The sequence below is a fragment of the Symphodus melops genome, assembly GCF_947650265.1.
Source record: "Symphodus melops genome assembly, chromosome: 15".
Taxonomy (NCBI): Eukaryota; Metazoa; Chordata; class Actinopteri; order Labriformes; family Labridae; genus Symphodus; species Symphodus melops.
This window is the reverse complement of record NC_136705.1, coordinates 16,153,144-16,729,859: the sequence shown is the minus strand read 5'-3', so window position 1 is coordinate 16,729,859 and position 576,716 is coordinate 16,153,144. Positions and strand designations below refer to the sequence as shown.

At 40.2% G+C, this 576,716-nt stretch overlaps 23 protein-coding genes across 55 annotated transcripts in view; 9 read left to right on the top strand and 14 right to left on the bottom strand.

Annotated features, from left to right (window-relative positions):
• Window positions 1-45,889, top strand: part of LOC306836195 (ankyrin-3-like) — a gene marked incomplete at its 3' end in the record, with an annotated part of 92,681 nt that extends 46,792 nt beyond the window's left edge. For 4 of the 18 annotated variants that reach the window (XM_079363168.1, XM_079363170.1, XM_079363171.1 and 1 more), the window contains exons 17-47: window positions 387-485; window positions 2,336-2,533; window positions 2,850-2,948; window positions 3,798-3,896; window positions 4,014-4,112; window positions 4,276-4,371; window positions 6,581-6,653; window positions 11,048-11,171; window positions 12,514-12,525; window positions 14,878-14,980; window positions 15,815-15,865; window positions 16,490-16,599; window positions 17,399-17,431; window positions 18,992-19,216; window positions 19,385-19,539; window positions 20,195-20,406; window positions 20,605-20,800; window positions 21,120-21,216; window positions 21,974-22,202; window positions 22,302-22,427; window positions 22,837-22,959; window positions 23,487-23,513; window positions 25,617-25,698; window positions 26,842-34,101; window positions 35,002-35,076; window positions 35,445-35,576; window positions 35,707-35,850; window positions 38,079-39,573; window positions 39,720-39,882; window positions 42,239-42,330; window positions 43,833-45,889. In XM_079363168.1, the coding sequence (XP_079219294.1) occupies window positions 387-485; window positions 2,336-2,533; window positions 2,850-2,948; window positions 3,798-3,896; window positions 4,014-4,112; window positions 4,276-4,371; window positions 6,581-6,653; window positions 11,048-11,171; window positions 12,514-12,525; window positions 14,878-14,980; window positions 15,815-15,865; window positions 16,490-16,599; window positions 17,399-17,431; window positions 18,992-19,216; window positions 19,385-19,539; window positions 20,195-20,406; window positions 20,605-20,800; window positions 21,120-21,216; window positions 21,974-22,202; window positions 22,302-22,427; window positions 22,837-22,959; window positions 23,487-23,513; window positions 25,617-25,698; window positions 26,842-34,101; window positions 35,002-35,076; window positions 35,445-35,576; window positions 35,707-35,850; window positions 38,079-39,573; window positions 39,720-39,882; window positions 42,239-42,310 (12,009 nt within the window). Of the gene's footprint in view, window positions 1-386; window positions 486-2,335; window positions 2,534-2,849; window positions 2,949-3,797; window positions 3,897-4,013; window positions 4,113-4,275; window positions 4,372-6,580; window positions 6,654-6,872; window positions 6,930-11,047; window positions 11,172-12,513; window positions 12,526-14,877; window positions 14,981-15,814; window positions 15,866-16,489; window positions 16,600-17,398; window positions 17,432-18,991; window positions 19,217-19,384; window positions 19,540-20,194; window positions 20,407-20,604; window positions 20,801-21,119; window positions 21,217-21,973; window positions 22,203-22,301; window positions 22,428-22,836; window positions 22,960-23,486; window positions 23,514-25,616; window positions 25,699-26,841; window positions 34,102-35,001; window positions 35,077-35,444; window positions 35,577-35,706; window positions 35,862-38,078; window positions 39,574-39,719; window positions 39,883-42,238; window positions 42,331-43,832 lie in introns of those variants that run through there. The other 14 variants (XM_079363166.1, XM_079363156.1, XM_079363158.1 and 11 more) reach the window with 12 other exon arrangements.
• A 722-nt stretch (window positions 45,890-46,611) lies between these two features.
• On the top strand, window positions 46,612-59,743 carry LOC306836107 (coiled-coil domain-containing protein 6-like). The gene is made up of 9 exons (XM_079363042.1): window positions 46,612-47,016; window positions 48,163-48,312; window positions 50,102-50,230; window positions 50,821-50,924; window positions 51,774-51,934; window positions 53,194-53,350; window positions 54,490-54,590; window positions 55,568-55,689; window positions 58,434-59,743. The coding sequence occupies exons 1-9, from the start codon at window positions 46,645-46,647 to the stop codon at window positions 58,632-58,634; spliced, it is 1,497 nt and encodes a 498-aa protein (XP_079219168.1). The 5' UTR covers window positions 46,612-46,644; the 3' UTR covers window positions 58,635-59,743.
• A 5,970-nt stretch (window positions 59,744-65,713) lies between these two features.
• On the top strand, window positions 65,714-72,858 carry LOC306835697 (monocarboxylate transporter 9-like). Of its 2 annotated transcripts, none has more exons than XM_079362378.1 (6): window positions 65,714-66,040; window positions 66,818-67,075; window positions 68,604-68,747; window positions 69,597-69,692; window positions 70,196-71,068; window positions 71,237-72,858. In XM_079362378.1, exons 2-6 carry the CDS (start codon window positions 66,877-66,879, stop codon window positions 71,419-71,421), a joined length of 1,497 nt encoding a protein of 498 aa, XP_079218504.1. In that variant the 5' UTR covers window positions 65,714-66,040; window positions 66,818-66,876; the 3' UTR covers window positions 71,422-72,858. The 2 variants fall into 2 exon arrangements, with proteins under 2 accessions (XP_079218504.1, XP_079218505.1); XM_079362379.1 differs by lacking the exon at window positions 65,714-66,040 and adding an exon at window positions 66,570-66,609.
• Window positions 72,859-73,524: 666 nt separating this feature from the next.
• Window positions 73,525-92,704, top strand: LOC306835602 (protein FAM13A-like). The gene is made up of 21 exons (XM_079362245.1): window positions 73,525-73,791; window positions 74,232-74,403; window positions 74,591-74,800; window positions 75,275-75,455; window positions 77,420-77,597; window positions 78,106-78,224; window positions 82,391-82,603; window positions 82,843-82,921; window positions 83,172-83,272; window positions 84,061-84,118; window positions 85,177-85,263; window positions 86,543-86,747; window positions 87,580-87,829; window positions 88,033-88,165; window positions 88,531-88,612; window positions 89,673-89,911; window positions 90,100-90,183; window positions 90,361-90,465; window positions 90,776-90,990; window positions 91,185-91,286; window positions 91,774-92,704. Exons 1-21 carry the CDS (start codon window positions 73,768-73,770, stop codon window positions 91,898-91,900), a joined length of 2,964 nt encoding a protein of 987 aa, XP_079218371.1. The 5' UTR covers window positions 73,525-73,767; the 3' UTR covers window positions 91,901-92,704.
• A 323-nt stretch (window positions 92,705-93,027) lies between these two features.
• phyhiplb (phytanoyl-CoA 2-hydroxylase interacting protein-like b) lies at window positions 93,028-108,362 on the bottom strand. Its single transcript, XM_079362247.1, has 5 exons — window positions 107,691-108,362; window positions 99,457-99,653; window positions 97,876-98,050; window positions 95,683-95,800; window positions 93,028-94,186 (listed from the first exon to the last, which is right to left on the bottom strand). Exons 1-5 carry the CDS (start codon window positions 107,794-107,796, stop codon window positions 93,643-93,645), a joined length of 1,140 nt encoding a protein of 379 aa, XP_079218373.1. The 5' UTR covers window positions 107,797-108,362; the 3' UTR covers window positions 93,028-93,642.
• Window positions 108,363-117,936: 9,574 nt separating this feature from the next.
• bicc1a (BicC family RNA binding protein 1a) lies at window positions 117,937-173,186 on the bottom strand. The gene is made up of 21 exons (XM_079363154.1): window positions 172,497-173,186; window positions 155,219-155,265; window positions 147,826-147,895; window positions 142,954-143,033; window positions 141,725-141,883; window positions 140,196-140,249; window positions 136,637-136,819; window positions 133,930-134,181; window positions 132,220-132,351; window positions 129,748-129,952; window positions 127,848-128,009; window positions 126,874-127,061; window positions 126,625-126,766; window positions 124,841-124,994; window positions 124,251-124,410; window positions 124,097-124,136; window positions 123,762-123,916; window positions 123,399-123,561; window positions 122,909-123,072; window positions 122,304-122,403; window positions 117,937-120,979 (listed from the first exon to the last, which is right to left on the bottom strand). The coding sequence occupies exons 1-21, from the start codon at window positions 172,687-172,689 to the stop codon at window positions 120,852-120,854; spliced, it is 2,931 nt and encodes a 976-aa protein (XP_079219280.1). The 5' UTR covers window positions 172,690-173,186; the 3' UTR covers window positions 117,937-120,851.
• Window positions 173,187-174,475: 1,289 nt separating this feature from the next.
• On the bottom strand, window positions 174,476-177,113 carry LOC306835868 (ubiquitin-conjugating enzyme E2 D2-like). The gene is made up of 7 exons (XM_079362645.1): window positions 176,951-177,113; window positions 176,421-176,484; window positions 176,238-176,269; window positions 175,826-175,903; window positions 175,548-175,653; window positions 174,930-175,023; window positions 174,476-174,816 (listed from the first exon to the last, which is right to left on the bottom strand). Exons 1-7 carry the CDS (start codon window positions 176,972-176,974, stop codon window positions 174,771-174,773), a joined length of 444 nt encoding a protein of 147 aa, XP_079218771.1. The 5' UTR covers window positions 176,975-177,113; the 3' UTR covers window positions 174,476-174,770.
• A 3,359-nt stretch (window positions 177,114-180,472) lies between these two features.
• On the top strand, window positions 180,473-229,352 carry rgs7a (regulator of G protein signaling 7a). 2 transcript variants are annotated; one of them, XM_079363107.1, is made up of 18 exons: window positions 180,473-180,676; window positions 181,600-181,718; window positions 207,269-207,365; window positions 211,248-211,298; window positions 218,209-218,315; window positions 219,158-219,209; window positions 220,823-220,887; window positions 221,179-221,255; window positions 222,247-222,328; window positions 223,259-223,333; window positions 223,445-223,543; window positions 224,324-224,385; window positions 224,783-224,893; window positions 225,053-225,178; window positions 226,818-227,004; window positions 227,173-227,262; window positions 228,069-228,105; window positions 228,443-229,352. In XM_079363107.1, exons 2-17 carry the CDS (start codon window positions 181,641-181,643, stop codon window positions 228,087-228,089), a joined length of 1,380 nt encoding a protein of 459 aa, XP_079219233.1. In that variant the 5' UTR covers window positions 180,473-180,676; window positions 181,600-181,640; the 3' UTR covers window positions 228,090-228,105; window positions 228,443-229,352. The 2 variants fall into 2 exon arrangements, with proteins under 2 accessions (XP_079219233.1, XP_079219232.1); XM_079363106.1 differs by having other exon boundaries at window positions 228,438-229,348.
• A 553-nt stretch (window positions 229,353-229,905) lies between these two features.
• grem2a (gremlin 2, DAN family BMP antagonist a) lies at window positions 229,906-236,598 on the top strand (the record flags this gene model as incomplete). Of its 2 annotated transcripts, none has more annotated exons than XM_079362808.1 (2): window positions 229,906-230,862; window positions 236,019-236,598. In XM_079362808.1, exon 2 carries the CDS (start codon window positions 236,020-236,022, stop codon window positions 236,596-236,598), a length of 579 nt encoding a protein of 192 aa, XP_079218934.1. In that variant the 5' UTR covers window positions 229,906-230,862; window position 236,019. The 2 variants fall into 2 exon arrangements, with proteins under 2 accessions (XP_079218934.1, XP_079218933.1); XM_079362807.1 differs by having other exon boundaries at window positions 229,906-230,927.
• A 1,632-nt stretch (window positions 236,599-238,230) lies between these two features.
• Window positions 238,231-277,292, bottom strand: fmn2a (formin 2a). The gene is made up of 17 exons (XM_079362806.1): window positions 274,842-277,292; window positions 271,874-272,037; window positions 268,999-269,151; window positions 266,835-267,634; window positions 266,189-266,330; window positions 261,838-261,925; window positions 257,615-257,676; window positions 253,605-253,696; window positions 253,378-253,507; window positions 253,066-253,212; window positions 251,220-251,279; window positions 250,216-250,336; window positions 247,521-247,613; window positions 241,653-241,704; window positions 240,341-240,490; window positions 238,566-238,647; window positions 238,231-238,341 (listed from the first exon to the last, which is right to left on the bottom strand). Exons 1-17 carry the CDS (start codon window positions 277,024-277,026, stop codon window positions 238,315-238,317), a joined length of 4,548 nt encoding a protein of 1,515 aa, XP_079218932.1. The 5' UTR covers window positions 277,027-277,292; the 3' UTR covers window positions 238,231-238,314.
• Window positions 277,293-279,327: 2,035 nt separating this feature from the next.
• chrm3a (cholinergic receptor, muscarinic 3a) lies at window positions 279,328-374,136 on the bottom strand. 2 transcript variants are annotated; one of them, XM_079363535.1, is made up of 3 exons: window positions 373,839-374,136; window positions 330,586-330,700; window positions 279,328-282,567 (listed from the first exon to the last, which is right to left on the bottom strand). In XM_079363535.1, exon 3 carries the CDS (start codon window positions 282,546-282,548, stop codon window positions 280,593-280,595), a length of 1,956 nt encoding a protein of 651 aa, XP_079219661.1. In that variant the 5' UTR covers window positions 282,549-282,567; window positions 330,586-330,700; window positions 373,839-374,136; the 3' UTR covers window positions 279,328-280,592. The 2 variants fall into 2 exon arrangements, with proteins under 2 accessions (XP_079219661.1, XP_079219662.1); XM_079363536.1 differs by lacking the exon at window positions 373,839-374,136 and adding an exon at window positions 359,317-359,527.
• Window positions 374,137-380,993: 6,857 nt separating this feature from the next.
• On the bottom strand, window positions 380,994-437,758 carry ryr2b (ryanodine receptor 2b (cardiac)). Of its 4 annotated transcripts, none has more exons than XM_079363408.1 (102): window positions 437,749-437,758; window positions 437,289-437,363; window positions 437,110-437,188; window positions 436,816-436,928; window positions 435,543-435,666; window positions 435,261-435,357; window positions 435,101-435,175; window positions 433,529-433,685; window positions 433,192-433,356; window positions 432,923-433,044; window positions 432,342-432,525; window positions 432,121-432,256; window positions 431,786-431,881; window positions 431,469-431,587; window positions 430,004-430,137; window positions 428,400-428,641; window positions 427,968-428,160; window positions 427,638-427,857; window positions 427,368-427,472; window positions 427,074-427,177; window positions 426,814-426,897; window positions 426,477-426,636; window positions 426,109-426,256; window positions 425,618-425,826; window positions 424,917-425,091; window positions 424,563-424,771; window positions 424,190-424,376; window positions 423,743-423,875; window positions 423,331-423,445; window positions 422,886-423,046; window positions 422,477-422,636; window positions 422,205-422,291; window positions 421,678-421,904; window positions 421,165-421,378; window positions 420,433-421,059; window positions 420,090-420,290; window positions 419,364-419,475; window positions 419,086-419,226; window positions 418,466-418,742; window positions 418,211-418,325; window positions 417,860-417,992; window positions 417,214-417,317; window positions 416,598-416,733; window positions 415,794-415,980; window positions 415,126-415,234; window positions 414,222-414,342; window positions 413,750-413,919; window positions 413,260-413,480; window positions 412,686-412,776; window positions 412,450-412,590; window positions 410,870-411,033; window positions 410,537-410,615; window positions 410,236-410,325; window positions 409,808-409,945; window positions 409,623-409,700; window positions 408,225-408,300; window positions 407,987-408,110; window positions 407,559-407,674; window positions 407,126-407,202; window positions 406,299-406,420; window positions 406,058-406,107; window positions 405,834-405,894; window positions 405,099-405,346; window positions 404,547-404,628; window positions 404,023-404,153; window positions 403,562-403,882; window positions 403,244-403,481; window positions 402,884-402,971; window positions 402,672-402,758; window positions 402,399-402,560; window positions 402,220-402,282; window positions 401,468-401,596; window positions 401,028-401,140; window positions 399,894-399,990; window positions 399,228-399,358; window positions 398,361-398,415; window positions 397,997-398,050; window positions 397,759-397,858; window positions 397,493-397,572; window positions 396,766-396,842; window positions 396,386-396,459; window positions 396,015-396,095; window positions 395,547-395,635; window positions 395,164-395,292; window positions 394,340-394,444; window positions 393,973-394,054; window positions 392,600-393,876; window positions 392,447-392,502; window positions 392,233-392,353; window positions 392,060-392,146; window positions 391,527-391,739; window positions 391,202-391,332; window positions 391,012-391,054; window positions 389,251-389,387; window positions 388,454-388,514; window positions 387,402-387,548; window positions 387,077-387,211; window positions 385,812-385,968; window positions 385,516-385,580; window positions 384,075-384,175; window positions 382,993-383,044; window positions 380,994-381,740 (listed from the first exon to the last, which is right to left on the bottom strand). In XM_079363408.1, exons 2-102 carry the CDS (start codon window positions 437,289-437,291, stop codon window positions 381,645-381,647), a joined length of 14,493 nt encoding a protein of 4,830 aa, XP_079219534.1. In that variant the 5' UTR covers window positions 437,292-437,363; window positions 437,749-437,758; the 3' UTR covers window positions 380,994-381,644. The 4 variants fall into 4 exon arrangements, with proteins under 4 accessions (XP_079219534.1, XP_079219536.1, XP_079219535.1 ...); XM_079363410.1 differs by having other exon boundaries at window positions 392,447-392,499; XM_079363409.1 differs by having other exon boundaries at window positions 398,361-398,412.
• A 5,177-nt stretch (window positions 437,759-442,935) lies between these two features.
• On the bottom strand, window positions 442,936-461,338 carry actn2b (actinin, alpha 2b). Of its 2 annotated transcripts, XM_079363097.1 has the most exons (21): window positions 460,973-461,338; window positions 456,354-456,468; window positions 455,983-456,102; window positions 455,777-455,863; window positions 455,522-455,609; window positions 455,222-455,300; window positions 452,783-452,864; window positions 452,453-452,538; window positions 451,707-451,799; window positions 451,132-451,362; window positions 450,541-450,688; window positions 450,206-450,356; window positions 447,910-448,018; window positions 446,852-446,992; window positions 446,413-446,595; window positions 446,006-446,140; window positions 445,551-445,730; window positions 445,256-445,402; window positions 444,584-444,649; window positions 444,314-444,472; window positions 442,936-444,073 (listed from the first exon to the last, which is right to left on the bottom strand). In XM_079363097.1, exons 1-21 carry the CDS (start codon window positions 461,099-461,101, stop codon window positions 443,915-443,917), a joined length of 2,688 nt encoding a protein of 895 aa, XP_079219223.1. In that variant the 5' UTR covers window positions 461,102-461,338; the 3' UTR covers window positions 442,936-443,914. The 2 variants fall into 2 exon arrangements, with proteins under 2 accessions (XP_079219223.1, XP_079219224.1); XM_079363098.1 differs by lacking the exons at window positions 455,222-455,300; window positions 455,777-455,863; window positions 455,983-456,102; window positions 456,354-456,468; window positions 460,973-461,338 and having other exon boundaries at window positions 442,938-444,073; window positions 455,522-455,603.
• LOC306836155 (uncharacterized protein) lies at window positions 448,513-449,739 on the bottom strand. Its single transcript, XM_079363105.1, has 3 exons — window positions 449,633-449,739; window positions 449,488-449,546; window positions 448,513-449,384 (listed from the first exon to the last, which is right to left on the bottom strand). Exons 1-3 carry the CDS (start codon window positions 449,680-449,682, stop codon window positions 448,609-448,611), a joined length of 885 nt encoding a protein of 294 aa, XP_079219231.1. The 5' UTR covers window positions 449,683-449,739; the 3' UTR covers window positions 448,513-448,608.
• A 50-nt stretch (window positions 461,339-461,388) lies between the features above and the next one.
• On the bottom strand, window positions 461,389-476,104 carry p4ha1b (prolyl 4-hydroxylase, alpha polypeptide I b). Of its 2 annotated transcripts, none has more exons than XM_079363099.1 (15): window positions 475,820-476,104; window positions 472,203-472,285; window positions 471,934-472,030; window positions 471,645-471,796; window positions 470,525-470,662; window positions 470,088-470,327; window positions 468,972-469,189; window positions 468,695-468,871; window positions 468,363-468,433; window positions 465,403-465,502; window positions 465,198-465,251; window positions 465,040-465,105; window positions 463,360-463,428; window positions 463,125-463,221; window positions 461,389-462,877 (listed from the first exon to the last, which is right to left on the bottom strand). In XM_079363099.1, the coding sequence occupies exons 1-15, from the start codon at window positions 475,831-475,833 to the stop codon at window positions 462,801-462,803; spliced, it is 1,653 nt and encodes a 550-aa protein (XP_079219225.1). In that variant the 5' UTR covers window positions 475,834-476,104; the 3' UTR covers window positions 461,389-462,800. The 2 variants fall into 2 exon arrangements, with proteins under 2 accessions (XP_079219225.1, XP_079219226.1); XM_079363100.1 differs by lacking the exon at window positions 468,363-468,433 and adding an exon at window positions 467,302-467,372.
• A 78-nt stretch (window positions 476,105-476,182) lies between these two features.
• Window positions 476,183-480,358, bottom strand: LOC306836154 (serine/threonine/tyrosine-interacting-like protein 1). 3 transcript variants are annotated; one of them, XM_079363103.1, is made up of 6 exons: window positions 480,252-480,358; window positions 478,791-478,873; window positions 478,504-478,634; window positions 478,232-478,403; window positions 477,754-477,890; window positions 476,183-477,645 (listed from the first exon to the last, which is right to left on the bottom strand). In XM_079363103.1, the coding sequence occupies exons 2-6, from the start codon at window positions 478,835-478,837 to the stop codon at window positions 476,993-476,995; spliced, it is 1,140 nt and encodes a 379-aa protein (XP_079219229.1). In that variant the 5' UTR covers window positions 478,838-478,873; window positions 480,252-480,358; the 3' UTR covers window positions 476,183-476,992. The 3 variants fall into 3 exon arrangements, with proteins under 3 accessions (XP_079219229.1, XP_079219228.1, XP_079219230.1); XM_079363102.1 differs by lacking the exon at window positions 480,252-480,358 and having other exon boundaries at window positions 478,791-479,884; XM_079363104.1 differs by lacking the exon at window positions 480,252-480,358 and having other exon boundaries at window positions 478,232-478,361; window positions 478,791-479,884.
• On the top strand, window positions 477,268-484,028 carry LOC306835668 (uncharacterized protein; the record flags this gene model as incomplete). Its single annotated transcript, XM_079362333.1, has 5 exons — window positions 477,268-477,316; window positions 481,599-481,659; window positions 481,921-482,122; window positions 482,683-482,983; window positions 483,071-484,028. The coding sequence occupies 5 exons, from the start codon at window positions 477,268-477,270 to the stop codon at window positions 483,475-483,477; spliced, it is 1,020 nt and encodes a 339-aa protein (XP_079218459.1). The 3' UTR covers window positions 483,478-484,028.
• Window positions 484,029-484,294: 266 nt separating this feature from the next.
• Window positions 484,295-490,159, bottom strand: ecd (ecdysoneless homolog). Its single transcript, XM_079363095.1, has 14 exons — window positions 490,056-490,159; window positions 489,674-489,901; window positions 489,465-489,582; window positions 489,251-489,338; window positions 488,262-488,440; window positions 487,754-487,946; window positions 487,399-487,527; window positions 487,151-487,276; window positions 486,944-487,029; window positions 486,733-486,836; window positions 485,980-486,241; window positions 485,693-485,760; window positions 485,405-485,598; window positions 484,295-485,292 (listed from the first exon to the last, which is right to left on the bottom strand). Exons 2-14 carry the CDS (start codon window positions 489,876-489,878, stop codon window positions 485,053-485,055), a joined length of 1,992 nt encoding a protein of 663 aa, XP_079219221.1. The 5' UTR covers window positions 489,879-489,901; window positions 490,056-490,159; the 3' UTR covers window positions 484,295-485,052.
• A 380-nt stretch (window positions 490,160-490,539) lies between these two features.
• fam149b1 (family with sequence similarity 149 member B1) lies at window positions 490,540-500,383 on the top strand. 2 transcript variants are annotated; one of them, XM_079363093.1, is made up of 16 exons: window positions 490,540-491,052; window positions 491,456-491,575; window positions 492,013-492,157; window positions 492,613-492,761; window positions 492,907-493,050; window positions 494,531-494,692; window positions 494,802-494,971; window positions 495,054-495,196; window positions 495,684-495,752; window positions 496,094-496,206; window positions 496,468-496,692; window positions 497,929-498,052; window positions 498,194-498,319; window positions 498,563-498,644; window positions 499,068-499,205; window positions 499,300-500,383. In XM_079363093.1, exons 1-16 carry the CDS (start codon window positions 491,006-491,008, stop codon window positions 499,380-499,382), a joined length of 2,040 nt encoding a protein of 679 aa, XP_079219219.1. In that variant the 5' UTR covers window positions 490,540-491,005; the 3' UTR covers window positions 499,383-500,383. The 2 variants fall into 2 exon arrangements, with proteins under 2 accessions (XP_079219219.1, XP_079219220.1); XM_079363094.1 differs by lacking the exon at window positions 495,684-495,752 and having other exon boundaries at window positions 490,541-491,052.
• Window positions 500,239-502,426, bottom strand: dnajc9 (DnaJ (Hsp40) homolog, subfamily C, member 9). Its single transcript, XM_079363096.1, has 5 exons — window positions 502,044-502,426; window positions 501,270-501,410; window positions 500,780-501,034; window positions 500,605-500,691; window positions 500,239-500,519 (listed from the first exon to the last, which is right to left on the bottom strand). Exons 1-5 carry the CDS (start codon window positions 502,215-502,217, stop codon window positions 500,409-500,411), a joined length of 768 nt encoding a protein of 255 aa, XP_079219222.1. The 5' UTR covers window positions 502,218-502,426; the 3' UTR covers window positions 500,239-500,408.
• An 821-nt stretch (window positions 502,427-503,247) lies between these two features.
• Window positions 503,248-512,238, bottom strand: ndnfl (neuron-derived neurotrophic factor, like). Its single transcript, XM_079363141.1, has 4 exons — window positions 511,689-512,238; window positions 508,739-508,983; window positions 507,324-507,448; window positions 503,248-505,321 (listed from the first exon to the last, which is right to left on the bottom strand). The coding sequence occupies exons 2-4, from the start codon at window positions 508,903-508,905 to the stop codon at window positions 503,907-503,909; spliced, it is 1,707 nt and encodes a 568-aa protein (XP_079219267.1). The 5' UTR covers window positions 508,906-508,983; window positions 511,689-512,238; the 3' UTR covers window positions 503,248-503,906.
• Window positions 512,239-516,327: 4,089 nt separating this feature from the next.
• On the bottom strand, window positions 516,328-523,486 carry sparcl2 (SPARC-like 2). Of its 2 annotated transcripts, XM_079362294.1 has the most exons (10): window positions 523,413-523,486; window positions 523,220-523,320; window positions 522,749-522,830; window positions 521,851-521,923; window positions 521,022-521,133; window positions 520,730-520,848; window positions 520,476-520,630; window positions 519,353-519,465; window positions 517,899-517,993; window positions 516,328-517,281 (listed from the first exon to the last, which is right to left on the bottom strand). In XM_079362294.1, the coding sequence occupies exons 3-10, from the start codon at window positions 522,809-522,811 to the stop codon at window positions 517,226-517,228; spliced, it is 786 nt and encodes a 261-aa protein (XP_079218420.1). In that variant the 5' UTR covers window positions 522,812-522,830; window positions 523,220-523,320; window positions 523,413-523,486; the 3' UTR covers window positions 516,328-517,225. The 2 variants fall into 2 exon arrangements, with proteins under 2 accessions (XP_079218420.1, XP_079218419.1); XM_079362293.1 differs by having other exon boundaries at window positions 523,220-523,480.
• Window positions 523,487-524,905: 1,419 nt separating this feature from the next.
• On the top strand, window positions 524,906-576,128 carry ccser2a (coiled-coil serine-rich protein 2a). Of its 3 annotated transcripts, XM_079362804.1 has the most exons (12): window positions 524,906-525,707; window positions 537,511-538,996; window positions 539,083-539,294; window positions 551,629-551,722; window positions 554,662-554,770; window positions 554,959-555,139; window positions 557,162-557,227; window positions 557,481-557,591; window positions 560,802-560,948; window positions 568,227-568,311; window positions 569,747-569,786; window positions 573,000-573,178. In XM_079362804.1, exons 2-12 carry the CDS (start codon window positions 537,553-537,555, stop codon window positions 573,058-573,060), a joined length of 2,550 nt encoding a protein of 849 aa, XP_079218930.1. In that variant the 5' UTR covers window positions 524,906-525,707; window positions 537,511-537,552; the 3' UTR covers window positions 573,061-573,178. The 3 variants fall into 3 exon arrangements, with proteins under 3 accessions (XP_079218930.1, XP_079218931.1, XP_079218929.1); XM_079362805.1 differs by lacking the exon at window positions 569,747-569,786 and having other exon boundaries at window positions 573,000-573,222; XM_079362803.1 differs by lacking the exons at window positions 568,227-568,311; window positions 569,747-569,786 and having other exon boundaries at window positions 573,000-576,128.
• Window positions 576,129-576,716: the final 588 nt, after the last annotated feature.

Genomic DNA, 576,716 nt, shown 5'->3' with positions numbered 1-576,716 from the left:
CAATGTATTGTTCGGTGATTTTTATTCGGTCTAGTCTCAGGACCAAATCCTTTCATCAAAGACTCATATTACAGATATTTTTTAGATATTTTTTATTTTTCAGTTTGAACCTCAGACTCATGGTGTCACCTTCTTAAAGCTTCTTCTTCTATATTTCAGCATGAGGTTGTTGCTCTAAACAGTTCTCTGTACTAACTAGCTTCCATCAGGTGAATGTACATTTCTCATCACGTTTCTGCATTGCTCTGATCCTTCCATTCTACTCATCTGCGGGATTGTGCTCGTGTGTGTGCAGTGACTTTCTAACCTGGTGATGTGTTGCATGCTTGTGTGTCTGCGGATGTTTGTGTACTCGTGTGTGTGTGTGGTTGGTGTGGGTGTTTCAGAGCGGGCTAACTCCACTGCATGTAGCCGCTCACTACGATAATCAGAGAGTGGCTCTGCTGCTGCTGGATCAGGGAGCTTCCCCCCATGCTGCCGCCAAGGTATCTACACAAACTCACATACGCACACAATAAAATCACCTGGCTTGGTGTCATCTCTGACCATTGACATAAACCTAAATGTAATGTGTTCAAGATCTAACGCTCACCCATTTTTCTCCCATCACATCTGGTCTTGTGTTTGATGTTGATGTAGGTGATTGTACTGCTTGGGAAATCTTTGAAATCACCTGACCAGACAAGGTTTAGCTTAGACCATTGGCTTTTTCTGCTTGGTGGTTTATTTTGATGCTGCAGTATAAAATATGTCATAAAATATAACTGGAGAGCACATGGATATTTGTTATGGTTATTTGGCGTGAAATACGTTTTTGTGTGTTTGTAAGTTTTGTGTGTTCCAAATTAAAAGCAATCTTTCGTCATTGTGCGATGAAATATTTGAAACTCACAAAACACACACATGTACGGTCAGTGACATATTGTTAAGTTGTTCGGTTGTGTTTCAAAACTACAGAATGAGTTTGAGGAGAGTAGCAGAGCAGGCATCTAAAAGATTGTGGGAAGTCACTGTTTCTTGTTTGGGTGACAGTGAAGACAGACACATCCTGCTCAAGTCACCAAAGCGTGTAAAGAAGATTCCTCATTGCTAACTGTTTCTGTTTCTCTTCGCTCTCCTACTTTCCATATCTGTATCTGTCTCTATTTATTCCTTTACTTTTCCAGCCTCCCTCCCTCCTACACTCTTAGTCATCCCTCCCTGGCCCTCTTTTTTTCTGCTGCTATAAATTAGTTTTTTATTTGGCTTGGTGCTTGGACTAATTTCGGTGCTTTTGGAAAGGGATGAATGTGTGTGTTCCCAAGGAGTTGTCTCGCATTGTTTGTACTAATAAACACTGGCAGCGTATGATCACAAAGTTTCAAAATAAAACACGGGGCATGCATTACATCTTGGAAAGGAGGATCCCAAATAAGGATTTTTACTAGTGAAACAAGTCTTGTTAAGAAACACTTTGAGGACCAAATTTTGATTCTAAGAAGAAGGACAGTGACTCTGGCTTTCTCTCCACTCTTTAGCCCCCTCTTTGGACCTCAATCCTGCACCGAGAGTCTCTGTAAACCCAACTTCCCACAGGGGGTTCCTAATAGTGAAATGTATTTAAATGCGGTCTTTAGTTTACTAACATGTCCTCTCCATGGTGACTAAAGTTATGGTGGCTGTTACCCTGCTGGACAAGTGTTGTTTATATGTTCAGCCAGCTAAAGAACTCTTTTCTCCGAAGTGTCAGATGTTCATTTACAAGGTCATCAAATAATCCCAGCTTTCCCATGAGAGAGATCAAGTTAAAACTCGAGTTGTTGAAAAGAGTAATGATGTTAAGACTGTATTCAGAATACGACTACGCGTTTCTTTGACGACAGAGAACATGCTGTATTTTGGCACTTCCTCTATGGGTCAGACCACAGTTGAGACCATTGTGTCAAATGAATGTTTAATGTTAAAGTCAATTCTTGATTTGCTTATTACAGGTTTTTTGTAAGATGCTATGAATTTAAATTTATGTTAGAGTCTTGATTTTGGATTTACAAGAAAAATGCATTCATGCCCTATTTTTATGGCTGTCTCGCCAGTGGCCATCCTAAAACCTTACAAAACAGTCAAAATTATTTAAAGTGATTTCCAATTTGATCCTGGCTTGACTTGATTATATTTGAAGCGACAACAAGTGAAATGTTCATGTTCTTCTTCTTCTTTTCTTCTCGGGCCTAATCTGTCTATTCTCATTTCAATGACATACAGTAAATAGGATGATAGACCCGTCAACAAAGGCAGACGAATGAGACGAATTCAATCAAAAATCTTTTAACTCATACATCTCCTTGTCCTGTCTTAGAATGGCTACACACCACTCCACATCGCTGCCAAAAAGAACCAAATGGACATTGGGACCACACTGATGGAGTACGGCGCCGACACCAATGCTGTCACGCGGCAAGGCATCAGCCCCATTCACCTCGCAGCACAGGAGGGCAGCGTGGACCTGGTGTCACTGCTCCTGACCAAGAGCGCTAACGTAAACGTGTGCAATAAGGTAAAACTAGCGATGTTGTGACAGCATGTTTGAACACAAGTGTAAGTTAATTCAAAGTAATGAAGCAGTGTACTATAAACAAATAGCATGATAGCATTACTAGACCTTTACGATGATATTGGGGCTGTAAATAAAGCTTTCTAACGAGTTCATTGTTTGCAGGATAGTTTCAGATGGGCCCCTCGTATTTTCAAATAACTCAACAGAAACAATAACTCTGATTCGTTTGCGAGAGAGCCGCCATGTTATAAGCTGTCATCTCAACAAATGCATCCTGATGTTCACACGTTTTCATGTGTCCTTTCTGCGTTCACAGAGCGGACTTACACCACTCCACTTAGCAGCTCAGGAAGACAAGATCAATGTTGCAGAAGTCCTTCTCAACCACGGGGCTGATGTCAACCCACAAACTAAAGTAAATCCTCACAGATATTATAAGCACCCACACAGATAACCTTCTTTTCTGTAGTCTCTTTTATTTACACATAGACTTTGCTGCATTTCGTTGTTCTGTGTGTAATTTTCTCTCGATTTGAGCAAGATTTTCCTGGATTTTAATCATAGGAAAAATGTACTCACACACTCTCTCTTGGAAACAAACACATTTGTCTGCAATCATCTTAGTTGCTACATAAATAAAGGAGTGACATTTGAGAGGTGATCACTGTCCTTATGGTGGTTCTGCAGTGAAACACAGACATGCACATGAGTACGTTCATGCGCTAATATTTGGTCACGCTCTGTCAGTTACTTTGAAAAAGACACGCAGGCCTCATGACAGGCTGCTCACATTCACTGAGACAAAAAGGTGCTGCAGCTGAAGGTTGGACAAACACAAGGTTATGGAGCGAGTGAGTGCGAGTGAGTGTGTACGTGTGTGTTTGTGTGTGTATATTTGTGCTGACAGGACAGTTGTTTACAGCGAATAGGTCATACACGCATCTAATCTAATCCATTATCATCATGCACTGTATTCATAAACAAGGACATGATATAGGATGTAGCTTCAAACATATTTACATCTAGAAAAAGCATGCTAAGAAGAAGAGGCAGTTGTCTATTTCTTAAGTAAACCGTTTGGGGTTTTTTTGCACAAAAATGTTTTTATAAAATGCACCCAATAAAAGAAAAATGTCTTTCTTTTGTAAAACATTGCTTCAATAGAGGTTTCCACTAGGAGAAAGGCATAACTATGTTCCTTTCTTATGTGCATCTTCTTGCCCTTTAAATGTCTATTTCTCTTCTTTGTGCTTTCCTCATGCAGATTGGTTATACACCTCTGCACGTGGCCTGTCACTATGGCAACGCAAAGATGGCAAACTTCCTGCTGCAGAATAATGCCAGGATAAATGGCAAAACAAAGGTAACAAAAAAAGGCATGCCTCATGACATGTGCATGTTTACTGTTTTATTTTCTTCAGATCATAATACTTCACATGTTCAGATTCAATATTTACTCTCTGACTGTGTCTCTGTCTAGAACGGGTACACTCCTCTCCATCAGGCGGCTCAGCAGGGCCACACCCACATCATCAACCTGCTGCTTCAGCACGGGGCCTCAGCCAACGAGCTCACTGTGGTCAGTGCACAAACACACTGGCACAGACACAAACACACATTCACACTCCAATAGAGCAGAAGCTTGATGACATACTGAATGCTCTTTTGTGTTTTTTTTTTTGTTTTTTTTTCTGTTTGCCTCCACACCGTGAATAACTTCCTGTTGGTTTGCTGCCGGTCAGAACGGGAACACTGCCCTGTCCATCGCCTGCCGTCTCGGGTACATCTCAGTGGTGGACACTTTAAGGCCAGTGACGGATGAAAACCTGACTTCCATGGTAAAGCACTGCCTTCATGTCAGATGTCATCTCCTTTGATTCAGTTCACTCAATCTACAGTATATCAGTAAACCAAAACATTACAGCATTTTCAAGGACTAGTGAATATTCTCTATAGCTTGGACAAAGGTTGAATACTAGAACTGGACCAAGACAATAACTTCATACAACATTGAAGAAATAGCTGAGATATTAAACAATGTTTGACCACGTTATTATGAGACTTTAAAAAGATGTTATTTTGTTCTTGCACTTCGGTCAAACATTGATTTTTCTTCACGTTTTTACTTTATGAAATTTAAGTAAGAGTATGATAATGTTGTATTCAGTCCAGCTACATAATATAATAATGATAGACAATAATTAAAACAAAATCAACAGTCATGTGTTATGAAGTGACTGACTTTGAAACTAGGCTGAGAAGTTCTTTTATTGATCATCCTGAACCTTTCATCACATAGCTCTGGGATATTTTCCCATGCTCTTGCAAGTGCAGTTTTTTTTATTTATTTTTTTAAGACTTCCATTTTGTGGTGGATTCAAGAGCTTCTCAGAGAGCCTCTGAAAAACATCGCAATCAGGAATTTAAAAGACAGAGAAAGGATTGTGATGTGAGCGATGTTAGAAACAAAAGTTGTGTTTTAGCACATTGTTGTATTATGAGGATTCTATAAAAACTATTCAATCAAACTATATGATTGATTGAATGTAAAGTACATGTCGCTTTAGGACTGAGACATGTTAAAGTATTAGTGCATCCTTAGTTTGCAGAGACATTGAACTTTATTGTCTTGCTGTTTCTTTTAAGTTAGAACTCGTCCAGTGAGCCTGCAGAGTACTGTGAGTGAAGTCAGTGTGTGAAGGCTGAAAATGAGGCAGCAAGTAAGTCAGTCAGACTCGCTGTGTCACATGTGTGAGGTTATCCGTATTAAGAGCGAGAGTGAGGGCTTAGATCAGAGCTTAAGGTTTCTCCTCAAATAGCCCAGGTCACTACGGCATTGTGATCCACACACATGTCAACGAGGAAGAGGAGCAAGGAGCAAGGAGGGGCAGGGATGAAGGTGTAACAGCGGGAACGAAAGAAAGAGAGGCGGTGTGATGATAAAGAGGTAACAGGAGAGTAAGGAACGACATTGAGTGAAGAGAAGAGAGAGAACGGAGAGGTCACTAAAGATCCTGCACATTCAGCAGCAAAGTCACTTAGTCATGACTGTCTCTATCTGCAGTGAAGAAACTTAAAGACCAAGGTTGCTTCCCTACACTTTTGTCTGATAGATTTGTTACTCACAGAGGCCTCGCTGTTGTGTTATGCCTCTGAGTAAACCTACATCTGAAACCTGCAGGGTGTCTGCTGGTCAGTTCCGTGGGGAAATGCTCTGCTGACACATCGCAGTATCCTTCCTTTATCTTCACTTAAAGATTTAGTTTAAAGTCCACATTAGGAAATAGATGTGTAGGTCACACTTAAGTTGGATTGCTAATACTGAGCTTTTATATTAGCAAACCTGGTCGTTAAAATATTTAAAAGATTAGGCGATGTCTGTCTATCAAAGTGCTTCATATTCAAGATATGTTCACTTCTTTTTTATTCATACTCTAGTCCTTCCTGGACCTCAGTGCTGCCTTTTTAAAGGCTGTACTGCTCAGGGTATCAAAATATCCACATTGAGCTGGTAGAAAATCCAGAGATTATGGTATTACTGTGAGCTTTAAAAACATCAGGAAACATACATGTAAGGTTCGGGGACAGGATGGTAAGACACTGCATGAGCCATCGGATAATTTGTTTTCTGCAGTAAAAATGAAATGATGAAAATGTTAGTAATAAAGTAATAAATAAATATGGGCACCCCACTAAATTTAGGCCTCGATAAAAAGAGAACCTGACTTCGGAAAATGGTTTTATGAACTCATGATGAGGGAACAGGAAGTCAGACAGAAAAAGCTTTCGAGATAAAAGAGAAGTTAAATAACAGTAAAAATAATCAAGTAAAATAAAACAGGATAAGACAATGTAGGAATTATGAAAAACATGCTAAAAAGTGGAAATAAACAAGTCAATAAATAAAGTTAAACAATGCTTAATGAGTTTGACTTAAAAATTACCATCTTTTTTTATGACAATCTACACATTTTTCCTTTTGGACTTTTTATGGAGTTGTTTGGGGGAAAAAAGCTAAGCTGTCTCTTTGCTTTTTCCTGTATACAGAGTGCATCGGAGAAACACAAAATCAACGTCCCAGAGACAATGAATGAGTTCCTCGACATGTCGGACGATGAAGGTATGAAACATATGCTCATAATCACTATTCCCTCCCGCCATTTTTATCACGCAAATTTAATGAATTGTAACTGTAAACTGTTATTAGGACTAGATTTAATTGGAGTAAAGGAAGCACAGTACACTATATGATTTCTGTACCATTGTGACTTTGTGCATTATGATGTCATTGTTCATTAACATGTGCATGTCTCACTGTGTGTGCGTCTAAATCACACAGTCCTGGCCAATGTGCCGGAAACTCTGAATGAGGAGTCTTTTTCAGATGGTGATGAAGGTACTTGTCACTAGTTTGCCTCCTCTGTCACTGTTCTTTGTGTGTTTTCCTTTAATATGAGCACAACTCACCTTCCTCGCTAATGAGCTAACCTCTGCGCCTCTCTTATACTATACTACTCTGCTTTGCTCTTCATCCTCATTAGAACAAAGTCTCTCTACAGCGGGAAATATGCACTAAAAAAAAACTAAAAAAAACGTTGGTCTCTGTTAGTAAAACGTTTGTTATCATACCAACAGCCAATAAGAGTGTCAGATGGGAGAAATTCTATTTTTATATTTTAAATTTATTATTTGCTGTAATTATCAGTCTGCCATCAGCAGGGAAATCTAAAGTGTCAGCTTTTCCTCCATCAGCAAACATTAAATTATTGAACAGTTTGAGCCTTGAATCTGGTCTTGGTTTTCTGTCAGGTTTGAGTGTCCTGCTTCTCTTCACAAACTGACACTGCTGATGCTATTTTCACTGCTACTTACAAAGCTGTTCTTTTTAAGAACTCGAACAGCACAAGTCTAGCACATACCACATGATTCCCTTTACGAAGACACTCTGTGGAATCTTTTTGAAGGAGGTACTGTGACTATGAGAACAAGGTCAATGACATCCTTTTGTTATACTGTATGATATTCGTAATAAATTACATAATAGCATAGCTAGCAGCAGACTACTGTGGCTGTGTTGGTGGCAACTGCAGAGCCAAATATCACTGCCAAGTTTATGGTACAAGTCACATTGTTTCAGGCAGTCCTCCCTAGTCCCCTGTCCTCTGTTTTGGAACCACAGAGCCAGCCGGCCTTTAAAATTGATGAGCTCGTTCATGGGCTGTTGCTTTGGGGACAGTCAGAGGAGGGAGGTGTGGAGTTTCTATGTCAAGTGATACAGCTAGACTCAACAAGTTACGCACACGCAATGATCAAGTGAAAATGAACGAGAGTGTACGACAGCCGTATGATGAAGATCCTCATTGCTATATTCATGATTGAGCTTGTTATCACTACCTCGCAGGAATTATAAATAAGAGTATCCATGGCCTCATGTTCTCCACATAAACTGTTTATACTGCGTACATAATTCATCTGCATTGCTCTCGTGCAGAAGCAGCAGCAGTGTTGTGCTCAGGCCTGCTATCAGTCATCTTTGTAGGATGTTTTTTTTTGTATACTTTGTATGTGTAAATGTGTGTGTGTGTGCACGTGTGTGTGTGAAAGGAGGTAGTGGAGGTAAAGAGTGTCCACGGCTCTCTTTAATCCTATATGGGGGAAGCCAATCCTATTAAGTTGTAGGTTTGAGTGAGTGTGACAGGTCACTGCTGAAGTGTGTATGTGTGAGTGTGTGTGTGTGTGTGTGTGTGTGTGTGTGTGTGTGTTCCTCTAATTGCACCATATATAGAATACAGCTTCACTTGTTGTGCCCTTCCTTCATTACATTATGAAATATTGTTATGGTGTTTATATGTTGTATTTCAGGGTAATCTTCTTGCAGTTGGTTTTGTGAATTTGAAGGTTAACAGTTCTTGTGTTGAACCGACTTTTCCTGTGCAAGTATAAGTCATTGTTTGCAACATGTAGAATAGATAGATAGATAGATAGATAGATAGATAGATAGAATGAAGAACCAGAGAGAGAATTGTTGTGCAACATATTTAGAAACATGTCAAAATGATTCCTGCTGCTGCTGTTATTTCATCAGTATTTGAGCCCCACTCCCAGTTTGTCAAACAGCCAAACAGCCTCTATAGAGGAAGAAAAAAAAAAACGCTCAGTGAGAGTTTTCTTCTTCTCTTCGTCACTGTCTCCTCCACTGAGGTTTCCCTCTGCGAGGCGTTTGCTCGAACGGCCTGTCAGCTGACTGGGTTCTCCACAAAGCGGTAAACACTCAGACCGTGTTGACGCGCTTTGTTGTGGATGTAGTTGAGCCAGAGACGCACCGAGTCTTTCTGTCTTTAAATCCTATGAGATGAGCTTTTTTTGAACCGCCTGCATGGGAATTAACCCCGGTGTGCCCGCCAATGACAGAGTGCTTGGACTTACGCTATCAATAACCCAGAGTTTTGTATAGTTTGGGGGCAAAAAAAAGACGCACAACTTGGAAGGGTTTTTGAGTTTCTTTTCTTTGCAGAGATAAAGTGCGCACCAAAGACAACTACGCAAATCGGTCTGAGTGGAGTTAAGAGCGTGGGGTGAAAAGAGGGCAACTTTTTCCATCGGCAACTCAAGCATTGAATGGACCACTTGACAGTCGTCGCCTCATACTGGATCTACTTTTCGTACCGCACAAGTTTTTTTTCTCCGTAGCTGTAGAGAACGAGACATGGCTGAGGGAAACATTAACATAGTTCAGATCAATATGTCTGCATTAGTCAAAGGTAAGTCGGTAGAGAATCCGAATAAGTTTCAGTAGCCGGTGTTTGTAATTTGATTGCGCATATGTAATAAGAGACAGAGGATCTCATTGTTATTCCATTTGTCACTCAGAATTTAGAACTAGCTTTCTGTTTTTAAAAAAACGATTTGTTGTTGATGTTCCGCATAAGCTAGACGGTGAAGTTGTGAAGTAATTACTGGCTTTTTGCTTTTTTTGTTTTGTTTTACACGATAGGTTTAAATGTTTGATTTTTGTTGCCCTGACTTTGTTGAAGATGATCTATGTTAGAAGAAGTGATATGTATGTGTGTGTGTAATAGAGAGAGAGAGAGAGAGAGAGAGAGAGAGAGAGAGAGAGAGAGAGAGATTGTGTGCGTGTAGAAGTGTACTGTATTATGTGTGTATTTTGGGTATCTGAGCTTGAATGGGACGGTAAAACATTATTACAGCAACGGGAGCCAATTGTTCCCCTGTTGTGTCAAGTCAGACAAACCTTCCAGAAAAGCACAGGAAGTTGGGTCATTAGTACGTGCATCAGAATAAAGGCACAACTTAAATTATAGCTATGCAGTCAAAAATGCAAATACAGCTTATTTTACTTTAAATGTCAAAACAGTTGTTTGTAACGGGAAACATCTGATTGTAAAGGCCTTATTGAAACATAATATTGGTCTCTTTGAGAGTAGTCTGAAATGATTAACAGCTCACAAAGAATGAGCAAACTGAAGAAAACAATTAGGCTACCATTAATGTTGATTAAAAAATAACTCCCAATGTGCTGATTGAATTAATATAACCTTCCTGATTAGGAGTATTTTCAGATATATTGTTGCCCTAAATAAAAGTATTAGGCTACTTTGTTTGTTTGGCCTAGGTTGCTGCTGGAGGAAGGCATTTCAACATGCTACAGCAATTTATTTACCCATACAAGCAGACGAAAAAATGTGAGGAAAGCCAATTCCAATGTTGAATAGTATCTCTAGTCCTCTGACATAGACAAGTTAAACAAAGTAAGACTTTTACATGTGGTTTTATTTTGAAATTTGACACCGGAAACGCCGACTTGTAGCGTCCCCTAACTTGATGGTGGTGTTACTGTGTGATCGGAGTGCGGCAGTATTGAAGGTAGGGGGAGGGGCTGCGGTGAAGGAGCGGAGTGTTGCAGGTAGGACAGAGCAGGACATGAGGGAGAAGGGGAAACACTGTAGCCGCTCCGCCGGCTTCGTTGACCGGCGTGTCATCGTCCACCGGTCCGCCGATCGAGGTGCGATGCGGTTCTTCACTTCTTGCTTATTCTTTTCTCATTGTGCTCTTGTATCCAGTCGCAGTCTGAGCCTCTGCTGCGCTGTCTTTGAGTGATGTGAGGAGCTGCGTTTGGTTTTACTGGGAGCTCCAGATATACCGCAAAGTGGCTTTGCTGCTCTGTCTGATGGCATTATTCTCTGAATGTATCCCCGTCCTCTGACAGAGTCGTAGGTGCTCTGTTTTCTCTGCATGATGTTGTTCTGCCACAGTCAAATTATGAAGGAAAAGTTGCAGTGGCCTATGCAGTTGCGGGAAGGTACGCTGGGTTTAAAGGCAGAGTGGTGTTGATAAATGATCTAAAGCTTGGTTTAGGTGACATAATCAAACAGTGGTGACGGCTTGTTTTTCGACCTGAGGTGGTGCATTGCCTCTTTTTTTTTTCTTCCTGAATTAGCTTTAAAGTTGACTGGAGGATTTTATGATTCCCCCCCCCCCCCCCCCCCCCATCAGGTGAGGATGCAATGACTGGGGACACGGACAAATACCTGCGGCCTCAGGACCTCAAAGAGCTGGGGGATGATTCTCTCCCTCAGGAGGGCTACATGGGTTTCAGCATTGGAGCCCGTTCAGCCAGGTAGGCACCTGTCACTTTTATTTCCTGAAAACCACTGAGCTCTGCTATGCTGTCAACTGTTTCACCCAACTTGTTAGAAGTGTGGCCAGTATATGCGTATCCTTAGTGTGTGACATCATCACCTCCAATGGTGCTGAGGCTGTTCTTCCCACAAAAGCGTTTATTACGCCACACTGAGACACGAACACACACCAAAAACAGAAGAATGGAAATTGACAGCGAAAGCATCTGGAGAGTTGCCATCTAATGATTCAACCTGACAAAGTGATTCAGCGTTTTTTTGTGTGGCCTCATTCAAAACTATTCAAAGATTGCACATGGCCCCTTGTATAACACACAAGGTATACATTGAGCATTTGAACTCTGCTATCTTTGATACTTTGTGTGGACAGCTGCACATCAGGAAGCCCAACAGGCCTCCACAGTTTCAAACAGTGGACAAAGTATGCAGTGGAAAACTGGCATTGCTAGTGAAAACACATCAGCAGGCACACAAGACAAGTGTTGTGCAGACCCGGAGTGTATTGTAGCCACACTAACAGATGGCACATGCACTGTGATGGTTGGATTTATAAAAACAACAACATTAACGGTGACAGGAAGCTGCACACATCAGCAGGCCACCACAAACAAGGAAAAAACCCGGAGCGATTCCATGTAAACACACATGTTTGGTGAGCATTATGGAAAGAGTTTTGACAGGGATAATACATTAATGGAAATTGCAGTTTGCAGTGTGTAATAAATGAAGAAAAAACAAGGGTTTTTTTAGACTCCAATTAGGGGATTTGGGGCGTCATTTACGTTCTAAAATTGTTGTGCCTCAGATCAAAATAGTTCTACAGATATTCTCTTTTTTTTAAAACTGGTGACATCACAATCTGCTAAAAAGGAGAGCTACAAACACGAAACGTCGGATATGTACTACAGGTGGTGTTACATATATGAAGTAGTAGAACAGTTCTGAGACTGAAACAGAGCAGGGTATTATTGCCTTCTCTTTCTGCAGGATTTGAATGTAATGCTGTAATATATGATTTTGACTGTGTTATGCTGAGCAAGTTATTTCCTTTTCCTTACCTTTCTGTTAATCACATCAACATTGCATGGTATGCGTTTTTTTTTTTTACTGGGCTGCACACACACACACACACACACACACACACACACCCTAAAAACTCTTGTCTAGTTGAAGTGTTAAACTATGCCAAAGCGCAGCCTTATTGTCATGAGGAGAATTAAAGAAAGGCATGTCCTGCTTGAATGTCTTCAAAATGCTTCGCTTTTCACCCTTCTATTTTGTCCTTTCCCTTGTTTTTCTGCCCCTCGTCTTTCATTCTAGCCCTAGAATCAGGTAAGGACTGAAAAGTAATAGTTCAAGTAGTCGTAGTAAGCTGCTCTGAATGGTGTCCTTCCCCTGTGATCTCCAAAACTGCTGTGTAACTCTGACAGTAGACCCATAAAACCACTAACCCAAACCATGAGTCATCCGTCGCGCATCGTCGTCATCGAGTGTTGCTGGTGTTGTTTGTGGATGTGTTGCTTGTTGTGTTTTTGTGAACGTCCATAATAGCTGGTCTACAGTCACACTTGTTTCTCATCTTTTGAATCACGTCATCTTTGAATCACAGAACAAATATACGTGTGTTCACTCTCTAATGCAGGTTTGGACAAGAGGCAGTCTTGCTGGAAATTGAAGTTGTTTTTTTTTTTTTGTTTGCTGACATGATTTCGGTTGAAGTTGCGTGGAATAATCTCTTTCTTTTAGACGTTGGCTATTTTCTTTAACAAGTGGCACTTTATTTATGTTGTCCCTCTTAAGTGTAACTTCCAGGGATCAAATACATCCGTCTACTCACAATCAACCCCCTGTTTTACACGGAGATGTCCCAGTATGATTCAGATTGCTTTTGGATGTAAAATGATGCAGAGATGGAAACTTTACAGCCGGAGAATACTCTGGAATTTCGGCCCATCCTTTTTAAAATCCCTCACACATATCAGGACAGACACTGGTTCTGACTGACCCGAAACATGCATGCACAGACAACCAAATGGACACGTCACGACTCAAACCCTGTCTCCACACAGCTGTGCTCTGAACAACGGGGACTTCTGTTATGTATATGAGATTTCAAGGCAGAACAAGTTGTTTGGATTAGAGGAGGTGTAGTTAGCCACTACGCAGATTTCAATAGTAAAATGAATGGTGTGGTTTGGAGCGTGAGATGATGGTGACAAAGAAGGATTGGTGTCAGAGACGGGCAGCAAAGCGGAGAGGAGTGGATTCGTCTTCCCTTTTATTTAATTTAAAGGAAACACAGTCGAGACTTTGCAACTGGGGGTCTTAAAGAGAAAGAGATGGTCAGGCAGCCGTGCTGAAAAGAGGGCAATGACATGCAGAAATAAAGAACAGATCATTAAGGACATACAAGACAGAAAGAGGGGAAGCAAAGAGAACATTAAATGTATGGATGTTAAGAGGAGGATGGACAGAAAGAGAAAGAAGCTGTCAAGAAGAAAAGACACGGTCCAGGCGGGGGCAGTGGGGTGCGGTAGGAGGGGGGGGGGGGGCGCGGCACTGCCATGCCAGCGAGTCCATTCAGGCCACACAGAGTTGCTTGGTAACTTCGATGGCGGGTTAGGCAGGCTGTGCTGAATAAAGGGCTTCTCTCTGGGCTGAATAGTGTGCCCACTCAAACACGCTGAGCTCTGCAATCCCCCCCACCGCCCCCCCCTGGTTCCCCACCGCCCCCCACACACAGGACATATCAACACACATACAGTATACACAAAATAAGACACAGTAGTCAGCTTTATCACTGGGCTATCGTTTTATTTCAGCCCCCTTGTCATGCACAAAAAGCCCAAAAGCACAGTCTTTGTATGGCTTATTTACACAACTTTTCCAGAAGAAATGCACATATTGTCAGCTGCTGTGCTGTATGCATTCATGAAACCATTACGGCTCCTCTGCGCTGATCAAATCACTGTACAAAAAAAAAAAGTACAAGGGAGAAAAAATAGCCCTGAAAAGAATCAGCAGCGCCGCATTGAGCTTGAGAGGCTGCAAAAATAGGCACACGTCACCTCACACACAGCCATAAAGCAGACTGCAGCAAGACAGATAGAAAAGACCAGATTCTCTTTTGTGTTACGCCACTGTGAAACAGGTCTGGGTCAGCTGCTAATCTTAGAATAAAGGGATGTCAGTCTCTGAGCCGGAGTCGAATATAGCTGTTGGAAGACCTTAGAAATCCTTTTATTCTCGTGACTTCCAATAGAAGATTTGCACGGAGACGACTTGTGATTCTCAGACGCTTCTATTTAGTTACTTTTGCCTTTCATATTTACTCGTTAGACGCGCTTAGTTACATCTGTGTCAGGGATGCATATCAACAAAAGCTTCACAAGAGAAACGATCACAAAAGCTGCCCTCTCCTCTTCACCTCTATCACTTAATGCAAACACACTGACCTCACTCTCATTTCCATCTCTGAATAACCTGCAGCGTTATCTGCAGACTCTTTCACCTCCCTCTATTTCCCCTACTTCTAACTTTCGGACTCTCTCTGTCCAGTAAGTTAAAAACCTGGTTCCCTGGAGGTTGCATGTTGTAATTTGTCCCTTGCTTTTTTTTTATTTTGTGTTCCCCTGCCCGTGACTTGTTGTCGCACGCGGCACTTGGTTGCGTGGTAACATGTAGCCTCCGCTCCTTCAGTTCGGATAGGTCCAACACACTCAACCGGAGCTCCTTCGCACGGGACAGTATGATGATTGAGGAGATTCTGGCCCCTACAAAGGACACGGTAAGAACATATTTCTGTTATGTTATGTATGTCTGTTATGTTATGCCATATGTTCCCTCTATTTATTGCTCCTTTTCACAATTTTTCCAGCTGTGTTTCTATCGGTGCCTTGATGGAAACACAAAAAGAGTAGAGTTAAAACAAGGAGCAGTGTAGCTTTACTTGTCTTGCACAAAGGTCAAAGCAGAGGCCAGTGCTGATGTCACGCTTGCCTCTGCCAAAGTGCTGAGGGTTAGTGTATAGCACCTTGACGAAGAGTTTATTCAAACTTAAGGACTCTGGGAGGCCCTTCTCTGCTTCTCTCGTGGAAAAAGATGTTCCTCTGCAGGGTTCGGCCAGCCTGTGGAGCGCTTGTGTTCCTCTTAGATTATAAACAATATGAGAAAAATGAAATACATGTGCCATGACAGCATCACCAGAGACCCTGAACTAAACACGGCCAACTCAATGCGCCGACATGAGCTCTTGACTTTGACACAATAAGCGAATCTTTTTAACACGACATTATTACAACCTGTGTGCACTTCCAAATCAAAATCTTGTTTTCTGACTTGGTGATCCGTTCTCATGCAATCAAACAATTTCCTACATCGGCTGTGTGAGGTTTCAATAACAATAACATCCGCTTCAATCTATATTGGGACTGTTTGCGTTTAGATCCCCAACTTGTAGCATCGTCTCGTCCTGATGGAGGGAAAAACCAACATTTTTCTCATTTGGAAATGAAATGACTTGAAACAAAGCAGTCTGGATAACACACACAGTATATCGAGCTAACAATGACCATAAATGGTCGTCAGATTGACTTCTGAACTGTCTCTCCTCTCCTTTAAGCTTCAGAGTGTCTGTAAAGACATCTCCTACTTGGTTGACCCCCTCAATAAGGTATAAAGTGTTCAGACGTCCGCCTCATCCTCACGTGTCATTTATCAGTCAGAAGTTCAGCTCCCATTTTGTCTTGAGTCTTGGTTGTTGTCCATGTGTTTATTTTTTTATTTCATTTTACTTATTTATTTTTTTATTTTTTTAGGATGGGGTCTGTGTCATTTATCTGTCTCTAATTGAACACTCTCATCCTATTCTGAGTGTCTATTATTCTGTGTAACACAAGAACAGATTTCTGTAAGCTTATTGTAAGCAGATTCGAGTTTTTCAAGCATCATGATTATTGTTGCATGCTTTGATGATGTGTCACAGTAAAATGTATTTTAGATTATTGTGTCCTCTGTTATGCTATTGGTAAGGCGTGAATAATGGGGGTAATTTTGATGAAATATAACTAAGTCAAGAAACGATAAAGGTAAATACACAATATTTATTGGAAAAGAAACGATAAAGGTTATCAGCTCCATATCATGCATGACTCCAGGATCTCGTGTTTCATCATTTATGTCCATGCAAAGATTCACAATTAGCTTTTTTTTTTCTCTTACTTTAAATGCTTTTCTTTTCTTTTAAGTTTTAAGGCTCAATCTCTGTCTGACTTTTCCACAATGTTTTTTCTCCCAGCACCTGGCCGTGACCAGAGACTACAGCACGGAGTGTATGCGGCGCTACAGCTGGACACCAGACACTATGGACCACAGCCACAACTCTGTGTCCAGCCCCATTCACTCTGGGTGAGAACAGCTGTACTTTCTATACGATATGCACAAGCTCCATGTGTATACGTATACACACACACACACACACACACACACAAACTGCATTTGCATCAACATAACTATTGCAGAATCACACATTCTTTGTGCTTACCGCACAAAACAGTTGTATTGTCTTTGTTCTACCTCTAAGAGTTAATGGTCAGCAAAATCTGCAGCAGTGATGCAGACAATTTGCACGGCTGTGAGATTTCTGCAGTGCTGGAAAAAAAAAAGTCATCATCGAAAGCTCTCATGGCACACCATACATCGAGTCATGTTCTCTACACACACTTTTTTTTTCTTTTTCTTTTTTTTATCATCCCAGAAACAAAGCACAGAGTCAGGGCTTATGTGTCTCATTTGGCTAAGCTGATAAGAGTCTGCTCTGAAGCGCCTCACATACTTTGAGTGTATGATGTTATAAAATGCTAATGTCGACGTTGCATAAAACTTAATGCATCATCCCTGAGGTATCATACTCAGGAATTAAATACCGGGATCTGTCGTGTCTAGTGTCATTTCTGAAGTCCTATTTTTGTCTCATTTTGCTTTTTGTATGTTGCAGTATATGCGTGTAATATTTTGTTAGTTTTCATTATGTCCTCATTAAGTCTTATGTGTTGTCTCTCCTGTTATTTTTTTTCCCCTGTTGTGTAATCTTTACTTCACTCCTCAGTAGTTGATACAGATCCCGAAAGTGACTGTGAAACGTTGATACTAAAACTAGGTCCTGGGGGTTTGCCTCCTGCATTGCCTCCATGTGTTTATTTTGCAGCCTCTCCTCCCCGCTCCCTCAGTATGACTCCAGGTGATGACTGAGTTCGCTGCTCTCACCCATGATGCCGCAGTGATGTCACTCCCTCTTCCACCTCTGTCTCCCACACACTCTCTCTCCTTTACTTACCTCCTCTTTCCTTTTCCAGTGTTTCCTCATCTCATCCGTGTGGTCTGGTGTTTTCATTTGCACCTCGTAGATTTTAGAAGTGTGTATTTGATGTGTTTGGAAGTCTCTCAGTGATGTGCAATCTCTCTCTACCTCTCTCTCTACCTCTCTCACAGTGCACATTGCCAATACATCTTCCCTAAAAGCTTATAGGGATTTAGCAATTTTAATAAAAAGATCAAAAAACGCAACATAGAAAATATACAAGATAAATGTTTGAAGTATAATAGAATATACAGTTTAAGTGCATACAGTTACTTAATCCAACACTCTATTTCTTCTCCCCTCTTTACTGTACGGGATACAAACACATTCTCTTGTTTTAAGGATTAGAACACATCACATAATAATCATATTTACCCTCTCTTGGTGAAACATCTGTGCAGGTGTTTAATATATGATCAGTAAATGCTGCTTTCCAGAACCTGAAACGTTGGTAACAGTCTCACCTTCTGCCTCGAAACTAGAAGCAGCTTAAAGATCCTGTGAGGAGTTTTTAGCTTGTTTCAAAAGATGCCGAAATAGATACCATGTAAAAGCAAACCAGACCGTCACTTAAATAATTTCTCATTATTTTTAATGTACGGTATTTTAAAATGCTGCAGAGGGATAGGTGTCAGACAAAGTGTTTGACTGCACACAGCCAAAACATTTTAAACTGCAAAGATTTCTGGTGAGTTTGACTGTTGAAAGAACGCAGGAAGGGCCGTTGAAGCTCCAGCGGTGAGATTGTACCAAATGATGGGTGCTGTAGTTCTCTTTAAATGTAGTTAACATCTACTCTCCCTTCCATATTTCCCGCTGTCCTGGGGTACTGCAGTTTTCAAATTCAAATTGAAATTCGGAAAGAGCTGTTTCAGCCCGCCCCCTCCTCCCTCGAGTCGATGTGCACGTGGGTGGCCATGTGGCAGATACAAATGTTCCTCTGGTCCTTCATATCTTATACTCTTACTTATTTTATGATTTGCTTCTGTAGATTTCGCACATGTTGCTCTTACACTTTAACAAGTACAGGTCAAGATCAGCAAAGAGACAATAAGCATCCCTTTGTCCACGCGCTGACTACACTAAACGGTAGTTTAGATGGTAGTTTTGTGGTAGTTTTTACTAAAAGTTACAAGCTGAATGTTCCTCACAGAACTTACAATTAGCAAATCTTTTTAGATTCAGGCCATTTTTATTGCTGTTTAAGGAGGCATGTAAAGGTGATAGCTACCAATTTTCAGAACTCAAAGCATCATTATTTTTCTTTCTACTGTTTGGTCTCTTTGTCTTTCTTTTTTTCTTTCTTTTTTTTTTTCTTTCAATTTTTGGCTGTACGGTGATCACAGCATGGGAAGCGTCCTCCTCACTTGTGTCCGTGTTATAGCTCCTATCTTTATTTCTCTCTTTTTTTCTGCCTTTAACATGGTTGCTCTCTTGCAGGTTCTTGGTTAGCTTCATGGTGGATGCCCGTGGCGGTTCCATGAGAGGCAGCCGCCACAATGGCATGCGCATCATCATCCCTCCCAGGAAGTGCACAGCGCCGACACGCATCACCTGCCGCCTGGCCAAAAGGCACAAGCTGGCCTACCCCCCACCTATGGTGGAGGGAGAGGGGCTGGTGAGCCGCCTGGTGGAGGTTGGACCTGCTGGGGCTCAGTTCCTAGGGTACGACGCTTCTTTCTGTGTTGACCGGTTGCAGTTCTCAGCGGGCCACAGAAAAAAATAACGAAGATATCTTCTTATAGCTACTATTATATCGCAATTCATTTCAGCTTATTGCCTCCTTAAACCTCCTTCAGCAGCTCTAAAATATTTGTTTTTACTTTTCTTCAGTCCTGTGATTGTGGAGATCCCTCATTTTGGTTCCATGCGGGGTAAAGAGAGAGAGCTGATTGTGTTACGGAGTGAAAATGGGGACACGTGGAAGGAGCATCAGTCAGACGCCAGACCGGAAGACCTCATTGATCTGCTGGCTGGAATGGAAGAAGGTAAGAAAAAGAAACCTGCCACTTGTACCTAGTTTTACAAAAAAGAAGAGTAAGAGAGTTTGTGCAGCACAAGAGAAAGTGTGGAGGTTAACTGATCCACTCTCAAAAACTTTTCCACATAACCCAGGGTTGTGTGTCAGAAAGTGACCTTAAACAGCAGTTCTTTGACTCTGATATATTAAATATAACCTTATACAGAAAAAAAAACTTAATTGAGTTGTTGTTCATTCGGCTTAATTTCTCGCTGCAAAATAAAACACACAAGCCTTGGCAGGGTGAAAATGAGCATTGAGATTTGTTTTGTTCTGTTTTCCCATGTTGTCCATAACTCCCATCCCATCATTGTAAGCTGTAACAACAAACAGAAACAACATAGAACAAATAACATGGAAATACAGAATTATAAAATGAAGAGTTGAATTGCACTAAAAACAGAATTAAAAAAGTCGTTTCTTGAACTTATAGTCACAAACATTTGTTTTTTAAAAATAACAACAATTGAGTGAGTGAAATGTTTGGTCAGTTCTTCCACCATTACCCTGTGGCTCATAAGAACCTAATGTTTAAATTTAATGAGAAAAATGTGTAAAGTGCACTCTTACAAAGTAACGCTTCATAAAATCCCTAAAAATAAAAGCAATATTTTCTGTCACAGAGCTGGACAGTCCTGTTGAGCTCGAGAAGAAGCGCATTTGCCGTATCGTCACAAGAGATTTCCCTCAGTATTTTGCTGTGGTGTCGAGAATCAAGCAGGAGTCGAACCACGTGGGTCCTGACGGGGGTCTCCTGTCCAGCAGCACTGTGCCCATGGTCCAGGCCTCTTTCCCACAGGGGGCGCTCACCAAGAGGATCCGTGTTGGCCTGCAGGTACAGCAGGCCTCCTGGGATCTTCTCATATAAGATATTAATCCTGACTCAGTTTTTTTTTTTTTTTTGTTTCAAATCCTGTAAACTGACCTGTTATTAATTTATACCCGACCTGGGTGATGTTTGTTTATCCTCAAAGTTAAATCAACAAATCAACAATGATTCTGCTTCAATCTGTCTTCCCTTGTTTACGTTCAGGCCCAGCCTGTGCCCGATGACCTGGCACGGGCAGTTCTTGGGAACAGAGCGACCTTCAGCCCTATTGTTACTGTCGAGCCCAGGAGGCGGAAGTTCCACAAGCCCATCACCATGACGATCCCTGTCCCACCTCGATCGGCAGAAGGCCACCGCGGGGACTCTGCACCCTGCCTGCGTCTGCTCTGCAGTATCACAGGCAAGTAGACCTGTAAATAACTAGAGTACGACAAGTACAGTAGCCAAACATTGTAATATGTAATATCTCGCCACACTTCTATTCAAATTGTCTTTAAACATTTCGACAAATAAAAAGTTACAGTCGTCATTCCCTTAGTTGTGTTATGGATATGTTAACTGTGAAGCCAGACATACTTGGCCTTATTTGATTTCAAAAGTCACTGGGCAATATAAGAAGATGAAGGACCGCGAAGATAAAAGCATGAAGGCTTTAAAAGCTAAACCCCGGGTGAGGCAGCAAAAGTATTGATCTCATCTCTTGGCTGTGATTCATGCAGGAGGGATGTCTCCTGCTCAGTGGGAGGACATCACAGGGACCACACCGCTGTCCTTTGTTACTGACTGCGTCTCCTTCACCACAAATGTTTCGGCCAGGTGAGTCAAACCAAACACACTGCATACACACACGTCATACACTAAGAGGACAGTCAAAGGTGATAAACACAAAGTAAAGAAAAGCTATTGAAGCTATGTGTTGAACTTATCTACACCTTTAAATCCTATGTCCCAATATACAGACATCTGATGTTGGTACAGAACAAAAAGTATGATGAATGCTCTTGTACCTTTGGTAACTGCTATAGACATTTCCCTGTGAGCTCAACAATGAGCTGTGAATCAAAAATTAGATGCATTTTGTATTAATACAATCATTAGGTGCATGCATTAGATCACTATTTCTCACTGTATCACAACATTAAATAGCTTGACTTTTCCTTTGTATTGATGTTTTGTTCATGACTTGGTGGTAGTTTTCTAATGCAAACAACATCTTCCCAAGTGGTACAAAGTTAACCATTGTTTTGGCTTTCCAGACACTGGGGTTTCTGAACTGACCTCTGCAACTTAAGAGTATCTAAATGTATTCTCGTCCTTACTAGATTGGAATCATGCTGTGAGAGTGCAGCCTGATATTAGCAGAGAAACCCTGTCGTGGCTCTGTAATCACATTGCTACAACACACGTGTCTGTGCTCAACCTTCAAAGGAATATCCCACCTTATTTGATTAATCCCTGCTGATAGATTTACTTATCTTTATTTAGGCTGCTGTAAATCGCCCACATAATCATAATTCGTTCACCACTTCTCTTCTCATTTCTGCTCGTTCTTTGTCTGATCTCTCCTCCGCAGGTTCTGGCTCGCAGACTGTCACCAGATTCCTGAGACGGTGAGTCTAGCGTCTCAGTTATACCGGGAGCTGATCTGCGTGCCGTACCTGGCCAAGTTTGTGGTTTTCGCCAAGATGAACGACCCTGTCGAGGCTCGGCTGCGCTGCTTCTGCATGACGGACGACAAGGTTGACAAAACCCTCGAGCAGCAGGAGAACTTTGAGGAAGTGGCACGCAGCAAAGATATTGAGGTTGGTTTCTTCTGTTTGTGTTGAACGATAAAAATGAGTTGACGAATCAATACATTTCAATGATTAATGAATTCCTCTTTTCTTAATGGATTTATGTAGGTTCTGGAGGGCAAGCCTATCCATGTGGACTGCTATGGCAACCTGTCTCCTCTCACTAAGAGTGGGCAGCAGCTGGTTTTTAACTTCTACTCTTTCAAGGAAAACAGACTTCCATTCAATGTGAAGGTATGAAATACTCTGTTCTCATTTCTACAAAGTACATGCAGATAAAATTATGTCTGAAGTGGTAATATTAAAAACATTAACCACAGCCCAGGCACATCAAGTGTCAGGGAATGATGTGATTCTAAAAGAAGAAATGTCTCTATTTTGGTCTGAGTCTTTGATGTGCATGTGACTGAGAAACGAATCACATTCTGTTGCATCCTTTCCTTCCATCCTTTGTGTATTTTATGACAATTTAATATTTCAGGAATGTTGAATAGGTTTAAGAAGAAAAGAAACCCACAAAAGTGAATTTTCTTCTACTACGTTGAAGCTGAAACCTTCCCCTCCCCAATTGTTTTACCTGATCAGGTTCCTTCTTGAACATTTTAAATACGATACTTTTCTGAATTTTTGCTGTCTTCCACAGATCAGAGATATGGGCCAGGAGCCATGTGGCCGTCTCTCCTTCCTGAGAGAGCCAAAAAGCAGCAAAGGCCTTCCACAGACTGCCATATGCAATTTGAATATCACACTGCCAACACACAAGAAGGTAGGAGCGCCATGGTGGAACGGTTCATCCTTTTTAGGCAATTTCATATCATTTACATGCAAATTGAACAGAAATACAGAGAGTAGTGTTGTCCTGACATCCAGAGGAGCCATTGAAGGTCATTTGGTCAGAAGTGACTGCCTGCTGCTTGTGTCTTTTATTGGTGTTAAAGCCTGTGCCAGTCATAAGACCCCACAACGTACACATGCAGCCACACATGCACAGCGTGCTTTCTCTATTGCCTGGCTCTCTGTGGGTACAAGTATTACGCAAAAAGAAAAGACAATGTTTTGTTTGTTGTGGTGTTCATTGATCACAAGAAACTGAAATTATTTTGCTTTTGCTTTTGTTATTTTGCTGTTTATTTTTGATTAATCCCATAGACTTATTCTGATGCGTTTTGTTGTTTTTGCTGCTCCATTTTCATCCCCTGAACTTTTCTTTCCATCTCCCCGCTCACTATAACGTCCCTGCTCTCCATTGTGTCACCTCTCTCCTCTCCTGCAATGCATCTTGGAATACCACAGGATATGGAGTCTGATCCTGATGATGAGGTAAAACAGATTCTTCATCATCACATGGAACTGCTTCTTCTTTTTCGTCCTGTTTTTTTTTGGCTTTACAGGGTTATTCGTATATATCTTGTCTACCTTTGTGTGAAAGTTGCTTCTGACTGCACTTTATTGCGCTGCTATGTTGTTGCTTACGTGACATCATGTAGAATTGCATGAATGGAAATGGCAGCCGTTTTAATCAGCAAGAATTTATTTATTGTTGTCTTCATCCCCAAGTCCAGTGGAGCCAGCTGCTGTTCCACTGTCAGCTTGTTTTTCATTTCTGTCCTCCTTTCCATACATTTCCAACAGAAGTCACCATGTCTCCATCCTTACTATTAATTAGAGCCCGACCGATTCATCGACCAGCAGATAATATGGGCCAATATGAGCGTGTCCGGGCTAATTTGATTACAGATATGAGCCGATATAACTCGATTTATTCACCAGTCAAATATCATTTTATTTAAGTATCTTTGTATTACACTAGCAGAGTACAGTACATGCGCTCTTACTTTCTAGTTGAGTGGCCATCTTCATCAAATATCTTTTCCAAGTGTTTGATTACTGCCTTCGAAGGATCAACGCAATAAATGTGTGCATCTATATCTCTCCCTACAGATGGAATATAGATATAAGAAAAATATATCCATATTGGATTTTCTTCCCTTCCCAATATGTATATCAGTATCAGCCCCAAAATGTTCCTATTGGTCGGGCCCTACTATTACTTATAGGAAGTTTCACACAAGATTACATTATGATTTGTCAGCTTTAAATAAGCCCTTACTCTTATCATTTGTCTACTACATCATTGTTTAGTTGGAATCAAGCCTTCCCTTCTTCACCCTTGTCCTTGGCCTGTGTTCAACAGAGTACTAACTTTATCCTGCATGTTGAAACATTTCAAGGAGAGTTTGATATAAAGGGAGTTTACGCTGTTTTTGTATTTGATTAGTTACATTAATTATAGTGCATATGTGTGTAATGTATGTGTAATTTTCCTTCTTCCTGAATATATATCAAACTAATTCCCAGGAAGAATGTTGATATTGGACAATTTAGCACTTAAAAAAGTAAAACTAGATGATATTCTTTGGCAGAGTATAATGCTGTTGTAGTGGGGTTTTTTGCCTTTTGCCTTAATTGATAAGACAGTTCAAGGTAAATAGAAAATCCAAGGAAAATAGAGTGCGGAAGACGAGACATGCACCAAAGTACAGAGGGTGGAACCTTCTCAACCAACTGAGCTAGACCAAAGTGCAATGTGGCAGCGGATTAAACATCATTCCAATGATCTACAAAAACATTCATAAATCAAATTTTGGTTCACAAAGACTATATAATAAAGACAACAGTTTTAGCCTTTTTCATACAGAGGTTAAGTAGGAGTTCAATAAATAAGATTATTCAGGCCCAGCTGCCCCAGTGTGGGATTTCAGAGAGCATGTTGTTGTTAGGGAAGAAAAAAAGGTGTGGCACTACTACTACACTACTCTACCGGCTCTATCCTTCTGGTTTTCCCATTTTCACAGATGTTGTTTCAACTCTGTTACAACCTTAACTCTCTGCTAAAAGGGGGAACATGCCATCTCTACAAAAGGTTGAGCTTCAGTAACGACCAAACAGTCCTGCCTTGATCAGGCCGTGTGAAAGGGTTGACAGATTGTCTGAGACGGACACAAAACTCCATTCTCTGCAATGAAAGGCTGATACATTAGACCAACATCCATCAGGCAAAGTAACAAACCCTCAACACCTTAACTTTGCACATTGTTACGTTGTTGCAGTTTATTTTGAACTCGTCTTCTTGAGACTGAGCAGCAAACAAAGCAGATAGTGTCTGTGGTTATTTCATTGCAAAGACATTGAGAAATGATAAGAGTGAAGAGATGTAGGGAAGCAGTAGTGGATTCAAAATTCTTCATTTTTGTACTAACAGCATGTACTCATTGCCTAAAAACAAAACAGTATTTGTGCATCGCAGTACTACTTAAAGAAGCTAACATTATTATTTAGACCGAGATCTTTTATGGTGAAATCATATACACTTCACCACATTTTTTTTGTTAAAGCACCTTTTGTTGTTTTTATTTGTTGCAGACTGAAAAGCCAGAACGACGCCATACCTTTGCCTCCTTAGCTTTGCGTAAGCGCTACAGCTATTTGACCGACCCAGCAGCGAGTGAGTTGCCCGTTTTTACTTACATGAACATTTTTAATGGAGTTCAGATGTTCTGTTTTAGTTTTAGTGTCTAAATGTCCCTTTATACAACCTTCATATTCTTTTCACATATATCCAGAGTATAGGAAGACATACCATGTTTCTCAATCATTTATTCTATTCACCTGACACATACTATTCTATCACTTGTCATTCATCAAACATTTGCATGGTTTACTGTGTGTTACGCTTTGCTTACTCACCTCATGTTCTCAGAAAGTCTCTCTGTTTCAACGGTTACATTACTTTACATTTGTGGAAACATTGGGAATCATCTGTCTGTTCATTTATAATTTCAAAAAAATGTTTTAATTCATGTTAAATAAAAATATTCATTTGAATTGTTCTCATGTCCTTTGGTGGCCATTTCACTCTTATTGGCTTTATGATTGTGTACGGCTGTATAAATTGGTAACAGGTTGCACTTTACATTCACTTTATTTTAACCCACAGGAGACTTCTTTCGCCAGATATTCTACAATTAGAATTTTGCAATTTGTAAACAAGCTGCATACATTTCTTTGCAGCAGTTATATTTTGAGGGGTAGTATTTGTACAGCACTTCCAGTTTGAATGGCTGATTTCCTGCTACTCTTTGTAAAGTGCAACCTTGTATTTTTATTTCAAGTCATGCCGAAAAAAATATTGATTTTTTTCAATAATGTTATACACTTGTGGGGTCATCTCTGGCATTGAAAATGAAAATTGAAGGATAAACACTTGTCAAACAAACACGTACAGTAAAAGGCACTGTGCAAGAAGGCAAATAGATAAAGCACATCAAAAGTCAATGGAATTGTACTTTTTTGGTCATCATGTCATTTTGTTGTCAACTCTACCATATGTCAAGCATTTTTTTCTTGGACATGCTCTTTTGTTTATCTGGTGTATTCTGTCACTGATTCGAGATCCTCATTTACCATATCATCCTGGATTTTTGAATAGGAAAATTTTTAATCGCGTGAAAAAATATGTCTTGCTTTATTAATTCTGTTTCTGACTGACTCCAATTTCTCTTTCTGGTTTTTATCTTTTATTTCAAATTATTTTTGTTACATTTTATTTTTACTTCCTTATTGCTTTTGGTTTAAATTATTGTTGAAGAAACTACTGATCGAGGCTCGCCGAGAACACAGCCTTCTAGCTACCCTCACAAACCTGTCTTTTCAACGAGATCTTATCAGGCGTGGTCGCCTGTTCCTGTCGCCGTCTCTGGTCAAGCCAAGTCTGGGTTTGGCTCCCTCTCCAGTTCGTCATCCAACACGCCCTCTGCCTCTCCATTAAAATCTGTCTGGTCCATCAACTCTGCCTCCCCAATCAAGACCAACATCCCTGGATCCCCCGCCTCCTCTGTAAAGTCAGTTAGTGACATGGCATCTCCCATTCGAACTTACCGAACCATCTCTTCTCCTATAAAAACTGTAGTCCAACAATCGCAGTATCCGGGGCAGACACCCCCCAGTCCCCTGGCCTCACCAGGCAAAAGTGTACCAGATTCTATGTCTATGAAAGGTCTGGCAGCATATTCTGCCAGGACCTCCCCTATTACTGTCTCAGGAGGGGGGAGCACACTTCTTGAGAGAGCATCTATAGGCATGACTCCACCATCTTCTCCCAAATCTTCTCTAAGTATGTTTACTTCACCTCTGTCCTACAAAACTGTTATGGGGGGATCTAGCAGTACTCCATCTTCCTCCTCACCCATAAAAACAGTCCCTGGGCTCTCATCTGTGCGTTCTTTTGCCACTGAAGTCACTGGTCCTGCGAGGAACCTGTTCTCCAGTCTTTCATCGCCACTGAAATCCAACACAGCTCCAAGTGCTGCCGCTCTGATCAATGGAACTGCATCACCTACACAGTACCGCTCTTCTTCCCCAACTTCTCTTCTGGCAAGTAGTCTGCAAGAAAGAATACAAGCAACTACCAATGCTGCGACTACAAGTGTCAATGCAGCCTTTGATGAGGTGGAGAAAACTTTTAATTCTTGTTCTGCAGGCTATGGCACCTTGAAGTCCATGTCCTCTTCAGCATCTTCCTCCTATCAGTCCTTTAGATCATCAGCTTCTAATTCCCTGTACCCCTCTCTTAGATCCCCCTCTAATGCCGCTACTCCTGTAACATCCAGTACAATGACTGTTCCAGTGTACTCTGTTATTAATGTGCTGCCAGAGCCCCAGTTCAAAAAGCTACCAGAGGTATCCAAATCGGCTGCTGCCCTTCTGTCTCCACGGAAGACTGTGCCGGCTGAGGTCAATGCTCAGTTGCAATCTTCCTTTTCCAAAACTCTTTCTCCTATCAAGTCCCCTCTTTTTACTGCTGCCCTTAAATCCAACACCACTTCGCCACTTTCATCCAGCCAAGAGATCCTAAAGGATGTGGCTGAAATGAAAGAGGACTTGATACGAATGTCTGCTATTTTGCAGACAGACCCAAACTCCACAGCCAACAAAGGCTTTCAGTCAGATTCTCCAAGAGAAGCTAAGATAGAGGATGAGGAACCGTTTAGGATTGTTGAGAAAGTAAAACAAGATTTGGTCAAAGTGAGTGAAATACTTACTAAAGATGCTGGGAAGGATGGTAAAGTTTCTCATGCCAGAGGTCCTTTGGATGACATACACTTCTCAAAAGTACAAGTTGAACAACCGCCAAGCAACTGGAGCTATCCACCAAGATATGAGACTGTGGTTCCTCAAGCTAAATCAAAAACAATACCAGATAGAGATTTCAATCTTTCCAAAGTTGTTGACTACCTGGTCAATGATGTTGGTAGCAGCTCTTTCTCCAAAATGCATGACACAAAGCCAAAAGGAGATGAGGGTAAGAGAGAAGGGGAGGGTAAGGACAAGCAAAAACGCATCCTAAAACCCACTATAGCAGTTCAGGAGCACAAGCTCAAAATGCCTCCAACAACCATGCGCTCTTCAGCTTCAGACAAAGAGATCAGTAAAGTTGCAGATACACTTTTTGGAGCGGACACTGTGCTAGAATCTCCTGATGATATCTCACATGAACAGGATAAAAGTCCCCTCTCAGACAGTGGCTTCGAGACGAGGAGTGAAAGGACACCTTCCGCCCCTCAAAGTGCAGAAGGCATGGGCCCAAAGGCCCTTTTTCAGGATATCCCAGTTCCCCCTGTGATCACTGAGACAAGGACTGAAGTTGTTCATGTTATCAGGAGTTATGAGACCCCAGAGGATAACAAACAACCTGCAATGGAAGATGCAAATTCTGTCAGATATATTGATTCAGAATCTAAAAGCCATCTGAATCAGACTCAATCAAGCCCAGAACAGAATAAATGCTATTCAATCAAAGTTAGCCCTGATGATGATCCAATGGGAAAAGGGATGAGGGTAAAAGAGGAGACGCACATCACTACTACCACCAGGATGGTGTACCACAAACAAGGTGCCAAGGAAGCTGCATCTGAGAGGTGTGAAGAGACTATGTCTGTGCATGACATAATGAAAGCTTTTCAGTCTGGCAAGGACCCTTCTCGAGAACTTGCTGGACTGTTTGAACACAAGTCTGGCAAAGAAGAAACATCACAAAGAGTTGTCGAAGACATCAACTCCAAACCTAAGGTTGAAAGAATAATTGAGGTTCATATTGAAAAGGGCAATAAAACAGAACCAACAGAGGTCATAATCAGAGAGACTAAAAACCATGCAGAGAAGGAAATGTATTACTACCCAGGTAATAGACAGGACGAGGAGGAGCCTGAGGAATCGCTTCCAGTGTACCTTGACTCTCCCAGAATGAATACACCCATGTCACAGGAGGAAGAAAGCCGCCCAAGTTCAGCCCAACTTATGGCAGATGATTCCTACAAGACATTAAAGCTACTGAGCCAGCAGTCTGTAGAGTACAATGACGATGAATCATCAGAACTAAGGGGAGAATCTTATAATTTTGCAGAGAAAATGCTACTCTCTGAGAAATTTGACCAGTCTCATTCTGACACAGAGGAATATCTAAGAGATAGGTCTCGCTTCCATTCACCAGACAGAAGTAGTCACAGTGAAGGTAGATCAGTTGGGCCAAGGACAGAGTATGTTTTTAGATCATCAAGAAATGTATTTGACAAATCTGGAAGAATGGCAAATGTTGATGATAACTTTGACAAATTGACACTCTTACAGTACTCTTCTGAGCCTGGTAGCCCAAAGCAGTCTGTTTGGATGCGTGTGTCAGATGACGCTCAGAGTAAGGACAGAGGACAGCTTATGTATGAGGACAGGGTGGATAGGACTGTAAAAGAGGCAGAGGAAAAGCTCAGTGAGGTGTCCCAGTTCTTTCGTGATAAAACAGAACAACTAAATGATGAGCTCTCATCTCCAGAGAAGAAATCTCGCAGAGCAGACTTCAGGGAATCACGATCAGGGCCCAGTTCTACACACAGCAGCCCAGAGAGGTCAGCTTATAGAAACGGGGGTAGTGGGGAGGAATGGAGCAGAGAAAGGCTACGAGACAGATTCAACTCCAGCGACAGAAAATGTGCAAGCTTACCCAGCAGTCCGGAGAGGAGAGTGTTGCTGCAATACACTGATTCAGAACGAAGACAGCAAGATGATAAATCAAAAGTAAGCACAGGTGAAAGCCCAAAGCCTTTTCAAATGTCTTCTTCCAAAGTGAGTGCAGTAAGGCTAAAGTTTGAGCAAGAGGCTCAAAGGCAAGAAAGAAGTAATCAAGCAGGCCATAATTCAAATCCGCCCATCAGGAAGCTCCAGGAAAGTAAGCTGCCCGTTTATCAAGTGTTTGCTGGATCAAGCATCCCAAAAACACCAGATAGTCCAGGAACCCAGAGGAGATGTCTAGATAGCCAATCCAATAAGTTCTCACCCAAGCACGAGACCACAAAAGATCAGGATGATAAAAAGTTATTTAAAGCGTGGGAGGGCCAAGATTATGGAAACTATAAATCTCAATCCCCAAAAATATCACAACCTCAAATAAATGATGGAAATAGCAGTGATCCCCAAAAACAAGAAACCACCAAGAAAATAATCTACACAGAATTCATTGTACGAGAAAGTCCAAATAGTAATGATAGTCTAAAAAAAAACTCGGAATCGCAAATACCTGTAAGAAAGCCATCTAATTTCTCAGAAAATCAGAAATCCACCACTTTAAAATTAGATGCCTCTGTTGAACCATATGAGAGGACAGGGTCTCATATACCTACTTTAGCTAGAAGTCGCTTACACAGTAGCTCTGATTCCAACAAGTCTACTTGGGGATCATCCGTAGGAAAATCCTCAGACTCTTCGGACAGTTGTGTGTCAAATGTAGTGTGTAATGGTGTTGATAGTGACCAGATAGAGTATTTTGAAGAAGTAACTCCTGTTGTTGTCACAGAAGGATTCAAAGATATCAAGCCTTTACCTGTGTATGTTAGCATCCAAGTAGGAAAGCAATATGAAAAAGAAACAGCTTCGGGACAGCTTGGAACCTACAAAAAGATAGTTAGCCATGAGAGTAGGACAGTGCATGAGACTAGGGGTGCTTTTTACACTGTCAAGCAAAAACAGTCTCCATCCCCTCAAGGAAGTCCAGAAGATGACACTCTAGAACAAGTGACTTTCATGGACAGCTCTGGGAAAAGTCCTTTGACACCTGAGACCCCCAGCTCAGAGGAAGTAAGTCTGACCTCAAGAACACCAGACTCTGTGATAGGTTTCATGCCTGGCATGCCAAGCCCTATCCCTGAAGAGTCTGAGGAGGAAGAAGGGAAGACCTTCATTTACAAGGAGCCCTCGATCGAAAAACCCAAGCCAGCGTCCTCAGGAACTCACAGTAAAAAACTGGATGCACAGAGACCAAAGTCAAAGGAGAAAAGAGTGGCTTATATAGAATTTCCTCCTCCACCTCCTTTGGAGACAGAGCAGTCCGACCCTGATAAAAGAGGTTCATGTGCTTCTTCCGAGGCAGAGACTGAAATGATAGAGGTGAACCTTCAAGAGGAGCATGATAGACACCTCCTAGCTGAGCCAATCATAAGGGTCCAGCCTCCTTCCCCTATCCCCCCTGGAGCTGATAACAGTGACTCTAGTGATGATGAATCTGTTTTCCATCCCATTCCAATCAAGAAGTACACGTTCAAAATGAAAGAGGAAGGGGAAAATGGGCCAAAACAAAATACATCAGGGAAAAATGACAATAAAGATTCTGGACTCAATGGTGTTGTAAAAGGGGATGATGCTGACTTAGAACAAAATGGCAATGATCAGTCAATTACTGATTGTTCCATAGCAACCACTGCTGAGTTCTCCCATGACACAGATGCAACTGAAGTAGACTCTTTAGATGGGTATGATATGCAGGATGAGGATGATGGACTGAGCGAGGATCCTAAAACTTCTAGTCTGTCTAATGATGGAAAAATAACTGACCGCTCATTTAGCCAGTCAAAGCTTGAAGTGATAGAGGAAGAGAAATGTGAAGAAGGGGGAGATAATGGAAAGAGAAAATCAAGCACATCCTCAGTGAAAAGCAGTGGAGATGAAAAAGATTATACCCTTGAAGGAAGACATCCAGACAGGCTGAGTTTTGGAGAAAACTACTTTGGCTACCAACTCGAAGAAGAGCTCAATTCAACCTTTAAAACTGTGGCCACCAAAGGCCTGGACTTTGACCCTTGGTCAACCAAAGGGGGTGAAAATGATGGCGTTTTTGATTCAAAGGCAAAAGATGAGGACCCAAAGCCCTTTGGTTTATCGGTGGAGGACAAATCCCAGGCTACAACTCCTGACACAACTCCTGCTCGAACACCGACTGATGAGAGCACACCAACTAGTGAGCCTAATCCCTTCCCTTTCCATGAAGGGAAGATGTTTGAGATGACCCGCAGTGGTGCTATTGACATGAGCAAGCGGGACTTTGTTGAAGAGAGGCTTCAGTTTTTCCAGATTGGTGAGCATTCCTCTGACCCAAAAACAGGGGAAAAGGGGAGAGGGGGCAAGGTCCTGGGGGTAATTTCCTCTCAGTCAAAAACAGGGGCCGCAGTAGATGGGATGGTGAATGTTATAGATGCAACCACAGACAGCAGCACTACACCAACAACACCAGCAGCATCAGCATCAGCAGCAGCAAAATGCGGCCCTGCACAGCCCGGCAGTGACACTGGCCATACTGGTACCGATGCTCCAACCTGTGAAGCCATAGCTGAAACCGCCTCTTCTTGCACAATCACAGCCTCTAAGGTTGATCCCAAATTACGCACTCCAATTAAGATGGGCATAGCTGCCTCTATTACTGTGAAAAAAGACTCGGGGGATATCACCGATTCTAAAGCTGAGATTTCGGAAGGTCAAATGGTGCCAGAATATATCAGTATAGAGGGTCAGTGTACAGAGAGCCAGTCCATCAGACATCCTGAGTCCAAGCTAGAAAGAAGAGATTACCCTTCTGAAAACTGCAACAACAACAACAACCTTGAGTCTTCCAGTGTCCAGGCTAACTACATCCAGTGTGGTAGTGTGGTGTTTAATTTGCAGTCTTCCTCTGAGCCCACTCTTCAGAAGGCCAGCAGGATAGAAACATTGTGCTGTAGGGATTTAGAAGAGAGAGTGGAAGTTCACAAAAGCAATCAAGTGCAAGAGCAGATGAGCGAAACAGTTAAAGAAAGTGAAGTGAAGCAGCCGAAGTCAAGGCTTCCAGTTAAAGCATCAGGGTGGTCATTTCACACACAGGGAACAGCCATAGGCAAGCAAAAACACAAACAGGCAGTGACTGTTGAAGTAAGGAAAAGAGGAGAGCCAGCCATAGCAAAAGTAGAGCCCAGGTCTAGAATACCAATCAAGGATGTTAAAAAAAATAATCCCGCTACCACAGCTAGTTCACTTGGTTCACTCCGGGTTACCTCACAGCCAACAAGGGCATTGGACAGAGACAGAGCAGCCATACAGTTACCCTCAAGACTACCGCCTAAAGATAGGCATCAGGCCAGTACTGTTAAAGGTAGACAGGACAGACAGGAGAACCCCAGTGAGGTTTGTAAGCGCACCATTGAGTACTTTAAAGGCATTAGCGGGGAGACGCTAAAGTTGGTGGACCGCCTGTCAGACGAGGAGAAAAAGGCGCAGACAGAGCAGTCGGAGGAAGACAGCACCTCCCGGAGCACCTCTCTGTCGGACGCCTCCCAGCCTTCCCAGCCCTCTCAGCCCTCCCAGCCCTCCCGCTCGTCCAGGTCTGGTAGAGGTTCGAGGGCTGAGGCCGGGGCCGCGTCCGTAAGGGCAAAGGTGGCGACGACGGACAGGGCCTCCGGCAGTGAGAGGAACAGGAGGAGTAGGCGGACTGGTGGGAAGGAGGGCAGTCAGGGACTCACAGGGTCTCGAACGCCTCCCATCGCGGAGATCAAGCCTAGTTTGTAAAACTTTCACACTATGTTAAAAATACATCTATATATTTTTATATTTCACTTTTAGTTGCATGACATCGTTGTGATCGTTTAATGGATTGACTGGAATGCCTGTGGCGTGTTTACATATTCTCTTCAGAACAGTAGCTGTCATTTAAATTTATTTTTTGTCATTGATGTAATGTGTACTGTATTGTCCTTGTTGCAAGATTCTCTTTCCTATTTTCCCCTCTGCCAACCCTTTAACCTCTGTATAGTAGAGAGAGCATGCCAGCAGTAGTGACTGGTCCACTGGCACAACCAGTCTCTTTTTGACAACTCCCTGGTCTGTCTGTCTGTCTGTCTGTCTGTGCAGGGTGGCTACCAAGTTATTGTATTAGTTTGTTCCTACAGATTTTTCCATGAATCAATTGTCATTTGAACTAACAAGTGTTGGAAAAGAACACTCAAAAGTGTCCTGCATGTTTACGTGTTAGACTCTAACATAGAATTCACCACCCTAACTGTGTAGAACTTAGAGTCTGTTGTTGACAGTCATGCTTTGTTTTGTGTGGTTCTCATGACAGTTACTGCCTGCCTAGAGGATACATACCACAAATAATCACAGAGCACCACTTATTCTATGAACATATTTAAGTTGCTCATTATGACTCTAATGTGAATTCCCTTTTCTTGCCATCATGGGAAAATAATTCTTAACTTGTGTAATAAAGTCATACTACAGTGATACTAAAATTGGATTTACAATTACATTTTTTCCACATATCTAAGAAAAATTATGATAATCAGATAGATATGTGGCCAGAAAAGGAAAACATAAGTACATATTTATTTATCTCTTACATAAATGTATGTAGGGGAAGGACTGTGAATTGTTGATGAGTGATTGTCCTCTGTCTTTCCAGGTCCCCAAAGTCCTTGTGAGCGAACAGATTTGCGGATGGCTATCGTTGCAGATCACCTGGGACTTAGTTGGACAGGTAGAAAACATTCAGCATTTCTCTTTTTCTCCCTCTTAGTCTTTGTCTACCTTACTTTCTTTCTTTGGCCCCATCAGTCTCAAACCTTAATATTTACTGCCCTCTTCTGGCCAACAACATAACTGTGTTTTAAAATGTAACTCTAAAAAGTGAAAGTAAAATGTCATTTTGTAAGGAGTAACAGTAACACTTGTCTATTTTATTTTAAATGTGGTGACAACTGAATAAGGGTCTTTTAATCAGTCTGAAATCAAAGTATGTGTTTTGTATATTACCTTCTGCAGTCTTTATCTATACTGATCAAAATGATAGGTACTTTATAAAAATGTGAATATTGTCTCTCTCTTTCTACCTGTTTTCCATCACAGAGCTGGCTCGGGAGATGAACTTCACAGTGGACGAGATTAACCACATCAGATTAGAGAACCCCAACTCTTTGACAGCACAGAGCTTCATGCTTCTTAAGAAATGGGTCGGTCGGGAAGGGAAAAATGCCACAAGTAAGACTATTTTTATTTCTGAAAACCTTACAGTTTCAATTTCTTTGCCCTTTGAACCTAGTTTTTGGCCTCTTTCAGACCTTGATTTACTGACTAACTCTGTTTTTTGTCATCTTTCTTCTCTCCACAGCGGATGCCTTATCTGCAGTGCTGACCAAAGTCAATCGGATGGATATTGTGACTTTACTGGAGGGCCCAATATTTGACTATGGTAACATTTCAGGCACGAGATGTTTTGCCGATGATAACGCTGTTTTCCAGGATCAGGCTGATGGTAAAGTTTAGCACCGTCTAGCTGACCTCTTACCTCTCCCTGCTACCTTTTAGTTGTGCCAGTGCATGGATCATAAACTATAGACTAAGTGCAAATATCTAAAGATATGGATGTAGTGTCAGATTTTAATTGTGTTTGGACAACTGGCACTTTTGTTCAGTATCACTTAATCTATTCAAATTGACTTTTTCAAAAGTTACCAATTTTATTTCTACAAGTCCTGTCTTGTACACCCTACAAATGACTAATAGTGTATCCAGTTGTCACAAATGTGCAAAATCTGCTGTAAAATCCTATTCTATGCATGTTGCATACTAGACACTACTTTTCATGTTTTTATTAATAATATCTGACTTGAGTAACAATGACTTAACCCTGTAGAGTCTGCTTTTCTCTATTGATTTAGCTTAGCCGAGCTCTCTTAGTTCTCCTCCAGTTCCTCTGAGCCTTCCTCTGATAGATGAGAGCATCTCTTCTTCTGTGAAACCAGACTGCCTCCTCCTCCTCCTCCTCCTGTACCTCCTGCCTCCCATCACCTCCCCGTAGCAGTATCCACTGCTGATAACAGCACATAACAGCTCTTATAAAATTAAGAGTCATGTGTTGGCCGAGCTCATCCATCCCTCACATGCCTTCTCATCCACACATCCCTCAGTCATGTACTCCATTCATTGTCTTGTTGTGTTTGCATGGTTCACATTATGACTTTATGTAATGTTATGTTTTTTTTCCCCACTGTCTTTTCATCCCTTTTTCATTAATGTTGCTCTATCCCTCAGTCTGCATTATCATACCTTTAATTCCCGGAAGCACTCAGTCTGTCTTCCTAATTCCGACTTCCTCTCCCTGTTTTCCAACTCCGACCCCAACTCCTCCACCAACTCCCCTCACCCCCACTACAGCACTTCACTCCAACCCCCTGTCCTCACGCCGCTCTCCGAGTTACGAGTCCTCCATCTCCCTCAAAGACTTGGCACCTCCAGCGCCGTTTGAACCGTCACACTTTAACTTCCTCTCCCCTTCTTCTCAATGTCTCAAGCCTCGGTCTCCCATTACTGATCCACGTCAATCTCCCGCCTTCCCTTTCTCGCCCCACCCCTCGTCCCCGATCCCCCTCATTACCTCACCTGTTGCAAGCTCTCCCCCACCCTTTCCTTCTTCAGCTACCTCGGTTCCCTCCTCTCCCAACTCTGTCCCAGGCTCCCCAAGACTCACCATACTGACTCCAAACCCCTCGCAAACAGAACCAAACACCTCGTCTGATACACTATCTGGATCTACCTCTGACCTGCATACTGTTGCCCCTTCTGACTCTACTACCACACGTGCCAAAATCACCATTGTATCCTCTGCTGACGCCCTCAACCAATCTGAACCCATCTCCACACCTGTGTCCCCTATTCCTTCCTCTCCTTCTGGAAGAGCCTCACCATCTTTCATCCCCTCTCTCTCCCGCCCTGTCTCCCCTCTCTCTTTGTCTCCTCTTCCTCCTGCTTCACCCTCGGGGTCCCGTTGTACAAGCCCCACGCCTTCCTCCCCTCCTCTTCGCTCTCTGTCTCCCTGTCCTGCTTGCCAGGGTAACTTTGCACCCTCAGTCGCTCCACCGTCCACTGTTTCCCGTGTTGACCCTTCCACAATGGAAATATTAATCTAGCCTGCTCTATCCTTCATCTCTTTTCTCTTTCCTTTCTAAAATCTCTCATCTGTCAACTATCTCATATGTGCATGTAACAGGACACCCGAGCAAATATTAACATTTTATATTCATCATCCCATGCTACATGATGAAGAAATAATGTAATAAATGCGTCCTAATTTGTATGTCTTACTTGACTACAACTCATAGAAACTCTTAAAAAACAGAATACGCATAAACAAACGTCACTTTTCCGATAACTGGAAATTTGAGTGTGCATATTTTTATATTTGACTTATTCATTGCTATTTGTGTTGAATATGACACAGCAAACATATTCAGTGAAATGTGTTCACTTTGTTATTCTATTTGACGGCATATGTTTGAAATTAATTTGTCATACTGAAGTTGAACATATCAGCATAAATGCTCTCTGGCTGTCCAGAAACATGCTTCAAACGTAAGTCTCTGTGCCATCTTCCATGTCATACGGTGTATGTGTTAGGGTGTGTGTGTTTGTGGGGTGTTATATTATGTTGTGGCATGCTTCGGTGTGTGTTTGTCTCTACATTTGTCATCCTGTCACCTACAGATTATCAGAGCATTTTAGCGGAGCTGCAGTCCCCCGCTGCACTGCACTCTGACCCCCATTTCCTGGAGCCCGAACTCCCCGTCACTCCCAATCCTTCCCTTGATCCAAACCAGCACTACCACCTTTACCCAGAACCAGACACCCCTCTGCTGGTGGACTCCCAGCAGTCTCAGCCCCTGCCCTGGAGCCCAGAGACAGAGCCCGGTAGCGGAGAACCTGACAGCCCCCCTAGGAGTCCCCCCAGACCCTGTGAGCTTGCCCTGTCCTTCCCAGTATTTGACGTCCCAGATACCGCTCCTCCTAAGGTCAGCAAGCCCCACATCGCCCTGAACGATGAGCTTCTTCTGAGTGAGGAGGAGGACAGATCCTATCAAGAAATGGAGCTCAGCCACAGGCCCAGGTCACGCTCCTTCCCTGCAATGTTTGACTCAGACATCGACATGGCCTTCTCCACATCCTCCCCTTCACTCTCATCAATATCATCCATCACCCCTTCATCGCCTGAAAGATTACTAATGGGACACAAACGAGTGCAGATGGGTGCTCCCAACGATGTACAAGGGGTTGAAGATTTAAAAGGAGTAGGGGGGGGGATGACAGAAGAAATACAGAAGGTGGCCGAGATGGTTTCAGCGGAGTTAGCTGAGGGACAGCACTTGGTGGAAAAGTGGATGGAGCAGGACTTAATACAAAATGTTGACAGAAAGTGTGAGATGGTTTCAAAAGATAGGCTGAAAATGGCAGAAGAAACCGACGGCATTGTGTTGGAACAGAAGGGCGGACGCGCAGAGGAAGAGAACGTTGTGTCAAATGAGCTGCAAGATGAGAATAATAGGGAACACTGTGAGGTAGAAGAGGTAAGAGATGTACAAAATCTGCCAGAAGAACAGCATAAAATGATAGAAATTGGGTATGAAGTGGAAAAAGGTGAAGAAATAGAAGCAGGGGCTTGCAAAGAGTGTGTTAATGTAACGCCCGAGGTTCAAAATGTGGATGGAGGCAGTGAGGAAAGGGTCGACGAGGATGACAGAATCGATGACACAGATGGAGAGCGGCAGTTTAAGGGAACAGAAAAGTTGTACGGCGGTGAAAGAGAGATTTGCAAGACGTTAGAAGTGGTAGAAGAGACAGCCCAGGAGGAGGTTGTCAGTCCTCTCTCCCCTCAGGCCTGGGTTGAGGCACTTGAGGAACGTCAGCCGAAGGATTCCGGATCCAATGAAGAGGAGGAGGAGGAGGAGGAAGCAAGAGAGAAAGAAGTCACAGAAGAACCACTAGGATCTCTGTTTGAGGAGGTCAATCAAGAAGATGGCTCAGAGGAAAACGAGGAGGACGAAGAGATCAAGGCCAGTATTCAGGAGACTCTCGAACAGGTTGAACAGGCAGAAAAAGACATGTGTTCACTTTCAGGTTGGCACAGCGATTCATCGAGCGTCAATGTTGAACCACCGACGCCAGGCCGTAGTGTCAGCTCAGACCTGCTCGACAGGCGGGAAAGGTAAAAGTGTTATTAAACTATAAGCTTCCAAGTATAACCATTTGTATTTATGAAATGTTTTTTTTTTTAAACTTCTCAGATTATGTTTTTCCGCTCTTACTTCATCCTACAACTACGATGCTAATTCTGTTATTCCTACCACACAGCCAAGAGAACTCCAGTGACTCCATCACTTCCTCGTCAAGGGGCGAATCAGGGAGGTCCCGGCACAATGGCGACAACTCAAAGCACTCACCTCAGGGCGGCTCATCAGAATCATCAAATGGCAAAAAGGAAGAAGGAGCGCTGGTGTCAGAGAAAAAAGTCCAGGTAATGCAAAAAGTAGAAATAATGATAACATAAGTCATTTTAATTGGCTCTAAACAGAGTATACATTGAATCTGTTAGATTTTGTTGATACCAAAGAATTGCGTTGCATTGCAAGTCTGTTCTTTTTTTTTTTTTTAGGAGAAACTTGTAAAGAAACCCTTTTTTTTTTTTTTTGACAGAATCACTTTTTTCTTACAGCCAAACTGGACGTTTACTGAAAGCCTTTTATTAACTTCTGTTCTTGCCCTTTTGTGTTCTTTTTTTTTTTTCTTTTTTCTCCTACTTCGTATTTTTCATGAACTTAAACTACATTCCTCAGCAGCATGTTAGTGTAGACTCCGGTTCAGAGGAAGAACAGACTGTAACTACCAGAATCTTCCGACGTCGTCTCATTTTAAAGGTACACTGAAAGCCTGGTGCAGAAGCTGGAGTTAGCCTTGGCTTGGGTTGGTTTGGTGTGCGTTGAAGTCGTTTTTCCTTGGTGTTCTGATATTGATACCCTCTCTTTGTGCTCATAGATTTGTTTGTGTACATAACTATTGAACCTGTCATATGATATTGGAAGGTAACATTGGCTCGTTGAAGACTAACATAGTCAGCTACCTCTTTCTGACACTGACATTTTTCCTCAAGGAACTGCTTCGGTGTGGTGATGGTGTTGGGTTGTTTGATCCTATTTGAGTCAGCCCTTTGTATCTCATTAGCCATGAGCTAACCACAAACACTTGCAGGGAGAAGAAGCAAAGAACATCCCAGGGGAGACTATGACAGAGGAACACTATATGGACCGGGATGGTAACCTCATCAGTAGAAAAGTAACGTGTTGTTTTGTTCACATCCGCAGCTCTGTTGTTAAGTCTTTCACAAGGAGCGAAATGTTTTTCTAACAACAGTCTTTTACAAATCTTCTCCTTTGTCAACACCCTTCTGCACGGCGCAGGTAATCAGAAAGGTTATACGCCGGGTGTCTACTCCCACGCCAGATAACCAAGGAGGGGACAGGTGGCTCAGAGACCTTCAGCACAGTCCCATTCTGCAGGAGGACGGGTCAGAGGTCGGCATGAAGATCCCCCTTTAACTGTGTTCCTGGGTTCTAAGTCTAATAAAGATGGGCGAATTCTCCTGTCAGAAAACGTCAGCAGAGAGGAGAACATAATCGTAAAAAACGGATAAAGCTAATACAAAAGTTAGATTTGAAGCTGCACTTGGCAAGACTGTGAAAAAACACAAATTTGAACTGTCGTATTCACAAAGGAGTCAAATAACAAAGAAGAGAGCTTCCTCATCTCACATAAAAACCTCCTCAACCCCAATGACCTCCTAGCAGATCTAGTCTTTCTTCAGGCCCAAGCATTGTTCAAATCCAAAGCACGTTATCATCTTGTGTATAGTATTGGAAATACGTAATGAAAAAGAAGGAGAATTGTAAATAATCTCCAGTATATTCATGTTTAATATCAGGTGTAGCCATAAGAAGCCGGTCCCCTTTGTTTTTACATCAGGGCCCAACTGCATAGAAATCAACTGAAGTGGTGCAACATGGGGATACAGAATTAAAACATTGTCAAGCATTTGAAAAACAACATTATTCCTAGCATTGACGTTTTTTTAAGAGGTCATTCGGGCTGTCGAGTTAGAGGAATAATTATTGTCTATTGTGAAACAGCAGAGTTTACTTCTAGGTGTTACACAACTCTGAGTAACATCTCTGCTTTCTGAGTACAGCTTGAAGTCAAACAAATGGAGTAAAAAGAGGATGGGTTTATCAGATTATGGATCCCTCCATCACTGAAGGTGAACAGTGGTGGAGTAAACAGTGAACTAGATTTTTTTTTAAAGGTTCTCATTATGTCTCTTTGGGGCACAACACAAACAATAAATGCATTCAGTTGAAGTGCATGCTTGCATGTTTTGTGTTGACAGGAGCTGGTGTCTATTGTATTACATAACAAAGAGGGTGCTGACTCTGCTCCTAGCTGTGTGATTTTACTGCTCTTTCAAGTGTTTCTCCGATTAGTCAACAGCATGACTAATGCGTGTCGTGATTCTGCTGTCAAAACACAATCTGCCTCTTTTGTTTCTAACTCATTTCATAATAGATTTTTTTTTTTTTCCAGGTTTCTGGTTGTTGTTTGGTTTGGGTGCTGATTAAATTCCTAAAAATTAAACATCTACTAACACCTACTAGTTTCAGATTTCTCTTCTTGCAGTGTGTGGAGATGAGTTTTTTTCCCTTTACCTCGAGTATTTTTTTTTACAGGTTTTTCCGTGTTGGGTCAAAACTTTTTTTTTTCCACCTATCAGAACATCAGAGTATAGCTTTTTAACTATTTGTGTGCATGTTTGTGTTTTCCAGCAAGGAGAGGGGTCGAGGAATAGCAGGCGAAAGGATGACAGAAGATCAGGGGACAAAAAGCTCCACTCATAGGGAGGGTTTTGCTCTACAAGGTACAGTAGTTCACTCTCTGTCTTGATAACACAATCTCCTATTTCCTGGTTTATTGTCCATGTGGTTGTAAAATGTTTTTGCATTATGCCACTACTTATTTGCAGACAGGTCATCTATTGTCTCATGTTGGTTATATTATCACATCCACATAGAACCACATAGAGACATTTTTGGTATGGGTTTTAAATGTCAGCTAAGGTTGCAAACACAACTTCATGCCTGCTAGCACAAACAAAGTGACTGTCTTTAGGTAAAAACTCTTTTTTTGAGTTCATGGGTTGAGTTCATCTTTAGTCTTTGGTATCACATCAAGGTTGACATCAACAGATAAGTTGATATGCAACAGAAGGTGTGAGTGAGTTGGTTAAATACTGGTTTTGGAATCCACACAACCTCATGTGTTTTTAGAAAATTAATCCAAAAATACACAGTTTGTTCATTACTAAGATTTGGAGTTTACTTTTTTTTTTCACATTTCTTACATACTGACAGAGCGAAGCTAGCTCTTTTCTTGTGCTTCCTGTTTTATGAGGAGTAAATATCCTTACAGCTCTAGCTCAGGTTAAGACCTGAAAAGACGCTGTATTAATCCTCTCATCTAACTCAAGAGTAAAAAGCCAAACACAGTGTTTCCACAATGTAAAACAAGTTCCTTTATTTTCCCCCTCTCCAGATTGTTGCACTGTCACACAGACTGGTGCAAAAGGCTGACTGATGTCTGAGCCTGGTTATCCTCTGGCAACATTTCTGCCATCTTTGTTCCCTGAATGTGTTTGTACAGAGAACAGGGCTGATGGATGCTACTCACCTCAGCATTATATTGCCCTGCTCATATCCTCCATGCCAGTTTTTGTCAACTAAATCCCCGACTCACAATAGCATTGTGGCTTCCAAAAAGAGTTTTTTATCCCCTTGGCCAGACTGTTAATCCCTGTTGCTGTCCACCGCTTATGTTGGGTTTGCAGTGAATCACTCCATCTGTACAAAAAACTGACTCAGAAATAATATGGCACTCCTGTGAGGTATGACCGAGAGTTACCATGGTAACAGAGGACACCTTAAAATCCCACGCACCATCAGGTCTTGTTAACATTTGTAAGCTCATCATACAAAAGAATTGAGGATTGTGACGGTCTCATAAACAGTGCACACACACACACTCACACACACACTCACACACACACACACACACACACACACACACACACACACACACACACACACTCACACATATATATATATATATATATATATATATATATCATTGAGGGGGCAGGGGATTTCTTTGCCAATAACACTAAAGAAATTGAATGACTTTAGAATCTAAGGACAAAGTTGTCCTAGTTTAATGGTTTGAATTAATTCCTCCATAGTTATTGGTATATTCTTTCGGTACTTGGGAAATGTATGTGTAATTTGTTGTGTTCCTGACACGATACAGTACATCTAACAATAATTTTACTGTCATATAATGTGTCTGGTGCTATTTTGTGTCTCACAGATCTGCGGGAACCAAGCTAAATGGTTCCTTGTAAGAGGTGTTCAGAGGGCTGAAGGGTTCCGTTGTGAGGACTTCAGGCACAGTCCAGATCGCAACAATCTGCTTCAAACAAATGGTTTTCACACAAGAGGAGTCGACCCTTCTGACTAAACGCATGAGCATGAAAAACTTACCCTCCTGTCAATCAGAGGACTGAGGGGTGTGGGGGATTCTCACTTTGTGACTGTGGTGGACCCATGGACAATGACTCTGCTTCCTGCTTTTTGTGTGAAAGAACATGTCTTCGGTCCACCAGTGTTGTGAGAGGAGCATTGTTTGCTGTGAAAATGAGGTGGGGAAAAAGACTCCCCTGACCGACAACCACACAGGTGCAACTGTGACCAAAGATGGCACAAGAGCTCAATCCACATGGAGGGTGGAAGGAAAGAAGTAGACACAATAACACAAAAACAAAACGGAACACTTCTGATACAACTTCAACACTCGCCTTATAGTTTTTTCTTGAACCCATTGTTGTCAAGATGTAAATTGTTTTGGGATTTTTTTTCTTCCTTTTTAAAACTTAAACTAACACAAAACCTTTCTTTCTGTATATAAAATGACAACGTGTATAAATCTTTAAAAAGGGGATAAGTGACTGGTTGAGAACGCACTAAGGAGAGTTACCTTTTTAAGTGCTTTCAAAATGTATTTGAATTGGTTCCACTTTTAAAGATTTGAGTGTAACTTCACAGGTTCTTGTATAATTAATTATTAGAGCTGGTATAATGTTTGTACATGGAGAAAAAACAGCTAGTTTGATTTTAACAGAACTTTCCAGAAAATCATATTTCAGTAATGGATCTAATCCTACAAAAAGCAGCCTTTCAGAGTTCTCATGTTTTCATGCATGCTGTTCACATTATTTGAAGTACAATTTTTACAAGTTTGCAAACACTGTATTCAAATGACAAATAAAACCCTTTATCTGTGTACACATATAGCACTCACATTTGTCACCAATTTTATATTTTAAATTGGAAAAGGGGTACCATTAAACATTAATCATGTTGGGGTGAGGATGAAAAAAGATCTATAGCTTCTTGAGGGTGTAATGTCTTGTCTGTCTATGTGAAAACAGAGGGCAGCTTCTGCTAAGAGAACGATTTAATCTGAATGTAAATGCTAGTAGGCTGGCTCGCTGTAAAATTATAACTGTATCGTGCGTATTGGCTATAAGGTGTAGGAGTCTCTGTACACTGTTAGACTGTTGGTAATCATTTTAGCAGTGTGTCAATTTGGTTTTCTAACCGCTGCTGTGATATTTAAGGAAAACTGGGGCATTTCATTTTGGATTTTTTGGTGAACTATTTCCCTCATTTTAAATTTACTCACATTAAGGACGCATAAAAACATTATTTGATTGTAGCTCTAAATAGCATATTGTATGACAAAAACACTGGATGGTCTAAAGCAATTATTTAAACATTAAACAGTGTTTAACTCTGAAACTGTGTGATCTTTTTAGGCTTGAGAGTCTTTATATGCAGTGTCGAATAGACTTGTTTTCACTAGATCATTGGCAAAAAATCTTACTTTACATTACTTAAAGGATTATCTTTGTATTGGATTTCATTAGATGCCCATGCAGTTCAAGTGTGGTGTTCTACTGGTGAGATGACTCAGTAGGCTAATGTCTATGCTGTGGACATGAAAACTATGTTTGTTTGTTGTTTTTTTTTGAGGGGGTAGGGGGGTTTCAAGGAAGTCAGGTAGGGTGCTGTACCACATCCCCTTATACTACTATGTCAATCAGGGGGTGGAGGATCCTTTGATATGGTTAAACTATCAATTTTTGTCAATTTTGTTTGATATGTGTTTTCACCTGAGCAGATTTTTTGATGTACAATTCTTACTAACAAGAGTGAAGCCATTGAAATGTAACTATTCTAGCACTTTGGTTATTCAAGGTCTTTTAGAGGCTATAGCAGCAATGATGCCACCACAAATGTTTCAGACGTCTTTCAAAAAATCAACCTAAAAATGAAAAAAAAAATAAAAATGCATTGATTTCGCAATATTATTGTGTGGGGGTTTTTTTTTCTCTGTGTCCTTGAGAATATATATATATATATATATATATATATATATATATATATATATATATATTTATTTAATGCTGGTAATTTCATGACAGAAGTCATGAAATTATGATGACGTTACCAGAATCACTGACCTTCATCATCAGTCATATCCTACCAAAATGTTCAGGGGCAACATTCTCCACAGTTGCCTGTTTGCTGCTTGTCACACCTTATGAGAAGAGCAAAAAAATTTACAGCATATTTACACAAACCCACATACACACAAGCAGATAGTAGAACTGGGAAATGGTTGCTGAACTGTTTTGCCAGTCAAATACATGTTTTGTCAATATTGCATGGCAATTTTAGGTGGATAAGTTATGCAGACGATTAGACCAGTTTGCATTTACTTAATGGTTGTTCATAAAACACTAGTACTGCCTTTTTACTGTTTCTCTTATTTTGCAGTCTAGTTACTGTAAGATAGTTATGCATCTTTGGACCTGTGGGACTACATGAATTGCCTCTTTGTGCCACTTTGAGTAAATATAAATATAGACTTTTCAGAAATATCACAGAAGCAGTTCATGAAGACACATTTTCAGGTTTGTTCAAAAAAAAATTGCTAGTGTCACCTACAAAGGCGAATAGAATTGGAAATATTTTTGGGTGGAGTAAAGATGAATCAAAAGCCTCCTGTTCTGCTCTATGTGCTTTGTCAGTACTGGAGACAGCCTGGTGGTGGTGCTATGTCGACAAGCGAGAGCAAGGTCACACACACACTGTGTACCATTCTGCTGCCTGCGCTCCTCAAACGCTGCAGCTGCTGCCGTCGTCTCCTCTCTGCTCCACACTGTCGCACAGCCATGGCGGACAGCGCAAGCGAGAGCGACACGGACGGAGCGGGGAGCAGCTCGGCTACCCCGATGTCGTCCTCCGCTTCAAATTCGGGAAAACCGAGTATAGTCATTTCACAGTTTCGTTTGGAGGAACTGACGAACCGCCTCGCATCGCTACAGCAAGAGAATAAAGTTCTTAAAATTGAGCTGGAGACGTTCAAACTCAAGTGTAAAGCCCTGCAGGAGGAGAATCGGGACCTCCGCAAAGCTAGCGTCACCATTGTGAGTAACGTTAGCTGGCTAACTAGCTAGCTAGAACCTGTCCCCACGCCATCTATTATATTGCATTTGTCAGTTAGTTAGCTATGGCTAGTGTTGGATGCTCGTTGCTAAATGGTCAATATCACCACGTAGAGTGTGTAATAATGGACACGTTATCTTAATTTGAACACAACATGCCAGTGTTGTGCTAGCTCTTTAACATTAGCTTGGTGATATCTTGCTAATTTAGCCAGCGGATTTAAGGGGGGTTGCTAGGTAGCTGGGCAGTGATAGCCAGTTGTTTGCTTTGTTTTGCTTTGCGAGGCTAATTTCGGCTAACGTTAGCTCGGCGGCTAACGTCAAGTTACAATGCGTTGAAACAGAGGTGTGGGTGCATCATTGTACAAGTTAGTGGACTGCTTTTAGCTTCCTGCCTAGCTGATAACTCACTGCTTCACATTGCCACCACGTTATGACCAACACGGATACTTGAAAATAAACGACCCAGCAGCACTGGCATGGGCCGATGCATGCTCAGTTCAATCAACCCAAGCTTCATATAAACGTGTAACCGATCTGGTGGATGGATAAGGAAGTATGTAGGCCAAACTTAGCGAGCTAGTAAAATGCCCTGCTCATATTTTGTCAAGTCAGATACAGAGCAGCCTTTCCCCCTGTACATGTGTACGGCTTAACTTGCTGTTTTCTTGCTTTTTTGTTACTGTCATTGTTAATAAATTATTGAACACATTGGTCCGAGTGTGCAAAGTGAAGATCAGTTTGAGGTCAGATTATAAATGAGGATACAACATTTTACACTAGTGCTTACAAGAGCAGTGGTATTTTCATTCTATAATGCTAACAGCTTTACCAACACGTCTCGACTTTTCCTCTGCCACTGTCAGTCACCCATTACAGCAGCATCTCTTGAGTCTTTATGGAAAAGCCCTTCGTCTTCGGCTAACAAACCTCACTGCACCAGACTTTGGCTGATTGATGCGTGTCTGTGCTGTGTTGTGGTGCAGTGTGTACGCACCATCAATGGGTTGCCATTCATTCAGCCTGTAAATGTGAAAATCCAACCATTTGCTGTGCTTGATTCCCCCCTGATTTGAATCCCACTAATGTTTGCCGGTGCCACGCTCTCAATTTGTCCTTATCCTGCAGCAAGCAAGAGCAGAGCAGGAAGAAGAATTTATCAGCAACACCTTGTTTAAGAAGATCCAGGCCCTCCAAAAGGAGAAGGAGACCTTGGCGGTCAACTATGAGAAGGAGGAGGAATTTCTCACCAATGAACTGTCAAGGAAGCTCATGCAAGTAAGTGATGGGAACAAGATGGGTTTTTTTTTGTTTAGCTGCTGGTTGGAGATGTTGATATCAGGCCCAACTAGGAAAAAGTCTAACATCTGTTGGAACTGTCACGGAATAAGATGAGCTGTCATGTTAATGGTGGGTAAGACTTGTTTGCTTATCTCTTAAGCTATGCAAGTCTTTTGGCAGCAGCATTGTTATGTATGTTGAGCTATCTGGGTATGTGTGTCTATGCAAACCACTCAGAGGCTGCTGCAGACACTGGTCCATTATCATTGACTCTATTGGCACTTGCTTGAAGCCTGGAAAGGCTCAAGATGACTTCCCCTGCGCCTGCTAGCTTCTCTTAATGACTCTCAAATTACTTTCCTCCTGTCTGTCGGCTATTCGGTTCAGTCTGTTTTCCACATCTTCTTTTCCCACTGCAGAGTGCACAGAACACAGACTCACACTTCTCAGGGGCTGGCTGTAAGGTGCCTAATGGTTTTAATGTGTAGAGATTTAAGGGACAACAGACCCTGCTTAAGGTCAGGATGATGAACTTGCTTTGGCACTTTGTTATTCCAGCCTCCTCCCTTAACGAGAAACAGAGCCTCTGTGTGGAGACTTGGTACAGCTGACAAATGCCCTTCAGGGTGTGTGCAAGAGTGTGTATACACGTGGACATGCATTATCGTCTTCTGATGATAGAGGGAGAATTTTACAGGCAGCGTGAAAGGCTTCTGTGGGGAAACAGTTTTGTAAACAGTTTTGTCTCAACCGTTTTCCCCTCCTTTTCTTTTGATGATGCCGTTTTTTACTCAAATCCTCTAAACCAGGGTAGCACATGATGTACTTCTCTCTTTTTGGCATTTGGATCAGTACACGCTTTCATCAAACTCCATGACTTATACAATGTCAAGTAGAGGTACAGTGTATGTTGCATCCCCCTTACTCATATCTTCTGTGCCATTACAGAACTTTCTCTCCGCAGAAGCGGCTAATAAAATGTGTCAAACTTTCCTGCACTAATTATTATTATTATTACATTAGATTACAGAGGGAGAAACTTTCACGCTGTCACCATTGAGTCCAGTCTGTCGACGTGTTATTGTTCTTGTCTTACCGTAAAGCACCTTGGCTTAATATATTGAAGGCTAAATGTTTCTGTATGATCCCTTTGGCTGGAAAACAAACTGATTCATATTTATGCAAGCCTTAGGCAGAAATGGCACTCACCACACAGTGTAGCTGGGCGGAGGCCTGTCATACAAGAGCAGTTAAACGTTTTGGCAAAACCGGAGGGACTTCTTATTAGCCAGAAAACAACTGAGCTCTGAGTATAAATGCAGTAAGTTAAACAAACTGCTGTTCTAGTTGTTTCTGTTAAAAGGAGCACAATGGAACGCCAGTTTTGGGGGGTTTTTTTCTGATGAATGGATTAGTGTCTTTTTCCTTATAATGAGTAATCACTTGTATAATTCATCACACAAGTCTCCCGTTTAGAATCCCGGCTGAGCCGCACCCTGTTTCTGTGTTGGGAAGCTGCCAAAGGTGGTTACTTGGGTTGCCAAATCATTATTTCACTTTCTTGATTCTTCTGGGAAGTTCAACCGCGAATCCAGTCAAACTGTAACCTTGTAAATCACGCGCATTGTGAAATGTGATGATCTGCGACCAGCGTGTGAGGTCACTGCGGTCATCGGAATAGTTTTTAGGTGACTCACCATCATTCTTGCTCTCCTCTCTCATCTCCTGTTTTTTCTTCACCTCCTCCCCCCTTGCACCTTGTCCCCCTTTTTTTTTTCTTTTTTAGCTTCAGCATGAGAAGGCTGAGCTGGAGCAGCACTTGGAACAGGAGCAGGAGTTCCAGGTTAACAAACTCATGAAAAAGATCAAGAAGATGGAGAACGAAACCATCTCCAAGCAGCTCACCCTGGAACAGGTATTCGTATTGTGGTCGAACAAAAAGATGTTGAAGCGACGTGTCTCTATTCTCTATGTCCTTGTGTCCACTCGCTGTCATGTCGTTGGAGCCATTTTTCAATCTGTATTACTTAGTACAGAAAAAAAGCTGGAAACACATTGAGGTTTGTGGCTGGCCCTGTCCTGTTTTTGCTAAACCCCTCTGTAATGCTTCCATCCTCTGATGACTGGATTTTTCTGAAGACGTGCATGCCTTCATTATAGCTTAGCTGAGTGTGTACGCATGTACCTGAGTGATGCCTGACAATACAAAGTGGCATGATTTCTAAAATGTATACTTGTCTTATCCACAGATCTCCTAATATGTTATTGATGATTATTTAATATCAGTTGGAACAAAAGGAGACCTAAACGGTCCTGCATTTTTCTGACTCTGTGCCTTTCACAAGCAGGCACTGGTACTGCAGCTTTGTGAAAGTGAAGCTTATCTGGACAGAGACCTTGGGTTTGCAGCTCAGTAAACCTGTATGCAGGCCTGTGAATGCCTTTCAACATCAAGGTTTTTGTGTCTGTGAACGTCACTCTCCGCTCCTTCCTTTGATTCTGCAGCTGAGGCGAGAGAAGATCGACCTTGAGAACACATTAGAGCAGGAACAAGAGGCCCTGGTAAACAGACTGTGGAAGCGGATGGACAAACTGGAGGCTGAGAAAAGGTGGGGATGATCAAATACTGTTAAACATTTCTGCTTCTTCACACGATGGACATTTTAAAATCGGTTCCAAAACCTAAACTCAAAACACATGATAACAAAAAAAAAAAGTATAAATCAAAGCTCTCAGCACAGGGCCCATGTGCTCAGGCGCTTCATCAGATGAGTAAAAAAACAGAACAGCTTTTCATTTTTCATAACTGAAGTGATTGTGTTCTTCCTTTGATTAATCTTTAACATGGCTTCATTGTTACATGTTTAAACCTGATTTAGTTACTTTATAAAACTACAAGAGTTGGGCTTGGATTATGTCATTGTACATTTAATTGAGTTTTTATCCAGTGATTTGATTGCATATATATATTTTTTTTTTCTGCTATATAAACACCGTTTCTTTTCCCCCTTTTCTGTATTTCTGATTGACATGCGCACATAAAAGCCTGCCGAGCCCAACGACAAGTGACTCAGCTTCACTTCTGATGCAGAATAAATCTGCCAATGATCGACTAACAGCTGCTTTTTGGTTTCGATTACAAATATTCATGGTAATGTTATAAAAAGATTTATCTAAAAAGGGTTGAATAACTTCTCCCCATGAGGTGTGATTATGTCATTTGTACTTCATTTCAAAGAAGCTCTTTTTTCATCTGAAGACAAAAAGAGTTTTGAGAAAGTTTGAATATTTTATAATGATGTTAATTGTCTTAAATCGACCTAGAGGCGTTTTTATCCAGGCTCCTATAAAAGCTAGACCGTCTACAAATATCTTCTAGAAGCTAGTGTTTATGCCCTTACTCTCATTTCTCTCCACTAATTTGAAAGGTTTTTTTTTTTGTTTGGTTTCTGAACAAGAATCCTTCAGGAGAAGTTGGACCAGCCCGTATCAGCTCCTCCCTCCCCGAGAGACGTTTCCATGGAGATAGACTCACCAGAGAACATGATGCGGCATATCCGCTTCCTGAAGAATGAGGTGGAGAGGCTCAAGAAAAGCCTGCGCACCACCGAGCTGCAGCGTAAGTGGCCTCTCAACCTGTCAGCCGAACTAATGGAGTGTTAACTTGGAAGAGGCATGTACCTTTAAGGGGTTGATCAAGGATGTGACCGATCCTTTGAAAACCGAAGAGGGTTGAATTCACTGTACACCCAGCCAGGGGTGGATTTCCACAGAGTAGACAGAACAGGATACATTCTGGCCATGTTTGGCGGAAGTTGCATCTTCTAAAGGTTTTTTTTGTGTGTGTAGATAGGCTTTAAGATGGTGGAAAAAATATAGGAAGTAAACAATTTCTTCCACAGACATGCCGATATAGCCTCCATCTTAGCCTGTGAGACACAGACACTGTGCAGTCATTGCAGAAAAAAACGTATCAAACCACGCTGCTTCCTAATCGATTCAGGGACAGATTGCTTCTGTTATTGTCCCTATTTTTAATAAACTCCATTAAAATGTCACAGCTCTGGTGTGCACGTTCATGAGGACGCAGGCATGGATTAAAACAGTCGTAGCTGATCTTTATCTCACAATATAATAAGGTACTTTGACCATATCTGCTTCCAATCAGTGTATTTTAGCAGAAACGAATGACTACTTATTTTCAGAGACGACTTTCTTTTGAATATTTAGAGAGACAAACCTGTATTGTAGATATGTTGATGTGTTCCTAATGGGCAGAGGTGTGTGCTCGGGTCTCTGAAAGGGGGTGAAGCAATGTGTACACATGTCCACTCACACCTTTATGATAATGTCACTGTCAGGTTACATTTAGTCAGAGGCTGGGGACCTGTGTGGCACCAGAATCTAGATGAGACTACCGACTGTTCTTCCTCTCTAATGACACAGATTTTCATATTTTATGGGTGCCACTAAAGCAAATGAGGTGTAGAACGATAGCAGAAGCCTGTCGGGAGTGTTTATTTGGCAAGAATGTACCTCAGTAAAATTAATCATTGAAAGGGCATTTGTAGGAACAAACACCTGGGAGTGTCTTTAAATATGACGTAGATGATTCTTCGATTTTGCCACTAGAGGGAGCTGTCAGGCCACTCTAACAATATATGAGCAAAACTAAGAGAAGCATCAATTCTGCTTTCTTTATACACGGGTACAAATCAGCATTTGTCTTTGATGGAACCGTTTCTGTCTGAGGTCTTACTTTGTTATGAATTAAGTCAATTTAGTTAGTTGCAACAGTTTGACACACATCATACCAGCTGTGTTGATGATATACAGACAATTAACAATTCTTCTTTGTTTTCCTGCGTCTCCTCCCAGACACAGAGAAGCGTGCCCAGTACATAGAGGAGGAGCGGCACATGAGGGAGGAGAACGTCCGGCTGCAGAGAAAGCTTCAGAGAGAAATGGAGCGCAGGGAGGCCTTGTGCAGGCAGCTGTCAGAGAGTGAATCCAGCCTGGAGATGGACGATGAAAGGTAGAGGGTGCTACACACAATAAAAGAAGATCAAAGAGGTCTTAATAACTTGAGACTGGAGTGCAAATGAACATTGTTCAGTCATAAGACATGGATAAGAGACACTTCACTTTCTAAAAAATGTTAACTGGAGCTGGATGAAGCAGAGTTGCTCTACGGTCACTTTTCCTCCTGTTGGTTATTCACCACCTGCATGATTTTTCTTTTGAATATACATGCTGTCATCTTGATAAGCAAGGTAACTGCTTGGTGTCCTTTTAAGGCATCATAAAATCCAGTAAATTATTAATCAGAGAACAACCGCTGAGATTGCTTCAGACAGCAGTGTCAACAAAGAAAACAAACATTCAAAATAATTAGCAGTGTCTTAGTTTCCATGACCAGCTCTGTGTGGTTCTGATGTAACTGAAGAAGTCAAATCTATCAGGTACATTCAAGCTAACAAATGCCTTCGTCTAAAGCAGTGTTCGCCGACACCTTTACCCCAAGAGTTCAGGCACCCAACTGGTGCACACTACAGACAATCCAATTTGGAGCTTATCCTTTTGATATCCGTTTATTATGCCCTTGTGTCGTTTGTGTATATTACTGTCTAACGATCAAGGGTAAGTAATTCAACTTTTTTTCTGTCATACATGAAACATACAGACAGAGAAATATTTGATAGATATTTTATTTAAAGTGCATATTCTTCTAAAGGTCATACCAGTAAGGCTGCGTGCAGTTTCCCTTTAAGCTTAACTCAATTTGCCTATTTTCTGCCCTCAGCAGTGAGAAGTAGATGCAAAACATGAAAAGCTACGACTATTGTCTTTGAACAAATGTTTTATTCAAGCAAAGAACACAATTTATGCAACAACCGAGCTGCACTAAACTTGATTCTTCTTTGTTCTCCTGCATCTGTAAAACATATCTGTCCAACTTTGAGAACTCGGGGTGCCTCACCTTCCACATTGTGACCTGAATGAGAACATTGAACTTTAATTTCAAGCAGCCATAAAGATTTGAACCATAATCACAAAATATCCTCCTCATGGTGATTAGTGATTTCTTCTTTGTTTTTTTTTATTCATGGAAGGGCGGATTTTATGTTTTAGGGGTGGGACAAGAAATCTAAATGTTGATCACTGATCCCTCAGGTACTTCAACGAGATGTCTGCACAGGGCTTGAGAGCAAGGACCGTGTCCAGCCCCATTCCCTACACCCCGTCCCCGAGCTCCAGCCGACCCATATCACCTGGTAGGTACACTTAAGACCCCCTAAGTCATGGACACAGATGTCAGCATACAATATATATACCGTAAAGTTGACACTGACAGCGACAACGAAAAAGAGACTGAGGAAGTGAGTGAAGTAATTCTGAGGCAGTGAATGGATGGACTTTTTCTTGTGAAATGTATTACGGTAATGTTTTTCATCAGCCGTGTTACAGACACCGTTCGATGAAGGATTTCCAGTAGGCTTCGTATTTGCGGATGTTACCGGTAGTACGTATTTAATTAAAAGTTAAAAAAAAAAATTATGCCATGTTTTTCTGTGCAAATAGCTCTGTTATAACGTGGACACCTGCGGCTTATATATGTACAAATGCATTTTTTAACTTATTTTTAGCCGGTGCGGCTTATATCCAGGTGCGCTCAATAGTCCGGAATTTACGGTAGGTTGAGATAAACTATGCAGCACTGTGATTTGACCCATGACACCTTATGAGTAATTGCCAGAAGAGCAGCTCATTCTGGTTTACATTTGGAACAAACATTGAATAACACTGAAGTTTAAGTTGGCCAGTTAACATATAACGTTATATTTCCATATATATATTTTCACTGCCATTTGTGGATGGCAGTGAAATATAAACAAGTTTGTCCCCTCTAATCCTCCGGAGAATCATAGACGTTCTGATGGTTGCGTTGTTTATATATATATATATTTTTTTTTTAAATATTATTGTCATTCCATGTGACTCAGCAAGTGTTGACGTTAAGCCCTAACATATCAACAAAGATAAGACAAACCTCAGGTGTCTGTTGTTCTTCTGCACTTTAAGCCAGCTGCAGATCGCAGTGACCTGACTGAAGCAGGCGTTTAGTTGAGAAATAGCAGCGCGCTGAGGCAACCACAGTCGAATTTATAGCTGACCATAAAGCAGTAGTAGTAAACGCAGAAACAGAAGTATACACAGTGTATGCAACTTAATGTTCATGTCTGTCTTTCAGGTCTCTCATATGGCAGCCACACAGTTGGCTTTACTCCTCCAGCAACACTGTCCAGAGCTGCCATCTCCCACTACAACACCCCCGCCCTGCACGTCCACGGAAGCTCCTCTCACGCCGTAGCGGTAAGAGACGTCCACATACACTTACGTCACACAATGTGTGTGCTTCAGGATCTCACAAGTGTATGTTTTTCACATTTCTTTGGGCTTGTAGCAGTTGTCTTAAAGTGACAATTCCAAACTAATTATTTTCTTATTGTTTAAAGTTTAGTTTCTTTATTTGAATATGAACAATGAAAGTCGGCATTACTCTGACACCGACACTTGGTCAAAAATACAGCGATAGAAAAATGTTTCTCCAAAGGGCAGAAGCACTGGAGATGTCCAAAGTTACATGCAGAAAGTCTTTCTTCAGTTCATCCTACACATCATTTAACACACCTGAGTTTCTGCTGGGAAGCATTGATATGATCATTTTGAATTCATCCATTTTCATTCACGGAATAATAACAACAATCATAATGGTATATTAATAAAGCATTTATTAAAACCAATGTTAAAACATACTTCACAGATCATACAAATTCCAACAGTAAATTACACAACCAAAAAGTCCAAACAAAACCATGACAACTCCATTAAAAAAAAAAGAAGCATAACTCATTTATTTCACATGATTTTTTTATTCGCATACATCTTTGTTGACATTTGAGACAAAGTAAGAAAGTGTCCATGTATGTGAACTGCTCCCCAAAGAAGCTATCTAAAGCTTATGCTAGGGGGCCATGACAAACACAAAAAAGGGTTTGTGGCGTACACATAATACATCACATACATCTCATTCATACAACAAATAGTAGTAGATCCTATTTAACAAGTACAGTTATGTTGTTAGAGTTTTCCTTAAGATTGAGAGGTAGGAAGTGACATTACACGTGCAAGCTGAGAGATAGTAATAAAATAATAAAGTATTAGTAAAGCACATTGTTGTTGTGATAAAATAACATCCTTTCATTATGACCAAGATCGATCTTATCCCCTCGAGATCTGGCCCCTATTTTCAGATGTCCAAAGCAAGTTTCAAAAGTCAAGTCTCATAAGGAAGCTCCACTAAATTAATCTGGTTTCAACCAGCTCTGCAATTAGAGGCATTGAGTTGTAAAGGAGTTTCATGCCCCTCCCTGACCTGGCAGGTCTGGGCGTGAAGGAGGCACCACCTGTGCCCAGACTCGAGAGGATTTCTCTTGTCTCTTAAATTGCATCCATGCGTTCGCCTCTTGCTTCCCTCACTTAGTCCCGCCCACCAGAGTTGCACGGAGAGACGGGGAGGAAACGAAGTCTGTCTTTTCTCCATGATAAAACTCAGCTGGTGTTGATAAGTTTCACTGAATCTGTTAACCCCTTCTTTACTGCGTTATCTCCAGGGAGAAAGTTTCTCATGGAAACTATCGAGCTTAGCGTCAGAGGGGGGGGGGTTCTTGGATTTCTAGAACACAATGTAGTTTTGAACACAGAGTAAATCACTCATCTTAGTTATTTCCCAGTGGTTTGAGTATGTCATTTATTACAAACAACTTTTAATCAACTACAACATTTACCAAGCTTCCAGGTGTTAATTCAAACATGAATACTTTTCTGCACATGTTGTCATATTTTATATTTTTATATTTTATTGTTTCATATTTCCATTGTGTGTCGAACGAGAGGTTCCATTGTGCTAAACAAATTGCGGTCACAACACTTTTGTAAACCTTAAACCAGCCAAAGATAACAGACTGGATCTTGACACAGATATTGTTGTTTCGTCACACTGAATGGATCATTACTTTTAATATCAGTCAGAGAATGTCTCAGACATGTCAAGGTCCAGGCTGAGCTTTTATCTCTGCCATAACAAAGTCATAACTGAATCATCACAGTGTATGTATGGGTCACACTGATTAACTCTTTTATTATATTTTATATTTGAATTGTGAATGTTATGGAGGGTCATGGTCCAGACAGCGTCTTTTCACTTTCATCAACAGTGTTCTTTGGTTGCATAAGTTTATTAGCATGTACATGTGAAAAGCCTGATTAACTGGTAAAAACAAACTACGACCATGAGCGTTTCTATGCTACCGTCAGGGTTTCCACGGATACTTAAACTGTCTGTGAAGTGTATTACAAATGTTATTTATGTGTATCAACTTCAAATTGTGTATTACAAATGTCCCTTTTGTAATGTAAATGCAAAGTGACTCCAGTTTTTAAGGCGACATTTCAAGTTATTCAGTTCATGTTTTGTGACTTTGGTTGAAGTATTGAAATTAGGTGTTTGAAGGAAACAGTTTTCGCATGACATTAGTCTTTCATGTCTTTTTTATTTATTTATTTTTGCACCAAATAATGAAAAGCATCAATTAAGTATCAGTATTAATAAAATCGTCAGGGTACCCATTTTTAGAAATGTCCCAATCTGGGATTTTAATACATGAATATTTTCTCTTACATCCTTTTTTCTTTCATCTCTCTATTCTCATGACTGGACGTCCAGTTTTTCAGGTCATGACTAATCGTTCGGTGCATGAGCTCGATTTAAGTTTTTACCTTCATTTGTGTTGCCCTGGAAACACAGTTGAACAAAAGAAACTAATGCTGTTAATTTTCTATTTGACACTTTTAATTCCGTTGTAACTCCACGTGTTGTCTCCTGAAAAACCAAGTTTTCTCGGAAAACGTTGAGTAAAGGCCGTCCCAGTGAGAAAATCTGTACTTGATGTTGGTTGGACTAACCAAAGCTGTTTTACCACTTACTGTTTATGATGTTGCTTTCCAGTGGTTTGATACATATTCAATCTGATGATTTCATTCCTTTTCTCCTTCAGAGGCCCTCCCCAAGAAGAAGCACCAGCCCCGACAAATTCAAACGTCCGACACCCCCACCCTCCCCCAATACGCACTCAGGGGCCCTGCAGGCTCAGCCTCCGCTCCCCCCACCAGCTCAGCCCATGGTCCAGTCTATGTCCTCCCCGGCAGCTATGTCGCAGCACGCAGCAGCAGCACAGCAGTCTCCCTCCCAGCCTTAACGCAACACGCAGTCTCTGTCTTTGCGTGTGAGTGCGCCCACTGAATGCCACGACGCTACCGCAACAGCAGCTTCCATCATTACCAGCTCTGGAAGACAAGTTTCTTACTCTGTACCAACTCCACAAAAGAATCGGCTTTAAAAAAGTTTTAGAGGGGAAAGAAACGAAGACGGCGGCTCTTCATCAGTCAAGCTGTCTGCCTAATCCACACGTGGCGTTACTTAACTTCTCTTTAAAGGAATGGATGGACTGAGAAATGATCGCTTCTGGGATTTGTAGGCCAATTATTGTTTCCACCTTCTGTCTTGTAAATGTTATGTTTTTTTTGTCTTTGCTTGGGACTGAAGCTGGTTGGAATTGTTGTTGTGGCGCTTCTAAGATAGCACAAACAGCACATACAGTATGTATCATGGTGGTGTTTTCTGATAGGTTGGATGTTTGGCTCAATTGATGGATGTATGGCTGGAGAAATGATTGAATTGATAGATGGATGTTGATTCTTTTCATGCCTATAAAATGACACTCGATTGCAGTAATGTCCTCCACTCCAGCTCACTCACCCCCTTTTGTCTCTGAAGCAGTGTCAACAGGTCATCTGACCCCAAAGTTCAACATAGCTTTAAAGGGTCAACAAAAGGTCTCCCTGCTCGGAGTTTCTCCATTCTAGGGCATTGTTTGAAAAGCTCAATGAGCTTGCGCCACAGTTAATTTACTCTCTGAAAGCATTCAAGGCTCGGCTGCTCTTCAGTGTAAAGGAGAAAGAAGAGGAAAAAAAAAAAAAAGGATCGAGGAGGATGAACACTGGTACATAAACCACAGATAAATGTCACCTTTTAAGGTGTTTGGAAAAAAAAAAAGTAGTCTGAGGTGTTACAACTTAGTCATGTACTCGGTCTCTTCTCTTCTCTTCTCTCTCTCTCTCTCTCTCTCTCTCTCTCTCTGGTATATTTCTGAAAGCTTCTGTCATCCTTGTGGATATTCCTCATCAGAAAAAAGGAAGAAAAAACATAATGCTCTTTACACTAAATATACATACTGCTAAAACATTCTAAATGAATGGTACTGTTGAACTAAATTTCTATGTATGATTAAAGCTCTTGAGATGACAACCTCTGATTTGACTTGTTGGTTTTATGGATGGTGTTTGCCCATGTGTCATGACAAAAAAAAAAGGTGAGCAAAGAACTATTAAAAACATGTCGTTGAATCATGTTCTTCACAGCACACTCATGCTAAATTAAACAGATCTTGACAGTTTAAATCTGAATGATGTTTTAGTGCTTTTCACTTTACTGAAATGTGTTCTTGTGGGAATCATGAGTTCCGACTGTATCCCTACAGTTGTTTGTGGAAAGTGTTTTGCCTTAAATAAATTCACACTGATACAGCTCGCACACTTGCTTCAAAGACTGGAAACCTGATTGTATTGTTTATATAGTGGGTGAGTCCATGTTGGTATGTTTCCTATGTTGTCTGAGGCCTCTTTGTTGTTGATCATTTGAAGACTATTCATAGTATTTAACTTGTGTCTCTGGCTGTATTAAACTTCAACGCAGCTAAGAATGTTCTATCTTCTTCCTACCTTGATGCACCTTTTCCTCTTAAGTCTTAAATAATTTGCACCGTTTCCAACGTCAGTTATGGATACATATTCAGGTAACTTCATGACCTCGCCCAGTGACGCAATGAGGTTGACCTTGCTGGTACCAGTGTATTGTCGTAATAAAAGGGATTTCTATAGAACTGAACCAAATATTCATGCCCACCAGAGGATGTGTCCAGCGGATAAACTATCACCTTTGACCCCAAGGCTTTTCAGTTACAGCGCCATCATCAGGTCAGAATTAATCTCTTGTCCAATACTGTTGTTGATGACCATATACTTAAAGATTTGATGACATGCCCAGCAGCATGAGCTGTTTTTTTTTTTTTTTTTATCTGCTAATAAGTAAATGATATCATGCTAATTCTCTAACATAAAAAGAACATCAGCAATTCAGCCAGAGTTTGGGATTGATATCTACAGTATATTCACCAGTAAATGTTATGTAGGTTAATGCTCTTTAGTGTTTGTTGTCTAAAGCTAGACTATAAAGTAGGACTAATCAAATGATTCAAACTAATGAGGCTTGTTCACATTGTGAAAAACAAACTCACGTGAAAAACATAAGCCAGCTCAAGACTCAGAATCAAGATGGGAATTACTCTAAATGAAATAGCAGAATGAGACAGTTGTGACAAACTGGTTGACCTCATTTGAAATATATCTTGTGGACAAATGTACACAAACACTTCCCATTATCTGACTTGTATCTAGATTGATCCTTGATAATCAATCATACAAAATATTAGTAAAAGTGATTTTTCTTTCTGCCTCTTCTTTTGCCAGGCCAGAGATGTTTGACCTCTAATTCATGAGATGAATGTAGACTGCAGCACAGTTCACTTTATGATAGATCTGTGCTGAAGGCAACACTGCCAACATGTTTTAACATAAAAACAAGGTTATGTCACTCGTGAAAAAAATGGCAAATTATGAGACCCCACTATAAGTTAATGAACATATTTAAATCAATCGTACAACTGTTCAGTTGTTTTAGTACTGGACGGATTAGCCAACCAAAGGCCTTAGGATATCGAGGGCATTACGTGTTACAATGCCAAACGCTGAAACATCAAATCAGATATCCTGGGATGTACCTGTTTTTTAACAACATCATGTGATAAGCATCTAACACAGCAGTTCCATTCACTCCTGGTTCTGTGCCAGGGTCCAACTTTCAAATTCCACCCAACATGGTTTGACTGGTTCTAACTGGCCAAGGACATTAATATTGGCCGGATCTTTTAACAGGGTTAGCCTTTACAGTATATTGTGTTTGGCATAACTCGAGGTGGGAGGAGAACAAGACGAGGATGAAAGCTTATGCAACACATTTGGCCTCCTTTATGTCTCTACAGGTAACTGTAGCCCATTCACACTAAAACACAACAATCAAAATATACTCCCCAGGGTAAGAGTGACATAAGTATATCGTTGGCCGGAGACTTGCTGAGATTTCTGATATGACTCATGTGTATCTTGTGTTTTTATGCTGTGTCCCCCTGTTCTCTCTTGCTGCTTAATTTCAGAAACCTGAACTAATCCAAGCAGGAATCTAGACTGGAGGCTCAAGGTGGCCATGCTGGGTGTGAAAGTGCCCTTTAACCTCTGCAGCTTTATAGGGGGGTGATGACTAAACCGGGAGACATTTATCCAGACTGCAGGGTGGCTCTGTATGTTAACGCATGCCAAGCCTCTTACTGAAAAGAACAGCAGGCTACTGCTTCTTAGGTATCAGAGAAGAAAAGGAAAAGATACTTAGAAATGTCAGAATCCCACGTCATGTCACGTTAAACTGCTCTGTGTGTGTGTGCGCGCGTGTGTTTCCCAAAGGAGCTGTGGTTTAGAAATGTGAGCTCTATCACACAGGAAGAAAGTGTTAGGTACAGTGTGTCTTGACTGGGATAGGAATGTTCATTTTTGACCATTAATTTCTCATACTAAAACACATAGACCCTAACCTCGTTCCAGGACCAAGTAGCCTCAGAAGTAGGATCACCGACATAAAGAGCTTAGCTTGAAGTTTGAAAAAGAGCCAAACTAATCTCCTTGAGCACAGAAAATAGGGTAATAATTAAGGGTTTGAAACGTTAAGAATGCTACCTATACCTAGTTACTCGAGTCCTCATCAGCATGCCTGTACATGAGATTTCAATGTTCATATTCTAATCGTACTAATTGCTACTGGAACTTCGCTTATTTATAAATGGTTTACTTTACTTATGTTGTCATTTCAATATATTGTGGATCTCAGACATACTGGATGTTAAACTATGTCACAATATGTATTTCAGACCATTTGCTTTCTGGACATCACAGTTTACACAGGGGTTGTTATTGAATTGTTCAAAATTCAATAAAGATGGTATGATCTTCAAGTTGGAAATTGAGAACGTAACGCTTAGTTTATTAAGAAATTATACATTTTTCTGTAGAAAAATACTAAAAGCATTTAAATGCATCTGCATTGGACACCATTTTCCTTCCAGGGGGTTCATTTTAAAAAACAGCAATATGCAAGTTATCTTGTGAAAACGAGAGATGCTGTTGATCTAGCAAATAAAGCGTGTTTTTAACAATAGCTGTTGCATGGTGCACCATCAGGTCTGTACCCTCATTACTGTGACTGGAGAGCATTATTGACCTGAAGGAGCACGCAGAGTTGTGATTTCAATGGTATATCTGGGATTTTATGCTGCTAACTCAGAGGTCATATCACCCAGCCCGAGTTGTTAGGCAATAGTGCGGGGACTTAAGTTAAATAAACATGCTGCATCATTACCTATATGCTTCTTAAACACAAGAGGTCAGGTGAATATTTCAGTATCAGGATAAGAAACTTAAAAATAAAGTGATTGTGATTTATGTGTCAAGAACTATATTGAATAACTTTAGCAAGTAAAAGAAACTAGGCACCCACATTGATTTAAGGATCATTAATATAGATAGTGAATCATAGGCGGCCTGTAATAACACACCCAGTTGTCTACACTCTGACCGCTACATGCACTGTATCTGGTTTGAACTGGTCTGGAGAGACATGTCAGTAAAGTTCCTGTGTAGTACAATTAACTGTGCTTCCCTTGTTCTTTTCTCTCTTATTTTTTTCCAGGCTGAAGGGATTAAGGATCCTAAATCTTTGCTGTAAAACCCTTCCTGGCAGCAGACTACAGCTATGGAGGAAAAAAAAGCAACAAAAGTTCTGAGGAACCAGTTTCACCTCTGAGTCTGTTCTCGTCATCCCTCCCACAACCTCTCTCTGCTCCCTGTCCTTTTATCTTCAATGTGCAATCCTCAGTGAGTTCCTTTTTCCTGTCGCTCTTCTATTTGTGTTTTTTCATCTTTTTTTTTTCTTCCTTTCTTTTTTTTTTTACGACCAGTGGGTTAGGGTTTCTCACCTCAGGTTATGAGAAAGGGTGCGATCACAAGGCGATGATGTAATTTTTTTTATGACGCTGCTTCAGATAAACTCTGCGGTGTCTGCTATCCCACCACAATATGAATGCAAAAAGTTACCAAACACAAAATAAGACTGAGTGTTAGGCAGTGCATGAATGTTGTCGTTAGAGACTACCGGTAATAAACTCCCCCAAGATATATAAAGTAAATATCTAAAAGTTACAAAAATTTGGAAGTTGAGCAAAATATATATAAATAAAGAAAACCCCTGAACTAAACAATTCAAACTACTCATAGGCTATGAATTACTTGTTTCACCTGCTACATCCAATAATTTGACTATTGTGTGTTAGTGATATGTTCTTTATATATTTAAACATAACATTTCTGTGTGATTTAAACACTATCTTGTTGCCACTGTTTCCCCTTCTGTGAGAATCCCTTCAGACTTAAACTAGCCGCATGGAAGACTGTCCACTGCTGCCTTTTTGTGCACAAATCACATATTTCTTAGGCTTTAATCAAACTCTAGTTATTTCCTATTGACGTGGAAACCAATAAAGATGTAATTAAAGAGTTGTGTGCATTTATTGCTTCAATAAATGCTCACATGCAGGCAGGAAGAGGACTCCAGGCAGTCGTCGGCCCTGCTGGTGCTGTGTGGTTTTGTTATTGCTATCCATCAACCAGTTCAGACTGGACTAGTCACAGTAATAATGTTCCTGAATAGCAAGAGCCCATACACCCAGCCAGCCTCCATCTCAAGCACACAAACCCCAACTTGAGCGTTACTGAGCAGAATTAAAAAGATTTTATTTTTGTTATGTCAACTTTTTAAAGAGATTCACGAGTTGCCTGTTTTCTGTTGCACGAGCCGGAAATAACCATAGACTAAAAATATTAAGGAAATAACCTATAATAAGGATTTGGAGTCAGCAAGAACATTCCCATGACTTTCTAGGATACTAGTCCTTCATCGAGAGCATCACTACAATTTCCATCACCTGTTGGTTCCAGTCCTCCGGCCTCCAGAACAGAAACCACCTGCAGAGCATAGTCCAAGTCTTCTCTAAGGTTACTGGAATACCTGTAAGGACTCTGTCTCTATGAGCAGCAGACACAGACCCCTTACACGCTCTCTTCCCAGTTTTCAATGGCTCCCCTCAGGACGCTGTTTTCGCTGTCCCTGCTGTGGGACAGAGAGAAGAGCAACTTTTGTCCCAAGGGCTGTCCAGCTCCTCAACTCCTAACCCCACCCAAAAAAACCGGACCCAAACACCCCTCAATCTATGCAGACTATCTAAACTGTGAACTTTGTTATATATGTATGTTTTTCCTTCCTCATGCCATGAACCTTAACTGCCTAATGCTTTGGACTTCACACTCTGTTTCACTTTATTCTATTTTATATCAGTTTTCATGTCTCATATCTTATCCATCATTGCACTACGGTCACTGAATTCTTTCAGTATTCATCTTTTTTACATAGCCTCAGTATATATTTATTCTTTTCTATTATCTGCCATGCACCACAATCACTTTAATTTTTAGTATCTGCCTATTTGACATAGCTCTGTGTGTGTATATATATATATATGTTGTATAAGTATGTTGTGTATATATACACACACACACATATATGCGTGTATGTATATAACAGGAAATAAATATCAATATATACAACACTACTGCATATATTTCATTTTACATCTTTAGTCCGATCACCTCCACTCTTTTTTTTAAATTTGTCTTTGTAATTTAGAATTTTAAGTTTTGTATTTTAAATTCGTCACATTTATATAGCTGCACTGTCGTTTATTTACTGCTCTGTGTGCCCTTGAATTGCCCCCAGGGGACAAATAAAGTTTTTTAAATTTGAATTACTATTTTCAGCCCGTGTATGTGCGCATGCATGTGTGGATCAACGTTTCTCGCCGAGCTGTAAAATCCATCAAAAAAAAAAAATCTGATTCAGCATGTAGAATATAAAGAGGAAGTAGTTGAACTCGTAAACCCACAAGCGCAACATCACTGCGCGCTGATCTGTCTGCTGAGCGCTCCAGGCGCGCAAGAGGAAGCAGCGCTCTTCCTCCCGTCTCTGCGTTCAAGCTGCTGCTGGACCAGCAAGAACAGCTTTGAACCGGTTTTCTAGCTGTCTACAAAGCTGTATGAAACGGATGCACAATGCGCATTGTTGATGCAGAGTGCTCTACTGACACGCGGACGTCGCAAGACACTGTCCAGAGAGAGCAGCGTTTCTGGACGAGCCTTTTTTATTCATGTCATTTGTAGCTATTCCGTGAAGTAGGATTTTTTTTTTTTCATAGGAAGCCATCCTACATGGAAAGTTCCTGTAGAGCGCGCAGCTGTGCTGAGTCCTGCTGCTGTTTTTGTAGATGCTGAGGTGAGTGCCGCATGTTTTCAACAAAACAAAAACATCAACGTGCCTGTATTTGTGATGAAGTATGAAGATAAGTTATGATGACAAAATGCATGTTTTCTTGTCAATGAATATAGCGATGGCGCCTTTTGAAACCATTGCTCATCTTTTTAGTATCATTTGATTTAGTATTTTTTTTTTATGTCAAGTCATGTATCGGCTGAATAAGCAAATTAACATCAGCATTTAACAGACTTTTTAGCAAACTCGACTCAACGTCACTGTAAACAAAATGTGACCAAAGGGGGTTAAAGCTGCCGCAGTGATGTATAAAGTTGCTCTGCTCTGAATTATTTATCACGGAGGTCTGAAAAACTTAGGTCAGCACAGGAGATGAGACTTTCCCTTGTGACTGTTAAGGATCAGATCTGAATCATGGATGAGACAGGTGAAAGGTGCAGGAGGGGCACAGAGCAGTGCAGTTCTCTTTACTTTCTCCTCCTCCAAGGTGGGGTTATAGAGACCGCAACAAAAGCAGCTGTTGACAATGGGTGAGTTGCAGTCAGACAGTCAGTGTTCAGGTCCCTACACAGGTGAGCTGCCTGTTCGCCCAGACAAGTCGTTACAGCAGCCTGTGCTACATCAAGGCTTTGCACAAGTGTTTAATTTGGGATCTTTTAAAGGCCCCACTTTAATTATGCCGTTATAGTCGGTATTTTATCAAGCAGCACTTGTCATCTTTTGTGTTATTCTGCTGTCAAACTCGCAACTGCAGTATCTTTTTTTCTTATGTCTTTCCAGGATCCCCTCCTCTGTGGAAGCTGTAGCGGATCCCAGAGGGCAGCGGTAACATCGGCACCATGGTTCAGTCTACAAAAGTCCTGGACGGAGGCTGGGGATGGGCAATTGTGATGGCCTCCTTCATGGCCCAGCTCCTGGCCTATGGGTCACCCCAGTCTGTGGGTGTCCTGTACCCTGAGTGGCTGCATGCCTTCCAGGAGGGCAAAGGCATGACGGCCTGGGTAGGCTCGCTTGTGGCTGGAGTGGGACTTATAGCCAGTAAGTAGCCCACACTGTGTTGACATGGGTCCAAAATAGAGTTCAACTAAAGTAACATAATTTTTTTAGCACAGGATAATTATTTGATTAACAGTACAACATCCAGATATGCAATTGTGTTCTCCTTATCATGTTTAAGTACCGAATGTCTCTATGGGCAACATTTCTATGACATGACATTTTGAGGAACAGATCATTTATCTGCTAAGTGTTCAAAGTAGGGCACTAAATCTTTACCTTTATACCTTACATCCTAACATTTCCTCGTCATTTATCACAATGATTTATGCCACTGATAGCGAAGCAGAAAAAAACATTTTGATTAAGTCTTACTCAAACAGAAAGAGGAAGTATCACATGTTTGCAACCAATGTGATTACCATAGCTGACAGGTGTGATAGAGTTCTCCATGGTATGTTTCAGCTGGAGAGGGAGGGGAATAAAAAGACAATGTCATGACAAAGATGGGCACTGTGTGTCTCCTGGAGCAGAGTGGCTGTTATGGATTTTCTAGGAGCATTACAAGTGCAAGTCATTCATGGTGTGAATGTGGAAGGATCACTTAGAAAGCCTTTTATCTAACCGTGAAGGAAGGGGAAAAAAAGACGGCCAGAGGGACAGATTGGGAGAGAAACACTCTCTGTGTTAAAAGATTAAGGTTGTGTATAACAAAAATATTTGACTCCAATCATTTATTAAAGAAAAGTGTGAAAGCACGGTTAAAGCTGTAAATATATATATAAACACAAGATAGAAAAACAGGAAAAGTTAGTTAATAACCTTTCAGTTATGTCTGAAGATTTTTTGAAAGCTCTCTCCATGTTTTGTTGGCCAACTGGATTAGGGATAGATAGTTGCCTGGGATGATATTTCCATATTAAACAGAGCTCCTCCAGCAGCCTGTCTTCATTCAGTCTTCTCTCTGAAAGGGGTGAGGTGAAAAATCATGACTGGACAGATTTAGCCTCGGGCCATGCCAAGTCCTGGACACGTGTCCCAGCTGTCAGACAGTCGCAGCACTGTTGTTCCTGCTGCACTATGACAGGGTTTTCTCCCTGCTTAGAGGGGAAGGAAACTGTAAATGTCGCATCAGGGATGAGTCAAGCCCCCACAGGATATACGAGAATTCAGCAGATACTGAAAATCTATTAGTGTTAATTAACTGAGCCTATTCTTCATGTACATTTAATGATGAGTATTTAATGATTTAACACAGGGCAGGATGCTGATTTTCCCATCCTTTAACCTTTAGTAAGAGGACATAAAAAGAAACTGAATGTGAGGACTATTAATCTTTTTTGTTAAAATAAACAACAGCACAATGGGCCTCTCAATATTCTTACTTGACATGCCAGCACCTCTGACAGGTTGCCTGTTTGACACTAATGTGATGTGGCTGGGTCGTGATCAGACACAGCTGTGCTCCTTTGGGATGAGACAATTTTTCTTAGAATCTCTGTTATCCAAAAAAAAAAAAAAAAAAACCCTCTTATTTTCTTCCCTTGTCTTTCTTCCTCTTCTCCGTCAGGTCCTGTCTGCAGTGTCTGTGTGGACAACTTTGGGGCTCGACCTGTGACCATCTTCAGCGGCGTGATGGTGGCAGGTGGCCTGATGCTCAGTGCCTTTGCTCCAAATGTCCAGTTCCTCATCTTTTCCTATGGAATTGTGGTTGGTAAGAAAACACTTGACAAGTTATTGTCCTTTTTCACATAACTGCAGCAGACTTCATTCACCAGACTGTCAGACAAGCCATTCAGATAAAGGCTTAGCTCTTTTAAATGGGAGGGGGAAAAAAACTTGTGTTTGATGTTACTCCAGTCATGGGTGTGAAGTGAACTAAGCTTCTTATCCCTCTAACATATGAGAATCTCATGACATATTATATAATGACTTATAACAAGCAGGGGGTACGTCAAGTCCAACTATTATGCAACAACAAAGGCTGACGATATCAAAAATTACAAGTTAATGAATACCATTGTTTCTGAACAGATATGAACCACCACAACAGGACAAGATATACTTTTGAGGATTGCATAATTTGTGTCACATTGTAGCCTCGTTGCACTCATTCCTTCGTGAGCCTTTATTGCTACTTCACATTAGCTAGTGTGCCAGCACGGGCACAGCACCACCTGTTATCGCGCATTAAGTGAAAGCCAAGCCAGACTTAATCCTCGTGAACTCCCTCACAGTCAGCAGTACCTCTTGCATTGGCAACACTGGAGAGGGGGGAGGCCATGCATATTTGAAGACAGTCATTTATTTTTAGAGATGCCCTTAGATGATGGCTGCGGCTGTACGTACACGTGCAGCTTGTTTACTCATCATAGGCCACTTTTGCTGATTGTATCGCACGTGAAAGCTCATGCACAGTTGGCCTCTAACCTTTAAAGCACGCTGGAAATAAATCTATCTCGTGATTTCTGGTCTATTTTCAAAAGGGAAAAGCTGTGTCTCCCGCACCTATGCTAATAGAAATTCTCCTTTTGTCTGTTCTTGTTCTCTCTCCCCCAAACAGGCCTGGGTTGTGGTCTCGTCTACGCAGCCACTTTGACAATCACCTGTCAATATTTTGACAAGCGGCGTGGCCTGGCGCTCGGCATCGTCACCACAGGTACTGACCACCACAGGCTAGGGTACCCCCCTAGCTCACTGGGTGCAAACCTGTTCTCCATGTTCACTTCTTTCATGTATGAGCAGCTGGGAGCCTTGGGATTTTGAAGGTAAACATCTGTAGAGTAGCAGAGGCAGCATAGTCTCGTAGTAAGGGACAGGGACTGGTGACCAGAAACTAGATGTGGTCGGGCTGAGAGTCAGGATGACAGTATACTCTTGGAATATATTAGACTAAACTGCCAGGTGTCATCCTGCAGTAAAGCCTTAGTTATTCAAGCCACTTTTTAGAAATGTTTGACATGGTGCCCTCGAGTGCCACTGTTAAAAAGTGTGACCTTGGAACACAGATGTTTGAGTTTGAGGATCACAAAGACTACAAATCCAACCCATGCCTTCAGAAATTTTAGTAATGGTTTGACTCACATAATATTACACATAATGGCTGTGATCTTTCGCTCTCTTACACAGCTGCTGAATTTTTGTTGTCCTCTGCTCTCCCAGGCACAAGCGTTGGAGCCTTCATCTACGCCACCGCTCAGAATGAACTGATAGCTTTGTACGGCCTGGACGGCTGCCTGCTTATCATCGGAGCTGTAGCACTGAACCTCATGGCCTGTGCAGGCTTCATGAGGCCCCTGAACATGCCCAGGTACTACCTCAAACAGAAGGCCGCCCTGGAACGCAACACAGAGGAGCAGCTCTTCGAGAAGCCCCCTTTGGACGACCTGAAAATCTCATCAGGCTCCGACACAACCACTCCAGAGAAAAACCTGATGGTAAAAGAGTTGCTTATAACAATCGATACAAAAGACATTCAGACAGAGAAGAAGAAAGGCAGCTTCATGGCTGGGTTGGCCATCATGAAAGTCATCAAAAAGAAGCATCAGGCTTACTCCAAGTACATGCACTCCATGCATGAGATCCTACAGGACCAAGCCATGGTGGCCTTCTGTATCGCTGTGTTCTTGTTCAGTCTGGGGGCGTTCCCTCCTGTGCTCTTTATAGAGGATGTGGCGCAAAGTCAGGGACTCATCGAAGAAGTTAGTGTCATTCCTCTGGTATCAATAGGGGCCATCGCAACCTGCGTGGGTAAACTATTACTGGGTATCATGGTTGACGTCAGGTGGATTAACAGCATCTATCTGTACGCCTTCACCATGTATGCAGGAGGAGTGTCGCTCCTCCTCATCCCCATCACTAAGACTTATTTGGGACTGCAGATTCTGTCTGCTGTCCTGGGTTTCTTCTCTGGAAATTGGTCTCTCACCTCTTACATCACCACACAAATTGTTGGCTTGGACAGACTGACACAAGCCCACGGCATCCTCATGTTCTTCGGAGGATTTGGGATCATGCTTGGACCCCCTGTTGTAGGTAAGTGGACTTTTGGTTTTTGGTTTTGATAGAAAAATCTTATTATTCAATCAGACAGAGGCATGCAAGGGCCATGTAGACATCCTGCCATATGAAGTTGACTGCTGTATCTGCCAGAAATCCCTGCTGACTATTCTCATAATGTCTGTTTTTCTCATCACTTTCCAGGGTGGTTCTTTGACTACACGCAGTCATATGACTTGGCATTCTACTTTAGTGGGAGCTGCGTACTGCTAGGGGCGTGCATTCTCACTCTGCTCACCCTTCCCTGCTGGAACAGGAAGCACTCTGAGAACAACAGACCAGAGGTTCTCTACACCAGCAACTGTGACAAAGTTGCCTCTGTAGCTTGAATATGAGTACCTTCCATAAGGACCTCAAATCTCACCCCCACTGCCCAGCAGCTGTCCCACCTAAACCGCAGTTGGGAGAAGTATAGTTTCCTCTGACTATTAGGGGTTTCCCCTTATTTCTGCTGCCAGGTTCTGATATACCAAAACACTGACAGAGGTTTTGAAGTACAGGCCATTCCTCTGTAATTTGCTTGCAGTTCTCAGGTTTCACTGCAGATGTTTTCAAAGGTTTGATATGATGCCTGTGTTGTTGTTTTTTATTATAGCCTCATTTTACGAGGTGAACTGATCAATATTGTTCGACTCCCCAGTTCTTTATTGCATTTTTAGAAGTTTTTTTTTTTTTTTTTTTTACTTAACTGTAGCGCTGACAAAATACATGGTGCCATTATAAACACTTGGAAGAGAAACGTCTGCCTAATTGTTGTGTGTTTAACAATACAATATTTAAAATCACTGTACAAATGCACACAAATGTCACAGGAACCTTACTAGAATAGAAAATACAGGGATAGAATAAAAGAGGGAGCCTTTTCAGATTAATGTCAATTTAGCAAGACTTTTTTCTTTTATTTTGGTTTTGATCTGTAACTTAATTGACTCACTTTGTATCTTACCAAAGCATAAATGCAAGTCAATGCCTGTCAACCCATATGCCTGTTGGAACAATACAAACATCTTGCTTTTTAGATAGTTTTTGTTTTCAAGTGCATTGACTCAGTTTATTGGTTTTTTAAAAAAATCTTTTGAGTTTCACATACCTCTTCTTCCTGGATCGCACAAAGACTTTGAATATGTCATGTTGATTCAAAATCATATTAAACAACTTCGGAGGTCCGACTGTATTTCTGACCATGAAAGCACGTTGATTCTCATTATGGCATGATAATCATGACCTCTGCTGGCATTGATTTTGACTAGGCTGGTCTTTTTCTATCATGATGTGTGTTGTTGTATTTTGTGTGTGTAGGTGTCTGCACACGCATGTTTGTTATGTTCACAAGTTTATATGTGTGCACTGTTTGATAAACTTTTGTATTAGCACTATAGTTTGTTAAGTCCTTTGTGCTGGTGACTTTTATATGCACAAAACTGGCCACAAAGCTGTTAAAATGTTTTAGTTGATGTGATCATAATTGTAATGAATACATCACAAAAGGCTATTAGAATCACTTGAATGTTGTTAAATAGACCACTACAAATGTTTTTTTTAAAGTTACAGTTTCAGGTGTGAGGATGAACTTTTCTGGAACTTTGCTTTTTGTGTTTGTAGAGGCTGTTAACAAGGTGAAGTACACATAGTACTGATGTAGAAGTGACAGTATGCTGGCTGTCACATTCAATCACTGTTGTTTTTTTAAAGCAGTGTTATTACATTTCAATGTGTTGTTGGTTCTATTATTTTATTTAAAAAGTGCCAATAAAAGATATTTGGAAGTTTGTATTTGCTGCATTCAAATCAATTCAAAAAACGTTATTTGTCCATGTGGTGCAATTCAAAAGCACCCAGAACAGGGCCACATTTGTTAAAAGTAATGGGTTAAAGTTATGGAAAAGCCCTAATGAAAACAGAAACAAATATTTGAAGCTGATTTTTCACCCACTTAGCTCTTCTTAGAGTATTCGATGCTACCCATTTACCCATTATTTAAATTGTAGTAACCATCATTGAACATGTTCATTGTACGTGTAAATGTGACAATGTTAGATCTTTTAAAAATACTATACTGTACTTAATGAACATGATTATTGTTTTAAAAAACCCAACTTCTAAAACAATGACGAACAGACGATCTCATTAACTTACTTTCAATCTTCGTAAAATTTTCAAAAGAGATTTTCGAATAATTTACCTTCGAATTCTTTATTTAACAATCTAATTTAAAGATAAACTTCCAGACACCCTCACACCTTAAATCCTCTGACAAAATCATTTTCTCTGAAACGACCTTTATGTTGTAAAATCTGGTTGACTTGTTTGTACCATGAATTACGGTAAGTTTCTTGAAAAGCGTCCGAGCCCGTCTGCTTCTCGCGCATAGCTCTCGCGCCGCCTAAGCATGCGCCTAAGACGCATCACTATGGTTACAAGTGTGTCACGTGACCAACAACATAAACAAACTTCCTGGGGAGCTAACGGTTCACGGAGGCAAGAAAGCTAACTTTCATCCATTTTTTTTAACAGCATTATGTTTTGTCCTTGTGTGAGCGCGCATATTAAAATGCGGTGACAATGGCGGGTGTTCCAGGTCGTGTGTCGGACTTTCCGATAGTTTCTGAGAGAGGCGCATCATGGATAAAAAAGTTAAAAATGGAGAGCCCCTACTCGGTCCTCTGAGCTGAAACATGGGAGCTAGTGCTTCACTCTGTGTAAGTGAATCTGTGGTTAGCCGATGGTTGCTAACTTTTTCTTTTTTTCCCCTCTGGTGTTATAGTCCTACCAACTCTGCTTTCTGTGCTCGGGCAGATCGGACCCATTTCATATTAACTTGTCTACACTTCATAATCACTGGGGGTGATATTTTATCACAGATTAGAACACTATGTCCTGGCTGACTGTGCAAAGTTTTGTGTTAACATAGTAAAGTTTCAGATTATGGAACCCTTAATAACAATAATAATAATAATAATAATAATAATAATAATAATAATAATAGCAGTAGTAGTAATGAAGTAGGCGACTCTACATACATGCTCCACTGAAGGAGTATTTGAGATGGTAAACCCACTTATCTCCCCGGCTCCCTCATGAATTTGACTGGTAAATGAACTGTTTGTTTAATTCAGTTGCATATTCTCTTTCTATGCAGAGTGACCAATGTTCAGTGAGAATCCTCAGGCCCAGTGCTAAGGTCGGCCCGGAGCCAGCTGTTTCCAGGTGTGTGTTTGGTGTTGCCTTGGAAACGCTGAGAGAGGAAGGGCAGATGATCTGTGGAATACCTTTTGTGTTAAGAGACATGGTCAAGTTCCTGGATAAGAATGGTAAGTGATGCACATCCTTGCTTCCTATGGGCTTCTCTTTCTATTATCATGTGTTTCCCTTCTTAGGTCTCACTTTTTCTTTATTCTTTCTCCGACTCTCTCTTTCTGAATGTTTGTAAATAATAATAAAAAAAAAAAACCTGACTAGCTTGTGTTGTGACTTTATTAACGTGTTTCCATAACACAGGCATGCACCACAGAGGTCTGTTCCGTCTGTGTGGCTCAGCGGTGCGTACCAGGCAGATGAGGGAGCTGTGGGACCGGGGGGAGACGGTGGACCTGGAGCATGAGCAAGACGTCCTCACTGTGGCCTCACTCCTGAAGCTCTTCTTCAGGGAGCTGCCAACCCCAATAGTACCAGAAGCACAGCGCAAACAACTGGTTCAGACACTCACCGGTACTAGGAATTTATTTTTAGACAGGCAATGTTAAAATCAAGTGGAATCTGCTTTGCCATGTTATAATCGGAGACGGAATTAAATTAATGCTGTTACTGGCGTTCTTAAGATTTGTGCTTTTTCTCTACCCTATTTGAGAGCTAGAGTAAAAGCATTGATGTTTTGACAAAAAAGTGAGTGGCAGATTCTGGAAAGTGTCAGGCTTGATGTTGGCAGGTGTCTGCTTGCTGAGCGTGCCTTGGCGAGCAATTTAATCCCTAACAAATTCAGCAGAAGTACTCTGTATGCAATATCGCTTTCCAACGACGCTGCAAGTGTGTGTCCTCAAGAATTTCTTACCTATGAACGTGAAGCAATTTAAGGTTCATAGCTAAACGTGCACATTTGTTGTATTATTTATACTGTGTATACCGTAACTAATGATTGAAGCTGATGTCTTAAAGTCAGGTTTGGATGTTTTTGCTTATGTTTAGGTAATGCAGATGCAGCAGATGTGAACCAGTCCCTGAGAGAAAGTCTGTACCACCTCCCAGACGACCACCTCTTTGTTTTATCTTACCTCATCCACTTCTTGTGCAAAGTGGCAGCTCACAGCGAATCAAATCACATGCCTGTGGAAAATCTGGCAACCATCTTTGGACCTTGTATATTCCAGTAAGATACTTTTCTTATCAATTCCAAACACCCATCCCTTCCAGACCTGTACTGATACGAGAGGTTCTTCCAGAACGTTTCATGACTATATAACTGTTAAAGACACAGAGATTGTTCTGCTGTGCAAACATAAACAGCGTTCGTATTCACAGCTAGTTTGGAAGTATAAGAATGATTTTAGCTCAGGCAAACAAACCAGGGTGCGAACGTTTCCTTCACACAAACTTTAAATGACAAACTGTGTCCTCCCTAAGAGCACTGTGCTATTAATACAGTATACTGTAACTACATTAAAACTATGGAATTCTCTACTCTGAAACTGCACCGTGCACTTGTAAAGACACTTTTACAGCTCGGATTTTAGCCTCAAAAGATAAAGTCAGGCAACTTTATTAATCATCAAAGGGATCTCAGATATTTCTTTTTAACTGTATTGATAAAATATTTATACATACAGTATATATTTATTTATTCGCTTTTACAAGAATTTTGAGATTTAATTTTTAGGCCATATCGCCCAGCCCTAGGTTTTGATAGTGGACAGACAATAAATGTAATAGGTGAATGGATGTCACCAGGATTCTGTTCATTACTTCTCATTTCCTGTTTATAGAACTCAGCCATCACTGTAAACAACCACTATCCCCAGGGAGACGCACCTACAATTATTCTGGTGTTCTTTAGCCTCTCCCAGTTTGGAAAGGACTTCCTATATTTGGTCAGCACACTTCTAACTCTTGTCCCGTCCTTTGATTTCCCAGTCATCTCTGTCATCCCAGTTTCCTCCCAGAAGTTAATGTCAGTGTCAGTGGAGTGTGATGTTACTCACGCCTAAAAAATGTTGGAAATCTGTCTGGTAGTTATAAGGGAAGAGACGAGTCAGAGAACAGGAAGTGGAGTTAGTCACAGAGATTTGGAAAAAGTCGTGTGTGGGGTAAAAGGGCTGAAGAGTGCAGAGTGTGTTAGTGCTTTATTGTAAGCCCCTAATTGAAACGTGACTAATTTATACACTGCATTTTTGCTGCTTTATGAAGAATATTACATACAATACTACACATTCATATAAACACCAATGTCATGTGTGATTAGTCTAGTGGATGAAGAGTGCTCACGTTGATGCACTGATGTTAAACGAACCCTTTTGAGGTTTTTTTTTTTTTTTTTTTTGGTAGTGAATGATGAATAGAAAAGGAACAGGTTGGATTTAAGCCTGTATCTCTGTTTCCCAGTTTTATAATCTTATGGACAAATCATTTGACCTTATCAGGACATATGTTCTTAATTGTTATTACGAGGACCTGAATATAAAGAGAAACGAGATTCACGTCATATTGCTGTCATTTTAATAATCTATTTATTTGCTAATGACAAACAGCTAGCACGTGGTCACAGCATGCAGCATGTGTGACAGCTTCTTTGGGACGCTCCCTCTTCATCCATGCTTGTTATCGGAGCCTCATCTAAACAGCCTGTTGCTCTAACAGGAGTCTGTTATGTAATATGACCGCCTGCTCCTCTCCTGTCACTCCGGCTGGAAACATACATCTATTTATACTCAATGTTTTTACATACTGTTCTCCGGGTGTTTGCTATATTTAACTTTTTTTAATAAATATAAACAGAATGAATGTTGTCAACAACAGCGTGGCATTTTAACAACTAAGGCTTAACCCAGGTCAACGAAGGAAAAAGACTTTGGACAGGGCTGTGATGACATCCGTGTCGAACAGGTTGTAAACATGTCTGCAAAAAAGTAAACGTTAGCCTTTGAAGCGCTCATTCCCGTGATGTTTATTCTGGTCTATTTTGGAATATATCGCCAAGAGATTCACTTTAATTAGTCTACCAAGTTCATCCCAGTACTGCAAATAACGGTCCACTAGAGGGCCCCCTTTTCTGTTTTCTTTTTTACTGCCCTCTGTGAGTACATGGTTCATGTGACGTTGTGTCTCTCCTCTGTGCAGTGTTCCTGCAGGGCCCAGGATGCTGGAGGAGCAGAGCGTCTGTAACGCTCTACTGCTTCATCTTCTGAGGCACCAACAGATTCTCCTTCCACCCCCAGTCCAGGACATAGGAGCCACCTCCATCACGTCCTCGTCACCTCCTCCTCCTCCTAGTCTCTCTGCCCTTTCTCACTTTGAGGTGATCCTTTGTTTTTATACTTGCCTTTAAAACGAACAGAAATGATTCATGTTCAGTGCTACACAGCAAACTACATGCTGTAAGTGCTGCTATCATTACACATACTAACATCAGATATCTTTTGCAAAGTTATACAAGGTGTTGAACTTTAAGACTCCACTTAAAAGCATTTCATTCACAAATGCCTTCAATATTTATGTTTTTTTTTTTTACATGTGCAGTTGAAGGCTTTCAGAAGAATTGATACAAATTAAGGATGGAATTATTTGATCAGGAGGAGGCTGGAGTTCCCTTATTTAGCACGATTACACCTGTACAGCTACAGGGTCCCAAGCAACAACAGCTTGGGACCCTGGGATAGCTAGAAATACTAAAATATAGTAAACATTGAACACCTGGTCAAATGAATAGCATATAATGAAACTGTGTTTGGGGGCTTTTGTTATTACGTAATAGTAGTGTGTGTATGTGTGTGTGTGTGTGTACTCAGTCTCATTGTCCTCGGTAGGTCCGACCCAGCAGCTGCCACTCAGAGACGAGTAGTCCGGGAAGGTTGGAAGAAGAAACCACCTCAGTTTCAGCAACCAACGTTTTTAATGACGACAGGATTCCACCTCAACTGAACAGGTACGCTCATCCTGCTACGATGACTAACTTTGAATCTGCACCAAATAGATTGTCAGACCGTCATTTCTTATTACCATGCATGAGTTTCTAAATAACTCATTTTATATGTAATGCATGTTAATTTAAAACAATGTCAAGCTGCTGCAGAGTCAATAAAACATGATGATGAAAACAAAAACAAGAAGGCTAAAGAAAAGAAGACAAGTCCGAGCAGGCAGGAGAATTCAGAATCATGGCACGAGATATACATCTGTGAACTATCATGTGATTGAATGGTTTCAATTACATGATCTCCTCTTGTATTAGCGGTGGGGAATAATTAGCACCTGCCAATGTTCCCTGCAGCACCTCTCTCTGTACTCAGCATCCTTTGCTTAGTTGTCAAGATAACTGTGGTGCAGTCGATAAGGCCGAGACGTCACTCGTAGGAAATTAAGGCCAACCTCTTGAGGTTGTTTTGCTCGTGAGCGTCACAGAGACGGCTCTCCGTGTCGCTTTGTTTTATGATTAGCAGACACTCCCACTTGTTCTCTAAGCTGTGTATGGGTGTTAAACATTTCACTCATTTTGCTTCCAACAGGGGAACTAATCACAACACATTGTTGCTGTTTTGGAGTTGTTTGTCAAGCTTGACTGCTGACTGGCACTTCAGTCGAATAACACATAAAAATAGCTTCTTCTTTTTTTTTTATTGGCAGCATGAAGAAGTAAATAAATGGATCAGGGGTAAATGAGTTCCCCAGACAGAATGTACATACTGACAGCCATCTGCTTTTGGGGAACTTCTCCTTCTCGGAATCTGTAGGCTGCAGAGATGTTTTCTATTTTTAAAGTGTGAATGTGGGTTGCTGCAAAGCACCACTGCAGACATTCAATTACATCAATGTATTTTCTATTTGGGACCGCCCCTTGTCAGCATGCGACGTGGCATACACGTGCACTCCCTGATTATTTTTGGAGCTGTTACCTCTGTGTGTTAAAGCATAACTGTGATCTTGATCGTGATAACTCACATGTGCCAGTTTAAGACAAGCCATCAGAAGATTTAGTATTAAATGTCTGACAGGTGGCATGACACGTGCAGAGTGTTTGTATGAGCCCCCCCCCCCCCCCCCCCTTCACATGAAGGAGAAATAAAAGATTCCAAACAAATTAAATACTCCAACTGATGAGCAATTTTTTTAGACCTATAAAGACAGAGGGGCGCATGATTAGGGTCTGATAGAATGATAATTTTTCCTTTCATGGAAACAAGACCTTTTCAATGTTGAAGTGGCATTAACATGACCATATAAGGCACTCAGACGGGCTGGTTATGTTTACAATCATTTCAATTTTAAACTTTTCAACTTCAGAGTGTATTCTATGAATAGATGGAGGAATGACAGCATGTGCTGTGGACCGTGTGGAGAGTATACTATTTAGTATAACTCTCCTAAGTCAGTCCAAGTATTTTCTTTTGTGTTATATATTCTTTTAAAAGTGTTTATTTGAGCACATTTTGAGAAAAAAAAAAACACCTGTCAACAGACCTGTGGACCTGTCATTGCCTCACCAAGCGTTTGTTATTGAAGCACTCATAAGAGAAAGAAGTATTCATCATTTTTCATCTAGCACCATGTAAAAAGAACATTTTGTGGTTGAATGAAAATAAATCAGTCTAAACCAGTCTCTGTAACAAAGCTTTCCTCTCTACTTAAGAAACCACATTTCTCATGATGCCTTTGCTAAATGATCGGGGAAAAAGTCTGAATTGGTTTATTAAGTAATCTTTTTTTCGGAGGGGCTTCTGCGTGTCAGACTCCTAGTAATCACCTGGAGGCTGTGTTTGTCTGATTGTTTTTTTGTTTCTTTTAAAGGTTTCTTTCAGGGCTTTTTAGGCTTTTGTTTGAGAGATGGGACAGTGGGTAGAGTCAGAAACCTGGGCCGCCTGCTCCAAAGGGCTTAGCCCTCTGTACAATGGGCACGCGTGCTAACTGCTAGGCTACCGGCGTCCTGAGGCTGTGCTTTCTACGAACACCACAGACCATCTTGAGTCATCTATTATTAGTCTTGAATGGGTTTGAAAGAAATATGTCTATTTTCATTCTCTTGTCTGTGGCACAAGATTATCACACATATATAAACTCATAGAGAAAAACATTTTCCTCTTAGTTAACTCAAAGAGACAATTACACGTGTTCCCATGGTTAGCTGTTTTTTTTTTAGATCAAGTGTTCATGATAAAGTTTGTAAACGCATGAGTAACGTTCTTAATGTGGACATCATTTTTAAGGTCTGTGCAGCTGATTGTACAGTGGTGTGCAGCTGTGTGCCGCCATTGTTTGTCAGTGTGTGTGTGCTGCTGTGACGTGTGTGTGTCTGTCTCAGCCTCTGTGACCTACTTTGCCCTTTATAACAGAACCATAACTGACATTGTTGAGCAAAAAAAAAAAAGAAAAAAGGAACTGCTGCTTTCAGTGAGTTAAAATCTGTGTGTGTGTGTGTGTGTGTGTGTGTGTGTGTGTGTGTGTGTGAGTTTGTGTGTACCAGTAATTGAAGGGGGTGGGTCAGCTCTCTGCCTCCGGGAGTCACTCGTGTTGTTGACCATCAAGTACTCAACATCTGCGCTCTCTTTCCTCTCTGTCTTTGGCTGCTCTCTTCCACATGTTATGTTAGGCTGTTGTGAGGTTAAGGACGTTCTTGCAAAGGATGTTTTCTTGCTCCATCTGCTTCAGCATCAGTGGCAACAACCATGGCTCCACAGTCCTTCACAAGTGAGTGAGATAATGCGCAGAAAGATCCGATTCAGGGGAGCATACTGCAAACAGTTATTCCTGAATGTTCTTGGCATGCTGTAGTCTCAGACATGTATATTTGTGCTTTAAAGAGCAGGGCCTCATCTTGCGACTGACCGTCTCATTTGTCTTCACTTTTGTCTGTCTCTCAAAGTTATCCAGTTTTTGTCTTCCTAAATTTGCTCAGTTAAAGATGAAGGATGTTAGAGACAAAGCATGTTGAAGCTGAACACGTTCGTTCACGTTCATAAAGCTGTGTCCGTTCGTTACGTTGTTTTCTGAACTCACTCTTTGACCAGTAGAAGAAGCAGCTATCATTGGTGTTTTGACTGGACTGCCCCCTCTGCTGTAGCTCGGTTACAGCTCTGGAGTCATCCACCGCTTTAAGCATCAACGTGACTGATGGCCTTTTTTTGGTTCTTGTCACAGCAGATCTGTTGTGTTTGTTTTTTTTTACTGGGAGCAGCTGAGGGCTTCATGAGACGTGTCACAGTGAAGCATGGACAATAAGACGACCTCTGCTGAATGACTGATACGAAATGTAGCTGTTGTGAAGTTTATGTTTACACATACTTTTTTTCCTACTAACATAAATGGATATATTTGAGTTTCTTGTTTTGATCGTTTGCCTTTAGTGTTCCTCTTATCCTGTTGGAAGTAACACAAGTATGTGTTATATCTTCTTACACGTGATGGTCTTCTTTGCTCTCTAACTCTTTTTGTCTTTTTATAGCCAGTCTCCATCCTCTCAACAGCTATTTGTTTACATTTCTAGATAAAAATGAATAGTATTGTCATTTGTATTTTTCTCTCTGATGAAACTCCTGTTTTGCACATTTAATTTGAAACACTAGATCTTATGAATCTTGTTCCTTTTGTTCTTCTTGAAGAAACTTTTGGATATCAGATCATTTCCCCCCCCATTAAGAATGAAATTTAAGAGCTAGAACCTTAAAGCTCATGTGGGGAACTATTGGTTTGTGTTGATTTTGGCGCCCCCCCTCTGGAAAGACAACCCATTACATCGTAACGTGAACTTATCCTGCTGTCTTTTTACAGTTCAGTGTATCCCAAATCTTTTAATAATTTGCCATGAAAATTAAAAAAAAGTCGGTTTCATCTGCTTGCTGTTAGTCTACTCATGTGACACCTACCAACAGTGTCCCGCAGTTACATTCAAATTGAATATACAGAAATAATCATTCTTTGTCTACCATGTAGGAGCATCAGTTTTCATTTCAGTCTGTTGACAAACAACTTACTACTACTAAAGGAAAGGATGCCTCCTTATTTATACTAGTATTTGTAGTATTTGCTGTCCTGCTCTTCTCCTCCTGAGTGTGCAGCTCTCTCTCTCTGTCTCATGCTCTCTGTCTCCTCTCCTTGTAGTCCTGACACACTGGAACAGGCTTGCGAAACCAGCTTTGACGTCAGGGCTGACATTCAGAAGCTGATTCCAGACCAGGAGGAGGCTGTGGAGGAGAGCAGAGAAAGTAAGGTTACAGGCTGTGTGCTCAGCAGGCCAGGGCAACGCCTACACCAGAGCACACCGTCCCCAAACATTCAGGGAGAGCTACAGGGGGTGAATCGTACCACACGAGGGTGAGCATTTCATCTGTTTTGTCTTTTACTTTCATATCACATAAAGACAATGGTCCAACTTAAAGGGTCTGAAGGTGACAGCAGTGTCATGCCTCGACATATGATTTTTTGAGAAGACCTTTTCTTCTTCCTCCTCATGGCTTTTTGAAACCCTGCACCATAAAATGTTTTTCTTCAGTACAACATCTATGGGCATGAACCATCTCTACATACTTATGTTTTTCTTTTTTAATCAACAGAACCGTCTCTCATTGCAAGATGCCACAAAGCTCGTCCGAACCAAAGGAGGAAAAGAAAGAAGTAGATGAGTTAGAGGATGTAAGGACACCAGCCTCAAAGATCATCAATATCTGTTCAAGAGTGTGCATTGGCTATTTCCTCTCTTCATATCATGTTTTTTTGTTTGTTTCTCTGTAGTCCATTTAGTGCTGGACATCTTTATCACAGTACATCAAACAATGAGCTGCATGTGCTGCAAAGTGCATACGAAGCGCAATAACACTTAAATGTGTAAAGCTGAGAATTAATCCTGGATTTCATGATGGGATTGTATTTTTTTTTTTCACAGGCCTCATCAGATGCAGAGCAAACATCATCGTCCTCAGACTGCTGCATCCTAGCGAATGAATCACAAAGCATTAACCAAGCTCCGAGTGAACACAAAGACAGGTGGGAAGAAGATTTCTGCCTGAAGACTACACAAGATGACATTTTGTTGCAGTTGTCTTTTCCTCTTTTTTTTTCATAAGCTGCACGGTGTGTAGCAGAAAACGTGTTCATTGGTGAGACAACAGCTCATAGTTTGAAATTTAGCTCTCACAAAAAATTGAAATTAAACTTTTTGGGTCATTTTCTCTCACTTTAGATTCAAACATAGCCTCAAGTCCGAGAGAATAACAATAAAAAAAAATGCTGTGTTAGTCATTTTGGAGCACTTAAAGAGTACTAAATAGAGTATTAAGTGACTCATATGAACGCTACAGTCATTCCCCCCCCCCCCCCTCCCACTCCTGCTTGGTTCCTCTCAGTTCAGCTCGTCTCTCATCCCCGCAGTCAGTTGGTAAGTAGGTTATCAGAGCAGAGTGCCGCTCACAGTCATGTTTTTGATATGATTCCAGTTCAAATAGCACTGACTTGCCACAGGGGCTCAATAGCCTCATTCGGCCAAAGTAGCATGGTGGCACGCTGACTTTTTTGTTTGCGCTGCTTCCACAGAGCCACACGATAGGTCATCTCAGTTAGGCCTCATTAATGTCACACAGGAATAAGCCATAACCTTAAAAGCAGTGCAAGATGATTGTCCGGCCTTAGATCTACAGACAGAACAACGTGCACTAAAGTCACATGGACTGGGAACAAGGTGGAGAAACAGTGTTGATGCTGTATATTTTTTTCCTTCTATTTCATGTGATTAATGTCTTACAGTCGGCTGTTGTTAACGGAATATTGTTTTACAGCATGTTGTGCTGTGGGGAGAACAAACCAGAAGACAAATCCACTGTTTCAGAATCAAAGGTAAAAACACTTTTCGGCGCCACATGGCTGCAACCTCCAAATAAGATCTACTGGCTCCTGTTTTATTTTGAACTTGTGAGGAGCGCTTTGTCACAACCGGACTAAGAGTTGTAGCCTTCGGCCTGCAAGTTAGCAAAATGTAATGCACAATGTGACCAACAGAGAGACAGCCTCACATTTTAGTCAGCTGACCTACAATCTCACATTATAGCATCAAAATGTGAAGTTGGTTTATTTTTTAGCACAGGCAGAAGAAAAGAGGAACGTGTTTGACTGTTGTTCCTGAACTTTCACCAATCACCATATTAAGGTTGTCAAGATGTGCAATACTTTATGACAGCATGTGTTTTGAAATACAATCTTTGATATTTTAATAGCATAAAAGTACCAAAGTAAACAAACAACAACAAAGCTGCCAGAGTTAAAAGGTTCATCTAGATCATGAGTGATATTTGAGATGGAATACTTTTGTACTTTAATACTAGTAATTTAAAATACGTATTGCATCGAAGTTTAAAACATAGTATTGTGTCAGCCTTACATATTATTCACACAGGGGCCATTTTCCTGTAATGGATTATTAAATATGTTGCTGCCCCCTGAAATATGAACATGTATCCCTCAAGATTTCATCGTTTATTGTTTTTTTTTAAGTTGCTGATCAAGTAGCTGTAAATTGACAAAGATGGTCTGAAGCCCTTAATCTAACAACCTCTAACACAGCAGTAGAACATCGCAACATCATTTGAGCTTCCTGCCTCAGAGAAGAAGCGCTTCCATGTGAATAAAGTCAGCTTTTTATTTTCCAAACAAGGTGTACTAGTTGAGTCTTGAGCTGTTGACTGGCTCGTTTTATCTGATGATTTGAGGACTAGCTGGGTCTGTTGGTATGATAAAATGAATTCATTATCTTCCTTTAACTTTAGATTCGTCATTTTGTACATACCTGCATCGTTTTGTGTCTGTTGATAAGTGCTTCTTTTCTCATACTAATCTCAGTCAGTTCATGGGTTTAAGGACTGACACCTGCTCAGTGCATGTGCTGTCTGTTTCTACAGGGTGGAACAGGACGAGGAGAAGGAGGAGGCTGTAGCCGTTCTCCTGACAGACACAATGATTGCAGAGGCATTAACACCAGCTGTGACGTAAGCTCACCTTCCCCAGAGCCTATTTAGACACACAAATGAACCCTTTCTTTATGACGAGGGTATCTATGACAACAGGAGCACAGATACCTCCAGCGATAGCGTGTGTTGGTGTACGTGTCTTTTAACACACACCTGTGTGTGTAGTTGTCGGTGTGAGCTGTCTTGCCTGTGGTTTTTTTTTCGCTTCAGTTATATCACCCCCCACCCCCTTCTCCTCCTCCTCAGTGTGACGCACTAAGAACTGCTTTTTTTTATTTATTTTTTTTATGAATGGACTGCCAAGGAGGTTGAGAATGGAGGAGCGTAGACCTTTTCAGCTGTTGCTTTTGAAAAGCCCAGAATCATTTTCTATTATTCAATCACAAATCCTATTTAATCACTCTGAATTCACATCCACATAGAAAGCCGCTCATGCTAAAGCAAGCGGCTGCATGGCTCTTTGAGCCTTGCAGCTTCATCAGATTGGCTCCTTAGTTCGGTCTGACAGCGTTTCTGTGGAAACGCCTCTGAACCTCTTTCTCCCTTACATTCACTCACACACACACACACACACAAATATACAAATCAACATGTGCGGCGTTCCCCTCGCCCACCTCTTCTTCAGTGCATGCTGAATAATCCATGTGGAGTCAAGCGATGGAATGCCGGTCGGAAGGGGGAAAAAAAAAAACTGGATTTGCAGATTGTGTGGCAAGCTTTGGTCTCCTGCCCTCCCACACCAATAGACACTCGGATTAGGTGATTTGAGAATCACAGTGATGCTCCTGATGAGATTAAAGCATGTTGCTCATCAGGGATCCCACGCTGGATGCTGATGCATGTTTGGATACTGACTCACTAACGAAACGAGTCAAAGGGGATTGTGTCTCACTGGTTGCCTCCTGGGCTGCAGACCTTCTTTTCACTCAGAGTGGAGGAGAGCTACAGAAGAAGAAAGTCGCTTTTTGCACCTTGCATGTGCTCCTGATAATATTTGTATATCCAAGAGCCTTGAAAGATCAAAGATTTGCTCTTCTGATGAGTCTGGTCTTCGTATTTCAGTTATGTGTTATTTAAGCAGCCTGCTTATTTAGCTGTTTTCTGCTTTTGGACTCATTCATCTTCAGGCGGAACAGGACTGATAACCATCAAACCTCATCCTTGGACTCTCTTTTGAAGATAGTGAAGTGGTTTAACAGGCTATCAGGAGATGACGAGCAGCATGTGAAGAGCTTCAGACGCCCTCTTCTTCAAACTAGGGTCTACGTCTGAAACCATGTTCTGCTTCTGTTTCCAGAGCCCATCTCTCAAGTTTAAAGCTCTGGAGGCTGACATGGAAGCCCCGTCGCCACCAGCAGACCCACCAGCTGAGGATTACCCACCTGCCCGGGAACATTTTCTTTCTCCTGAGGAGCGGAGCTGTTCGACCTACAAGCTGCTGCTCCATCAGCCAGCATCGCCTCCACCTCCGGAACGACACGCCAACGACTCATTACAGTCTGGTAATACAATGAAAAATTCCCTGATACAATCATTATTTACAAACTTTATAATACTTTACATACAGGGAAAAGAGGAATGTAATATAAAAGATACCAATCATTTACTGACTCTGCTTTTGATTCTACTTGTTAATAGTGTCTATAACCCCTCACTGCAAAAGACATATATGAAGACATACAAACTGCTTGAGTACATTTAGTTCAGTTTTTTTTCAGAGCATCTGAGCAGCAGCGGTGTTTCCCGAGCTTATCGATAATGATCAATAAATCCTGACAGCCAGCTTTGAGTCTTTCTTTGGAACAACCAAAGTCTGATGCTGATGTTGTTGCATCACTGTACAGCTTCCTGTTACATGATCAACCTCTATGTGATCATATGTAATATTCTGATGTCAAGATGCTTCAGAGGTGTTTTTGGATAGTTTATTTTTATTTACAGTTTTTTTGGGGGGGATTTGCCATTATTGTAGTGGAGGACAGAGTATGAAGGGGTGAGAGAGTGGGGCATGACATGCGGCAAAGTTTCGAGGGTCGTCGTCAAATCTGTGCCTCCCTCTCTGAGGACCACAGTCTCTGGAGATGGAGCGAGTGATTTAACCGCTAGGTATTGACTGTTTTTGACCAGTACACTAAACTACATGAAACAAAGATGTTTGTTTGTTCTTTCTTATTCCTCACCTCTTTTCCTCCTTACCTCTCCTTTTCACATTTTTCCACTTTCATTCAGTAAAATAGAAAATTACATTTTCAAACTGACTGAGTTTAATGAGAAAAAAAAATCTAATTTGAAATGATTGAAGTTGAAATGTTCTCTTTCCTCTCGGTCCCACAGCACACAGCCCATCACCTCAGTCACCGGAGTCCGGTTCTGCGCTCTCCACTGTCGTTCATACTGACGGCAGCCCAGACAACGGCACATTGCCCAGCCCACTGGGATCAAACACCAGCCCGCTACTCTCCCGTTTTACAACGACCGACTGCCCTGTTCCCTCTCCACGCTGCCCAAACCTCAGTCACAGTCTGCGCTTTAACCTTGACCCTGATACTGCCCCTTCTCCACCATGTTCACAGCACAAACGCATGTACGTAAAATATTTCCTCACTAAAAAAAAAATAGCTCAAACACAGCTTCCTCAAAATGAAATAGTGTTATTTTACTGGGCTGTGAATGAGAAGTGGCTCAGTAATAGATAAAGACTGGAGTGGATTGCTCCTGTGTTTGCGCTGAATGTTAAGCAGCATTTCAAGATATGAAGTTGTTAAAAGTGTTCTCGTCTGTCTCCAGGGCTCGCAGGGGTGTCCATACAGAGCCAGAGGAGGGTTCTCTGTCGATCTCAGTGCTCAACAGACACATTCACACTCTGAGGAAGAGGATCAGGTGTTTTGAGGAGCAATTTGAACAGGAGAAGCACTACAGGGTGAGCTCACAGCAGCCATACTCTAATGAATGGAATTGAAGTTGTTGTGTCAGTCTTTTTTCTCAGTCAAAACAAGATCCAGCCGAACAATTGGTGGAGTTTGCGTACCTGGCTGGATTCGTACTCATTGTCTGAAGCTCTAAAATGATGCGGAGCATGGGTTCAGCAAACATCCTGCGAGAGTGAATAGCTCCCTCTAATGGTTCATGTGGAACATTTCATTTTTTTAATAACGTTTAACAAAGCTGTTACAGAACCAGAAGATATTAATAATTAAAAAAAAACAATAACAGAATCCTGGCGCTCAGTCTTGGAAACTGGCCACTGTTCTGTCAGTGATGTGTTTTGTGTTTGTTTTTTTTCAGCCGGCCCACAATGACAAGACAGCTCATCCTGAGGTGGCCAGACTGATGAAGGAGCTCATCAAGAGTCGCAAGCAGCTTAAAGGTCAGTTACACAACTGTAGATGCACTCTCTAACCCATTAATAGATGATTACAGAGATGTTGTTCATTACGCAGTAAAGTACTCGTTTGTAGGTAAAAGATTTGCATTTACCATCTGGTTGATATTTTCAAGCTGTATCACCACCTCACTGACTTATTCTTAAAAAAGTGAAATACTAATTCTGCATACAAATCTCATGCAACCTGAGGCGCTGCTTGTCTACAGGCAAGGCCGGTAACTGCTCCTCGCCCCCTGAGAGCTCGACGAACTTAAACCAAAGCAGTGGGCCCAAAAATGTGCACATTTTTCCTGTGACAGAAAGAAACCTCCCAAAGGGGGTCCCACCATCTGACAGCACTCGCTCTTGTTGCTATCCTATTTGTTGCATGCATTATTGAAAACCAAAGTTTAACAAAGAAACATTAAGAGGAATTATCAGTCTTAAGGAGAGAAAAAAGGAGATGCGGAGTAAGTGTCGGAACACAGGCAAACATGATGGGGATGAACGCTGGTTGGAGGGCCTGGTTGCCGGGGGTCCCAGCCGACTCGAGAATCTCCACTGCCTGCAACTGACTCATGTTCATTTGAATATGAACATTTTTTCCCCTAAAACCTTAAATCATTTTGTCTAATATAATCTAATCTTTATTTTGTGAAATATTACTTCGTTCAAATTCAATTACGTTCCATTCAGAAAGAGAAAAAAAAAACAAAAACAGCTCTTGGTGGAACTATGCACACTTGAAATTTGCCACGGTGCTATATTTGAGCCTTTTTTTCAGCCTTTAATGTGATAATGTGATGTATGTTGTAAGGTTATCATAGAGGTTATGAGAGTGTTGATGTAAAGTCAAATAATTAGATATATCCACAGCTGTCAAATGAATGTGGTTGACGTTCAGTATTTACGAACATAAAACTGAATTAGTCAAATACATGTACCTGAAGACCACTCAAGAAAATGTGCTCAATTTTTCAACCACTTCATTATCCACATTTTTGATCCACATAACCACTAATGTGATGCCTCTGTAACTCTGTGAACGGCTTTCCTCTTCTAGAGCTAAAGCTGAGACAATCTGAAGGAGGGGACCTGAGAGAGCAGGGAGGCTTTAACCCGTCAGCTGAAACGGGTAGGACCAACACAGACCACAGGGAGGCAGCACTAACAGGAACCGAGCTGCAGCAACTTAACAACAACACCACTAACAGCAAGCCAAACGTGGAGGAAACAGTCAACACCATAAACAACAGAATGAAGGAAAGACGGCAAGAGCTCGGCCTGCCTGACAGCATAAAGGTCCGTACTGCAGGAAAGCTGTCAGCTTAACACTAATCTTAAGGAGCAAAGGTTTTTGTGTTCTTGTTCTCTGAAGAGAGAAGGGGGAATTTGTGTTTGAGAAAATCATGGATGAATTAAATTTTAAAAAAAAAAAAAACCTGCATTTATGTTTGACAATCATCTTCTAATTGTGTTTTCTTGTGCAGGAGATGTCTCATTTCCAGATGACTTTGGAGAAGACCAGCCTGCAGAAGTGTTTGCTCTACTTTGAGAGTCTGCACGGACGACCAGTAAGACCTGCATAGACCCTCTCACGTCTTGTGTATTGGCTTCATGACGTTATTTAAGTAGCAGTCGTTTCCCTGTGTGCACATACTGTTTTAGACTTTTTTTTTTTTTTTTTTGTATACAGCCACAGATCCTAAAGTGGTTTCAGTTTCTGTCTGTTTCTGTCTGTCGTTCTTCAGAGCACCAAGCAGGAGCGGAATCTGATGAAACCTTTCTACGATAGATACCGCCTTCTCAAACAGCTGCTGTTTTCCTCTGCTGCTGTAAAAGTCATAACCACCATTGTGAGCAAACATCTAACACTGAATAATGCCTTTGAGAATGTTGCTCAGAGGCTGTTAGATCAATTCTGCTACTGCCCTCTTGTGGCCAAATGTAGGAGCTGCATCAAACTATTTCAATATTTTGAAAAACAATCAATGGCACAGGAGTGATATCATAACTCTTTTGAAATAACTCGTTTTCAAAGTGATATGGTTTCTAATGCTTTTGTTTTATTACTGTAAAAACATACAGACCATGCTTAAAGAGAACTAACATAACTATGACACACTAGAGATCTTTTTTTTACTGTGTCTGTGTGTGTGTAAACAGGAGGAAGAGGAGGGCTCAGATGAAGAGAACCCCAAACAGCGAAGCCCCAAACAGCAGCCACTCTGGCTGAAATCTCCCAGACCCCTGTCTTCAGATGAGTTGCTGCGTGTTCCCTCCCTAGAAATGCCTGAAACACCTCTGGTGTCCCCACTGGAGGAGGTAAAGGATCTCCAGCCACAGTTTATCACCATGGCAACACTACATGAAGCTTCCAGGTACTGCCCATATGTGTGAGTGTAGCAGCTCAAAGGTATAATGTCCAACGTATGTTAAGCTCTTACAGGAAAATAGGTCATTTATAAAAGTTCAAATTTATTTATCTTGAGCATATTTGTTGTTATGTTTTTTGTGAATTTAAGCTATCTCTGGTGAACAGAAAATTAAACGACTTAAATTTTCATTTTCACAGACCAGAATTACTGGATCACCTCAGGACGACTCGACTGGAGAAGAAGAGGCTTCACCATGTGCTAAGAGAGTTTGAAGACCACTTTTACATGCAGACTGGCAGGTGAGAGTCACACGCGCACACACACACACCGAGAGACGCATCCAAAAAAAAAGACAAACAAGGCCAAACTACTTGGCTTAAGAATTTAATTTTTTTTTCTCTTAATAAACTTGGAACATTTGGTTTTCAACAATTCCTTGTGAAAAACAAAAACAAAAACAAAAAACATCCACAAAAGAAATTCCATCTTCATGGTACGACAGTGTAATGCACACTCACTTAACGTTAATACAGCACAGAGAGCTCAGGAAAGAGACTAAGAGATAGACGTTTGCTCTGAACTGTACACATCCTTTTGTCCTGTACATGTTAGTCCTCCAAAGTAATACAGTAGGTTTTTTTTCTTAACGATACACACTGTACAAAGCTATCTGAGTAAGGCAACATAGGGACTATCAACCAGTTATGGAAGCTGCTGCAGTTTGTTTGGATTTACTAACGTTTTGCCTTTTGTGTGCATCGTTTTCTCTCCATGGTTTATTAACAGGACTTGTCAGAAGGAGGACCGTGGCCCGATGGCGGAGGAGTACTGCCAGTACAAGAACCTCAAAGCGAAGCTCCGTCTACTGGAGGCCCTGCTCAGTAAACAAAAGAACTCAACGAAGAGCAGTTGAGTTTTCTCACAGTGGGAGACGTTTCTCCAACTTAACAGGACTCCATCTTTTCTGAGAGAATTAGGTTAAGAATACCTTCAGCTCTGGTCTTGTTACATGCCATGCTCATTATGTTGATGCACTTTAGATGAAGGAAATGAATGGAAAATTGGTGACTATCTGAGTTTAATGCTGAGAAACTGTCATTTTTTTTAAAGTCCCTTAAACACATCCCTTGTCATTCATGAAGCGTCTTAATATAAACCTGATGTAGAAAGTGTATTTTATGTAGCACTTTATGTCACGGATACAGAGCTGCATTATTGTGTTGTTAGTGACATTAGTTATTTTAAGATCATACGGCACTTTATCACGTCCCTTTTTTGGTGACACAATACTACAATGAGACAACATTGTCTGTAGTTGATGTGGATACTGCAGTTTTTAGTGCTGACTCGGCAAAAAAGGAGTAAGCTTAAATGCAATTAATGCAACCCTCCTTTAGTGTTTTTGCATGTCACCTGTTTAGGCCAACAATGTGCTATTTGATATGCATTAAAAATGTCCTCTGAAGCGTTCAGTGTACATGCTCACCTTGAAGATGTGTTAATGTTGGTGAATGTTGGCATTGTAGTGCAAGTTTTATCTGCTGTCAGATTTGTGTTATTCCCCCACTTTACCTGTATGAAGTCAATTCCCCCCTAAATGCAGTTGTTAACAATGATCATAGCCTTTGACATTGTGCACTTCTGGTTTATATACTTTTCTATATATATAGACATATATATGAATGTATCAATAAAAATAAATATTTTTTCACATTTATTTCTGCTAAACACAGTTTATGGTTCCTTTCGTTCCACGAACTACAATTAAATAATAGTGTGTGATGCAGAAAAAGTTGGTAGAGGTCCTGACAGCGTTCATACTTGTGCTGCACAGAACTGCTTCATGCTTTTTCTTAAAGGTTAACAGTTTAACAAGTATTTCACACTTGGCGATCAAAGACTCTCTGTGAACAAACATTTTAGAGGCCGTCGCGTTAGTCCTGTTAAGATTCCACCAGCGGTTTAACTTCTTGTTTTTAATACCTTTGGTTTAAAGAAAGATGACTCTCGCTGCTGCAGCCCTATACCGTTGTAGTACCAGTCTTTGCCACTAGTCAGAGGTAAACAAAAAAACAGTCTGTGTCTACAGTGGAATGACAATAAAACATTTCTATAATGAGAGTCAAAGTGATTGAAAACAATAAAATGCTTGTCCACACAGACTGTGGACTTTCAATCAAGAGCATAGCAATAATAACAAGGCAAAGATCAATAACACAATGAGGGACAGCTTGCTAAATTAACACCAGGAAATTGAATAGAAGTAGCCCATGTTTGTTAGTACAGTTAAAGGGTTCGGTCATTACATCATTGTTTGCTTGCAGAAAGTACAGATTGATTTGTGTTGTTGGTGTCTCAGGTTTAAGATTGCTCAGTTTTATGTGTGTGTTTTTGTTTAACCCTTTTCAGATGAGGAGACAACAGTGCAGGTGTCAAAGTGTGCCCTCCCTCTGTTTTTTTCCTTCCGCTTTTCTTTGGGATGGATGGTTCTTTCGAGTACAGAGCGGTGTCAGAGATATGTTTGAGTGTTCTGCTGCTTCATGCATGTGTTGTTCTGCCTCTTCAGTTCGTGTGGAAATCCTTTCTGTTTGTTTAGAGGTCAGTCACCTCTAGTCCCCCCCCCCCCCCCCCCCCTCCCTTTTACATTCTGTCTTCTTAGCGTCCCACACTGATGTTACAGGTCTTGCAGCTGGGGTCCTTCTTGGCATTTACCGTGGACATACTCATTAGCTGGTGCCCGCTGATCTCTGCCACCGTGCCTGACGCCAGGTCCACTGGCTCCGTGTAGATCACCTCCAAGATGACATCCTGTGCGTGGTGGAACACCAGCCCGCCATCACCTTCTTCTTCCTTCTTGCAGGTAAGGAAACGGTTGTTGGTGATGTCCAGAGCAGGGAGTCTCTGCTTACAGAACTCATCGCCGCTGGAGCCCTTTGGCGCCAGCACCAGAATAACAAAATGGTAGGCTGTATACATGCAGTAGAAGTCTCCAAAGTAAAGGTTGGTGTCGGGGTTAAAGAGTGCGTTGGCTTGCACCTCAAAGCGCTGGCGGCCGTAAGGGGAGTCCTGCGGAGGCTTGCCAGTGTTGAACTCAGTGTTGCAGCTGAAAAAAAGGCCTTCCAGCTTGCCACTGATCGGTGACCCGTGGCTGCCGCTGTTGTCTTTCACCGAGGGAAGCATCCGGTTCTCCTGCGCCTCCCTGGAGATTGGGAAAAATTGGAACAGATTTGCTTTAAACGCATGAATGAATCTACCATTTGTTTTCATCTGTGGTTTTCGAGCTTCCACTGCTAATCAAGGATGTGGTTTTATTTTGTAAATGTAAGAAGGTGACGGCATCACTGTATCAAATTTGTTTTGGATATACTAAACAGTGATAGAGACAGTGAAAGACAGAGAAAACAGATTTATTGTGTGATCAAATTTCCCCATAGACAAACTAAACACTGAATGAAAGACACAGCATCTAGTTTCACTGTTTGTTGAGCTGTAATGACATTGGTTTAGCAATCTAAGTTATGAAATGTCTGTAGTTGTGCAAAATGCTAAAAACATCTTTTACAGACATATTAACAGATTAACATTTAAATCAAAGAATCCTTCTGTTGCAGCTCAATATTTCTTCCACAGAGTAACTCTGAGCTCCCAAGCTCCAATTATGACGAGTAATTATACTGCTATGACTCCAGAGGTTTTGTGTCAGTAATTACTGCTTTGTTGTAGCCATTATGGAGTAATTCAGCATCCACCCCGGGTCAAAGGAGCAGATGCCTAATAATGCACTACTATCAGTACTGTTTCTTTCCACATGATGGTGCAGTTTTACAGCACACTCAGACTCAACGCAGCAAAGGGGAGAAGTCTTATCCACATGACGTCATGCTTCAAAACTCCAGCAGAAGAGCGCTCACAAGCTGTGGCTTTGGTACAGAAACAGAGTGATTTCTGAGGCGTAGAGAATTTCCTCAGAGGGAGAGCAAAGACAAAAGATAAGCGGAGTAGGACTAGACCGAGAAAAAATCCAATAAAGAATCTGGTTGCACAAAAAAAACAAAAAACCCTAGAGATCATCCTTCCCTCCCTCTCCGTTACCCTCTCCTCTGCAGCTTTTGCCTGACATGTGCAATACTTCATATCGATCATTTATTGACAACATGATAAAAGCCTGCACAGTTAAGACCTACTGCTAAATGTTGTTTAAAAAACCCTACATTACCCATAATGCTTAAGAAATGGTGACCATAACATTGTTGTCTTTAGAATTTGTGTTAAAACACATGTTCTGTCTATAACTTGAGAGGAAATGAAATATGCTAGACCTTATGCTATAAGGGTTTTTTTTTTTGGCAATAATTAAAAATTATGATTCAGAATGAACATGGGCTTTGCTGATAACCACAAAACAGGTGAAAAGGATAAGCGTTTTAATTAAATCCAGAAAAAAAAAGCAGATAGTGGTAAAATTATTGACCCTATTTATTTCGACCCAATTCAGTAATAATCTTATCAAACCATTAACACAGAAAAGGACTGTTTTTTTAAACGGCTCTGTTAGATTTAGGGTGCACTGATGATTGATTTAGTGTTAACAGAATGGCAGTGATATTTAACTACAGCCTAATTCAGCGAAGTAGTTGCAGACACCAAAAAAAACAAAAAAACACAGCTTATAGTAATCAGGATATGCTGCCCTACCTGGCGTGGTCAAAGTACTCTTTATTCTGGTTCCTGTAGAAAACAGAGAAAGGCAGCATCCGCCCAGCAATGGCCTCTGCCTTATCCATCAGCTGGTTTAGATGCACTGTGGAATAGTCTGGAAAACAGTCACAACACATACCATCATGGGAATTAATGTGCTTTCATTCTGAGAATCGGAAACCAATGTAATGAGCGGAAACATTATCATCAACAACAGGAGGCTCTGAGTGAACTGCTTAGGATGTAAAATGAACTGTTTATGTTGACTCAGTGGATTCTGAGAATCCTCCATCTTTAACCTCTACACATTCATAGCCTGAAATGACTCAGCATGTAGAAACACTGTATTTTTACATAGTCCTATAATTCAGTCTGCTCTTACTCACCACCACGTTAGCAGGTTTGCCAACTTGGTGTGGGTTTTATACAAAGTATTATAATGAATATGGCTCTATACCTTATTACTTTTCTGTAAAAGCACTTAGACACTGACAGGGAGAATTTGGGGAATTCCCCTGCTCTTTTATGCATCAACACAGGTCCTTTGACAAAAAATGGAAGGAGATTTTTATTTAGATATTTAGTCTTGTGTCACTCTAAAGAGGTCTGCCAACATAAATGGAAAGAAAAGCCTCCCTCTAAGGTCAGACAAATGCACCAAGCAATGGAGATCTGAACACATGCTGACTGTGAATTTTTGTTTTATTTTACTTGAAAATGTAGGACGTTGTTTTCTGTCAGTGTTCAACTTTGTAAAACAAAACAAAAAAAAAGCTACAGTCATGCTTCAGCAGAATATTTTTTACATCACGAATAAAACTGTGTTCTCTACCTTTGTAAAATCACACTTTGTAATTTACAATAAAAAATAAACATATAGGCTCTTGTCTCCCAAATCTGGAGGGAAATTTACCCGCCATCTTCCCTGGCTTTTGGTCTTTTAAAGACAAAAACATGCACTTTTGACAGCATATTATAAAATATAGTTTACTCTTCACCTGTTGGTTCTCCGTTCTTCCATTAAATCTGTTTGTGTTGATTAATGTCATAACTGCCCAGGCCTTTATTCTTTTCAAAAACCTTTTATGCAAACAAGCAGAAAGCCAGGCTGCCACACAGAGCGGGTAATCAAAGTGTTCCTAAGGTCCTATGTTCACACACACACCTTAAGAGATTCAAAAAGGCTATCTTTGTAGTTTAAATTACAAAATGATTGAAGGGAAATTGGTTTTCCAAAGACAGTTGCTGACAGTGCTGAATAGCCATTTAGTAGCTGTCGATATATCAGTGCTTCCTGTCTAGATGACCGTCTTGCTTGTGAATTAAAGAGTTTATGTTTCACAGAGTATAAAATCTGTAGACTAAAAGTTGCAGGTTGGTGATATACACATACTGAGCCGGTGGAAAAGAAGCTGGCAGCACATCAACATTTTTATAGTCTCTTTAATGGGTCATAATCAGAAGATATTTAGCTTCATGATGAATGATGATTAAACTGAACATGTGTGAAATTAGCATTGTAATTGTAATTCTTTATATTAAGGTAGTCTCAGCCTTACAGAGAGCCTTGCAGGATGCGGTTTCTCTGTGAATACATCCAAATACACAACAATGTTAGATGATGATGCTATGATGCTTCGTCAGCCATCTTGGGGATGTTTTACCCTGTGATTTTTAATGCGTCATTTTACCGTCATTACAGAAAATCTTGTGCTGTGAGGGACATCGGAGCTGGCTCTGCTGAAATGTTTTTTCAGATTTTTAGAAGTGCTTGTGTCTAAAGGGTTTTAGACTGTTTCCCTGCCTGTTCTCTCCCTCTCTGCTGCACTCCATCGCCTTCACAACTTATTACCCTCCAGTCTCCTGCCATCATCTCCTCTCCTTCTCCCCTCCCCCACGTTGAGCCTCAAGCCAGCTATGGTGAACTTGTTGACCCCTACACCAGAAGATATACTGTACAGCACCACTCCCCTCCTTCCTTCTTTTCTTAACATCCCTTTCTCCATCCTTCGACTGTGTGTGTTAATTAGCCTTTCTTTAAAATTCTCCCCACACTGGGCTACACCAATAACCTTTTTTTTTACTTCCCTTTCATACCGTAGTAGTAATGGCAAAGATCACAAGGAGTACTGATGTCACACATCCTGAAAATATATGTACTCGAGGCACCGCCTGCTGTGTATTACTCACCAGCAGTGCAGAACTCGATAATCTCGCTCCACTCAGAGATGGTGTAGTCCCCGTCCGTCTGTTTCGATGCAGTCTGCACGGCCACGGTGTACTCTGTGCGGGGGCTCAGGAACCAGTGGCCCCGCACTGTCATGGGCAGGGGCACCGCTTTTGCCACCAGTTTGGTAGGAACATCCTAGAGGTAGTGGAGGAGGACAGAAAAGACTGAGTCAGAAAAATACACTTCACTACCACGTTGGGATTTGCGACCATGTTTAAGGAACCACGCATGCATGCATAGGCTACATTTCCTTTACAGTGAGTGGCAAACTATAATCATCACCTGTGGATGCCCTTTTGTTTATGTACGTACTCTATTCTGTTCAACATTCACCTCCCTCTAGTCCTCAGTGGGCCTTAGCAGCTCATTGATTGGACCAGGAGCCCCTGCCTAGCAACAGAGTCAGCCCAGTAACCCACTGTTGCTAAACACCAAAATCAAAATACAAGCACGAGGTGCCCTGTTATAAGAGTGCAGAACGACAGGAAACACTCAGCCATGGAGCACCCAGGAAGTGCATGTAGGAGGACATGAAGGAGGCTGATGAAACCAGTCTGTAAGATTACCAAAAAAAGATCCCAGGCTGTCCACTGACAGAGTGAAACAATCTCCCTGTTGTTGCAGCAATACCTCTCAGGTGGAGGAGGCCTTGTAAGTGATAATAGCCAATAGAGCTTGGAGTGACAGCTCTTTGAAAAGCAAATAATGAGCCTTTATGCCTCGAGTTTAAAGAGAAAGGTTAAATAGTTTAAAAAAAAATAGTAACTGTACAATTTTTTTTTTTAGGATCACTATTACAATATTACATAATGACTATAGCTATGATGGGACGGATGTCATTCAGTGTATTTTTAACAATTTAAAGAACACAACAAATAGTGCAACATAAGTAAGCAAAAATACTAAGTGGAGTTTTCAGGAAAACCAGTTCTTGTCTTTTAGTACTAAACACTAAAAGACAAGGGGGTTTTCCTGAAACATGCTGCCTTCTGGACGTGTCCTTCTTTCAGTTCATACTTTTTAAAGCGCTGTTTGGGACAAAGTTATCCTCAGGTGACTTACAGTATGTAATCTATATTCCATTAAGTACGCTCATTTAGTTAATGTATAGATTAGACCTCCAGTCTTACGTTGTTAAATAGCTGGGAGGGCTGAGTTAGGATCCGGTTGGCCAGAAATTAAGTTTTGTTTCCCTCTTGGCCAGGAATAGCTTCAGATTATTACAGATTTCATTTATAAGAGGCTTTGACAGGGCAGAATTAAACACTGAACCAAAAAAGATTTCTAATAAAACAAGCTCTTGAAGACTTACTTTTTTATCTGCGCTGATGCATTGCCCACTTTGGTCTACTCAGGTTTAATACGATTTTCTCACAAACGGAATCACACAAACACAAACCTCTCATTTCTGACATTTTTTCTTCTTTATTTATAAAATGCAGCGAATACTATTCAGTGAGAAAACAACAACAGGCCTTTTAGTAACTCATCTCTTCCCGTACTGTCACCTCTGCGTTTATCTGTGCTGATTCTGGTGTTACCTTGTGTTTGAACTTGTTGGAGTTTTTGTTTTCTTTCTTGTTCAGGTCAATGAAGTAGTGTGTGATGCGCTCCTTGCTGCGCGCCTCCATGTCCCAGCAGATCTTGAAGGAGTCGCAGGTGATGTTGCTGATCTTGATGTTCTGGGGAACTGGGAGCTCCTCCATCTCAGAGAGGCTGCCATCCTGGGCTTTACTTCCTGTGAGGTTGGGGAACAATGAACAACTTTAATATAGTCATTGTAAAAAAAGAACATTTTCATTTACTCTAGGGATCATTTAGAAACACAGTTTTTTGGCCAATACATCTCATTTTAATTAAAAACATTGTCATTTTTAACCTTTGCCTTTACTTAACTGTAACAAGATATTACAAACTGATTGTATATTTGAGACTTATAAATCAACAACAGCCATTAAATTTGGCATTTTACTTTATTCAGCCCTCTGATTTATTTTGTCTTTCTCTCTCTCTTATAAGAGTTCCTCTGCAGTTTCTTACAAATTATTCCACTGACAGCACTGACAGCAGTGTATCCACTGTATCACACACACGCTTGCACATGGAACTGGCTTTGTCGCCGACTACAATATTTGTTACCATGGAAACACATCAACCCCCTTATCACGCACACACATACCTGTAGAGAGACACACACACACACACACACACACACACACACACGTACGTATACTTAACTGCTTTTTCTAGAACATAATGCAGCAGTAAATATTTCAAACGCTGCTCATAGAATCTATTTTGTTCTCAAGAGATGGATCTTTTCTCATCAGCAGTAAGAACGGCAGTAAATTCACCCAAACCTGCAACAATAACATGACAAAAATGGATGTATGTCATAGAGCTTCAGCAGTATTTTAAATTGGAGAACAAACTGATTTTTGATATTGACTGTTTTGCCTGAACAAAAGCGCCATTGCAGCATCATCCCACACTAAATATGTTGAGAAATCTTGTGTTTCGCCAAGCTGCGGACACATCATGCATTAGTCGGGTCCCTGTAATCACATGCATAAAGGCGTACGACCCCAAAGTGCGCACTGAGGCCACTGAAAAATGTCAAAACACAGTTGAATGAGGTCTTTGTAGGATTAGGGTGAATATAGACATCGCGTCACGCTCGGAGACGCCCACTTGGCAGAGCAACAATGTATTTTCTGTGCACACTCTGGGGTCCAAACACGAGAGTGAGTAAAACACAAGAACGAAAAGAAGAATTTTCCGAGCAATGCAAAACACCACTGGACTCTGTGAAGGGACAAACAATGGCAGGAGCAGCGGAGCATGGAACATCCATCTCCACTCATCAGCAAAGAGAGGGGGCGACATGAAAGAATAATCCCATAATTGGGCTGTGTGGACTCTCCTGTCTCGCCTCCACACACACACTCCAACAGTGGAACATTTGTAGATTGAATCACTTTAGGAAACTAGAAGGTAATTCACTCAGTGTGTATACTAAACTTGCCTTCCAATTTAACCTACATTGCTTTGTGGCTGACTTGTATTATATGCAGGTTCTTTGCCACAAGACCAGACAGGACCCCCCACTTACTTTTGTAACCCCCTTCTTAATCACAAGAGGCTTATAAGAAAAAAAAAAAATCATCTTAAAGCAAAAAAGAAAGACCCCCTATTGTTGCTTCTGAGGATTAATACTTCATATGACTTCAATGACTTTGAGAAGAACAAAAATATCTTTGGGATGATACTCTTCTAAAATTAAACCAGAGGGTTCACAAAATAGAAATAGGAGATTTGGCTCAGTGGTAGAGTCATCGTCTTATCAACCGGAAGGTCGAGGGTTTGAGCCCCAGCTCCTGCAGCAACATGTCTGATGTGAACTTGGGCAAAACACACGGCATATGAATAAGTATGAATGGGATTCGTTACATCTGATGGTCTCCTTACAAACTGTAGCAACCCATGCCATCAGTGTGTGAATAGGTAGGTGTGACATGCAGCGTAATAGTGCTTTGAGTCATCACAAGACTGAAAAAGTGCTATATTACCTTTCCATTTAACTTTTACTTTGTTGGAGCTGTTTCACAATACTTTGTATAACATTGTTATTTTACATTTGCACATTTATTTATTTTTAAACACATTTTGTTTAAGAACAATATAGTATTAGGTTCGATAACATTTTTAAGTGTTATCATTTACATTTGAAAATCCGTTTATGCTTTAGATAGGAATGGTGGAAACTCAGGTAGGTGAATTTGTCCGCAGATGGAGAAAAACACAAAGACACCACTGTGCCAAGATTGTGAGGGAAAAAAATGGATTCCCCTACATTTACAATTTGTTTGATCCTGTGTATGATCCACTCGTCACAAATCACTGCTACAGTGTAAACTTTACTAAAGTCTTCATATTCACGGGATTCCTGAGTATTTATAAAAACGTATTGATAAAAATGCTAAAGCTGCTTAAGTGCTTTGCTCTGGACACCTTACACTTCTCTGCTTTAATTTGTCAAAACACTTGTCCCTCCTGCTGGTTAAAATGTAAAGCCCAACGTGTTCTCCTTTAAAACCATCTGAGCTGAATGTTTGTCTCAAGCTGAGAGAGTCAAAAAGGAAATAACCAACAGACCGGTCAGAAAACGCTCCACTGAGTCAGCACAGACCAGACTGTGATGTCAGCACTGTGGCGTTCCACCTGATAGTTGACGTTGCTGACCTTTACTGTACGGGGCCTTTTGTCCTTCTCTAACACCTGCTCCAGGTAGATTAAATACAGCCAAAGATCTCTCTTCTAAAACAAGCATTTCCGAAAAATGCTGAGTAATCCAGCAGACAGACAGTCCAAGTGTATATTTCAAATGTCGACATTTTAGAAGAGATTCTAGAAATTATAACCACGAGAGAGACCTCATGAATCTCTTTAGACTTTGATATTGTACAACATGCCAGTTCTTTAATGATTATAGTCTTAATACAGTATGTCACTTATTTTACCCCAAACTTTACCACTTTATCATCAGAAATAACAGTAAGCAATGAACCAAACACAAAAGTGGAAAAACTGGTTAATGAACTTGCTTTTTTGTGCCTAAAGCACAGTGAGTTCCTTTTTCTCCACTGCTTAAACTGTTACAGTCAACAATGAAGCGGGCCCCATGCAGGTCTTTGCCCTCACAGCTTTGTTACTCCTCAGTGCCGAATTAGCTCCTGTTTACTATAATGCTCTCCTAATTAACCTGCAAATGGAGGCATTACACCCACAAAGTGAAGCTTTCCAAATGCAGTCGAATAAAGCAGACACAACACTGTCAAGGCTTCGCAGTCAGGCTAAAAGTGACGTTAACAGGAAAAAAGCTCTGAAGGCAGCGGTTTACGGGGAGAAAATTAAACCACACCACAGTTCATTTAAATTTAGGATTAATTCGACAGCACATTTTACACAAAACTTAAACTTAATTTGCTTTACAGAAGTTTACGAGTTGTTTTACAATATAGACTTATTATTACAACACCTAAAAGTTACATGGCGTCGACTATCGGAATACCAGCATATTATCAAATTATTAATGATGGTAAAATCCATAAATGTATTTGTTGGCTCCAACAGTCTTGCCTCGAGGTAAATGCAATAGCTTTGAGAGAGCCAGTGCTAAACTGTGTTACGAATCCTCGGGGACTCTGAGAGTGCAGGATGAAAGATGGAGGAGTGGTAGCCAAGCAGGATGAAGGTCAGGCGTTAAGGGAGAGAGTTACACCTTTTTGCAAACACAGACAGGGGGCCCAAACCTGACTTAAATGGGGGGGGGGGATAGTGTAGATAGTATACATTTTGTTGAGTCATAATCACTTTTTCCCACAGCCCATTTATCGCTCTGTGTTATGATGTGCAGGCGGTGAAGAGCGTGGGATATTTGCCTCGTGATGAAACATAGCACTGCTACGTGCTATGTACTTAGTGACACCTATTCCACACACTGTAAACACATGTACAGGGGGTGTAAAATGACATATATCAGCATGCTTAAACCAATCACCGTAATAAAGGTCCATATCTGCACGATAGAAAAGCATTAAAATGACCTAGAGCCTTCTGTGTATATGCCCTTTCAAAAAGACCTTATTGGCTGTTGCCCTTTTACTTAGCATTCAGTCAAATGCCACACAGCAATTGATGCAGAAGGATCAATAAAAATCTTGTTAACATGTATACAAAGAACCATGCTAATGGCTCTCTGTGGTAAGATTTGTTCCAGTCACACCTGGCCTCAAATGGTAAATCACTTGCAAGCCTGTTTTAACAGTGAGAGGAAAGTTATTTGATGTCCATTCAGGGTGTTTAATAGGCCTAGCATGATGTAAATGGACTTTCTAGGTGGTGTTAGGTGATGAAAGTGTCCACCATTTAAGGTCATTCAAATGTCCACACATCTTGCTTTGAAAACAAGTCAACTTTTAGTGAAGGTCAGCATCGGAATATCTGTATGCCAATATACTGTTGGCAGGTGTGTAAGGTGAAGAGAAAATTGGCAGATGATATTAGCTGTGATTGTCTCTGACTGCACAAGTGGGCACTTGGTTCAGACAGACAAGCCTCCTACTGTTTAAGTTGCAGTGTTCGCTTTAAAACTGAGCTGTAGACATGAGCAATGCAGCACTCACAAGGTATCGATGCTTTCAAGCCTTTGAAAAATCAAATCTTTTGTTCCCCTCAATGCACAAGCTAGACCGAGACATAGAAAATAAATAATGCTTCTGTGTGTCAGGGGCATGCATTCTGTGCTCCATCTTTAAACGTCAATACTCCCCTGAGCTGCAGACAAAGACCCAGTAAAGATCCTTTAATAACACAATCTGTAGCCATGAAGTTAACTCTGTTTTTACAAAGTTATCCAAAACCAGAATGACTCATCATTTCTCACCTAAATCCCCCAACAACAAATGGCAGGTAAGTCCTTCAACATGTGTATTATTTTCAGTGCAAGTCTGGATTTTTGGCATCAGTCTTTTTTTTTTACAGTCAAACAGGGACAAAGCAAACAGAGAAAATAAGCATGATGCAGTTTTTCAGGGTCAATCTTTACTGCAATACATTTTAAGACTGTTGCCAGCACAGTCATGGCACACAAATGCTCACATTGAATATGGGCCAAATCAAAATGTCAGCTTACTCAGATGTTGTGAATGTCGATTGTGGATAATACGTTTTATCTACATGCTAGCCTTTTTGTGACACAGCACAGTGATGCTTAAGCTAAATGCTAATACAACAGTGACAAAATGCAGATATTTAGCAGACACACTTGCCATGTCAGAAATCCGTTGTCTTCATCTTAGCATACCAACACATGCTATTTAGCAACACTAAAAGGGTTATGCATTATGACTATAATCAAAAGTTAAATTATAACAAAATATTGGAAAAAGGGAATAGAGAGAAAAAGATGACCAAAATCTATCAATTTCTTCCTTAACCTGATTATCTGTAGGCTACAAAAAATCCATGCAATATGATGAAATAGGCCTATGTCAGTCTGCGTAATGGATAGCTGAAAGGACAGACTATTCGTGCCATCCATGGATCCATTTGGTTAGCATAGCTTTTAAGAATGTTTATAAAAATACCTGAAAAACCGCAACTTTGAGGAATTGAGTTTACAAACAGACAACCCACAATCAGTCTCCAATACAATGCCTTATTAATCTGGCAAAAACCTCTTCTTGTGCCATTTCTGAGCTTTACTGCTTTTGCAAGGATTGAAAAGTAAGCCTTTTGTTCAAGTGTTGCAACATGGCATTCCAGGAAAAAAAATTCTATTGCTTGCTAATTTGGCATGCTCTTCATAGAGTGAGCTTTTCTTCTGCTTGACAGTTAGTGGTAATATTACGGCACCTTTAGAGGTTTCCTTTTTTTAATCAATGTATCTACTGTATCTGGCAATCTGTGTCTGTCATTAGCAGGCACAAAATTCCAGACAAAGCTGTCACAGCTAGAGCAGCAGTATTTCCAGCAGAGAGATTTAAGACAAAGTATTTGCTTCATCATGCAACAGCACAAAGGCCTTGCACTGTAAGTAGCATGTGCTTTATTACCCCTCTGTTAATACACATTAACGGCAATATGCAGAGGCTGCAGAGGCTGGTGCAAATTTGGCAACAGTATTCTGTTTCCCCCAGACATACAAACACCAACAGCAGGAACCTTTGATTCACAGTCTGTAATCTTTCCCCGACGCATCATTTCGAGAAAACACTCATTCATGTCACAACCTCATCCCTACACTGCTGCATTAAGGCTGTTACATCCCCTTTAACACAGGGGACACAGAAACAACTTGTATCTCACCACCTCTTTGTGTATTGAAATGCTCAAACAGTCCTCACAGTGTGTGTGAGAGAGAGCTTGTTCCCACAGACATCAGGATGCTGCATGCATTCCCATTTGCTGGGTCAGCATAGGCGCGTAAGACTCTCATGCTGACAATTAAATATTAATGGAGATGGGAGTTAAAATTAGAAGGCTATGTGGTACGGAAATGAACACCGTCCTTGGAAGAACTTGCATAACAATAGAATTTCCGAGAAAGTAAAAAAAAAAAAAAAAAAGAAAAAAAAAAGTGTAGTAAGATGCATGGGGTTTGGCAAAAACATTCTGAATATGAAAGTATGCTCGGATGTCATAAATGATGAATAAATATCAACAATACACTCTCCAAAGTTCTTATTTTAAAGGACAAATATTACACACATAGATTAAACTATGAAGATGATCATTTGAGTGTTTCTATCTTGTGCTTAAGTTATCCTACGCCAGCCATTTGTTCCTCAGAATCTGCACAAAGGTGGACATTGTAACTGTATTGCTCCATAAACAGAGTATGTGGGTGTCTCAAGGACACAGAAGAACTATTTACACTGGTTTAACTACTTCTTGATGAACAGTGAAGTGGCTGCTGTGCTGCAAAGATCAGGCTTATCAAACGACAAGCTTTCCAGCACACCAACAGAAGAGGAAGCACAGGTTCCATTAGAGAAAGACCAACCCCAGCCGATACACCCATTATTAAAATTACAGCTTTAGAAACAGGCCAGCAGAGCACTAAGAGGATATAAACTGTGTCCTGCTGTATCACATTATAAGGGACAGCAGCATTGATAAATGAAAATGAGGCAGAGTGCTACAATGGCTGCAACGTGATAACATGTATATGGTCCTTTGGGGCCTCAATGAAGACACACGGTTGATTTAGGAGTCAAACCACAGAGAAAATGTGTGGGAAAAAATCTAATTAAATCCATATATGAAAAGGTGTGCACCCATGTTATTGCTATCGATGTGGATTTATCTAAAATCTTAATTAAAAAGGAACTGTGGAAATGCACCTGACCTTAGACTAGAAACTGATTGTGTGTAAGGAAGGGCACTGATGGGTGTGTAAATCTTGCACACACGTGGGTGCAGCCATGTTTGAGCCTCTCATTCTCTCCTGATGATGACTTGCTTTTTTTCCCTCCCCACCATGAAATTCGCATCAGAGTGAATCCTTCACAAGAAAAACCTGCTTATCCCTTTTGACATTTCAAAATGAGCTACTCACATGGCATTTATTGTTTGACCCAGGGAACTTTTGAATTCTTTGAAGCCAATCACAGACTAGCATGGATGCAGCAGCATGACTTGATGAATTGAAAATGTATAGGGGAAGAGTTTTCTCCGAGTCTTGGATTGGATGTAAGGTCAAAAACTTGTTTTATTTATACAAACACTCAGGATGTTATGCACTTTGTGCAAATAAATTGATCAAGGAAACTCCCTTAGAAAAAGGAGCGTGGCAGCGCTAATAGGCGGGGTGGCTCCCTGTCTCTGTCCATTTTCTGTAGTGCTGAAACACAGTAGTTCAGTTAATAAATCTTGTTTCATTGCTTTTGCATTTTTAGTTTGCAGGAACAAACATTTGGTTCATGCAGAGAAGGCTCAGTTATAACTGAACTAAACCTCGTTGCCTCTGTGAAGACACTTAAATATTCCACACACGCACGAGCGCACCATCCATCCACTTATCGACCAAAGGAACCGGCAGAGCGAGTCCCTATTTCCTTCAAACACCCAACACAGCATGCAGCTAAATCCGATGACAAACCCGACAGTGTGCGTTGCATTAGATGTTAAATTCACATTGGTGCATTGTGCAAAAAATATTATGCGCAAATGTCTAAATGTCCCACTCAGAAGCAGACAAACCTCTCCTTACCATCTCGTTCACATAACTGTATGGCGTCCAAGCTGAGGTCCTTGATCATGCCCTCGCAGGGACTTAATGGACTGGTAATGTTGTGCGCCAAGCCTGGTACCTCCATCTCTGCAGAAAAGTCTAGATGATGCTCCTGGTTGTAACGCTGTCACTGGTTAAATATCGTCCTCGGGGTTTGCGCAAAGGCAGGCTTTACGTCCTTCTTGTCAAGTAAGGAAGGAGGAAAGAAAGAAGAAGAGAGACCTGTTTCTAGTCAGTCAGTCAGCCCCCCTGTTCGGTCCGCCGCTCACAGCTCTCCTCTCCTCTCTATCTCCTGGGTGGTGCGGCTAGTGGCGCGTCAGCGGAATCGTCACTGGCGCGAACAGCACAGCGAGTCGCCACTTTAGGTTTGCAACGTGATGCATTCTGCAGAGATGCGTAGAAATGTACCGACGCTAGAGATAGCAGTCAGTGCTTTTATCTTATTTCGTGCGCCTCTGTGCCTTTAGAGCCACAAGTGTGTGCGCGCTTCTGTGTGTATATGCGCCCTGTGTACGATATTCAGCCGCGGGACGCTTGAACATGAATGTTTCATCGGATTAGTGCAGAGACGTTCAGCAAATTCAATGGCTTCTTATGTAATCAGATTAGACCGGTGTTCCCCCTCCGGTAAAGGTCTCCTTTTAAACAGTCCACACACTCCTTTCTCCCTGTCCACGGGTAACGTCATCCCAACAAGGGTATCTCACATGTCCTTATTTGGTCAGGTGTGGCCCTCTTGCACGAGCGCAGGTGCAAGTGGAACCCATAATAATGAGCTGAGGGACGAGTCTGACATATTGCACACCATAATGAATGAAGAGCCTCTGAATTAGCATTTTTAGACGATGCTTCTTGAATTGTAATGGCTCATAATAAAATGCAAAACCCCGTGGGTGCCAGAAAACGACATTATGTCTGTTTGAGAGTATTGGGTGTGTTTGTTATTATCTCCCCTATAGACTGCTACACCCTTTTTATCAGTGACTCCCAGGAACACAATTGCCAAGGCGATGAAAAGGTCAAGTGCACAGGCAAATTGTGGCTAAACACGCATTGTGGGCTGCAGGCGCTCTTGTAACACAATTTGACCATCAAGGAGTCACGATGGAATCATTTTCAATCTTTCATTTCCTTTAGCAGTACTGTCTCCTCCTCTATAGGGGAGCATCAGAGAGAATATATGTCACTTTCTATTAGTTTGTGTCCCTCTCAGTGTTATGCAAGGCGCCCTAAAGACACATGGCAGAGTCTTTATTTCAGCAGACGCCATTGCTCATCTCTGTGTGAAGCATGCTGACACAGCATCAACATCATCTCTGGGTGATGGGCAGACTCTAGGTTAATTTAGTTTTTAAAGAAGGCAAAATACCCTCTTTTTTGCCCCAACTGGATAATGAAACAAGATAAATTGACTCTAAGGGGTGCAACTAAATGTTCCACTGGGTATTCATTAATGCCTTTAAAAACAGAAAACAGCACCTGCTTCAAAATGGTTTAACCCAAACAATTTGTCAGTTTTATTTCCCCCAACTGGTGCAGCTGGTGCCCTTTTTTTTAATTTGTCCTCCCCTAACCCTCAAACACCCGGCTCCCCCTTACTGCTGCTGACCAACAGCCACATAACCTCTTCATATTCAAATGTTCACATGTTAGTCACAGTTACAGTAAAGTAGTGCGAGAGCTTTTTCATGCATGGAACAGGATTAGAAAAGGGGGTTGCGGCGTTCAGGCAAATTAAAATCCCGGTAAGCTCATAATCACACTGACATTCAGATTCAAGCACCACTGAAATTTATTTCAGGCTCAGAATTTGATCAAGGCAATGCTGCATCTGGCTCAAATTTCATCCTGAGAAATATAACTCCTTAGAAGTGAAGGTCAGAATTCTGGTCCCTGTCTGCAAACACGCCGAAGCTTTGTCGGAAGAAAAGGCTGCAGGATATAATTCCTCCCAAAGTTATTAATGTAAACAAAGTTTAAAGCAGCATTTGTTTTTATCTTTTCTATATGAGCATGACTAATACAAACCTTCATGCTGTTTAATATGCTTGATCACTAAAGAGCTTTGCACTGATGTCCACAGATTAACACAGCATCTGTTTAAATGACTCTGTTTTCACTATAATTCCATAAGCCAGTGAGTGAGCTCGGCAGAAACATAAACAAATAGTCTATGGCCTTTACTACTCTACTTTTAAATAAGCTTAATTTTTCTTTTTTGCCACTGTTTCCCATCCCCCCTCTCTGCATGCTTTGCTTGTCTGCTACAGCTTCAGAGGAGGGTGAGGTGGAGGGGGAGGGGGAGGAGGAAGCTGACCGATTCTGGAGACTTCCTTCTCATCCTACCTTTATCCCTCCTCCATGCCATCCTTTCTCTCTCCCCTTCTCTCGTCTCCACCCGCGTCCCCTCCAGCAGGATTCATCATGTATTAGCATCAGTGTTTCCAGTAGAGCTGCAGGAGGACAGGGGGAGAGCGACACTGTGTCCCATACAAGACAAACACCCAGCCAAGTTCATCCCCTCCCCCCAAATGTTTTTTCTAAATCACCCACATCCTTTCATCTTTAACCTTTTTTGTCAGTTTTGCCTCCTTTTCTCAAAACGTTCAATCGTGTTTCACTGAATTTATTTGCTTACTTCCTGGCCTCATATCGTGCAGATTTATGTGTTTGTTTGTGTATGTGCACTATATGTCCCAGTGTGCCCCTTTCTGGCAGTCTGATCTGCTCACTCTGCTGCACCCCAAGCTCAGAGGCCACGTGAACACACAGTGACAGATGGTGAGAAAGCAGGGAGAGAAGGTGTAGTAATAGTAGCAGAAAACCTGTCAGATTTAGGATTTATAGATGGACAAAGAAAGAAAGGGGAGATACAAATCTTCCCCAATATCTATACATAAATGTATTATATATGTACTCTAACACATCTGCAAGCAAATGCTTTGCACATCTCTTCTCATCCAAAAGGTCAGTCATGAGTGAGTATATGTAGCACAGGCTCCAAGACTTTACATTAGCAGGAAACAACACCAAGTCTCCTGGGCTTATTGTGTGTGTGTGATTGTGTGTGTGTGAGTCTGTGTGTGTCTGTGTGTGTCACGCCATAGCACAAACACATTCGTCTGAGGGCAATAAATGAAGCGTGTCATTGATTTGCAGTGTGAGCTCCTGCTTCAGCTTAGCTGCAGTTTGATTGATAAAGGCAATGTGTGTCCGTGCTTCTCCAAATGAAATACACTTCTTTCTATCCGCGGCTCTTCAAGAATCAAACCACTTCACCGATACCAATCTGTTATTACAATTAAATCTAAAGAATAATGAACTTCATTGTTACTCAACTGTCAAAGAGCACACACATTTTAATCGACCGTGACTGAGGCCTAAAATAATTTTTAATGACAGGAATTTAATTAACATTTAGCCAATACATCTTGGAGATTTTGTTTTTCTTCACTATGGGACAAAATGGAGGCCCAATACCTTCATGAAGAACCTACTTGTTATAATGTATACAAATTAAAAGATAACACAAGTATTTTTAATGTAATATTGAAAACTGGCTTATAGTGTGCCCCATTGTTCTCCAAATGATTCCAGTCTTTAGCGATGGCAACTCCCTTCTGGTTATAGCCTCAAGTATGGCTTAAAAAAGAGCATCTTTCCCATCCATCTCTTTACAAAGACAACAAGCCTATTTCCCCAAAACTCAAGTATTCTTTTAGAAATGTAAACTATATGGAGTTGATACCTGACTTTATCATGAGCTCTGTAAACTCCAGATGGACTCCAGATGGAGTCTTGGCTGATTTGGATGCATGGATCTTCTGGATGGTCTGGAAGCTGTGTCACTCTCTGGGTCTGGCTCTGAAGATGAAAACTAAAGCTTGGGGTTTATCATTTCTGCCAGACCCTGAAAAAAACAGCTAACAGCGGCCCGAACAAGTTACATTTTTAGTTCTGTCAAAAGAGACAAGGAGCAGAAAGAAAAATATAAAAGATCATAAAGAGTAGTATTCCTCATCGGACTAAGTAATAATAATAATAAAAAAAAAACACAGCAAACATGTTTCCTGCTAATTAGGCCTGTTAATTATCTGTCATACTTAAAAGGCTTTATCCTATCCTCAGAATAGTAAACTATATCCTGCAGTCATACAACTTTGAGAGGCAAATGAATGAATAAAAAAAAAACGTAGAGTTTTATGGCTTTATTACACAGAAGCAGAACATTTGAAATAAGCTTCTCAGTGTACATTTACAACGTTACAATATTCAGAGAACTGCAATGAGTCAGTGTTTGATTGAATTCAGGAAGATTATTGCACAGTCTCCTACTGAAATGGTTCATTTAATGCACCAGGAGCTGCAGGAATGGAAACAAGAACATTTGCTGTCTTAGGGAGATTTTGCATAAGAAAAGATGAACATGGAGGATGAAACAGATTGACAGACACAATGAGCCAGACTCATCAGACGCTGTGAGCATATGTTCAGCTGGATAAAAGCCAGGTGTTTTGTGCAGAAACCAAGTCACAGCTCTTCTCATTTACACCTTTCCTGCAGAGGCAAGCTGCCCATGACAACAATATGTGAAACTGTGGTCTTCAAGTGTCGAGGCTGCTAGAATTCAAAATAAATGCATGATTGGTTGGCAATAAAAAAAAAAAAATCACCTCTTGTCTCTGCAATTTAGCTGTCTTTCATTCTGTCGTCTCTCACAAAAGAACATGAAATTGAAATTAGTCACGCTGGGCACTGAGAATGATCACCAGCTGGGCCCTACATGTAATGGCCTTAAGTGAGACCAAGAAAGACCCATTTTGCTTTAAAAGCTTTCATATTTTTAGAACTATTATACTTGATACACGTGGGACTGTTATGGGATTAAATGTATGGGTACCGATTCTTGTAAAAGCCTGATACACTTTATCATGAAACTTTTTCTTTGATCAGGAAAAAGCCGATGCTTGAAGCTCTGATTTATGGTCTTTGTTTTCCAAACATTTTTCCACCACATTACTCCTGTGCTTCTCATGATTACGTACCAGTATTTACACCCTAGTCAGTGTTGTGATGCTAACATGAAGACGATCTGCGGTGCGTTTACCTCTTTACCTGGTTCTTGTGGAAAATAATAACAGAGGAGAGTGAGCCAGTAAGTCACAGGATCACAAATCAGTTGCACCACCTGTTTCTATCAAGGTCTTGTTTGTGTTGGATGAGGCTCTCTCTCTTTCACTGTTGGCCATCTGAACTTGAATTTACTGCCATAAACAGGGAGGCATGTGGGTAAGGCTCAGAGCACTTTATCTATATCTATTAATTAAATCACCAACTTGACTTTAGGCAAACTACAAGCAGGATAAGAGATTGTTTACTCTTTTGGTTACATGTGTGAAGTCAGACACAACCTCTCTCACACATTTATAAATACCTCTAAAGTTTCAACATTTCAAACACTAAAATCTAAGGTTCAAAGGTAGAAAGTAAAACATATTTTAGTGACACACCTATATACTTCAATATTATAAAAATCTTGTCTAAGCAAAAACCACATATTTTTTTAGAAAGTCAATTGTTGGCTGAGTTACCGTTCCATATGGTTTTCAGTGAGTTTTTTTTTCAGTGCCAACACTGCCCCCCTGAGGTTTTAAATAACAGTGTTTTGTACACTGCACATTACAGATAAGCAGGGAAAATTAAACAATGCATTAAACTGAGCTGTTGTCTCTTCTTTAAAGTAGGTTATTTTTGCTAAACTTCTCAGATTAAATCAGATCCATTGTCATGGTTTAATTCATTAAGCAATAAAACTGCGATCGGATTTCACATCGGAAGTCTTCACCAAACAATTTAGGGATTATATGATCCTTATAATGAAAAAGAAAATGGAATGGAGACGAAGAATCCAGTTACAATTTGTACACATGTATTTCTCATGTTGTCGATGGTCTAGTATTTTAAGGGACAGGACAGATTGGAAGAAACGTCAGAGCAGAAGTTTCTTTGTAACGTGACCATCAGAATTAACTAATCCCAATCGGCATCTTGCCCAATGACACATTCACACCCGTCGCTATCGGCGGGCCATAGGGGGCCGGGCCTGCCTGCATAAATGCTTGTGCCCCCCGACTTGAGGCACAGATCTTTAAAAAAACAAAACAAAACAAAAAAACTTATTATATTATAACTTAATTAATTTCGCCATGGATATCCGTATAAATCCAGGCTATGACGACTGTTCTCACAGCACACACCTTTGCCCCAATTTTAGGAGCTTCTACAGTCATGTGTGAAAAGTCATTTTCCGTGCTCCAAAGTGTCTTCTCAGAGCATCGGCGCAATACGCTGCTCGGAAGCAAGGCCTAGCTGATTCAGCTTGCTTTTAAAAAGAACCTTAAACAAATAAACCAAATTTAAACAAAAACATGAAGTAGATGTCACAGTAAAAAACTGGCAGCATAGACGCTGTCAAATATGTCATGCATTTGTCTTGATCTGGATAAAACAAAGAAAGAAACATTTTCTTCAGAAATATGGATCAAAACATTTATGTAAGAAAATGAGTAGTAGGTCATTTGTCACTGTGAGCTTCATTTGACCTTTTAAAAAAATCCTGGGATCATATTGTCATGTGTTTGACTTCAGGAAAAAGGAAGGACTCTGTTTTAGTTCTTAGCTCCTGTGTGAACTACTAGAGACTGGGTGTGTGGAGAGGAGAGATGACTGCCATATGCATTATCACTCTTCCTCTGTGATGCATTATTCCAGTGTCACTCTGACAAACAACAAAAAACTACATATTCATAATCAATCAGAAATAAACAATATATACTCAGTCGAAAAAAAACAGTGCAAATTTAATTGGCAGTGCAAACAGCCTATAGATAAAACACATGAATTGTTTTGTAAGATTGAGGTAGATATTTGTTTGTCGAAATCGAAACAACACATGGAGAGAGAAATGAAAGAGAGAATACTGACCTGTATGAAATCCCATTCAGAGTCAGGGGGTTTCTTCAGTGGAATGGAGACATGTTGAATGCAGGAGACCTCTTCTGGACAATAACATCTGTCTTCCTGGAAAACCTTTGAACCAAATCAACAGGACATGTTAGTTCAGATACAACAGCCAAAGTGGTCTAACTACACTTTGAAAGGACAAGAATGACACTTGTTGAGCATTTGTAAAACTCCAACAGCAATCTGGCAAAACATTGTTAAAATTATTAAATTTTAACACACAAATTCACATTTTATTATTTTATATATATATGTATATATGTATATATATATATATATATATATATATATATATGCCATCTGGGCAGTGGACTAATACAGAAAGGTACAACTGCTGATTGTTGTGCAAAAACAGGAGAAGCAGTAAGAGCAGCTGGTGAGAGATATATGAGCAGTACACGAATAAAATATGAATTTGTGTGATTCTGTTTTATATGTATTAAATCGAACAACAAATTTTTTTTTGCATTTAGAACAAACACAAAACGGGATATACAGGTGTTTATAACTTAAAGGCCACGTATTATGTAAAATATACATTACCATAATTTTCTTACTTTAATATTTGTTCCTTGTTTGTCAATAAACCCCCAGTTGCTTTTAAAATATTTATACAAATATACAGATTTAAAGACATTTTGACTTTACTTGTTTTAACAGTGCAGTTGCTTTATAAGGCAAGATATTACACCCAGTTGGAAAAGTGCGTATTCATCCGTGCTTGTTAACAGTCCTATAGTAGATCTTCAATGTTAGTGGGATCAAAATGTTTGATGAAACACTTAATATTCCAGAAAATAATTTTGTATTTTTTGTTTGTGTGTATATTTGTGACACATGTTATACCTGTATAATGCAATACAAGTCTGTCATGAATTCTACTTTAACAAAGCTCACAATTTTCCCGTTTTTGTTGACACTGCCAGAAAGGTAACAATTCTACTTTATGTTTATTATTGAAGTGGTAGTGGGTGGTGGTGTTGTACTAGAGTACTGTATACATTGACTGGTGTTTCTAATATTCCAGCCCTCTTGGGTGGCCAAAATATTAGAAACATCTCAAAACAATACAGTCTGTTTCAACACTACTGTGCAACCTCAACAATAAATATGGTCAAATCAATTCTTCTCTGATAGTGTCAATCAAAACTTTGTAAAGACAGAAATCATGGCAGAGTTTTTGTAATGAATCAAATTAGATTCTACAAGTGGACAGAATGAAGTGGCAGGTAAGTGTATGTCAAGGTCTACAGATTCACATTTAAATTGATACAAGTATATACTTGATTAAGTATATTTACCAGCTTTTAAGACGCTCTCTTCAGAGATCCAGGATGTTATAATAAGTTAAACTATTTCATCCAAATCAACAACAATTATCACACAACCATGTAAAGAAAACTAAATCATATTGCAATATATTAAACTTAAGACAGGTGGATTCACCCACCTTAATCAGCAATGCTGACATTACTCTTTAACAAACAATGTGAGTTCAGCCAACTTACATCTTTATCTTCAATGCTGTGCATACATAGTGGATTGCTTTTTCTCCTTGCTCCTTCTACAGCGAGCTCCAACGGTTTGGGTCGCAGGAACTGCAACTTGCATTCACGTTCCACTGTTCCTGCTGTGGTTGACCTGCTGGTTTTATTCCACAGAGCATTGCATTTTGCAAAAGCAGACCAAGACAGCCTCTTGTGTGTTTCACTGCCAGCTCCTGCAGCAGTGGTGTCAACTGTTGATATGAGATTGAGGAGATGGCATGCACTCTTTTGGCGCTTGGGACATTGGTACTCCAGACCTGTGTCGTCATCCAAAATAGCAGACACATCTTGACACTCCACCTCGAACTCACTTTCATCTTCTGACACATCATCAAGAATGGAGTCTCTCTCCTCCTGTCCATCAGTGACTTCGTCTTCTCTTCTCCACGCCATATGTTCGAAAGGCCTTCAGGAAATTTGAGCCAGTCTGTTGTCGTCCTGGTCACTTTCTCCCTGATGTGGTATTCAGAATGGATTTCTTCTTCTGCTGCAGCAAGTACATCAAACACGTGCGAGCCGATGACACGTCTACAAGCCAATGCAGCGGAGTGCCTCTCTAGAGAGTTTTGATCTATCCCGTGACACCTAAGTAAATATTTTTTTCTGGCAGACCGGCAGTCTGTTGTGGTAGCAACATGGTTCACAGTGCTCAACTTTTTGATGATTCGGTTCTTCATGTTCTTTGCAGCTTCATGTATTCTACAGCATAACGTTTTCCTTGTCATTACTGTACAAAGAGGTTGCAAGCTTTCGAACATTGTCTTGAATGATGGTGTATCAACCACAGAGAATGGTTGGTTGGCCTCACATACAAAACTTAGACCAAATGACTGGCTTCAGGACCAAAATTAGTAATTCAACATCTGATAAACTGAGAAATCAACTCGCTAAAGTAGTTGCTCTGGAATGAAGACCACTATTAGTGGTAGAAGATAAGGGGTTAGAAAATGTGCTAAAGGTAGCAACGTGTGATCCAACTTTCCAACTGCTGTCCAGAAAAACTAATTTCAAACAAGATCCAACAGCTTTGTGAAACTGAGAAGCAGGTTCAATTGCATGCGTTGAATTAATTCATCCACTAAAATCCATTTAGACTGAAAAGTGTTGCTTTTTAGGGCAAATATTGAGATGCACTTAAACTACGATTCATTTCGACTAATTAATTAGAAAGCCCTGAGTTAATTAGTTACATTTTTTTAATCAACTCCCACCTCTAAAATGTTTTACATCGAGATTTTTTATGACAGTAATCTGTGCATTTTCTTTTGTCTTGTAGTTTTCACTCCTTATTCAATCTGGTGAATAAATCAAACAACTACCCGAATCACTCACTATTGAATGGATTTTGGCTGACTTTCAAACTATGTATATTAAGCAGGTAGGGAGGACTGTTACAATAGGCTTTAGTTAAGCACATCAGTTACATTAATTCATAATAATTCATCGCTCCAAGCTTGGGCTGTCTTTATCTCTTTATGTCTTGTTTATACTGTACCTATTTAAGAATATTGTTAAAGCCCAGATGGATGGATAGATCCTCTTCTGTCTTTATTTTTAGAAACGATGAAGACTTTCCGAGAGCATTTAAAAAAAAAAACCTGATGCTTGAAATTCGGTCGTGAAATTCAGAAAACGACAAAACAGGATTTTGTTTGCATACATTTATTACCATCATTATATCATTTGAATGTTTGAACCAACATTTTGCTTGACAAATTCTCCAAAATGTCCTGTTTATATCTGTTCTACAATACAATCAGAATAACAATAGCATCAACAGATGCCACAATGAACAGAGCTTTGGCCTCATGGCAATGTTTACAGACAAATTCCTCTCTGGAACTCTGCAGAATTATACCTTTCCCACACTCGAACAATGGCTGTATAAGATGAAGAAAGTATACAAATGTTATGTATACAACATTTCCTTAGTGGTTTACATTTATTATAAATGTACCATTTGATTGCAGTACAACGAACCCTTCAACATAATCCCTTTGGGGACAAAAACATGACTAATACAAAAAAAAAAAAAATCAAAGACATAATTGTGAAACTATTGCATCAAGGGCAGAGTAGACAAGCTGGTAGTAAACTTTTTGACTTGATGAGTCCCTTCAATGATCCGTAATTTGTCAAACAACATTTACCTGATAAGCCAAGAACCTCTTTTTGCCCTCTGAGCAAAACCAATCTGAAACATAAGTGAGGGATGAAAACAAATGTCTGCTAGGCAGGAACACGAGTCACAGCACTGTGATAGTCAGTGCTCAACAGTTAAGTACCATGATGAGTGAGGCGAATCAGCCCCGGGTTTCTTCTTTCTGTCTTTGTAAACAATCCCATAAAGCTTTCTCACTTTATGTCTCTTTTTCAAAGACTTTAAAGGAGAACAAAAGACAATTACCTGGTTGGTATCGGCAACCATGTCAGACAATTAAGTATAGTGTTATTAACTTGACACATTGAGAATGGCTCAAATCAGATGTACGTGATTGTAGTCACTGGTCAAGGTGGACAAGATGAGCAAACGGTCACCTTAATGGGAATCATGGGATTACAAAGAGGTGAAAATAAGTCGTCTTCCCTTTTCCCTCCAATATCTGTTCCATCAGTTTCTTATAATAAATCTCCATCTGCTGTAAAGTGATGATTTTCTCTTCATACCATAGATTTATAACACTGTATTGTCATTGGTACCTAAATGAGACATTCTTTAGGCTTAACTTTTCTACTTTTTGAACTGCAAATAGAAACACCTTTCCAACGAAAAAGAGTCTAAAGATGAACTTCATATAAAATGCTCAGGACCTTGGCCTGTGGACTGAATCCTTTCCATAAATCTGCAGAACTTCAGTAAAAAGAAAACTAGAGTCATCCAAAGTTAAAGAGCTGCAGGAAAAAAGATGTTTTCTTTTTAAATCATATGACCAAACCTAATACAGGAGCTCAGAAAAATAAACACCACTCCTGAATACACAGTCTTGCGTCTTCATTAAACACTGCTTAACCAGGTTTTCTGGATATTTGATTGCACGGCTGATACCAGAAAATTCCTGATTGCTATTATTTTTTCTTTTAAATCTCAGAGTCTTTTGGAAGACTTTGGTCCCCTGTGTTTGCCTCTTCTAGACATGCTGGTGTAAAAACACATAGGCTGTGAACTAACTAGCTCTTTGTGTGATGCGCCTCCTATCCGGAGAGTAAGGTCAGAAAATACTAGTGTTTTTAGTGAAAATCTCCCTGCGGAAAACTAGTTATGTACATTGGCATTTTTGGATACAAAGGCATGGCCTTGCTCTGTAGTGAGGTCTTTTTCTTGCTTTACGCCAAACAGCAAGTTGATAGGCAGACAAAAAAAAGGGCACAGAGCTCCTCAAGATGAGGAAGAGTGCTTTGTGAGATTTTTTGGTACACAGAAGGGGCCACAGGGAAGCAAACCATGACGAATAACAGATGAGACAAAAGACCACTATAAAAAAAATAAAGTACTATAAACAAACAGGGAGGAAAACCACAGCAAGATGCATGTTGACACAGAGAGAGGCCTGTAAAGCTCAGCCTGACTGCCTCTTGTCTCTGCTGCTGTCTAATGGCACAGCCACACAACGACTCCACAGATTAAAAGGGCAGGGGGAGGTGAAAAGATACAAATAATCTAATAACAAAATCATTTATGAATGTATACAAAAAACACATATGTAAACTGATAGCTGTTACACATCCCACCCCTCCCCCTAAGTTGGTAGTAAAAATAAAATCACAATGCAAAATGAGTACAAAAGATTTGATTTTTTTGTGTCTACATTCGTAAACAGACTGTGGTTGGACACGCACACTGACCTAAAAGGAATATCAACCAATCAAACTCGTAAAAGCAGCTGAAGATCAAAGGCCACAAGAATACTTCCCTTTGGTATATGGGCTGAAGTTAATGACCTCTTTTTGCACTTCATTTGATGGCGCCCTAATCTCACTGGTTAAGTGCTTACATTTGGTTTGGTACAAAATGCATCTGTGCTTTTAGTCAGTAACAAAAAAAAAAAAAAAAAAAATGCATCGGCATTATCGTTACTTCAGTCTCAGGAATTATTAATTAGGCTTTCACAGGCAAAAGTCTAGTATTATTAAAGTGCATGTCACTGATACAACAGCATAATACAAATGCAGGTAGTATCACTGTGTAAAATGATTGTACTAATCATTCTGCCTGTTCCCTTGAACTAAACATGGACAGAAACACTGGACTGTAATCAGAACAACAACCTTCATATCGTAATGCTCCTCACAGACTTAACAGCTCTTTAGGGAGCGAACACTGCACCTCAGGTATCTGAGAAATCCTTTTTTTTTTTTTATCACCTGTTGGCACTATAGGTACAATTATGGCTTTTTGTATAACATATATAGTTAAACGATATGGCAACCAAAACATTCTGAACACTGTTTTTTCAGCTAAAGCTGAGATGGGGTAAACATCCATTGAAACCTGGGCATCTCAGACACAGAGAAACAGGAGGCTGGACTCCATCAAGGACGGTGCTGGGATGGCTTGAGGACCCAGGGGAGATTACCATCGCCCACTGATGCTTGCCATGTCCGCGTGAAACTGCCGGGAGAGGCGGCCGCTCGCTCCCCCTTCCAGAAAGGAAGACCTGATGGGCGGCTCGAATAGCTTCCTACGGTTCTTGTTCAGTTCTGAAAAACAGAAAGAAAACTAAAAATGTGATATACAAGTGGGCTTTAAATGTGGAAAAATGTACACAAAGTAAGGAAATAAACACAAGTTCAAAGTATATGACCATTTCTTTTAAGCTTCCATTGATCAACAATGACAATAAAATTGGATTCAAATCACGCAAGGACTTCACAAATCAACAAAAGCCCTCTTTGTGTCCATCTGGTTTTACACAGCCGTTTGGACAAGATGCTTTCATGAAAACCTCAGAAGTACACTCTGAGTTATTCCTATGACAGCCACATTTGGATGCTGCCAGTATAAACCTTTAGTTTAATTACTGCAGACAGGCAGCTCACTCTTGCAGCTCTTTATGCTGGCAGACTGGCAGGAAGCGAAAACTTGTATTGCCTTGACTTGCTTTATCTCTTCATAGTAAGAAGCATTAAGCACAGACAGACAAAGAAAGAGAGACGTGAATGTTTCTGTGTTGGAGCCCTCGAGTCCATCAGCGCAGATGAAAGTTGATCAGCACTTGGCTGTGGCATCAGGCAGAAAACCCTCTCTAGCCTTGGATCCCTTTGCTTCCTTAATAATCAGAACACTGGCCGGGCTGTTTCCCTTTTGCTGCTCTCGCTGCCAACGCTGACTCTGGTCTGAGGTTTCTGAACTTTGACAGAATCCCCGAGGCAGGAAGCACAACGATCCGAACATGAGCGCGAATAACTTACAGCAGCCGGGCAAGTGTGGCTATTACATTGCCCAAAATGTGACACCAGTAATGAAGTGTGACGTCCAAAACATTAGAGTGCAACAACAGGAAAATCTGCATCAGCATCGGAGAGGCAGCTGGAGCAAACGGAGAAGCATCACCAAACTCATGGGAGAAGAATATGATTTAATCCTATTTACATGCGCTGTATTTTACAAGATCAATTAGTTTCAACAGTACTGTCTAACATTTTCTGCTCGTGTGCCAATAAAAAGCACCATCTTTCACATCCAGCGGTTGGCCTCTGCTAGTGGGAACACATTTTATCTTTGAGCCCAGCTGGGCTCCACTCGAGCTTGTTGCAGCGACAGACAAAATAAGAAACATTAATGAAACACAAGAGCCAATTTGTTTGAAGGGCCCTAAGCCGGAGCGAGCTGGCAGGACGAGGCTCCAGCTGCTGTCAGTGATTATCTGCACAGACCACCAAGAGATAGAGGTGGTCGTTTGGAGATAATTCTTAAAAAACATTCTCAGAAAACATTCACATGAGTTTCATTTTTGGGTTTGTCGGCAGAAAAGGACGGAACATGAAAAATTCCATTAAAAAAATTGCTCTGTGTCATTTGTACCTGATATAGCGAGCAGCATTTTCCTGCGGGCTCCAAATGTGGTGATGCCGAGCTCCTTCAGGTCCTGATCTGTCAGAGTCAGGAACGTCTGGAGATCAATCTGAAGAAGCAACAGGTCCATTTAACACAACTATGAACACATTAAACTGAAAACACACACGTCTCCACTTCGATGTCGTATGACTGCATGCACCTCACTGTGACTTTCAACTGTGACGGATCGGGATGAATACACATACCGTTACAGCCCTAATGCATAGTTTTTAGAGGCATCTTTTCCAGAATATTTTCTTTTTTTCCAGAGGATATTTGAGTTAAAGCATGCTAGGTCTGGCAAAAAAGACAAGTACAGCTGGAGTTGCAGCCAGCATCATTCACATTTGTGCTAAATGAGCTGGTCGCAATCATTTTGTTTCACGCCGAACCTCATATGTAGTGTTAGAGAAAAAGTAAAGTGAGTAGGAATCATCAACTGAGTGCCAAGAGGGTCTGTAAAAAATGTTTATGGCAATGTATCGTGTACTTGCAAAATCAATATCGATGTGCTGGTGTTGCTGAAGAGTATACGTTTTAAGTCCCAAAGGAGTGGTTTAACTCTGTACTACCTCTTGTTGCTGGAAGACGTCGGTGTACTTCCCCAGGCCAAGCTTGCTGAACAGCTCAGGCAGGTCAGAACCTTTCAGAGAAGAGTTCAGACTGCAGCCGTTGCTGCCAGTTACCGAAGAGATGCAGTCCATGTAATTACTGCTGCTGAGGTAATGCTCTGCAGCTGTCCATGCAAGAGATTCAGAGAAAGAAAACAGGACACATGATGATTATCAATTTACAGTTAGCAAAGCGGAGTGAAGAAATGATTACACTTTGTGTCTGAAAAATATCTTTTTTACATAATATTTAAAGGACACACTTGAACAGAGCTGAGACGCTTAAAAATGCTAAATGAATTGAAAAAGTGAGCTTTTCAACATAAATGTATAAAGAGCTTCAGTAAACTCATTTAACTAAGAATCCCACAAATGTAATAACGTATTCAGTCCTTATTAAATAAATTATTTGTCCTTGTAGCATGGACAGGACTGAATAATCTTTACTCACCCGATTTGTTCTGCTTCCTTTTTGGGCTGCCAACGGCGGACGGGAACTCGGCGTGACTTGGAAGGCCGTTAACGTTGCCGTTCCTGTCCCGCCAGTTGTCGGAGTCACTGCCGTTCCCGATGCCTTCCCTGCTGCTGGATCGAGACAAGGACAGTGGGGAACCCTGAGAGGGGAAACACAGGAAGACAATCCAAAAATTTAAAAAGCAGCTCTGTATGCCTGCTGAGTTCTGAGTGACAAGTGCATCTCGACATAGGGAACAAAAACACCAAGGGTACACTGTTAGATAAATAAAGGTTTCTGTCGTATACAAAAAGTGACAGGTGGTTGATTATTTTACACCGAACGCTTGTTGTTTCTCACCTCGTAGGTCGTGCTCATGCTGGGCTTGTATGGCACGTGATTGGCTCTTCTTAGCTCCTTGATGGTCTCAGCTGGCATGGACTTAGAAAAGCCCAGACCGCTCCATGTATTGGTGGGAGTCCGCACCTCTGTCACCACAGGCTTCTTTAACATAGCTGAAAGCAGACATACAATTTAGTGGATGATATGCAGATATACACATCTATCCATTATTAACAAGGCTGGTATCTTCAGAAGCAAAGCTGTGAATACTAATGCTTGAAACACCAAAGACCACAATATAAGACTCTGCATGCTACTAAAACTTATTCCAGCAGACGGGATGGTAAACTTACCTTTGGTTGCCAAGAGCTTTTTCTGCTCATAGTCAAATGCCTGAAAGAAGAGAAGGCACTTTCATTGTTTTATTACTACAAAACTGTCTTTGTCAAGTTTTCAGGTGTGTGTGTAGGGGTGTGTGTGTGTGTGTGTGTGTGTGTGTGTGTGTACCTCCATGTTGGCGAAGGAGGTCTGTGGTGCCAGTCTGATTCTCTCTCTTTCGTTGTGTTGCGCCGCCCTCTCAGCCGCCCGCTCACTCCCTGGTGCCCTCTTATCCGCCACGGGACTGTCTGACGAGCTGGACTCGGCGTCAGAGAGGAGACAGTCCGAACTGTTGGGATTAAACAGACGTGTGCTACCATAAGAAAAAAGAAAATCTGGTCTAAGAGAAAGTAGTGTAAATATTCTAAGCCATTGACACAAACGTATCGTCATCCAGTCATTGTGAAACTTCATCACTGAGGCTGTAAATGTCTCCAGCCTGACTGCCTGCAGGTTTCTATGATTAAACATCAGTTTGTTATTGTGATAATAATTCTGTCCAGGCTGCCCAGTCTGTAACTACTAAAAACCCATCTCAGAAAAAATAACCATCTCGCTCTGTCAAAATAAATAAATAAATATGCTTGGCTTTGATTCCACTCTAGCAGTCCTCTTTATTCCTTTACACAATCTGCAACAGCATGTGCTGTAAAAGATCTCAGTATTCATGCAAAACAGTAACAAGACAAGCTGTAAATGATCTCTTGACTTGAACATACTGTAGATGGGAGTTCTTCGTGCCCTGCAGGAGCTCTACAGCCTGCCGTTTCCCTGACGACGTCTTACATGACGCCAGCATCTGTTTCAGGTCGCTGCCGTTAGCCGAGTGCGATGGGCTTCGAGGCATGCCCACTTCCACGAATGTGTCCGAGCCTGAAGGAAACGAGCAGAGTTTGAGTCCAGAGAAGTCATCTGTCCATCTGTACAGAAAACACACAACGCCGCGACAGCAAGGGCCTTCATGCTTCAAGCTTGAGCGATGCACAGTCTGTTCTCACCAGTGTCTGGGTCCTTCAGAGTAAAGGAGTGTGTGCAGCTTGCGGAGCATATGTGCGGGTGCGTGTGTGTTAAAGTGTGACACGTCTCAATTGGATCCTGGATTAATTAAACGCAGAGCAGCTTTAATTATCGGGACTTTCCCCAGCTCCTCTCCTTTCAGCCTCACAGGAACCTGCTCTGTGAAAGGTGTGTGTGATAGGCGCATGTTTATCATCAAGAACATCTACATGTGCGTGGTGTACTGTAAAGCATAAAATAATATGATGTCAGTCAATTTAATGAAGTTCTCTGAGACCTAATGTTTGAACAGTCCCCTTGTGCTCCTCCACAGAGTCGAGTCAGAGTGGGCGAGCCAGTTCAAACACATTCTGTGACACAGGAGGAGGTGAGGGAGGGAGAGGAAACCTTACTAGGATGCACCACATTGGGGGAGAACCAGCTCAGAAAACAGCAGGGGGAAAAACGAGACGCGTGAGAGTGCGAGTCAGAGGGGAAAACCGCGAATGTAAGAAACAGAGGAAATGAGGGCCCTTCTGAACCGCGAGGAGACCAGCAGTTAATCTGTCTCCGTTCCAGCAAAATAAACGTAGTCAGAGGGAGTATGAGGTTAGCAGGACAGAGCAGAGGAAAAAAAAAAGAAGTTCATTCAAGGCATTTTCAAGGCAAAGTGGGTTTAAGGGTGACATAAATCTCAAGTGGAAAAGCATGAATTGGACATTTATGTAAAGTCTGCAAGGCGGAGGGTCCAGCAGCATGAATAAAGTTAAAGCACAAAAAATGTGGTCCAGTCGGCATTACAATAACAAATAAATCACAAGATTTTAAGTGAGTCTTTAACATAACCGAGTTCCGAGAGGGAGAGATTCCTGTTTTAACTTACTTCCAAAGAATATTTCATTGCAAACATATTTTGTACTGTATTTCCTTCAATAGACATGGCCAAAGAAAACATGTGGCAGTAAAGTTATTCATCGAGCACTGGAAATTATTTGGAAGAGTTCAACACACAGTTCTTGGGGTCAAGAGGTTAGGAGGACGTTACAGAAGATAGGCACGTTGGTGCTCTGTTGAACTAACATCTTGCCTGTTGGTACAGGATGGGTTTGATCATTTGAAAGGGAGTAGAAAAAATATAAAAAATGATTTTACAGCCTCTGCATGAACTGTGTTATATTGGATATTTAGACTAAACGCAGCCAGCATGCTAACAATGTTTACGCTACAAAAGAGCCGTTGCATCATGGGCAGAAGATGACATTTACATAATGTGAACCTTCATGGCTTTGTGGCCAAATAATGAAAACCATTACTTTGAAGCATGTCGCTTATATTTTATTTTCTGAAAATGATTTAGCTCATATGTAATGCCGTGGTACTAAATCAATGATCCAAGTGTTTTCTGTAATCACTGTAAAACCGCTGACTAACGCAACAACCTCAATTAAAGATATACTCATGACAGTTTCAATAAGACACGTTAATTCACGTTCTCTATGAGGAATACCTTCATCCTGGCTGGACTTGCTGGACAGCGGTTCTGATGGATTGTGTCCACTGGCCTCCTGAACCGAGTCACATGGTGCTGGACTCAACACAGTTTCTGCAAGTGACGCCGTTGCTATCCTTCCATAGACTGAGCTGGGATGCTAAACATACACATACAGGTCAAAATACTTACAACAGAATGAACTGAACAAACATTTCAAAGGTGCGCTAAAGGTAATGCAGCATACAGCGTGTGAACGGGTCCAACCTTTACGTGTCCGTTGAGAGTGCAGGGGCCCTTGGCGCAGTCAGGGATGCCATTGGGCTGCTTGTCGATGGGAGCGAGGCCTGGGGGAGGGGACGGTGTGCTCTGTGTGTAACCCTGCACGCCTGACAGCAGGATGCTGCTCAGGGTGGCCTGGGTTGCAGGGTGCAGCATGAGCTGAGAGGAGAAGCCTGAAAACAAAACGAAAGAACAAAAAGAGGAAAAAAATTAAGCACGATTCATTTAGGAACTTCTGCACTTCTAAGATGACACTGTACACTGATTCTGTGTTTTTATTCCCGTCAACTTATTTAGATCATTACGACATAAAATGTTCTGATATGTAGGTATCCAGTTATTTCACCTTGGAGTATGATGAAAGAAACAATTTAAAGAGTATTCATTATTTCTCTCCTTTAACTTTACACAATCATCATGGCTGGCTAAAATGAATAAATCAATGCAGCCATTCAAAAGGTAGCTTATTGTTTCATGCTTTCTGTCTTATTGTCAAAATGCGATGCCTCCACCACCCACAATGCAACTCTACCTCCAACAGTGCAGTGAGAGATTTGGATGCCTTATGCAGCTAACTGGTCAGTCTAAAGAGAAGTGGTCTCATACTTTAAGCTCCCTTTTAAGAAAACAATTCAAACCTGTAGACTTCCGTCCAAACGTCATATCGCCTTTGATGACATCATTTGAGGCAATTTATCAGATTCTGCACAGCTTGCAGCTTTTGAAGTCACAAAATGCTCTAAACAACTATTTTCAAATGTAAAGACCCAGTAAAGAACATTGACGGATAAAAAGTTCCATTGAAGTGTACCACAAAAGCTAAACAACGGATCTTGTTTTTTAATGTAAACTATTAACTCTTTAAGTGTTTTGTGTCCTTGCAAAAATATATTTAAGAAAAAGAAAAAGTTTGAGAACTCCTATCTAGCGTAAAATAAAGAAACAGTCAGTATACCAACCTTGGGTGCTAGTTAGTGAACTGGGCCACAAGGAGGGAGAGGGTGTAGGGGTGCTGGGACTTGGAGTCTGCAGGGGGCTCAACGTAGAGTTTAAGCTGTTCAGGACAGCGTTTGGGGCAGCAGAGTTGGTAAGGGAGTGTGCTGCTGTGGCACCCAAGAAACCTGTGGGGAACAGAGAGGAATACGATAAAAAGGAGAGAACAAGGGATCAGTGGTGGTCCTGTCACTGCATGGAGCCATTCTTCAAGCTAATTACATGTTGCACTTCGAAAATAATCTTGGTGTTCAAGCTATTTTTTCGGAATTCCAACAAATTGTCTTTAACCAAGCAGTAAATGTCAGGAAGAATTTTTTACATTTCTACAAGTTCACGGATGCAGAAGCACGTATCTTGTGTCTTCTCATACCCAATAAAACCATGTTATTAAGAGCACCAACAATGTGGTGCTTGGTGTCTTAACCCAAAACACAGTGTATGAAAACAGAAAGAAGCAGGTTTGTGGCTTTAACAAGGGGCTAGTTTGGCTCCAGGAATAAGGCCAGGGATTCTTCTGGCAGACGGGGTTGTAATCTGAGGAAGAGAAGCATGTAGCAATTACTAAAGGCCAGGATGTGGCCGTCCACAGCTTCACCCTCGGGCCCCTGGGTTTAGGGGACACAACAAGAAACAATTTCTACCGTGCTGGGACTTCACAGCACACTGACGTTTTCATAGGACCAACTTTTTTAACCCTATTTTTCTTTTCCTTTAGTCGCGACAAAAAGGACTTAAAATCAAGTTTTAAAACAAAAAAACAATTAGTTACCACATACTTCTCATTAAAAAAGTATGCTACTATATTTTTGCTAATTTCAAGAAAAATACTGAGCCAGTAACAGCATATACCAACAAATATGAACATAATCCAACAAACCATTTCTACAGAAACATTTAACCCAGATCATATCCTTATTTCTTCAAATATAGAGTAAAAAGGTTGTATCTTTATAATATGGATACATGTATAGTATTTAGATCTTCACTTGTAATATAGATACACTGAGATGGATCTACAGTATTACCAGCATCTGCTTGTAGCCATGAGCTACATCCTCTCAGCTTACTCAATTATCTGCATCAACAGCGGTCGTACATTACTCATATTTTTTCCATTTTTTGGAATTCCTGCTGAAAATAACAATAAACAGTTACATGAAAGCAGAGGACAGATCACCGAGGATAATTATTAATCCGACAAAAAGTCTTTCAGCGCCACTCTCACTTGGAAACACAAAAACCCTGACATCTCTTCCAATCCAAGCGTTGTGTTCACAGCTGAAGTACGGCTGCAAAAACGAACTCCTTTATGCGTCATCATAATATCATCATCACCACACTGTGATTCATAAGCTCGCGAAACATCAAAGCAGCACAGCTAGAATTCCTATTCCGGTCATTTGCTGATGGTTCGCTGATTAAAGATTGGTCCATGCAGGATGCATCTCCTTAAATTCACACCATCGCGGAGATGTTAGCTCTGCAGACAAAGACTTTCAAAATAAAATGCATTAATGAATGATGGTGTGATGACTCGCTCACTTTGATTCATGTGCATGTTCAGAGGTTATTTGTATTTGTCATTCAGTTAAGCTGGTGCTAACAGACTGAGGAGATCTGGCTTAGATAAATCTTCACTGGATGAGCTGTGCGAGACTATGTTAGCTGATACAGATGTAGTTGACATTGATGTATGAGGATAATAATTCTTGAACAAAGACGTTTTATTCTGTTGCATGTTGTGTAAGGGAAAAAGGGGGTACTATCTTATCTTTTCTATCTCCCCCATTCATGGAAAAAGAACAAAAATAAAAGTAACACAAATAGCACTTTGCTAACAAGTAAGAGAGAGAGTGAGATTACCCAGATTGCTCAGCCCCAGGCCAGCTGAGGCCAGGATGTCGAGGCCAACGGGGCAGATGAGGGACGGGGAAGGGCCGTTTGTGGCGGGATTCAGCACCACAGAGGGGGAAGAGCACAGCACCCCGTTGCTCTCCAGACCCAAGAGGAACTTCCTGGCTTCGTACATGTTAACTGCGTTTCTCTCCACACTCTTGACTATCACAGACTAAGAAAAAAAACAACAACAAGTAAATATGAGTTAAAAAGGAAGGAGTGAAGAGAGGCGGAAAGGAGGAGAGAGAGAGGCAGAAAAGGACCCACGGGGAAAGAGGGGGAGATGGGATAGGGAATGTTGGCAGCAGATATAGGGAGTGAAAGGGAGGATGAGAAGGAGACAAACAAAGGGGAGGAAGGAAGAGGGAATTAAGGGTAGATTAGAAGAGTAAACATGGAGGCAGTGTGGGAGAAAGAGTGAGACATGAGAGAAAAGTTTGAGAGAGAGATTTCTTAAGCAATTCCAAAACATGCTATATCACATCCATCTTTCTGACCCAAGTTAAGAGAATAGGAGGCAACTCTAGTCATATAATGACTTTTACTCTACGAGACATAAAGCCCACACAAAATAATTATAAACAGGAGACTTCAAACCAGTGGTAGAAATGACTGCATTTTCCACTCCAACAGAAACCCTGCCTTTCAAAAACATCAAAGAAAAATTTAAATGAGCTCAAATCATGTCCTGGCTCTTTTGGTTTTTAAGAAATTCAAAATTCCAATCACAGCCAGTTTCTCTGACATGCACTAACACACACACACACACTCTCCTTCAGGGTGCCAGGAGCACAGAGGCTACATCATACCATGTGGACAGGGCCTGTTGCATTAGTGCCGTCCCCTCTTAAATAGGTTTAAGTGAAAGGAGTGAAGGGTTCTTAAGAGGATCTGGGCCGGGTCAGTGTTTACACTGGCACCCTCACACATTGCCCGCAAGTTTGTTTGGTTTGGGCATCGAGGCCTGACTCAGGGTGGGATGTGGGCACCATGAAGAGACAGTTAGGACATAGCCAAGTGTTGAATTATGATAGAAACACTGCGTAGCAGAAAAATAAAGCAAGTCAATAAAAGTTGGCTTTAGTTTTAAAACAAGTAAAGCAAAATGACTGTTAGAGTTGACAAGAAACAATATAATATGGAGCAAGAAAACATATGTTAATAATGCAGGCTGAATTTACTACGAGAAAAAAAAAAAAGGATACATCAAACGTGCTGCCTAACTTACAAGAACATGTGCAAGTAGAGCCAGATGTTTTTTTTTTTTTTAAATGTTGGCACATTTGAGGGAAATATTACAGAGGTTCTCATGCATGATTCCCCTTGATTTTCATTTTTAAATATTGATGACTAAGCAAGTTATTTAAGTGCAATGTTGTGACATTTAACAGCATTTCTCAAATAAAAATAAATGGTGAATTTATTTTCTGGTGATCCTTTTTTCCCCCCATGACTTCTTACACAACGTATGAAAATGTTAGAAAGCAGGACAGCATGGTGTTTCTCAGGGTGAAAATGGGGGATTTTTTCCCCCTTAAATAATCTGAAAGGTTGAGTGAAGGTCGAGAGGGGGTATGGGGCACTCATTAATCTTGATTACTCTATGCTCTAAAATTAGCTCCTCAAATAGGCAGTAAAATAAAGAGTGGCTAGAGTACAAGAAGCGGTATTTAACCACAGTTTCTCCTTATTACCAATTACCTTACAGCAACACCCAAATTTAATCTCATACACCTTTAAGCTAGCCCTGCTAGCACTAAGGCGTACTGGTGTTTGAGCTAAATACTAATTTCATTTTTATTTTAATGCTCGCCTGCTTACATGTCTGCATCACTGATGTTAAATGGCGATGACGTTGTGAGTGTTATACAGTAGTAACCCCCCCCCCCCCCCCCCCCCCCCATATTTTTAAGGCATTAGAAACTTCAAAACCAAACTTATGAGAAAAGTAAATACTTTAACACAAATTATGCATCATATTAACTTAACAACTATTTATAATGACACAATTACAAGACATCTCCTTGGCCCATTTCCCACCTCTAAACACGGCTTCTTGACGACATTTTGCCAATTTTGAGGGCTGTCTTAACTAATAAAAAGTCTTAGCAAGCTAATATCTGATTAGGATGTGAAAGCACTAATAGTTTTCAGATGTGTAGTCAAACACCAGAGCACTATGACAGTCAGAGTTTGTGTATTTTCTAAGCTTCCAGTTACAGACATGGCCGAGACGCTCAGGCCTTTAAGGCCTACACTGATGACGATAGATAAAAAAAGTAGTGTTAACATATGCATTTACCATACATCCTCAACAGAATAGGCTGTTGGTACCAAATGAATGGCAATCACAATGGACAACATTTCTCATCATAGAGCCAAACTGCAAGCAGGGCTAGCAAAACATTTCTTGCTGTGAGTGTAAACTGGTTGACATACCTTGCTGGGCTGTTTTGGTTTTGGTTTGATGCTGATGAAGACATCCAGCTGCTCCATTAGCGCAGTGATACACTGCGGCTCCACCTCAACATCCTCTTTAATGTCAAACATTAAGACCAGAGGCAAGCAGCCCTGTGGAGCAAACACAAGTTTAAAATTTTTCTTATGATAACTGCACACTTCGATTTTTTTTACAGTCTGTAACATACATGTGTTCCTTTCTAATAGACTATTTCTCACAACAGTAGTAAATTTCACTGTCAGTCTTTACTTTTCGTAGACCCACATGTTGGCCATACCAATAAATAAGATTCACTGTTGGATGTATCCCATACTGAGCTTGGGAAATTCCGCCAAGAGCAATCTGTTTTGCATGATCACCACCACAAGCACCACAGACATCTATATTTTGGGCAGGGTGCTGGACAGCGCTCCTATGGTGAGTGGGTGTAATTAGCAGCAGAGTACAGGGCCAGACTGGCAGTGACAGGGCCTGAGATTGGAGCTGTAATCTACAGTCTGGCTGGAAGAGGCCAAATCACACAGTCGACTACAGAAAGCAGGGCCCCTCTCCACCCCCCCGTATGGTCACTCTTATTACTTCAGAAACAACTCCTTTTTAAAAAAAAAAAAAATCTTCTTTTTCAACCTCATCTTATCATTCATTGCTTTCTATGCCTCTCTCCCCTCTAATTGTTGTGTCATAAATCAACTGTGTTTTTTTTTTTTTTTTTTTACTTTCTCACTCAGACAGACAGCAGACAGTGAGAGCCTCGGTCCTAAGTGTCCAAACACAGAAAGTCATGTTTAGTCACTGAAACAACTTTGGCATTTGGCTAAATGTCTTTTGGGGCCAAATGGGAGACCGCAGACAAAGACAAAGCAGCTCTGGCAAAATTACTGCCCCATATTATGGATCTCCAAACAGAAAGCCAAAGCTGTTTACGGCTGAGATGCAGAAGCTTTTAGCTGGTGGTAATTAAATAGCCATCGCTTTTACACATTTTTTCAAACACACATTTGATTATGTGCCTAAATAATTCAGAGAAGGGTAGCCTCAGCGGTCACAGGCAAAGAGACAAGAATTACCGCAGAGCATTTTAAACCAACAGAAATGTAAATGTGATGCATTTCCTTAAAGTCCAGAAACGGATGATAATTTGATGGCATCCGAATTATAGAGAGCGATGACATTTCAGTTCTCCAAAACCTCCTATATATGCAAGCCAAACCATCACCATTAATACAAATAGGGAAAATCTGTATACAGAGCGGACATTACTAACTGCAGCCTATCTGATGCAAAAGTGTGTGTTTATCCCACATGCAGGTATGCGGCTATAAATCACACGCGATGACCTTGAACGGGCCACAGATTGTTGTTTTACTGGATATTTCTGCAGCATAAGTAGAGCCAAGCAAATCTCATCCAAGGCTTTTCAAAACCCCCAAAGGCAATCATGGTTTACTTCTTAAACCCATCCCAAACCCCAGGCTTCATTCGCACATAACACGATGATGTTAGTGAAACAATGACATCTATTATAGCTACCACACAGCCTGCAGATTCTGTATATGTAAAGGATATATTGCCAATGCTTCCCTTTCGCCACAAAAGCAATGCTTAGCAGTTTAAAGTAATAATTTCCAACCAGAAGAGGTAAACAAACAAAACACACACACACACACACACACAAACGAGGTACACACCATGAGGTACTGCCGCGCCAGGCAAACCGATTCAATCGTGCCCTGAATGTAGACTGTAGATTTCTTCTGGGGGTTGTTGGGATCTGGAAAGTGGATCTGTGCTCCTGTTCTCTGGGTGATGTGCTTGATGTTGCTGCCGTTGCGGCCCTTCATGAAGAGATGGTGCTGTGGTGCTATGTCCAGGTGGGTGGTGACAGAAATGGTGCTCGCCAGGCTTCCAGCAAGGTGCTCCAACAGCAAGGCAGTTCCTCTCTGAGGAGACAAGGATGACCAAGTTCTATTTATATAACGCTACAGAATACATAGCCGAAGTGCTGATTTAAGCAACATTATGTATAAATTGACATGAAAATGCTTTTGTCAACAATAAGGTGTAACACAAAGAAATATGCCGGAAATTCTAAAGTTAAACCCATTGGATATTATGCATGAAAAGTCAAGAGGAATAAATGAAAATAGAATAAACGGGGCAGCTTTGGGGAATTGGTCACATGTTGAAGTATCCTGAGCAAAACAATGAATCCCAAATTGCTCCCCACTGCTGCCTCAAAACAAAACAAATATTCAGAGGCCCTCAATGTGCTCTGATCTGAGATTCATCTGCAAATTGAATTTCAGGATTGACTGTACAAAAGATAGAAAAGTAATTTGCCATCATATTTTAGATGCCTGTAAGAGATAATGTTAGTCAAACTGGTAAAAAAATATGTCCACAATAATGAAGAATACATGGCAACATTTACACACAGTGCAAACAAAATCATATAAAAATCTTCATCATATGTCCTTTGCCTAAAAGAAAGCATCTCTGTTTTCTTACAAATTGAAACTAATGTATTTTCCACTCCATGTGCGGTCCAGTTAAACAGGCTAATTCCTCACTGTCTCTGCTATGCTTCTGCAAAGCCATCATTTGGCCTTGTAAAGAAAGTCATTTCCAGTGTGCAATGGGAAATCACACACCGTGGCCAACATAACACAACAATCCACAGAGGTTTGGCAAACCTTAAAGGGTCTCGCACCACCACATAACATAGCACACATATTCTCTAATCCTCGAGCCATTATCTGGTTCGCTTCCAAATACTGACTGACCTCTCAGACCTACCACACACACAGACTATGCTTCAACAGCCATCTATATGCATACAATGAATGTACACAGAGCACAGGAATGATTATATACTAAATGTAGCCACTGGAAAACCTCTATATTTAATATAAGATATAGCTGGCAGGTATAATTTGGCAAACATTATAGAACTAACTGCATACATCAATTAGAAAAAGAAGATCAGGACAGACTTGTGGACCAACTGGTTCAATACTGGGGAAGCATTTCTCTCCTGGTGCATTGCTGACCTCGCAGACGTTCAGTTCAAGCCACCGAACATCTCTCAGCACTCTCCTGCCCCTGTGGTGCTGAAAGTAATGAGGCGGTTCATACAAGAAAAGTGACGACCGCTGACAGTGTCGGTGGGCGTTGACATGGTGGAGGTCTGGAAACCTCTTTCACTTATATATATATATATATATATATTTTTTTTTAACTTTAAATAAATGTATAACTTTAAATATCTTTACACTGAAATGAAAAGAAATGAGCACATAGATCAGGGTTTAGTTAGTTCTATAAGTATATGGACACATACTGCGTTTTTTGAGAGTTGAACTTAAGATGTTGTATATTAGCCACTTCATGAATTTTGCTCTGGAAACTCCAAAGTAAAACAATTATATACATTTGTTGTAATGGAAACGCCAATAGTTAACAAGCAAACCGCTGGTGTTTGGCACCTTCCTGTCCAACAGAAAGCAGGCTTACTTCATGTCTGCAGGTGAGAGCTAACCCAAGCTTCACTCTCATTTCAAAACAAGCTTGATATGTTTGGAAGTTTGCCTTTCAATGATTACATTTTCTCTCCTTTACCGCTACGTCCGCGCCCTTCATGTTAGAAAGAGTCCATTCCCAAACTCACCTGCGGGCTGTGAAGACACTAGCTCCCAACCCAGAAACGTCTCAAGTCAACCAAAACAATTCATTAATATACAGGCAGAGGAAAGGGGCGTATGTATGGAGGCTATAAGTGATGAGTTAGCGACATTACTTTTGTATTAGTATACATTTTGTTTTTGGGGAAAAATGACACTATCTTTAAGAGAGGTGAAATGTGAGGAGAGAGCACCAAATAACGCCAGGACTGGGAGTCCAGCTTGCGACTGTCGTGGCGAGGACTGTAGCTCGTGTTCATGAGATCCTTGCTCTACCAACATAGTGAAACCAGTGCTCCAGAAACTGACAAACATTTTAACGCCAATAATTAATTGTCTCACATCAAATAAATCCGCCAAATGATGACTAATTCTAGCCTCTAAACCATGATCAAAGATCTTCCTGTCTTTAAAGATGAAATGTCCTCTTGATTTTAATATTAGTCAAATTGAGCTCTTTTTTGGAGTGTCACATTGAGCTTTTCCACAATGTTTCCATACATGGAACACATGATTAAAAGACCTCATACTATAATTTATAAAAATGTAAATATGTTGTCCCTTTAAGAAACTAGATTTTGATGTCTCTCTAAGTTTAAAGTAATATTTGTAGCATGTCCTGTGTTAAATGATAACCCACAAAGTATTAAGTCTGTCGTCATTGTACGTGGAAGAATGGTTGGATTTTTATCGAAATCACCAGATCCCTTCTCACCTTGACCGCACTGGAGTTATTCTGTGAGCCGCGAACCACGCCTGTGGCCCTGTAGAGGCGAGTGGGGGGCTTGAAGGAGACTGTGAGGTTGTAGGTCTGCGAGATGTGCTGCACAGTGGGGGAGCTGGGGTCGGACTGCATGATGGCGGGAAGCTCGAAAGACAGCACGAGAGGGAGCAGCTCCTGCAATATGGAGAGGCAGAAGGAAAGAGCGTGAAGTGATATGGGAGTGAGAGAAAAACCCCACACAGACACATCATGACGACTGCGTCTACGTTGGATAGACCAACACTTTGCTGCCACTGCTCGAAGACAACAAGGAAAGTCGAATGGAAAGAAAACTACACCGAACTACACCATGCATTTAGACTGACTGAGACAAATTTCGACACAAAGTAAAAACAGACTGATTTCTTCACATAGTGTGGATGACGTTTCAAAATTGACACGGAGACATAACAACCTTGCCTTTAGCAGAAGGTGGCAAAACATTGCATGAAAATCTGTCAGATCAAATAAATCCGAATAGGTTCATCGAAATGAGGTCAACACTGCCACCCAAAAAACAGAAAGACAGCCTTTGTTACTGAAGTGTGTTACACTCTGCCGTGGTGGTATCACTCACGAGATTAAGTCAAACATTATGGCTGCACAGTCACTCGAATATGGTTCAAAATGTTTGCAAAGCGTCAGTGGTCTACGCACAGTTCAGGTTCAAACACACATTTTCAAGTCATTGAATCAAACCCACAGAAGCAGCAACAGACATCATCTTTCGTCATTTAAATCACGGCAGTCAGTCAAACACAATAGACGCTGACAGGAAGGCCTCGCTTCATGAGTACACACACTTATGCATGCATGGGAGAGAAATCAAACCAGCACACACCCAAACAGAGACAAGCTAAAGGGGAATGTACATAGACACACTCGCACATAAGCGAATGGTTACACACTCTTTCACACACAGTGTTATCCAAACACTGGCTCTTGGGCAGAGCGCCACTATGGTTTTGGCTGCCAGTGAAGGGCAAGCAGCATGAATTGTTCTGACCAAAGAAATGCATCCGTGATCAGTCCCATATGCGCTCGGCCTTATATTTGTATCACGTTTCAGCACTCGCTCTCAGAGGGCTCGAGAAAATTTAGGTCAGCCGAGAGGGAAACGCAGGAGAGGACAAGCAGAACAGCAGGAGTCAGGCGATGAATGAAGAATGGACTGATTTTAACGACGAAGCTGACCTCAGCTTTTTTTTTTTCTTAAAGGAGTCTACCTGGCAGATACCAGTTGCAGTCTAAAAGGGCAACTACAAGGCTTCAGTTCTCGTGACTAAAATGGGTGAGAGATGAAGAAAAATGAAAATATCTTTGAGGTAAGGCAACCAGCCAGACCTTTCATCACCTGCCCATCAGCTTCACCTCCAAAACCCACGAGAATCCATCACCTCAACAACCGACTGCTTACCGTCTCAAAACAGATCTCCACCCTAATATGCCCCAGAAATACAGTAGAACTACAGTAGACCTTACAAATCCACTCTGGTATGTCTGAATGTTAAAGGAATATTACATCCATTGCTAATGCAGCTTTGGGAGAATGAACAATAAAGCTTCTTCTGCTTTCAGAAGGGTTCGAGGGAGAGAATGTGATCCAAGGGCCACCCAGAACCAAACACACATCGAACTACATCTTACTGTTATTCACTAGAAACCTCGACAGAAGGGCCTTAAGACAATAGAAAAGAAATATCTTTTGCATTTTACATCGGAAAAAAAATCCCCTTAAAAGTTCTAGGATTTGAGATTTCAAAGAGTAAAGGACAAACTGTTTAATTTAGCAACAGTAGGTTATGAGTTTTCGTAGGTGTTTACCTTCATCTTCATACAGTGAGCCGAGATGAGGAGAGAATCTGTCAGTGAAATGCTGTGGTTCTTACAGAATTACTTAAGTTCTAGACTCATTGAGCTGAAGAAAGTTGGTGGCTTATGTGTTTGAAGTGCAGTTTGTAGTTGTTGTTGAGCATACAAAATTAAATGTATCTGTTTTTAGGACTGCTTGAGTATCGAGCATTTCATAAAACAGCATAGAAAGGAATTTGGATGTAACTGAAAGAGGTTAGTATCAAGGTCTGGTTCTTTCTAAAGAAGCACGAGGGAAACCTATCTTTTGATCCACCCTCGTCATCCGCTGACTGTGTATTCTGTGAAAGCCAAAACAATCTTTGTGGTCCTCTACAGTTTATATTCTAAACCTCTTTGTAACACACTCCTATGGTTAGGTTTGACTATTCTCCATTTAAAGAAAATCCCTGGGTGAACTGCGTTTCAGCTTGATACTTAAGAAAATAACCATTAAACATGGAGAAGTACGGGTATGCATAGTCAGGCATATGCCAAAACACACTACGCTAATATCCACCATGACCTTCTCCTCTCAGTCTCCCCTCCATAACACATGTCTCACTCACTCAGTCATTCGCACATGCACACAGACTTGTTAGTTTTGGTCAGTCCAGAGTGGAGGAACGTGTTCCCTATAAGCTACTGCTGCCACAGTGCTGAAATACAAGCAAAAGTTCAAGGATGTAACACTTCACTCGAGCATGCGGCTCCTTCACGTGCGGAGCTGAGGCTGGAGGTCATGCTTCCAGTCAGGTTGTAGATGGAGAAAATTCTAAAAAAATAAAATAAAAAAAAAAGCTGGAGATGATTGTCTTCATTTGGTCTCAGGAAGTAGTCTGGGAATAGATTAAGAATTGTATTCGCGGCTTAGAGGAAGTACTAAAACTGTGCCTGGAGTGCAGGATTATGCACAGTAACCATGGAGCTCTTCCACTGGAGGGATTATGCAGGGGACTTGGCTGTCTTCAGTCTGATTTGATGTTTTGTTTGTGGAGGAAGTAACGGTTACAATTTTGAGAGCCCATAAGTACAGAACAGCTGAATTTCAAGTTGCCACAATGTGCCGGACCTGTCAATCTAATAACATAGAATTTATTAAATGGTTCTGATAAATGGAGGATGCAAGAGACGGGCACTCTACAGCTACAGTCAGGTGGAAATCAAAAGGTCAAGACACGAGGAACAGTTCATAACTTGAGTATGGTTGAATTCAAACTGCAGATTCCAGCATGATTAGCATGATAACGCAACTGAAAGGGTTTTATTAAACTTGTTTCTGTAGGTAAACAACAGTCACTGAACTAGACGACAGTAACTAGTCAAACAGGTGAATAATGTATCTGTTAAAGAGGAAAACACTGCAGAGTGTCACCGTTTTATTTTCAATAATCTATAGAACTAATCCGCAGGTTTGTTCATAAACACACAGCACTGAATGTACAAACTGAGGCTGGCAAAAACAGGATATGACGTCGCCTGACACTTTTTTTATTCCTGTTGACATCAATCAGTTCTGAAATCACTGGTGTCAAAAACTTGAGCCGACCACAGCCGCCCCTCTCCATACAGGTCAAAGCTACACACTTACAATCCTGCAGGGAGTGAGTGTTTGGGTGGAGTATCCCTTTAAGACAAGTGTGGCTGAGCTCCAACTTACCCGTATTTTTACTCGTGCTGCCTCCACCCCTCCTGGCTGCCCAGCGATGGACACCTGTTCACAATAAAAAGTTACATCTAAATCAGTTAACAAGCTCCGATCTGATCCAAGACAAACAATGGCTCAGGTCAATGCAAAGTAACTCGACATCTCACAGTTGAAGGCAAAACCTTCTTTTTTAAAAACCAAAACAGACAAGTTTAACGGCCTCCTCAGTGCTGGAACCTAATCCATCTTTGTGACATGCAGTATTTCCACTTAATACTGTATATTCTTGAACCACATCATTACTGTTACAATCGAGTAGAAAAATGGCCTCCACAATTGACGAAAATGACCTTTTACAACCACGAGATGAGAAGTTTGATTAGATTAGTGACCACAGTAATGAAAAAGATTATTAATAGGCTTCGACTTGGTTTTATTTTTACACTTTAACACTGAGGAGCAAACCAAGAAATACATGCAGAGAATTTCTGCCCAGAAGATTTGTTCCCACAATTTTTTTTTTTTTTTTTAAATTTTACTTTTAGTGGATAATGATTCAGTAACATTAAGACAGCCAGCATTTCGGTGCGTGATGGCCCAGGGATTATGTCGCCTGCCCCATGTGCAAAGACTTCAATCTTTGTCGCAGTGGGTTAGAATCCAACCTCGGCCCTTTTGTAGTCATCCCGCACTTTCTCCTCCCTTCATTGCCTGGCTCTCTTAAATTGTCCTATTTGATAAAGGCAAACACTACCAAAAAAATATTTAAACAAAAGAAAAAAATATAATTTTAGTCTGGTCTTCTCCGTGGAAAGAAAACATGTATATACACAACACGTTTGCACATGACAAATGTCTGGGCGATGCCGTGAGAAACAATATGTGTCAAAGTGAAAACCAGGGTTAAGCCTCGTGTTTGCAAACACATGCCATGGTGAAGTCTGTTTGCAAAAAGACATCCTCAAGTCTAACAGCTTCAGAGGAAGTCAAGGGTAAACAGGAATTTCATTGATTTTTTTTCCACTTGTTTATATTTTCTTATCAACACCACCGCACTTGTCCATATGCTGTGGATCTCAAAGACTCGGCTTCAGACAGTACGCTTTTAAAAGGAGAAAAAGAGACAGCTTAAAGTGGTCTCGGGCTTCAAATGACTCTCTAACAACCCATAAGCCTTCTTTTATGGTATCTACAACAGGATCCACTGCTCTTTAAGTGAGTCCAGCCAAAACACAGGCTTCCTCCCGGGTTGGCTAATCAACACTAATCAAATGGACCAACTCTTTGCAACCTGTTTTTTTAAATTAAAACCTGAGAGCAACTATTGAAGAAAATGAGTTGCAGAAGGGTGAGGAAAGTAAACAGCTAAAGGTAACAGAATGAATCACACTTACCCTTCCAGTATAATCACAGAGCAATGATGTGGTTCACAAGATTAAAGCAAAATATTTCATGAAGAAAACTCTTTGATTTGACAGCAGCCAGCAGCTGCTCTTCTTAAGCCTCAGTGGGAAAACATGAGTAAATCTAGTCCTACAGACCTGGTTACTTTTCTCTGCCTGGTTGTTCCTGTTGGAGTCGGGGAAATGGATGTGGCACCCGGTCTCCTCCATTACCCTTTTGATGTTGTTGCCACCTTTTCCAATGACATGCGAGTGCTCTGTGTGGGAGACGTCCATCTTCAGAGTTACCCTGTTGCTCTGACGCGATAAAATGACACAGTTGAGTTAAAATACTGATTCATCAAATTTGCAAAAGCTCCGCGATGGGAGCGAGATGAAGGTGCATGAATAATATGTTTGTTTGAAAGGTAAAAGATGAAATGATTTCACAAAGAGCAGAATATCCGACGAAACATCACAATATACAAGATATTTCACCCACTGCTTGTATTGGAAGTTGCAAATAAATATTGCTGCAGTAGTAACTGTTTGCTGGTATGTAAGGAAGCCATCAAGTACGTACTGTTTAATGGGTATGTATGATTTTCACGTTATTTGTTTTATTTGTGCGTTCAATTCATTCATCGACCGTACAGTAAAATTAAATACAAACATACAAACATCATCTTAATGAAAAGGAGCAGAAAGAAGAATAATTTCATATAATCTTCCCCTCACATTCATTAATGAAAAACATCATTCACATCCTTTAAATAAAAGAAATATTTAACCACGTACAAACAAACACCAATATTATATAATTATAATTCTGCTTTAGCAACAGGCCAGGGCAACATCTGGTCCCTTAACTCCCTCCTTAACAGTCATAAGACCCTGAACTTTCAATGTCCCCTCTTATAAACACTTTCAGCTGCTGCAATCATTTAAAAAAGAACACAATAAGCAACAAAATATGAGGGGCATTAAAAAAAGGAATCAAATTATCAAATGACTGTGCCAGAGCGAAACAGCCTTTTGGTGACTAAACTGTATGAAATGCTAAAAAACACAGAGCCTGTCATGTGCTGCTCGAGTGTTTGTTGTTCAGAGTGCACAGGGGACTGCTTTCCCCCAGGGGGGGCTACAGTGCAGGCGCCTAGGTAGTTGATTTCTTGCGTTGCCGTGACAACGAAGCCTGGATGCACACACTGTCTGCAGCAAAGCTTGGGGAAGTGAGTATCTGCTCAGATGAGTGCCAAGTTGTTGCTACACTACTGTGTGCAATCTGTCATTTGGACAGTGGGGAGAAGTGAGGTGAAATGCACTCAGGGAGCGATTCAACAAATAAAAACGAGGTGTATTTACACAATGATAAGGATGTTTAGTACCTTTGTGTCGAGGACAGACATTATCCTGTCTTTGGCTTCCCTCACATTCTCTCTCTTCCCGCACACCTTGATGTGTGGATCTGCAGGGAGGGGAAAAAAAAAAAAAAGACGGAAACTTTAAAATGAGGAGAGAGAGCATGTGTCACTGTTTCTGTGTGGAGATTAAAAGTGAGAGTAAGACACGAGTGTAACCCTTTTAATCAAACATGACACAGCCGTGTGCATTTGTCAACACATTACACAGTGTCAGATGGAAAGCACTGCAACAGTCATGGCTGCTTTGATATCTGCCGAGTCTCATTCACGTTGGCAGGCAACCACATCGCGTGGCGTTAGGGAGGGTACAGGGTGGGAGAGTTGCACCGTTGTGGAAATATTCAAGCAATCTATCAATTAGTCAAGCCTACAGGAACACTCAATGATTAGGGGAATTGTACTGCAGTGTTGTACCCTGAAATGAAGACAGAGACACTCACAGTGATTGGAAGCTTAGCAGCTCTTTTTTTTTCCCAGAACCCCATTCAGCTTCCATCTCGCAACACTTTGTGTATATCAGCCGTCACACCAAGAACCGTTTGTCTTTCTCTCGGTAGAAATCATGATGACCCACCTACAGAAAGTGTGGCAATCCATTTTTGTGTGACAATTCACAAAGTGGCCCACAGGTGACATGGAAGAAAAAAAAGGTCTGTATAACTCAAGTAAACGGTGCTTCTTAAGCCCAAGCCCCTTTAAAAGTAAACCACTCAAAGCTAAAGCTTATTTCTGTTGCACTGGCCAAGTCTACATCTGGCTCAGCTGCATGCACGACCCCCTGGAGAACTGAAATCTGAAAAAAAAAAAAAAAAACATAAAAATTCTCAATGTGCACACGCATGTACTGCACACCCACGCTCCATCGCCCCAGTGTTAACTGTACTGAGCTGCAGGAAGTCGGCTAAGCCCCCCTTCCAGGAATACCCCTCCCCATACACACTGACAGAGTCTCAGATTTACCGTTTAGCCCTCAGACAGGACTCGAATCAGATTTATTGTTACAAAGTCTTTGGGACCTTAAAGAACCCTACGCTTGCATGTTTTAGACTTTGGCTTGTGAGTGAGGAATCCTTTACTGTGCAGAGGATAAAAGATGCTATGAACTTTCTTTTCCTAAAGCGGAGGGAATTCCCAACGTACAAGTGTTATTGATGATTAATCACCATCATCAACTCACAAGAGCTAACAACATAGACGTGGTCTCCATGGAGCTGCAAAATACAAGGTGACCACATGGCCTTTAAACATGGTAATGCTAGGATGATGGATTCTGTTTTAAAGGTGTATCTAAAGGAGGTTATGTTTTGTGTAAAGGGCATTTGGAGCTATGAAGGTCCAGTGCCAGTAAACAAGTGCTAACCTTGTTGTAATGTCAAGGGGGGGGGGGGGGGGGGACCCTCAACACACACTACAAGAGATGTCAGATCATCTGGGAAAGAAACAACAGCTCCACGATTGGTTGAAGAAATCGAGCTGCAGCCCAAGACAAAAAAAACAAGAGCAAGGAAAACAAAGAAAAAAGAGCAGAAAGAGCACAGTCTCAGCAGCGGTTCGAGGGGAATTTTCCCATCATACAGCTGTTGCTGTGAACAATAGAAATCCCTCCACTTCCTCCTGTGAAACCCATTGTGACCATTAGAGGGAGTATGGCTCTTCCAGTGTCTATCCTGCACTGAACATCTGGCAAACATTAGCCAGTCTAAATGAGAGTTGCAGTCGTGATGTAGAACACCCCCGCATTTTTTTGAAACGGAGTGTGCTGCATGCTCCTTTTTTTTTTTTTTTTTTTTTTTTTGCTGATTGGCTGTGGAATAAAAAATGAGCACCTACAGTCTTAATTTGGCACACGCAAAAGGTAGAAAAAACAAACAAAACACTTGCAGCTGCAAAAAGTGAAGGGTTTGGAGTCGTAGGGATTTTACACAGCTCCACTTCCATACAAAAAAAAGAAACCTTTTGACCCTTTTTAAAGTTCTGCACTGGCAAAGCTAAAGCATTTTTCCAGCTGAGGACTACATTTGCAAATACCACACAAATGAAGGGAAGTAAGTCCTTTTGGCTTTACTTTTCTCCCTCAAAACATCTGCAGATGTGTTAAAACAGACAACTGGCAAATCAGAGCAGTTATCACATCACAACAAAGCACATATCTTGAGCTTCTCACATTATAGATTGTTCCGTTGCACAGAGCTGTAGGTTGCAATGTAGCCCTTTCTGTGAGAGCGATAATGCTTCCTCACTGTATTAAATCACTAACAGTGTGCCGATGATAGCTTGCCCCAGAGGCTAACAACTGGCCTTATCACACTCATGCAGGTGGCAGCGAGGGATTGCTAGCTGCAGATGATAAATGCATGAGGAGCAGGCATTTTGATGGAGTGTGGCCCAGTGTGGGGAGAGGTTACAAACAGACAAATCCTCCAACATCTGCCGCTATCCTGCAGAGTGTAACTGATTCCAGACTGCACATGAAAGACGACCCTGATGCTGAATTCAATTAAAAAACAAGGCAAACTAACACCTTCAAAGAGTATCACTTTACATTGGTATCATTGACAGTAATCTTATACCCAGCATGAACAGGACAACCACATAAGAGGCTATTTTTAGTACAGAGGAAGTGAGTTTTATGTTGGTCATATCTCATAAAGGAGTGATGCAGAATGACAGGAATGCAGGTTATTGACTAAAGTCTTTTCCCTGATGTTCTCTGTTTTTAGTCTCCAAATCTTGAAAAGGGGCTATTCAACAGAAGAAAAAGGTTCTAAAATAAGTTACAATCATCAAATGCAGTTTTGGTTTTGTTTCAAGATCAAGATCAATTAGCTAAAACAGATGTTGGCTGTTCAATTGCAGTAACGTTTTTTTTTTTTTTTTACCTACAAAAAAATTCTCTGAACTATTCGTCTGACAATGATTCTTAACTTTATATTAGACACAACGCTAACTTCAAAAGTAGTTTCTTGTCCTTTTCAACCTCTTTAAAGAAGTCACAGATCTCCTGATGTCTGTGAAGTTTCTTGTCATAAATCTGACCTGAGCCTGTATTTTTTAAATCATGCAAATAAACTCCTCCATTTCAGTGCTGCTAAGAACAGGCTGTTCCTGTGTCTGTAGCTTTAAATGTAAATGAGCTGAGTTTGACCACACCCCCCCCCTCTGGAAGGGTTTGATGGGATGAACTAATCTGGATCATTTTAATCCAGATTAAACTCTTTGGCAAAGTGGACTCGAGGTTCCATCTTCAGTCTTCCATCGTGAGATTTTAGCTTGTGGACTTTATCAGAAGTAGAACATCTTACTTGCCTCCTTTTCCCCTTTCCATGTGTTCTGGTTGTTAAAACACATTGTCAGTTTCACATGATGCCTCTTCCATGAGTTCATTCCCTCAAAAGATAACCGTGAGTGATAATACAACATTCCTCTCCTCTTGTTTTATGCAACTCAGAGAAAAAAAAAATCGGACGTGCTACAAATCATGGAGCTAGGTTTTAAATAATGCTGTTCATGGAACATCATTCCCAGGTGGTGCTGCGAGCAGGTTTTGTGAATGAACTCATAGTTAGTCTGAATGGATGTTTTTGTGAGAAGAGATTGTTGATTAAGCACCCCAAGAGAAGAATGTAAAAGATTCTGATGTAACCCCATCAGCTATGCGCAGAGCAAGTGAGGAAGTTACATAATGTCATAGGATTCCACATCTGGCTTGAAGACGTACACTGGTGATCCCCACAGGGACAACTAAGTGGGCAGAGCTACACCTATTCCTCACTCCCTTACCCTCAAACCCGCATCTCAACCACTCCCGGAAGAGCTTTAAATAACCGTGATAATGTTTTATTGGTACCAGAGTGCTGGAGCAACCCGGACAATAATGCGTGACTAGTAACACCCCGCCTCCAGAAAACTGAAATTCCTCAGCGCGGATGAAATCACTGAGGAACGGAAAACATGCATGCTTTCATCTTTCAAACTTCTCAAAAAGTTTTTAATAATGAAATCTCATGCAACCCTGAGTAAACTCCCCTCATGTCCATTTCAGTCAAATGACTCCCGAGAACATTTTTCCGGTAAACACAAGAGTGACTTATAATCATTAACATCCCTAAGCTGGAAAGCTAACTCAGCTATGCTGTTAATAATATGACATTGCCTAACACATCACAGCAGAACTGCTGATACTCATTTTAAAATGTAATGTGGGAAATATTTAAGTCATCTGTTTGGGTTAGTATGAAAATGCTACCTGGAGTTAATGGACTTTTGATGCACGTTAGGTTAAACATTTTGATTTAAGATCATAGTCGTATAAAATGTAAAATCATAGTTCATCTAACAGTAAAGTTAGTCAAGGTAACAGCACCTAAAGCAGCACATGATGGAAAAATATCAGAATCATCTCGATATGCAAATGTTACTCTGCCTTTTTTTATGTACCGGTACTTTTTTTTTATCTCAGGAATCGGAGCCCCACAGCGATAAGAAGCATAACATCGATTAAGTCAGAATATTATAAATGGATGAGCAGGGGAAGAGGAAGGATGCAAACGTGGCATGCAGAGGGAGCTATTTGGCCAATAGGATGCTTTCCGTAGATCAGCTGGCTCTCAGCTGACGAGGTTTGTGTGAGATCAAATTCGGGCACGATAATAGAGCTCGACTCCGTAGCCTGCCTGAAATAACCCGAGAAACCATATTTGTAATGGTGTTTATATATCAATTTCTCACCTATAAGTGAATAACAGGGTTCTATGAGACAAAACGACAGCATACAGATGAAAAAAAAGAATTCGCTCAATATGGGACACAAACGGCAATAGAATTTAAAATAGTCACCTTTTTTGGATTTGGCTCCGATTTTGAGTTTGGAAGGCCAGGCTATCTGTGTCTGTGTCTCATCCATGATCTGGAACACAATGAAAGAGAGGTTACATTAACTTTCAATATTGACATATCATACAAATTGATGGAATCAAAAATTGAATAAAAAAAATAAAAAAAAGTCATGCATAACAAGAAGGTGCACCTGCACAGAACACACACATCAGTATTCTTTGTGTGTGTTGATCGTAATCATATCCTTCTTCTTTAATACCAACTAAAAATATGAAATGAATGTGGTTCCAGTCAGTGTTACATTAAGGAGAACCAACGTTTGTGAGTATTTTAACGCTACACTTGATTAGCTCGAGGTGTTGACAACTCCCCTCTGCCTCTTCTGTAATAGAAAACAGTCATTTGGATGATTTTAGAGAACATATGAAACAGTATAAGCAGCCAGCGGTGCCACAAAACAAAGGCCTTTCATGAGGAAAAGTTCTGCAAAATGAGATTGTCTAAAACATCTCCTTTATCGGTTATGAAAACTAAAAGGAGCTTTGAGTCCAGTTCAAACATTATCTTTGATAAAATGTTACGTTTCTAAAAGCTGCTTCTTTCTGCTCAACACCCAAATCCTCCCAACATCCTAACACCAACTAAACAAGCACGAGCAACAAAAAAAATTGAAAGAGAGAAAGATAGAATAAGTACTCTTGGCTTTGCTACACATGCAAAATGCCAACAACAATCTATGTAAGAGCCCTTTGACAATTTAAGTCCTGGTAACCAGGAGCATATGTATCGATGAAAAAAAAAGAGAAACTACTGGCGCTTCAAAAGAAAAAGAGAGAAGAGAAAAACGCTTGTCAGGGGGCTGTCAGCCTTCCAATCATGGGAAATCTATTACCCCACCTCCTCTTGTCATCCACCAGGAAGCTCACCTTGCTTAGCTTTCCACAAACAAACCCTCTGAGAACTAGCTGGCATTTTTCATGGCTGTTAATGGAAAAAAACCCCCCCAAAAAAAGAGTTGAATCTGTTAAACCGTCAAAAAAAGGACAGAGATACTGACACTGCATCCTGGTGGCTCTGTCCTCGACGAGCACTAGTCTTGTTTTTACTACAGTCCGGCAGCCTTTTGTTTGTTTTTACTCTTTCCAGGGGTTTGTGTTTTTTTTCGCGGTGGAGGAGATATGGATTTCTCAAAGATGAGACACGTGATTGAATGTTTGTTTCAGACTCGTTACACGACCAGCGATTAATGTTCCTCTGCGGTCCAGTGAGTTAAGAAATGAGCCAAACGTAACTCAAATGTGAAAGAGGGTGTCGTAAAAGCCATCACACTATCAATGAAGATTAGATGTTAGGCCTATTAGCATAACTACAGTTATTAAGAGCCTTTAATATATTAAAGATGTTCACATGGACTCTGCTCTTTTTCTGGCAGTAGAATAAGAACCACAGCCTGGATTTCTTGGGAAAGTTCTGCACAAATCAAAAAGGGAAGCGTTTAAATCCTTATATGCTCCTCTGAAAGTAGTATAGTCTGTTTGGCATCCTTTACAACAGACTCTGACAGTTTTTACTCATTGCCAGCTTCACATACCTGCGAAACAGAGATCTGAGAAGGGCTGATGTATGCCTTTCTTTTTATTCTGTTGTCGTATACTCCAGAGTCCACGATTGGCCGACAGGAAGCCGTTTCAAGCCTCACAGATTTTTCTTCTGCGTCCCGTAATCACACAAAACGGAGACAAGCAACGGAATACACCAAATTCTTGCACAAGACCGAATGATAAAAAAAAAAGGCAAATTACCAAAAGGCCTTTAAAGGCAAACTCCAACTGATGTTGTGCAATATGTTGTAGGCTTTCATTATTTTAAAGCCAAAGCTAAAAATAAAGACAGACCTTTACAGGGGAAGCTTGTCTTTCTTCAGTACAACATGGTTTGAAATTCCTTACAAAAACACATAAAAAATGATTACTGCCAGCCAATAAAATCATTGCAAAACACACATGGACAGCCAAAGTGTATTTATTGATGTTTTTGTATATTCTTTCTTCACTGTCTTTGGCTCTCGTAGCATATCTTGTGCGTTATCTTTTACTCGCTAAATGCAGGGGAACATCCTTCCAGTCATTTACTCTCCATTGAATGAATCACAGAAAACGAGAGGAATTGAAGTTTCATTTTGCGTAATGAAAATAAAAGAGAATTCCTTTTTGATAAGCTCGCTCGACTATTTTTGTAATGAATTCTTCTGGTATCGTTAGAGTGACGAAGCCAAACCCCCCCCAAAAAACACTTTTGCATTCAGCATGCTAATGATCTCCCTTTAACGTTCTCTTACTGGAAACCTTCCCACACTGCCTCTCTGCAGTGTTGTCTCAAGTGCTGCAATAATATTATCAGTCTATCCACTCAGAATGGTTTTTACACGCAATGAAACAAAGGCCTGAAACCAAAATCTGATGACTTCTCTGTTTCATTTCAGCTCCAGGCACCAGCGACTCTGATCTACAACACGACACCCTCCCTCCCTCCTGCCGCCGTCCTCTACAACAATAAATCACCAATACCCGGTGGCTGAATGCTTAACTTTTTCTCCATCAACTTAAGTCACGTGCTCTTGCTAACAGCTGGATGTATCACAACAACATCAGAGGACATTCTGTTCCTGGTGATAAGGAGAAATTCCTTCACTTGTGACCCGAAAGTGCCCCTTTTTTTATTATCCTGCGACAGACAGACGCGTTTAGATTTTGTAATGGAGCCGTTTAATTAAAAACCACAAATTAAAGAAGCATAGAAGTGCCACAAAACAGAGGTTGATTAAGTTGTTGTTGCATTTGGGAGCAAATGGCAGACAAGTGATTTTTGGAAATTCTCTTTTTGGTCTTTTAACTCAGAAATGTGCGATACACTCCAATTAAGTATAAGCTTATAAAGAAAGAGACAAAAGTAACATTACATCTGAGGTAACTCCTATGATACTTTCCTATAATTGTAAAATTAAAAGCCCATGCCTCATCAACTTCTCCTCTGAATGGGCCTTGTTCAGAGGGACCTGTTTCCTGTCCAGTGTTGCTGTTCTTGGCAGCGTCCTGCAGATGGGACTGATTTCTGACAGACCACACACCATTTTAAAAGGCTGCATGGCGTTTATTTTTTTGAAAGGGGGCTAGCAGATACCTCGCAAATGGGTTCAGATATTTGTACAAATTACGTTACGTATACATTAAAGCGTCCCGCCCTCTGGTCCACGCTGTCCCACCCTTTTCTGAAAATGAATAAATCCATAAAAGCTTCTGATCAGTATCGCGGCTCAGCCTTGACACGATGATTGGTTCTAAGAGGTTTGCAGCTGGTGTTAGCAGAAGTGGGCAGAGCTGTAGGTGAAATCAAACAGGATATCATGAAGGCGACGTCCTGAGAGCGAGAGCATGTGTTCAATACACGTGACCAAGTGTGTGTATGCTCGTATGTGTGTATACGTTGAGCACAGCAGCAATCAACATGGTAGAGGTATGTTTCCTGGCCTGGCCTGCGATGTTGCAGCTGTTGATTCAGCTGGAATGTGTGTGTGTGTCCCTAACGCGCACACACACACACGAAGGGGGCTGTAAAGAGGTTGGGAGTAAAGTTTTGAGACCGATTGAAGGAACAGCGTAGGGCTCCAAGCTGTCAGCGTGGAATCCAAGCATCCCCACGAGACCTGACAGTCATAAATGAGATCAAGTTAAACATTGAAAGTGCTAACTGGCGGCTAAAACCCCATTAAACCTTGGGGCTAATGCTAACATATACACAGTTATGAAAAAGTGAAAAACATTACAAGGAGGGCACTTGGAGAAAAACACTCCACAATGCAAACCTTTTCATCTGTACCGATGAAAGACGTGACAGACTAATTAATGCAGCTTACACAAACATTTGTTAACATGTTCTGTTTTGTAGCAATCATGCTAATCTAATAATTGCAACACATTTTTTTGTTCGTTTTTGTTTCGACAAACCAAATATTTCATCCCGGCAGCCTCAAGTTTTCCCGTTGGCATGAGACTCTTCAGCGCCATAAAACCAAATGAAATAAAATTACGCCTGGCCGGAGATCTGAGTGAACCAACACTTACTATATCAACCCTGGCTTTATTTGTACAGCCAAAACTCCTTGGAAGACTCAATGGAAGGGGGGGGGGGGGGGGGGGGGAAATCAGCTACAGCTAAGGCTACTCTCAACTCAAATCTTCTCCGAGCTCTTCTCTGGTGCTCAGTTATCGGTTCAACCAGCCCAGCTCCTCGGCTCTGTCCAAACAGCTTTATGGTCGGTGCCACGATCTGACTCTGTTCGACAGGTCCCAGTCCAAGACTTTCCCTGCACACCAGGGAGATGAACTGTTCACTGACGCACACCGCCTGTCAAATTAATTAGACCCAACAGTGGCAGAAAAATTCCCATTGTCTTTTCGAATGATAACAATGACTCACCCGTGGAAAGCACAGTGCAATGATGAAATAATGTCAGTGCAGCAGGAGGGAAAACAAAGCAGATAGTGGCAACTAAGACAGCAAGTAAATAAAAAGGAGGGACGTTTTACTGACGAGATCCCGCATGTGAGCGTCAGGAACAAACTCAAAGCTAATCTCAAAGCTTTGGCACCCTCCCAATGTCCCCTAATATTTGCTATCGTCTTTATTCCCTCATTTACTACATGAGGAGGGTGGTCTGTTTGCGCTCTATGACAGAATGTAGCTCTGCACTCAAAGGAAGTCCAGCAGACAGTGAGTAAGAGGGTTTGATCAAATACACTAACTGTGCCTCTGGGAAGAAAGAGCGTGGGTGGACTGTTTTTATGTTGAACTTGAAATCTCCCTGCTGAGGCAACAATGAGTGTAAAAAAAAAAACTGCGTCAAGAATGAGCGAATGCATGACGGAGAATGTAGCTGTGCATGTGCTTTATTAGCGTGTGTGTGTGTGTGTGTGTGTGTGTGGCGTAGATGGGTGTGTTGGACGGGCAGGAAGCAGCCCAAGTAAAAGTTTCCATTTTCATCAACTTCAAGATGTTTCACACACCTCATCCATTTTCTTTCAACAATACCATTCCGCAGTTGCACTCCGCGTTTATTTTCCTGACTTTAATAAGGCATGAGCGGTGATCACGCTACAAGAACCGTTCACAGTAATTCGAATGGAAGTTCTGCAATAAAAACACAGCTCCAACCCTCCTCCTGCGCTGCTCTTCACCAGGCTGCCAACCAAAACAGCTGCACGCTAATTTCTAATTGACGATTTAACCTCCGGTAACCACCATGTCTTTGAACGAGCTGTGACAATATTCACGCCAGAGACTTAAGAAAAGGCAGAGTCGATACACCAACAGACGTGCTTTGTCAGAAAAGCTACGTGGAGTGAGGCAGACACCTACACTGGATATCTTAAACACTGATAAATCCAAACCAAATGGAAGTGAAGAAAGAGCTAGAGTAGATCTACAGAGTCCTTGTTAAAATTCCACGGACGGGAATCTTAAGGCGCCTGGTTTGCATTACTTGGTTTTTGAGAACTGCTTTAGGGACAGTTAAATTGCCTCCTTCTTTGACATGTAGCTCAGCTTCCTAACCTCCAAAACCAAATACGGAAAATAGACAAAAGAGGAATGCTAAAACAAACCGCCGTCCATCATTTATTTCATTACAGCCCATTAACATACTGTAGAGGGAGTTTAACATATTCAGGACACTGGGTTTTAAACAGGAAAAAATCCTCCTGAGATAAAGAATCACATCAATGATAACACACTGTACCGTTGCGAAAACTGGGGCCAACTCATGTTGAAAGGTTGACTTTGATTAGTTAGGTTCTGTTCATTCTGGTCATTACGCGTGGTTCAAATTCAACAAATGGAGCAGATCAGGGTCATTTGTTTGCCCGTTCATTTACAAACTCACTGTCGGCTAATGTTAACGGTCGCTCTCCTCTGTAATCACGCTTCACAGATATCAAACGGCTGTTTAGAGACGCGAGTTCTTGCAATTGAATATCTTTATGCCGAGTTTATCATTTCCTGTTGGCATGAAAAAGCCTTTAAATGATTCAGGATTTTTTTTTAACCCAAAATCTTTTTCTGAAAGATAAATTTTTCCCCAAAAAATTTAACCAATTAAACCTTCAGTCTTATTTGTGTAAGCCTAACAATACTTTCATGAAGCTGTAGCATACAAATGTTCAGGCATGGCTATTCCCCCTTGGCATGTCATTGACTGTTAGTTTGTTGTCATTTAAGTTATTGGGGATGTAATGAAGGACATTTTTCTTTTTAGGGCCATCTCTGCCATGACCTGTGTTTGGAAACAATATCAGTTGGCCAGAGTGGATGTGAGCTATAGCAAAGGAGACATAAAAGCTCTACTGGAGGCCTCTTCATCTAATTTAGAGTTGTAAAAAAAGAGCAAGTGGGATCACAGCATCTGCAGGAGAACACCAGCATGCTTTCCTCTTAGCTGGTTCATGTCCACATCCCTGTGTCGAATGTGGTTCTGCATTACTCAATTTAACCTGACACTGCCTACATGCAACGTGCCCTTAAGTTTTTAGATCAAAATACAGCTTAAGTCAAATAAGTGCAGCTCCTAAGGATGGATACACTGTGCTTGTTTACATCAGAGCAATAGAGCATGGAAAGAAGGCCCATTAACCAGAGCTACAGCCCCGGCTAGAGATGGGCGGCTGCAATGCAGCTTAAACACATCGTTTAGCTGAAACTGGAGGCTCCACTCACAGATATATTCATCATTTCTTTAACTGACAACCTAATCTGGTGCTGACTAGTGAGAACAACATTAAGCATTTAGTCAGCTCGTTGCTCATATCCCTAAATTGAACCCTACAGTGAAGCGTTACACCCAGAAACAGTCACACACTTGAATGCTCCATGATCAGCAGAGGAACAACGTGAGCACTCGGTGACTTCAAACCCCCCCCCCCCCCCCCCCCCAAAAAAAAACCAAGACGAGGTTTTTTAAAAGCATTGAGGCCGACCCTTGTTTTATTGCAAGTGACCTTTCTTCAAAGCATTAACTTGTTAAATCAGGGATAAAGAACACTTAATGAGGCAGTGTGGATCAGATCAGGTTTGTGTTGAACCTCCTCCATGTTATGGTACATTATGTAAGTGAGAAAAGCCCACTGTGTTGTGCCAGCTGTGTTATAGGATCAGGGTCCTGCAGCGACTCCGCGTCATTGTCATGCCGATGTTTTTTGTTCATTTTGATCCGTAATTACCAGACACTGGAGGAGCACCTGACATCTGCTCCCTCACAGAGAGAGCGAAACGTCGGCTCAGTGGGCTCGAACACAACTCGAAGACAAAGCAAACACATTGGGATCAGAGACTACACACTCACCTTCTGAAAGAAATCCTCCCCACCATTGACTCTCCCCTCAGAGGCAGCTAGAAGGAGACAAGAGAAGAAGAAGAAAAAAATGAATTCAGAAAACCACACAGCGGAAACACTAACTTTTTGGATAGACACTTATTCGTCTCCTTGAGATGTTAGGGTATCTTTATGGTAAGATCTCCATTTCGTTGGATATTAGGTTTGGCAAAGCAAACTGATGCTGCTCATTAACAGGAAGGGAATACAATGTTCCAAGTTATTTTCTGTAATCCCAGAGATTGGATACAGCTTCCGTGTAACAAATTGATGGATACAGCGGAAATATCTGGGCTATAACAGTGGTAAAGAAAGGGGATATTTCATAACACACTTGGGTCAACAGGTTCAAGCGTTTTAAAAAGGCTTTCAAACTATTACAATGTCTGTCAGCAAACACTCCTTTGAGACCATATTACTTAAAAAAAAATAAAAAAACTTTCAATGTAACTGCCTAGAATCACTTGTAAATAAAACGAGCACTCAGGAGATTCCTGGTGGGTTGAAATTATTTTCTTAGCAGGTGTGAAATAGCAAGAAGTTCCCCCAGCAGACACAGTAAGCTGGGTAAAAATGAGGGCCAACCATAAAAAGAAAATCCAGCATTAAGTGTTCCAACACATCTGCAAGTCCTTCAAACTGTGGCAGCTCTATTGATGCAAAATACATATCTGCTCTCCAAGGAGGGATCTCATGTCATCTGGGAGTACAGGGAAGGTTTAATCCTACATTGCAACACGACGTCTCCAGACAGATTCTGTTGCCGTCTGTGCAAATCTGGGTCAGGAGCAGCAGCAGAGTCACTTTTAGGTTTTATTGTGCATTCATCAACGCAGGACGGGCTAAAACCATGTTAGGAAAACCAGAGTCCTGTTAAGTGAATGCATGTTTGAGCCGAATCCAATATTTAAAAAAGGTTTTGAAATGGTTGCACATCAGCATAAAAAAAAAAAAAAAAAGCCTTCAGTCAGTAAGCTTGTAAGTTAAGCCGAGAATCTCCCATGAAACAAACAAACAACAGCGTTCGCTTCACCACTGGAGGGACATGATGATTTATAGTCTTTTATGTGAAAGTAAATTGATGAACTTTAAGTTCTAGGGTTGATGGGGCAAAACAAGCTATTTAAAGAATTGACTTATGTGATTGATTTATGCCTTACTTGATAAACTTGTATTGTGGGCAGACACATTCAGATTAATGTCTACAACAACGGGTTGCAGATGTGTAAAAAGTGTGGTGAAAATGTTTTTGCCAAACCATGTACTGTACCAAAATAATTCATGTGGCTTAAAAGGTGATAACCAAAACATAAATAAATAGCATACAATTTATAGATGCGTATAAACATTCTGATTGTTTGTCTTATTCTATTGTTTTGGGAACATATCTGCATTGATCAGTTAACAGGAAAAGAGGACAGCTTTAAATCAGAGGCAGGAGTCTTATCTGGACTGGAAACACTTACAATACAATATAGATAAGTAAAAACACAATATCAATAGTACCTCTATGAAAGCCTATAGTTATAACGTTTGATGATATATATGTTTAAATAAAGAATAATAATTATCTGTAACTTGTCAAAGTTTCATCAGCCTGCAGCGAACACAGGTCGACATGATCATCAGAATCCTGGTTGTGAAAGTAACCGTTATGACTCCATCTGATTGACACCAGATTTTAAAGCACAAATAGAGCAGATTAAGATCCTCACGTAACGCTACCTGACCTGACATCATAGCCTTTAGCACTGCAGTCATGTCAACATTATGAGCGTTTAACAAGTGTTTGGTCTTTAGGCGGCGGCCTGGTAAACAAGTTGGTAAAAAATGATTGACCTTTTCTGGTTTCATGGCCATCAACTACTTTATCTCTTGACAAATATTTTATTTCTAAGATGTAGAACTTGCATTGTACATGTCATATTTGACTTGTATGTGTGTAGAATGATCAAAAACATTTCTTTAGATCAATTATCATTGTATATGGGTAGCAGCCCAAATCTTCTTGGTTCCAGTAGGCAGTAAAGCCATGTGTACTGACTGTAGACAAAAAAAAAAAACCTCTTGAAAATGGTCACTCGAAGTGTTTATATCAAATATTTAGTTTAGGGAATGATGAAGAACAGCTCAAACTAAAATGTTCTTTGGTGGCCTCAAGACATCCACCATTATGAAAGACTGTTTCTGGTTACTGCAAGAGTTTCCTGTAAGAACTAAGACAAATAAAAGAGTCCAGACCAATTTTTTTTTTCTTTCTTATCTGGTGAGAAAATGAAGCTGAACAAGCATGATGCTCTTTCATCTGTGGCTTCGGTATTCGTATATCATCTTAACAAAAGTGGATCCCAAAGGAAAAGTTGTTGGAGTTGGCAAATGAATGAAACAGATTTGAGATCCTTAAAAAGGTAGTAACACACATTGCAAAAAATACATTTGTACTCAGTAAAAGCAGTAACATTATGGGTCTCATAATCTTTGATTCATTTTAGTTTCATTTACTCTTTAAGCTCCTGTGAGGATCTTTAACTGTTGGCGCCCCCTGTGGACAAAGTGGTTCCTCTTCTCTCTTTGCTGATTTTGCCTCAAACATGCATACGCAGTATTTCTATAAGCAAAAGAAAATCGTCTGTCTGCTTTCTTTTCACAGTTAACTGTATTAATCATAGAGAATTGGTGCCATGTTTGAAAAGGCTTTTTCAGCAGCATGTTTACCCACCCTTCAGCAGCGGTTTCAGACATTAAAAACAGAAAACCATTTCACTGATGATCCTTTTTTCCTTTTTACTTGAGTAGATCATAAAGAAGCATTGGTGTTAATTGAAACACTCTTTCATAACCAGTGTAAAACCCCTAGCAGGAGAGTTAAACCCACTTGATTTGTAACACTGGCAGTCGTAATTCCCAGAGAAAACATTTACTGAGGAGTCTGAAGCATGATCACAAAATGACATTACAAAAGTAATTCATCACAGCTTCTCCCCAGCGCCTTATGAAAGTTTAAATGAAAACTAACAGCATCTATCTACTCATGCAAATCGGTTAGCCGTGTATACACACTCAACTGCAAAGTAGTCATACTCCTCTTCCTCTGTGCATATACTGTATACGCACACTTCAACACATTCAATTCAGCGCCGGTCTAAATTTTAGATGCAGCAGATCCATGCAAATGTGCAAATATCCACTGCCAACAGCAGAATAGCAACAGCACACAAGCAATAAAAAACTATGGAGCGAGGCCAGCAGTTTAGGATTCTCAGATAGTGATGTTTACATCAAAACTGAAGTCAGACTCGAATAATTGGGTCAAATGAAGCCTCCTGACACGATTCAGAAGACACGTAACATGAGAAAATACATTGTGTTTATCGTTCTTTTACCTTGCAACAACATAAACAGTGCAGCAACATTTCTGGCGTCTGATACAGAAAATGAGTGAAAACATGAAGCCATGTGCTGAGAGCAAAACATCCTGTCGGCACATGAGTGGCGTATGAACCGGCCGTGGGAGAAGCGAGAGCAGAAACAGGAGGAGAACAGCGTGGTTTCCTTTGAGCTCTGGGACAAATAACGATATGGAGACACATAGAAACGTGCATCTGCTCTGTTTTATCAGATTTAAGGCGTGTAGAGCTCCTCGCAGAGCAGACAGACTTGCTTCATTTTGCTGTGAGCTGTCAGGTTCAAGAGTGCCTGATTAAAAGGTTAAGTGCTTGTTCATTGAGGGCTGGTCCTCTGCTTTGAATATGCAGAGTCAGTGAGAGCTTTGAAGCTGTGATTAAGTATGAGGGTGTCATCATCCTGTGACTGAGTCAAAAATGTCGACAGGCGTGAAAGATGTGATCACAGCTGCACGGGCTGACAGTCACAGACACATGAATGAGATCAGCTCTGGTGGTGATTTAGGTGTTTGTCCTTCACGTTTTTTCTGCCTACTTTTAATTGAAAGGGAAGAATAGACTAGTAGTCTGCCGAAATGACCTGGGTCCAATGACCTTTGTCATTCCTTGGTTGTTGCTCTCAGAAACTATTTGTTTTTTCACGAACATCATCATATCAGAAAGCCACATTAATACCCTGAAGCCTAATTTATACTTCTGCGTCGCATCGACGCCAGCGGCCCTAAGCGCACCTCCAAAGAAACCCTGACTACGCATTGCGTCGACGCAAGCCGCAAGGACTGTGATTGGTCCACTCAGAATGCAATTTCCGGTAGTTGCGTTTCTGGTCACAACGGAAATATTAAAAAGCTGTATTAGGCGAAGAAAATTGGCTCATTGACATTGGAAAGTAGCAAAAATGCATTTCTTCATCCAGGTTCCTCACGGAGCTAACGAGTGCGTTAAATTCAAACGGTTTCAGCCTCGATTGGTTTAGTTGTTGGACATACCACCTCCTCAAAGGTCTCCTTCGTCGCCACTGCCCCCTAGCGGCTTGGCGGTGAATTGAAGAGCAACGAGTTTCCTCAACGCAGAACTACGAATGCTCAACGACGGCGTCGGGCCTACGCCGCAGAAGTATAATGGTCATTATAGAGCTAGGTTGTAAATTATGACAAAAAAAAGCCTCATTCAAAATCCCTCATGTTGGTGTCCAAAACTCTCGACCAAAACAAGCGAGTTAATTCCGCTTTGGTAGCTCTACAATACCAGTCTAACTATATATGAGCACAGTGAAATTGTATGAAATTTAGATGTGCACAAGAAAAGTTTATCCGACAAACTGACTTCTTTGTCTGACTCCAGTTCTTCTTCCCATGTTGTCTTGATGTTGTCTGTTAATAAACTGTTAAATATGATTTAGAAATGTTGAAAGTTTTAATGTTGTAGTTATTCATCCAAGTTTGAACTCTCTGGGAATTAAGGAAATAATGAATGTTGTGTTTGAATAACGTGCCAGATTTTCAGATATTTTGAACAAAGGAGAGAATAGAAAATTTAGAAATAAAAGTATTGGCAAAATCAGTAAAGTAGGAAAAATTGCATCCATAAAAATAATCCTTATATATAGAGAGGCCAATCTGTGACATCCAATGAAGTGTCTGGAAAAAGATGATCACTACGTATGGGATTGAACATGGAGAGGTCAGACAGATTAAATGTTTGACTAAGCGTGTCCAAATCCTGAGTGTGGAACTGACTACCAGGCTGGAGGGAAAGTGTGATGATGTGGAGAGAGGAAGTGTTACTGTAATCAGCGCAGAGAGTGATTACAGTTTATAAAATGTTCCCTCCGCACTGCATCAATCCGTGTGAGCGGCCTGAAACCAATTAAGTCTTTTTTTGTTGTTGTGCTGCCCACTAATAAACCATGAGATATGAGTGTCAAAACGGCATAAAAACACGAGACGGTGTTACTCTGATTATAGAAAGCCAACATCGTAACTGAAGTATAACTTTCGAGTGTCTCACCTCGTACTAACGTTGTGAAATTATCAACAAGGAGCTTGTTGTCCGTGTTCTTGTCCACTGCTAGGTTTGCGTGCCGTCAATGTTTTGATCGACATCTCCCATTTACGTTTCATATATTGTTGCATCAAGGTTGCACTGACATCGTGGGTTTGAATTACAGCTGCTTGTCAGGTCACCTTCAGGATGGTAGATTTCATTTGCCACCATTTAACCATTAGATGGAAGAAAAGTGGATATCTTTGTATTCATCTTTATCTCGTCTTTCAGAACCGACATCAACACACATAAATGCACAAGTCATGCCTCATAACTAAGCTGACCAAGAGGCCGTATATTTAGCTTCAGACTTAAATTACAGGCCTTACTGAAGACAAACCAACAGAATGCTCTGACAGAGCACGTCCCTACTCAAACTTATTTTCTTCTTTAAACATCCCAAAAATAATGTTGCATGATGGATGCTGCAGCTGATACGGTTTAATAAGGCTTTCGGGGTCAGGTTGTACAAAGACAATGCAGTTCTCCTCCCTGTGAGCGCGGCATCTTGTAAAAGGCGTCACAGCTGAGAAACAAGACAAGACCCCTGAGCACAGGCCACATGTTGCAATCAATTCTGTCCCCTGGTGGGGTTTTTTCTTCTCCTCCAAATATGAAGCAAATGACATGGCACCAATTTGAAGCAGTCATCTCGATTGTCTATCATATGGGCAAAGTAAACACGATGGTACCAGTAAATCAGATCCACACCCTTTAACTCTCTCCATGTAATTATTTAATGCATCTAATCACTGTCACTGCATGTAAAGAACGGAAAGAAGCAGCAGTGACGGGAAAAAGAGACTGCAGATGGAACCCGGTCTGGTATCCATTATTTTGTGGACGGACGAACTCTGGGAGATTCCGCTGTTTTGACATGGAAGGAATGTAAACAGAGCTGATTTTCTTCAGTTTGGACTTTAATATACACAACAATCAAACAAACAATAGAGACACAAGCTTTAATAATCCCAATCCAGAAAGCTTGACACGACTATTTTTCACCAATTGCTAGTTCTTCAGTTTAATGGAAGAACTAAGACAGCCCACCAGAGGAACAAAAAAAAAACCAGCAGACTAACAATGACAAATCAACAATGATGTGTAGTAAAAGAGTGGCCAATAACTCCTAATGAAGTCGTAAGCAGATCTCTGTTTGTTTTAAACTAAATCAGTCACGCTATAACAACCAAATAATCAAGGGGGAGCAGACACACATGGTCGACTCAAATATCTTTTGCAGTGCCACAACTACCAAGCAAAATCCTTCCCTGTCAAGAGATGTCAATGAAGAGAGAAGGGTTTTTTTTTTTTCTGATTTTAAAAAGTAAAGACAGCCCCCCGAAGGCACCAGCTACATTTCTGAACGGAAGAGCTGCACACAGAAAATCCTCTGCACAGGCAACAATCACAGAAGGATTTAAGGTGAAATGTGGGACATTCACATTCACAGAGAAGTCGAAGCAAGCGTATAACATTGTGAAGGGTTATACAACTTCCATGTCTCCTGGAGTAGATTCCATAGCAAATGACAACTGTAATCTATGAAAAGTTTGACATCTCAGTGCAAAGGCTGCTCATATTCCTTTACTGAAGAGATATTTACACAACATTTCATATTAAAGCCAGACTATGAGGCCCCCCCCCCCCCCCGCCTGAGAAGAAAATGACTGGAGGTAAAGAACTACAACACCCATAGAAAAGAACACAAGCGTGGGATGGGTTCACACCAGCTCTCAATGTTCCCTTTTTTTTTTTTTTTTTACCTCAGTGTGCCCAGCTGCTTTAGTAAAAAAAAACCCCAAAAGATTCAACGTCCAAGCTTTAACGCTCTTTGTTGCACGATGATCAAATTTACTACATGTCTGAGTAAGACAGGATCATTTTATAAAACTAGATTGAGATCATAAAAAGAAAGAAATCCCGACAGACTAATATAATATTCTGGAAAAAAGTTTATCCTGAAGAGTCACACACACACAGGAATTACAAGTTTTATACAATGCACGCACGCAAGTGTGTAGGCAGTGTGGACATGAGGTGCCAATTCTGCGCCGATCTACCTAAACAATATGAGACAGCTGACACGGTGGACACAGACGGTCCCTCTTGTCCTCATAATGACAACACGAAGAGTTATAAAATGACTTGTTTTTGTTTACCATCAGAGCCGACTGTTTGTGGCCTACGTATGCACTCTGCTCCCTCTTTCTGTTTCACTCCCCAGGACCGGAGGAGTACAACACAGTATATTACAAATTAAATTCATTCATTGGGAAATGAAGAAAGAAGCGCACTGTGAAAGGTAAGAGACTGCAAGCTATAGTCTATATTAAAAAGTCATCAACTGTAGTTCTTTGCTGGGAAATTCATAATTACTTCAAGTGTCACTGAGAAAGCTTTAAGAAAAGTAAAAAAAAATAAAATAAAATAAAAAAATTAAAATTGTTGTAAGTATGGCTCTTTAAAGAAAGAAAATCTGAATAAACTAAAAAAATAAAAATCAGGATCGAGAAGTCAGACCTTGAGAAAAATCTAAAATCTGAATCAGCAAAAGAATCAGTGCACCTCCACAATGTATTATGTTTTCAAAGATGGAATAGACATAAATGATGCAACATTTAAACAAGACAGCTGCTGTCTTACAGAAGTAACTTTATTAAACAGACAATTTTACATTGTCACCCAATTTAAATGCAGATCTGAGTGGAAGTGTCTACCTTCAACACTGTTTCCTTCATCGTCCTCATTTGAAGAATTCACATTGATTCCTTTTGATGTGAAGAATGGAAATACTGAAATAACTAATTAAAGGTTAACATTGGCCCGATAATGTCAGTTCAACACATATTTGTAAAGCAATAATAAGAGGAATGTCTAATTCTGCATAACATGCGCGGCAATTTGGCAAACATGGTCTGGTTTATAGGTCAGGCGGCCCTTATACACAACCAAGCGGACGGCCCGATTCAAGTCTTCCCCATGTCCTACTCTCACTGTACTGTCTACGCAAAACCCCAAAAAATAAAACAAAAAAAAGGAGGGGCAGCAAGATCTCTCAGCTTTCACAGGGTAATCAACTTTGAGAGTATGTAATATAAACAACCAGGAAATATTTACTGTCTTTGATTACTTCTCTTTGAGGGATTTTTCAGTGAGAGCTGCAAAGTCTGTCATTCCTGGACTGGATGCAAAGAGTATTACGGGGGAAGAAGGGGAAACAGTACAGTGCGTTTCTGCAGAACGCTTTGTATTTGTTTGCTATTGATAGCAGGGTTAATCTCACAGACAGCCACTGATTTGGACTTCTTGATCACAACTTTTGTTTACATAAAAAAAAAAAAAAGCAGCTACTCATCTGGTGTTTTTGTCCTGCCTTAAACTGCACTAGATGTCATTTCATTCGGAGTCCCCACATTCACCAGACCTGAAATGTTGAGAATTGAAGCTCACTGTCGAATCACCATCACTTCTCCAGCTTCGGCAAATGTACATAATACCCATAAAATTGAACAGCTGTCATTGCACTTCTATGCAGAGCAGAAGTCCCACTCTGATCTCAGAACAGCTCCCCTCTTTTTTGAAATCCTTGATGGTTGCTAAGCAACTGTGTTGTAAAATACCTTCAAGGGCCACATGTTGTTTTGCGGCAGAGAAGCTTGACTCACTGACTCTGAGGTCACGAGCATTAGAAGTTCACGAAATATTTCGGAAACGTACCGAAGGTTATGGCGACGTTCCGTTTCTCCGTCGCCACAAACATTCGATCCATTGTGACCTGCAGTTTGTTTTACAGAGACACATCTTTACAGCACCATCAGCATAGGAAATAAGACATCAAGCTGTTTGTTGGCAACATGTTTGGGTTATCATCTCCCCCTGTGTTCACGCTGCCAAGTGATTACACAACACTGTGCATTCCTAGTGCCTGGTATCTACTATGTTAGATCCCCCACGGAGCAACAGGGAGTCAGTCTCACTTAACGTTCCACAATCACTCTGTAAACATTACAGTGTACTATTGATAGATCACAGACATTAGCAGCTATGCATCTTCTCCTTAAAGAATGAGGAATCTGTGCAAGGCTGCGGCGAAGTTAATTCTGTTCCTCGATCACTGTCCTGCATTACTCAACCTCTCAGTTATCTCCATCTGATACGTCCAATCAGGACTGCAGTACATCATTCATATAACAGAAGAGCTCTAAGGGAATCAACATAATCCAGTTAGGATTTCTAGGAGATTCCTGTCCTTGACTTCACTTAAACAAAATGAGTTTCCCTTTTCCCGCCATGCCTCCACCCTTTTTTCTCTTTTGTTCAAGTGGGGAATATTCTGGAAACAGGCAGAAGGCGATCAGACGAGGCGCTCTTACAAAAATGAGCTCCCTGCAATCACGGCAAGTGGCGAGAAGGCAGATTGTCTTGGATGTTGAATGAGGAGAGAGAACAACAAACCAAAATCGGAGGTTCTCCGAAGATAAACACTGAAAGCTCTCGTGGGTGGGTGGGGGTGGGGGTGGGGGGGGGGGGAGTGGTTAAGGGCTGGATGGTGTGCATGCGTGTGTGTGTGTGTGTCTGCATTTGTGTGTGTGCGGTGAGTGCGCACACGTGCAGGGTAAGTCAGGGCTGCCCTCCCCCCCTGTAGAAACATTTCTAAAATAGCAACCGCAAACCAGACAGAATGTAAATCTGCACTTTGAAAAGAGCTGAAGAAAAAGAGCTTTGAGGGACGTAGAAAAACAGGTATTCATTTCAGCCCATTTACAGTTCCAGGAGCAAAGAAATGGGTCACAGCACTCCAGCTACACTCGGACGGCTGAAATAGGACTCCCGGTTTTATTTTCTTGAGTAATGAATTACAGGTTTTTCCACCGACTCAAGCTCAATTATATTACAGCTCCTGAAAGCCTCATCATGTCCAGGATGAAGGAATTCAATGCGTAAGCTGAAGTCGAATAGAATTGTTTAATTGTATCAGCATGTTTCAGGGAAAAAAAAGGCAAAAAGAGAGGGAAACATAAAGAGGGACAGGTAGAGATGAGAGAGTGTGGCAAGAAGCAGCTGAGCGACGCCAGTGGAGAGCCATGATCAAAGTTGAAATAACGGAACTATTTTTATTTCTCCACTACCGGTAATAAAAGTTAGAAAATGCTCATTATTAATGCAGGAGTCTGAATTTGCCTCGTCTCATCCTTTGTGCTCGCCTATAACTCTTCTTAACACGTAGCAGACGGTATTCTTGATTTCCAGGAACATTTCCTGGTGAATAAGTGGTGCTTGATATGCTATTCTCTTAAAGTATAACATATTGCTATCCAGTGAACACTGTCCTTATTTGGTGTCGTTTTTAGGGTGCCCTGAAAGTTACAATGTTAATAGCCAGATGTTTCATTCATTGAATAGCCTGAAGTAATACGTCCCTGTCTACTAAAAGTTTAAAAAAAACCCCACTGTTTATAGCCTCGACTTATCAGCTATATAATTACAACAGAGGAAAGAGTGCATGTTAGCTAATAGCTATAACTCACATCAATGTCCAAATAATGTTCTTCATGTTTTATACAATGTGTATTCTTGAACCTAAAATAAATTAACTTTATTTTCAACATTCTATTGGCACCTTACAGAGGATACAATATGGCAAATGTCATTGAGCATAGAGTGCTGGTGCTAGCATGATACAAATCCTTGACCTTGCATTTAAAAGCAACTAAGTGACATATGAAGCTAAGAAGGGAAAAGAGAGTGACACAGAGTGTACATCCCTGCAGATATTAAATCGCACCAGATGTCGACGTAACATTAGGCTGTGTTGTTACGTCATTGTTGTCTCATGTTTAGCGGCTATACCAGGAGCAGAAAGTGGTCCAACCAAAGTCATGATCTGAAGTCTGAAGTCTGCATACAAATAAATGAATCCATCTCACACCAAAGTTTTCTCTTTCATTGTCAATCGTCATGTCGGCGTTCTAAATGTGGAACATTACAAACCTATCTCAAATACTCTCGCCAATGTCTCCGATTCACCCGAGACTGTAGCTATTACACAGACAGCTGAATACACATGTACACATACTCCACATGCAAATAGTTTGAAGACGCTAGCTGAGTCAGAAATTATCTTGCGCAAAATCTTTAGTAGAACTGTACCCTGTCAGTTGACGTGGTTGTTCAGCTTCTCACATCATCTGTTAACGTATAATAGCACTGTGTGGGTCTTACAACTTTGGTGGGCGCAAAAGAGTACCAATCCAAATTCTTATTGTTGCTTCAAGTCCATCCTTCTGCTATCTCACTTGCTTGAACTCTCGTATTCATAATGACAGTTATGACGCTAATCAATACATCCTGAAGATAAACGAATACATTCCTTCCCTTCAACTGTCGTAGACAACAGAAGAATCGTGTTTACACACCTCAAGGTTTACAAAGACTGAACTCTATGTCCTGCAAATGAGGTGGAAAGTATTCCTAAGAGGTATGCGTCTTGTAAAAAGAAAAAAAGAATGGGAGGTTTGTTATGTGTCCCAACTGTTTTTACAGTGGTCCACAACTACAACTGTAACAGTATCGAGTCGGAATCCGGTTTAATCATCACATCATTTAATATCTCCAAAAGACAGATGACAACCTCATCTGGGGGGATAAACTGTTTTTACATTCAGACCTGGGAGAAGGTTTTCCCTCTGCACTGCTGGCTCTATCTTTTGTTTTCCACTCCTCACTGCATTTTTTCCAAAGGGTGGACTCTGCACAGTTTTTTTTTTTCCCAAGTTCCCAGCCTCTCGAAAATAAAATGGTGTTACATGACATGCAACGCTTTACCTGTAAATCTAATTAACTTCATTAGTCAACCTTATTATGAAGAGCCGCTGACGTATGATTGGATCAAATTAATCGCGCGGCGCTTCATTCAGCTTCCAGCAGCCCAACAAACTACTACAAGACAAAATAACCAAACACTGCCACTGATCAGAGTGTTTCCAGTAACATCTTTTCCTGGGTTTGCTTCTGTCAAAGGTTAAAGTGAGGATTGTGTAGTATTGTCAGGATAGAGAGCATGGAAAGTCCAACAACTCTTCCGTGGATCTGATGGAAGCTGGAACAACAGAGCAGTGTTTGAATGCTCCAGAGGGAGAAAAAGAGGGGGAGAAGGAGAGGGAGAAAAGGGAAAGCCTGCAGCACATTCCCCAAAAGACACTCACTTCCTGTCTGGGAGTCTTACTCAGCACCCAGGAGGAAGAGGAGGAGAAGGCCCTCACACATACTTCCCTCATCATGAGGATAAAGAGACCAGAGTTATCACTCTGAGGAATAAAAAGAGAAAAATATCGTAATCATATTTTTACTTGAGGGCTCCTTTGCCTTTCCCCTGGCCTCCGACTGATTATATATTCTAATTTTTTGCAAAGTCCGCATCCTTCAAATTAAGTCTAGAACACCTCCAGGAATTAGCGCCCTCTGCATTTAGCAAATCAAGTGAAAGAACAGTTCAATCCTAGCAAAATTAGAACTACGTGCTATACATTCTGTTTAAACCTTGTCATTTCTCATGACCACATCCAATACTTTTTTCCCCCATTCTGAGACACAGCAGCCCAATAATAGTCTTGGGTTTAGGAGCAGGAAAACAAATTAGCTCAATGAAGAAAATGATTCACTTGGCCTAATTGTAGGTTGTTGTTGTTGCTGCTGCAGCGTTTGTCAAACATGTTACGATGTGTGCACACACTGGCCCACCAGGAGGCTTCACTCGACACTGTCATCACAAGGGAAACCCTTAGCTCATAATGCTCCATAAACTGACCCAAACAAAGTTGAAAACATGGGGATGATGTATGCCGAAAAAAATGCATGGAAAATTTTGTTGTGCAAGCAGACGCACTCGGTTTGAAGAATCAGGGTAGGAGAAAATGTTACCTCTTTCCCACACTTGCCCTCAGTGTCTTAACATCCATAATGAATGTGGAAGAAAGGGTACTACTCCCTGAGCACATAAAACTATCTTTCAAGCTTTCATGCCTCTGTCAGGGTCTCCAGGGCATTCACTTGGGGGCTCGATGCCTGTGTGCCAACACTCCAACAGTTAAACCCAGATGGCTGTGAGGGTGAGATTTTGTTTTCACTTCACACTATTTACTGATCTGAGCCAGTTAAAAAAAAGCTGCCAGTCCTGCCAATTCCATGCCAGTGTGAGAGACAGTAAATTTGTAATTGCAAAGCAGTTAACAATTTATATTTTCTCATAATGCTGGTTAAGCCCAAAAAAAAAAAAGGGGAGTAAAATATGGCTGATCCAAATAAAAAGGTACTTTAAGTGTGTACGCTGGGGTTTAGTTTCAGTGTGGAGACATGCGAGTGAGTCACTTCCATATTTTAATGGCCACAGAGTGCTTCTGGGTACTTTTTCTACAGCAGAATGTACACCCCCCCCCCCCCCCCCCCCCCCGAAAATATGATCTGACGTCCTGTTCTGAACCTCTCTTTCTTCTAAGAACAGTCAGGTTTGCTTGAAGGAAAATGTTTTGACATTCTTGATTCGCATTCATTCTTCTGCCAGTGAAGCCCTTTAACTTAAGATACATGTTGGTCAATGCACTTACATGAGATCTGATATCTGTCAACCTTACATGGACCGTAGTTTGCCATGACAGTCAGTCACCCATTGGGATGAAAATGTTGGGGATGAAATAAATGATATTAAACATTTAAAAAAAAAAAAATCATTTCAAATCTATGTCCATTGAGACTGTACTTCGTAACCTGGTTGCATTGTAGTCGATAGATATTTGAATCTGGCAACATCAGAAAAAAACTCAGCTCATGCTGCTGAAGGTGTTGAAAAAACGTTTTAATTATTAGCTCATTATGTGAATATCATGTGTGATAAAATGCATCAAAGTGAGCCTTATTTTAAATATTTTTACTGAGAGAGAGAGAGAAAATGGGAGCAGAGAGATGTCACAGCTTTCGATGAGCATCATCCAGGAACAGTTAATTGTAATCTGTTAAACAACTTGACTGTAGTTGACCCAGTGCAATGGTTCTCCTCTTAAAGGCAGGGTTGGTCATTTTGGAAAACTAGCCTGATTTTGAAAGTAGCTTTCCCTCCGTCGCGCCACTCACTGACATGCACTGGCGTCAATAGTCCAAAAGCAGATTTCAGCTCACGCGTTGAGTGTGGGCTTCTGCATGCATAGGGTAGAGAATGAGCAGGGAGACGGGAAGGTGTGATTGGTTCCTAAAACTCATACAGAGGGCAGACATTAGTCAAAGTTTTACGAGTTTACAACTGCTACAGATAATGGATTCTTTATTTCCTTTTTAGAGCGCATGAATTATTAATTTCTGACAGAACCTAAAGACAATTTCCAGCAAAATCTTTCAAAGTTAACAGAGTAAAATTACCAACCGTGCCTTTAATAAATCCTTTAAAACGTGTAACTGATCAAAAGCTAAACCAAGAAGTCCATCTGTGAAAGAGTGACTGAATGTTTAGCCACTTTACACAAGCAGTTTGCATTATAAGTCACTTACGTGTATGAAAGAGGTGCGTTTTAATGTTTACAAAAATAAATAAATGTTACGAATGGACAGTGTATAAAGTTGATGAGAGTCTTTGGGACTTAATATTCTGATGTAACACCATTGATTTTCTGTTAGAGACTTTCATATCAAACCAAAGCAGAAATATTTCAGAGATCAGAAAAATAATTGAATAAGCTATTGTCATCGCATCTTGATCCAATCTGAGGTTTTCTTTGCTGAAGGTCAAGCACACCCAATTTACACAGAGAGAGAGAAGTCAGAGACACCGTCACAGATAATAAAACACGGAATAAAAATACACGTTGAGTTCCCATAAAATGATTTCCTTACAGTCCAAACTGTGGATTTTAGAACACAATGTACGACGTCAAAGATCACAGCTCATCCAGTCACAGCACAGCCAGATGTTACAAAACTGAATGAGAATAAACTTTAGCGATTTATTAAGACTTATGTTCACACAAAAGAAAATAAGAGAGTCTCCAGAGACCCAGGGGGTAAATAATAATCCAGACAATGACTTTTTACTTGACACGTGACAGAGAGACAACCAAAGTACAACAGGCACCCAAACAGACGGGGTACTTCCTGGAAGGTTGAAGGCCAAAGGTTAGAGCAGTTTCACAGCTGAAATAGTCCAGTATTTAAAGCTGAACCTACCACTCACCGCAAAGACAAGGAGACAAGGAGACAAAGAAAAAGCAGCAGCCTATTCTTTTCAACAACCCTGCTGCAATGTCAACAAAAGCAATGTCAGCCATGATGTCATGATGCAACAGTTGGGAAACTAGATGGTGGCAGAGACACGAGACCAAACTAACAAACTGTGGAGTCCCAGTAGACAAGATAGATTACACCTAACACAAACAGATGAGCCGAGCACGCACACAAACAGACACACTGCAGTACATGGCACACGGCATGTCCGGGACGCTTTTGAGTTTAGGGTCGGCCTCTGGTTAAGATGTTTTCCTGGAAGAGTCTGGGATGACATGGAGCTTTGAGGAATGCATGGAGCAGCGAGGCAGCAACCAGGACCTTCTCCAGGGAAAGTATGTGTGTGCGTGCATGTGCCTGTGTGCATAGGATAAAAGGATCCAAGCTCTGTACTCACTGAGGATGACTCTAAACACTAGTCACAATTCTAAGCTCAACTTACAATAATCATCAGCCACTTAACACCATACTTGTTTAGCTCAGTACCTTAATAATGATTACATTCTTATTTGGCTACTTCTCAACAAATCTTTCAGATGAATTGATAAAGAGCCCAGCCCACTTACCGAACACTCTAATATTTCACCCTCTTGTGTGTTAGAAAATGTGCAATAAATGACCTCAACCCGTGTTTCCAGGGGCCCCGACCGGGCCTGTCTTTATGAGCCTGTCATTGCTTCTTGAACTGTTCAATGTTAATGTTCACATCGTTAGAGGATAAATCACTCTGCAAATCAATCCCAACACAGAACAAGCAGGAACATTTTTTGTTGAGTTGAGATGACAGAAATAAATTTCATTTTCATTTTTGTAATTTAAAACACAAAAATGTTAGTTTTTACAGAAACAACACATTTAAGATTTAAAACTTTTTTTTCATTTTCTAATTTTAAGAAAAAAGAAAAAGTACTCTTTTTAAATAAAGAGAGTTCTTTTTATAGTAGGGAAAATAAGAAGACTGCATGATCAGGTCAATTTCAGTTTAGTCTTAAAAACTAATGCACAACATTGAAGTTTGTGTAGTGACAGCTTGTGGTCAGGATGTGTTACTACATCCACAAGAACGGCAGGACTTTTAGATGGTGTTTTTTTTTTTTTTTTTACCATATTACCTTCTCTTAGTAATTTTTAGTTTTTGAAAAATTGATTCACATACGAATGTACACCTTTTGTCTTGGTCTACGTTTTTTTTTCTCGGCAATATCAACGCTTTGAGACATTTTGAAATTGACACGAGTTTAATTGTCTTAATTGAATTGTTCCTTATCACGCACATGACACGCTCAAGCGTCATGATCATACTGACGCAAAGTAAACTATTCTATTTTTTTCTTTACCAAATACAGTCATTTTGCGCTGAAATTACAACTTCGTGCCTTCAAAAATAAACAAAGGGCTGTCTGAGGACTGCTAAACTATGCAGCTTCTTCAAACCTCTTCAACCTACAATTACATGAAATGAAACGTGGACACAAAAGTCTCAAACTTAATAGTAGAAACTTTTAACTTAGTAGTTTTAATTTGTGTACCTAATAACATGACCTCCAACTTCTTACGGTCCACCCGAAACCTCTCCTCAGTCCACTCTGGGTCTGGCAGAGGATGGGGTCCGCTCAGGTCCTCTTCTGATCCAGGGAGAGGAGAGTCGGTGCTGCGCTCGCTGTTGGAGCCGTGGTCCGACTGCTGCAAGTATCCGCTTAAAGTGTCGCACTGGGCAGCCATTGCGCTGCGCAGCAACTTCTCAAGTGGCCACTGCGTTGTAATCAAAGTGAAATGAAGACGAAGCAAATTCAGCCTTGACTCGCGTTAACTTTTTTTTTTTTTTTTTTTTTTAATTCCGTGACTTTGAGGTGTTGTTCGAGCTCATTGCATCGCAGCTGAGTCCAACTTCCCGAGCAATGTATTCACGTCCCCTTCGTTTTCCCCCATTAGACAGGCAGGGTAAAAATAGGCACGAAGCACACTAAGTTTACTTGCTATGGGTTGTCTGCAGTTAGCGGAGAGCCGCACGGCACATCTACATCGGCTACCAACCAACTTCTCAAGAAAGTTTCACGTGTCATCTGCAAAAAAAAGAAAAAAAAGAAAAGAAAAAAGCAAGACTCCTCCCAGAAACACTTCTACGGTTTTTTTTGAGTATCTACCTCCCCCTGGGTTCCTGTGAAGATTTGTAAATGTTGGTATCATTTTTCTTTTTTATAGATTCACTTGATTCAACTTGGGCTTTAAAGGGCCCTGTTGAGCTCACAACTTCACCGCCTCATGTAGGGAAACAGATACGGCATTATAGACATTCATTTTTACTTAAAATCTTAAACATTTGCACATAACTCATTTAATGCCTCTGATGTTCTCAATGAAGTCAGAGGGGTCTTGGCATGAGTATTTCTGATCCATGTTCTTTTCAGCCTGGCAGTTTATAATAACACCCCATGCAACGAATTTACTGCTTGACAACTAAACGCTTCACAACCTGAGAGTGGCTACAGGGGAGTGATAGAGGAAGAACAAACCCAAACAAATGTTGATCAATCAGCCCAACAAATTCAAAAGGGCCGTTAGCTGGTGCTGAATAAAGTGACACAGAACCAGATGGGAAGATGTCTGTGCACACAGTGACATACTCAATACAAAGTGGAGAAGTCCCTACAAAATAATCATTCTTGGGTTAGTCTCATGCAGTGGTGAAGTGGTGCTGTAATTCATCATGTTTGAAAGTTATTTGAGTCGGAGCTCACAGCAAAGTAGCTAATGTATCACGTTGGCTCATTTGGAGTGTATACTTTCATCATGTATGAAATATGTATGATCTACTTAACAAGTGGACTTTAACTGACAAAAATCTGGCCTGTTTCTAAAACTTCAGCTTGCTCCGCTTTGAGCAAAGCCTCATCTTTTACATTTCTTGATTTCTATGTCAGCATGATTTCAAATATCAGACATACCCAACCTTTCTTTGATTGAGTAGGTTCTAGAAGTTGATAAGCCTAAGGCAAAGTTGAGGTGTGACTAGGGAAAGGCAAGTGCAGACTCAGCCGACTGGTATAGGAAAATGAAAACAATGCAGAGATCAAGTATTCTTATGCCTGTCAAAAGATACATATGAGAAGGTAGAACATGTTACCATTGATGTGGAAACCTCCGCATGAGAAATATAGCACCGAAAGTGATAATAACCATGAGTCTCATAATAATTTAATATACAAATTATCTACTCATTTTTGTTTTACTGCTGATATAAGATAATTTAATGGCTGATATCTACATGAATGCCATTAACCAATAAAGCACTTATGCCATAAACCTATCATATTGTACAGGAGAGAAAATGCCCCATAGAAAAGGCTTGAGCCTAAAAGTAAAGGCTGCCACCTGGTGGCCATGAAAAGAATACAATAGGTGGCAAATAAACTTTGTTGGTTGTTGAAATAACATACATACATAACATATTCTAAATCACAGCAAGATGGTGAAATTGTTGTTGACTTTTTGTACTGTCAAGAAACCATTTCCACTTTTTGAAGGTTTTTAATGAAAAAAAAAAAATCAAAATAATTTTCATTTAAAAGAAAGAAAATACAATCAGGCCATCTCACCAACTCTAATAACAATAAAAAGTATGCCAATTTCAAGGAAAATAAAATAAACTGTTAAAAACAGTTAAGTCAAGTAAAGTGAGTAGAGAAAGTGCTTCAAGCAAATAAAACACCTCAACTAGAACCAGTGTGGTGGATCAGTCAGAACAGTACTGTCAGATTTTGAGGTGTTCGGGGATGCGTTGTTGTTGCTGACTCTGTGGGCTTTCACATTGCATAGGTCTGAGTCCATTCCTTGGCTATTTGGTTGTACCTAGAGACAAAAGAAAACCAGAATGAGTTTCTTATTAAAAATACATTTTTTTTTTTAAAAAGTTGAGTGTTTCGATGTTCCCTCAGGCTAGTTTTCTCAGCTTTCAAACTCACTTCTCTCTGTCTGTTTTGTAGATCTTTGCAATGTCCGGCACAAGTGGGTCATCTGGATTTGGGTCACACAGCAACGAGCATATGGATAGTAAAACTGGAAGAGGAATTAAGAATAAGAAAGCACAAAGCATTAACTGTCTGAGTTATTTGAGCACAATCTCTAAATACAAATTCAGAATTTATAAATACAAATTCAACTTAAAATGTCTTTGACTTCATGTATCTTAATAATAACGTCACGTGTTAGGTCTTTAAAAAAGGGATATTTTAGCAACTACTGTCCACTACTTGTCCAGTCCAAGTAGTCAAGGATACACCTCTTTCTCTTTAAAATAGACTGTCCAAAAGGGCTCATCTTTGAAACACGGGAACCCTGTTTTCAGTATTAAAAGAAGCTGGAGATTAAGAATCCAGATTTAGGTTTGGGTGAATGTAACAAATCCATTCCCACGTTATAAATTGGCCCAACATCTACATTTAAACTGTCATATTTCCTCAAAAGAGAATCTGCCTATCCTTGTGACTTCAGAGTATATGTATGGTAGAAATCCGCCCCTTAGCAGTGCTGCTGTAGTCTACTCCACTGCGCCGTGCAGGTCGACTAAAGGGGTTAGTTACCTTTCGATACCGTCAGTGCAGGGGACCACTGTGACCTCAAGATGTCGAGACAAATGCTACCATTGCCATTTATGTTTGGGTGATATATTTTTGTAGTAAAGGCAAGCTGCGGAAATAACAAACACAGCAATAGGTTAAAATGTTGTTGTTTTTTCAAAGTGGAGCAGGAAGGAAATGGGTTTTTTTTCATTTCCTTTATAAATATAAGAAAATAATGGAGATGTGTTATAGCACAGTAAATGAATAAGGTAATCAATCTCTAAGATGAAAAATCTTACCTTTGGTGGTTTAAAGGGATAGTCAGTGGGAAAATGAACGGAGAGGAAAAATACTCCACCATTATACGGGCTGTCATTCTGAAAACAAAGAGGAACGTCAACGTTAAATCACGCTAAGTACCTCCTGTATCCTTATGGCAAACAGATCATTACACAATTTGGATTCTTATATTTTTCTTGCATTTGTATAAGACTTTCTTTGTTTAAATTAAGACATTGTGGTTGTCCCTCTTTCCCCATTGTCTCAGTAATGCCATTTGGCTTCAGTCAGTAACACTGGGATGGAGTGTGCCAGTCTGCGCGTCCCATGAATAGAAAGGGCTTTAAAGTCAACATAAAACACTATTGTCTAGAGATCCAGAAGCAGCTTGGTTGAACAGAAATCCAGGAAACTAATCCAGAAAAAGCTCACCGGTCCTGTGATGCTAGCTTGCCAGTGAAACACTAAAGAAAAACAAAGACAGGGATACAAATGTGTGAGAATTGTTTTAGTATCAGTGATTTAAACCAATAATATGAGTACAATAACATCAGAGACAGATGACAGCATGCAAGTTGGACAATCATAGTTTTAAACGCATATTTTGACACTTACTGTCATCTCCCACAGGCCCAGCTGAACAGGAAGCTGGAGGGTCCTTCTGGAAGTCCATCAACTCCTGTTAAGATGTTTTTAAAAGTCATTATTAGATCACATCACAGCTTCCGCCCTGCGCGTGCACTTGAAACAACATAGTTCAACTTTGAACGACTAACTAAAACTTTAGATAGTTAAAGTATAGAGTAGAGAAGACAGAAACAGTACATGAACTGCTTTCACTTTAGCTTCTTTGCTAGGCCAACTCCAGCTGGCAGAGAAGTTAGCTTATAAGATTATTGACACGTTAGAAAGAAAAGCGAGCTGGCTCCCGACATGTCCTCACTGCTGGGTGTGATGACAGCATGTTGCTAACACTGAGCTATAATGTGAATTAAATGACTTGTGAATTCTTGGTACAATCTCATCACGTCACGTTAGCAAACAGATGCTACACCATGCTAGGAGAAAGCGGCGCTTCCGCATCGCTCCAACCTTTTTTTCTGTGACACCATGAAAATAAATCCAAACAAGACGAATAATCTTACCTTTCTTATTCTTTTCAAAGCCATGGTCAGTCTTCCAGAGAGGGCGAAGAATGCTAACGTGTTAACTGTGACAGCTGTCAGCTACGACTACGCTCACATCCAGCTCCGTGTCATTTGTTATGACAAACTGATTATTTCTTTTGTTTCCGCGTTTTTGTTTGACGACGAAGAATGGGCCGGTGCATGATGGGAATCGGAGTTCTAGCAATGCCATTTAAAGGGATCGTTCACCGGAATAAATAGCAATGCTCTGTGAAAACTACCCTCTGAACACCTCCAAAAATGTTGAATTTGTGTGAAATCATTGGACATTTACAACATTATAAATATAATCAGGCGTTGATGTTTACCTACGACTTTGATATTGAAATATAAATCTTTGAATTTTTTTTGTTTTTAATGTATTGAGACATTAGGTAACAAGTATAGCCTACATTTAAAATGTAGTTTCAAATGTGCAATTTATGGTAAATAAACTTACCCTAATAATGTGTTTGTCTATAGTCCTTTATTTTATTTATTTTGTTTTGCACTAGAGACAGCTATGTCCTATTAGTTTTACTATCACTGTTGAATTATGACATATACCTGACCTGTAATGGACATTCATTTCAAGTTGACAGATCTGTCTGTGGTGACAAACTATGGTAACAGATGCTAAGCACTGTTGTGATAAAAGACATTTAGTGAAATGTTACATAACGTCAACTGTTGTTCTTGAGAATAAAATTTATATATTGGTCATGAACTGCTGTAGCTGTGTTTATGCACACATGGGGACATTCATGTAGTGAGGATTTAAGAAGTATATTTTATCATATAAGCATGAACCTTTGATGTAAAAAAAAAACAAGGTCTGATTTTTTTTATGCACCTTCTAACACAGACTGTTTAAAATAAAAATAAAAATTAAAAATGCTAAATTGATCCCAGGAAGAATGCAACAAGTAAATCCCTTGCTACAAACAAAAAAAAACTCCAGCACATAATTTAATCATCAAAGATGCAGGTGTATTAGGTAGGTTTTAATTAAGGTTTGGTGCATTCGGGATCATCATTTAGCTGGTTCATGCTGAACGCAGCACAGCAGCTCTTCAGTCTTCTGATATTTTCATTGTTTTAGATGATACAAGCCTGATGCAATATTGTCTTGTTATACCGTATCTGCTAAAGATGAAGTATGATCTATTATGACACTATAATAGTGCCTATAAGTAAGGAAAATATATACCTCTAAAATCTTAAAACTCAGCAAACATTTTTTGGTGAGATTCCCTTTCTCTTTAAGTCCATAATAAACCTCTCAATTGATGTGCATGATTTGGGTAGTGGAGCATTCAGATAGTTGAGGTAGGATTAGTAAGGCTCATTTGCAGCACATCCATTTTTCCTATCAGTTTTTGAAGCAGATAATCACTATGAGGGGGGAAAACAAGACAACAAAAACTTGACTTTCTTGCTATTATATGTCCCTATTCAGAATGTTTTCTCTTGTATAAAAGGCAGCCATATAAAAACACAATCTGCGTAATTGCAGTAACTAACACAAGGTTAATCGAAATGAAGCATAAGACCTGATTTGACATCGCCTTATGTCCTGAGATTATGCTGAAAATAAATAAGTTTTATCTCTATAGTTTTTCTGATGTTAATTTTAACCTTTATGACTGCCTGATGGGAAGAAATGGCACTTTGAAAACAAGACATACAAGCAGTCAAAATCATTTCCAAGCCTGTATAAGTCTTCTCATAGATTACTTGGAGGGGCGAGAGCTCCCTTTCATAGCTGTGTCAGTTTATTTATATGGGATTTTAAATGAGATAATATGTCACCAAACAAAGCTGGGATACAATGTAACCCTTCTGCTAAAGTCTGTTTTTATGGCATCCTTGTGAATGGAGAAGTAACAGCCACCTTCTGAGACAGATTACCTGCACCTTGTATTTTCAAAATCATTCTGGATAATGAGATCTGCCAGAAAATCATGACTTCTACCTTTGTTAGTGTTAACAGTTAGATGTCATGCATTACATCATTAAACAATCTTTTGACCTTCTGACTTGTGTGAAATGAAAGAAGAAATATCTGCCTTCATTATGACTACACATGATTTCATAATGTTTAACTTCATGTCTGGGTGCACAGTGCAGGCGTAAGAGAAAGCAAAGAAGAAGTGTAGAGAGCAGAAAGATAAACATACACAAACATACTATAATGGGGAGAGAGGGCACATCTGCTATCTTTCACGCCTGGACGGCTGCATATCTCACAACTACAGATTGCAGCAAATTAAGAGATTTTATGATAATTCATTTATCTATTGATGCAGCAGTGGATACATTGCATCTTATTTTCTCACATTTGCAGTTAGTGGTAGGCACAGTTTTGTGTCAAATATCTGTGTGCAGCTATTTGATCTTTGTGTTTACACCATGGTGATGCTGCCAAGTTTGACCATTTCCTCTGTTAGTATTTACACCTGCTTCTCATTGTTTAAAAAAACCCCCAAACAAACAAAAAACAATAAGGGCTGCTCTAATGAGGGACCTCATCCAGTTACCACAATGTAGGCCACATTAAGTTTTTTTTTTAACCAGACGCTCACGTACTGTATTAAAAGTCCCTCCAAAATGATTCATGGCACCTCATAGACTGTCAGGATGCACAAGCATCACACTTTTACACAGTCAGAAAAGATTTGACTCTGAGAAGATCGAGTTGTGGACATTATGCGTCATATGAATTCTGCATTCAGAAGAGCAGTGGAGACAGAAAACCAATCCAGTTGTATCTATATTTATTTATCTAGAAATAGCACAATATAATGGAGTAAAGCATTAAACCTGCCACTGAAAAGTAATATCTTTACTATGCACTTGAATATAGATATAAATGTGTCACTACAGACTGAACAGAATGAACTATGTCAGTGTTACATAATCACATATAAACGGATTATAGTCTATTGATGTATTTACAGGGAGTGGGCTTCATTCACTTATTTAATAGGTGGGGGATTTAATTTACTTAATATCTGCATTGTATTTATTATTTAACTTAAAGGATTTTCTGAAATCTGTCTAAGCTGAATAATGTAAGTAGAAAATATGGTAAATACTCAAGTAATGAGCCCTTGAAAAGGTTTTAAAAAATGAAGCCTGACTTTTGATGTAGAGCCAAATAGTGCATGCCTTAGAGAAAGTTCTCCTTCGAAATAAAGTGATCTGTGCTACATTTTTGTCCCTTTCTGACCTTTAATAAAAAAGTGAAATGAAATATTAATACCCTGCGAGTCGACTCTATATTGGCTTAGCTTTCAGATACACAATGTTAAAGCTGCACAAACAGCATGACTCAAATTAAAGCCCCCGCTCCCTCAAAAACAAAACACAAAAACAACAACAACAAAAAAAAACAAAAAAAACAATGCTGTTGGTCTCCAAAACGGGTTGTAATTTATTCTTTACACGCGATTGGTCATGGATCGATGCGCGTTCACGGAGTTCCGTGGCGGCGCGCTCGTGCTTCTGAGCATCGTTTGGAGAAGAGGAGAGAGACGGATTGCTGTAACCACACCAAGTGTCCAACGAATGTCTGCCTCAGCACGCTGCCAATGAACTATCCTCGCATTCCTATGTCTGCCACTTGACACACTGAACGTTACGGACCAGGCTTCCACCTCTGCACAGATTCAGGAGTCCTACAGCGGGCTGCCCATTTTTCAGGTAAACCCTCCCCTCCCTCTTTCGCCCCCTTCTTCGGCTCCTTCTCCGTTGACCGATGCGTTGTCTGTTTATTTACCGTGATTTTAAAGGAGAAAGACAGTCCGGGCGCGTGCGTTTTTTTTTTTTTTTTTTTTTGCAGTAGCTGTCCAAGGTGCTGAATCGGGCAGTGGCTCGTTGTAAGAGAAGAAAAAACAGTGTGTGTAGTAGAGCTAGCGTCCTCATGTTCGGAGCAGGTTGCATGACTCCGCTTTTTGCATGCGATGGGGCTATTTAGTGTTGCAGACTAAAACCTCTCAAATGTGTCGTGTGGATTTCGTAGAAAGAAGGACGAAAGCTGTAACGTGCATTACGGTATTCGTTTCAGTAGCACGTTCTGACTATGGCTGCTCTGTTTCTAAGCTGCATTGTAGAGTAGCCTTCCTCCTCCTCCAGAGACGGTGTGTTGTTTTACTGCATCTGTACCGTTCCCAGGGTTCGGGTCTTCACCTCACCTTGTATTTCCCTTTGCAATCCCATGATGCACTTAGGTGCCTTGAGAGGATTGTTGCTGCATCCTACGATGTCAACATAGTTAAAGGTTATCACTGTTGCAGACATTGATTTTGTGCACAATAAATCCATCTGGAAACAAGGGTATTGTAGTCCCTTTTGAAGTTGAACTTTTGCCCCATTCAGTGGTAATTGCTACCCTACCAAAAACTTCAACAAAACAAGTTTTTTTTTAAATGTCCTTGTCAAGACCTTGCAGAATACGAACACGTGAAAACATGCAAATCTTTTCCATCTGCAAATGTCAGATATAACAAACATGGGATTAGGCTACAAGTGATGTAAATTGTTCTCTTCTTGGCAAGCACAAGTCACGTTCAGCCTCCATTGTTCTTCTGGTGGACACACAGTTCTGTTTTTCTGTCCTCAAACAGGAGCACCTGACATTTTCTGTGGCAGATTAACTCACTGGATCATGGCACAGATCAACAGTGGCGGGCAGGGCACCAACGGGGTAGCGGACGAGTCCCCCAATATGATTGTGTACAGAAAGGTAAGACTGATGCTGCTATTTTTAGTCCGCACGTGTCTGTGTGTTTGTGAGTCTGAGAGTGTGTGTGTGGAATTCTCTTGCATTAATTTACTTGACGATGAGCTGCGAAATGGAAATTGCTCATACTAATGACAAGACAGGGTTCTCGCTCCATGCTTGATTTAGGGCTGCACAGCAGCTTAATTAGAGCATGCACAGAACATGCAATGGGTTTTTCCTCACACAATATACATGACATGCAAGTGGGGGCAGAGCATGCTTACACACGTCCATATACGCGCACAGTCTCACACACACACAACTAACCCTGACATGCATGCACATATTTTTCTGTAATACCCGCAGCTTCTATTGCTAGCGTGTTGTTGGATGGATTGTTAATGGAAGGGAATGGAGGTAAAATCATCACTTGAGGTGTATGCCTTCCCTGTGAAATCTCACACTACATTAGAGAGAAAGGGAAGGGAGTAAAACGCCCAAACGCAGAGACACCTTTATCCAGTCCTGCACCAAACATCAAACAGATTAACGAAATAATATTCTGTAGGGACCATTATGTTTGTTTACTCTCTGGCTTAAGGTACAATTATAGCTTCTTTTAGGAAGTTTAGCACCTCTTTGAAAAAAAAAAGAGGATACGCACCAGTGCTCACGTGCGCAGATTTGGTTATAATCTTTTCTTCTCCCTGGACAAATGTAAGATTAACCTACAAATAAGCCGTTTTGGATTTGCTTTTGCTTCCATCAAGAGAGGCTTCCGTTCTCTGGTGGTGCTATTTATGTCTAATAGTTGGGGTTTTTTTCTTAGTTTTTTTTTTTTTCCCCCAGCAGAATCCATGCTGTGTTTGTTTAGTTGTTGCACATAAAAATCATCTGTAAAAGTAATTTACCTCAGGTTATTTCATAATTAGCTCTGAATTTACTATTTCTACTCAAATAATCGAGTATAGAACTGGAAAAAACAACCTTGCCGGTGGGAAAGCTTATGCTTTAACACAGTCCTACCTGGACCAATGAAGGGATTTTTTTTCTTACTCACTTCTGGATGAGTCAAGCATAGAGTGAATTTCATTTTCTTCACCCTTCACTGATTGCACCCGTTCCATCTGCAACAGCTTCTTCACACTAGGCCGAGGATATGCTTAGCATGATATCATAGATTGACGGTATTTTCTAGCTGTCACAGCATGTTAGCCAATATTACTGCCAGTAAGGCACAAGATTTGCAGAAGTGCTTCTCTGTTTTTCAGTAGAAAGGAATAGCTTCTGTTTTAGATTTTTTTAGGATCTACCAAAAGAAAAACGACACTCATAAATTAGAGAAATCTATGCAGTAGTCAAAATGTTGAGAATAACCGAGGAAGACAAAGGAGGCTGTTTTTGTCATCCCTTATAAGTTGTATTTGAAGAGGCACAGAAGGAGATCATGTTTCTAATTACATTTCATTTTTATACAAAACGTGATAAAATATGCTTAGGCATGAAAACTGGCTGCATCCACATAATGATTTGATGCCTCTACAGCTATTCAATTACATGTGATCTTTCTTCCTTCCTCCTGCTATTGATTCCTTCTTCCTGCTGTTCCCTCATGCTATGACACACATGCAAAAGAGCAAAGAATGCAAATAAGTCTGACACCTTCTGCCTGTACACCATGTAAGGTAAAAGTTGCACATGCAGCGTTTACCTTACATGGTGTTTTATGTTTCTTCAAAGTAAGGATGCAAGAATAATTAAGAAACAGTTTGTTCCAAAGTGTTCGTTTAGTCATAGAGGTTTCATACTTCATCCAACGCTTCCCTTCACACCACTTGACCACACATGGCTGCAGCTTGGCTCCGTTCACTGACTGACCTAGATACACATTGGAGTGAAAGAACCTGGTGAAAGCATGATAGAAGAAATAGGGTTTCTGGAGTGGGTTTACGTTTTTTTTTTCTTTATTTCTTTCTTTTTTTGCAATTGGAAGAGCTCTGTCAGAGGACATGCTGCCTCTGAATTCTTTTGAGCAGAGATGACTTAGCAGAGGTGTTGCTACCCACACTTAGATAAGGCTAATTCTCAAGTGGAAAATTAGCTTTTCAGGTTCTTTTTTAGCAATACTGTCTTCTTCTGCACCAACATGGTACAGTTACAGCAAAAAAAAAAACAATGTTCATATTATGCAAAACCTCAGTATCTGACAATGTGCTGGTACCGTATAGTAGTGGAAGGATTATGTAACTCAAGCAGAGGGAGTTTTATGTTCGAGGACAGCAGAAAGTGGTTTGATAGTCGTTCCACTGGGGGCATGACTATATCTTTTCACCCTCTCAATCTTTCCCTCCCTCTGACCCGTCCACCCCTCCACTCCTGTCATTAACGTCTAATGAAAATGGATGGGCGTGCTGAGGTGTTGACCTGCCTGCAGTGAAGATATGTGCAGAGATGTCTGTTTTTTCCCCCTTAAGGATGCATACTAACATGCACTTAGCACTGAAAAAAACATTACAAATGTAAACAAACAATCTGAAAAAATGATTCATGTGCAGAAATGCATGTAGAAGAACGCTCAGCTGGTAGGCTGATTTATTGAGATCAGTTGCTGCGAATTTCATCACTCACTATATGATTCCAATAAGATGCTAACAAGCAATATGTCAGAGCTCATCCAATTTGTGAAGAAATGCCGATAGAATGTTCGATGGAGTGATTCGTCAGATGTGTTTAGCACGTCTGTGGCTCTAGATCATTACCATTTAAAACGCCTTTAAGATGTCTTCTTACTCACATATTAACCATGTCAGGCTAATATCACCAAGAGTGTTTTTACTTTCTGCCTGATCACATGTGTGCCATGAATAATGCTGTGATGCATACGTGAGCATGCCATGCAGTGTGTGTGTGTGTGTGTGTGTGTGTGTGTGTGTGTGTGTGCGCAGTATGTAGGGCAAATGTTGCAAAGAGAGAGTCATGAATTTTTCATGCAAGCCTAAAACAGCTCTGGTGAAGTTCATTGGCACTCACTGTGAGGAGGGAGCATCTTCTCTCACCAGGCAGCACGCTGTGTGTGTGTTTGTGTGTGTGTGTGTGTGTGTGTGTGTGTGTGTGTGTTTATGTCTGTATGTGTGCATCTCTGTGGCAGAATGTTTGTGTTGTTTGGAATCAACATAGTGGTAAAAAGAGAAAAGAAAATGCATCGTGATATATTAAGTGATCAGATTAGTGGAGATAGATCTGGTTAAATATTTATGTTCCCCCTTCAGCCATCTTACTTTATAAAAAGAAAATCTGACATTAATGTGTTACAACATTACAGGCAGTAAAATAAATCTAATAATCAACACAAAAGCCTGCAGACACAGAAAGCAGCTTCTCCGCTAAAACTGTTGCGTACAGTACAAGACACAAACCTTATCATGTCTCTGACACATTTTCACTCCAGATATGGCACAGCAGTTTGGCCCATTGTACAGTAGATGTCCTGTTACATGAGAGAAAATATGCCAAGTTTCCTTTTCTGGAATCAACTTTACATCTTGCACTACTTGTAAATGTCAGTTCAGTTCTAAAAACTCAGTAAACGTGCCAATTGTTGTTGTTGTTGTTGTTGTTGTTTTTTCATAGTAGACCTCACCTGTTCTCATTGACGTTGACACTCTTTTTTTCTTATTGAAAAGGCAACACATTTTCTGCATCACATATTTTCTTTTCAAAAGAGAAAACTTGGCAAATTTTCTGAAATGTAAGTTTCTTTGGCTTCTCACACTACCTAGAAATGAGGACACTTTGCACACACTGTACAATCATGTTAATCTCCAAAGACTCCGAGCTACTGTATTTAAGGTTTTGTAAGTTAGCAAATCCAACACGACAAAGTGAACAGTTCATCTCTCTGGATTTAAGCAAATGTTGCAATGAAGTTGATTTTCGTCATTGTCCATTTTGCAGTAATCTCACAAAAAAAACACGAGTTTAAGAGGTCATTCCAAGATGAAATAAATGGTTCAGATCACATTCCTGGCGGTTTACTGTAACAGCTGGAGTGCGATCTTCCTCTTTGGTGTAGTTTCTGATAGCTAAGGCACCAGCCCACTCTTATTTACATCTGAACTGCCGATGGGCATCCAGTAATTGTTCTTCAAGCTGCCACTGTGGCTTCTGTGTCTGTGCAGAGACATTAATCCTACACTTTAGGCTTTTTTAAACAATAAGCAGATCCAACATTGTATCACACTGCTATTGTTGTCTCCAGTTGATGCAGGAGGGTGTGCTTACATAAATATCAACAGCAGTACATCTTTGAAGTAATTGGTCCCCGGTGAAAGTTGGTGTTATCTGCAGATGACAGAGAGGCAGAAAGAATGCATGAAGTTGCCGGTTCACCATGTTACAGTATGTCAACTGAACAGTGGGTATTTTAGGGAGTGTGCGTGTCCCATGTACTGTATGGGGCCTTTAGTCCTCAACGTGGGTTTGGATTGGATTCAACTTCCATGTCTTTCCACTGTTCTGTCTCTCAAACAAAGAAAGAAAAAACCAGGAACCAAAAATAAATCTTAAAAACAAAAGAATAAAAAATGGGGACTTGATACATCAAGAAGATAATTAACGTTTCTTCGCCATCTCTCATTCTCCTCATGTTACCTTTTTTCTGTGTTTTCAGCTTCAGGGATCTCTGTCCTTCACACTTTTATAAAAGGGAGCTGAAGCTGCACTCTGAGATTTGAAACATTTCTCCTTAGTGTGACCCGGTAATGAAGTCATGAACAAACAAAAAAACAAACGGGGCAAAGGTATCAGTGCACATGCTATTGATTTGTCAATTGATTACTGTAAGTAGATTTGTACAAGGGATAATTTTGCATCAACAAGACACAGCACTAATATAGGGTTGTAAGATGACGCAGAACTGCAGCCATTATTAATACACTTGATCTACTACAAATTCCCCTCAGTGGAAAGTCTTTTTTTTTTTTTTTTTTTAAATCTACACCCAATCTGCATCTATTAAACCTACCGCTATACATACTGGCCTGTTAACATTACAGTTTCCCAACCATCCTACATTGTTCATGAGTCATTCAGTGGAGAGAACTGAATACATTTTCAGCTTTTTCTCAGTTAAGAGCCAGATTGAAGGGTTCTTGTGCTGCCTGTCTCCCTCAAGCTGCAATCAGAGCATCAGGAAGACCGGGAGAAAGAGTGAGGGTGGGGGTTGGAGGGTGAGGTGGGATGATGCATAATTGCCAGATCAGAGAGAAATCTTTATGTGTGAAGTGGGCCTCTTTGTATGTCAGCTTGCCAGCCAGGCGATTTCCCTTCCTGTGTATGAAAACATATGTGTTCTTTTGTGCACACACTGTGAAGGGAAAAGTGTCCGCGTTTGGCAGACACTGTCGGGTTGGAAAATTGACATTTAGGCTGTGTGAATTTCAAACCACACATTGCTGACATCAATACCTAAAACGCCAATTACAGGGGCTGGCATTAGGGACACATGCTGCAGTCGATGATTATGTAGGTGTGTCATCATATTATCCGGGGCTGAAATAATTCAGCGGGGGATGCTAAATCCGGAATCATGATTTTATGTATAATTGATGCATTCCTAAAATAACACTGGGCCATTTGAATAAATCCATTTTTGGTTAGTTTGGATTTGTAATTAGGGGAACAATCAGAGTCAAGTTATTGGGAGTCATTCGACCTCTCTGAATGTGTTTTTCTAGATAGCTAAGCAGCTAGTGAGCTCATTGTTGCAATAGCTTGACATCGGTTTTGGAATAAATACACTGCAACCTGGATGAGGCCATAGCACACTAAATAGTGTAACCCATCAGCCATTGTCAAATATGACACAGTAGATCTGCTATGGGTGACAGCCAATGGGGCTGTTTTTGTCAGGGCATCGAGACAACAGTTACTCAGTTTCAACACATTTGAAACACAGACCAAGGCTTTATGTTTCTAATCAAAGCAACAACTTCAGACACAGAAATGAGGTTTGAGTGAGGAGACAGATATTATAACAAAATGCTAAATCTTCATCAGGCATAAATTAGATACACTGTGTTAATTAGTGAGATATACAGATCCTGAGAGGAGGTTTTTCCCCTCATCTGATCTGCTTTTATGCTAATGCTAGGCTAATCAGCTGTGGGCCCCAGCTGCACATTGAACAGACAGATGTGAGATTTGGAATTAATAATCCAAAATTCATAGAAGCATACATTTCACAGTAGGTAGCTTAATGACGAGGGTAACAGTTCAACCTTTACTTACAGTAAAAGACATAATCAAAAGCCAATACAAAATCCAGCCTTTATATCATACTTTTTGTGACCTAAATCAGGAAAATATGTCAAAATAAATAATAAGAATACTATTGTATGAACGCATAGTTGCATGGCAAAAACTGGTCTGTCCAGAGTTTTGACACAACAAACATGACATACTTTTATGTTAATCTTTTACCACAGTGCAGTCACTGAGGTGCCAGATTAAAGATTTAAAAAGCAGACTTGACAGGGTGACGATTTAGGGCGTTCCGTGAAGACACTGAAAAGATACTTAATGCTTTTCTTCCTCTAAGCTCTCCCCTCTATATGTCTGCCACAGCTGGAGTCTTTACGTCTGTCTGTGCAAGTTATATAAGGGTCTAAGGAAGCCTGGGCATTAAGATAGAGGCTGAGTCAGGCCTCGGCCCTGTCTGCTGATTTAATTCCGGCTTAACATTCAGCCAAAGATTACAGGAGAACTCGGTCAGAGTTGTGAATGAATCCTCTGATACCTCTAGTGTGATGGCTGTAATGGAGACCGAGATGCTCAGTTGAGGCTAACATGCAGAGAATTTTTAATAGATTTTTCTTTTTATGAACACACTTGGTGTTTGTGTATCCATCCATGTCCTTGCTTTCTCCTTGTTTGTGTCTCCGTCCCTTCTTCCCTCTCCCCTCCTTCCCTCCCCTGGCCTGACCCTCCATCACCATATACACCATCTGCATCTCAACTCTGTCCTTGCAATCTCTGCTTCTTATGCACTCCCCTGTTTCTTCTCGTTCCTTCCTTCACAAACAACGTATACCATAGAACTTGCACAATTATTTAACCTTGGGTCTTGCTTAGACATTGTGTATCTATTTATCGACAATACATTTTGGTTTGGTATCATTCACTTCCAAATGCAATGTCAAATTTTGAGTGATTGAGTAAGTCCTTGTTGAATAGAAAAGAAAACCAAATTCATTTCCATGTATATTACTCTTTTAACACTCATCAGATCACCTGTGGTAAATCCAGCATCAGAAACCATCCCTTTTTTTCTTCAGCAAAAATCCCCTTTGATAATGTCAGTGCTTTTCAAATGTATGATTTAAATCCACATTCTGCCAAAGGAAGATACAATATTAGAGGAATGCTTTTCGCAAAATCTACCAATGTATTTCACAGCAGCCTCTCAAGTCATTGCCAAAGCTGAATCATATTTCCACGTCAAGAGCCTTCAAAGTAAATACAAATAAGAAAGCTTGTTATCTTCTTTACAGAGTATTTCAAGCATTGCCTCGCTTCTCTGCAATGGATTTCAACAGCTCAGAGCAAGAAAGTAGTCCTTCTGCAGAACATCCTTTTACTTTTCCCTGCGTCTCCCTTTCTCTCTCTCTCTCTCTGTCTAGACTTGTGAATGTTTTTCTTCAGTTCTAGGACTTTTTCATCCCAGTTTCCCTCTCTGTCTGTCTCCTGCTCTGGTGTTCACACTTTGCCCTCGCCTTTTTTTTTTCTCCCTCTCTCCCCCGCACTCTACCCTCATGTCCTCTTTTGTTCATTTTCAGGTCTTTGATGTTTCCCATACACTCGCAATAGCACACTAACTTTGTGTCTTTGTCTCATACCCTGACACACATGTGCACCCTTCCCTCCTCTCTTCCATCAATGTGTTTTGCCTTACCAGCGAAGCATTCATCCACCTCTGCCTCTCCATCCCCTCCTCTCACATCCCTTTGCCTCTCTTTGAAGTCATCAGAGCCCCAGTCGGAGCTCCATGGCACTCCAGTCAGCTTTTATCCTCACTCAGTGGAAAAAAAGGAGGGATGTATTTAGACCCCACTAGAGCACAGTCTTCTCTCCTCCTGTGTGCAATGATTCACTTGTGACTCATAGCTTTATTGGGGACTCTCTCTCTCTCTAAACAAACAAGCATTGGCCATGGCATTTTTCCATCCAAATTGACTGGAACTGTAACTGAGAGTGCCGGCCTGATTGTCCCCCCTGCAGCTCGATGCCTTTCTTGCACAATGACGAGCCGTTCTCCCAGAAGCAATCATGTCTCGATGATTAGCCGGCCATGCGATGAGTGCCATCGCGCAAATCCAATACTGAGCCAAACAACAAAAGTCACAAAACAATTGCTCCAAAGGGTACATTTTCATATGTTTGAGGCATACATTTGCATTTGCCAAACAGACATGAGATGCACCTTTTGTCCAAAAATCCGGCTCTGCTCGACCCGCCATTCTCACACACAAACACACTCAGCTTGCAGGTTGCAGTTTGGCAAGCTGCCTCCACCTGCAGCCTACTGAGGCTCACAGCTTCACACCATTAGTTCAGCTTAGCGAGCACAGCAATCTTCAGAACAGCCTCATCTATAAACCTCAGGCGCCATCTTGACTTAACTGCTTCTTTTTTTTCTGGTGTGATGCCTTTCAACACGTAGCAAAATAATGATTTTCAGCCTTACAAAAAACTTTCTATGTCCTTTTCTTCATTAGCTGCCAGTTTTCTGGAAGCTGCAATTCCAATAATTTTTCAAATCAAAAAACATGAATTTATACCAACATGTGTATCTAGAGGGCTCAGTTGACTGTTTTTTTTTTGTAATTTAAATGGAAGAAAGGAATAATGGTGGATTTCAATGTGGGTCTAATTAACTTACCTTGATGGCTATGTAATCCTAAGCAAATGCCACAAAGTGTTTTCTATTTTCATAGTAAATGATGATGTTTGTAGATAAACTTGAAAGAGTATTGTCAACTGTAAAATATGAGAGTGTAAAATAGGGTCTGCATGGAAGAAACCTGGCCTCATTAGATAAATACAAAGTCTGTCTTTCATGCTCATAGACTTGTGTACAGATGCTAATGTTAACAAGAGGGCCAAATGTATTTGATCCTGCAAATGTTTCCCCCCAGCAACAACCTCCACTTTGGACAAATGAAGCCAATGTTGCAAAAACAATGCCTCAAATGTTCACTTCACGTTAGTTACATTCATAAATTGCTATTAACTCCCATGTTAAAATGCCCACTTTAACAGCAGAAATCAACATGTTTACAGCCTGGTAAAAAAATGTTGTGTTTGACACTTTACACAGTGACCCACAGTAAATGCATCGGCTTGCTTTTTTTTTTTTTTTTTTTGTCATTAGACGCGTTTAAAGCTTACAGTTTTAAAAAATGCCACATGGTCTTTTAATGCCTCCGAAAAAAATCACAACTTTCCCATTACACTGTCATTAAAAGTCCTTGGCTTGGGTTCAGTATTTTATTTACATTAGTTTTTAGACACTGAGTTTTTATAGTGTCTATCTGAGGGTCCAGTTGACAATACAGTGTTGAAAAGCTGTGCTCTCTCATGCCATCCGTTGTGTGTCTGTGTGGTGGCTGCTTGGCATCCTGCTGACAACAACACCAGCAGTCTGTCAAATGCTTTTATCTCAAACACTAAAACAATGTGTCCAGCCCACCCTTATCTAACAGAGTGACACAACATGAGTGTGTGTATGTGTTTCAGTATGTCTATCCCAATCCATACACATTAAAATGCTCCCAAGTCATTACCAATTACATATTGCAGACTTAATTTATAACACTTCTGACTATAACGACAATAAAATCGATCATTGCAAAACTGCATCCTCCAAAATGTCCCTAAAAGTAATCAACACCTCTCTGAAGCTTCAAAAAAATACAACATAAAAATACAATTATTTAATTACATATGATCAATCACCGCTTTATTGACTGTGTGTACCCAATGGAATCGGTTGTTCACACGTCCATTACAGCGTCAGATTGTCGGACAAGAGGGGAGGTCTCAGGAGGGAAGATATGGGTGAAAAACACAACACAGAGCTTGCAGATGAAGCAACAAAGTCTTTTGCTATTATGATGGTTTTGTTTTTTAATGTTAATGCTACATGGAGTTCAGCATATTAAGAATGACCGATTGATCATACAAAACAAAAAAGAGCAACATTCTGGACAGAAAACCCAAATGAAGCAGTTTTATACGTGCACATAGATTGCACTATTCCTTCTCTTGTCGTATGCAGGTTGCAGGATATTAGTGTCATCACCCCCTTCCTCATGATCAATTTTCCTGTGTATTTCCTGCTGTGGTCTCACATCTGCTCATCCCTACTTCACTCTTCAGGGGGCTGGCAGGTAGAATTCCTGAAGAAATCAAGAGCTAAAGATTCTGCTCTTGTTCAGCTGAATTTTGTTTACACGTGCAGCTCATCCTGAAAATGTCATGCATTTGAGTTTTGTGAATGTGTAAAAATACTGATGTTAATACCAGGTTTTAAAATGATATTTTACTACCCTCGTGTATTGTAAAGTCTGTTGAACCAAAGGCCGAAATGCTTGTGGATGCACATCCAACAGTGAAGCCACAACCTTAGCTTAATTTGCACATTATTGCAGATTGTTGACACTCATATAGAGTTTGTATAGGACTAATTTCACATTTTGAATTGCTACTTTTTCTTGAACTAAAATTATCACATTGCCTGATCCACCATTTATAATTAGAACATGCTGTTTATCAGTTCCTATGTCCTTTCTTTGCATGTCTTGTAAACCTGTGACTGGACACTGTTAACAGTCTTTCTCATCTCCCAATAAAGCCCAGTCATAGATCTTGTGGACATGTATATTGGCAGCGTCTTTCATGCTGTCTGCTCCACAAAAGATAACAGGTTTTTTTTTTTTCATCTGGACCTTGAGAAGAGTGAAAAGTGACAAGGTCAGGTCTAACAATGCATCCGGATATGGTGGGAAGGGTGTCTCTATTTCTTGCAACAGACTGATTTGATTTGTTGATATTAGTTCCCCTTGTCTGTAATATCAGCCAGGCACTGTGTGAGCTGGTTTTGAAGCAAGTTAGAGAGGATAGGTCTGTGTCAAGGATAAGTGCACATCATTTTCATCATCAGGTTTCATTAAAAAAAATTGCCATCTATAAAGTTTCCGGCATGACAATGAGAGAAACAAATTCGTTAAGTCACTTTTGGAAAACAAGTTTACAACCTTGTGACCTTGTTGCCAGAGATGACATTTAGTTCTTCTATGAATTTGACGCATCATCGTACAAAACAAATGTGTACCTGATAAAAATCTGAATCCCTCCAAAAGAGACTTTTGTTTTGAAAGGTCCAAACTGTCATCATCAGTTTGATACATTCTACCTGATAAGTGTTTTAATTTCGAGTGACTTCTGTTATGAAAGATCAAGCAAAGCCTATCCTTCATCATCTCCATGGCTCTGTAGTTAAGTGTCACATGTGTTAAACGGCCTGCCTGTATCTGTTTATCCTGATGTTGTGTCCTCTGAAGTGTGCATGTGCGTTTCCTGTCAGATCCAGAGTCCTTGTCTCGTCTCTGTTGTGTGCAGGCAGCAGAAGACAGAAGAATGTCAGCCTGCCAGTATCCAGCTGCTTCTCTCTTATTGGTATTCAGGGCACACATAGCCACCCTGAGTGTCTGTTGCACGTGCCAAGGAGGAATGTGGGAAATGAGGGATATGGAGAGAGGAGGAGGAGAGGAGTGAGGTCCTCCTCCCCCTCATGTTATTTGGACCTAAAAATAGACTGCATCCTCCCTTCATTTTTTCTATTCCCAGAGCATCTCAGTTTCCACACCAAGCACCCCTGTGCTTGGTGCTCCCTGTCATCCTTGTCCTCTACCTCCCTGTCTTTTTGTCTAGTCTACGTAAACATGCTCTCTGGTGCCCCTTTGATAAGTCTCCTCAAGTGGAAAGCCAGACAGTTTGGACGCTGCTAACAGGCTCGCCTTGATGAAGGATTAACTATAGGGGTTATTTAATTTAGCACCACAGTATTCCCCAGGCCAGACTACACTGTCTAACCTCCACAACTAAAGACAGAATTATTAAATGTTCCTGAGTACAGAGTCCTTAAGAGTCAACAACTGCTGATTGCTTATCACAAATTGAATCACAGCAAGATCTCTTAAAACAAGTCTTTAATTATTGTTCTATTAGGTTTTAAAACAGGTTAATTTCACAGTTTGTGCATGGCTGACATCAGATGATAGCATGCTCATTTAGCTATGTCTGTATAATCCTATGTCGACACTTGGGGGACATTAGCCAGTTAGCTAAAATGAGGTGAAAATAAATTAAATAATACTAATAATAATAATAATAATAATAAATAATAATAATAATAAAAAATGTATGCATCTATTAGTTACTGTTTATCCAAACCATAGAAACTGTCATGTATTTCTGGCATTGAGACTCAACAACTTTTGACTGTGTCTGTGCATATACTGTATATTCAAGTAGCCTTTGCACGTCACATCTAAAAGTGAAGCAGTTTTCTTCTTCCTCTATCTCCTAATTTATGATAGTGTGCAGTTTGAGTGATGAAATCATGGTAGGTGGGCAGAAGGGATATTGGCTTTCAGTGGATTATGTTCTAGCACATGGCCAACCTTGGCTTAGTCATCGCGCCCACGGCCCACCCACCAAGAAGATGAGAGTGAGAGAGAGAGAGGCCTTGCCCTATAGGAACACTATCCCAACACCAGGCAGGAACATTAGAACATGATTTTGGAAATAAAGAGATCTGCTTAACGTAGAGACAATGGATTAAAAAAGGGTTTTGGGCTCTGTGAGTTGTACTCCAACATGATTTAGAGACTGAAATGTGAAAGTGATGAGATTAATACAAACAACAAAAATAAGACTGACAATAAAAAGTAAAACAGAACAAATGAATGTTTGTGTGAGCGTGGGATGCTGTTCCTCGGGTCAGAAAAAGCTCAGAGATATATTAGTCACTTAGCAGCGAATAAAAGAAAGTAAACTGTTTTATAAAGATTTTTTAATCAGAGTGTTACATTTGAATGTCTCCAATGATACTCTCACCTACCACTTCAACAAAACCAGCACTTCTTTTATTACTAATCTGTCTGTTGTTGGTAATATAATAACTAAAAGTCACTGATTTCAAAACGCCTTATCACTACATGTTTTTAGGAAAAGTATACTAATGCAAAAGAGAAAATTACATTTACAATAAACTACTTCCATGAAGAAAAATGGCCTTCAGATCAAGTCAACAAATCATGCTTTACTTTAGTTTGAAGCGGTAGTTAGCAATTTATTTGGCCACTGGAGGGCAGCACAACAGCCGTACTCTCACTGTAAACAAAACAAAACTGCTCTATAGTAGCACTCATGGATCATCAATCACATTGGGTCACACTCATTGTCGTAAATGCATTATTTTCTCTTTTTGGTCTCTGACCAATTAACCTAACATATTTGACTTCTTACCTGCTTTAATTTCTCATCAACTTTACAGGATTGATACTGATTATTGTTGCTTTGGTATGAATAACTTTGTCATTTTAATTGTCAAATATTTAATTTTGTAGCAGAAAATTCTGTAAAATACGAGTAAAAAACATTTGACACAATAGCACTTTGGACAGATGCCAAACAATGGTACTGCAAAAAACAAGTGCGGCAGTTCTAAGGAGCTGAAACTCTATTTGACCTTTTCTTCAACTAATAATTGAAATGAATAAAAACAAGCTCTTTCTGCAGAGCTATAAATATGTAATGGTAAACCCTCTCTTAGACCACTGATAATACTTAGATATTCTGTTGAGTCTGATGTAATGTCTAAGATAGCTATCGGAAAAAGGAATATGTTACAATCCATCAATAGTTACATGATATTTTATTTGATTTGATTCATCAATTGTGATATAACTGCTCGAAAAAATGCAACAAGAGCTACAGAAATGTCAAAGGAGGATAAACGTTTTTTTTTTTTCCCCCAGAGCAGGCATAGCAGCCTGACTTTACCTCTTATTCATGATTCTATGCTCGTCTCTTTCTCTCTGTTAGCTGCCTGCCCCCTAAGGGACGTAGATGTTGGAGAGTCTGGGGAAATATTGAACATCTTTCTGCTGCCATACGCTGGGGACACTGATTCTCTGGGGATGTGAGGGGGGAAGGTTCCAAAAAGCTGTAGAAGCGGATGAAAACACTGAGAAAAAGGGGCATTGTGGTGCAAGAGTCTGTTGGCAACCATCTGGCAACACTCTGAATTAAATAATAGTGAAAAGATCTGTCGACCAAACCAGAAAACACTGCGCTAATTTCTGATTCTGCTGCTGTGCTCCTTCGCATCCTTTTCCAATGACTTCTGACTTCAAGAAAATATATAAGTGATAATTTAACATAATGTTCATTTCAAAGAAAGGTTTTTCATGAAAGTATTAGATTGCATTAGTTTCCCTGAAATATAACTTCAGCAAGGGCAAGGCCATGGATGAATTAGCTTTAGAGAAACACTAAAATCATCCAAGAAGAATACGAACAAGCTGTTGAAATTTCACTCTGGATAAATATGGTGTATGGACTATTTCATATAGCAACAGTATCTTCAATGCATCTCTTGTGCACTATATTAGAGGAATAGAAATAGGGAGAGTATGACGCTCGAGTAAGAATAGCGATTTAAACAACAGCGATACCTTTCACTAATGATTGCTGTCATATGTGGGTAATATCCATCCTGGCTGAAGTCTTGCAGTAACAAAAGAGTGTGATAGATGTCTAGCACCACTTTACAACATTGTGACCTCTTTTACATTTATATTGATTATTTTATCTTTAAAAAAAAAAAGAGTCCGTTCAGAGTCATGGTTACAGTGGGGGAGGTGAGTTACAGGTTTGAGACGAAAGGTCTCAGTCTTGTCAAAATGAACCTGCTCGTTTCACATGTCATCCAAAGACAAGTGTCTGAAGTGTTAATAGCTTTTCAAAGGGGATGCACTCATATGTCGGCTGTCACGTAGAGGAGTGAGATGCAATGAATCATATAAACTGAGATAACCATGCAAGCTTTCAGACACTAGTCATTGTTTGAACAAATGTATGGTGTTGAACTAGGCTATACTTTCTAAAAGTAATCGGTTAAAAAGAAAGTCTTGAAAGGGAAGTGGAAACCATTTCCATATGCTCCCCTCAGCACACCTGGATGTGTTCTGTCTGAAAGAGGTGTTTTTTTGATATTGTGTTTTGATGAGTTACAGAAATCACTGGATGCAACCCCAGCCTCCGGCTCTGGCTCCACAGTTGAACAGGGGTTGAGGGAGCTGTTCTTTTAAAGGATGCTGATGTTTTAAGATCATTTATAGCATTTAATTATCAGCCTGCACTTCCACTGTTTGTTGATACGATGTTAACAATAAAGAATACAATAATTTTGCTTCATTAAATCATGGCAGTGACATTTTTATAACCAATCGTTTCACATTGATCTTTTTAAACAATGTAAACAGAGTGTTCTATAACAGTAGACTTAATGTCAATGAGTCTCTAAACCCTTCCTTCGGGGTCTTTGATTTTAGACACAGATCTGCAAATTGTATTTTACTTGTCAACACTCCTACAGGCAGCAGAAGTATAACACAATGTGCAGCGATGTACCAACAAAAGCAGTGAAGAAGAAGACTTCTAGGTATTTTTTAACCTTTAAACCAGAGTGTCCTGGCCAAAACAGGCAGCAGCTCCGTTCACAAAGTTTCAGAAAATGAACAGCCATAAATACAAATGCTATTATCAAACATTAAAAAAAGACGTGAAACAACAAATCAAACCAGCAAATATTTGAGATCTCCAACAGCCATACGTGTATAAGGCAGGAAATCTACAGCCAGATATACCTGCCCCTAAGTCCTTTAACATCTTTTTAAACGAACCTAATGAGACCTGCTCATAAAAACATGGATGAAAACATTGCTGGGTTTAAAAATACTTAAAGCTCCATTGAGGAGCTATATACGTGTCCGTATAAAACAACCAAACAAACCACTTAGGTAACCCCGAGTCAATAACACCACATGGGGAATCAAAGATCGCCTTGTTTGTCTGTAAACATCAGCCTCACTTTCATCCATTAGCAGATCAGACCTAAATCCGATCAAGCCATTAACAGGCTCTCAGTCTCACATCGAGGAGCATTTCAAAGCCAAGGAGAAACATCATGGTTGACAACATCCATTTGTAATTATCCCAATAAGCTGAAGTCTGTAGTAAGAAAGCCATCTGTCCGTCACTGTCCATCACAGCTTGCTTATGATGGTAAGACTGCTGTTGTGAGCATGAGTTTCACAGCGGCATCAGGTTTTTCTTATCACAGTACACCATCATGAAAATTATCCACAAAGCAGAACAGCACCAACTGGTGCATTATAAAACACATTAATGATATAAGGTGTGAGGAGGGAGAGGAGGAATATTTTTCATCTATAATAACTTGTGGATCTTTGCAGTATGACTGGAAGAGACAGACGCTGCAAATGGGAGTGAAGAAGTTTGCCTCTTTAGGTTTCCTTCATACTTTCTGTAATGTGATGTTATCAAAATTGACATATAAGAAAGAACAAAAAAGACAGAGGCAAGAACTTGTGTGGAAAAACTTCCTGAAAAGTGGCCACCCAAGAAACAAATGCTCTATTTGACTGATGGCTCAATGAACCGTATTCATATTGCTGCAATCTTCTTCGGAGGCCATGTTCAAGGTGGGAACCTCAAATGTTAAGAACATATCATTCTGCGTTTTTTTTTGCAGGTTCACAAATAACTTAATCATCTTTCAAACATTATTAGCAAAGAGTTGGTAGAAAGCTAACATTAGATGCCATCTAAAGGTAGCTTCAAAAGCTCTGAATATATTGTTGTAACTTGATTCCTGATCACTACCAAGATTTTTACTATCAATTATGTCTTTTAACTTTTATATGACACAAGCATAATCATTTTAACAACATTTTGCATTGGGAAAAATGGCCTACAGAATGTAGGTTTATATTCAACAGCAAATTGATGAGTGCAATCGTCAGTGAGGCTTCCCAATAGCTCTAAGTTGCAGATGTTGTTCAATGACTAATCACGGTTTTGCATAGTTTGCCTCACAGGATATAGAAATAAAGCTTTAGTTTGGATGGAGTAATTGCCTTCACTCCAGGCAGTGTTGTCACCTGAGCATCTGTTCCTGGCATTCAATGATCCTTGCCTGCTGTGTAACAGACGGTTCTCCCGGCTCCATCTTAAAGGGAGAGCCTGGGCATATGAAATGGGTATCAAAGAGACAATGAAGATATGAAATATACAGCCTCATGTAAAAATAAATAATCTCAAGGCATGAGAGTTTGAGAAATTAATTCAAAATTAAGTGCATTATAAATCTGGGTTGTTTATGGCATTACTACTTTTTTGCCCGTTGCTTTTCTCTCATTGATTTTGTACAGCCTAAACCCCATGTAACCCAGATGACCCACATTATATGTCACCTTTGGATCCCTCGTCCCTATGTTTACATTGCTTCAGTTTCATATACCCCATATGATTTATTCTTTATTGTCTATATATTCTTTACTACTGCTTTTTTCTTTTCCAGTACTATTACTGTGTGCATCGGCAACTTAGTTTATTCTAAATGAGCTTATGTAACTTCATCTAATTCCAAGTCCCTCTGGTTCTATCTGATAAGAATTCAGCAATGGTTTTGTTATCAATAAATTGCTCACACTGAATGGTCCTACAACGTGATGATTGATAAATGGTTGGTGTAGTATTGGATGATGATTTGTTTTTTCCCTTTTTTTAATGTTTGTATTCAATATGTGTTTTTCTGGACTGGACATGTGATAGCAAGGAACATGCTGTTATTACATTTTCAGGTGGGAAAGTGTAACTTTCACACAACAAAAGAATTGATCAATTAATTGAGAATAATTTTGGAAAGCAAAAGTCCTGTCCTCTATATCCTGTCTACTGATACTATCTATATCTCTCTCTTTCTATTACCTCCTGCTTACCCCCCGGCTTCCCTCACAACCATTTTTCTTTCTTCTCTCTTATGAATGAGTGATGGCGAGCTGCCAAAGATGTCCTTGTGATAGTGGTCACAGACTGTGTTGCTGTGGTAACTCCGAGACTTAAGATTCATGGCATCCATTCAACAACCCTGTCAGCATGAGCTCAATAAGTTCCCCCACCTTTCTGCAGGGTAATTTTGTTTTGAATGCCCAAGTGGTGCAGTGCTGCACAGGTGCAGGCTCAAGTGTCTGGCTGGCTGTGTTTAAAATGATCTGGCAACGCAACAATGTCTTATTGGTGAACATAAGCTAGTTGTCAAGCGAACCTATTTATTGTATTATCCGTCTTTTCCTTTTCAAGGACACATTTGCTGTATTGTTGTATAGTCAAAGGTTTTGTCGTATTTTGTTTGACATGAAAATGTTTTATTTTAGAACAGATTGGTTTGCCAATTCCTAATGACAGTACAGGAACTGGACTTAAGAGGGGGACAAAAACAATATTCCCTTCGAATTGTGAGCGTAAAAACATCTTATTTTTGCTGATCAGAAAATGTGAATCACATTAAATGTGTTATTATAAATCCTACATTTATTCATCTGCATGTAATATATTAACATAATCGTCCACATTGTTTTGAGTGAGGGTTATTTTGTTATTATGCCATATAGTATACTGTAAGCCCACATAAATAAAATTGTACAGCTGATCAGCAAACCTAGTCATTAATGTAAAGTTATTCAAGGGATAAGGAAGCTGTGATTTAGTATTCAGGGTTAAATGTTGAAATGCTTATGATATCCTCCAAGTTGTGTGAAATAAATATCTGACAACAGTTATCATTGCATTGCTTCCCAATAAATCTGAAAAAAAAGTGGACTATGTTAGCTGCATTTCAAGGCAAACAACACATTGTATGCTGTTTGAGGACATTTTGGGCTAAGATAAGAGCTAATGTTAGATAGCTAAACAGCTGACAGTTTATTGATAACTTAATTTTTATAGGGAGGATGTCTGTGAGATAGGAATTTATCCTTATCATCATAACATCATTAAAGATTTTGTTAGCAAGGAAGTAATGCTACTGTTAGCTGTTTTATGTACCTATCTTATTGGTTATTTGCAACTATGTTGTTTTAACTTGTTTATATACTTGTTTTACACCTTGAGTCAGACGGAAATGGCTGCACTTTAAATTTTGACAAATACTGTATTGGGTAAAGGCACACTCACACTACGCAATCCATTCTGGCCCCTAATGCCCTCTTTGTTTTACTAGTGTGTGTTTTCTGTACCGTACGCTTCCTTGGCACTAGCATGGTTGGAGGAAGTTGGGCTTCGACAACGTAAGATTTCTCATGCACGAGCTCAAGCATGAGAATGCAACATGTAATCATTCCCCATCTTGCAAAATCTAAAAATCCAGGATTTTAAGGGGGCTGTATAAAAAAAAAAAAAGCCACAAGGTCAGCGAAGTTCCAGACTTGTTCTCTGTTGCTGGACTATAGTAGAGACATTTCACGGTGCTGTTATCACACAGTCTATGGTCGCTATTTGACAACCACGAATATTCCATTTCCTTGTAGAAAAACTGCTCTGGTGCTCTCCTAATGATGGGTGAACGGAGGGACCATACTCAGGCCCGATTGAGCCTGGAGAAGTGTGAGTGAAGGCCAATGGGCGACTGGGGCATGTGTGACAATCGTTACTTTTTTCTTACTTTGAACTGTGTGATTGATCAAGTAAAAGATATGTGGTGAATATCAAAGCTTTATCAGGTCCTGCTTTTGTCTACCAAAGGTACTGTAGACAAATACCTTGGCTCAGCATTACTCAGCTTTGTTTAAATGAGTAGCGGACCCCTTCATGCCTTTGTTCATATCATTTACAGATGAACAGAAGTCAGTCCCCAGAGCTTTAGCGCTTATACTGTATAAGAAGTGATCATCTAATTAAGGCTGTTTTGAAAAAAGTTGCTTTAGTTCATCAAGTGTCGAGATTTCTCCACCTCAGGCTAATCTAGGTCACCACTGAAAAGGATCTGCATCATTTGAATATGTCATTGCTGCATACAGTCGCAGGAGCGAAGAGCTAGACTCAAGCATGTCTATTGAGGACAATTAAGCAGATGAAATAATGTCTCTGATAACATGAAACCATAAAACTGGAGGTGCAGGTATTTAAGACATGATTGTTTTACCAGTATTCTGTCTTTACTTGTCCCCATAGAGAACACTGTGCTTTTGGAGTTGCTCGGCATGCAAATGCTTCAGCCTGTTGGCAAGAGACGTGAGTCATTTGTTCTTAACAAAGCACTTCACTATAAGCTTTACTGAAGCTTCAGCATAGATCGCTGAGTGGTTTTGTTGCCATAATATTGATCCTTTTAAAAGTTACTGACCTTGAATCCGCCACAGTGGGCTGTATTTATTAATTTCTTTGAAAACCACTGCTGGTTTTTGAGGGCAAACTAAATATGAAATACAATCTCTCTGCCTCCGCCACAGTTTCTGCCTCATTCACCAAACAGACGACCGCAGTTTGAAAGGAAATGAGATCAAGCTACTGCAAAGACTGTTTTATCTAGTCAGGCTGTCATGCTATATAGCCGCAGGTTCTATTTAGGCTGCTCTCGCAGCGCCAGACTTGAGCTGGGAGTCACCTATTTTGAAGTTGTGGTTTTTTAATGTTTAATAGTCCCCACATTCTGGATTCAGAAGCTTTGATAATATACAAGTGACTTTGTGTGCTTGTGTGGGTAAGTACATCTCTGAATTCTGTCAGAGTGTATATGCTCTGGTTGCAATGTGACTGAATATCGCTGTGTGCTTTGTGGGGCATGCAATGACGGGAATAACTGTGTTCCTGAGTGTGTGTCTGTGGAAGCATGTGTTCTTCTGTGATGGATGATGCAGAATTGGGAGTTATATCCCTTCTACTCGTGTAGACACAATTGTCCTCAGATGGCACTGTCAAGGTAATCTCTCTGTACATCTGGTGCAGGAGCGTTCACCCATCACAGCCCAGGTAACGAGACAAACAGAGAGAGAGAGAGAGAGAGTGAGTGAGTGAGAGTGAGTGAGAGTGAGAGAGAGAAGAAATGAAGGAAAGTAGAAAAGTAGAGCTTTCAATTTCCACAGCACACAGTCTTTTTTTTTTTTTTTTTTTTTTACATCTGCACAGATGGACATATGACATTTGGTTGAGTGTACTAATATAAATATAAATACATGTCTTTCTAAAAGTGTAACTAAGGATAAACTTACTTTTTACAGCAAGTCAACTTTACAAAAAATCCTTTCAAGTTATATTTTGTAAGTGGGCATCTACACCATGCCCAGCTTATTCATCAATATCTTGATAGGTTCTTTAAATATCCCACTGTCCAAAAGGGTTCAAAGCACATTGGTAATGATGATCTGCATTTTCTGTTTCACAACACATTCAGCTAATCATATGCATTTGTTTACGCAAGGTAAATCTAGGCCAATAACAGAGACGTATGGCTTCACATATTAAAGAGTGAAACCATTATACGCTGTAGGCTGTGATGCCCATTTTAAATATCCAGGTCATAGAGGTTTGAGCAATATCAGCGTATTGAACATTCTCAGTTATTCCATAAAGCTGCCTTATTGACACACCACAGTAAAGTAATTCAAAGAAACTAGGAGCTTTTAAAATAATTATCAGCGATAAAGTGGGAAACAGAGGTAGACACTCTTCACATGGACGAAATAAAAGTTTACATGGACTGTTTCAAAGAGGTTTACAGAGCCTGATGATGTTAACAACTGGTTTGCTGTACTTTACAATGTGTATTGAAGGTGACTTGAAAATTGGGGTTGAGACAATAAACGCATTGGCTCTTTTACATGTACAATTGGACTCTAGCAGTCGCCACCTGCTGGCTTTGGAAAGACTGCAGGTTTAAAGCAATTTGGATGAAAAACTAATGGCTATGTTGCTTCAAATATACAGCAAATAGCTAAAACACCTCTACTTTTTTACCATAGACCCCAGGGCAGAACCTTTCATTCTTGCTGGAGTAACTAATAAAGGTCACATTAAAATGAGCCACCTGAGGAGAGACAATAAAGTTTTGTGAAATGTCCTCTTTAAAATGCCTGACCTTCTTGGTGTGCTCAATACTGAATCAATCTAACTACCAATCCTTTTATCCCCCCCCTCTTTTCTTAGAAACAGCCTGTTAAATAAGAGACTTTATGGTGCACTTAACAACGGCTAAAGAGAAATCCGAGAGGCTAGCATTGATTCACAAACCCAGTTTGAAAATGTTTTTTCTTCAAACAGTGCTTCACAAGATTCTGATTGCACTCCGAGTGCACTCCCTGATAGTCTTTGAAGTGCTTAGAGCCGTGTGCTGAAGCTCAGTATGTGCTTATATACGGAGCTTTTGTTAGTCACTTTATATGTACTGAGTCCTGTGCCATCATTATTCAATGATTCACACTGTGCTGCCAAAACACTCTTATCTGTGAAGAGGCTGCAAAGATGCAGTCAGACAGCTCTGGATGGGTGGGTGGGTGGATAGGTGGGGGACAGAGAAAGAAAGAGAGAGAGAGAGAGAGAGAGAGAGAGAGAGAGAGAGAGAGAGAGAAAGAGAGACTCTAGCCGTCTCTTCCTTACCCTAGCGGGAAATGACTTGCCTCTCTTCCTCGCAACATGAAGCCAGAGAGCATCCTGACTTCAAGAGCTTTAGATCCTGAATATTCACGCTGGTGGCATTTTACCGTGTGTAGGCGGTGAGGGTTTGCAGAGATAGGAGAGTGTGTGTGAAGTATTGATCATTGTTGCTGTTGTCCTTGTTTGCTCTGTGTCTCATAGTGCCAGTTTACTCACCGAGAAAGACAGTGAGAGATTGAAACAGAGAGTGAAGGTTGGCATTATAAGGCACAGTCATTCAGCGCAATTGAGCTGAACACCAACGGGATTCATTTAGAGCGATATGTTTATAGGCAACAAAAGGAATGATGCATGCTACGAATGAAATGAGGCCACAAGAACTGTGGTTATCTTGTTTTTCTATGCACTACTTTAGGAGATACAGTTTTGTAAGCTGGGTTATATAATCATATCATATGTTTTAATCTTAATTTGCCAGTGTTGAGTTTCTAACTCAAATTACAAACACATCTTTAGCCTTTGCAACCTCTCTGCCTTTGATAACTGTAATTGAAGACGGAAACAAAGACTTTATGATACACTTGAACTGTTTGATATTTCTGGACAGAAAGAAATAGGTATTGATCTATTCATTGCAACGAGAAAAAAAAGTGCCCTTCAAACATCCCTTTGGTTACTGTATTTAACTTTGCTCTGTCATTGTCACTTATAGGCACCGATAACTAACTTGGGAGATTTTTTGACTCGAGGGCATTTGACTTGCTACAAGCTTAAATTCTCACAATATGCTACGATACGAGCTCATTAACTGCCAACTAAAGTGGTCACAGATTTACATTTCAAACCCAGTGGGGTTTTTTTTATAACCGTCTTACCTGCACAAAAACCTTTCTTTGCACAAAATGGAATTGGCCTTCGAAATTTGGTTACCTTTGCAAGACAAGTTTGACAGATAAATAACTTGTCAAACTTGTGTTTCATTCCCGGGCGGAGATAAAATTAAATAAAAGTGAGAATAAAAAAAAAAGATGACGCTTGTTGGTCGGACTTTGAAAGAAAGTTCAAGCTTCAATGTGATGTCAGTGATATGATTTAAAAACATGAATTTCACCTGCCTGATCTGAGTTGCGTTGGCTTTTATTATGTGCTGTTAGCTTTCTGAAAGAGATCTTTCTTTCTGATCTACTATTTATTATCCTTTTACAGTGTCTCTATTGATCTGTCCTAGTTTCCAGTCATTTTTAATTTAGATTGTATTTGGAAATATTAATTGATGGAGAAAAAAACCCCACAATGATCAACAATATAGGCAGCAAAATGTTCAACTACAACCACATAAAGCTGCAGCTTTGTCTGATAGCAGGTTAATGGTACATTTATGGATCTTAATGAACTTGAATGAAGTCCTATTATCTTGTCGAGCATTGTCATGGATTCCTAATGTATTTTGGGGAGGTTTTATGAATTCTCTTTTTGTAGACTTTAGTAGTAGTTCAGGAAAACAGCCAAATGTCTGCCTTTCTAATGACCTGTAATATGTATTTTAAAAGAATCGGTGCACTTTTAACATCATGGCAATAAAAAAAGTGATGTAATGGACTTCCTTTTGCGTCTGTAATTACTTCTCTTTGCTACAAGGCTTAAAATGACATACAATAATAGATTTGATTGATACTAATTGTTAAAGAGTCAAGCATCCCAGGTTGGAAAGCAGCATTCATAGCTGTATGCCACAGTGTTATAGTAACACTTCAAAAGAGGAGCCCAGGTTCTCTTGGCCCTAATGAGTGGAAGCAGACATTCATTCATTCAAGTACAGACACTAAAAAAAAAACATCACACTTAAATTAATTAAGCCCCAGACCTCATGCCCATGACTGCCTCCTTTCATACTAATCCTCTAATAATAATGCTATCACCACTAGCTGTGTAGTTGTCTGTCCTAAAGGATAAACCTGACAGCTTCACTACATCTGAAAAACGCAAAATTGACCATCACTAATGCAGCGAGAGCAGAAGATCCTTTACAGGGAAGGGATGTAAAGCAAGCAACACATCTGTGTTTGATAATGTGGCCCACTTTCTTTAGTGTATATGAATGTGTTGCACGACCATTAAGCTTTCCGTGCACATTTTCCATTTTCACACTAAGAGGGATTTTTTTTTTCTCAATATCTCTTGGCATCGGATCCAGCTGACATATCAGGGCTGTGCTCTTCTCTCAGATCTTCTGCCTTCTGTGTTCTTGGAAAACATGGCTGCCTTGTGTTGCCTTGCCAGGCCCTTGAGACAACTCCCAGAACATTTCTGTCTCAGTGACTTGTGCAAAGGTTTGTGTGGTCACATCTGTATGTGTGTGTGTAAAAATCAGTCAATGCGGAACACAGCACATTTGTGTCTGCAATGTCTGTTGAAGGACATTGCACGTTTCTGTTGGCTGCTTTAGGACGCACTGCACATACTCTAACATTAAAAAAAACTATGTTGCTGGACCAACATTTCTGCTGCAGTTGCAGAGTTCACCTCACAATTTAAAGTGGTACAAATCACAGAAAAAAAAATCAGACAGCAGTTACTGTTATTTACCAACTGCCTATCCTTTCCCTCTGCCCCCTGATGACACGGCTTAGCCCTGCAGGAACCTGTGTGTATGTGTTTACCCTTTTGTCTTGCTTACACACAATCTCCTCTTACCAAGGCCAGCTCATGAAAAATGCTCACTCTCTCCCCTGTTTTCTCTGCCTCCACTTCTCTCCCTCTGTTTTGTCCAGATGGAGGAGGTAATAGCGCGCATGCAGGATGAGAAGAATGGCATCCCCATCCGAACTGTGAAAAGTTTCCTAACCAAGATCCCCAGCGTTTTTTCAGGTAAGCTTTTTATTTCTCTTTTACTCTGCTCTGCCGCGCCCTCCTCGAGTCATCTATTTTCTTCTCCACTTGGCTCCCACCCACCAAGTACCAAACCAGTACATCTTGCCAAACAAACGCTGAAAGTATTTGGAGAGTTGTCCACTCTGCATTTCGCACCAGCAGTGCCAGAATGTCAAGAGGATTGTATTGAATGTCTGAGCTGTGCAGACTAATAGATAAGAAAGCAAGCTGTAGTGATACTCCATAAAAGGTGAGTTAAGTTAAAGACTGCATTCAAAGGCCAAGAGGAGTGAGGAGAGCATCACTTTCATGTTTCCTGTGCAGGAAAATGGAAAACAAACAACACACTGCTGTTGGTATATAAATTAACACAATATGGAATTAAAATGGTATCATCCCAAATCCTTCCCAAATGTTTAAGCTTTACCATTTGTAATCTATTCTACTGTCACATATTTAGAATAAATATGTGCTAAATTATTAATGTGAATTATAGATGTGATTCTAAGATTTTCCCTGAAGGTCCTTGTTAATCCAAATTGTGCACAACCCTCCTTTATGCAGGAGCACAGACACACGTGGATATACGTTTGAAAAACAAAGTGTAGCTGCAGTGACATTAGTGCTTTGAAGGGCAGTTAATGCACAATCTCTCTGTCTCTCTTCTTTTCTTTTGATCCCAAGTCTTTTCTAGATGAATCACTTTCGCTCTGATTAAGCAACATAAGCTCAGATACTTCTCTGTTCTCATCTATTTTTCTCAGATATTGTACACTCAGTGCATTTAGAGAACATCCCTTCTTGCTGTAGGAAGATGACAGAATAACAACAGATGGCTGGTTATGTATATCTCTGTTTAGTTCTTGTTTTCTCTATGTACAGTACTTTCACATTTTCCCTACAGGGAAAACAAAGTTTATATTTAACTGCAGCATGTCTTAAAACTACATCATTAAATAAATATTCAGATATAGCGTGGTCAAAAAAGGGTTAGCGTTAGTGTGGAGTTAGAAGTGTAAATGTGCAGTGTTTTAGGACTTTTTCAATTTTCCTCCAAGTAGTGCTCAGACCTCGTTCACAATGACCACCCTGAAGCCAAAGCCTTGAACACAGACAAACTTGAATTTGAACATGAATTGTTTCAAATCCTATTGAATCTTGCTTCAAATGTAGACAAACATGTATTGATATTTAGTGCGAAGCGTCACAAAACAACTGTCACATCATTAAGTCTTTGATGATTCCCAAATTGCGTAAAAAGTCCACATCAGCGTCCCCACTCACTTGATGATTTCACTGTGGGACAGCACTAAGCATTCACACACCAGAAAGGCCCTTCACAGTCAGTGTGGAGGTTTTGGATTTATCCGTTCTACCTGCACAAAATGCTTCTTCTATGCATGGCATTTTCTACGGGTTCAGCGCGGACAAAGGCTCCCCTTAGCTCCCCCTTTGTGAAGAACACAGCCACTTGTGTTCAGTGGAGCACTCGGCCAAGCTGAAAGCACAGCAGCCAGGGATGAAGACCATGTTGCTTCTGTGTGTTTTTTTCCTCTTCACCACTTAAACAACATTTTCTTTGATAGAACACATTGATTTGTTTACCTGACTTTCTTCTTCAGTTGTTGAATTTATTCACTGTTACAGTCAAAACACTTGCTTTCAATTGATGGTATCGCCAAGAAAACAGGCACATCTAAATCCAATATTGAGTTGTTTTCTTAGAATAACTGTTGCGCCTTCCTTCTTTAACTGCTGAGCAGAGCAACATCATTGTAATTGATAGTCTTTCTGATACAATAACATTTTACTAAACAGTTGCTCATATTTTTTATGGCTGTAAATCAAATAATCGTAACATGAAGGAAAACTTCTGGAGCACACGGTTAATTCAGATATTTTAATACAGCATATGATGCACGTGTTAGCACATGAAGTTTTCCTCCAACATTAGACTATTACAGTCATGGTTATTAGTTAAAATTGCAATCATTCTCGCAAATTCTGCATGCACCATTAATAGAGTATTATGAAAATGTTCTCATCGCTCAAGTTTTTCCTTTATTTAAAACAAGTTTGTGAATTGAGTGAACACATCTAAAGGGCTGAAAGAAAACCACCAAACATTACTAATAATTATGAATATACTTCACTATACAAAATGTGTCAATTTAGGTCAATCCCTTCAGAGTTAAACTTTTATATTGTTTATTTAAAAACTCAGATTAAATATAAATGTATCAACTATGATGTTTAATGTATAAGCTAATGTCAAGCTCAAACAGAGCAACCTACTACAGGTTAGCATCATCAACTTAAATCATCTTAAAAGAGGCCATGAGTCATCTTTCTGAAACCAATCGAACATTAGATGAGTTAGTAGTCCTTCATTGTTAAGCACGCTTACCCCCGCTTATTTTGAATCCGAAACACTCTGTTGTAGCTTTACTCAATGTAGTCTATGTGTGACAAACTAAAGGAGGTTATAAAGTCACACCTTAAGAATCTGCATGATAAACCTCAGACACCAGTATGTGCTTATTAAATCCAAAAATTGGTTCCCTTTTTTAAATATAAGTATCAGCATTTGTCATGGCTCTCAGTGTAAACTAACCATTCAGGTGTGAGAGATGACATTTCAAATAAACAAACAAGAAAGAGATGTTTTATGTTTAAAGAATTATACAGCTATTAGAGCAACTCTTCAACATTGTGAACGTTACTAAGGTTTTATACTCTTTGTTTGAGAGATAGTTAAATTCTTATGCACACATACACACACATGCACAGCCCAATCTATGTGCATGATATTAATCAATTCAGAGAACAGCCTTGTCAGAGGATTACCTTACACGTCTCATTTAAGCTCGCTCTTAGAAAGTGGGTCAATTTTGATAGTGTGAAAATGGGGTTGTATTAATGATGTTAATCCATGGAAAATCTCATCTGGTTAAGAGGGCGACGAGAAGGAAGTGGGTGCAGTGAAAGAGAAATGGAGAGAGACACAACACAGACTGACAGAAAGATGGCTTGATGGACAGAGAGACAGCCACAGGGACCGACTTTCTCACTGCATGAATTCCCTCATGTCTCCATTTCACACCTTTCCTCTGCATTCTGTGGCTGTCTTCAGCACACCTTCACCTGGCAGCATGACAGACTGAAATAATAGCTTGGAAAATACAGTATATATTTAGCCAGGCTGCCAGAGTCACATGTTGCGGTTGGGTGTGAAATGCCCAGGGGGTAGTGGGTGTACTTCTGAGATGTGAAAATGATTTAGTTAAATGCTCAAATGGAGAACGTTTAATGCAAAACAACATCCAAAACGCATTTAAAAAACACTTTTTAACACAGCAATCTTTAGATCCTTATTTAAAATAGCACTTTTGATGCAACAGTGAAAGCTGCATCAAAATAAATAAATAACTCTCCTCTCCTCTCCTCCAATCTTTTGTCATCTCAAACTATAAGTTTTAGGGTTTTTTTTTTTTTGGTAGGAAATATTCATTGACTTATTAAGCTAAACAATTGTAACTGTTTGTCTGTGCTGTGACTCAGAGTCAGACAAATTGTGTTGTAAGTGTACACAGCTGATGCTTCATTATGCCATTGTCCCTATCTGGTCATTTATATTAATGGACTATACAGCTTGGAGAGGGTGCCAGAAAAGAAAATTTGGTAATGGATGGCCTATTACCCGCCCACATTGTGCAAGGCGAGAGGAATTGGTATTCATTGCGATGACGGGAGGTGGGCTGGGTTAAGAGTGTCATTGTCTTCTCTTTCATTTGCATCTATATACAAAAAGGGGTTTCTGCACACTGAATATATTAGAAATGTCAGTAATTAATATTTATGTATTTTCTCTTCTCTCAGGTTCTGAAATCGTACAGTGGATGATCAAGAATCTGGTCATTGAGGATCAAGGTAATTGAGCTGGACTGCTTCCATCAAGGGCACACAATACACATAGAAAATAGGAACTTAGGTATTGAAGGCTGGCTGCTGATTTGTTCCTTTCAACAACACAGTCCATAGAGCTGCAGACATAGACTTAGACAACAGTATACTTTTAAGCCTTAACTGTTTGCATCTGACCTCACAATTACATTGCAGATATGTTACTGGTACTTTCTGGGGAACCTGTTCGACTCTCGCTGTAGCCTATTAGAACTAGTTTGGTTCTCGCTGAGCTGTCCTCTTTCTGTCCTTGAACTTCAGCAGAGACTGCAATCCGTGTTCTTCTTCTCCCACGTTTTTTCTTTGTCATTATTCTTGGTTCATTCCAGTGTGATAAAAGTAGAACTTGAATGTCTAACGGGAGAAGGCAGATCATTAGTAGAGCCCCTCGTTGCACTTACAATGACTCAAAAGTGAGCAGGATGAGCTGTGATTAATATGAAAAAAAGGTTCACAAAGTTGCTCGCATAAAAGATAATTGTAGCCAACAATGTGAATCTTTTCAGGGATTTGTGAACTGAAGGTGTGGATCTGGATCGTCGGATTGTTTATGTGTGTGGGTTTGCGTTCCAGTGTTTGTCTACTCGAATGTGTTGCCTCGGGATTGTACAGCATGTTTATTGTTGTGATGCTAAGCTGACTCATCAGCTCATAATTCCTTTGTGTCGTTTCATTTGTATGCAAGGATCTGCTTATCTTTTCTATGGTTGCCCGTTGCTTGTGTTTACATCATTTTTCTGCACCCACATGTTGTGTACGGGGTTGTGCTGCTGACTTTGTAGGATATTTATGGGTATTTGTGAGATTTGTTATTTTCACAGGGAAAAGCAGCTAAACTTTTCTGAGATGGACAGACTGTTCCCATACTTTCCTTTCATGTGTTTCTTTCCTAAACCTCAAACTGCGCCATTATAATATAGCTGTATCCTGATGCCTTTGGTGTGGAAAAAAAGGGCAACCCCCCCCAATCAACTGTAAACAATCCTCCAATCACTTCTGCTTGATAAATTGGGTCTAAAACGCTTATGCTGCATTTGTTGCTATTCTCTTATGGACAGGCAATGACTCATTTGTAAAGAACAAAACAGAACTCAATGAAAATTATCAAAAGTCCAGAGAAGTCTGAAACGTCTAGAGGCAAATGTTCTTTGCCCTTTAGTTACTTTATTTGTTCACTTTTATTTGTAAACTTGCAAAAACCATGCTGTCGACCATCCTGCGGTTGTGAAAAGAGTTTTTGAGAAAAAACTAAGTGACTTCAGCACAAAACTCCTGGTGGAGCTGAAGATCACAGCAAGTGAAATGCAATTAATTTGGCTCACATGCACGACAGCAGCGTGTTTATTATGTTATGAGGCGGATGAGCTTATATCAAAGTTGCAGGAGATTTGGAGGATTTTTTTTTTTATACTAAATAAATTCCGGAGATAATTTCCTGACACACTCCAGATGAACTCATTATCATCCTATTTCACAATCTCTGAAGTCCCAAATCCTATTTTCATTCAATCCTGCAATTGATCCCTTCCTTCAAAGTTCTTCTCAACATTTTAGATGACTTTTTGGATCCTGCAGCAGAAGTTTTACATTTTTAAATCTCTGCCCTGTCATTTGAATTCAGACATTGTCATTTATCATTTTTCTAAAAGATTATCATTTTGTCCGGCAAGGTAAAAAGTGGAATTAACTGCTTACTTGATTTAGGGTAGCTCAGATTTAATTAGGCATTACTGTACAGGCCAAACAGATCTACAGGAATTAAAAACAGTCAGAAGATAATAATACCCATAATTCATCAAGAGTCTCAAAACTGACCTTACTGTATCTGTTTTCTGGAAGTGTTTTTAAAATTTGACCCATTTTGAAATAGAAATACTGTAGCTTGACTTACCTTTGCATTGATATGAGTATCTATGATCCAGGACTTATCCACACCCAAACATGTATCATCCCAAAAATGTCTTGTCTGTCAAATTCAATATTTTCTTCATTTTCTGAAGTGATCCTTTTCCTTGTGTTTTGTTGATTGGTGGTAACGAAGCAAATGCTTATACTACATGACTTTACATGACTCTAGATTCATCAAACTATTAATTTAGGGGATTAAAAAGTAGGGCTATTGTAGTATACTACTAACATAGACCTTGCAAACATGCCAGCCTATTACTTCCTGATTTCATCACCATTAGCATGATTGGAACCCTTCTTCTTCTTCATTGGTTTTTAAAGGTGATAGGTTTCCAAAAAGTTGCATTACTGCCTACCTCTGGATTTTGAGTATTACTACAGTATTCACAGTATTAAAAGAATAACAGAAAAAAGGAAAACATATAATGTGTAATAATAATAATAATAATAATAATAATAATAATAATAATAAATAATGCTTTCCTTCTCCTCATCCTATATCCAAACAAGTCTCCTGAACCATAGGCTCTAAGAGGGCCTGAAGGCCCCTCTCGACAGCCCCTGCACTTCCTCTCCAGTAATTTTAACACATCCAACAACCTCAAATCTTTCAAAGTAAAATCTTAAAAAGTAGTGATCCTTTAAGAACAACCAATGAACCAAACGTTTTTCGGATGCTTTAATTTCATGTTTAATCATGAAGCATGCAAGGTATGGTGTGAAAGGCCTCTAAATGTAGGGATGAAATGTGAGCAAAAATAGCCTTGAAATAAAAGTCCATTGAGAGCTTTTAACATATGATTCACTTAAAGTATGAGTTGTTCAGGATGGTTGTGACAATTCCCTTTCCAGGCTTTCAGTCTCCTGACCTGTGACCTGGCTGAAAATAAAATAAAAATCAATAAGACCATCTTAATAGGAGAGACATGTTATCTCACTCTATACGGGGCTCACTTAAACAGCTGGTCAGTCTCTACAGTGTAGAACAAACAAGCCTAATCAAAATATCAGACAATTACAAGACAACTCTTTTTAACAAATGAAACTAAATAAAATATGTATGCTTTCGCAGCAAAAATGTTTAATGCCCAGAAGACTGTAAACATGGGGTGAAAATGCTTGTAAGATGCTGAGATGAAAGACAACAATATCTGTAAACCTCATCAAAAGTGTGAACAAAGTTGCTCTCTAATAGAGTTAAACACATACTGGGTATTCATACATACACAATTATAGACAATGATGGTGAAACAAAGAATGACAACTTAATTGATCAGCTGAACACCAGGGAACAGTTAAGTGATCATTGAAGGAGAGCACGTGACTCATGAGAACAGCACTGAGAGGTCGCATGCGGCTCTGTTTAACACCTCTGATGATCTTCTCCTCAAACCTTCTTCAAGCCTCCTCCTCATCAGACTGGAGAGGCACTCACAGAGTGGAGCACTTGGATGATCTTTTTTAGTCTCCTGAGATCACCCTTCTGCACACTGCTCGTCTGGCATACCAATGTTGAAAAAAAAAAAGCATGAGTTTTTGAAGCATAGTCAGTGTTCTCTCCCTGTTCTTCCTTTTGTATAAAACCCACTATCTCCTCCAGGGATGCAGGAAGTAGGGGTGCTCAGGATGTTGCAGCAGCCTCTTAAATCAGCCACATTGAACCATTTTATGATGTATGTGGATGTTATTCTGTAATGTCTGATCATTTATTTTCTGTTTAGGATATTAAGCTGCATCTTCATGAAAATACTTCTTGCGGAGTGATACAATTCGCAGGAGGGCAGAACTTTTTTTTTTCGCTTCGGTTTTTAACACAATCAAAGAAATCAAAGAAGCGTAATCATCCTGTCATACATAGCAACATAGATGTTATCCTACAATTAGGATTTCAATTATCCTACAATTTATCCTTAAATAACTTAAGAACAACTTTCTCCCAGCGATTAAAACAGATTATTCTTAACCTAAACTTTTCTAAAAAGCAAAAAAAATGTATTCACTTCAATAGTATTGTCCCTGAGATTCTGTGTTCAGATGAAGCTCAGCTGCAAGAATCCTTTCACACTCCAACTGGCAGAGTTCCAATCTGCTGGGTTTTTGGCACCAAACTTGTAATATGATGAAATCAAAGGGTGTTTCTCCCCCCAGACTCTGACACTGGCTTTTCTTGGCAACTTGAATAACTCAAACCCAAGGTTTAGTCAGCGATAAAGCTCACAAAAAGGTCTGTTATGTTAAATGCAGAAGCTACCATATTATAGAAATGGTTTCAAAAACACCTAAACAATCTTCTCTTCTACTCAACCTGTCCCACCCGTTAACTGTGTGTCTTTAGATTTCCTTTATGATCCATCATACTGTATACATTCTATACACTTACAGAAATCAAATCTGTGTACTAAAGATCCCTCGTTGAAGCTTTATGAAATACTGACTTCAAACTTGGGCTTGATGATTTCCTACATTTGAAATAACCAAGTGTGCATGCAAAGCAGTGAAGGATTATTTTGGGATTTAGAGAAACTGTTCAATTGGTTACACTCAACATCAGCCAGCAAAGACGCTTAGCTCTGTGTTTGAAATAAGGCAGACAGAACTGCACTGTCCTAGATGTCATTTTTTCAAACATTGCTGACTCACTTTCATCTGGCGTTCTCCCTGCTGAGATAACAATCCAGAAAATGAAGAATTTTAAGTAAAATTGTCTATGGAACATTGGATTATATGCTTGTAAATGCCTGTCTACTTGAATACATCAGCATTTTGTGGACAGATGACAAATGCAAGCGTAGTCAATCTTTGTAGCTTTCCCAGAAAAATAACTTGGTCATCATCTGATTTAATAAAGCAGCAAAATGTGACGTACAGTAAATTATATATGGGGCAGTGTAGCTTTCAGAAATAGCATTACAGAGGAGGAGGAAGGGTGCGTTTATAAGTAAACAGGTCTAAATAACTTATTACTCATCCTTTTTTAACGAAGCCCAGTCACACACAAACACACACGTGCGGACACACACACACACACACATTCACCTTAGCATTGTGAGCTCTACAGTCTCAGTAGTATAGGGGAAGTCTATAGGATATTTATTTCTCTTTCTTACACAGAGACACACACACACACACACACACACACATGCACGCACGCACACACACATATCCAGATACAGTAGGATGCATCTGTGTAGTGCATATTCTATACTTGCATAAAGTAACCTCCCGTTACAGCCTTTATTTCAACCATGTCAAACTTTTTTGTCATTGTGTTTGTCAAATATTGGCCGAATCCCATAGAAATTTGCTTATATTAAAGAATTTGTAAATAATCCAACTGCAATTTAGGTAATGACAAAGGCACTACTTTACAATTAAACCTTTTTCTAGTATTGTTTAAAATGACCAACTCAAGGCTAAAGCTAGCTGAACAAAAACTAAAGAAATTTAAGTTAGTAAGCAGCAACAAGCCAGGTTTAAGCCAATAGCCAAAACTTTAGGCCCTAAAGAAAAAAAGAAAAGAAAAGAATATCTTACTACTTAGCAACTAGCTGCAGTTTAGAAACTGTGCAAAGATGACTGACTCAAGACACCAGGTTATTTCACTTTGTAAGTAAATAGAAACATGCCAGACTGAATCTAATTTAAAAAACCCTGAAGGAAAAAAAAAGTCTTTAACTTGTTTCAGGAAATCAGTGGGGTGTGTTGGTTCTTTACTTTTTCTATTAACTGATTGTGACAAAGTACCACATTATAAAAACAAGCAATTTAATAATAATAATAAAAAAAAACACATCACAAATTTGTGACGAAAACAACCTGTAATTGTCAAATATGATGAGAGTGATAGATGTTGACACCATGGAAGGGTTACAGGCTGAAAACAGCAGGGATTCACTGGTGGCAGATGAGACACGCTGTTGATGATGATTAGCTGTTTTCATTATCTGATGTTTTTTAACCAAGCATAATCAGCTATGTTCTGCCAATTGCTAGAGGGGAGCAAGTTTCCCCTCCAACCAAGCAAAACACCAGGTGATATGGCCAGTGAGTTTTGCCTCTGTGGCTGAAGGTTGGCTAATTAGCGGGTCCCCCCTGCTGTGTTGTTTAGTTGGGAAGGAGAGCATGCCTTTCTTCTGTCAAAGTAGTGTCAGAGTCTATTAGAGCACATGATTCAGGCTCCTGGTGCTTATTTTGTGTCACTCTGTCAAGGATGAATCTATTCCTGGGATTATAGGTGAATAAAGTTAATTAGCTGGTAAGCTGAAAAAACTCAGCATGCTGGCTGAGAATCTGTGATGTGAAACTATTTATTGGAGGATGATCAGATAATCTTTTAATGTCTCATGAACTAAGCAAAACCTGTTTGTAAAGTGTAACTTCAACATTTTTATCAAGGAAGGCATGTCTTCATATTCCTGAGAGATAAAGTTTGACGTCATTTAAATGTTGGATTTGTGGTTTTACAAGATGTATACAATTTGGTGGCTTAAGCTAGCTGTTTACCCTGCCAGCTACTTTTGTGCTAAAGTAAATGACTAGCCTTACACATATGAGGGGTGGCGATCTTATGAATTATCGACTCTTTGTTTAACTTAATACACTAATGCCTGAAAATGTACATCATTTCTTTAACATCACAGAGATTGAAATTTATTCCTTCTTTTTTCAAGACGATATTTTCATTAGCGGGTATGAATTCACATTATACATATTTATGGTGAGAACATGTGTTTGATTTCCAACGTGATGTGTTGTTAAAGATTGAAAGAAGCAAAACAATTAGCTTTAGATCACAGAAATGACATTTCTGCGCAGCTTTCTTTTTTGTAATAAAACTTTCTTGTCTTATATCTATTTTTATCCACTCTCCAAAACACAATGCTCAAACGTGTGTCAATGTTACTGGCTCAAAGAGAAAAGATCAGGAATACACCAAGTTTGAAATGTACTTTTGTCTGTTCTCTTTCAGTGGAGGCTCTTCACCTAGGGACTCTGATGGCTGCACATGGTTACTTCTTCCCAATCTCAGATCACGTTCTCACTCTTAAAGACGACGGCACTTTCTATAGGTTTCAGGTAGGAATAATCAAAGTAATCCTCTGATTCTGTTTAGTGCTGAAGGTTTGTCCAGAACAACCTATTATTTGTTATAAAATCACTTTTTTTTCAGGAAATAAGTCCAATAAAACACAGCAAATGTTAAGGTGTAGTCTGTAATTTTTTTGTTGTCATTATAATGAGAGACATTTTTTTCTCAGTGTTATCATGTCAAGTAATTATGTTGAGCTATATAAGGCTTGAAACTTTAAAGTGTTTTTAAAAAGAATTTTAATGAATGATGATATTATTTGAGGCTTAAATTTGTTGAAAATTTCTTTGCCATTTAAAAACTGTAACAGTAGCGGTCAAAGAAATTGTGTAATCTATTTTGAGTTTTCAGGGCGGAAAGAAGTCGAGAAACCATCAGTACCCTGGTGATCAGAAGTTTTTGTCCTTTGTCTTCTGAGGCTCATGAAAAAAGACACATATTGCTCTGTATGTCGATACTCGGATCGACAGGTCTAGTTATTTGTCAGTGATCTCCCCAAAGTGTGCTTCACACAACTAACCCAAGTGAATCAATACCTGTGTGTGTGTGTTAGTGGCTGGCTTCACACACTTCGCTTTATGTGTAATCACTTTTCATCCTGAAGCCAATCCATACACCGGTGCCCGAGGAGGGTCAAGATTCATGTTGGTGTCTGCTCTCATGCTTGCTGAAAGGAGCTTATGTGCATTTGAATTCATGTCAAGCCCATTACACAACAACATGTTTCATTGTGACAGATGCAATGTGGGGGCAAGGCACCTCGCATAACAGTGCACACTTTAGATTCAGATTTAGATTTGTTTCTGAACAAACTGTTTGCTCCTCTCAGACTCCATACTTCTGGCCATCGAACTGCTGGGAACCAGAAAACACAGACTATGGTGAGACAGTGAATGTGTTACTACTTTGTGCTTTTAAACTATTTACTGTGCGAGCCTAATGATGCAGACTTTGTTTAGCACGTTAAATATTGATTTATTCTGTGGATACATAAAGGCTGCTGATGTTAACAAAAGTTAAAGAGATGAAAGACATGTAATGCATTATCAATTTTTTGCTGATCAATATAAATGCTTTGGATACTTCCCACAGTACTTTGAACTTCCTTTCTTCTACTTCAGGGAAACATAGAAAGGGAGGAAGTAAGACAAGATTTGATACAAAGGGGCTGGAACATAGAACAAAACAGGAAACTAGACTCAGGATCATCCACAGACAAATACAGAGCAACGAGGAAAACACAAGAATACAGATGGCAAAATAAAACTGACGATCAAAACAAAAAAAAACCCAACAAGGACAAACAAACTGAACAAGAGTAAATCATGACACCACCGCAGCAACATCAAAATCAATTTCCACCTAAATCAATGGGACAGTATCACACAAAAAAACCACAATGAAAATACAACCAATTTCTTTTGTCATCTTTTCAAAAAGACGCAGCACAGACAACAGAGAGAAGCTCAAATAAAAATGCAGTGAATGTGGCATCTGTTACTGACAGGGACAACTTGTGGTGACTTGATTGATAATGAATTAGCCAACACTCCAGACACAATCCTTATCAAAGTGATCTGCACATTGAACAAAAATGTTTGATCATATTAGGACTCGTTTCTTTTTTTACTGAAGTTACAATTGGAATGATTAAAGTTGAATATTTTCCCAGACATTTACAGAAGTAGCCAGCACAACTTGTTTTTACAGCAAGAACACTTCACAGTTCTTGAGATGTTTTCTTCTTCCACGGTAGCACCGTTTTAAAAAGCACAATTCGCTTTTTTAGTCTGCTTTTGTAAGTCTTTCTACCTCTACTTGAGGAAAAAGTCTGTAAACTTTCGCCACCTCTTTTGACTGACACAGACTGAAACCAGGGCTGTGTGTGTAAACGGGTCAATTTGATTCTGATGCTGGGATGAGTTTTTCATCGCGTACAGGGAAGATAAACATTTCATAATGCTAAAAACTGTCCGGTTGTGAATAGTCCAAGCCTTGCAAGTCTTTCATTTGCTGGTGTAGAGGAAACAGAGTAATGCTCGCTGTGGGAGTAATCCTGCAGCCGTTAGAGGAAGTTAAAGTATCTCAGATGTAGCAACTGATTCACGTGAATGATGCCCTGTAATGAAAACAGCCTAATGGACTAATGAAGCTTCTACATAATGGTCGCATTACAAAGGGATGAAGGGATGATGATAGTAGAGGAAGGCATCACGCAGACACAACACACACAAACACATATATGCACACACCCACACACACACGCACACACACACTGTAACAGATGATCAGACACCATGCGCAGTCCATGACCTTTGTGATTTGCAGTCCAGTTTAAATGTGCAGTTTAGAGGATTAAATGAGCGAACGCAGGGCCACTTAAGGCTGTTAAAACCATGCTGAGATCCAGTTACCCCTTTATAACCAACCTCTCTCCCTCTCTCTCTCTCTCTCTCTCTCTCTCTCTCTATCCATCTCTGTTTCTCTCTTTTAGCTGTTTACCTCTGCAAAAGAACAATGCAAAATAAAGCACGTCTGGAGCTGGCAGACTACGAAGCGGTAAGTAAAAGAGGTATTTTAGTGTCAGCCCTGCTCTCGTCACAGAGCCGCTCTGTTCCTGCACTGCACTCAGGCTTCATCTGTTGCCTGTTTGTTCTTAGCTGAAGCCGAGAACATTTGTTTTTTTCACAGCCTCATTTGTAACTTTCCTGTCGCGCAAGAAATCAAATGAGTGCCTTCATTTTCTTTTCTGAAGCAGTGATCATTGAAGATGGTATCTATTTTGTGAAGTGAGCACAATCATCTCAAAACCCTTTTTAAACATTGTTTGTGTATTTGCGTTCATTGCAGGAGAGCTTAGCAAGGCTACAGAGAGCTTTTGCCAGGAAATGGGAGTTCATTTTTATGCAAGCAGAAGCACAAGCAAAGTAAGTTACCCAATTCTTGTTATGCATTTGACAGAATGTAAGCCCTATGCACACAGACTTACATACTGTATATTTTACATTACTCAGTTTTCCCGTGATATTCAGTCAGATTTTATTTTTTCTCGAGATCTCAAAGTCTTTATTTTCTGTCTCGAGGACACAATGCTGGTGTTCCCTTGGTAACAAATTAATTTCTTGAGATTTGAGAAAATGGCTCTAAATTGACTTATTATCACAGAACAAAACAGCGTTGCTATCCCATTGTAGCAAGATAAATAAGTCAAGATCTTGGGAGAACAACCAGAATGAACTTGTTATCACAGGAAATGGAGGAAAACAAAATGTATCGTCTCTGCCTCTGGGCTTCCACAAACAGAGAAAAGCTAATTCATATTAAAAAATCTCCTACTCAAGGGTGTCCTGATAAGACAGCAGGACAGTTAGCCTAGCTTCCAACAAACAATGAACAATCATACATACAACCATACTAGGATACATGCGTCATGAAATAAAATGGGATAACAGCAACGGTTTGACTGAATCACAATCATAATCAAAAACATATCGAGCAGAACATCTACATACAGACGTGTCTGCCTCCACGTCATTTTCAATCACCTAACCGTTACAGCAGCCAATGAGAGTAGTTTCTGAAGTTTCAGAACTTGCTATAATTCATTCCAAGTAAAGGGAGCGGCAAAGTGTAACGCCTTTTCCCCAGTTTAGTCTTGATCTTTGGAACAGACAGAGACTTGAGAATTTAAGATCCTCTCCTGACTCACGTTGGTCTGAAAGGGAAAAAAAAGAGTGCTTCCTAATGCTCATCATGATATGTATATAATAACATGTGTTTTACTTGGTTTACATCAACAATTCAACAGACGAACTGCAGGTTTAAACGTGTGATGGAGTACATGGAACATATCAGTGTTGGAACAAGCTACATGCTCTGTAAAAAAAGGAGTTCTGAACTTGTTTATTTCTCTCCCAGAGTTGACAAAAAAAGAGACAAAGTTGAGAGGAAAATTCTCGACAGTCAGGAAAGAGCATTCTGGGACGTGCACAGACCAGTGGTGAGTGAAATTACTGATGTTGTCTTTCTCCAACCCTTTTGTCACTGATATTTTTTGCTGACATTATCGTCAACATCTTAATAGTCCCCGCAAAAGTGAGTAAGATTGAAAACTAAATTCACACAAACCACACACACACACACACAGATTACATACAGCAGATATTGTATATATTTTAAGATGGATCCATACCACACATGTAGGAGGGATGCCTCAAGCTTTGCAACATAGGTAATGTTGTGTATTGCGAATGCAAACACTTCACAGATTAAATATATATGAGCTTTATACATTCATGATTCCTGTGACGTTTTAATGGTGTAAAGAAGTAAACACCTGTTAATCCCTGTTGTGTATCCCTCTACCACACGCATGAAATGCCACATCAATAACTGTCACAACACATCAGCTTCACTGCTGCTCTTTACCTTGTTCATACACACATAGCATTAGCATTTGGTTTACTCCGGAGGTTAAAGGCTCTCCTCTTCTGCAACTCTCTGAAAGCCCCTGCTCCATGCTTAATTGGAAAATAAGTTCAATTTATGCGTCCTTGGAGCAACATAATCAATATTAATTCAAATTTCACAGTGACGCCGTCAAGCTACTTAGCTTTGTTCTCCTGGAAGAGACCCAGATTGGACCACTTGTCCAATCAGCCTGAATTTGCACACTAAGACTCTGATTTCCCGCTGGTTTGCTTGTTTTGCTGAAATTGGCACATTCCATTTTTAATTAACCAGCATCTGACACATTGTCCTGGAGACTTCTCAGAATCACTTCACACCCCTTGAAGGCATATTGGATTTGATTAACTGAAACTTGAAATATCACCTGCACTGATTCTGGCATTGTCCTGGAGGGCAAAGCATAAACCGGTTAAGTCGTGAAAATGTAATTGAAACTGAATTAACTTGTGATTTCTCACAGCCAGGATGTGTGAATACAACAGAAGTCGACATAAAGAAGTCCTCCAGAATGAAAAACCCCCACAAAACCAGAAAGGTGAGAAACTTCGTCAGCACTATTCTCTTAAGGTCAGAGGTGAACTCACTGTAACATACATGGACAGCATCTGCAGTGCTTCTCCTGTTGATTTTTTGTTTTTTGCCTCAGTCTGTTTATGGGCTGCAGAATGATATCCGCACCCATAGCCCAACCCACACCCCGGCACCAGAGGCCAAGCAGCCAACAGAAGAAGAACTACAGGAACAGGTGAGGGCTTTAAAATGTTACTCCACAATTTAAGATAGGATATTTCTTTCCGTGTTTGTGATAAGATTTTCAAAATACAGGTCACACAAATGTATGCAGTAATTGTACATGTAAATGTAAATGATGAGGTTATAAAAATCTGCACATCTAAAACTACACAAAAAGTTATAAGGAATAATGTGAAATGGGAATGGGAATGGGAAACTTATGAAACAACAACATACTACATTTCAAGTCCCTGGGAGTCCATTTTATATTGAATTTTTCTGTAGACTGTTTTTTATGTCTTCTAACTATAAAAAAGATTAGCTCTTAACTATCTGAAGTCAAATGCTTTTTCACATTCTAGTCTACTAGAAGGTCTCAGGGGAAAATGATCTTTAATTTATAGCTCTAAATGTGCCAGTGCATTCTGGAGATTCACAGCATCATTACTGGGATCGGATGTAAACATTAAATGCATCTAAAAGTAGTTTTATGATACAACAAACTGCATGATGTAGGCCATGATACAGGACAATAAGACAGGGGATTTATGAGGAATCCTACTAATAATTCTTACTCGGGTCTTTTCCTGATTTCCTCAGTCTTGGTCATGGCTTGTCTGGATTCAGGTGTTTTTTTACTAGTACAACGCTAAATATGCTAAATGTGTACAGAGTCTAAGTAAACGTAGAATTTAATAAAAAACATAATGCTGTATAATATTATACCTACAATCCAACAGTTCCTTACCAACTGTAGAGGAATGATGCCAGTTGTTGTCTGCCTTTGTTTCAGATCACCTTTTGGCAATTGCAATTAGACCGACATCGACTGAAAATGTCTAAAGTTGCGGAGAGGTGAGCAACGTTCTTCGGGTCTTTATTCATTTTAGTCATCGATCTGTTTATTGAGCCTGTAAACGGCCAAACGTGGTGTGGAATTAAGAGCTCCGCTGACCTTGACGACTGATTTGTCCCATATAATGCCTTCGGTGAGCGTCAGCACTGACGATGCCAGATGCTGGATGGCACACTGAAAGGACATTTGTCACTGAACAGAGACGTGCATTCAGCATCTATCCTTGTGTCTGAAAACATTCTGATACTTGCACTAAAGGAGAGTCCACTTCTCATTTTGTCAATTTAGCTTAATGAAAGAAATATATTGTTAAAAAAACACACATGCAGAAAGGTATGCAGCACATGACTATAACTTATTTATACCTTCTTCTTCTGTTGTTTCTGCGAAAAACAGTTTGCTGGCCTACACAGAGCAGTACGTTGAATACGACCCCTTCCTCACGCCTCCAGACCCGTCCAACCCCTGGATCTCAGATGACACCACACTGTGGGAGCTCGAAGCCAGGTGAGTACATGACTAAAGAAAGAGCAGAACAGATTGAATCACAGGCACAAAGGGATTATGTCGGTATGCTATTCATAGTTTGTACTGTGGAGTGTTTTGTGACACATACATCCTTATGATATACAGTAAAATGTGTTTTTCTACGTTTTCCTCGTTCAGTAAGGAGCCAGGCCAGCAGCGGGTAAAGAGGTGGGCTTTTGGTATCGATGAGGTTCTCAAAGATCCCGTGGGCAGAGAGCAGTTCCTCAAGTTCCTGGAGTCTGAATTCAGCTCAGAGAATCTCAGGTACAGAAGGAAATACTTGTTCTACATATTCCAACACACAAGCACACATGCACACAGAACAAGACTTGTGTATCTTCTGAGAACACTTGAAACCCCTTTCTTTTTATTGGACTACAACACATCATTATAAAGTATACTCAATATGCATGACGAGGACTGGAGGAAACATTTTGACCTGTGTTTCTGAGGACCCCTATCTGTGGAGAACTATCAGATCCTTTTTCTGACTTTAAAGCAGGGTGAAAATACTCTTCTTAGAATCCTGACTTGAACTTTTAAAAACATTAGCAAAGACTGGACTGTGTGTTATATTTGCACAGTAAAACACAAGTATACTAACAAATGCATGAATGCACAAAAGATTCCTACTGCAAAGTGCACACTTCATTGTATAATGGGTAGCTTTTAATATAAGCAGCAACACGGAAGCTTGTTAATATTACCATTATGTCGAGCTGCATCTGCTGGATGCAGCTTTTTTAAAAATATGCACAACTGTAGCTGAGGCTAGAATAATCCAGGTGGGCAGGAATATTATGGTAATCCCTTCATTCATGGTAACAGGTATAGTGCAGCGTATCAGACATGCATGCTAACAACTCAATATGAATCAAGTTTCCTCTGTGCGCGAGCTCTTTTCTGCTCACTCTGATACTGCCGTTTTTTAAGTCTCTGATAAGCAAACAGAAATACCACTGACGTAAAGCAGCAACCGACATGTTAAACATATCAGAGTTTACTAATGCTAACGATTGATATGAGTCTTGTGTCTGTTATCATTATTGTTAGTGCTTATGTGTTTATACAAGCCGCTGGACTCCATCTGCTTTAATTAACATAATCAGTAAGGGCGCTGGTGGCCTAGAGGTTGGTTCAAGCGTCCCATGTACAGAGGCTGTGGTCCTGAAGGCAGGTGGACCAGCTTCTAATCAGATCTGTGGTTCTCTAAGTGACTACATGTTTAAAAAACAAAACTATTTTATCATCACTGTAAGTGTAAAATGTTAATATTACACCTTACTTTCTTGTTACTTCCAATAACATACATACTTTGACGAATATCTCTGGTGGTGTAACCATAAATCTTCTCTTCGCCACTGATTCTTTGCAATATGTTGCCAAGTGCATTTCTCATGATGTTGAGTCTTCATAATTAATATAACAAAGAACACTGTCTAGACATGCTCTTTCAGTAGAGCGTCTTCAGATAACATTTGTGATGAGGCGGTGCTTTGCAAATAAAGATGGATCGCTTTTAAATGGAACCTTTCCGAGCGATGCTGCAGTCATCACATATTGAAACACGTCTCCGAGTAAAGGCAACATTAAAATGTGTCCTGCTGAACATTTCTTAACTTTTATGTTTCTCCTCTGTGATGCAAAGAGGATGGATCAAATATCTTAATCCGATAAATTGAGTGGCGAGAGATGCTTTTAGATTGATTGGTTAAAATGTATTCAAGAGCATTTTCTTTCTTTTACTTTAAACGAAAAAATTTTGTCATGGTTGATTTGACTTCAGAATTAAAACAAACTTTGATGCAATCTTCTGTTTTACATGGTTTATTCTGATCTATGCCATCTAATACTTTGTGGTAAAGAGCTTTTTCATCAATAGGCACTAATCTTTGCCCTGTAGGTTCTGGCTAGCAGTCCAAGAGGTAAAGAAGCGTCCTATCAGAGAAGTTCCAACCCGGGTTCAGGAGATCTGGCAGGAGTTTCTGGCCCCCGGAGCGCCCAGTGCCATCAACGTGGACTCCAAGAGCTACGACAAAACTACCCAGAATGTCAAAGATCCTGGACGCTACGCCTTTGAGGATGCACAGGTACGAAAGCTCATACCACATCCAAGGCCTGTTGGGGATTATGCCCAATATTACACAGCGTCCTCTTCACTTCCTTCAATCTATAACTCACTTTTCTGTTCAGCACACTGTGGTACCTATGCCAAATGATTCTGTTCTTCCTTTCAACATAATTTTCTTCCACAACAGGAACACATCTACAAGTTGATGAAGAGTGATTCTTACAGCCGTTTCATCCGCTCCAGTGCCTACCAGGAGTTATTACAGGCCAAGAAGAAGGTTAGAAAGACATGCTCTAATACATTATAGGAAATGTCTTGGTTCAAAACCTAGGACTTATATTATTCAGAACGCTTTTCAACAGACAATGAAAGGTAGACAATCTTTATAGTTTTAGCCAAACAGGGTGTCTGTTCCTTTAACAAGGATGACACTTACTCCTTATAAAACAAGCTAGTCTGTTGAAACTATGTCATTTAAAAAGATCTTATTTCAGTCTGACATAACTGACCATCTAATTAAGTCGTCTTTTGTGACATTCTGTTAACACAACAATATAAGAACAGAATCAAGGACATGTCTTTTTCGAAAGAGTGCCATGTCTGGCAGGGCTTCATACAGCTGAGTGCATGTGCGGTAGAGTTTCCTTAAGTTCCAAACCATGTCAAACTAAATGGCACCGTCAGCCTGGAAAACCAAGGAGGAGAGAGAAGAGTAAATACAACGTACTCACAGTCTGTGTCAGGTGTGGATGATGGAGTCGCTGTAACAGGACTCCTGTGAGGCTTGTAGCAACTATTTTGACTAGCAGAGACAATAAAGCTGTCATAACCTGATGAATAATTCAGATTTATTCAGGTGTATTTAAGTGATTTAAACCTGCTCGGTCTCACACCTCCTACACTTTGCCATTTCAGTTTTGTCCTTCTATTCAGATTTAAGGATAATAGCACATGGTCTCTTTGGATCAAGTATCATTTAATTGTAGTTTCTGAATTTGTGTATTTCATTTAATGTACATATTTATTGCCACTTAAATCTTCAGCATGGTACAATAAATTCATGTGTGCTTTTGTTCCCTGCAGAAAAGTAAGAACTTGTTCTGAAGGATCTTGTTTCAAGGTAATGTCCAATAATTATGCATATCGCGATTAACATTACATAACTATGTATTTAATAATGTTATCTTGTTTCATCCCACAGTGATAGTACTTATTACTTTATTTATCCTGGTGTGACCTCTTTTGTTAGCATCCTTGCAGGCTCTAAAACACAAGTAGTGCAAGTAACGTTACATTAGCATTGAGCTCAAGCATTAATGTTTACATGCTGATCAAAACGTGGAGTTCCTGCAGCTTTTCCATGACTTTTTGGGGAGGAAAAAAAAAAAAAGGATGTACACATATTTATTCTTTCTGTACCTCCCTTTCTTCTCCATTTGTCTCTTTTCCCAGTGCAGGGGAAACCACAAGCGTCCAAGAGGCTGACCAGTCTTGTGCCATCATGCTAAAATCAATGCCATCTCTCTCTCTGGGACTTAGAGAGGGAGACCATCTCATCTCTACGTCATCATTGTCTGTCCATGCGCTCTCAGCTCAGCAGGCCGACGAGCCGAGCCGGGGCCGCCTGTTCGTCTGTTGTCCACCGGATGTTGCATGTCCATGGAGAGGATGCTCCTTCTTCTCTCTCCTCTTACAGTACCTGATATATTTCCAGTATTCTCCAAATCGAAAAGTCGCTGCTGCTGCTGCTGGACTTGTGAGGACACTGAAACAGACTGGCCAGACGAAAAAATGTCAAATCCTTCTTTCCATCATAACTGCTGGATAGAAGCCCAATCTCTCACTTCCAGCTGAAACAAATGATGTCAGAGAGAGAAAAAAAAAACGAGAGGGGAAAACATAAAATAAAAACATAAAACATCAACTTAAACTGATAAATCTAACCAGTGTCACTGCTTTACTGAGGTCCAAGGTTACAGATACTTTGTCACGCTATGAGAAGTGTTGTGCAGAATGAATATACAATATATATACAAGAATATATTATGATTATTATTATGATTATTTATTGTGCACTTATTTTGCTTTGCATTATTTTATTACACTACAATAAATAGCACATATTGTTTTCATTGCACTTGTAAAGTCACAATTCAGAATGACAAAAATGCCGTCTCCTGTCTTATGTAGAACATGATTCTTTGTTATTCTCTCCTGCATTTATTTTTATACCATATTTAAAGACACTTTTACTTACTTGTACTATTAAAGTTGGCCCTCTATCTGTAACATTTGCTTGGGTTTGGATTTTAATTTGATTTGAACACACACAGATCCGATGTATCATTCAGGATACAGTTTAGTAAACTAACTGGAGATGGTGCAGTGCGGCTGAGAGCAGTGGTCTCCCTGCCCACCCTACTTGGATCCAAAATAAGGGGAGCTGTCAAACAGGAAGCTACATTGAAATGATTTTCTTTGGAAATGGAATTAACGGTATGGCTCACTAAATAGCCTGATATTTTCGAGATTAGCAAAACTTATTTTTAATTGTTTTATCTACAGACCTTTAAATAAACTATCCAGTGAGTGTCTTGTCGCTATTTCAGGTAATAAGTGCAAATGCAGACAGTCTCCCTCTCATACAGCCAGGTGCATACAGATTTTTATTTGTCACACGCTCAGACAGATGCGCAGTGAAATATAAGGACTGTTCCGGAAGGTGGCCCGGAGACCCTACGTTGGAAAGTAATGCCTTTTAGAAATCCTTTCACAGTTCCTGACATTTGTACTTTTCCTTTCGACCACTAGATGGTGTTAAATGATTTCCTTGCAGGAATCTTTCTCTTCAACCACCACTGTGCTCGGCAGACAAATGAAGTTTTGTCATGCAAAAGTGTCATCATGCTCTGGTCTGCTGAAGGAGTTATTGTTCAGACCCTTTACGTCTGAGGTTTTGCAGTGTCTGTTGATGCTTCAGCTCTTTGATGCAAAGAGTGGCGTTCAGATTTTTCAGTCTCTGAGCCCAGTGGTCAGCTAAACAAGAGCCACAAAGCAGACATACAGTACCGTCTCTGCTGCATGAAGGAGTGTGAGTTGTGGCATTTTACAAACACATGATGATTTATAGATGTGGGCTTATGAATTGTGATATGATGTGGTCACAGGGCCAAAGAGGTTTGAAGATAATAAGAGGAATGATGAAGGTTTTTTGTAGGATATCAGTGTAGCTGCACATTTTTGTCCCTATATTGTCCATGGAGGCAATATACCATCCATTCCTGAAAATGTAAATTCAAATGTCAAACCCAGGAAAAAAGGGAAAGAAAACTTAAAAAAAAAAAAAGACCAAAGAGAAGATGGTTTGTTATAGATGGGTGGGTATTTAAAAAAAAAAGAAAGAAGAAAATGTCTAAATAATTAGCTAGAGGCAGAAACAGAGAGCGAGTGAGACATAAATGAAATAAGGGAAGCCTGGTTTGATTCACACAATGACCAGGACCAATAGGAGAAACCCTCCCAGTCTTGAGGAGGAGAGGGGGTGGTGGAGATTCAAACTAAGGCAGGCTCCACTGTGACTCAAACACTTTCAAAGACAGACTACAGACTATCTCCACGGCAAGAAGATGTTTGACTGAAACCTTGAAAGGCTTCTTTCTTCAACTTAAAGCTGAAAAGAGTAGTTAGCCTGAGTGTGAAAGTCATAAAGAGTTACAACTTGTCCTAGGAAGATGGAAAGCTGAGCGTGTTTGAGACTTTGAATCATCTGTGGTTTCGGGTAAAAAAAAAGACGAGCAAGGACAAGGAGCCTGAGGATACTACAGATTATGTTGCCATGGAAACTGAAACCTGGAAGCGGACGCAAGGACCACTGAAGGTGGACAGCTTCCCTTGACTGCATACTCGACCTGTAACTGTCTTTTCTACGCATTGTGGTGAGAGGTACATAAACAGAACTTTATTTTTTTACAGTGATGACACCTATTGAACGCTATTAGACTAAATTCAAGAGATTAGGAACCGTTTACCGTTTTATGAGTTGAACAAAAACTTTTTAAAGCAATGTTTAGAATGACAACAAGTTGACAGATTCCATGTAAGACCAAGTTCTAAATGAAACATTTTACATTTTTCGCCACTTGATTTAACACATTTTTGTATCAGCCAACAGGATTTTCCAACAGTATCTCTAAATTCTATGAAAACTCACTTTGTTTGCAGTATGTGCAAGAATACAATGTTTATGTGTCTTAAAGTACCATGTACTTTGTGCATGTATTAAAAATAGGGCAGATAAGTATGTGCTGGCTCGACATATCCCACGCCAGCACTTCCAAAAAGTGGGCAGTAAGTGCCTGACGGAGAGATATTAAGGCTGAGTGATTCAGTGACTCTCTGAATGACTAAGCACACAACCATGTAATTCGACCAGCCTAGTTGTGAAGCTATTTAGTATTTCTGCCAGCAGCAAGGGTTTGATTCCTAATGGGGCCACCCAATTGTAAACTATATGCCTTTAAGGTATTGTAAGGTGTTCTGGATAAAGTGCTAAATGACTATAATTAGTGGCTGGAGGTTTGGGCGAATTAGTGTTGTGAGTGAGAGAATTAGTGAGTGATGACAGGATGTTAAGCAGTGCATAAAGTGAATAGAGATAATAGTAATAATTAAAGCGAAGCTTGTATGCTGTGTTTACTTTTCTTTCTTTTTCTTCATCTATTCAGTTGTACATCCTTGAGTTTATGTTACATGAATATATATATCTGTTTAGTCACGTGCATAATGATGTGAGTCCAAGTGGGTGTGTGAATATGTGTGCGTGTGTTCCTACAGTATGCGTGCAGTGAATGGTGGGGAGTTGGCCTTCTGATCCTTCTTAGAGCTGCGGTGACTGCTCCACCTTGCACAGTCCTCTCTGATGTCAAAGTGGATTTAGCACGGGCACACATTACACTTTCTTTAGCAACCGAAAACACTTCATCTTAAGCCTATAAAGATAGTAAAACTGGTGTTTGATAGTAGCCTTAACAATACTCTTAACACGTGCAGTTCACACGTATGTTCGGGTACTAGGAACACTTCTGAGGAAAGCAGATTAAAACAACTCAAAATAAGGCTGGATTTAAGCCAGATTGTTGCACATTTTTCGGTTAAAATTAAGCTCTTTTTTTTTTTTAAACCAACAGAACATTCACCTTGCCAAGTATACAATAGATTACAAGAAAATACTCTCAATCTCCTTAACACACAAAACCTGATGGTGCCAGTCATTACGAACTCATGCTGTTCAGCCAGAACATGGTTCAAACCCACAGAACTTTGCTTCAAATTTGAGAAATGACCCTACAGTTTCTAAAACACCAAATTGATTTAAAGTGGCACTGATGACATCAATAAAATTTAATTTAATGTAAGGATAAAGCTTTATGTAGCATCTTGTACTAGAATATTCCACCCATTACACTCGTAAAAATAGCATCAATAAATATCAGGGATAAACTGAAAGAGAAAATGTAAATAAACCCCAAAAAAACCAAACAACTGTTTCAACCAACATACAGATAAGTAACTGAAATTAAACAATGAATCTCTCCTGAAGCGTCAATGGAAGGTGCTGTTCATCACTGCAGCTAAGTAGTGCCATCCTAATCTGAAACCAGAAATGCAGTATTATCATAGCTTTTCTAATTGGCCCTCATCTTCCACTAAGGCACTTAATGTTGCTTGCCTCACATTCTTGCCAGCACTTAACTCAGAGAGCATAATATATGGGCTGCTAGTCATTATCAAGATGGATTGTGGTGACAAATGGCTGCCCAAACTGCCTTCAGCAGCCTCCTGGCCATGTTGGCATTAGACACATTTACAGAGAAAAGCCCCTGAAAGGAACCCCCCCCCCCCCCTAACTGTTAATGAGCCAACAGCCGAGCACAGTTTGGGAAAACAGAATCCGCAAATGCAGATAATGACATGGTTCCTCTTTGTGTAATTGGTTGCAAGTGAAAACATTTCATTTACCTCTCTTTCCCTCTCGCTCTGTATCCTGTGTGTGGGGGTGTGTGACTCTGTGTGTGTGTGTGTGTGTGTGTGTGTGTGTGTGTGTGAGAGAGATTGAGGTTTTTGAGCTGCACGGCAAATTAAATGCAGTTCTACTGTAATTAACTGCACTTACCAGTCTGTGTGTGAGACTTTCTGACGCACTGATAATTGAGGCATCAGGTTTTGTTTGTTTTAACCTGCCTTTGAAGACATGCTGGGAAGATGTTTCACAAGGTTTAGTGGAGGGTACATCTGTGTGTACAAATGTCAAAGACGCGAAAGACCCATGTTTTCCTTTTTTATAAATATTTATCAACTGAAAAACATGAAATGTTAAAACAGTAAAACCAAAGCTGGTGATTTCTGCGGCTAATATTGCTTTATTTAACTTTGACATTAGAGAAAAGAACTATTGTTTTTTACCATGGTGTTATGCCATCCTGAGAAACATAATACAACAAATTCCCAGCGACTATACTAGTGGTTTTTCAGAAAAAAAAGAGGCTTGTTTTAGCTCTGCAGTCTCGCTGGTATTTGTAATTTCATTAGAGGTCTGAATTGTGGAACCAAGGTCTGCCACAGTTCAGTGAAGCGTTTCCCCCAAGTATTTGTGGTTCTTGTAAAACATAGAGCTGTGTTTGTGGACGATTTTAGCGTGTAGCAGAGACAGAGAGGTCCGGTTCAGTTCTGTCTCTGTTGCATTAATGCACAAAACCACAGTCTCCTTCCGTCTCCAGGACTCTGAGATGATTGGTGGAGGAGAGAAAGATGGATAGAGTGACAAAAAGAGACAGATGGGGAGAGAAAGAAATAAAGAGACACAGCTTGTGGGGAGATATTAAGTAAGGCAGTGTTGGTTTTGTTTCCCTATAGGTGATCTATCCCAAACACCACCAACCCTTCAACCCCTTTTCCTCTATCTCCAAACCTCAACCGCTAACTGCCCACCCATCTACCTCTCTGCTCTCCCTAAAGCCTCTGAATCCCTACCCCAAACCTGCAATTTGTCCCACAGTGGAGATTGATGAGAACAGCTTGGCAGGGCCGCCACTATCATACTTACACTTAGTTTGGGAGGAGCTCTGCTGCTGCGTGTATAGGCCATCCATCATGTCCTATGTACACACGCCGTCAGGTCATCCCTCAAGAGTCCCTGAAGGTTTGCAGGCTGTTGCTCAGGGTGCCTCTTTAAGCGATGGATAGCGCATGAAGAGGGGAAACAGAAGAGCATGAGGCTGCACACAGAGACAGGGCCTGTTCCTCAGAGCAGGGGTTTGTGCATTTAATACACAGACATCGAGAACAGAAAGACAGAACAGCTAAAGACAAATGAGACTGCTGGACATGGAAGGTAGATCATGGAGAGATTGAGTGGGGTCACGACTCCTGATGCAGTAGGTGGTGGAAGGACCCAGTGGGAGTCTAAGGTTTGGTTATTCTAACCTGTATGACGGGTGTGTGTAGGCGTGTGTGCTGGCTTGTGTGCATGCTAAAATGCATACTTACAGTGAAAGCTACAGATCTGAACGTAGTGACTAAAACACTGAAGAAGTAAAACACTCCCATTTCTTCCAAAGCTTCGTTTGAAAATTAACCTAAAAATACATTTGTTTCTGGACATCCGCTGATAGGAAATACCAAATATCAGCAATTAACCTAATTGTAAGCGTAGAGCATTTAACCTGATTTCTTGGCAGTGTCTGCATATAATCTGAAGTACTTCATGACTTCTGGGGTTTGATCTCAATTAATCAAATGAAAATAAAAGAACAGAATCAAAAGAATGGATTTAGCCAAAAACAGAACTAAAAAGTGGAGTTGAGTTCTTTGTCTTTGCAACCCAAATACATCTTTTTATTTTCTATAGAAAAGTCTGGTACTTCTCTACTTGATGGACAAACAGCTGCTGTCTCGCTTAAGGCCATCGTTGCCGAGATAGTGATATACAGACTGACGTGTTGGTGTAGATTTCGGACAGACTGCCATGACCTCAGGGTCAAGGGCATAAAAAAAGAGGCTGAGAACAAAGTGGATTATGATAAAGTCATTTGTTCCATGTCAGAGTGAGTTGCACGTCCAGGAGAGGAAGAAAGGATACATTGAAATTTGCACGGCAAAGAAGCGTCTGTGAATAGCAGCGGCCAATGGCCTTGAGGCAGTTTGGTTCTCTGTCAGAATCTCTGTCTTGATGTCATGCAACGCTTGTCAAGAGCAACATCTGCTGAAAAGATGCTTGAGTGATGGTCAAAAATGTGCTGGCACAAAAGCCGACAGCGTGCACAGGGGCGGTTACTCCATCCCGTTTGGAGGTTGAGCAATTTCTCTAGATGGCGCTCGGTTTCTGGTGCTGACATGATACCTAACACACAATGGTGATAATGGACACTGAAGGTCATTCTCAGTTCAGTTTCCTCCAAAGTGCATCACCAAAGAGAAGAAGAGTGGACTCCCAGAGGGCACTGTAGTGTTCCTCATCTTTTCCCCTAATAACATGCAGATGGGCCTCTCTAATGCCTGTTTACATATCTGCGGCATAGTTCATGACTAAAGTAAGCAAAGCCCTAATTATTTTACCCGGCGACGGGACCAATAAAATCTACTTCCCCTTCTCGTTACGGGTGTTTAAGTGAATCCTTTGATGGCAGGCCTTTGTTTATTTTTGGAGGAGTTGCGTAGCCTGGAGGAAAGCAAATACAAGTAATGACAGAGTTGCTGACAAATGGAGGCCATGGTGATGGATTCATTTCCTCAATGATGCCTGGAGGGCTACTCTGTGAAGCAGGTTCAACATTAATGCACGTTAAAGCAATTGGAAACATGATTGGCAATATTTATGTCATGTCAGCAGTTAAGAGACTGTCATGCATCATATTGTCAGGAACTGTGTTACAGCAGCTTAAACGTTATGTTCCTGTCACAGCAAATGCTTTATTCTACAAACACCAACCCTTCATTACAGAAATGTAATGCATACCGATGTGTCTCTCTTTGCAGAATGCTGTGGAAAATAACCATCCCCGTCATCCTGGCTGGGGTGCTTTGCATCACCGCAGAGGCTAAAAAGTCCCGGCCTCAGGGATCCATCCCCTCTCCGTACAAGACCAAAGGGAACCTGTCCTCAGAACGTCACCACCGTTTATTGCATCAGAAGCCAGAGGTGCTCTCCTCCAGCAGGGAGGCTTTGGTGGTGACAGAGCGCCGCTACCTCCGCAGGGACTGGTGCAAAACTCAGCCCCTCCGCCAGACTGTCAGCGAGGAGGGATGTCGCAGCCGGACTGTGGTCAATCGCTTCTGCTATGGCCAGTGTAACTCCTTCTACATCCCCCGACACATGGGGCCCAGCTCGGGTCAGGGCCAGAATCGTGGCCAGGCTTCAAGCTCTGGAAGAAAAAGTCACAACAAGGCGCAGGAACCTTTCCAGTCCTGCTCCTTCTGCAGGCCGCACCGCATCACACAGCTCACAGTGCAGCTGGACTGCCCAGACCTGCAGCCCCCTTTTAGGCACCGTAAAGTGCAGAGGGTTAAACAGTGTCGATGTATGTCTGTGGATGTGAGCGGCCATGGGAAACTGTGAAGAAGGATGTGGGATGTCCTTTTAATCTGTAATGACAATGCAGGATTTGACAGACTTCAAACAGGAACTGGCTTCAATTTGAACATGTATTTTTCTAGAAATGATGGGCTGTCCTACAGAAAAAAACAAAAAAAAGACTTGAAACAAGACTGAGAGCATTGATTCAATCAGAGACTAGCCATGTTGACCAGCATGTCTTTTTTGCGAAAAGACTCGTACAAGTGGTCCTGCAACAGACTGCAACATGACGAAGCAGTCTATGTTCAACAATAAAGATGTTTCCTCTCGAGTATTTTAAAAAGTCCATTCCTATGTGATGAACACAAAACATTAAGGGCAATGCTTAATGTCATCCATGATCTTTAATAAAACAAAACTGTTAACTGCCGGTGAATCAACTTTTATTACAGTTTGCCAACTATAGCTTCAGCTGTAGGAAATGTTGACTTTATTTTTGTATTTTGTTGGTCTCTTTGTATATTTTCCACAAAATTTCCTCACGTTGAAGTCTTGGAAAAAATATCAAGATGAAGCGACTTCAATGACCTGTGGCATCGTCTGCTCAAACACACACCTGGCTGGCTACAGTACATTTGCCACAGATATATTCTGGCCAGTAGAAAAACATACTGCAGCATGTGTAATGGAGGTGCAATGCAATATATACAGTTTATATGATATGTATGAGTGTAATAATGTATGTGAAAATTATATTAAATCTATTTCATATAAAACAACAATGGTGTTTGGAGTGCATGTACATAATGTATATGTAACTTAATATCACAGCTGAACAAATGGCAAACAATTGTACACGGAATCATTTCTATCACAAATTGATTTTATGTCTTTTATTTAATAAATATACGTTTGTATGGGGAAGACTATCCAATCAAACACATTGTTGGTATTGCACATGAACGTCATGTCACATAATCCTGGTGTTGTTGGAAGTTCACATGCTCACACAAAGCGGGAAAGGCCACACTAAGTACATGGGATTTTGCTGAAAACAAAGCATGTAGACAAAACTTCTGAATAAAACACAAGTACGCCTGCTTCAGATTACACCACTAACAGTAGGTATGCACGGCCTTTATGGATATTGAACTACAGAGAATGTGCTATATAATTATCACAATAAAGGAATGTACAATTATTGTATTTCATTATACTCGCAACACTTAACCGATATGTCTCAGAAAGAAGCTCAGTTCGTCAGCACTCATTTGACCTCTAAGGCACTGATAATCTTTACCTACCATGTAGAAATCGTATAAAATCTTGTGCTTTTCACTTTTAAGGAAGATATGAACCTCTTCATGCCTTCTAGTAAACCAGGACGGGAATTGCACACAATAAAACAGGCTACATATGGTTTATAAACAAAGAGAAAGCTTCAATATTATTTTGCTACCAAGTTCAGGCTGTAGTTTAAGATTTCTGGCATCTTCTATGTGAAACCTCTAAATCTATTCATTGCAGCCATATTTCATTTAATTACTGGCGTGTGCTGGGAAGGTGAGTCTGAGCTCTACTTTTAAACAAAAAATATCCAGTTTAAAGGTCTCACATTGAAAAACAAAACAAGTCAAAGTTAATGGAAAACAAATACTGAGGCTAAATTCGTAAAAAAAACTTCCAATGAATCTGTGAGATTGTACAAACTGTGCTTGTGCAATAGGCTGCTTGATGATCATTTTCCATCCTCTTGCTTCAGATCTTTTGACCCAGCTTTGCTTTCTGTGGGAGAGGGGAAAAAAAGCTTGAGTTATTTACAGCACTGGAACTGGTCTCAATATGTTACTGCAGGAGCCAGGGGTGTTGTTTCCTTCATCACCCTGACAAGTGTTTGTTAAGGAACAGAGGCTGTCAGGAGAGGATTTCTTCCAAGGGGAAAAAAGACAAGGCAAATGAACAAATTAAAGCCACAAGACCATATAGAGAAAAGAAGCGAAGGGACGTACTATTCCAGTTGCATGTTTGGGTTTCACATTGTAAGAGGCCTTCTCCTTGGCTTGTTTGAAGGATTCTTCAGCCATTTTGACTCTGAAAAAGAACCAGCATTAACTATTCATCATCCAACAAAGACACATTCATCTTATCTCAGGGGCTGAATTTCATTACTTTACCATTCCTGCTTAACCCATCCAGAACTTGGTTATTGGTTCTGGGGTTTTTGGACACAAAGATCTTAATTATTCAAAGCTCTGAGCAACTGCTCTAAATGACTCACTCTTAGTTTACTACAACATGGAGCAAGCAAGTAGCTTCATTACTGATTTGTCCTTTTCAGAGATGAATAATCAGCAGGTTGGTTTCAAGTGTGTGTGTGGATGCATTATTTGTGTGTGCAGAGCACATGTGAGGATGAATATGTATAGCTCCACGGGAGTCTTAAAAGGAAAAACAGCAGAGAGAGAATCGGATGATAGCCGGTGGCACAGGGCAAAGAGTTAATGCTTTCAAATTGTTTTAATGCTTTCCTACTGACCAAGCAAAGTTTGTGACATTTTTCTTCTCCCTCAAATATATATCACAATTCAATCTTCATTTGGCATAATGGACCAATTTGCTTTTTGTTGACATATGCAGCAGTATCTTTATATTCATCAAACCACTGGAAGCTAACTGGATGCTGCATGTGTTCTTTTCATTACTGGGGTGAGGACACAGATTTGGGTCATTTAACCTCTTTTCCCTTCATGAATTTGAATGAATATGATAGGATCTCCAGTGAACACGAGATGGACTGCAATTTATTCATAGTTTGGGTACTTGCACTTGGAACATTTTAAATATAGGAACATTGGATCATCAGTAAAGATCATTTAGAGCAGGGGTTCCCAGTTCATGATGACCACAGAAATAAAGGTGCCAGAGGGGCCCTGGTGGGCGAGTGATTCTAGAGGAAGTAAAGGCATATAATGTAACACACCACCACACATTAATACAGTAGTCCCATCTGAACCCTGGTACCACAAAAGAGTAACACAAAAGAATTTAACAGATTATTCAACTTATAAAAACTGTAAAAATATTGTATGTAGTTATTTATTTTAAGAAGGGCTAGAAGCATAAAACAATCTCCTCCTTCCTGAATCTCCCTCTATTCCTTTTTCCAACCTCATCGTCATTTTGGCAGATGGCTGTTAAACATTCAACAACATAAGTCTGGTTTTGCCAAAGATATCTGCCACTGAAAAGGACGTTTTTTTTTTTACTGTAGCTTTGCTAAATTTTGCTTAGTGCTCATGATGGATTAACTTCATTATTTGGGTTTTTGTAACATAACAATGAGTAAGTGTTTTACCTGCTTTGTATGTCTTGAGATAACATTGGTTATAAATTTGCGCTAAAACATAGAGATTGTTTCATGGATGAAGTGGACATACAACATTTGATTAACCGATGTGTTCATCTTTAAAGAACAGCAGACGTTGCAGTCATATGCAAACTCACATTTGAGTCTTTTCACACATTTCACTTAATTATATGGTTTTAATTTATAATTTAACATCAATTGTAATTATATTTACAATAATGACGTCCAGTATGCATATCTAAATTATTTTAATTTAAGTTTTTTTGGTTATGATGTCACAACCACTGTCTTGATGGACAAACTTTTGAACAAAAGACACTACAAACAGCAGTAAAGTCTCATTAGGTTTTGGTTTTAACAGCTTTAGGTGTAAGGTGTAAGGTGTATGTCACAATCTGAAATTGGAATTTTTCTCACCGTTCCTTTAACATCAGCTTATTCTGCTTCTTCCACTGGTCTTTAAAATCAGAGGAAAACTCGTGCCAAACAGAGAACAAAGTGTTGGGAGAAACCTCCTTCTCTCCAGCCTTTGGCTTAACGGAGAATGACACGCTCAACTCCAAGAAGCTGAGGACAGAAAACAAAAACATTTCTTCAAGACCAAACTATTACAACATGAGCTTACAGACACCCTCACAGACTGTTGTGAAACCTGAATGTGTTGAGCAAATATGCAAAATATGAAAGTTAATCTTGGAATAACAGCGATTTAATGGTAGAGAAACATCTAAAAAACACAATCCAGTGATGACTGTGCATTTTGGAGTGAACGCAAAGTAGAATTACTTCCACTAAAGCAGCATGGTCATCCAGGTTTTTCTAACAGATTTACTTTGAGGATTAAATTAAACTCTTAAGCGTCTTTTATGCAGTGCTTGGTGTTATCATTAATTTTTCTTGGGTGTAAAAGCCTCTAAAGAAGCGTGTGTACTTGAAATGTACATAAATGAGATCATGTGTATGTACATGGCATGATCAAGGAAAGACAGAAAGAAAAAAAATGTCTGACAGGTAGACGAAGACAAATCTAGCCAAAGGATAGGTGAATAAGGCAGGAGATGACTCATGTTAAAGTGTTGAATGTTTTGGCCGTTTGCAGTGGATCAATACGACGGACAGGTTTGGGTCTCTTTGTTTGGAGTGTGCTATAGGAACACATTCCTGGCCAGCAGTAATAGAAGCCTGGAGCCAGTGCTGTCTACTCTCGCTCCGCTTAGATAAACAACCAGACACCATACAGGGGGGCCTCCCGTCTGCTGCAGGCCTGCACCCTCCATGTAACTGAAGGATCCAGGACTCCAAAATATTGACAAAGCATGCCAGATTATATTTCACAACTGCGAATATATTGCTTCATAATGCATTGGATTGCATCGTCAATATCTTATGTTCATATCTAAAACTGTGTTTAAAAAGTACACTAGGTGATGCATAAACCAGATACCATAATTGACTATGGTATGGTAGACTATTTTGTTGCAAACTCTCATCCACTAGAGGTGCACAGCCCTCGAAGATTTACCTGTTGATCTGTTCACATTTGGCACTTGGTAGGTGTTAATTCCCGACCCCGCTCAAGGGAAGTTTTTGGGATCACCAATTGGAAAAAAATAGTTGGTTTATGCACATGTCTACTTATGAAGTAGAAGCAAAGTGTCTTTTACAGCTGCATATCTTTTTTCGAAGTTATAGAAGCTTCAGGAAAAGGTTTCAAAAGACAAGTTCTTACATCTTATGAGTTTCTGCCAGCTGCTCCTCTTGTGTTTGCAGCTCAGTTTTGGCTGTAAAAGAAAAACACATTTTGTTTACAACGAAAAGAGCAGTGCACGAGTTACTACAAGATTAGATTAGGATAAGGACAGACACAGGATTTCCTGTGACATCAGAAAATACACCTTTCACCTACAATGTATAAGAGGAGGATTCCACATGTCACCATTAATTCAATCAACAGTCATGTGGAAGGTCAGAGCTGTGCCACTGGGTTATTAAGTGTCAGATTGTTCAGCAGTTGCACAACAACAAATGAGGATTGCAGATCTTGGGGACAAGTGCTTCTTTGTGCAGGGGTTACTTTGAATGGAGATGGATGACTTTGTGTGTGTGTGTGTGTGTGTGTAGGTGTGTGTGTGTGTGTGTGTGTGTGTGTGTTTCTCTGTGTGTATAAGAGGTGTGAGAGTAAAAGAGAGAGAGGGTAGGACTTTGTGATTCACATTAGGAGATATTTCCAGCAGGCCACAACATTTATCTCTGTGGGCTACCAGGATCTTTTTGCCTGTTTCCTAAATGATGATATAAGAGAACAGCAGTAAGATGTGACAACCTAAGACAGGAAAATACTGCTGGTTACTACTTATCAGATTTCATATCCACTGCGCTGATTTCAAGTCCATTTTCAAATAAGACAGAGTGGCAGTAGACCTAAACCAGCTGTTTAAATCTTCACTCAGCTGCTGTGACTGACAAAAAGTACCACATTAAATTCTCTGTCCTCTTGAGGTCAATTATTTGCTGCCTTAAACTGTCAAACACTCAGAAATGACCCGTGGCCTCCTCATCGCTTTCCAAGACAGATGGGACAGAAGATGGGACGGAGAATCTTTCCTGGCACAGTTCTGTGTTCTGCTCTCAGCCTGGGGATATCTGGTTGCTTTATCCAAACCAGAGCCACATCCGAAAGATCTCAGACACACTGAGGTCAGCATTTGACACTGTAATAGGCCCCAGTCATGTTTCTGTCTCCGTATTGTCCATCAATAAATGAAAAGTAAAAATAACATCGGGCTTGGGGTAGCATCTTTGTATCAGGTGCAATTCCCCCCCCCCTTTAAGTAGATGTTTAGATGCGTCTTGACTCTTTTTATAACACTAAACTGGAAGACTTATTAATTTGATTTATTTTACTTCATTTGATTTGTTAAAGGGCCAAAATGCATTATGACACACAAACTTTAACATTTGAATCACTGTGTAATTTACTTAGAGTCGGACATAAATGTAAAATTCTGATTGTTACAAATATCACTGGGTTATCTAGACTACAACATAAGACTCATACTGCAGAGTGACATAGGAGTCCCTTTTTTTTTCCAGAAATACACAAAACACACACACACACACATTGCAGAGTAACAACAATGTTAGTCATGTCAATGTCAATGACATAATGAAATAGTTAAAGCGTTGAGATTCTGCAATGATTGACATACTGTACAATCTATGCCTAAAAACACTGAAAACAAAGCGGTATTGAAGAAATTCTAAACTTTCCCTTTGACTGTAATTTTAAATATCACTTTGAATATTTTGTTGTTATCTACTAATATCATTGTGATTGAAAAGAAAAGTTTGTCATGACGGGACAGGATGACAAAGTGTTCTGCTCATAGTAGCAGACCAAGTGTTACACGTTGTATAACAACAACAAGAAGGACAGTTCTTCATTTTTCAAAGTCTAAATTTTGCAATGGCATCATGTATTTAATGTGGTCGATTCAAAACTTCCTTTTAAATATGGAAGTTTTTTTTATGCTGAAAAATGAGCTTTGTAACTTTATCTTCAAACATGTAATGTTCTAGGCAACAGAGTTGAAGCTGCTAGACAGCGGAGGCAAAGTTTGACATCAGTCAGACTAATCTTCATGTCCATCAGAAACACATTATCACATGGCCACTGCTCTCTTTCTAGTCTCAGTGACTCCATCAAAGGCCTGCATGCATGAGAATTTGTGAAGCGAGCGGGGAAAATCAAGCTAGACCAAACAGCCGAGCTCCAACAAGTCCGCTCCCACTGTTATTCTGTGGTTAGTTTCATGGTCAGAAAATAAACAAAAGCGGTTTAAACTGTGGAGCCAGAAACAGTTTAACCCCAGGCCTTTTAGAAATTATAGAAATAACAAAAATAAGACATTTGGCTGTTGTTCTTTTTTTTAACTGCGGCAGTGGAGGAACCCTAAGAATCCCGTCTGGAGCCTTGTGAGTCACATGTCCGTGTTACGGTGCTTACATTCTGCTCTCTGAGGGAAAAACCTCGTCATTTGCATCAAAGAGAGAGCTCCCATATTTCTCTCAAACACAGAGAGAAAGGGAAACGAGAGGGGGTGAGGTGGAAATGGGGAGAGATTCTTTCATCTGCAGACTTCCTTTAAAATGGACAGTGAGCATTACCGAGGAAGAACATATGCTATATATTATACTCTCATCTGAATACAAAAGCAGTTGGAAGAGAGGCCTGTGTCTGCGAGCTGGCTCCATCAGAACGATTGGTCACAGTCAACTGGATGTAGCCAGGGTCAGAACCAATGCTACATAAAGAATGATATTTGACTTTTTATGTAAAAACTCAGCCTCACACCTTTGATGTGAACCACAATATTCCAGTAATATTGTACTGTAGACGTCAGGTTGTGCAGAGAACAGCATGGATGCATGACATTGGATGGACATGATGGATAAACAGGACTACACTTTTATTTGATTTTGCAGTAACTATATGTGGAACAAAAATGTACAAGTAGCTGTTTGCCTGCTTCAGAGTTTAAGGTTGCATATCTGTCTTTAGTTTGCTCTCATGTGTCTCCAGGAGATTCAAAACCATTCAAGTACTATTGTACTAGGGATCTTAAAGTTGACCAGACTGGACAGCCACCTCACATTTCTATTAAATACTAAGGGTAGAAATTGGAGGGTAACATTATACGATATGATACGCAAGAACACAACAGCATCCAAACACAGCGATTTTGCAACAAAAGATACATTACAAAACAATCGTCCAATACTACATCTGGATTTCTGATTAAAGAATTCAAAATGCATCTAAAAAGGTAGGGTTTAGGATTCATGTTTTTATTTACTGCAATGTAAGTGTTAGTTTTACCTCTCATCATGCTTGATCCTTAACTTTCTATAAGACATGATCTCAATGTCAATCTTTTAAATCAATATTTTTTGGCCAATTATCTTTTGTTCACGTCACCTTTGTTCATGTTACGTGTGATACCGCGAGACATTAAATAGAGACGTGGTGAGTCCCATCAGCAGGGAAATCTGTGCAGAGCGTTTTTTTTTCTTCACAAAATATCTTGGGCATGTAAATAAATATATTTGACACCAGCGATGTAATAAAAGCATCTCAAATCTTTCCCCTGGGCCTTCTTACTGGTGAAATAATCCTAATAACGACAAGGTTGAAATTAAAATCACCAGGATACTTCACTTTGGTTTTACAACATCATCATCATGTTCACCTCTGGGTTTAAGATAGTTTAAAGTTGTTTAAGGTGTATCACTGCAGTGGTGACTTCCATGATCTGACCCTTTTCCTTTTTTTATTGACAAGGTTTTACTGCCCTATTATAATTTCTCGTATTAAATCTACATCAAATAACAGCAAAGCATCTCCATAAATATGGTACAAGAATGTGGAAAAGCAATGTTCACCTTCTTCACACAAAAAAATAAATAAAATAAAACGAATACAATGGTACATAAGCAACAAATTATAAGTCACAACAACATATAAACCACGTTCATATCAATATATGATCACTTTAGTTTTTGTGAATGATTGGATGCGTGAGTCGCTTTAAATGTTTTGGCCGCAAGGAATTATGGGGCGGCACTTTCTCATCTGTTTTGTAAAGGATGGTCCAGTGTTTCCAATGCTAAAGGAGGTCATAAAGGAAGCATTGACACATCTTTCCTTAACTTTTAGAGAATTCCAACCACTCTTAATATGGCCACCACTTAAATGCTTCTGGGGTTAAGGTAAAAAGGAGAATGAAAGAAGATAGGAGGGACAATCTGAAAGCACCCTGGGAGAGGAAGTACTTAAATTCCTTAATTCATCCTCATTGTTTAGCAGCACTCTTAGTAAACAGCACTTATGGGGAAGGTTTATTTTATTTTCTGATAGGGGAGAAGACGTTAAGGAAGCAATGTAGTGCTTGTAGTCTGATGTGTCTTTTGTCCTTCAAACATAAATAATGTCATAACAACAGTACCACATTGCTGAAAATGGAAACAGATGGAGACAGGAACTAAAGGAAAATCATTAACACCAGCAAAAGGCTAAATAAATGGAAAAAAATACACGTCATGACGTCAAGAGCACCAAGTGAAAGGGATCAGGTGCAGAACAAGTCTGTTTTATTACAAGCCGCTCTCTGCAGCCAATTGAACAGACTGTGTGACAGTTTCACCTTTGGCCATCCTGAGCCTTCCTTTGAGGCAGAGCGAGACATACTCTGTTTTATGTGGTAGAGATCAAGATAAAAGACCCAGCTACCAAGTGCAGTATAATCCGTCAAAGCAGATAGACATACTTGAAACAATAGCTGTGAGTTATTCAATACACCCTGGAATAAACAGAGGTCCCTATGGAAACGACACGGAGTGAACTCTGTGTATATATATCAAGCAGAAAGCAGCATGGAACAGATTTGGAAATGTCTGCAGACAAAGAGCACTTAAATCATTTTGATGGATGAGCTACTTCACATACGCTCACACCAAAGATGAATTTGCAGCAAAGATATGCCAATGGTACATCATCACACATTGGCCTTTGTATCTGGGCAAATAAATTGTTAATCTCTTTGAGTTTAACCCTGTGTCTGATGCTACCACAGATGAGCTAACCATATTATGTGCAAATGGGCTGACCATGTGAAGTTTTATCATATTCAAGTGTAAGGTTGGTGATAATAACAAATAATGCATCACTATTATTATTGATTCTTTCCAATTTCCCTCTCCTGCCTGTGGTGCTCAGCCCAAATCAAATGTGACCCCTTGAAACACATAAAACAAAAAAACTGAAAACTAAAGGCTGGATATTTTAGCTTTGAGCAAATGTGACTAAAACGGGATTAAATGGTTTACTTGCTGGAAATTCTTTTCAGCAGCAGTGTTGGAGATTTTCTGTACTCATAGTAGCAGAGTATTGTCTAAGGGGCTTCAAGCTCTCCTCATGTTCATGGTAATGAGGTAATATGGCACTCAGTGCAAGAGTTTGGCTTACTGATGTGCTTTTAATAGGTTTTGGACAAAATGAAAGCTCAAAGCATAAAGCAACAAGTGATATCAGAGATTTGGCTACACTTGTCAGGATCAGTTCTTGTTTGTTTTGGTCTTTCATGGGATTTTTTTTTTACAAGGAGAAATATACAGAATATCCCAAAATGTATCCCATAGGCCTAAACTCAGACTACTGGAATTTTAAAATCTTATCAAGTGAAAAAAGGGGAAGTTGTCGCCATTTCTCATTGACTATCATCATCCCGATGGACAAGTGCTGATGTAATCTTCCAGAGTTCCATTTTTAATGTAAAGAGTTTGAATTATTATCGGGAAAGTTCATTTGATTCTTGCAGTCCTTTGGGTGGTTTCAGGCCAGGTCTGTTAAACACTAACATTAACACATAATCTGGGCTGAACATGGTACAGTCCAAGTGCCAACAATGGATTCACTTCCTGTTAACCTGATGGGCAAATCATGTAATAAAGTGGACTGATCATCCAGAAGTTTGGCCTTAATGGGGCAGATATCTGTCATACAAAATTAGTTTCCGCGAGTTTTGGAACTTGGTCTCACCTTTGCTAAGAAATTCCTCCATCTTGTCCTTAAAAGGCTGCAGGTCCTCTTCAGAGGAAGACTGGCAAACTTTTTCCATCTGACTTGAACACGCTGAAACAACAAAAGAATGTCATGATGAAGCACTGAGGAAAAAATACACTTCAATCAAGCATTTATGCTGAAATGACAAACTCCAACACGCACTTTGCCCTGGTTGAGCTTTCATTCATAAATCTCTGCTGCATTTCTGCTGAGTAAGTGTTGGCAAAGACATAATGACCCATAATGACTAGTAAGCAACCCCCAAGAGTCAGGAAGGCCTGCGCTCTGATCCCAGGAGAAATGTATCGTCATGCTCTATCTGCGACCATAACGTATACACAAACTCAGCTCAAAGCCTTTGAGTTGGAGAGGCCATGAGACGCTTAAAGGAAAGTGGAGGTCGTGACTGGGTAAGTGGTAATTCATAGACCATATGTTGCCTCAACCAAAAAAGTACACAGTGAGCTCTCTCCTCTGCGTTGCTTGCTGATGTCCTTCGGGCCAGCCAAGGCCATTTCTACGCCGCCTACCAATCGGAACCCCCCGCTGGGAACTGTCATCGAAGCCCAGATCTGTTAGAGCACTCAACTGGCTCAGCAAGGTAATGAAGAGGTCTGCAGGTACAGCATGTGATGATGTATTTATGCACAGCCAGCATGTGCCACTGCCACCGGGGTCAAAGCAGACGCAAATCCATTTCCCTTGCGAGCAACTCCATTTTTATGAATTGCAAATAACGAACAGCCTAAAGAACCATTATGGGCTAGGAAAAACAATATTTGGCAACACTGATCAGGCACCTGATTTGTTTAGCAGCAAAGATACATAAAATGTGATAGAGAACAGACCAGGTTTGGGGAATTGTCGAATTGAGCTGCAAGCACACAAACTCACGTTAACATACTCATGCGTGCACACATGTTTGCAAAAAAAAATACTGGTGGTTTATTCTTTTACTTCTTGTAGGCACTTCAGGCATTGGAAAGTGTTCTCAGTGCTGAGTGACTGGAGACAGAGTCATGAAAGGGAATATTTCCCAACGGCCTCATTCATTAGGACTCTTTTAACTCAACCAATCAGTTTGGAATGTCAAGCATAATCCAATTTCCACACTCTACATACTCCTGATGTCTTCATATGCATAACAAATTAAATCACTCACTGGTTCTTCACTTATAAAACTTTAATAAAACCTTTTAAAAGTTTACTTATCTTATAAAATGTTTTGTTCTACACGTTTCGTGCCAAATGCAACTTGTAAAGCCCCTTAATGAAGTAATGCGCTGATCATGCAACTCTATTAATACTGTGCTTTGACTTCTATCAGTGATTACTGAACAGTATTTTTAAATGAATGAATAATCTGAATGACATGTCCTTGGCATGTTATTTCCTGATTTTAAAGTTTCTTTAACAAAACGTTCTTTATATAAAAGTCTGAATAATAAAGTGTGCAGTAGAACTGACGACGGACTAATGAATCATTCACTTGAAGACAAAAATGGGACCTCCAGGTGTGCATGGTTTTATATAACAATTTCATTTCATCTGGTTCTGTTGCTTACTTAACAATAAGCAAACTGCTTGTGGCACTTCAAAGAATATAAATAACCATTACCAAAACCCTGATATAAATCAAAGGGTTGAACTACTATGAATCTATTTCTCTTAAACTCATATATCTTCGCTGTTACTTGTTATACACACACATTTTAATCAAATGACTTACGTATAAATACAGAAGCAAATGCACATCAGTTTGGCTCCTTGTAATCCAGAGTGATGCTGTACCTTAACTGCTCTGTGCATGCACGAGTCTTACAGACCCCTAACTTGGCTCAAAGTGCCTTTATTAGCATCACTCATTTTACAAATAGACCTAAACACATTATAAAGGTATATTTGGACATGAATTTATGTGAAATTCATCTTTTTTAAAGGAATAGAAACATGAGAGAAGAAGGTGCCCAGCATCCATGTATTTCCTTCAGTTTCAATAACCATGCTTCATTCTCCTGTAAGTCAACCTTCAAACAAATCAGTCCGACTATAAATAATATTTAGTAAACCCATCTTCCATAACATTTACACAGATCCTACATGGAGACATGCAAAGGTTTTCTCAAGTCATCTTCAAAACAGTTCAGCTGTTGAGTGTTGTTTCAGGTTGATGCGATTCAGAGCTCAACAAGAGCCTCTTCTACTTCTGTGAGAAGCTGATATACAGTATCTTTAATAATGTAAACAGGTAGTGGAAGCTCCCTGACTTTTAGTCCTTTATATTTTTATTTCTTATTTCAAGTAAAGACACACCGGGTCTTAAGGGAGTCCACATCAGACAAGTCACATCTGCTTCTGGTTTGCTCGTCTGTACGACAAACAGATGCTATCTCTCTGTTGACCCGCTTCTCCAATCCACACACGACCAAAGCTAGTCAGGTTTTGAAAATTATTTTCCATTTTGCAAGGCAATATATGCACATGGTAACACATAATTTATTCTATAATACATTTCCATGTGATATTAATGTTTAAAATGAGATGCACCCGTGATAAATATTGGCTGTAACATGGCAACATGTACATTCCAGTCAGCTGTAAGTTTGCAGTTTAAAGATTTAAGATGTGCTCAAAGAAAGGGATGATTGTGAAATGAGGATGACGATCATACCCTTAAGGTCTTTCTTCAGCTTGTGCAGATCTCGTTGAAAGTCTTCAAACTTCATCTGGGAGGCCTGAAAAAGATCCTGGGGCTCAGGTAGAGGGTACACACACGTCTCTCTGCCAGCATCCTGGTAAGACCCGGCACACGTTCATGCACAAAACACACACACGCACACACACACCTTTGTCATAATCAATCTTCTTCAAATGGTAAAGGGCCTCTCTAGTATATACACCCTAGGAAAGGTAGGAAAACATTTCTTCAGAGACCTACATGCACTTATCAGTGGGGATTTGAAAAGACACTTAGCTCACAAGACGAGGTGATAAGTATCTCCACTAGCTGAGACACACTACTGTTGATCTTAAAGTGGTGGCAGCACTTTTAATTGTCATTTCTCGTTCAACATCAGACTCTCTCATGACTGCTGCCGCTCTACGTCTATATACTGATATCACAAGACTGTTTCCACCTCAACAAGAAATATTGTGAAGTTTTAACATCGCATGTGCAGAATCCCACCGAAGATATTGCTGAAACTACAGCCGATAATGACCATAAAACTTTCCGCAAAAGGTACACTGTGTTTCTCTCCAACAGAGTTACTACAAGGCCATTATGAGGGCTGGAGCCTTGTCTTGCAGGTTGTTTTTGGCAAGCTGCACTTTACTGAGTTCATCTCATCTGGAGAACTTAATTATTTACACTAGCGCTCCTTTGGAAGCTGTGCCAATGGACAGAATGCAGGTTTGAATGAACCCAGACCAAAGCAGTGCTCGAGTGGGAGATGAAGAGTGAAAGACAGAAAGGGTAATTAAAAGAGAGCCAGAGAAGGAGAGAGAGATTTATTCCTGCTGAAAATGAGGAAAAAGAAAATAAATAATTTGATAAAGGATAAGCCATGGTATCCTCTGGCAAGAGGGGAGATGAAAAGAAAGCTCTGGAAGGATTTCTAAGCAAATCAGGCTCAAACAGAAAAGTGATTCAAATAAACAGAGACCAAAACATACCTCATCAAAGTGCCTTAGATAGTAAGCAACGATGTAGGACAAAAGACTCTGGGAGTTATCCTGAAAGAAAAGAGAAGGATCCAAATAAATAAACTAAATTCCCTTTATTTATTAATTCAATCATGTTGAAGCAGGACGTTTTAATTTGTGTGAGGCAAACAAGAATAGACACAGCGGTCACAGAGGTTGGGCATAAATCTTGACATTGGAAGAGCAATACAACAAAACATAACTTTGCTAGGCCAGCTGTCATAACTCAAGAGTTGGTGGAAAGTTTGATGTTCTTTATGGATACCTTACTCGGCCCACCACCACAAAAACACAAACCACTGTGTCCTTATATGGCAGTGCCAAGGGCGCACTGAGCCCGTTTTGATATTGAATAAATATAGTAAACAGAATGGTCTCCCTCTTAAATCTGCACTGCTATGGTCCTCATGTTCAGCTGCTTTGAAAGTCTCTTGGACACTCAGTTGTAGAGACAAACAACTGGGACACTTCTGAAACACAAGATTAACACTAAGAGTTGACGGGGGCGCCTGCTAGCCTTGCCGTTAGTTTGCCAACTCTATATTCAGAGGCTGTAGTTCGAGAAGCAAGCGGCCAAGGATCGACTCCGACTCTCGGCTCCTGTCCTGCATATCATTCCCCACTCTCTCTCTTTCCCAATGGTTTCACATCACTTTATATCAAGCACATTTTGAACAGAATAAATAAGTTACTGATTTCCAGTGTGATTGAAAATATCAGTTTTGACATATAATATTAAGGGACATGTCCTACAGGGTTTGACAGGTAGCAACAAACCTTTTTTACCCTGTCCTACACAGTTATTACACTGTGAAGTTTATTTTTGTCGTAGCCTATGGTCCGAAGTTCTACTTAGCCAGTGGAAAGGACAGGAGACCGCCATGTACAAGACTTGAGTCATTGTCAAGAGCAAACCACTTCATCTTGATGGTGAAATGCGCTTGTATGATTGACTATATATCGTAAACCTATAGCACTATAGCGTAGATCGGAAAGTGGTCGTCAACCTAACTACATACCAGATACCAGTGTAACTGTTGTGGTTTACATGTAACGAAACAGCAACTGTCATAATTAGCCACACTTGTGTGAGCTTAGCTTTGTTATGAGGATAGCAACATCTCACATGTTGTTGATGGGCAGTCGTGGCTGCCGCTTGGTAGAATTTCAGATTTGAGACATTACTGTTTTTACTCCTTCTATTCTGGCAACACAGCAAGATAAAATTGCAATACTTGAAGACGCCTCCAGCTAATACCGTGACGTCATTGGGACATAGACCATCGAAGTCGAACAAATTCTAGAGTAGGTTTGAAACAGACACTTGCAGGGTTATCGCAAGTTCAAAGACTCTTGTGTATGTGTTCATATTGATTTGTCGGGCTGTTTCTCCTCTTCTGCTGTCAATCATGGGACTATACGTTTTTATGACATTAAAAACTCATTTTAACATATTTTTCAGGGGAAAAAATGCACATTGGGACATTAATCAGTATGATAAGAACTAAGTATGATGAAAGAAACCATGTTTGAGACCAAGTATTTTGATTAACATTGTTTAACCATGTTCCATCTTTTTATATGACCTAAAATTCAAACTATATGGCCATGCTGTCATAAAGTACATATTTTATACAGTTTATGTAGTTAATGAATATACAATGAGCATACTAATAAAGGTTTTCTATTCTTTCTAATTCTCTTTTCTAATTCATTCTATTAAACATATTTACACACATACCTTCGCTCCCGTGTTTGTGCAAAATCAAATAGAGTGAGGGAAGTTTGCTTTTACATCTGGAACACACAAACTCACACTGCTCTTTACATCCTTCAGTTTTGGCAAAATGTCCAAGGTGAAGCCGTCGGCCTGCCCTCGAGAACGGTTCCCTCCATTCATGAAGTTGCCAAAAGCCAGAACCAGGCCAAGCACCTGCAGTACACAATCGCCAGTCTGGAGATTCTAGGACATGTGCGCGCACACACACACACACACACACACACACACACACACACACACACACACACACACACAAATGCATTGAAACAAATACGATGAAAATGATGTGAGAAGATAAGACAGGTTGACAGAAAAGAACATGAAGTGAGAGGAGAGCCAGAGGCTCACCTTGCAGACTCTCTGAAGGATTTCTACTTTACGGAGGACTGAGGTGATACATTCGTGGAAAGTCGACTGAAACAGGATGCAGAACACTCTCTCAGAGAAGTTGGGGATTTGGGACAGCTGGAATAGAAACCTGACAGAGACACAAATCTGTCGTTTAAAACATCTGTATCAAAAAACCCCAGCTCTCATGCAGTAATTTTGGTTCGGACAGCAGGTCTGACTCTTACTGTTCAGGCTTGTCGAGTGGTTTGGCGTCCTCCTTGTCTTTCGATGATTTAATATGCTTGTTAATGCCATCCATCTCATCAGCTTGAGCTCTCTGACGAAAGAAAATGTACATTAGATCAAAAACTGAAATGAGTTGTATACATGCAGTTGATACGCAAAGTAACAAGAAACCTTTTTTAATGTTTAAATGTGAATAAATGGATGTTTATTTGGAGTCTCAGTTGTCAGAGTTTTGTTTTTTTTACTGAAATCAAAGCAAAACTAAGTGTCAGAAAAGCTGACTAAAACACGGTGTGTGCACAGTTTGATCATAAAAACATCAGGAACTGTTAGAATCCGAGGCCCTGATGCCAAACACATTGGCATAAACTGGAATTATGCTTCTCACACCAGATGTTGTGAACATACTCGTGTGGTGCACGACACATTCTTGTGAGTGTTTCTTTTGTACTTGTATAGATTGGGAGTATAATGAGCTTCTCTAAATTGCAGCAGTTTCATGTCGAAGCAAATCACAGTGTAAAGAGAATATAGAAAAGAGGTGTGAATTAATGCAGGGTTTCTCCATTTAAAGAGATGAGATAATGACAAGATGGCTACAGATGGAAGAGGAATTACATGTTTTGTGTTCTGCTATAATAGCTCTTGTTGCAGCTCTTAACTGAGGAGAGAAAAAAAACATTAAGAGAATGTGTTGGATCAACCGGCACTGCCTAAAGGTCCAAAATGAAAGATATCTGCTGAATTGAATAAAATGACCTTATCATCAGACATTAAGGATACGTTATGTTGAAGTGCTAGCTTCTCTGTCAACCTCACAATAGTTAGTATTTCCTCCTTCCAGGTTTTGATTTTGCAGAATCGTTTTTTGTTGTTTCTTGACCTGAGAAGGTAGGCTGATCATGTGATATGATCAACACAGCCAGAAGACATATTTATTGGACCATGCCTTGATATTTCTTGACTTGCTGTATTCAAACGTTGTGCCTCAACCAGTGGATCCTATTCTTCTTCACTGACATGCAGGAACGTAAGCTCAACCTTATGCCAGTCTACGCTGTATGAGTTTCATAAATGCTCGAGCGCTGCCTTCAGCCAGACTAAATTCCTGACTGTTATCCTGCTGTCAGGGTCTGGACCACAGTTTTATACAAGGTGGTAGAAAAAAAAACAGGCCTGAAATGCCCCTTCATTTCACAAGAGGCAAAGACAATAGATGTTAATGTGTCTGACGCAGATGGGCCAAACAATAAAACCATCCCCAGGAAGAAAATGTAAACTCTCTCTCAGCCCGTGGACCCCCAAAGAGTCTCAGCCGTCTGCTCTCTCCTTCTGTTCCTCTCCATCTTTCTCTCTGGGGTTCAGCTTCGGCATGGATCCTTGGAAAACTTCAAACGGCAGCATCAAACGCACAGAGGGCCCGATTAGTATTCTACACACCGCTCCCTTCTGTCGACGAGGGCAAGCTCTCCTTCGCCTTCTCTCGAGATGTTTTCAAGTGTAAATATATTTAATACAAAGCAGATCCTTTTCAAAGGGCAGCAGTGAAGCCCAGCAGTGTTTGGTGTAATTGGGGACAAGTAGGCATAAGCGTGTGATCTTTGAATTGCTAGGGCATGTTGCACTGGTTGTTAGCATGAGAAATGCAGTCCCATGTGGAATATCAAATGCAAAAGGAAAAGAGTAGGATGATATTTTTGATGCCAGAATTCAAACTGTAGCCAAGTGGTATTCATTAGCAAGGTTTCGAATGCGGGGATAAACAGAGCCAGTCAGGGCTTAATCACTATTTATGTCACTCAATTTTCAATGGAACAACATTTATGAGATTATTTGTACATTGAGCTGCCAAAGGAAAGTGTCCAAATGACATATTGCATCATGTAATAAACATGTCAAATATGTTTATACATCGCCAGGCCTTGTAGTAGATACAAAAAAATGGAAGTACGAGGTGATTATTTGCAGTTCGTAGGAGGGACTCTGGCTCCGACTGACCTCTTTGACATTTAGCTACTGTCAGCTGAAAGAAATCTGAACTTCAGACATCCAGTCTGGGCCCAGATTATGGCTTGTGATATTAGAGGGGAGGGAGCGGTGTCCCACTATCACTGTGACCCCTTAAATGGAGGAGGCTTATTGTTCAAAGAACAGGAGTGGCTATAATCCACAAGCACATAGACTTAGTGACTCTGTCCCTTTGCCTGTGTATGTGTGTTTCTGTCTCTCTGTGTGTAGCAGTGTAGTGTGTGCACATTTGTGTGGTGAAAAACGTTTGTTTGTGGGTATGTTTGTGTGTGTGAGACGGAAAAGAGAGTGAGGGAGAGCAGTGTGTGATCTGGTTCCTAGCGCAGTGAGCGAGGGTGTAACCATTAGAAGCCCCTTGCATTCCTCAAGACAGGCTGACTGTGCTGCCAACTGTGGTTTAGGGGGCTGGAGACCCACAGACAGGATGGAGTCTCGCAATACAAAAGAGAAACAATTTGGCTCCTTGACTCAATAACACAGCCTCGGGCCATCAGGGGGAGAAGGAGAGAGAGAGAGAGGGAGAGAGAGGGCTTGAAGTCTCAGGGTGAGTGGAGAGGTTAGAAGACTTTTGATCCTCAGTTATGACACATTAGTTCATAACTGCAGCTTGTCTCGAGCCTCCGTCTCATTCCCATGATCAACATTATTAATATGCCTCTGGCAGCCAAAGGACCAGGCCCCTCCTGTGTAGTTGTGCCAAAAAGCAATTCACAGGAATTTCACAGCATCTTAAAACTGTATTCTTGCTGAAATGTGGAAAACATGCCCGTTTTTCATGTTCAATTATTTACTGACCTGCCTTCGAACGGGGCCTGAACCGTGAACGGGTGGGGGGGGGGAGATTTCCTATCAGTGAAGGTTGATGAATATGTATTTACTGTACATAAGAAGTCCTTCAGAGCCAAAATGGAGACATTTGGGAAAGTAGTGATGACAGCTCCATAATTCTACTTATGCTAATGTTATACAACACAATGTGGTCATTTCACTTGGCAAAACTCCTTGAAGTCGCTTTTTTTCTTTTTTTTCTAAACCACATGAGAGTGTTCAAGAGGAGCAGTGTGACACAAACACAGCACTTTCGAGACTATCATTTCCTTTGGATGACATCAAAAGTAAAGTCAGTCAGATCCAAACATGTTGCCTATGTGAAAGGCTGATAGCAGATAGACAGTTTGTGGCTTGCCTGTTTGTTTTGGAGTCTAATGCACACTTACTGTAAGTGCCCAGTGAAGTAACACCTCTGAATGACATGTTGCTTTTTGGAATAAACACATGAATTTAATTAAATATGAGATCTCCCCTTCAACCAACACTATTCAAAACGTTTAGTTTTTGATGATCTTCAAGAGTTTTTTTTGATGGATAGCATTTGGTGTTTTGTGGTTTAAGTCAGGGAAGTGCCAAATAAAACAACGCTAACAGTTGATGAGAGATGGTTTTTTTTTGCCATTTTGTTGATATCAAGGCTTGTTGAGTCCTCTAAGGTTTCATTCTGTAATAAAATAATTGCCTGTTATTCATATATGGCATGAAAAGTGTAACCATAAATCATTCTATTTGTCACAAGCAGACAGTTCCAAAATAATACTTTTTCTGGAAGCCACAGAAGAAGAACAAGAAGAAGAAGAAGAAGAACAAGAAGAAGAAGAAGAAAAAGGTTTTTTTTCCAGAGCTAACGTTGCAGTCAAAATCTGCCTGAGCTGTCACTGGTGTTACTTTGTATGATTATGCTGGGTTTATTGCTCAAGATTGTGTATTTTTACGATTCTGCGTTGGCAGGAAATTGCAGAAATGGATTTAGGTTTGAGGATATTGTCTTTTTGTGGGTCTATTGACTTTGAAAACCGCTATCCACATGAGCCACGAAAATCCTTCTCAAAGTCAGAAATTTGCAAAGTTTAAAAATGTTTATTACTATTGTAACCATAAAGACATAGCTGCAATTCCAAGCAGCACTTGAGAGTGTTTCTCTACTCACATTTTCATACAGGGCATGCAGAGTCTCCAGATCGACAACAGTGTTGTCCATATTGAGGACGGCTATAAATGGAACCAGAGGAAGACATGTTAATGTTAATGTTTGCACCAAAGCATGTGATGATAATTCTGTGCTGCCTTCAAGGAACAACGTTAACAAGTGAGAAATGAAAGCAGCACCACAACTTTCGGAATCTCAACATTTGTCTTTTGACTGCAATCACCGTCATTGACATCTTTTCAAATCAGAGTTGTTTTTTATTCCCAGAGCTTCAGCTCAAATAAAACATAGACAGCATTCTTCCACAAAAAGCATTATGTTCCGTCTGCTGTTAGTTATGAAGATATCAGCTCTCATCACTATAGCAAAGAAAGGGGGCCACAAACTAAAACAGAAATATGGCGGTTTTAGAAATCTGTCAAAGGTACAGAGATCTGTGTTTGAACTTCTGTGTTTGAATTCCAGGTGTCGCCTTTTTGTCTCGGCGCATGGACCTGGCGCCCTCGAGCATTAATCCTTTGAAAGTAAATGTTTAAAGACAAACAGAGCCCGGGGGCCTGCTGCATTGAGGCTGAGGTGTTGCTATATGCACAACCTCTATGGTGAAGCATTCAACACCTATATATATATATATGTGTGTGTGTGTGTGTGTGTGTGTGTGTGTGTGTGTGTGTGTGTGTGTGTGTGTGTGTGTGTGTGTGTGTATACATACATACATACATACATTTTCATCAGCTGGTGGGTGTCCAAATTACTTATAATGTTTTGATCTGCCATTTTTGCTTGTGAGGTATACAGGGGGAAGGCTAGTGTCAGGAAGAATAACACTTCATAATGAATCCAATGAAAAATGTTTACTTTACATGACAAATAACGTTGGGACTTCTACGAGTGGATTTCTTACTGGCTACACACAGAATAATCCAGGCAGGAGAATCTAAAGAAGAGACATTTGTACACAAGACCTCAAGTGACTTCTGTACATATCGGAACAGTTCTACGTCAAGTTGTTAGCCTTAATATCTGTCTTTATGTAATCCCTCAGCCTGTAAAATCCCCTCACTCCTTCTTTCCTCGTTCTGTGCTGTCACTCTCCAACCTCTTCACACTCTCCCCTCTTCCAGAGCCACCACAAAAACAACTTCCCTCTCTCTTTTCTCTCTCTGTTCCTCACACTCCCCTGTTGTCACCATTTGGTTTTCATTACAATCTGAACCAGAGTCTGGCTGGCTCCTTTGATTGGAGACGGCATTTTTTTTTTTTTTTTTTTAAAGACATGGGAGAAAACCGTATCATCGCTCTGACACAGACCTCTTGTGACCAATAGGCAAACCCATCTGTCTGGGTCTACCCTGTGTACCACATTCAACCCTGGCGTGGTGCCGCCAACCACTGAATGCAGAGCCTGAAAGGAAGCAGACGCAGCACGGAAGTGTCCTATGAAACACGTAGAGTGGCGGCCAAGTCTGACAACAAACAACAACAGCTGTGAGGAAAATGTGTTCTTGCATAATTGAGTGTCATAAAACAGACACGATCAAAGTCAGCTATTCAGATGTTGTTGTTTCTGTTTTGGAGTTTTTTCTGTTTCTGAGTCAGAGATACTCATGTGACGAGGGCTTTGATAGTCACCGTCTCAATCAGGAGAAGAAAAAACATGATTCACTTCCCAGAAAGACACGATTACACATTTTATTTGCGTAAATTCTTCTTTTGAGAACAATTTGTCCTTAAAACTTCATCTATCATCTAAAATATTTGACGGCATAAGGGAAGATGAGATCATTTCAGGGATTAGAAAGCAATGGCATTGCTTGAATATGAAGTATTCTGGGTGTTCTGTTTTGTATGAAATAATGAGTACGTGAAGGCTATAACCCTTCATGCCCACTAATCTTTCCAATTAAATGCATTACAAACTAAAACAAAAAAAACACTGTCTTGGGTTGTTGTTTGTGCAAGGCAGCAGGCATGTCACTTTATGGGTGGAACAACAACACATAATGAGAAGAGCCTTTTTCCAAACTGTTAAGATATCTTCTCTGTGATCTCACCCGACATGATATACTGAAGTTTCCAATCAGCGCTAATTATGTACTATGGTAAAAACTGTCCTAACATCGGAGACAAATGACATTGCTGATGAGAGTGGCCCTTTCTTGGCCTCTGGCTCTGACCTGAGATGGATGCACCAAAGACTGACCTGGAAAATGACTTGCCTCTGGAAATGTAGAGTGTAAAAATCAGCACAAAACACGCTTTAAAATAAAGCATAAACAGTATGCACAGAGTGACTGTATATTGCTTAAATAATATGTTCAAGCTGCAGTTACTATTGTACTAACTCATTTTAAATGCAAGTTAACCAAGCTGCCATGAGCGAATAGATAAAGGGGGTACTGCGGGAGGCCTGAATAAGACAGGAAAATGTGTTTGGACGATGAGCGAGGACTGGGGGAGCAATCAGAGAGAAACTCAAACAGGAAAACAGTCGGTTCCTATCATCGTCTCCTGAATGACTTCACTTTAACAAAGCCGTTTAGACAAGATGGTGACAACTCATCAGAGGAAGACAGAGAGGGGCGGAGGAACATGATGTGGATGTTAGGTGGGAGGTGGGGGATTATGCAAAATGTAAGCAAAGAAAACTAGACAGGAGAAGAATAACAAAAAGATAACACTTAGAGTTGTTGTAATTTAGGATACAGCTACTTATTAGGGCGAAGATTTTAGCTAGCTTGGTAAAGCAAAAAATGAAATACTTGACATGTAGTTAGTTTCGTATAAATAGGTGGATGAATTGTGTGTGCTGAAAGTGAAATGGACTTGAGATTGTATAGCCCTAACTGTTTACCCCACAGGTCTTGTTCACCCATTCATAACTTTATGGCAGAGGTATGATAAGTATCAAATAGTCACAAAAATCACACGCTGCAGACAGCATTTATTTCAGTGTTTCAGATTTCAGTGTCTGGCTCAAGGACATTTTTTACACTGTTGCTACAAATCTGTCTTATTTATTGTGGTTGCTGTTTGTCCCTGTCCTTCTTTCTGAAATTATCTCCTCTCTCTATCTCACTTTCCAAGCCAAGACAGTTTGGCAGATGGCTGTTCATCATGAGTCTGGTTTTGCTCAAGGTTTTTGCCTCTTAAAAGGAAGATGTTTCTTGCCACTGTAACTTTGCTAAATGTTGCTTAATGCTGTGTTCATGATTGAATAATGTGTTCTCTTTGTAGACAATACAACAAAGAGAAAGGTGTTATACCTGCTCGTTAGGGTTGAGATAACATTTGGTTTGAAAAGGCGCCACACAAATAACGACAGACAGATCGATTGATTGAGTCTGACATTCTGGTAGAGAGCCAAAGAACGTTATCTCTCAGCCACAGCTGTCACCTGCATGTGAGCTCACATAAATAAAGCACTCAATCCATCCATGTGAAGTGCACTGTTCTTGGAACAGATTTTTTGAAACCTTCCCCAAAAACAACAACCAACTGTTGGCAGCCATGGAAGGAGCTTTATGAAGCATTGTTTTGACATATATATTTTTTCAACCTAATGCCGCAAGAACTAGACTAGACTATAGCCTCCGTACATGAAGCGCGGGACATTACCACGAGGCTATCTGGCGCTCCAAGACAGGGATTTCAATCTGTAAAACACTGACCCCTATTTTTGACAGTTTGAATGTTGACATTTGGTGATGAGCAACGAAAACAGCTTAAAAATTATTTTTTTTCAGAAACACTCAAAACAGGTGTAACTTTTTATGCAACATTACCAAAGACATTTATATTGAGGCCGAGTAAAACATAAATGTTCCAGATATTGGGTTTAATCCTTAAATAGTATTGACACATTTCACTTCAAGTCAGCCTCAGAGTGGAGTATGTTGGAACGTGTCAACAGGTTTGATTTTCTCTTGCATTAACCAACAATCACAGCATTATTACACAGTGGCTCTTTTTCAAATAGTATTTTGATTATCAGAAATCAATCTCTCAAAAATCTCAAAACAAAAAAAATGCTGCAGATCTATCTCTTTGCTCACCTTTACCAAAAAAGAGGTGTACACAATATGACCTGCACACTGAAGAACATGTAAGTCGTACTGACATCACATTTTTCCACATGCAATTTTCCGAGAATCTGTGGCAGAATTCCTTTCTGAAAAGCCAGTAACATAAAAGCATGAACGTAACTACATCGTAACACTTACCATTATGGATATCTTTCATATCAAGGTGAATGCTGGACATGAGAATACCCACAGCCTGTGAACGCTTGTTGCTCAAGAGCTTCACCACCTGAGAGATGAGGCATAAGGAAGTGAGCAGCAGGGTTATACGAGGCCAGAGATGTAAATATTCCATTTACTTTCACATACGCATGCACATACACAAAATACTGAAAACACAAAACAGGCGCATCACTCCCCTTTGTCTGTTTTCTTCTGTGGGAGGAAATTGAATGACTATTCAACCGCAGACATTAGAAAATTAAAAGGCCGCCTAGCTGAATTATAATGAAAAATAATGTTCATCTTTATTTCCTCCAATTATCCACATCCATCATCTTAAAGTTCTGCAAATTAATACTTTTAACCAACAAAAGGCAAACTAAGTGGAGTAGTGCCACAAATATTCAAAGTTCTGCTTCAGTAAATACAAATACCTCCGAGTCAAAACTATTGTTCCCTGAAATCCAAACTGCTCTGAAAGATTTTTTAGAAATAAATGTTTGTTGCATAAGGGTGACTTTTACTTGACAAACATCCAGGAGTTGAAAATGAAGCCTGTGTTTTTACTATGCATGAAAAACTTCATCCAAGAGGGCCGTTATGAACCACATCTTGAGTTAGCAGAAGTGTGCGTCAAGTATCAAAATAGTGAAAGAACAGGCATGAAACCTGTAGCCCACTGTGATCCAGACTGAATGCTTCCATCAAAAACCAGATCACACAGACCACAGACCCTTCAAACACACATGAACTTATATCAACAGGCTTCACATTTCTCTGTGTTTCTGCTCAAACGAAATTTTCAGGGGACAAAGTGGATGTGATAAAATGGGGAAAGGCTTCCACGGTGAGCCTGGGATTGAGAAGGTTAGCTGCGAACTGGTCATAAATAAAACAAGAAATTAGTCATGTTTAATCAGCTAATATGAACATCACATTATCTAGAAACATGGTCGACTTGTGTCAAACAGAGAACATATGTTAATGTAGTTTATCCGTGGATGTAATTTGAAGCTTAAGAAGTGCATTTCTGAGCTTACAGAGGCAATTAAATCATTTGAAATCACTTATTTCAAGTAAGGCAATAACACCCATTTTGAGTCATAATTCCCCACAATCAATCCGACTCCATCGACAGATGATGATTCAATTTTTTCCTTTTTATTTAGTGAGACTAAAACCTTTCCGGAATACCATTATCTCTTATTTTCATCAACTAAAGAATTCAGGAAACTCCAGGGTCCACATTCAAAAAGAGTATATAATATAGTATATAATTGCTCCTAGTGACAAAATTCCAAGAACATTCTTTGAATCAGGGCATTTTCTCCAAATTTACCCTCAGACTAGTTCCTCTTTTTCAGAACAACGTGAGACATGCATGTTGTGTTTTTCTTCATGCAGCCAGCTCCGCAGGTGCATCCAATCAATAATTAAGACCCTTCACCTGCTGGTCGTTACATCAGCAGGAGAAGAAGCTGCTGCTCAAGTGGGCATGTTAATTCACACATCTTGTTGGCAACCAAAACTGTATGTTAGCATTCATTTGACATGAATTGAAATTGCATGTTGCATCTTTAAAATCAAGCATTAGTCAAAACACTGTTAGGTTGGCCGTGAGTGCCGAGACAAAAAGCCCCCAAACTTCAATCTCAAACCAAACATGTCAAATAAACCAGCAAAACATTCTTTAACTCCATTTCACCTCCATATGAAAAGGACAGCAGCATATACTATGAGACAGCTCCCTTTTTAAACCTGTCTGCGCTCAGACATCAGGGTCAGCACCTGACAGCAGGTGTCACTGGTAATATTTCTCCCCATTACACTGACACTGATGTCAGCAGAGGTCTTTAAATTGGCCGAGTACTGACGTCAAACCTGCTCTCTAGTGGTGGCTCTGGAGAGAGCGCTTGTGTCCTCTCATCAGAAAAAAAACCACACAAAAAAAACTGTTGAACTCAACACACGGGGGAAGAGCTACAAGTAGTAGGAGATGGCAGTAAATGTGCTTTATGAGAAGGAAATGTCCAAGGTCAGCTCCAGCATGAGGTTAGTCAGTTTGAGTGTTTCTTTTTAATGATTTTATTATCTTCTGCATCATTTTGTGTATATAAACTTACATACCAAGAGAATGCAGAAAGATCGAGGGAGTTACACCTTACTATTAAGCAAAACAGAGACAACATGGTCTGCTTCATGATGTTGTTTTGGACTTATTTAAAGCTTAATCAGTCAGAACAGCATACAACAGAAAGTCGGTTTTAAAACATTAGAGGACACTCATTATGGTTTTCCTGTCTCCCTGTATATTTTCAGTTTTGAAGAAACCACCTGACCGCTCAGAGAGTGCGTCATGGCATATCTACTTTGCTGTATCTACATTTCCCTCTGCTGTTGCCTTTGTTTTGTATTAAATAAAAGCTTTTTTCTCTCCTTTTCTGAAGATGTTTCCACTTGATGGCCTTTGACTCATTACACATTGAAGATTACATAATTCTAGCATTAAGCATAGTAAAAGGTTTCACATGGACTAAAACACTAAGAAGCTGAGGAACTAGATAGCTTAGAGCAGTGATCCCCAGAGTGGGGCGCATGCCTCTTAAGGCAAGCCAGAAGCTATGACATGGGTGGCGTGGCAAGGCTAAATAAAAACAATGCATGTTCTTTTGTATTGCTATCAAAGTATGGCTGAACATTGAAGATGAAATACTGTAAGAATAGCAATCCTACAGCTGCATACCATACCTAAAACAAACTGTAGCACAAAACAAGCCCAAACTAGCCATAGAAATTATTGCAAGTCTGGGACATTAAATCTTAATTAAAAATGTTATCATTGTAATTCAATTTTTAGGGAGTCAGGTTTTAAAATAATGTGTTTAAAGCAATGCCTGTGGTTAGATTTGGAAGTGTCATGTTGCAGTAACACCTTTAATTGCTTCCTCTGTTAAAGCCACTTGTTTGTTTTTTTGCATTTGCTGTCAAACACTAACATAGCTATTCTGTCACAGTCATCGTGTTTAGTGTATGTTTATGTGTAGATGTGTATGGTGAAGGGTGGGGGGGCTTGACAATATGTTTGTCTGCCATAGTCCAGCAGAAACAGTTTGGTAACCATCGACCTAAAGGTTACATGACACGCCCAATGCACAGAGGCTGTAGTCCTTGAAGCAGGCAGCCGGTGTGAGACGCCGAATGTCGGCCCTTTTGCCGAACGTTATCCCCCAATATCTCATCCACTCTCCTGTCTAGCCCCGGTCCTATCATCTACATAAAGGCCAACATAATCTTTAAAAAAACAAGTATTTCTTTTATTTGGATAATTTCATTACTATTTTGTAAGAGCATTTAAACTCAGGCAAATACTTTTACGTCACAACATTGTGTTTTTCCAAATCTCGTACAGATTCTTCTTTGGAAATTCAGACTTTAAAACACAAAGAAGATCTTGTATTACTTTGATTGTTTACATTTTGATGGTAGAGGTGTTAAACCACCAGTTAAATAAATCTTAAATCAGGTCTGGCCTTCAACTGGAACCTTTTTGAAGACAGATATTTATGTTTTGTTATTATATTTCAATTCGTCATTACCAATAAACTAAGAAGATTTCCCGACAGCGTGACTGCTTGGGAGCAACATTTCATCTCAGTGACAGCCAGGTCTCGATTAGAGGGGCTGAAATGTTTTTCTCTGCTGCAACGTCATTTACTCCATGATTTAGACACATAATTGGGTAAATAGTACATTTACATAAAAATCCTGACTGGAGCAGCTTTAAATTGTAGATCAAATGGTTGACTTGCAGATTGATGGAGTGACATAAAGGGCATTGGGGAAGTAAAACATGAAACTAAGTCATACAGAAAGCACAATGGGAGGAACCACATCACGATATACGGCTCCCAGGCTTCTCTTTCCCCCACTTTTTTCCTCCCTTCTCTCAATAGTCATCACCGTTGTGAGGTTTCCTCACCGCACGCGAGACTTTGGCTCGGTGCCACTGGATGGTCATGGGGGAGTCGGGTGGGAGCCAGAGCTCACACCACATAATCACTGTCTGGCTGAAGCAGTTCCTCCTGCCACTCAAAGGAGCTTGGAGAGCGGCGCGACGGAAAAGGAATGGGGCATCGGATGAGTTACAACCAAGAAACCCTGGAGAGGGTCATGTTTGGTGACCGAGAAGACACAAAAGGCTAAACACACACATTTAAAAGCACAAATCAAAACAGATATTTTTGTTTGTTTGTTTGCTGCATATGGAGACAAACACAAAAAGATCAACACATAAAAAATAAAAAAAACTTGAGAAGATACTGTACAGTACCTGCTTGGCCTTGGACTTGGTGATCGTGTCTGAAATTGGCTTTTTCTTTTCCTTTACAGCACTTTTGGAGAATAGCTCTACAAATTCTTCAAAGTTCACACTGGGTTCTTCAATTTTCTCCCACACAATTGAGCCTACGGGTCTAAAGACAGAAAAATAATGAGAGAATTATCTACAGTGCATATAGGAAAACTCTAATTAGCCATGAACTTTTGGAAAAGTCCACTCCTACGTTTAAATTTTATGCTGCTAACATTTCCACATACCCTTATGTTATTTCTATTACTCTTTCATTTTTTTTAAGATTAAAATTAATGCACTTGTAAAATAAGTCAGAGTGCAAATAATATTTAGCATTCAGTATCAACTTTCACTCTTGCAAGTGAATCAGGTAGTCTATTCCTAGATGTTTATTCAGCAACAATTCTGAGTCCTTTTAAGGAAAGAAAACCTGGTTCAAGTCTATCCAATGCTGACCACAATGCCTGGACTACATCACTTTTATTTTCCACAAGGTTACCGTCACAGTGCTTGGTCGATTTTTATCTTAAGTGTACAAGCTTCCTCTCAATTCTCTACTGTTCAGAGAATACCTGTGTGCAAATGATCCATATCTATCTTCACTTTTATAACAGCATATCCTTACTTTTTAGCATGCAGCTGAATGCGGGTCCAGTATAGCGGCTTCATTGGCTTGGGGGGCTCGATTGCTGCCTTGGCAGGGGCAGCTTCCTGTACCATCATAGAGGGCATGGGGCCTGGTGGAGGTGGAGGCCCAAAGCCTGGGGGTGGGGGTGGAGGAGGGGGGCCCATTCCAGGTGGAGGGGGCGGCGGTGGAGGGCCCATACCCGGTGGTGGGGGAGGAGGTGGGGGGCCGAAACCAGGTGGGGGAGGGGGAGGTGGAGGACCAAAACCTGGTGGTGGAGGGGGAGGTGGAGGACCAAAACCTGGGGGTGGAGGAGGAGGTGGAGGAGGTGGTGGACAGGATCCGAGCCCAAGTAAGGGAGGAGGAGGTGGTGGAGGAGGAGGAGGAGGAGGGGGAGCACCACCAGAGACTGGAGGTGGTTGGAGGCTGATTTGAGTCTTCTGCTGGCACATGCAAACGAAACTCTCAGATATGGCGATGGAGGATGAAACAGAGGATGACACGGCCCCTGATTCTCCACTGGAAGGCACAAACTTAAACCCCTCCTCCAGGGGCGCCGTCTGCACAGATACCTCCTTGCTCGTCTTTGCTAACGGCCCTCCTCTCATCTGTGAGGCCTTGTGGTTGGCAGCGCCCAGGGCGCCAGAATTATCAGAGCCGTCCTTAGACAAGGAGGCCTGCTGGCCCTCCAATAGGGCAACCTTAGTCCGCAGGTCATCGATAGTCCTCTCCAGCTGAGGGATAAGACAGCTTTCATCCTCTGAAGAAGACTGAGCTGATTTCAACCTGCACGATTCTGTCTGTCAGCAAACAAAAAGAGACATTTAAATTAACAAGCAAACACATCAGGGTTAAAAACTGGAAACTGTAGAAAATAAAAACAACACATCTGTGCTTTTTCCTTGATGAAACTGGCCTCTTTATTTTTTTGGAAACATATGGAATAGCTGTTAAATCACAGATACATTCACTTTCGATATGTGGCACTTTATAAAGACTGCAACACCCATAACTAAGAAAGCAAAGTGACATGCTATGAGTTGAAGAAGGGTCAAGAAAGTCTATGAAGTCTAGACTCCTTCAGACCTCTGGCTCCAGTCTGGTTAGTGCAGGGATGAGGGGATGGCGAGAGATTTGACCCCAGAGACAGAATGTCTCGTTGGGCCTCACATGGGGATGGTCCATGTCTGCTAGCAAAATTCCCCACTTGTGGTTACATCGTTGGCTCTTAAGGAGAATATTCAGGCAGTATGGACTTTCTCATTTATTAATGCAACTGGGAAACAGGGAGGTTCACTGTGATATTCCAACAGGTCTTTTAAGACAAGCCTGACCTCTGGTGGACAAAGAACCATTTACAGCGGGGATTTACTCTGATAAAGATTTTGTGGGCCAAATTATAAGTAACAAAACAGAGATTAGAGAAACAGAGTCGCGCAAGTTCTTGTAGTTCCAGTTTAAAAATCAAGTTAAATATGAATCCCTTAATTTGTATAATTGAATTGTGTTTCTTAAATATGTGGCTTTATAACTAATCTTCCAGTCTTGTGTTTTAATTCTGCCTTTTATTCAAAGTTTAATTTTGAGTCTTTTTTTCCATTAAACTCCTCTCACAATTCATTCTGTATCGCACAGAAGAATAACAAAATAGAAATTTAAGGATGAGGAAAAACACTTTATAATCCATATACTGTAACTCTAATCTATTAACGCCTTCAAGGACTTAGTATCCTGCCAGTATGCAGGGCAATTCAGTAAATGTGTGTGTGCTGAAAACGTAACAATATTGCCTCCCATCTACAATATATGTTTTATTTGTATATGTGGACTTCGTTCATAATAATACTTCTATAAAAGAAATCACGTAAGAGGCAGTCTTGCGCTATGAAAGACATTCACAATTTATCACTGCATACATCAAAAAAACAAAGTGGGTCTTGCAGGAAGATGTAATCAAACTGAATATGCCATTTAAAGTGTAACAATTATTGTAAAGAGTTTTGCATATAGAGTTTAATACAGGCAATAAACTGTTGAAGTTTTACACTTATAACTATAACAATAGTATAGAGCACAGAATTACTATAAATCAAAGCAAACCCTATGCAGAGTGTAGACAGGGTGAGCATGCTGTAAAGTATTTATAGTTGAAGAATGTACACACCTGAGAGCGTAGGACTCCTGGGGTCTTAACTGATGACTGATTTAAAGTTGATCTGAAGCTCTGCTCTCTGCCTGTGGTCCGCCCCCCATACAGCTCCCACAGGTGAGAAGACACTGGCAGGCCTACAGAGGCCCACGTGTACAGCTGCTCCTCCTGCACGCAGATAACAATACAAGTCAGTGCATATGCTGTAAATGAGGTTAGATGTTTGTTCTTAGAACTTAAAGATCCCACCAGGGACTAGTTCTCACTGTATAGAGCAAACAGTTGTGCACATGGTGGGATGCACCATAATTAAAGGTTAATAACATCCACCAGGGGAGGCAGTGATATGGTAGCAATACCTGACAGCTTATAGTGTGGAAACAATCATATTGCCTTACTTAGGGGTTTCATTTCTCCAATTCCTACAGAGCTAATTGTATAGTAAAGATACATACGAACATGTGGAGAATGCAAAGGAGAATGTCGATTTAAACTGAGTTGTTGTTGTTATATGCTATGCTCATTTATTCATTGCACAAACCCTATTTTTCAAGCTGAATGAGGTTGGTGGAGTGTTTTAGTTTCAGGGGTATGAAGAATAAGAAACACATCACTCTCAATGTACGACAAACAGGAGATGAGGAAGAAGAATGGATATTTTAGGACAGGAAAATGGAAAAAGAGAAGAAAAAGGTGGAAATGAAATGAAAGATGGAATAAAGCAAATAAGGAAACATAGTTTGAAAGTTAATGGTGAGGGATTTAATGGAATATATCCAAGAGAGATTGTTGTGAGAAAGAGAGCAACAACAAAGACATCCCATTGTGAAAAGCAACAGCAAAGGTTATTCTTGGTCAAGTTAAATAATGCAGGACTCAGGGCCAAATCCTAGACTGAAGAAGATAGAGACTGTGGAAATGCGCACGCATGCACGCAAACACGCACGCACATGCACACACACATTCTCTCTCTCTCTCTCTCTCTCTCACACACACACACACACATCGACAAAAGAAGAGTATGGGCATTGGTCCAATCCTGACATGGAGAGCTTTTAGCTGGGGAAGAGCAGCCCGAGCTCAGGGCACGTGGAGTTGTTACATAACATGGTCAGCAGATGGTCTACGCAAGCACAGATGTGTGTGTGTGTGATGTGTGTTTGCATTTGTGTGTGACTAAGAGTAGTGTCACAGGGACTGCTTTAATCCAATCATGCAAGGAAATGCTGGAACATGTATACTGTCCGAGGCTCTCCTTATATAAAGGAAGTATGCATGTGGCAAGGTTGTAGATAAAAAGAAGTGCCCTGCAATGTACTGTACATGATGTGAGCAGAACAGAATAAGAAGCATATTTAAGGAATGCATTCATGTGAACACCCTTAGAGCATGCATGATTTGTATATGTATGGCCTCTCTTTTTTATGTTCATATGTCATTTGTTTGGACTTAGTTATGCATATTTGCCCCTTCATGTTCTTAAATGTCCATGCAAGTTCATCTGTGGGGGAGGTGCATTGAGCAGCCAGCACTAATCTGTTTACTTTCAGTGGTATTAAACTGAGAAAAACAACAAGATAGGAGTCTAAAGACAGGGCAGCCATGAGTCCCCATGGTCCTACATATGTTCCGCACAGTTCTTTATTCACTTACATTTACGATATATGTACAAGCTATATATACAAGTCTGATGTGTTGTGAAAGATAACTTTTTGTAAAGTTTACCATAAAAACATGTTAGTGTTAAAAAATGCAAAGTATTCAAATAAAAACATTAAGTATAGGCCTACAGTTGAGGGGGAAATAATTCCAATAGTTTTGTAGGTATTTGCTACATGGAATATAGATTTGTATTTGTTCAGTTGCTGTAAAGATAGGCCTAAATGACGGACAAAAAAAAATATTCACACTACAAAAAATGAGACCACATATAGTCATGGCTACCTCCCAGTATTTATAACAAGGTTTGAAAAAACAGGTTTGACATACCTAAATTGTGAGCTGTGCATCCTTAATGCTCGTGTACTGGAGAAATTAACATAAATTATAATAATCCAAATCCAAATGTATTCCAATGCAAAACTTTAAAACCAGGTATCTCCATTGATGATATGCTAAAATAGCATTGATTAGGCTACTCAGGCTAGTGAGCAGCCTTTCTACCTCTACTTTAGAAAGCAAAAGTGTTTGTGCCTAATTTCTTAAATTTACCAACATTTATGTAATTCAGATGGGTGGATCCAGTGACAAGGATAATTTGATAGGAATGGCTCCAACAGTGGCTGTGGTGAACAGAGGGGAATGTGATGCATATGAGATGTCTGAACCAAGTATTACAAGGATGGAGTATGAAAGATTCATGAAATTTGTATCCATGCACATCTGCTCTCCATATAATTAGAGGTTTATGGGAGGAATTACAGTAAAACAGCAATGAATATAGAAACATAGATAGGGTAAGCTTTACATGAAGCTGATGACTGTATATCACGTTAAACTACAGAACATTGTTGGAGGTTATCATCTATTAGACACATGCTGCCTTTTACCTGGCCTAAAGGTAAATCACTTTGATTGGAGAATGTCGAACAAGATTCATCCCAATGTGGTAGCTTTAGGCAGAAATGTAGCTGGGTTATAGTAGCTGAAATTATTGTCTTTTGAAGTGTAAAATGTTGACCTTTCTATTCGTAACAATTATAATAGTTCCCTTGTAGTAGGCTATCATAAAAATCATTGCTGCACAGAAATGTTGTGTTTTGTCTTGTTTATTAAGACTTTATCTGGACAAAAACCTCAATGACGTCAGTTCATGTTAGGACGATATCATGCAACTCATGCCATTGTTTTTGTGAACTAAGTGTGGTAAAATTGTAGATAAAGGTCTTACATTGAAGACTGTGGATACAGTGCTTTCACCATGTAGCTCTATGGCGCTGTCATTGAAGGGGTGCAGCAGACCTTGGACCAACATTCGTTGACAGAATGCCTTCGCCTCCTCTTCTGCAGAGTCACTTCCATGATGTGTGCACAGCCGGTCCAACAGAGTACGACCTGACAACAAAGGAGAAGTGAAGTGGAAGAATACAATTGAACCAAGAGGCTCCATTTTTTTTTTATTCTGGAGAAGAATATTCAGAAAAATATAAGCTGTACTTGTACTTATTTTTGGATAAGTCAGCATATAAAGTAGATAACATGTTATATAAAGCAAAGGCTAAAAAAGAAAACTATCAGTTTCAGATGTGATAATTAAACACCTCCACATGCAAACTCTCTTCACACCGTTTACATGTGGGTGATAAGACAAATGGTGTTACTGTGCAGTGCAAACATTTACAAAAGCTAAATGAAATTCAAAATACAAGTTAGCAGTAAATCTAACTGTATTCTTTACTTTTTTCAAACTACTATGTTTTGGTGGATTAACGTGTGTTCATGTTACAGCATTTATTCACTCGTACATAATGCACTGAAAAACACTGTAGGCTATATTGTGTCTGATTACTGAATGACAAGATTGGTCATAATCTCCAGATCCCTGAGCAGGTTTTGGATCCCAGATAAGAAAAATCTGGTACAAGCAGAAGCCCACATAACCAGTTGGAAATGTCTGACATCAAAGTCTTCAAAGAAAAAGTGTCCAATACTTAGAAAATAAGCCATGACACAATGTTCGATCAGACCAGCTTGATATTTAAAAAAAACCCATGTGATTCAGGAGAAAACACAAAATGAATGAATAAGCTTAGTCATATGACTATGTATCATGTATCCAATGATTGGAGTACAGTGAAGTCAAGTTTGTGATGTAATCCACAGAAACAAATACAACCGTTAAGACTCATGACCTGGAATTACTCTTACATGAATCCAGAGTCATATCAGTTTACTTCCTGTCATTTAAAGACTGAGTTATGTAATCTGTTTCAGTGAATGTGTTATTTTTAAACAATTCAATGTGATTTTTGTGCTTCTGGACTTGACTCTACAACCCCTCCTCTCTCCTTTCACATCCTCAGACATACAGCAACGTCTAAACCACATGAACTGATCGGCACAGCATACAGCATTTCCTACTGTAGCATGAAATGTTACACAGGTCAAATGTGGTTGGTTGTTTTAGGTTTATTAGACCTCCTTTACTTGGCTCCAGTAAATTAACCTGACGAAATGTGAATGGATTTCATATCAGGACTTATTTTTGTCATGCAGATAAACTGTCACTTTGGTTTAACATCCCCAAATGTGGACTGTGTGTGTGTGTGTGAGTGTGTGTCAGTGCATGTGCTGTTTTTTGTGTCTAGTGGAATGAGTGAATGGTATCGCCTCGGGTGGGTGGCAGTGTTGTCATTTTGTCCTTTGATTTATGGGCACGGGCTCAGACATTGGAGAGCAGCTGAGCTTTTGAAAGGCACTTCAGTAGACATGAAAACAAAGTGTCATTGTTTTATTAGAACAACCCTTTTGTTCTGAAGACACTTCTCAATAAAGAACCACCACTGTTTCATCATAATTTTCATGAGCTTGAAACAACAAGTTGTTATTCAAGCTGTCCTAATGTTTGTAATGTCATAATTTGTAAGTCATTAGAAATTAAATTACGGGGCAATTACCATAATGATTTCACAGCAGCATTGCATAATCACTTAATCTAAAATGAGGACGGGGTTTAAGACCAAGCAAATACAGTTAAATTTACCAAATCAGGGATTCCAAACAATAAGTAATACATTTGACAATTCAAATGTATAGAAGTAGTCTTTGTTTTTCCCACCATGATGCTTTGTGAAAGCAGAGAAGTATTTAGAATTAATGATTTTCTACCACATTTAAGGAAAGTCTTGTGGCCCAAAAACAATCCTATCATCAGTTGTGGCTTGTATTCACTAAAATATAATTATGTGTATCCTTTATGCCATAGAGCTTCAACGTTATAAACAAACGATGAACATGCTTTACTAAATCCAACCATTACAGTGACAAGTTTCAATCATTCTGTGTAAAATTGTTTATTTTTATCAATTCCTTAACATATAACATCCACAACAAAACAAATTAGTTATTTTGTTTTAAATACTTGCAAATTACACAGCTATTTGTGTGTACTGTGTATCATTTGTGTCTATTTGTGTGCTACTTGAGTGTACTTACTTTTTCTTGAAGTTTTGCATAAGCAAGCTTCACTTCTACAGTTGGGTACAAGGGTAATTAACCTGAATTTTTATACCATGAGGAATTGATGTCAATTGTTTTAGTATTTTTGATGGGATATGGTGACAATAGAAACACAGATATTATAATTATTAGCCTTATTTTTGTTTCTGGTCTTTATGAATAGCCATACAAAGACTCGGGTTTAATATGGGCTTCATCCAGTAGCTGATGATAAAGCATTTTTGTTCCATATTTACAGGTGCCTCTTCATTCATGTGTTTCACTGGGGATAGACCTCCTGGCACCTTTCCATTCATATTTTCCTTCATCCACGGAACATTTCATTGGCTAAAGTCCCCCCAAACCCTCCCATACAATCATAACGCTCCACAATACAACTACTTCTGTATTACCTTACTTACAAGATGAAAGGATTATTATTATTTATTTATTTATTTTTTGGGAGGGGGGGGTTATTTCACTACGTTTGTATGAATATATTTAGATTTAATCGCTACCACAGAAGAACAATACTATCCAGCATGTTGGGGGTCCATGTGGCGTTATGTTGTTAATGACTATTGTAAAACTTACCCATAATAATTTAGAGAGAGCTTAGTGCATTATTAACAGGTCTTGATCTCTACGAATGATTTTAATGCAAATACACAATTGAGCTACCTGTGTGATATGTGACTCACCAGAGAAGACATCCAGGTAAGGTACTGTGGACATGGAACTCTTCCGTCCATGATGTGCTCTCCTGGAGCCCAGAGTCCAGTAAATCCCACTTGCTTGACTCTTTTCTATCGTCTCAGACTCTGAGAATTTGGCTCCATCACCCTGCCTTGCTCTTAGCTCCTCCAGCTCTGTGAGCCAGTCTGTAGACACACCGAGTGGCCCAGCAATGGAGCAGGATCTTTGCTTGTGCCTCCTAAACTGCTGGGCCCTGTTGGAGTCCACTGCACCAATGGTGACATCTATCTTCCTGGGCACATTGGGGCTGGTAATGGGAGAGCCAATTGGAGAGGTGAGTTGCCTAGTTGTGGTTTTAACATAGGAGGGGTGGACTGGAGGGTAGAGTTTGACAGTGGATGACGACTTCCGTCTCGGCTGAAAACCAATGTCTGGTGTTAGCTGACTAAAAGACATACTACTCTTCCTTCTTTTTAGTGACAGGAAGTCTCGTCTTCGAATGTCCTCCTCCTCAGCCTCCCTCTCAATTGACAAGTCCATGCTACTCACACTCTTGTGACACCCAATCGGACCTGCTCCTGCCACCACAGGATCCAAACGGACACATGGCACACTCAGATTTCCCTGACCCCCCTGCAAAATGGGGCTCTCCAGGTCATCCTGGGGCTCCTCAGCACTCTCGTATGAGGTGTTGGTGGTGGTGGTAGTTTCAGGGAAGCTGTATGTGCTGTTTGTTTTGGGAAAAATGCTACCACTGCTTCTTTCTGTGTCTGGTGTGGATGATGGTGGACCACTCCCACTTAAGGATCCTGGACCAGATGAATTCCTTGACATGGGTATTTCGCAACTGTCGTTCTCTAATTTCTTATTCATTTCTAGAGGCGCACATTCTCGAGGAACAGCGGGAGAGGAAACATCTGTATCCACATTAGACCACAGCTCAGATGGTGTTTTCTCAGATGGTTTGTCCCTCTCAGTGATCAAACTTTCAGCCACCATTTCCAGTACCTTTTCGCTGGCAACACATTGGTCTCTAATGGCCTGCTGAATGTCAGAGAGCAGGTCTTCATTTTCAGCGGCTGCTGAGTGAAAACTGTAGAGGTCAGCATCTGATCCTGAACTTGTTTTCCGACAAGTTTCTTCTACCACAGAATGGTGACTCTCTGCAGTCAAGTGGCTTAGATCCCCCTCGACATCTGATAGCAAGTCAATCTCGTCAGCTGACAGACTCGCCTCTACACCAGGCTTCAGCCCTGATTTGCCTGAGGGCGCTGACCTGTCATCGTCCAGCACGTCATCCTTGGACAACCCCTTGGCCTTTGATAAACTCTTCCTGATCTTCATGCCAGAAAACACAGAAACCTTCGATTCTGACTTTGACTTCTTCTTATTGCTATTTTCTCCTCCTCCCTTGCTCGTCTTACTTTGGGACTTTTTAGATTTCTTGTCCACTTCCCTCTCGTCAGCATCACCATCACAGGCTGCATCCCCTGCTGCTCCACCATGTCCCGCTCCTTTCTTCTGCTTTGCCTCCTGGTTTCCCATGTTCCTCAGCAGGCGGACACCCTTGGCTAACAGGCCATGCTGCTGGGGTCGAAGCTGCTGGGCATGCTGTGATTTCTCCGGGACTACTGCTGGTTCTCTGTCGGTCAGAGCCCTTTCAGAGATATCTGATCCCTGCTGTCTGCCCACCACAGTTAGAGGCAGCTGTGAGAATGATGCTGCTTCCCCCAGTGCTGCTGATGCTGATTGTGAAAGTAGGAGGAGACTGGCACTGACAGCCGCGGGCTCTCTACCACTCACTCCCCGCTCTGCCTCCCTCCTCCCCAGCTCATGCTCGCTCACTCTCTGATCCTTACTCCCTTTTTGCTCCTCCTCTCTATCCCCATCTGCTCCTGCATGCTCTACCGTCTTGCATAACGGGTTGCTCTTTGAGCGAGCAAGGCGTTGATGCTCTGGAGTGCTCTGTCCTTGTCCAATTTCGACCGCAGTGGAAAGAAATTGCTTTTGATGCTGCTGCTCTAAAATGCATTGTTGTTGCTGCTGTTGTAGACTCAGGAGTGAGTGCTGTTGTTGTTGTTTCCGGAGGATGTTGGTAACACTGCTCTTCCTCCTGCCTTTGAAAGTGGTGGTGAAGAAACTCTCTTTAAGAAAGGGCACTTGGGTCTCCACCGTCTTAATAGTATGCATGATAAACACTGTGGATACGAACAAGGTGGTGAAGAGCTAGAGAGATTAAAGTAAAGAAAAAGGAACAAGTTCAAATCATATGAATGCATTTGTTATCGAAGCTTTGTGTTGCATTAAAAAAAAGAAAAGGTATTTTATTCTCAGAAGCCTCATGAGGTAATGGTAGTGCATTGTTTATAGGCTATCATAGGAAACATTTTTTTTTTTTTTTATACTTATCGAGGTCCAAATGTTATAAGCTCCATTGCATGTTTCATCACAACAATATGTCTATTACTACCACCCGACAAAATATGAAAGCTACGCTGTGATTACCATTATTCATAATTCACAGTAACATATTTATATGATAATTGAACTGATTGGTCTATAAATGAACTAAATAATCTAAAGTAACCAGTCTGAAGAAATTTCATCAGAAACTTGCTTGATAACTTTTTGCTTTTCAATGACAGAAAAAAGCATAACGTTTCAGGTTCCAGCTTTTTAGATTGAAACACTTATTAGGATAAACGGATAATTCAATCTAGATCGTATTGGCATACTTATCCTCGGGAAAAAATAAATAAAAAAATTGCATTGAAATGATTTTACAAATCACTCTTGGTATTTTCATTTAAAAAAGCAAAGATTTTTGACACTGACAATACCTTTGAATGTTTCCAGATGACAAATTTAGTTTATATTAAGGGGAACAGAAAAGTAGATGGCCAACATTTCATTTTGTGAGTATCTCTTCAAGTTAGCAGTGCTCATGTCCAAACTAGTTCAAGTATCATGTCCGAAATCAAGGCATACATGATTATCAATGTTTATGAGTAGATTACAAATACAGAGGAGCCATTTAATGTGAATTAAAACAATGTTTGTCACATTTCATCACAAGTAAGCAATTTCATTTACCTCTTTAAATTAAGCAAGGAAACACAGAAATACACATACATTTTAGAAATAGGAATCTTACTGGAAAGGGAAAATGCAAGCTCACATTTGTTCGAGGATAAGTTAAAACACAAAGCCATTTTTGGCCAAATAGTCATATTTAACCTCAATTGAAAACAGTATGGATAAACCTGCCAGTTTGATTTAAAAATGTACATATTATAAAAACACAGTACTTGCCTGACTGACGGAGTCTCCTCGAGGTTTCAGCACTGACTGAATAAAACAACACAAATGAGTGTCTGTCTTGTCTTATGAGCCACTCCTTGCCCGGGTCACATGAAGTTGGTATTTTTCTCATCACATGTCTGGTTTTCTTGGCCATCTCCTATTAACGCTGTCTGAGACTTCCCCTCACTGACTTCAGGCTTCTTCATGCATACAGAACGGTTGAACAGTAAAAGGCCACATCTGAATGTGGTTCTGGTGAGAATTAGATGTATGGTGCTAATGCTCTGTTATGAATGAATGTGTGCTGGAATTTAAATATTGATTAGTAAAAGTCCTGAAAAACTCCACACAAGATATTTAACATTTCATTACGTTTTCCAGTTTGTGAAACAGTATGTCGCTTTTTAAACCAAGTTGTTAAATTAGTTTCAGCGGTGTCCTCTCAACAGTTGCAGGTACCAATCATGTGTGTGAACATCTCACTGAATAATTTGGAATGCCCCGGGTTCAATCCCCAGCTTCTCCACTCCTGGGGACAGCAGTAGCTCAGTCTGTGGGAACTTGGATTGAGAACTGGGGGTCGTCCGTTCAAGTCCTGGTGACCAATAGAGTCAAAACGGAAACATAGATTTACAAAATAAAAATAGTTCATGCTAGGTGAAAATAGAAATATAATTAAATTAAGACAATTATGTAAATGACACAATCATAAATTGCAAAAGGAACATTTAAGTCAAAGGGCTGTTCATTGACTTAAAATATATGAATCAATGTGAAAAAAAGGAAATTAAACAAAGATTAGATTTTGCTTGACAATCCTGATGTGCAAATACAAAAATCTTTTATTATGCTGTAAATGTAATTAAGCGTTAGCACACCGAGTTGCAAGCAGTAAAAATATTCTAAACATGACAGGCATGGAATTTTAACACCAGCTAATAATACATACCATGTGTGTGATAAATATATACTTATTTTTTATATTCCAGTTGTATACATTTAGTGTTTCCACTGCCTTTAATGTGTTGGGCAATGTAGAAGATTTCAGTGTGGCAAATAACCATCAACTTAAGAAATAACATGATGAGCATTACAAGTTTAATTCAAAATAACTCTTTTGTGTATGCTTTTCACCCATTTTCTGTAAAGTAAATAGAAACAGTGTGAACAACAATAAAAAATACGGAATTTTAAAATATTGTTTCTTTAATTGCTTTTTTGACTTCAATTTGGCAAAATTGGATTTGTGATACTGCAATGTAAAAATTGGACTTACATCAATATAGCCTTGACAACAGGTCTTTCTAACACCACTAGAGGCTGCCATTGCTCTACCAAAGAGGGTGTCCTTTTACAAAGAGCCACAGATGTATAGTATCTTATTTTAGAAATGGAAAAGGTATTGTAAAGTCAAAACACACATCTTTATAAATGGACATATTTGTGTGCAATAAATCACTGTGTATCAAGTCAGAAATATCCAAATGTACACAAAGAGCATATTGTCATCATATAATCATAACTTGTGACAGAGAATTGCAAGTACATAAAAACACAACCAATGTACTGTTTGTCTCCACCATAAAAACCACAAGAATTACATTGAACACAACAGCAGTTCACTAACCGTAGTGCCACAAAAATATTCACAACTCAGATCATCAGAAGATTTATTTTCAGACTGGCTCAAAATCTCAGGAATATCTAGAAACCCAAAGATGAATATCACAAAATAACAGATCTCTTTTGACTGAAAGTAAGGACACAATTTAAGAACTTTTTTTTTTCATATTCAATCAGACACAGGAAAGCTATAACCATGTAGAAAGGCAATTTACAGAAGTTCTGATTAAAACAAATGCCAGTCAAGAGGATGGCACGTCAAATCAGTACTGTGAAGAAGCCTAGGAAAACAATAATTTTCTGTCTCGGCTTTCAGTGACGTTTTACAGATACACTGTTTTGTTTGAAATGCAAAACCACTCTGCACATTACAGATCTAGCTACCCACAGAGAGAAATGATAAGAAATTTTAATCCCCCATCCCCTTACAAAGATATATTTTACCCTTTTGTCAATTGCACTTCAATAGTTCCCCTGCAAAGCATTTAAAAGCCCTTTTCTATCATTTTTACCACTCATCAGTTCATTTTCTCTTAGCTGTACTTGTATGAAATGGTAAACAGTTCTTCAAGGAAAGAGGGACAGTACTCATCTCTGGACCTCACCTAATACAACCTGTTACGCATACAAACAGCTTTGCTAAATGCACAAACACACACCTTAAGACCACCACAAAGGATTCCTGTGCTTGACATACCAGTATAGAAATACATCAAGAATTTCTGAGCAAAGAAACTCCACATAAACATCAATAAGGTTGTCCTCCATTTTCCGTGTCCTATGTTTTATCTTTAGATCTTGTGTTATCAACAGTCCAGACTATTAGTCATTTACGTGGACTCCCTGGGAATCCTTTTATGGAAGACCACTGACTGCCTCTGCTGGAACTGCAGTTTCCTCCTTTTTTTCTGATCCCAGCGACACATCAGTATCATCTTAAAAGTTGAACGGAAAGTCTTGTTGCACAATGCATAACACATTGGGTTAACTGTGCTGTTGACGTAGCACAACCAGTACCCTACTTCCCAGAGGGTTTCTGGTATGCACTCTTGGCAGAAGGCATTGATCAACACCATGATGTTGTAAGGTGTCCATGTGATGATAAAAGCAAAGAGGATGGCACTGAGAGTTTGAGCTGCCTTCTTCTCCTTCACTAAGGACATGCGCTTCCTCTTTGTGATCTGGGTTCGAGCCCGGGCAGCAAAACGTTTTGCCATAGCTGCCTCTTTGAAAGACATTGGGACAGAAGGAGATTTAGTAGCAGTGCTGGTGGTAGTACTGTCAGTGGTAGTAGTTGTTTGGGGACCATCCAGAGAGCCTTGGTTAGAGTTAGGCTGGATGGTAGGCATTGACTGAATCTTGTGTGAGCAGAAGCGTTGGTGATAGTTCTTTTCTAAACTGTTTGTTCCCTCATTTTCGGGAGTTTCAGCAGTGGTGTTGGTGGTGAGAGTTGAGATGCTGTCCCGGTTGTACTCTGCTCCCCTGAGAGGATCTTCCTCTGAGGCTGCATCCAGATCTTCGCATGATGTAAGTTGTGAATTTACAGCAGCTTTTATACCAGGTAGGCTGAGAACAATAGAGAAAATAGCATGACTCTGTGAAATCATCTCTCTGCCCCCACATTCCTCATCTTCTGAAGACCCAGATTGGTCCAATGACACTGCTGCATCAATATTGTTCCAGCTATCACTGCTGCTCTGGTCTGGATCACGCTCACCATGTCGAATACTACCAGGTCTCCAAGAACGTACACCAGGCCAGCAATGGAAGCGGCCAACCAGCTCCCGACATGTGTTCCTCCTCCTTGACAACCTGGTCAGTTCGTAGCTGCTACAACTTCTCGAGCTTCCTGTTTGGTGGACAAAACGGGCTCTGCCTCTCCCACCATTCCCACTTCTACCTCCTATCCCACCACGGACCCCTGAACCTTGCAACCCAGCTAACTCTTTTGAACGGTTCTGGGTCTCCTTGTAAATGCGCCAGTATAGAACACTCATTATTGTCACAGGCAAGTAGAAAGCTGCAATTGCTGTGCAGAAGGTTATAGTGGGCTCTGAGAGAAACTGGATGTAGCATTGATTTGGGGGAACTGTCCTTTTCCCCTCAAAATACTGCCATAATAGGATGGCTGGGGCCCACAGAATAAGAGAAACAAACCAGGCTAGGCCTATCATGATCCCAGCTCGCTTAGTGGTCCGCTTGGCACGGTAGGTCAAAGGCCTTGTGATTGAAAAGTAGCGATCAAAGCTGATGACCAATAAGTTCATAACTGATGCATTGCTGGCCACATAGTCTATGGCTAGCCACAGGTCACAGGCCCAGTTGCCCATGGCCCAGTAACCCATAACAAGATATGCTGTGTAGAGGTTCATGGAGATGACCCCGATGATGAGGTCAGCCACAGCTAAGCTCAGCAGGAAGTAGTTATTGACTGTCTTTAGCTGGCGATTAACTTTGAAGGAAACTACTACCAGGATATTTCCGATGATGGTAACAAGTGACAACATGCCTGTAAGCAAGACAATAAGAACAACCTGCCAAACATGCCCACCACCCAAGGAATCAGGGGCCACAGTTCTGTTCCCATTTTGTGATTCTAAAGTCAGGTTTAAAAGCGTGCTGGTGGAAGTTAAATTATCATCCAGATTATTCACGTGAAAAAACTGCCAGGGGCTAGCGCCCGTTACTCCTTGGTGGAGAGCGTTGGATTGTGGGTAGGCTCCGTCTGCTGGGGTTGAAGTGTTTGCAGTCAGGAAGAGACTGGGGTCTGTGCTGTTTGAGCTCATAGTTATGTCCTGGCATATTCTAGAAAGAGGACAGAAAGGGAGAGCAATAGGTTAGAAATGGAAATATGGGGGAGGAAAAAGGGACTTGGCAAAATAGAAAGAATGGAGGGGAAGGATAGAGTGTGAGAGGGAAATTAAGAAAAAATACATGAATACAAATAGTTCACATTTCTTTTCATATCCAGTAGGTGATGCTAGAAACCTATTCTACAGAGCAGGGTCACTGAGAAGACATAGATGATTGGGTCTCATGTTTTATCCTGTTTGACAATCACTGATGAATCACTCTGTAAACCCATATAGAAAATTACAACTGAACATTTGAATATACAAGACTTGACAGCTGGATGACTGCAGATAAAACGTGTCTATTAACACCAAGCAAATCGCAAAGGCACGTCTTTTTTATCATAAGTGTAGGGATTTCAACTTGAATAACACAAAGCCTGGGACATGTGTTTCACTCGTCAGATCAGTGGTGGGTAAAACTGGTGGTTAAAATGTAGCTTCATTGTACTGTCGGTTTCCGCTCTGGCTTTATTTCTTCGTCAGTTGAACAGTTTTCTTGTGATAGGCCTATTTTTTGTGTTTAAATTGCTTTTCTGATGGATGGGTTAGGGACTATGACCCTGAGACTATGACACTGAGACACTAAGAAAATGTTTGTCTACAGATACTATAGGCTATATGATAAAGACCTCATCTTTAAGTATAATATTACACAAAGTAAAAAAAATAGGGAGGAAAAAGGGAGATAAATGAGTTGAGGAAGCTCTCCAGGACCGTGGGAAATTTCGAGCATTTCGAATACAATGTTTTTTGGTCTAATTTTCATGATACAGATTTTTAATTATTTTTTCATCAGATCTGATCTAGTGTACAATGATACATCAAAGAAATCAGCAATGTGACCGATAGATTTTAAAGCTTGCTAAAGACAAAATACAGTGGTTAAACTGCAAGAGCTAACAGGAGTATGATCCTGTATGTGATGCTGTTTGGTATTGGATTGAAGATCACAACAGAAACACTAACAACAAACAGAACATCCTGCTGTTTTTGTCAAAGCAGTTCTTCTTAATTGGATAATGACGTTAGGAGATGTCATTTTGTAAGGCAGCATGTGTGATTCAATTCAGTTTTTGCTGTGCCATAATTAACAATTACTGTGGGGTTTTTCATTTGCTTGTATATTTGGGTTTGTTTTGACACACATGAAAATTCCTGACAACATAAAGTCAATTTAGAAACACCAAGTTAGAAAATAACTGGAAGATTATTAAAAAGTACAAATTATTATGACATGGATGAAGCTCGGTCACTTATATTCACATACATCAAATTAAAACTTGAATGTTTACATGATTGCTGGAGTTTTTTAAGATATGTTCAGGATGATATCATGGTGTACTTTCTTACTTTCTCTCTGTTGGGAAACTGTTTAGTATCACTTTGAAATATGGCAAAAAACTGATTGATTCATTGAAGATCAAATGTGATAGAATAACGTGCAGCATTGACCTCAGGGTCTCTTTTTTATTGTGAAATCTCTTAAATTTACAACACAGTTTTTTTTCAACCTGTCATCAACCTGAGCCAGTAAATGTTAAGGGGAGCAACTAATGAGCTGTTAGCACGGACAACAAGTACGATTATCTTACACCAATTACACACATGTACAAACAAATACGTGTGCAGACCAACAAATGTGAGCAGAGCAGGACCAAGTAAAACAACAATTTCATGTTTCACTATTTCACCACACAGCAGGTATTTTGGGGCACCTGTGTCTTTGGATAATCTCAGACATCCCATGGAGCTTTTAAAGAACCCATGTAGCCAGCAGCGACTCACACAGTTTGTGACACTGAGCACACACTGCCACTACTGTTATCAGGAGAGTCTCTGCTATCCCTACAGGAGACTCTACTGAATCCATACATACATAGAAAGAGTTTGCTTACACATATGCATTACTTTGTTAAATAAGCATGCACATACTTCCACCTTTTACAGCATCTTATCTGCATTGAATCATAATGTACATGCATAGAAACTCAAATAATCAAAGGACTACATCTAATTTGCAATGAAGTACAGGATATGAGAAACAAAACCAGAGGTAGAATGTTACAAAAGATCAATCTCCATGTGTCTGTGTAACAATAACTTCTTTATTCAGCAAACTGAAAAGCCTCTTTTGAATACAAAGTCGTATTGTAACTTTTGGTGAAGCAAATTCGTTTGAGCATATGAGACAGAAATGTGTTGCCAACAAGTGTTGAACATCTTTTAACTAGGTTATGAGAGCCTGTGTGAAGAAAACAGGCCTAACAGGAGGGAATCAGTTTTCCATCTGCTCCCTTTACTAGATTTAAAAACAGGGGTTTACAAAATGAAATTAGAAAATCAAAAAAAAGAAAGAAAAAAAGACAAAGTAAAGTGGAGTGTTTTGTGTCTTTTTATTTGTTTTTTGTCTCATGTCTCTCATGTGCTTTCTAGTCACTGATCTCAGCCTCAACACAGCAAGTGTTTGGTCGAACTATGTTCACTTTGTTGTTTGATTAATATGGTTATAATATATAAAAAGCTTATTTGTTGTCTGTGATATTGGCAGAAGCTTGATTTGGTCTTTAACTTTCCTTTTGTCCGTTTGTGAATGAATTCAAATCATTCAATTAATTTGATTTTTATTTTAAACTTAAGATGTCTTTATTCTCTCTACTTAAAATAAGTCTATTATTATTATAATTATTATTATGTATTAACACAACTACCCACCTGTACATTGTGTACGAGCGAATCTGCAGACTATGTCGGAAAGCGGTTGACAGTGATCATGCAGCTCAACAACAAACTTCTTTCATCATCTTTAATTCAACCGCCACACATACTATGAAGCATATTAAAATCTGTCACCAATTACATCAGAAATGATATGTTACCAATTCAAGTAGTCAAGAGAGATGATTTCGATCACACGCCAGTTTAGAACAAACTAACTAAAATGTCAGATAATTTCAGCAACACTAAAGGAGAGAAAGATGCTTGTCTTATCAGTGCTCTCAAACATTGTGTATATGTAAATATCTGTCAATATGTGTGTGCTGTTTATTCATGACTCAATTTTCCTGCACAACATTGACTTAAACCAAAGTGAAAATATTTACAGCACACATGGAACAGCTAAGCCTAGCTGCGGCCTCATACTCCAATGCTTAATGACCATACATTTACATTTGTAGTCCTCTGAGAGCAGAAACTGGCAGCACAACAGAGGAAGAGTGGCTTTTGTTTTGTTTGTTTTCCCTGCAAAATGGATCCGATCAAGGCATTTTCAGATGGAATCTGTATGCAGCAGATGACAACATGCTTTTCCAACATGGGTGGCCTAGCTCAACCTCTGACAACCAGATTTTACGCTGAAGCCATTATAGTGTCCATCTCCCTCTCCCAGTCCACACTGAACATCTTAAGTCTGACTCCAAGGCATGGAGCTGTAATGGATTCAGATACAAAGAGAGATCGATACTCGTTTACTGTGTTGCAACACAACGTGTTCCTTGACATTTTTAGGCATTTGTCCCAGCAGGGTTGGACAGCACAATCCAAGTTGGGTCCAAGCAGCCATCTAAATGATTTGGTGCCTCACGCATTGGCCATTTAAGGTTTCTATTTTCAGCAACTAATCTAGCAAAGCAATGATACAGCCAAATGGAGGAAGGATGAGTTATATGGTCAAGTGCAAGTAAAGGTTAAAGCTGCTATAATTTGCAACTTGGTCACTTTGACTTTGTGTCGCATACCTTCAGTTAAAGTATACTAATCTACAAGTTTGATATTGCAGTAGAAAATGGAGGTTAAACAAAAAGATGTTTATTGAAGGAAAAAAAGAACACTGTTAAAGGAGCAATATGTAACTCTGACACCGAGCGTTTAAAAATGGGTACTGCTAATCTTCAAAACATTGGAGAGAGCTGTCTCTCCATGCCTCCTCCTCCCTAGAGCTGATCGCAGGTTGCCATGTCACAGACACTGAAGCTTCAGTAATTAGCCAGCTCTGCATCAGTTATCGAGAACTTTTTGCGTTCTAACAACTCTCCATTTTCCCAAAGCATTTTCAACAATCATCCTAATTTTGCCACTCTGGTCGTGGAGCTTATTAGAAAATATTTAGGCTTTTTGGTCAGGGAATAGAATCAGTTGTATCTGAGTTGGTTTTGCATGCCTGCTTTTATTGCTTCAACTCCTGTTGGTTTGCCTGACAAACCAAGGGGCTTTTAAAACCACCTGCACTTCTCTGGAAGGAGGACATATTGTCTGCTGACAGAGAAGCCAGCACTTCAACACACATGTCCTTAATTTCTGAAGATCATGGTAAGGTAAAATTACCATCAGATGATATCATTGGACTTTTAATAATTTAGTCTTACTGTGCTTATGTTGTGCCTTTTGTAATGTGTACTTCTTGCTGGAGCCAAACGCAAAAAAGAAAAACAACTCAGGCAAAATCAGCGTGAACACAATAAAGAGATGCTTCCAAACAAGGCCAACGAGACCCAACGTCCAACACAAAACAGAGAAGAGTCTTTGAATAGCCTACTGATAGAGTGGCTGTGAGAAACTCATCAACAACAGGAGCGTCTGTAGATTTGGTAGATGAAAGAGATTTCTGTCATTGGCAATTTCAATAGAGTGACGACATATTGGATGCACATATTTAATAAAACCAACAGATGCAAGCAACGGCTTTGAGATTACAATCACTGGCTGTGCAGGGTTCTCGTTGTCATACAGTATGCAGACTGCTGTAATATGGTAAGAGGACAGTCAGTATGTTCGAGAGGCAGAGCTTCGTATTACCCAATGTTGTAATCAAATTAGGTCTCTTATTTACATAAACTAGATCATCTCAGTCTCAAACATTGTGCATACTGATAGAGTATAAAATGTAAAGAAAAAGGACGTTTGTTTCAGGGCAAAATGGCAGATTTACAATGCGATGCAATACAGTTTATTGTCCCCTTGGGGAAATTGGTCTTGGACTCAAAGTTCTGCCAAACATTCGGCTGCTTTCACTCTAATCAACCAAATTCACACAAACAAAAAATGCACATACCAATACAGAGCAACACAGGCTCGTACTCAGGGTTGAGGAAGTGAGAAGGGTCAGACAACACTCTCTGTGCCAGTCTGACACGGACCATCTTGGCTGTAGGTAGATGTTTTCAGTCCTCCCCATCACCTTCTTGGCAGTCAGCACCAGATGAGCAAGCTTATATTTCAGACATTACAAAGAGATCCGGTATCTTAGGATACTCTTTTACACGGCATGAGAAAACTAAAATATGTTCTTATGGTCAACACCAGACACCCTAAGTATCCAGGAGTTTTACAGCTAAACAGATCTAGATGTACAACAAGATACCTGTAGGGGCTGACCGATTGATTCTTTTGTCATAGATAAAAACAAAGGTATGATCCAGATTGTGGATCTAGCACCATCGCCTTTGTTTTAATCACATTTACAACAAGGTAGTTAGCATCACACCACTGAACAAAAGTCTGTGCCGAAGTGAAATATGATGAGGGGAAGGTAGATGAGGTTTCCTCAGACTGTTACTTTTTTTTCCAACGCTGCAAACTGTGACATTTGGTTGTCAAACATCAAAACCACTCTCCCAATGCACTTAGTAGACTCTCAAACAATTTCAAACATCCATCTTTTCCACCAGCAAAAGACGATTGTCTCCTCTGATAAAATATAAAGAGAACTTTGTATTTTCTATATGTATTATTCTAAGTCAACACAATAATCCACTAAGCTCTATATCATAACACTGTTTTGTGACATGTGTTTAGTGCATGTCTGTTTTCAGAGTCTTGATTTAATACAGGCCGTAACAGATGCTGATAATCCTACAGAAGATTGTAGATAATGCCTCTCATTATGACAACGGATTATCTTTTATATCTTTAGTTTGATCTTCAAAACTTAAGGATAGAAGGGATGGTCATAGTGGATATAGTCGTCATAAATATAATTCTCAATAATTATTGTATGTATTGTATTACTTTTTCAATTACAGAGAAGGTTTATAAAGAAGTATGTAAGTGTTTGCCTTCACTCTGAAAAAAAATAAAAAATGACTTTGCGGTTGCACAGGATGTGCTAAAATCTATCACAAGCTGCTGCTGATGGGGTTTGTTGCCAGAAGATGGTGACAAGGGTTGTGAAACAGCACAAGGCCATCTGTCAGGTACTCACTGCTGACAGGAACAAACACTTAGTGCCTCCTTGGCAGTAGATAGACCTGCTGGAGCCCATGAGCGGTGTTTCAAAAGTCCACTCTTAAGGTTCACAGATTTCCAGGCAGATCTTAAGTGACTGTGTTATTATGTGAAGCCTTAACAGCACCTCCAAAAATCAAAGATGTGAAACCTGCAGATGGACACTATCATGGTGTGCCAGTGAGAAATATGACAAAGAAAAGATGACTTACTGGACAAGACATAAACAATCAGCGCTATGTGTGATGGTGGTAGGTGATGATTGTTTCGAAACTTCAAGATCACTTTTTCGAAGAAGCTGTGGACGAGGAAGCGGAGCCAACTGTTCTAGCTCTACCTGCCAATAGTCTGAGGCTATTCAGCTAAATCTGTGCATTTCTGCCAGATGGTGAACAATCTGAAAGCAATTAAGTGAAAAAAAACAAGTTTTGTAACCGTAAAGTTGCACTATGTAGATTTGGTAGTGAAATTTGGAACACTTTTTAAAGCTTAAAGCTACCACGAGAGTTACGATTTCTTGCACTCCACCATAACTTCTCCGAAAGCATTTTATCTTCAAACAGTGTTCCAGGGACCACATCTTCCTCTGAGGACAGATTGCATATAGAGTTCTGAACATATACCACAGAATCTCCAACTTTCACATTGCTCTACCAAAACTACACAGTGCACCTTTAAAAAGCTACTCTTTAAAGCTCTTGTGAGGAACTTTCACTTTGAGTCAGTTTTGACGACAAATCTAAACTGCTACTGTAACCTCTTTTCCATCTTGTCTCCTCCTGCTTTGTTTTACCTTTCAAATGTATCTCTGATCTAATATGCCATAAAAAAGGGTGGTTGGGCAATGAGCAGTTAATCACCTTGCAAAATTTTGAGGCATTAAAAACAAACATGATTTTGATGGTCTGCTTTGCTTCTGTATTTGTGTGCTGAGAGGGATCACAATATAACAGGGAAGCTTCAGTGTTTAGCCAGCTCTGCATCTGTCTAGAAGCCTTTCTTTGTTCTAACCTCTTAGGATTTTGAAAAAAGCATCTCCAATATTTATCCTAGTTCTACCCCGTATACTGTTCCCGAAGATTACAAAAAAAAAAAAAATGCAGAGGCTTTTTAGGTAAGGTACAATCAGTTTTATTTGAATCAGTTAGCCTTTCCGCTTGTATTGGTGCCACACGTTGTTTATAGCAAACTGAGGGGCGCCCAAAATGTTTGTGAAGGGGTGCCTTAAAGCCGGCTATTTCGCTTCTCAAAACAAAACAAAAAACATTTGGCACTGGAATCACAACTGAGAAGGATGAAATACTGGGTGCTACATTGTTGACAGAAAAGTCATCCTTCAAAAAAATAAAGTGAGGGAGATTTATTTTTTTTGTTTACATGTTTCTTTTGACAAGGAAGATTAAACCAAACAACAAATGACACCCTCTGAGTTCAATGAGGAAATCCTGTGAAAATTCACCCATGTCTCTTTGATTACATGCATCATATGTCCAATAATACCAGAAAATTCTGGAGTGCGAAATGTTTGCCTGAACACATTCGATTTGTTTACAAAATTATCATGGCATTACGAGTGGGGAACATCTCCATCTGCTAACACCGTGGTGACTTTTAGAAATGTTGATCCCTGCAGCTGTCTCTCAAGTATACCCATTCAAATGTTGGTTTTAGTGTAATCACAGTCCATGTGGCAAAACATTCATCATTTGCTTAATTTATTAAATATGTCAGGAAACTCTGTGCCATTGTACAGGAGCCAGGGGTCAGATGAGAACACATTCAACTCCACATATCGGTAGGAATTTGGATGCATCTAAAAGAAAAAAAAGGCTTCTTTACGTCTAACTGTCAAGAACTGTCCATCCTGAAGATGGACTAGAGTATACGAATCTGTTACCTGACAGCACATGACATGATATAAGAGTGAGAGGATAGCAAAAATTGGAGGATAAGCAGAGGGGGTAAAATAAAATAAGTCAGAAAAAAATGATAGCTAATGTATTGCACTGGATGAAAAGACCATGGTGGATAATATACAAAAAAATGGTCATAAACTAAACTGAGACAAATATTGCTGTAGCGAAACATTCATATCCCTCTGTTACAGCCACTGTCACACACATTGTTCTATTTGTACACAATTGGACATACGTTTCCTGTTAGGATGTGACTTTGCACCAGCTATTGCTGAATGAACAACCAATTTGTTGGTTTTTGCTGTTAGTTTGAGCAAATGGTGTGACCAAATTCAGATTTATATTGCTTCAGCAACGCTGAGACAATCACAGTTTTATGTTGCTTGTTGGCTTCAAATGACTTAAATGTTACTGAGGTCAAAGGGGGTTCTCAGTTGTGTTCATAGATATTGCTTTACAACCCTAAAAGCAATGTAGTGACTAGAATATAATAAGCTTATCACCACAAAACAGCTTGGTAATGACTCTTGGTTAAGGTAGTATTTGTCCATAAGAAATGTTAAACTTTCCTATTGAAAGATGCATGATAACAAAGAATTGAGGACAAATATGCCTCCCTTCCTTCTTCTCTAATCCTATTGGCGGTATCCACATTTCATGTTCAACCAATTTTCAATAGACTGTGGTTTTCCCACTTAAACGATGCTCAAATCAGAAGCTCAAGTGTAGTGAAGCAGATTAAAGGATCACAGAACTTGTGGACCCACACACAGTAGGTTGTGTCTTGCTGCCATAATAAAGCTAAACACAACTCAGGACAAAATGCACCCCCAACACAATCGCAGCAGATGGCTGTTCAACATAAAACTGGTTCTGCTCGAGGTTTCTGTCTGTTAAAAGGTTTAATGATAATGATTAATGTTTTATGATTTTGTCCTTGCCGGAGTTACCAATGTTGCAAAGTGCTGGTTCTCTGTAAGTTAAATAACAAGAATATAGTCTAGAACTGCTCTTTTTGTTAATGTCTGAGATCAGACTTATTTTGAATTGGCGCTGTGCAAATAAAGGATTGATTGACTGATTATATCTATGGACATTGTTGACCAAAGCAAAGCATCGGTGAGCAGTCTGCTGAAGCCAGCCCAGATGAAACTGTTTAAATAGTTGTGTAATAAGTTATTGTTTAATTAAACACACTACTTAAGTTAAATTTTCACACTTCTTGATTTTTGTCAAGACACTTGTTATTTAAATTGTGAATGGAATAAAGTAAGAATCTTCCCTACAGTCATGTTCTTATTTTAATAACTGTTTAAAGCATTAATTTACCACAATAGCTGAGATCTCAATGCTATCAAGCATGAGTCTTGCTCTTTTAGCGGAAAGTGGAAATGTGATGTGTGTAAGCTCTCCTGTCTGGAGAGAAAACCAGGACTTGTGTCTGCACAATGGAAGAACTCATGTAAGTCCCTTAATACCAGGAAGCAGCTCAGCATAATTATTCTGCCTAACCTTGTTTATTCTCCTTTATGACCGTGGGCAGCCAGGAGATCTGTTTTTATTGAGGTGTCTCTTCTTGCTGCAATCCAGATTACTGCAGCAGAGTGTCTGAGTCCTGCTTACACTGGCACCAGCAGCCATAAACAGAGGGCAGTTTGACGGGAGCATAGTCTGATAAAATAAAATGCAAGGAAGAGGAATGACAATCAGCTTGAGAGGTTATGCAGAGTGCCATAGGTTGGCTAAGCATCAAGAGAAACATGATACGTAAAAAATATTTGCTGTATCAAGATAAGACCCATGGACAAAACCCCAAAGAAAAACTTCCAAAACTTCAATTTTAAACGTGTGTTCCCCTTTTCGCTTTTATTAACTAAAAGTTACATTTGTGTGTAATTTCCTGTAAATCAGAACATCTCAAGCATATTTAGCAATCATGTCTCCAACATTCAATATTAACAACATTTCAATCATCCTTGATGTTCCGTTCAACATTTAATTCCAATATAGGAAGTGATTAAGGATGCTCACTTTGTCACAAGAAACCCGGGTCTATATCCTGCTTAATGTTTTAGAGTGTTTCAATATTTAACAAGGCCATGATCTGTCCCAAACCTTAACAGTGTAATTCTTTTGTTGTCACAAAGAGCTGAATCAGAACATTTTTTGTAAGGACAGTATACGAATGTCTTTAAACAGACCGTCATCCCCAGAAAATGACAGCATCAGTCTTTTTCTTCCTGAAAACCCCAAAAGTCAACTTGCAACTGGAATCACCAGTTAAAGTTTCAAATACCTTTCATCAAGGTTTCACCACATGTGAGCACAACTCCTTAATGAGTTGTTTTGTGTTGGAGAGATAGTCTAAGCAGGAGCTGATCACATCAAACAAGAATAGCTGAAATGTGTATGTGTGGACTGTTCATACTACAGACTGTTCATATTTGGTAAATGTTATTTTGTGGCCAAATTTTGTGGCCTCAAAGACATGACATTGAAGTTCTGCTTAACTAACTTAATTTATTATTTTGTATTTCTGTGGGCATTTTGTGTTTGTTGGAGATGATTGTCTAATAGGCTAAAAATATTCAAAAGTTGGAAATAAATTACAGACTAAAGTAATAAGGTGCACATGAGTTTGTTTTTAACATATTAAATTTGTTTGTTTATTGAATTATTGCTTTTAGATTGCTTTGGTAGTTTTAAAAGCACAGTTATCCTGAATGGTAATTGGTACATTTTCTTATTTAAAATTGAGGAGTTCTTATCTTTTTGATATATTGCTTGAAAAAAAAAATTCTTGACCTGCGAAAGAGTTTCACACAAATGAACTGAGCTACTATACAGCAGTATGAGCATACCTTTTTTTTTTTCTTCACAGACCTCAGCTGTGGCATTAAAGTAGCTAGGTGTGAGGAGAATAAACCTCCTTGTGGAAAGAGAGGTAGGTTGTTGTTTTGCTTCCAGGAGGCTCAAGGGATTTCACACACATCCTCACCTCTGTGGTGGGTCTCTACTTTTTGACAGCCTCAGTAACAAGCTGCTGGAACTCTTTAGACATGTAACTCTTAGACACTTAGACATGCCTGTGTAGTATGTGTGTATGTGAAGGCAAGAGATGGGGAAGAAAAACAGAGAGGCACGAAGAGAAAGAGGCAGTGGAAGAATGGCTCAGGAATATGCCAAAGAAAAAAGCTGCAACCACTTGAGGATGACTGCACGGAAAACGTTAAAAGTGAACCTTTCTTTCATACTCACAGTAAATCTAAAGCTGGATGAGGTCCAATACGTACCTGTGTTTTAAAACAAAAGCTAAGTTACTGTCATTGAATTTAAGTTGAGTTTAGTGGAGGGTGTCATATTAGAGCAGAGAGCAAAATAAACCACAAGCCTGTGCATTAAATTTCCAGCTGTGACAGCTCCATCCTAACAATTCCCACAATCCAAACTATGAAATACCTCGCTCAGAGAAACAATGTCCTTTCGTGTGAGGCCGATTTCAGGCCTGACCCTTCGCCTCCACTTCTTATGCCTGCAGTATAAAACAACCCTACACAGATGCTATACACATGTACAGTAAATGATAGGCTATTGCGATCAATCCTTAAAAGGAAGTTCAGCCATCTGTTCATTGAACAGCCTCTTGTAAGAGAAGGAGCGGGAGAAAAAGCACACACTCGCTTCTGTGTAAACATGCTTCAGCAGGAGGAGAGGGGTCTTTAGTGGCTGAGGAGATGAGGGTGGTGGGGGGGATTCAGGAATATGAGCAGGAGAAGGATATTGTAGGAGGGAAAGGAATGTGTAAGTAGTTACACCTCCTGCTTGGGGAGTAAAGCAGGGGGGTATTACATGTTTATGTTGGAGAGGACAAACATCTCAGCTCAGGACAGGGGGCTGTCAGGTGATAGAGACCATGTCTACAACTATACTGTGTTCTGCCTTTCTTGCATGCATGTGCACTCTTTTTTTTGCAGATCTACTCATGTAACCCACAGGAGAGGGGTCACAGAAAAAAAGTTTTACAGATGTGGGTAAGGCATAGAAAAAGCAGTGGTCAGGAAGCGAAAAGTCATTACATCGGCCAAAATGATTTCCAGGCTTCAAATTAAGAAACAATAAAAAAAAATAGATGGAAAGGCCTAGAGCAAATGCAACAATAGATGTCAATAAAAATGCATGCTGCAAAATGCAAGATCAACTGCAACAAGAGAAAATTCATAAACATGTTCATTTATATTCAAAAAACACAAACCAATTGAAAAGAACAATTGCAAACGAAAACACCTCAAATTTCAGTCAACACAGTGGATATCTGTCTGTATAGATTCACAGTTTAACTTTTCTTTATCGTGCAGAACTTAATGTCTTCAGGGCCAGAGCAGTGTTTCTTTAAAGGCTGTGCACCCCTGCAAAAAAAATATAAAAAATCATTTCTAATGTTGCATTAATTTTGGACTTTTGCTTTTATTATTGAACTGACATTGTTTCTAATGTTGTAGTTTCTCCCAACCTAAACTGTTTGGGATGTTTAGCGTATTCGACCTTGTCAACCTCTATAATTTTGTACTGAAATAAAGAATTAACAATTGTTGGACTTCTGGTCTTTCATTCTGCTCCACTGCTCCATTTGCCACAAGCTGGAATAAAAAGTGTGCAAAAACGGTACTCATAAGGTCAAAACAACTCACTTATGTAATACTGTTATTCATGTCATTATATGACTTTTTGCTTTTTGAGTTACAGGTCTTGTAAGGAGACAAAGTGGGGGATGACCTGCATTTAAAAGGACCAAGGGTCGACCAGTACAATGCAGACTGCTGCTTTTATACATGACATGTGTGTCTGCTCTATAACAGAGCAAAACCAGTACCCCAGAAATGTAATATTCTTAATACTAAACAACATACGGGGAAGGTTAAACATAAAAAAAAACTTTTATTTTATAGACAATGAAAAAAAAAAGTGTAGTATTTTTCAAAGAACTTAACCTAAGCAATACATTACGGCCACAGCACTGAGAAGGCACAGAGAAGTGTATTGTTTTTCCGTTGCGCTCAGCCTGAGTCAAACTTATTGTTACAAACTTTATCTCACACTCTGTTTCTCTTCACAATACACGCTCAGACACACACATCATCCATTCTCAAAGCTCAATCCCCGACAGCGTAGTGAGTCAACAAGGTGATTACAAGAAAGTCTTGAAAATGATCCAAGCACTCTCGCCACACAGAGGTGGCACTGACTAAACTGGTTATAATGCAGTCCAAACACTTCTCCTGGCGGATGTAGACAGGCTTACATAGACAGTTAAAAAAGTGCTAACTGTATTACAAACATTAACACTCACAGGGACACAGAAACACACACACACACATACACACACACATACTCTCACGTCTCTGGCTGCCTCCTCTGTCTCATTCACTCAAACATTGCCGGCCCCAAGCCGCTCCACCTCTTCCCGCTCTCTCTGGCTGCTTCTTTCTCCTATAACACACACACACACACACACACACACACAAACAGCGACCTGGCAAAGGGTGTATTCTATTCCATCCAATAATATCAACCCAGGTGACGCGACTGTACCTGGCATTGGAGCCTAAAATAGCTTTTAAATTAGATTCCTCAAACTCTCAGGGGGACTCTCAGTGGTCTCATCTGTCTTTCTTGGTATCAAAAGGCCTTCTGTTGTAAGCAGCTCAAGATGATCAGACCCAGACGTGTCGATCTGGAAAGCCAGGTTAAAAAAAACACACGCATGAATTCACAGTAGAGTTGATTGGTGGGCTTATAGGTGAGGTTGTTTCACACATGAAAGCACAAAAAGAGCATTCATTCTATTATGTTGCATCTACGAATAAGGTTGCGACAGTGCATTGCACAAAAATATTGTAGAATTTATTGAAGGAAGATGTTGGTTATTTACTGAGCTAGGCATTGTTTACCCGATCTGATTGCATTTCACTTTCTTTTATCAATCATTAATGCCCCCCTCAGCTCATCATCTCATAGAAATATTTGGCCCACTGAATTTCTGTACTGCATGGTGTTTACTGATGTTTCATTATTTATTTCATCTCATGTGACCTTGAAGGGTAGCTGTGTTATTCTGAATTGGGCTGAGTTCAAAATTAAATTGGATCAGGGAGTGATTACATGGAATGATATAGATCAAACAGCTTAAACTTCGTTGGCTCATTAAAAAAAAAAAATACACAAATGAAGTTTAGATGAAGGCATGCCATTCGACTTTATGTAGTTATCATGAAAGAAGTGGTGGATGGAATTTAAAGAAGTCAATCCCAGATGGGTCTTTTGCAAATAGATGAAAAAGTTCATGAAAATACAATCAAAAGTAAATCAAGGGATATTGCCTGTGTATATAGATGGAGATGTCCCCACCTCCTCAAGCTGTACAACAGCAAAGCAAAATTACCCTCCATCCCTTCACATGGGCACTGACTGTTCTGCTGACATACTTTTGGAGTCAGTGTTGTTCTGCTGGTGGCGCTGCAATATCTATGATCCACTCCGTCCGCTAAACAAAACACATTTAACTTAACCTAATAAAATGGTAAAGATCCCTCAGACCAGGCAAAGTCCACCATCTTACATATTCTAGTATCTGTTTGAGGAAAGTGCAGTGTGTCTCAAGTGATTATGTAAGTTTCCTCTTTCCTCTCCTTTTTTAGTGCACACAGCAATGCACACGCCACGTTTGACTGACTCTACCACTGATCCACAGCAGCTGCCCCCTAAGCATAGTGATCGAAAGCATAGTGCAGATCTTGTGCAATATATGTTATGTTGTTCTGCATTGGTATGTGTCTTTTTGTCTATGTGTGGATGTGGTTTTCTATGTTTTTTATTTTATGATTCGGGTGGAAGCAGCTTGTTTTTATAAATCATGTAAATTGTATTTGACATGATTTAGATTTTCTAGTTCGACCAACAGTATGTCGCATGTCTTTGACAGTTGTTTCCTTGGCAACAATAAACATTTTGTGTCTGTCATAAGGCAGATTACTGTTGGAATTATTTGAGGTAATGTAAGAATTCAACATAACATAGGCTTAGTCAATTCTTAATTTAAATATTTTAAAGTACATACTACACCTTTAAAATCTTATTCTGAGGCATATTCAGTGGGAGCCATTGTTTGGGTACCACAACAAAGTTTAATAGCCCCCAATTATATTTTTTATTGGGTGCTTTCCAACTAATGAACCATAAATGCTAATGGCGACAGGACGGTGATGAATCAGCGGGGTTTTGCCACAGAGGCTTGTTGTTATTGGTCTGTCAGAAAGCATCCACAAAAAGAGAATGACATGGGCATGGCAGAGGATGGAGCTTTATTAGGAAAAAGAAATACATAATGTAGAACAAAAACTGAGTGCTGAGTCCCTTTGATTTCTGCAATCGGTCCGACTAACAACAAAGCACATGTGGCACATTCAGAAATTAGCATAACGAGGCAGAGCGCTGAGCTAATACACAAACCCACTAATATCTTGCATAATAAAAATGCCAGCATTTATGGGGAAGGGGGGGTGCATCGAGTGAATGATGATCTGTGGCGTGTAATAGTGCTCATCCGGCTCTTCGACAGGACCATTATGAGGATGGAGAGTGATGAGGTCTTCATAAGCCTCGGACTCTCTGTGCATGGAGCCATGCTGAGTGAAAAACAGTCTCTCTTTGACTCCTCTTGCACTTAAACCTGGCTAATATGAGTGGGAGAGACAACACAGAACAGAGCAGGCTCCTAGAATATTACGTGGGTGGTTCAGTCATAAAAATCATTCCCAGGCTATAAAGGAATCATAGAACCAAATTACATTGTGGCCGTAATGACTCTACGAAAAATTAGTTTTCTTCCTCAGGTGTTATAAGATTCAGATATCTTCTCAGGACTTATAAAACATGCCATGCTAAATATCATTGACACTATAAAGGGGAAACAGACAGCTTATAATTACAAAACACACCATCCTTGGCCTTAGGAGTGATCTTGGGCTATTCTTATATTAACCACAACTTCAGAAGTCTCATTTGTCATAATCACTTTACACTTACAAATCCAAAAGCTAGGAGCCAGAGTGCCAACTGTTCATATCACAGAGTTAATTGATATTTCACAGCTGGGCTCTCATCATATTATGTCATAAAAGCAGCTAATTGTCCGCACTGGTTTTCCTGCACAAAAAAATAAAATTAAAAAATGGCAGAGCAGTGCTAACATTTCTATGCTCTATTATTTCTCCAGGAAACAATCCTCTTTGCTTGCTGCTACCCCCCAAAATCAACTTCACTGCGTCTGTCATGCTTTGAACCACCTCTCTTTTAATCAACTGCTGAGCATTTCTCCCCCCAGAGGTTCCTGTGTTTTTTGTCTTTTCAAATGTCAACACTAAAATGAGGGGTTTCTGAGGCCCTCACACTCAAGTAAACAGAGCTGAGAGAGAGTATATTAGTCAATGCTGAAGACCGAGGACAGGGATAAACAACGTAACCTCTCGAGTGTCTTGGTTGTAGAGAGTAAAGCCAGTGTCGCTTTAAAACTTCAATACGTGATGCGTCTAATTAAAAACAACGAAACCACACTTTCCCTGATATCTTGTCAGTTTCACAGAATTTCCGGACCTGTTACAAGGGAGAGTGAAAAAGCAGATAGGATGACAGGAAAGCAGGAGTTAAAAAGAGACTCAGCAGGAAGGAACATCCCCCAGCGGCCTGGATCAACTTACTGTATATTCTATTATCTCTCTTTCTATTTTTCCCAGGGTGACCTTAACCTATAGCATATGGGAATTGATTCACTGGGTTGACATTTATGACAAGCTTTACAGCAGCAGCTCTTCCTCCTTTATCAGAGTCTTTTTACTGTAGATGTTTCTCACGTGTGGAAATATGAAGTGCGGAGTAAATGATGAACACACACTTGATGCTGATTGTCACGATAGTTAAAGTTTTAATGTGTATATTAAGGAATGAAAACTCTTTAAATGGGGCGCTGGTTGCGCAGTAGTTTCTGCACGTGTCCCCATGTATGGAGGCTGTCGTCTTCCAAGCGTGCAGCCCAGGTTCAAATCTAGCCTGTGGCTCCTTTCCGCATGTCATTCGCCTCTCTCTCTCTTCCTGATTTCTATCTCTATCCACTGTCCCATCCTTCCAACAAAGGCATAAAAAGCCCCAAATTGTTGTTCTTTTTTAATAAAAAAAAAACTCAATACAACTGTTTTGTTTACATAGAAATGTCTGATAATTGAGCTCTGTGAATCTTGAATAAAAACCTCTGTACAGGTCAACTCGATGACGCACAGAGTGAATAGGAACATTAATCATACTGTTATTGTAGCATTTTGAAACCTTTTCATCCATCAAAAATAATCAGGTACTGAAACTATTTTATCATCTGGACTATGATATGAAGGAGCACACTAACACTACATTCAACAAAGATGAGTTTGAATAAGGTCTGAATAAATAATGTGAATGTTGTGACTAGTGTAAGTACTTAAAAGATCAAGTGTAGGTTAGGAAACTAGATATATGAACTACTGTTTAATGAATACTGTTGTGGACACAATGAAAGTGAAAGTCGTTTTTATTGTTTGTACAGTGTGTTCTTTTTCTTGCGTTTTATTCCGTCCTTTTGTATTTTGAAGATTGTATTTTTTGCGTACTTAACTTTTTTGGAGTGGGTATTCCTCCTGTTGAATGGACCTCATGAAGAAAATGTGTTTCAGTGGCAACATCTAAAAGGAACCCTACTTAAGAATGAATGAATAAATTAAATCTGAAGCTGGATAAAGAAGGAAAGCAAGAAAGCAAGAAAGAAAGAAGCAAACATATGTAACTCAATTAAATCTACACAAGTGAAGACATTATACCTGATACATGTCTACATTGAAGTAAACTCATCTCCTCCCATTGTCACCATTAACTGTTCAGTATTAGTTTAGATATGTTTTCTCTTTCTTACAGGACCTGTTAGACGAGGCATGAGTGAAGACAATCCTCTATGTACGTGATTGATGTTTGTTGGATTGGATCAGCTGATGATCAGCTGCTCACTGCACATGACTCACAGTCCACGTCCTGCCTGAACGACTGCAACACTTCATTAACTTATCACATCCATTCTTCCTCCAAGTCCCAAAATGGCTAAAATGCGTTTCCTATACGACTCCAAAACATCATTTATGTGATGTACTCCCCTTCATGTGCAAACAGGCGAGAGAAAATAGGAATCCCAAATTCTTTCATCTGTTTTACACAACACACTGAGGAGAGAAAGGGCCTTTTTTGGAGAGTTGGTCATGCCGGCATAGCAGGAAATTCAGGTTGGAGGAGATAAAAGGGGTTTTCAGGGAAATATTTTTTTTTGGAAGCAACTGAAGCTATTTAATCCTAAATCGCCAAACAACTCTTTTAATGTCATTTCACCATGTCATTGGTTAACCGCTGCAAACCACTGTCAATAAAAGATTTGGCTGTTAACAATGTACGCTTTGGTTTGCCGGGCACACAGAGACTTGTAAAGCGGGAATTTCGGAGCCAATCAACATCCGGGATCCGTGGCATTAATTCATGTTTAAACTGCTCACTTGTTTGTCTTAGTGACCTAATCCTTGTCTGCCTTTCACGCCTCATGTACCAACGGCGAACCTTCTCTGTAAACACGTTAAGAATCAAGCATACGATAGAAATTATGTAGCAGAATCACAATTTCCAATCACACTGAAAGTCTGCATAACAAACTGTTTCCAAAAAAAAATCCCCAACTTTTCTCTTCTGATTTTGAAAATGGAAAGAAGTAAAGCCATGCCTTTATTTCATCATGCTCAGATTACCTCAGATCTCTATTCTCCTGTGTGAGCTGGAGCTCTGTTAGCCTTGAAGGCAGCACTGTGGAGAATAAAAAACACAGGCTTCCCCGCATCAGAGTTAAGAATTGATTTTAAGATTATACAGTTATGTAAAGCTCAATGTGCTCGTACCGTCAAGTTTAATCATCCCGACCCCATGACGTGCCAAATAACTGAGCTGCAAATTTGTTTCCAAATCCATTAGTCTACCTCAAAGTGACATTTTCACAGTTTCACTTTCGGAGCCATATAAAAGGTAGAAAAGGTAAAGGTCTAGGTCTTTTTTTTTAAATCTAAAAATATGTTTATGAAGGGGAGGCTTTTCACCTGCACATCATTTTTACTGTTTGCATCATTTTTCATTAACTTTAGCTTTTAAAACAACATGATCTCCAATGGTAAACAGAACAGAGTAACAACAACAACAACAGCAACAACAACAGTCTATTTTGCTTACTTATGGAAGTGGTGGTAATGAGTCATTTATTGTTCTGGTGAGGAGGATTCAGAGTATGTTGACACAAGTTTCTACCAGAGTTGCTAACAATTGAAATTAAACTTCATTTGAATGAAACCTGATTTTTTGTTTTTTACGTCTTCCAAAGGCCTACAAAGTGACTTAAGCTGACTTTATGCCTCATATTCAGTGACATGAACATTTTCCACTGTACTACTTAAAGCCTGTTAATGTACACGCACAAAAAATACTGTAGTAGGCTCACTAAGTTTGTCAGAGCTGAGTACATGCAATAAACAGTTGTAAAGACGCTCTCTCTCTCTCTCTCTCTCTCTCTCTCTCTCTCTCTCTCTGGGGGTGGACAGAATGAGTTTATTTTTGGAAAGGAAGTTGTTTTCATTGCTGACGCACAACCGTATCACATTCGAATGAATGCTAAAGTTTGCCTCGTGGATGTATGCAGCCTGTCACCATCGTAAGACAGAAGCTGAACTGCCTAAATTTATTTATTAAACTGCAGGTGTAGATTTGGGAGAAAAATAAATGTGTTGCCCCCAAGATAAAAATACAATATAATATAAACTACACAATTTAAACTACACGTTTAGGTTACAATCATGTAACCTAAACGTGCTACAGTGTAACTAAGATTATAAAATAAACCTTTGCAGCAGATTTTAGTTTTGTTAAGAGGAGACATTTGTGTCAAAACAACATTTGACATGACTTCTCCACCATCTCGTTTCAGTTGTCTCACATTAAGGCATCAGAGCAGGTTGTGTTGATTGTGTGGGATGAAGAGGGGAACAGTGACAGGTTGCCTTTGTGGACAACAAGAGAAACGTAGGCTGGTGTGAAGTGACAATAATGCTGTTATTTACACTTTCTCACTTCTCTCCTTCACTTTAACAGGCATACTCATTATTATTAGACTCAATTCAAGTGCCTGTTCTCCTTCTGTTTGTCAGAAGTTTTTGGGATATTAAGCATATGATATGTGTTATTAAAATAGCAGTACTCTCCAAAAAAAACTACCACTTTGGACATCATGCAGGAAGAGCTTAACATGCCAACGGAGCAACATCTGAGAGATAAGTGGTTGAAAAAACAGCCACGAGAGAAGAAACAAAAGCTTTTCATGACTCATGCCTTTTTTTTTCTGTATGGTTTTAACATTAAACAAACTTAGAAATGCTTCCAGGCTTCAGTTAAAGAGGTAAGCACTCCGTTTTTTTTAGTTTCCTTCCACTATAGCAGAAGAAAGCCAGACATAATTCAGCACTTTGATACTCTGCAGGTGGTGTTTGTCTGTTTCATGTGGGAGGCTGTCACCTCTGCAAACAGCCTCCACTGATTGTCAAGGACACACACATTATTACAGTTAACAGTTTACTTTCCCTGCAAACAATTTAAACCATTTGTCACAGGATGTAAAATTATTGAGACATTTCTTTTCATGTCCCTGACAGCCATGTTTAAGCCCGAATCATTAAATATATGGATTATTTTTTTGAAAACGATAACAAAAACAAAAAGTGTCAGGTTTATGCTCCGATAGTTTTAAATGAATCATAAATAAGTATATATTTAAAGCATTAAATGAATGAATAGCAGTGGAAAAAGAGATGCAAAGCTGTGAAAAGCTCAAATGAAATGTAACAAATTTTGAAGATCTGTTGCTTTCAGGGTGTCAGAGCTTGAAATATATATTTTTTTTCTCCTAAGAGAAGAAACTTTGCCGCTCATTTAAAGCATAACTTCAACTCATATTAAATCCTCAATACTTTTATAGATCCATTTATTTCGCCACTGGTTAATACGCACAGTACGTTTAAGTGCACTAAACAGCAGTGCAATCTAAAGTGTTAGAACTGGAATGGAGAGATAAGACTGTCTTCAGCTCCGCTATTCTTGGATTGTTTCCAGACAAATGTAGACCGCTGTGAGAGAAGATATGTGGTCTTTAGAGGATGAGGACTCGTCCATCAAACAGACATTAGATCAGCCCGAGGGCTTAAACATTCGGCTTATGTGTGTGAAGTCACCACTGAAGAACGAAGCCACTCAGGGGGTTGAAGGAACACATTAAACTCACAGGATGTGATGTAATTAGAGGTTAACAGACAACTTCTGTCCCCTTTAGGTGGACTCCTGCCATGTCAGCCCTTCATGCTTTCTGGTCTCACACAGACTCACTGGAGCGTTCAATCTTGTGGAATTCATGTGCGAGTGTATCTTTTTGTGTTTTTCAAAGCATGCCTTTACTTGATGCCAGTTCACTTCAGAAGAGATTAGCTGCTTTTGTTTTGTTTATGTGTGTTTAGTTAGGGTTCTTCTCTTTCCCTGTCAGAGGAATTTTATGGTTATTTGTTTTCCTTCTTTACGGAGATCAATTTAGGAACGATTTTAAAGCAGAAAGATATATTGAACAGTCATATTTATTTTGAATAGTCTTATTTTCAAGCCGGATAGACCTTTCTTCTTCATGCTGTTGTTGTGTGTGTGTCCTGTTTGTCCTGTCTGCAAAGAGAAAAATGTGTATCCACCACAAAAAGGTGGACAACTTCTAAACAACTACATGAAGCATTATTATCATATTATATTAAACACAATTGCATTCACTAATTACTCCATTAACAGATCAAATCCAATTGATTACATAGCAAATATTGCTGTGTAAACAATATTTAATATCTTTGAAGTACTATTTGCAGTGAATTATAGGGTACTAATGATATCAACCAAATCAATTGTTCTCTCATTGGTATGCAAATGAAAGCAGCAATGTTTACCAAATGTAATGAGAACATTTATTTCATTCGGAGGTCTCTGTTAGAGGAGGTTTGCCTTTCTTCTTTGTTTTTAAAGGACACAAAGAGCTCAACCTGAAAAAAAAAAAGGTGGAAATGTTCTTCAAATTCACGTTAAGAGCTTCCTCTTACAAGGGTTAGGGTTAGGGTGCTGGGTAGGAGGGCGAGCCTTTCAGACATCTGTGTCCTGGGATCCATCTTCTGATAAAGCATCATGACAGAGACTGTGGTGAGAAGAGTGATATTTCATCAGTCATCTTCTTAAGGTAAAAAGTCCTGACAATAGATTTAAAATCAGCAGGCTAACTTTTCTTGGTTGTTATAACAGAAACTAATGATGCTTCTAAATGATGTGTTTAATGCTTGTAACCTCTACCACCGAGTGGGTTTAAGAAGTATCGATGTACAACACGCTGAAGAGGAGTTCCTTTGTTTATAATTTCCACGGTGAATATAAAAAAATAATTGACGCAGTTGGTAAGTGCAAACTTCTCTTTCACATTGGTGGTCAAAATGTTAACGCCTCAGTGTGCTCAGTACATGACCAGTTTGTGTACCTCACTTTCTTACATGCTCTTCTCTTTTGTTAATGCAGACACACACCATTTACTCTCTCAAACACTACAATTAAAAGATTTCTATTTGCTGATTAAACAGTGGCCTGAGAGTAAATGTTAACTTTGTATCTTTTCTTGTAGTCAGTTCAGGTTTCCTGCATGTGATGTCATTGTTTTCAAAGCAGAAATAATACAAAATAAATGACAATGACCAAACAGGCTGATTTCCTAAGCTGTCGTCAACTTGCTCTTTGCTTCTTGCTGAGAACTACAACTTTGCATTTGTTTAAATGGACTAAAATAGGACAGACCCTTCTTCTGATGCAAGCTTGAAGCCGAGATCTTAAATACACTACCTCACTTCCCAAAGAGAACTGTCAAAATTACATCAGAAATAACAACCTTGTTTAAAAAGATTTTTGCTACTTCTCTTTGCTCAAAACATTTGCTTTGTCCCCCTTTTGTATCTCATAAAAAAATAAGTGAAGGAAGTAATTAAAGGCAGGAAATCTGTGCTTTGATAAAAAAAAAAAAAAAAAAAAAGGACAGACTTCCTTCTGACAGGCGTTGTGAAGGGCCTGTTTAATCCTTTTGTATCTCGTCTCCTCCTGTCCCTCCGTAACCCTCTTTCTGCCTCTGTGTGCTCCTCAGACTCTGACACTCTGCCTTCAGTTGAGGGATTTGTGAGATTTGTGCTCGCTGTTCTTACAGAAGGGTTAGACGGAGAAGAGACATGGTTGGATGAGATTTCATTGATCAGATGCGACTTGCCTAGAGTGGATCTGCTTTTATTGGGTCTGTGCTTCAGCTGTGGGCAGCAGCAGCAGCAGCCTATTTTGAACTGTGAGTTGCATTCAGAATTACGTTTTTAAAGCGTTTTCCCCTCCAGCTCTCCCACGCCTCCTCCACTATCACAAGCCGTCTGCACAGTGTTTGTTTTCAGTCACAAGTTGAGACACGGAGTGATATCAATTGTTGTTTGTGCACACAGTAAACATTGCTCAACATCACCAGACTTTATTGTTTTCTGGGTTGTATTCATTTGATGCATTTGCGATCTTAAAAGCAACGTTAGTGTCCTACTGTCAGTTTGCTTGGCTGGTTTAAATAATAATAATTCCTGTTTAAAGCTCAAGTGAGGAGATTTCAGCTGGTTATGAAACGGACTGAAATGTATGCAGCTTCACAAGCAAGCAAGACAATCAGAAAACAAACATATTATATCTATAGAGTTTTTTTTTTATAATGCATGACTACTGCTTCAAGGTAAGTGTCATTTAATGTAATTAACAGCACACTGCAGGAACAGTCCATTCTTTACATTTCACATGGCGGAGCTTCTCAATGACTTATACCTTTGTCAAACAGATAAGTGTTACAGATGTGTGCACACAAAAGGGAGCCAAAGCTGACATAAAATTGAAAGTTCTTAACAGAGCTTTAAGTGATAAATGCTCGGATTTCTTTGCAAAAACCATAAAACACAAAAGATAAGTCATGCTTATTGCAACACTGTGTTAAATGTTTGATTCTGAATGGTCAATAACAGCACTCTAAGGTCTGATGTTTCTTAAAGAAAACTGCTATTAAGACAGACCTTTGATCTACACTGAGTTCCTCCACACATCTCAGTCAGCAGAAAAAATACAGGAAAGGAGTTTGGCTCGTTCAAGAAGAGATTAACATTTTGCCTGGTCAGACACCGATTGATTGAACTACTTTACAAGATTGTAATTTTAACATCTTTGATGGTAATTTAAACTGTAACATTGGACACCTTTTTGAGTACCTAAGAATAAACATTCATAGCAACATAGATATAGCAATAGATGAACTTTAATTAATTGAGACAAACACGGTAAACATTTCATTCAGACGTGTTTGACACAAAGTCAACCCTGACCAGCACACAGTATAGGATAAGACTGGCAAAAGGGAAAGAAGAGGTCCACAGGCTTTGATAGTCGGGGAGACAGTCAGTCAGCTGCTGCTGTGATTCATGTGGTCCTGTTTACCATGTGCACTCTTTCTTAAATGGTTATATTCTTCAGTTAAAAGTTATCCAGCTAAATTGGCAGAGTGAAAGAAAGCTACAGAGTTGTCATGGTGACATGAAAGAAGATTGATTTGTTAAGTCTAAAGGACTGTAACAAACAAAAAAAAAAAAAAAAAACCTTCAGGGTTTACAGAATATTTCAGCACTTTATGCCAAATTATCTACTACTTTATTAAGTTGCCATTAAAAATAAGCAGGATAATGCACAGTGAGTGGATCGTTACAGTTGAATGAAAACCGTTCAAGGTGAAACAAGACCCTTCCTGTCTCGTCTGGGTCCTGAGACACCCTCATTCAGTGGAGGGAAATAAACTTTTTCAGCATAAGGTTTGGCAGTAACCTATAAATCTGCAGTATTTCTACTACTGATGTTACTCTGGTATGCATGGCAGCACTGTTTAGATAAATGGCACCGGAAGCCTTTGTTTTTAAGTTTAAAAAAGTACAAACTGCAGAAGCCACCTCTGAAGGTGTCTGTGTGGCAGTGATAAAATCATGTCAAGAGAAATAATTAACTTCCACTGACCTAGACAGAAAATTAAATGAGGTAGACAAAGCAAGACGAATGCTAAGTGGAGCACAGTTCTTTTGTGTGTTAATCCTTTTCTTATTATTTTGGGAAATCAATCCACATTTTTGAGTTCTTTCTGCTACAGGTTTTGTCATAGATGACAAGAGTCGTTTCCAATGGACTAACTCTTATCATCAAGCACAAACAGGTGAGGAAAAAGCCAATGAACCCTGCAAGGAGCCATCTCCCGGATTCACCTGCAAGAAAAGATGTGATCCCTAAATCCAATCATGGACACCTTTTGTACACGTTTGCCTGTGCTGATAAAACTTGGATGATAGGTCTCAATTCCTCAAAAGAAACAATTTGAAGGGCAGTTTCCTTTTTTCTTTTCGGGTAAACTTTTAGGCTTGAAAATGTTCATCTCTGCAGTACATAGATTATTTAATGAAGGGTAGATTAACTATATAGATTGTGTGTTGGTCAATGGATGAAGCAGCACAATTTTAAAGAATGTGGAATTACTTTTCATCCACTCTGCAGTACAATTGTTGATGGAGTATTTCTTTATTGGACTTCTCAAATACCTTAAAAAAAACCATTGACACAATGACAACCAGCCATGATTTGCCAAAACCAGCCTCTGGTTGATTCCATGAAGCTTTCCTCCCTGCATTTGTCACGGTCCAACACCCACACTGGCAGGTTCCACTTCGTCTAAGACTTACTCAGTTGAGACACCAAACAATAGATGCTAGACTCATTTCAAGTCAGCTGCAGTTTGTTAATCAAGCTAATGAATTGGAAAAGTATCACTCCAAAAAGAGTTCTGATTTGTGAAGAAAGATGATGGTGTAGTGACATGAACCTGTTTTTTTTTATAGTCCTTATGAAACCAAATGAAAATAGATTTCACAAATGAATATCACATAAATAAATATATAAGAGATGACAGATGTAACCCTGTTATTTATAATGATAATTTAAGTCTCATTTACTCTATATTATTAGCCGCAGGAGTGTAACTTCTTTTTAAACCTAATCTCACCATCTTGAGCTACGATACTCCATTTGTGAGAGTAGCAGCACCGCTAGCCTATCAATTTTCCATTCTCTGCATGCACAGCTGTAAGTTGTCTGACTACTGATGGAGGTACTCAGTTAGACTTTTATTATATTAAATTATAACCGTCTACTTGCATCTTCTTGGGACCATGAAGTTTTTTATATAATGTCAAGGCAATCTAATAAACAGTTGTTTAGAGCTTACAGTAATTACAGAGAGAATCAGTGAACCCACCAACAAGCCAAGAGATCTAACTCCGGACATCACCATTCTTCCACAAACCCTGTCCATGATAGAGGAGAATCTGTTGTTGCTGCCTGAGTCTGGGCATTTTCTATCAGCGAGCACTGTGGCCATGTCCTCTTTACATTTAAGAGAATACAGTAAACCCAAGTGTAGGTTGTGTCCATCAGCAAGTCAACACAGATGTTGTAAAGGCAATATAAATTCAATTGTTTTTCAAAGGTGACGCATGTTAAATATTAACAGTATAATTGTATGTGTTTGTCATTATATGTGTGAATACTGTATATCATTAACCTTCACTGGTGAAGAAGAGTCAATCAATAGTTACTCGAGGACATTCTAGACAAAGCCATAATGGCTTTTTTTGCCTCTATTGAAACAGTAATGTGCCTGGTTGAGCTTCCTGTAGGACATTCCACCATTTGTTGTGCTTTTGTCAGAAGAAGATAAGTAACATTTAATTCTTACTCTCCCTGTAGTTGAAATTTTCGTGTTAGTCTACATTTATTGCTGACTTGTTCAGAACTATTTAAAAGAACATTTTGAACTTCTTTACAGTAGATATCGTTTATCAGAAGTGGATGCATGCTGGCAGAAAGAAAAAGCAAAGCCCAGTCTTTTTTTAGAATTCATCTACAAAAACTGTTAATTACAGTAAGGACCGTGGAAATGTGGAAGTAAAAGATACTTTTGTAAAACTTAATTTGATGATGCCTCCATGATGATGCAATTTGGACGCAATTCATTATGAGGTTTTAGCAAACTACACTGGAGAGTCAGATTAAGATCGAGAGGAAAGTCGCCAAGTCGTCTTCGGCTGAGAGTCTCTGTCATAGATCCAAAAAACAGATTTCAGTTCAGGGGGCCTTATAAAAAAAAATAAAAAAAAACTGCTGTATTTTTTGAAGACTATCAAGAAGAAAAAAGCACAGCTGAGTCCTTATAGCTCTTCCTAGTATTTCAGAGTCGGTTTCTTTTCTTTTAACCAAACAACAACATCAGCACAGTAATTTCCAGTGGGATAATAAATCACCTCTACCCTGGAGACAGACAAACACAGCTTGTGTGATGGATAGCCAAGCCGTTAAAATGTGGAAACGCACAGTTCTAAAGCAGACAACACAGTTCATGCCAAGAGGCATTTTTGCCAGTATAAACCTACCCATTGTCATGAAGAATAATCTTTAGGGAAAAGGGTGATTTAAAACTATATAGCTGAAGGTGATGACAATGATAGTTCTGGAATGACAATATCACAGAGAATATGTTGGGAGTTGGTTGTTCATGTCATAAACACATTAAGGGCCAACTATAGGAAGTCACAGTCAATTTAACCGAACGCCAAGAGACAAGAATAATGAAAAAGGAGAAAAACATGAAAGTGCAAACAGGTCTGAACAACTGGAGACAGAAATATTACCAAAGAGGATGTCAGGGAAAGTAGAGGTAACGAGGCATGACATTAGTACGCAAGAAGCGACGAAAGGCAGGTCAAAGCAAGAGGCAAAAAATAAGCACAAAAAAACTAGTTCTGACCTATAATGGAGTGAAGTGATTATGTGGTTCTTGTAACATCCAACTGAGCTGGTGGAGTTTTAGGGCACTGCCAGGTAGAAAAGGGGTGCTGTGGTAGAAGAGGCAGGGAATGTACTTTCTCTTCTCGGTTAAATTGTGTATGACTGCTTTTCGTGTCTATTATTTCTCTCCATGGTCTAATTACAGCCTGTTCCACCTGGCTAACCTGCTCTGTCCTCCTCAATGAACAATGATGCTAAAGTTTTACTGCACTGAGATACAGGGATCAAGAGTTTAAGCTAGGAAAAATTATGTGGCAGTATTTCATCTTTCCCTTTGTACCTTGGGCTCATACTCAGCACCTTTGCTTTTAAATTACGGTTCTTCAAAATCTCCAGGATACATGCTTTTTTCAATTCAGTTGAATGAATTGTATAGTGTTGAAAAGCCAACCCCTCTGTAAAGCTTAAGTATTATCATAGTCAGCAAGCCTTTCAAGGTTTGGTGTTCCCCAGATGATTAAGTATCGTAAGAGGGATGGTCTAGAATTAAAACAAGTGTGAAGTGTTGATTTTAAGTGTTGAAATCATCTCCATAATATCAAAGGTTTAAGTGATAGTAATTTATTTTTCGCCTACCTTCTCCTTAGTCTCCAAAGCTCAAAATGTTAGCATTAGTTGCTCAAAAGCTTCCAACCTAAGTGCTTGCATTTTTCAACCACCATGGAGCTTAACACTAAATAACAAGACGTTGTCATTATACAGATTGCATAACAAAGACAGGTTCCCAACTGCAAAAGAAACTTCTAATCCCAAATGTATTTTATTTGTGACATACATTTACACCCAAACTTAGTCTTGTCAATTCTAACTATGTAGGTTGAACAGCAATGGCTTCAGCCTGTTTAAGAAATAAGACAGCGGGTGTATTCAATATTGATGTTCTTAGCGACTAATGTTGTTGTTTGTCGGGCAAAACATCATCATTAGCCATATCATGTAGCCTAACTGTTAATTTAAACAGTTTATCACAATTCCCTACATTTCAAATTCAGATTGGTTTTTGTGTAGCAAATGTCAGCAGTGCTAGCCTTCAGTTATGAAGGTTAACACACCATGCTGAATGTGCTGGTTTACACCCGGGCAGGATAGTGAGGACAGCAGTTCACCAGAGTTGGGTGCGTTACATCTTAAGACAGAATATTTTAAAAAATATTTGTAAAGATATTAGTTCATCCAGCTATTAAAGCTGGAGCCGCCTTACACAAGTCACAAGGTCTATTGTTTAATCAGCTATTCCCACATATTGCAAGTATTTTTTTTTAAAAGAGCTCCACCCATCCTTAACCGTCTGTTCTACGATTGTTCTAACACAACTCCGCTGCGATTCCTTTATACTGATTACCTCAAAGATTACCTTTAGGGCCTTATAGAAAGAGCTTCTCGTAACCAAGAGTCTATTTCTTTCAACCTGTCATGCCGCATTCCTCCGTTTTAACTGTTCATTTTCTTTTACTGAGTATCATTATCTGAGAGCCTGAGTACATAGCATTCGAAAGAAGACCCCTTTTCAAACATCATAGCTCACCACAAAACACAGAGGTCTAACACAAAGATCCCATGATACATCAGAATGAAAAGTCCCTGCCTGCGTCATCTAATTAGAGGAATGCTCTTTTCTTCTTTCAAAATAACGATGGAGTCAGAACCTGAATAATGGAGCCCTAAGATTCACTCCATGAAGTACCAGATTTTGTCTTTCAACTCTGACTTTCTGTAATCATTACCCCGGAAACTCATTTCAAACCTGTCATTCAAAAGGATCACATCAAAAAGAATTTATCATTGGAACAGGGGAAAAGTTGTCCAAATAAATTTAAGGAGACGCCGTGTCCTTGAAGAGACGGGACAAAGAAACTACAAACACCAGTAGTGTGTTCAGGTGTGAATGCTAAGAATGGTTGCACATCCAGAGATGTTTATTCATTCCTGCAGACCTGTTCAGAAATGCCCGCACACATTTACATATAAAAATACTGTGGAAAATAATAACTCATTACAAAGGCTTATTATTTTCAGACTTTCAGCTTAATTGCACAACAGGGGATGATACTCAGTATTACCCCGCCTTTTGTGGGCTCATTAGCAAGCAAAGGGATTCATTTCAGTCATATATGAAACCTCCTCCACCTCTGTTGGAAAGTGTTCCACATCAAAATATACGGAGAGTATTTGTTTGACATTATAGAGGCTTAAGCTTTCACCCTTCAACATCATAATTAACTAATTAAAAATCTTAACAATTACAAGTAAGTGTACCAATTAAACCAGAGACAGTTACTTTTTAAATAAAGCGACAGCACTAATTTAACAAGACAAGTAAGACATGTGCACGGTGTACTTAATAATCCGTCTACTGTTTACTGCATCAAAGAGAGACATAAAGCAAACTGTAATGCTCTGACATGAGAGGATAGAAATGAAAAATGACAGCATGACACTTTCCAACTAGGCAGTAACAGCATGAGCTATCTATCAAAGAGTGTACATGGGAGTCAATGTAAAAGCATCCACTCTGCAGTTCAATGAAGAGACAGGATTACAAGCAGCACAGACTTACACCCATGTACCACCAGACACTGTCGTGACAGGAAACTTTTCAGCTGTCTTCATAGGTTGGACTGAACAAAACTGCACACTGTTCAACGTTTCAGCAATCACAGTCAAAGTTGCTCAGATAGAACAAGGAAGGACTTCCCCAAAAGTGAGGAAGTCTTCACAACATGGTGTCACTTCAAATTCAGGCTGAGAGAGTTTCAAGGCCCTAGATTGAAAGCTACTTTTATAAAACTGCAAATCCTTTCAGGAAAGAAGAGGCTTTCCTGTGAGAGAAGCTGCAGAGAATAGGGAGACTGAGAACTGCATGCCTCTCAATATCGCTATATATTTTTTTTTTAATGTATATTCTGCTTTGCTCACTATACTCACAATCAGTTTATCTCTTAGGGGTTGCTGCTCAGTGCTTTTCCTTCTGCTGATTCATTATAAAATCAGTGTTAGGAGAACATGCGTTTCAGGTGTTAAGGACAGGCAGAGATGAGGTTTAATATGAGGGATGAAATAGTGTTTTAACTGTGGGAGGTGAGACAACAGAATCAAGCGAGCATTTTATAACCTGCACACTTGGCTTAATTAAATACTGCCATGTGAGACATTTACTGCTGTAAAACTTAAACTATCCATGGAATAATAGTAATTTGGAAGTCAGATTTCTGGCCTGTGTGAGTAAGGACACATTTTATGGCCTGCTCCTCGACTTCCCTACTTGGGAATTCAATTTGGTGTTCTAACAAAGCACATATGTCCTGTATTAAGTTTGAGAACAAACAAATGACAGGCTATTTTTGGCAGCTCCATAGGTCAGGTGTCGGGTACAGCGCTGTCCTGGTGCTGTGGGCTAGCACATGGAGTGACTTTACTGCAACATCAGCGCCACTTAAAGATTGAGTCAAATGTCAGTCTGTCATACATTTTCTGTCTTTGATTAGTCATGGTTGAGTTATACTTATTCTTCGCCACCAAAACAAAAGAAAACAATTAAAATCTGATTTTAGTTGTAACCTCACAAAAATCATGAAAAACAAACTTTCACTCGGAAATTGTCATCCATATAATGTAGTCAGCATACTTAGATATAAACAACTGTTTTGTACAATTAGCGATAATAACCTCAACTTAGCATATAGCTAACAGGCTAATTATTCCTTGTTTCTTGACATTCCAATGTGCTTTTTGTGCTGTCAGCATTATGTAATATGTCACACTCAAGTTTCAGGTCACGCACAGTTCTGCACATTATGTGTAAAAGTCAAAGTTATGACCTCCATGTCTCCAAACAAACTGTAATACATTATGCTGTCAGTGCAGATCTGTCAGGCATGGCATGCTGCTGTAATTCTGACGTGACTGCTCAATCTCCTTTCCATTCAAGTCTTATTCATTCCAGTGTATGTGCAGCCACTTGATAATGTGATTCGATATTCTGTGTAATTTTTTTTCTCTTTACCCATCATGTGACAGAACCTTTATCACAAAGGCTTCACATGATGCATCTCATCCAACCCTAATGCTGCTCTCCCGCTCCCATCACTCTCCTAATGAACCGACGCATTGTCTTTGTCAATCTTTCATTCGTTTTGTCAAACATCTCAGTCCCTTTTCTTGCATCGTCAAAGTCTGTCTTTTATTTTCTCCTTTCCAGCCTTAAACTTGTGACAAGCTTTGACACACTTCTTTTGCTCGCATACACCAGCCTTGAGTTTTGGTAGGCCATACGAAACCAAAGACAAAGTAAAGGTTTTTGGTTAGTGCAGAAACATGTGACTCTTGACCCTGCCATAGGTGTACAAATCTGCATTTCCATGCATTTTTCAGGGCAATAATCAAGGGGGCTGAGGGTTAAATACTGAGTAAAACAAATACATCCCTCTTCAGTTATGTCTTTTATAGGATTTAATAAGAGGCATGGAATTGAATTTGTACCCAGAAGCTTCAACTCTTACATTATGTTGTCCAGTTGAAGTCATTAACACCATGACACCAGGTGGTTTTTTCTGTCAATGGATACTAGCAGAGGTGGAAATCAGGTTTCACATCAGATCAAGGCTCATTGTTTCTGCTGTTGTCTCTATCAGCAGCAGGTGCAGCGGAAGAAGCGGCTAGACACGATCCATTGCTGCCGGTCTCGCTGAAAAAGAGATTTCCAATCTCGTTGTGTCCACTTGTGCGGAGAAACACGTTGTGGTGAAGGAAAGATGAATGCACAGACTAACCAATACAACTTGGAAACTAGGCGAGACAGGAAATCAAGACAGAAATCCATAGCCTTTAAAGGCGTACAAGGTTGTTTTATAGGTACTAAGTTGGATTGATTGCATTGTTCAAGGGAATGTGCTTTGCTTTTGTGTGCTTTATAAAGGTGAGCTTACTTTCAAAATGTGAAGCTATAACCAATTCCTGTAAAGACACTTCAATTTCATTCACACAATGAAATTAGAAACGCACATCTCATTACCACTAATGCACACAGGAGGTAAGACAAGTATGTTTACGGAACTAAAGGCAAACTCTGACCTAATATTCACACAGGGACCAGCACGGTCAAATCCTAATGAGCTGAAACTCTGCAAACGAGCAGAAACCCAGAGAGTTTGACAGCTGTGAAAGTTTAGTCAATGACCATCTGAGCAGCAATCAGATTTGCATCCTCACTCGATGTTATAAAAACTATCGACAGATCCTGTAGATGAATGCAGATCCTGAAAGCATCAGACACGATTTGTGGGGTCAGTTCTGGTTTTAGTTTGTCGTGTGGGAAGAGTCAATGTCCAAGGAGGTGGAAATACATCAGCAGTAATACAATTTTGGAACTTAAAAAGCGATTATCTGCTTATGATTTAGCCTTCTTCAAGTCTATATTTACAGACATCTCAATGAAAGCGCTGCTTAGGACCCAGTCAAAGAGGTCACGTTTCATCTCAAACTAAATTCCCACGAGTTAGTGCACAAAAAGGAACTCATTAAACATAACTTTATTGAGACTTCATTATTACACCCCGTTTATGAAAATCAAGGTACTTGTTAGCATTGGTCCATTAGTCTACACACTTGTTGTATGTTGTCTGTGTAAAATAATATACTTTAAGTATAAAAACATTTCATTCCTCTGTAATGTTATTAAGAAAAGGGTAGCATTAAATTCAAAATGAACACGTTAAAAGATTGTAATCAATGTTCAAAACCTACTGCTGTAAATATGAGATAGTAAAAAAGACAACAAAGGTGAAGCAACACCAGGGAGTAACATTTGTCATTCATATGAATGCAGTTGTTTTTTACTTTTCATTCGATCTTCTAGCTGCATGAGGCCTCAGCAGTGAGTCTGAAACGGCATACACATCGATCCCATCAGCAGGGTACCAGAGGTGAAGAAAATGCATTTGTGGTTCATTCAAGGTAAATCTTTTATGCTCAATGTTATAAGGTTGGAAAGTTAGACCTTTGTATAGCTGTTTTATAGCATGCTGCTCCAAACTCTGTCCTTTATCGCTCAATCCATTCGAGCTCTTACTTTCCTCTCAAAAGCTGCCACCTCTAGCTCCAACTGCAGGATTCTGTGTCCCCCCAGTATTGGATTCTGACCATAACACAGTCCCTTGACTTATAATGCTGATGGAAGGTTTTCTGTGTCATCTGCCAGCGGGTGCATGTGTAAGGATTTTTCTGATTAAATACAGCATACAGTGTGCAAAGGCATGAGAAAGAAGACATGGGTGGAATAGTAATTGGCTGAAATATGTAACAGAAAAGAGAGAGCAGGAACTGGTGAAGGATAATGATCATTTTTTCTTAACCTGCTGCCATTTCTTAAGGTAACAATGGAGAGAATTATCATGAGATGTCACAGACAGGCTTCAGTTTTTTCTGCTGAAATCCACACAGATAAGGAATAATCCAGGCCTTAATTTAAAATCTTAGAAATGAGCAGGTAAAAATGATTTTTTTTTGCCCAACCTTAACAGTACTTTGAACTGATCATGAATATTCAGGCTTCAGCCAACTTGAACTGACCTCCTTCTCACTAAGTGAAATGAAATGTCGAAAAGCAGACATGTTTGACTGGGCATAAAAATCCACTTTAACACAACGCTTGCTTTGCTTTTGCAAATAATCCAGGCCTGCAAATGAAATGGTAAACACCTTGTGATGGATGTGTTGAGGTTCATATTTTCTGCCTATTTTCCCCCAAGAGAAACATTTAGACTAAGTGCATTTAGCAGTAAAAGAAATCTGAGATGGACACGAGAATCCCCAGAGAGGAATTACCCTCTGGGAGCTTTTTTTTCTGCCAAAGAGGAATGGACTGAATCAATTGAGTGTCATTAATTGCAGGCAAGGGTGGTATTCTTGGCTCCAGTAATTCACTGAGGAAATGGTCATGAGCATTATTGCAATGCACAAATCACATTGGAAGCTAGCTTAGCTGATTGACAAGAGAGAGCCCGGCTCCAATGTGGCTGAGAAATGAACAGGATAAGATATATTGGAACTATTGCTCCATTGAAGTCAAATTTTCTATATCTAGAAAAAAACCCTGAAGATAACTCCTAGTTTTTAATCCATCTGTTTTTTTCTCATAAAGAATAATGAACTTTACAAGTTGATTAGCAGTAAATAAATCATAGTCTTTCTGATTATCCATTGATCATCTAAGTTTTAGCTTCTTGCTTCTGAGGATTTGACGTTTTGTCAAATGGCATAGTTCACTTAGTATTTGATAAGACTCAGACATAGTCATACAAAACATGCCGTTAGCCTCCAGTGAATTCAGATGTCTATAAAATGTCACTATTCCATTAAAATTCATCCACCAAATGAATATCGGTAGTTGGAAACCAACAACGGACCATTTTCATGATTGTTGTTGTAACCAACAGCCCAAATCTCAGTCTTATTCAATTTAATGTTCCTAAATACAAAGCAAAGAAGCACATTATCACCAACGACCCAGTGACACCATTATTGCTTAAACTAAAATATTTAATTAAAACGCATTGTATGGAAATTCCATAGCCAGAGGGGTCTCAGTCAAAATAACAAGGGTGATGTTGAGGCTGGCAGGAAATCATGGGAGTAAAAACTTAAATAACATAGGTTTAGTCCATTTTTAATTAACTTAGACATTCTAATTTAAACATTCTAATTCAATTCTACATAGAATAACTTCAAAATGTTTTCTTTCAGGTGATCAACGTATACATTGTTTAAGGTCTACTGTTACTAAATGTTCAGCGATTAAAATGACCTGAAATAAAATAAAACTGTTTTAGGGTATCCAAAATAAATAGACAAAAGAGGAACATTATCACCTTGATGCAACAAATCCATATCTAACATTGTAAAGAACTTTGGTTTAGCCACATTGCATACAATGGTCGATATTATCCTAACAGAAAGTACTGAGATAGAGAATATGCCAGAGTAAAAATCTAGGTATAAGAAAAATACTTACTTAATATCTTGACTCCAGAAACAGTTCATAAGATGTTAATTCCATTTCTGAATCAGCATACTTCGTTAGTTGGACTTTAAAAATTATAATTTCAGTCGTTGAACATAAAGAAAAATGTTGCCAAGCACAGCAGAGGATAAAATATGTTGTATGCTGCAGCTCCATTTTCAATAAATCAACTTTATCTCTTCTGAATGCACACGGAAATGAATAGGGATCCAATTACTTCTCATATTTTCTCCTTTTGATTTACTACAAATGAAAAGTGAAATTGAACTCCAGTTATAAGTTGTTTATTTTTTGCCACAGGCTATGATGCAAAGTAGGGAAATTCTCGCTCTGAGCCCCTTATCAATGTTTGGAGACAGAAGAGAGAGATACTCAGCATGTGTGATAGCTCATTCACCCACACACATTGTGGGTACCTCATAAAGTATGGCAGCTTAAGAGCCTATATAGCTGCTCAGGCAAAACACTTTCCATGCATACAGTTTGGAGAGCTAATGAGTCGAATTACTTTCTAAATGGAAGGGCCTGGTGCTCTGGAGTGTAACAGTGTGCAGAGGTGACCTCAGGAGGCCCTGCACTTTTACTCAGCTCTCTCTCTCTCTGCTGTTTGGCATAATTCAGCCGGGATGTTATCAGACAGGTTAAAGAGGGTCTATCCCTGAGTGGAGGATAAGGGTAACAGGCTCAGCGGGGAAAGCACTGGTCCAAAATGTCACTACAGTCATGCATTTGCAAGCTATTTAAATATTACAAAGGTCTGCCCATGAATGCACCACTCTCATTGTTATTATTATGCATGTATGTCTCCATATATAGGCATGAAAAGATTTCCACTGTCCAAGTTTCAGCAATTACACAAGTTTCTCCAAAGTTGAATTGAGATAATTACCCTGAAAATTTTAAATATTACTTCCATTGATGAGCTGATTACGGAGACAAAAGACAGATTGGAATAAAAGCCAGACTGGGGAGTAGATAATTGAGAGCATTAACTTTATGGGCTTAAGTTGGTGTGAGGAGAGGGGAGGTAGGGGATGGGGGGGTTTAATGCAATCATTGGCTTTCTGTAAAGTCGAATGCTCTGCGGGTCTGATTTAAACAGCCACATTAGAGATTGAAAAGCTGCCTGCATAAGAGGGATGGAATCTTAAACATGCAAGTTAATTGCTGTTTGCCATAAAGACAGATGATTCATCAACATAGATGGAGATAACATGACACAGTGGGCGGTGGACTAATATACCAAATTCCAAAATCAATCAGGGCAAGTCCAGAGTATGTAGCAAACTGTGTGTGAGAGCAAAGGAGGGGCTGTAGGACTTAATCACTTTCTTTGGTAATGCTAAATAATGATTAATGCCAAATTACTTAAAACATTAAACTTGAAAAGGGTACATGAGCAAAACTCTGTGGCAGATTATGGTAATGAGAGCACATTTCCTCTCTGGGCTGCTTCAAAGTCTAGCCTACACAGGTGGATGGATATTCTTCCTCGGTGCCAGACAAAGTAGAAGAGCGCTGGAGGGTTAGCGAGAGACCAGCTGTAGTGTGTGCATAAGTGTGTGCGTTCATCCATCTATCCCTGTATTTGTGTGTGTCTGCAATTTTTTCTTCTTTTTTTTTTTATCATGGTCTGATCCGAGTGCCTCCAGATGCTGGTGCCATTTGCTCCCCTGCCAATCAAAGGCTACAAGAGAATGCCAGTCCCTCAGAGCCCTGCTTTACAGGCAGCTTACCTGTATGTCAGTTTTACTGGACGCAAGCTGGGCTACACCCTGAAGCAGTGAGTCACATAAAGGGAATACTTTCCAACAGAGCATTATTTGGCCGGTGTGATATACTGCATGAACGTTTTAATGGTTGGAAATGCTGAGGGTGCCAGAGTTCAATTCTATATGACGTGCATCTATGACTGAGGTGAGATCATACACTTTTAAAAGTTATCCTTTTCTTTTGTTCTGCTGCTAATAATATCACTACCTGACATCTGAAATGTGTCCAGAGATTCATTCTTTCTTTGATTCCTCTGTAAGTAATGGGCATGTATATTATATCACACCAGGAATGGGGCTGTATTTGATAAATAAATGTTCATTGTCATGAGGGGGAAAACTTACTTTGATTGGAGAATATTCATCAGGATGAGAATTGATAGATTAGAATCCAAATACTTTTGAAAACAAAAGAAAAAGGCATTATCAATCAATCTTTTCAAGGAAATCCTTTCTCCATATGTTACCAAAATCAGACAGCAAAGTAATATACAGTCATCAACATAGGGGTCAAATGAGCTTCTGCAGAGATAATGGATTTTTCAAAGACCTGGCATGCTATTAAATTACGTGTCAACAGGTTAGGCCCCTCTAACATGGCAGGTTAATAGAAAACACAGCAACAGAACATGGCACTAGCTTCTGGAGACAGTGCTATTTCACACCAGTGATTTGCCTTATCTGACATCAAAAGGTGCAATGAGAAAACAAGAGAGGAAGAGAAACTGACATCATCTTTGACATTTACACTCATTGAGATGTGGGTGTCTCAGAAAAGGCCACTTGATTGCAGCACATAAGACATAGATGGCCTTTCTTCATCCTGCTGATTACAAATTATTTATTGTCTGTAGACCCGCACCCAAACCCACAGCCTTTATCAACTCCCATCCATCTCGAGGAGCTATTTTGTTGTTGCAGCGTTATGTTTCAAAGGTGCAACTCAAAAACCTGTAACAAATCAATGGAGAAATTCAGGGACTGACAGCAGAGCAATAAACAGCCTTTTTGTACGTCATTGAGAAATACTTCCATCCCAATTGCATTGCTGATTCTGGCACAGATTAGCATAGCCTGTAAAGAATTGCTGACATCACTAAAACAGGCTATACTAATTAAAGCCAGAATCATCAATTCAGATCTTCCGACACCTTGACCCCTGAAAGACAGAAAAAAGGTTTGGCTCCAAGCGAGCCTAAAGTTGGAAACAAATCAAACGTTAGTGTGAGGAGATGAATATGAATAGAAGATAAAACGGAAGCACATGAGGAACAGAATGCTTCCCTTGTCGAAAAAGAACATCATTTTAAATTCTGGACTTAAAGTGACAAAATACATTCCATTAAAGGTTTTTTTTCCTCCTCCTGCTATGGGGATACGGGAACCTGCTTTGTTTCCCTCTATATATGCTCAACACATGGTTTCTTTTAGTTGAGAGCAGCTCAGGTTCACAGCACAGATGTTCTATGAGTGGTCTTTATCACACAGGAGCCAAATCTTTGAATTATACAACACACTAAACGCATCACACCAGGACCAGCTTCCCCATGACACCTCGCCTATAACTAATGGCCCAGTGAAAGAGAAAGGAAGGGACAATGAGGAAGAACAGGATAAGCGTGTGGAGGATGCAGGTGTGAGAGTGAGAGGGAATAACAAAGGAGAGTAAGAAACAAACAGGCATTGAAAAAAGAAAAAAAAAAGAAAAACTGCATATTGAGATAAGGGGAACATACACTTTGCTTCAGGACTCGGCTCAGCAGACAAACAATTACCTACTGTACCCAGCTAAAAAATCCCCAGCACATTTCAATAGGAACAATGAGTCAAATGCTCCATCATGCAAGATTTTTCACTGGCTTTGACTCTCAGACTTGTGAATCAAAGACATCACCTTCCCTGTGTTTGGTTTGGTTTGATCTTTGGGAATAAAACACCTGAGGGTACACCTCATTGTCAGGATTGTCCATAGGAAAAAAAAGCTTGATTTTTTTATCTTCAATTTGGGATGTGGGGGATGTGGAAGCTGTAAAAATCTATCATCATAAAGACAGAGACCTAAGACAGACCATTCAGCAGATACAGCTTACCACCTCATAACCAAGCCGTTACAACGCGTGCCTGGTGTTCAATCATTAACATTGGGAAGGAAAAATACCTGAGAGGTTGTGTAAACCAAATAACTAAAAATGGTATGACAGAAGGTCAAAAGAGAAAAAGGAAAATAGTATGTTGCCCTTTCCTGGTGTTGTCACCAATGGGTAAACTGGATTTATAACTTTAAAGACCATCGATGAAAGATGAAGGAAATAGCGGCTCAAATTTTTTTTTTTTTTGTGATTTTCTCATTTGGTCTTTTGCTGAGGAATTAGTGTGGATTCAACCGGACTAAGATATCCACATGGAACCGAAGTTGCAAGATCCACTCCTCTTTATTTGAAAAACATTTCAAATAAAGAGAAATATAAATATTCTGTGAAATACACTGTTGGGATTGCAATTGTTCATGCAAATAAGACGTCATGCATCCTTTACACTGCCTGAAGATAATATATTGACATTTAGGTTTACAAGTCTAAAATGCTACTACAGCCATGACAGGTGTTCTGTGAGACTACAGTCCCTCAGGGAAATAATAAAGTCAACATGCAAGTGTCAAATACTGTGATTCCTTTAAAGCGACTTGGGGACGGGCTCTAAAAGCAAGTCAAACTCAAAACTTAATTTTGATTCAGAGATACAGAAATTCTCAGAGATGACGAAACTCAACTAAAGTCTAACAATCATGTGTGTGTTCCATGTTTAAACTAATAGGCTGCTGCTTTGAAGGGAGTACGACCAAATAAGCCTACCTTTTTCCATTCACTAACTTTTAGTGCCAGAACACATTTAGTGTGATGAAGTCATTCTGTGCTACTAAAATTTAATGAGTTGTCCCTAAATTTACTATGTTCGTGCATTCAAATGGTCTGTTTTAGAGCATGTTCTGTTTACAAATCTGAACTATAATGCCAAGAAAATGGATCCGTTTTAACTTAAATAGACTTGCAACATAAAAAAAAAAGTCGACAATGTGAGTCGTTTCGTTTAGATCCGAACTTAAGTCTAAGTTTTATTGCCAGTCAAGAACTATTTCCAACACTTTTCCAAGTTGTAACTAAAGCCATTATAGCCAGCAGAGGACGATGTGTACAGTACACCTACCCATTACAATTACTTGAATATCCTCTCGACACTAGAAGATGTATTAAATATTTCAAAGGTGTGCAGAGGTTATAGAGTGCTGTTTTGCACCGATGCACTCCTCATTTCTGCAGGATAACATGCCTGCAGGATGACGGCGGAGCTGCGTGAATGGAAAGCCACCACATAAAAATATATTTATGCCACAGAAGAAATAGTTGGAGAGATGCATCTGGACACTGTCTCCAGCAGGTATGGGACTGTGTGTTCTGGCAGCTGGAGTAGGAAGGATCGTAAAACATGAGAATCTTGTGGAGAGAGGGAAAGATGGGGAGAAAAAAGTGTCAGGAAGTTTGGGAAAACATTTTTTGTGAAAGTTTGTTGCACATATGTAGGTGTGCAACATGTTTTACTTCAGAAAAGTGAAGTGCATAACTTTCTGTTGAGGTTTAACTTTGGCATCGTGTGAGGAAACGGACCGAATAATCACAACAAAAGTTTGTTTTTATTCATTCAAATGTAAAATTAATCAAAACTTCACCTGCACATGAAACCATGTGAAACCACATGAAAGCACATTAACAGTAAACCGAGGAAGCATAAAATCTAAGGGGCTAAAAAAGAACTCTAAAATCAAAAGCGGAATGACAATCCCAATTCTGTCTTTGCAAATAACACAATTTGAGTTATTGGTAGTCTCTAGATTCCAGTTCCAGTACTAGTTTTTGTCTTTATGGAAAATAAAAAGGTGGGACACTGGCCATGATACATCCTAAAAATCACAATTCATATTTTTAAACACTATAAACACCTTAGATCAATAGCTTTATCTACTATTGGACAAAGCCTATCTGCTCCAACTCTATTCTTTAAACTTTACTGTTGCTTATCAGGACTCTAGTCACGTTATAAGTAATGGCAATGCACAGGACAGGAAGCCAAATAGCCTTCAGTCTAGAGATTTTTTTTCTCAATATATCATTAAAGTATAGGAGTATAAGGAAGCATTCTTTTAAATCGGTGGTGTGGGGGACTTTCACTTCGGCATTAAGTATAATGACAAGGACGAGAACAGTTTAAACAAAAAAAAAAAGACTGTCTGCAAACACTGTTCTACACGTGTCGCTGACTCAAATGGAAACAGTTGTAGAGTTTGTCTAATATTTCACTATTTTGTTGCCTCCCTACATGACTCCCAGAAGCTGTACCATTACCAGCTGAGATGGAGCCAAGTCAAAAGCACAACAACTGAAGATGATCTTTGTCATGTATAGTTTCAGTCAGTCGTACATGGTGAAAAGAGACTTTAAGGTTTTTTTGGGGCAGATCATTTATATACCATAGATAACAATTCCTTACATAATGGTCCTGTCGTAAAGTCGGTGTGTTTTCTAGGGCCAATGAATTGTATGGAGTATAGGATAGCAGCATACAAGTTCAACATGCTTGAGAGGTTACAATGTGCATTTCAATAAATCATTTTGCATTGGAAAGTATTTTAAATTTTAGTATCCAGTGTTTGTATGAAGCAACTGAGAGACACAAAAACTTCAGACATTTTAAGAGAGTTACACTAAAGGCACAGAAGATTAGAGCTGGAAAAACTCAATCTCAGGATGGAAAAATTGCTGTGGAGCAAACATATTGACGGAAAGAGGCAGCAAATTGAGCCAAAGTCGCCTCTGGACAGGGCAATGTGTGGACGAGATGGTAGAGTGCAGGACAGGGACTTGGCTGAAGGGTTGTGCAATATGGCGGAAAACCAAATTAGACTCATTACGTGCAACATAATATGTGCAATCATCCCCCTTTGAATCTCAGTGGATGGATGAGAGAGGGTGAGAAAAGACTGGAGAGTGATGGAGAACTGGGCCATGTTTCAAACGAAGGTATTGCCTGAAATCTAACACAAATAAAATAAACCACTTGAGATGTTTCCCAATGGCAAAAACCATAAACTATGCAACACATTTTTAAATTGTAATGATGCAGTTTCTACAGCAATGTTGGAAAGAAATTACATATTTTTTCCTGTCTTGACATGCAGCGACTCTCTGAATCCAGAGTAAAAGAAGTCATCAGTAACAATTGTCACAGCTGTGGGTCCACAGTGCTGCAGCTGTGGTGCCTTTCCTTTAACAACCACGACTTCCTCAGTCTGTCTCCAGGGGCTTCACCTCATACCCAAGGGGCCATATCGTCTGAGCACCCCTCATGTTTCTGAAGTTCACCACTGTCCCCTTAAGCAACTAATACATACATGCATATAGTCACAAACAGCTTTACAGGGCAGAGAAAAGACTAGAAAAGCACATTCACTCTGCACAAGATGTTTCAGGCTCAAACCTTACACATGGGTGTAAAAAGTATCGTGGTGAGATTTCATACCTTTTCATGTAAGAGAAATCACAAATGTTCAGTGATTTTAAGTGAACAAAAAACATTTTGGTTAGATTCTCAAAGTAGGGAATAACTGTCATTTGAAGTCTCTCCAATCTGCATCCAGTGTTGCAGTAAGGCTTAGTACAAATATAAAACACAATAATACTAATAATAATACATTTTATTTAAAGGTGCCTCTCAAAACTCTCAAGGTCACCCAACAAAGCAAGGATCTAATTCATAATAAAATGAAAAAAAAAGTCAGACGACCCCATGCAAAATTAAAAACAAATAAAAAGGAAGAGAGGCATATAAGTTCTAAGGGGGACTATAAATATAAATCACACCATTTGCTCATTAAAACCAATTTTCTCACTTTTTTGGCAAAAAAACTGAATTGAATATGAAGAAAGAAAGAGGTGAACATTAGGAGTTCTTGTGCTTTTAAAGTGCTACGCTCATTTAAAAACTAAATGAGCCCAAACCTTCCTTTATTACCAGATTCAGACGCTGCACTTTGAATACATAATGCAACACATCAGTTACTGTACCAAATATGTATCTGTTAGACTATTCTATTCATGGGTTTTAGCACAATGAACAAGTTAGCTGTGGGTCTAAAACTGTGTGGGAACAGGGACTCTTTGAAATAAAGTGTAGAATCAAGTACATCGTCTTATTAATTTAAGCATGCACATAATTTAGTATTCCATGTTGTAAACTTTCAAAAAGTGTATTTAAAAAGAAGAGAGGAAGTCTGGAATCCAAACATACTAAAAAATACATGATTTGCATCAGGATTAGGGCTAAAGAAAAGTGAAGTGAATTCCTTGAAACAAACATCCTTTGAAACTGCTTCCACACTTTCAGCTGGAATTGAAAAATCTATTAATGAGCAGCGAGATACTCATCTGGCACAGCCAATGAGCTTTTAAGTAGACTGAAAACAAACACTGTTTTCTCCAACAACACTTACTCCAGTTAAAGTTTCTTTAAATCCCAGCGGTGATCAAGACCTCAGCAGAGTATAACTGTTTGAATCCATGTGTCTCACAGACATGTCAGATCAGAGATTTTTAAACTTTGTCATGGATTATTCTGGAATTGAAAGTTTGAGGCCTTGAGAACAGCAGCCGAATACTACATGTACATTTTTTATTGGAACAGTTTAACAATTACCATACAAAACGCCACTGCACCATGAATTTCGTCTGGAATGATTTCCCTCAATATTACAATGGCACTCATCTGTTGTTCCTGAACACTCCATCATATTCATTTTCAAAGACAGAAACAGTGGACAGATTCATACAGAGAATGAATGAGTAGTTTAACTCATGTGCAATGATTGGACAGGCAGGATGCCCATAAGTAAACAAGTATTCACCGTACTGTTTATAGACAGGCTATTGAGCGCACGCACATACGCACACACACGCACACACGCACACCAAATTTGTATCAAAGCCACCTTGTTTGTTTCATTGTTTTGTTTTGTTTTTTTATCTGTAACTGTTAATTTTTCCTTGTTTTTGGTATTATGCTCATAGTTGGATTTTTGTTTATTGCTGTAACGTTTAAATAGCTCTCATATTTTTTCTTTAGTGGTACTTCATTGTGTTTCTATATTGGAAAAAAAGTGTTTTGTACAATCGTTATCTGTCGTGAGGTGACCAATCAGATTTCACGGGTGGCCCAGGCATCCCCTGGCCCACTTCCTGGATACACCAGTGAAAAAAACTGCTTTGAAATAAATAGTGTACCCTTGCTTTAATTTACAAATAAGACCTGTGAATATGTCCTGAATTTTTTTGGAATGTCGCAATACAGAATTGATTAAAACAAAAACAATCAGCCCATAAACCTCTTCAGCATTCAATCAAATCTAACTATTTAACAACAGCTGAAAGAGGTGATTGAAAAAATGTGGGAAACATTACTTTTGACAGGTAATCAAGTCCTAAGAAATGAGGTGACAGAAAGCTTTATCTGCACCTTCCTACACTCACACGCCCAAATGTGCAAGTCTGTATCTCTTGTATAACCACGTCTGTGTCTGTTGTTACCTCGAAGCCAAATTAAATGCACGCTGAATGAATTCCATCCAATGCTCGAGTGCTCTTAACCATCCCCGCTGATGTACCAGCGCTCACAGATACTCTGAGAGACTGTCAACCCACTGAACTTTAACACACTGAGACAACACTTACACTGTTCATGAACACCATTTCTTACAAGACAAATGAGCCCAGGGTTGGCCAGTTAATGAACAAATATGCTGTTTTTTTGGTGTTCGCTTGAATTTAATGTTTATTTGTGTTCACTTACAAGGATTGCATTGATTACTGCCTGAGGTCTTCTGCTCTTTAATGGATCCAAGTCAGTAATCCATCATCGTTTCGGTGCATTTTCATAAAGGGGGCCTTACGCCAACAGCTACTGCATTTACTGGAAACTTTACTGCAAAAAGTTGAAGGTAGTGTTTTAGCACCGATTGAGCTTTTGCAGCAAGTTGAACCATGTAGACCACAAATATTTGTCTGCTATTCTCAGGGGGAAAATGTAACTTTTTGCTTTAATGGCATTTGTTTCCATTTAGAAAACAAAAATGTGAACGCAAGAGCTTTTCATGTTTGACTGAAAACAAATAGTTTCCCGACATATTTAGGTTACATACATAGGCTATAACAAACATTTATAATATGATGAGGACGTTAATGTTAATTTTTTTGTCACTCTGCTTTCACCCCATTGAAATTCAACCCTTGAAATTGCAGTCAGGTTCCCATTTTTTTTGCACACAAGAGAGTAAATCAAAGAAATACAAGACCTGTCTGCTGCTAGATCACAAGTGGCAATTCAAATTCCTAGCCTCTCCACTTCTGAATCTCACTCCCATATCTATTTCAGTAGCTGAAGAGCTGCCTGTTCACCCCCTGTGGTGCTAATACTTCTCCAATGACATATCTAGGGTACTTATTTGAATTCAAACCACTTGTTTCGATCAAACCACACAAATGCTGTGTTCATGTAACATGGCTGAGATTATTCCATGCTCTATTACTCTGGGAGCATTGCATTAGTAGATGTATTGGTTTTTTTGAATTGGTGTCTTGGTATTGGGATTGCTGTTATTCTAATGTGTGTTTATTTTATTACGCTGTGTGTATGTGTGTGCTAATAATTAGTTTCCTCATGTAATAAGTTGCAGATGGTTTGAACCCACCACTGAGGCCTGCTGCCGTATATGGGCCGCAGCTTCTGCTAACAACAGACTTCCAGGAATGTGAATCCAAAGTAATACTCATTTTCCTGTGGTTTCATCGTTCTCTTCATCAGACTTACCAAATAATAATGTAAGTCTTGTTATTGTTCTATATTTTCCCCCTCTTGTCAAGACAATCCATGACGAAAATGACAAAGTACTGATCCTACAAACAAGCCAAAGCCGCATATATGTTTTTCCTGTTGCTGTTGCTTTGCCAAAAAAAAAAATCATAAAAAAAGTGCAATCCTGTCACATGTTAAGGATTTACATGGACAGTACAGTGTTTAGTTTTAACATATCAAATGATAAAAAAAAACAAAAAAACATGCTGCTAAAATACACTATTGTCAGAATTCAAGGGGCTCACTGAACTTTTCTTTTTTATTATGAAACAAATTTAACTATAAATGATCTACCTAATATAAGTTACATAAGGATATTCTTTACCATGTGGATTTCCTTTGCACTCCTCAAAACTGCACTATGTAATGTAGGGTTGTAGATATTAGTTCAAAACTAAAAGTTGAATATTTCAATGACAGTGAGAGGGGTCATGGGTAAGTACAACAGTAAATGTACAGGAGGTGGAAAAGAGATGGATTAAATGTGATCACTTTGTCAGTGTGGAAATCAATGAGGCAGTCGTTGAATATAAACTAAAGTATATAAGATCACAATTTGAGTCTTTAAAGTCTAATCAATACCCTTTATCCTTTATCACAAAAAGGCATGCACAAACAGGTGCTTTATGTAAAGACGTAATGATCATTTTGAAGGCTTTTTCAGATCAAACACAATTATAAAAGTAGATTAATAATTAATAATTAAAGAAATGTTTTCATTGAAATGATTTTGCTTCTTAGGTCAACGAAAAAATGGCAATACATGGGTGAGCCACTCAGTGTTTCAGAAAGAAAAAAAACACTCTTCTCTCCCAAAGGCAACGGTGATAAAAGCCGTAGAGAAACACATTAGATAACGTGTTCTGTTTTATAGCCGCATCACTCCCCTGCATGTATGAATACAAAAGATTCTCAGAAGCTTGACTCACCAAACGTTTTGGGGAGGTGAAGTGTCTGGAGGTCACCTTTCAGCAGCGTGCCTTTGGGTGTCCATGCTGTCTTCTGGGGGTGCACGATTATCCTCCTCTGCCCGGATCATGGCGTCTGGAAGGGAGACAGGGATCAAGAGGGCAGAGGGAGAAGAAGAGGACAGGAAAGAATTAGTTTAATATGTCCAAATTAGGAAGCTGAGCACCTATAGCACACTGACTTTTCAAGCATTTAAAAAGAACAAAGTTAAACTGATTGGGATAAAAATAACACGTGACTTCATCAGGTCAGAATAACTGTACATTTACCCTCTTAATCAACTAATTGGTATTTATTTTCATGAATGCCACTGCCAAAAAGCTCGAATTGCTGATCTTGAGCAGCGTTAAAATCTTGCTTTATTTATTCAGCATTCGTTAATCAGGGATCTACTCGACTACTTCAGCCACCATTCCCCGCTGGATAATATCTGTCAAAGGGAAGAATGGCATGTCTTCATGTGTAGGGAAGTGTTCATGCCTTATATAGTCTGGGTCTAGTGGAGTTGCTTGCTGCACATAGCTGGATGTAGCCAGGAGCTAGCAGGGGAGGAAGTCCTTATGAGAGCCCATTAAAGGGATACTTCACCCATTTGCATGAAGCTTTGTATCACTAGAAACATGGTAGTAGTGTTGAATGGTTGTGAGTCCAGCCCTCATTTTGCCCTGAGACGAGAAAAATGTGTTTTTATGTGATACCCAGCTTCATGTAAATGGATGAAGTATCCCTTTAAGTCTTTAGAGAGAAAAATGATTGTACTAAAGAAAATGAGCTTGCTACAACAAATAATTAAACAATGGAGAAGCTGCTTAATAAACTCATAAAAAGGAGATGGGACAGAGAAAGCAGGGAATCATTGTTAAATTTACAGAAACCGGTATCTGAAACAAATGAGCCCACTACTCCACTTTTCATGTTACGCTTACAAATTATACCTCAAAGGTCAATAGAGGAAACATATCTCCTCTAATGAGAGGCTGTGTGACATTTGTAGGCAGCAAGATTCTCTTTGCGTTGACATCTTCCTTTTTTAGTAACACTGACATTTTCACGAACTACACCAGCAATAAACCACGAAACAAACATGTTTAAATTAAAGCCCACAACTGTTTTCTAGTCTAGTACTTCATAAAGGGCACGCTGACAAGATGGAGTGCATCATCCTTATACAGATGACCTCACTTGGCCTTTCAGCTCTGCATTTTAGCTGAGTCTACAGGGCCATTCTAAAGTGAGCCTTAAAGTCGTCTGAACGACACAATTACCATTTTCAAGTTTCCTCTTCAAAGCCGTATCAAGACTTGATACTGTTCCCATTTGCATTTAATACCAAATGAATGAGGGGGCTTTTCCTTCAATAATGTGAAATGCTAATTATCCAGATAGTGTGTGAATGTGAATGAACAATAGCTCATTACCAGCCTGAAACAGGGAAGTGTCATGCAGCACATGTGAACACTATTCCTTCAAAGCAACAGATAAAAAGGTCAAGCAATTATATAAGGTTTAGTCCTCAGTCTCAACAATTTCTCATAATTTTTAAGAAAAAAAAACAACTATAAAATGCTGTTTTAAAAAAATCAAACTGCTGATTTTGAAACCTGGGTTATAATGTTATATATGTTATAATGTTAAGGCATTCTTACATAATGATGAAGATACAGGAGACAATGGCTAAACTGAAATCTGCAGAAATGTTATATAGGATGGAGACCAAAGACAATGTTGTGGTTGTTATGATGGAGACTTTAAAATATGGAGTAAATTCTAAGTCACAAGAACGTTGTGGTTATAAATGTTTTTGCACCAGTTATTTCAAAATCCATCATATAAGTTTGCACGTACTGTAAATTACTAAAGAAACAGCTTGCAGAGGGATATTTGATTCAGAATAATAAAGAGAGAAATTAGGGAGTTCATTTGCATTTACAGGAACATAGCACTGGATGTGAAAAAATTAATCTGCAAACACCCATATTTCATAGCTATCTTGTAGGTATTGTGTCAATTAGAGCTTTCACACTTGCAGAAAACTCCCGAAAAGCTCCATGTGGAGCTGCATTATGTCAACGCAAAGAGCAGAATCTGTCACTTGGACTTCAACCAGAGTTTCTCCTGCCAGCCCCCCCCCCCCCCCCCAGGTCATGGGGGGACCCAAAGCTCATGACCATAGGTGAGGATAGGAACGAAGATTGACAGATAAATAGAGAGCTTCGCCCTTCGGCTTAGCTCCTTCTTCACCACGACAGACGGATACAGTGACTGCATGACTGCCATCCTCCTAACACTTGTGAACGAGACCCCGAGATACTTAAATTCCTCCATTTGGGGCAAGGGCAAGCCGAGCAAGGGTAAGAGAACCATGGCCTCAGGTTTAGAGGTGCTGATCCTCATCCCAGCTGCCAGTGGTTCGCAGTCCTCATGAAATGGTCTAAAAACAAGATTTGACTTCTTTTAATTAAGAAAGCATAACTATCCTTTCCACTTAGTAAGCACTTCTGTTATAGCTCGTGTTGATTAACCGCTAAAAGCATTACGTAACAGAAAGAACCACACGCTGACCGTATACCAAAGGAGGCCCATTAAGGTCTGCAGCCTCCACAACTCAACAGAGGGGGATAGAACATTGCGGCACGTAGCCATAGACACGCACAGAGACACCAGAGAGGCAACAAAGATGGGTTACTGGATTTAGCTGATTAAACAAAGCAAACCTCAAAACACACAGTCTCTCTTCCTCCCTTACATCTCCAAGCTTTGGTCCAAATAAATCTGCCGGCAACATTCAGATTTATTGAAAAGAAATGACACTGATTTAACTTTTCATCGACTGTTCGACAAAGCCAAAACAACTACACAGACCCTAACAAGTACTTGATTAATGCCTTCAAGGATTTACATGCATGAGTCAAATAGAGATAAAAATGGAGCTTGAACTTTATTGAATGCTTCGGCAAAGAAGGACATTTTATTTGTTTCTGATAGTAACTATAAAGCTAAATTCAACATTGGGGGAACAAAAAAATAAATAAATCAACTTTTGATGTGGTGAACGCAACAAATGACTGAGTCTCTTAACAGCTGCCTCTAGGGTCATGCAAACAGCCCTAGTGCCTCACTGGGTTTCTTATTAATGGCTTTTCTTGGATGAAGTGATAGTGTGGAGGAGTGAATATTGTCTCCATGCTGTAAAGCTGTGTACTGGAATGTGTAGGAGCAAGGCAGGTTGTGCGTGAGTGAGGTGAAAAAGTGAGACGCACACAGAAGGAGAGACAGAAAAGGGCAGAAACTGTGTTTTTCTTGGGGTTGAAACACAGTTGAGATTCAGCCAAGGTCATCCTCTTACTTGTGACATACATGGAGCCAGGCTGAGCCGCTCACTTGGACGCTCTCCATCTGCTCCCACTGATAAGAGCAGCTACTTCATGTGCAGCAGGCAGACACTGCGGCTCTGCATTGTGTGTGGATATGGTGTGATTAAAACCCGCATTAAGATTCTGCTGGATCACAATTAAGAAGACCGTTTTTCTCACTCAGTCTTGACATGCCTTTACAGAAAATCTGAAGGAGAGTTTTTGACTGCTACTTAAAAGTCACATTTCAACACATATCCAAGAGATTTATGGATATAATGGCTTTTTTTACGTGCATATTCTTTAGTATTGCAGGTGCATCGGCAGGTGTATTTCTAAGTTATTCTATAACTGGGGAAGCTCCCTTTCTGCTCAGAGAAGAATTCCAGCGAAAGAGGTGAACCTTATATTCTGTTAATGGGTTTATGCATGTCAGCCGAGGAGCTCTTTCACAGGATTTCGAAAAGGCTTGAAACAGCTCAACAGAAAAAGAAAAAAAACAACTTCCTGGACTAAAGGGACTTCCAACCGCTGTCCATGAATGTTCCCTCACTGAACTGTGAAACTTGTCTTAAACAGAAGAGGTTAATAGATGTAAGAGCACCTTTTCGACCGGTGGGACTGCCATGTTTCCCTCTGATCAACAGAGTCACCTCCCTGTGAGCTAAGATTTGCTTTAACATCGTGAGAGATGACTACAATTCTGGCACATAGGTGAGGGTGTCAGAGAAAAGAGAAATATGGGCCACAATAAATTAGATACAAGTTAGACATTACTTTTTATAGTCATTGGATAGGCACCATGTTGGTGCCAGTGGTAAACAAATGGTTGACGATGCCAACAGATCACACAGTGTTTCAGAAAGTGGCAATAAAGTAATAATGAGTCATGTTTGCTGTCCTGGGAGGGTGGTTTGTTTTTTGCAAACATTTACACGCAAATCTGCAGTTAAAAGGAAGTGACAGCGGTACTGCATGCAGATTGCTGTGAACGTTTTGTGTGTGACTTGCAGCCTGCAAATTAAACAAATACCAGGTTCATACCAATAAGACACAGAAACACTATGGCCTTACCACAGGCCAAGTGTTTTCCTCATTAAACTCTAAAGTTGTTCAAATGAGTATGTTTGTGAGCCATCTGCTAAAACGTACACCAGTGGCCGTGTGCAGGGCTGCATCGGAAACATCAATCGCATGGATAAACTCCAGGAGAGCTGCTGCTGTGACACAGAGAGGATGATCACTACAACTGCAGCGTATGGACTCAACATTCATTGCTTCTTTAAATGAGGCGTAGCCCATGGAGGTGGACCAATTGGCAGGAAATGAGACCAAATTGATTGGGAAACAGATGGAAGAGCAGCAGCCACAGTGAGGCCAACGAGGCAATAAAGACAGGAAAGAGATGAGTGGTGAAGAGGAAAATGAGAATGCCAGAGTGGGAAACTGAACTAACCCCCCCCCCCAAAAAAAAAAAAAATCTTAAATACAGCAGGTTCAAACTGATCAAAGTGATCTGTAACACTTAGTTTCCTGTGTCTCGTCACGTCCTCTTTCCAAGAAACAAGGCACAAGAGAGAAGCACAGTGGCCTTGACAATCAGCCAATGTAAAAGTGTTCTCGTCCTCTCATTTTTAAAAGCATCATCTCTGTAAGGAGTCTGCACAGAGGCTATATCTCCGTACTCACGGCCAATTTTCAGACAAGTTAAGGATTCATTTAACAATTAGGTTTTTTCAGTCTTATGGTCAACTGGTTGCAGAACAAGTCTTTATGACCTCCCAAAAAAACCTGCATGTGTTCTAGACAGTGCCAAAGCTCTTAAATCCAAAGATCCAAATGTAAGCACCGAGGTCATCCTGCGGTGATAAATCTGAGAAATCTCCTGCACCCTCAAAATGACAAATCTTTTTAATTTATATTTACTTTGAGCAGCAGCTACCTGACAGTTATGTTGTCTGCAGCTGTTCTTCACCGTCATTCAGACAGCAACTTGAATTCATGTCATATTTACTTCAAAAAGAGTTTGCTTATAAGTATGAGCTGAACCAATAAATATCTAAATATATTTATATTTTTCACTTTTGTAAGAATGATGACAACTCACTGATATGTAAGATTAAGGGGGAACTGCTGGAAAATGTGAATTATCATAGCCATGATAAAGTTTTCATAAATCAACATTAAGCTAAAAGTAAGTAATGGGTTATTTCTAAAGAGCGGTATAAATCTAGAGAGGAAGAGCAGGTCCTCTTCAAAGGACGCTAAAAAGGAAAACCAACTCCGAAAGTTAGAAAAATGTTTTACAATTTCCTGAGTTGACAAAGCAGATTCCACACACACGGCCGCAATGTTGTCATTTTTTAAATAATTTCAGACATTGCATAAAAAACCTTTGCTAAATTGTAGTTCTTGTGAAATGCTAGTTTCTAACTATGTTAGTTTTTAACTGTCAGTTGCGGTTAATGTAGCGTCTGCTGGATAAGACCTGAGCAACAAAACAACATCCTAATTTCATTGCGTCCAGGATGTTCCCACATTGCAACATTAAACCTCAGGAACACACAAACTTATGGAACAACCTTTCAACAAGCGAAATGGCACAATCCAAGGAACGTGTGAATGCAGCAGCATGCGGCAAACCTCCCTTTGAGATACCATAACTCCAATATTACTCCTTAAAAAGTTACACATGGCTTTTTTGTCTCCTCGTGATGCTTTGAATTGTAAGTACTGTAAATGTTTAACTGAGTCCTAAATTGGTATATGTAATGGACACTTAAGAGGACGCAGATGTTGGCTTTCAAGTGTTACGCAATTCATCTGATTGGCAGCTGCAGAGAGCTACAGGAAAAAAGCAATGCAACAACAAAAATGAGCCAGAAGAAGGACTTACAATTGTTTGCATGCAAACACATTAGGACGTGAAATGTTAAAAGAGTCTACTTTGCAAGAAACACGGTGTTTAATATATACAAGTTTTGGTGAATGAACATTGAACATCCTCTGACCTTTGCATATGGACTACCTTTGCATTTTAAAAAACTTTAAATAACCTACCCTGCCTTTAAATTGGGGTAATAAAACAAATGCCCTGACACACACACACACACACACACACACTTTCTCTAAGATGAATCTTGCTGACTTCACTCAGTCGGAGTCAGAGGATTACAATCTATTTTACAGAGAGCTTCATATAAATCTCTATGAGTTTACAGCAGCACACTAAGAAATACAACCACTTCACTTTCAAAGCAGAGATGTAAAGGCTGGAGACAAGTATGTGATATGGATGCATCATCTGTCCATGTAAGAGATGAAGCTGTTATTAAATACTCACTACTAAATACTCAATACTAAAAAAAAGGAATTATATTACAAAAAAAGAAGAAAACAGATTTAAACTTTTGAGCTAAAATCTTGGGAATATGCTGCTTCGCTGTGAATAAGCTCCATGTCTCAGTACAGATTACTTCAGACCAGTGTTGTTTAGATGTGCTGTCCACCTTGTGTCTGCCATCACTGAGCCCATTGATCTTGATAAAGTTGACTGTGTTAGATCCAAGCCAAGCCCCTTCAAATTGCAGTAACATGTATTCATATAAAATGCTATAAATAAACAACTTGTTCAAAAAAGTGCAAAGTGCAGGAGTCATCAGCAGAGGGATGAGACTGGAATATGTTCAAGGGAAGTTATCTACCCAGAGTGTGAATTAAAAACCCCAAGCACGGTCTCTACATCATTAACCCTTAGCTGCTACACTAACCTTAGATGTTCATTGGATCTCATCATGTTTTGACACGAGTGAGGAAGTGGGGGGGGTGGGGGTGCGCCGCACCCTTTGATGTTGTTAATGCAAACTTTTTTTTATCTCCTGTCGAGCATTTTGAAAATGGGGCCTGCTGTCCAAAATCTCAATTAGAGCTATTTTGAATGTGAGGCGACAGAATAAGAGGAGGCGTGAGGCGGGAAGGTGTGAACAACGGCGGGGAAAAAAACATAAAGGCAACTATTAGGACAAATGAGACCACAAACTGAGCAAAACAAACAAAGAGCAGATTTTTTAAAAGAAGCCAAATCTCGATTTATGAGTGCCTCTGAATGTGAGATATCCAGCTGGTGTACAAATAAGCTTTTCGTTTAAGTTCACATTAACGGTTAGCATTGTGATTAAAGGATAATGGAAGGCAGCTTGCTTGACGAATGATGTGTGTCCAACCTGAACACAGTCACGATTCCTCCCCGTTAGGCCTGCTGCATCCAGGGTCTCATCTCATCACAAAGCAGTATAAAAGATTCCCAAAAGCTCAAAGCTTTTAGTGTGTTCATTCAGCCAAAACTGTGTGGGTTGTTTATGCCCATGTGAAGTACCTTCGAAACAAGGTATATGCACAAGTGGTACCCCCTCCTTCTCCTGCATTCCTTCATGTTTGTAAAAAGGCTCCCTTCAGCAGAGGATAAAAAAAAGGAGGAAAGAAGAGAGGAGAAGAAGAGGCATGGCTTTTTACATTAGGCCTTTCATCTCTCTTCTGCCAGTGGTCAGCAAAAAAGGAAGAACACCAAGTACCGAACACCACAATTCTTTCCCAACTCATTTAGCTCAAGGACAGCTGAGACACAGGAGAATGAGAAAAATAAAGGCCATATTACCATGTCTGAAAAAGAGCAAAAAGTATTGATGCAAAAGGGAATTTAATGACAACCACTTCCAGAGCTAACAAAATAATATTCTTGGACTGAGAAAGCTATTTTGTGACCTACGTTCAACTTGCAAGACCACTAATAGGCATGACAAACTTCCTTTGGATCCAGGAGTCCAAAAAAAGGAGCCAAAAAATCCAGGCGAAATGTAATTAGCTGTCTTGGATTCTTTTAATCAAACTAAACTATAGATGTATTGTAGACACAGATAAAAACGGTGCATTACACATCATCCTGACTCACTGGCTGATTTTTTTAATATGTTGTGGACAAAACTGAACATGGTGAGAAATGCTGTTTATGTCTTTTTTTTTTAGCAATCAAAATCAGAGAGAATCAAACATTTACCACTTTTGTGAAAGCTTGTTCTTCGGGGATCATGGGAACAACATCTCTGGGCCGTTTGTTTGCCTTTTTCACAAGTTATTTGTCCAGTTTGACCTTTAAACGCTGCACAAACACCAAACCATAATCAAAGCGTCTGAACTGAGGGAACCGAGAAGTATTTTTTTAAAGAGAAAATACAGTTAAGCTTTTTGATAAAGCTAGGGATAATGGTAATTTAAGGGTATTTCATGACACGATATCTAATATGTGAGGATGATCTTTTTGTATCACGACATTTGATGAACTGAAAAATATTCTGCTTAAAAGGTTAAGAGCAGGATTGATATATGCTTGGCTATCCAACATTATCAGTCTTCTTCTTATGTCCTCATGTTACCCTCTATTATATCATTACTGCACTGTGAGGAGTCATGAAGTAGTGACACAGGGAGTTAAATTGGCACTCAGCACTGTTTCTTCTTTTAATTAAAATATCACTATTTGGCATCAGTGATTGCATATTTTTTTCTCGAGTCTAGACATTGATATATTGCCGTGTTAATAATTTGTCCCATCCTGAGATGACGCAGAAAATACAAAAAAAACAGGTTAAAGAAGTGCGATAGGTTTTGAGGTTGAGTCTGTTCAGTTCATTTTGAGCTGAACTGAATCAATCTAAACTTACACACAAACTCAAACAAGAAAAAAAAAGCCTGAGAATTTGTGCATTTCATCGAATTATCTTACAGATGTCAAAATGATGTTCACAAAGACTGATCCCTAAGGAGAACATTCTACTCGACATCCCCCCAAATCAATATTTGCCCAATTAATCCAAGAATATTAGAGTATGTTTTAAGTAAGAATGAACAGTAGCTGTCAACGGTGAAGAATTTGAGGGGCAGCTCTCTCTCTCGCTCTCTCTCTCCAATGTTTTGTTTGGTATAATGTTTAGCACAGGAAGGCAGATATCCTGTTCATAAATAGATGGATATGAGGAACATTTAAAAAAAAAAGCCCATGCTAAAATTGTGCTGAATTGTAAAATAAAACATGGCTTTTAAGTTATAATGGAAACTGAGTGAAAGCTCAAGTGAAACCTGTGGACACAACAACCGCATACAGATTTAACCATGTGCTATTTCACAAGTAATAAAACAGCAAACCGGTGTTTTTCACCTTTCTCGAAAAAGCTGCAGAGAGCCAGAGTTTTGACAGCTGAAGGGTTATTACCAATTAGACCAGCTGCGTCTCTATGCCTGTGTGGTTGAGAGGGGACAAAGCAAAAGGGGATGTGCACAGCTGAGCCTCTGCAACAGGAGGTGGCAATAGAGAGAGACAGAAGCAACAAGAGTCGACCTGTCCTGTGTGGAACAATTTCTCCTCAGGACAACAAAAACAAGAAGAAACAATTTAGAGACTGAGCCCTGCTGCTGGTGAAAATAAATGTCAGACGTGAGCCTCCTGACGGATGCTAAATGGAGCAGTGTCCTTCAGAAAATCATGTGGCCTCAACATCCGCAAAAGCCTTTTTCTTACATTTTGCTGCTCCCGCATTGTCCGGTGAAATTGCAAACAAATGTCTGTGGCTCCCAATAAATGATCCAGCGAAAAAAGAGATAATATTGTAGAAGTCTGTACAACAGCCACACTCGGATCAGCTTGGCATAGATAAGAGACTTTAGACTAGCAATCCAGACTAATTAAAACACGTTGTTGTTGGAGGCTCCTCTGTTTCTCTATCTGACCAGATGACAGATGTTACAGCAACTTTTTGAGTTGCCTTCACATTCTTCATCAGCATTACCCTCAGATCACAGCATCAGCCACCGTCCAGTCAACCCCAGTCTTCGTAGTCTGAATCACATGACATCATCAACAATCTTCTCATCAACTTCAGTCTTTACAGTTCAATCAACTTCTTTATCGCATCAACCCAGACGACACCATCTGCTAACACCGCCTCCGCCACCAGTGTCTGGAGTCTATATGGGGGATAGATCTTGTTGCCGCTCAGGGCATCAGGACATCTTCAATCAGTCTGTCTTCCAGTAGGGTTCAAATGCCAAAGATTCTCTGACAAAAATTCTATATAAAATATGTAAAATAAACCTTGTATCTTTCAATCATTTACTTGTCCTTCCTGATTGAACTACAGTTGCTTATGACACTTTCACTTTCGCGTGGTGCAGCTTGTCTCTATGGAGCCATCTTGTTTAAAAATATCTTACCTTACCCTAAAAGACATCTGGTTTGAACAATAGACTCTTACAAGGTTATATATATATAAACGCCAAACTTCTTTTTTTTACTGGGTTGCAGCAATAGGCGACCATACAATTGGACTGTCACATGCAGAAGAACCCCCTGGGAGACTTATGTCCGTTTGTACACAATGACATACAGCCTATAGGGTTTGAGAGGGTATTCATTTAGAATACAAAAAAAAAAAAAAAAAAAAAGCAGCACCCAGAGGAAAGCTTAATCAGCCACTGTTTGTTCAGCAAAACAGAAAATAATCTGTTTGTTCACAGCCGGAAAATTCCTGAAGCTCAGATGAAGGAGGTTGGGGAATATTGAGACAACAATACAATTTTGAAGAACGCAAAAACGCAATCAAAACAACATGCACCAGAAAACTCAGCGTTCCAGCCTTATTAGAAACACCCATCTTCTCAACACCTAAACGGATGCATGGTTTGGTGTTTGGAGTGAAACAAAAACATGGAGAGGCTCACGCTCCAGCAATTCTTTGTTCCTTCACCGCTCGGTTGGATCAACAGTTAATTCAGCTCAGAGTGACTGCGCAGGCTGCGAGTGACAGCAGTGAATTAATGATTCATTATGCACAGCGTAAGCAAATAGTGAGCTAGTGATGGAGGAAAATGGATTTACACATATCCAGCGCCAACCATGACATCCCCCCCATCCCCAGCCATTAAAAAATATCCAGACACACACGTGGAGCAATCTAAAAAGCAGCTGTGGTTTGTTAAACTGCAGGTAAAAACAGGAAAAAAATGTGCCAAATATGCTGCTCTCATCTGCACTTTTATTTCCTGAAAATGACTTCTCAAGAAATCTGAACCGCAAAGAAGTCATTCATAATCATTCATTGTACATGTGATGTATTGCTTGTCGAGCCTGGAGCTTTCTTCTAAATGAATTTTCCGTTTTCTTTCCACTCAGGCTGGTCACTCGAGTCCTCATCGCTATACCTCACCATGTGTTCAGAGTTGCAAGTCGAACAGAACTGTAGAATAAACGTAATACTGTTGAGTCTGCGAAGAGCTTGATGCTGCAGACGGTGCCATAAAAATTTGATAGCTCATGTCAAAAATATTTGCGCGGTTTTGTGTTATTCATTCAGAGAGAAGTGCAAGATTGCAGAATAAATACATGCATATTCCATTAAAGACACAGGAAAGATTTTACTGGTGATGTGCTGTGTGATTGTGTCTGTTTCACACATCAGACTGCGTCTTTGGTCTACAAAAGGAGCTATAAAAGTTATTTCAAAGGTTCACACGTGCAATTCTTCAAACACCCTAATCTCCGGTGTCCACAGAGATTACCTAAAGGCTGTAAAATTCAGCTGGGCAGCAAAGATTAGAGTCTTGCTTCTTAAGTTTCTATTTCAGGGAGTGTTCTGTGCAAATTCACAAATGTTATATCATACTGTATCTCCCTCCTACCTTTTCCTATCCCATCCTCTGTTTCTTTGTCACGACACAAAAGGAACACATCTGAGGAAGGAACACATTGATTTAACTGTTTAACATGAGCAGAAAATATATTTAGAACACTGGAATCTTTTAAAATTCAACTTTTTTTTTGCTATATATTTTTATGCTACAAAGCTTAATATCACGTGTGACAGAATAAACAAAACAAAAAAAAACTTTCACAGATTGACAAATCTTCCGAACTCTAGACGCATCAATTTAACGATGGATGATTTTACTTGTTCAGGTCTTGTGAACAGGTTAAATATGGAGCCACTGATGTCTGGAGGTCTCATGGATGTACAGCGAACCATCTGCATATGTCATTCTGATGGATGAAGAGGGAGCAGAGATCGAGCGACCTCGCTGTTTTCGACAAGCTTTCTGTTAGGTCGTTCCTCCTCCTGTCACTTCCACTGACTGATGGCTGCATTGAACATGAACAAACCCGTACAATCATGGCAACTAGCCTCCAATAATGGCATTGATGAATTTTGTCTTTTCCCGACTGAGTTGGGGGGAGTAAAAGCTAATCAATGTGAAGTGTGCAATTCTGTAGGATGTCTGTCAAAGAGAAAAAATGATAGTCGGTGTAAAAGAAGCATAGTCACTTGTGAGAATCTTTGCAACTGAACATGAAAAAAAAAAACCTCTGGAAAATGATGTCACTGCCGTACTCCAGTAAATAAATCCAGTATTGATGGATTTCTGTTTTTTGTCCCTTGCAGTACTCATAATTATGTCACAAATTGATTTTCTCCATGACATCTGGACCTCCAATGATAGAAGAAGAGAAGCAGAAGTCAAAAGATTTTCCCCTTTGTCTGTAAATTGCAGAAGCTGGTGAAAGATGTATTAAAAACACTTGTACAAAATCTCCTATTAGGGCCACATTTTCAAAGAAGATTCAGTAGCAGTATGGGATAATCAAAACCTCTTTTCATACTTGAACAATTTATCATTTTTGCCTTGGTGTGAAAAATAAAACTGTTCCCTAACAGTGGCAGAAACATTGCAATTATTTTCCAGTTGCCGCTCAAACTTTCTCGAAGTAATGTCAACAAACTTACATTAATAAATTGAAAAGGTCTACGCTCTGGCAATGGCTATGTTTTGAATTTGTTCTGTAAAACAAAGGGAAATTTCTGCAGCTCCAAATGGAAATATGTCTGCCACAGAAGCAGCCAGCTGCAACACAAAGTGTCATTCCATTTTTTTTTTTTTTTTGCAGGATTATTTGAACAACTTCACAAAAAGACAAAGGGATTTTATACTCAGCCTCTTCAGTCAAAATTGGATTGAGGGAATTTTTGCTGTAAGAAAATCTGAGGAAACTACTAAACCTGTATGATTGTTCCAGGCATAGGAAAACAAGTTGGCACTGTTTTTTTGTTATAATTTTGCACTTACAGATCTCATTATGCAATAATATTGAGAGTATGGTCAGACATGCTGTGAAATAAAGATGCATGCTGCAGAGCCTGTTGAACAGGTTCATACAAGAGGCCGAGTATCATGCTTAAATGTGTGACTCCTGTCAAAGCTGCTAGGATGCAGCGTGTATCTGAACATTAACATCTGAAATATTTGTGAGGACAGCTTGTTCCGATTAAATCCCCTGATTAGAATGCAACTTTGTTCAAAATACTTTGCCAGATTTCTCATTTCACCCTTCAACAGGCCCTAGACATATTTAGCAGAGGGACAAATTCATATTGTATTGTACCTGGCTCTGCAGTCAAAAAATAAAGCATAACAGTGAAAGAATTCCAACTGTCTGGAGTCTATATTTCTCATCAGTATGATTGCCTTGTTAACGTTACTCCTCAATGACAAAGCTTTTCATATGAGAGCCAAGCAGTGTCAATTCCAAATCCACCCAATCACAAGCGTTTATAACACATAAATGTATCTTTTTTTTCCAAATTAGCAACATACATCACTTAGAATCAACCACGGAATAAGAATAAACACAAACACTGGATTGTGAGCAGTGTAAGTAATCTCTTCCACAACCCTGATTATGATATATGGAGAGCACAGTCATGCACTCAGACATGCTGCCAAAGCAGAGACACAATCAAAGGAGTCATTACCAAAGCAGGGAAATGACTCAGATTTAGTTTTACTGACTTTCCAAAGAAATCGCAGATTTGTGTTAACTCATAATATCACCTCAGATCCTGATACTTAATGTTTAAATAACAAACAGAGAGGCGTCTAAGAGGTCACAAGGTTATCCTTTCTCCCTGGTGGTTCTCAGCACTGAGGGATTAAGCAGGATGTGACTGATGTAATGATAAGAGCTTAAGGAAAATGAGGCAGATTTCTACATACTGCAACTGCCCCTTCATGTCTGTGTTGAAAAGAGATTTAATGAGATTAATTTAAAGAGCTTTAGTGAGACTAATCTGGATAAGAAAAAGTGGTTAAATAAACATGAACTGAGGAAAGGAAGGAACAAAGAAAAGGCAGAGCCTGGGAGAAAATGCACAAGTTTACTCAATGTCATACGACATGTAGCCTTTTAAATGAAAGAATAATTGCCAGGCAAGTGTTTCAGTGTGGATGAAATACATAGTAATTTGTCTCACCAGCTGAAAGGTAGCACTAATGATAATTATTGTACCTGCTACGATAGATCTGATCCTTTTCTTTTTCAGATGAATACATTATCTGAATAGAATATTCTGCTGTGTGGAATGGTTTAGGGCCAAAATACATCAGACATTCAATCTCTAGATACATGATTAACTGTGAACCATCGAGACCGCTCAGGTCGTCTGGTACAGGTCTACTCTCTATCCCCAGAGTCAGAACCAAACACGAAGAAACAGCGTTCAGTTTTTTTGTCTGAAACAAACTCCCAGAAAACTGCAGGTCAGCTGAAACTCTCAGCTCTTTTAAAATCATCGTTAAAGACTGAATTGGAAACCTTTTCACACCTGCCTTTAATTAAACAATTTTAATAAGATGTTAAACTTCAACTCTGCACTGTAACTTTTTGCTCTCTACATTTTTAATGTATTAATTTTAATTATTTTCCTTTTATTGTTTTTTATTTAAACATATTTTAATAATTTATGAATTAATTCAGTGATTTTTGAATTTTCTATTTAATGTATCTTTTCTTTCCTATGTCATGATGCGTTTGATGTCTTGTGTGCACACTTTGAATTGCCTTGTTGAAATGTATCATGAACTTGCCTTGAAGTTACCACAAACAAGTAATTCAAACATGATCTTATGTTCAACAAGTCCAATGTTTTTTTCTAAGAAAATAAAACAATCTTGGTAAAAGCTTCATTTTGGTCCTTCTGTCAAAGAAGCAAATTTTATATTTTCCTCTGAAAATCTGAAGTTAAACTACCACTGGGCTAGCAAGTAAGACAACACCAAGGTTCATATTTATAGCCATGCTAGCCAGTAGCATAGTTACAGTTAGCATAGTTATATTAAAATTAGCTATTAATCTACTTGCCAGTGGCAATGCTAGCTATAATTCTGGTCCTAATTGGCATAGAATTAGATGATTTAATGCCAAACAGCAAGAAGAGTGTGCCTCTTAAGCTAAATGAACACAACTGCTGTCCTTAGTCATTCTCATTTCTAAAAACTGGTTAGTTTGGCGCAACAAAAATCCCTGAATAAAATGGTTTCTTGCTCTAACTAAGCTTAAATCCTGGAATCCAGACCATATAAATTTAACTGATGTCACAATTGCATTTTTATGTTTCTACCATATATTAAGATGAGGAAATGTTGATAAATAATAGGCTCACACAACTTCACTTAGTTCCTTGTACTGTATGCAATAAATGTGCCCAGCTTGGGTTATGATTACATTTCATAGAAACACAGAGGTAAGAAGCCAATAAACAGTTTGCAATTTGTTTTTCCTTTCAACATAAGCCTGCCAAAATCTTTTGTATGGAAATGGGCCAGTCAATTCCATCCATCTTCTCCTTCATGTGGCCTGCTTTTCATCCCAAAGAAAACGCTAAACTTAATGCACCCTGGCTGTCTAGTTCTTCACTAAATCTCCCACTTTCTGGCAAACCGCAGAATCTGTTATACGCTTTGACCCTTTGAGTCAGTATAAATGTCATGGATTTTTTTTGTGTAATTTCATGAAATATTGTCAATGAAGATATGGAGATCCCAGGGAGAGTAGCTACTGTTTAACACAGAAGCTAATGGGGTTCTTAACAATAACAATTTGAAGTTGTATCAAAGGCTACAAAAATGTGTCTAAATCTTTTCTTCCACAAAGCTGTTTCACTTATTACCTGGGATTTTACTCATCTGATAGAAGAACAAAACACAGATGACCATTCCCAACACATACTCCAGTGATTCATGTCATTGCACTTCTCCTGCAAAGCTTTGATGCCATGCCAAGTTACGCACATTCCTGCGATGAGCTCAAGATTATTATCACTTTGCTAAGTGGAAGTAATCCCCAGGGATATTTTGCAGGTTGACAGCACTCCTTCCAAACATGGAGGAGTGAAAATACCAACAAGAGATACCAGGCATTCCCAAATCATGATCAGAAGTTTGGTCTCTAGAGACTACATTGAAAACTCTATTTCATGAATTTCTTGAGTTGCGGTGGAAATTGATAATAAAGATTTGACTGATTTATTTAAATCAATGTTTGGGGTTTGTAAATCACACTATGCTATGCTTAGTTTATGTTGCATTATCTGGATTTTATAAAAGGGAGTCTGTTATTTGAAACTATTTTATGTTTTTTAAAAGCATTTTGCTTTTAGTGATAAATGTATCCATCAATTTACAAAACAAGATAGTAAAATAAACCGTTACACAGAACAATAAACAGAATATATTAATTGAGTTAAAAGCACAATAATATTAATAGAATTTCTTCTTTTAGGAGATTTTCAAGTATTTTTCAAAAACACCAAAAGAAGGACAGTTCTTCATGTTGTTCAGTGTAGCGTCCACTGGGTTGTGGTTTCCACAGTGAAAGCTGACAGACCAAAGACGACAGTATGAAGAGTACAGAGCAATCTCTTGTCGAAGATATTCTTGTGGATTTTATGGACTCCTCAGAGTGAAGGTTAAACAGTGGCAAAATATCACTGGCATCAAACCATTTAAAAACCTTATACATAAAAATACTTCAAAGAATATTTTGATCTCCACCAAGTACATGTTCAAATACCCTCAAAACACTTATATATGATAATAATAAATTAGACGTTTATAGCACTTTTCTAAATACTCAAAGACTAAGCGTCAAAGAATAACAGACAAAACAAAAACAATACAAGGACGATATATTGTAAATGAAGGCAGATGAAAGTTGAGATTGTTAGTGGGTGTAGGCAATGTTGAATAAGTGTTTAGGGATGAATTAATATTTGCAATATTTTGTAATTTTTCATATCACAAGTGACGGAGCCTATAGATTACAATTCACAGACATACCAGAGTAAGTCAGGCTGATATTCACCTGAGCAAACAGAAGCCATAATGCATCGAATGTACCGGTAATATATGAGAAAACACAGTCACAGTTTTCTGGGATTATTTATTATTCTAATTAAAAGCTATTCAAAATATTCCAATCATTTTTCTTTGTTTTTTTTCTTAACTATTAAACAGTTGTCATTTGTAGCTCAGATTTCTTATCCAGATTAGTTTAAATAAACACTTGTTTTTTTTTTGGTTTTTTTTTTGCATTTCAAAAGAGTGATGACATCATTGCAAAGGATTAAGTCTCAAAGGCAGGGATGAACCAAGAGCGATTCACTTTCTCTGTATATTGTTCAGACTTTATTCTGCTTGTTTCTATTATGAAACACCTGAAATCCCTTCTGGAACATTGCACATCTGTGTCCCCCAGTCTAATTCTGTCTCAGCCTTTAACCTGTCCAATAGCAGAACCTCTCTGTGCAGTAAAACTGTGACAATAAAGTATTGAACTGAACACACACTGACAAGATAGGAAATTGGAGTTTAAGTTTCTTCCCCTTTTGTTGTAGCAGACTCATGTGAATGTCAGTTGACGTTTTGATTCAATCGCCCGGGGGCTGCGGGTCTTGTTAGTTGAAATTATTTTTTTTTCTTCTGAGTTTAGCCAGCCAGTTTAGCTTGGTAGAAGTTGTACAACTCACCTTCTTTTAAAAATGTCAATCATATTAAGGAAAGAAGAAGACAATAGCATGGGTATTCGTTAAAAGGTCAGGGCATATAGACACTTTTACATCTGTGTTTTGAATCACTTTAGTTTTGGGGGTTTTTTTACATTTAGTTGGAAAACAATTAAATGAAGCATAAAGCTACAAAACATGAAGTGTAATTTAAAGTACAGGTAGAACATTCACACTTTTGCTTCTGTTTTAAGTATGACAACATGAGGCAACACAATGGTGACTGAGCCAGAAGCAAACATTTTTGGATCTTGGAAGTGAGGTCTAGAAATAAAAGGCTGTAAAAATCCAACAGCCAAAGAAGACAAACAGCACTGAAGGAAAAGTGAAAACTTGTAGACAAATGGTTTATATGAATCTGTAGAATGAAAAACCTGAAGTTAAGACAATTAACCATTTAAATAACTGCAATATTTAAGTATAGGGTGATATGTGAACATCAGCATGACTGAAGCAGCTGCTTAAATTGTTAATCTACATTTTATAGAACATAATGGACATGCTGTTCCACTTAAGGGCTTCATAAATCGTACTGTTGTGTTCAGCCTTAACAGCAAAACATGATGTATTAATATCAAGTAAGATATTTACTGAATTGAAATCATAAAATAACCGTACTTTATCATCAGACATGAAAGTAACATGCTGTAATATTGGCTTCTGTGACAACAAGACAGCAGCCAGTATGTCCTCCTCATAAGTTTTGATTCCAATGAATGTTTTCTTTGCAAACCAACAGGTGTTGCAGCAATGGAATAGGGGCAAACTGGTTCAGATATACAGTAACCGAGTCTACATGACCTAAAGAGCCTCAACATTTTGGCATTTTTCTAATAAGCTCAGATAGAAACTATCCAAGAAGCTTTTGAAAAATAGAGAGAGGTTAGAACGCAGAAAGATTTAAAACCAATGCAGATCTGGCTAAACACTGAAGCTTCCGAGTCTGTGACATGGCAACCTGCAGCCCATCAACTCAAAAAAGGAGGGAGAGTTCTTTTCAATCTTTCTGAATTGGTATCCCTCGATGTCAGAGTTACATACTACTCCTTTACATTTTTATACACACGAATAGATATGTTAAAAAACAATCGTTTAAAATGTGTTTTCTTCTCTAAAATTCCCTTTAAACCTTGAGCAACTTTAAGCATCACTGTTACAAAATCAAATTAACAACTCAACAAAATAAAACACAGAATTTATCATAACTAGCCAAAAAAAAGCACAAAACATGATTGTAGGCTGAGTGGTACTGAAGTATTTTAAAACAGAAAACCCAGAAAATAGGGAAGAAAGAAATATTCTGCTGTTTTGCACAGTAGCTCTCCTCAAATCTTATCATAAACGCAGTTGGCAGTGAGACTGCAAAGATATTAGCTGTAATAAGTTGGCACAGCGGCTTATCAGCGACTCCAAATTCTCTTGAAAAAGCACACTAACCTTAGTCAAACTGTATCCTATGAGCTTCATGTTATGTTTAACACTCTCAGCAGTGCTCTTTATGAATACCAAGAGCTTTCATCCTCTCGGTAAACTACATTATGGTCATCCCATTTCGTCTCACTTTTGCAATTTGTGGCTTTACAAGTAGTTTTAAGAAGTTCTGGTTTGAAAAAAGGATTGCTCAATCCTGTTTCATGTCTGACAGGCGTCTAATGAAAGTGGTTGAAAAAAAAAAAAAACTTCCAATCTAAATCGCAAAAACAGATTAACATGGACCAAGTCAAATGACTACAATCATTCCAACTTCACTCCTGAAGTCCTGCACTGAACGACCAGGCATTTTTACATACTGGCTGAATGTTTCACTTTGTAACATTGAAAAATGAAGTTGAGGTGGAAATAAAAAATAAAAAAATCATTGAAATTCCACTTGAAGCTGGCTGCAGATGTCAAGCAATACCCATGTATAACCATATTAAAGCTCCTAAGGAGATTCTGGTTTGAGTTGATTTTTGGGCACCCAGTGGACAAACTGAATTTGCCCTGGAAATCTGTACGCAGGGTTTTATACCCAAAAAATATGCTTTTAACAAGCAGACTGTCATACCAACTGTCCCTATGGAAAAGATAAAAAGACCGTCTTTCCAGCGTGCTATGAATCGTCTGATGTGACACCGGCCCTGCAGCAGTGATCTTAGGCATTCAAATTAACTATATTGAAACTATCAGTCTTGTTGTCGCTAATAGTCTTGTATCATCAATATGGCATCAATATGAATTTTAGTCTGAAATTTGCATAATGAGGGCCTTGGTTGATCTGACTGACAGATGGTCACATTGTACCCGTTTGCCAGAAGGGAAAAGCTTGCCTCAGATCCACTTCTTTGCCTGTTTATATATTGACTGAATTTACATGAGATAGTATTAATGCCATTAATTATTAATGCCATTAAATGCCATTCTTGGGCTTCAATAGCCTCTTCAGAAACCAATGGGTGACACCCTGAAGCGATATCCACATTTTTCACAGTCTATGCTAGGGCCATCTTTAATGCAGTTATGCTCATTTTTGCAGTGCTACTGCCATAAAACACTGGGTTTTTTTTCCAGATAGAACAGGTATGTACAGTACTTGTTGGTACAGAAAGTGTTGAATACCTCTGATGCTAGTGATATACAAATGCTCTCTCTTGTTTCTCAAAATCAAATTCATATTTAAGTTCAATCAAAAATCTGAAGTTACAAAAGATTGTTCAAAACTGCTTTTCTTGATCTTTCACACAGTAATTTCTTTCTGAGAACCTTGTACAGCCTCTGGTAAAACAAAACTAAAAAAAAAGCACACCCTGTTTCTATTGATTTTCATTGTTGCACATTTGCGTCAGCCAGTGTGAGCAGTACTCCTCATGCACGCAGTGTGGCTGCTTTAACCTATTAGTATAAATGCTAAAAATCAAAAGTAGTGATGAACATGCACTTTGAAGGTGCAGTGTAGACCAGGCATAACAACGGATACAAAGCTTTATGCGAGAAGTGTTAGCTCTCCTTCTTTTAAAAGTCTCAGATGATGGGCACACGGAGGCTGCACTTTCACAGAAGTGAGATGAATACATTGGCCTGGATCCCGACATTCTCAGAATATCATTATAGGTGTATTGGAGAAATGGATGACGGCTGATACGTGATCCATTGGGATCACCCATCATGGTTCAGCTCACACATGAGCTGCAGATAGATAGAAAATATATATAATCAAGGTGTGAAACGCATACTCTAAATACCTGTACAGAGTCTCAGTGAAAAGAATACAGTGTTTAACTTGTGCATGTTTGTACTAGGGAGATGGGGAAAAATTCAGATTTCTAAAATATATTTTTCAATCCTTGTCAAAAAGCAGTGATTCAATCCCAAACGTGAGATTTGTGATATGTTGCACTGCTATCTTCATGCCCGTCTGAAAACTGCAGCTTTTTTGAGTTTTGAAAACCAAGAGCCAATCAGTTATTGCAGACACAGAATATTAATGAAACTGAGTGATGCCAGAAAAATATATGGAACTGATGTGTCTTGTATTATTTACTTCTGCCTTTCTCATGTGGTTTATCGAGCCTTTATGATGTGGCCTCCTGTTCCCTTGCGGTGAAAAAACAAACAAACAAAAAAACAGAAATTGAATGACATGCAGAGTGCACAGAGGAGCAAAGATAAATGATTTGGTCGACAGATCTTCACCTCATTCTAACCTCTGAAAGGATTTGAAGATGAAACATTACAAAGATGAAAAAGGGTGATTTAGCGGTAAATTGTGTTTTGAGCCGAGTTCTCAAAACACAATTTGACTTGCAGGATATGCGTTTGATGAGCTGCAATAAAATAAAAAGGAGGTAGATGGGCAGAAACAAACAATTGGAAATGAACAAAGAAAAACCTGCAGAAGGACTGTTCTGCATTTGTTGTTCTACTACTTGTGCACAAAGCCCATAAGAGCTGTATCCTAAACAGAAGTCATTAATTCATTGTGACTAATCAATCCTGACAGGAACCTAATCACAGGGCCACATCTAATAACTAACGTTCAAATCATTAGAATTCAAACGTCTTCAATTTAGTTTGAAATTAGGAGGATGTTTTCATGACATGAAAGTAATCTATGAAAAATCCCCCATCATCTGGTACTGATAAGGGAGAAGTATCCTCAATTATCCCAGAAACATTTGTGCCTGATGCCTATAAATGTACAACATCAGGTTGAAAGCTCATTAGAAGTACCATGTAACAGTTTTTTATTGAGCTTGCAACCAGCATGTCTACATGCTAGCATCTGACAAAAGAAAACATGAAATATAAATGATCTTATTTCAAATAAAATCTCTCACAAGAAGCACTTTTCGTTTGCCATTCTGTGCATGCATCTTGTCGCAGTATGTGGTATTCTCTGGGTTCCTGTAGTTTGAGAAGATTCCATCAGATATACCACTGAGAGACAATATTCAATTTTAACCCATTACTATAAATTGCACAGCCTGAAGACTTGCCTTGATGTTGATCAATTGTGTCCTTGTCATTGTCAAACAATAAGTGTGACAAGTGGAAAGATTTCTATGTGAGCATTTCTCTCATTGTAAAGAAATGACGTAAATGAAGTAAAAAAAAAAACATGATTTTTTTCAAAAAGTGGAGAAAAAAAAGAAAAAAAAGAATCAATAACATTTGAACAAAGACTTTCCTTACCGGGACAATGTTACTTTCGAATGAAAAAAGCTTCATTGTCATAAGGTAGTGTTTTTAACTGATTTTTTTTTTTTTAATATAGATTTGTCTTTCAATATATTTGTATTGTTAATGTTTGAGAATTATTTTACAAGAGATCCTTTTTTTTTAATTTTCTCCTTTCAGTTTTTAAGTCATCCACATCGCAAGTTCACCCATATTTACAGGCGTCCAGGCCCTGTTCTCGAAACATGATCTTGTACTTGTTGTTTTCAGGACTATTAGCTGCAGGCTGTTATGAAACTGAGGCCAATATAAAAGTGTCAGTAAAGGTTAATTGCCATCTTATTAACTTTTTCAAAAAAGAAAATCGAAGGTCCAACCCCTGAGTTTAATCAGAGGACTAAACATTCAGCTCACATACTCTTCAAATTGCGACAGAGAAAAGCAGAAAATACTGCATGTTGGAGTTGAAGTAACACTTGGATCTTTAATGAAATCAATGCTGTATGAAAGCATATTAACCCAGAATAATAAACAAGCCATATACGACAGAAACATTAATCAGAACAGGGAAATATACGGCTGCAGACTGAGGGTTTGAAGCTGGTCCAAGCTACGTCAAACATCCATCATCATCATCATCATCATCATTATTTCTTCCTGTTCTGTGCTTATTACAGTTAATACTCTCAAACACCTGCTTCAGTTTGTCCAATTTACTCTTTACACATTTCCCCAACTCTGTTTGTTTCGATGTCACCTCGTACCCTCTCTCTCTTTTTTCCTCTTTTGCTCTGTGTACTGTACAGCTCTCTTTTTATCTTGGATCCACCCCTCAGGATTTACTGTGAAATTGATGGAGACCAAGTCATTATCGATTTATTCACTAAGAACAGACATGAGAGCAGCCATATACTAGACATGGACCTGACTTCTCTAAAGTGAGGTTTTAGTTTGTGAAGAGAACAGTAGAAAAGAGTTTCACAAAGAAAGAGTGAGTAAAAGAGAAAGCATGTCAGCAAATGTGACAATAGACAAAAAGAGAAAAGATCACTTAAGAAGTGTACCAGTGGATGTGACTTGACACACCCACCAGAGAGTTAATATACCTACATGAACCTATGTCTATAACATTGCTGACCTGAGCCCCACTTCCATAAATCAGCCTGCCCAATGTCTGACCTGTTAATTTTTACTCACTCCCATTATCTTGATTTGAGTGTGTGCTGCACATACGTAATATCCTAAGGTAAACAGGGTGCAGCCCTGAGGTGACCGCCTTATTGCTTCCAATAAGTGGCAGCGTTAGCTCAGCCGACAACCACTAGTAAAGGTCAGCAAGTGTCGGTTTAACACACGTTATCTTAGCCATAAACTGTTGGATTGCATCCGCAGGGGTTTTTTTTTATTGCAAGTAATAAACCTGAGAATACAAAAAGAAAAATCAAAAGTCAATATCATGGGTATTTGCATTAGGCAGAAAACACAATTATGAACATCCCTGCCTGAGAGAATTAGAGAGAGAGTGCTCGATTATCATGTCTAATATTGCAATAAAATATGAAGAGTGTATATTAGCTAGAACAGAGTTTCACTGTTTGTGCTGTTATTCATGTGCAACACAACATCTATGTTTTCAACATGTGTCTCATGAATGGACCAGAAATAAATTGACCACTAAATTGGCACAGATTCCTCAGAGTGCAGCTGTCGCTGGGTCTAGCTTGAGCTTCATCTGACTGCATCAAAATGGCGTGAAAGCATGGTGATTATACATAGACCTCCATCCAGAGTAAAAAGTATGCATGCTTGGTCAGAAAGCATTGCTCATTTCCAAAAACTTTTTTTTTTTCTGATGGTCAATGATGAATCACAGCTTCTGCTGTGTATAGCGAAAGCTTATATTGTGGTGATGATGAAAAAACTATTTATTGAACAGCCTTTATTATAACTAAACCTCTTCTTGTGATTCAGCAAATGTTTACATGTGATATAATCCTACTTCAAATGTCCTTGCTGCCAATGCTAATGAAGTGCAACAGTGTCTTCACAGCACTGTCACCGTGAAGCTAAGCAGGTGCTATGAAATATGCACAACAACAGTAGTTTCCCAGAGAGTGCAGACAAAGACAAAGAGGTAATCACACCATAAGGCCACATGTCCACTTACCAGAAAGACAACAGAAGATGGGAGAAGGAGCACAGCCCGGAATAAACAACATTTTATGGACCAGCTAATTGAGAAGACACAGATTGACTGATGCTCAAAAGGAGTTTCCCATTAGTACACAAAGTTTTCCCAGTAAAACTTTCACCTGTGACTTTCAAAGGGATAACTACAGAGGATTTGTGTTATTGCTTTGTTAATTAAACAGGGATGGAAAACTTTCTGCCCAACGCGTTCCCTAAAGATAGATGCTCTGATTCCCTCAGTTGTGGTCTGCGTGGCTCTGAAAGTGGATTAAACAGGCCTTAACATCAAGACGAGCTCTAATGAAACCCAATGGGGGAGTTAGCCTGTCTGTTTGGCCAGCTGACTCTAAAAAAAGTCATCAATGTCTCCTGCTGCCGGCTTTAAAAGTAGCCTGGTGGTGCCAGTCAGTGTAGGGGCTTATACGGTTTGATGCTTTTGCCTGCATCGTACAACAGCTAAAACCCTCTTTTTTTTTAAAGATTTATTTTGGGCATTTTTGCGCCTTTTTTTTTTTTTTTTTTTTTTTTTACAGATGAAGGACAGTGGATAGAGGCGGGAATCAGGGAGAGAGGGTGTGGAGAGACATGAAGGAAGGCAGCCGCGGGCCCGACGTGAACCCGGGCCACCCGCGTGAGCACTATAGCCTTGATGCGTGGGGACGTGCGCACTAACCACTGCACCACCAGCGCCCCTGCGATTTTACCCCTTACAGTACATATGTTTATTCAGTGAAAGTGTGCTTTGGTGGCAGTTTATCGACTTGTGCATATTTGGTCCATAAAAGCACATCAGCCTATGACTGAGACATCTGTCACACTCTGAAAATTAGGAATGTTTAATGGTGATATGACTACTTCAGCTATTGTTATCAAGAGACATGACGTGCACAAAGGGAACTCACAGCCAATGCCAGCTAGCTTAGCTTCGCATACAAAGTGGAAAAAACTTAGACGCTATCCTGGTTCGAGTTAAACAAAAAAGGTATCTTTTTGCTTTATAGCCACATTTTCTCAAATAAACCTCAAGTTGCTGGTTTCTGTGAGGTTTTTCAGAGACACTTGGCGTGGTGCAGTGTTGTTGCACTGTCTTGTCATGACTTAGAATTCTCCTTATGTGAACAAATTTCTTTTTTTTTTGTGATGGTGAAAAAAATATTACAGTGCAAGAGTTTCAACACACCATTTTTTTTCTTTACCATTGTTTATGTCTATAAAACCTAAGTTGTGGATTTATGCAGGTTTTTACAGGGACAGGGTTTTTTTGCTGCAGGAAGCAGTGACTTCCTGGAGTCATGTTACGACTGTGAGGTTTACATTGCCAAACCACTAGGTTTTTTTTTTTGTTGTTGCGTGGACTCAAAATACATTTCAACATTTTGAGGTGTAGACAGTGTGGTTTGTTTTAACCTGCAGACAAGGGGCACTGGTTGGCTCCTTACCATGGGTGGCCTGGGTTCGAATCCAGCCTGTGGCTCATTTCCCACATGTCAATCCCCACTCTCTCTCCAACCTTTTTTCTGTCTCTGTCCACTATCTTTTTCATAAAAGGCACGAAAAGATAAAAAGTATTTTTTTGATTTGATATATAATTTTATTTAGTTTTTCAAAAACCACAGAACACAAAAATCCCAACAATGCAGGACAAAACACACAAAGACAGAAACACTCACAACAAGACAAAAATAAATCTTAAAAAAGGGTATTTGTTTTTTTAGTCTTGATGCTAAGCTAATTGAGCTTTTCCTGCATTTTAACCAAGCAGACATCGTATGTTCTCATCTTATTCGTAGACGGTAGCATTTTTCCCCAAACTTTATAAAAAGATAGTGTGACAAGTGTTTCAGGCAAAGGTGTAAAATAGTACAATGTTTGTAACTATTTCCCCGTCAGCTGCTGTCTGTAGCTTTTTATTTACCACACAGCCGTGACAGCATTATTGATCCATGTCGTCTACACTCAGCAAAAAGTCATGAGCTTATTTCCCCTAAATATCCCAGTATTCTTGTAAGAATTAATTCAAAAGAAACAGACTGACTTTATATGGCAGTAAAAATAAGCAGATAAAAATCCCTAATATGATGTCGTGCACTCTTGTTTTTTTCAAAAGCATTTGTAGACAGTCACGAGCCTGGGACTAATGAAGCAGAAGCCTCTGTGTCAGAAGCCTCAGTACACATGCCAGCACCCACGCATAACCTCAGGTATACAGCAGAGGGTAAGAGCAAAGACATTTTCATCCTACGTGGAGCCATCTACACCTCTGTCACCTGAGCCAGTAATATCAATGTACTACCCTCCACCCACAGTCCATTTGGGAAAGTCATAATGATGATCAATACGGTCGTAGCAATGTGCACAACAAAATCATTTATCAAGAGAAGAAAGACAGACATAAATATTAGCAAGGAGATATTGACCCGACTTCAAACAATACATCATGTCATGAAAGCTCTGTTCACCTTTCTCTCTCATCCTCCTCTTCATGCGTGTCTTTTTCTGAATGTCCTCCACTGTCTCTTCTAGCAGGTAATGGAAAGTCACAACCATCTAAACACATTCCTACAATAGGCAACAGACTGCATTCACAAAGACACACGACTGGCACTGTTCCCTAACAATGGCTGTGTTGATATATTGATATAAAAAACATGCTGGTCCTGTTTACATATGCAACATATTCAAATGTTAAACTTTAGAGCTTTGCAGTCTGATGGAATAATTTGCGATTCATATGCAGCTGCTGTATTGTCAAACTCACACTCTGGCTTCTGGGATGAATAACTGCAGCCGTGAGCTTAAAGGAAAATATTTGCACCATGGCACAGATGCCATTCCCTCTGCTCTTACTCATTATCCAGCACAATGTCAAAGTACCCCCAGGTCACTGAGAGGGAACATTCCTTTACTTGGCCATCTATGGGCTTCATAAATAAACAGCCCAATTTATGAAAGCCTACCACTCACCATTTAAGGACACAATTAATTTCCTCTTGTGTCATACAAATATCTAATCGCAAAAATAAGACTGAACATGCCACAAGAGGAAGAACACGCGTGAAGTACTTTTTGTTGAAATCCTCTCTTCGTTTTCACTCTGGGGGAATCAAAGCATGCAAAACTAATATCTTACAGTTTAATAAACACACTCAAAAGCAGATTTGTTTGTGAAGCCACGTACGCCTTTTTGGATGAGAGGTATAAGAGCGCAGAGGGCTGGGCAGTAGGGATGCTGAGCCGGACTCGGGCGCAGCACTTGTTCAACTTAAAAATTAAACGAAAGCAAATTGCACATGAGCATGGAATAATACCTCACATATTGAATATCTGCATATCTTGAAAAAAAAAAACAGCACGTGCGATCATTAATAGTCAACCGTGTGCAAAACTTTATAGCGCAGCACTATGGGAAAACAACCCCCCCTCCGCCCTCCCCACAAAAAGAAAGAAAAAAAGAGCAGCTCAGGAGACTTATGCTTTCGCACAGGACTGAACACTTGAACACCTACATGCATGCATTTCCACAACTTCCATGTTTTGAGTAATTTCCACCTACCTCATGACATGCAATAGTGAGTGAGTCCAGAGCAAGTAGATGGGAAAACGGCAATCCAGTCAAACTTGTCACCGGTCAATTTTGGCACAGCAGCAGTTCCAATCCAGTCTCATCTGAAGCGTTTAAACGGTTCTCTGCTAACGAGTATCGCCACCTTCTCCTGTCACGGAGCTGTAGGTTGGGGAGCGATGCGAGTATAGCACCGCGGGATCTCCAAGGGCGCACGAAAAATCACTGCGCCAGGATTGGACAGAGCAACCGTGACGCACCAGCAGGTGGCACACCCGGCGAATAAAAAAAGAGCCCAGACTCATTCATTGACCATAGATGTTGAAGCTAATCACGCATACTCGTGGGGAAAACCGATTAAGGGGCTCTCCAAGAGTTATTAAAGATAAAAAGATCAGGATCCCCTTTGTTTAATTTCTGCCCCTCTACACGTGGTGTATGTGCTTTTTTTAGTTTTAATAACGGGATTGTATCACCAACAAAAGATTCAAGCTGTTTCATTTGGCTCATAATAGAACGCCTTTTCATTTGGCACAAGCTATGTCCTGTTTTCTAATTGCAGCCTGTTTCCTAAAATTACTCTCCTGCAATTTGAAAACACAAAGAAGCTTTGATATTTTTTTTTTCTGCAGATCATATATTTATAAATACAAAATTAGCAGGTGAAGTATTTCTATAATATGAGGGTTTTTTTTAAAAAGTTTTTCTTAAGCTGCTGATGGGGCCAATGGGGTCAGGAAATATTCAAATTTTACGAAAAATAGAAGAGCAAAAATAAGTGCAAGACAAAGAGAAGCAGCAGCATACAAGCAGAGCTGCCTGAGACTGGGAGCTATATGAATAATATAGAGACTTTAATTTTATTTGTTTGTCACCCAATATGGGGGAAATAACATACAAGGCAAGTACAAACTGTGTGTTTTGACACTTGTCTGGGTGTAATTCAGGGAGCCAAAGCAAATGTTTTAATAATTTTTTTTTAAACACAAATACGAAGTGAGTGGTAATCCTTGGAGGAATGTGTAAGCCAATTAGGACTGGCTGCAGGGACTGATGGTATGGAGACTCGGAGTTTCCTGTTCAAACTCTATTCGTATTTGTGACATTCCCAGCACATTTCCTGTTCCCAGGTATCTATACGTCGATGAAACTGTGGTTAAAGACTTAACTACCGGACCTGGTTTTGATTCCCTACAACATTTACAGCAGTCTCATCATACTAACGGATCACAGGCTACATGATGCTGTGTCAGTGTGGGCTCTTCCCATCAGTGACTCATTTGCATCCTGTCAGTATGGAAACAGTTCTATGGATGCTGGTGCATACGTGTGTGTAGGATTACATAATACTGTGTCTGAAGGAACAGATGGCTAAGACACTTGCTGATCTGGTTAGTTAATGCAAGTAGTTCATGTTGGGTGCGCTGTGTGCTCTCTTTTAGACTCATGGATATGTGCTAATAGTGTTATTAAAAAAAAAACATCTTTTGAAAGATGAAAATAAGAAGAGCAAGTGGGGGGAAAACGAAACAAAGCTACATGAGAGCTAATATTGGCATCAAGCCAATTTATATTATTTCAATGTTGACTTTCTAAGTAGAGGAAAAACACTGAAATGACGGCTGTAAATGACATCTGGGACACAGCAGGTAATCTAGGGTAGTGATAACGACACCCTTCCTAAAAGTGTAAGCAGCTTGCTAATAGAAAAACACGATTAAATAAAGGGTCAGGCATCTTGGAGTAACAGATAGCTAAAGTCTGGTGTCAGGCTTTATTTTTTCAAATCATATTAAATAAAATGGCAAAGAAAACCCAGTCAGTGGTTCTAGTCCAGTAGCCCTGCTATGGTGGCCTGGATAAACACACACTCTAAGCTGAGCCTCAACATTCACCTTCCTGCAATTTCACACTGTCTGATTTCTCAAGAACTGCATGAACACACTGATAAGCAAGTCACTGTAGCCAGCTGGTCTACAGAGACAGATTTATTTCATAATGATGTCTCCTATCTGCTTCTATCTCCCAAGAGTGTCAACAAACACCCGATGACAAAGAAAAAAATAATACATCATAATGTGGACACTTTTTACCCACTTAAACGTGAACAAATGTGTGCTTTGTGCTTAAAAATTAAAGGCTCAATTAACAAGCTTTGCTTGAGTTTGATAACGACAGAGAGAGTTTGTGCTTTTTCCTGTTCTGATTTCATCTACAGGAAATCAAATTCAGTGAAACAGTGAGAAATAAGCTTCAGCCACAGGATGCACCACAGGGTGAGAAGGGCTGGAAATTACAGAGATATTGTTATGTTTTTAAAGGGCTCCACAGAGACTTGTGTTTATCTTTTTCTGATAGATAATTAACATGGGTAGAGCTACAACAATAAGTCTATACATTAGCCAGTTGACAAACAAAATAAATAAAAAAAGGATAGTTGAATAATTGCTCAAGTCCTTTTTTTAAGACAAACAATTGCATGTTCCAGCATCTGAAATGTGAGGCATGTCACCTTATAGAAAAAGGGAGTCAAAGACGGTACCTTGGGCTGTTGGTAAGGGCATTTTAAACTATTTCTAGGCATCAAGCAAGACTGACTAATCCCCAAGTCGATACTATTGGCCGATTTTAACTTATTGGTATCTGCTATATTATTGCAGAAAAAATGCACCGATATTTTTTTATTTATTCACCAGTCAAATGGTATTTCATTAGTTTCATTGTATTACATTAACTCTTTCACCAGCAGAGTGCACTGTATGGATTGCAACAAACGCTATCACCCTCTAGAGTGTCACAGGGTGCTCAGTTACTTTCCAGTTGAGTCTTGTCATCCTTTTGTATTTCTTCCACAAGTGTTTGATAACTTCATTCTCTCTCACTTCAAAAGCCTAAGCCACATCACTGGCCTCGCCAGGAGTGATAGTAAGCTTGTTTCTAATAAGGCCCAGCAGGGGCTCCCAGGTGTTATGGAAGGCTGTCAAATAGCTTGTCTGTGAAAACCTAAGCTTCTCCATATGCAAACATCGCAAAACGTCTTGTACCCATCTGTTATGGGTCGGAGGTGACAAGTTTCCATTTGGAAAGAATCCCACGCCTGGCCAATAGGGTGGTGAAGGCAATAACACTGCGAGCAGACACAGGCGCATTTCCTTTCATCGTCGGACCGAATAGAGCAGTTAGAGGGTACGGTCTCAGATTCATACCAAGAGCCTGTCCGAGAGTGTTGAATATAGCAGACCGAAAGTTGGTCATTTTCGGGCATGCCCAAAACATATGAAAATGGGATTGTTCAGATTTCATAGATTCAAGAAAGATATCGGCCGATATATCGATTTTTGATTTTTTTCTCTCCCACTATCAATATTGGTATCAGTCCCATGTCGTTCAAGCCTTTGTATAAACTTATAACATTACGAATAACTGTAATAAAGCTGAAGACTACTCAAAACTATTCCTTGAAGAACACATCTGTAAAGAGTGACTTTAACAAACAAGGGTAAAATGTGTTCATTGAGAATGCATATGAGCTGGATGTAGAGAAAGTAAGGTTTACACAGCATTCACATCCTTAATTGTGGTTTGGAGCTGGTGCTGATGTCATGTGGAATTTCTGCAGGGCTATTCAATTAAGAATGAATGCTTTCTCCTGAAAAATAATTAGACGCCAACTCCCTTGGGGTGATTACTCAATGTGGATGTGCGGTTTCTGTGTTTACGTGTCCATGTCCTCCCTTGACATATGCAATGAAATTTCAGTGTCAAAATACCAATGAAGTGTTGAGCATCATCCCTTTTTTTCCATCAACATCTACTTTTGAGTTTTTTCTAACCTGAAGCATAGGTACCCACTCCAGAATCCCTTATTTTCGAAGGCGTCTCCCCTTGAATGAATAAAAACCTAAATCCTCAAGTCATGTCTAAATAATTCTGCATTTCACAGATGTTTTAGCTCGGCCTTGATCACAGCCTGGCTTGTCATCTCCAACATTATCCTGTCCTTTAGCAAGTTGTTAGTTGAAAATACAAGCTGGCCTGGGCTCTTTTCTGTCTCCCTGTAGATCTTATTTGCCATACTGGCCTGTCAACAAGATCCTCAGCCCTTCACCATGAAAGCTCGTCAAAGCCAAGATTGCTACACAAAATGTCTGACTGCATATTTCTCATTACCACACTATGAATGCTTTGAAAATCTTTATTCAAACTCACACAAGCAGAAATCTCCTACAGGGAGTTCAGTGCAGCAACATGATCTAAGTCTGGCTTGAGTTTGGGTCTCCATTTATTTGGAAACCATGGGGAGGCCAATCAGTCAGTAATGGCTTGATGGTCAACAGCCTGTGGTGAGAGCTGGTGCTACATTCCGACGAAGAGCAATCACAATCAAAATGAGTTTAGAAGGCCTGGAGGAAATGCGTCTTTCAGCCTGGAGAGATGACACATGTTGACTAATGTCAATCAACTTTCCACTCATCTCTGATTCAGATAGTGGGTTAGTTTGGGTAAGCCAGCAAATCGACTCTAGTCTTTTTGATTAGGAGCATTTGTCTGTTAATGAAAAAAACAATGGGTATTAGAATAATAATAATAATAATAATAATAATAATAATAATATATAACCAAAACTTGACAAAATGACATCAATATACTGTAAAGTCATGATTTGTAGGTACAGGTTTAGAGGCATTGGTATTTATTTCACTCTATATCATTCCCAGTTAAAAACTCCTCACAGAATAAATAACCTCTGTAGGAGACGTAAAAAATATGGAAACAGCATAGTGTTTCTATAGCTGTCGAGCGAGACATAATTAAAAAAAAACTATCATTTTTAAAAAAAAATACATGCATTATGTGCAAAACATGATTATAAGGGTTCAGATCAGACTTTCACTCCAATATAACCCTAGAAGTTTAAAGGCAGGGTTGGTGATTTTCTCCGGTTACACGTTTTATGGTTTTGGTAGAAAATGTCTTTAGGCCTGGGCTCTGAAAATTGAATAAAGTAAAAATCTGTCATTTGTAGTAGTTTTAAGCCAGTAAAAAAAAAGTTAAATGGTCAGATATTTTCTGTATGTAGTACCATCAAGTTTAGTGTTGTTGTTTAGTGTAGTGCAATGAGCCGGGGTCTGCTTCTGGAGGAACAGTACTCATGCATGCAAGAGCGGCGTGGCTTTTGAGGGAGCACAGAGGGGAGGGTTGGATGTAGATGGAGCACTGAGGGAATGTTGCTTTCAAAATAATTATCGTTTTTGAAAATTACCAGCCCAACCTTTAAGCTTTGTTCCTCTTCCATACATTTTTGTACTTTCAATTTTGGTTTCTCCATTTTGGTGTCGCTGCAGAAGTCAAAATCTGCATAGGCTGGGATAGCCACCATCAAAGTCCCAATAAATCTTATTAATAACACATGCCCTGAGTCACAGGCAAAATCACAAAAAAACATTTAACCCTTCAGCATCACAATTAAGATAGCTTACATTAAACCTGTTTTTGCAAGCTGAGTGGTTTTCCTTATGACCAATCATACTACTACTGTCCTTTCATTTAATCTTCCATCCGACAAAATATAAATTCTAAGGAAAACTGTGTAGCAATTTCTGCAAACCAAAGCACCTATAAGACGGACAATGGAAAAAAAGAAAGTCCCCACATTGACAAACACAGTCACCCCCGATGTTCCTGTTTTTCCCCGTTTCTCCATGTCCCATCTGTCACTAGTCAGGAGCCACTCAGTTAGAACAAAAGTCAGATTATCGAGGGTTTTAATTATGCTGAAGGCATAAGCAAATTAATTATCACTATCAGTGGTATGGAACATCCCTTTAGATGAAGCAACCAAATCTAATTATCTTTTGACCTCTCTCCTCAGTAAGCTCCTCAACATGTACACAATTAACTCACAAAGTCAAACATTAATATTCTGCAAAATTTCACTGCAGAATTCAACAACAAATAGTTGTTGCTGGCACTCATTGTCTCGCAAATACACAGGGGATAGACTAAAGATTTTCCATGCTTGAAATAACTTACCAGCATGGCTCAGAGCTTCGACAGACCCAGTTTGTCTAATTCCTCCTCTAGTCACAAACACAGGGCTTTCCTCACATCCAACAACACAACGCCAAAGGGTATAAATCGCCTTTTTTTTTTGTTTCAGTGTGCCACGGACCAACCATTTTCTTGCCATATGCTGCTTTGTCTCTCCTCACTGGGTTTCAGTTCAAATCCTTTACTAGTGATGCACCAACCGTGCACCTGTACAATTAAACGCTGATCTCCCAATATTCAAAAAAGAAAGGCATCAAATGGGGGATTTACTGGGTACAGTTTCAAACGTCTGAACTCGTGGGGCATGTGTGTGTGCCTGTGATAAGGAATGAGAGTGTCAGAGTGAGAAGACAAGTGATAGAATAACAAGAAGTGGAGGGATGGATAATCGAGTTTTCAACCCATATATGTACAGGGTAAAAGCTGAACCTCAAAGGCCGGAATGAAGGTGCTCATCCTTTTTGTCTCCCTTACAGATTCTTGGCTTGTATTTGTATCCTGAACCGCATATCCTGATGTCCAGATGTTGAAAATCAGAGAGATCTAAGGGATCTGAAAATTAATCAGGATAAACAAGGGCAAATGCAGGGATCCAATGAACTAACAAAAAAGGGTGTGCTGCCTCCTACACATTTAGCACAGCTCCGTCTTTATGGTAACCTTTAAGCACTCAGATTTAGAGTGTTTGTATTTTTTGCACTTCAGGTTAAGTGCTGATAAATATCCTCACACTCCTCAGTCTTCTAAAAAAAGACCACATCTGGTTTGGGTTGTTAGACTTATTTTAACTCCTCATGCAGGACTAATCAGAGCCATCCCAGCCAGGCTTCCAGGATAAACCTGTATCATGCAGAGATGATGGACTGGAAGACAAAGCTCTGCTGAGAGTTCATCAGGTCTTATTAGCTTACAATGAGGTTTTGCAAACACTGAGCTCTGCAAACCCAAGTCTACAAAATCTTAGATTTGACACTTTTGATAGAAATATGTTAACCACACTGCAAAATGAATGCTTCACGTGACATATGTTTTAATATCAAATATGTTTGAAAAGAAATACAGTTGAAATTGACTTTTTAAAATAATGGGTCACAAACCTATGTCGTTGTATACAATGTTCTCATCACCTTCTATGGACTATGGAACGACTATGAAAAATCTTGGGAGGACCTAAATCTTGTTCTCAAAAACTTAACCGGAAAAATGTGAAAAGACAAGCTCTGTGTTTGAGTGTGCATTCGTACCACTTCACCACTCTGCTGGGATCCTGATGAGTTTATGATTACACCTCCATGTTATTGGCTCTCTATCAAGGACTTCTAAGACAGTGCCACCGCTGTGAGGGTGGACGCAGCATGTATCACAGGTGTAAATAACATCTGGGAGGGAGCTTGCCAAAAAGCAGAGACAACATGAGACAAAGGCTCGACAGGAATAGACTCAGGCACCCACATACTAAGGCACAATGCACAGCATCCACATATTGCTGTTGTTAATTGACTTTTGATATTAAGCGGGGAAAAAAATCAGGCTCTTGAGGAAGCATTAAATATCATATATGTCCAAAAAAGGCCACTGTGGGGCTCCAATTCCATGATTCAATACACATCGTAAAAAGAGCCAGAAAGGTCTGCATGGAACACTTTCCTTTTCTGTGTCTGCCATTGACTTTTTGGGATGCACCTGCAAAACCACCAGACTGCAAAGCAGCCACTTCCCTCAATGCAAAGAGCCCGATTCCATGTCTTCAGCACGTCCTTGGTGCATCTTGTAGTTCAGGCAGCGTTAACTGCACTAATTAGAAGTATTCCTTAATGTTGAACTTCATGATCAAATTTAAACATTTATCTCCGTCGCGTAAACAAACAACACAGGCCTGAGAATAAATTACATTCCCCACGACAGCAAACAAAACTGAGCCAAGTTTTAAAACCATCAAATTACGAGGCTTCTAAATTGAACAACTCTCAAAGAGCTGTTGGTGTGAATGTGTCTGCAGCCTTCTATGTGTATGCATGTGCGCCTTAAATAAACATAATGCCATACACAGACAGGGTGAAATGTTTGTGTTCCTTATTAGAAAGACGAGGGTTTGTGACGTGCTGACTGCTCCCTCTAAATTGGGCTGGATGAGGAACCAATTAGTGCTGTAGACAACAGTTAAAATTCTCATCCCCTCCTGTGCCAATCATCTTAACGCAATTTCAGCAGACAAATTAAGTTCTATTTGTGGAAACAATTAAAGTAACTAAAATCAGAAACTAGGTTTGCCCCCCTTCGCCCCTTCCCCCCTTAAGGGTTTGAGTGACAATTTGTGTATTTTTTTCCCCACTCTTTTTTGGGGGGCAATAATCAAAATAAATACACCTTTACCTCAGTCAGACTGTGATAGGAATCCTTGTACTATCAACTGAAACCGACATGGGGCAAAAGGAACAAAAAAGCTAAAGACATTTGAGGTAATCGCAATTGGATACAGAATGGTTGCATCTGAGATGAGCAGCCGCAGGGAACTGACGTGTCCTTTCATGGAGTAACAATCTATCCGCTGACTTTAAGGCTTACTTACGCCTTACTAATTACCTAGATAAGAGACGCTGTGAAGTGTAAGGTATATCCTCGTTATCTGAAAGAATAAGACAAGTGATCTGGTCAAGACTCCTCAGGTACATCTTCATGTTTTGAAATAAAATATAACTTTTTTTTGTTCTGCTATGAAAAGACAATTACTTATATTTCTGGGACTTCTGAAGCCATTAGGCTGGTATGGCAATATTGGCAAATATGTCACAAGTACCCAGAGAACAAAAAAACTTCAGCCTTCTCTTGAACCCTCAGCAGTAGAAAGTTAAGACATGTGCAGCATATACTGCATAAGTCACAGACTAAGTCTCAGGGATGTCATCCAGAGGTGCTTTATGCTAAACAATTACCATCGCAATATCAGAAATGCTGACTCTACTTAACTTTTGGAAAGTCTTGTTACAGACAAAATACCCACCTGTAAGTCAAATCTGTCACACCCCTAATTACACAAACAATGCATAATTCTTATCCAACATCAGCAACATGTAAGATATTTACTGAATTAAATCTTAAAATGAACATACTATCAGACTTTAATGAAAGATCACGTGTTCAAGTACTAGCTTTTCTGACAACAAGCAAGTTATGTCCTCCTCCTAAGTCTTGATTCTGGTCTGGAATCAAAAGCAGCTTTATTATCCAGGTATGCTTAACACACAAGGAATTTAACTTTGGTAGACTAAAAATATAAATAAGTAATGAAAGACTAATGTGTACAAGACTAAATAACGGTCTGTGTTTGTTTTGGCCAGAGAAGGTATTGTAGGCGGTTTTAAGGCAACCCGACATGACAGTGTTGGATGCCCCTCTGTTTACCAGGCAAACGACAAAGCAACAGGAGTTGCAGAGATGAAACAGATGCAGAGCTGGCTCAACACTAAAGCGTCCTCATCTGCTGCATGGCAACCTGCTTGCACATCAACTCTAGGGAGGAAGGGCGGGGGGAGACAGCTTTCTCCAATGTTTTGAATTTGGACTGCAGTGCTTATTTTAAAACACAGTTATTGTAAAAACTAAGAACTTATAAAAACTCACCCAACCTTAAGATGTACAGTATGAATAATGTAAAGAACATTACATTAGTGGGCTTTAAATCTGTATTTCTACTGTTCTACTATTCAAATAATCCTAAATTCAGGAGTTGATGGCTTTGGTTATTTTAATTTAAAAAAAAAACGGAGAAAAATAAGCAGCATATTTTCAGAGACAAAACAGCCTAATGTACCACACGACTGACACACTTAAAGTTCTCCAGGCAACAACCACGTTTTCAAAAATACTGTAGTGTCCTGTAATTTAAAACACCATTATACTGTTTAGGGCCTTTGTCCTGTTGCTTGAAGGTTGGTATCCCACAACACATTGCTAACTACAGATCTTAACTGTTTTAGATCAAAACAGTATTTTAGTGTTCAAAACTGGCTGTAAATTAATAATTGTTTGCAATGTAGATTGGTGTGAATGATGAAAAAAACATGCAGCTCTTTCAGGATAGGCTCTTACTGAAACACATCCTAACTTAGCCCCTCTTTGGTTTGATTACTATTTGAAACCAAAAGGGGAATCAGCTCCTCTCTAACTCAACCAAATAAGCCAAACAGTCTCCTCTGGCAGATAGAAGGGGATGTGCAGAATACAAACTTGGCACATTGCGTCTGTCCTAATCTACAGAGCCAAAGGGATTACAAAGAAGAAATGTCCCAGTTTAAGTAGACTGACAGATATACTGAGTGTAGTAGACACACTCTTCCTAAGTCCGACTGTTTCTACAAGAAACTGAGACTAAGCTAGCAGCTACAGTTGTCTGGGAACATTGTGTCCAGTGATGGCAACGCATTCTCATCATAGCTTTTTTTTTTTAATCCTACATCACACAATGTTCCTGCAAGATATATTGAAACGTTTTGCTGCCTCTTTTCAAAACATTAGTATTGTAGAGCTGCAGCATCTTACTCCTCATAACCATAAATCCCTCCAGAAGGACAAATGTTGAAAAAGGAGCAGCTTTAGGCATTCGTGTCAAAAAACCCAAAATGACAGAGTGGGTTTTTTTTTGTTTCTCTCAATGGAGACACAAATACAGTTCTTGTAGCACTTTCAAATGACATTCTTATTTTACAGTTGTTGGTGCTGTAAGTGAAAGATGCAACTTGGCTCTTAAATTATCAGCATGTGTGAAAGTATTCAGTTATTTACTTGAATTAATTTACTTAACTTATGCAACTCATTCCAGATCCATTCGTGCCTAAAGAGTGACTGATTATTCATCAAACAAGACAGCACTTGAAAGCATTTTGCATGCAATCAGTAAAGTGCACTACTCTTCTTATTCCATGTGCATTTAAGTCAGGATCATGAAAAAAGATGTCAACATAAGTGTGGTTGATGGCACATTCTTGTGGATCTAGGCAGGTTCATGCAATTTGCAAGGTTAGTTTCAGTCTGGGAAATGACCTGTATTTAACGGCTGGAAAAACCTTATTACCGAAGCTAGCGAATGAGAAAAGCAAAATTAATGTTATTTTATTTCAATAACACGTCAATGTGTCCAAAGTGAGCCTTCGTTAAAACAGAAAATGTTTGAATAGGAGAGGTTGTAAATCAATTAAAGCCTCGTGGTCTAGTTTGTTTGACTTGTAGCCCCATAACCCTGTTAATTTTGAGATTTTTTTTTTTTTTTTGTGAAGGAGAACTTTTACCTGTTATCTCTGTGAACTGTTCGAAATAGTTGAGGTAATGTAAATACTTGTCAAAATATACAACAAGGGTTCCAGCCCATTTTTCATGAATTTACATATTTGAATGTAAATATTGTTGCATTTTTATAAAGGTCAGCAGGATGCTTTCCACTGGGTGCAAAAACATGTTTTCTGCATAGAAGTCTTTGAGTAAATGAAACTATTACTTACTGGATTTGTTTACCCTAGCAACTCTTTCTAAATGTGCATATTGTTTGAATCCATTATTTTGAGCCCCCTCACCACCACATACCCCCACTATCTTCTACTTTGACACGACACTGACTGTCTTAAGCACACATTTTCTGTTTCCAATTCATAATATCACTTGTGGCATCACTGCTGAGCAACACAAGTTAATGAGCATCATCTTTGATTTTAAATGGATTACACAAAGTTAATTCATGCCCTTACCATCTGGCAGACAGCGGTAATTTGTTGACATAAACTGGGAGCTTTTCCCCCCTGAAGTTACAATGTATTTCAAGCCTTGTCCCTCCAATGACTTTTTTGAATACCACAGTGAGTGAAATGATAAAGTAGTCTCCGATAAATGTGACAAAGTACACCGGATCATCAATGGAATATAGGCATTGACATAGAGATAGTAATCGGGCATTAGTCTGATTGGCATGTCCACGCTTTCACTAAGCATTAGTCAGTGAGTGAGAGACAGATTGAGCTAAACTAAATTAAAATAGATTCTCAGACTCCTGCCACCTGATCAAAGCACCTACTGCAAAGCTGTCCATGATATCAATCAACTTCTTCAGCCAGAAGGTAGCCTAATTATCTGACTGTAATGGCAAAGATAAGGAAGATGGCAGCAGTTATCCAACCCAATCACCAGGCAAAACATCGAGCTTGTATTTATATTCAGAAACCTCCTTAGGCCACATTCACACCACACACACACCGAGCTTAATCACGAGGCAGATTTGATTTTGGGACTTTTGAAAAGAGGTCTGCACAGGCGTGTGGCGCTACGGAACGACCGTGACAATGATTTGTCCTCTGTGCACCGAATGGATGATGATGAGGATGATGATGATGATGATGATGATGATGATGATGATGATGAGGCTTTTGTTCTGCAGTGACACAATTTGTGTCCACAAGTGGACAAATGTTAGGGGAGGAGGATGATGAGGAATCCAATCTCGTTTGTCCTTTCAGGTCAATCTGACAAGTCCTTGTCAATCTGTATTCTCTGAGCCCGAACAACAAAAATGTAGTTAAATGCAAAGTCAAATCAGCCACTTTCCTCACACCATTTAAATGTAAATATATGCAGATCAGAATTCACAATCTGGATTGTAAAAACTAGGTGAAAACGGCAAACAGAAAATATTTCTAAATCTGAAGCATTCAATGGCAACCACTAATCAGGCATGCTTCCCCCTCTTACAGCCAACATCCTTCAACCTGAAAGAGTTAAGAGATGAGTGTCATTCAATGAAAGAGTCAAGTCCGTCTGTTCTGTGAGATAATATCTCTATCATAGCCTCCAGTCAGGGGTTTCTTTTGGCAGGGAAAGGGTCCTTCAATGAACTTGACAACAGAGAGCAGACATCAATTCTTCCTTTATTCTTTTCTTTGAGAAAATCTGAGAGACTGCGTCCTTTGCAAAGAACTAACCAAAGCAGTGCTTGACAGAAGCCAACAGAAACACAATGAAAGACATCCAAACTCAGAAAATTATAGACTCTTGTACAGTATTGCAAGATATTAAAAAACAGAATTTTAAGGCTTTTCAAGAGCTGCTCTGAAGTTTGTTAATGCCTTTAGTTATATCAGCCCAAACAGAAACTTTTATGCATTTTTTACTGAGTAATTAGCATTACAGAAATAAATACTGTGTTTCTAGTGAGATATCTGTGCTTTGCAGAGTTTTATTTCTACCATTTAGGACAAAAAAAGGCTGTTTGTACCATTAACTACAACGCTAAGCTTAATTATGCCTGTGTGCACATCCTCTGCATTCACTCCCCTGGCAATACCTGGGTCATTTCAGGAGACAGGAAACAAGCCCATTTGCCATCAGTGAGGCCATTCACACTGCACATTTGCCCTCATTTTACTATGTTTCCATCAAAGCTGGCCAAAACCATCTGCCACCCTGCAACATGCACAGCCCAGGTAGGCAGAATCAATTCAAGCTTATCATTTATTCCCAGACTGTGAGAGAGCCTCTGTTTCAAAAAAATCCCATTTCTGCTGCCTTTTTTGTGTATTCTATGTCAGCTGTAATATACATTTTCTTTTCTTATTTACAATGACAGGCGACCAAAAAGGATAGCGTTTCATGAAGGAGTGGTGAAGTCATTGGTTTTGAATGTGAATAGTGTCCGTCACATTTCGATGCGGAAGCTGAACCTTACGACATATGAAGTGGACAACTTCTGCATCTATGTGTGCTATCATTCAGAAGCCTTTCTTGCATTGAAACACTTCTTAAATGACAATAGATTCCTCAACCACCTATCTCGTCTGCTTTAACACTCATACTCTCATATTATCTAATTAATTGATGATATCTTTGATTGATTTTAATCAAAAAAATGTTATGAGTGAAAGGAGGGATTTAAACAAGTCTCCTTTTATTGACCTGATCACTACTGTACATCTGCTTTTAGAATATGGCTGTACAGGCAGCGAGCAGAGTAAATTCCCAATAATCTAAAATAAACTTATATTGTTTTATTATAAAGAGTTTTATTTGTACTCTCGAGATAAAACCATCACTTGAGAAAATGATGACAGAATCTAGTTGAGTGCCAAGAACTTTGAAGCTACTAAAATGTGAATAATTACTCATTTTAGTGTTTATTAGTTAAAAGAATTATTATTTTTTTGACTTTTATCTAAACTAGGGGTTGGACAAAATATTGATACAATATATCGACACCCTGACTCATGTGATGCTGGTTCAAAATGTCAATACTTTTTAATTGTTTTATTTTGAGCTCGAAATAGACTTCCTTCCAAGAGAGTAGTATGAATTGAAGCTAAATTGTCAGAGAAGAAGAACACATTGGGATTAAAGCAGAAGAAGAACATGGTGGGATAATGTTTGAGAGTCGGAAAGAGAAGAAGAAATGAAGCACTACAAGGGCTGAAACTGACAACAAACCTTACCTTTCATGATGTTTTCAATTCTTGAGTTAATCCGCTAGTGTCATAGGTGCAACGAAAAACAAGGAGGAGGACCCAATTGCAAGAACAAAAAAAATGTGTATTTTCTTAAACAAAAAGCAAACAAAAACTTACTAAATAATAAATCCAGAATGTCCACAAGAAGACAACACAGGAAGCCACACGAAATCAAAAAGAACATGGAACATGTAACATCTGACTGGAACAAAAGACAATGAACTGACACAGAGGGGAAGAAACACTGAGACTCCACAGGTGAGACTAATCAGAGTAATCGTGACAGAGAAACACACAGAGGCACAGGGAGAAGACATCGCGAAATAAAACAGGAAAGACTAAACACTAAACAAGTGATCAATCAACACTACAGGAGACATTCAAACACAGAAACACTAGGAAAAAATGAAACCTAAAACAATATGAAATACAAAAACTAAACAAGATAACAACCATGACAGATAGTTTGAAGTATTACTATGGCTGCCTCTCAGAATCACTGCATTAGGATTTCGGCCATGTATTGTGTTTCATATCATCTCATGAGACACACGCCTATCCCAATCTACACTTAAAAATATACTAGATTTCAATTTAAGAAACACATTGATTTACAGGTACATTTAGAAGTTCTTACAATTAAGAATTGTTCTGTAATTGTGGCAAACCTTTTTTTTTTTTTTTTGTCATTTACACATTTATTGAAATAAGAAATAAGAGCATCACAATACCACTTTCCCACCAGTATAAGATAAACACTACGTCATGCTCAAAATCCAACCGGTTTGATTGGTCCAAAAAATAAAATGGTAAAGAGAAAAGCCAACACTGAGATTAGCCTCGGTTGGAAGTTAGGCATGAATGATTTTGTGCACAAAAGTAAATTAAAACCAGTGAAGAAGAACAAGTATAATGGAGGATAAACAACAGCTGATCCAGAAGAAAAGTACACAAACCTGCACATAGACTATAGACAGTTAACACAATCCAAAGAAATCATTTTCTTGGCAGATTTACAAAAAATCAGCTAATCAGCTCCCCTTCAGTGGAAAGTGTACAAATGTAAACCTTTTTCTTACTGATTCATTTGTAAGGTATGCTGGTTTTCTCTGTCTCAGGGGCTCACATGCTAAAGTTTACCAACCTTCTGGCACAAGCTCAATTATTTGAAATCTCTTAATTTACATCTTAATCTTAATTAACGTCATCTCATCTTTGATTTGTAGTCTTCGCATTTGCTTGTGTTGTAAATAAGCTACAATAAAAATATGAGAACAGAATATATGGTCGATTTTTCAATTTTATCGGTTGAAGAGACATCCTGCCATATATCTTCAAGAAAACAAAACCAAAAGAAATGCAGCAGATAAAGCTTTTCCAGTGCATCCTGGTACGTGTAGGCTCTTCTGATTTCCTCTGTGAGGTGGAGAATCCATCCTTTAACTGTCAGTTTAACACACACACACACACACACACACACACATAAGATACTTTGTATACTATAGGGGTTAAATCAGGATCTTAGAAACTGCATGTTCACTTTTAAGGTTCATGATGATGCATGTTTATGTTTTGACTAATCCGTGGATGAGAAACTTTTAAAACTCTTTGTAAACAACATTTTGTCGGGAAAATTAAATATATTTAAAGAGTTGTTTTGATTGATATAAAATATACAAACAAGTAAAATCACGCTGTTCTTTGCTATTAGATTTGTTCATCAGCACGTGTACATATGAACACACAATACTGTAAATGAGGACAACAGCTGAGCAGGCAGATGTCCACACAGCTGTGGAAACAAAAAAGTTTTGAAGACTCTTCTTTAAAACCAAGCCCAGCTCTGGATTAGATTCTTCAGAAACTGAATACAATGTTGATTTAGACTAACATTGATCTTCGAGTATAGTATTCAATGGTAAAAAAACAAAAATAGATGTAGAATTCCTACTCATTTCCGCCAATATACAAGTGCTCTTTAAACTGGATTTCTGAAATAAGCACATTTCCACTTGGCTGAAATGGATCATTTCCCCAACTTCTTGAGTGCACTTTTGAGTAAGCCAATTTGCCCATTTCAATTATTAAAAGCAGCACCTGTCTCCTTTTAAATTTCAGTGGCTTGGATGATTGTGTGCACAGCCCTGCAGAGACAGAATCCACTCTGTCTGCAGATTTCAAAGCAACAGCCACTGAAATGAAAGAAGATGTTGGTGCGATACAGGATTCAAAGAGGAGTGATGCAAACGGACCTCATCTGCAGAGATATCTATTCACTTTTCAGCCTTTCTCTTTTTCTTACTAAAGCCTTATTGAGTAATTGGCTTTCTCTTGGCATGGAGTTGTCCAATCTAAATGGTAATTTTGAAGGCCCTCCTCTTGTCACTGGTGGTAATGCTTGTTTACTGGAAGACGGTCACTCGGTACAAAAAATTAGAGTTGTAATGAGAAGGCAGAGCTCTGTCGACTGTCATGAGACAATACATGTCAAAAACAAGCATCGAGTCTAGAGCACTTCATGTGATAAACTACATATTGCCTGACACACCACAGCCTTGATTGAAATATATACTTGTTTTTCTCATTTTTTATTTGTTGTCAATGAAGCCTGAGTCTCTGCTCTCTCATGTTCAGTTTTTTTTTTACCCACATCTGCTTTGGTTTCATCCCAATTAAAAAAAATCACATGCATGGTGTAAGCCAGCTTATTGTGTCTTTTGCTATAAATGATCGTTCTCTCTGTATTAGCTCAGATGGATTTGATCTGTCTGAGTTGTTTCCCTGCTACTCCCACATAAAGGGGAAAGCCACCTTAAACTTAATCTTGAACAGATCTGAGAGAGCAAACATAAACCAATGTGTTCAGGGAACATACAAGAGCAAAAGATTTTCAGCTGTTTGGACTGTGTCCTCTGCATGATTAAAAAAACAAACAAAAAAAACATCCTAATGTAGTGTGAATGTAGAGATAGCTATTTGAATCAACAGCCAATTAAAACTACTTTGTCCTTTGTGGTGTGCATGATTTACAAGAAACAGCAGGTCTCAATTTAAGCACAGGGCACAGAATCGTCTGTTGGTTCATTTGCTTTGTGGTTATTTTGTGACCTGAGCATTTTACAGCTTTTCAGATCTCTACTTAGCATAGTATCACAGCAAATATAGAAAGAACATTGCAAAAGAAAGAGAAGAAAAGAAATAAATGCAAAAAAGAAAATTATTTTTTGTTTGCTGTTTTGTTCAATTTAAGACTAATTCCAGGACTATGCGATTACTGACAGCATTATTGGTGCATTGTTTGAATATAACTCAGTAAAAAACTATTTATGTAATCAAGCAATGAGTTCTGTTTTGCACACATTTTACTAATTGGTCAGGGGAAAGTGGCAATGTCATTTTATACCATGTTGATGCGGTTAGTTGAAGCTAAAACCTTTACATTCATTGCTGCAAATTTAGTGGTTTCAAAAAAATCTGGTTTTGGATTTATTGTGGGTTCAGGATGGACGCGTTGCAAACACAGATATTGTTAAATACGAAGAACAAAGACAACAAAACTATGAGTCATAGCTATTCTTCACTCTTTGTTTCACTTATCTCACTTCTGACAATAACAAGGTTATCAGTCAGACATGGTTTTCACATATTATGCATTCCAAATGTGTACCAGAGGTAAACACTGAAACAGATCCTCAAAGCCTGGATGAAGAGAATGAAGAGAGTGGCATCCAAGTCTGAGAGAAAGTTGTTCCAGGCACATAATTTATTATTACAACAGGAAACCATAACTAAAATCCTTGGTCAACATTGTTCTTACAGTGGGTTTTATACAAAGTGACAGGACATTTGAACTGAATGACATGGCAGCCAAAGCAGAGTGAATAGATTTTTCTTAAGAAGCTTACTGTGGTTAAATAAATGGCCAATCCTCAATCACAATCTACTTCAAAAATAACTGGTTACAAACTCCTCATAGTAACACTACTATGTTAAGCAGAAACTGGTTGAGTGGTGGCGTTATTTGATTACAGGCATTCTGCAACTTGGAAGAATCCATGTAATTACAGTAGACCTGCATTCTTCATGGAGCCGACTCGTTTGTCAGCACTTCACAATTTAGAGGCTGTCCTGATGACTTCAAACGCTTGTTAGGATATAATCAACTGAAGAGGAAGTGTTTTTGAATGTAAACGAGAAATGGAGAAGGAAAGTAACACAAGGTCAATACATACTGCTTATTTGCATGTGGGGGGGGGGGGGGGGTTATTTTCTGAGCTGAGTGATACAGAGTAAAAAAGAACTGAACAAAGTGACTTTGGAAGGAGAATGACAGCATGGGTGAAAAGTGGAACATTAATTCTGCAATGGACAATTACCCATAAGCACACCTGCAATCTCATATTATATACTGGAGCGGATGATCATTGATCATGCTTACATAAACCTTGATTGCACCTGCTGAGATTGTGTTTATTTTTTGCTGATGTTGACAGTTCTCAGCTTCATTTACCACACTATGCTCTCAGACACACCCACACGTACACTACCGATGATACAGACTAAACACACCTCATAACTATTCTTATTGTTAGTTCATTTAAATAGTTTCATCAATTATTTATTTACTTTGGCAACTCCTGCCTCCTCCTTTCTTCTGTCATTGGCCACGAGTCGGGTTATGACAAAACTGAAACTTGAGTAGCACGGAGTGATACTTGAACTGAATGTATTTTTCATGTGACTAAAAGAAACAAGCAAGCAAGGATTGCCCAACACCACCAAAGATTATAATTAAATCAATAAATAACAATTACAGGATTGCAAAAAAGAAAGTCACAGATTGAGGTAGACAATGGGCAGTAACAAAAAGGAGTCGTTTTTTTTATTCAGCATGCTTCAACTCAGCTACGAGCAAATTCAAATCTGCACTCGCTCTCCTGCTCTCTTTCCATTTTTTCATCTTTTATTGATTTACAACTCAGATTACCTTGCCATGAAATATCTGAGTGCAGAGGTATCATCTCACAAACAACCGCAAGTGTCTGAGAGAATGTTCAGAATGATCCCACCACGAGCCCCCACATGCATAATCATTTTACAATGCCCTCTACGCATACCCAGCTGCTGTATGCCAACCTGAAGCCATCTGCCCATGCATAATTCTTGCACTCCTTGTTGTTGGCGATACATACTTTACATTACCGCAGTGTCTTTAAATTATGCAGGCCTGAGGGACACGCATGATGGATCCATAACTTATTGATTTCCCATTGAAGAATATGAGAAATATGGCTGAGTACATTAATCACAGCGTACATTGTTTAAATGTGGTCACGTTAGCTCATATTTCTAATTTCTATGTTACAGATCGACACCAGTAAACTATTAAAACCTCACAAAGATCCCATGTCGATTGATATGTCCGTAAACACGGCATATTTTGTTTCAATAAAAAGGCTAAAAAGCCAGCGAAGAGGTTGAAGTAAGTACAGATAAAAAATCCCTGCAAATACAGCAGTGACCTTGGGAAGAGATAAACATACACATGCTGTCAAACATGAAGAACTCTTCTACTCTGCAGACAAAATGTTGCTCATGTTTCAGTTGTTTTGAAACAAAACTAAAGTTATCCATCTCCAGCATACTTCCTCACAGCTGTTGTATTTATTCATCTACAATGTTCTGCTCAACCTTCACCGAGTTCCAAAAGGTTTAAGCATGAGAAATACTCTGTTGCTTGCAAAACCACCAATTTAGTAGTCGGTATGGAGACTGAAAAATAAGTGGGTGTACCTATGTATCCCCTGCTCTTCACCACTGAGTAACCCTAACCCTCACCTGAACTGTGCCAAATGGCTCATACTTGGAGAAGACTGTGCAAACTCCCCCCCCACTCCATAGACTAAACGTCATCCAGTCCTCCTGGCTTCAGAATTAATCAACCAGGATGAAAAGATCAAGACGTTTGGCGGCTACATACTAACATCCATCTTCTCTATAAAAAGCTTTTGATGAAGCACGTGGCAATTATTTCCTGGACAGTAAGAACACTTAATTCTATGTTTCTGGAGCTCAGCTACAAATACAGACTTTTAGTTGTTAAATATCACTTCCGAAATGGTGCTGTTGTTCTGCAGAGTCGTGGTGTGAGTGAACTGCAAAGAGGGGTCGAATATGTTGTGGGTTTGATGGTATGACTATGATTTATTTTTTTAAACAAGCTTAAAGGGGATTCACTTACAAATGAAATGAGCTTTTGATGAGAGGGTTGAGTCCATTTCGTTGACCTCTGGACCGACGCTGAAATGGGGAATGTTCTTTTTTTTTTTTTCTTCAGTCTCTGGCAGCTTAGAAGCTGATTTTATACATTTTCAACAGACAAACTGTTGAAGGGGATCTCATGTATAGATGGTAGCAATGTATGGAAAATAATAAAACATACAGACATCACATAAAAGTAAACTAGGCAAGTATTTTAAGTTGTTAGTGCTTCATCATAATGAGAAGCCAGTCGAGAATAAATAGGATTGAATATTGAGCAAATACTTCTGTTTTGTTTTCTAACTTTGAAGAGCCTGATCACATGAACTAATCAGACTTGACAAAGTAACAACTGCTTACAATCTATACTACCTGTTGTTTTCATCCAGATTATATCAGTCTGCATTCTCTGTGGCCTCTTTTTATTATTTTGCAATAAACTCTCAGTAAGTTTTATTTTAAAGGTTTTCACACAAAATGAATCTTGCCCATCTTTTGGGGAAAATAAGCTGAATGTGCTGATCTCACTCAGCTTAAGCTCTCCTTTACTCATCTGCTAATGAGTTATAAAGTCATTGCTCAAAAGCAACATGAAAACATCAAAGTTACAGACCTGTGTAAGCTTGATGTTTGACCTCTCTATAATGAGGACAGTATCTGTAGGTGGCCCTCGCACACCTGTCATCCTGCTGCTGAGTTCTATACACACACACACACACACACACACACACACACACACACACACACACACACACACACACACACACACACACACACACACACACACACACACACACACACACACACACACACACACACACACACACACACACACACACACACACACACACACACACACACACACTTTTTAAACACTCAGATAACACCTGCTACGCTCTTTTAGTCACCAAGTTATGCCAGAGGATCCCCAGAGTTGTTCTCTGCCATCAGAGACAGCGGCCAATAGTGTCATTAAGTTAGGTTATACGCTTCTATGGCAATATTTGGAGTTGAGCACACAGAGAGCTGCTGTCACGCTACATCGTGACTGATCATGAGAAGGAGCTGAGGATAAATGGAGAGTCGTAGAGAAAAACTGCAGGAGAGAGGGGGGCCTAAAGAGACAAGCAGAGCAGACAAGAGGAGGGTGACAACGAACAAAGGCCATAGGGAAAGTGTTTATCTGGATGTCACCCAGGGGAGAGGGATGGGAGGCTGTAATTACAAAGACAAATCACTTCATTAAAAAAAAAAACACTAGCTACACTGAGACACATCTAAACAGCACATCGGAATCAGACTCCACCTTCGTTAGTTTTCCAATCATTAGATGAATGCTTCTGTGCATAAGTATAGAAAGCATATAAAAGAAAGACTGAGACAAGAATAAAGTATAGAAAATCACTCTAAAAATCAATGTGGTGCAGACATGAGAAGTCAAGATAATTCAGTGAGTCAAAGATATTCAATCAAAATGGCTTCTGCGTGATGGAGTTATCTATGGAGGCTTTAGATCTCTCTGATTTCTTTTCATCCCAGTTGATCCTCATATTGCTTACGGAAACAGTCTCCCACAGGAAAGAATTCCCAGGAACGCTCCTGGTACATTTTCCACACAAAGGATTCCTGGCAAAGACAACAGAGCGGTAATTTATCTGCAGAGTCATCAGTAATGCCTCTCGTGTCCATTCTTTGACGGCGAGCAAAGATCAATAAAACACAGGGTTTGCACTATTTTTAGAGAGGGTTAATCAAGCATGCATATCTATAACCACAATCTAGTTTATCGGATTTTAATGATTACTTAGAATGTGTTAATATTTATGCATTGGGGGAAGATGACCCTGAAATGATCACAGATAGTTGTCTGGTTTATGACTTAATGTAGCTGTGCAAAATGTCAGCTTCTTCGTTTGAGTTCCAATGACGAACTATTCAGTTTCACTTTTGAGACACGAGGAGAAAAATATTGTAAAAGGTAGTTATTTGAAATATGAACATTTTGTGGGTTTCGTGGTTAATTATGCTGCAGAAACAAGATGTGATGGAGGGACATTTTGATTTAGTTCAGTATATTATAATTATTGCACTTTCCTTATCTTCAAAACTTTTTTTGCTAAACGTTTGCTGCTTAAATCTACAGCACAACTACCTGAGAAAAGGGCTAATACGCTTGTGGTTTATGGAAAAGCTGTTAATTAAGCAGGATAGCACAAGCTAACCACTGCAGAATTCATCTTGAGTGAGTGGGAGAGGGGTGTTGATGTTCATATCCTGTGACCGGTGCACAGTGCATAGACTGTCTGCACTGAACTTCAACAATCTCCTTGCACATAATGAAATGGCTGCATTATGTTTTCTGTTCACCAGTATGCTCTTCTTCTTGCAGGGCCTTATTTTTTTTTGAAAGGTTTCCTGAGACCGAGTGTGAAGCATGAGATAGTTAACTCCTCTGTTCTGTTGTATAGATAAAAATGTGAAGACAAGCAGAAGGATGACTTGCTCACTGTCAGGGGAAAACTCAAACATTGCCCACTGGCAAGGTTTTAGGGGGTAAAACAGAAATTAAAACGAACAGGAATGTCTTGGCATGTGTATTATCATAAAATGTGGGTGCTGGTAGTGATAACACTTTTGAGAGACAGTGTGAATACTGATCCTCTCTTCGTTGAAAAGGTTACACTACAGCTTTGTCACAGACATGACAAATGCTGGAATTTTGAAAGGTCAACGATACAAGCTTGAAGCTGTGTGAGAGGATGTATAAAGTAATGTGGATTTAGGGACTGACATATGAACTGTGTAACAGCTTAAACAGTATACCTTTTCTGTGATTGAACAAAAAAAAGGAATACAACAGGAGAAATGGTTATTATACCTGCCCTGTGTGTTCAGTTTCATCCTTGTTTATAAGGTACATCAGAAAAAATCTGTAAAGAAACAACAAAATTAATCATGTGGCCACCACAATACCTCAACCACACACGAGAACAGAGAGAGATCCATTAAATCAAGAGTGTTAAGTTGAGAGGACAAACAGCTAATTCACTGGAGGTGTGACTAAGAGATGCTGCTCTATTTTGACTATTTGGGTTAATTTTCTTGAAAGTAATGTTAACATTTAACATAACATATTATAATGCATACAAAGAAATAAGCAGGAAAAAGTCCCTCTGTCGGAGGATGTCGACACAAGTTAGATAATCTATAATAATTAGGCTTAACATGCTTTTGCCGGTGGCAATTATTGATGTGGCAACGGTTTGAGATGTTATAGCCTCAAACAAATAACCTTTCATTTAACCAATAACAAACAGAATGAGTTGTGTGTGCACCAAAGTTAAATATTTGAATTTTAAAAACGGATAAAAATGTTTGATTCTTTCTTGATTTATGACATTTTATGAAACTTTAATGTTGGTTATTCTGTTCAAAAGTATTATCTCACTCTGACAAAAACATTTTTCTTTTTTGCTTTCACACAGTCAACAGATATAAAATCTTTTACTACAGATTTTCAGTTTCACAATTTGACCTGATCGTCACTATAAACATCAAATTGACGTGCGGTTACTAAATTAGCTAAATAGTAATTAATGATAATTGAAAGTCTGGAGTATTTCATGTTCGGTTAACACAGGTTAATGTGGGAAGTAGATATAACATTAAGATCAGGCCCAAAACAGAATAACACAAATTGTATAAAGTTTTAATGTTCACAAGGTGGATTAAACAAAACTAAAAAAGATGCAACGTCATATTGCTGTTGTGTTTCTTTCAGTGTTTAGTGATAGTGGAGCATGCAGAATATTCAAACGTCATAATAACTGTGAAAGGTCTCACGATAAATCTCGACCATTCAGTATCATCTGAAGTTGTGCATTTTATGTATTTGTAGAAGTTTATTCTGAGACACTGGCAACCCGAGGCACACATGTTAGTGGGCATTGACAGACTCACAGATAGTTGGACAGGTTGTGTTCCTGAAGAGTGTGAGTCTCAAAGCCATGGGGGATTTTATCAAAGTATTCACTGCCCATTCCACATATAAAACATTTGGTCTGCAGGAGGAGAGATAAAAAAGATGTAAAGGTTCATGAAATAGACTGGAAACATACATGATGTTCTCTGGAGAACTTTGAGGAAAACTTCAAGACCAGAGGGGTTTAGTGCGGCGTGACACAAACGTGATTTAATCTAAATAAAAACTCGCTACTCACTGGTCCACAAGTTCTTTGGGGGGCATATCTGCAGAGAATTTGCCTCATTATGGGGGTACTAAACAGTCAAACTATTTCCACTTTTCCTGATAAGGCCTTTTATTTTATTTTTTTGCAATTGAATGCAAATGAACTTGTGTTTTGGATTCTTACATTATGCATTTTTCTTTGAAAAACCAGAATAGTAAATGTTTCACGGTAGGAGAAAAAGAAAACACTGATATAAAGCAGATGAATGAGAAAACATTTCAATCAGAGTCATAAATGTGTCTGAGCCCTGGCTTGCTTCTGTTCTCATTAGCCCTTCGCCATCTTGTTTTTCCTTACAAAGCAATGCATTTGTTAAGTGATAGTGGCTGTAACAACTATGTGTTCAGTGACAGCACAGGTGAATCCTTCATATTTTCCTGTCCGTGTCAGATCCTCTGTGACGCCTTGTTGCCGAAGCAATCCAGCCTTTAATTATCTTCCTGTTGCTCCTGCACCTTTGGACCCGTTGGCCTGTTTTCATTAAATGCCTGCTGCTTATTGTCAGCTCGCTTAGCCACACCAGAAAACTCTCTTAACCTCACTTGTCCTCCCTGCAGATTCTGCTGTGGTGGGATACGGTTTGCACCTGTTGCAGCTTTAAGAGGCGAGCTGCTGAGGGCTGTTGTCGATGTGGCTTCTCGATTAAGCCACTCAACAGGCTTCAAAAAGACCAGTTACACTCAACTGTGGTTTAGCATCTCTCAGCATTTCAGGTTTTGGAGATGTGAGTAAGATAAAATGCATTTTAATTTGTATTTTAGTAATCTATTAGGCTTCATCCATCGATTATCTATATCACTTTCCCCGCTTTGGGTGACAGACAGGGTACTCCCTGGATGGGCTGCCAGTCAATCACAGGACTGACGTACAGAGACAGACAACCAACTCACATTCACACCTACAGGCAATGTAGAATCACCAATTAACCTAACAAGCATTTCTTTGGACGGTGGGAGATAGCCAGCCTGCCCTGCGAGGATCTTACTTTCCTACTGACTTTGTGCATTTATCCTTCACCGTCCCTAAACAGCTGACCAAACAGTGGATACTGTTAAACCTTAATAACATCGTTCATCCAAATGGTTTGGATTCTTATGTTCTTTATATCCTGCCAGCGATTAAATTGTGTGAGACAGAGTGTCAACGCTCACCTCCATATCCTCTTTCACCTGCTCTTGCTGGTCACGCAGCTCCCCAAAGGCATCAATTATCAAGCCTGAAAGAAAGTTGAAGATTGTGCATCTGTTGGTGTACAGATAGGCATGTGTATGGCTGTGCTTGTCTCTGAATAACAATTGTGAATTCACTTCCACATAAAAAAAACATTAGATGCCTTGTAGTCAACAAGGTGAACATTTTGTATGTGTGTGATGTGCATGATAATGCACGTTTACATTTCCTCAAGCTGAGCTGTGCTCGTGAAACAAGTGAAGTGTGTGTGACGCACCCTGGATGATAGCCAGGAGGATGACGATGACAAAGAAAAAAAACGTGATGTCGAAGACAACGCGTTCCACTTCAAACTCATCTCCAGCTGGGTCCTCAATCTCGTCTCCAATGCCCCCGCCGGCACGCACTCCCACATACATGTGGAACATGTAGCACTGAAAGAAACAACACTTTCAGTCCTCATGTGCATTTCACTTGAGGCTGAGGACATTCTTACCTCAAACTCCTCATGTCACACTTGTTTCTGACAAGGTTGGAGACAAGGGGGAAACAATGTTAAGTATTTAAGGAGGGCTACAGTACGGTGTCTCCAAACTTTAAGAATATATTTCATGCATTTTCATCCCCGTCTCTGTTATGGGTTGCTTTTCCAGGGGCTTTTAGAAGATTCAGACAGGCAGAATTTGAACAGTTGTACAGAATATGTGAGGGCTTTTTAAATCCTTAGTGTTCCCCCTAGACATTTTGTCCCCTCAAGGATATTATGTAAGAGTATGAGGTAAGAAAAATTAGCTTTCAGGCGATTGAGCAAGGTGCCAAGGATATTTTCAGCAAGGAATATGAAGGAAAACAAGTTAGAAATTCACAGCTCAACTTTTAAAGAACATACAAATTGTGGAAGGATTAGGTTTCTTTTTTGTTTTTTGGGGCTCCTTAATTTCTTCGATACACACAAATAGATATAGAGAAGCATTCTGTTTATAGTGGCTAACATATTCCATTTTAGACTTTCCTCATCTAAATAATGTTGGTTGTGGGGTTAAAATGGAAAAGAATAGGAAATAGCTGTGGATAAAGACAGAGCATTTACACAGTTGGTGTGAACCAGGATTTACTTGAACATCCTATTGTTGCCTAAATGATACAAGGAGGGTTTTATCTAAATAATATCACTTCTCATTCCGCTGCGTGTGTGAGTGACAGTCGAGTCCACTTTAGAAGAAAGCAGTAAGCCGAGGTGTTGGATTTTGAATGGCCAAACAAAGCGCAAAGCTGAGGCTTCAAGAGCTGTTTGTATCCGTCTGTTGGTCATTTAATGGAAAAGTATGAAGGACAAGTCAAGAGGCTGCGCCCACTTCAACAATGGGGATCACCGTCAGAATCCTCCCTCTCTGCTTTCACTTTGAGTGGGTTGAAAATGAGGTGTCGCTGAATTTGTATTAGAGAGATAAACAGAGAGGACAGATAAAAGAAGATAGAGGAAGGAGGAGAGACAGTTTGTGTGTGTTTGTGTGTGTGTGCCAACACACACACTTTACTCACAGTAAGCATGTCATTGCACTTCATGTCCCGCGTGTCATCGTCATCACTCTTGTTGTAGAACTTCCTGAAGAAGTTGAAGGCCACAACAGTGTAGAGATACACCACAACCGCCAACAGGCCAACAGTCAGGGCCAACTGACAGACACACACACATGCATAATTACAAAATGCTCCACACAGGCAGATGGGCTTTAATACGCTTCTTCATCTTGGAAAAGCCCCAATACAACCCTGAAGCGTGAAAGCAAACATCCCAACCAAACTACATCTCTGAACACACATTAAGGACAGATGGATAAAGAATTAAAGACAGGGCCACACACACCTGCTTCCCATTGTGTGTGACAGAAGAAAGGATTGTGCGAAGTGTCTTAAAGCCCATGGCGATGTCCAAAAGGTGGGCAGCAAAGAAGAAGTTGTTATAATGACCCAAAACTGACATGGTCATGTACCAGGCCAAGTACAAAAAGGACTGTGAGCACACAGAGGAGGAAACATACACATAAAATCAGGCAGTATAGATTACTAGGACAGATAGAGAGACAAATGTGTGTTTTAGATAAGGCGGAGTCACAGGATATTGCTTCTGTCACTTCTGCAGCATGTGCTTTTGTATTTAACTAATCTTGGTACAGTAGCACAAGAGATAAGACCAATTACTGTAAAATCCAGTATGAAAGTCACACCAGTATTTTTGGGGTTTCCTAAAATGAAAAAAAAAAAGGTTGATCAAAGTCTTAAAGATGCAGTTTCTGTGCAGATGTGTCGCTCTTAATACCATCTGTTGTTGCGCTCTCCGCCTGCAGCGAAAGTTCTGAAATATGGACCCACAGCCTGTGAGTCACGCTGCTGCTCACCTCCGTTTGTTAGTCCTGAACTCTACAAAGGTTATTTTTTGTTTTTTTAAATCTTAACAGTATACCACCGTATTGTTTAAATACAGGACTATGACCTGATGGGAGAGGGAAAGTGTTAAAAAGTGACAGCTCAGGCCTGTGTATCCCAACACAGCAATGCACAAGGAATGTTTTGATAGTGTCATGTTGCACGCACTGAGTGATGGTGGCAGTTACAGTCATGAGGGCGCCTGTGTCTGCATTTTATACTGGTACATTGTTCACATTGGTAGATAGGATGCAGACGACTTTTTGGATGAAAAAGTGCCGTCAGGTATTAAAAGACTGTCTTATACAGTCTTTATATTATATAGATTTTACATTAGCTATGGTCTTATATCAAACAGACTTTACACACACATTATTAATAACATCCAATGATCTGTTGAATTAAATTAGAAGTTGGGACACCTTTATCTTGTTATTTTGGGAAACAGTAAAATGGCATTAGAAGTTTGAATATTGACAGAACCAAACTTACATTGTCAGTGAACACAACTCCTAGTTTCCAGACCAAGTACTTCACGTCAACTGAGTGAAATCTGAAATAAACACGATGGTCACAAAGACGCATGAGTAAAATCAGACACCATGTCACAGAGTCCCTCCGTAGAGAGCCCGTGTATGATGTGGCTTCATCTCTGAATGTCCTGTTCTCCCTTAAGCACACCATAATTTTCCTTGACCTGCTTTCGTCTGGCCTCCACTTTGAGTCACAGACATATTTTAGTGAAATGGCTATTAATAACAGCAACGAATATAAATACTCAACTAGCTGCACTGTAACATCAAGGGATGAGGAACAAGAGCTGGACGTAACATTTTTGTCACTTAATTGAGGATTTCTAGTCAATTCGAGGGTAAAATGAATAAAGAATGATTCAATACATGACTGTATTGATTTGTCATTTTCATCAATATCTGGCTCCTAGTATGAAAACATGCATGAAACAAACCTACAGAGAAAGCAAGCTGCTTTGTTTACAGCCACCTGTTCCTTGCATGCTAGATCACCACATACAAGACCTATTGATCTATAACTGACAATGATGTATAATTACAATGGGACAAACATTAATACCTGATTATTTATGCCTCATTGTATAAAATAAGACAAATCTATTTAAAGTTCTATTTAATTCAACAAAACATCCTTAAGTATGAAACTGCATATGAGGCACAATAAATGACAAAACTAGGTGGCTAAAGTTTCCCCCTAAATCCCTCATGAATGCAGAAAGGGAAAACCTTCTGTTTGGGGTTTTTTTTTCAACTCACAGAGCACTCCAGGCAGTGTCTCTCTTGAGCCTCATCCTTTCTTCTCTCTCCGAGCTGAAGTCTAAAGCGGTTTGGTCGAGACCCAGGAGCTCACTGATCTTCTCACAGCCATAAAAGTCACCGTACTTATCCATCACCTGACGGAGAAAAAGACATGTTTACACAGTGACTTAAACAACAATCCTTTGAGTTTTTCCATCTGAATAACCAATTACATGAGGGAATTATTCTGCACCACCTGTGCCTGGTGAGCTGGCATCTTTGTTCTGCTGACAGTAAGAATGTGCTGCTAATAGATACTGAACGAAAAGTCCTGGATTTTATTATACCTGCACTGCTTCTTCTTATAGGACCATAGAGACTGCAATCCCTCAAAGTGGTTTGGTGGTTGTGCCAATGTCTAATGTAACGCTGATCTGCATTATTCCCTTGCATTCGTAAAGTGTATATATTATGCATATTGATCTCTCCTCGCTACAATCTTCATCTTCCTATATGATTGCTGATGTTAGCTGAACCTCGGCTATGGAGGACGCAAAGTTTGTTATCGTGGGGCTTGAAACTTTGTGCTTCTTTATTTATTGAATAAAAACAGGAGCCATCCAAAGTCAAGATTTATTAGAGGGCCATTTTGTTATTGCCAAAATAAACACTGATGGGAGGCAATATTCACATCTTCCAAACACAGCAGTGGATTACCAGAACCACTGCAAGGCATTACACTATCAATTTAACTATTGGCTCTCAAAGTGATGCAGTGCACAATATAAAATACAATGAGGCGGCGTAAGACAAACTTTTAAATAGACCAGGAGGCAGACAGAGAGAAATAAGCTCAAGGCAAAAGCACCTTTAAACACAAATCTATTAAATGGTAAGGTTACAAAAAAAGACAGACTAACCATTCAGAATAATATTAACACCTGGGCTACTTACATTAACATACATGTGCAAAAACAGTTTTATTATACATTACAACTACAAGATATGTATAGTATATTTCAAAGAATGTTAGGTTGACAGGATTTTCTAACCTATTACAAAAAGCTTAGGCAGCCCCTGTCAGGCCACTGTCACCAATTTATCTACATGTAAACACGACATTTGATGGCAAGGGACATGATTTTGGTCTCAAAATAATTCTTGATTCTGTTTGTAGCCAGAATAGTATTGTCCACTTGTTTTTCATTAGGTAATGTTTCACAGACGACTGGTTGGACATTCAGTGTATAGCTTTATATTTGACAGACTACTAGTACCTCATCTAATGAGTTGATCAGACTGATGAGCTGCTACTCCCTACTTCAATTTAGGGAGTAGAGGAGATTTGTGCTCTTCGGAAGACATTTAAAGGCTCTGGGATTTTTATGTCCGGTTCTGCTGATTTAATGCTTTAATCTGTTAAGTACTAAACCCAGTTACAGTATTGGAGTTTCATCTCAAAGACTTAAAAAGAGTCTCTAAAACTAAAGAAAACTTAAAAAACTATGTCATCTGTCTCCATAACAGGAGAGTCAACCTGAATGAGGAAGTAGAAAGTGTTGCACTGTCTCTGGAGAGAAGAAGACAATCAAAGCATTTTGATAACCCAGAATAATTACACATGCCATTAAATGGCTCATTACATTTCATTTAGTCCCTGGTGCAGCATCACTGAGTGAAATATGAACACAACAGCAGGCATGGATAGGCACATTAAGACTAAAACATAAAATATGTCTGCTGTGAAAACTTACAGCTGAAGCCTTCCAAAGATCTTACCTTCCTCTTCACAAATTTATCCCAGTAATTACTCGGAAAGGATCTGAAAATACAAACACAGACACAGAAACTAATCAAAAATAGTGTTATATATGAAATAATGTTGACGTTGGTGGGTTCATAATTAGTGTCAGAAATGTTTTTTTATTAAATGACATGAGCTCAGCTTATCAGGTGATTCTGAACATACGGTGTATTTATGACCAGGCGGTCCCATTGCCCTTTGATGTCCTCCTCAGGCGGTTGCTCGGTTACATACAGTCCGTCAAACTCCAGCCTTCGAGCTACTTCCTTCTCACGTTTGAAAATAACCAATGGAACCTGCCAATCATATGCACAAACATATTACTTGACTTTTTTAAATTTTGTTTAGTTGGTAAAGCTTAAAATCTAAGAAATTCAAAACTGTAAAAGACTTTGTAAGAAATGTGCCTTTAGGCCATTGTTGGTAGAAAAAAAAAAAAAAAGCAAAAACAGTTCATAAAACAAATCATTCAAAGTGCATTGTGGTGTACCTTAAGGCGGTAGTAACCAATCATACAACAGAAGGCGATGACTGTGTGTGCTACAGCCAGGACATGGAGTGACGGCTCCATGTATCCGCTGCTCTCCTCCAGCACAAAATAAACACCACCCTCATTTTCATCTTCAGCAGGAGAGCCCAGTTCCTCAGTGTAGTCAAATGTGATCACTTCTTTCTCTTCTTGTGATGCAGGAATTGATGCAACCTGGGAAGAAAGTAGGACAGAGAGTGACAGCACCAAAGACAAAACACTCAATATAATTCAGTGCTATCCACAAAAATAAATGAAACACCTCTAAAATGATTTTTATTTATTTGTGATATTTAGTGAAGCGGATTATATTACAGTTTTCATGGAAAGGATAACAACTATCACAAATGATAATGGCATGCTGTTTGAACAATTCTCTCGTTTTAGGCTCAAGTACGTCAAAATTGCTATTTGATTAAGAACACTTAATTACTTGTCAAATACACTCCAATGAAAGTGGTGTAGTCAAGAATATCTCTCACAAGAACACTCACCTTGTAGAAGAGGAGGATGAAATTAATTGCAAAGGCGACAAACAAAGCCAGCAGCCGCATATTATAAAAATTCCTTGCATAATAATTCTGGGGGAAAGAGAAAGGGTATTCAGGTGTCTATTTCCTTTGTGTTTGTGTGGCTGCACGTGCAAACTGAAGGGTGTACTTAATACCAGCAGGCTCTTGTTGTGAGTGCTTATAATCTCCAAGAGAGCTGATCGTTGGCTGTCCTTTTCCTCTGACTTGTGAGAGCATTTCTTGGATCTTGATTCTGCTTCAGCTTCCTGCCTCCCTCTGCAAACAGGACCGGCCAAACAGGGGAATGTCAAATGGCTTTCATTTGAAAAGAAGTTAATGCGGGATGTAATGGGGGAGCAAGATACGTACTTTGCGACGAGTATTTCCTCATCTTCTGTTTTTTCCTCTGTGGTGGTGTGGAGCTGCTGTAAACAAAATTTGTGGGGAAATCAAAAATTGATATTAATCTGTTTCAAAGCAGCGCGTAAAAAAAAAGTAAAAAGGGAAAACTATTACTATCACCTGATGCTTCTCAGGAAAATCAGTGGTGGAAATTGTTCTGGAAGCTGTGTTGAACAGGTCAGTCAGACTGGCAGTGAGGTCTTGTGTTATAAGTCTGTATTGACCTCCCTCTTTCTTCACTTTGAGGCCAAATATGTCTGACAGCACATCCACCTCCGTGGGGGAGGTCACAGCTGCCTCCTGCCCAATCTCCCTCAACTCTCTCTGGGAAGACAAACTGGCAGAGTACTTCCTCAGCCGATCCACACCGCTTGGCACCTCCATGACCTCATCAAGAGTTGGTTCCAGGATCCCACCCAGCAAGTCAGCTATTCTCATCCTTTTGGCTGCCTCTATAAGCCCACCACTGACGAAAGCTATATACAGCACATATAGGATGCTGTGAAGTATGGCACAAACACACCGAACCTGAGCCATAACAATGACTTGAAGCAAGAAAAGAGGTGACATGAGGATATCCTTCAGGGTCATCTTCATTATGGATTTCAGATTTTTGACAGAAAGTAAAGATGTCAACAATAAAATCCACTGAAGGAGGAAAAACATTCCTTTGTTGTCATGACCTTCATCTTCACTCCCTTCTTCCTTTTCAGCACACCTCTCTCCGCTGTCAGAGCCAGATATCTGCGCGGCAAGTTGCATCTCAAAGATGGTGTCCTCACAGAAATTGACAAACATGTCCATTTTCTCCTTCTCGCCACCCTCATTGACGACATCAAAAATGAACTGCCTCTTGGACTCTTTCACCTGAGGCTTGTCCCACTGTGTGCGGCTGGATTCACTGATTTCAAAGTAGACGCGTTCAATGCGCTTTCCACTGCCGAGGATCTCTATACGTCCCAGATAGGGCTGGAAGTAAGTCAGGACACACTCTGCCAGTTCCAGGAATGTCCTTAGTCTTACATCATTTGGCATGTGTTCGGACAAATTGGTGAGGAGAACAGCAATGCTGAAACCGATGTCTTTGGCTGGCTCGTGGAAGCGATCCACAAACGCCTCATAATTCACAATATCGCTATCGTTAGCCTCCGAGCAGGAGATGAGGAAGTGAATCTCAGTTTGTGAGAAGCGCTTGGAATTCTCCATGGCTTTCTGGAAGTCCTTCCTGGAGATGCATCCCTTATGATCGGGGTCGTACGCCCTGAACGCTTCAGAGGAGGTGAGGTCTTTAAGTTTAAGGAACATGTCAAAAAACTTCAGGATCATCTCAACGTTTCCTGATGATTCCACCAACATATCCACCATCTGCTTTCCAATCATTCCATTGACAACGTTGCCTGCATGGTAGAGCAAAGAAATGTATTAACATTAATTTGTTACCAATGAACAATGATAAACTACGACAAATACGGTTGGATAATTGGATATCTTGCCTTCCAGCATGGAAAGCAGAAACACAACCATGTCCTTTTGCAAATCCATGAGCTCCTTCAGCAGCTCAATTTGCCTCGAGTCCTGTGCAGAAGGAAAAATCTTCATTCTTCAATTTATAGCAAAATCAGACCTTTTATTTAAATGTTTAGTATAATTATTTACAAAAAGCAAAATAAAGAAGGAAATCACAGAAATGAGTGACTGACAATAAAATCAGTCAGTTATTAATATATTAATATAACTGAAATGAGGCCTATGAGAATACAAGCTCTTCCCTGCAGCAGAGTCAGCAGCGTTATGTTTCTGCATAATTAAGCAGGGAAATGAAATATAGATATAGAATGTTAGTAAATACATGTGCAATACCTGAGAGAGTTTCATCTGCATGTGAGCAAAGACATGGAGGAATCCCACAACAGCGTCCCACAGGCGACTGTGAGCAAGACTCTGTTGGTTCCCGGTACATGGACCCTGAATATGATGACAATGTGAGGAGGACACAATCCAAAAGGTAGAATTCAGGAACAACTTCTCCGCTTTTAATAGTCAGTTGTGAACCATAATGTTTAGTGCGGTTGTCATCAATTCCTCTCTGTTCCACTCTACCAGCGCTGCACTCTCGCTTTGCTTGTAGCAGCTCTGGTTCAAATATCTAATTAAAGTTCTATTGTTTTTTTAAAGGTCTCCATATTCATCATTTTCAGAGATTGTATCATTTAAAAGATGCAGAATGGAAGCTATGTGAATTTTGCCAACCTTGGTTGTTCAGAGATTTGTTAATAAAAAGGTGTTTATCATTGGGGTTGTCATATTTGGTTTTGACAGCAGGGATGGCTTCATATCGGAAGGTGTACCTTATTTGTTATCCACTCACTTTCCATACATGACAGGGACCGAGTTTCAGTTTTACTCTAATGTTTTGTAACACAAGTGTACCATTACCGGCCACAAATAAGTCCAGAATGAAACAGGAAGTTCAGTTGAGTCTTCTTTTAGACAGTGTCAACAAAGACAAGCTTTGTAAACGGTAGAATAACATAACAGAGCATGTAGGATTAAAAGCAATTTGATAGTAAAGGCGGACCTAATGAAGTGTGTATTCAGTGAAGAGCCACAAAGCAGATGTGTGCATGCCTCAAAGCTCAAAGGATTATCTGTAACACTATAACATGTCATGGAAACTCTCTGACCTGTATGTACTCTGTGAGCGTGTTGAAGACCTGTTTAGCCACTTCAATGGCCTTGGAGAAGTTTTGTTGGCCGTGGGCATCAATCACATCTTTCCCTGAATAGTGCCAGTAAAAGTCGCTGATGGACTCCTGCAGTGTGGTAGAAAAACATGTTTGATGAGTCAATGAGCTTACACCGCAAGCGTCCTTATAGACAAGGTAACTGAAGGTTTTTCATGATTTTATAAGTGATGAATCAGCATCTTCAAATACGAACACATCTGTATTCAGCAGGTAGCCAAACAAAGGTCTGCAGTGATCAACGAATCATGATCGTAAAATAATTTACTGTTTGGAAAACAATGCCATTTAAATCCTTAAGGAGTGTGTAACTGTCGGCTTACCTGCACTCTGAGTAAATAGTCCACGGTGGATATTATGATGTTGACAGTGGTGTTGTTACCGGTTTGTGTTCTCAGGTAATTCTGGAAATCTAACATGTGGAAGAAGAAAGAGCATGCTGAATTAGACATCTCACAATGTTATGAGAGAATGGACACCAGTGAGAGCAAAGCCAGCATGTGGCACAGACATGATGAGTCAGTGTTTAGCTTTTGATGCTGTAAAGAGACAAATATTCAAAAATGGTTATGTCATAGGTTTTAGTGTGTGTTACATTATGTGGCGCCTTATTTTGAAAAGTCTTTAAAGGTAAAGTGTGTGTGTTGGGAATAGCAGAGAGACTCACTCCCAGGACACCCCGCGAGCTTCTATGTCATCTTTTGTTATGTTTTGATTGAGAAGATTATACATCATCATCAATGTGACCTTTGTCACAATAAGTAAGAGAATTGTAAGATAGGTCAGATAACCTGAGTTGTGTCCTTCACAGAGCAGTTGTAAAAAACGGAACAAGTCGCAGGTTAGATCTTTGTCGGGCATCACCTTCTCTCCTGGGGAAAAAGAAAAGATAGGAAGTGAAGGGCGAAATACAAGGGGAACAAATAGAGTAGTTGTTAATGAATGAGTGAATTTATGTATAAAGAATTTAGAGGTAGAGTGACAGAAACATTAAGCCACACTGGAATGAATAGAGACAGCTGATGGTAATACTGAAGAGAAAAAATGAATTTGAAGTGTGACTCCAGATTGAGTTTCAAGACCAGAAATCCCACAGCTGTCTTCTCTACTATGACATGGCTTCACACAGAGATCTGTTTTGATTTCCATAGGAGTTCAGTACCTGAGCTCTCATCCATGGCCATGCCTAATCCTTCAGCTTTGTTCTGTCTCTCAAATGCATTCAGATCAAGAACACTAGATACAAACACACACACACACACACACACACACACACACACACACACACACACACACACACACACACACACACACACACACACACACACACACACACACACACACACACACACACACACACACACACACACACACACACACACACACACACACACACACACACACACACACACACACACACACACACACACACACAAAGAAAGGAAAAAAAAGCTTTAGTGCTTTCACTATTTTTATCATTCGGAAGATGTGGCCTGCCTGCATTTGTGACATTTGACAGCGAATGTTCCTACATTCACTCACCTACATGACATCATTAGTCCAGCCATGCTCTGAAAAAAGCCAACATCTTGCTTCTCTCTCAGATAATCCAGCATTTTCTGTCCAACAAAAGCATCAAAGACAAGGTCTGATAAAAGGAAGAGGATCTCATCTGAAGTAGATGTGATTAGGTTAAAACATTTCTTTTTTTCACATTTCAAGCTTTGCTGTAGTGAGTTTGTGCATCAAGTCTCTGTTCATAAGAAGACAAAGAATATAAAGGCAATGCGATCAGAAAAGGGAAAAGAAAAGGCTCTCTTCATTTCAACAGATATACGGTACCATATATTTCAACAGAGTCACCATGACATGAAAACATTCATCTGCATCCATTAAAGAGATGCATCTTTTTTCTTTTCTATGCCATGAGAACATCACAGTCTATATATGTCACAGCTTGCATTCTACATTTCACGTGTTTTATATCTTTTGTATTTTTTTTATCTGGACCCAGAGTTTGTAATAAAGTGTTTGATATTATGTTCATGTATATACCTATGGTTAAAATTGTATAGTTTGCTTTCCTTATATAAAGAATCCTGCTTTTTTTTTTACTACTAGCTGCAGCTTTATATTGTCCATGTACTTTTAAAACTCACTTATGTCTAACGATATGAACGTCATTGGGCCATATGTAAACCTATCAAGTAGATCCAAGGAACCGTGCTGAATAATTTGAAGGAGTTGGAAAAAACATGTAGATTTGTACCTGTTGAACGGTGGCATTCCCTCCACTGAGAACAGCTATGCCCAGCTTCAATGTGGGGGCGATCATCGCACCAATGGCCCCTGATGGGATGTGTAAATCGATCACAATCGGGAGGTGCACTTTAACAAAAAGCTTCAAAGTATGAATCAGCTACTGATGTTGGAGTTGGGCACATTCCTGATGTTTTTGATCAGCGGACAGTTGCTTACTGTACACAACCAGGCATTAGAATGACCTCAATTTTTAAGGATGTAAGGTTTTCCTACCTTTGCTGGCACTGACGGTTTGGAGGACCATCTCAGAAGCTCCACGGCAATGCAGCCGGGCCTGCTGGTAAAGCAACTTCTGTTTCTCCATCTCCTTCTCCTGAAACGAGGAAGAATATGTTTATTACGATATCTCAAACTAAAACTAAAATGTGATGTTAATAGTGTATTCATGCATTATTGTTCTTCATCCAAAAAAAAAATGCATTTGAAAAAATTGAAGAGTCAATTCACCCACTTCAAAGCTTTTGGCCTCCTGCTCTTCATCATCAGCATCTTCACTTTGGCAGCTCTAAAAGCCAACAATCAACCACGAATAAGAACAAAAAGAGGGAGGAAAGTCATTGTACAAGCGTCTGTCTCTTTCTCGAGTGTCACAATTACAAACCTGAAAAAAGAACTTTAGCGTCTCAACTCAAGCACTGTGCTTATCTCTGTCCTCTACAACCGACAATCTTTAAATACATGTAAATTCGAATGTTATTATATCTGTGTAATAATACTGCTCAACGAATGGAACATCACGGTTAGTAAAACTGTAGGCTTTGCATCATAATGTTTAGTATTGTTTTAAAGAAAGGTGAGTCATTATCCTATCTTACCTTTGCCATGATTGCAGCATAGGACTTATAAAGACCGTCATTTCCAAGTGTTCTGCTACAAGAGAAGAGAGAAAATTGTTTAACGGTGTATCACTGTGCCGAAAGATTGAGAGACCTAAAAATGGCTCGCCGATGACAAGATTCCTCGGTCAATATGCATCCAAGCCCCAGCAGATCTGTTCACAGCACTTAAACATGATCCGCTTGTTTACAAAGTTTAATGTAGCGTCACCTTGAAAAGCCACAAAGTGCTGTGTGGACCTGGAGTATTTTACCCACAGGACTGCTCAGTGGCACTGAACATTTTTATTGACCTCAACAGTTCACCTGAGGTCTGCGCCAGGAAGCAGGATTTAAAGGGAGCAGGATCCCCCACTGGATTTTTCAGTACAGGATGACTTCAGGATGAACCCTGGGCTGCACATGTTACCTGCTCCAAAGCTAGAAAAGAATTCAACCTGTTTAAATGTAACCCCTGTCGACCGGTCAATTCTCTTAATCCCAGAGTTCTGTGTAATGATGTGAGAGGGGAGGACGAGCAGAGTGTTCAGAGACCGGCAACACATTTCAGCTTTCCCTAAAAGACCTGAGATAAACTATTTGTACAACTTCCTAATATGATCCTGCAACAGAGACTTCCTGAAAGACTGAAAACCTCGAAGATAAAAAACTATGTTGCTGTATCATACACCTTTCTGCAGGTTGAGTCTACATGAAGTAATAATCACAGATTAACCACAGCAAAAATCCTGCCTCAGACCAATTCGGTATCGACTTTCCCGGTGATAGGTTAGACCAGTCATAGAAGCAGAATCGGGTCTTTATTGCATGAGATCTTTTATAATGAACACCCACACAAACACACACCTCCTTTCTGTCAGGGCGCTTCGACTGAAAAGTGTAATGAGCTGTAGGAGGGGATCGATTGGTTTGGCATCGTCTCCCACATCCTTTTCTTCCTCTCTGTCGCCTCCACACAACTCTGGCACTCCTCCTTTCTGCAGCACAGAGACAGAGAGCGAGTGAGAGAGAGAGAGAGAGACATTTTTCACACATGAACTCCTGACGCCTATTAAAATTCTGGGAAATCTTGCCTGTTTACTTATGCATCGTATGGCGGGATGGGGGCGGGGCGGAGGTGGGGGGGTTCTCAGGAGGCAGGATAAGATGTAAAAAGGACGAGCCCAGAAATAATAGATGAAAAAGATACAAGTCTGACACTATGACGACTTCTTCACATCCTAAAAGCCAAAGTCCCTGGTTATGTTTTAACACGTCAGTGAACATAATAGAAAATATTCAAGGGAAGTGTGTCCTGTAGGCAGGGTTTACTGTAGGTTGTAACGTCTCCATCATTCTGCTAATCCTGTCTAAATTCTGTGAAACAGTATCAGGTGGAGCCACAGTTCAATGTAAAAAACACAATAACATTTGTGTAAACTCAAATACGCACGTGGCGTATTCCATCGCTTTAAAAAGTGTCTGTCTTCTTCCAAACTACGGATGTGGATATGGTTTGTTTTTGTCACTCACAGCTAAATCCTCAACAAGCTTCTCCTCAAAGCTGTGGTCCTCAGCAGAGATCCAGGATTTATTATAGCCTTGGATAAAGAGGTTGACAGCCCTGTGCCTGAGGAGGAAGAGGAGTGTAAAAAGTGATCCGTTATCGTTCAAAGGAAAATAAGGCTGAGTATTAAACTATGAAAGCGCCTGTGATTGCTGGTACTCGTTCATCAAGGCCTCTCATACCAGCACAATGTGAAGATAGTTATGTTGGCCAAGTAAAAAAAAAGAAAAGAGTGTTCCATGTTTAACAGGACTCAAACACCAAAATACAATTCTATACAACCTGTTGGCAACTGTAAGTGAAACTATAACTCAAAGACTCAACTAGCATGTGACCACCCTCGATCATTAGCATTGTATTGCTTGAAATGTAGCCTTCTGTGGATCATTAGCATGCTAATGATCCACAGAAGGCTACATTTCAAGCTCTGTCCACGATTTAGTTTAGGACTGAAGAAGCCTTTCGGAGGAGAGTGGAAACGTCTTCAAGATCTTCATCTAAGTCCAGTTCCTTTTGATAAAGCTTCGATTTACTGCCTACAAACCACCTTGAAACCACTCGCAACCAAAAGGCTTTTATATGCTAATGGCTGTGCTCTCTCTAGAGCTGACATGGCAGTGCCTAATTAGGTTTTACATTACCACTCCATCACTGTACTGTCGCTTGCTCAATGCAGTACCACCTATTGCACACATTGAAAGGTTTGCTGTCTGATGGTACTACTGTAAAAGTTTATACAGGATATTTATCATTTTTACCTGTCATGTAGATTTTTTTTTCTTCAGTGTTAAGAAAGAAATGTAAGAAAATGTGATATCATTTTCCTTCTATCTGGGGATTTATGATCAAATATTAATCTCTGAAGGGATAACTTGTCCATTAGCCTTACTTTCCTTATTCTTCCTTTCAAGCTCAACTTTTTATTTTGCAAGCGCAACTTTAAAGACTCTCAAACCTTAATGGCATGCCATCAGATAATCTTCTCCCTCTGACAAGTCTGTTTCAGTCCAAAATGTCTTATTAATTAAGCTGAACACGTCCATTGCTTCTGTGGTTGCAAATCCTCTACATATATATCAATTTACACATTTTGTTGTCACCTTGGAAGGTTGTAGAGAGGAGCCATTCTCAGACAGGCCACCACCGCTCGTTTCCTCTGTTTGGATAAGACCCTGTGCCAAGAAGGTTTCTTAGTTTTGTGAGGGTGTTCCACCTGAAGCAAAGACCAAAATATTTGTAAATTAATTAGTGCACATTGTCAGTGCAGGTTGTCAAGGTTAACTTTCAAGGAATTATCATGCACTTACTTACCATGCATTAGCGCTGCAGGCATAACGTGACTGTAGCATATTCAAATTAAAAAAGTGTTAGGAATAATCAAAAGCTTTTAAATATCAAACAGCTAAGAGAATTAGAGAATTAAATAATAAAAGCCAGGTAGTGCATGCAGAGGCGGAAACTTGAAGAACTAAGCCGTGTTTACACTCACTGCACTCCTGAATGGTTTACTGAGAATTTTTATACTGCTTTAAAAGCTCACCTGATCCAGGTAATAAAGGACGCGTGCAATCTCCAATATTTTGTTGACAGTCCCCTTAGTCTCGGCGATTGTCCCAAGCAGGCGTGGGTGTACTGCATTAACAGCCTCCTGCCCAAAGCAGTTTGAAGTCTGCAACAAAAACAAAAAAACCCCATTTAACTGAAGGTGTGTTTTTAGAAAATCTGCAGGAAAGGTCCAGGTCCAGGTAAATAAGGTTTATGGGAGTGAGAAAATTAGCAGTGCAGCATGCACCTCAGAACAAAAGGAAGAAGTGAAAGGAGTAGGCTGAAAAAAAATAAAGAGTAGTTGTCATGAATGTGTTTCGTTAGTGTTGTTTCCATTTCTTTTATTGAATTTACTGTTCCTTTTTAACAATGATAAATCCTTTAGAATAGAGAAAGGCAGAGAAGAAAATGTGAGCAGCCCAGTTTAATAATGTGTCAGTTCTCATGACAAAGCAATACTTGTTTGGTTTTACTCAGAGACTCATATTTATCACTGACAGATAAACACATACTGCATGCAGACAATATTGTGAGTGTGCCATTGTTGTTTCTTTTGCACAATGATGTACTGATTGAGATGATAAAATTGGTCAGGCACTACAGTTTAATATCCCTTACACGTTGTAGCATATCAACACATGTGCAGTGAAGAAACAAATGTAAAACAACCAATACTCCTAAAAATTAACATACAGGAAATACTGTCTGACTGTAAAGAAAGAGTAAAAGTGCAGTGACAGTCATTACCTGGCTGTGAAGATGTTTGAGGTAATTGAACACATCCTCTCGAATCTCATCTTCAGTCTTTTTCTTTGGAAAGAAAATCAAGGGAAATATTTTATTTTGAATATCGGAGAACATTCTCATAAGGTTTTGTAATCATGGCAGAACTGGGATTTATTGTCCACCTGGTATTGTCAACTGACCTTGATGAAGCCCTTCTTTGCCAACCCAAGAAGGATCTGGTCGTTGTGAAAACAAACCCTCAGCCCCACAGGGAGAAGTCTCTTTATAGAAGCTACTATGAGAGAGGTGTGTGTGGAATAACAGTCCCCCTTCCTCTTCATCCTCCTTTTGTCATGGTCGAACTGAGTATTGAAAAACCATGAATGGTGGTCTTAATGAGTAAAAAGTGATTCAGCTCCTGGCCATTAGCGGTCAGCAAAATGTCACAATAAGCATTTATAAACAGTGCCGACCTTGGACATGTCGTCTTTGTTGACTAAAAAAGCCAAGTTGTTGATTTCATTTTGGACCACAAAGTTCTGCTCCTCCCATTTGAAATTCTGTTGTAGCAAAAACAGGTAGAGAAAAGAAATATTTTAATCAGTTTGGAACATTCACCTAAATGGTATTATAGTTACAAGAGAAGTTAGGATTTAAAAAAAACACTTCAATGTGACATCCTCACGTGTGATTTGGCCCAGAATGTGAAGACCTCTGCCACCATGCTGAACAGCTGCTCAGCATCAGGATTTGACTCTTTTAGCCAGCTGGCTCTGAGACAGGACGGACCAAAACACATTGCATTAATATTGCAGATTTGATTCCTGCAAAGCTTCACACGCAAAATGAAAACCTCAAACTAACTAGCACTTGTGTAAATAAGCCCAAACTACAGTAGACGAATGATCATGACTGGTAAGCTAAGGTCAATAAAAACTATATTCAAATAAGTTTGACTTTCCACTAAGTCAGCAAGACTTAAAATTCCTCCTGCAGTTGTTTGCCTCGTAAAAATAAGCTCATGCACCTTGGAAGCATGCCTTACCGATTAGAATCCACAAATGGGATGAGAAGGGGGTAGAAGGCGTAAAGGTCTCGCACCAGCACAGTGAACTTCTCCTGGAGCTGCAGCTCTGCTTCAGATGTATCACACACTTCTGCTTTCATCTGCTCTTCCTCCAGCAGCACACATCCGGCCCTTTTCTTCAACTTCTCCATCAGTGGAAGAAAGTGGCTCTTTAACAGCTCGGAGTGGGCTTTACATATGATGGGCTGGGAGAAAACTGAGAGGCACAGCAGCTGTTAAATAAAGAGGAAAAGGAGAATGGAAGGCACAACTGATGCAGGATGAAGATAATAATACCTGCCAGCTGTTTCATCCAGTCACCCTGGCTAGCACCCACATGGTTGTGGATAACACGGAGGATGTGGCCAAGTAGGTCACTGGCATGTTGAGAAGTGATAGAGGTGCATATTGGGCTTTCTTGCTGTCCCTCTGGGCCCCAGTGCCACCAGAGAGACAAGTAGCTGCACAGCATGGGCAAGGTGACCTCTGTGACATGGATGTAAGGGGCCTGGCGAGCGCCGGCACCAGCGCACGCCAACTCCTCCACCTCCCCAAGGGCCTGATCCAGAGAGGGCAGGAGGGGACACATGTCCTCAGCGTGATCGGGCAGCCCCAGGTCTAAAAGAAACAGATATGGAAAACGATGCTGAGAAAAGAGAGAAGGTCAAGACACAGTGTGAGAACTATTCAACAGTCACAAGATTAAACGGACAAAAACAGACAACACATCTGCCCGCAATGGGATTTTTTTTTACTACCTTCTCTTTCAGTAGCACTCATGGTGTTGTAAATGGAATAGGGGTTGTTTTGATTATAGGAAGGCTCCAGGAAGCATGCTGGGAAAGTCCCAGTCAGAGCTGCCAGACAGGCGCCCGCTGCTGGCCTCTGCCTGTACAGAGATATTGTATTATGTCTCATCAAACTCTCTACATTTCTACTCATGTGACTTGACAGCTACTTTCTTTTCTATTTCAAGTTCAAAGATTGTTCATAATCGTTGATGCCTGTAATGCATTCATTAACAAGCTTTATACATATTTGTAAGGCCAAGCAATAAAGCTAGTCGAAGCTTATAGACATCTGAAGTATTCTCTTTCAATGATATTAATGATTACCGGTAAGTGTTATACATTATAATGTGGAAAAATGATTGAAGTGGCCTTTAAGCATGAACTACCTTACAAAATCAAAGTTGAGACGGTAAATATTGAAAACTTGACTACAAGGTGACTTTATGGTCTTGAACACAAGTTCGGAGATCACATTGAAATAAAGGCAGTACCCTTCCATGTAGATGCTGCTACTGGTGCCAAGCGAGTACAGGCTGTTGAGGATTCTGTAACAGGATACCTGGATAATCCCCACTGGAAAGACAAGGTGACCCTTTAGTCTGAGATCCATCAATGACTGACCTCAGGACAATAAGGAGGAAAGCTTGTAGCATACAGTGACAGATATGTTGACAAGCTGCAGATTAAAGAAGAAGAAGAAAAAAGGATTCCAGGCAAAGTTATGATATCAGTGAGGGTGACAATATGCTCCTGCTGCTCTGTGGCTACGATGGAGACACTTAATGAGAGCTGGTTTCAAAGACGAGGAAGGTCGGAAGTAGAGAGGAGGATGTCCCAGAGTGACTTCAGGGTTGTAAAAACAGCTGCTCATTCAACTGCGTGACATATGGATGAAATTACACCAGACTACTAAAAACATGTGGTGACAGTTTCAATTTTACTACTGTGAGATACTTGTTAATTAGCGAAGCTTACAATTGTGTACTTGGCTAGATTTTGTAGTCCTAAATGCAACTTTTTTTTTTTATTGAGGTAGTCCTTACACAGGAAGTCCTCGCCAAATTTTTGGATGCAAAGATGCCGAAAGAGCGAAGTGAGGGTGGGCAGAAGAATGGTGCTGGTGTAGCTGAGGACTTTGGCCACTCCTTTAGCCTGCTGACTCCTACTCGGAGGTAAACAGACCAAGGTCACAGAGAGGTTTTCCACTATCATTTCCAGGTCAACTGCAGCTGCCTCAAAGAACGAGTGCAGAGATGTTTGGATAGATTCGGAGGCCGATTTCATTAATGTCCTAGGACAGAGGTTGGAAGAAAATATTTAGTTCTTTGTTGACGAGGAAAAATTCTGCACAGGTTGTACATCATTCATGAAAATAAAATAAAAATATATATGTGGCTGTGTGTGTGTGTTTTCTTGTTCTAAAAATTAACATTTTCACATGAAAATATATCAAATTAAAATGTTAATGATCTCAATAAATGGTAATACAACAGCATAAAGTAAATCACTGTAAGTGGAATAATCATCCTCTAATCTAACTGCTGCAGATCCAAATGTAATCAATCTCTGCAGAGCCCAGATTCTACTTTTAGTATCATGCTTCGAAGGCATTGTCCCCTGGGAGTAAAAGTGATCAACCACAATTAGATAGCATCAGTGTATCAGTGCCTCAATTACACCAGGCGTCTCATCCTCAGACATGGCTGTGTGACACTGATGTGACCGCAGAGTGAAAACATCGATTCTGGCTGAGTGTGATTGTAGTGCCATCTAGCTACCTAGCATCCAGAGCTTGAGCCAAAACAAGGAGGCAACTTCCAACTTGAGAGGCATCGTTACCTGGGAAAACAAGCAGAGACAAGCATTTGTAACCACACAAAGAGATACGCACTAGAGACTACGCATAAACCAAAACGGGGTTAGATTCATCTCGCCAACACATTCAAACACAAAATCGTGGAACACATTTGTTTCTAAAGCTCTTTATTCACGCCTTCCTTACCGAAGAGAGAGATCCTGTGTCTCACTAGAGCTGCAAGCTTACAAAAGAGGCTGGATGTGAGGAAAAAAGACAAGTGAAATAATGCGGAGAGGGGAGTGGGGCAGATAAAACCGTCAGAAGAATGGCAGTTTAGAAAAATGAGGCTTGTTCTGTTATAAAAAAAAATACATGTCTGAATGTTGTCCCTATAACAATAGAATCTGAGAACACACAAGAACACATTGTTCCTGTGTACAAATACCTTGCAATCATCTCTTTTTCTCTTTTTGAGGCATGGCTTTGATTTCCACTTGAGCAGAGAGAAGTAGACAGGAAATACACACGATGGCTCTTCACATATTGTTCCAAAAGAGGTAGGACAACCTGTAATATTGAGTAAAGACCAACTTTACATAAACATATCCATATTCTTCTGCATTTCCCCTGACTAGCATTGAAGTTTGGTACAATAATATATTAATAAAAAAACAGTGTTAGAGCAGAACCTGCCTGATTAACCCGAGTTCTTACTGACTGACAACAATGATCTAGAGGGTAAGGATGTGAAATGTTTTGCACTTTGTTAACTCTTCTTATGAAGCTCTGGCAATTCACTGACAGACTCATGGACAGACACACAGGGAGACTCATGGACAGGGCCATGGACAGTTGTGAGGAGGAATGAGAGGGGCAGGGTGTGGACATCTGAGGCATAATTGTTCTTGGTCTCGGCTGACTTGATCTGACTCAGGGGGTCCTATCAATGAAAAATAAGCCCCTTTCACCGGTTGGCTCCTTGGAGACAGAACTAGGAGGGGATCTTTAATCAATACCCTGATGTGAACCCATACACCAACATCGATTTCCAAAATGGTTCAATAAATTACACCGCCACAATGAAAGGTTTTACTTAGAGGGATTGGCCGCTGCAACCTTTTAACAAAACTAATAAGAACACAAAAATGGAAAAAAGGCTAAAAGAGGAAGCATAAGAAAAATGCACCAGTAGAGGGCTTTATCAATGTTACCGATTTCATAGCAGAGAGTACATTTCAACCGAGTTGCTACATGTATTGATTGGAGTCAGACCTTGGAAAAAAAATGCAATAGTAGCTGTTGTGGCGCTCTCTCTCCTTTAGACATCTGTCCTCTGGCTTGCATCACCTCTGAAAAGAAAAAAAAAAAGATCAAATATTGAAGCCCATCACATTAGAAACAAAAACGCAGTTCCACTAACAGATTAGAAAAAAAAAAAGAAAAAAAAAAAAAAAGAGGGTTTTGTGTGCTTTGAGACAAGTCAGAAAGGTTCACACACTCACGCTTTGTCTGAACTATTTTGAGATGTTTCAGGTCTAAACTATCCTGACACAGACAAGGTCCAGTGATGTGTTCAAATCTTACAATAGCAGGTTTATAGTGACAGATATATTCTGGATGTGTTATGCAAACATCCTTTCACGTATCTTGTTTGGATATGAATTATTAAATGTAATTTGAATGTCGATGATAACCATCACTTTACCCAGCTCCAACATGTGCTCCTGAGCCTCCTCAGTGTAAGACAGCAGGCGCCGAAGAAGAGCGTAGCCGAAACAGTTGCCTGCACCTTGAAATTCCAACTCCCCAGACCTCCGATCCCTGTAGAAGGAGAGTTATCAAACAACTTCTCTGTTGAACGAAAGACAGCTTAAATAGGGCATAGATATTGTATCATTTAAGACAAGAATTTCAAGACAAGGTTGTGCAGTGTCATCATCGTGTTCGCTGCGTGAGCTCTATTCATGTGATGACCTGTATTTGAAGGTAAAGGGTAACAAAAAAGAAAAGAGACAGGGATCTGGTTCTGTGATTGCGCTGTGACATGAAAATGGGACTCATTGCTACCCACCTTGAACACGCCACGCAGTAATCACATTGCCCCCTGCAATCACAAGCTCATTCTGTGCTCACCTCCACACAGTGTATCCATTAAGCTGCAGAAACTTGAGGATATCTTGGGCCCTCTCTCTGAACTTGGTTTTTTCCTTAGCACTCAGGGTGTCATAGGGTACAAACATTGAATGGCCACCCCCTCCTGGGAGCAGAAATGGGTCAAACACTTTGCAATTTTGATATTTTTTCTGTGCACTATGAGACGAGAGCACTTCAAAAACAAAATAGGACAGTCATTGACACCATGGTGTGGTACCTTTACTCTCCAGCTCTAACTTCTTCCTCTTAGCCCAGGCATTGTGGTAGTTCTCAGCCAACTGTTCAGACATAGCCTACGGATCCGAAAATGAAACACAAGAGGAAATTACTTTTGTTTTGCTGCAGAATCATTACAAGGTGTTTAAACAATGGCTAATAAGATCATCACCTTCCAATTGCCTTTTAAAGCTACATCGATTAATCCTTAGGAACCAAGAGTGTAGCTCCAGATTTCTCAAACAAGGAAATCGCTTTTCTACAGGAAAATGTATCAAAGGAAAATGTGTCTTGTATGCAGGAGCAGCCAAACAGATTATGTATTTTTTATAAACATAAGAATAGTCCACAGAGTTCAGCTGAATGTCATGCTACTATGTTACCATGCTGTGTTAAAGGGTATTATAAAACGTAAGAAACAGTCTGCTAAAGGACAGTAACTGCACAGATTGCTTGTCTGGTAATGACTGCTATGAAAATGCTGGGGATTTAAAAAATAGCCATCAGTCCAAACAAAAAAAACCAAAACAATCAGCAGTCTATTGTTAGACAGGCACAGAAAATAGTGTCTGATGATCCCACATCACAATCAGAATAGCTCCCGCTCTGACCGTCTGGTATGATTCAGGGTCCCTCAGAGCAGACTCAACTGTATTTCTGATAATGTCCGACCCTTACAGGTAATTTAGGCTGTTGGCCATGGGACTAATGTGCCCTCGATATCACATGTGTATGTGGAAACTGATTTTTTATTTTCCTGTTAAGTATGTAGCGTGTGTGATTTTATTGTCTGCGGAACTGCAGGATAAAGGGAACACAACACATTTCAATAAGGTGGCATTGTAGTTTATCTGATCTTATCAAGTCTACTGTGATGAAAATATGTCGGTAATGGCAGCACAGTTAAAATAACTTTCCCAACTTTCTTTTTAATGGCGGTGAAAATCTGTTCTGCCAGATTGTATCAAGGGTTGTGTCTGAATAGTTTAACTGCTATTGTTAAGAAGAAGTTTACCAGAAAGAAACATTTTGAACGATTCAAACGTGCAGCATAACTTGACTACCTCTTTGCAGTAATACACAATATTACTGATAACAGGCTAGCTTTGCCCCTTCTGCAGACAATTGGCTGGCTAGAAGCAAATTTGTATTGGGGTGCCAGGTAGCCCAGTGGCTATTTCGCGTGCCCTATGTTTAGAGGCAATAGACGTCATCGCAGCGGCCGTGGACTCAAATCTGACCTCGGCCCTTTGCTGCATGTCATCCCCCAATCTCTCCTCTCTACAGCTATCCAATCCACTAAAGGCAAAAAAAGATATTTGCAAAAAAAAAAAGAAAAAAAGAAAAAGAAAAGGCGAGCAATGTTTTTACTGTGATGATCGTAGAGGCAGTCGCTTACACAATGGTCCCATGATAAGGTGATGCTGCTCATGTCCAAAGATTTGGGGCTAAAAGTTGACGCTCCTTCAAAAGACAGCTACAGTAGGAGATACAAAAGACAAACTTCAGTTAGATGAGGTTCAGATCAATTTGGTGGGTGAAATTACTTTGACTAAAAGATGCGCTGAATGAGGCACGCTGTACCTGTCCAGACTGAGAGACTCTGCGTGAACAGGTATGTGAACCAAATGCCTCTCCATCTTTAGTCCTCTCTATCGTCCATCCAAAGGCGAGCATGCTCTTTATTGTCTCCTTAATGGCCCAGCGGTATGCCTCCTTCTCCTGAGACACTCAGAATTAGAGAGAAACTTTGAGTTGAAACTCAACATAGCCTTTCATCACAGGACAGCAGAGCAGAAAAAAAAAACTAGCCTGAACTCTTTTTGGATTTCAAAAAGTTAAAGAAGTGCTGTCCAATCGAATACACAAAGGACCATAGACCAAGGCATTTTAATCTTTTATGTTACATACACCACATTTGTTATGCAAGGGGGTTCCCTGGGATTTGTCAGTTCACTGCTTCCTTTCTGAATTCTCACACGCACACAATAAAAACTGACTTCTCAGTCTACCTTCTCAGCCAGAGCCCTGTATGGCTTGAGGAGAGGATGAACCTTAGTGTTCTCACAGAGCTGCTCCCCATGAACCCAACCATTGGAAAACTGACAGACAAAACACAGAGATTCAGACAACAAAAAAAAAAACATTAAAAAAGGAGCCATTAAATCATTTTAAGTCATTAAAATATGTTCAAAGCAGCATGCTAACTCAACCACACCACTTAGATGCTTGTTTTTTTTGGGGTTCCCTTTTCAACATTAACGCTCCTTTAATAGGCTGTTCAGATTGGAGGAATAATTACTGTGATACTACCTTGTCCAGTGACCACTTCTCGTGAGTGTGCTCTGCATACTTATTAACCACGAACTCCAGTCTCTCTGGCACTGACACACTAGCAAAGAGGGGAATATTACACACCACTTAGCTCTACAGTATCTTAAAACATCCAGATACAACTGCTCATTGTTATTGAAAAAGATTTGTCAAGAGCAACATGATGATATTGTTCATTTTCAGACCATGTGCAATTTGAATTTTGTCAAACTCTTTACACCTGAAATTCTTTTAGAATAGACCTGGTCAGTGTCTGTTCATTGCCATGTGCTATAATGTGTTATTTATAAATGTCCCTGGTCACTAACTTACTTGGCCGTATCTACAGGCTGAGGTTCAAAGGGTCCTTCGGTGTCTGTGGAGATTTTTCTCTCACTATGAGGCGTGCAGCTTGAGTCCATGTGGTCAGGAGGAAGGGCCTTAGCTACAGCAGCTAGGCTTTGAACACAGAGTCGGAATAACTGAGGCTCGTAGGGCTGTGGAGTTTAAAAAGGAAAGTGGGTTCATGGGTACTCGGTGAGAAGGGATGAAGAAAAACAGACAGCATCTGAGAAAATGATGAAAGAAGGGAAAGCAGGACTTTATAAGAAGGACATCAAGTTTAGAGTTGTGGGTTGTTGGTAAACAATGCAACAATCTAGTGAGCTCCCAGTATCTAGAAAATATGATGTTCCTGTTTAGTTTTTTCTCGTCACACACATTTACAAGATAGCAGGTGCACACATGAGAGTACTGCGTTTGAAAGGACGGATGTGTTTCAGAACCAGTTTATATGCATAGCAACAACCTGTTCTCACTCAGAACATTATCAAACAAGAAGAATTGGCACTGCATCTCTACAATCTTTGCGACAAAGAAACTGTTTGAGTGAAAGCAATGTGTGCACAAGTCTGAGTCGGACAAACTTAATCAGCTGGAAAAATAAAAACAGAGTATTCTATTTAAATGTAACATTGGATTACTGCACATTGCTGCTGCTGTAGAAAAACTTCCACTGAAACATTCAAATTAGATAGATAGGCACTGGAATATGATTTGTTTTTGTGTTTACGCCGGTATTTGAAGAACCCGATTAAGATACTTATTTGTTGGGGGGAATATTGCTTAACAAAAGTTGATTCTTGAATCAAATCATTCCCACATCTAGATAAAGCACTAAGGCCAAATAATCTGTGTATCATCTGTGAATGAAATGATATCATTGTAGAATATAGATGTTACAGAACGTGATGATACGTCGGTATGTAATTAAGTTCACATGGTTTTCCTTCCTACACTACACAGAATAGAGTCTATGATGTTTCATTGAAACTGTAAATCGATAAAAAGTGTAACATACAGTACATCATATAAGCCGAGCATAAGTCAGTTTGTTATATATATATTTCTCCCTGTAAGCTGCACAATTCTCTGCATCATTGACTGTGGACTCGGTTTTTTTGTGGCTGTTGGATGAGGGTCTGGAATGAGAAAGGATCGACCTTGCGCACTCTTTGATGTTTTCATGTTCTGAATCAGTCAATGAAGTGCCAGAAGTGTCAGAAATATGCTGGTGCACACTTACAGTGAACTGAGAAAAGGCTTAGCAACTTTGTTTGGAGTGAATGTTTCATACCGGGATATGAAAAATTAATTTGTAATCTCAAGTGTGCTATATCTTCCTCCACTTCTCCTTTTTGAGAAGTACACTAAGGAAGAAAATCAAATATGCATTTTGCTGTTTCTCCTGAAATAAACTTTGAGGGGGGCTGGAGAAAAAGTAAAGTGACATTAACTCGACCCCAGGATGGCGCTGTCAAAAAATAAAAATAGGGGTAAGACTTTCTTGGTGCTATTGAATAAATGCAGATTGAAAAATCTCTTGACTGGCACAGCTGTTCAGTGTGGTTTACCTTCTTTGCCAAGGCCTTAAACACACCCCAGAACAGCTTTCTGGAAAGGTGGAGCTCCTCTTCAGAGGCAGAACCCTGGTCATCCTGCCCTCCTGCTTGCGAGTAGTATTTCCACCTTTGCTCATAATGACAGGTCAAGAGCTGGTGGATGAAAGTGCAGGTCAAAGTCAACACAATTATTTGTGTAATCAACCATCTGTAAAGATTCTGTGATACACTGCCACTGCTGTGTCCACCTTTAGTGGCATCTTGCTGTTGTCTGTGAGCTTGGGAACGTCGAAGACCAGGCGTCTGAGAAGAGTCTGCATCATAGATGGTTGGAGTTTACTGAGGACAGCAATGAGTGCAGAATTAGTCACAGGAGCAGAGACACACAAAGACATGCACAAGCAGACACATACACACATAGATGAATAATCCTATGAGTGATTAACATCTCTCAGAAGAGTTACACAAATAACTGAGAAAATGCCACAGGCTTGATGTTAATTAATTTAACATTTTGATTGAATTTGGTCAATTAAATTGGAATTGGGCGAAAACGGTCTTTAAAGTGATTCATTAAAATATAATGAGTTCGAATGAGACTATATTGGTGTGTTAGCGATAGCTGATGTGACAAGCTCTAGCCCTACTGGTTAGACAGACAATAAACACAAGGTTAAAAAAAGGAAACTTGAGTTTAAAAAAAAACAAACAAAAAAAACACCCTGGGACAGCAACAGCAAAAACTATTTTCAAGTGTTACAAGCAGGAGACAACGTGAAGTCTATAGGTTACATCACCTGGCTTAATAAAAACCCTAACTACCTGCACACAGCCAACAAACAATCCTCGATAGTGTCTTGCTGAGCCTTGGTCAGACTGAGAGCCCGGGAGAGGTTATAGATTGCCTGGATGAGAGCATCCACCAGTGAGGCATGGTCCTCAACAGCACAGAGGAGAGCTGAACACTTGGTGAGCAAAGGAAGAACAGATGTACACAAGTATCTGTTGAGGGCCAAGGCCATATCAGTGGATCCTAAGTCAGCCTGCAATGGAAAGAAGAGTGGTCACAATTTCACAACCCAGTTAACTAAGTGGAACTAAACAGACCATACTGAATGTGGAGGCAGCAAGAGAATGCAGAATATGATCAGAAAAAAAACAAGCCAGTCGAACATTTAGTATGTCTGACTTTACTGTGGGGATTGGAGATTGAAGTTGGGGTGGAACTAGGATTTGTCTCACTCCTATGAGGTTGCACTGGTTGTCACGAACAGGTGAACAGGGAAAGAAAATACGCATTTTGTGTTCTCACAGTGTCAAGAGACACGGCTGCCTGAAGGTCGGGCAGAAAGCCAACTTGAACTAGGTGGAGAAGAAAATTCTGGTTCTCGATGCCGTAAACCCGGTCCAGAAACAGGACCATGGCTGCTTTGTGGTCAGGACAGAACACTGTAGAGAGGTCTGGCTCAATCAGCTGACCATCTGGACAAACGAAGGAAAGGTAAAGATTCGCATTTAATGACCATAAAAGTAATATTGAAATACAGCATATTGTACATTTCCTATCTTGAGCTGAGCCCATGTTTGATTGTCTGAGGATTAAAATGAATCCCTCTTACTCAACTACAGTGCTCATGGTGTACAGCATGTTGACATTCAAAGGAGCTGTGTTATCAAAAAAAACAATCTCTGAGCTAAAATAAACCAAAGAAGACAAATGCAGCGACAGCAGATTCATGTGTGATCTGTGTTTCATATTAGATCAGTCAAAAAGCTCACTTTACCTTTATCCACTGAAGGGATTTCAAAGGAAATGCTGATGACTCCATCAAGGTCCTGGATGGGAATGAGTGACCTGAGAATGGCCCTGATACGGATAGCTTCTCCTTTGCCCCCTTGAATCAACTGTGCAACAATTCCGAACATAACCAGTCAGTCAATCACAGCACAAAAAATAGATGACTGAGGGTCACAGTAAAGAATGGTTCAGTTTGATACAAGATTTGTAAAGACGTATGGTTATAGACGTTTATTTAATTGCGTCTTCAGCCCATTTCCGTGGTGAAGATGTTTTTGTTGACAAAGATAAGAAACGGGGAAACGATTAGTTATCTGAAAAGCTTTCTATTAGTTCTTGTGGATTTATGTCCTGCCAGTATTGTTTCTTTGTTATTTGTCATGTGGCAAAAAAATAGATTTGACCTTTGAAGGGTTTAATGAATTTTTATGACTTCAGTAAAGCATTTCCTTTTGCCTTTTTGTTTTCAAAGAATTGACACCAAAATTGCCTCATCTTGTTTTGCCTTTGCAACCTTTAAAAAAGGCCTTTTTCTCGCATCAGCCACATGCACACACGCACGCTCATCCCTCCAGCAGACCTATAGTTTGTGTCTTTCTGACACAAATCCTGACAGGATTAAGCCAATTACTCTGTATGACAAATTGAATATATGGAATACATATATGGAATATGCTATACGCTATCTTCTACCATAATGCAGTAAGCTTGAAATAGGTCAGTATCAGGGTTCAGTCTGTCTGGTTAATACTGTGAAATGTATAAAATTAGTAAATCTGTTTATTACCACAAACACACAAGTAAAGCAGATAGACTGGGATGTACAGAACACAAAAGTGCAGTGAGGGTGCAGCATTAGACTTTCTGTGGGGTGGGGGGAAAACACTTACATGCATCTCAGGCGCGCAGCGACCCAGCAAGTCAATAAGAGCCGAGTAGAAGGTCATGATGGCATGCCCCATGTGAATGAGGTCATCATCATCGTCCTGGACCACATCTCTGTTACAGGAAACAATCATAATGAGCCTGAAGCTTGTCATGAACCTAAATAAATCATTGAGGATATTTAGCAGAATCAAGTGATTGAATTTCACGAAAGAAAAGCAGCCGGTGAGCTGAGAAAGAGAAGATCTGTCTCGTCAAATTTTATTTTAAAGTTCAGCCACAATGAAAAGAGATGCAAACAGAGCAGCAGCCAGATCCATCCATATATATATATATATATATATATATATATATATATATACACACACACACATATACAAGTTCAATGAAATTTAAATATATAATATAAATTTCTATAATATATAATATACAAGATTCAAGCAGATTATTAGTAAACATCACACAGAAAAACATGAATTGTCAGTTTCTCAACCTTATTCAATCATTTGATATTTGTATAGTAGTAACCCCAGTTGTTTTGTTTGTACCACAAAGCAACTAAAACTAATAACTTGTTACACTGAAAGTAATTTTGTACACATCATTTACTTCCCATAAATATGTAAATGTGTGTCTGCACACTGCACTGCTCTACTCAACCTCTAGTACTGACAGTGTTCTGTTGGACTGGTACATGGCGCAGGGTCCATCCATTGAAGGGTCCTCTGAGATCCTGATGGCTTCCTCCATGGCTGCGAGGAGACCGTTTCCACCATCTCCTCGCAGGGCCGGGCCAAAACACTCAGGCCGACGAATCAACAGTTTTAACACCACGTAAGCATTTTCCTCTACACTCTCACCTATAGGTCAGAAAAAGGTGAAGAAGATAAACACTTACCATTTGTGAGCTGGAAAGCGAAGTCATTTGTTTGTAACATATTTCTCGTGCATTCAATCCATACAAAATGAAGTTTGTTAGCTGAGAACTAAAAAAAATCTAAATACAAACAGCTCATAGACTGTCTAGAAAGAGGTAGGGTTGAAACTAGTAAAAGTCACTTGGTATGGAATACCAGGGCTGAACTGTCTTCACCATCAAAGTCAAGGTCAATCGGAACAGACGCCTTCAGGGTACTGCTTCCGAGTAAGAAAAATCAATACATGAAAAATCAGAAGGGTTAATTACCTCCATCACAGATAGCTCACTTAATTGGGGGCATACAGTCACGCAACTTCTCGTGCCTTTTAACTTTGTCATTTAGTGACTATTTTACTACTGAAGCAATAAACTCCCTGAAAAGGTCAAAAAAAAATATGGTTCGGTAAATTATCTAAATTGATCACTGTCCGAGAGACTAATTTTAATAAAAAATGTAAAAAGAAATAATGAATTTCTTTCTGCAATTTGACAGTGACAAGTTTTGGCAAGCAACTACAAAGTAAAGAAAATTCTTAAGGGCAGGAACTGACAGGTTACCATTACAGAAAACAGCAGAGCGGAGAAAATCAACATAACGCTCGCCCTCCACAGGATTCCATCCAATATCAGGATAGCCTTTAGCCACGAGCATCTGACAGCTTTGGAGACCACAGTCAGCAAGGTAATGCACCACCTGGACAGAAAATATCACGAGGTTGACTTCAACCACAGTGCAAATAATGCGGAACGGAAAATAATAAATGTGATCCTCGAGCAACTCTTACGTCTTAACGTGAGCTCTTCTTCAAAAGCTGTACTCATTAAAGTGATGCACACGAGTGTAATCAGAGAGCGTCAAATATACAGAGAGTTTCTAATCATCATCAGAGCCACTTCAAAGACCTACTCAGCAGCTTTTTCTCTAGAAAGTTAAATAAAGACTGAAACAAAAGACAAAAGTAATGCTATTCAATCATCACTTGTGATAGTGTGCGGTAACTTGCAGTGTAGGTATGTACTGTATAGTCACCAGTGGGTACAAGCAGCTAATGTACACACTTCAACCTTCAATAAATAATTAGAAATAATTAAATTGGCAGACTACTTTTCTATGCTTGGCATGATAAAGACTGAACAGCATTATTGTGAAGGAGGATACAGAATGTGAACTAACCTTCTCTAGGTCTGGTTCCTTCAGCGCTAATGCCAGTTCATTATTATCCATTACAGATGCTGCTGCCACATCCAGAGGAGTGGCTCCCCGCATGGATGGTGAAGCTGAGGGAAATAGGAGGGTGAAAACAATCTGAACATAACTCATAAACTATATATTAAAGATGTTTGGGTTTCTAATCAGAAGGTCAAGAGTGTAAAACCTCCAAAGTCAAATCACTTAAAATTGAACTTTAGACAAGAGCGAGTAAATGAGAAAATGATTTTATTTGCAATGCAAGACAAGGTCCTGGCAAAGAGAGTAAGAGCCAATAACTCACATAATATGTGTAGATCAATCCAACAGATGTGAAATAGATTCTTCCTTCCACAAACTACCTCAGCAGAACATTTTTGGTGTTTCAGGTTTTTAAAACTCTATCCATCCTTCAAACAGCCATAAAAACTTTAGCCTCATAAATTTCCAGAGAGTTTAATCAATATTTCTCAAAAAGTTTTGGAAGAAGTGTATACTTCTAGCGTTAAACAATTGATGACGTTTATGGTATAGGGAAACTTCACAGTGCATTCTTTGGAGTTCCTGTTACTGTCTTTTTGCACCGCTTACACATAAACAAAGAAGAGGAAAACAAGAGGATAACAATTACCAAGTCCAACACTGCTGTTTTCAAGCAGGTATCTGAGATGATCAAACAGGGCTCCCTGGTTGTAACGGCTAATGCGGCAAAAATAACAGAGGAAACGACAGCAGCTGGCCACCATCTTGGGAAAGGTGATCTCCTAACAAAAGGAAGTGAAAGCATGGCAACAAAGAGAAGTAAAATGTGAGGAGGCAGATTCTGGAGAAATATACTGATAGCACTGCATTAATTGTTTTCTCATTTCTTGATTTAACTAAATATCCCCCAGAATATGGACTGTAGAATATAGTTGTTTTTGTAGAAGTACAACACACTTTTTCTCCACATTATCATCATGAATTTTTATGCATCTCTAACCTTTAATTCTCCTTCTCCCAAGACATTGACCATCACCTCCATCACGGTCTCATGCATCCCCAAAGCCCTCATTAGATTAGGGTGCTGGTAAAACACTTTGTTATTCATGATGTCTCTGCACAAAAAAGGGCACAACAGAAACGTTTAACACCAGACAGAACATTAAGGTATTTGTTAGAAATTAATTTTCTAATTCACAAAAAAATCAAGACGTCACAGATAATGCAAATATGTGTTACACTACAAATCTCCTACCCTAGCTTTCTGATCATCAGCCTCTCCTCTTCCTTCCCCATTCGGACACTGAGGAGGGAACGGATTTGGCTCAGTGAGGAGAGGAGTGACATGGTGTCCTCTTCTGAAGTCTGGCTGATTGTATAGGCTCTGGAGAGGGGTCCGGCCATTTGGCCCTCGAGGCCCTGATACTGGCGATGCAGCAATGTGAATACGGCTCTTACAAGTTCAGGGTCCTCCATCTCAGTCTCTTGGGCCCAATGCACCATTGTCTCAGAGATGAGCTTTTTTAGGCACTCTGAGGAAGCACCAACAAGTCACAGCTAAAAATGACAGTAGAGGAAGTCGAACCCTAATGCATTTGATCTAAAATCAAAAGTCCTTCAACAGCAGAAAAGTCCCTGGGTAAAGTAAAACATTTTCTCTCTGACACTTCAAACTCTCATATACAGAGAACCGCACTATCTTTCAGTATATTACTGTTCCTGAATAAAGAATGTTGTGAGATCCTATTTACAGGTAAATTAAAAGTGAGTGCAAAGAAAACGATTAAATACAGTCAAAGAGAGAGAACAGTTTATAAATACAAAAGAAGAATATATATATATATATATATATATATATATATATAAACCACTCACTGGCACTCTGAAGCCTACTCTCATCTACTTCTATGGCCGTCTTCTTCAACCCAAGGACACTTCCCACCAGACTGAGAAGTCGATCCTTTACTGACATCTCAGCAACCTCTTCATCCTCTGCTTCGTTTTCCATTTCAATGCCTGCACAATAAAAGTCAATAGGAGTAGACTTTTCAGTTGAAATTGATAGTAATGCCTTTTCCGGTCTTTTTTTCATAATTCTCTGACTTGATAAGGATTAATTATGAATTAGTTAAAGAGAAAAACTTTTTTCCAACCGCAGTGTGTGTTCAGAAGGTGATGAAAGTCTTGCAGGAGTTGTTGAATTTCAACTGGACAGGGACAGTTCTCCTGCTGCTCATCATCTCTGAAGCCCAGCAGCATGTTGATCTACAGACAGGTCATTAGAAGTAATCACGATAAACTTACAGTTCTGTCAAAGCCTTTTCTCGCCGTTTCCTTTCTCTCTTCTTTTAGTGTGCAAAAACAAAGATCAAAGCTCCTGTGAAGGCTATGAAAGTCGTTTGGCTAAGTTGAGTAAAGGGATTTGTTGTCAGACAGTTGCTTCCCCTATTTACTGCACACCTACCCAAACACATGTGGGTTGGATAAAGGGAGAGCGAGCTGGTGCACAGATCCAGAGTGATGTGGCTTTTCCTCCTGGTCTGTCATGGATGTAGTCTACACGACTTATGCTCATTGTCATTCGCTGGCAATGCAATCATCATTGTGTTTTTGTGCTACATACTCCTGCCTCGCTATAGAGTAGTAGGGTTTGCCCTCAGTATTCTAATCTGCAGTGTTGTAACTCCCTGCAACCTGACTGGTCACTATTTAAGACAAACTAAATCAAAGTCATCGCTGATGATTTTAGCCATTTTAGATCATAAATCGGCATCAGTATAATTTTCAGTTTGTTTCATAACCACACCTCACAGGAGCTTACATCGAACTACATTGTGATGACTGAAAACATAAAAAAATACTATTTTAGTCAGTATGACCTGCTCCTGCGGAGGAGAGCGGAACTCCTTGGTCTTGCGTGCAGTGAGAGCGGCCGACATGTTCAGCGCTTGCATGACCTGGTTGTAGCGAAAGCGTTGGTTTTCCTGCAGTTGACCCACAAAGGTGTCAGAGAAGGCAATCACAGACTCGACCCTGTGGCGCACTTGGCAGTCACACAGGAAGGACAGAAGATAACAGAGCTGGGGAAGGAAATTATGGAAATCCCATTTTATTTTTGGTTTAAAACCCACATTTTTTAAAAAAACTAAGCATCTGAGGCAAATCCAAAACTAGAGCTAATTGAAAAAGCCAAATTTCAAAGGAATCTGCAGCATCATTCACCTCTTTTTTGACAGCCTCTGGAAGTTTCATGTGAAGAAGTCCCTGTTTCAGAGTTTCACAGTCTTTATTCGGTCCCTCTTTCCATTCTTTTTCATCGTCACTCACTTTATCTTCCTCTTCCTCCTCAGGGGTTTCAGCATCTATGGAAAAGACTCCCGGCTCTATCAGTTTCAGAACTTTCCGAAGGTCTTCATCCCCAAATACCCCCATAACCAGCAGGGTGTAGAACAGTCTAATTAGAGGGACCAGCAGTAGCTCAATGCTGCCTCCTACAGGATCCCTCACACCCTGACCCACAGCACACACTCCAGCAGTCAGCATCTCTACAGTCAGATTTTTCAGTATGTCCAGAGGGATCTCTGGGCTGTCTGAGCAGGATACTTCAACAGCACAATCTCCTTCCAAACCATCACTCCTGACAAAACAAGGAGATGAGAAGTGCTTCTGTGGTTTAAGGGATGGGCTAAAACAAGAGCTGGGAATGCCTTGCCTTGCATCTGGAGGTTGACCTTTACCTGCATTAGCAGGGCTTGGAAACAGTGTTATTTCTCTGGTCTGGTCAGTCATAGGCACAATATATTCCTGGTTCATCATAAGACATGCTGTAAAGTGGCTGCTGAGGTGAACCTAAAATGAAGAGAGCGAGAGAAAAAAAAAAGACTGTTAAATTATTTTGTCAAGTTTTCAAATCCTGTTGTACAGGATGCTGCATGAACTCAAAAAAGCAGTCACCTGAATCAGGAGCTGGTAAAATGCAGAGCGGAGTTTTCCAGGGAGGTGCGAATTCTGAATGGCATGAAGCATTTGGGACTGGTCCACGTGACTGCAGAGGGCATGACAAACCCTGGTGTTTCCAAGGGCGCATAAGCAGCAGTACAGGAGGACGGTGTGTTGGTGAAATGTGAAAAGGTCTTCATGTTCCGACAGCTCCAAAATGTCCACACACCTGGACGTATGACAACAAAAAAGTACAACATGAAGTCAGTGTTGTTGCATGCTCAAATCAAATTATAGCTTGTGTTGATCATTTGCACCAACACACAAATTATGATGCAGTTTAAGTCTGTTGCAATTTCCATGATTTTACACACTATACCAGGTGTCCTGTCTGGTGCTTGAAGATAACAGTGTAACAGGACACATAAGGAATAACAGCAACATTACAGAGAACACATGCTTCACTTAATGTGCTCCTAAACCAGCCGGTAATATTCCAAAAACACAAATAAGTCAATGCTCTTTAACCTGTTTTCATCAGGGATCTGAAGACACATGACTTGAAGGGGCTCAGAGCATTGGACTCTCCATCCTTGGCACTCATCTGGCCGGTCCACCATCACCCTAAGTGTGCAGTCTGGTATCTTGGTCCATAAAACCGGGCTGAGTTTCTGCACCTGAAACCTCGGAGGACATTGAGGAGTTGCATTCCTTCTTTGGCTGCGCAGTAAACCTGCAGACAGCGGCATGACATTCTGGGTAGGAGAGGAAAACAAACAGATAAACAGTGAAACAGACTACTGAACATTTACAGAGTTAAAAGTGACAGAAGATTGAAAAAGGAATTATATTTTAAGATGCTTTTCAAAAATTGCAGGCTGAAAACTATAAATTTTATGAATCAACTCTGTCAACACCATTTCATCCAATTTTTAGAAATTTGTTGCTTATGTTTTTATATTAATTTTAACAGTGACAAGCGCACAAGGAGAAAAAAACAATCAAACATACTTTTTGTTTCTTTGGGATATGATTAATAATTCTGGTTTCTTTACCTTAACGCCTCCAAATTCAAACTGAAACATGTTGCCGGTGGTGGGCTTCACAAAAACAGCAGGAAACAGCTTTGCACTGGCCTCGACCTGATTAGCAAAGATAATTCCAGACTCCACATGAAGCTTCATTCACAAAAATGACCTCACGAATGTGACCCCAAGTGTCACAAAATGTTTTAATGTATATATTGCATTAAGATAAGTGTATGTTTGTCATTTAAAAATGAATGAAGAATGAATGGATGAGCATGAACACATTTAGCTTGACCTACTTGGTAGAAGGTTGCCATCTCTACTCCACTGGAGGTAAACGTGAGCAGCCCAGTGGACGTGTCGATTAAACAGCCGATTTCCAGGCCTGCACTTCGACGACTCTGAGACAGACCTGTTGCCTCTCCAGCACAAACCATGTAACAGTTAGAACGCTTCACGCTGTGAACAAAGAACAGAGACGTGTTCCCGGTAATTTGTTATGAGAACAAAAAAGAGGCAGAAGTTAATCTAAAGGACAGCAGAAAAATACACACATATACATATACACACACACACACATAATAAACTGTCATAAACAGAATGTGTATTACAGTCTGTCAATACTGTGAGGTGTATGGGTATCTTTCATCAGTTATAAAAATGTATTAAGAGCTGAACAAACCACACCATTGATTAGTGTATACTAACCTTTCTTGGACTTTGCCACTGTCATCTCCCAGAGTGACGGTCACAGTTGGGACATTGTCAGCATCAAAAGTAACATCATGTTGATGATAGGTCGATGTTACCCAGCCAACCCACACATTAAACGGCTCCTGACCTGGAAGGACCCTCACTGAGTAATAATACTGAAAAAGAGAGGCCATCTTGGATCATTGTCAGCGTTTCCATTGTATATTTCATCTTTCTGTGGCTGATAATTACAAGCAAAGAGCACAGCTGGAAAAATGGTTTAATTTCACGCCACTCAGAGGAAGCAGAGTGGCCAAAAGCATTTTGTGTTTCCTGTTATTGATGGGCATTATGAGAGACAAAAAAGAATATTCTGATCTCTGAGTTTGCTGATTTTTTTGTTCATGTTTGGTGCGTATCTGCTTTTGGAAGTGAGACAACAAGAAAACAAAAAGCTTACTCTGGAGCTATGAATAAGGTGATCATGGTTCTCCTTGTCAACGACGACATCTTCCAGAAGCCTTGCAGAGGAGTTGCTGCTGACCAGGCCTGGTTTGGTCTTCTTAAGCATGAAGCTTATTGAAGAAAACACATGAATGAGGTCACAAACAGCCTCCTTAACATTACATACAACAACAATCTGTCATTTAATTTCGGAAAGACACCACCCTTAATAAGCATGCTTTAATCAATGTATTCATGTGGCAAAGGAATATGGAAATACATGCATCGCTTAGTTGCATAGTTGCCGATAGATTCATATCTAATAAGTGGCATGTTTTACCAAAATATATTTTTTGTTTATTTTCCATATTCAAAATCATATAATCGTCACTCCAGTTCATCCAAATTTGAATCTCTCGACAGCCTACCGTTGTTTCAGTCTTGAGGTTTTGTCGTGACTATGATCCTTGTGATTGAGCTCATCTCTTGAGCCCGAAAAAATGTGGGCTGACTTCATCAAAACTTCAAAGTCAGAGTCCACCTCCTCCTGATCTTTTCTTCCTAAAAGGACAAGCAGATTTAATTACAGCAGGGCCCTGGGGAGTTTAGGCTTCAACAACTCATCAAGGACATAAAGGTTGAATGTCAGTCATTCTGATAAAAAAAATTAGCTGAATAACTTCAATGAACTGCTTTCCACATCTGACTGCTAATACAGCATTAAATAAATATGGTGTAACTCTCATGTGTTATTTGAGCACATTGCCAACAAAATTAGCCATTCATGTGGTCATTTTTTTAAATCCTTCAGATAGCTGTGGCCAACATGAGAAAGCCTTAAGCTGGTTAAGGAATCGGATGTGATAATATTGGACCTGGAGAGAGAGAGTTGGAGGCCACTGGAAGCACGCCACCTGCAGGGCTCTTAAGGATAGCAGCACATTCAATGGACATGCTGAGCCGGTAAAAGCCTATCTCGCTGCCTCCACCGTGGTGTGCAAACAGCCGCTGAGAAACCCTCAGATTGGACAAGGAATCTGTCGAGCCACTGACTCTGGTGACCTTAAATGAGATTTGAACAAGATTTTCAGGATCAACGCTATCAATTAACCAGCAATCTGAGAAACCAAGAATTCCATGGAGGCCTGTGTTGAAATACAGAGCAAATGACTGCATCGCACTACATGGTTGATAAAAGATTAACCAAGCTGAGAGGGGGAAGACAGCCTACTAGTCCCGTTTACTCACCTGTAAATTATGATTATCAGGCAATATGGACGTAAATTGAGGCTGCTTCCAGCTCATCCACAGGGCTGGGTCTCTAGACATGTTAGCAGCAAAAGGATCATAACCTTCCTGCAGGCCGCACACTGTAAAGTACTGCAGAGAGTCCACTTGGCGGCCGAGGTTCAGCCTCCCCACCTGGTTCACCCCAACACTGACTACAGGCAACAGACCTAGGAAAAAAAGGAGACAAACATTCTGATAAAAACAATGTCAGGTTACACTAGGTTACGAGCCTCGTACAAAAAAAAAATTTGATTTGTTTCATTTCAAGTTTAATCCGCACACTGTACTGCATAAACTCAAAACTTTGCCAACCGTCTCTGACATCGAAGTCCTTCGCAGCCAGTTCTGACCCTCGGTCGTTAAACAGCATCTCTCCATTAAGCGTGACCATCATGGTGCATTCATTCATGTCCACCATGCAACCCACCACATCACCTCTCTGCCATGGACGTCCCAGGGGCTCAACACCCTGATGGTACCACTGAGCCTGAAAGCAAAACAAACAGTGGTTTGCTGTGGTTCATTTCCTCTTTGTCAGTTGTGTTACTGGGTGGAATGTACACCAAGCCTCCATTTTTGAGCCTTTTCTTATGTTGCCAAATGAGATCATGTTAGACACCAGCGCTGTTTAATATCCTCTATTTTCTTAATCAGGGCCGCAAGTCTTACGAGCAACTTTGCTGTGACCGATCAGCTGTGTCGCAGCTCAAACAACACAGATAGATGTGAATATAAATGAATAAAGGGCTTGTTTCTGCTCAATTCAAATACTGTAGAGAGCTAGATTTGCTTCTCATTCTGCTCTCCAAAGTATCCTCTTGCTTCACAATGATTAGAGTCAGAACAGCAGTTTGTAAACTCACTTCAGATCACGTCATATGCTAACTTCTAGACTGTAGGATAAAAAAAAAAGACTTACCAGTACTAAAATCACACAGATATGTCTGGCTCATTTAGAAAAAAAAAAACTTTTTTAATGGTACATTAAGAACAGAGTAATGTGGATATCGCACCTCAAATCCATCAAAGACAAATGCCTGGTCATCCGAGCCGAGCTCCTTATCTGGTGTACAGTCTGGTCGAGCCCAGCCCACTCTCATCTTCCCAGCTGTCACTATTTCAAATTCAAAGTACCACTTCCCCTGGGTTACAGCGTATGATTTGTCTGGTCTGAACAGTCTGCCTTTCTCCACGGAGAAATAATAAGGACTTGATAATGAGGCTGTACATCCAAGAGAGAGACAGAAAAATAGGGTAGGTTGCAGATTTGCATTCAAGTCTCACTGCACAGAGTGTATCCTGGCAATACAAAGTTAACACATTCTGCATTATAATACATATTCTGTAATATGTTGCAATTTATAATCTGCTTTTATATAGATAATGACAAAGAGAGCCTCGTCTGAAATAAACTCATTCATTATCTTTTTCTTGTAAAAATAAGTAAAAGTTCAATGAACAGAGCTATATCCTGTTAGATTAATGGCAGGGCTTTAAGACGTACTCTGCTTGTGGTTGAGGGTCTCCAGGCTGTAACCGTAAGCTAACAGGGTGCATACAGCCTCTCTAACACTCTCCATGCCCACTCTTCTTCTTCTTCCATCAAGAAGACTGTAAGGCACAAGGTACGGACTTCGCTTGGCTTTCACATCCTGAAAAAGCAGATTCAAAGAGCAATGACGTGCAACTGTTTCTGTTGATGAGCAAAATCACTGTTGTGATTTTGTCTATTTTCTCTTACTGAGACGAAATACAAAAGAAAATTCCCTTAGATTCTATTGGTAACTAGTTAAACAATAATTTGACTGAAAAGAAGTGGTTTAAATGCATTTTCTCTCCATTGTAGTGCAAGAAAGGGCACCGAACATCCACCTGTTGGGCTCCGTAGGTCCATCCTTGCTTGATACGCACTCTGGCCCACACATTGTGTTCATTCTCTGCCAGCAAGTTAACCAATTCCTGGTGGGCTGGGCTGAGAAAAACATGCGTCAGGTCGAGTGGGGCTGGCTTATAGCCACTGGGCTGCTCATACCTAAGAAGCAGAATGAAAACAATGTGTGTCGAGATTGCATATTACAGTCAAGGATTAACCTCACATGTGGCAACAACAACATGACCAAAGCAGACACTTTACTGTAAATCCAGCCCATGCTTTCTGCAAGGGCTTGAAAGAACAAGCATTTAGTCGTAAAATTAACCATGTACATACATGGCAGCCACTCTTATGTATTTGACTCTTTCTTCAGCGCTGGAATCAGTCAGGCTCATGTGGAAACCAAAGGCAAGCAGAGTCCTCCAGCACAAACAAACAATCAGAAAACATGAAAACAAACACAAAGCTCAGTTGTAGGAGAACAATTTTAATGGTAGAATGTGTGTTAATGTACATCTATGAAGTGTTCGATAACGGATATACTGTAAATACTGAAGTAGAATAAGAAGCTATTATTGCACAATGCAGATCATCACCTTAGAGTGTCTTGAGCCATCTGAAGGTTTTGGTTCCTTCCCTGCTCTGGGAGTTTGGAAAACTCCACCAGAAAGGGATCATGTCTCTTTGTTTCATCCCTTACCTAATGAACAAAAGCTTACATTTTAAAATAATACTAAAAAAAAAAAAAAGTACAACGAGAGGAAAGTTAGTCTATTCAGATTCAAGTACAAACTGTGAATTGTACTATTCTCTTACACAGAACGTGACAAGGTGATGTCTCTATGATGAACAGTATTTGCTATTTATTTTTTGCAATATCATTTTCTTACAGGTCCATATGTCCATCCAAGATCAATCCGGTCCATTGCCCAAAGTTCATGGATGTTTTCTGCCAATTTATCTCGGATACTCTCAAGTTGGTCCGGCAGTACCACCTATGAGAAAATAATATTAATGAAAAAGCCAATAAACTGCATCAAAATGGTACATTTCAGGACTGACAATCTAATTAGGTGGTTAGAGTGTTAATGAGAGATGCATGTTAAATATTTAACTCAACAGGACATTGGGGATTATGATAGATCTGTGCTTCTTCTTACCTTGCTGATATCCATTGGCATGGGAGTAAAGGTTGCTGGAGTTGAAGGTACAAAGGAGCCAATGAGCTCTTTTTTCCCATCGTCATGATCAGAGATATATGTGTGACAGGGCTCTACCTTTAGCTCAACTCTTGGAAGCAAACTCTCAGAGCATGGAGCAAAACCTGGTGGGGGCAGGAAACGAAACTCTCCGTGCCTTCCCCCAAACAGAAAACGAACCCTGGTCACCAGAAACAGGAAACAGTTCGGCATTTACCGGGTGTATTGAGGGCACATTAATGATGATCTTGTAGACAAGTTAAACAAAAACAACATCTTTCCACTACTGACGTGACTCCGGCAGAGAAGCTGACGACAGGATAAAGCAGTCCGTCTCCGCTTAAATTCTCAAACATGCCCTGAACAGGTAGACCGTTGACCCGGAAAGAGACGCAGGGAGCGCTGAGGTCGAGGCAGCAGCTGACCACATCACCATCTTTCAGCAGGTGAGGGAATGGAGAGCTCACTCTGCGGCCCATGCAGCCTAATAGACAGGAGTCAGAGCCTTCAAAGCTATCCGGGTCCAGATTGATTTCTGTTTTGTAAATTGTTAGTGTCACCCTAGCTTTCAAACTGCATTTAAATTAAACGAGCATGACTAAACACCTGGTGCCTGTCAGTGCGGTGGCTTAGAAACGGTGTGCCTAAAGGGAGAAAGTACTGACAGCCCAAACTGGAATACATGCAAATTAATTGAGCTCTCTCATTTGAAGTTGTCCTCACCTGACCAGAGGTGAAGTCCGTCAAAGCCATAGGAGTAGAGGTCATCTCCCACCCCATTACCTCCCCAGGCTTCACCCCCTGTGGGCCTGGGCTGGTAACCCTCTGTGCACGCCCAGCCAACACGCAGGTGTGTGGGCTCAGGTGTGAGGAAGGACTCAACATGATCCACAACTAGCTCAAAGTACCACCTCCGGTATTGGGCTGAATCTTCCCCCATAGCCAAGAAGATGTTTGGTCTCATGCTGTGGCAGAATAATGCACAGTGAAAAATAAAGAGTATCAATACTCAAGTTCATGGTGTGACAATACAGGAGAAATACATGAATAACTTTGATAACATAGATGCTTTACAAAAATACTTTATATGATAGGAACATGAATTTCATTATTTCTTAATATCATTAATGAACAAATATAGAACCAGTTTCATGCACCTACATTTGATCTGTGAATACCAAAAGTGAAATCAATTGACCAGAAAGAAACTGGAAGCCAAGTTTAAGACAAAAAAAGAGAAAGGCTGGTGAAAAAGAAAGTCAACAACAAGTTACTGACATTGAGTCACCTACACAGTGTCTAGGGAATAAATGCCAGCTCTTAATGAGGCACAACACTCGCCCTTAACAAAGCTGTCCTTTCAATGAAGAGATAAGAAGGGGAAAAACTTGAGAAACTTAGTTAAGATGGAATATGAGATGTGATTTTAAAAAAAAACAGGACCCAAAAAGGATCTGTAAGAACTGATTAAATGGTGTGCAAAGAAGAAAATATTTAAAAGAGAAAGACATTTGAGAAGTATGAAAAGAGAATGAAAGAAATCATCAAACAAGTAAAAGTGATAGAATGAGAAATGTTTTCAGAATAAAAGGGAGAGCTGGGAAATGAACCAGGCAGGTGTGAAGAATATGAAACAAAATGAGCCATCAGACCTGAGGAACAATAAGCTGCTTGAAAAGCAAAACATGACAAAAAAAAGGCAGCTGCTGTGGGAGAAAAGAAAGTAACATGACCCAAAGGATGAGCGAAACGGAAAACGAGGTTATCATCGTTAAGGAAAAATAAAATGTAACAATCCTTTTCGTTAACAAAAAAACGAGGCTTGATAAAAAAAAAGATAACTCACTGAGACTGTGTGTAGAGATGGGCAGAAAAAATTAGCAAGCGAAGAGGACACACAGGGAGACAGTGTTTTTGTTAAGTTTCATCCGTCCTCTAAATCAATTAAAGAATAGTCTGAATTTCCTCTCCTATTAAGGTTGTGCAAGTCACGCAAGTGATAGACCAAGCCCTTAAGAGGAGTGACTGTAAAAGTAATTACAAGCCAAGAAAAAGCACTTTATGATCTATAGACTGTTTACATGTGCTCTGTTATATCAAATACTTCCATTTTTGTGTGTGTATTGTGTATATTGATGATACAGGACTTTAAAATAAGTTTAGGTAAGAATGGAAGACAAAAGAATTACTAAGAAACACAAGGAAGAAGTCATCCATCGATTATTTATACCACTCATCCTGTTCAGCATCACAGAGGAGCTGGAGCCAACCCGCTTCTCACTCGATGACAAAGAAGTCACATTGAGAGAAAACATTTGACTCTGTACCTGGTGACCTGATTAGTCAGACGTGTTTGGAGCAGCAGGTCTCGGTCTGGCAGCAGGTTGTCACAGATGAGGTTTTGATTGGCTCGCACTGCCACACCATGGCACACACACAGAGAGCACAGCACCTCCAGCACCTGAAACACAACCTGTCAGCACTTCAACCAGCAAAAGCTCCATAAACACACCAACTGATCTCACATAAGTGAGCGCAAATACGTAATAGGGACAACACACTTGTGCATTAGTGAAGCACTGATATCAGTTGTACAACAAGAACATTTCATAGATGATATTGACAGGCACATCCGGCTTCCCAGACTTATCAAGACAACATTTTTCCAGGATGTTTTCAGTGACAATGAACTGGTATGACAGGAAAGCAGAGGTCATTGTAGAATCTATGGAAGTCTGTTCAAAAGATGAGCAGTCTATGGCTATACCCATGAATACTTCTATCATTTTTAAATGCTGAAGAATCGATCTAGAATAACACATACGCCTCCAAATGTACAGCACTTCATTTAATTCAGTATGTTTCTATTGTTGTTTGGACAATCATCACTTTAAAATGTTTCCTCTGATTTTCTCTAAAAATAAAAACTAGAGGAAAAAAAAGAGCTAACTCAAGTATCCTGCTCCAGCCTTGCTCGAAACATTCATAGTAACAACAAATACAAACCATCCAGCATAGAGGTCACGATGAAGAAAACAAATGTAACACTGAGTTCAGTTTACTTTTTTGATACTTTGGTGCAGGTTTTCAAGGGTTTTGCAGGAGCAGCCAGCTCATGTCTTTCTCTCTGTGACATCTTCATTCACAGAAATAAAGCACACATCTTTCTCGCCCTGTCGTTGCAACTCGGCGTCAACAATTAGCTGTAACGTTTTTTACTTTGTGTCATGCAGCCTGCAGGTGCTGCTGTGGGATGTGACTTGGTGTTTACAGCGTGTGGCCTACTCTCAGTACTCCTGTCAATAAACTAGCACATAACTATTTCAGTCAATGACATCATTGAGCCCTTTTCAGGTGACGGTGCCATTTGTTTCATGTACGATAAGGCTAATATGAAACGAGGAGACTTCATCATTCTCGAGGAGAGTACAAGAACTTCAAGGACATTTTTCACATTTTCGATGATGTGCTTTCCATGACTGACACATTTTGTTTTGTCAATTGTTTTCAAGGTTTCCCAGGACGTGTGACAATAAAGTTATGAAGTAACTGCTGAAGCATTTTAGTCAATAAATACAGAGTAAACATAGCAGTCGCGCACATCCAGTAAGGTGTCTGTCTCAAAAGTCAGCATTCAATGAATAAAAGAAGGAGACTGCACACTTGCTCCCTTTTTTTTTTCTCAATCAATAAATACAGGAAATGTGAGGTTTTCCTTCAGCTTCCACTGTGCTCTATTATGCACATTATCATTTTTATTTCACACAAACACACACAGCCTGTAAACACTACCTTGTGGTTGAATCCATGCTTGTCCAGGAAGGAGAGGATCGAATGAATGTGTCCCTCTTTAATGACATTGAGTGCTTCAGGGCTTTCCACCAGGACACACTGCAGAACTTCCAGGACTCCTGGGTGTGAAAGAATACAAATCATTACACAACTAACGTGAAATAAAACATCTCAAAAATAATGTAATAAAGACGTCAGTGTGTAACTCGCATATTTTCCAATTTCATCCCTTTTCGTAAAACAACTCAAATAAGTGTATCAGATGATCATAATGAAAATGACTCATTCATGACGGAATGCCACAAATAAAAACCAACCAGAAGACGCCTCCAGTCGTTCCAGTTTGCTTATAAGCCAGTCTAGAGAAGCTGAAAAATGTGCACAGTTGACAGGGTTTCCTCTGATCAGAGCAGCTGAGGGTCGAGAGACAAAGAAAAAAGAAAAGGAGGATGTTCACTGACGCAAAAAGAAACAATTCATTTGATGCAAAATAGCAAAAATTCGTACCGTGATTAGATAAAATACATCACAATAAAAGCTCAGGAGATAAGACAACTGTACATGTGATATCTGTGTCAGTAGATATTTAAAGTAGTTGCGTAATTATTAAAAATGTAAAAGTGGCACTGAACCATAGACACTCAGTTCTCACCCAATAGCTCATAGAAACGCTTGAGAATCGTCTCCCACTCTCCGCCTCTGTCAATCTGTGCCGCCTCAGTAAAATGAGCAGCAGTGCTATATTGGTGCAGACGGTCAATGCAATCCTGGACCAAGTCTAACACTCCCTAACGAGTGAAGAGAATATACAGTTATGTCAAAGTAACTAACATATCACAAGTAGGATCCATAGATGTATTCACGTGTATTCACCTCTTCTTGAAACATGTTCTGCCGATTCGTTAGTGCCGTCAAGTTCTTCTGTTTCACTTCATGCTCAAGTCCCTCAGCTGGAGGCTGGAAATAGTTGATCAGATCCTGCAGACTATGTGTGACTTTCTCCATTGGCAGACGGGCAGACATGGCGTTTTCTTTTTGACTGGACTCATCCAATTTCCTGACACAAAGGTGGGATGGGAATGATAATACACAAAGTTCATTGGAATTTATAGAAGAGGAAAACTCAAAGTTCCAGACTTCTGAATGTTTTGTTGGTTTTTTTGTCCATCAAATTGGATATGACCTGACCTAAAAACACCTCTAGGGTGTTTACACTAGGCTTTACAATTGGAACACGAATCCAACAACAACCATACATTAAATAATTAACTGTTTTTTTTTTTTTTGAGAGAGAGAGAGAGAGCAAAACTACAACATGGTATCTGAGCTTGAGGTTATTTCAGTTTTCTCCTGGTGTCGTTATGCAACTGAAACTTTTCAAAGCATTGTTGCATTCCCTTGGTGTTCAGAAACGTTTTGGCATTTTGAATAAGTCAAGTTCTGGTATGCAGTACCTAATAAAGCGATTGAAGAGGAGAGTAGCACTGCGGATGAGTCTGGCAGTGTGGGACTCCTCCTTCTGACAACGGGACAGCGTCAGTCCATCGTCCATGTGACCCTCGCTGTGCAGAATGGCCTGGAAACACATCAGTTCCCATCGACTCTATTTTAATGTTTAACTTGATTTCATGCACGTTCACGTTGAAATTCTTACATGAGTAAATAAAGAAAAATGAGCCCATAGCTTTTAGTTCAAAACAGTGATCCAGTTTAAAAGGCTTACCTTTCTCTGAGCCACACCCATGCGTGTAGACTTGACATCAATAGCTTGGTACGTGAGCCAGAGTCCAGAGTTTACATGCTGAACAAAACAAATGGAGTCTCCATACTTGATCTCTGGAGTTCCCATGCCTTCCATGTTTGTCTTTTTGCCCGTGTCCAGCTTCTCCTTAATAGCAAAATCTATTGTTACACATACAGATTTATTCGACAATAAACTGATTTTTATTTGGACTACACTTTAGGACCTTTAGGACTTCACTCAGCTGAAAATGTCAGGTTGTGAGTTCATGACAGAAGCCTTGAAAAAGGTTTAAGTTATATCTCACGTGACCCCTGACCTTTGAAGAGCGGAAGCAGAAGGAGGTTGTGTTGACATCAGCCTTGTCCCGATCAACCAGATGCAGGCCTCTCTCCTCTGTCAAACCCAGGTACCTCCCAGTGGTCATATGGCAGAGTCGGAAAGGCTGCCCCCAGCAAGTATGCCTTCCACACCAGCTGAGTAAAAATCAAAACACTGCTTTTGTTTTTCCTTTGAAGGAAACTTAATAGTTGGCAACAAGTATTGTTTTCAAGCGGGCAGTGGACACACAAGTCTAAATCCATTTTGGGCCGGTGATATTGAATTTGTTTCAAGGCACTCTGTGGAGTCTTTGTGAGGAAAACAGCAGCAACCAAATGTCTGGTCTCTCTGCTGGCAGTGAACAGCAGGCAGCAGCTTGTGCAACATGATCCCACTCCTGTCTTAACAATCAGTGACTGTTAGCATGTGTGCATCATTTTCTTTTTCTCTGTAAATGTTGGAAATGACCCACTGAAGCTATTTCCAATCATGATAAACTGTAGAGGTATAATATAACAGCAGGATGAGACTAAACATGAAGTGAACAAAGATGCATCTTCCTCAGAGGATTATAGTTCTTAAATAAGTCTTGTGAAATTCTTTTGAGGCATAATATAACAAATCTACCATTTATTAAATTGTTTATTTCAGTCTCTCATTTTCATATTCAAAGAATGAGCCATGGATTCAATCTTTTGTATGCACAATAAATAAAACATTCAATCTAAAAGCATTATTGATCCATTTTTGTTATATTTCATTATTCACTCATTTGGGTGATGTGATAATCCCACACACAGAGACTGATTATATACAAAGCGGTTCAAACAAAGGGCTTCGTTAAGCGGGCTAAAAAAAAACAAAAAAAAAAACTACACAGGCCCGATTATCTGATGGTTCAAAAGAAGATCTTGCCAGGTTTGCTGGAAACTCATTTTCATTTATTTAAATTAATGTTTGAGCCCAAACAGGCTCTTTATCAGGTGCTGTATGGTGAACAGGCTCAGGGGTTAATTATCAACAGGATCACTCAGAGTCCCACCTGTGAGTGTGGTTAAACAAATTTGACTTTGTTCATAGAAAACACTCTGTTCTGCTTCTGGAACCTAAACATTTGCAGGCAGGATTTATACACGTGTACATATGATAAAGAGACACCTCACCTTTGTATTTCTTGAAAAGCAATAGTGTTATTGCATGGACACAAGCAAAAACAAAAGAAAACGATATAAAGTTGAATTTGTAGTATTTTTAGGAGCTACATTGTTGTGAGTGTTTTACATGTCATCTCCTGTTTGTTACCAGTTTTTTGATAGGCCTATCAGTGTGTGGTCGGGCTGCAGAGACAGAGGATCTTGAACTTGTTTCCTCACATGCTTGTCAGATACACATACATGCAAACAAAAAGAGTCATCCACTGCCACTTCCCTCCTGTAACTTCAATGATTTGAATAAAACTAAAACTAAACTATGTTGCATTTGGACCTTCTTAAATAACTCTCATAAAGCTTTAAAATGCACATGTTGCTCAATGTCATTTAGTCCCACTTTCACCATTCCTTTAACTTACACAACACGAAGAATCTCCAGCCTCCAGAGTGAGCGGGCAAGGCTGCAGACGGATCCACCCTCATAATGCATGATCCTAGTTTTAGAAAACAGACATGTTCGCTGAGGTAAAGGACAATTTGTTGAGCAGAGATGTGAGGAGACTGATGTTTCCGTCTGACCTTTGCAGCTCCTCTCCCTTCTCTATGGATGGAACAGTCAGATATGCGTCACTATGGCTGTGGAGTAGCCGCAATGTGTCACCACCCTTCACATATCCTAGAATCAAAACAGAACCCTGATTTCAGATACACAATTTTTCAGTACATTTCAAATCAGTTATCCCATTTCTTTATAAAAAAAAACAATTTCTTCAATGCAACAGTCAGTTGGGCAGCAAAGTTGTTGGGATTGATTGTTTGTTTTTCATTATGCTAACAGACCAAAAAGGAAACCACACTTGCCTTGAGCAACTCCACCTCCAGAGCAGATGGGAGCAACACTCCAGAGAGTCTGCTGAAAGGCTGCATTAACAAGCAGGCTGTCACTCAAGCTTTTGTTGTCAAAAACAGTGCCAAGGGACAGGTGCTAGGAGGATATCAAATGAAAATCATCAAAACAGGCATATATGACCAAACAGCTACATTTAAAAGGGAATGTGATTGGAAGATGAAATGAAGCATTTTCAAATCGAACATCTCAAATGACACCTGTACTGAGTTGGAGGACTCTCAGTTTGCACGTATACCTTATAAGAAAGCTCGGATTTCCCTGGAACTGTTTGAAAGAGGAAGACACAGACTTTCGGTCTTACCTTTCAGTTAGATCTATTTTTCACACTGGGTATTTCCACCTGATATTTTGACGATCAGCTATTTGATTTCTTTATTAACATTTCTGCTTAAAAAGGATATTTGCTGATGCCAGAATCTCTTGGGCATTATTTGAGAGGGGCTAAACCAAGAAGTGCAAACAGAAGTTGGCAGATCAGTGGCCAAGCTATCCCTGAATGCAAAAGTCAGCTGCTTTCCTATTCTTTGGATTTATTTCATTGTTTTTATTTGTAAAAAATGAAACTGAGACTGGTGGGGTATTAGTCGATGCTTTTTATAGGTGGGAAATATGGAAATAGTTTCCCCACAAAATGTTTCAAACAGACTTGTACATATGCAGTTATTGTGGGGTATTTGAATATGCATCTCTAAGTTGTATGTTCTGTGGATTTTGTGTGTGGAATAATAATCAGCTTAATCAAACAAAAATGTGCAAATCAACGATGAATAGAGCTTGTGATTTTCTGCTGATTTACGACAATAGCTATTATCATAAACAATTATGCTAAACAACTCATCCAAGGCAGGCAGAACCAAGATTGCCCACCACAAATAGAAATAAAAAGAGAATGAAACCAAGGGAATACAAACATTGTGTTTTGAATAGGCAATGCTCGGGGGGAAACATGGAGAAGGAATACAGAAATGAGAAATAGGTTTTATAAATAAGCAGGATTTTCACAACTCGAGCTACTAACAAGGTGCATGAAGTGGTCAAAAAGTATGAGTATCATAGTATGAAGATCAACTTTATTCACAAATTAGGCCGACACATTTCGGCTTGTGGCCTGCATCGGGGTCAAAATGGCCTTTAAAAACAACATCTTCAATCATGTAGAAACAGATAATAGTGTTTGATTCATGTTTTAGACTGTGTTTTATTATCTACCCTTTAACAACTCACCAGATACCTCTCAGAAGACACGTTGACCAGTATGAGGTCATCTCCAACGCGCACTTTCTCACCTTCTGATCGCTGTCTGGAGGCTGGATGGACGGTCCACCAACAAGTCTCACCTGACAGTCAAACACACACACTTCAGGTTCTATGATACCACATGCTGTAAACTTACACTAAAATACATAAATGAAGGCATTAAAGAGAATGTGGTTGAAGTGCATGCAGCTTTGATGATGTTGCTGAGATTACGAAATGCAAAGCAATGCCAGCTGTTACGAAATATCAAGTAATTATTACCTGCTTTATCCTCCTGTAGACCGACGTCAAAGGCCAACTTGTCAGCTGAAGACTGAGATGAAGACAAGCAGCTGAGGTACTAAAAAGACATCATTTCAGTTACTTATATTTTGTTCACACATGGAAACAAGACTGACAGCTTCTGCATTTTCTTTTTTCTTTGGCTGAAGATGACTCACCATGCCGCTGTAAGAGTGAAGGAACAACACTGCCTGGCCATACAGAAGGGTGCGTTGGCTTCCTCCTGCTCCCACCTGTAAGTCACCATCACATTAACCAGAGAAAACTTGTAGAACAAGAAAACAAATAAAACAGCCAGCGGAAAAAGAAAAACACAATCCTGAGTACAGTAAAGGCAAACAATATTTAATATATAAGAGTCAAATGCAAAACAAGGACAAACAATCATCAGAAAATGATCAATACTTCACTGTTCACTTTTTGTTATCTTATGGAAAGATTAGCTGATTTGAATGTAATAAAAATGTATATATCTGTGTTGTAAACACTGTCCTCTGATATAATTTATTAGATAACATCTTGGTCTATGAACCAACAGTAACCAGAATACTTCACTAACCAAAACTAAACACATTTATTTAGATATTCCTTGCACAGCTTTTACAGTATACGTTTCACCTGGTAGCTTTGTTTTGTTATGGAAGTTGAAGTTTGAGAAGGAGAAGTAAAGGGGAAAAGAAAACAAAAGAAGAGAAGAAAAAGAATAGAAGAGAAGACGAGAGGACAAGAGCAGGATAAAGAAGAGCGAGAGAAAAAGAATAAAAGAGAAGAGCGTCATCAAACACAGGTGAGACTGGTTACACAGGTGAGGGCAATCAAGGCAATTAGCAGGTGAAAACACACAAGGAGCAAAGAACACAAGACCAGAACCACTGAGGACAACTACAAAGTAAAAACAGACACCAAAAGCACAACCTGAACAAGATATTCCAAAACAAAGCATTAAACACTTAAGACTAGACTAAAAAACAGTAAACACCAAACTAGGAACCTTAAAACACAAGTAACACAAACAACATAGAAGGACACACACACACAAAGTAAACGCTAGACCAGGAAACATTAAAAGACCTAAGGGAAACAATCAACACGAGGAAACACAGAAACACGAGGGAAAAATGAAAACTAAAACGAGATGAAATACAGGACTAAACCATGACAAAGAGAAGAGAAGAGAAGACACTCTTACTTCTGCTGACAGGTGTTGACTGTGGGCCAGCATCTCCTGAAGGGCTCTAACAGAGAGACACTGTGCCAGGACAAAGCCACACACAGACAACTCTGGTGGAACATTCTGAAAGAAAACAGAAAGACTCCCTTTACAGGCCATCAGTACTATTTGCAGTCGCAAGGATGAGAAGAGTAGGGATAAAACATAACACATTCATCACAAAAAAAAGAGGGGAACTGATACTGATGAAAGACAATGCAATGATGCACTAATCAAAAGATTCATTAGCAGAAGAAGAAAGGGATATGAGCATTATCTCTGCGATCACTTAAAATCACATTTCTGTTCAGAAAATAATAGTCACTGATTACAAGTTTGAAAGAAAGGAAAAACAAGCAGGGGTCAGATGGTGCAAATGCTTTTGTCTAATTTTTCCGATATTATAGTTTGTATAGGGAAAGCTAAATTTGATACCTAACAGTGATATTATATATATCAAAATAAAATAAAATACAGTATAATATTGCATGCTACTCCTAATGCTAATGTCAGTAACGCCAGTCATATCAATCAGACATTAGGAACATTTCTGAGGTGAAACAGTGAAAAGGACATTGCAGACTGTCACCCAGGCAACAGAATATAGAATAATGCAATTGGAGGTTCATTTTCTATTGATTTTGGCGACCTCTGAAAACAACATGATACATCTTTACTTTCCATGAATAAGCACCATCCTGCTGACTTTTACATATCAATCACATCTGCTCTGTCAATCCTTTCTGTAGAACATGTCATGGGATGTTTTTGGTCTGCGTGCTGTAAATTCTTTGTCTGACACTGATCCATTTCCAGTAAAGACGGATTAAAAGTACAGAAATAATCAGTAGTCTTCTGATGGTCTTGTTTGGTGACATCGAGGCGTCAGTATTCATTCCAATCTGTTTCTGGACCTGATTATCACAATATGTTGAAGCTTCTGAAAAAATCCCCCCCCCTTAATACAAAATCCCCCCCTATATAAAGAACATAGGGGGAATAGGGGACATGGGGGAAATGATGGAACAGCTCCCTCTCCCCTTTACTTGTACAAAAACAAATGTCAGGCCATGAGGTGTGACAACAAAAAAAATAGTTGAAGAAAATTGCACAGCCAATGAGAAAAGATCTTTACTTTGCAGTTGGATGTGTGCTCCAGTCTGCAAAGTCTGCTGCCAAACCCCTCAGCAGCAAGACAGAGCTTCACATGTTCTTCCTGAGAGGTGAACGTACTCTGCAGAACCACTTCATCCCCCTGGAAAAAAATAGCACAGATACAACCAATTTCTTTTTTTTTCTGCTGATTTTATTCCTGTTTTTTGTGAGCCGATATAAGTACAAAATGTTGCCCCCAAAGGGCTACCAATAAAGTGTTATCTTATCTTATGAAGATCCTGCGAGTATATCAGCCACTGGATTTATTTATATTTTAAATGATACGACCTGACGGAAAACACATGTACGGTAGATTTGTCACCTTAAATTTATCTTATCTTCATTGAAATGCCAACATCCAGAGATTTGGCCTCAGTTCTATTTCAGGAACTGTAGTGTGATAACAGACGACTGGTCTCAAAAAGTGCAGCCAGGACGACCAACACCTCTCCGTACCCACGCTGAAGACGTCCATATTGGGAAGATACTTTCCTGTCTGACCCCTTATTCACCCTCATATCCACTTTTCATATCAGCAGAACTCTGCAATCTGTCAAACACACTGTCCAACTCTGAGGCACCGTCTGCCATTCTGATGGCCAGAGGACTCAGCTCGTCTTTAAAGTACATTTGTAAAGTGAAAATGTGCTCTTACGCGTGCCCTACATCATATTTTCAACACAACAGGTTTCAGGAAGTCTGTTGAAGGATTTAAAACTGAAGGGGTCTATTAAATTCACGCATGAACATCAACAAAGAAACTAACTTCCATCAGTTTTTTATAATAAAAAAAACATTGACCTTTGGAGGGAAGAAGGTGGATCAAAAATGCGAAATAAGACAAGAACATTTCAATAGTAGCCTACTAGTATAGTAATGCATGAAACAGACTTCAAAGTGTTTGTTCCCCCAGTAGTAGGATTATCTGCATCAGCGCCCATGAGACTATAGGTGTTTGAGTCATATCTAGCAGCCACATTATCAGAGGGGAAAGATAACAAGAGGCCAAACAGCTTACAGAGAGGACACAATGACAACATCTCCAAGTGAAGATGAAACAAGCCATTTGTGTTGGTGCCTAAAAACAAGGGGATGAAGAAAGGTTTGCAATAAAAAGAAAGATGATTTATCATAGAATTCTTGCCATAATTACTTTTTTGGTAATCTTTGTTTTTTGTGTGTAAATTATACGGAATTATTTGAATTAAATAGGAAACTAGTCAAAAAGAAGTTGACAAATGATTTCTTACATGAATACTAAGTTTACAATTAATTTCTAATAGACAATTTTCTAATTTCTAATTTTCTAATTTTCTAATTTTTTCGACTTTGTGTAACAAAGACTTTGTGTAACAAAGTCTAAAACAAAATAAGACTATGTTGAATAAAAATTATACAGCATTGAACTGCTGCTTTGTTGTGTTTAAAAAGTCTTCATAGTATATAAAAATGAAGGGTCAGAGTTACATTCAAAGGTTTTATCAGCTTGTGTACAACACAAATATTATGTTTTAAAGACTCGCTGGCTCCTCTCTAAGAAAAAAATTAGAAACGTTACAAACAGTGAAAGATTTGTAGAGATAGCTGGATTAATTTACACAAGGCAGCCAAAACTACTTTAAACTTGACAGAATAGTTAGCCATAAGGTTGGTTAAGAAAAACAGTGGTCTTACCGTTCTTAAAAACTGGTATTCTTCATCACCCTCTCCAGTGTCAGTCATTTTCTGATCTAACAAAGCGACATCAGAAAAGACACTTTCAATGGCACTGAATCAGAGAAGTGAAGACTGGAGGAGCAAGAAGGTGTTGTTAAGTTGTGGGCGGGGTCTCCGGTCCTCCCCAATATGACTGCCATATGACTTGAAAGTCATTCCCACGAAGTCAGCTTTGTTTGTCTTCACTTCACAATGGATCTGACTTGATGGAGAGAACATGTGTAGCAGGACTGTAGGACAGTGAGATGTTTGTGAAAAGATAAAGCTGAACGCTGGAGTGCCAAGGAAGGAGCTTTTAGGTATTGGAGTGGATCATCATTTGTCCACATGAGACACAGAAGCATCAATATCCAATCAACACCCATCAACCCTCATCAGTCACCTGTAATCTGACAACATTAGAGATGGTAATATAAAGTGACTGTCCAATATGCATAAAGTGTCCAACTAGAGGCTGAAAAAAAAAGAAAGATGAGTCCAGGAGTCACTGTGAGGCTATCCAGTCAGTGGTCTCAAAACAGTCTCTGAGAGCCTCCTCTGACCCAATGTGAGGAGCAACAAGATATCCAACACCTGTACTCGCTCTGAACTTCTTATCTCATCTTGAAATAGATGATAGGTGAACTGATGGAGACGTGAACTGTCATTATTGTGACACAAATGACTCACGGAACATGAATTCATTGGCTGCGCCTCCACCAAGTTAACATTCTGTAACATAATAGAATCAACAATGATCCAGCAGGTCTCAGTTGGAGCTGTGGCAGCCATGTGAAGGTATCACCATGAAGCAATACAACTGAGGACATCCAGAGTCCCTGTCTCCTGCAGCAGGACAACATCCTGACCCTCTTGACTTCTCTCACTGCAGTAGTAGACCACGGGAATCTGGTCTGCTGGTAGATCAGAAGACAGCAGCCTTGTGACTTTCTCCAAACACAATCACCACAGATAGATGAGTGATCAGTTCTCTGAAGGTATCAAGGAGTCACAGCTAGTGTAGTTAATGTAGCACCTACAGTAAGCACAGACCGCGATCAGTCCTCTGTATACCCCTTCTCTTCCTCTGATCATATCTCAGATATCATGTCTGCACTCTAACACCCCTGTGTGTGAGCTATGATACAGGATGTGAACTCACCTGTTTGTACCTGACATGCAGCTTTCTGAGCAGTAAAAACGCTGCACGTTTTTGTCCTGTTGTGACAAACATTAAAGGGTGTTTTCTCAAAATTGGGTTTGGAGGAGAAATATCCACTTCAGTAACACTTACATGAACTATTCATAACAAAACCCACAAACACAACCACCATCACAGCTGTTTTATTATTATAGTTATCTTATTCATCCATTCTGTTCTTCTTTGTCCTTCTTATAGCTCTCCCTCATTTCTGTACCTTGTAAAAATCATTGCACTGTACGCGTTTTTAAAGTGGATCATGTTTAGACAACGCTCCAGGTCTGCGCTCATACTATTCCACACTTTCACACCAACTCCTTTTCTTCTGCAGCTGGAGCGTCGCAGGCGGCTTTGTGCGCCTTCGTCCTCCTAAGTGCAGAGCAACCATCTAAGACAACCAAGTGCATTAGTCGTTACACTAAAATATTTCTGTTTTGATTCCAATACAAAACATCAAGTTTAATTCAATCTGACTGGAAATAAATGAAGCCTTTGTCCTTTTATTTAAAGATATCTATCAATACAGCGGTTTATATCAGACAATGTAGTTTTTGGATTACAGTTTTAAATGTTAACAAAGTGCAAATGAAAGAAACTCAAAGTGATGAAGACGAGACATGTGAAAAGTCAAAGTACTTGAACAAGTCACAAACAGTTTATTGAATTAATACTTTACCCTCAAGTACAAAGTGTAACTTACTGAATTCATTGATAACAAATCCTGCAAATTTCTTCAAGATGACATTACTGCCCGAGTAATTTTTTTCAACCAAAATCCATCAGTTCAATGCTTTCACCTAAACTGACAACAGCTCTTCCACCTTATTGTTCAATGCTTTCAAAAGATTTGTTCATTCCTTGCAGCAAAATTAAGCTTTTTCTTTTTAAAGGGAATAGCATCTAAATAGAGTTTTAAATTAATTGTGTGCCTCGGTGCCTTTCGGTTTATATTGTGTGAAGTGGCTGACGATCCTTTTCGCAGAAAACCCCATTACTTTGATTACATCCACAGTGTTTGAACATTCTCGCATGGTTCACATATTGCAAATGGCTTTGAAAACAAAAACACAAAATGATTGATTTAGCATTCCTTAAGAGCATTACACACAAAAAAAATTTGCAGGGAGTTTTCTTAAATGTTTTTATTTTTATTTTAGTGAAGTACATTTCTAGTTTCGCTTTACCTCCATCCTAAAAGCTCTTCTCTCTGCACTAATACCATGACACACAACATAACATACAATGTACTGTTGCTCACAAAATACAATTTGAAAATGGAAATTTGTATTATTTTAGGGGTGTTACTTATCCAAGGAGACAAGACAAGTACCAGGATACATGACAGGACTGTGCGCCACATGATTATGGACAGTCGAGTGCTTCACAGAGCTGGTATGTTTACAACACATTCAACATGTTTATTCCAACATTCTTACAGATTCTTTAAAATCACGAGGAGATGGGCAGGTTTTGGGGGATGATTAGATAAATGGTCAGTACATGAAGTGGGCAAGTCTACTTGGTTAAAGGTCGCTCTCTCCGTAAAGGGCAGTGGAGAAGGCGGTGTAGTCCAGTGCACCGGGTGGTGCTCCAGGGCCGGCGTAAGGCGGCATCCTCATGATGCAGTACTCAGCTTGTTCAGGTGGAAGTTCCCTCCTCAGCTCCTCCACCAGTATGTACGGCTGCGCGGATGGACAGAGAATGCAGGTGAGTCAGTTTTCCAAAAAAGGGAGTCCCACTCGTACTCCAACCCCATTTTCCAATTTAATCCCACAAACAAAACTCTTTGTGAATCATAAAACAATATGGCACGCAAATACTTTGAAATAATGACTGGAATAGAAAATACAAGTGTTGGCTCAGTATATCTGCACATATGCCAGGAAGCCAGCAAAAACATACACAAACACCCTCAAGGATACCTTGTCAGTTGCCAGGATTCGGAAGGATGCCACAACCTGCTCTGCAGTGTCTGTATCTGCTGTCTCTCTGGTCATAAAGTCAATGAAAGACTGGAAAGAGACGTTTCCGGTGCCATTGGGGTCCACGAGTATCATTATGCGGGCAAACTCCACCTCCCCCTAAGAAAGGCGTAGACAGAGAATGAGTCTGTTCTGTATAGGTGAAAAAAACAGTTTCAGAACAACTGATGGTTAAACCTCATCCAGCACACCACTCTTTGATTACTGTACCAAATCATAACCCATGGAGATGAGGCAGGCTCTGAAGTCATCAGTCTCCATGGCTCCATTTTTCTTCTACAGTCAGATGCCAGATTTCAGGTTCATAATGGAGAAAAAAAAGGAGAATAGAATTAAAGATTACAGAAACAATGAAGCATAATAGAGTCACACATAAAGTGCACTGGATAAAGTGCAATGCATTTGTGTATCTAGTATTAAACCAGCAGTCTTTTTTTTTTTTTGTCTCTGTAGATATGCAGTGGTCTTTGTTTTTTAACTTTTCCTAAATCTGACTCCGTCAACTACACAATTATAATAATTACGTTAAAAAGTGTATGGAGTGATGATTTTAACTGTAAACACCAGATCTTTTGTTTGTTTTTGAGAATCCATTAAAGAAGGTAATAAAGAAAGCCCACACACACTGCAACTTGGAAGTTGTGAGCATATAAAAACAAACTGTTCTTGTCTGTACCAGAAACAAAAGCTGAAGTACGAGTGATAAAATATAGTGTGATAATCTCTGATGGCTAATGGAGGACTGCTACATTCTCCTCCTCTTTCTCCAATAGGACTTACAGTACATCTACTCCTGCACTTTAGTTGTCATCACCCAGAGACCCACAGATCAGTCACTCAGGTAAAAATGTGCCTTTTAAAAGGTAAGGAATCAAACTTTACCCTGTCAAAGTGGTTGAAAGATGATCTAAACTCATTCATCTGCTGCTGGCTGATTCCCTTGGCATCCCGGGTCAGGATCTGGGTCTCAATCTCGTTGATCGTTCGGGCGATGGTTGTGAGGAGCAGCTCCCACCCGACACGGATGTGCTGTTGATGTGTTGACAAAGCAGACATTACTTTGAAGGCACACCTTGACTAGTTAAATAAAAAAACATTGTAAAAAAAACCAAACTGAAAACCAGAGCCATATATGGGCATAGTCTAAAACATCATAGTTTAAAAAACGGCCCTGTACCTCCATAGTGTAGTTAGTGTGTTTGTTATCAAACACCAGGGACTCCTGGATGAGCTGGTGGTCTCCCTCCAACTTGTCGATGTTGGGCTTGTAAGCGACAATGACATGCTCGACTTGCTTCAGCTGGGTCATCTGGTCCTCCAGGGTGCCTCCGATCTCCAGGGAGAAGCGCCCGATTTCCTGTTAAGACAAAACAAGGTCCATTTAATAAAAAAACAAAAAAACAAAAAACAAAACGGCTTAGTCGATGGCTGTATTGAAGACATCATTTACCTGTGGCTAAATGTAAATTAAAGCAGGACATATAAGAAAGACTTTTCATTATTTAAACATGGTGATTATTGTCATCACCGTCGTCTTTATGTACAAAAGCACTGACATATAATTATCTTCCACCTGCAGGCTGTAGTTAATTAGTTGGAGATATTACTGCTCATGAGGCCTGTATGTCTAACCTCCATCCTGGTCTGGATCCAGGGACCAATGAGATTAGCCTGGGCGGCAAACTGTCGTCTCAGCCTCTCGTTGGCATGTTGACGGGCCATCTCCTCCTGGAGAGCACCATCTCTCTGAGGAACCAGCTTCTTCACCTTCAAAGCACACAAATACAAAGGGCTCGTTGAGTGATCCCCTGAAAACAGCCATTTACACTGAGTAGAATTATACTAGTGTATTTATATTAAATTCAAGGTGCTTAGTCCTTTAAGTCAATGATAAAATACAAGAGAAGCACTTAACCTTAACGTTATCTACAGAATTGGGATTTATATGTAATAGTTGTATATGGTCAAACAGTTTTCATCTGAATAATTACTTTTTCCAGTGTAAGGGTCTGAATGAATATGATGTACTAGTTAACTACCTTTTCCCACTTGTTAAGGAGCTCTTCAATAGTGATGGTGCTGTAAGGGTTGATAATGTTGGCCTTGATCCCGTAGCTCTGGGAAATTTTCTGCACCTCATTTTGGATTCCCAGGATGGCCTGTCTCTCTGCATCCGCCTCAGGTAGGGTAGCTTTGAACTGCTCATGAGCTGCGATTAGACTCTGGAAGGTGGAATAGGGAAGTCCTGAATTTTTATTGAAACAGACATTTCTGAGAACATTTCATGCTTTTCTCTTTTTGATGTGTGACATACCTACCAACACAACTCCCTATGTAATATGAAACATCCATGAAAGAGGGAAATTGAGAGCAGGGTTAAATTCTAACAGGGATTTTTTTTTTTGTGTGTGGAAATATTTGGTAAAATTAACTTAGAATTAGCCTGTGAGTTAGCAAGCATAGTGTGTTTGAACCTACCTGGACCTCGTCAGTGGTATGCACTATGAACATGTCCTGCAGATCTTCCATGGCTCCTTCCATCCAGTTGTTGAAAGGAGCAGACCGCTTGGCAAACTCCAAGAACAACTGATCAATAGTCTCCAGCAGCTTATCAGTCCGCTGAGAGGATTACAAGACATCAATGCGTTAATAAATCCTGAAAAGCCTGCAACGCCCAATTTATATTTCAGTATTAGGCTCTTTACTAAACTATGAAGGAACCGTCTTATACACAAATCCCCAAACAAACTTCCTATCACCTTTTTAAATGACTCCTCCAACTCCTCCAAAACAGTGGTATGGACTAATTCTCCCCCAACCCTGGCTTGGTTTTTCCCAACAAAAAAACCCTCTGCCCCAACAGGGGACAGCGGGGAGTGGAAGATAAGACAAAAAGCAGACCTCTGTCCCTGTCATTCAGACTTAATCCTTGGCCGTTTGCCCGGGCCCTCACACATTTGCAGTCTGGAATGGCCAGCATGGATCAGAGGAAGTGGCTGCTGGGCCATCAGCCAGTCACTTTCTGTACAGGATTCTTCCATCTATTTCTCCTTTATCCCCTTCAACCCTCCCATTTTACCATTCTATCTGGGTCAGGGATTTTAAAGGGGATCCAATTATCTCTGCTCATTAATCAGTTGTGTCTTCACTGCTCAGATGTCATTGACAGACACTCGGATATGCTTACACCAAGTTGGTCTTGGGAGCAACTTCATCCTGTATCTGTTGTGGAACATTAGCGCACTCTTGTGGGGATTTGGCCCAACATGGGCAAAGAAATAATTCCTTCAAATTTCCAGAAATCACCAGCGATAAGAACACACACTGACAGCATATAAGAGCTTCTCAACTGTCATGAATGCTTTGCATCCACAATTGTAAATGCACATTAAAGTCATAAGTTATTCCTAAAGTCAACGAGTCTCGGTTTTAAAGATCTTTAACAAAGTCCAATGACTTTGTGGATCACTTTCAATAACCATGTTAGCAATTGAGAACTTTCACAAACTGATGTTATTGTTAAATGTTGCCTTTACCTCCAAGGACTCCCTTCTCTTCTGGGTTAGAGTCCCCAGCTTGTCCCACAAGTCACAGATGCTCTGGCAGCGTTGGTTCACAGCTGCAACATCATGATAATCCAGCTCACTAAAGGGGGAAAAAAAGAAAGAAAAGAAAGTCATTTGAAGGTTTAAATTACTCAATTCAGGGTCTTTATAGTATCTTGTATAGCTACAGTGAAAGGCAGAAAGAGGATAAAGAACAAAGCTATTGAACAGAGTCAAGCACCCAACCACAAGATATTACAATGCAACCTCACTTGGTGTCATTTTCTGCACGCCAGAAACATTTCAAATCAGTCTACAAATGCAGCTGCACTGGTACAACGTGAAAGAAATGACAAGGCTTGAGCTTTTGTGCCGAGGCTAATGTTAGGTTGACCTACAATGAAACTGATTGAGTCGCTAAGTCATCAATTTTAGAGTGCCTCTGTAGAGTTACAGTATTGTTCAATGACTACACAAGGCAAAAATATTAGAACTGGTAAGTCTTTTGTTTCCACCTTTCCTTTGATAGCAACAGGATTTAATGTCTCTTGTAGTCTCATGAACATTTTAAGTAAAGGGCAAAAACAAGCATACCACAGTTCTAGTTTAAAGTTTATTTACATTTCAGAAGAAACAACTTGAATACAGTCATTGACACTACAGGTACTGGAGCTGCTATACTTCTGAAACTTAGTTCTTGCTAGGGTCCTGGGGCTTCCACAAGTCCTGCTTAGTAGGAACTCCTTTGGGAGCCATCGGCATCATTTGCAGTGGGTACTTCTCGTAGTGAAGTTCGTCCGAGTGGTGTTGCCCAGCTTCATGTTTGGAGTTATAGTAAGAGAATGTGCCAGTAGGATGCTGACCATACAGGAATTGGTAGAACTCGTTGAGGCCGTATGGGGCCAGCTGGGGGGCTCGTGCCAACGTGGAAGGAGCTGGCATCTGTTCAGCCACAGGGTAAGGAGAGACAAAGCGGGGTGCAGGCCTGTATCCTTGGTCTTCCGTTTCCCTCTCTTCATATCCATGCTCTTTCACTGCTTCATAACGACTCAACTCACCACCCTGGTAGGAGGGTTCTGGAAAAGGAGGAGGTGGGGGAGGAAAGCCCAGCACCGTAGTTTCTTGCTCCGAGACACCATGCTCTAAGTTCCCCTTGTGTTTGGCCACCTCACCCGCCTGGTAGAAAGAAGAAGGAGGAGGAGGAGGGGGAGGGGGAGGGGGAGGGGGAGGGGGAGGAAGGCCATAGTAAGGTTGGGGTTGAGACATGGGTGGGACAGGCGCGGCATCCCATGGAGCCATGTTGTACATCTCTGGAGCAGTGTTTGCTGGATATATTTGCGGTCCCATTGGCATCGTCGGCTCATACGATGAAACAAGAGGGTTCCCACTGGAAGGCTGAGCAGGAGCAGTGTACGGTGAGCTAGCAGGGACCGCGTCAGGACGCCACACTGCAGACAGACCTCCCACTGGGTGAAAGAGAATTCATTAAGGAAAGTTTACATAAACTGCTTTCAGAGTACATTTCAAGTCTTTTTTTTTTTTAGAAACTAAAGAAACAGGATTTTTTACCTTGTTTAGCAGGAAAGCAGTGGACATTCCAGCTTAACAGTGTAAGAAGAAGCAACTGACTAAACACAAAAATAAATCGGCATCAACATTTAGAGTAAAGCTAAGTATCAAATTGCAAACACAATTCAGACAAACATTCACATACCTTGCAGGGACCACAGGAGCCATTTTGCTTGTCTGCTGAAATAATACCATCTCCTCTCAGAGCTCCGTTTAAATATGATCCTGGAAGTACTCTGACAAATCAGAGGCTGAGAAGGTAACAGCGGCCAGGTGTTCATCATTGACGGCAGGTGTACATCATTGGCTGCTGATTGAACCAACAGCATGCCTCGAAACCAAACCCCTCACCCTTGTATTGAAACGTTTGTGTTGTGAAATCCACTTCAAGGTGAAGAGGGCGCTTCAGAAGGATGTTTTGTCTACAGTGGTTCAAAATGATCTCACGTGACTTTACATTTTGGTTATTTTATGCTCTCTTGTTCTCTACCACATGTACTTTGTTACTTGTATTCTAGGCAATCAGCCTAGTAGGTTTTTACTATATTTGTAGTTAATATGTGAAAGACAGAGCAGAAATCAAGATTGCATTTGCTGATTAATCTGGACATTGTCCTCTCCCTCCCTCCCTTCTCTGATTTTTGTTTTGGCAGGAGTGAAAACGCACTCCTGGGCTTCCGTGACACATCAGCGCAAACGTCTGCTAAAGGGAACGTACTTTAGTTCCTGAGCAATGGCTGCAATCTGCTCCACTCTGTCCTGGTGGGCCGCCAAGTCACTCTCGAAGGCCTCGTGTTTTCGAAGCAGCGCTTTTATTTCTGTCAGCGTGGCTGTTTCGTAGTCCTTCTGGATCAGCATCACTTCTTTTCCTACGTATCACACATAATCAAAGAGGACGAGAGGTTCGAGGTCAGAGATGGGAACAGTCTGATGATGAGCAAGTTAGAGCTAAACAACGAGCCTGGAAACACTCGATCAGGTATGCAGGGGCCTGAAGGTGAATCGTGAGCTAGCAAGCAAAGATCACCAGGAAAAAAAACAACTAGAACTGACCGCTGGCCCAGTTCTCATGATTAGTGGCTTTTTGGCGGAACTTCTCAGCCAGGTGGTCCAGCCTCTCCAGCCTCCGGATCTCAGTAAGGAGCCACTCCTCATAGCCTTTCTCTGCCTGCTCCAGGCCCTGCCATGCACTGGCTATGTCCTGTACACACAAGGAAAATAGACAAATCATATCTTAAATGTGTAACGTTAAGATGTTTAAAAATGGACATAGAAATATAAAGATACCAAAAGACACCTCATACTAAAGGAAGATGCTCCAAAATTACCACACAAGATATTAATAACATGAAAGACCATCAAATATAGGTGAAATATGAAAACACTAAGTAGTATAGAATATAAAGTGTATGAGGCTGAAATGGAAATAAACAGTGTCTCAAATAGAAAAAGCAATACACGTTCAAGAAGTAAGTTCAAAAGTAAGCTGGTATGAAACGTATTCTTTCATTACTATATTTCCGTCTATTGTTTAACTGTCAGAGCCTGTCATTTCTTATTCCTATGTAAGATTTATTTCTCAAGCGACTTGTCCAGCACACTTCTTAATTACAATCAGAAGACACATTTTACAATGTGACTTACAGACACCATCTTCCCCTCAGAAGGCATGAAGGCAGGGCGATTGCTGATGCGCAACTTGGTCTGCAGGGTGTTGAAGTTAATTTCCAGCTGGCACTTTTCCTGCACTTTAGGGGGCTTGTGCTGGCGTCTGTAGTCCCTGAAATCCTCCAGCTTCCGCTGCATTTCCGCCATGGTCTTCTCCGGAGTCCGGTTCTCTAGCCAGGGTGTGGTACGGTGGATCCACTCCAGCAGCTGGGAAACACAAAGATAACGTGAAAAAAATGTCCAGGCCAAGGTGCTCCATGTAAGGAAAGTAGTGATGAAATGTCTTTTTTTCTTTTTTTTTCTCAGCACATTGGCCTCAGCCTATCGCAGCAATGATGTACAGGAGCGGGTAAAGGAATAGAGTCTGTGTTTCTACTTTGAACTTCTTTCATCATGCAATAAGCAGAGGACAAAGTTCTGTGTCATGTACAAACAATTATGCGCAAAGGTGCCAAAGTTTGAAACATCAAAGCTTTTATGACATAAAATTTCATCATTGCAGAAGGTAATTCTCGACATTTATATTTAATGAAATTCAAATAATGCTTCACCTCACTGGCCAGTCTCTCATACTCCTCCATCATTTTCTCATTCTCCTGGTTTACACCGAGCACCTTACAGATCCGGTTGGCAGCCGTCTCTGCCTGGGAGTACAGGGTCAAATAAATGTTACAGGCAGAGTATCGCAGTGGGTCATGCTTTTATGGATCCTTTTAAATCAACTGAAAACATAATAGGAAGGACTTATTTTACCATCAAAAAGTCAAAATCACACTTAAAATTCATTTTCCTGAGACTGTGAATACACTTAAAAAGACATACGGACATTAGGGATAACTTACTCATAAAATAGAAATTGTTATGGGAATAGTTTTAACATTAACTGTTTACATGCACACCATATTCCTGTATTAATCGAAATAATGACGATGTTCTGATTGCGTAGGAGTCATGAAAACACCTTCTTTTAATTGTCAGAACTGGATTAAGCTCATTTTCTGATGATCAAAAAGCCAAATTACACCCGTTGGCATGTGCCTGTGTCAACACGAATATTGGGTAATGAAAATGCGTTAGTCAGACTATGCTCCTGAATGCTACTTCAAGGATTTGTTTGGTGTTTAGATGACGTCTTCTTATGACGCTACTACTACTGCTAGGGTTTATTTGAAATATGCGGATTAACTTGTAAACGGGAATATTGCTCTGCAGAGCAATTAAACCCAGAATATTGCCTTCATCAGAATATGGACCCTTAGTAGGAAAATGGTGCTCATATAAACGTAGAGATGGATACCTGCTCTGCTCCAGCAAAAGCGTGATAAAAACAGGACACGTAGGTCATGATAGCTCTCTCATCGGGCTTTGGGGTGTTGATGATATCTATTGAAATGTGAGGGAAGAAAAGTCGAGGTTACAGATAGAAATCCAAATGTGGAAAAATCTTTAAAGAGAATGAAAGGAGACAGAAACTGCGAGTCAATTTTTGGAGAGAAAAAAAAGGCTGAAATAGACATAGTCAAACACCAGAAGGGAAGAATACTAATAGTAAGAATATTATCTGTATTTCAATGAGAGGACTATGAGCAAGCTGAAATTAGGATACATCTATTGCATTAAACATTACCTTCTGCATCCAGCATTTTGGGAATGTCCAGGTGTTTCTCGGCTATGTCAAAAGCCAGGTTCAGGTTCCCCAGAGGATCATCCTAAATACAGAAACACAATTCCGCATCACTGGACTGCAATGCTGGACTTAAAATGCCACCGCACTGACCTCCATGCTATGGTGGACACATCATACTCCCTGACCACCTACTCTGCAGCTGCACTCGTTTTACATTTGTACTTGAAAGAGCCTAAACTGATATATGTTTCCTATGTTTTCTGCTTATTTATTGGGGACAACACATGTTGATGTTGTGGTTATATCAGACCTATGGATCTTGTCTGAATCGGAAAATAATTTCTTAAAATCTTCTATACGTCACTTTTTTTTTGGACTGACTTTTTGGGGATTTTTTCTGAAAACCACAACAGGATACACTACTGATTAGTGTAATTATTGATCGTTTAAAAAAAAACAATTTTGTGGCAAATCTAATAATTGAACGCTGTATACATGAGGCCAGCCTATGTTTATTTATTTATATTATCATAACTGACTTGGAAAAAAACAACACTTTTAGTATAAAATGTAAAAAAAAAAAGTGTTTTATCAAATAAATGAGGTGTTCTGTTGGGGAAAACAAAGTGTTTAAACAGAGTGGGAGTGGTGCATTGAGCCAACAGCTGACGGTGACGCCTTTCCCCAGCTAATGGGACAGTCAGTGAGGTGAGTGAGGACAGCGGGGTAAAGGGATCATGCTATCATGCTGCTGTCGCTGCTATTGTCCCTATCTCTGGACCACTCTTCTTTAGTGGTGGAGGATGGGGTGGGGGCAGGGACACTACATGACAGGGCCAGCTGCTCACAGATCCAGTGAAGAAGAGAGACGTGGATGAATAGGGTGGTAAATTGATGAAGGAGGGATGGACGGATAGATACCCCGAGGCCTGCACTGTGTGTGTGCTTGTGTGTGTCTGTGTGTGCGTGTGTGTATCTGTCTCGGCGGGCTGTATCCCAGCAAGCTTAACAAATGCACTCACCTGGAGCCAGACTAAACAGCTGCCTGGCTCACAGTGAATCTGTCTCCTGGCAGCAGAAGCAGAACTGAAAAGTCGAGGTGTGACTGGATGTGTGAATATGTGTCAAATAGATTCAAAGAGTGAGAAATAGCCGGTGAGAGGAATACATAGCCACGATGAATCTCTTCTCCTGATACAGTATCCTTGCACTTATATCAATTTAAATAAATACCACAGTGACCATTCCACCAACTTCTTCCTAACTTTCCTGAGCATGGGAGTCACTAACGGGGGAACACTATGTGACAATAGCAGCAGCAAAGCTAAGCCTGAGCTCTGCAAGGACCAGGCTCATGTTTCTGTGACTATTCAGGGTCAACGCCAAGTCAGGGACGGGGAGCTACGTACTGAAAAGTGAGAGCTTCTGTTTCCAAAACAAATGAAAAAGTCACTCCTCATAACCAGTCACGGTGAGAGGAGAAGTCTCAAATTAGCCCTTGCCTTCACCTTGATACGACGGCATCTTCTTCCAGGAAGAAAAGGAGGTGCCTTACTTTATTAGTATTATTGTTGCCTCACAAACAAACACAGACGGGCTGTCAGCGGTGCTCTCTGGAGCTGGAATAATAAGCATGACGACTCACCAAGGCCCTCGCCTGTTTATACAAAAACACAAACAACCCTGGCCATCTATTAAAGCCACAAAATTAAAATGAGCTGAACATTTGTTTGCCAAGAAAATACATGCAAACACACCCATATGCTGGGGGGAATATTCTAACTTGAATATCTTTTTGTCATAGTTTCAAGGCAGACATGCCTGGCTTTGCATATTTATCACTTCAGGTTTTCGTCAATGCACGAGAGGCAACAACAGATAAGATAAGGGAACTTAGATATCCAACATTGTAATGAGCACAGCGCAGTGGGAAAATATAAACCTTTTTTTTTTCTTTTGGATGATTCTCCTGCTAAAATGATGAGCCAAGAAACAGATTTGTTTCAAAATAATGAAGCATGAGGTGGGCCTAATTGAATGCCATTCTGCTGGGAAGAAGAAATACATCCGATGCTTTATGTCCAATGTCTTACTCTAACTACACCAAACACAGCGACAGTCACCTCAATTCAACCTGAATAAATTACACTGCAAACAAGAGAGTGTGTCATTTCAAATGCCACATCTTTTCCAAGACATCCGTGAACAAAACAAGCAGTAAAAAAAAAAAAAAATTTAATAATGCCACTGGTAGCACACAAACTACCAGTGGCAGATTTAAACTGAGATTTATCATTGTTTTACATCGTATCATTAAAGTGACATTCATCTTTGTGTCTTTTTCATTCGTTTATACTGTGACAGAAGTGTTAAATGTGTGGAAATAACTCGGTTAGTGATAAACACGGCATCCTGGTTACAAGTGAAACCACACGACACCTTGTTGAGTTTAGAGTAGTCGAGCAGGTCAGGTCTGTGTCTATGAATCAGGGCGCAGAAGGCCAGGCCGTCCTTCCAGCTACACGGGCCGATGAGCGGAAAGAACCAACATGTCAGGTCAAAGTCAAGATTTATTTTAGGAGGATATCCCATCAGAGGAACCTAATCACTCAATATACAATATTTTACAACTTATGAAGACATTTAAACTTTTCCTTTTGATCATGAAGATTAGCTTTTGATCAAAGACTGTTGATAAAACCTGCCAAAACTCATTGAAAGATGTTACTGTCCGCTTACCTGACATGGAAGTTTTGTACATTGACATTCCTGTAGGGGGCAGTCTTTCTCTGACACCACAGAAGAAGACCTTCCTTGGCAGATGTTTCTAAGAAGAAAAGGAAATGTTACTTACTAGGTTTACAAACATATCTGTATATATAGAACTATATATCTTTTTTTTTTGCTATTTTCCTTTTTATATTTTTCTCGCGTACATTCAGTTGACATGTCTTGAGAAAATAAACTTAATTTAGATTTTTTTTTTTATCCCACCTTCCACAGAAATATCCTGAATGGCAAAGCGGAGGATGATAGTCCAGATCATTCCAAGGGTCATCTTAACGTTACCGTCCACAATCTCTGAAAGAAAAAAAAACAAACATGTTTCAATCATTTGGGAGAGCAATAAAATATACATTTCCCTTCTGTCTGTAAGTTCATTGAGGCCACATTTATATTTACAGAAGGGATTAATTTACCTTCAGCTCCAATAGAGACCAGTTTCACTCCTTTGCTTGTGATGAAGTCCAATGCTTTGTTGACGTTAGCAATCTTATGAAACCGCATCTTCCCTCTGTCTGGCTTGGGTAACCTTTCTCCTGCAGACAGAGTGTAATGTGACACAATCAGATATTCATGTGTTGTTGTTTCAATTCCCCCCAAAAACACATTAAAACAAGTACACTATGTCACAATCAACCACCAAATACAAATACTGAATACAGGTGTCTTACAGTTATTATCATGTTCCTGTAATCCTACTGGTGTACAAGTCATATTACAGTCTATGGTCATAATACATAGAAAAATGAACTAAACAGAAGTTTTTAAAGGTGTTAACTTAACATACCAGAGATAACTTCCAGAAGCAGCATGAGTTTCAGTCCATTCCTGAAATCCTCCTCAATGTTTTCAATTTGAGTACCAGCTTTCCTCAGGTGGGAGTTACACCAGGCTGTGAATGTCTGATCATAGAGAGATATCACAGAATTATTGCAAAGCCACTATAAAAAAAATTGCATGAGAATTTCAGATTTTTTTCCCGCAGATTCTACAATGAACTACAACAAGCATCCTGTTGACGCACACTTAAACTGCAGCAATCAACTTCTGAATATTAGTAACACACAAAGAACTAAACTTGATCAGCATCATTCTGTTTTAGACTTTGCTCCATACCAAGAAAATGTAATTGTTGGGCAAGTTTCACTTATCAAGTTAACGTTTTAATAATTTGTTAAGCTAGCCAACTAATACTTTTTAAAACCTATGCAGCCAGGAAGTCTTCCAATCCCTTATAACATTTTGAAAGAGAAGTCTTGAAATATTTATATCCCAGTATTAACACACAACATTTACTGTATTCTCATAATTGACACTTAACATTCAGGTTCGCTAGCTGATTCCAGAGTTTGTGTCCTAACACTTCCGAGCCACAGGGTCTGGAAAGTGCAAATTAATGATACTATCATGTTTGTGCTTTATCGCTCTCACTACATAGAAGCTATCCAGATAATCTGGGCTATTTTTTCAGAATATTTTGGCTTTGTGCAACAATAAGTAAATTCCTAGAAATGAGCAGCACCTAGCTTAAAACGCTGCTGTAATCCAGGTCTCTTTATACAATCTTTCCCCAAACCTGAAAGTATATCGCTTGAAATAACTTTTGTAAAAAATAAAAATTAAAAAAGCTGCTTAGTTATACTCTAGCTACTCTTTGTGCTTTTGTTGTTGGTGACCTATTAATGTTAGCTTGAAAAACAACTTGTTACTGGCCAACTAGCCAAATACAAGTCAGACATGGCAGTCTAGACAATGAAGCTAACATTTCATCCTTTTGGTGTTTGCTAAAATAAGCCTCACAAAACTCCCCCCCCCCCAACCCCCCTCTATTGATGCAATGCCCCACCTATGTTAGTTACAGAAGTTCTCAAATTGTCACATAGTTTGGCTTGACAGGCTTTTCAAGTAAAAAAAAAAGTGTTGGGTTCCAATTTGTGTTGGGGTTTCCATGTTAGCTTGGGTTTAGAAAGGCAAAGCATTCTGTCATCACTTTAACAATACATTCTTTGGATTTTGACAGTAAGTCCTTCACAAGACCTTGCCATATAAATCAATCCAAACACTGCACGGGGTGTCATGTCATGTTGCCTGTTGTTCATTACCATACAAAGTGATTGGTGTAAAATGCTTCCAATATTACTTTAAGCTCAATTTAAATAATTTTTCTTTGCGTGGATTAAACTATAAAAAGAAGATTTATCTTTGAGAAAGACCTAAACAAACTGAGAAACCTTACATCTTAACAAGTCTCCACTGTAAGATTATATACCAAATAAATGTTAACCTTTGTGACCAGTGCTACATTTTCAGATTAACCTTTAGTGACACTTATACGTGTCAAGTTGCAACTTTCTCCTTCTTCTAAAGCTAACAAGCATCAGAACAAACAATCTCTATGTGTGGTACTGAAACACTGTAAATCATGTTAAGACAGGATCACTGTCTTCTCCTATTTTTATTTCCCCTTTCAATAGAGACCAGCAGAGTTCACGGGTGCTCAACTCTGTACAGATGAAAGCTGGGAGCCGACCACGGAGCACATTCCGACCGATATAAGGTGTTAAATTTAGACCGCTCTGCTGTGCCTCACGATAAGAAGCCAGGAGGAAAAAAAAAAACGTCAAATTGTCTCGCCATGTCAACATGAATGGAAATGTCACGTGGTTGCGGAGCAAGTTTTCCCTTCGCGTCACTCGTTGTCACTACTTTGCCACTTATAAAGTGATTGGTTACAGCTGCAAGGCGACAGCTTTATCACAGTACATGTATGCCGCCCTTCCAGGTCACACTTGTTACTATGCTGTGGTATAAAGACAGGCAGGAATGGATACAGGATAGGAACAAAGTCAGAAATGCATATCATTTGAAGGGTATACCACCAGGATAGGCATGAATAGATCTGTCAAAGTGAATGTCTTTGTTTTTGTCTTTTCATTTTTGGTTAATCTTAACTTTAAGTCTTTATATAGACTTTTTTTTTAAATAGTTTTATAAATGTGTTTTTATTCATTTAAAACTAAATGAAATCATAAATAGTGATTAGTTTAATGTACTCAATATTGGCCAATTTGAGCATCGTTCAGCTTGAACTCAAGCATTTGTGCATTCAGTCCTGTAGTGAACGCAGAACATTGTCATTACTTGAGGAAGATATTCTAACCATTTTCCAGCCCTAATTCTTCAACCATCTTGCTGGAGAAAAACAAATATATATCAAAAGGCTTGGAGTAAAGATCATCTTACTAAAAGTGTGTGTGGGCGTAACGGTCTTTGTTTAAATATGTGGCCTGCTGGACCCACACATTTTACTCAATCCCAGTCAAAGAACCGTAAAGCCCACTTTCCAAGCCTGCTGTCTCCTCCGACACTAGTGACCAGTGACGATAAAAGCTAAAAATATTTATGAATCACATCCAGAGAGGACCAGCCCTCCCTTTAAAGTGGTTAAGGCCTTTGGGGCCTCGCTAAGTCAGACACTAGTCAGCTGGGTTCTGAGAATGGAAAAAGAAAAAAAAAAAGAAGACAATCAAATGTGACACTTATTACAAAGAGCTTGTGAGCTGACAAAATTCGTTTTGTATACCTTTTTTCCTCCACTGAACTAATATGACTTCAGTCATTTTATAACAGTTCTGCAATTGTCCTTAGGGTAACACAACACCCTGCCACTGCAGACTTGGCTTATTGGTTTAGCAGTGTCCTCTATGAACCTGTCCATGTCAGGTAATTATTACATAACGTCAAAATGCATCATCAGATTGAAATCCTATGAAGAAAATCTCCTACAGCTTCTTGTCTGATTTAAAATAAACTAACTGCTCTTTGACTTTGCTCAACATGAGGTTTCACTTAACGGGAGAGACACTATTTAGAATATAGGGAAAAAGGTGTCACCTTCTGGTGAAAGAAATAGCAATAATCATTCATTAGAAATGTCTGTGGTATTTAACAAACAGGCAGTAAGAGAACCACCAGTGCTATTGTATGTGACCATCTTTTAACATGTCACTACATCTGAACACTAGGCCTAATAAATTGCAAAATAGAGAGATGCTGGAAACATATAGGCGTGTGTATAGATTGGGAAGATGACTGAAGTGTTGCTGCCTTTAGTTACCAAAAATATACCGTTTAGTCATCACTGTTGAGGCCACAGGAGGGAACAGGCATGAAGCTGATGGTCCACAGTTGTGCAAAGAGCTACAGTTTAAGGCTCAGGCCAATTCTTAAAGCCCTAGAACCATCTGACAGTGTGGGAAGCTGAGGCTATATTGAGTATAGAGTCGATGCTGCTATGATATTTCTGCATGGTTCCTATAAACAAAAGAATTCCGCACCAAGGACACTGGATTAACCCTACTATAATGCCTTTTGGTCCCTGAGGTTAAAATTAGATGTAGCGTCCTTTCTAATCCCAAGAGCGTCATCATGTGTTAGAAGCATCTGTTGACAGCTCGCATTCCGCGCGTATCAGTCTGCAGAGCCGCTGGAAGGAAGAGCTATTGTTAGCTGGTACCCACCGCATCCGTCTGTCATGCCTCTCAGCCCAGACCTTTGGCTGCGTCAAGGTAACAGCATGTAAAAGCACCGTGCCGGAAGTTCAGTGATGCTTTCATCAACGTAAAAACTCTGTATAAATCCATATAGGTCTATGCATTACTGTATTACATTTCCTGATGTTTCGGAGGGTGATAACATATTCCTTAAACAGTGCATAGTCATGAAGTTTTATCTTCTTTTATAGCTTTAATTTTAACAAGGCCACTTCTGTAATTTACACTTCATCTTGCTACAACCTGTGCCAGTTTTGAATGTAGACTACTGCTCACTTTGAGAGTTGGATAGGCTGCTATTAAACAACAGTATAATAATAACATTGACTGTTAATGTTTTATAACTCCACTGGTGGTAAATGATGTAGCCTAATTTAACCACCTTGAAATAACTAATTCCTTTACAAACATTGGTTGAACATATAGGTTAGTGTAAATATTACAGTTGAATAAGAGCAGGTACAGATGTGTTGAATGTCTCCATGATGCTGTTGAAACAGAAACTGGTTATATCTTAGTGTATAATGTAATAAAAGTCCATATAAGACTGGACCCCCCTCTAACGACCCTGGAAACGTTAGTTTCGGCAACAGGTGTTTTATTTTGAAAGTGTCAGTCGGATGTTCTACTCCGTACATTGGTCGACTTGGTCTCATCCGTGCAGCGCTGTCAAAGTTTAATACTGTATAAACTACTATTTTCCTCCGGTTTAACAAGCATTGCTCCTTTATGTATTCCAACACCTCTGGATGTAGTAGCTACACGGTTTATTATTTCTTGCATCTCTCACCTCAGACCACACAGACTTGGGTTGGATTTATTTTTTTCACAAAGTGTTTGGACGATAACTTACCTTCCTCTGCTGCTGTTCCCACGCAGGGTCCAGAAGCATGTCCCTGTCCCACTCATCTTCCTGCAGCATATACTCTTCCTCGTAGCCGTTATTATATAGCACCGTTGTTTCCATCTGGGTCATCATCATTGTTGTATCTTTACTTTCTGTTCACTCAAAAAAAAACTCTATCTGCCCTTGACGACGGACAGCTGTGTTGACTGTAACGTCGAGGACGGGATAGTTATCTGACTCTCTCTGCTCTCTTCACTCCGTCACGCTTGCCCTTGTCCTCCCGACCTGTCAGACGTCTGGACCCGGGTTGCCACAGATCAACAAGCGACTGTATCATTAGTACTGCAAAGTCACGTGACGCTCGCATACCGTCCTCCAAAATCCACATCTCTCACAAACGCGCGCGCGCGCACACGGGACAATTAATTGATCAATCACACGGCCTTTATTGTAGAAAAAAAAAACACTATTTCGGACTTTCATTCATTAAACAACACAAAATTTGCATGGGACATATAAATAAAACATGTCTTCCGTGGAAAACCCATATATTCTTTCACTGAAAAACACTAACCACCCCACACATCCCGCTGCAATCATTTTCTTCTAAGAAGAATACTCCGATACCTATTATCCTTGTCCTGTTTTTACTTAATTGTTCTTTTTTGCTTTACATATTTAGTTAACCTGTAGCTCTCTTTTAAGTCTCGTAAGACTTGGACAATCAAAATGAACATATAAAATAAATGCGTGGTGTTTGTGTCAATGTGTACCTGTTCCCATGCATTTTTGCACTTTGCTTGATTAAGGATACACATGTTTCTGAAAATGTTATTACAAACATTACAACTTTAAACTTGTAACACTGCCATCAGGGCAGAGAAATAAGTAAGGTGATGTATGAAAATATGTGCTAGTTCAGACGAAAACTTAGCAATGCTTAAGTAATTTGCAGGTCTAAAAGTGACACTATCCTGGACTATGGTCAAATTTTTCACTGGACTTGCCAATTCATGAGCTATGAGCCTTTTCATTATTTCCACAGAGCACCACTTTGTTTTTGACTTTAAAACAGAAGAATACAAATATACAATGGATCTGAACTGAACCTTTTGTAAAAAAAAAAATTAAGAAAAAGATCCTTTGGAAAATAAGTCAGTTGGAGTTGTTTTGAAGTTGGTGCATATTATTATTACTAAGCTATGATCTGAAATGTAAAAAAAACATTTTCTCAAAATCAACAAGCCAAAGTGCTCTGTTAATGTAATGAAGAGGCCCCTTAAAAAGTAACTGTACCTTTAAAGGGATACTTCACCCATTTACATGAAGCTGTGTATCATTAGAAACATGGTAGTAGTGTTGAATGGTCAATCTAATGATACAAAGCTTCATGCAAATGGGTGAAATATCCCTTTAAGGTTAACAGACAGGGAGGAGGCTGGTCCCTGGAGACGATACTGAGGGATAACGTCACCACAGAGCTGGAGTTCATACAGAGTGCAAAACGGACACATGACTTTCTTTACATGGGAAACTGAAAATTGCATGAGTGTTTCTCATAACCATCCAACAAACTCAAATAAAAATAAAAACACCTTATACGTCACAGCAATGCTAATACTGTCCAGGGGGCTTATCATCAACTATAATGATGTGTGGAGTGTAACAGCCGAAGGGAAACACAGCACTCTATGTGGAGTGGGAGAGAGAGCCATTTGAATCCTGTGTATCTGTAGCCATCATCTGTGCGCAGCAGTGCTCTGTGGTCCTAGGTGGTTCACAAGGAAGGGGAGAAGGGAGCAGGGAAGTTGATGAACAGGCTTCCTATTTCCCATCAGATCCCGTCAGTTTCATTTATGCCACAAGGTCGCCGCCATTCCTGGCCTCGTTCATGGATCCATTTGTTTGATACTAAAAACAGAACAGATATAATTAACGGTAATACAATTGACTTTACATGTTAAAATCTTTTTGACTACTCTGGGTTATTACATTTATTTATTCTTTATGATAGATTTTTGGGCTAGTGCAGTGAATAGAGTATGAAATGGGGGGAACCTGGGCTGCATGAGGACGATCGTCTCAGTACATGGGGTGCAGGACTCAATCGTTAACATAAGCTCTACATATATAAGGAAGCAGACACATAGCAGCTCACCCCACTTGTTTCCAACCAACACTGGACATGCTGCATGCCGGGTACTGTAGTCTCCTTCACCGCTGGGAAACAAATTGTACCAGAACACTGCAGTGCCCTGAAACACACAACACTATGCCTCAAACAAAAACAAGCAGAAGTTCTTTACAGAATTCAAACGGCTATAAAAAAAAAACAATTTAGTTACAAAGTTATTTGTAATATTTATAACAAGTTCTTAAAGATAAGAAGTTACCTTTTGTGGCCACACTGCTGCACCAACGTCTGGGAATACTGTGGCACCACCAGCTGCTACATCACTCATCTACAGCACAGACAGAGAGGCAAAGACACTTCAGCCTTTATCTGTCATAGTATAATGATCAGTGATTGTACTTAATTACATCCATATTCTTCCTCTTCAATGAGGAAAGCAGATGCTGAGTTAACAGAGAGGTTACTTTTGAAGAAGTAAAGACTTCTGCATGGTCTATCACAAAGGCTGGGGGTGCCAGTTTAACTCAGTTGGGAGAGAAGTGCAGCTTGTACGCAGAAAGGCTTACAGTCCTCGTCATACTGATTGTAGGTTTGACTCTCGATTCTGTTGCTTTTCAATGCTCGTTATCCCCTGGTCTCTCTTACCGTGTTTCTTATCCTCAGCTGTCAAATGAATGGAGCACTGGTGGCGCAGTGGTTAATGTACAGAGGCTGTACACCACCCAGGTTCAAATCCAACCAGTGGCTCCTTTCTCGTATGTCAATCTCCACTCTTACTCTCGCTCCCTTATTTCTAACTCTCTCTCTTTTAATACCAGGGTGTGTCTGCGTAAAACCAAGCATGAAAGTAAATGAGGGGCTTCTTTTGCCTAATTCTTCGGCTGCTCAAGTTCAAAGTAGCCCCATTAACCACAGGGACTAAATTGTACTCCTCCCTGCATGGGGTGACAGAGTTCAAGGTGATGACGAGAACCAATCAAGCAGCAAGCATTTCAATGTAAGTGAACACCCACTTTTACCTGACAGTGCCAGCTCTCCGTTTATTTTGTGGGACTGCTTTCTTTACATGAGGCTTTGGGCTCTTTATTGGACAGCGACAGCCTAACATAAAGAGGTATGGTTCAGGGAAGACAGGAGGGGGCGCACTCACACTTGGCCCAGTTGTCCCATAAGGTGTTGCAACATGATAGTCTCGTGTGTTGAGTCTGCGTCCGCACATCGGAGAACACAGAGAACAAGACGGCACCTTGACTAACAGTGAGTCTTATTTTGAGTCATTGTGGTCAGATACGGCCTCAACACTCCGGGATGCCTCGATAATGGAAGGCTGTCGATGTTTCGTGCGCGTGCTCGTGTGCCGTGACAGGGACAAGGAAGTTTACTGGATGAGAGCACTTAAAGGGTGAAGCGTGCTTTGGCATGGTGCAGATTGCCTAGTGCGAGTGTGGTTTTAAAAAAACGGTTCATGCTGCTCCAGATGGGCTACTGTTTTGCTTCATTTTTATTAGACCTCAGCCACGAAAAAATAAAAACACATAACAGATTCCATCAGTCACATCAAGTAACTATTTGCAAATTGAAATGCTTTTAAATAGGTAAAGTTCAACACACACTATGAATGATTAAAAATGTACATGAAGTGGAGTATATCATACTAACTTTGAATTTTGTAAGTTCTGTTTCAGCTTGTTTCCACACTGGATTTGGCCTCAAAGGTTTTGATAAAATGGTTGAAGGGCGAAAGCCAACGATGCCACAGTCTTAAACAGACGGGTCATCCCAAACTCTTAGGAAAAGTTAAAATACTACTTTCCTTTTTTTGAACAATGACTCGTCACAAAATACGCATTTGAGTGGATGTCGAAAAATCTTTCAGCGGTTTGGCCCCAGTTAAAGAAAATCACGTTCCCAACATTGGTTTCAGGAAGAGTTAACTCACATAAAAGAGCCATGTGGCTATGCGGTTCCCAGTGCCCAGCTCTTTAAAGGCATCCGGTTCATCTTTCTGTGTGAGAGAGGTAACATCAGGTGTAACTGGTCTCTCATACATGATTAGATTGACAGATATTTTAAAGTATTAATCCCATAAGATCTTACCCTTCCAAAATCAAAGTGAGGCTCGTATTGGCCTCCGACGCCATAATTTGCAACCTAAAGACAACAAAAATAAACGGTTAAAGTCTCAGAGCTGTATAAATGAACACACTAACCCAGGCGTTCTGAGAAGCAGGAGATTGTTGGAATTTATTTTCTACATGCATTCGCACACATTATTCTTCCACTGTGATGATTCAGTCTTTACCTGCAGCTCTTCTGCTGTGTCCATTTCCAGCCCTGTTAAATCTTCAATTCTCTGGTTGATCGTGTCAATCATTGGATCTTCGTAGCCAGTGAGCCAAGCGCTGGGTTAAAGGAAGGAGAGAAGAACAACTGAGGAAAACGGAGCGACAAACTCTACAGCATGCCAGTGAGACACACTTTTGCCCACTAGATGGCAGTAAAGACTTCTTCTGAAACAGGAGACGGCGTCATGCTGAAACTTGCCACGAAAAAGCACACACAACAAGCAACAGGGGAAGACGTGGAGTTTGGCATTACCAGCAGAATATGAGGTTAAGGAAGAGAAGAAGTGTTAATACAATGGTGGAGACGAGAAGTGGCCCGAGATTCAGAATCCCCAATCGGCTGAGGGTACGAGGTTGTACTAAGTGTGCGCTGTAGTACGTGGACATTTGGCACAAGGGTCTGGTTGTGGACTGCTGTAACAAAAAAAAAATAATATTTCCATGGATTCAACGGGCCTCGCACCACCTGCCCTTCGTACTCACTCCCAAAACCGCAGTCGAAGAGAAGAGCTCTGAGAAAAGAAGCAGCTGACGGAGCATTGGGACGAAGCTCTTCCTTGTGAACTTTTAAACCATGACGGCTGAAAGTCTTAGCGGCCCGAAAAGTCTTATTTATTGAGTTGTGACCGCTGCTCTAAAATACTATGTCAACATAACAACGACTGTCAATGCAGCCATGATATTAAACTATAAGTGAAGAGACTTTTTGGAATGGAATTACCAGCAATACAAAAGACAAAGACAGAAGCGGTTGCTTCAAATTGAAGGAAATTGCGCATGTCGAAAACCCTATGGGAAAACTTTCCCCCCCCACAACGTGTTGCTCAAGTGTTTCTGAGAATTTCTGCATTTTTACACAGTGACTCGTGTACGGGAGAGACAGCGAGATGACTCCTGGCTATTTTATTGGGACTCTCTGTTGATAATACGGGATGCTGGACCGATCCTGGGCCCACACTTTTTCTTTTTCTTCCTCCCTTGTATCTTCAAGCTGGTTCAGGAAGAGTTCAAACTCTTGCTGATGAGAACCACATGTCCTGTCCATCCCTCTGTTCACGCTATCAATCGACGTTGACTGAAAGTGGGAATAAAAGCTGGCTATCACGTACACACAGGAACATCAGAGGGTCGCCACACCCTTTCACCAGTGTGTCACCCAAACATTAACTACCAGGAAGAGTTAAGCCAAAGAAATGTGTTTTTTTTTGTTTTTTTTGGGGGTCGTCTCCTTTGCCTTTTATTTAAAAGGTTTGGTTTCAAGTTTTACTAACAAAAGGACACCCTATCTTTCCCAAGTGGGACAGATATTTCACTTCACGGTGATTTTTTTTATTTATTTTTTTTTGTGCGTGTGTGACAATGATGCATTCAAGTTTCTGTATGTTTATGCATGGATTGGGAAGTTTCCAAATCTCTCGTGGAGGTTAAAGAAGCAGACACGAACTGCAGCCGCTGTAATAAGCTCATACGGGGACGTGGTAAAGACTCGTCCCTAGAAAAGGGCAACGAGGAATAGAGAGGTTTGGTGCTCTTGATGTCATGTCTCAGAGAAGTGGCCGGGTGAAAGAAAACCACATGTCACATCTGCACAGATCCATGAAAATCTGCAAATCATCGGGTGAAATGAAAAACAATATTCAGCGACACTGAAAAACGACAACTTTGTTAAAAGTCAATCTGGTGTTCTGGAAGAAACCGGTTTGAGTTCAATTCAAAAGCTCTTTTTTGTAGGTTTCCTGGTGTAACATTTTTTCTTGGTATTTATGCAGGGCTGAACTTAAAGTGCAGAGATGAAGCGATGGATTGATTGTGAGGGGAAGACACGGTGGCCCTCCTGGTAACTTGTGACCCCTTACCTCTTGGAGACTCTGTATTGGGCCGTGGTAAGTTTCCCAGTTTGGGGGTCATGCACCGTGGCTCGCCTTAACTACAGTAGTATCCGCAGCAGAGGGACACCAAGATCGAGGAAGAGAAGATTTAAAAGGAAGACAGAATGTGACACACACGAGGACATTTGGAAAGCAAAAGAAGGAAAGAGGGAGAGAAAAGACAGGCAGAGTCGGTCACTAGTTGTCAATTATATTCTTATTAAAAAGCAGCGCCCAGGGAGCGTTTCACGGGACAATTCATGAAACAGATTTTAAAATCTGAAACTGAATCATAGGGAATGCATATATGCCTGTGATACACTCCCCGGCTTCCAAATGAAACTATGTTAACATCAACTAGTAGAACAAGTAACCCATTTTTCTCAACCTCTACCATCTTGTGTTACCTTTCTTTAGTAGACTCCTGAGCAGAAACATATCAACAAAATCTTCAAAAGACAAAGAGAATCAGGACTAATTTTTCATCCCAATTTCAGAATTTATTTTCAATCAATCTTCAATTTCTGTGTCACTGGTGAAAGCATGAGGAGAGACCACATTTGTATGACACTTGCTTAAAAGGTCACATATTAAGCAAAATGCACTTTACGACATTTTTCCAACACAAATGTGTCCCTGGCCTGCCTACAAACCCCCACTGTGACATCACAAAGGGCAGTAACTCCTCCCCCAGGTGGGTGACACTCACACAGCTGAGTGTGTTTGTTCTGCCCTTTTGAGTCTGCCTCATCACCATGACGATACGGCCTGAGCAACCCCAGCCCTTCCAGGGAGGGGGCGTGGTCAAATACAGCTCATTTGCATTTTTACACTTAATAATATGTAAACTTCAATAACAATAAAAGCTTACATATCTTTATGGATGGTGTGCTTCAGCTCAGGAGCCTTTAATCTTTTGCGAATGCAGAGAAATTTAGTTATGCAGACCAACAGAGAAGAAATAGGACGAGTGATTTCGGGGAAAAAGGACGAGAAATATCTCCCTCTCCTATACCCTCTCTTCTTGGCATCTCGTGTCTAAGACTTACCTTTTGCTGATCCGGTATGGAGCTGTCTCCAGCACTCCAGTGATGGGGTTGGAGATGGTGGCCCTGCGTAGCTGTGAAGCCAGGGACATGATTTACCCACACACAAACACACACACACACACACATATAAAAAGGTGCGTGTGTCTGTGTGCTTCCATTAATAGCGGCATCACATCAGCCAGCCTCACAGCTTTGACCCCCCTCAATGAAGTGAACCACACGCCAGATACTGAGCAGGCTCCACGGTACATTACAGAGAACATTATGGTTGCAGATGAAGTGTATTACATTCTACAAACGGCATCATGGGAGCACTGCTGTGAGTCACTTACTCGTGGCTTTGCCAGTTGCTTGATTTTCTCGATTTCTCTGTCAGAGAGGATGTCAAGGTAGCGGACAATGTAAGGGCGGTCCCACTCGTCTTGCTGTTTCACAGGTGCCAGCACATACTTTGGGTTGTGATTGTTGTCATAGTAACGACAGAAAAGTCGACTCTGCCTGCGAGGAGTCTGATTGAGACAAGAAAAAAAAAAAAAAAAAAACAATCAAAAGGGTTGTTTCTTTTTTTTTAAGATCCAAATTGTGTTTTCTCTTTTGTGTAATCCTTACCATTCTGTTGCCCTCGCCGCGACAAAGCATCTCGTACTTCTTCCTCTCTGGGATCAGCTTATTGGAGACCTTCTTTTTGGGCTTTTCTGTCTTTTCGGTCGCTTCCTTGTTCCCCGGATCCTTCTGTTTTTTAGTCAAATCGTCGGCAGTCTTTTTTTGTTTCGCCAACTGAAACTCAAAGTACTTGAGGTTGCCGTTGGCACGCTGGTGCTCTGGGTCTGAAAGCGGGAAAAATATGAAGCCATCAGAAAAAAAAAAAAGAAAAAAAAAAAAAAAAGTGCAGTTACAAATATTGATGACTGCAGAAATCTCCCCGAAAGATATCAGATCGCCTTGAAGAAAAATAACTGAGCGGGTAACTTGATGACCTCCAATGCTATTTATTCAGCCTGACCTTATCCCGCTCATAGGAACAAGACGTATAAAGAGAACAGATTTAGACAAGGGCTCATTTAATTAATCCTATAAATAAACAAAATAGTATACATGGTAGAATAGGATCAGCACACATTATTAATAGGTCCTTTCTAAGAAGACACTGTGTATCTCGGAGTCCCTCAGCACTAAAGACGAGTGTTTTGGTGATCGATATATCTGCAACACAAACAACTTCGACTAACATTACAACAAGACTAGTTTCTGCTGTGGGAGGAAAAAAATGAATATAGGATTGAAGACTTGTAATTATGAAGATGTTTTGGTTCAACTATAGTAACAGTTCATACAGGTTAGACTTAGAAAACTGTCAGGCAGACTGTTTTGGGTGGCACACTGAGAAGCGTTCCCTTCCTGAGCTTTGGCCCTGAATGTTTGGCTCCAATACGCAACAGTATTTGACTGAATCCTGGCAGTTATGATGGATGTGATAAATGGTGCAGATGTGCATTTCCATCTCTGTGTGCTTCTGTAATTTTACAGTCTTATCTAATTTTTAAAAAAAAGTACACCCCAATGCCTATGTAAACGTAGAAAAAAAACAAAAAACACAAATAGCAAAACAAGATACAATATAGTATACAATATAATGTGCATCAAGTTTCAAATCCAGATTTTTAATCTCACTTCTTGCAAAATCAAATCTCCCGCTTCATTTATGAATTATGAATATGGACTCACCCAGCTCCAGCAGCTGCTTGGTATACGCGAGTGCTCGCTCTATCTCCCCCTGCTGGTAGATGGAGTAGCTGAGGTAGTCGAGCAGTGTCACCTTGTCCAATGTTGACTCCTCTCCCTCGTCAAGCTGCTTCAGAGCCTGGGCCATCCACAGCTCTGTGTGGTAGTAATCCACATCAGAGTAGGCGATTTTCCCCAGCTCGTAACAGTCCTCCACTGTCATCGGGCTCTTGTGTTTCACTCCTGGTATGGAGAGGATACAAGAGGGGAACATTGGCATTGAGTTCTATTTTGTACAGCCTTTATAACAGAGATATCACAGACACAAAATGCAGACAAAAACATGTCTGTCCACACACTGTGTGACACTTAAAGTAAGTCGCTGAAGATCCCAGTATTGCAGCAGTTAGATGTGGTCTGCATTGATTTAAGGACTTTACCAGGTAGGTCTCCTGTAGAAATTGTGTTGGCATCCAGTCTGTAAGTGTCTTGTAACCGGAGGAGAGCTTTCGCAGCTCCTGTCTGATCCTCATCTGTGGGGAAGTACTGTCTCTGGATTGTCAGGTTGGAAATAAATCCTGAGAAAAAGAACCAGAAAAAAAACAGAACTGGATATTTAACAACAGGTGGGAAAAAAAGATTATACTTTTTCCTCTCATGGTCAGTGAGACTGCTTGGAGAATTTTTACAAGTGCCACTGCCACAGCATGCATTAATCAATCTCATCACCCATGAATGTTCCAGTTTTCATTAAAAAGCCAAACAAATGTTTGTTTGTCGAGTTTGAAACTGGAGTCAAACCTTCAAAAGACAGCAGGCGGCTGTAACAGGCACATGTATAAATACATCTAAATCTGTGCCATGGTGCCATCTTGCCTTCTTAGAAGATTTGGCAAACGATCCTCAGGGATCATGTTTTAAGACAGCATGCTGACCTGTTTGGATCGGCGTGTTCTGTTAGGAGACTGCCAATGCTTGATTATTAATCCAATGCTGAAGACGTAGTGTCCAAAGGTGAAACTGTGTGATATGCTTCTTTCTCGCTTGTGCATCATGATGTCATTGTTTTGCACCGAGCTTAATATCAACCATCTTCTTCATTTCTTTTGTGTTTTCTCCTCTGACCCAACAGAATTGACAGCATTTGTCACCTTCTCCCATTCAGCACGTTTTCTTTTCTTAGTTAATCCCCAACTAAGTGAACAACCAATTCATTTTGTTCACTTGGTGCAGAGAGTTACTCACTTTTTTTGGACTTGTGATGAACCCTCATCCTACTTCCCATTTGCTTTGAAGCTCCTTTTCTGTGTACTCTTTGACATTATTTCCAGTAGGCTGACTGTACAGTTTATTCACAGGACAGAATATGGGACATTTATTCACTGTTGCTAAAAGAGACCCCTGGACCTGTACATTTTGAATCCCAATATCACCACTATCATGAAATTGCAAAGCTTAAGACATATTTCATAACCCTACAAAAAGGACAAACATACCACTTCATGCAGCATCTGGCAAACCCAACCCACATGACAACATAGATGTGCACTGTGTCCGTACCATCAGTGGTGTCACTGAGCACCAGGCTCTCCAGGTCGCCCCACTCTGTGTTCAGCCTCTTCATTAGTTTGAAGGCATTGACAGGGTGCCCCAAGAAGCCCTCGGGGTCCTGAATGGCTGTGGCTGACAATGACTCCAACTTATCAGCCCACCTAGAAGGAAGATGGTGAAACATCACGAGTGGTCGTGCAGATTAGAATCTCTATGCATGGGAAATATTCCTGAACATTAGTTCCTCTTCCTGTTTTGAGAGCACTTCTGTGAATAACGGATGTGTCCACGGACTCACTGTTTGACCCGCTCGAGCTTGTTCTCCTCTGCCTTGATGTAGTCCTTCAGAGAGGTGACGAGGTCTTTCTCTGTGTATAACAGATCTGTCATCTGACCTGAGGAAAACATAGTCATTGTGATGAATCCCAAACGTTATCCTCTCACTTAAGTCAGATCAAATAATTATTCTGCAATAATAATAATAGATTAAAGATGAAAAGATTAATGAGTAAGTCATCAAACGGACCAATTATTTAGAACATTTGCTTGATTTATTTATTTTTTTACCTATGGAGGTGAAGAAGTCATTGTGAGCAGAGAGAGACTGTAGGCAGCTCAGCAATAATAAACAACAACATGGCAGCTCCATCCTGAGGAGAGAGAGAGAGAGAGAGAGAGATCATTTGTTATTACATTATTATTGTTATTATTGTTAGTACATTTGAACATTGTCACCAGACAGAAAAACAGGTTCTCATGTCAGACACATTAGAGGCTGTCATGCTCCCCACATCTCTTACAAGGAAAGATGTGTTAGATGTCTACTGTCTGGATCCCTCCCACTGAGCCACAACAAACATTCCAGATGTAATAACTCATCCAAAGTCTTGTTTCCCCGTTTTTGTAACTCTCACTGATAAATCGTTTCCTGCCTCTTTTGCCGTTTAAACTGATTTGAAGACTTGGTTGTTTTTACTATTTTAGACTGAGGAGAATAATCCAAAGAAATACTGGAATACGAGTAAAACAGGAAAGCAATAGTAAGTCAGATCTGTGGATTATCCAGAGTCACTGGGGCCTTACTTGTGGAAACCAGAGATAGAATAAAAAGAGTATTCAAAGGCTTGTCATGAGAAACTCAGAGAATTGTGTTAATTCTTTTAAAAGCGCAGCCTTGCAGCCACACAAAGCCAAATATAAGTCTGTGGTTACTGTGTCCGGTCTGCCTTTGGAGTTGGCATAACTACTCAGGGCGTGTGGCAGAGAGACGGAAATTATATGAGAACAAAGACAGAAAGAAATATTCAGGCACAGAGAAAGGTGTGTATTTATGAATGCAGAGTAGGGTCAAATGTTTATATACTGTTGTTGAAACTATTTAGTAAAAACTAAAATCTTTTTTTAGCAAATTTTCTTACCTTAAGATATTTTTTTCTAGAAATGCCATTTACACTTAAAGGAGCAATATGTAACTCTGCCACCTAGTGTTTAATATGGGTACTGCAGTCCAAATGTAAAACTTTGAAAAGTGCTCCTTTCCCCATCCCGCTCCTCCCTAGACTTGATGTGCACACAGGTCGCTATGTCTGGACCACTGAAGCTTCAGTGTTTAGCCATTGGTCTTTTTTTCTTAAGCATCTTCAACATTTAACCTAGTTTTACCACACTTCTACAATATCAAGCCTATTTAAAGACATGCTCAAGCAGTTTGCTTGCCCGCTTTCCTCACTGCAACACCTGTTGGTTTGCCATTGGTGTCCAATAGCCCTGTGGCAGTGACCTAAAAACGCCCTCCTTCTCTGGTCCAAAAAAATAAAGAAAAGAATTCCACACCAGAATCCAAACTTAAAAGGAGGGCATACTGGCTGCTGCATTGATGACAAAAGAAACCAGCCCTTCAACATAGTTTCCTTGATGTCTGACTATATAGTAAGGTCATACTGTGATTTAATTCTGTACATAACATACATATACAACCTTTCACAAAAAAAATAAAAAAAATGTAATGATACTATACACAAATTGGAACCTTGCCATACCACGAATTTAGCACATTGTGGTGAGAACACATTCAAAGACATATAAACAGAATTGAAGGAAAGTGACGGATATACATTCTTCAAACAGTCACAGATTCAAAAATTCCTACAGCTTTCGGTCTGTTTTGACTTCAGAGTGAAGAACACTTTAATATTAGTAAAGCTGATATACAACTCCAAGATACCATTACAACTTCAAGCTTGCCCTTTAAAATTAAACACAGACCTAAAACTTGGCAGAGTAAAGGTTAGGCATGAACTTTTCAGAGATGCAGATTAGTAATTCCTTTCACTGGAAGCACACAGCAGGCTCAGGCAGGTTCTCACTCTGCAACCAGGCCAATTCTCCAAAGTAAAAGCACAAATATGACGTTTCAACTACTTGCATTTGACTCAAATAAAAGTAATGTTGCTGTCAGTAGAAACTGAACAGAACATTAAACATTTTATGTACCAATTGCTACTGTTGTTTTCCAGAATCTAGGATGCAATTTAAGTCCTTGATACCCTAAATATACCTCTGCTGCTCAGATTTCCTGGATAAATCGGAGTCTGTAATTAGTTTAATGGCATGGAGACATCTACTGTGCAGCCTTGTTATAAAGATGTAGAATTAGAATGCCAAGATTAAAGCTGTTAGTATAACACTTATAACTCAGATCCATGTGTCATACCAAACATGAAAGTGAGTGTTAGTGAGAGTGCTCCTCCACTGTGCATACAGACATGCATGAAACTGTTCAATCATTGCTTGCAGTCCATTTAGCAATTACCTGCCAAATGACTGTAAAGAATTTGGTTTAAACAAAGAATAGAACACTATTTTGTAATTAATAAACAATCTATTTTTGCAACTAAACATTGTGGCGCTTACTATTCTGCTTAGGACAATAATCATTCATAATTTTTTTTCCCTCCAACAACACGTAATTGATGGAAAAGAGGATATATGAAAGTGCACTACTATGCAAAAAAAAAGATCTAGATTTTCGTTTAATGTTTTCTTGTTACTTCTGCATTCTTACTTTGGTTACAAGGACTGAACTGTAACAAAAGCGACAGAAATACTGACAAGTGAGGGAGTATTTCCTCTTGGAGCCAGAAGTTATTGGTCAATAAAAGGTTTGTGTTAAATTATAAATGTACAAAAAAAATGATTCAAATGTATCACAAACAATATAAATACCAGCAGAGTCACCTAATAAATCAACACTTGTTATTATCATAAAATTGTACATAAATAGTAGACCCCTCCTCTCTGTCTGCAATTTATTCTAGTAGCTTCTATGCCTTCTTTAGGACTATCTCTTCTCCAAGTGTTACTGAGTGTGAAGCTGAGGAGTCAAATAACACAGGATGTGGATGGAAGAGGACTGCCACGTCTTCGCCCCTCCCCGCCGGGGAAGCTCATTGAAGACCGTACAGCAGCCCATTGAGTTTGCACTGATTTTTAATCACCTTTATAACCCGTGTAAACTCATCACCCCAGTAAAACTGACTGACAGCATGTGTGCTGTTTGTTTACTCGTTCACATTAGTTATTTATCAGCTAAGACTCTACCTAGGAGAGGTTGAAGAATAAAGTTCCCGTCCATAAATCACTGTCTCACTAAATGAGGAGCGTTTGAATGCAGACAACGTCGCTGAAAAATCCCTCATTAAATGAAATCGGTGTAAATCATGCTGCGTTATGTGTGAAGAGAGATAAGGTGAACAGCATCCCACGCTGCATTACACTGGTATGCCAAAACACACGACACTTCCACAGGCAAATCTTAAGACTTGCCTGTTTGTACTCTGCCTATACGACGTGTGCTAGCTGAATTGAGTTTTTATTGATCCCTCTGGTCTCGTCATATTCGTTGTGGCAGCCGGCAACCATCACAAAAACCTTAAGTTTCACCAGGTTAGCTAGGTTAAGCTAGCTTGAGCTAGCCCGGCTAGCTAACGTTTCCCTAACTTTCATCGGATACAGACTGAGGTTCAGCTAAAAACAAGTTTCCGATGCTAAAGGGTCGCTACTGCACAACATAACTTTCAGGAAAACTCCGTTCATAAGTAGGCTTACATGTTGCTTGGACAGATATCTGAAAGCACAAAAAAAAGTTTTCTTTCATTTCATCTGAGGTAGGAGAACGTAGTTACCTTAATGAGAGCATCCTGGAGCAGAAAAGTGTCCCCTGAAGACAGAGATCCAGGACAGTCAGTGATCAGAGTCTGGTGGTGGTTCGTCGGCGAGGTGCTCCTGGACATCTGGTGGTATGGGCTGGATTTCTAGGAGTCTGAATGCTACGTGCAGATCCTCACACATGCATTCAGTCTCGCACCACGACAGACATTTGGGGGCTGTCGTCTGTAAATTGCAATGGGAGGTGTCTGGTTGACTTGACCCGTTTTGGGACAAACATAGAAGAGTGTTTGGGGTTTTATTGTATACAGTTGGACGTGATAATTTACCCTACCCTGGAGTTACAGTATGCTAAAGTCAACTGTGCTTTTTTAAAAAAAAAATTCCTCTACGCTCCAATACTGAATAGAATCCCTTTTAATTTCAATAGCTTGTAATCATTGACACAAAAAAATGTTTAAACAATAATGTGCAATAATTACAACATTTTTTAAGGTGTTTTTATTTGTTCTTAACTTGGCCATACAGTCTAATTTCTTTCCTTTTCACCTGCAGATTCCTCTTCGTATTTCTGCCACATTCCAGAAACTTCCCTCCTCCCACCAAAAAACTGCAACTGGAGGGAGGGAATTCCTTCTGTGTGCTTCTGAGTTCAACTGGGTGGAGCTAGGCCTAAGTGTTTTTGAATGTGTATGTGTGAAAGATGTACAATTAAGTCACTGTAATATAGGTTCAGCTGGCAGGCACAACACATGTAAAGAATGATCCCAATAGCAAGCCCTACATATATAAACATAGACGCTCTGTATGTCTTATTGCAAGCCTCCATTCAGTTTCAGCAATTCTTAACTTGTTGAACAAATGGCATGACTCAGCATATGAACATATCACCTCATCGAATAACATTGAGAGCAGGATCCTTTTAATGTGAAATGTAAAACTAGTACATACACACATTCATTTATGTATAATTTTCTCTAGAATATCATCAAAAATATCTATAATTATCTAATATTTATATTGTTTTTCGAGGCATAGAGAAACACTTGTAATGTCAAACTTGTGTGGAAAATCCAATATTTAAGTGTTTAAAAAACGTCAACTGTACAGTCTTAGTTTACTTTACATATTTTTGAAAGTAAACTGTAAAAAATATATTTTACATTTTCAATGTGAACATGCAGGAAAAGTCATCGTCGGATTTCATCCAATGAGCTGAGTCTGCTCCCAAACAGAAGCTCCTCATAAGACAGCAGCTGTTGGAGGAAGTTAATGTTGGGCGCTGTGCATGCCCTCCTCTCCTTCAACCAGCGCAGGGCATGAAGCAACGACCAGCAGCGATGCTCCATGAGGAAGGCAAGTGTTAATGCTGAGCTGCGACTCCTGCCCATACTACAGTGGACCAAAACACGACCGGCAGGCTCAGCTCGAAGCGCTTTGTTTATGAAACTGGACGCAAGTGGTAATGCCTTCACCAGGTCCTGCTGTGCATCATCACTCAGACGCAGCCTCAGGTAGCTTACAATGTTGGGGAAAGCGTCTGGGCTGTTTGCAGTTGCATTGACCACATGAGTGATGTGTAGATTCTTGATGATGCGGTAGTCAGAGGCCTGGGAGGCAGATCCCTGGTAGAGGGATCCTTCCAGGATCTCCGAGGGATAGATGGTTAGAGTGTGGCGCTCAGATTCAAGCAGGACCATATGTGGTGTGCAGAGGAAAGGGTAGAAGGTATAGAAGGCAGAGAATCCCCCCAGCAGTATGACAGGGTCCATTCCTAAACCACTGAGCTGGAAGAAACATCGATGAAGGTCTGGGGAGTCGACCTTAGCCTTCGTACTGCCAACTAAAACCAAGGAAAGACATAGAAATAACTATATATAACTAGACAAAATGATAGCTTGATAGCAAGCTAGGACCTGGCTGCTTAGCAGATTGAAAGTCGATTGCTGACCTGGGCTGCATCCTTCCTCTGCGTACAGCAGTATTATAGAGTACTTCTGCAACTCTACACAGCTAATTAGACAGCCCAGCTCAGGGTGGATCACCGTCACAGCAGCCCTTGCTGTTACCATGTGGCTATCCTTGTACCTAAAACATAAATTGGAATAATACAATGCACACACCTATATAAACACATGCTCATTAATTAGTGTTCCTGGTTGTTTTAACAGTAATCTATTGTATGATCAAGTTGTTGTTTTTTTTTAATCTTTTCATTTCTGGACTAAAATGAAGATCACAAGCCAATCTTTTGAAGTGGTCAAATGTCCCAAAAACTGATGTTGAGATATGTCACAGCCGAAGTCCAGATTGTGCTTTTGATTGGTTACATTTGAATGTGTTGCCTCAATGTGTCCAATATTGAATATTGTGTTTAGACTCTTTTCGACATAGCGTATGCATCTAAAGAGCACCGTGGGGTAACCCACCTTTCTGGGCTGCGACAGTCCAGGACTAGCATATAATATGGATCATATAAGGCAGGTTGACCGTCCTCTGCGTTCAGCAGGTTGTACGCTTGCTGTGGAGTGATATACCCTCGCTCTATGCAGGCTGACTCTGGAAGAGAAGGTATCAGCTGCAACTCTTCTTTCTCACATACTGCTTGTAGGTGGAGGAAATACAAAGATTGCAGTGAGTGTGTCGTTGTGTTTTCAATGATTTTGTAAGCCAGAGAGAGTAGTAAAAATATACTCTTTACCTTTGTTCTGGATCGGTTCGATGGAAGAATGGTCACCGTTAGTTGTATTGACCTCTCTGTCACAGATGCTGCTCGCTGTTTGGGATGTGTTGACAGGTTCTCTGGAGGCCGCTCTACAGCTGTTGTTCACTCTGGCACGAAAACAGTGACACAAACGCAGAGGATTGCAATGTCAAGACAGAGATGCAGCAACATTATAGGAAACGTAACTCCAAACAAATGATTAACCCTCGGTGCACTGTTTTTGACTTTTACAAGTAAAACAAAAAAGCAGCAGAACTCTTTACCTGGACAGAACTACGCCCATCTCGTTGAAGTAATTTTGCAGATGCATCTGCTGTTCCCATCAGTCCTTCATTCAAAGAAAATGCTTCACAGAGACGAGAACATGTTGAAATCAATGACGAATATTCTCCCAATACAGGTAAAAAGGTGAAAAAAACATCTGACAAAACCCTCAAAGCAGTACTTGTTTGCAAAGCTGCGATTGTGGCTCAAACCGTGCTTTACCCTGCCCTTAATTTAGCTGGTGGTCTTGGAAACACAATAACAGTTAAGTGCTCTAGAGGGCCGCATGGTAGCTGGCTCTGACAGGTGACGAAGGAGAGACCAGGATAGGAGTCCCACTTCAACCAATTGAACTCCAACAATTGCATTGTAAATTAAATTTTGTTGGCAAAGACAAGTAAAAACCATCCATAGATAAAGGTTCTATTAAGACAGCAAAAACTTGAGGATTGAGATACTCTCTCACTCTTTACATCATCAGGTAACCTTGTCACTGCCTGTTATTGAAACAGTTCAGGGAAAAAATATGTAGTCAGTGTGAGCCAGCGAAGGGCATGCAGGACAAGACAAGAAGATATAGTGTTTGCTTAAGACAGGAAGGCTGCAGGCTCATCTAAATTAGCCTTAATGAATCAAGTCCAGGCAGGTTGCAAGCATGTACGGTTTCAGGCTGGACAATAGCAGACTGGCTCCAAGCTGAAGTAAAGGCCTTTCTGGCAGGCATGAGGGATACTTGCTAGCAGACTGTGTAATTAACTAGAGGATTTGACAAAAAGTTGAAGAGGATTTTGAGTTAGACATGGTTCAAAAAAGAAAGCAGCCCAATGCAGGCAAACACACCCAAAGGGGACAAAAACCCAACAGTTCATAAACAAAAAGCCCAATTAAAAACTTTTTTTTTTTCCACCATGCAGATAAAATGTATCACAAATGTATCAAAACAGACCTGCATCATCACAACAAAATGACAAGTTACAGAGGAAGAAGACTGTCATAAATGGAGAGTCAGGAAATAAAATGTAGTAAAATTGGAGGGGGGAAGTTTAGGTGCTGTAAATGCAAAGTAGATTGTTGGATGTTACAGGCAACAATCTACTAACTTGTACAGAGGCCAAAAATATAAACAAATCAGTCAAACTATAATACATTTCAAACGAATTCAATTGTAGTTCAAAGTTATTTACAAGAAACCAACTCCTTGAATTAGCTTGTCAGCTGTGTTTTTTGATTTTCTTCATACCATTTATTTGTTCAACTAAACAGGTTATTACTGCCCCCTGTTGTCTTCCTGGGTAAGTGTGTTTAATTAAGACTTTCTAAAAAGTTGAAAAGGAATACATACACACATTTTACAGCCCATGTACACTGATTCTCCATACCAGTGTAAATATATTAGTGTAAATATAGGCTATTACATATTAGTGTGTTTACATGCTTTGTGTGCACACATAATCATTTACCTTCCTCTTATTGCAGGTTCACCGTAGCAGTTTAAATGAGCTGTGACAGGACGCCTTCTTTTGATGTTGGACCAATCAGAGGCCTTCGTGCATATCCCTGGTTCTTTTGTGAGAGAACCTTCACCCTCTCTGTGTCTGTTTACTTATAGGCAGAACCTCCCTCATGCAGATATGTGGACTATGTGGTTGATTCCATTAGGGCTTACGTGCAGACAAATGCGGGGCTGGTAATATACAACTTATGAAGAAGTGTCAGGAATGTCACAAACAGGTGTCAAAGCTTGGACTAAACAGACAGTCTTTAGTCCCACATAACAAAGACAAGTGATCGGTAACACAGGTCAAATTCCTCTTTCAAGTCTGCGCTCACCTCCATCCTTCATTATGTGTCATAAAATGTGTCAGCAAACAGATACCGTTTGGACACCAAATATATCATTTGCACTGATAGACCTTAAACAACGGGCATAGTAGACTGCTCCTTTTAATGATGGTGCAACAAACAGACCAGGAGCAAAGTCCATGTGGACGCAGAGAGGAAGCGCACGAGGCGAGTGTCCGCAGTAGAGAGCGGCTCATTCAATGGCAGGCACGCGCTCATCACGACGGTCACTACCGACTTTACAAATATTAATACACGGATTATTAGTGTGGAAATAAACTATGACTGTATGACGAATATCAAATGGTGAGTAGGCCTAGTTTATCGAGCACTTTTTCAAGGTTTTGACTGGACTAATAGAAGAGAACTGAAAAGGTGCAGGCTTTACTATACGTTCTGACTTTTATGTTAGAAAGACCACGAACCTTAACGTGAACATTAGTAACAGAGGGACAGAAACCATCAAACACAAGCCAATTAAAACATGAAAGGAAACCGGCAATCTATGGCGTAGTTCATTATTATTTTATAATAATAATCGTAGGACAACGAATGGAAACGCTTTTTGAAAAGTGGAGGTGCAAAAATATTATGGCATTTGTGTCCTGCAAAGTTGATTCAACTACCCTAGTCGCCTACAATTTGGCCCCTATTGACATTAAATGTAAATGGAAAGCTTTTGGACAATATTATGTGACTAATTTACTCACCCTTTAAATGGAATACATTGGCAAAATATATATTTTTTAAAAATCACTTGCATTTATTGTGTCAGAGTCTTATCATTGCCACTGCTAGACAAAAGCTTGTATGATATTTTTTGAGAAAACTAAAGAAAAGTAATCATCATATGATATTATTGTTAAGAGTTAACAGATGCTAATCTGTGTCATGCTTTGGAGACTATATTGTTTGTACTCCTACTTTATGATGTTTTAATCATGCTTTTTCCCTCTTTACTTCAGAGAACAGTTCCCTCAGACTCCCAGCTGCCACATTTGCACAGAATGACAACATGCCTTTAAGGTAAACCTGCTGGGTCAAATCATCATTTATTTTAAATTGTTTCACAGGACTGATGTTAAAAATGGTTTCTAAGTAGCTAAACTTAATTTGCATGTACATCAGATATTACAGCAGGTATTGAAATAGTCCTTTCTAAGAGCTCGTCTGTCAGCTAAACAAAGTAACACATCAGTTTGCGAGCTTTATGAAAATGAAGTTTAGGTTTTAAACCATGTGACATGCCATTTTTAAAGCATGACTCTTGTCTGATCTGGTGTACAGTTCAGGGAGGTGGAATAAGGGATGGTGCAAAACAGCAACAAAAAGTCTCTCATCTTATCATGCACTGAAGCCGCTGGTTCCTGTCCTCTGCCTCGTGGTCGTGGTGATATATGGCCTGGCTGACAAACTAGCAAATTTTGTGGCCAGCATCTTCTTCCCTCAGTATCACTACCCGTATGCAGTGGCTCTCTGCTTTGCACAGGTTGGTTCCTCTGATGGCTGGCTTTGTTTCTTTCTGTGGATGATTCACACTTGAAGCTGAATTATTCATTTAAAGCTGGAGATTTGTGATGAATCAACATCTTTTATCAGTTCTGGAATGGAGTACACATACAAGTGGCTCACCTGCTGTTAAGGTTCAAAGTACTGTGTGTTTCCTCTGATAGCAAGTGTGTAATTTACCTGCAATTACTGGTGCATTTATGATATCTCAGCAAAAAGTACACCTTGACAACAATGTTTTCAACTTTAATTTTGGTTGTTAACAACTCACACATATTGTATTTACATCATGAAAAAAGGAAGAAAAAAATGCTAATACATTACTTATAATAACATTGTGTAAAACATTGACATATCTTTCAAAAGAAAAGATGAGTTCAACTTTTGTTAATCATTGCTGCAGTTAAGTCAATACCAATACAATGACGTGTTGGCTGCTGGTTACTGTACAGAAGACGCTGAATTCACAATTTGTGTCTTTCTTGCTCATGCAGCTTTGAAAAATAAATAACCATTTTTGAAATGTTTCGTCTTTTCCAGGTTCTGGTCTCTCTTTTAGTCTTAAACCTCCTCCACATTGTGCGTCTGGTACCTCTGAAGTGTTACTCCAGGTCTCTGGGAGAGAGCGTTTTGGTTCCCTCCATCTGTGGCAGCATTCAAGCCGTGCTGGTTACGTGGGCTAAAGTTAGCAGCCCGTATGCCGGCCTCTTTCCCGTCACTTTGCCTCTGCTGCCCGTTGTAACTGTGGGCTTAAGTTTCTGCCTGAAGCTGACCCCTTCTCCACCTCTCCACTTCTCTCTTCTGAGTTGCCTCCTGTGTGCGACATCCTTTGTGATCACAGGTGAAAAGCAGCGTGTTATTTAAAGGAGAAATTGATGGTTCTTTTCAGAACCAAAAAAAATAATCCAACCTGTCTTTTCCTCTGCAGCCTCCCAGGGTCTCACAGCTGTTACGCCTTTGGAGTACATGTTCGCACCTCTGGCTTTGCTCCTTCACAGTCTGTCTCTCACGTGGCTGGCTAAAGTATCCGAAAATGAACGACGCCTCCCTCCTGATGTCCAAGCCTCCATTTTTGACATTTACTACACCCAACTGGTGAACCAGTGCTGGCTACTGGGCCTCCTGTGGGTGCTGCATCCTGACAATCCCTGGCATGTGTTGAGTAAAAGCAGCTGGCACAGTTTGCTCTTTCACGGATACCTGCTCGCTCTTCTCCTGTTGGGTTTGGCGCTGAACTTCCTGGTCGGTGTATCGGCTATGCGCGTCTCACCACTCGCTGCTGCACTGCTCCACTCAGCGAGGCAGGTGCTGCAGCCTTACCTGCATCTTTTGTAGTTTCCCTCTTGCGGGCTGTGAAAAGTGGTGACTTCTTTGTACTGTTTCCACACCATTCATCAGTTTAATTTATTTAATTCTGTGGGAAACGAAGACTGAACTTTTTGCTCACATGACATGTGCTGCTTAGGCTTTTCACCTCAGAGTGTCATCAGTCTAAGTTATATGCCGTATTTTTACCTATAAAAACACATCACACATCAACAATTTATTCTAAGCTCTAAATGTCGGACGTTTTTTTTTTTCCATGTGTATTTGGATGATCATGATGTACTATTGCTATTTTTTGAACATGTTTAAATGCTTGATTCTTTCTTGTAAGAGAGATCAAAAGAGTACTGTGGTTTTAATACTTGAATACGTCACTAGGAGATCAGAGTCACTCTCCCTCTGGTGATGGGGGGTTTTGTTGACCTCGCTGTAAACAACAGTCCACTTTATCACTTTTACTTAACAGGGTTAAAGCATATTCAAGCTCAGATGGTTAACTGAGAGAATTTTTAACCAGGGGTTGTTGGGTTGTTTTTTCCCCTCACAAAGTTGCCCTTGAATGACTCGATGAGAGGGGATCGCAACATCAAGGAGGTTAACCGCACTGATAGAATTATCACCTGAAGCAAAGTGACACCTTCAGTTAAGAATGTCAAACGGTTTTGTTATCGCTCTACTGTGTGCACGTATAATTTAATAAAAAATAGAGGTAACCATTTGACTTCTTTACATGCTCCAACACATATTGTTAAAACTGTGTCAAACTATTGAAAGTTGGTGAAAAAAAAGCAACATTTCTGGATGCATTAAATAAACTACAATTACACTGAATGAAGACTTTATTCCAAAAATATTTATTCTTTTTCAAACAACTGAATCAAAGTGCAGTCAACTATACACAAAGCAATCTGTGTTAAAACTTCCCTGACATTACTGCTTGTTGAGTGTGGCACTGGGATTTCTTCAAACATGGAAACTGATGTGTAGGGTTTGTTTCTGCAGCGTGGTTAAACTGGGACTAAAAGCTCTGAAGGTTTTTTTTTTTTTTTTTTACAAAGTTATTCAAGGCAGTCACAGACTGAGTTTTGAGGTTTAAAGAATATGAAAAAAAAAAAAGGAAAAAAAAAAAAAAAGAAATTGAGTGATGAAAACACCTCCATAAATCATCAATATTCACAGAATACTTGTTGATAAATGACTTTTTTAATGCTGCTATAAAGTCATCCTTAAAGTAAAGGTTAAGTTGTGTATGAAATGCATTGATGTTGTGCGTCTGTTGTGCGTATTCTGAAATAGTCTTTTAAATAGTTTATTTTTATTATTGGTGTGTTAATTGTGTTTGTTTATTTATTTAATATATCTGACAAAAAATGTATACTAATATTTATGATGTTTTTCTTCATTGCAAAGAAATTAAGCTCTACAGTGCAGATGACATTTTTTGTGAAAAAAAACTGAAAGCACACAACACAATTTTTTTTTTCTGAATAAAAAGCGCTACAAGACATCTAAAGAATCCAACGGGAGTGTCAGCAGAAATTCTGAAACCACTGCCTTATTAATGAAGAGTCGACCTGCTGTGCTTTATGAGGGGTCTGAGTTCGGTGGTAGATGTAGTCCCAGGCTCTGCAGCAGGTTAGAAGCCGGCCCGGCCAGTCCGGCCTGGCAGCTGAGGGACTCCAGCAGGTTGGTTACCAGATTGAGATCGACGTCAAGGGGCTGAATCTCCTCGTCCGTGTCTTCGACCCTGTCTTGTGTCTGTGAATTGTCTTTTTTGGCGGAGGGATGTGGGGAGCCGTTGTCAAAACCTGCCTTATTGTGATTCTGCAGAAAAAAGAGATTAAACTGAATGAAGACATGTTACGAGTCTTTAAAACAAATCTATTCGAAAATATCTTAAGGCTGGAGCTGAAGGAGCAACATGCAAAGATTTTACCGTCACATTGAAGCTTTGTCCTATGTTTGTGCCCATCAGCTCATGGTCCATTTGGTCCATGTAACTCCTGAGACCATCCAGAGCTTCTGTCCCGTTAGTCTCTGCATGACCAGATAAGCCCTCCTCCTCCTCCTCATCATCATCATCTTCATCATCATCTAAATCATCTGAATCGAGCTCTTCGTCTCTGCTTCCTGTAAAAAGTATAAGAAAAAGAACAGATTCAGTACACAGGGAGATGTAGAAAGTTACTTTTCCTGTTCCACATCTTTCACACCAGCTACGTACCTAGAAGGTTTTCAAGTGCACTGGTCATGGAGTCGGGGTCAAAGCTAAAAGGCTGAGTTGAACTGCTCCTACAATACACAGAAAACAGTTGGAAACACAAGTTTAGCATCAAGTTGAAGCTCTATATCCTATTTTTATTTATTTTACCTTATAAAGATTTACTGTACACAAACGTACTATAAGTGTGGCTGTTTTTATTTTAATTACTTGCCACCATCACCACAAAAATACGCAGAGGAACTCAAATGTACAATTATGATACGATTCTTATTTGATCCGAGTCTCACCAGGGCAGTTCAGCTCCCTCGTACGATGACATGGCGTTTAGGAACTTCTTCATACCCTGACTGACTGCTACCAGGCTGTAACCTGCCTCCTCATCCTCCTCCCTGCTGTCCTCTGTCTCCTTCCTCGTCTCCTCTGCCGCCCCAGCATGCTGCCTTTGCTTGGTGGAGCTGGACTTTTGGCTGCAGTCACCGGCTCCCCCCCCACTCCTCTCCTGCAACATGCGCTCCAAGTCCTGTGCTGTGATGTCCATCCAGCTATCACCTGGAGATGGACGAAAAAAAAAGGACTAATTATGGTGAATGGTCAAGAAAAAAAAAAGGGAGAGAGAAGGTACAGAATGCAGGATGCAAAGGGACAGAAAGGGGAAGAAATTGGCAGCAAGAGGAAAATCCCAGGAGGTAAAGACTTTTTTTTTTTGCAATCTTTGACTTTCTAGCAATGTCATAAAAGCCTCTCAGTATAATAAGTAAAACAGTGAAAACTTAAAAGACCATCATTACTATCTACACCACTTTTTGAAACGTCAACCCTCCCCTTTACACAAAACATTAACTAAGTACATCAAACATTTCTGGTAAACTTTGGAGCAGTAAAGGTTTCTTACTTTTTATTGATATTTTACACGAGACTCAAAAGCAACTGAAACAAAGTGAGGTTGACAACATCTGCCCTTTAAATGATAAATTGGCCATTTGCTTTCACAAATGCTCTTCAATATAGCAAATTGTGAAAGTCAAAAGATGTTCACTCACTGTCCTCTGGGGGGAGCTCTGACTCTTGTTTCCTCAGCTCCTCCAAGTTGGATGGAGTGCAGCTGTGCAGCAGCTGGAGAACCTCCTCCCCTGGGGATGACGCACTGAGGAAGCGTTTACAATATACATTAGGCATGTTCGGGCGGGCGCTCTTGAATTTCAAAGGCAGGTAAATACATAATGATAACACAGATGCATGTACAGCCCTCACCTTGATTTGGAGGTGACGCTCTGTTTGAAGAAGTTTTCTGCAGACTTTGTCAGTTCTCTGTAAGTGGCTGAACCCTCCAGTTCTCCCTGCATTTGAAGATAAGAGGAGCCGAGGTTTAACAAGCTCCAGGTCTAAAATAATATTGCTGGTTTGGAAGTCGAACTTTTTCTCCGTTCCTCAACAACAACAACAAAAAGTGGGACTAACCCGGAAGTAGCCGTTCTTTTTCAGACTGTTCATGAAGCTCTTCCACTGAGGGTTACAACTGACGGGGGCATCAGGCTCCGAAGATGGAAGTCTGCACTTTGAGCACAGGATCTCAAATCCATGAGCCTGAGGGCAGGACACACACACACGACACAGACTTTAAAATCAAACACAAAAATTGAAAGGCCACCATCAACCTTAAAATGCTAAACAAAAGCATGACTATCAGTTAGAATTAAGAGTCTTACCAGTTTCATGCCGAGCTCATGAGCTTTGTACTGCGGATGAGAGCGAGGAGGGAGGGTGAAGCCGCTTCTCCGGTCCGGGCTGAACTGTTGCTGCTGCAGCTGAGCGTACAGGCAGCGTGTGAATGTCACCTGGAAGACATATCAAAGACAGATACACGTCTGCGTGAAAAAAAAAAACAACTACAAAGAAGCTTGAACATACTAATGAAAAAAAACAAACAAAAAGGAAGTTAAAAAAAACAGTGATGACAGTCATGTGCACGAAAAAGTGAATATAAGAGGCATCAGGTCAAATTAACGATACCTATTAAAAAAGATCAACATGCTACTAATATGACTTGTGACGCGTGTTTACCGAGGTTAGGACTCGTGTATCAGGTGGAAAGGTCCTGAAGCTTCGACACGCCTGCAGATCGATCGGGTCCCGCAGGTAAAACGCTGAAACTGCAGGAGCAACCAGGTCTGGACGCTCTGCTAGAACTGCTGCAACGCCTGCAGGTAGGAAGCAGTGAGCACGATGGAGGGAGGTCTGAACCTTTTCTGGATACCTGAGGGGACCGAAAAGAATAACAGAGTACAATTTTGATTTATACACAGTGCATCTGTTGTAAGCAGACAGATATTGTCTGTATCCTTTTATATACAAGATCTATGCTAGAGCAAGTTACAAGTTGTGCAGTGAAGAAAATACATGAAACAAAAAGTGCATCTTTAAACTTCAGGTGTCACATCTGGTTTTTCTCCTCTCTAGATATGAATATTATCAATATGATCTTCAAGGGCAACATACACTGATGGTGTAAAAATGGTCAGCATATCCTTTGTGAAAAGTAGGTTCTTAGACACTGCTGAATGCTCCTCACCCTTCGAGTCGCTTTCTCAGGGCTGAACATATCTTGGGGTTTGCTCGGCAGGCCTGCGCGTGGTCGGAGAGCAGCGCTAACGCTTGTGCCACGCTTGGTACCACATCTTTGGAAACCCCCACAGGACAGGATTTGGAGGGACAGGGCAGAATATGTAGCTCTCCCCTATAGAGGAAGACCTGGGGGGGAAAAAAACACAACTAATGAGTGAAGCAATGAAGGCAATAAAGACGGTAAATACAGAAAATGACAGAAAGAAGAGATACAGTATATATTGACAAGGTGCGATACCAGAAGGTTTTGTTCCGACAGCCTGGCGTGTGATAACTTTGCACGAATGTAAACAAAAAAATTAAAATCATACTGAAAAAAAATCCTTCCCACCATCCATTGTTTTATTCCATGAACATCAAAGCAACAATACGTAGGTTTTAAAATGTATCCCTTTTAACAGGGACAAAAGCGTCTTTCCCGTGTTCGCAGATCAACCCAGTAACACACTTCTGGCACCATGTATGTTGAACGCGGGAGAGAGTAACTAGGAAAAGAAGTCTGGTGGGACTGTGATGAAGAGGCTGAACAGAAGTGTGTGTTTTACCACAGCACAGCTGCACTCGGGGCCTTCAAAGTGCGCCAAATCGAATTCCTACGTTGTGCTGCTTTAACTAGCAGAGGCATAGAACGAAGCCATAAAACAGGAGATCATAACAGAGCAGAATCTGTCATCTGTATGTAGTGTCACAGGGTTTGGACACAAGTTAAAAAGTCCTTCAACATGTCAACCAAGGTAATTTAATAATTGAAACTAATTAATGATTTTGAAGGAGGATTCCAGTTTGCCCTTCATGGTACAAATCAGGAATAAGGTCGGCGGTAAATTAGATAGCAACAGGTATTTAAGGGGCTAAACCAATCAAATGCAAACAAACATATCGACATATCTTTTATTTTTAAGACTAACATCACATCTGCAGTCTTAGTTAACTCACTCTGTTTTCACTGGTTTCAGGATTCAGCCACTTGGGAAGATAATCTGCTGCTTCAATCAGAAGAAACTCCCCATCATTGTCCTCAATGCTTCACACACAAACATGAAGTGGAGGTCAGAAACAGAGTATGCACATCGCAAACTAGCTCATTCACATGTTTGCATTTTAACACCGCAATGTAATCATTTCTGAATTTACATTCAGTTTGTCTCACCTGGCTGCAAGGTGTGGAAAGGCCTCGGTGATTCGCTGCAGCAGGTAAACAATGAACCACTCGTCCTCCACGTTGTCTGCAAACTGAGTACTACCTCCAATATGAGCAGGAACATCTCCTGTGAATATAACAGATCACATGTGTGTTTTTTTAAGTACAGCCAAACTGTACACGTGTATTGCATCACTCGGATGTTGAGATCAATATACCTTTCTCGGGAAAATACTTGAGGTTGAAAGGATGATGATGCCAGATGTATTGCATCAAGAGGGGAGCAACCTTTGCCAAAATCTCTTCCACTAAATGAGTGAGACGCTCCTCAGTCTGCTGTGAAGTTGAACCAGCTGCTTTGATCAAGAAGAGTTTATACTGAACCATGTCCTCCAGGATCACTCTCCTCTGAAGGACGTCCATGGTAGCAGGTATTGAAATAAGATCTGAAAACAGACATGGGCTAAAGTGATACATCAAACATTGATCTGAAAAGCCGTCAGAATGTAGGAGGGAAGCATGACTTCAAAATTCACCAATTAACAATTAATACGATTAATACACTGAAGATAATGTCTTAAAAGAGTCAGACAAACTCACCTTGTATTAATTCAACCAAAACACGTTGTTTAAGTGTAGTACTGTAGTTATCCTAAGACCATATTTCAATCACTTGTCCAAACGTTTCTCCCTCGCTGTCTCTGTCACTATTTAGGTCCTACTGTGAATTCCTCTCGACCATGCTCATGGTGTAGCGCACAGTAGTTCCTACATTAGTTATCGAGTAATATTATCTGCTCGAGAAATAAGAATAAACAATAATATACCATCATTCACATGTCAAATGAAGGTATAAACTAGCAACAAAGAAAGACGAGGCGAATAATAATAATTATTATTGTTATAAAGCTTTCTGGCATCGCGCAACGAACGGCGGACACATTTCTGGAACGCAATCTCGTTGTTGCAATGGCTGATGCGACATGTAGTCATTAAAGCAATTCTATCTCTGTTTCTTTTTGGCAACCCGAAATCTATTTCCCATGAGACCACGGGGTTAAGGTTAAAACGCAAACCTGCGTATCCATGACAGCCGTGTTATTGTTGTTGGTGCTAGCATTAGCATAGAAAACCCCCTGAGTTGACGTTAGCTAGCTGAACTAACGTTGTATGTCATTCTTTTTTAAAGATTAATATTAAAATGCACTATTTTGAGCACATAAGATGCTAATTTCAGTGTAGTAGTTTCAAACCAACAGTGGGGGAGGGAAATATGCTAGGCTGTTCGTGCCTTTTATGGATTTTTTTTTCATCTCTCCGTTAATGTAACAAGCTGACCAGTGTCCTAACATCAGCTGCAACAGTCAGAGTCAATGCTCAGTAACCACCAGGCTGTTACACAAAGGTTGTTGTTTTTTGGGGGGTTTTTTTGTTCATCTTTGAACTGGAGGAAATGTCAGCCCTGCCTCTGAACTGTTCCCAGCGGGTCCAGGACTTGGAGGCTAGAATGAGAGACGGGGACTTGGGACTATAAAACGGAGACAGGGGAGATGATTTCACGATACAACAGAAGACCTGTATCGCACAAACTTGAGATGTGAGTACTCAAAAACTGAAAGCTGTTGTTCTGCCCTGGGGGAAATATGACGACCATTATCAAATGACAGTGTAAACTAATATTTGTATTGATCCAGACTGTCCATCTGTCGTCTGGCTTAAGTAGATATACTACTGTGCAAATGTTAAGAAACCATATTTGAATGAAGATTGTTAACTGTGTTTATGTTGTCATGCCATACATTAAGTCAGCAGCAGAATGAATTGTTTTATTTTAAGAGAAATATGATCAAGAAAAACAAGATAATATGACAAAACGTTCATATTTTTATCTTTTATAGAGTTTAGAGACAGTGTTTCACTATTGTCTAAACTAAACCACTTCAGAAGATCGCCCACAGCTTGTCAAACGCTGCTCTTAATCTGTATTGGTTTTCATGCAGTCGTGGGTTGTCCCGAAGCAGCCTGGACCACCACCCTCTCCCGGGGGAGGCAGATGATGATAATCTAACCCCTCAGCGCTACCTCCATGACCTCCAGGAAGCTGTCTCTGATCACAACAGGTAACGGGTTACTGCTTTTTTTTTTTTACACAGGAAGTTATGGCTTGTCGTGTCAGGAAGAAAGCAAATATGCTTAAAAAAGCCACACAAAAAAAAAAATCAAACTACTAGTATCTAGTACAGAAACGTGCTCCACATGCCCGTGTGATTTGTAATGTTACACCATCTTGAGTGGATGGTTGATTGTCAGAGCTCTCGCCATGTGAAAGGAGACACCAAGAAGCAGTGGATTAATTGATATCACATTGCCTCCTTCAGATGTGCCGTTAAAAGAATACATAATGAAGCAGGCTTTTGGAATATAGAATTACTTTGACATTTGCCCTTTATTTTCCACTTTGAAACCTTGCCTATGATAATGTCAGCAACAGCTCATAGAGGGTTTTCAAGCAATGTGCATAAACCTGACATCTTCCTTCTCACTTCTTTTTATGTAGCTTGGACACGTCTGCTGCTTCTGGTCACTCCAACTGTCCCACCGTGATCTCAGTAGATTCCAGCCAGTCCTGGTCAGGTATCCACAGCTCCACAGGCACGGGCATCTCCACAGAAAGGAGCTCCGTTTTCTCCTGGGGCTATGATGTAAGTCTACATCTGAGAAAACCATCTTAATATAAAGCAATTAAACCACAGACAGCATTGTTATTTTCCTCAAGCTTCCTTATACATAAAAGATCTGATCCCTTTGGATAATTGGTATAGTTCCACAATGTCCTAGTTGTTCTAGTCTCACCTGGTCTAATAAAACTTGTACCTATCCGCTAGTTCAAGTTTGGTTCCCCACTTCTGCAACAGAAAAAAATACAAATACACAGTTAGACAGACTAGCTTGCTTCTTTTCTGCCCCCGCAGACCACAAACGCATCTATCCATATAGGCTGTAGGAGATAATTATTATGCATGTTGAAGCTTGAGGTGAGAAAAAAAAAAATATTGTCATGCCAGTAACGGAAGAACCAAGTTAAAAGCAGTCAGTAGATTTTATATTTCCTCCTCGTGTTTCTTCATCTTTCTGGGTTTTTTTTCGTGTCTCACAGGAGTTTGACAAAGCAGCGTCACGGCAGGTGCAGCAAATGTTTGAGGAGATCGACAAAGAGCTGTATGAAGGGAGAGGCAGCGGAGGAGGGATACTCCAGGGGCTGCAGGATGAATGTCAGCAGTGGGCTACACGTTTCCCTCACCTCAGGTATTGTTCTGCAACGTTTCATTCCAAGCTTTTACTGCAGGGCAGAAGTGGGATCAAAGATTAATACGGATTGTGGCTGCACCTCTGACAGAGACGGCGTTACATTTGTAGATGAAAACATCGCATTGCGTTGCTTGTCTCTCAGGATACTGGGGACTCAGCTGGTGTCTCCCAGTGATGAGGGCTTCCAGTGGTATGCGACTTCAGGAGTAAGCAGCTCTGCCAGCAGCCCGTCAGCAGGCAAAGAGAACAGTGCAAAGTCCCAGGAGAAAGATAAGGGAGGCACAGAGTAAGTCTTAACTGCACTGATTTACAACATGACAAATTCATCGGTAAGATGTGAGATTCATCTCCTTTAACCTTTTAAAGCAGATATAGTGCGGTATAATAGGTCGAAGTCCAAAAACTAGTTTGGGTGAAATTCCACTTTAATGGGATATAAAGGCAGATTGCATTTTGTAGCAGTCACATCCTTCTGTATAATAAAACATCTGTACGTCAACCAGTCAGAGCAAACCCATCATTGAGAAGGATCTTATTATCACAGTCAGTTTAACTGCTTATTATTTCATATCTGCTCATTAATAGCTCAACCAGTCCGTCTGTAAAATAACAGAAACTATAAAAATGCTCATCGCGTTTCCCACAGCCAAAAGTGACATATTAATAATAAATGTTTTGGTCAATCAGTAGTAAAAAAAAACCCTCTTCATTCACGTTCATAGAAGACAGTTAAAGCTTCTTAGATCTTGAATTAAAGAAGTTGGTATCATTTTAAGTTTTTGATGTTTTTGCTTAAAAATCCCTGAAACGGATTATTGAGGTAACTGGCGATTAATGAGATATGCCAGTGTTTACTGGGAAACCTCTCATTTGAATTGAATTCACTTTGTGTGACTTGCAAATGTTCCCTTATGTGTTTTTTATTATTTAAAGATTTATTTCATTATTATTATTTTTTTTCAAAAAATATTTTCTCCTTCTGAAAGTCTGTTGGCCGGCTCGTCATATGACGGCGGTTGTTGCATTAATTATAGGGGAGTCTGTGGTTTTGTGACCCAGATGCTTTGGCTTGAGGACCACATTCTTGTGACACCGAGTTTCAGACTGCCACTTTTAAAGGTAAACCAGAGAATGGACAGTAGCACGTGTCGAAGTCATTCTCAATTTATACAGCCATTTAATTGTGTGTATTAAAGGGGCAGAAAGCAATATAATCATTCAGGGGATAATCATCTATCTTTACCTCTTCTACAGTACCTTACATCACTCTGCTAAGCCCCTCCCACCAAATGATGCACCAAACATGCACACAAACTGTCTCTAATCTGCTTATTTAGTTATGTCAGACTCGGAGGAAAGAAAACACAGACAGGCCATCAATATAATCCTAAAAATAGTTAAGAAGCTACAGTTCTATGCGGCACAGGCTTTATGCAGCACTGAGGCGTGAAGAGACAGACAGACAGAGAGAGAGAGAGAGAGAGAGAGAGAGAGAGAGAGAACTGCTGCTACTAGTCACGAAGAAGCCGGATGATATGTGGAGGCTATATAACAAAAAAAAAAAAAAAAAAAACACTGATAAATCCAAAGGGGTCGGCACTCACAGACCCAGATCCGACACATTGATTTTGAGGAACATTTCCGTGTCATATTGTTCGTGTCATGCAATGATCAAAATGTGTTGTTTTAACCAAGATTCGAGTGTTAGCTGCTGTGGCTTAAAGGTGCCTACATGTAACTCTGCATGGCCTTGTCTCGGGGTGTAGGCTGCATGTGCAGGGCAGGAGAGCGACACTCACGAGGCCCCTCTCAGCAGAGCTGGATGAGCCTCCTGATACCTCGGCTGGCTCCAGCTGCGATGACAAGCCAAGCGTGATTGAAGTGGAGGGTCAGATGGAGGAGTACCTGGCTTTTGATAGCAGGGATTTGTGAGTTTCTGCTTCTCCTCGGATACACAGTTTTAGTTCTAATCCTCGGAGGTAAAGCTTAACCTGAGCTGAGTTACATCAAAATGATTACTCTATCTTTCTTCTACAGGGAGGATGAGTGGGAACAGGATGGCCGGAGGTATCACTGTCTGCCGCCTGTCTCGCCGTACCGCTGTCGCCGTCAAGCCATTTTGGACCTGCTGTTTGATGACGTGTGGCAGCATCTGGTTGGCTTGATGAAAGAGCTGGTTCAACGCCACTGGGAATACTGCACCTCAAGTAGAGATCACTTTATTCATTTTGGCATCCATAATATATTTGATCGAATGTCGATTAGAGGATTTCTGTTTGATTTTTCCAGATGATGACAAGATATCTGGGAACTTGAGCCCAGTGCAGCAAGACTCCCAGAATCCCTTCATGCTGCTGTCGATCCTGCCTACGATGCCGCCCAAACCGGGTCAGAGCAGGGTGGCCCCCCTCACGCCTGGCCTGCACTTTCAGGTCAGTGGTTTGAGTGGGACTTGGGAGCACATAATCATTACATTTAAAAAAACAAAAACAGGGTTTAATCTAAGCAGGAGCAGTGGTGACTGATGCAGAATGTGTTCTAGGTTCATGTATTGTGATTTTAAACCTGTTTATGGAGTCAAATATAATTGAAGGTGAGCTTTATTTTGCTGAATAATTTTCGCCCAGAGAAAAGTCACATTTATGAAGCACCCCCACGACCTGTTTCTCATCTGATTGTCATCTTTTTCACCTCTTCTGCCTTTTGCTCTTCCGGTCTTCCGATGCTTCACGCTCATTAACGTTTATTACTGTTTTCTTTCCTTCCTTCCTTCCTTCCTTCCTTCCTTCCCTCTCCAACCTCCGCCGTTGTTTTCTTCACCTCAACATTTACCGTGTTTTTCTTCAATCTTTCTCCTTCTTCCTCTTCACCTCTTTTTCTTTTTGTCCCACCTCATACTTCTGGTTCCCCCCCTTAAAGAACACAAAGACAAGGGGCTCGAAGCACAAGTCCAGACGGAAATCCAAAAAGCAGAAAAGGCCTCCCAGTGTATGTAACTCCCACACTTAGAGCCTTAACGGCATTTCTAGAATAGATGTGCTCGTGCCTGTGGATTAACATGGAAGCATTATGATTTTCTTTTCTTTTTTTTTTTCTTTTAAGAACTGTAATTTTTTTTCAAGAATGTTGGAATGCTCTGTTTTTTTGTTTGTTTAATTTAAAGTGTTTATCTTATTTGTAGCTCGGGGCTTAGCTGATGTGGGGGCCTCTTGATTGCATGATGAATGGCATGAATGACCATCAGCTGTATTTAAAGAATGGAGTTAACTTATCAAGCCTCTGTCATCTCTTTTCCCCTTCTTGCCCCCCCCCCCCATCCTGATGAATAGGCTGGACGGGTCCAGGTAGGAGCAGCAACGACCCAGCACAACTTCAATGACCTCATTGTGATCCACAGCATCCCCCTGCAGCAGAGGAACCTGGGAATGCTGGACAGAAACCAGTATGGGCATAATTTAAATTCAGGCACAAAATGGGCAAAAAAGTAAAATCTCATCCACTTACACATTTGTGCATTCTTTTTGGATTTAATCGTTGAATGGGACAAAAAGTGGCACAGATGTCTCGTCGTCTTGGTTTTGAACACATTTTACATTGCCTCATTCTTGCCACATTTTTGTCTGTACTCGGCAGGGCCACATTTGGCAGCAGGTGGAAATGCATCATTCATCCATTGTGCCCTCCACTCTCTTTCTCTACACAGGGAGCCAGAGGAACGAGCGTCCAACAGACCAGGCTCCAGCGTGGTCCCCTCCGGCAAACCTCGTCCTCGCAGAACCCTGGAGCAGAGCACTTCCTCGTTATCCCGCCTGGCACTGTCCGCCCAACGCAGAAACCCTCATCCCAGAAACCTCCAGCCACTGGTTCCAAGTACCAGCCAGTCCATCGCAGCGGGATCCATGGATGAGGTCATCCGCGGGACACGTCTGTGAGTTTTAGCATTACAGAAATCCCTGCCACTTCCACCCAAACACAAATCCTTACTTTTAATTCCTATTTTCTCTGCAATCTCTCTATTTTCCTCGAAGCATCGTTAGATAACTTTGAAAAAAAAGAAGAAAAAAAAAAACTCCTTTCAGCTTATGCCTCATGGCTGTGTGCAGCAGAAGTCTGACAGATGTGTCATGTATGAGACTGACTTCATAGGTGAACTCCTCATGAACTTGAACTGAAGGGGTAACGGTGAAAAGTGTGCCTTTTATGTAGATCGCTAGTCCTCTCTAAAATTCATTGGTTACAGTGTTCTCAGTGTGAGAGTCGAGAGGAGGGGAACGAGGCGTTTGAAGAAGTCTGGTTTTAATCACTTCTACTTCTTTTTTTTTCATCACTTTTAGATTCAACTTTAGGAAGTAACCTCCCCGGGTTTAGAAACAGTCATACCTGCTCGTTAAAGTACTAATGGTTTGTTCCACTCTGCAGTGTTTTGTATAGTTTTCATTCATTTCTTTATTGTTACTTGTACGCTAAGCTAACTTCCTCGAGGCTCAAGTATCATTTTAAACAGACACGTACCGTATGAGGGACAGACTCGTCAAAGCTTCAGCAAAATGAGAATTTCTATTTTTTTTTTTTCATCCACAAATATCACACGCTTTATTGCAGGCGAAATAAAATAATTTATAAGAGGACCAACATTCTTTAACCCTTATCCTACCAAGTGCAACATTCCAAGAGCCCAGAGGTATAACTCACTTTATTCTATTCTTTAAAGCATTTCTCAGTCAGTCATACTGAAGGAGGCAGCTGCACAAAATCCACTACCTTTTTTTATAACAATGATCTTTTTCCAAAAAAAAACTAATGAGAATATATATTTTTTATTGCCAAGTACATTTACATAATGTGTCTTTGTGCAACAACAAAAAAAAACAGTTCACGTGGGAAATAAGTCTAATTTACTTAAATGTTTCTCAAATAAAAACCTATTGTGTTAAATGACTATTACAAAGCTACTATTCTTTTAGGAAGAAATAAGTTAGCATTCTATAAAAAAGGTCATCTTTATTTCTTCCCGAGTCAAAAAACATTTCAGAGCCTTCACTAGAAGAAAAACAAATCTCACTTTAATTTCTTCCTCACACCTCGGCTTCACACTTCCTTCACATTGCGCACATGAGCAGTCCACTTATTGTGTGTTTGTGTGTATGTGTGTGTGTTTCCACAGAACAACGGCCAGTGACCACCTGACGTCCCCGCTGTCTCCAATGAGGAGGAACACACTCCTTCCCCCCATCAGTGCTGGAGACCCGGAGTCGTCTCAGTCAGCGCAGCGGCCCAAACCTGCACAGGTGGCGTAGAAGACCACTGAAACACAGCTGCACTCATAATGAGTCTCTCAATACTGCATCTTAGCGTAAACACAGAATACATTTAGTCAGTCTAAACCATTTTAACAGAGTCTGTGTTTGTCCACATTCGAATCCAACCAGCGTCAGAAAGGCACCTCCAGCCGCGCCCACAGTGCTATAAATGACAAGGCTGGCACTTCAATCCCAAAGGATCGTCACCACCTGCTGGAAGCCTTTTCTCGCCCCAACACCACGCATACATACAGGGTAAGATGCTTCACCCCCTCATACATGTATACATCTACTATATACAGTACTCTGACAGGTCAGTGACCTCGTGCTCTCTATGAAGGAGAAAAAAAAACCGTTTATCAGGTTTAGACGCTGAGCAAAAGGACTTTGATAACATAATGCATTATGCTGACATAATGTAGTACATGAGCAGTGATAGTTTTGTTGACAGTGGTTTGAGAATCACAGAGTGGACATGTAAACACCTTGTTTTTCCAGTCAGACACTCCATACCGCCGTTCCTTCACTATGTTGGACAACGTCGGGCAGGGGCGGCCAGGGAGAGCGTCCGTGGGTACAGGTAAGAAAGTTCAATTTAAAAAAAAAAAAGGAAGGTAAAAATGTGATGAACTGCAGTCAGTCCTTAGTTAGCACAAGTGTAGCTTCATAAACAACTCCTAACATTCAGAGTTATCACTCACTCATAGTATTCCTGTCAGACAATAAAACGGTTAATGTTCACTTCATTTGTGTACTTTATTCCTTCTGGTAAAGTGATTGATGATCTATTACTCTATCAAACTATCTCAGTCATTTATGTATCCATTAGTTGGCTTCTTAATTTAAAGGTTTATGATTCTTTTGTAGCTTTTAGTTTTAAGAGATTAACATTTTTTACATCTCTCCATTACATTGAGCTTACACTGTTTATTTATTTCCTTTGGCCAACATCGTCTGTAGATGAGTTTTATTACTTACTTACTTTTTTTTTTCACTCCACCAGATGCTCTTGGAATTGGTGTGACCGGCATCAGCCTTGGCATCAGCAGCTCATCTTTCCTGGACTCCTTTTCCCATCACCCTTTGGGGCACTTGCCCATCAAAGATGAAGAGGAGCCAGACCCACAAGCGCCTGTCCCAGGTCAGTAGATTAAAGTGGCTGTTCAAACTCTGCAGACTCTCAGATAAACTATAAATGAAAGGGGACATTTTTTATTTTATTTTTTATCCCACAGCTCCACTGGTGCACGGGTCGCTCCCCCCTCGCTCTTACTCCCGGGGAGGAATCTCATCCAGAGCGAAAAGACCTGGTTTGTAGTCTGACTTCAATCTCCAGACTCCATCAGCCAGTCACGTTTATAAAGCACAAGTACTACACTCTGCAGCATCTGTGCCCTCTGAACTCTTTTTGTAGCAGATCTTTTTCATATCATGCTGCTTTTTTTTTGTCACAGGGAGTTTTTTTGTATTTCAGAAATCAGCTAATTTGGCTGCCAAACACAAATAACAGTCATAAAACAGTAACTACTCCATCATCATGTACAGTCTGAGCTGAAGGCTGGACGTTGGTACAAGTAAGTGAATTTGTATATATACTGTATATATATATATATTTATTTGAGTATGAATGCACTGTTTATTATCCTCTGTGGTGTGTTGTACTGATAAATGCCTATGCAGGGAATAACACATCCATCCAGGCAGGGAAACTACAGATGAAGAAGCACTTTTGCTCTCTCTGACATTGAATCAGAGGGTTTTCGTACTGTATCTTTTACAGGGTGTCACACATCCACACACCCTGTGTAAATAAATAAAAATAAAAAAACTGTACCATAGCCTTACTGCATGCTTGTACACAGGAACAGAAAAAGATGCCACCTTGCAACTTTTGCTTGCCAGTTTCTCCATTTAAATTCAATTAGAATCATATCCAAGAGAAGGTTTGTGTTGACAGAATATCTCTGAATCATGCTTTTTTTTTTTTTTTTTTTTTTACCCATCTTGACCTGAGAAAAGCTTTGCAGGGTTGTTGTGACAGGTTACATCAGGGGAGAGTGATTTATCAGACAGCCATGTTACAGGGGGGACAGACACTTGAAAAACCAAAAGCTTTGCTTCAATGCATTCTTTTATTGTATTTTATAATAAAGAATACAAAATCAATACAAACAGTACATAAATTAGATTTATTTGTGTTTAACAAGACAACCACATGAATCACAAGAAATAAAAGATGCATTTACATTTCAAGGTTTTAGTGCCACATTAAAAGCTACTCAGGCCCAATAAAAGCCGAAGACAGCTTCAACATCTGAACTGATGAGCCCCGTTTCTTTATTTTTCACTTTTTAGCTCTCTTCCCCTTTTGGGATTTTTCTCCTTTTTTTGAGTATTTAGCTTCAAGATCAGACAGAAAACTGTTAAAATTCTTCTCTCTCGACTGCTGTTTTTGCTGTGGAAGAAAAGAAAAGAGTTGAGAGAAAAACAATCAAGACAAGCGGCGTTAACTCTTTAAATGCTGTGCTTGATTTTATTACCTTCAGCATCATCACAAGACTGTCATCTTCATCCCCGAGCCCCATCTCTTTCTGCATTTCTTCTGCTTCTTGTCGCTCTCTATCAGCCTGGAAAGACATTTGAAAATGATGTTACAGAATTTCTCTGGGGTGAAAATACAAAACGAATAGAACCGACGCAACACACTTCTCTCACCCTCTTTCTACGAGCCCTCTTCTTCTTCTCTTTCTCCTGAGTAAACGCCGGGAACGCCGTGACTTCTTCATTCTGGATGGCGGCCTGGATGATGCCGCAGATCCGAGGCTCGTCCTCCTGTGAGCAGCACAGGGCCGAGGCCGTGATGGCGTCCATGTCTCCCTGGTGCTGCACATACAGCTGGATCAAATCCTGCCGCTCCTCATCCGAGCCCTTATATTTCTTTTCAAACTCGAGGATGTCCTGCACCGTGATCTAGGAGAAGGATGGAATTCAAAAGGGTTTCACGTCGATCGTAGAAATGTAGAAGAATAAAAGTGTGCTTGAATTAATCTCTGGGTTCACTTCGGTTGTCGGCTACATCTACAGCATATAGAATCTTAACTACGATTACTAGAATAGAAGTGACTCGCTCTACTTGTCACATCATTGTATGCGACTCATTATTGTTACATTGAATAAAACAGAAACACCTGCTGTGCTCCAATACCTTAGGAAAGAGCAGTCTCCAGTAGTCTTCCCAGCATCGGTCTTGACTCAGGGTGTCAGACTCTTCATCCACCACTCCCTGCTCATCATACACGGCTCTTTGCTCCGCATCGCTCAGCACTGCATATAGCTTCCCCAACACCTGGAAGAGAGAGGCCAGTTTACGCTCATTTGAAGCTCTAACTACATGAAAAGGTTCATATGTTAGACTTAATGATTCGTGTTTTTTTCACAGCTTTTAAAACCTTTCATACCTTTAGTAAGCTTCTTATGGTCAACACTACGTTTAAACAGGTGCTTCTTTAAGTGCAAATCTAGAAAGATTAAAACACTTCGAAAGGTATTATTTACTGCATGAGCCAGAAGAGAGCAGTTTCGGTTTTTAGCTCTGAATCATTATTTAATTGAGATCTGACAATATCTAAAACGTATGATGTTTTTTATACGATCTGAATGTGTGATTTTACTGCTCATATTTTATTTATAGGTTAAGGACTGTCGTTGGATACAACTTTAACATACTTAAATTAAAGCAAGAAGAAATAATCCTGCTACACAACAAGTCTGTTCTACACCGAGCTTCATAGCAGTGCTGTTGGAGACACGGATAAAACACTACACCCAATAAAGAAAAATACATATCGAAATAGGACCTCTGGGTGACAGTGTCTCTAACGTGCGTATTTAAGGGATGAAAACACAGAGGGAGTTAGCTGTGTTAGCTTGCTACTAAAGCTAGCTTGTGCATACTGTACTGACAGTGGGGAGAGCTAACCTGAAATTTTTCTGTTGCTAGCGGGTCCTCCGGAGCTCGATCTGGATGAACTTTGAGCGACACTTTGTAGTAGCTCCTCCGGATGTCGGCCTCGGCTGCCTCTTTGTTGATGCCCAGCACCTCGTACAGGTTTTGGGTCTTGAAGAGCTCGTGGCAACGCTCGAGCAAACCCATCCTCCTGGCCTTCTGGTTTGACGTTAAACGACGTAGGAATATAAAGTATGTTCTCTCAAGAGAGCACACCACGTTTATAGCTAAAGTTTAGCTCTAAGGTAATTTAATTAAGCAGAAGTTACAGCAAAGATGCTGTCTTTGCTGGTATTATCAATTTGGCGCGCTGGTCTGTCATAAACACCCTGACGTACAGTGACGTGCTTCCGTAACAGGCTTAAACGCCCGCCCATTGGTTCCCTTTTCATTGCCCTCAGAATGTAACTGTCATAAATTTAACTATAAGAAATTAATGATACACAATATATATATACACAACTTTATAGCATAAATATTTCTGTAATGTTTTTTAAACAGTTCGTTTTAATAATTTTATCTTCGAGGTCAAATCTATTATATTGTATTGTATTAGCATTTATCCTAATGACTTCTTCATTTTGTCACTTTTCATTTTGCTAAAAATATTTTGTACTACATAGTTGTTTAGCTTCTAGGCCTATCTAACCATGCAAAGTTACCCTGGTGTCTTTTACAACTGATCATGTTAAATAACTGATTAGAAGTTTTCCTTTTGAATTGACTCTTCCATTGGTAATAATATTGTTCTTTAAACCTTTAACTTAACTGAACAGGCATACAGGTAAAAGTGATGTCTGGGATATCGGATGATATTTAGCCTTAGGGTTTTTATTCCAAAAAATAATATTAATTGGTTTCTTTACAGGCAAAAGACAAATTGCTTTTTTTTTCAGAAAGATACTAATTTGATAAATCAGGTTGCTGCATCCCAGCAGTCTTTTACAAACCATAGGTTTTCCCTAAACGTTTTATCTTTTCCTGTGCAGCACTTACCAAAATGAATGTGTTATTTCTCCCTTCAGATAAATTTTAATTAGTTATGGTACAAATTGCACAAGGATACACTCGTTAACGGTGAAGCTGCAGAAGCTATGTGAAAGCAATTTGGTTGCAAGAAAAATCCAATTCTAAGATCCAGATTATATAAATATATCACTCACTCACTCACAAACCCACAGATACCCCAGTATTTATTGGTGAGTTTGAAGCAGCACAAGAATACATCAAAGACAATGAGGCAAGTCACTAAGTATTTTTTACTGCTTCATGCGAAAGCAGAACACAAAGATACACACTGACTTTGAGCTAAGCTTCTGTAGATTTCACCCATCTGTGTTTATAAGCCTGTACAATATGCAGCACTGGAGATATACACTGCAACCCCCCGTCTCAGATGTTATCCAATTATTGCCCCATCTGTTTCTGTTGCATATTTGGCACAGTCTCTCTTGTTGTTTTTGTGTGGATTCTCTGTCATCAAAAACCTTGTCTGTCCTTTGTACTCATACTCAGAATAAGCACTTGGACAACTGGCACATCATTACCATGATTAACAATGCAAAACAAAATGACAAAAGCACAAGAGCTGCATTTTAAATGTTATGAACTTTTGCTGGTGTGCAAATCCTTCTCATATGTGTTCCCTCCACTTGTAAAAGTGGAGTTTGACTCCAACCATTGCTCCTCCAGAGGAGACATATCCTTGTTATGGTAACAGTCTCCCCACAACAGTCAAATGGCTTCATTCTCATGGTCAGTCTTTACATGTCCATGGTCGACGCAATTCCCCTTTTCACTGGGACAGTCTAAAAACCTCCTGTAGGGGGCGGCAACTCAGCACTCCTTTCTGGTCTTCACTATCTTGCTGGCGTACTTGATAGGGATCCCCCAGCGTCTCATTAGATAGACATCAAACACGTAGGCCATCCCTGGCTCCAGGCCCCCGATCACAGCTGTAGTGACGGCCCTCCGAGGATTCAGCTCCTGGAAATACTTGCAGAGAACTCTCTCGGTGTCAGAACGGGACTCTGGCCCCAGACAGGGTTCAGTCATAGCCCCAGTCTCTGCATCACTGTTCCCCAGCTTCCTACGGTACACACAGTACAGGCTTCTTTCCTCTGTGCCCATCCAGGCCAGAGTGACAGTGTTGCAGCCCCGTAACCTGTTGAAAGACTTGATCTGCAGGGTGGAGGGCAGAGACGGGACCCCTCGACGGTGGTAGGCTGATGAGGTCTGGATTTTAACCGAGGCCATCAGACCTCCAGGCAGAGCTGGGTCTGTTGCAGTTCCCTGTCTTTCCAAGTGGATGAGATATGAAGGACTTCCCTGCAGCCAGATGTGTTCCAACTCTCCTCTCACAGCCTTTTGGGTTAAAACCTGACCTTTACTTGAAACTGTGACCTTGACCTTGTCGCCTTTGCTGCAGCTCTGGAGAGTGAGGAGGCCACTCTGCTGCAAACCCCTCGGTCGGAAACTGAAGAACTGCTCAGAGCGGGAGCCTCGGTCTTGAAAAGTCACCCACCTCAGCTCCCCGTCTCTCAGGGTGGTGATCGTTGGCCGAGCCTCCTCGTGCGTTCGAGCTAATGTCCCCTTGTAGGCTGCGCTGGTTCCATTCAGCCTGTCAATAACAAAGACGTCAAAGTAATACTGTGTTTCAGGGAGGAGCTCTGAGACAGTGCACACACTCTCTGTCCCCTGACACACACACTGGAGATCAGCAAACTCATCATCGAGGGAGGGAGGTGTGCTCTGGGATTCCGAGTCCCACTGCTGCCACCACCACTCCTTCAAAATGGGCCACGCCGTCACCCTCCTCCTCCTCTCCTTCTTCACCTGCTGCTGATCCTTCTCTTTCCTCACACTCTGCTGTGCTGCACAAACGCTTGGGTAGTTTTTCTGAGAGTTGGCGAGGACACAGTATTTGTAGCTTTTCTGTGTGGGTGGGAGGTTGGTGATGGAGTCACTGGGCGCCCAGCTGAGGGTGACGCTCGTCATGCCGACACCCAACGTGTGAACTCGAGGGTCAGCAGGGAGCAGAGGGTAGGCGCCTGAAAGTCCCAGGCCTTCATGGAGGAACAGCGTAGCTCTGCTGTTGTTCTGTTTGGAGCGAATCCTAAGGATGTAGACAGAAGTGTGTGTGTAGGAAGGACCCTTGTAGGTGTCCACTTTGGTGCCTGTGAAGCTGTGCAGTTTCTCTTCAGTCCCAGGACCTCGCCACCAAACCTCAGGCACACTCTTTTTGGTGCTCCCTGTGAAAAGCATAGAACAATTAGGTTATGAAGATAGCCTGTGTGTCACAATTGTAGATTCTTTATATTGACGTCTTTGAGATATTTGACCATCACAACAAGTTTGTCGAAGACTTTTTGCACATTTATGTTATGCACAGAGAAATGACCCTTTCTCTGTTGTCACCACAAGTTTGCTGGGCAAATAGACCCCAGACATTCTCGTGTACAATAAATGGTTCCAATATTTGAGGAAGAGGAAGAGGATATTTTTTTCAAATGTGGAGAGTGTACAAACAAGACAGAACATGTGTTTTTTTTTTGTTTTTTTAAAGTTATATTAGAATTATAAACAGGGCCAGCTGGCTCTCTCATCCTGCCAGTCTTTATTCTATACTAATTACATTCTGGACTAATTGTCTGCTGCCTCCAGTTCCATATTTAGCATTCAGACATCAGTGTGGTATCTATTGTCATATAATTAGTCAAATGAGCAACATAACAATATTTGCTTTAAAAATATTTGTTAAATTCTAACAATTTGTAAAGACTTTTTAAATAATCAGTTACATCAACAATTATCTGCTGCAATTGAACGGACAAAGACCACAAGACACTTCAACTTCATCAACTGTTAAAAACAGCTTGTCATTGACTCCAGTGATAATTTACTCACAGAAACAATCAATGAATATAAATAATAATATCAAATAGACACACTTATGTCCTGATATGTGTATGATACATGTGTGATATAAATTAGATTGGCTGATACCTTTTATTAGGGTTCTTGTAATAAGTCTCTTTTTTTAAGGTAATAAGATCCTCTAATGTTCTCAGTAAGTTTTAATAATAGTAATAAATAGTAATTAAAATCTTATCAACATGTTGTTTTTGCTTCTGAAGCATTTCTTAGCACTAACTAGATGCAAGGTGTTTACTACATTCTTGAGCTGTACATAAACTCTTACTAAAGTACTTTTGTCATAATCTAACAATACACATGTTAGTGCTTTATTATTAACATATTTATCATCTTTGTAACACATTAAAATTTCCCATTGAGAATTTATCAGGGCCTTTTCACCTGGTTTAAGTAAAGTTACTTGTTCAGTCACGCAACACAAAGAATCAGAATATTATTGAAAGACACCTCAAGCCCTTACTAAACCATTCCAACAATGGTTGTTGTGCGTTCACATTTATTTCATACTGAGGATACACACTTTTCACTTGAGTGATACAATTTGAAAGAACACACAAAAAAAAAAAAAAAACGGCCACTGCTCGTCTTCTAGCTTCATCCCTCCTTGAGATGAAAAACGGCTCCACAAATGAGACCAAATGTAACAGAATCAAAGTGAATAATTCAGACTGGCGATGGGGACACATGAGCTCACAGTCTGAATGATTCATGTGTCATGTTTTAACTTCATAATGTTATTTTACCAAGTAGAGAAGCTTGTTAAGTTAACCTGAAAGTGTACTCATGAAATTCTTCAAGGCATTTCTTCTCCTCCTGATAGTTGTGCTTACTTTGGTTACTTTGAGTTTCAGCACTTTCTCCTGCTCTATTTTTTTCCCCACTTTTTATTTGCAATGTGTCAGTTGTGCAGACACAGGTATTGTAGATAGCTGTATATTTGTTCTATATTGACTTTCAAAAACCTAGAGTTCCCCCAACTCTGTGTTCACCACATTTTACTCACGATTGATCATTTTTCTAACTTTTAACTTTGTGACAATCAGATCTGATCACAATTTCTGTTCCTGTCCTTGACAATGGAACAAACTTTATGCCTGGTATTTTTCTCAGGGTTTGCTTTCATTGCAGAACAGAAAGTAAACTCAAACAAAGTTACAAAGTTAAATAAGATTAGAGTCTTTTTTCCCTCAACTTAATCCCTATACATCCCTATTGATAATATCTTATTGATCGTCTCGACTCAGCCAGATAAAGACATTATCTTCATGGTTAAGTGTGCATTTGAAGGTTCATGTGTGGGTTTCAATGCGCACTCACACTGAAGGCTTTTGAGGGGTTTGTCCTTCAGCGTGCGAGCAGCCAGGCTCCACTCGATGGGGAGGTCACATGGGCTGACGGTCACCGACATCCCGGGAGTTTTCTTCTTCAGCGTGAAGTAGAGCCTGTGAAGAGAAACACCAATCAGATAACCGCGAGCATTTTGATTAATCACAGGGAAAGTCAAACAGTAAGATAACAGGGCTGCATGAAACGATAACTTGTGATGCAAACTGTGCGACAAAGTTTCATATTGTTGATGATTCTCTGATCATGTTCTGTCCCAAAGCAAGACAATGTCTAAGTTGCACTTGTTTCACACATCTGTCCCTGCATTTTCCTATTGTACTCACATGCTGATTAGCAGATCAGGAGAGGTGACCTGCATGGCATCGCAGGATAAGGGCTGCATTGACCGATTCAGATGGATATCTTCCCTTTTTGCTGTAACTATCTGGTTTCGTGCTCGGCATAGAAACTATTATGTCCCCTGTTGTGTTTTTTAAGCGCATGTTTGATCACAGATTTGCAAATTCAGTGGCAGATAAAGGACATTAAGAATTCAGGCTGTCATGATGTGGTTGTGTTTGAACTGAAATGTTCGGGTGAACTTTAAACTGTACGAATCCACACAGAGACTTACATGGATGAAGTTTCAGTCCTCTGTGCCCTGATAAAACTCCCTTTTCACAGCTAGTTACCCCTCATGAAAATGTACTAACTGCATTGTTATTTATTAATCAATGTTTGTTTACCCTTCTCACAAACATCATTATTCATGATTCTGTGCAGATGGTGGTTGTTTCCAAACAGATGTGCGACACTATCATTCTCAAGGGCGCTTCGCAGCTTAGTTAACAGAGTGACTCATTTCTGATCAGATGTTGTCTCTGCCTTTATTTGCCGTCCGGTTCCGCATGGCCGCGCCAGTGGACAGACTGCAGCACACGGGGACATGCATCTCACAATTTTTCAGCTCCTACTTTCAGAAAGCAAACTCTGGCACTGATGTGTCAGGTTCAGGCCAAATGGGCTCCACTTCCTCTTGCTCGCTCTACAGTGGTGCTGGAAGCAAACCCTGTCCACAAAGGTGGACGGTGCATGGCTGGTGGCTTGTTATTGGAAGGGAAGTAACAAGGGCAAATCAAGTTGTTTCAAGACTATTCTGCAGGGATGATCAGCTTGGTATCAAAACTCCTATTAGAAACATTTGCTTTTTGTTGCCACTGATTTTTTAATTGCAAAACCCTAACCCTTATTTGCAAAGTTATATTTAAGCAGGTATTTTCAAGTAAATTTTGTTGATTAAGTGACTGTTAGGTCCAACTCAAAAATGACTCAGCATGAAAACTATCTTGTGACGCGGCCCGAATTGCAACCAACAACTAGACAAGATGGAATTTGCTTGTCCTTACCTGCGGGTCCGTCCTTTGGGCAGAGTAATCGCTGTGATCTTTCCTTCTGGTAACCACGTGGTTGGACGAAGTGGTACTTCATTCTCAGGGGCCAGGGCCAAGTGCGTCTGGGGCCAAAACAGCACCAGAGCTGCACAGAGACACCAGGACAGCGATGTGAGCGCCATCTCCGCGTCCTTTCTCCCTGCGTCTGTTTCACTCTTGGACTTTCCCTCAGTCACCACGTATTGGATCTCTCCTCAGCTCTGATGTTGGAAAGGTCAGGAAAATCACTCAGAACCCATGAAAACACGAACGGACTCAAACACAGTTACCGTAGTTAATTTTTAACTGTAGTCTACCATTCAGACAGACGCTAAAGAGCTGAAGAGGCTGATGATTCATTGATATGAAGAATCATCAGATCCTATTCAGACAGAATAATTCATGCAGGGGGGGAAGAAATTGCCATGCTATATTACTCTGCAGTGTGTGTGTGTGTGTGTGTGTGTGTGTGTGTGTGTGTGTGTGTGTGTGTGTGTGTGTGTGTGTGTGTGGCACAGCTTGACACTTGCTGTAAGAAATCTCCCATCGCACTACATTTCAAAGTGTGAAGTGGGGCTGCTAACATCACTCTGAAGTCATTGCCTTTACGTCAACTTTTCTATTTTTAGTCTGAGGAGTTCAAATAAGTCTGTTAGCACAATATCTTTCGCCATCTTTTTTTTTTTTTGGGCGGCCATTTTATCAGGAAAAAAAAAAAGTGACGCCATGCTGTTGTGGAGAACGCGCACAAACAACACCTGGAGATCAAAACCAATCAGCAAACACTACTGCGAGAGGAAATTGTATCAGATTGTCCTCTTTAATCTTTTATTTGACTTCTTTCTTTCATGTTGTCTTCTTCGTTTTTCCATTTAAGGTGTGTATTATGTGTATGATTATGTGTGCTAGTGGTAGTAGACAGGATGATTACAGGTTTCACTGTTCTTCCTTCTCCCCAGAGAAAGCACATTTGTTCAAAGTCACTCAGTCTTCACACACACACACACACACACACACACACACACACACACACACTCTCCGCCTTCCTCTAACAAGGTGTATTATGTCAGCACTGTGCCCTATAGATCAGATGACAATCACAGTGGAACCATGAAGGCGGCTACAGACGGCACATCTGAGTCTTTCGTGGCCCCGGGACGCTCCCAGATCCGAATTCACAAACCCCGTCGCACAGCTACAAAGTCGCCTGCTCATTATCCTTGCAAAGAATGGTGGGGGGAACAACCCATAAAGCTTTAACAGAGAGACATGCAGCAGGGGGAGAGAAACAGATTGAAATAGGAGGGGAGGAAGGGGGAGGAAGAGGAAGGGAGGGGAAGTGGGGAGGAAGAAGAAGAAGAAGAAGAAGAAGAAGAAGAGGATGTTGGATTCTGGAGTAATTAGAGGCAAGAGATGATGGAGGGAGAGAAAGAGAGAGAGATGAAGAAGAGGAAAAAGTGCAACTGGAAAATCACAGAGGGTGGAAACATTTGTAGAGCCACAAGGTTGAAATAAATTTGTTTCGCTGTTCTAGACTGGCACATGACGCTGATTGGTGTTTACTTTAGCCCCCATGCCGAATGGGTTCTAATGTGACACATATTACCAGACAGCAGCACACAACCTCACAGCCCTTTTTGTCACACGCCCCCTCATTCAATCTTGATAAAGATGAAGACACACACACACACACACACACACACACACACACACAAGGAAGAAGAAGCTTGGCGGGCTTGCTTCTTCAAACCGGGCCCTGCTGATAAAATATGCATACGGCTCCTCAGCAAATTACGGCAGATTGAATTTTCATAAGGCAAAAAAAAAAAAAAAGCTTGGGTCTTACAGAGCAAGAGAGCATGGTGAACCTAACTACTGGTCTCTATAAATAAATACACACTCCCCTTAAACACATGACTTTGATGGTTTCGTTCAGTCTCTGCTGCTCTCGGTTTTTTCTTCCTCTGGATGAGTTTCCTCTTTCTGTTATGTTTATCCCAGACTGTCAGCTGACGGCGTTTATTCTGGATACTGTTTGGGGTTTTAATTAAAGACACTTCAACCTTGCTCTGTTTTACTTTCTCTCTCTCTCTCTCTCTCTCTCTCTTTCTCTCTGTGCATCTCTTTGCCTTCTTTCTCGGTGCACTTTTCTTTCCATTTGGCCCTCTTATTGGGATGTTAAAGCCGGCTCAGTTTCAGAGGGACAGGTTGAGTGCTGTGTGCTCTCTGTTCGCACATTGTATCTGCTATCTCCCCTCTCTTTCTGGCAGGACCATCTGCCTTCTGTTATCTGTGGGTAGAAACAGATTAAATGGCATGGGGTGGTCCCTACAGGATCCACTGTCCCCCCCCTCTCAAAACTACCCCAAAAAGTGGCCTCTGGTTCAAGGTGGGGGTTGACTTGATGGTGGTGGGGCTAACATGCAATGACCATGAAAGTTGATAGGATTTTCCGGCTGATTTTCTACCTCGCTGCATGTACAGTTGAATATATTACGCAGTCTAGTGCTCTTCTTCACACAGTTTATGTTTTTTTTTTTTCCCCTTTGTTATCGCTACCCCACTCCACCATAATACTTGTGTTTTTTAAAAGGCAAGTAAATTACTAGAAGTCAGGGAGTAAAGACAGACAGAGTAAGCAAGAAAACGCATAGAAAGAACATGAGCACAGCCTTCAAACTAACTTGTCAAAATGTGATGCAGTTAAGATAGGAACCATCCTGAGCAAATAAAAAGTGTCCTGCATTTGTCTCACTCTTTTTAAACAACCCCATGCAAACACGCATGGACACAGACGCAGAAAAGAAGTAATCCAAAGAAACAAGTTGCTGACCTCCAGCTGAAACACGAGACTTCGACTCACACAAACTCACGCACATGCTCTGCAAGGACAACAACACGCATGCATGCATGCATCACCCCTTACCTTCTCTTCATGCACGCTCTACCACTCCTGCACAGGGAGTGAGGGATGGGATCAAGTGAGCGAGGGAGCGAGGATGGAGGAGGAGGAGGGGGAGGAGGAGAGGAGGAGCGACAGCAGGTTGTTGTCGGGTGCTCCTCTGACTCTCCGTCTCCCGTGGGGTGCTGCTCACTGATACTTCAGGAGGTGTTTCTTTGAGGGCTCAGGTGTCCCTTCAGGGCTGTCCCAGCACCTCTGTGCTCTTCCTTTCCCCAGGCGCCCTCCTCACTCTTCCTCTTTTTAAGTCCTTCACACGTGGAGGCTTGTCCTGCTAAAGACTGCGTGAATGTCATCCGGTCCCCTTCTTTTTCTCTCCTTGCCTTTCCCCTCTTCTTCTGTTCTTTTCTCTTGTTACCACTGTTTACCTCCTCCTCCTCCGGTAGTGAACGGAGCTCACTTGCAATTCAAATGGGCTCATGTGTGTATGTTTGTGTGTATATGTGTGTGTGTGTTTGTGTATCTGTATGTGCAATCTGAGAGTGAGGGAGTGAGTGGGTGAGTGTGAGGGGGCTGGTTGGTAAGGTCGCTGAATGGGGGTGGTGATGAGAAGAGAGAGAATGAGAGAGAGAGAAAGAGAGAGAGAGGGGGAAAGGGAAGCTGATGTAAAAGTTAAATACATTAACCATTGTGTGGCTGCTCTGATAACATCTGTATTAGCAGTGAGCTGCAGACAGCATGTTAGAGGTTACACTGTCTTTGTGCCCTTATCGCCTGTTTAATCAGGTGCTCAGTCTGCCTCTAAATGAACGTGTTTAAATGGAAGAGCAGCCCCTCAGACTCATAATGGATTTATGCAAATATCTAGTGTGTTTTCTGGCTTTTAACAAATTACAAAAAATGTACCATGTTTTATAAAAAGGGGCTTTTTTTTTTTATTCTAATAAGGCTGTTCAGATACTTTCGCAGCTGAACATTTAATTCTTCCTATTTTTATAAAATACATAACATTTAAAAATGTATATTTTTGCAAATTCGGACAAGAAAAGACACAAAATTGTTTTATCTTGATTGATAACATCTTATTTTCTGAAAGTAACGTAATTTTAAAAAAACATTTCATGTGGCTTAGAGCTCTAATAGACCTATATAGGCTTTTCCTTAGAGTTTCAAAATGTCAAATCTGCAACACATCTTAATGAGATTTCAGTTGATTGTGCATCGTTGATTTAAATTCAGAATTGACTATTGTGAGGTTTATTTGAGGTTGTTTTCTCTGTTAAGGTATTTCAGTTTTGGCTGGGTGGCTCATAAAATGTGAACTTTGCAGGTTAAGTTCCATGTCTGGTTGATGTTGTTATCATATTCTTGCTTGTTAATTAATGTCTTTAATAAAACACACATCTCTTGGGTTTGCGATCACAGCCACGTAAAAAAAGAAAAAGTAACAGTTTTTACGTTAATTATTTTCATAGTTTATGGTCTCATTGATGGTCTCCTTCTCTGTAAGAAATGAATCTTGAATGGTAGGCACTATGCATATTCACTTTCCTTACCTGGGTTTAAAGAGAAGGACGGCGATGCTTAGCTTAGTACAATTACTTTAAACAAGTGTAGACGGCAAACCATGCTAATAAATTAAAATATGTTCACTTTTTTGTTTAAAATTAATTTAATCAAGGTCAGCAAAAAGCAACAATGTATTTGTTTTTTGGCAGGACTTGAAAGGGTCAGGCTAGTTTTCCCTCTGTTAATAGTCTAAGTTTTGTCCTTGGCTAACAAGCTGTAGCTTTGTATTCACTGTATAGAACACTTCTACTTTAAATATAACTTTCCTGTCTGCATTTTTTTTTTTTTGCTACTGCGGTCTATCTATTGTTAACTTCAGTCATGTGGAAGTTGGAGAAATTGTTAATTAATGCGAGCATGCTTAGTAGCAAGCTTGTACCCACTTGCTGCCTGTTTTACAATGTGAATCCCTGTGTTTGTAGAGCTGGAATTAAAAACCTTAGCCCCTCCGTGTTATAGTGAGGGCACCACATAACAAAATGGAGGTTCACCAGAAAGAGGCCAGATACAAAGTATGCATACAGGATGGCCATATTGAACGCTTTATGTCCTCCACCTATAGGTCAAGTGTAGATCTCAGAGGATTTGGGGGGGGTGGGCATTCATATCAGTGGCTCTCCAACTCCACCCAGATCTCTCATCTCCACACAATGGAGGGCCTCATGTACGCTGCTCTCTCTCCTGAGCGCTTTAATCAATATCATGAGGAAAACAGAAAGAGGCCCGCCACATTGTGTGCAAACTCCCCCTTTTCCCCTTCTGCCATGGGGCCTTTTCCCACTCATTCAGCAGGTACTTCAGTGTAGGACTATTGAGGTCGCTCTGAATGGGACCCACTCCACCCAGAGGGAATATTGTCTGACCGCAAGCTAAAATCTGAGAGACCCCCCCCCCCCCCCCCCCCTTTCTATCTCCCTTTCCCTCCTTATATTTGGCTGCCTGTCTCAGCCCTGCTAAATCACTTCAAAGAATAATAAAAAATGTGGCACATGAGCGCTATTAATAAATGTATCACTTCAGTGACCGCAACTGGTCTTTTTTTTTTTTTCCGAGTGAGGACCCTTTGGTGTGGCTGGACTCTCTTTCAAAGCCACCAGTCTTCTTCTCCCTCTCTCCTTCACTGGCCCACTTTGCAGTCCTTAAGAAGTTCTAAAAGTCGGCAATCTGGCAGAGAACGATACGCCGTCTGCTTTTTGAAGATTGGGCGGTGATTAACCTTTTTAGAGCTTACTGCACACGTGCAACTTTGTGCAGGAAGATCTGCATCGTACTGTAACAACTGTTTTTGGAGGAGAATTTGATTTGTGAATCCTAGTTTGTTTCAGCAAGACTTTTGGGGGCATCTGTCGGACATGTGTCAGCCCTGGAATTGATGAACGGGCCTTGCGCGGCACACACTCACACACGTCCCCTCTCCCTCTCTCTCTCTTGCTGTTTCATAGCCATCATGACTGGCCTGAATATTTCTTTTGATCCCACTGCATGCTCCTCTCCTCTTGTGTTGCCAGTCGTTTAATAATTTATCCATATACAATACAGTCACCGGACAAACTCAACATGGTCTCAGCAAAGAAAGCAACAGAGTAAACATTTTATTTGGGGTAATTGCATGAAAAGAAAAGTGCAAAACTGGCCCTTTCATTTATTATTAATGTCTGCTTACAAGCCATGCATAATGCAAGGAGGGGCATCTTTATGACAGCCATGTATTAAATATCATGTTCTGCAGGTCGGGGGTCTTCAGGCTGAATGCTTTTACTGCCACAGTTAGTTATCTTTGGTGTGGAGTAATAGCTTTCATGCAGTGTGTTGTAAAAAGAAAGCAACAAAGAGGCACTGAAAGCAAGAGAGAGCGATGGAGAGAGATTGACAGATAGAGAGATGGGATGAAATGGGGGGACATGAGGGATGGTGGGAGCGAGGGGAGGAGTGTGCTAGCTGACAACGGGTTAACAGGAATCTTTATTTTTAACAACATGTCATCAACAGCCGCCCATCTGCTCCTGTGCTGCCAGAGTCCCACGGGAGTGTGAGTGTGTGTAAATGTATAAGAGAGAGAGATAGAGAGGAGAGAGAGAGAAAAGCTATCACAGACCAGATCACTGATCAGCAAGAAGGAGGAGAGGGAAGAGCAAGGTTAGAGCGATAGTTGGGTGCGCATCTCTCCCTCCTGTAATACCCAGAGTCGTTGTGATGGAGGAGGACAAGTAGAAGTTAAGGTGAACAGGCCATGTGTGTGTATGACTAGAAGGCAGAGCAGGATTACGTGGATCAATCTACGACTTTGCTTGGACGGGGGGGATGGAAGGAAGGTGGTGGGCCGGAGGTAATGAGAGGGAGTCTATTGGCACAGACGAGGCATAGCGAAGACACACAAAGAATCGAGGAGGTGTGTGGTCGATGTTGAACCTCCAGGGGTGGCCCCAACAGCTCATATGATTTAATTCTTTTGAAAAAAGGGACAAGACTCCAGGCAAGAAAGGGAGCGATTAAGGGGAGATGTTTGTTGATGGAGGAGAGGGAGGCTGGGACTTTGTATTTAGAGCTCTTTTGATCACAGAGGAGAGACAGGACCAACAGCTTGCCGTTGCGCAGGTAACTCTTCATTAGCAAGTAAAGTTTCTTCAAAGAACAGTACAATTGATCCCTCTGCCTCGTGTCTGCCCCCCCCCACAGTTTGGACTTGTTTTTCACTCTGCAGCCCTCCAGTGAACTCAATATTATCAAAAGTTTTGACTGAAATTCCAACACGTTGCAAACATCTTGTTTATTTGGCGGGTGCACTTTGTTTTTTGCACGACATGTAGCGCAAGTCGCCTTGGTCCGGTGCAGATCTGCTTTTCATACTGAAATCTCTCTCCCCCTTTTCTGCGTCTTATATCCAACGTCTTTCTTTCCCTCCCCATCCTTCAGGCATGCTAAATTTGAAGGCTAATTAGTCCAGAGAAAACCAGTCCAACCAAAAGAAGTCACCCCCGGCCAAACACACTCATCCTCCTATTGATCTTATAGTAGCTACACAAGTAAAAAAAAACAACAACACACCAAATCACACGCAAATCAGAGACAAACAAGCAAGACGAAGCAAGAGTTTTTGTAGCAGTGTTTATTATAGATGGTGCAAACATGCAAATAGGCAGCAAGCTTGCATCAAGCTCTTTGACCTTGACAGAGGTCATGCATTCGAGTGTTCTGCATCATTCTCAAAGAGTTGGATGTTTAAAGGGAAATGTTTGCAGCTTACATACCCTTTTCTCCTGTATTTCATCTTCTCCTCGCGCGTTCTCAGCCATCCCTTCCCCCTCTCACTCCCTGTTCTCAGTCTTTCCCTCATTTCTGATCCATTTTTTATGCATTACTCCATTACTCTCAACTCCCATTTACAGTGCATTACTTCCTTCCTCCCGTCTTCCACAGACACACTTTATACTTCTCCCGCCTTACTTTCAGTCACTTTGCCTCACTCTCCTCCAGTGTATCATGACACTTTACTCCGCTCCTTCCCCTTCACCCCCCATTATTATCTCTTTGTCTCTTCTCTGGTCACGTCATCACATCCTAAGGGTTTAATTCCCCCTCGTCTTTATTTCCCATCCATCCAAGTCATTCATGTACACAATATGCAGTCGTTCTCCATTTTAATTGGTTATTTAAAGCATGCCATGCAATCTGGCACTTAATGTCGCCTATTGTCTCTGCACAAACGTACAAATGTCAGCTAATGCAATTAAAAACGACTTGCGGTCAGTATGTCCAGACATTTAATTGTGTCATTTAAGCATACGCATGAGTGCGCAGATGACCAGCGGACTCTCTCCTTTGATAACCTAATAAATCACAGTATAACAAGCTGCAATACAAATGGAAACACAATGAGAGAGAGGGCAGTGTGTAGAGATGCTGTTCTGTATGTGTTAATCAGATAACAACCTTCAGTGAGATCTTTGCAAAGACAAAAAAAAAAAAAAAAAGAAAAAAGACCAGCAGGAGTCATGTCAGAGGTGGTTCTCTTTCATTGTAGGACACAGCTTACGGGAGCCCATTCTCATCGCTGTAGATAAAACACAAACAAATTACTGGTCTGCACTCACACTGATATCAGGGTTCATAAACAGATATTAAAGTGACATTAAAGTGCTCAATACCTCAATGTTTCATGAAAACATTTCTTTGAAAAAGAGGTCGCACAAAGCTCAGTTTGGGTCTACAAACGTATTCATGCTTAAAAAAAAAAAGGTCTGTATAGGGAAGTAAAAATATCCCCAATAATGTCATGAGGGTACATTTCCCTGGAGCTGATATTAGCAGGTATGTTTTGATCTCAGCTGTATTTTTCCAGTCAATGTGATTTTAATCCAACTTTGAAGTCCATCAATTTTATTAATGTGTTAACTGCCCCTATAATGAATTGGGTAATTATCATCCAGAGAGTCATTGTCCGGTGTAGAAAGGTCATAGTCTCCTTTTTCCAATATGGAAATGGATGAACAAAATCTGCATTTTCTAATATACTGTTGGTCTTTGCTCTTCTTGAACTAAACCAAATACGGTAGAGTACTTACAATGCGTTTGATTACAGTTAAATGGCTTTTAATAATTTCCAACCTTCATTAACCCTTACCTGCAGATCAGGAATTATAGTAGCATTAGGCAAAATGTCTTACTTACACATAAAATGGAAGAACCAGGCCTCAGAGCGATCCACAAGACAGGCGGTCCACTCACGTAGGGTCACCTTTCTGTTCTTGTTAAGGTCACATGACCTGCAAACAGCACATGGTAACAAATGGTGAAACATGTGCACTCACTCACTTATCCTCACACTTCCATGCACTTGTTACTTGCATGAATGCTCCACCTTGCAAAAATAGAACCATAGGGTAAATAAATACATTGTATAGCCAGGGAGAAGACATAAAGATATATGGAAACAACTGCATTAGCGCGCTTTAGCTGCCATTGCCTTTCAGTTCACCCTGCAAATGTTATCTCTGAAGGGTACTCCTTCAATTTGTGTTAATCCATGGGCAGCGGGAGGCACAGTGGGTAATAAACATTATCATTGCTGGGAATGGCTTGACATTGACACAGCCAGCCGTACTACCACAAAACCTGTCACTGCAGACTGGCAGGGGAAAAGGGGGGGTTGGGTGGGGAAATGGATGTTTGAAAAAGTGGGGAAATGGATGAATGAAAGAATAAGACAAGAGTGAAAATGACGGAGGAATTGACAGAGAGTGAAGCAGAGGATAGATCTATTTGTGGGTAAGAGGGAAGAAAAGTAGAAAGCACAGATGGGGAAAAGAGGTGCTTCAACGTGGAGGAGGAGAAGGATGATGGAGAGATGGTGTGGTCATGAGATCGGTGGGGAGGAGGACACAGGAAGTGGGTATTGGCATGGAGGGAGAATGGATAGATGGCATGCAGAGAGAGCAGCATGGTGGGAGGTGCAGCTTGGTCACAGTGCGGAGGCGAAAAGAACCTCGGTGCGACATTTTTAACCCTTGGTGTTTCAGTAATTACCTGAAAAATAACATATTGCATGAGACAGAAGGTTCACATTATGAGTCCCATGTGTGACATAAGGTGATTATTAGGTGTTTTGATTTCCTTTTACTTTTTTTCTGTAGTCTATGTTGTATTGAGCAATAATGTTTCCGTGGACATCTGCTATCGTCTGACACATTTCAGCTGTTTTTCGGTGGCGACACATGAAAATATCTGGACCTAGATGACGGTCAAGTACGCATCCATTATAGATTATAGATTAGCACAGCTATCTATAATCTGTTAAAGCTTCTATCAAGAGTTCTTGGTTCTGAAAATGACTGACATCTTTACTGAAAACACAAACAAGACTATTTGTGCTGAGAGTGATCGTTTTTACATAGTAATTGTTAATCCCCGTTTCTACTGCTGCGTTGTCAAACGGAGTGAGTAACAGCATGCTGCAACAACAACCTCTGTTAAAATGTTCATAGATTCATCTTCAATGATTGTTTTGACTCTCAACAACATATGAAAATACTGGACATAGTATTATCAATTAGCATATTAGCATATAGATAAGATAAATTCCTGGTACAGTTCTGTAGCATTAGCAGCTACAGGGTAGGACTCACTTAAAGAACTGTGTAGCACAGTGTTCCAGAGGCATCCTCTTGTAGCCCAGCTTCCTCAGGTCTCGGCGGCTCAACTTGCCATCTTTGTTCTTGTCCAGTAAAGTAAATCTTTGCTGACCAGAATGAAGAGTAAAGATAGAGGCTGTGTTAAAATAAAATTGGGAAACTTAATCAATGTCCACCTTTTTAAAAAGAGTGTTCTTTATCCGAAAAAACATGAAGCAGGTACACATTGTCAGCCTTGTGACATGGCCCTAATGCGGATCTTTTGGTTAGTCCAACCACTGTTGGATGAATCAACATGATTTTTGCAACATTTAAGGTGAAATACTAAATTGCCTAGTTTGACTTCTCCTTTTGCAGTTTCTTGGACTTTTTTTTTTTTTTTTTAGAGCTTTTCAGTTGTATCTTTTGTTTCAGAGTTGAGTAGTAAACGTTAGCATGTTTGCATTTTCAACATCAAGGTGTTAGCATTGTCCCTTTTCCCTGCTGCTAACATTATTCAAAGACAAAATCCTTCACATGTTTTAGATGTATGAAGGACAAGGAGATGTGTTCTATTTGAAACACTGTTGGTTATACTGTTTCTTAACATCAAAATAACACACAAGTTCCGTTTGAATTCATGTGGGGCCAGGAGGTGAAGGTGACTGGCGGGAGCATATTAAGTTATCCCTCCCATCACTCTCTTATTGAATAATTCAGTGATTATTGACCAATTCCTATTTATACGTGGTCTTCTTGAGAGTCTCATTTTGTGGATGACCACACCACAAGCAACACAAGAACTTTCCTCTTACAGTAGGTTGTTAATATTGATTTCTCTCCAGACCGTCCGTGCAGACCAGTTTGTTTGCGAGCACAATGAAGGTGTCTGGTGTCAAAAACAACTTTTATGTGTTCAGCGTTCGGTTACGCTGGGAATGAAAGGGATCCCTTGGTATATTTTTTCTCCCAACTGTTTTCTTTATGTTGCATGACTTTTTCTTGTGGATATTGATTTCATTATCAACTGAGCTCATCCAAGATTAAATCTTTACTAATCATTATTTTCCCTGGTATGAAGTCTTTTTGTCTGTTGGTCTGCTTCTTGGGCTCACTTGAAGCATGAACTGTTTGCTACCTGTGCCAGTTGTGTCCTCTGGGCGTGGCTGAGGCAGCTCTGGGGCGGGGGAGCAGGTGCATAAGACTCGCCCATACGACTCAGGAGCAGGAACCAGTCCAGGAGACGATACGGAAACTGCCTGAACTCCTCCTCTGTGCATTTAGCCCTGGGGACTGATCAAGAAGGATAACAGAGCATAAATTCACAGGCTGTGCTGCAGAGTAGAATTATTATGTCGTATGTATTACTAATATCTAATGGTGTGTGTTTACCCAGGCAGGGCCCAGTGTGAGCCAGTCCAATTCGACGTCTCTTTCTGCAGGCTTCTTTATGCAGCAAACAATCGTTCCCATAGGTTTTTCCGAGAACACTGCACACTGGTGCCCTCTGCCTGATTGCAAAAGCCAGTGCCAGTACGGAAATAGATACAGTATGTGAGGATAGATCATACAATATGTGCAGCACAGCTGTGATCCATTAACAGCTTTACCTATTATTTCATCCACGAAACTACATCTTTTTCTCATTAGCAAATCAAATACTTGGTTAACATGATGTGTTTACCGTGAACAGGACTGCGGACAGATACACTTTGGGACGAGGACTCCATTTTCATGAACTACTTGGCACCAAGATCCCGCTGGACTGTGACATTTTAGGAGCTCACAAAGCTTTTCTGAAACATAAAAAAAACAGCTGTTTGTGATTCCCTGTGATTGTTTTTGTTGTTGCATGATTACATGCCTGTTCTGAGGACGACTTATTCAGCAGGTGTTGGCGTCAAATGCAATCTCTTATTCAGGACAATTTAAGATAATGACATGCTATGGTATAGAGAGATAGATAAAATAGATGTACTATATTGATCCCAAGCTGGGAAATTGTGGATATGAAAAGGATATCTAGGAGAGAATTAAATAAAGCAAAGAAGGAATGTGAGCACAAAAAGAGCAGCATGTGCACATATGTGACCCAAAATGGAAATATTTGCAAGACAATTTAAATATTACTTACTTAAAAACCCTAAATAGATTCCCTATCCCCAAAAAATAAAAATAATTAAATTGTCTCAGCTTTCAAATAAATGCATGTGTGCATAATTACTACAAAGGTCAATGTTTTTAATTATACTTGTTAATTTATCTGACCTGAAGTTGAAGTTTGAACTGTCTCAGTCAGTGGTGACCTAATACATTACCAGTTATGCTAACAAGTGCAAATATACAGTATTTCTCCGCAATTGATGTGGAAACTCTCCTAAGCTGCAGCACACGTTTATTTTTGGACTTGGAAAGAGAACAAGTACCTTCAAAGAGAACATGTTTTATAAGAGATATAGAACTGGCATGCATTTAAAAGAATTGCTTTCCTTCAATGTAAGTTTGAATCTTACCTGGATCTACTCTGCCAATATATGGTCTCAGGCTCTCCTCAGCTTGTCTCTGTTTGCGTTGGGCTCTTCCTCCCTGACAACAAACACACAGACACATCGACACACACGCACGCATACTTTTTTGTCAGTGTTTACTTGGCAGGGCTGAAATGAATAAAGAATAATATGATCTTCTTTTATGTCATTCCAGAGGCATGCAGTGAACTCAGGTGTAAACTTGTCTGTCTTTTTGAACCTTTATATTTCTACACATAATTCATGTGATGTAGCACATATGAAGAGCCTTATGAGCCTCTATTTTAAACATTCATAAATGTAAACTCATTGACGTCTAAATGCTGTATATGATCACAAAAAAAAACTGAAAGTCTACAATGAAAATTGTTTGCCTTTCCTACAACATCCAACTCCCTTTATACACTCAAATTCCAAGTTTATATTTTCAGAAACTTTGTAGTCAGTGCCAGATCCACATCTGCCCCCAATGACCTCCCAGTTCAGATCGAAAACAGGTGCAATGCTGACCCCATAAAAACTGGAGCAACGCTTTCAAAGCTCAGAAAATTATTGTTTAAAACTGAAAATAATCGTGAGACTGTAACACCAAACAGGTGAGGCAAGACACAAAGTGTCTTACAAAACAAACGTGTGATATGTGTACAGTTGCAACACTAGTTTTGGAAAATCCTCCAGTTATACAAGTATTTGGTTATCATTTGTACACATGTTAGTGCCTGGATATTTTGTAGTTGTCATTCATATACTTACTTTTACTATACAAAGAACTTTGGATCAACTGTGGTTAAAGTACACTCTTAATAAAGTTTTATTATTCTCTTGCATACAACTCTTCGGCTCTTCAAATTCAGGCACAAGCTAGACAAAAATGTAGACTCACCAGGGCTACCAAAGTTTGAAGACTTAGAAGCAGAAACAGGTCAAAGATCAACCTCAGCTTCATGTTTGAAACATTCAAAGAGCTGTAGAAGGAAAAATCCTGCATCAGAAACATTTTGACTAATTAACTCTGACGTTAGATATTTGCAGTACTGTTGCTCCACTACTTAAAGTTAAGCAAATCCTTAAGAATAGTTCACTTTTAAGGATCAGTTTACCATGATCATGCTTGGGTAATTGATCAATTTTTTCTTCAATCATCTGCGGTGTCATATACAGACCTTAGTCATTCTAATAAGGAAGCTAAAAACAAGGCAGCTCATTGAGCTCTAAGAAAAGAACAATTCTCCATCACAGAGGAAACAGAGGCTTGAATTACACCGAGACGACATTCAGTATCCAGTTGAGGAAGTTATTATAGTCTGACATTTTCTATCCCCATGGCTGCTCAGGGAAAAAAAAGACATCTTACCAGTGTCTCTGTTGCTGCCTTCCTTTGGTGCTTATTCCCCTGTTAGAGTTCTCCGTCTTCGCCTTGTTCCAAGATACCTTTCTCTCCCGTCTCACAGGCGCCTGTGAGGGAGTTCTTTTACAAGACTATTCAGCAGTCTTTACTTTATCATTTTATTTGATCCATCTATTTTTACATTCTTCCCTTATCTCACCACTCTTCTCCATGTCCCCCCTCTGTCTGTCTGTCTTTCTTTCCTTTGAACTCAGCTCCTTGTTGATTGCAGTTAACAGCAGGTACCTGAAATTTAATACACTCTGTTGTTAAGTGTTGCTGAGATGATGAATATGGGGAAAAGCAGAGGAGAGATACTGAGGGACAGAAATCAAAAGATTGTGGTTGGAGAGGTTTTGTTTTTTGGGAAGGGCATGGCTTTCATTGGAGTTGGCACTTGTCCACTGAAAGATTTACGAGCCAGAGGGAAACATATGGCCACACTTTTTCTCACTCGAACTCAACTATCTGTCTCTGACTTTTTCCACATGAAAAACAAGTGTGTAACTTGCACATATGAAAACGATGCAAAGGTGAACTAAAATGTTTTTTGTTTTTTTTTGGAGAAAAAAATACTCCGAAAAGATGAAGCATTAAAAAACAGGGAAAGACTGCCCTCCAGTGGTAATGTTGATATATTGCATTTCCACTTTTCCATTTCAAATCAAACACATTTTAGTCAGTTTGTTTTTGATTTTCTATATATAAAAAAGGCCAAATGTTCTGAGCAATTCTTTTAAAATGTGGCTTTTCCACTCACTCTTAAAATATTTAATGAAACTGTACTTTACCTAAGCTCCGCTGATGGTACTGAAGACACATTAAATTTTAAGGAAATGTGGGAGAAAACTACCCAAAAGAAAACACATGAATAAGTAAATTATGAACATAAAAGAACGGTGTGTTGTTGAGTCAGACCTCTGTTTATTTTTATTTTGGGTAACATGCTCATGGGTGGATTACAGTGCCGAATGAGCATCTGCCTCAGGGCCCTGGATCTTCATCGCCTTAGGGGCTTTGAAGGCACCGTTTTTACAGAAAATATATGATGGTTTGTGTTAAAAATCATTTGTTTGACAACATACAACCTAAGAATGAATACAACAGACAAAAGAGGAGAAATGCAGGTCTTGCTTTCTGTTTACCTGCTTTGACCACTTATCTGCTAAAGCCCTAAGTCAAAATATACCAAAAAAAAATCGGATAAACAGGGTCCAGTTTTTGGAGTGACCCAACATATTGAATGATCCTATCCTAAAGTGATGATGAAATATAATATCTCACAACCAAAGTTTTTAAAAGAGCTGTTGAAGGCTATTCTTTTGTGCAATTTACTACTTTTATTAGACAACATTTTAGAGGGAATTATAACACCTAATGTTCCTTAATTCACTGAGGTTATGTTCTTTCACTTTAGATACTTTTTCAAAGCTTGAACAGAGTAGGCTAGGCTAGTTGGTGTGGTAGCGTACTTTTAAGCTGCTTTGACCTCTGTACTGGAAATAAACGGCCTATTTCTTGCAACTAAGCGTAACAAAGTATCCAACAAGAGGACAGGCTGAAGAGTCCTACTACCTCTACCGTTTTATGATCAGCACTGTCGCGTGCAGTCAATACCACAGCACGCCCGTCACCGTCTGACGTCACATCAAAGGCTCGTGGGGAGGATAGTTTTCAAGCTATTTCCTTTCGATGAACGAAGCTACAACTGTGAAAAACTGTCAAATGTAGGTACACTCCAAAAGTGTATTTGCATGCACGATAAACTATGGGATAATATCACGTAGTGAGAGCGTTTAGGTCGCCTATCCAGAAGCAAGCACTTTGACATTTGCGTGCCGTGTCACCCTTTGAGACCCAGTTGACATCTGCTCGCTCCGCCCAGCTGGAAAACAAGAGGACGATGTCGGAATGATAAACTGCCCTGCTGGGAAGTCAGTCTGTAACCGTGTAGCCGCTGTGGTTAGCGTATCTTCAATAGGAACTGTGCAATGCCAGCTTTTTATATCGTTTATGTGCGAGGTTTTTTTGTTTTGTTTTTGTTCACGTGAGGCCACAGTGTGTGTTTCGGCTTCATGAGTTGCTCGGTCAGTGTGAAAAATAACGGCTCAGTGACTCCTTCGGGACGTTTTTATTATTATTACTGAAATCGAAATTACTAAATATAAGCGAGGGGATTTCCATTATTTTCACATGGGCTGTATACTTCAGTCAGTTCGTCGTTACTGTGCAGGACCCAACATAGTTTGTAGCGCAAGGCTGGACTTTTGCTTGGACAAGCCTACATGAACGAATGTGATCGGTCAGTGCTGATCGAGGAGACTGTTTTGAAAAGAAAGCGAAAGAGTAGGCTACCTCTACTTGACCACTTTACAACATGTTTTTATTCACAAGACGGCGAGCAAGTGGATTGTCTGCTGACCCATCGTTGAAGCTGTGAAATGCTGTATTTCAGGTAAGAGAAGCTCATTCTGTCACTCTGTTTAAGTCTTAATGATGTTGTCATGAACATGAAAGTTAGCTTTATATTGCGTGTCCTTATTTTTCTGATTGGTCCCGATGACAGTTCAACCAGTGCAGACACATCGTCTAAAAGAGGTTTGATGATCTTGCCAGTATAGGCTGTAGTCTCTTTCAGTGATTCCCATTGAAGCAGAAGAGGCCATGGTTTGTAACGTCATAACATGCATGATGACATATCAGCCCCACAGTCATAAGATGCTCTGGAAAAAGTCAGTGGACCGTAACAGGGGATGGCTGGTTCTTTATGTAATAAGTACAGTAAATAAAAAAGTTACTTCTTATGTAACAAATAGTCTATGTGGTTGAAAGAAAACATAAACACTGACTTTACACCTTGGAGTTTCAATGCTTGATAAATGACTTTCCTTGTCATGTAGCCCATACAGTATGACTGCAAAAGTTAATACAGGAGAGGAACTCTTTTCAGATGTGGATACATCACAGAAACGTGTCTTCCTCGTCCACCTGTGAGGATTAAATGGTGAAAAGACGGCTCACATGCCCTGCTTCACTTTAGACAGGGGATCCTTTTTAACTGGGGTCTTTTTTTTTTTATTCCATGCAGTGCTGTCACACATTTATATTTTTGTACTGTGACTGAAGTTGCTGTCAGTCATGTCTCATAACTCTGTGTGCATGGTCGACAACTTCAAGCTGCGATCTGTTACAGCCCATACAGTAAAACATGCAACGGCATCAACAAGCCAGTACACATCAGGGAAAGGCATGACTGATTGTCCTTAAGACTAAGATGGACACTCCTCTGGTGATACACTGTTTGGGTGGGGTTGCACACACAAACACACACACACACACACACACACACACACTAACAAACACGCACGCATGCATACAAATGCAAATCAATGTGTGTGTTCCTCAGGCACCTGTTGGCAGAGGTCCTGAGCCTCTTCCTGGCTGAGGGTGTGTTTACAATCTGATTAGCACCAACAGCAGCTGAAAGTCTCAACTGTGCGCCTGTCAAGACCCCCCAAATTGTGCTTCAATATATGAGGGGTTTTTCCGGACTGTGTCTCTGCTGGCTGTCTGTCTGTCTGCCTTCGTTGGCGCCTTGAACATCAGTATGTCTTTTTTTAATCCAGCTACGTGTGAAGATACACATTAGGCACATTACCCTTGCATAGTAGTCATTCCTGAACGGCTCTGTAAGGGGAACCTTGAGGCCAAAAGATAAGATGCAAAAGATGCATCGTTTTTTCTATTCATACTCCGCCCTTCTTTCTAAGCTCCAAATCAATGAGGGATCAAATGTCTGAGGACTAAAAATGCCCACAGATGAGGTCATTGTGGTTGTTTTCAGTTGGTTGTTGTTGTTGTGGAGCCGAGCGACTCGATTGCACTGTGACTTTTCTCTGATCCTCCTTATACCCTCTTCTCTCCCTCTATGTGTTCTGTCATTAGAGCTATACTTGGCCGTGCTTATCAGTTCTGTCATGGCCTTGGCGAGACCGCATGTCTAAGTGCTTGGAATAGCTCAGTGTGATACAGCGTGTATATAGGTACAGTGTGACTGGTGTCCGAGCTGAACTTGGAGCAAACGCTTCATTTAAAAATCATGAAATGTCCTCGGATTACCCCTGTCACGTGATGACCAGGGTGAGGTATGGAAGTGACTTACAGCTTCCCTATTTGTACATGATCTGTCGAACATTTTTTACATTTAATTATTTGAGCCTTTAGGCTTTTATTCAACCTACAACTTACATGTTGTTTTTGTTCAGCAGTGTCATAAAATGAGTTGAGTGGGTTTTTTTTTTTTCAGTGTCCGAGTCCCTTTGTCCTTCACGTAGTGTGTTTACACAGGTGTCATCATGAACATCATAATGTTGGGTGGTAGCAGCAGATGGGTGTCATTACTGGCTGGAAGCTGGCACTTATTGTCAAGGTGGTGCAGCTGCTAAAAGGCCCAAAAACCTCATCATGACTCATCATGAAAAGAAAAGAAAAAAGGACTGAGAGTCATGCAACCTGTCACAGCAAGAAAAGATCAGACATTTGTTTTTAAACCATGAACTGTGGCTTTGTACACGTTTCTCAGTATGAAAGGACAGTGAGCATGCAGGGACGTAGAAGTGAATCATAATAGTACTGTTAGCTTGATTCTTTTCCCACTGCGTTTTGCCAAATTGTGTTCTCTAAGAATGAGTCTGCCGTTTAATTTACAATAAATATGCTGGTTTAACATTGAGTTAAATATGCTTATGTTACAATACAAAAAGTGTAGGGGTGGTAAAAAAAAAAATCGATTTTACTTGACCTTAATCATCCTTACTCATACGTGAAATAACTATTGCATCATAGTGCCAAATAGCAATTTGTTGTATTTTTTATGATGTCTTTTTGGGCCTTCATTGGAGAGATAGGACCGTGAGTTGTAAATCAGAGAGAGAGAGAGAGAGAGAGAGAGAGAGAGAGAGAGAGAGAGAGTGGAAATCCCCTCTTGGATGACCATAGCCTCAACACATGGTGTAGCAGGATAATGTTGGACATCAGTGAGACGAAGTGAAGAGATGAAGCACGATGAGAGGAGAAACTGAAACCAAACAGCAGAGAACACAAACTGTAACCCTACACTTTAACCTTCAGATGGTATTTTCTTTTCTTTTTGAGATATGGTGATGTATTATGTCCTGCATTAATCCATTATTTTACATTCTATGGTGATATCATCTCTATGAAACACTTGTACACCCTGGGCTGCTTTATCTAGTTCTTCTGTGACTCCTCAGGTTCAGGTGATATAACTCCATTAAGCTTGCACTACAGCAGTTCTCAGAGGTCACTCTCCTTTAAAGCCTGCACGTCTAATTCAATAATCCCCCCCCGGCTCCTAGTCATGTGACTATAATAGAGTCTATATGTTCTTCATGGGATCACACATTGGACACGCATGTGCTGGAGACTTCAAGCTATGCTTTTTTTTTTTTTTCTTTTCAGGATGAACATTTAGCACATCATAGTTAAAGGTTTAATGGGTGACTTTTTAAACCAGTAGGTGTCGCCCTGGAGCGCCGGCATGAATCCAAAACATCTCTAGCTGCACTGTTGTGCTAGCAGGCTAATGGTAGCGCTCTTTAGTTTGCTCCTATCGCTTCCCATTGCATGTCAATTGACACGAAATGACCGTTATCTAAACGGTGAATACAGGATGTTATTCCTCTTTTCTCTTGTCCCTCACTCAGCTTTTATACCCACAGGGAGAAGTAAACAGGGTGTAGATAGGGCAGACAGCAGGACTCATTGTAGACGGTCATGACTCACAGAGTTTTCCATTTTCAGAGGATACATGCTGTTTTTCTGCTCTATTTAAAGTGTAAAACGTTGCACATTCAGCCTTTAACTGTTCACAAGTCTGCACAATCCGTGCTTCATTTGCCTTCACCATACGTGACCCGCTGGGAATGACATGCAACCGTTTGAAAATGTCTTTTTTTTTTTCTTCTCAGACTTGAGCTGCAAACTTTGCCCTGCTGTGACTCAAACCCTTCCTGAAACTTTGACTCAATACCCACGTCCCATTCAAAAGCGAATGACAGGCCACGTGAGCACATGAAGTTGATATTCAAATGCTGCGTTTTGCATGCCAGGCCCGGTGCAAAGTATCTAAAATCCCTGAAACTCTGCTGGGTGTTCTCGTGCCTTTCTTGTGCACACAAACGCAGACTACTGAGGAGAAGTGTCCCCATGTGAAGCTTACTCTACTGTATCAGAACCTCCTCTGGATAAGGTTCCCATTTACTTTAATGACTTAACTGAATCGCTCTAAACCCCTTTGAAAAAGTGGGCACAAAGACACGACCCGTGATGGATGTTAACTCCCTACTGTGCCCTTATTTGATGTGAGGACGCTTTTGTTCTCCCATGTGAGACTGTTCGCTGGTGACTATACAACAATGCACTGCCTCATGTTATAGTAGGCATGCTGGACAGACAGCTGGGTAGCGGACAGGAAGAAAGGACAGGAACAGAGGGAAGCTTGGCAGAGAGGAAGTTGACCTTATGGAAGTGTTCATTCACAGAGGATAAAAACGGAGCGGAAACTTAATCTATTGTAATTCTCATGATGGACCAACTGACAACTTTTACACAGGAGCAAGTGAACTCACTCAAGTGAACTCTCACGTGAGTGAAACGAAAAGTCAGAACAGAAAAAACATCATTGTAAAGTAATGAAAATATTTGAGGAAGTGAGGCCCTTAACTTTCTATGTACTGCATTGTCATATTTTTAGTATTTTCCTGGAAATGGCCTACACTGATACATATCTCAAGGCAAATACTTTGTATTCATCGTTCAAATAATATTTCTTATTTCCATATGAAAGGGCTTCTGATCCCTCTAAAATACCCGACACCCACTTCGAATGTCTTTGCAGCTTTTAAACACTTTTAACCTACTTTGATGTTTTCCTGACCTACAAACCGATAAATCTTGACATGAGATCTCATAAATCCAGATCATGAGCTCACACAAATCAGTTAATGCTATCGGGTACAGCTCGAATCAGCTGAAAGCTGGAAGAAGGAATTACTGGTGAAAGAAAGCAGAAAAAAAAAAGAAGCCTCGACTCATGTTAAATGTGTAACACAGAAATGGAAAGCAGCGACACGTTTCTGTGTCCGTCATCTCCACAGACATTGATTCTGTCAGACAAGCAGAAGGTTTGTGTTTCACTGACTCGCACAGAAAACCAAAAAAAAAAAAAAATCATTGCGTCCTTTACGTTCTTACGATGTCAACATCAGGATGCTTTAGCGCTCATGCTATGAAGACATGATTATCGAATGTGTCCCACGACCCCCTTGGCATGTTGTTGTCTTTGATCAGATCTTTATTTCTTCACGTGTGTCATGCGTTTGTCTCGCGTGCTGTACGGTTGTATCCCAATTATGAAACACTTTTCAAAATCAAGACTAAAGATGGAGTTGCCAGATCAGTACGGATGGATGAAACACTGACATGACGCCTGAAAGAGTTTGGCAATCAGAAGTCAGTTGGTATCCTCTCTCTGCTCGCTGCCAATCATTTGTATAGAAGTGTATGATCAGGCTACATTACAAGTGAAAAAAACAGCAGCTGATGAAAATGTTGATGACCAATCCAGAAGAGCAACAGATCTGTTTTCGCATTAAGTTCATATGAAAAGTAAAAATAAGATTCCAATTTCCAGATCAGTGATAAACAACAATAGAATCACTTTAGTTGAGCCACACTTTTGCTCCAACCTCCAGGTTTTTGTTTTGCAACCATTAAGGACGATGTCAGCAGCACGTTCCTGTGATCCATCAATAATCCCGCGGATGGTGGTCCCAGTGAAATGGGATTTATTATTCAAAAAGAAAAGCAAGCCGTCGGCTGCTTCCTGCACTGCTTTTAGCTCCCATCGTTCTAAACGGATCTAAGGACTTCACTGACAGTGATTGACACCTCGGCTGTTGCTCGGTGACACTCATCAGCCTTCCCAGCCCTTGCGGCCAATCAGAAGGTGAGAATGAAATGGGGACTGTCAAATGAGCTGCAGTGCTCTCGCAGCGTGGTTCAAGTGAAGGTCACGCAGTACATTAGTGAGGGGAACAGATACTCTTATCTCTTACACAACGTGCGTGCACCTTCCTTTTCAAACTTTAAAAGGAGAAGTAATGTTAGGAAAAAGGTGATTATGGTGATGGCAGTGGGGACATCTGGCCTGCTGGAAGGATAATTGGATAAATCCTTTTTAAGGATTTCTATTGCTGAGCGTCACAGTCCAGAAGGAGTGCTCAGGATGAATCTTATAGATGAGTCAGGGTGGATGATAGGCTCTCTTACACTGTGTTTGGCTGTCCTGACTACTCGATAGTATGACTCATTTTTGGCTACATTCTGTCCTGATGTTTTGGGTCTTCTTGGGTCTTATTCTCAAGTAATTAGAAAAAAAACAACAAAAAAACAACAACGATGCAGTATTTAAAGTTGAAATAGTCTTTCCCTTTACTGTAGAACACCTATAGAAGAGCTTGTTAAAAGAAGCGCCCAAGTCATCTTTAAAAACCCAGTTTGAACCTTTTTATGGATCAGACTCCATGCTGCGAGATATCAAGGGAGGCTGAAGTGAAGGAGAAGGCCGGTACTCTGATCGTGTTCATGCTGGCACTTAACAGAACACGTTTCAGTAAGAGGAACCGTCTAAATAGAAATAAGTAGAGGAAATTGAATTCACAGTGAGTCTTTACGGGAACAACACGTTCTGATAACATTATAGAGCAGCATCTCTCCGATGACTGCCACACTCTTAACTTCTACACTGTTGTACATTACTTCCCTGTTTCGGGTGGCTGATGTGGCTTTAGTCTTTAAACTTTAACAATAGGGTAGATACATAATAAGATTTTTTCCTTGTTACAAATAATTTATTTTGTACTTGGAAGAGAATTTGTAATTATATTTTTTTTTCTTCTGTATTTTCCCGTATCCCGTCTTCTCCCCTCGCCTCTCCTCTCACACGAACAGAGGGACTCCTAAAAAGATGCCCTATCAAATATTAAAACGCACCCATGAAGGTTCTGTTCTCTCCTCCCACACACACACACACACACACACACACACGCACACACTGCCCCACACGTACCGCAAACACACACACAAACACACACACACACACACACACACACACACACACACACACACACACCAAAGAGCCACACATGCAAGAAGAAGGAGAAGGAGACGGATCAACCTCTGAACAGAGTCTCCCCTCTCTTCAGGGCGTTACCTTACTTTGAGCAAAGATGATGCAGGAAGCAAAGTGCAGAGGAACTTAGCAGGATGTGGCTCTTATCTTAATGTCCGACTTTGAGATGAGCGTGATTGGACCCATCAACATAAACACATTGAGTTAAGGTAATGTTTTTTTTTGTAAATCTGCTTTTATGTGTTTGTGTCTCTGCGTGTGTTGGTCCTGTATTCTACAACATCCTCCGTGTTTCCGGTACATTCTGCAGTTTTCTGCCACTGTTGTTTTCAGTCATTTGATCCGTAGCATGGTTAGTATACAGCATTACCAAACCATCTCTGCTGTCTCATCATCTCAGCATCTCTTAGCACCAGTCCAGCTCTGCCCAGTATTGCTTTCACTCAATACACATTAGCCTAGCGTCAGTGTTACTTTCCTCCCTGTCTTATTCTATTAGCATGCTCTAATGGCACTCTGTTAATCTCTTCAGGGAGACAGCGATGGCCCACTGCTGCCCTGTCCAGATGACTTGCCCAGTTATTACTCCACAGAGGCACTGGGCTCTGTCCATATGGAAATGAGGCTGCACAGATTCAATCGAGCTTTTTGAAATTGATCTGTGCTGGGGTTTGTTAACGAATCCTGGATCTCTGTAGGGTCCATGTTGACAATGACTAAAGGGAAACATCAAGAAAACACTAATCTTGCCTTGAGGTAGTACATCTAGACGAAACACTTAGCACTCCAGACCTGTTTTTTGGGTTGTTTTTTTTTAACTATTGATCCATGTTACTGATTGGCTCATCAACACGGTAAAAGACTGATGGGCAGATGCATACATAATACCAGCGCTTAGAAGAATGTTTGTGGCCAGACTGCTTTTTCTTAAATCCGTCCGTCTGTTCCTCCTCTGGGTTTCTACATTCCGAGTCAGATAACAAGTCACCTTTCAATCTTTTGAAATTGAATGAGGGAGGAGACGGGGGTGTAGCCTAACACTTAGTTGTGAGCTGGTGCAGAGGGCTTCCATGATAGCAAACTCATAAGAGCATCGGGAACTTTGTGGACAGATCGGCTGTGGGGATAAACAGCAGGGTTGGAGATTTACTGTGTGTAGTAGGGCACCTCCATTCATGCGTAGCCTCAACGACCCAACAGATCACTGCACCCCCCCACCCCCACCCTGGCTGTCCCACCCTATCTAGATCCATCCTGTTACCCCTGAAGAATGCATCTCTGTAGTGAGTGTGCCCATGTAGTCTAAAAGTGAAAGCTTTTGCTACCTCACTCACAAATCCCATCCCCCCCCGGCTGGCCTGCCAGGTGCTTTCTGTCTGGCTGTCCTCTGATTTGCAGATAAAGTAATCCCAAATAGCCTTCTTGGCAGAACGACAGAAACCTCCCCTTCCTTGTAAGACAGAGAGCAGGAAAGGATGTCACATCATCTTCCTCATCATGTCACACGCAGGGATCACAGCCAAGTTGGTTTTGCAGGAGAAATGTGTCAAGTTTGTTCCGTTTTAATATGCACATATGAGTTAATGTCACTTCATTATTTTTTTTTTTTTTAAAGATTTATTTTTGGCCTTTTTGCCTTTATTGATAGGAAAGTGGATAGAGTCGGAAATGGGGAGAGAGTGGGGAGAGACATGCGGGAAAGTGGCCACAGGCCGGACGCGAACCCGGGCCGCCCGCGCGAGGACCGAATCCTCGCAACATGGTACGCGCGCTGTCGCTGCCGCTGAGCTATCGGCGCCCCCCGTGTCACTTCATTATTGACGGTACTTCTATCACTATTGTCTTCTATGACATAGTTTTTCTTCTTACTCCATGTTAATAAAAAGTGAAAACACGGCCTTGAAACCAAACATACACTTACAAAGACTTAAAATCAATCTGTGGAATATCACAAAACATTTATGAAGCTCTGATGTGTGTGTAACTTGTTGTTTAATGTGTTTTTGTTACACACACTTTGGAAGCTGTTTTTTTGCTTTTCACCAATTCTCAGGGCAGTAAAGAATTAATGTGAAGCTTTAATTTCTTCAGAAGCAAAATTATTTAAGTTATCTCTCCGTGGATCTGAAAGTCCAACCCATTGAAATTAGAGCAACAAAACTTAGACTTGCTTCAGGCTTCCTCCTTTACGCCAGGGTTCATGATTTACTTTCCCTGTTACACTAGTTTTCATTACTTTAATTTAACTCAGACTTTGTCCTCCTGGACTGTTTTTTGTTACAGTGTTAATCCATTCACACGCTCAAAGTTTCATTTTGATTTTGAAACTCCAACTTTAGCCGGAATTAAAAAAAAGCTGTGTTTAACGTGGGCTTTGGTGTAGGGCTGCAGGCCTTGCACTTGATTTATTTACTGTACTCTCCTGTGGGGGGAGGGGCAGCATTTCAAATATGAGCCTTTGACAGATGGCCTGCACGGTTTACTGCCCTACCTCTGAATGTGTGTCAGTCGTCTATCTGTGGTCCCTCCTGTCTGACCTGTGTCTTTGTTACAGGCCACAGAGCTTTATTCAGTCCAACGGACGTAAACTATACATGTGTGAAAAAGTGTTCATTATGGTGAGGTTATTCTATGTTTTGTATACCTATTTAATGTTGTACTCAACAAAAGTACTAATCTTACTTTGAGTGATATCTGAAACAGAATTGGGATTGGTTCAAAAACTTGATCAGTATACTGGCACCAGTACTGACAGATCAATACAGCCAATACAGTTTTAGAAACAGACTGCACAATGTGACATCAGTCGGTTACTGACGTTCCAATAGAAGATTGGCCTGTTTGGAGTGGAAACAGGAGCTCCTAAACCGTTTCCAAAGGCACCGTGTACTGTCAGTGTCCTGGTTGCGTCTCTTCAAAGGTCAACTTTAAGAACATCATTTATCTGGATCTACCGTATATGACATCATCTGTTCTTATCTCATGACCTCCAATCCCTTTTTGTTAATTTTCTCTTTCATTTATGCCAGTTAATTATTGTACGACCTACCAATCATAAGCTGTCTTGGTTTTTGTTAAAACTATGAAGTCGATGTATATGAGAAGCTCTACAAGGAGATTTCTCAAAAGCGATGTCGGTAAAATCCACAACATCAGCGCAGCAGACAGGTTTCTTCTCATGACGTGGTGATGACTGAGATGACCCAGGAGAGTAAACATTAAAGTAGTGTGTCGATTCACTTTTATGTAATAGTGATCTACGACTCTGGGTATGAATGAAACTGGAGGTCATGGATTGTTTACTGTAGCTTTCGCTCTCTAATCTAATTTTGTCCTATTAAACACACATAGACCTAGACACTCGCAGTCACCAACCCCCTCCCTGGGGCAAAGAGGCTTTGGTTGCCATGCCTGCGCACGCTGACCTGATTTTGTGTGTATAGAACTGTGTGTGTGTTTTTGTGTTTGTACCCATGTGTGTTTATGAGGCAGATTAGGATGGTGGCAAAGCCAGACACTTCTGTGGCAACAGTGAGTGTGTCTCTTTGATATTAGACACGTGTGTCTGTGCATGGGAATGTGGGGCAACGTTTTACACAGTTGTTTTTTTTCTTTTTCTTTTCAGAACAGGAGACCCACATTTTTTCACGACACCCCTCCCCCACCCCTTCAAAAGTTCATTGGATTATTGCTGCCTTTTTGTCTTTGTGTCTTTGTTTGTGCCAGTTAACCACGGGATCCGCTCTCACTGGAGAACGTCTTTGAACTGTTGTGGGTCATTAATAAAACTTGCACTATATTGAACATTGATTAGTAGCTGTGAGCATATTAATTGATGCAATAATAGGTTATCGTCTTTTGGTGATAAGTCTGCAATTCTCTTTTATTAACTGCTATGTGTCCTCATGCAGATGAGTCACTTATTGCTTACTGCACCAGCCATCTGGAGCTCCCTAACTTTTCTATTCATAATCTCCCAGAATAAGCCAGATGGATGCAACACGCAGGTGCACCAGCTACACATGCACACTTGTCACATGTCTGATTAAACTTGAATAAACACAACAATGAATAATAATAATAATAATAATAATAAAAAATAAAAAACAGGCCTATGTTTGTTTTACATCCTCCATTCACTATTATCAGTGTAGCGCCGACCTTTCCAGCGCTGGTCTCCCCATGTCCCTTAGGCATTAGTTTAATTCTTTTGTTGGTGCCATGTCCTCTAAAAACCTTTTCCAGGAACTGGTAGTGTCATGTTCGAGAAGTTCTGAATTCTCTAAGGACCTTTTACGTATGATTACCTTATTTATCCTATCTGTTTGGGATAGTCTGGTGACCTGTGACCTACTTTGTTCAGTTTAGTAACTTGTGCCCTCTGCTTTGAATGAAGTCAAACATCTGTGAATGACTTACATCAAGGCTGAGAAATCTTATTTACCACGTGGGATGAAGCTGTAAAGGCATGTACAGTACCTCAGACACTAGTGTAGGTTTTGTGTCACAAGAAAGAAGAAAGGCAGACCTCCTGTAATAAGGCCTCATTTTACCCTTTAAGCTTGCGAGATTAATCCCTAATGCTCTCCACAGTCAGTGATCTTTGAAAAGGAGACGGACGTGCATTCACTGCAGCAGGTAGACAGGACTACTCTTCGCATTATCGTTGTTTGTCAATTCCGATACTTCTAATACCATTACGAATGTGTGTGCTCGTATGTCTGACTGTACAATTGGACAGTACAGCTACATTTGACTGGCTGAGAAATGTTAGCTTGTATAACAACTTTATATTCAAACATGAAGAACAGGCTGGATCACTGTTCTGGACAGAGTATGAAAATGGTAAGGCAAATCAGTTTGATTTGTTTTATGTGATGTCTTCAGTTTGAGGTAGCGTTAGAACGCCAAGAAATGTGCCAGATGTTTTAAATGAAGAGTTTTATAGGAATCAATCAGCTGTTATCCTGCTTAACAGTGTCCTGCCTCTTATCATGGACACTGAAATTGTATCACTTCTAATTCTGACTTTCTGTTTTCCCAGTTGTGTGTGGTTCCATGCTCCCCATGCCTTTGTTGGCATCTAATGGAAGAAAAAGCACCAGTCAGAACTACCATGGTATCCAGATTGCCTAAGTTCGGTGGACGCTCCACGACTGGTGGTGGAAGCCCTTTGTCCAATGGGTCTACACAAGCAACCACTCCTACCCAGGATGGTAAGACCACTCCCCCAGGACCGCGCCAAAATGGTGTGATCCGTGCATCTCCATTCAACCTGAAATGGAAGAAAGATGAAGGGACAACTCTATCTAGCCCCACTACCCCAACCAACCCTGTGGACAGTGGAGAAGATAAAGCCCAGAAACAGCTACCGACATTGACAAAGGAGGTAAAAAATGGCTCTCCCGCAACTCCTACAATGAAAAGGTCAGGTTCTTTGACTGTCGCTGTCTCCAGTCCTACTGCCGTTCCCAAGCAATCCTTGAAGATGAGTTCCAAAGTGGGGAGCAAGCTGGGCCAAAGCCCACTGAATGGAGGTCATAAAATTGGCCTCAATGGCTCCAGCATTCCTGCAAGAACAAGGTCAGAGTCCCGTCTCTTGGGTCCAAGTTTAGGCTCCACCTCTCCCAGGAGCAGTTCTCAGGACAGCCTGTCCCAGTTCAGTGACAGCCTGAAGACCTTGGCACTGGACAACATGGTGCGTTCAAACAGCTTCACCCATTTCAAGCAAATTCCCTCACCCACCAGCCAACCCATGAAACGCTCCTTCTCCTTTAACCGAGCGGTGGAGCTAGCCAAGCCTTTAGCAAACACTCAGCTCCGACCACGTAGGAGTAGTTTCCTCAAACCTCCTCAGCTGAGTAACGGGAGAGTAGGTGCAGGACTTGGAGGCATGAATGGTAGCCTTGGAAGTCCAGGAAGTGGAGGTGGAGGACCTGGAGGATTTCAGTACAGTAGAACCCCTCCATCTGCCTCCTCTCTGCCCACTCTTTCGATGCTTCCAGCACCTACTACTCCAAGGGCTTTGAGGAAACCTCTGCTCCCCAGTTGTGTCCTAACCAAGCCGCTGGGCAGCAGTGGGGGGTCTTTGGGCTACAGGCTTGCTAGGTCGGGACAGGCCAGGCAGCAGAAGCCTCTTTTCCCAGGTAGGGTCAAAGGTGATATCAAACCTTCAACTGCTTCTGAAAGTGGAGGGTTAACAGAAAAAACAATAGACAATGAGCCGTTTGGTGAAGTTGACAAAGCAGACCCACCCAGTGATAGTGATGCATGCTCTGGACATGAAGCAGGAAGGAATGGCGTGCTTATGCAGAGTTCAAGCCATGCATCAGGCGAAACTCCAGAGGACATGTCCTTATCGTCAGCCTCATCTTTAGAAAGAGTCGACATCAGTGAAGAGTTTCTGGATGAATTTGACAGCGTGGGAGATGTATTCAGTGATGGAGACCATCCTGATAACAGGGAAACTCAAAGCATCCTCCAAAGCTTTCTCAATGAGACCCTTGATTGGGACACTATGGATCTGGAAGGTATAAACTCCATTTGAAGGAAATTCTACAAGATGTTTGTCTCATTTGTATCCGTATTTATCCCTGTGTTTATATCATTTATGCAGGACATAAAGATGACAGCCCTATGCAGGACTCCCAGGGGCCACTGATGTTGTCTTCAGAGCAGGCTGATGGCCCTCAGGCTTCATCTTTGGAGTTGTCCCCCTCTAACAGCTCCGATGGAACCTACATGTGGGATGAGGATGGTCTCGAGCCCCTTGGTGGGCTCAGGACACGTCCATGTGATAGCTGTGATGACTCAGAGCTCAACAGCATGGTGAGTCCTGTTATTGCAGCTATGTCTGGTAATTGCGCATCATCAAAAAAACATGAACTTTGTTCGTTTGTCATTCTGGTAGGGTTTTTTTTGCAGCAAAATAAGAAAGTTCTCTCACTCTACATTTCTTTCTGCCTAATTTAAATACTGAGCGATTGCTCTTCAGAATCTTTAAGAGAGTGGTCGGGGTGGACAAAACTCTCTACTAATGATACGGTTCCTTATTAAAAAAAAAAAAAGAATCTGCAAATTCTGAGGGTGAGTACAGCTACAATTGATTAAAACTTGACTGAGCTGGTGGGAAGGAGAAGTGGGCACATTTTCAAGTTCAATATCTTTTGGACGGAGAAGGTTGAAGAAAGTGTCAAGCCTGCGACTCCCTGAGAGGAGTGAAATGCTCTTTATATAAGTAGAGTTCCAACAGTTTCATTAGTACCAATGACAAGAGTTTCAAAACATTTAAAAACTTGCCTACTTTAACTTTGAATTGATCAACTAATGTATACATGAAAAGTAAATGTGCAACAACCATTCACTTCACATGATCTCTTGGAGTCACAGTTGGAGTTCCTCGGCACATTTACAAGATGGCACTGTGACCCAGGGATACAATCGTAAGAGATTCCGTGACTGTGATAAACCGTATGTCTTCATGCTCTGTAATATGATTATTGTATTTATTAAGATAGATTTATTTAGAATAAAAAAAACAAGCTCAGTACAATTAAAAAAAAGCATAGTCTTTGATCTATGAAGAAAAAAAGCAAAAGTTTTAAGAAGTGTTTTTACAAAGTAGTTTGTACTCCATGCACAGTGACACTGCCAATGTACAAATGAAAACAGCCAGACTACTTAGAAAGTTAGTGGAAGTTTATTTGGCTCATGTACTTTTCGACCATTATCAGGTCACACAGTATTAAGTATTTGTATTATCCAGACGAGGCTTCTGCTCACGACTTACAGCCTGTTAGCATTTTGCTCTGCACTCTTTAGTCCATTAACCAGTTTCCCCTTTTGAATAATTCCTCTTTCCCTTTATAATTAGGGATTAAATGAGCAGAACAAAGGCTGAAAAGGAAAGCAAAATTGGCTATAGTTCTCTGCCAGCTCTCACGACCACTTTTCATGCCAAGGCTTCTGTCTCCCTGAGAGAAATGCTGACCCTGCCACCAACAGTGTGTTAATTGCATGGCTGGCCCTGCTTTGGTTTTTCTGTATTCCAGTACCAAGGCATCTGAGCTCCGGAATTTCTAAAGAGCTTAAAATGATCCGGATTAGAAGAAAAATAAGCTTAGTCTGTTTACTACTTTTACCATGTGACGTTGACACAAGCTTGCTGCCGCTGACATTTTAACATATTTATCCTAAATAGTGGATCTGTAGTGACTACTAAAGAACTGTGCTTGTGTGTGTGTGTGTGTGTGTGTGTGTGTGTGTGTGTGTGTGTTTATGTTTGGTGCTCTGTGTTCATCGCTGCCAGTACAAGCACAGCACACGTGCATTAAACATGTGTACCTGATTAAGAGTCATTCAACATGTCTTAAAGTGAGTGTGAGGGTGTGTGGGTGTGGGTGTGTGTGTGTGTGTGTGTGTGGGTGTGTGTGGGTGGGTGTGTGTGGGTGTGTGGGTGGGTGGGTGTGTTTGCATGTGACTGTCATCCTTTTATGAAACAGACCAGAAACAATGGCACAAACCAAAGCTTGTGTATTGAACCATCTCTTGGTCCACATAAATCTTTGTTCTTGTCTGTATGTTGTTTGTAGACAGATTAACAAGTCAGATTAGGGTGATGTAAAGATTAAACCCATCGCTCTTCTATCCGGACAAAACAGCCACAGAGCTCCCAGTTTGTGTTTAAAGACAGGACGAGCAGCCCTTGTAAGTGTCGGCAGAGTCTCTTTAGTTGCAGTGGCAGCCATGATGACAGCACATGGCCAATGCAGGACAAACCACAAAAAAATCCCGAGTGAGAAGAATGAATAAATGCATTTTCCTGGGCTTGTGTGCAAATTTTCCATGAAAGGCATCTTCCCATTACACCTTCTCGCAGCTTTCTCTTATTATATGAATTTTGGGGAAGTAACACCTTTTTAAGTTTCGACTGTCTTGTGTGGGGGGGAAACAAATGGAGATAAACCTTGCTGAGGGTGAGAATGGTGTTTTGACATGTGCAAAGTGACTGGAAACGTGAGAGGAAATAAAGGGAGCATAGAGGATGACAAGGGAAGAGAAAGAGAGAGAGAGAGAGACTCAGTGACGGATTGCTGATGTGTGAAGATCAGCTCTATGGGAAACCTGCCTTTGAGATATTTCACTGAGCTATTTGATTAGAGGAAATGAGCACACTTACTGTAATTGGATGCACTGAACTGAGCTCCCTCTATCTCACCCGTGCTTCTGCTCTCTCCTTTCCATCTGTGTGCATCGCTCTAAAATCATTCTTCCCCATTCGTGAGTAAATCGTTCCTCGTAATCACCGAAGAAAACCACAAATATAATCCTGTCACGACGCAGCGTTTGCGTCTCAAATAAAACAAAAGTAAATCTTTTGGATTTACTTGACATGATCTGTTTGGTCTGCAAAGACAAAAATGAGCCATCTAACAAAGTGCTAACAAATGAAAGCTTCTTTTCAGGTTAAAGCCTAAAAACCCTTTGAAAAAGGAAATCAGGGTGTTAAGTCCTGATCTGATTCTTTATATAGAAAAAAAAGTATTGTGTGCTATTGTCACTCTTAGCAAAGCGACAGAATGCAAATTATGTTTCAAGGATTTATATACCACCATCCATTTCTGTGCTTGTTACGTGTTCGTATTGATGTGTGGTTGATGGGTCAGCTCCTTTGCGTTTTTATTTTGCCGTCCTGCAGTGACATGCTCAGTCCACTTGGAGGCACTGTGCATCCTTAAGACATCACAATGTGGCTGTGCTTGCCACCGTTCATCTGGCTCGTGTGTCCCAGTGTTTTTCTGGCTGTATTATGGCACTATCTACGTTCTTATGCGTCGGTGCAGAATCAAGAAGTGGGCTACCTGAGCTGATAATAACATTCCCACGATGCACCATGCAGCTCAGTACAGTACCAGCTTGACTAAATTGGCAGTGTGAAATGGAGGGCCCAATCTCAAAGTGGCTGTTAATGTTCTCCTGGCCTCAGTTCAATGTTTAATACAGTGCATCAACATAAATGGTTTAAATATTTCACAGAACTATGGACGACTTCTTTTATGTTGGCTGGCACTCACAAGCAATCACAAACACATAGAAAAAGGGGAAGAGCTTAAGATGGAATAGTGAAACACCTGAGCCGAGTGTTACTATTCAACACAATGCACCTGCAAGGCACATACTCTCTGTGGAGCTTCAGATGTTTTATAGGTGTGTAAAAAAAGGATTGGAATTTGCAGTTTGGCTCCAGTTATTCTTTCACTATTTGTGAGGCTTCTGCAATTATAGCTCTCATTCTATCTGTGCGCTCTACTGTATAAACTGCTTAACAGGGGTGGGAATCATCAGATGCCCCGTAATACCATATTATTCTGATTTTACCCTTTTATTCATTTTCATTTTATGTCCGCAAAATTGTGTTTTAAAGAATAAGAAAGAAAAAAAAATGCTTGACATAACCTCACTTTCTTATTTCTACTCAACAGGAGTCAAGCTCACAGACTGACCTGCACTGTGATCAAAGTAAAACCCTGTGCAAGGCTGCATGCACCTCACAATTTGAGCTGTGATCATTTCAGTCTTATCACGCTTCAACATGAATTTCTCACAATGCAACTTGTTCCATACTAATTGTGAAACCCCCTTCAGCGATCACAAATGTTCTATGCTGGATCAATTTTTTCTTCCACCTCTTCTGCTTACCACAAGATATACCCAAATGTTAGAGCCACAATGTATAAAACATACAACTAACTATTCCTGAAAACAAGATTCAAGAGCACAACTCCCAACAGAAGCATTTCATATGTACCCGTGCATTGCAGAAGGAAGAAGGAAACGTAGCGTTAAAGAAAATGAGCGCAGTAATTTTAAATGTTGTTGTCTGTTTATTTGTTGGACCTGTTTCCTTTAGAGCTGGTTTCTCTCATTAGAGGAAATGTATTTCCCTCATATCCTTGCGGTTTGAACCCGTTGAAGCCTGGATGTTTACCTGTGCCGTCTTATTATTCTGTCTTCTTTATTCCTTCTTCTACAAACTCGATGTTGCTTCTTTAATCCTTTCGGGTTGCTTCCTCAAAGCTGCAGAGGTACCACTGCCTCTTATCCCTTATTTGTTTATTTTCGCCTCTTATTTAAGGCTTTTGTGAAGCCAGGTGAAGCCAGGTCAATTCATTAGTGTTTAAATGAGTGAGGTGCTTAAGCCCTTTTGTTTGCAGAGTGCCTATCCATTTATGGAACATGCTGCCAGTGAAGCGGAGATGCTGCTGCATTAATGAGGCCTGTAGCTCAGCTGCTTTTGTTGGTCTTGATTTTAAATAGACAGCAGCAGTCCTTTAAGGTAAACACTGTTTTTGTGTCCCTCTTTTGATGTCCACAGAACTTCCAATGGAGAACAAGATAGGCAATACCAGCTAATGTGTGTAACGTCTGCAGTCCCAAATGTGTCTTCTGTCCATAATAATCATCTATGACCGCCTTTTAGACTTATTATGTGATTACAGAACAGGGTAGCTGCCTTTTATGGCTCACATGTTGTAAATCTTCCACTGATAATCCCTCAAATGAAAGACAAAGACAGAGATTGTAAAGCTGAAAACCCCACTTTCACTGAAAAGAGTGCAGAGATCAACTCTGAGCATTTTTTTTTTAAACAATACTGTATTTCTTCTTGCTTTTTCATTTTACCCACAGTTCATTGCTGCCACAGTTTTACTGCAAAAACAAAAAAAAAAAACATAACATCCACATCACTTTACACTGGGTTTTAAAAAAAGTTTCTAAATGATTTCAATGAACTGATAAAATAGAGAGCACTGAAGTTTTGAGGGCGATTTACGTTGGACTCGCCACAGCCAGCAGTGAATGACTGGGGAAAAAGCTGAGTCAGTGAGCAGCAGTAATATTAAAATAGCTAGAATATTAATGTCACTTTTAATGCAAACACAATTGTAAAATTTAAAATAGAAATTTTGTTGTCATGCAGCATTTTATTTATTTACTGATGGATCGCTCGCTTTCATTCATCTTTCAGAATTATCATCCATTACTTATGACATTAAACAGTGCTGATGCAACCCAGTGGTCCATATTTGATCCAAAATGTTTCTTCTCTACCTGATGATCTGCAGAGTTCTAGTTTTATTTTTCTACAGCTATCCAGCAAAACTCTTAATGCCTCCTTCTGTCTCGAAAGACAACACATTCTCACATTGGAAAAATCAAATAATAACACGGGTTTGCAAATTGCTTTGACACACAAGCAAAAGCAACATCAGAACAAATCACCAGTACCCAAACACAGGAAATACAAAACAATACCAAAAAACAAGAAAGACTACACAAAAAGCCAAATGTCAAAATACACAACCAACATTTGTAAAGCAGACATCACTCGGACTTCCTCTAAAGAACCCAGGCAACAAATAAAAAACATGAAATGAGACCAGGAGTACCTAATGATGTAAGCTACTAAAAAGAAATAGAAACATTAAAAGGGATAAGAGCTACACTGTTTATATAGAAATAACAGCGATAAAAGAGTAAAAAGGATCAAAGGAGAAGAAAGCGATTAAAAGGGGGATAAAGAATAAAAAGAGATAAAGGCAGCAGAAAAAAGCGATGTTAATGTAAGACAATGAAAATAATGGTAGAAGCAATACCAAGAAATCAAAGTGATAAAAGGAAATAAAAGCATTAAGAAGAGAAGTCAAGCAGTGAAAGGAGATAACAGGAATAACAAAGAGGCAGAGAAATCAACAAAATAAACAAAAGCTGCTGCCGTAAAAGAAGTAAAAGACAAAAGGACATTGAGGATGAAGAGAATTAAAGTCATTAAAAAAAGAAGAATCTGGCAAAGCAGCAAGTGAAAAGAGACAGAGTAGAAAAATATAACGAGGCAACGAGAAGACCACATGACATAAAAAAAACAAGTGGAGAGACGAGATTTGAAAGAAGTGAGTGACTCTTCAAGCCGTATCTCCTCGTGAAGGTCGTCCCAAGGTGGAGGGGCCCTGTTGGAAAGAGTACGCCTTTAGATTTAAGCCTCGACTTTGGAACGACCGGGATAAAGATGTTTTAGACAAAGCAGGGAGCACTTTCTTGAATTCAATAAATGAGAATATTAAGCAAAGTAGTTTCATCTCATTCAACAGTGATATCGGTAGACTTCGGTGAACTTCGTTTTTTTTTCTTGTCTTGTATCGGACTGTTTTTTATCCCTTTTTTATATGAAATGTTAGTTTTCTTTATGTCGCTGCATTATCAGCCTGTATCTGTTTACCATAATGTACACTATGGTATGGCAAGAGGTTGTTGTACCTCTGTATCTTGAGCATCAGCTTGGAAAACATGCTGCAGTTTCTCCGGTTCTCTCGTCGGTTCTATGTGCCTCCTCCTAACTGTCTCTGTATCCTTCTCTGCATGTTAGCCTCTGCACCACCAAGCTCAACAGAGATACACTCTTCTTAGAAAATTCAACAAACATCTTTTTTTTTTTCAAGTCAAACTTCAAGCAGGCAGTAATCAAACTTTCATTGCAGCAATAATGAAATAATAATCGCACCAGCAGTCACACGTGTCGTAAAGTCAGTCTGTGAAGTCGAGTCTGAACCAAAACAAAAGTAGAGAAACATCACCCTTTGCCCTGTATTCTTCAGCAACAGGGACTTACATACCACTCAGCCTAAGACACAGGTTATTATTGTTTAAGAGGGGCCATGATAACTACAAGAGACTGGCTTTTATCTCCAAATTCCCCAAGCTCTGTAGGTCTACTCAATATTTCCTCATTGAAGTTCTCAATAACAGCTGACTGGCCTTTCACAGTGCACAGTGTCCCATTCCTGTGAAGGCTTTGACTGTGAGAAACAAACCTTGAGATTTATGGGCTGTAACATTTGAGAAGAATAAAATTCTATAGATTAATCAGTGATTCATATTACTGTACATCTTTCTTTTATTAAAAGAACCACATACCTATACTGAGACATAACTTCCCTTTAGCTTTTCTTCTCTTTCCTCCTGACTTTATGTCCATTCATGCCAAAGATTAAAAAAAACAAACAAACAAACAAGAGAAATCATTGTTTGTTTGTTTTTAAATGAAGATTTTCTGTTAATTGTCTTCATGGGCCTGTAATTTGGTGTACGGTAACTCTTTGGATGTTTGGGCTCTCACAAATCACACCATTCTTAAACAATCAGTGCTCACAGCACACGCCTAATTATCCCTCTGAAAGCCAATAAAACCAACAAGACTTTTGCAGTGGGTGCAGATTAAGATTATCCCGCATTGCACACATCTTACAATGGTGAAAGAGAGGCTGAAAATTGACTTTTTGTTGAAAAACGGTCGCAGTTCAAGAGCTGCAAATGAGTCGAGTAAATGGATTATAGTGGCATTCAGGAATCATTTGAGGTAGAGGACGTATCCTCCATCAAAACCAGCAGTGAGTCCCAAGATATCGAGTAAAAAGAATCCTACTGCTAAGCAGAGCGCTTAATGCCTCTCTAGTGATACAAACTCTATACACTCACATGCACACACAGAAACAGCAGCACAGCACTTCACCCCTGCTGCTCTGCTACTATTCACACTTCATTTCCGTGCCTTTTTCAGAACATTGTTTCAAAAGCATTTGACCTCCATGAAATGATTTATCCAGATTGTTTTGAAATCTTAGTCTTCTCTCTGATGGAGTAGCATGACTGAGAGTTCAGTCCAAAGTTAAAGCGAGGAAAAAAAGAAAGTGTCTTTCTTCATGTGAAACCAAGGAGAAGAGTAAAAAGAAACACATCTGAGAGGAAAAGAAGCACATAGTTCAAACTCCTCCCTTACATTTATTGATTTTTTTTTTTGGGCAGATTGAGTTTCGTGTTACTGATTACCATTCTACCCATGAACATCTCATTTCTACCATATAGTTCACACAGTTTCTCTCAAGGAAAGCAGTGAGCAAGAATTCAGATGCTTCTGTAATAATCCTTTATTTCATCGGACATGTCTGTTGTTGCCGAGTCCAGGATCAATATCAATCTGAAGGGCAAACTGACAGTCAGAGAAGTTCAGCCTCAACACTTTTGCACTTACTCTGAAGATATTAATCAGGATTTGATCTCTCACATGTTGTTGGAAGATTAAGCTGATACTGTAGAAGCAGATTGTGCCATTAAAAGAGGCTCTTTGGAAGACCTTCACCTGTATTCATGCCACAGGGTTTGGACTGGTGGCACCTCTGGGTTTCTTAGATGGATGGAAAATGTTTATGTTGTGTGAAATTCATGCACGGCTACAAGTCAGATAATCATTCTCTCAGTGAGAACAACTAGACAACTACACTAGCTAACAGCTAGTGCAGTTTGCTCGAAGCTACTGCTCAAATGCATTTAGAGAACAGTTCAGAACATCGACTTCAAAGTCTCATACCCTTGTGCACAACTTATGCAATATTTGGATATGTATTATTAAACAAAATAGTAATTACACTCTTTATGGTAGTCTTGCTTTCAAATAACTTTGAATATGGAAATAGAAAAAGTTTGGAAGTAGAGTGTCTACTTCATTTTAGAGATCAGATGCGAGGTTCATGAAAATATGTTACTGGAGCACAGAGTGATCCGGCACCGTGCTCAGCATAACATCAGTGAAGAGAAAAAAAAAAAAAAAACCCTCTGTGAAGAGAGCACTGCATCTGACAGTAAAGCTGTGTGCTATAAACCGTGTGTGTATGGCCCAAAAACAGAATATTTAGTTCCTCAATGCATGCAAACTTTGTAGTTTGTCTGACTCACACAGCACGCTCTGTAAGTACTGTAGACTGAAACACATCAAAACGAGCAGTGTGTGGGCTTGTTACTAATGTTAGTGTTGTAGCTCCGACAAGAAAAATGATCCCATAAAAAGATTACAAAAGATTCCAGTAGATTACAGCAAACGTCACCGAGATACCTATTTTTTTGTGCTTATAAAGTCTCTGCATGAAGATTATAAATACTTTTATTTCATATAACAGTCAACTGTAGTTTTATAAGCACTTTCTAAATACAAAAAGAGGTCAGGTTTCAGACTCAACTGCTACTACTATTATTATGTGTTTAGCCTATAGGGAAAACCACAGAAGATGTGATACATTCATGAATTAGAAACATTTAGATTTATAGTGATGATGTTAAAATGCACAAGTCATGTGTAGCTGAAGTTCTAATATACAGTAATTGTCATTTCTTCCCTTTTTGGTTGATCCAAAAAGCTGATTTGTGATCAAAATCCATGATCGGATCAGAACCATGGGATTTATGATCCATTATAGGCCTACCACAAATAAATACACCAGACACACTGTACTTTAAAGGTCATATTTTCTTCCTTTTCAATACATTGAAATAAATATCAGTAAGTCTGTGACGTTTTTTTTGTTAAACATCCACTCTGATCCCGTATTTGATCAAGTCTATCACCCCCTCTATTTCAGCCCTGCTTAGAACAGGCTGTTTCTGAGTCTGTAGCTTTAAATGTAAATAAGCTGTGTCTGGCCACGCCCCTCTCTAGAAGGGCTTGGCTGGCTCTGTCTTTCTCACTCCGCCCCATATTGTATACCGTGAGAAGGCAGACTGAGGGCAGAACAAACACCTCGCTGAGGTAGTGTCACCCACCTGGGGGAGGGGTTACTTCCCTTTGTGATCTCATAAAGGTGCTCCAAGCTGTTGCATCCTGCCAGTGGGAAATTTTTGTTTTCACAAAGACTACACACTGTATTTGTGTACTGAATTTTGAGTGGGTTGGAACTTAAATTATGGAATTGAGAAAGCAGGGACAATAAGGTAGTACAAGGATAAAAGCTGGTTGTTGCTCAAGTAGCACAGTGAACTGAGGGTTCAAGGATAGTGAAGTAGCCTCTTGAATAACAGTTACCTCATGATGTGTGGTGAGAAGTGAAAAGATGTAAGTTACTTTGGAGATTATGGGGGGAAATGTGAAAACACAATTGAATGCAATCATGAAAGAGAGATCTTAAAAATGGCAGGAATTAAACCACTCTACATTTATATACTGGCATTTATTATGTTAGTTTCGGTAACATTTCAGACAACTGTGATATTATATTGTATTAAATAGAGGTGGAGAAAAATATCGATTTATGTAAACGTTGAGATTCTTGTAAGATTTTCTTTTCTTTTTTTTTTTTTGGCTTTTCAGTCACTCCCTGCTAAGTGCTAAGGCTAGCTCTTCAACTCAGTAGAATGCAAAATAGAGAGTGAGAAATTCCGCCAGGCTCATAGATAACTGGAGTAGATACTGAAGTATGTACTACATCATAAATAGACTTTGAATCCATGGATCAATGAATTTCAGAAATCATTTTCAATCAATAATTTATTCTGTATCAAATCGTGACCCCAAGAATGGAATCGTAGGGCTCGAATCGTGAGACACCCAAAGATTCCCTCCCCTATTCCCACCCAGAGGCTCCAAACAAACGTCTACAGATCTGCTTTTTAAGTCATCCTTGCAACAGACCTGCACGCTTTAATCTGAACCACTGTGTGACCCTGTCAAAGCTTCTATTGACTTTGTGCCAGTAACACACCTGTGTAGGATTTTGTACTGAACTGTGAGTTTTGCCAACACCTCATAGTGCACATCAGTTCTCTGGCTAAACTAATACAGTGCAGACACTGATAGAAAACTTGCAGCTGCTGCCTGTGTTCTGCGTTTGGTTTACTGAAAAGAAGCTGCGAGTTTTTTTTAAACACACGTATAAAGGTGAGCCGTCAGACAGCTGAAAAGTTCTAGACATAAAACGTCCGGCGCCAATGAAGCGTCACAAAATGAGAGAATTCCACATTGTAATGCCTTTTTTTTTTTTTTTTAAATCGCACCAGAGCTCTGTAGGCATGGAGCACACTGATTCTGAATGTAGTAGAAGAGAGCATCCCTCCTTGTGAGAACACGCAGACATTTTCTGAAAAACAGCTCATCAAATATTAGCCTGAACTTGTGTTTGAATATTTTCAGAATCTGAGCGGTGCGGGGAGAGTCAGAGCCAGAATCTAAACCGATGGGAAGGATTGATGTGAACCCACAACAAAGATTCCACCCACGTCTTAGTATAATTAAGAAGCAGACGTATATATTTTTGTTTTGACTTTTTCCTTCATTATTCCTTCTTGGTGCAGCAAGAAACTCTGAGTAGTAGTCAGTGATTGTGCAACATGTGAGCATTTCTATAATTAGTTTTTTTAAGCTCGTGTCTTCCAGTCAAAGCCCGTCAGTTCAGTTTCATGAAGCACTTAATTGCTCTGAAAACTAAAAGCTTTGAACTCTTGATTCATTCTTTTTGCTTTTGGGTTTGCTTTGAAGGATTTGGTAGAAAGCAGCGTAGCAGTCAGACTAACTGCATATTGTGGGGCTGTTATGAGAATTGTTTTGGAAGGTTTTTTAACATATCATTTATAATAAAGGGATGGTCTATAAACAAGATTCAAAATTTTGAATCTTGCGCTTTATCGGATGGATAAACCTTCTGCCTGAGTTCATGCAGTGAGACAGTCTTTGGAGACAATCTTGCTGTATTCATTGAGTGTTGCTGATGAAAAAAGAATCAATAAAGAAAAAAAAAGGTCAAAGTGCAACTAGTTTGATCATTTGTATACATTGTTCCTGTTGTTATGATCTATTTCCACACATACTGTATGAATATCTCATATCATATAAACGGCTGTGTATAAACCAGGACAGAAGAAGGATCTTGAAATATGCTGAACCACATATTGTCTTCGGGGATATGTGCACATTAATGTGCAGTTAATTGGAGGGATGGGATTTATTATTGTGTTTTCCAATTCCAAAACAATGTGACAAAAATAAGCTTCCAACGCTTTATCGTGCAGGAATAAAAACAGTCCTGGGAATATTTGAGCTTTTGCGCATCGGGTGCTCATTTTGTTTGTTTCTGAATCGTTTCACAGTTTTCCTGTATGTGGCCCCTGAGGTCTGGATATTTCACTCCCAGCAGTGGGTCTAACAGAGAAAAACATTTTCTCCCTGAGGCACGATGATAAAATGATTTTAATGCTCTCATAATGTTTCTATAATGTGCCTGTTAGGTTATCTAATGCCTAACAATGAAGTCAGCTTTACCTGTGATTCTTTTGGGGGCCTTCTCAGGATATCCTGAACAACCTGGACCCCCAGGGGAACGGAGAATTGGACGACGACGACCTCATGTTGGATGTGGACCTCCCTGAAGATGCACTGCACGGTCAGCACACACACACACACACACACACACACACACACACACACACACACACACACTGATGCACTACATTTAATAGAACTGCTGTTTTCCTCCGCAGGATTTAAATGTGTGAGGTTATTCTATGGCCATGACAAATGCTTCAGTTTCATTAGCTGGAGGCCGTCCATTATTTTCTTATAAGTGGACGCCTTGGGCAAAACAGCTCTGATCTTAATTGTAAATTAATGCGTTACCAAGGTTTGAGTATACTCTTTCCAGCAATATCCATTGATAGCATAGAAGGGCTTGAATAAATTGAATCATGCCTTGCCTTTCGGGTGTAGGAGCAGCATTAGGCCAGCTGACTTACACTGTTAATATGACCAGATAAACACATATATACAGTCACACACACACTCACATCCATTTCGATGTATGTTATAAATATGTCATCTCTTTGCTCATACAAACATCTGAATATGTGCCCAACACCCAAAAACAAGGCGGGTGTTGACGCTGTATATGGTACCAGCACAAGCAGCACAGTTTAGGTGTGGGATTCTTGACAACAGCTGTATGGTGTTAGCATGATTAGTTTAATAGCTTTCTCCATCGAGCGTCAAACCACCCACCCAACCCATCTGTTTTAGAGCTTCCTCTGTCCTCCATTCTCTCTTTGTAAACGCAATCAATTATCAATCAGCAACGTGGATTCAAAGGTAATCAGGTCACATTATTTCCATATAATAATAGTGTTGACAAGGTTATTATTACGGGTTCATCAGTCGGCGTGTGTCACATGCGCGAGAGAAGAAAGAGAAAAATAGAGGCTGAGGAATGTCGACCTCACCTGTCAGGATTTCAAATGAATCTGAGGAAGTGAATTTTATCTCCCGTCAGCCATGATGGCAGCCCGATCAAAGAACCATTCATGGCTAATGTGTGTGAGGTAATGTGGGATGACTCCAACCCTGACGGACTTAGTATGTAGAAACAAACACTGCATAATGCATTATGTACAGGACTCATTTGCTTTATAAGACACATGTGGTCTGGTGCAACGTCCCTGCAGAGAAAATGCAGAATTTATGGGTCAACACATCCATTTGTCATTGAAAGGGTTTTAGAGAGGGGTGTATTTTTTCTTCATGGTCATTTTGGAGACTGTATATTGTGGAACCATTGGACAATGAGCTGTTTCACACTGAGATCTTTCTTACATTCAGTCAGTCCATCCTGACTGACATAAACTACAACTGCCATAAAAGACCAGGAAGTGGAATCAACACCCTGAAAAGTTACATTCCAACCTTCATATAAGCAGAATTAGCTTGGGGCCTGTTGCTTGGACTGCATTAGTTTAATGTGGCTATACATTACTGAGTCAGGTTTACCCCCCTGATGTGATTCATAAGTTTGTAAACAGAGAGAGAGAGAGAGAGAGAGATGGGAATGTTCAGACCAGAGGAATGTGTATTGGAGTCTCGTCTCCTCCTCCTCCTTTTTGGGAAGCAGTATTTTTAGCGCTCTGTGTCATGGTTAGAGTAAGTGGGGCAGGGTGAAAGCAAGACACACCGAAGTGTCCAGTTTGACCCAGCCCACAGGGCAGGCCCTGAGACATGGGATACGGAAGGGTGTTTCTTTCTTAAAGACACCCTGACACTGCCACACAACAGGAAGAGAAGAAGAAGTGACAAAAAAAAAAAAGAGAGACGTGTAGAAGGGGGCCTCATGTCATACCTTCATCCAGTTGTCGGGGCCCCGTGACGGGAAAGAGGCCACAGTTGTTGTTTTTTTTTCTTCTCCCATGCCTGCCTCAGCTGGTGACTCTTAAGCTTGGAAACAAAACAGCCACATCAGCTGCTCTCCCACCAACACAGTCATCTCTCCCCAGTTCCAGTTCCTAGGGAGTATCCACAAAAACAAGGCTGTCAACAAAGACAGATCCAGCCGGGAAATCAGGCAGGGTGGGAGCTGGGAACTCTCTCTCTGGCCCTTTAACTCCTCACCAGCTGACTGGACAAGGAATTGTTTCTCTCCACTCTCTGTCTGAGCCTCTCTGCCTTTATGGATGTATTTTTTCCAAGTTGGAATATATTCTTGTTATATGTTTTTTTAGAGGACTTCTGTTGAAGTGAAAGGAGTTATTGGAAGCACTCAGGTTTCTTGGAATGTGACAGTTCAGCTCCTGCTCTATGTGGTGACACTCAGGGTAAAGTATTTGAACCACTTTTGCAGTCTGGCCTGCTCTGGGTCCTCCATTCTTCCAGCATATCGTCAGCCTTCTTTTATTTTCTCTCTCGCCCTCCTCATTTCAAAAAACCATCTGGCATATAAAAGTCAAGGGTCTTTTTGATTTCCGGAGGGTCGAGCTGTGTTAGTTGTCAATTCTTTTGCAGTCCTGGTTCATTTCACAGCTATATGCAATTGAGTGTAGCCAAACATTGTGTCCTTTTACCTCCTTGAAAATGAAATGACGCGTCACTGTGTGTGTGTGTGGCAGCCCGTGTTTACGTGGAAAGGCTGCAGAAAGTTCCTAGAAAGGGAATGAGATGTGTCCAATTATGATTTACAGTACATGCAGATGTGCCAGATACAGTATATTTGGTATATACCCAGCAGCATTCATTGTTTTGTTTTTTGTTTTTTTTCTGTGTGAACCTGATGTGTTGGCAGGAGGCAGGCAGGGAAACATAGAGGAGAAACAAATTGTAACCTTTGGAAAATATTGTTTATCTTCAACCCAAAACATGTGCTAGTTTCGCTTCAAGAAATAACGAAGCAGAAGTGGGGTTTTATTCTCAACACCGCATCTATAGTGAATCACAAAGACTTCTCTGTAAAGTTTCAGCACACAGCACTGTATATGTGCTGTTTTATTTAGTGATCTCATCTTCTCTGTTTCAAACAGTCCATTTAGTTTCTTCAGTTTGGCTCACTATATGACTCCCTCTCTATAGACTCTGGCAGGATGTCCCATATTGAGCGCTCAGAGAGGGCGGGCCGGCAGGGACAGCGACGTAAACCCCACCGCTGGAGTGGACCAGAACACATCCACAATGAAAGCAGGTGAGTCAGGCGTCTGAAGATTAAAAAAAAAACAAAAAAAAACAAAACATTGCCATATGTCTGAGTTTAAATACAAAAATAAAATAAATCAAGTTACTTTACAGACATTAAAGTTGACAACTTTCTTTGTTCCTCTCTGTCGATCCTCTGTGACTATTTCTCTCCCTGACCATGTGTCTCTGTCTCAGGGCCAATGTCTTCCAGCACTATGATGGTCTCAGGTCTTCAAGGATTTCTTCACAGTCAGTCCCTTCTGAGGGAAGGCAGCACAGTTATATGTCGGCGCTGGATGAAATCACACTCAGACATATGAGTCAAGACTGTGGCTCACTGAAAAACCAGCTGCTCCGGCTCAAAACGCTGCTGCAGGTAAGGCCCATGTTTGCAAAAAAAAAAAAAAAAAAGGTTTGCACTAAAACTTTCACATACTGACTTAAATCCTTGAACACAAAGTAGCTCAGGGCGACATTACACAGAAAACATGTGTTAGGTGTGCACATGAATAAACACCCTCGTGTTCAAACACATGCATATCTGTTGTTGGTCATATTTTCCTGACCCTCAAGATTTAGCATCACCCTTTGAAAATGTCACAAAGAAAAAACCCGCTGATCATGCTTCAGTCGATGCTTCTTTTTGTCTGATAATGAGGCATCATCAGATTCCACAAAAACCCTGAATGCGTTGGTAAAAAAACCCTGATGTCATCTGTAGCAGTTGTAAACACGTAAAAACTTCGAGCAATGTCGGACCCGAACCACGTTTTATAAAGCGATCGAGCTTCTCTACACCATGCATACACGAGCCCACACTCTTAACACGACCTGAAATCCGCTTCTGGACCTATGGGGCGAGTGCATGGCAGTGAGGGGCGTGGCTTTTGAGGGAGCACAGAGGTGACGGGATGACAAATACAGAGAACAGAGAGGATGCTACTTTCAAAATGAAACTAGTTTTTGAACCATCTCTGCCTTTCAGCTACATTTTTGTTCAACTAAAAGCACTGTAGGAAAGTGAGTGAATGCATCCTGACACCGCTTTGTTTTAGTATTGCTCGAGGGATGGTTGAAAACGATACACTGCATCACTGCCCTCAGGTGTGAAGTAAACATTTCTTATGTTTCAGATTTAAATGAATCGGTTTATTGAATCATGTCATAGCATGGTTCTTTTGTATTTTCCATACATACTCTGAACAAAGAAGTAGATTATTATTATTTATTTACTGTATTTTTCATGTTTCTCATCTCCTGCACATTACGTGATTCATGTTGGGCATCCGTGCTTGCATCTTGTGTTTGTATGAAACTGATCACTTAATAGATCTTTCCCTGTCAGTCTGACAATCAGAGAAAACCATTCAATAAGAAATATTAAAATAAGAGAGAGAGAGAGAGAGAGAGAGAGAGAGAGAGGTAGGTGATGAGAAAACACGTCAGCTACATTATAGAATTGTGCACCTGAATAAGCAAAAACACACAACACCCTCACTTATTTAAACACACAAGCCAATCAGGGAAATTGCTGAAATACACGGAGCGAAAGCCCTTCACACTGCATGCTCTGTAATTTAAAATGATCTTGAATGCCTCGACTTTGCATCTCCTTTTGATGTGTTTATAGAGCTCACTGCAATTACCAATTGGCTGCATAGTCTCAAGAAGGGGAAATATTTCAGTTGGCCTGTTGGTTACTTTGTTCTCTGTTGTATTTTTCTTATTGTAGTGTTATGTGGAGCTCAAGGCAGTTCCTGTAAAACGAGCCTCCAGCCTTGCTGAGTCCTGATCAATCTTTGCCTCATTGTGCAAACACTCAGACATCAAACGCTACTCCTTTTAAAAAAAATGCTGGTTCCAACTGAATTGCTAGAGAACCACATCGAAAACTTCACACAATTACCATCATTACAAAAAATCCTTTGAAAGCTTTAAAGACAGACACCTTTACGTTTTTTTAAGTTGTTTTAGTTGTTGTTCTTGCTTTATTTGTTTGATGGCAGACTGAACAGAGGTTTGGTCTATTTAACTGAATATTCTGAGAAATTCTCAGAAAAAAACGGAGCAGTGCTGCACTTATACACATGATCTAAAAGAAATGCACTTGAGGGAAAATGCATGAATTTAATACTTCAGAACAAACTCTGCGACTCTGCTCAGGGTGTTTAACACTGCAGACCAACAGTTCATGGTAATCTGTGTGAATTTGCTAAAGAGCTAACTTTTTTTCATTGCAGTGAAGTTTTGCCACCCTTAGGCAACTGTCATTGATCCAACTCACTCTGTTCTGTGTGTGTGTGTGTGTGTGGGTGTGTGTGTGTGTGTGTGTGTGTGTGTGTGTGTGTGTGTGTGTGTGTGTCTGCTCATATGTGCGATTGTGTTTGTTTGCATCTAGCTTGAGGATGCAGACTCTTCAGCTGAAGTTCCTGAGGACACTGAAGACAATACCACTGCAGTCCAAGTAAGAACCTCTACCTTTACGTGGCATTACAGTGATGATTTATTGGTTGTGCTGCTACCGTACCCAAGTGTGCGTGTGTGTGTGTGTGTGTGTGTGTGTGTGTGTGTGTGTGTGTGTGTGTGTGTGTGTGTGTGTGTGTGTGTGTGTGTGTGTGTGTGTGTGTGTGTGTGTGTGTGTGTGTGTGTGTGTGTGTGTGTGTAAAAGTCCACTACAACTAACAGCTTATTGTTTGTGTGTGTGTTTTTTTTTTTAGTTGGGGGAGTTGATTAAGGAAGTGCAGGGGCTCAGAGAGGAGCTGAGGAGTCGAGACAGGACCATCGCTCAGCTCACACAACAGTGCCAACAACTACAACAACAACAAACGGTCAGTATTTGAGAACAGGACTCATACTAGAAAAAGTTTGACAAGATCACTGTGTACTTTTCTCAAAGAAACCTAAACACAGTGTAAACATTTAATCCTTGAGTTTTGGACTTTACTAGAAATGACGACGAAAAAAAAAAAAAACTCCTCCAGGTGCAGGATCAAAACGTAAGATGCAAAGTCATTTAAAAAGTCCACACATTCATCCACCTCATTTTCACTGTTGTTCAATGAGTTAGATTAGTCTGGCTCTGACTGAAAATGATTCTATTAAAACATTTGTTTTTTGTTGCTGCTGGTTCCTGCTGTTTGAAAGGTTATGAGTAAAACAAGGGTTTAGTGTAACTAGTCATTCGTGAGATTAGACAGAGAATGTCAGGGCTGAGGGGGCGAGTGGTCTGTTCAAATAAGAATTTTACTTTGGAGAGAACCAAATAAAACCTATCTATGTAAAGTTTTCTTTGGATGAGAATGTAAAAACAAAGAAATCTGAGGACGACAAAAGAGGCAGCTATGCTATAAGCGTGGTATATAAAATCTAGATAGAAGGAACGGCAAGTAAATCAGAATATGGGAAAACATGATTCCATTTGCCGACATGTTGAGTATAAACATAAATAGATCATGTTGTTGATCAGACGAGGTATGGGTGAAGGACACAAGTGCTTGGTTCGAACCACATGTTGCCTTGAATGAACACATACTTGCTGTTTCAGGTCTTTCATCAAGGAGCTCCTTTGTAGTATAGAAGGCAGCATCACCTTTATGACGAGAACATCAAGGTCTGAAATACTTGAAGTACTGTACCAATGAATGAGTTAAACAAAAAAAAAAAGAAGTCTGATACGATGGAGAGGCTCATAAAGGAAAGAAAGGGAAAGATCAAGGCTCATACACTGCGTCCAACTAGTCAAATAGATCAATACAGGCTTTTTTACTAGATCAAGGCCAGTGTTCCTTGAGCGTGAGCTCCTCATACTCATGCGTGCTCATTCCTTTTAATGTAGCTTCAATCCTGGTAGTCAACCTCAGTCAGACCCACGACGACCCGAAATGTAACAACGACCCAAAATGTAGTGAAAAATAAAGTGTCAAAACATCAAATCTAATAACTGGTCCATAATATAACAAAATGCTGAGCAAGCAAAATATTTTTCTCCTAATAATGTAACTGTTAAGTCTATGTTATATACTGGTAGTGGGAAGTAGGGGGCGCACTTGAGTGTGGAAAGTGTTGGTATTGTTTGTACTTTGTGTCGAACAAGAGTTGAAGTAAACGTGATGTATGTTGTAGTTATTGAACTAACAGTAACAACAACTTGTTACAAAATCATTTTGTTACATTATTGACCAGTTATTACATTTTGGGTTTTGTTACATTCTTTATAACCGTTCAGGTCGTTGTTACAGTTTGGGCTCTGACATGCCTTTCTATATGTTTTGTTTGCACAGATTTATCAGATCCAACAATAAACACGCTGAAGGAGAAAGAGCAAAACGAACAGGGAGTGTTATTTTCTATCAACAAAATCAAAGTCAAAGGGGGGGAGTAAAGAAATAACACCTTGTGGAAGGCCAGTTAAACTTGTTTAGCTTGTGCATGGTCAGTGAAGACGCACTCCAGCTCCCTACATACAGAGCTGAGTCTCCGCTCTGCATGCTGCTCAGCTGCTATGACTGCCTACCAATAACCTCCATCCTGTTCGCTTTTAGCTAGCTCCATTGCCACTCTAACATTCATTAGTATCTCGACATAGCACCCTTGTTAACCAAACAGTCGTGTGCTTCTCTGACATTATTCAATATTGAGAAATACCAAAATGTCAAAAAAGGAGGCCTGTCCGCCAGCCTTCCCTGCTTCCAATTAGAATTAGCAACTACCCACGGCAGCTTTTCCAGTCCTGCAAAACTATTGCTGCCCTCTTGGCCTCAACAAGTGCAGCGGGTATAGCAACAGCTCGGACATGTTTTCAGATGTGTGCCTGACATTAATGAGTGTAGAGGCGCACAGAGCGAAGACATTGTGGGATGTAGAAAGAAGATGAGAGGAATAGTTTTACTCTGCTGACTGTGTGTTGAATCACTTACGTGGGCACCCGCAGTTCTGTAAGAGGAATGCAGAGGATGGTTTGTGTTCCCATGGCCTCGAATGTCCCTGCAGCTCAGGACAGAATAACAATGAGGCCAATGAAACACAAACAGATTCAGTGTACGCATGAAAATAACAATTAAGAAACACTGCCTGTCATCTGTTTGATATGATATCTAGGGTTTTCGAGACAGTGCTGATTGTACTAAGAGATGCTATAACAGTTGGTAAAGAGTCAGGTGAATAGATGGAGGGGAAGTGTTACAGGCAAACTGCTACGAGACAGAAGGCGGGAACTTTAGACTGAGAAGAACATGATGGAGTAATGAGCAAACAATGCAAGGGCTGTGTGTGTGACGGAGAGACAGTCCGAGCTGTAGACAGCGTGTGTGTTTGTGTCGAGGCCTGTGTGGACAGACGGAGTGAGCAATGAAGTAATGGAGGAGACAAACAGTGGAGCCATCGAAGATAAGAAAACCGTCTTCCTTGATAGAATGCAGTTTTGGAGACTGCTGCTGCCACCGCTGTCGAGGCAGACTGCTCATCATCACGCACTTGTTTGAGCTTTATTGAAGTTTTTTTTTTTTTTTTTGCCAAGGCTGGCAAAAATAAACAATTTCTGTCAGATTCTGCCTTAGTCCTTGAAGCCAAGTACAAGTTGCTCTGCTCATAGTGACTGTAGGAAATTCGTTAGTGAATTTAGAAAAAAAAGGCACACTATCAGCTAGTTCAATTTTAGATTGAGGTAATGGTGTGAGGAAGGCTAATAAGTCGAATTTAGTAGTCGTTAAAGCTGTTTTAACAGATGAAAAAGGAGGCAGTAACAGGGCTTGAAGTAAATGTCACAAAGTTTATTTTACGGCCGGATCTTTTCATTCCCATATCAGAGTTATTTGGCCGTTTATAACCCGGGTTGGATTTTCCCTGAATTAGCTCCCATGCCTCATGTCTGTACAAATTACAACCTGCAGGATATTCTTCAGATTTCTTTTTGCATTAAATGTGAAGGAGTAGAGCAAAAGGATTATTCGTTTGTGGTGACGAGACCGTCATTAACATCAAAGCGGGGAACAAAGTTATTGTCCAATTTTTCAATCATTCACTGTCTGTTCCCCTCTCAGCCTGGTCAAGGCCGGCAGGTCAGGTGTCAGTGCCACCACCAGAGGGCTCCCTCGTCACTGCGGCAGAGCGACAGACAGGTGGACAAACGGATGCAGAATCACTATGACAAGACGACCCAGACCTACTGGAGACCACTGAGCCATGCTGTGAGTCCAAACCTGCACAGAAATACCCCGATCAATTCTTCCTTTCAATGTTCGTTCTGCCTCTACAATCTCAAACCTGTGATACCTGAAATGTTTGTCTTTCACCTTGTCTCAAGACATTATTTTACAACTTTGCATTTTGACACACTGGTTGCATGTGACTGTATGCTTCTGAGTCACTCTACCTAATGTAGTCAGCCAGTTTCCTATTTATCCTCCACCTCACTCTGTCCTGCCTTGTCAGGATTGTTTGACTGCATCACGTCCTCTCCTTGGAATACAGTTTATTAGGTTGTCAGTAAGATTTCCTCTCCGTCTCACGCCCTGATACCCTCAAGAGCAGAGAGGGGAGGTAAGTGCTGGAGTGACAGAAAGAGAAGAGACGTTCAGAAGAAGAGTGGGAGGAAAAAAGAGAGAGAGAGAGAGATTCATGGGAGGGAGGAAGGAGACAAAGGCACACAGAGAAGAGAAGAGGTGGGAGATGGGTAGATTTGTGCTCAATGTGTTCAGTATCATGCCATAATAGCATGCTGTGTGGCAGCCAAATATTGATTCAATAGCAGGAGTGCCACAGGCAGGGTGCCTAGTAAACACTCCCCTAATTGACCTGCTCTCAGCTCCACACACTCGCACACTCACAAAGAGGTAAGCGTGAGCTGTGTGAAGCGATTACAGACAGGACAGATGAATAAACAACTTGTGCCAAAGAGATGTGTTGTAGTCTTCATATTTTGTTTTGATAAATGTTATAATAAATCTTATAAAGGAGTTCTGACCTGTATCATGTATTAAATCTGTTAATGACATGTTTGTTTGTTTTTTAAATGCAGAACACATTCGCTAAAGAAGAAATAATGATGGGACAAAAAACAGCCTCACTAACGACAGCGGGCCCCTGCTTAGCAGGAGCATATGGTTTAACAGTTGCCATGGCAACCATCAAAGCAAGGCTAGCTGTGCACGATGGGAATCACCTCCATGGTCGGAACATGTACTGTACCTGTGACCTTTTGTACCTGGTGTATAATAGCACAGTACAACTTAAAATACACTTATAATGTGTATGTAAGAGCGTTTTTTTTTTTTTTCGCCTTTTACTTTGCAGTGTGTTACTTTTTTTTTTTTTTTTTTTTCACCCAACTGGGGGCTTTTTTCCCCCTGTTTTTCAGCTTACACATTATGTAAGCTACCTTTTGCTTTGAAGGGCTTGCAGTTGCTCCAGAAAAGGCGCGCTGTAGGTTCTTTGTTTTTCGCTTTTTGACAAGCAAACAAGAAAAGAGAGCAGCCCGGTAAACAAATAACAGAGAGAAAGGGCTGGGGTTTTTTTTTTATTCTTCTCTGTGTTCTTTCTTATTCCTGGAAGGTATCAAAGCTTTGGATGTTGCTCTGACAGGTTTTTTCACGTTCAGTAAGCTTGGGTTTTCTCATAGAAAAGCTGCACTACAATCTTTCAGTGTCCTTTTTATAATGTTGTCTTTTCCAGTGATGCTCTTTCTAACCCTTGCCTTTTTATTGAAAAGTGTTAGTTTTTATTCTCCGCATTCTTCAAACATTCTGCAAGTCTGAATGTATTTAATCTAACTTTTTCAGCACGTCTCTGACACACACTCACAGATACAAATTCCTAATCTAGTGTCATCTTTCTAGTTTCCTTCCTTCTTGCCCTCTGAAATGCCCTTTCTGTTGATTTTCTTCTTTCCTTTGACATTTAAAGTGCCGCCGTATCAGAGCACTGGAGTGCCTCTTGCCCTCTGAAAGTATTTTTGAGTGCTAAACTGAAAGGTTCAGCCAAGAATACTTTTTGATGTTAGAGGCCAAGAACTTTAAGCTTTAATGTTGATATCTTGTTTCCTTATCAGTAGTCCTGTGGGTAAACTTCACGCACTGACACTTGCAGGTCGAGAGGTGAAGTCCTGGCTGAGTCCTGCCAACAACTTGAACACAAACTTCAGGAGAGAAGAGAACACTTGTGGCCTTTGACGCCGCAAGTGAAATAGGAAACGTACTTGTTGTTGCACAGTTTAAAAATTCACGAGGCTTAATAAATTCCCCTCAAGCGAGCCATTCATTCCCATCTTCTTTTTCTCAGGAACAAAAAAAACAAAAAGACGATGAGCTATCTCGCTAAAGGCTGCTCTGTTGAATCTTTCTTTGGACACCAGGATTGTACTTCTCTCCTGAAATCTCCCCAGTCTGTAGGAAGGCTTTGGCAACATATCCGTACCAACTGCTTTGGGCACTAGCTCCTACAGCTTTTCCATTTTAATCTTCCTCCAATTCAATTTTGAGTCCAGAAATAAAAAGCCTGACAAAATCATTTATGCATGCCAATGTGCAAGATAAAGAAATATACAGGGCACACGTGTTACAGCAGGGTGCATGTGTAATTTGACAGCAGAAAACACTTCTCATATAGAAAAGTCATCTGCTTTGAGTCGATCCCCTGAGCAGACCCTCCAGCAGATATCCTTTTTCTGCCTCTTCTTGCTTTGACAACAAACACATCTGAGCGTTGTAATTGTCGTAACTGTCGATGTGGAGTTGGAAAACTGTGCAGTGTTTTGTGTGTGCAACCGATAATGTTGTGTGTGTGTGTGTGTGTGTGGGAGCAGGAAACCCTGATTGTGTGCATACGTTTATGAGTGGGATGTGCCACACGTATCTTTTGTACTCAAATGCAGGGCACACTCGGCGTGACTGAACAATGAGTTCGTCAGACTGAGGCCCGGGGAGGCGACCTTCTTAATAACTCCGATAAACAAACAAAAAACAGATGAGCCGCAGCGGCGCAACAATGGCAACACAATACGCAGTGTTTCATCAGTGGCAGACGGAAAAGATAATTGCAGTTCCCCCTCCTACTCCTACTCTCTCTCTCTCTTTGCTTTTTAAACATCCTCTTCTTCATCTTCCTCGCCTCTTCCCACTCCTCCTCCCTCCGTTTCTTTTAATCGCTCACGCTCTCCAAATCGTCCATTTTTCTCGTCTTTTCTTCATTGCTCCAGTGATTCGTTCTTTCCCTCTGCGTTTGTCTCTTTCTTTGACATAACCTCTGTTCTTCTTACCTCAGATGTAATTAGATCAATTTGCTGCCAAAGGAGGGCAGAATGAAAGGAAAGGAGAGAGAATAGGGAAAGGACAGAAAGACGGATTAAAGGTTAGTGATCAGTGTTAAGCTGTCCGTTGAAAAAAAAAACACATTTTCCCCTCTCAGATCCTGACTTTTCCCTCTCCAGCCACATCCCCTCTGTCTGCCCCCTTGCATCACACACACACACACACACACACCATCACACACTTGGCTCCACATGCACGCTCATTAATACACACCGCACAGCAGAGTGATCTTGGACAGGTGAGGATTTAACCGCCAAAGTCAGTGAAATGAGACATCGCAGTTAGACTTGAGGTATTAGGTGAAGTGGACCACGAGAAGCTCTGTGTAGTGGATTAGCGGATTCAAGCAGGGAGAGGCCGTCTTCGGGGCACGGCATCCTGGTTTCTGCTAAATACTGTTGTTTTTTTTGTTTTGTTTTTTCTTTCTTTTTTTTTACAAAAAGGTTGCAGGATGGAAAAGAACAACTTTTGCTTGACTTTTAAACACTTGTCCTACTTTGCCAAGTTTCACCATCTGCTGTTGGGACTCTGCACAGACGACGTAGCTTAACGAATCCTGAGAGTCCATTTCACTATGAGATGGGCCTCCTGTGAACATATCACCACTACCATTGCTGGTATGACTGCTGTTTATGTGGAGAGTCATAATTCAAACACAGCTGTTCACTTTTTTTTTAATAAACTAATTTCTTTTTCATCATTTTTCTTTTTACTCCTTAGTATTTCATAAGCCACATTTCACTCCAGTTCTTTTTAATATCTTTTTATATTCCTTTGTAAGTGCCAACCTTTTGATGATACCCCCCGAAGTAAATGTTTAATTTTTCTGTGCGCCTTTTTGGTTACACACATGATCCCACTTTGTAGTGATTAGAATACAGTCAGAAGGCAGAATGAGACTGGAATGAAATTTAGAGATGGGGGAAATAAAACAAGAAAATGTCACGTTATTAATTTTCTTTTTTGAAAGACATTCTGATCATCCTTTTCTTTTTGAAATAGAAACCATTATTATCACTTGGCCTGCAGGATATGACATACAGTAAATATGCAATCAATGTGGTAACGATAAGCAAAAAAAAAAGGTGATCATTGCCTTTTTGATAATTTACAATTTTTGTCAATTGGCTGTTCTCAGATTTGACACAATATGCAACATGTCCCACCTGAAATAAATCCACATCTATTCTAAAAAAGTTTTCTTCCTCTGCTAAATTGGCACAAATGAATCTGAGGGTAGGTGATGAGTGTCGGTGATCAGTTATTTTTAATACCGTGACAACAACTTTTTTTTTTAAAGCTTCTTCACTTTTGATATTATTCATTAAAGAGGACATATGATCCTCCTTTCCCACCTTTTCAAACAGTCCCCTGTGGTCAACATGAAACATCTGTGCTGTGCTTTGGTCCTAATATAACATGAATGAAGCACCAGAGGAGGTTTGTCACCCTGTTGAAACCAGCTCTTTCAGAAAGCTCCGTTTTGCTGTGCGTCTCTTTAAATGTAATGAGCCGCCATTGAGATTTACTGGTAGACATCACTTCTTCACTAGTGAGTATAAAATTGGCGAACTAGCACAAAACTTTTGCTCTAGGCTGGGGGTGAAATCCATGCATGGAGAAACCATGGAAGGGTAGGGGATATAGGGGATATATATATATATATATATATATATATATATGTATATATATGTATGTATGTATTATTTTTTTAATATATATTTTTTAACAGAATCCAATGTGTGATGTCGCAAGTTGAGAAAATTTTAAATGGAAATACTCTCTGTGTTGTCAGACTTATACAGACTACAAGCAAACAACTGGATGCGTTCATTTCAAATTTTGTGCGTCGATAAACACTCATGTTCAAAAACACTGTCATAGTAAACTTTGTATAATGTGTCCCCGTAAGAAAACAAAGATTGTTTTGTGGTATTGAAAAGTATTGAAGAATCAAGGACTCCCGTCAGACTGCATGAAAATGGTGTGAAGGCTCTAACACTGTACCCAGACCTCCATCCAACAGGCAGACAGATGCATTCATACTGGGAAGACGATTTTATATTTGGGTTTTCAAGGCTATTTCACTCCAACTGTGCAAGAACGAACAACACAAGGTAGCCTTGAGTGCATCCACAGGACAGGGAAGATTTTTCCTCCCAGTGAAAAGTTATATTTATTGAAATCGAGATACTTCTACCAAGCACCCAGCCCGGGGTGTTTGTGAGGATGGGCAAGATTTTTTGTTGAAATGAAGTTTTGTTGAAGTTGATCGAATATGAAAACTTTCCCCAATTTCTGTCTCACTGCCCTCGTGAAGCTCTGTCAGCCTGTCACTGGAGAATCTTTACAGCGATGGAAACTGTAAAATTTGACAGGCTAAGTTGTTGCAGAGGTCTAATAAAGCTGCCAGACACCGACAGAATCATCCAAGAGCCCTCCAAAATGCCCACTTGTTCTCATCGCCTCAAGTTTTCCTCTCTGCAAATGATGCCTCTACAGGAGGCTGCTGCTCAGAGCTCCTGCTGAAGCAAGTGTTGGTGTTCAGGGAGGGACATGAACGAGAGCAGATCAGGGAAACTCATTCCTCCCTCCTCCAATCGTCGCACTAGGAGGGCTCTGAAATAGCTCGGGCTTGTCCTGCTGGGAAGTGACTGCCTTCCCCTTCTCATTTTCTCTCATCTACTTTCTGGTTTTCTTTTCCCCCCCTTCCAGATTCAGTGCCTCGCTGTTCTATATTAGAGACCCATTTGAACAGCTGCCCTCTCGATACAGCGGGAAAAAAGTAGCATTTGATAAGGTTCTAGTCTTTCTGTGTGCTCATCGTGATGACCCTGCTGCCTTTTCAGTTTGCCTCTCCTAAGGGGGTCTAGGATCTTTGGATTGTCTAACCTTAAGATTGGTATGGTATCAAAAGAAGAGCTTGTATTCTTTCAGGGACACATTTGTGTGCTAAGGTGAAGAAATCAACAAAAAGTGGCTAATTCAGAGTGCATGTGTTGGGGAAAATGGACTTGAATATAGCGCTTTTGTACAACAGTAAGAATGATTCAACTTTGTTTTGGATGTTTTCTTGAACTGGGATGATTCACGTGTGAAGGCACCATTGAGTGGAAAGACCGCCTGAATAAAAGTCCCTGAACTTAGGTTTATCAAAGTTAAGAGGAGAAACTGCGCGGTGGTCTTTTCTAGTAATCTATGAAACTGTTTACCTCTCTGTAGTGCTTTTCTATAATGGATTAAAGGTGAGGCACTAGGAATACTTCAAAGTACCTCAGACTCTATTTTCATGTAAAAAGCTTTTTAAAATATATGAGGAGGAAAAAGAACCTCTAGTGGCCCAGGGAGAAACAACATTTAAAGACGACTGAGAGTCTCCAGATATTCAGTTTGATGATTAAAGCCCTTTAGTTGTGGCAGCCACATGTGCAATGTGTTTGTGTCCCCTCTTCTTGGTTGGCAGGGAATGAATGAATAAGTGAAAACTGATGGACACGCCACTGGGCCCGTCATCAGTAGTATCCACTGATATGTGGAAGAGTGCACAGCACATGTCGGTGCTGTTAAGGCTGCAGGGAATAAGAATCACACTCTCCCCCCCCCTCCTTTCTCCAAACCAGACTGAAGCTGATCACCGATCAGCATGTTGGTTCAGATGTGTGAATATGCATGTTGGGACCATGTTTGAAGATATCGACTGGGATCCATTCCAAACTGTCCTTTGATACATCACTCCTTTTTTTTTTTTTTTTTTTAGCATCACTTTTCTGTTTTAGACTGTTATGTTGCCTCATTCAGTGAAAACATTATGTACGCACACGTGGCCTAAAGAAGTAGAATAGAAACACAGAAAGTGTGGGAAAAATGTTGTACACCTATTAATGACTTCATGTAACAGCTTAGTTGTCTCTCATTGACATGTACTGATATTAAAGCATGGATTTATGAGTTGGTGTTTGCGGCTCTGTGTGAGTACACGTGTGCACGTTGGCCTGTTTGTTGTAGTGATTGTTCTTTCATTCTCATTAACAAAGTATTTATGGCTGTGAGAGGGTTTTCTATGTCAGTATGACTGTATGTATGTGTGTGTGTGTGTGTGTGTGTGTGTGTGTGTGTTGCGGTATGTCATGCCTTTTGTCCTTTGTGTTTTTCTCTGCGTAGGGTGTGCTGCCCACCCCTCTGCTGTCCCCGTGGCAGGCACAGCACCAGGGCTTGACCCGTACCAGCATGCCCCAGCGCAGACAGAGTGAGTCACTAACACCCTTCGCTGCCTCTTCTGCATCTTTTCAGAACACAACATATCACAGAGTGGCTATATTAGCATGGGACAGTTTAGCTTTCCCACCAGTTCAAACCCTCTTAACTACTGAAAAGTTCATTCACAGGATTCTCGATGCTGTTTGTCTTCTTTGACATTCAGTTGTAACACAAGTAGTGTCGTGCACAGTCGTTTCGCTTTGTTGTTCTACTAAACGTTGTCTCACTTCTTGTCCCTTCTCTTACTAGACTCAGCTCTCCTTTGTGTTTCTGCCTTTAGTCAGAAAAAAGTCTTGCTCTATACCATTTTCTAAAGCCTGCAGAAACCTGCATTTTATTTCCTCACATTGCTCCAATCCTATGTTTTTTGACATACGCTCAAACATAATAGCGGAGTGTAATATAAGTATAATAGAAGCGCATAATAGTTCCTTTTATTGGGGACATATATTCTGCGTTTGACGAATACTACATGTGATTGCAATCTTGTCCTTGCCGCGGAAACAAACAAAAAGTGAAGTTTGAAACATTCTCCCGAGTTCTATAAGACTTTCACTCACCGAATTCATTGAGGAAGATAAGAGTGCATAAACAATGACAGCCAAGTCGCAACAAGCTCACCTATCTCAGCGAGCCCCATAACAAAGCGTTTTGCTTCACAGTATAGCACCAAGGTAGCAATCAGGGGATACGGGTGGAGAGAAAGATGACAGATAAATAGACATCAGAAGATGTGCCTCTGTGAGAGAGTGCACAGCAAAGAAAAGAAATAAGGACACCCAGGTATTGTTCCTTTGATTTATCCCAGCGGGGCTCACTTTTGTATCAACAAGGTGAAAACAGTGGCACAAGTTTTGTTTTTTTTCATACATATATATATCAAGTTATTTTGCTCTCCAGTGCTCATGTGTGTATCAACAAATGAGACAAATATGAGCTCAGCTCAGCGTTGTTCTTTTTCTCCCTAATGAGTCTTAGCAAGGTCTCATTAATAAAAACTCGGTATAAAAGATTGTCTTTGAAAGCAAGAGAAAAAAGAAGTGGGGGAAAGGTTAGTATACCGTACTTGAGCTTGTTTGGATACAGGCAGATCTTTGTGCCATCATATTTTTAAAATGAGCAACACATGAAGGTAGCCTTTAATTATTTCAGCACCCACTGGGAGCTGCTGCTCTAAACAAACCAGGGGCCGAGTTCTTGCCAGAATTAAAGCTTCCGAGAGTAGAAAGTAGACTTTGGAAATTCTCAAATGAGCAGAAACTGAACTCTGTCTTTTTTCCCCTCTTGTATCTCTCCCTCTATTTCTTTTAACCCTTTATTCTCCTCATCACTCTGTCACTCTCAAAATCTGAAATCGAATCTCCCATGTTCTCTCTCTCTCTCTCTCGTACCTTTGCTTCCTGTCAATGAATGCCTATTGAAAGGAGTGGAGCATCTAGTGCAGTACTTCTGTGACACAGCGTGGTACAGTAACCCTTCCTTTAACATGGAGTCAATATGGAGCTCTATACTCCTGCACGCTGGGCTGTGGATTTGCGTCATGTGGCATGTTCTTGAACATCTGCGTTTGCATGCTTCCACTTTGAGTTGATTTTGATTTTTAACCCTTTGTTCTTTTACTTTGACAGCTGACAGATAATGTGGTTTTTTTTTTTTCCTGGTTTCTTTGACTTATTCTTAGTTTGATCGTTGTGCTGTTTTATTTTTCTTGTTAGTATTCCCTTTCAATGAAATGAAATGTTATGCATGCAGTGGTTAATCTCTGTGTGGATTTGTCTCTTTATGTTTAATTCATCAAACGGTTGCTTTGTTATTCAAAGTGTTTGCCCTGAAACATTCGGATGTGAGCGGTTTTCAGAGGCGTGTGTAAGGTTTTCTTATAATTATGCTATCGAACACGAATGTGCATCACTGCTGTCCTTCGTACTCACTCTGAAGAGACCGAGCGGCACAGCGAGCTCAAGACAAACCTGTGTTATCACACATCCTCTGCTGCTCTTGCAACTTTGTCCACAGCTCCAATTCAAACACTATCCAAATTGGCTTCTTTTTTTCTTTTTTTTTTAAGCTACTATGAAATCTGATGAGGCCTTGAAATAGAGTGTACTCTCATCTGCTCCTATGAGCTGCACTCACGTTGTCTTCAGGCAGACATAATGTGCATTATTTAAACTCTTGTTCCGATTCTGGCATGTTCTGTTTCTGATCACACTATTGCCATTCTTCACGCCTCAGACTGAGCTGCACATGACAGTAGTAATTTTCAGGCTCTGACATCGTCCAGGTGCTCATAATTGGTGCATTTCTTGCTTATTTACTCGTTGTGCTAAAGTGATTGCTACCATAAGAGAGTCCAGATATTTACTCCTTGTCGATGCAGAAACAAGCTGAAAGGATTTCAGCTAATTATTAGTTTCCGTAGCAGACAGCTGTTGATGCAAACAATTGTTAAAGGAACTCTATACTGTCGTTACTGCATATCATCCTCACTGACAGCTGGGCTTTACACACGCGTACTTGTGAAAAGCTTTGCAATTAAGAGTGTCGTATACTCCCAGCATTCTTATTGCAAAGCACATTTCAACTTCTTATTGTTCTCGTTACTAATTTACTGAAGCACCAGCAAGTATCTGGAAGGTTTCATGTTTGGAAAATCCGCCTCATATTTAATGTCACACACCCTTTAGATTATTATTATTTTCGGATTCATTTACTTTGACATCTGCCATTTGTTGATTGTAATAACGGTCTGTATTTAGCTCTGAACTCTGTGAGTCAGGAATAAGACAAAGTACGTCACAGCTTTGAAAAAAAAAAGAAAAAAAAAAGAAGCTAAATGACATGCTCCTGATTTGAGTGGCAGGCTAATCACAGCTGCTGAAACGTTTTCTATTTTAGAGGTCTTTAAGGGCAAATCTTTGAAATCTAAAAACAGCACCTTCTGCCTTGAAAAACCTGCAACTGAGACGTGACTGTGAGAGGACGGTGGGAGGATTGTGTGGTGTTAGTTCAGTGGATGCTTTGTGGCACGGCACCAGCAGATGGAGCTGTGGCCTCGAACATGCACTCCCTCTCACGACACTGGAGACTGATGGTGGAAACCAGGCAACGCAGCTTGACCTGCACAGCTAAATATACTCTGTCCTCTGAGATTGATTTGATTCACAGCCTTTATGTCTCTGCTTCAACTGAGTTTTGTGAAGTTTAAGATCTTTAAAAAAAAATCAGTCTTTTGAAATCTGATGGTTTAAACCGACAGTGAGGCTTTATGCACGCCTCAAAGATGTTGTCTCTAAAATTAGTAAAGTATTTAAGAGATGCTGACTTCATAAGCTATTCAGAAAATGTCCACTTATACTAAAATAATATATTGATAAAGGTCAATATTCTGATCTGAGCATCTCAAGTATGTGCCAGTGGTTGGGCAGATTTACTGTTGATCTCGTATTCCAGCGGTGTAAATGTGGCGCAGAACAGGCGTCTTCAAAAGTGATCTTATGACACCAACTGTTTTCTAGACATACAGTAAATAAGTAAGTCTTTCATTATGTAACTTCAAACAATTGGTTACAAGGTGCTTTACATGTGGAAGTCATACGGTGCGAGAAATGAAACGTAAGTCGATCACAGAGAAGAAGAAAGCAAAATGAGTAACTGGTATGCAAAAAAGTAGGCACAAGGGAGGGTAGTAGGTTACATGAAGGCGTGTCTGTACTGGGGAGTTTTTAGATGCTTCTGGAAAATGTCCACAGATTCCGCAGATGTGAAGGTTTGAACACCCCCCCCCCCCCCCCCCCCCGGGACAAATGAAGTTTTTTGAAGTGAATTGAGTTAATTCCAAAGAGAAGGGGCTAAAACAGCGAAGGCATGATCACCTTTTTTGTTTTGAAATTAGAGCGGAGGGATGGAAAGAAGGCCAAGATTAGATGATCTTAGATGATATGCAGCTTTAAAAAAAAACACGGCGACTTCCAGTCTCTGTCATCTGTGATTGATTCGATACCTGTTCAATCGAAACCAATTCAATCCAGTTAAAAAGGCTGATCTGAAGGGAAATCATTAAAACAGATTCTTTCTTAAAGGTTGTCTTGTTGTGCTGGATAATGATTCTCTCTAACACAAAAAAAAACAAAAAAACAAGCTTCACTCCAACATTCATTGCTGCAGGGCTCTGTGTGTGTGTACCGTGTACAGTATGTCCCCTAATGTAGGACAACACGGCGGTGGGTCTAAGTTTCGTGCGGTTAACAGCTCGTTCTCATGCTGGCACCAGGCGTCGGAGGGCTCAGTTTGAATGTTTTGAAGCCTTTCTGCAAACAGCGATCAAAAACAAATGAATCAAAGAGTTTGTTAGATTCCAGGCAAGGTTATTCTCCTCGGCTTGTCTTTAAGTGCTGAATCAGGGCTTCCTCTGTAACTTTGCCTCTCCAATCCTGGGAATGGTTAAGCTGCTGGCGGTGGGAACGAGCTTTGATATTAAAGAGTAAATAAACAAATCAATGACTTTCAAATGGATGTATGGTTCAGATTCTCCTCTCCAACTGCAAGAGCTTTGATTCATCAGGGATCAAAGATACTAAAAGAGGGAATAAAAGCAAGTCCTGCGCCCCTCAGAACCTTACTGTAACCATTACACGTCTTTAAAAAACACTGATAGATGTCTCCTCTTCTCTGCAGCCTCAAATACTACAGCCCTTCAACCCCTGCCTCAGCGAGCACCTCCACCAGGGAAGAATAGTAAGACCTCCCCTCACCGAGGACCGCAGTGACCTCACACGGAGCAAATCAGAGGAGGAAACCAAGATAGATGCTGACCGTCCTCTTAAGGACCGTATGGTGGACGTGCCCGGGACAGCAGACCTGGACGATCTTAGTCATCCGCTCGGCACCCACCTGACCCGCCTCGACTCTGAGGCTCTACGGGGGGTAATCGATAGAGACAGTCCAGCAACAGCCGCTCTGTGTGCAGCACAGCATAAGGAGAGATCCCCCACTGTGAAGCTGCAGAACTCTATCGCTCCCAGACCTGCTGCTGGTTTGACGTGCCCTCGCATGCTGCAGCCTCCTCGCCTTCACAAGCGCGTGTCTCTCCCGGCACTCAAGCCAGGGGGAGCAGGCAGCTCAGGATCTTTCTCCGGCCCCCTTGCCAACCACAGCAAGCAGCTGCCCCCTCCAACCAGAGGCCTTCCCTGCTTTAACACAGGACCTCAGGCGCACGCTCCAAGTCTTTGTCGCACTTCACTGCTTCCGCCTCGCCGAGCATCAGAGCCTTGCAGGAGCACCGAAACCAGCCTGCAGGAGCCCGACCAGGGGACGCCGAAAATCCTGAAGTCAGCTAAGTTGCTGATCCCTCTGGGTCGCTCGTGCCTCCCCAAGCCAAAGATTCCCTGAGGAGCTTCAACCCACACTTCAAAACGTCAAACTCGAATCATTCTGACATCTAAATTCATTCTTTTCTTTTCCCAGCCACAACACAATGTGATTGTTTTGACTTTTGAGTGTCAAAGGAACTTTACATGAAACTCATTATTTCACATATTGTTCAGGGACTTCCTATGCCCATCTGTTTTTCAGTGTGACTGCTGTATTGTTTCTAAATCAACTTCTATCACTTCCACACGACTGGAAAGCGAAAAACTACGACGTAGCAGGATCTTTTCTTTCACGTCAATATAAAGCCGTTCACACACTTTCAGGTCAAGTAGTATTTATCTATAATGTGCAGCTTTTAGCCGTGTGCAGAAATGCCGCAGATGCAAAGCAAAGAAAGTGTAAGCATTCAGAGTCCACTTTTTATGTTCTTTTGCAATGCCTGCGGCTGTTGTCACATCTTAAAAGTCCAAGCTCACTTGTTCTCACACAGCTGTGCCCTCTGACACACAGGTGCATTTGGTTTTAAACACAGGGGTGACATGAATGTGACATTTGCAGCATATTAGAAAGCCCAGGGGAAGATGGAGGCAAGAAAAAGAAGTGGGAAAGAGAGGGGGAGAAAAAAAAAAAATAACAGTACAAGCGCAGTGGTGGCTGGAGACTGAGAAGCAAATTCGTCAAAGTGCTTTGGAGCTGTCATGTCCAGGATAAAAATATATGTATAAGTGTGTTTGTGTTTTTATGTGTGTATGTGTGAAATTGAGAGATGAGAAATGTCGAGGTGAGGCATAAAGAGAACAGCTCTTCAGACTGCAGGTGCATCAGTGTCTAGTTCCTGTGAATTTCTAAATCCAGCACATATTAGCAAGAGGGGTGATGGACCTTCTAAATCATTGCAGCCTCGACTGAAAAATGGGTTTGTAAAAATATTACCTCGCTGGTGTTGGATATTATATTAGTTCATACAGTGTGCAAAGGGGGAATGAGCTTCTATCACGCAGCAGAAAAGAGCGGCGTCATAAATGCATACTTGGGAGAACTTAGGTACAATGTTGGCTGAATCACAGCCATGCACAAACGCACAGTAGGAGCTCAGACACTCTTTAAAAGTGATTTTCCCGGCTCTCTTTTTTGTGCTTTCAGATTGAAGACAGTGACGAAAAACTAAGTATGGGAAGCAAGTGGAGACAGTATATACTCATTCAAACTAATTCAATATCTTAACGGCCAAACAACACCAAAAACCTCTGCGAGTAACTCAAATGAAAGAGTGTTTTAAGCAAATCATCTCAATTAGACGATCACAAATGAAACTCGGAGAAAAATTGCACTTGGTTTCAGAAAAAGTCAAGTTGTTTGGAAATGTACAACACTCCTCAAAGACTGGCACGTTAGCTAACAGATTCATTAAACAAGTGAAGCTGCTTCCCTGTGTGTGTGAGTGTGTGTGTATGTTGGTGTGTGTGTGTGTATTGACTGAGTTTGTTCTGTTCCGCCCTCTCGCTTGCTGACTCGTTCTCTCTCTTCTCTCGCTCTCTTGCACATCTCTTCGGGAACATCAAAGGTATTAGCACTGTACTTTCAGGTAGGCAGCCTTGGGGGGGTTTAGCAGTGTTTCTGTGGGACTTTTGGAGGATTGTGTTTATCTCGTCTTTGCGGAGCCATTTTGCAGTCAAACGAAATGTCCCCGAACGGAGAGCAGCAGTGTGTTAAAAAGGCCTTCTGACAGCAACTCTGCTCTCTTCTCTGTCACGCCGCGTGACCGCTTGGTGTACGCCTCCGGCACTGTCCGGTCTACTGCGTCCAATAATGCATCCTACATAGATAGTGTGAGACAGGAAAAGAGAGAGAGAGAGACACACACACACACAACAAGCAGATACATCCGGACACCCGAGTTACACAGACTCACATGTAAGGGAACTCTGACAAAACTCAAAGAGACACGAAACTCAGAGTGACCACACACATCAGTTCTCACTTCCCACTTGCCACAGAAGTGCACTGATGCGCACACAAACATCGAATGTTATTAAAAAGTACAAACAGTACAAGTTTTTTTTTTCTTTTAATTGTTTGATTGTTTTATGAATTAGCTGTAGTCAAAAAAAAAAAAAAAAAAAAAAAAGGATAGCTTTCTCTAATTTACCCTGGAATGTGCTAGAGTCTTGTGTGCGTTTGTGTGGATTTGTGCTGCTGGTAAAATCTTTCTACCTGTCGAACGGTTCAAAATTGTGCCAAAACAGCCAAGCAGTCAACACCACTGTGTGAAGCAAAAGGAAAAAAAACAAAAAAACAAAAAACACAACCTTCAAATGAGAATGGAAACAAGATGGAGAGATGCATTCAGAGGAGGAGGGAGAAGCTCAGGGAAAAAAACAACAACAATAAGACAGAGCAGGAGGCAAAAGAATAAGAGATGACGAGATGAAATCATGAAGGCGCTGTTGTGACCAGCAGCTTCTGGCAGATTTTCTTGTGAATGTTTGTCCACGAAATGTCGTGCAGGTGTATCTAAGAGAGTAGAGGGACTGAGAATACCTAACATGTTTGTTTGTGTGCACTTTGGCCCAATCCCCTTAGCTGTGCCCCTCAATGCTTTGTAATGCCAAACAGGAAATCAATGTTGCCCACTGAATGTGTTTGTGTATCTCTTTGTGAGTGTGTGTGTGTGCTTCTCCAGACACCTCTGCCTGCCAGGAAGTGTGTGTGCGTGTGTGTGTGTGTGCGAGAGCGTGAGTGTGAGAGATGCATCAGCCCACAGGCCAAAGGCAAAGCAGGGCAGCACCATCCCTCTCTCCCCGTGCTGTAATCCCTATCTCCAAATCAATGCCCCCGCTCAGTTTAGCAGTCTCGCCAAACACTCACTCATTCCTCGCCGCTTGCTACGCGATAACAAAACCATGACTGAAAACTCTCTGCTGCAACGTCGATCAATTCAAATTCAGAATCTGGATTCTCTTTAATTTGTTGGAAAAGAACCCAAACAAATGATTAAGCCGCACGGCACAACAGGAAGAA

Bases quoted from the DNA above. Each gene is read 5' to 3' on its own strand.
- LOC306836107 (XM_079363042.1), top strand. From the start codon at position 46,645: ATGTCGACAAGCGAGAGCAAGGTCACACACACACTGTGTACCATTCTG. The intron at 50,231-50,820 runs GTATTCGTATTG...TTGATTCTGCAG, and splicing joins AGCAGCTCACCCTGGAACAG to CTGAGGCGAGAGAAGATCGA. The intron at 55,690-58,433 runs GTAAGAGACGTC...TTTCTCCTTCAG, and splicing joins GCTCCTCTCACGCCGTAGCG to AGGCCCTCCCCAAGAAGAAG.
- LOC306835697 (XM_079362378.1), top strand. From the start codon at position 66,877: ATGGTTCAGTCTACAAAAGTCCTGGACGGAGGCTGGGGATGGGCAATT. The intron at 67,076-68,603 runs GTAAGTAGCCCA...CTTCTCCGTCAG, and splicing joins TGGAGTGGGACTTATAGCCA to GTCCTGTCTGCAGTGTCTGT. The intron at 71,069-71,236 runs GTAAGTGGACTT...ATCACTTTCCAG, and splicing joins GCTTGGACCCCCTGTTGTAG to GGTGGTTCTTTGACTACACG.
- LOC306835602 (XM_079362245.1), top strand. From the start codon at position 73,768: ATGGGAGCTAGTGCTTCACTCTGT. The intron at 82,604-82,842 runs GTGAGCATTTCA...TTTAATCAACAG, and splicing joins GTGAATCGTACCACACGAGG to AACCGTCTCTCATTGCAAGA. The intron at 87,830-88,032 runs GTACGTAAAATA...GTCTGTCTCCAG, and splicing joins TGTTCACAGCACAAACGCAT to GGCTCGCAGGGGTGTCCATA.
- phyhiplb (XM_079362247.1), bottom strand. From the start codon at position 107,796: ATGGAGGTACCAGGCTTGGCGCACAACATTACCAGTCCATTAAGTCCC. The intron at 98,051-99,456 runs GTAACACCAGAA...CACTACCTCTAG, and splicing joins CCAACAAGTTCAAACACAAG to GATGTTCCTACCAAACTGGT. The intron at 95,801-97,875 runs GTGAGTAATACA...ACTGTTTTCCAG, and splicing joins TATCGAGTTCTGCACTGCTG to ACTATTCCACAGTGCATCTA.
- bicc1a (XM_079363154.1), bottom strand. From the start codon at position 172,689: ATGGCTGCCCAGTGCGACACTTTAAGCGGATACTTGCAGCAGTCGGAC. The intron at 147,896-155,218 runs GTGAGTGTGTAG...ATTGTGTTCCAG, and splicing joins GGGAGGATTTCTTTCAGAAG to ATCATGGATGAGACACAGAC. The intron at 134,182-136,636 runs GTGAGAAGGGAT...TTGTCTCCTCAG, and splicing joins ATAACTCCAGTGCGGTCAAG to AGAGGAACTGCCTTGCTGTT.
- LOC306835868 (XM_079362645.1), bottom strand. From the start codon at position 176,974: ATGGCTTTGAAAAGAATAAGAAAG. The intron at 176,485-176,950 runs GTAAGATTATTC...ACATCTTAACAG, and splicing joins CTTTGAAAAGAATAAGAAAG to GAGTTGATGGACTTCCAGAA. The intron at 174,817-174,929 runs GTGAGTTTGAAA...TTTTGTCTCTAG, and splicing joins TACAAAACAGACAGAGAGAA to GTACAACCAAATAGCCAAGG.
- rgs7a (XM_079363107.1), top strand. From the start codon at position 181,641: ATGGCACAGATCAACAGTGGCGGGCAGGGCACCAACGGGGTAGCGGAC. The intron at 181,719-207,268 runs GTAAGACTGATG...TGTTTTGTCCAG, and splicing joins ATATGATTGTGTACAGAAAG to ATGGAGGAGGTAATAGCGCG. The intron at 225,179-226,817 runs GTACAGAAGGAA...TTTGCCCTGTAG, and splicing joins TTCAGCTCAGAGAATCTCAG to GTTCTGGCTAGCAGTCCAAG.
- fmn2a (XM_079362806.1), bottom strand. From the start codon at position 277,026: ATGCATACTATTAAGACGGTGGAGACCCAAGTGCCCTTTCTTAAAGAG. The intron at 251,280-253,065 runs GTGAGTTTGTGT...CTTTTCTTTCAG, and splicing joins TGAAGGATGTAAAGAGCAGT to GATAACTCCCAGAGTCTTTT. The intron at 250,337-251,219 runs GTATGTTTTGGT...GGGTCTTACCAG, and splicing joins ATCTAAGGCACTTTGATGAG to GATGCTGGCAGAGAGACGTG.
- chrm3a (XM_079363535.1), bottom strand. From the start codon at position 282,548: ATGAGCTCAAACAGCACAGACCCCAGTCTCTTCCTGACTGCAAACACT.
- ryr2b (XM_079363408.1), bottom strand. The intron at 421,060-421,164 runs GTGACTGCTTTT...TCTTCATTTTAG, and splicing joins TTTACCAGCTCCTGATTCAG to GTTCACCTCAGCAGCCACTT. The intron at 391,740-392,059 runs GTGAGTGTTCTT...CTTTCTTCCCAG, and splicing joins TCATCCTCCTCTTCTACAAG to GTTGCATCAATTCCTGCATC.
- LOC306836155 (XM_079363105.1), bottom strand. From the start codon at position 449,682: ATGGTATTATTTCAGCAGACAAGCAAAATGGCTCCTGTGGTCCCTGCA. The intron at 449,547-449,632 runs GTATGTGAATGT...TTTTGTGTTTAG, and splicing joins GCTCCTGTGGTCCCTGCAAG to TCAGTTGCTTCTTCTTACAC. The intron at 449,385-449,487 runs GTAAAAAATCCT...TCTTTCACCCAG, and splicing joins CTGCTTTCCTGCTAAACAAG to TGGGAGGTCTGTCTGCAGTG.
- actn2b (XM_079363097.1), bottom strand. From the start codon at position 461,101: ATGATGATGACCCAGATGGAAACAACGGTGCTATATAATAACGGCTAC. The intron at 451,363-451,706 runs GTGAAGCATTAT...TGTGTTTCCCAG, and splicing joins ATGAGAGACTGGCCAGTGAG to CTGCTGGAGTGGATCCACCG. The intron at 448,019-450,205 runs GTACGTTCCCTT...TTCCCCCTTTAG, and splicing joins GCCATTGCTCAGGAACTAAA to TGAGCTGGATTATCATGATG.
- p4ha1b (XM_079363099.1), bottom strand. The intron at 468,872-468,971 runs GTAAGGATTACA...TGTCTCAATCAG, and splicing joins GCGGCGAGGGCAACAGAATG to ACTCCTCGCAGGCAGAGTCG. The intron at 465,106-465,197 runs GTAAGATCTTAT...TCTCTCACACAG, and splicing joins CTCACTTTGATTTTGGAAGG to AAAGATGAACCGGATGCCTT.
- LOC306836154 (XM_079363103.1), bottom strand. From the start codon at position 478,837: ATGCATCTGCAAAATTACTTCAACGAGATGGGCGTAGTTCTGTCCAG. The intron at 478,635-478,790 runs GTAAAGAGTTCT...TTTTCGTGCCAG, and splicing joins ATGGGCGTAGTTCTGTCCAG to AGTGAACAACAGCTGTAGAG. The intron at 478,404-478,503 runs GTAAAGAGTATA...ACCTACAAGCAG, and splicing joins CGAACCGATCCAGAACAAAG to TATGTGAGAAAGAAGAGTTG.
- ecd (XM_079363095.1), bottom strand. From the start codon at position 489,878: ATGGACGTCCTTCAGAGGAGAGTGATCCTGGAGGACATGGTTCAGTAT. The intron at 485,761-485,979 runs GTGAGACTCGGA...TGTGTATTGTAG, and splicing joins GAGGGAGCTGAACTGCCCTG to GAGCAGTTCAACTCAGCCTT. The intron at 485,293-485,404 runs GTAAAATCTTTG...TTTTTTCTGCAG, and splicing joins GACAAAGCTTCAATGTGACG to AATCACAATAAGGCAGGTTT.
- fam149b1 (XM_079363093.1), top strand. From the start codon at position 491,006: ATGATTTCACGATACAACAGAAGACCTGTATCGCACAAACTTGAGAT. The intron at 491,053-491,455 runs GTGAGTACTCAA...GTTTTCATGCAG, and splicing joins GTATCGCACAAACTTGAGAT to TCGTGGGTTGTCCCGAAGCA. The intron at 498,645-499,067 runs GTAAGAAAGTTC...TCACTCCACCAG, and splicing joins GAGAGCGTCCGTGGGTACAG to ATGCTCTTGGAATTGGTGTG.
- dnajc9 (XM_079363096.1), bottom strand. From the start codon at position 502,217: ATGGGTTTGCTCGAGCGTTGCCACGAGCTCTTCAAGACCCAAAACCTG. The intron at 501,035-501,269 runs GTATTGGAGCAC...TCCTTCTCCTAG, and splicing joins GGAGACTGCTCTTTCCTAAG to ATCACGGTGCAGGACATCCT. The intron at 500,520-500,604 runs GTAATAAAATCA...TTTCTTCCACAG, and splicing joins GTCTTGTGATGATGCTGAAG to CAAAAACAGCAGTCGAGAGA.
- ndnfl (XM_079363141.1), bottom strand. From the start codon at position 508,905: ATGGCGCTCACATCGCTGTCCTGGTGTCTCTGTGCAGCTCTGGTGCTG. The intron at 507,449-508,738 runs GTAAGGACAAGC...TTCTCTTCACAG, and splicing joins CCCAAAGGACGGACCCGCAG to GCTCTACTTCACGCTGAAGA. The intron at 505,322-507,323 runs GTGAGTGCGCAT...TGCTTTTCACAG, and splicing joins ACCCCTCAAAAGCCTTCAGT to GGAGCACCAAAAAGAGTGTG.
- sparcl2 (XM_079362294.1), bottom strand. From the start codon at position 522,811: ATGAAGCTGAGGTTGATCTTTGACCTGTTTCTGCTTCTAAGTCTTCAA. The intron at 521,134-521,850 runs GTAAGATTCAAA...TTTATGTTTCAG, and splicing joins TATTGGCAGAGTAGATCCAG to AAAAGCTTTGTGAGCTCCTA. The intron at 517,994-519,352 runs GTGAGTCCTACC...TGCTGTTTGCAG, and splicing joins TGTGCTACACAGTTCTTTAA to GTCATGTGACCTTAACAAGA.
- ccser2a (XM_079362803.1), top strand. From the start codon at position 537,553: ATGGAAGAAAAAGCACCAGTCAGAACTACCATGGTATCCAGATTGCCT. The intron at 539,295-551,628 runs GTGAGTCCTGTT...GGGCCTTCTCAG, and splicing joins ACTCAGAGCTCAACAGCATG to GATATCCTGAACAACCTGGA. The intron at 557,228-557,480 runs GTAAGAACCTCT...TTTTTTTTTTAG, and splicing joins ACAATACCACTGCAGTCCAA to TTGGGGGAGTTGATTAAGGA.